Genomic DNA, 576,716 nt, shown 5'->3' on the forward strand with positions numbered 1-576,716 from the left:
ATAGTGCAACATAAGGGTGTGAGTGTAGATTTACACTATGCAGCATGACCAAGGAATTCAGCTAATGTTGGAGTTGTGGGTGAGTCCTTGAAGACTGTTGGGTTCAGCGTATCCCCTCCCCTGTTCCACAAAGTTGCCATGCCCTGTTGTATAAGATGTTGTGGAGAGTAGAGGTTGAGTCTGCCTTATCCACAATTCCGAAATATTTGAATACTCCAAAATCCAAAATTGTCCAGATGGGTGGCTGAGATAGTGACATTTTTACTTTCTGGTTGTTCAGTGTACCCAAACTATGTTTCATACACAAAATTATTTTTAAAAATATTATGTATAAAATTACCTTCTGGCTGTGTGCATATTAAACATAAATAAATTGTATGTTTAGATTAGGGATCCATCTCCAAGATATCTCATTATGTATATACAAACATTCTGAAATGCAAAAACTCCTCCAAAATCCAAAACAGTTCTGGTCCCAAGCATTTTGGATAAGGGAGACTCAACCTGTATACCCAGACTGAAAACACAGATTTCTGTGAAAGTTAAGGAATCAGTAGAAAGTACACTCAGGTGAGGATGCTTGCAGAGACCAAAGAGGGGGCACCTTGCCAGACCAAGTCCTACAAAACCGTCTGCTCGCTCTTCCTCTTTCTGCTGCATTAAACTTTTGACTTTGACTCCCATGAGACCCATTCCTGTTGCTACAACAACTAATGCAGCAGGCGTAATAAGATTCACATGGAACTTTTCCAACGGAAGGATTTACATATATTTCTCTGAAATGAAAGCATTCTTGGCAAAGGAAGATGGGAAGCTGTGGAGCCATCAGCTGGTCAGGCGTGGCGATCTTGTTTGCTGCAGTGGCTTCCATATTCCAATATTCCAGCACATCCTCTCCGGAGCGAGTGGAGGAATGCTAAAACCTGGATTAAATTAGTGTGATTGAAGAAGCTGAAAATTGTAGGTGCGGTTCTGCTGTCATAACTCCAGGGATGTGTGTGAAAATTAAAGGGTCTCAAAGTGCTGCTGATTCATGTTATTACATCTATATGGCATCGCACCTTCAGTCTGAGACATGTGGAATAAGATCTTTAGCCTTGTAACCTTGTATGTGTCATTTTGCCTTCATTTTCGACTCATGGCAAACCTATGGCGAACCTGTCACATGGTTTTCCTGGCAAGTTTCTTCAAAGGGGGTTTCCTATTGCCATCTTCTGAGACTGAGAGAGGGTGCAGCATGAATCTGAGGGTATAGATTGAGTCTATAAAAGCTTATACTACAATTTCTTTTGCACTATTAGTCTCAAAGATGCTGCAAGTTCCCTTTGCATACTAGTATTCTAGACTAACATGGCTATGGAGATTATGGCATAGACAAATAACCCGACTGCTCCTAACGGGATTCAGCCAGGTTGTGGGATGCAGGCAAGTAGTATCACTCATAATTCGCCACCGATTCTGCTGGTTGATTGCATCCCGGCTGTATCCTGGGTCCAAGGCATGCTTTGGAGCCCACTTTTCAAAGACTGAAAGATCCTGGCTTTGAAAACTGGCCTCCTAAGTACACCTGGGACCTGGGATGCAACTGGGATGCAACTGCCCAGCGGAATTGGCAGTGAATTATGAGCCATAATACCCGTCTGCATTCTGCAACCTGGCTGCATCCTGTTAGGGAGCAGTTGGGTCATTTGTCCATGCGATAATCTCCTATGTCTCTGAATGCTAACATATTCTAACGTATTCCAACAATGCATAGGGTTGGCAACCCATTGTGCAACTTCAATGTACAATACACAAAGGTAATGCATAGTAACAATGTGTATTTGCATACTGCTCTGTGTCCTTTAATTCATTGTTGTGTGCACAACAAGTTTACAAGTACAACTCTGCCTACTAAATACCTAAATACCACCACTGTGGACCATCCAAACAATTCACAGTTCCCCCACCCCTGCTTTAATATTTAGGGTTCCCAAATCTCAGGGCTTGGTCCTGAGCTTCAGAGCTTGGATGTTCTTCTCTGGTCCTAAGGGCAATGGGGAGGATTCGCAAGTGAGAGGGCTGTCTTAAAAAGTGTGTGTATATACAAGTAACATATTGCTCTAGTTTACAGGATTTCAAATTTACTGCATTTCTCCAAGGATGGATGGATGGATGGATGGATGGATAAATAAATAAATAAATAAATGACTCACCTGAAATGCACAGAGGGTGTGCAGTTGTGGTGTTGCTAGCAGGAAGGGAGTTCCTTTGCCTGCTTAGAAGGGGAACGGAGTGGGGGAGAAACTGGAGTTTTACCATTGTTGGAGGAATGAGTGTTCTTGGCTTCCTTAGAAGGGGTGTTTGAGAAGGATGAAGAAACTGGGATCTTGGAGTTTTGGTGATGCTGGAAGGGGCTTTCTCTCTTTGCTTAAGTAGGGGATGAGCAACTGAAGTCTTGTCATCTGGAAAGAAGGGGTTTCCCTATCGTGGAAAAGGTAAGTTCTGATGTTTTTATACTTTAAATTTTGTGGTGTGTTGAATAAAGTCACTAACTTGGTGGTTGCCTCAGCTCCACTGTAACATATTCTTCTGGTCTTCAATGTTTCTCTATGGAATCGGCTTCTCCTTTAAACATAAGTCTCAATTGTCTTTGCAAGTCCAGGAATGCAACACTGACATAAATGAAGATTCACCTTTTTACATTTTCCTCACTTGTTAGATTTGTTGTTTTCCATTTGAATTGCACACTCCACACCCCTGTGTTTTCTGCCTAAGATGTTGTGCTTAGTGACACCCAGGTCTCAAGTGTTACTCTTGAAATCTCAGAGCCTGGGATTGTCCTGACCTGGCAACCCTAAATTAATGTTTGATTTTATTTGGAAAACTGCATGTTGAGCATAGGGAAGGACACAGTTTAATATTTCAGCAGATAGTGATTATCATCTTCTGGTCTAATAAAACTAACACAGATGCACCCATTTAAAAAAAAGATATCCAGCACCTCCAATTTCATCCTGTGGCGTTCTATAATCCAATTATACCACCAGCAGGTATCCCAGCAAATAGTTAGCAATGCAATTCATTTTATTAGTTATAAATAAAGTACAAAAAATCCACCAAAAGTGAATCTAAGCATTTACACAATTTCTAATGTCTCTTCAATCCCCCACCCTCCCCAATGCACTATTGCTTTAATATTAATAATAAATATTTTCTAGCTTTCTCCTATAAAATAGTCTATGTAGCAAAATGTTGCACAGCACAACAGAACAGCAGTAGGAGTACAAAAAAAATTCTTTTTGATGATCCATTCACTCTCCTGTGCCATTAAGGGAAAAACTGGGTGTATATATCGTAATGATTAAAATAGTGTCCCATTGGTTTTATATAAAATCAAAGCCAGCCTCCCCCATTCTATTAAATCATTTGGTACACAGCGGAAAAAAATCTGGAATCAAACACTGGTATTCCCTTATTCACTTTTCCTTCTCCCTCCCTTTGTTCCTCCTCCTTGCTTCATCTTAGTCTCTTGTAAATTTTCTAACAGTTTATGCAGAAACAAAAGCTTCAATTGACATAGGAGATAGCATAGAAACCTTCCACCTTGGGAAATACATATAGAGTACTTCAACCACCATCTTCACGACCTCTGAATATGCATGCAATGGCAATGCAGAGAGAACATCTTGGGCGCATTTACACTGTAGAGTTAATGCAGTTTGACACACCATTTTAGCTGTCATGGGACCGTGCTACAGACTTCTGGAATTTGTAATTTTGTGAGCTACAGGGAAAGGCATGATTCTGCCCCTCTTCCTCTCTCTCCTCCAGATGAATTAATTGAGTGAAAATTGCCTTTTCACTTTGAATTCAGTGTGCAACAACTGAAGTAAGCTGAGTACAAGAGAGGAGGGTAGAGAAATTGGTGGGACATTTTAAAAGCAGCTAAAAAAAGGGGGTGAGACTGGGACTGTCTCTGCTAAACTGTGATAGTTATAGTGTAAGTGATACGATCAATGTAAAACTAATAAGAATGAATAAATACATAAATAATAGAAACCACTTAATCATAAAGAGACTCAAAATACTTCACGGCAGGTAGAAATTTGCAGCAGGAGGGCAAAACCACACCAGGAGAAACACAGTCTAGCAGCTAGGCATCTGAGGAATATGTTGTAAGGAATAGGAATGGACTACTATCACGGTACTCACTGTTTTTCTGCCTGCCTCTTAAATGTTTAGGACTCCTTCCACATTGCAGAATTAATGCAGCTTGATACCACTTTAGCTGTCATTGCTCCATCCTATGGAATTCTAGGGATTGTAGTTTGTTGTGGCACCAGAGCTCTCTGAGAGAGAAGGCTAAATATCTCACAAAACTACAAATCCCAGAATTCCATAGCATTGAGCTGTAGCAGTTAAAAGATGATCAAACAACATTAATTCTGTGGTGCAGATGCAGGCTGAGTCACCACCATTTTGCTGCTCCTCTTCAGCATGACATTGGTTGTATGCATCCTTTTTGCAACTGACTTACAGTCAGGCATAATAACCCTTATTGGTATATTATGTACATATGGATGGCCATAATATGGATAAAGCTTTCTAATTAGGTTTCAGAACAATGTCTGCCACCATTTTGTGCATTTTGCATTTATCGACAGATAGATATTTCTCCTGCCATGGTTGTAAGTGAATTCTGTCATTTTGGAAGGCGTTGTTTCTGCATAAATCCTCCAAAGGGAAGGAACATTCCTTTTGGTATTTAATCGAAAGCTTTCTGAAAGAGCTCCACTCCTGTTTGATTTTACGGATTATGATTTTCCCCTTAATGCAAAAGAGAGCGAGAGAGAGAGAGAAACAAAAAAAAAAAAAAAAAAGAAAGGCAGGAGTGAGTGGATCATCATAATTTGATCATGAGTGCAAATAATATTCATATATATTGATATCTATATATATGTGTGTGTGTGTTTGTGTGTGTTTTAATATGTGTATGTGTTTGTGTGTGTTAAAACACGGTCACTATATTGCAGATTTTCCACTATATCACAGCATACAGAATCAAAGGTTTGCATTTTTTTTTTGTATGGAATGTCTCCAAGGTAACAGCACCACGAGTAATACAGTTTGTCATCACACACCCTGAATATATTTTTTTCTTTTTGTTTTTGTAACGGTAAATGTGCCCCGCTCGTTTTTTTTTCATTCTTCGAAAGTACCGACGCATGCAAAGCATTCCATTCCCAGAAATTATGCCAAGAAACAAAACAAAACAAAACAAAATATTATGAGGTAATAGAGGAGCAATTTTTAAAATTAGTATTCATTTCTAAATAAATAAATTATAATTAAAAATGCAAAAACAAACAAACAAACAAAGGAAGCCAACCCAACTATAAAAATAATTAAATAAGAACCCACAATATCTACAAGTTAGTCATAAATTATGATTGTTAAATATAAGGCATTTAAACTCACAAAACCCTGTAAACTATCAATGTTTTTGTTTGTTTCTAGATATTTTTAAGACCATTCAATATTCTCATTCACTCAAGACTTATAACTGCGAAGCAACCTGATGTCATCCGATGCAGTGCAGAGAAGTTTGCATGCATTTGCTTGTGCAAGTTGCTGTTCCTCACTCATTCACTCAGGAAAAGAAAAAAATCAATACGAATTTGGTGCTTTACTTTACCAGGGTTTTTTAAAAAGTGTGCTTATAGTCTAATACACAAATCTCACACATATATATATATATATATATATATGTGTGATAAGCTCTTAAGCACTTAGACTGGAAGCTCTGGCTTCCTTACCGAATATTGGTTTCTTTTAATAAGCAGCAACAAAAAACCTCAGCTCATTTCTCCACCTTTGAGAATAGATTTGGGTAAACATTTGGCACTATCAAATTGTAAGCATTTTCTGCAAGACCCTGAAGCAAAGATTCTCAAACAAGGGTGCCAAATGTTGTTGGACTCCAGCTCCCACAATCTCTCACTATTGGATGCAATGGCGGGGGCTACAAAAACTTCTTTTAAAAAGTCCCTCTCCCCCTCAGCTGCTATTTGCCTCCCAGGTCAAAACATACAGGCGTCCATATGATATCAGTGTGTGTTATTGTTGTTGTTGTTGTTTCCTCTCTCTATAGTCACATGGGAGCTTCAAGCCAGAATTCCTCCAGGGCACTACACCAACATGAGAGCAAACATGGTGTAGTGCTTTGGGTGTTAGACTACAATTCTGGAGACCAGAGATCGATTTCTGGCCAGCCACGAAAACTACTGGGTGACCTAGGGCAAGCGACATGCTCTCAGCCTCAGGGGAAGGCAATGACAAACCTCCTTTTGCCAAGAAAACCCCACGATAGGTTCGCCTTAGGGTTGCCATAAATTGTTGTGTGCCTTCAAATCAGAAATGATTTGAAGGCACACAACACACAAACACACACACTACACTAATTGCACAAGAGGTTGAGCTTTTTCAGAGGTTGTGTAAATTTGGGCCCAGCTGTTTTACATACACTCTCTCATACTCTTCTGAGAGCTAGTGGGCATGGAGTTAGTTTATCACTGCCCAATGACACAGCTCAAAGTCTTGTTTATTTTTGTTGTTGTTGTTGTGTGCTTTCAGGTTGTTTCCAACTTGTGGTGACCCTAAAGGCAAACAGTATTTGCTGGGGCTGAGAGTGTGTGACTCATTCAAGATCACCCAGTGGGTTTTCATTACTAAGCAGGGAATCAAACCCTGATCTCCAGAGTCATAAGCCCAGTGCTCAAACTACTACATTAGGCTGGCTCTGGTGTAAATTTAACCCAAGCTAAACATGCATAGAATCTTGGACTCATTGCACAATTTTTTCAGTGATGGAAGAGCATGGGTAAGGGTTTGACTCCTAACCCCTCCCATAATCCTGAACCAAATTAGCCCCTCCAAATTATTTGTTTTGAAATGGGGGTTGCCACCATTTATTACCAATTTGTCCTGAATATAGAGTATAGATATTAGGGATTTATTCACACAAACGGTAGCTGAGCTGATCTAGTGGTTTATGATCTGTACCATTTCAGACTACATGGGGAATAGTCCATGTTTTTAACAGGATGGAGTGCCACCTTTTTTTAATTTTCAAAATGCATTTCCTGTCACAAGGAAAGCTAAATGCCAGGTAGAAGAATCATATCCTACCCTTCTTCCAGGTATGCTAGCTTTCTGTAGACAGGGAGAAATATTCAGCTTTGATGTCTCCCACTTAAAGGCTGAAATGGCAGGGTCTTGGTTTCAGATGGAGCTTTGCCTAAGAATCAGGATTTGATTCCCAGCTCAGCTCAGCCATGGAATCCCAATGAGTGACCAACAGCAAGTCATGCACTGTTAGCCCAGAGACTGGGAGCTTCACAGACTGTGGGTTTACCAGGGAACCAATTGTGCAAGGAGATCTTGGCGAACTCCTTATGCAAGTCCATGAAAAGTGTGTCTATTCCATGCTAATGTAGTGCCCAACAGGATTCTGGCCTTTGCTGGCATATCCTCATACACATGAGCAAACATTTTGATTTGGGAGTCAAAATAAATGTTACTGGCTCATTGGAAGCCAACCACTACAGTTGCACATCTGTGTTGGTAAAGACTTGAAAAAACAGTCATGAATTGTTTACTCACTATTATTAATTATTTTGATTATGAATTTTATTAACAAGCTAATCTGCTGCTGCTGGAAATAGCTCAAGCTACATTGCTGAGCAATTTTTGTTTTTAGTCCAAAGGCACTCAATGCTCCTTGACACTGGACCTTGACCATAAATTTCAGCAAATTGAGGATGGCTACCAATTTCTAGCACCTCCTATAAGCAAAAATTAGTAAGAAATACTAGCTAAGGTGGAAATTTCCCCTGCCAAATGAATGGTGGTTTGGTGTTTTTTTAAAGAAAACTACCATACATCTGGTGGTTTTTTTGTTTGTACTAATTAGTTATTAGGACAGTTTGAAATTGAGTTCCAAACTAATTGCCATGGTACATCTTTCTTCTGTTCTCAGCAAAACAAACCAATCTCATAGAGAAAAGAGGAACAACCATATTTTGAGCAAGCTTGTCTGGTTAGAAAACCATTCATTTTCAGACTTAGCATCCATTGTGTTTTCAAGAATGGTGTTCTTCATGTTACAAGATTGTTGTTGTTTTTATTGTTATTATTGTTTTGTGGGGGACACTAAGGATTTATGAAGTGGTTGCATTTAATTTCCTAAACAGGCTGGATAGTCATCTGTCGGAAGTGTGTTAATGGTGTCTTCCTACATGGCAGCAGGTTGGAGTGAATGACCCTCGTGTTCTTTTCCAACTCTATATACTTTATCACATTGGAGGCAAGCATCTTCCTCCCGTCATTAAAATTAAATCTGGGGGGGGGGGGGAGATTATCATACCCCAGTGTGCTCCTCCTGTGCTTGTCCTGTCTGTAAACAGTAATGGACCCATCATTTGGTAGTGACAGGAATGATGGGTCCATTACTGTTTACAAACGGACAAGAACAGGAAAAGTGTACAGGGGCTGATAATCGTCCCCCTGATCATGCAATTAAAATGATTTAATGACGATTTAATGATGGGAGGAGGACGCTTGCCTCCTCTGTATGATAATCTCAATATGATTCTATGATTAGTGATCAAAGATTAGTAGAACCAAAGGGGGTGGCAAATGGTGACCCCCCATGCTAATGTGATAAGGAATCTGCCCTGGGTTTAAGTCTGAACTTTAACGAAGCTATTCATTGTGCTAAACCAGATATTCAATGTGCTAAACCAGTTTTCAGAGAAAGTTATGAGTGCCTGGGTAGCTCCTTTTAAATTAGACCCAATTGACTGCTTCATTGAAATGGACTCTACCAAACACCATTCCCTCAAAGTGGTTTCAAATGGCTAAACGTGTCCAGGTCTTCACTGTCCTTCTCCAGCTGCCTCCTTCCTCCCCAGGACCAGAGAGCACTTCCAGACATGGCTAAGTGTATGTGACATATTTATTCCCCTTCCATTGGAATGGGGGAAACATCTGTCTAGCCTACAGAGGTGACAAGGGTGAAATGCAACTGCAGATTGCATTGGTCTTCTGGGACTGTAGAGTGTTCCATCCATGAATCTGCTTTTGAACACTGGACTAGGACTCTGGAGACCAGGGTTTGAATCCCAGCATGGCCATGTAAACCCACTGGGTGACCTTGGGCAAGTCACACACTCTCAGACTCAGGGGATGGCAATGGAAAACTTCCTCTGAACAAATTTGGCCAAGGAAACCCTATGATAGGGTCGCCATAAGTCAGAAATGACTTGAAGGCATCCAACAACAAACTAGTACAGAACCTTTTGGATGGAAGAATGTTTTTAAAAATTCTTATTCCTTTCTTAGTGTTATCACAGGGCACTGAACATTTCTAAAAGCTAGCAGAATTCTCTTGTCTGTTTTGATCCTCCCAAGAGCTGCTAGGTAAGACTGAGAACCAGTTGGCTTTCACTTAAATCACTGCCACATCTGACATGGAGATTGACAGAAAGAGAGGGGGCGGGCTGTTTCTACTAGAATTATTTCCAGGAGTTTTGATGCTTTGAGATCCTTGATCTATGGAAGTATATGTATGTGTAGGTGTGTGCATGCGCATGTGTATGCTTGTGTTATGTTATCTGTTATGTGTGTTGTATTATGTGTTATACGTAATACACATCGTATCCACTGATTTCAGGACACGCCGTGGATACCCAAATCCATGGATGCTCTAGTCATATTAAATACAATGGCATAGTAAAATGATGTCCCTTGTGTAAAATGGCAAATCAATGTTTGCTTTTTGGAATGTGTATATATATTTCATATATATTTAAATATTTTCAAATTGTGGATGATTAAATCTGTGGATTAGGAATCTGTGGATACTGAAGGCTGGTTATATTACAATGCCATAAACTAGATTTATACTGCCACAATGCACTTTTTTTTGGTCATTTCATAGATAAGACAATGACCAAAATCCACCCCACCCACCAGAACAACTACCTTGTAAGCAACACAACCATTCACCTGACACAACAATTTCTGGTGATCAGAGAGGTGGGGATCCCTGAAGATGCCTCCAGCTATTTTCATGTCACCAGAGACACAGCAAGGATGCCATCTGCAGTGAGCTCCTGAAGATCATCTGAAGTCCATGTGGTTGCCTGTGTCAGGGAAGTAGCTGAATGCGCATTTACTGGTTCTTCCCTGACCACCAGCAAAATAGAACTGGACTTGTTGTGGGGTATGCAGTGTTTATAAGATAGGTTTGGGGCATCAGAAAATGTAGCTACAAAAATGAAACACAGATATTTCCCAGTGTGTGTAGGATCTTGGTGTGTGTGTGTGTGTGTGTGTGTGTGTGTGTGTGTGTGTGTGAGTGTGGCCTTGATCCCACTGGTTAGTACCAACCAGAGTAGACCCATTAAACCAATAATTGAATGGTGGGTCTACCCATAGGTAAGTCTCATTGATTAGGACTGACCAAAAGGAGACAGACCACAGTTTATGGCATTGTAATACAGTCAGCCTTCGGTATGTAAGTGTGTATGTCTGTGTGTATGCCTGTGTCTGTGTGTATAGTGTGTGTGTGTGTGTGTGTGTGTGTGTGTGTACATAAATACAGATTAAGTCTCTCTTATCCAGAATCCAAAATACTCCAGAATCCAAAATTGTCCACATGGGTGTCTGAGATAGTGACACGTTTGCTTTTTGATGATTCAGTGTATGCAAATTTTGTTTTATGCACAAAATTATTGTAATTATTGTGTGTTAAATTACTTTCAGGTCATGTGCATAAGGTTTACACAAAATATAAACAAATGTTGTGTTCAGACATGGGTCTCATCTCCAAGATATTTCATTATGTATACACAAGTATTCCAAAATCTGAAAAACTGCAAAATCCAAAACACTTCTGGTCCCAAGCATTTCAGATAAGGGAGAATCAATCTGTATGTATGTACACACAAATACACACACACATCAAGATCTTACATTGCTTGTGGTGGAGGGTAGTGCTCCAACTATGCAGTTGTACCCATCTGCTGGTCATCATGCAAGCTCATCATAAATGCAGCCATGGTCTCCCTGGCCACTTGATGGTCAGTGGAGGGTCTAAAGCACCCAGGCAACAAAAAGATTTGGTGCTGTGTGTCCCATAGCCTGCACTTTCCCTGTCTCTGAATTAAGGGTATACACCTGAAAGAATACTTGTATGGATATATGCCCACGTTGCATCTGGATCCTAATAAATTATAGGAAGAGGTTTACATGTTCAAGCCAAAAGGAGGCAATTTTTGTACTGCAGATGTTGTTGGACTGCTACTGCAATTAGTCTTCCCAGCAAAACCAAGGACAAGGAATTATGGGAGTCATAGTCCAACAACATCTGGAGGATCACAAGCTGTGTACCCCTGCTTTAGATACTTCAAGTACCTAGGTGAAATAAGGGACAGGGTTCTGTTGCTTTTGTCTGCCATCATTTCCAACTTATGGCAACCTAATGTGACTCTATCACAGGGTTTTCTTGTCAAAGTTTGTTTAGAGGCTGAGAGAGTGACTTGCCCAAGGTTAATGGATTTCCATGGCAGAGCAGGACTTGAACCTCCAGAGTTGTAGTCAAATGCTCAAACCACTACACCATACTGACTCTCTTAAGGGAATGAGTTCATGTCCCCTTAGCAATTGTAGAAAATGAGAATTTCAGCAGGTGTTGGTTGTCATACAAGCCACCACTGCTGATATTCCCTCTTCTACACAGAATAGGAGCTCTTCCCCTTATTTCCACTGACAACCTCACCCCATCCCACTTACCTTAAAATGAAATCCTGCTGGTCAGTCCTAACTATAGTGAACCCACTGAATCAACTGTTGACTTGTGAGTCAATGGAGAGGTGAATCCTATTGATTCAATGGTTCTCCATCTAGTCAGGATTTAACAAAATGGTTTAGACCAGTGGGCACATTATGTAGTGATGGTTTCAAAACCAGGTTCAGGATATGGTGGCAATGATGATGGTGTCTGAGCTAGTATTACTACATTCATTTACTCTGCACCAACCATTATTTATGGTTTGACTTTATAAGTACATTGGCATTTTCCATCAGGACCAGAACTTAAGCCTATAATTTTTCAGAAACCTAAAATTTATTCCATGTCCCAAACAGTAAGATTGTGAAAACATTTTGCCATGTACAGCTGGACTCAAATGTCTTTGGTTTTCCATTGTGTTACTATCCACAGCTATAGGATACTGCAGAAAGAACCACTAAAACAGAGGAGCTTAAAACAAACATTGCCCAGTTTTTCTGGAGTGATAATTGTTGGGTTTGGGGGGGGGGGGGGTTAGATTCTTTCTTTCTGAACTCTCCAAAAAAATGGGGAATAGGGTGGGGTTACATCACAAAGATTTGGAAGAAAAGGAGACAGCAGCTTTGCACAGTCGTTCCCTGACCTTTCCTTATTCTCGGGGATGCAGAGACAGTTAAGATACAGGAACACTTCTGGAAGAGTTTATGGGATTTAATAGACAATTCCATATTTTGCCTTGTGCAAGATTAGGAATTTAAGGTAGAAAGAAGAACAGGCAAGATATGGCCTATAGGTCCCATTCTGGATGCTTTGGAGAATGGGACTTGTGCTTTTCTTTTGTGTCAAAAGAAGGCATCATTCATTTCTCGTGGCCTTTTCAGTTTATCTTCCAGCCAGTTCCTACGGGTACAATCCTCTACTAGCATAACTCACAGGTTTAAACATCCAGCCCGCCCATGCACAAGTCTAGATTAAGGCTGCTTCTCCTTCCCAGTCACTTGGTGCATTGGTAAAATGACCCTTCAGCCAATTATTCCTAAACCATCTTGATTAGGGAGGCAAACAATGCTTCTATTGTTGCAAAAGGAGGGTATCAAATGAGTAATTGCTCCCAAATTATTTTCTGTGGGTGGACTTTAGGTCCGATTGGCAGAAATGCCCAGAAGAATAGAAAACTCTGAGACAGCTTGTAAAGAAAGACCCTAATTTGGGGTGGGCAACTGTGGAATGGTAGGGGACTACCTTAGCCCTCCAGAAAACCTTGGAGGGCTGCACCCCACTTCACCCATTCCTACAACAACAAAATCATTTTTTATCCCCCAAATGCTCTGTAGAGAATAAGGTGTATTTTCAATATGTTTTCAGCCTTCCTGAAACATTTCAGGCCCAGGAGAGGCCTTCTATAACAGCATGAAGGGTGCAGAAGTTTACTTCATGTTGGAAAAAAGTCCTGTCTTGGGCTTAAATTGGCCCAGGGTGGGCCCAAAATTTGGTGGATATGTTCACCACACTCTTTTGGGGGATTATTTGAGCCAAATAAAGGTCTTTTTAAAAAATACTTCTGCAAAAATTTTGATTCACCCCGGGAGAGCCCAGGGAGCTCCAAAAGTTGTGGAAATGCCCAACACACAGCATAAAGAGCATTTGGGTGCGTTTGAGCAAAATAAAATTTGGCAAATTTATTCCCGACCCCTTGGGGGGCCCTCGGGGCTACAAAAAAATGTCCAAGGAGCCCCCATGCAGCCAGTGGGTCACACTGTTCCCACCCCTGCCTGCTGTAGTCTTTTTTTCTGGGCGGTGCACCATTCAAATCTGGGAGACTAAAGCAAGCTTCAATCTAACAGTGATCTGATTCATGCATCCAGCACCAGCAGATACACAGGAAAGAGACTTTCTGTTCTCGTTTCACCTCCTAACCAAATTTCATTCTGATTATCTCAACCCCACCCCCGTGTTTAACATTCTTTCTCTCTGCAAACTTGATTCCGTTTCAATCCATTCTGCTAGGGAGAAAGGAGGGGAAAGATTTAATTTTTGTTTTCTCAGTGTAAACAGGACTTTCCCCCCTCTTTTCACCAAAGCAAGGAAAGAATTCATCCTCTCCTTCATGCATGTATGTGCATATATATATATATATGAGATTTTCACTAGGCACCAAAGTAAGGAATCTTATGGAAAAAGGAAAGCATTTCAAAAACCCCAATGCAATGTTTGGTGCAGATTAGGTAACAGCAACATATCCACCACAAGATGACGGGGCATCAAAAGACGACATTTCTTAAGCGCACATGCTTCAGCAGCCATCCATAGAAATAGCTAAAGAACCCCTAATGTGTTTCTACTTATTTGAGAGGTATATATATACAATCCCTTTGAGAAGCAGGATTGAGAGGCCAGAACTAGAACACTAGGTACCTTTGTTTCCACAACTAACTCTTTTCTGCTCGGCGTTCCAGCCACGTCCCCATGCGTTTCGGCTACAGTGGCTGCTTGGATTTCCACCTATCTCCTCTAGACATTAAGAACCACCAAATCATCTTCTCCTCTTCCTCCTCCTCCTCCTCCTCCTCCTTCTTCTTCTTCTTCTTCTTCTTCTTCTTCATTTATTTATTTTTATAATAATCTGTTAATGTGCTTGCAGGCGTTCTTCAAAATTAATCAAATGGCTCAGAAGGCAAACATTTTGCTGCAGGGACTGTATGCCCCAAGAAGGACCCAAAAAGAGATAGGACACCTCCTCACATTGACTCTTTTCAGCTGTCTGATCCAAGCTGTGTTTCAATGTCCACTCGACAGATGGGGCATTTCTTGCTGGTCGCTAGCCACTGATCCACACATACTTGGTGAAATAGATGCATGCAAGGTAAACGCCTGGAAGAGATAAATGGCAAGGTCTTAATTATCTATTCGGTTGTTAAGAATGAGCCTGGGGCCAACTTACAAGACCCTTGCAGCTGGTTGTCCCAAAGAGCTCTCTTGGGAGGCAACCACCTACAAATCACTGCAAAAGAAGTAAAGCATCATCCAAAAATGGTAGCAAAAAAGGACACAGATTTGCATAAAATCATTCAAATGCTAGCTATATACAAAGAGGCGAATTTATAAACAGTGGCTATAATTTAAACAGAAAGGTGAAACATCTCAACAGAGCTTTAAAAGATTAGATTTTTAGTCACAACTCTCCAAATCCCCCCAACAACAAGACTTATTGCATCACACCACCCAGAATCCTCCACTCATCATGGACATACTAACTCACTGGAATGAGCAACCAGAGGTCTCTAATATCTGTTGCCCTTTTGTTCCTTATCCCGCTTCCCTTGTTTGATTTCCCAGTTGCCATTGCCTATCCCAAACTTGTCTAGGGCTGGGGCTGACTACAACAGGGAGGGGAGTAAGATAAGAGAAAAGTTCTGTGGTTGTAGCACAATGTGCATAGGGCCACAGAAATATTTTGCTGCATGCAGGTGCACATAAAGAAGAGAAGTGTTAGGGACTGTATCAAGTACAACACCTGAATGGTTTGGTATTTTAGCTGTGTGGTGATATCACATAATTTGGGAAAATTTAGAAAGAGGTGTTAACTGAAGCCTTCATATTTGGTGGGGGGAAATGTGTCACTTGTCCACAAGGAGCAGAATCTATTAGGATTATCTTTAAGTGAGATGCTGAACAGGCAGGCCTCATCATTCTATGCTGATGAATAATCAGTGGAATGCCTGGAACGTGACAGGGAGAGAAACTGCAGATTTCCATAAGACAATATACAACATCCCAGTAATTCCCATCAGAACCTGTGGCAGCTGGTGGTTTCCGTATCAGTAGAATGGTGCACTCTGGGTTCTAAGCCTGAACTTTAAAAGAGCTATCCAAGGCACTGATCATATTTTTGGGATAAACTTCAGTACCTGGGATAGGTCCTTTAATCTTTAGACTAAAACCCAGAGTTGACTCACCACACCATTGACACAGAAGTCAACAGGCACTACCGGTCAGAAGCTTTGGCTACAGAGGTAGGTAACCTGGTGGTTCCTGGTTTTGTTTCAATTTCCCATCATTCCTAACTATTGAGCTATTTGGGTTTGATAAGTGCTGTGGTCCAAAGCATCAGGAGGGCACCAGTTTGTCTTATGCTTGGAAGCAATGGCCAAAATCCCACAGTAGAGTTTCACAGCAAAAGGTGCTGCATGGGGAGTTACACTTTGATTGTGCTACACCTCCCTTCTATTCAGTGGCAAAATTGTGGTACTGAACACATGTGCAAACATGGAACCGAATCCACAACCAAATGTAGATGCCCCACATGGGCAATTCATTTTGGCAAATGGGAACTGCAAACTTGAACTCTGGTCCTTCCTTGGAAGGTGCACATTCCAGTCCAGGAAACTGAAGAAAGCTTCCAGTCTAACTGTTCGCTGGACAGAAATTTCCAACTGCTTCTGAAGAGCAACTTCCACATATGTAAGACACCATCAGGATTCCAGGTATTGTATATTGTTAGTATACCATACAGCTCTCTTAACAGTTATGGGGTGTCATATTTGATATCTAGCATCAGACATGTTTTTTAGCACTCTGGAACATTAGAAAGTTACATCTGTGAGTAGGCACACTGGCCCAAGTACATCTGGGAGACTTAGACAGTACTAGAATAAAAGTTAAATGGTTTACTGATCCATTCCATCTCACCCCAGGTTTTTCACATTTCCTCTTTCAATGGAGACAAAGGGAGAAAACCATCTTCTACTTCAACCTGTACTGTGTTCCTAATCACCCTTCCTGTCCTGCTATCTCAGGGTTGTCCCAGATCATTCTAAAATTAAAGCCATCATCCAATTCATCCCCTTTAATCAATCCTGGAGAAAACCCATCAAGTCTTTGTGTGGAAGCATCAATAACCATTTTCCATGCAACTATCTTCAGGACTGGTAATTATCACCCCCTCTAATTCCCAGCTTCTCACCATCCACCCTTCCACTCCTTCCTTTTTGTTAATCTTGTACGGTTCTTACAGTGGTTTTGTATGTTTACATGCACCACTGCACATTTCTAAATAAAACCTTTACATTCACTAAAACCAGAGTCTCCTCTACAGTTAATACTGGTATACACAGGTGAAAAGATCACTGAATTTACCCTCCTTTTAACCTAATAATTTAACCTAATAATTCCCCAAACCTTTTAACCTAATAATTCCCCAAACTACCAAGAAGGTTCTGATAATGTTGGTGGGGAACCCAAGTCCCATCCCCCCCCCGCCCCCCACCCCCCCCACCCCCCACACCTTTTAGGATAACAGTATCCATGTAACAGAGCATACTTTTGTGGTTGAATACGAGCTCTTCAAGAAAAGGTAAAAATAAGTAGAATTTTGGCCAGAAGCCCTTGGGGGATTGTTATACCTCACATCCTCGCCATCTTCAAGCATTGAGAGACAGATTGTGCATTTCTCATCGGTATCCAACTCCTCCCCATCTTCCTTTTCAGTTCTGCTTCCCTGTGGTCTCCTCTGTCAGCAAGGACAAAGAGATCACTTTGTTAGAAAAGACACCACTGAAAAACCTAGAGCAGAGTAGGAATCAGGATGGAAGAGAGTTGTATTATCACCCAACTGTGCACACTAAGGCAGCCTGCCCTGTTCCAAATTCTGCAGAGGAACAGGCATCGAGTTTAATTAGTGTTCCACTTGCCCTGTGGAAAGCAGAGGCTGATGGATGCATGTCAGTCTCTCATCCAGAGAAAAGCCTTTTAAGGTCACACAGGTTCTATGTCAGAGGCATTGCTGATGCTCTCAAAAGCTGTAGCATGAAGAAACAATGCTCCTCACGAGTCATCAGTTGGCACGGGTGCCAATGTGGAAACTCAAATCAAAGTTTAAGCTGCTGTTGCTGTTTTTCTTTCTAACTAATTCAGGTCTACACATTTGAACATACACTTGTGTATGCACCCATATGCACATACAAATACAAAAACCACACCAAAAAACAATGCAGGAAAAGCAGACCGAAAGACATTTTTCTCATAAGATTAGAATCCTGGGCTATCCAATATACAGATGTAACATCTTGTAAAATTTCATTCCCACAAGCAACAATGAATAATTGCACTGTTTTTTCTCCATGCTGTGAGAAAGACCTAGAAATCTGTGCAGTTTGCAATGACTGTTCACAGTTTGTGACTTGATCTGTGCAAAATTAATCTTGTGGGATTTTTCCCCAAAATGTGTTGCAGAAGAATGTGTTTCCTGTGCAGGAAACATCCTCCGTGCAGAGAACATGGCACTTGGCTATCCTGTTATTATTCTGTTCTGATGTCATAAGTTAGTGTTATGACCTTGTAACTGCTTCATATTTACATTTGCAATTATGCCACCATTGCCATGTCTCTGAAAGCTACTTAAAAAGACAGTCAACCATTTTGTGGTGCAGGTGAATGGGGTGTTGCAGGATGATATGACAAGCCTTCTCCCACCAGTGAACAACAGTGTGAAGAACCAGAAAACGGACCCTGAAGGAGTTTGTCACAATTCTTTGTTTTACCATTGCTCACTGGCAGGAAGCATGTGGTCAAGTTGTCCTGCAGCACCCCACTCACCCAGCACCACAGAGCTACATCGCTAAGGATGGTTGACTGGCTTTTAAGGTGGGTTTCAAGGCTCAGATAGAGCATAGCTATGATATCCTAGCTACATCTCTGATGCAAGCTCTCAGCCTATCTCTACTTTCCTAATTCCATGTGAAATGGACATAATATTTGGAGTACACCAAAAGGAGGAATTTGTTCATGCAACATGATATTTAAGTTTGGAATTGGCCACCACAAGGCATAGGGGAATGATCCTGGCCTCAGATGACATTAAAAACATCCAACAAACTGATACAGGAAGTGGAGGAAAATAGGTACACCAATGACTATTACCCATGCTTGCTAAATATGATCATTTTTATCTTAAGAAAATTCATATAACACTTTCCATTTCCCCAGAAAATTTCAAAGCAATTTCCAAAACAAAGTCAGAAGGAAATAATTTGAAATGTATCAATAAAAATAAATAAAAATAAAACTGTAAATATGACCAGGGATAGAGATGGGGCAATCAGTTTCGCATGGTGGATGCCACAAAAGAGTCACAGCACCCGTGCTCAGAAGCAGTGTATCTTGGACAACCAGTTTCCTTGACTACAAACAGTGTCCAGGATCTTGCACTAGACATGTAGCCACTTTAGCGTAGCTATGCTCTGTCATCCAGCCCCCAAACCCACCTTGAAAGCTGGGCAGCTGTACCAAGTTAGGGACTTCTGTGATGTTCACAAGTGTAGTGCTGAAAGGTGATACATCCAGCACCCTTCTGCCAACAAGCAACAGAATTATGTGAAGAACCAGGAACACTTGTGGGATCCTGTCACAGCTCATTGGTTAGATGTCACTGGAGGCAACTCATTTTCTCAGTATGGATGCTTGGATTTTACGGAATTTGGGGGGGGGGGGGGGAGATTGGGAACATTTGCTGTCATGGTAATGGTGCCATGATGGTGAACAAGAATACAGGTTGAGTCTCCTTTATCAGAAATCCTTGGGACCAGAAGTGTTTTCAGTTTTGGATTTTTTTACAGTTTGGAATATTTGTGTATGCATAATGAGATATCTTGGAGATGGGACCCAAGACTAAACATAAAATTCATTTGTGTTTTATATACACTTTATACACATAGCCTGATGGTAATTTTATACAATATCTGTAATAATTTTGCGCATGAAACAAAGTTTATGTACACCAAACCATCAGAAAGTAAAGGTGTCACTATCTTAGCCTTCCATTTTGATTTTTGAAATATTTTGGATTTTGGAATTTCAAATAAGGGAGACACAACCTGTACCCATTAAAAGGTTACCAGTTATGACATTGTACCTGTTACTAGGTCATAACCTAGCTTTACAACAATGTAACTGTCTAACAGAATGCAAGATTTATGTTATGGATGTAAAGAATATTATCAAACATTTGCATCCCAATGTAGAAAATGTGTCTTGAGACACTGAGACACTACTACTGTTTTAAAAAACTGTCAGTTGCCATGAGAGATTGTTTCCCCTGCGCATGAAAATAAAAAGACCAGCACTATATATATCTCAGCCATAGCAATAACAAAAAGGGGTGGATGACTGTCCCAAAAAAATATTTTGTGTAGTTGCAAAAATATCTTCACAACGTATTTCAAGACACAACAGTCCTGAAAATGCAAAACATAACCATAAATCTGCAAAATCTATCCTAATCTCATCAAGTTGGAGGAAATCTTTTGGATTTGTTGTTGTTGTTGCTGTTGTGTACGAGCATGAAATAAGATTGACATATCTACTCTTTGCCCACTCTGTGGGCATTCCAGAAGCATTTGATTGTTTATAGTTAGAAACAGGAGGCTAGATCAAATGCACCAGTGCTGGCATTGGTTTTATGGTTTGTATGTCATTGTAAAATTCCACCTCTCCAATTGGACTTATCTTCCTTCCATGCCCAAGGTCACCCAGTGGCTTCACACAGCCACCCATATTCTTGCAAAACTGCCCTCCCCACATAGGTGAATGGAACAGGTCATGGAGGTGGGGAGCATTAAAGAAACACATAAACCTTCTACTCCTGCCTGGTGCTTCAGAGAACACTGAAGAGAACTCCCAATCACAGTTCTGGAAGACAGGTGTGGTTTTCAAAGCCTTACCTTTTTGTACTTGTGTGGGAAAGTGAACCGTTCAATAGTATTTTGGACAGCTCCCCTGTTCACACTTCCCAACCTGTCTTCCAGTTGCAAGAGCTCCTGAAAGTAGAGAGGAAAAGCAAACAAACCAGACATGAACATGAGGCTACTGAAAGATCTTCTGCCAAGAACAGAGTGACCTAACAGAAGACTGGCTTTCCTGTTAGGGACAGTGAGGTGGCCACCTCAGGAAGACGTGGACACCAGAGCCTCTGTCTCTCCAGAGAGAGACTGCTGTTATGCAAAGCTGTCCAGACCCAACTAATGTCCAAATCCTGGATCTCAGGGGCCCTCAGAGGCAGGCATTTTGTGGGATGTCATATAGAATCATAGAATAATAGAGTTGGAAGAGACTGCAAGGGCCATCCAGTCCAACCCCCTGCCATGCAGGAAATCCAAATCAAAGCATCCCCAACAGATGGCCATCCAGCCTCTGTTTAAAGACCTCCAAGGAGGGAGATCCCACTACACTCTGAGGGAGTGTGTTCCACTGTTGAACAGCCCTTACTGTCAGGAAGTTCCTCCTAATGTTGAGGTGGAATCTCTTTTCCTGAAGCTTGCATCCATTGCTCCGGGTCCTAGTCTCTGGAGCAGCAAAAAACAAGCTTGCTCCCTCCTCAATATGACATCCCTTTAAGTATTTAAACAGGGCTATCATATCACCTCTTAACCTTCTCTTCTCCAGGCTAAACATACCCAGCTCCCTCAGTCATTCATCGTAGGACATAGTTTCCAGACCCTTCACTATTTTAGTCGTCCTCCTTTGGACACGCTCCAGTTTCTCAACATCCTTTTTAAATTGTGGTGCCCAGAACTGGACACAATATTCCAGCTGGGGCCTGACCAAAGCAGTATAGAGTGGCACTATTACTTCCCATGATCTAGACACTATACTTTTATTGATGTAACCTAAAATTGCATTGGCCTTTTTAGCTGCTGCATCGCACTCTCGACTCATGTTCATCTTGTGGTTACTTGGACTCCAAGATCACTTTCACATGTAGTCTCATTCAGCCAGGTATCACCCATCCTATATCTGTACATTTCATTTTTCCGCCCTTACATTTCTCCGTGTTGAATTTCATTTTGTTAGCATTGGCCCAGCTTTCTAGTCTATTCAGGTCATCTTGAATTTTGATCCTGTCCTCTGGGGTATTAGGAATCAGCCTGGGCCAGGAACACATTTGGGAACTCTCCAGCTCTGATGTACCTTGTACTGTTCTACACAAAGCCCTCCAAGTCTTAGATCTAATCTGAACTTCAAAAATAATGTCGTTTGACAGCACATTAACTACCATGGCTCCTTGCTATGGGATTTTGGGATTTGTAGTTTTTTTGAGATATTTAGTCTTTTCTGCCAGAGCAATCTGATGCCACAACAAACAACAAATTCAAGAATTACATTGCATGGAGCTATGGCAGTTAATACAGTGTTGTTTATGTTAGCTGCCTTTGAATTGACCTCAACTGATGGTGACCCTGTGGATGAGACATCTTCAAGCCATCCTATCCTTAACAGCTCAGCTTAGGTCCTGCAAATTCAAGCCCATGACCTTCCTGATTGAGTTTAGCCATCTGGTGTGTTGTCTTCCTCTTTTTCTGCTGCCTTCCACCTTTCCTAGCATTATTGTTTTTTCCAGTAAGTCATGCATTCTCATGATGTGGCCAATGTACAATAACCTGAACTTGGTCATCTTGGCTTCCAGGGAGAGTTCAGTTTTTATTTGTTCCAAGACCCATTTGTTTGTCCTTTCAGCTTGCCCAGGTATTCTCAGCACTCTTGTCTAGGGCCAAATCTCTAATGAGCTGGTTTTCTTTCTATCTGCTTTCTTCACTGTCCAGTTCTCACATCTGTACAAGGTGATGAGGAATACAAAACGGTGTTAAACTGCATTATTTCTGAAATGCAGATTAGGTCTGAGAAGTGACTAGGGTTGCCAGATGTCCCTTATTACCAGGGATATCCCTTATTTGAGGGCTGGAAAGCTTGTCACTTATATGACTGGAAGCTGCCCTTTATTATAAGGGACACCCCTTATGAAAGCTTTGCCTTTCAGATAGGCTAACAAGATGTCCCCCAAATCCTGTATTTTGGAGTGTGGTCCCTTCAAAAAGATAAAAATTCATAAAGATAGAAATGTGCCATCACCTAATTTATTAATGTGGACAATGTGTTGATTTTACAGCGAAATACATGGCCATCTTAGCTGAAATCAATACTTTTACCTGGTGTTTTGGTAGAACACTATCTTGTTAATAACTACTTCCTGACTGTCAGCCCTTTGTGTCATGAATTTTGACTGTCTCTTATTGCTATTTTGAAAACCTGTCAACGTTAAACATGACAAGAAGGTGGACTGTGGCAGCAGCCGTAACAATGGGTGTTAGGATGATGTTGTGGGCTGTCTCAGCACATAACAAGAGTTTTTATGTATTTTTATCATGACATAAAGGCTGCATCTACACTGCAGAATTAATGCAATTTGACACTCTTTTAACTGTCATGGCTTTGCACTGTGGAATTATTGGATTTGTAGTTTTGTGAGATGCTTAGCCTTCCCTGTCAAAGAACTCTGGTGCCACAACAAACTACAAATCACAGGATTACATAGGATGGATCCATGACAGTTAAAGGGGTGTCAAACTGCATTAATTCTGCAGTCTGGCAACAGCCCTAGACTTTGCCACAAAAATGCAATCCATAGAAAAGAATGGAAACTTCCAAGGGAGGGGGGCAATGTCAAACATAAGAATGAAAACTTCAGTCCTGCCTGGTGGTTCAGGCCATAGGTCAGTCCAGTCCATGGTACTGTCTCCAAGCATGGCAAAACCCAATTCTGCTGTGCTTTCAAAGCCTTACTTTCTTTGTGCAAAATTTCATTTGCACAAATTTTGGATTTGCAATTAGGACATATTTCTGCAAAATACAGTCACCCCTCATTTCTCATGGACTTCAGGTCCACGGTCTGGAATATTCATTGAGGGGTGACCTCAGTTATTTTTAATGGGGTTTGCTCCTGTGGCATGCGCCCTGCGCGCATTCACAAACATGCGCCCCATTAAAGCCTATGGGGCTTGAATAGTTTCACAAGGGGGGATCTGGAATGGATCCCCCACAAAAACAGAGGGCCAACTGTATTTTGTGGCAATCTTTCTGTAAAATACTTTTTTGGTATTGATAGTACTGGCACCATTGTATTTTCATATTGATTTTAAAGATGCCAATGAACAAACGTAATATCCCAGAGACATCTATGCCTGCCCTATCCAACTTGGTGTGGATGGTATTAGTTGCCACTTGGGTTGGAATTTGGAATAGTAACTTCAATTGCATAGACACTGTGTATTTATTCAAATGAAAACACAAATCTGGGATTAGGTCCATTGTTCTCCTACTGACAGCCAACCATAGGATTCCTATAGAAATGAGGTAGTCCACCAGAAATCATCAGTATGGTTGACATCGTGCCATGTCTAATACATAGATATCTTTGTGGCAATAATGATAAGGCTTTTGCTGAAAAGAACCCAGAGCATTAAATTACACATGGTCATTTATGGATGGCTAGCCTCAGATTTGAGAACTTTGTGGGAGGTGCGAATTATCACCATTGGAATGATAACTTCAGTTGCACAGACACTATGTGTTCATTCGAAAAAAAAGAGAAATCTGGGACTAGCCTGGGACTCTGAAGGATGAAGATAGCTGATAGGACCTTCTTAGTGGCTGCTCCCAAACTATACAGAAGGCTTACACAGTAACTAATCCAATACAGGAGAAAACAAACAAACTAGTAGGTGTACTATAAATCACTAAGTCCCACTGTAAATAAATACAACAATCTATAATATTTTTCTAAATGAATATGTATGTCTAATTACTTGATTTGAATGAACATAAATTGATAATACCATTATTATATGATAAGAAAAATATAATTGAAAAATCCTAAACAAAAAACACCCTGCAAGGATGTACAATGCTGCAAAGACTAATTCTTCTATTTATCTTCTATTTAGTCCATGATTGATAATGAGGATGAGTATTCCAATAATGCAAGTTCAATAACACAAATGGCAGTGTCCTGGTGAAGCACAATAAATCTCTGGTAGCACCAATCAATCAACTTGCAAAGATTTTGCTGGGCTGATGTTATAAAACTGTAGACACTCAGGGTGGTAGTAGTAACAAGTGACTGAAGCAATGGTAGCATAAATATTAGAAACATTACTATCTCTGGTAGCAGACAGCTACCTCTGGAGTATTTGTGGCCGTTTCAACTCAAATGTCTTCTTCAGTATTACTATAACATTCTATTCTGGATTATAGTTCATGAGGATATGATTCCAATAGGCTATTCCAGGGGTCGGCAACCCCTGGCCCACGGGCCAGAGGCGGCCCACGGAGGCGGCAGGACCGGCCCCAGCTGGGTCCTGCCGCCGCTACCGCTGCCACCTCCTCCTCCTCCTCCTCCTCCTCCTGGGCCGCTTGACCGCGCTGCCCTCCTCCTCCTCCTCCACGCGGAGGAGGAAGAGGAGGGCTGCGCGGCCTGGGGCAGAGGAGGCAAAGGGGGAAGCCCCGTGCCGCCTTCCCTGCCACCCTGCACGGGCCTGCGCCACCCTCCCTGCCTCCCTGCATGGGCCCACGCCGCCCACCTCCTTCTTCTCTGCCTCCTCTGCCCCTCCCCCAGGCCGCGCGGCACATGGAGGAGGGGGGAGGAGGAAGAGGAGGAGGGGGAGGAGGAGAAGAAAGAAGAGGAGGAAGAGGAGGAGGGGGAGTAGAAGGAGCAGAAGGAGGAGGAGGAAGAGGAGGGAGAGGAGAAGGAGGGAGAGCAGAAGGAGGAGGAGGAAGAGGAGGAGGAGGGGGAGCAGAAGGAGGAGGAGGAAGAGGAGGAAGGAAGAGGTGGTGAGCGGCCAGAGGCCTCAAGGTTTTTAAATTTTTTATTTTGGGTGCTTTTAATGCTAACAAGTCTCCCTTGGTTTGACAGTGATAGTGTGGTGATGGTGATGATGATGATGATGATGATGATGATGATATGAGTCAGCTTGAGAGGCATGCAGGCACTGTTTCTGAAGCCGAGAGAGTGTCACCTTCCAAAGTGTGTTTTGGGTGCTTTTAATGCTAACAAGTCTCCCTTGTTTTGACAGTGATAGTGTGATGATGATGATGATGATGATGATGATGATGATGATGATGATGATGATATGAGTCAGCTTGAGAGGCATGCACACACTGTTTCTGAAGCCCAGAGAGTGTGACTTTCCAAAGTGCCTTTTCTGTGTGTTTTTGGTTCTTTAATGGTGATATTGATATGAGCCAGCTTCAGAAGCACGGCCAATGTAAATTGCTGTGATTTTTACAAACTGATGCGCAGTGAAGAAAAACCACAGTCCCTTGACCAAGTACACACTCCTGAGAAGTACACTTGGTGCAAGAACTGTGAAACCACCTTGACATGTTCAATATGCATAGCCATGTGAACCCATGTTCAGTGTGAAACCCAAAGAGTTTGGTTATGCAATAAGCCTCTGAAATATGCAAGAGGCCATCTTAAGTAAAGCCATGTTCAATGCCCAAATGTGCTGTTTGGAATGAGGGTGGTGGTGGCCAGAAAGGGAAGTCCATTTCTGCCATCTGTCTAGGAATAATGCCCAAACATTTTTTAAAAATCATCAAATTTTTTCACATGTCCTCCATTTTTAATGTTTTTTGAAAATGTTGTCCTATATTATTTAATTATTTAATTATTTATTTTTGGGCTTCGCCCCCCCCCCCCCGTTGTCTGGGGGACACTAACCCGGCCCCCAGCTCAAAAAGGTTGCCTACCCCTGCGCTATTCTATGCTTCCATATTTTAGGTCATCTTTAGCTTACAAGTAAAAAATCCAGTAAAAAATATTCATTTAGAAAAATATTATAGTATTGTTGTATTTATTTACAGTGTGACTTAGTGATTTATAGTACACCTACTAGTTTGTTTGTTTTCTCCTGTATTGGACTGCTCCCCAACTATGGAATGCCCCTCTAAGAGAAGTTCTACTGTCTTTTCATCACCCAACAATACTTTTCCATTTAGACAGACCTCCAACTTTTAACAGGCTGGGCAGAGGTGTTAGACTTTCATTTTTATGATGTTTTTAACTTGTTGTAAAATGTTTCAAAATTAATTTTATTAGGATTGCTGATTTAATGGTTTAAGTTGGCATTATATATGGTTTTAGTTGCATTTTGTTTTTACCGCCACACTTTAAGCTTCCTTGGGTTTCATTTTGTGAGAAAAGCAGAATAGAATTAAACAAACAAACAAGACTAAGGCTGAGATCCTATGGGACTACTGGAACATCAAACTACACCAATGTGTGTATGTCAGAGAGCTGGGAGGGAGATGCTTGGCCCTTTCCTCCAACTATGAAATGGCAGCTAGGGAGCACTCTGTGGCACTTGTAATTCTTTGGGTTGGAGTCTGGGTCAGAGGTGTCACTAGGGGAGTGCAGAAGGCACTGGGTGACAGACTACTGCAGCTACTAGCAAGTGAGGAAGGGCATTGCCCCCCTTTCCTGCTTGCCCTTCAGCCTCACCAGACTGTAGATGGGCCCTCCAGAGGCCTCAGAACCTCTCCCCTCAGCAGCAATGGCTGCTGGAGGAGGGGGCACCTTCAGGGTCCAGCCAAGCAGCCATGCCATATTCTGAAGGCCTTTCCGGGGAGGGCAGGTGTATAATCAGGCAGGCGGGCAGCTGAGGGGGGCAAGGCAAGGCAGTCTCCCCCCCCCCCCCCCCAGTGTGACACCAATCTCAGCAACACCACTAGTCTGGGTGCCATCTCCCTGCCACTGTGCACCTGGGGAGGAGAACACTGTACAAGGAGCAGGTGGATATTGCTTTGTGCAATATCTGAAAATATTGGCTGAGATCCTGCATGGTCAAACTTGACATTAAACATTGTAGAGGTCTTAGCTACGCCTTCTGCTTTGACACCCCTCCAAAAAAACAACCTCACACAAACTGAACGGAATCTGAGGTGTTGAATAGTGGAGCACTGAATGATGGCATGTGTTCCTGTCACAACTTCTTTTTGCACCATGCTTCACTGGCAGGAGAGGGTTGGAGAGTAGCATCCTACTCTCCGGTGCCTCAGAACTCTGTGTGGTGCTGCTTGGCTTCTAGAGTGCATTTTGGGGGTATTTGTGGTCATAGCAATGGTGTCACAACCACAAATATGAATTGCAATATTTACGATGTCTAAAGTCTTGCTTACAGGATGTCAAGCATAGTTATGTTCTCACAACTTCCAGCTAGGCTGGCATACTGTAAATTTCCTAGAAAGTTCCTGTCTGCAAGCACAACAACAACAGATTGTGATCATTAATTTGTACTAATCCTCCCCCAAAAATAATAAAATGCTAAACACACATAATGCTTTAATTAACCAATAGTGACAAAGGGATCAGTGAGACCAATGAGATGACGCATTAGAACTGGTAAAACTTACTTCATAACTTTCCCTCACAGCAGAAGTGTGTCTGTTTGGATTCAGTCCCTGAAGAGCAAGCAGCTGAAGCTGAGGATATGGGTAGTTTCTAATTTCATGAACAACCTGTGAGATAATGTGAAGAAACAATATTTTAGAGTTCGATTCCTTCTCTTTTCCCTGTCAAGATTATTATTATTGCCCTTTGAAAAAATGATTAATAAACTCAATTACTGCATTATTCGAGACAGCAAAAATTCTTTTGACATAGATATTGGGGTGCAAACTTGTGATGGATGTTTCTTCAAGCATGCATGGGAAAGAAATCTATCAGCTGTAGCAAACATTCCTTTTTCATGTGAAATCTGTCAGATTATCCATTCAGACAGAATGCCTCCCACAGTGCCAGCAGCTCTTAACAAGAAAGCAGGTGACAGGGTTGATAGACGCCTATATTTTGACTGTCTTCTCTCAGACAGTGACTCAGGCCTGGTCTACACAAATAGCAGATTGTGTGTTAAAACCGTTCCTGGACTGTACCACTTCAAATGGCAGATGGAGGAATTATTTGACTGAATTCTCCCCCATGTTAAAACAAAGCAAAACAAAAACACCTCCACACAGAAAACTAACACTTCAGGCAGAAGCTTCTAGCTTAACTCTCCTTCTAAAATGCTAATTTTTTATATGTGTTGTGCTTCCCTTGGGAAAGTGGATTAGTACTCCTGGGGAAAGTAACACTTGCATTCTTGGTGCTTTATGCACATGTAAGGCGCCTTACGCATGCAATTATACTTTGGTGACCATAGCTTAATAGCTGTGTTCACTTCACAGTTGTAAGTGGAGTTCCACAAGTGTAATTGTTGCACATCAAGCTGCACAATTGGGGATGGTGCGTAAGTACTCATCTGTGCCTTCAGTGTGCTACTTGATTAATTGTACTTGCAGAAATTGTTAGTACATTTACAGGTATGCAGTCAGTTGCTCAGTGTGAATATTTAGCAGAAGAAGGGTGTACAGCGACCACATCTCCACTAGGTCAGTGTGGATGTAGACTATTGAACATGATGTAGGATCTCAGCTTAAATTTCCCACCCTCGTCTTGCATAGTTCTCAATCGCAGGTACAAAGTTCAGAAAAGTTACTTTTTTTCCAACTACCCCAACCCCGTTCTATCCACCGTCTTGAAGGAGAGCAAGGCAAGCCAGCTCCAATAGGCCTCCAAGAGAGAGCAGATCCACTGGACTTTTCCCCTTCCTTACTGTCATTCGCTTCTCCTCTTGTGTCTTGTCTCTTTAGAGTGTAAGCCTGAGGGCAGGGAAATGTCTAATTAACAAATTGTAAGCCACTCTGAAAGCCTTGGCTGAAGAGCGGGGTATAAATAAATAAATAAATAAATATTATTATTATTTGCAGAAAAAGTTTTTCCATGTTTTTCATAGGAACATTCCAAGTCTCCCCTCCCTTTCTCTACCATTTCACCCGTTCAGGAAGATGAGGTGAAAGAAGGAGATTTGAAATTAGATAGGAGAGAGGTTTATTTTCCATCTCAGATTACAATTTAAGCCAAAAAAGGACTTTCAGGGTTGCAATGCCTATCTCATACTAAGCAGAGAGTGACTCACTTTTGCATTTCTGAGCTAGGAAGTTAGAGTTCCAGTAGCATTTCTCATCCTATCAGTCCAGTTTCAGAATGAGACAAAGGAAATTGCCCATGCAGCCTGCCACTGGACTTTATCACATGAGGGAAAGCAGGGAAAAGCGGTGATTTAAATGAACATTAGCCCATGAAAATCATGTGATCGCATTGAACATGTACATGACATCATGATTAAAGAAGGCTTATCTTGGCAATAAACAGGTAATAACCAGCAACAAATCATTAAGGGGATTTCACCGTGAATTATTTGTTTTTGGTTATTACCTGTTTGTTGCCGGGATAAGTCCTCTTTAATCGCAATGTGTGTAAAAATCTTCACAACAATCGCAAAATTTTCACGGGCTAATGTCTGTTTGAACCTCCCACCCCCACCCCCCGATTTCCCTCCATGTGATAAAGTCTACTGTCTACTGTGACTGGCAGTGATTCTCCTGGATTTCTCTGACAGGACAACCCCATGACGATTTTGCTGGGTTAGAACGTGAGGCCTTCTTGAGGTATATAAATCATGTGCTTTACCACTGATCCATGGTTCACTGTTTGTCCAGTCCCAATATCAAACAGTCCCTTAGAACCACCACCATCCCTTTGCTTACCATCTGCGTTGATGATGTGTTTCGTAGAAAGTGATGCATCCTTTGTGTAGCTAAGTAATGCTGATAATGCTGTGGAACTGGCCTGACCTGGAACTGGTTGTGAGTCAGGCCAGCATCGACACTGAGATCCCTGGAAGGATAAAACGAAAATCACACAATATGACAGTTAGATACACCATCATTTTCAAATAACTTCATTCTTGTTTATCATATTGTTGTTCATTTTGTTATGATCAGCTGCTGTTATCTATAGGCTTGGATCTTGCACCAGGAGCTACGGTGTGAGAGCTCCATTGCCACAGCTCCTTCAACCTTCTCCCTAAAACCTATCTCTTAAGCCAGTGTCTCAAGTGATGGGTTTCTGAGTCAACACATATCAAGAGTGCTGGGAAATAATGACTGCAACACTCTTCTGGTCATGGGGCACACTGGGAACAGCCAGCTGAGGAAATACCCTGGTTCCTAATGCAGCTGCGTGTCTCAGTGCATCCTGCAATTGGGAGATCTGCAGTGCCTTGGAAATCCTTCAGTTGGGACACTGCCTGGCTTAAGAGGTAGGCTTTTGTGGTCATGTTCACCCTTTAATACTGTGAAAACGAATCTCAAAAGTTGCATGATCAGAACCCTGGTTTACCATTCTATAAATACAGAACAGGATGCCAGCTGTTCTTCCTTTCCTGACTATCTAGGCTAAGATTCTGTGTAGAACTGCCACCACCACCAGACTGTATTCCTTGTACTTTGTGCTTTTAATGTTTATAGCTTTTGAGTCACTTGAGTAGGCCATGATGGTCAGGCAAGAGAGTGTGTGTAGAGTTCTGGGTCCAAGGAGATGGGTACCGTGTTTATACTAAAATAATCTTTTTTTATCCATTTGTCCTAAGCCTCAGAGATTGGTATGTAAGAGCTATATGAATATTTCTTCTGATGACAACCTCTATCCACATGAACCTGGTTAGAACAGAGTAGGACAGAACCTGAAAGATCCAAGAAGTACATAAGTCAGAAGATGTCCTATCTGTCCTTCAGGTGGTTACATAACAGAGATGGGGAACCTCTGGTCCTCCAAACACATTGCCCTACAAGTCCTACAGCCCTTGACTATTGATCATGATGGCTATGGCTTATGGGAGTTGAAATCCAGAGAGCAAAAGCTTCCTCAACACATGTTATAGAAGCTCCTCCTGCCCCAGTGATAAGACTATAAAAGGACTGGATGTTAAATCCAACCATGTCATTCATCCTTGAGCCTGTTCCATGTATAAATAGTAGTCTGCACCTTCAGCAGAAAGTTTATACAGGATAGGACAGGGTGAATAACGCCAATGCTAAAGCACCATGTTTTGTATCAGAAAAAGGGCAGACACATGAACAATAAATATGACTGCCAGTGTCCTATCTAATTTGGCCTGGTGGGTACCCTTGACTACTCTCATAAGCAGACAGATCCAGTCCACCTTTTTGTGGAAGACTCTTGGGGATTCCAATCTGAACAGGTTCATCAGCCTCAAACCTTAACTTCTAGCATTTCTCCTTTAGAATTTGCTTGTAGGGCAAGGGAGGAGTTATTTTTGCCATGACGTCAAGAACAAAGAAAATGTCCTTTGAGACATTTTAATTTATCCAACATTTTTACACTTTATCTCTGATTACATATTGAAAAAGCCAGTCTTTTAGACAAATCCCAGAATCCCATAGACAACACAATCACTGCTGACCATGCTGGCTGGAGAATTCCAAGAGCTGTTAATCTTAAAAACTACAGAAAGATTTCAATGTCTATGTGCTGTGGTGTTAGAAATTGAGGTGCTTGCAAAAGTTTTTTAAAGTAACTTTTCCAAATTCTGGCTATATAAAGACTTACTTTCTAGGCTCCCAGTGTATAGAATGCTCAAAAATTCACAAGGTCCCTAGTGTCATTGCAGATACTTGACTAGGTTCCCTTGTGATATGTAATAATAATAATAATAATTTTTTAATTTCTATCCCGCTTTTTGCCAGGCAATCAAAGCAGCGTACAACAGGTTAAAATACATCCATATATACATAATACCCCCTTAAAACAAGATTAAACAATGTAAGATTAAAAACTAAGAGCTAAATAAAAATCATCATAGGCAGAGTTCGCTGGATGGGAAGTCTTATTTGTGGCCGAGCATTTTATTCTGGGAAGGCCTGCCGGAAGAGATCCGTTTTAATGGCTTTTTTAAAGCTCTCTAGATTGGTAATTTGACGGATCTCGTCTGGCAGGCCATTCCATAAATTGGGAGTGGCTGCAGAGAATGTCCTCTGGGAGGTCGCCGTCAACCTGGTCTTTAAGGGCTGTAATAAATTTCTCCCAGAGGACCTGAGTGTACGGGGCGGATTATATGGAAGCAGGCGATCCCTCAGATAGGTTGGGCCCAAGCCATGTAGGGCTTTAAAGGTGATAACCAACACCGGAAACTAATTGGCAGCCAGTGGAGTGACTTCAGTATTGGTGTTATATGGTCACTCCTTGCTGTTCCTGTGACCAACCTGGCTGCCATATTCTGTACTAACTGGAGTTTCCAGACTAGGCACAAGGGTAGCCCCATGTAGAGCGCATTGCAAAAATCAAGTCTTGAGGTTACCAGAGCATGTACTACAGTTTCGAGGTCACCCTGTTCCAGGAAAGGGCGCAGCTGGCATATCAGCCGAAGCTGATAGCAGGCGCTCCTGACCGTCGCGTTCACCTGATTCCTCATCTGAAGCAACGGATCAAGAAGCACCCCCAGACTGAGAACACAGTCCTTCGAGGAGAGCGTGAGCCCCTCTAGGACTGGAGGTTGCAGCCCAATCCCTGGTTTGGGGGCCCCTACCGTAAGTACCTCCATTTTGTCTGGATTCAACTTGAGCTTGTTTTCCCTCATCCAATCCATTACTGCCTGAAGACACTGGTTGAGGGGAGAGATACCATCTGTCGTTGTCGCTGATGACCGGGACATGGAGAAATATATTTGGGTGTCATCAGCATATTGATAACACCCAGCCCCATATCCACGGATGATTTCTGCCAGCGGCTTCATATAGATGGTAAATAGCATCGGGGACAGGATGGCGCCTTGAGGGACACCACAATTAAGCTCTATTTTTGAAGAGCGACTGTCCCCGAGCATCACCCTCTGGAACCTGCCCGAGAGGAAGGAGCGGAACCACTGCAAAGCAGTGCCTCCAATTCCTAACTCTCTCAGGCGTTCCAGAAGGATATCGTGATCTACTGTATCAAATGCCGCTGAGAGGTCCAGCAACACCAACAGGGTCAAGCTCCCTCTGTCAATGGCTAGACGAAGGTAATCAGTTAAAGCGACCATGGCAGTCTCCACCCCATACCCGGTCCTGAAGTCCGTTTGAAATGGATCAAGAAAATCGGCTTCATCCAAGACGGCTTGTGGCATGGAGCCAGTATTTAAATCTCCCAGAACTTCTGGAAAAATTGGTATTATTGAGAAATTAAAATGGTGACACCAGACTGGTCATTATGGTATTGCTTCCCCGCTGAATGAACTAGTGAAAGTAGGGTCCCACTAGGGGTAAAGATGTGAAATTTGTCGAAATTTAGAATTCATAGCTTGAATGAAGTAGGTTGCACTCAACTCAACAGGATGGAGAAAAGTGGTGGAATCTTGCCCTTCCCAGTAGACTCAAGCAAGATCACACTGCTGCAACCTCTCCCGCATTGCTTGTTTTGGTTTTCAGCTGTGAAATGTTGACATATATGCAAGTGGGGACATATAAAATGGCACTGAAAATGCTGGTACTGAAAGGTTAGACTGGTTTAGAAAGGAAAAGGAGGAAAGGATAATTGGGGAAAATGCTGATGATGAACAGAATAAGAGCCTTTCTATACTCAGAAGATCCATGGTAGAATAGGAAGGACCACACCTCAGGCAGATATGTCATGTTAATGTTTCATTCCCAGTATTTTGAAGTAAGGAATATCTTACCAGTCTGTTCCTTCAGCTAAGTATCTGGGCTGGGGTCCCACAGGTTGAGGAGTCTGAAGTTGATGGCCAAATTCGAAGCTTGGATGTAACCGATGAGGTTGGACAGACATACGCTCCTGAGTCCGCCTGCAAGGTTGAGGGAGAAAGAGGAGTAAAGGCCAGAGTTTGGGCAAGTGAGATTTTTGGACTACAGCTCTCAGAATCTACCACCTAGCATGGCCAATACACATGTAGCTTGGGGATTCTCAGAGCTGTCATACCAGAAAAGTAACTTCAATAAGCTCTGGAAAAGCTCATGTTCTGCACCTACACAATTCAGAATTCTGCACAAAGGCCACACTAATAATAACCCCATTTCGGACAGACTGTTGACTTAGGATGAAATGGGATGAAGTGGTAGACTGAAATCTCCAGGAGTGCAGGAAGCCACCTGAACAAATAGTTCAGAATACTTGTCTCACCAAACTTGATTTGAGAATCATGCAGTCCTCCAGATGTTGTTCGACTGCAACTCTGAGCAGCCCTAGCCAGCAAAGCCAGCAGTGAGGAACGCTGAGAAGTGCAATCCTACATCTGGAGGAATACACAGTTCATATCCCTGCTGTAGATAATACTTAATGGCATCACCATTAAGGCCAGTCCTCAGATTTTGGTCCAGAAATCTCAGGATCTGGGACTGGCCACTCCACTGAAGACTCACCTGGGATGAGGCATGAGTCTGCGGTGTTGGGCTTCAAGGAGCTGTTGCTGGAGGAGGTATTGCTGGTGAAGGGCCTGAGGTAGGAAAGAGGGTCCCGTCACATCCTGGAATGGCAGGGCAGGCAGAGGCGGTAAGGATGGGTGCAGCGGGCCACTGTGCTGGTGAGTGGTTGCCATGTGAGGCTGGACAGCGTGAGGCAGGGGGAAGTCTGCAGAAATCTGAGGCTGGGGGCCCAAATGGAAGTGCCGGCAGGAGGTAGCATGAGGATGCTGAGACCTTTGAAAAGGAGCGCCTGAAAAAGAGAAAGGGAAAAGAAAAGAGGCAGAAGGCTGGTTAGGGATGCAACTAGGCAGAGGAAGGCCATATTCCTCTTCCTTGGTGCCAGGCTGATGCGTGCACAGTCCTAAAAGCTAAAGATGAACTTGTTGGAAAACAATAGCATGTACATTTCTATACTGCTTCATAGTGAACTTAAGCACTCTCTAAGAGGCTTACAATTTGTAAGCCAATTGCCCCCAACAAGCTGGGTACACATTTTATGAAAGGATGGAAGCCTGAATCAACTTTGGAGCCCTGAGATCGAACTCACAACCTTGTGGCTGCAGTACCTGTATTTAACCACTGTGCCACCAGGGCTCCTTTTGGACATTATATAAAATTTTGGTAGTGGGTAAAATCTGATATTCATATATTAAGCACAGCAGCAGTAGCTGTTCCTCAGAGGGTGTTTTTCCTCTTATCTGCACGCATGAGGATCAGCTCTAGGAATCCTTGCACTAAGTATAGTTTTCTTTTACTGATTATTAACTTTCCTAGACGCTAGATTAATACTTCATAACCATAAAGTAAATCTTATTTTTACCTTACCTATGTGTCCCGTTTATTTACCAGAAGCTCAGATATATACTCAGTAAATCAGTAAAAGAAAACTATACTTAGTGCAAGAATCCCTAGAGCTGATCCTCATGCGTGCGGATAAGAAGAAAAACACCCTGATGAACAGCCTGCATCCATCTTGGACAACGGTGGGAAGGAGAGTGCACTCAGAACAAAGAGTTCTAAAACTCTTAACGGTTAGTAGAGTGGGAGGAGATAGGAAACGACCTCTTCCCATTTACACTGACCAAATGGCCATAGAGATAATCAATGCAGCTATGAGGAAGGCACCCCCTCCTTACTCCTAACTCCATAGCACAAGCATTGACACTGTACTCCAACAGCACTACCGTACCAACAGTGGTGGCTGGAGGCATGTTGGTGGGATGCTGAATCCAGTCCAAGTTCTGGTCTGGTTATTCAAGGAGGTCCCACGGTGATGAGCCCACTTTGGGGGGATGAGGTTGATAACTTTGGTTGGTTCCTTTAAAATTTGAACTAAAGTTCCAAAAAAGTTGAACTTTAAAAGCTGGATTCCAAATCAGATTCACCACCAGTTATCATAGTGACACACTGAGATTCTATAATGTGAGGGAAGGCAGAGAGCAAGGTTCTTGATTCAGTCTGCCTCACTCCTTCTTCACCTTGGCTGTGACCATTTCACAGATGGAAATGTACTCTTGTCTGCCCAAAACATGCTTATTCTTACTCTAAGGAGCTTTCCTTCCACTGTTGGATATAGTTGAAGGCAGAGTTTGGGCACATTGTTGGTCCCAATTATAGCAGGCCCATTGAATCAACAGAGATCTGGTGAGTTAACGCTTATGTAAACCCCACATATATAAATGCCTAGTTCAGACTAACAACTGGATTTAATCTGCTAGATTTTTTAATTTTGTTGTTATTGTTGGGTGCCTTCAAAGTAATTTCTGCTTTATGGGGACCCTAAGGCAACCCTATAATAGGTTTTTTCTCAGCACGTTTCTTCAGAGAGTGATGGCCATTGCCATCTGCTGAAGCTGAGAAAGCGTGACTTGCCCAAGATCATCCAGTGGGTTTACATGGTTGAGCCAGATTTCGAACCCTGGTCTCCAGTTACAAAACCACGCCACCATGCTGGCTCCTACAACTCCCCAAATTCCAACTTAACAAGGCCACTGGTGATGCTGGCCTGGGGATTCTGGGAGCTGGAGTCCAAAAGAAATAGCTGCAAACATAGGTATTTCCTCAGGCAGCTATATGCTGCCTGAGTACTCCCTTACTGAAGCAGCCAAATGAGTCTTCTGAATGAGTCAGAACAAGGACAAATATATGAGAAAACCACTTTTGTATTGTATTACAATTTTCACTGTACACCGCTATGATCATTGCGGAATAGCGGTCTATAAATAAAACGTATTATTATTATTATTATTATTATTATTATATATTCACTGAACACATGGTTGCATTTAACATGTCTTTTTTCTCTTTGAAATAGCAGTGTGGGGGGGGGGGGGATAAAGATTGGGATTGTGCAGTTCAGGAAGGGGAGGTTTTACCTTTCCCATTTCAGTCCACTACCAATGCAGTGAAATGGCCTTCATATTGAAGTTGCTGATTGTCGTGTTTGGGGTGTTTAGCACCCTTCCCTCTGTAATTTTTTTTACCTTTGCGTAGCAATGTTAAGTGGGACTGTGACAAAGAAAAGGTGTTAACTGCTCAAACACCATCTTTCATGATTTGGATCCTGATCTTCTCTCACAGTTATTACAGTCAGCGCTCTTTATCCATAGATTTTTTTATCCATGGATTTAACCATCCATGGCCCAGAAATAATAAAAAACAATATAAATTCCAAAACCGAACCTTGTTTTAGCCATTTTATATAAGGGCCACCATTTCACTATGTCATTGTATCTAATGGAACTTCAGCATCCACAAATTTTGGTATTCACAAGGATCCTGGAACCAGACCTCAGCAAATGCCAAGGGTCCACTGTATTTTAGTCATTTTATACAAGGGCCACCATTTCACTATGCCATTGTATCTAATGGGAATTGAGCATCCATGGATTTTGGTATCCACTGCCTAATAGTACAATAGACCAGATGATATTTCTGGAATAGCCGCAACTCAAATGCATCAAACCACATTTAATATCAGGACAGGACAGAGGAGTGAATGGAATGGAAAGAAGATTAAGGTCTCTATAAGGTCTCTATACAATTATAGCATTTTGATGCCACTTTAACTGCCCCGCACCATACTGTGGACTTAATGGGCTCACCATTGAACAATGGGTCTACTATAGCTTAAAAACTACCCATCAGGGTTCAGACCTAAGTGTTATAAAAACCAAGCATCCTGCCTAGTCTTTTTCTGCATCCCATGGGTGGTTGAAGAATCATTGACTTAGAACCATAGTATTACACAACAGCAAATAAACAACCTCAATCAATTTGTTCTTGTGTGCCTCCAAGCCATTTCCAACTTGTGGTGACCCTAAGGTGAACATATCATGGGGTTTCCTTGGCAAGATTTGTTCAGAGGGCATTTTCCTTTGCCTTCCTCTGGAGCTGAGTGTGTGTGGTTGCCCAAGGTCATCCAGTGGGTTTCCATGGATCAGAGGGATTTGACTCTCCAGAGTCAGATTCCAATGCTCAAACCACTACATGCTAGCTCATGCCAATCAATACATTCCACAAATGTGTCTGGATGTGGGTTCCCCCCTCCCCCTGCAATTTAAAAGGAAGCAGATATCTGAAATCCCTAATAGGTTCATACAGAAAATCCTCTTGTCTGAAATACGTTGGCTTTGTTTTCAGGAGTTCTTTGGTGTCCTGGGCTCGGCTGACACATCTTGGGTGGCCCTAATCTCATGCTGTCTTTAAGCAATCTTTACACAACTCAGGCCTCAATAAAATCAGGCGAGACCGCAAACAGAACAGGAGCTCTTCAAATTCATCCCACCACCAGTTAATGTCAGAGGAAACAGAAATGAGCATACAGTTGGTCTTGTATATCCATGGATTCTTTATCCATGGATTCAACTATCCATAGCTTGAAAATATTCCAAAAAAGTATAAATTCCAAAAAGTGAACCTTGATTTTGCTATTTTACATATGGGACACCATTTTAATATGCCCCTGTGTTTCATGGGACTTGAGCACCATGGATTTTGGAATCCACAGGTTGTCCTGGAACCAAACCCCAGTGAATATCAAGGGCCCACTGTTATTTGTTACAATGGGCCCATACAGACAGGCCAAAATAAAGCTGTTTCAGGTCACTTTGGAGGTATATTGTTTAAATGGTGCATGAGTCCTAAGAGTCTGGAAACCGCGTCAAAGCCACACGCTAGTCCTTAGGACCCTTAGGACTGGAGCGTGGTTTTGGCATGGCTTCCGGACTCTTAGGATGCATGCATCATTTAAACAGCATACCTCCAAAGTGATACGAAGCAGCTTTATTTTGGCCTGTCTCTATGGGACCTAAGGTTGTTTTTGTATACCTTCAAGTCATTTCCAGCTTAGTGACACTAAGATAAAAAAAATAAAATTAATTAATTAATTAATTTTTTAAAAAAAGACCAAGTGTAATGTAATGGTTTGTGTGTTGGACTATGACTCTGGAGACCAGGGTTTGATTCCCAGATCAGCCATGAAATCCACTGGATGATCTTGGGCAAGTCACACTTTCTCAGCCTCAGAGAATGGCAATGGCAAACCATCTCTGAAGAAACTTACCATGAAAACTCCATGACAGGTTTGCCTGAGCTCTCCTGCAGAATTCAAAATGACTAAGCCAACACCATAAGTCAGAAAAAATTTGAAGGCACACAACAACAATGTGGTCATTATATAACTTTATGAGCATAAAATTCCTCTCCTTTCTCTCAGTAATAGGATATTGGGCAATTTTATTAATGTTACTATGGATGTGTAAGAATCCTGCTTCAGCTCCTTTAAAAAAACATGCCACGCACAGCTTTCTGCTGAAAGGGGGTGGAAAAAACCCCAAGGCAAAATATTTTACAAAATGTAAAATCCCATACCCAAGCAAAATGTTGTTGCAGCCAACAGCAGTTGAGTGCTTTCTTGATGAGATTTCTTGACGTGCTGAAATACCATTCTTTATCAAGAATGAGAAAAATGTACAGGAATTCTTCAGATCAGGAGAGAAAGCAGCTGAGATTTGAAGAATTTGAATGAGAGAGAAACTCAAACTCAACCCCAGTCTATTCAATTATCTTAGTGCTCCTTAGGGCTGCTCTCCTCTCAGAATGGCTTCTCGTCCTTAATACTCCTTATCAGTCACTTTAATAGTGACTGATAAGGAGTTTTAGTATTACAGTGGACCCTTGTTATGCACTGGGGTTTGGTTCCAAGATCCCCTGTGGATAACAAAATCTGTGGATGCTCAAGTCTCATTAAATATAATGACATAGCAAAATCGTGTTCCTTATAAAAAACCATAGAAACATAGAATCATAGAGTTGGAAGACACCACAAGGGCCATCCAGTCCAACCCCCTGCCATGCAGGAACTCTCAATCAAAGCATCCCTGACAGATTGCCATCCAGCCTCTGTTTAAAGACCTCCAAGGAGGGAGACTTCACTACACTCCAAGGGAGTTTGTTCCACTGTTGAACAGCCCTTACTGTCAGAAAGTTCCTCCTAATGTTGAGGTGGAATCTCTTTACCAGGAGCTTGCATCATTGCTCTGGGTCCTAGTCTCTGGAGCAGCAGAAAACAAGCTTGCTCCCTCCTGAATATGACATCCCTTCAAATATTTAAACAGGGCTATCGTATCACCTCTTAACCTTCTTTTCTCCAGGCTAAACATCCCCAGCTCCCTAATGTCCCTCATAGGACAATGTTTCCAGACCCTTCACCATTTTAATCGTCCTCCTTTGGACACGCTCCAGTTTCTCAATGTCCTTATTGAATTGTGGTGCCCAGAACTGGACACAATATTCCAGGTGGGGCCTATCTAGAGCAGAATACAGTGGTACCACTAAAATGGAAAAGCAAGGTTTGATATTTGAAATTTATACTTTTTTTTAACATTTTCAAACCGTGGATGCTTGAATCAGTGTATAAAAAATCCATGTATAAGAAGGGCCTGTGTATTATTTTAGTATTTTATCATTCTATAGTATTGTGTTTTATTTTCTGTTTTTCACTCTATATGTTTGTTGTTTTGCTCTGTGGTGGAACATCATTGTCATCATCATCATCATCACCACCTACATAGTAATTAGGTACCACATAGTTCTCTCCATGCTGTGAATAGATATGCCTATTGAATTCAGCCAGTGGAGACAGCTGAACATTTTTGTTTAGTTTGTTTCAAAACAGTGAAGCAATATTCACACACACACACATATTTGGGTCAGAAAGCATTTAAGCTGAATAATTTGGCTTGGAGAGAAAGCAAAACTCACATATTTTCCCATCCCTATTCATCACCCTCATTCTTCACAATATTTTTCCATTGTGCTGATGGCAGGGCCGGAAGATTTATAGTGGGGCTAAGACCTAAGGAAGTGTATGTAAGAAAGTGGTCTTAATCCTTTTAATTGTTAAGATTAATCCACAAAAGGGTTTAGCAAAATACAACCAAGGGACGCTGACTGTTGGGAGCCCTTTCATTTAGAAATTTGCATCTTTTCATATCAGAGTCTATTCTTCTGGACAGTGGACAACTGGACAGTGAAGAAAGCTGATTGGAAGTTAATCCATTTATCTTGATCAGATAAGTTGAAATGTGGTGCTGGAGAAAGGTTCTGCCGGTACCATGGACTTCTAAAAAAGACAAATGAATGGTTCCTAGAGCAAATCAAGCCTGAGCTCTCCCACAGAAGCCAAAATTCTAAACTGAGGCTGTCATACTTTGGACATGCATGAGATGACAGACTCAAAGAAAAAATGATAAAGTGAAGGCTTTCATGACCAGCATCCATAGTTTTTTGTGGCTTTTTTTGGGCTCTGTGGCAATATTCTGGAAGAGTTTATTCCTGATGTTTAGCCAGCATCTGAAGATGCCAGCCACAGATGCTGGCAAAACATCAGGAATAAATTCTTCCAGAACACAGCCACATAGCCCCAAAAAACCACACACACACACACAAAATGATAATGTTTGATAAAGATGAAGGCAAGAGGAAAAGAGAGAAACTACAGTGCAGGTGGATCAACTCAGTCAAGGAAGCCAGAAGCCTCAGTTTGTGAGACCTGAGCAGGGAAGTTAGTTACTGACTAGGATACTTGGAGGTTTCTCATTCATAAATCAAAGTTGGCTTGATAGCAAATACCAAGAGGAAGAACTACTCCTCTGCCTCATAGCCACAACATAATTTGTAAACCTAGGGCGAGCCACTCCAGATGCAGCAGGGGCCAATGTTCACCTCTATATACTTCCCCCAGGGCAATACTAGAGTGTAACACTGGGAAGGGTGTCAAGGGATACTGGGGCAGCTTTTCTAAAGCCATAGCTTTGGATATAACTTTTAAATAGTGAATAATTGCAATTAATGGTTCCAACCCCCCTCACTCTCAAAGTAGTTGCAGTTACAATTGTTAAAATAATTTTTTATTATTCCTTTCCCCCCCCCTCCCCCAACAATATCTGAAAATGACAATTTTAGAGTGTGTATGTATGTGAAGGCCAAAATGGTGTAGTGGTTTGAGCATTGGACTACAACTCTGGAGACGGGGGCAGGTTATAGACCGCCCATTTGGGGCAGTCTGGACCCGCCCCTTTCCCCGGAGTATCGGGGCTTCAGCGGCTACACCGGCAGCCGCTGAGGCCCCGATCCGCCGCTTTTCGGGCTGCGGGGAAGCAGCAAAACGCCGCTTCCCCGCAGCCAGAAAAGGGGTGTCCTTGGGGCTTCAAGCCCCAAGGACACCCCGCAGCGGCGAGGAGGGGGAGAAAGGGGCCGCTTGGCCCCTTTCTCCCTTGCTTCGCTAGGCGCAGCCATCTGAAGGCTGCGCCCAGCGAAGCAAAGCGGCGCCGCGGACCAGGAAGGAGCTCCGAAACGGAGCTCCTTCCTGGTCCGCGGAAAGGGCACCCTAGGCGCCCTGCCGCGGATTGAGGACGTCACGTCCGCGCCGCCCCGTCTAGAGGCAGCGCGGCCGTGGCGTCCTCACGGCGGCGGCCATATTTTGTAATCCTAGTGCGTGCTCATCACGCACCAAAGTGCCGGTGTGTAACCGGCCAAGGATTCAATTCCCCACTCAGCCATGGAAACCGAGTAGGTGACCTTGGGTGAGTCACACACTCTCAGCCCCAGAAAACCCCTATGATGGGTTCATCTTGGAGTCACCATAAGTTTGCAAATGACATGAAGGCACACAACAATGTGTATTTATGCATGTATATATGTATCCTCAGAATGCTATTGCTACTAGTCCATGGTACAAGTTGCCATCTCCTCCCATCAGTTCTGCCCCTAGGTGAGAACCCACAACAGAGCACAAATTGAGGGGCACAAGGTATAGCACAAGCCATCACTTGGATCTTGAGGTATTCCTCCAGCACTGTTTAATGAGAACCCACCTCCATGGTGGGAAAAGTAACTGTTGCACCACTAAAGCCTTAGCTAACATCATCCCTCATTAAGTGACAACTATGTCATAGCTTAGACCTTTGCAGCTGAAAAAGAGAGAGAAGTAAGGAAAAGTAACGTGTTGTCTGTAACTACTTACTTCCAAGCTCTACTTAGGCTCCCATTTCTGCCTACTGCCTCATCTGAATCCTGACATATGCCTCTTTCCCTTCTATTCCCTTCTGTCTCATTCAGCTGTATTCCATCCCTGTGGTGATGTTAACATAAAAAGATGTCTACTGGATCAGACAAAAGGCCTTTCTAGTCTATTATTCTGTGCCTACATTAGCAAACCAAATGCTTCTGGGAAGCCCTCAAAAAGAACAGAAGGGTGAGATCTTACATTGTCCCAGCACAGCATCCATACCTGACAGCTGAGTTACACTATGCTAGCACTACACAATCCCTATATGGGATACAACATGTGAGAAACAGCCATGCACAATGCACATTGACACACTACTCTAGTTGCACTATTGTTGTCAAAACTAGCAGGATATCAAAGTTCAAAAAGTTACTCTCGGTTGTAAAAATTCAGAAACCTTTATTAAGAAAATTGTAGATCCTGTCAGATGACTATCATTGTCAGAACTGACCAACAAACATGACCACATAATTAAACTGCACATAATTCAAACTTCAGAAAGGCTTAATTTGTATTCCTTAAAATTAATACACACATTTCCCTTCTTTTCTCACAACGACCCATTTCTTTGTTGTTACAGCCAGACGATCTGTCTCAAATTACCTTGGACAGGGCCACCTCTTTTCCTGGCTTATCTCAGCACCTAGGCTGAGCACACAGCTCTAAAATATTCCTAAAACATACTATCACCACTACATATCCCATTACTGCATTATGACAGGACAAAAGCAGAGGCAACTCCTGACAATTGTACATTTGCAATGTTTCAGCAAACAGATTTCCAATCCTACTACCATCAGCTGGACACAACTGTTATGCATGGTCCAAAAAGGTCACCCTGGATGCATAGTGCAAATTCACCTGGGTATATCATCAATGTGATTGTGGCCAACATGTCCTCTACAGTGGCCAAAGCTTGGGGAATATGTTGCTACACCTTCAAATCCCATCCTGTCAATTCAGTTCCATTTCCACCAGTTGGTGTCTTCCATGGGAGTGTGGTGGGGTGATTTTTCTCTTAGTCCAAACTTCAAAAGACCAGCTACGGAACCTTTAGTTCAAAAATACGTTCAGCACCTTGGATATCTTCTATAAAATTTGGGTTTAACCCCAGAGATGATTCACCCCTCCACTCACATGGATGATGAAAGCTGCCACTGGTGGTGCTAGTTGTTTGCTCACCTCTGAATGCTCACATTAATTCTTGTGCCTTTGATCCTAACAACCAGGCTTTTAGACCATGGCTACTTTTTTTTGTTTCTTTCTTTAACACATGCTGTATTGGTTGCTGGGAAAGCAAATAAGTCTGAGAAGGGACTGGTGGCTGGTATTATAATGTGTCCATTTCCCGGAAAAATCACTGAAGAAAACATTTTTCCTCAGTCACATAGTATTACCTTTTTCTCTCCATCTCACATCTCTGTGCCTGCTCCAGCAAAGCAGAACTGGAAAAAACAGTGAACAGACCAAAGGACCATTATTTTTTTTTCCTTTAGGAAGCATTGCCCTAAAGATGAGAATGTCTCTGAATATGAGCAGTGTGCCTCATCTTTACCACTGAATATGATGATGAGCTTCCAAATTTCTGGGATCAAAAAAGAGAAATCATAGTTTCTGGGTCTGTATGAAACCTGGCATCCTTGTTTTTAGAAACTAAATTGTTCTGTAAAATTGGGAAAGGAAATGCTACCAAGAAAAGTTCAACACTTTCCTATTATTATTATTAGTAGTAGTAGTAGTAGTAGTATTTATATCCCACCTCTTAGTTGGATAGATGATAGATTTTTATGGATAGATATAATATTGGTAATTATTCATTCACATATGACAAAACAGGTACCCTAGCAGTTGGGAAAGCTTGTTGGGAAGAATAAAAGATTAGCAAGAGTTTTGCACAATTTTCTCCTGGTATTTGAAATTATCAAAGTGTTGTGGAGGAATTACTCTGTAAGAAAAAAACACAGATTTAGCAGTGAAAAACAACTGTTTTCAATGTAGAAAATGAGCTTCTTGCACATAGTGCAGGATCCTGTCTGCTGCAGGTCACAACATTTAGAGTGCCTTGTGTAATATGGCGGCTGTAGCTTCTTTGGAAGTATTGCTGCCTCTGAATGTTGGGCAAAATCCTGTTAGAGACATTCACACACATTACTCTAGTTCTGGTTGACCAAATATCCTCCTTTTCCAAGACATATCCTACATTTCAGCCTTCTGTCCAGGAGGAATTCCAAAATGTCCTCCATTTTGATCATGACTAAGAAGCATGAATTTATATTTCTATTGGGGATTTTAGCTTTTATTTTACATTTTTCTTGAATGCCCCTCATTTTGTGGTGCCTTGTCCTCCTTTGTGGCTCTGACATCTGGTCACCCTGCTCTAGTTCATGCACATGTATGTTTTCTTCTGGAAGGGGTACAAGGGACTGTTCTCTAACCATTTCTGCCACTTTCAAAACCTCCTCCCAAGCTGCTGCTGCTGTTCACCAGCTGGAGCAGTGGGGAGATCATCCCAGATGAAGAAGAAGTGACTGGTCTGGGAAAAGAAACAAAAGGCCATTGTATTTGGGAGAGGACCCTTGTTTCCTTTCCCCTTGCAACCCAGCTCAGCTGCTTCTTCCTCTTCTGAGCTGACTTACTTCCCTGGCTGGCCAGTGCACAGCAGTCTTGAAACCTGCTGGGGTGGAGGAGGGCATTGAACTGTATGGACAGAGTGTTACACTCTGCCAACTTGATTTAGAATCTTGCCCATTAACTACAAATATAATGAGTCATGCTATACTTTATTTTTAAAATGGCTCTAACATCAACAGCAATGACAGGGGTCTTGTAATAAGCAGCAAAATTAATTACTTTTGACAAAGCTGCATCCCAAGCTTTAGAAACAATGCCAGAATCTAAGGCTTAGGTGGTAAACCTGTGCCTGGATTTTATCATTTCTAACTGCTGATGCAACCATTGCTTACGCTGAAGAGGGTTGCTGGGAGTTGCAGTCCAAGAACTACTGGATGGCCTCTGTCCACCCATGCTGTCTTGGCAGGACTAAGTCTAGTACACATTTTGTTGAGAATAAAGAACCACTGGGAGGAACAACTAGGGCTTTGATCTCACCCATCTTCTGCTTGCACTTAGGTATCAGTGTGAGCAAGTCAATCGTCTGTTCTTGCTTGAACTGCTATGGCTCTTTCTTTCTTTCTTTCTTTCTTGGATTTATATCCTGTACTTTCTCCTAAAGTGGCACTCAAGGCAGCTTACAATAATTTAAAAAGAATTCTTACAGAATTCTGGGCTTTGTAGGATTTTCTTTTTTTAAAAAAAAAGGTACTTTGAATTCTCAAGTGTGCTCCCCTGAACTACAGTGTTAGAGCTGTCTGGCAAGAGCATTCTAAATACCTCCACCAGACTACAAATCCCAGGAATCCATAGGACGATGGCACCATGGCAGTGGTATGAAAGTGTTATGATTATGCAGTGTGGGCAAAACCCTATTCACCACCTATGGTGGGATGTATTAAAGGAGAGACTGGCACAGTCTCCTTCTTTGGAGGTCTTTAAACAGAGGTTGGATGGCCATCATTTGAGGATGTTTTCTGCATGAGCGACATGGCCCTTGCAGACTCTTCCAACTCTATGCTTGTCTTCAAAGAATCTCCATTTTTCTTTCTATTTTTGCATCTCTTCCTATGAATGAATGCATGCCTATTTGGCGCAGCCAGGCAATGCTCTTCCTTTCCTTTGACAATAAATAAGCATCCACCAAGATCAAGGCACAGGGATATGACAAGGTGAAGGCTTTATTAATTCAAGCTGATTCCTGATGTTGGAGCAGCCGTAGCTAATTGCCCCTTCTCTTCATTCGAATCCCTTCATTCGGGAGGGACCAGAGCATCTCTGTCCAAATTACAGTGCCGCAAGGGAGCTGATGATCTGACACAGCCCAGAGCAGCTCTCCCTCCCACTCCTGAGTGCTGAATGTTTTTAAAAATCCATTTGCCTTGAAGTCAACTCTCTGCAGCTCTCGGGGAAGGAAGAGTGGCACCTGGGAACAGTTCAGCTGCATGACAAAAAAGTGGGGAGAAGAAGAACTGGGGGGAGGGTATGAATAGCAAGTGTTTTCTTGCTTGATGCTGTACTATTGCAATCTTAGAAAGGAAGGTTTTCTTGCAGCAGGCTGAGGAGCTCAAAGGCCAAAAAGGGAAGATGTTGCTTCATGCTGGACACAACCATGGTTTCATTTAATACATTAAAGCCAGCAGTAGGTTCTCTGCACTACTGGGAAGGAAACTACTAGCCACCACTACCTGAAACTGTGATGGGGGATGACTTTGGATGGTGGCCTCCCTGGTGCATCAGGCTGTGTTGTGTGTGTGTGTGTGTGTGTGTGTGTGTGTGTGTGTGTGCAAATTTAGCATTCTCACTGACAAGGAAGCCAGAAGTAGGGTGACCAGATATCCGCTTTTTCCAGGACATGTCTTACATTTTAACCTTCTGTCCAAGAGGAATCCCAAAATCCCCTCCATTTTCAGCATGGCTAAGAAGCACATTCCATAACACCACTTTTGCTGTTTTGCTCTCTGGGAAACTTGTGTATTCAGCAGCCTGGCCTTGCTGTAAATAGTGAGATAGAATGACTCTTTCTAGAGTTATTTTTTCACATATGGATGATTGGAATAAAGTATATGTTTATATAAGGAAGAAATGGGAGAACATCCCAACTATAAGTATTATGGGGGGAAATGGGAAAGAACAAGAAAATAAATTGTGATAAGATAACCGTAGTAGTCATTGAGCATGTAGAGATTTGAAGGGGAGATAGATCTAAGTTAAGATAAGACTGAAATAAGATATGCAGAAAAGCAAAGAAAAGAAAAGTTATATGAATCAGTGAAGGGTTGGTTAAAGGAAGTACCAAGTGTATGGAATGAATGTAACATATTTGTATATTTGTTCTGATGTTATATGTTTGTCAGTATGTTTGTTAGTTTTGTTATGATTGTTATTTGTTGGACTGTTTGTTTGAGGTATTCTTATGTAATAATACTAATAAACGTTTTTTTCCTAGGAGCAGCTGCAGACAAAGCTTGCCCCCAGAGCTCAGGGGGCATTTGTTTCTCAGACTGGAAAAGGACAGCAAATACATTAGGCGATGGGCTGTTTGAGGACACACTGCAAATGTTGAAAGAGGTTTTTTTTCCCCTTAATTTCAACACAATGGATAAATGAAAGGAATAATTTAAATGTAGAGTCCATCAAGGGTTTGTTGCTAGTGAAGTATTTGTTTGCTCAGAGTTATATGAGCAAGCCAACAAGTCATTTTAACAAAGAAAAATATGGTTGAGTACATAATAAAATACAATATATGTAATATAGTTGTCAATAAACCATATGGAATGAATTACTGAAGAGCAGGGAATGCTTTCTTTCATTAATACTTTTGCATCTTACAAAAAGTATCTCTTCCTGTAAGTTACTGGGGGGAAGGGACTACAAACAGAGGTGGAATGACTTGTGAGAGCAAGAAGCAGTTGTTGCCGATTGCCTTCAAATTGTTTCTGACTTACAACAACCCCAAAGCAAACCTATCACAGGTTTTTCTTGGCAAGATTTGTACGGAGGGGATTTGCCTTCCTTTGAGGCTGAGAGAATGAGAGTTACCTAAGGTCACCCAATGGGTTTCCATGCCCAAGTGGGGATTCAAATCCTGTCTCCAGAATCTCAGGAGATTATCACACTGGAGAGGAAAGCGTCCTTCTCTCATGTTTAATTCGTGTTATTAGCACAATTGGGGGAAGATTATCACACACACCCTGAGCTTATTCCATTCTTCTATTGTCTGTAAAAAGCAATAGACCCATCATTGTTTATTAATGGGAGTTCCCATTAATACCCAATGATGGATCCATTACTGTTTACAGATGGTAGAAGAAGGGGATAAGCATGGGAGGGATGTGATAATCTTCCCCCCAATCACTCTAATAACATGAATTAAGCATGGGAGAAGGATGCTTTCCTCCCTTGTGATAATAGTCCAACTCTCTAATAACCACACCATGCTAGTTCTTCAGGCAGCGGTACCTCACGCTAAAGAAAATATCTGCATAGTCCATTCCAACTGGGCCATAGGGTGTTGTAATACCCTTATGTGATCCTTGTTGTGATCCTGCAGTCTATAAGAACAAGACAGTGATGTGTGTACATGTATTTGTGTTTGTCTGTCTGTGACCCAAATTGTGCACATGTATGTTTCCTTTTCACATGCCAATGTACTTTTCAGGTGCTACTCCTCCCTCTACAGTATCCAGTTCCCCTCCCTCTCCAACTTAAAGTTCTTGAATACATCCAACACAGTAATTCATGCCTCACAGTAAACAGGCAGAATCAGAAAAAAATCTGGCTATGCTCCAGTTGCCAGACATAAAATGATGACATCAGTGCTGAGTTCCACTGAGGGTCCTCTAGGGGTCTCAGTACTGCTGCCATCATTTGACAGATGGCTATGGGGACACAACAAGATGCTGCTCTGAGCCTGGCTGTTTGTTGCAAAGCACAGGATGGTGGCTATCAGCAGGTCAGGGAACATAGCATAGGTGTGAATGTGGATATTTACGCTATGCTGACAGAATGTGGGACTGAGGCCTGAATGTGTTTAATACAGGTGTAGAAACCATATGGTAGGAACCATGTAGTGTAGTGATAGTGAACCTTATAGGGACCGTGTGCCCAAACTAACGGGACAGGACATCTGGGGGAAACAGGACTTCCAGAGTGGAGCATCTGCACTCCAGGGATTGGACCTCTGCCCTCTGGGGGCAGGACTTCTTTCCCTGCCCTTCCTGGCCTTCAGCTGCCTCTCCAGAGGCAGCTATAGGCCCAGCATGTCCGGGAAGAGGAGGAACAGGAGTGCACCTGTTCTTCCTCCTCCCCCTGCACCCTCTCCAGAGGCAGCTGAAGACCTGCAATGACCAGAAAGAGGAGGAACAGGCATGTGGCTGTTCCTCCTCTTCCCTGCCTTCTGTGTGTCCTGAAAAATAGCTTTACATGTCATCTCTGGCACGCGTGCCATAGGTTTGCCAGTACTGATGTAGTGGCTTGAGCGCTGGACTAGGACTCTTGCAACCAGGAATTGATTCCCCACTGAGCCATGAAAACCCACTTGGTGACCTTGGTCAAGTCACACACTTTTAGCCTCAGGGGAAGACAATGGTAAACCTCCAGTGAACAAATCTTGCCAAGAAAACCCCATAATAGGGTTGCCATAACTCAGAAACTACCTGAAGGCACATAACAACAAGATGAAACATGTGGCAGTCCCATCAGCCATACCCATGATAATAAGTGGTAAGGTATGGTGCGAGCTGCCATCTCTGGACTGGATCTTTTCTTGGCTATGTGATCCTTGATCATGATCTTGCAGCCCGTAAGAGGACAACAGTGGTATGTATGTGCGTGTTTATCTCTGGATGGTTGCATCATTCCTACCACTGGTTCAATAAGATTACAGCTTCCAAGAGGGGCAGCATAGTGGCATGAAAAGGGTTAACATTATCAAAAAGGTTCATTATTATTAATTATTATTAATTATTATTAATTATTATTAATTATTATTAATTATTAATATTATTCAATATTATTATTATTATTATTATTAAAAGGTTCAGAAATTTAACACAAAAACACATGTATGCATGCATGATTGCTTGGATTTCATCATGTAAAAAAAGCTTACTCTTTCTCATATGTTTGATGCCGTCTGAATAAGGATGCTTTTAAAACTAGGATTGAACTTTTATATCAATGATCCTTTAGGAGGGCAAACGTTTTTTAAAAAAACCTTTCAATTACACGAAGAGTGGCTTAATAATAATATCCTGGCTTAAAACGGAAGCTGAATTGAATACAAAAACACAAGTGGAAGCCCACACTTTTAATCTCTTAAAACCAAACCATAACCCCTTTTTGTTGTTCCTCAGCTGGCGGGCAAAGATGGTTTTTATTCAGGCAGGTCTTTGGCAAATAGGTTTCTTGCTTTGAGGGTGAAAGGTTGCTGCTTTAACTGGCTGGGTGCCATTTGTTTCTTTTATTGCTCTGTGTTTAACTCTGTTTTTAATTGATTTGTTTTTGTGCTCTGTTTTAATTCAGTTTTAATCTGTATTTCATTATTGTTAGCTGCCCAAATACCATTTTTGGTGGAAAGGCAGGATATAAATTAAATAAACAGAAGGAAACAAAATGAACCATGTATAATGGCTTGAATCAAACTTGCTAGGTGGGAATTGTGCAGACCCCCTGATGCCCTTGGATTGCAGCTTCCAGCATTCTTCCCACTGGCTGTGCTGGGACTTGCAATTTAACAACCTAGTGGAACCCTTTTTTGCAATTCTTAGGGCAGAAAGTTGAAAAGATACTGCTATGAGAATGAATTATTTGTGTTTTAAACTATAAGTTTCTAGAGCTCAGTTATTGTTTGTACAGGGGAAGAATAGCTTAATGCCAGTGATAAGAAAGCAGGAAATCATTTTTAAATTTTTGTGTATGTATTTTGTAGTTGTAGTTGTAGATGTAAGCATTGGTGTGTGATGTCTTGGTTTTCTTATGTTGTGTGTCAGGAGAGGGAGTGGGGTACATATTTATATGTTTATATTAATTCTTATTATACAACTTTTTTTTAAAAAAATAGAGTACTTCATGAATCCCATCCCCAGTTTAAGAAAAGTCCTAATATGTCTCCATCATATTGCATCCAAGTCAAGTTTTTGATGTTTTTAGCTAACATAGGTTTTTAGCTAACAAGGTAGCTAAAGCCCTAAATGGCTTGGGCCCAGGTTACCTGAGGGAATGCCTCTCTCTGCATAATCCTCCCCGCACACTCAGGACAACAGGTAAAATATTACTCGGTCATCCTAAGGTGAGATTGGCAACTACCCAGCAAAGGGCTTTTACAGCTGTAGCGCCTTCTCTCTGGAATGCTTTACCAGATGAGATCCGCCTTAGTGGAACGGTGGAAGCCTTTAAAAAGGCACTAAAAACCTACCTCTTTCTACAAGTGTACCCTCCTAACTCCTTGTAATAAGTTTTTTCCCCCGATTGTCTATGGTGTATATATATTGGAATCTTAATAATTGCCGAACTGTATGCTGTATGCTGTAAATATTTGATTTTAGACTGTAAGCTATTTTAATATTTCCCAAATTTTTAAATATGTCATTGCTTGTAATGTATTTATCTTACATGTTGTACACCGCTTTGATCCTGGGAAAAGCGGTCAATAAATAAACAATTTATTATTATATTATTACATATAGAACAGAAGTGGGAACTGTCAGCCTAGCAACTGTCATAGCCCATGGTGAGGAATACTGGGAGTTGCGGTCCAACAGTTTCTGGAAAGTTGCATGATTTCCATCCCTGGACAATATTGGTTTGGATGGTGATGAAGGTAGGCACCTTCATCCCACTTGATAGAGTTTTATGGCACCTAGTCCTCCTCCAAGATCTATTAAGGCTTAAAATTATAGGAGCCACAGCCTAAATACCCTATAGAACCAGATCCCAGCTGATCTTGGAAGCTAAGCAGGGTCAGCCCCTGGTTAGTACTTGGATGGGAAGCCACCAACAAATACCAAGTGCGGTAGGCTATACTTCAGAAAAATCACCAGTATTCCTTGACTTCAGCTGCATCCACACTGCAGAAAGAATCCAGTTTGACACCACTTTAACTACCATTACTGAATATTTCCAGAGCTCTGTGACACCATTCCCAGAATTCTATAGCATTATGCCACAGCAGTTAAAGTGGTGTCAAACTGGGTTATTTCTGCAGTATGGATGCAGCCTTAGAAAACCCCACGAAATTCATGAGGTTGCCATAAGTTGACAGACAACTCAAAGGCGCATAAGCACACACATGCTGGATCGAATTTGGGACCCTGCTGTAGATGAATTCATGGATACCTTCAATCTTAGGGCACTCATGTTGCTTGGGAAGTTAATAGTGGATTTGTGATATATGCTGTACAAATATTTTTTTTATAAAAACAGGGTGCACCTAAGCATCTGAAGAGATTTCTCATCATATGGTTATCTCTGTGTGGGGGCCACTCAAGAAACTGCTGAGAGATTTCAGAGCTGCAGTTCTTTAAGAGGTGCTATCACTAGAAGTTTCCACTGGGATAATGGATTCTTATCACACTACAAGTATTAATTGGCTTATGTGGTGCCAGGACATTGTTGTTATCAGCAACAGCTTAGTGGATGGACAGTGTTAATAATGTAATTATCACTGTCAGTAGTTTCTGCATTTAATTTCCTCCTGACCTCAGTGTCTACAATCCCACTTCCAACCTTGTTAGAGGCATGAATTTCCACCAGAGGAGCTATACTAGTGGCCTAAGGCTGCTCCTTCCTCCCTAAGTGCACAGGGGCTCAGGTTCACCTTGTGCATGGAGAAAATCCCAGATTAATTCAGGGTAAATTGTTTTAAATGACCAAGAAAAAAAAGAACCTTGCATCTTTAACTTACTTTTCTCTGTTTTCAAAATTTTATCCCAGATCCTGTTGCTAAATGCATTGAATCGATGGTGAAATGGTGGTGAGTGAACACACAGACAAATTCTAAGGTTCAACTCCACTGAGGACTAACAACAAAACCTAGTACTCTTCCAGTATGAGGTACAGCCACACAGCACAATTATAGCAGTTTGAGACCTCTTTCACTGCCATGCCTCTCACCTATGGAATCCTGGGAGCATAATTTGGAGGAGGATTCAAAATTCTCTACTGTACCCCACTCCCCTGAAGTACAACATTAGCCATCTCTGGCAGAGGATTCTAAGTACCCTTTGAAAATACAAATCCCAAGGTTTCAAAAGATGTAACCAATCAAAGTGGTATTAAATTGCTACCACTGTATAGTGCAAAGACGCTGAAGTAATGCTATCATGATGAAAGCATATGAGTTTGCTACTAGAGCCCAGGAAAGTTTCTTGTTTGGACTACAGTTCCTAGAATCCAAAGTATGTACTTTGTTGAGCACTGTGCAAAGAGGTATCCAGTATTTCCTGTGCAATGTCTTTCCCCTAGAATCCTGGGAAAAAGACATTGCACGGGAAATACTGGATACCTCCTTGCACAGTGCCCAACAAAGTACTTACATTTGCACAACCAGTAGTTAAGTCACTGATTCTGGCCTATGTGTACTGGAAACCTAAACTTAAACTAAACCTAAAACTTTAGCTGCATCAGATGAAGCGATCTATAGTCCCCAAAGCCTTGTGGTCCAACAAATGTGTTAGCCTTTAAGTTCCCCTGGGAAAACCTTGTGTTGTTTTTGAGAAAGGTGTGCCACATTTACTGAAGGGACAAACGTTTGTTGTTGTTGTTGTTGTTGTTGTTGTGTGACTTCAAGTCATTTCCAACTTATGGCAGCCCTATGGCAAACCTATCATGGGGTTTACTTGGCAAATTTCTTCGAAGGGGGTTTGCAATTGCCATCCTCTGAGTCTGAGAGAGTGTGGTTTGTCCAAAGTCCAACACTCAAACCACTGCTCCACACTGGCTCTCAAGGGCAATGATAACTTTCCTTGAAATTCCAGAAAAGCGTCAGCCAGAGTGACCAGATGTTTTAATTGCAAAGGAGGACAAGGCACTGCAAAATGTACAACATTCAAGAAAAATGTAGGCCATTACAAAAGAAAAGGTAAAAACGCTCATATAAATATAGATCCATGCTTCATAGTCATGCTCAGCATGGATGACATTTTGGAGTTCCTCCTGGACAGAAGGCTGAAATGGATGACATGTGCTGGAAAAGGAGGACATCTTATCGCCCTGGTTGCAGCTCTTGTAGAACTTGAGTCAAATTTCCATGCCACCAATGTCAGTAGCAATTTCCGTTCCTCCTTTCTGTTACTTTCCTCCTTCTAATCCCAAAGAGTGTGTGTGTGTTGTGTGTGTGTGTGTCTAGGAACAGGCTGGTTCTATTTATACATCTCTCTTAGATCACAGAGTCACACCAGTGACTTTTGACTCCCAAAGACTCAGCTACAGATTGACTCAGTAAGTTCTGCCAGACATCTTCATTTGTCTTCCTCCACTATCTGCTCAGATGGGAGACGGAGCCAGTCCACTGGGAACCGGCAGCTCCAGATCAGTTCAACACTTATCGCAAAGCTGACTACACACAATTGTTTCCGTCTCCAGTCTTAAGAGTTCCATACCTTCTCCCACTGCACCCCATTAAAAAGGGCTCAGATAAAAGTGACACAAGCATTTGCTACAGCCAGCTGGAAAAAAACCTTTTTCTTTAAAGCACCAGTATTGGAAAAGATTACGAAAGGGACAACAGCTGAAGGAACTGCAGCTGAAAGTTGCGCAAAGATGGTCTCCCATAAACTTTGGTATGTTACCTTTTTGGATTACTGCTCTCAGGTTAGGATCCAGTTAATTCGCACCACAGGCAAGACAGATCAACACAGCAAGTTCAACATTGTTTTACCACTTGCACGATGTGGCATTCAGGATAGCACTGCATAGGATAGGCAAAAGTCACATACCCGCAGCTGTTCCAGTTTGGCAAGGACAGACCCAGTTAATTCTTTGGCATCCCACTTTCTCAGCTGCTTTTAAAATGTCCTGGTTTCTTTCTCCTCCTCCCACTTTCCTCCTTCCTTACTTCAATTGCTGCAAATAGTGTAGAAGTGGATTTCACTCAGGTAACTCAGGCGGGGTACAGACGGGCAGGGGAAGACGTCTTGGAGGTGTATTCTGCTGAATACGGAGCCTCCAGACCGCCCGCCCCGGGGGCGTGGCTCAGGTGTATGGGGCTTCCACATGGGGGGCAGTGAAGACGCCTCACCTGGGGCCGTTTCTGACCTGCAGTTTCCATACCGCCGCCTCGGAGGACGCTGCAAAGAGAGAGGCAGCTTCTGCACGGGTGGCCAAAAATGGGGCTTTTTTTTTTCTTTTGCCAGCTGGCGGATGCGCAGCTGCGCAGCTGCGGCGCTCAGCACCGGCGGCAGAAAGCCTATGTGCACATTTAAAGCACCCAGGCCCCTTTAAACTTTTTCCCTCACCCTGCCCAAGAACAATGGTGGTCTCCTGCCAGCTGGTGATCAGCTGGTGTTGGCATCCTTGTCCGCTTGCACGTTGGTAGTGTCACCAGCATCATGGATGCCTCCTCTCCTTTGGTCCCCACGCTCTTGCTGAATCTGCAATGCACAGCCACAGCTGTCGCCGCTGCCACCGCTGTCCCCCTGCCATCCCCCATCACCTCCCTTGTACATATGTAAATATTTAAAGTTTTAGGGTTTTTTTTATTGTTAGGTGAAAATGGCACAGGAATGTGTGTAGGGGTTCACTTTAAATTCCAAACTTTCCCCAATTCTAGCAGCGCATGCGTACATGTTGCTCTAGGGTTAGGGTTAGGGTTACGAGCATTAAAATAGAGTGCAGCTGTGCTGCAGCTTCCACATCTGCATGGCATCTGACGCTCTAATTAGAGCCTCGGTGCAAACTGCGCATGTTCCAGGACCCCGACTCATTATGCGATGCAGCAGACACGGAGCTTTTAAATGGGCAACTTAAATTAGCGGCGTAACAATTCTGGTGTACCGGTGCAGCAGCTTATAGACGGAGATGCGCAGCTGTGCAGTATATAGAAAAGAAGCGGGGAAAAGCAGCACCTTTTTAATGCCGCTTCTTCCCGCTTGGGGCATGCGGGCGGCGTGTTCATGGCGGCATTCAGGTAAGGGCCGTCTGAAGGCTATACCTTCATGATGTCATGAATACACCCCTTTTTGCCCGTCTGTATCCCGCCTCAGTAGGAGGGAAAAGAGTGGGCAGAATCTTGCCATTGCTAAACTTCATACATAAATTATGGAGTTCCTCTGCTTAATACTGTAGGTTTTTGTGCTCATTGATAACTTTATCCCTAGTCTTCCCTGGCCATTGCACTTTTCACCATACTCTGATACAGCTGGGCCACACAAGTCCCCATCTCCATCTGTGAAATGTTGGAGGGTATGCATCTTGCAAGTGAGCATCACCATACGCTCAACAGTAAGTAACGGCGATCCAACATTACTACAGTGACACAGCATTAACTAGGATCTTGCCCCCTGAACCTACTACAGTGATTGAGAAATTCTGAGAATTATAGTATCAAAGAGATACTGAGAGCCAGTGTGGCATAGTGATTTGAGTGTTGGACTGAAGCTTTGTAGATTTGCTTGGCCATAAAACCCACAGTCTTCTCTTCACCAAACTAACATGCCCAGCTCCTTCAGCCTTTCTTTATGTTTTGCTCTCCATACGTCTTATCATCCATGTTGCCCTCCTCTGAACCTGACCCAATTTCTCTACATTGTTCTTAACAATAGGATCCCAGAACTGTATCCACTAGGTTTAGATCCAGGATCCGTCATGGATACCAAAATCTGTGGATACTCAAGTCTCATTATATACAATGGTATAGTAAAATGATATCCCTTATATCAGGGGTCGGCAACTTCCGGCCCGCGGGCCGGATGCGGCCCGCGGAGGCCTGGCGGCCGGCCCCTGCCTCCCGTTGCCGCCGCGGCCGCGGCCGCCCGTCACAGCGTTTCGTCGCTCTGGGCACCGCCATTTTGGGCGGCAAAATGGCGGCGAGGTCGTGCGAGACTTTGCGGCCATTTTAGGTGAAAAAATGGCGGCGCCCAGAGCGGCCTCTGGGGCTATGGGCGCCACCATTTTTTCACCCAAAATGGCGGCGAAATCTCGCGCGACCTTGGGGGAGGTCGCACGAGACTTCGCCGCCATTTTGCCGCCCAAAATGGCAGCGCCCAGAGCGGCGAAAAGCCGCGATGGGCGGCCGCGGCGGCAGCGGGCCTTTGACAGGCCCGCTACCGTCTCTGGGGCCCTCCAGCAGGGCTCCGAAGGCGGCAGTGGGCCTCTGGGAGGCCCGCTGCCGTGCTTGGGGCCCTCCAGGAGGGCTCCGAGGGCGGCAGGGGGCCTCTGGGGGGCCCGCTGCCATCCCTGGGGCCCTCCAGGAGGGCTCCGAGGGCGGCAGGGGGCCTCTGGGGGGCCCGCTGCCATCCCTGGGGCCCTCCAGGAGGGCTCCGAGGGCGGCAGGGGGCCTGCTGCCGTCCCTGGGGCCCTCCAGGAGGGCTCCGAGGGTGGCAGGGGGCCTGCTGCCGTCCCTAGAGCCCTCCAGGAGGGCTCCGAGGGTGACAGGGGACCTCTGGGGGACCCTTTGCCATCCCTCGGGCCCTCCAGGAGGGCTCCGAGGGCGGCAGGGGGCCTCTGGGGGACCCTTTGCCGTCCTTGGGGCCCTCCAGGAGGGCTCCGTGGGCAGCAGGGGGCCTCTGGGGGGCCCGCTGCCGTCCCTGGGGCCCTCCAGGAGGGCTCCGAGGGCGGCAGGGGGCCTGCTGCTGTCCCTGGGGCCCTCCAGGAGGGCTCCGAGGGCGGCAGGGGGCCTCTGGGGGGCCCTTTGCCGTCCCTGGGGCCCTCCAGGAGGGCTCCGAGGGCGGCAGGGGGCCTGCTGCCGTCCCTGGGGCCCTCCAGGAGGGCTCCGAGGGTGGCAGGTGGCCTCTGGGGGACCCTTTGCAGTCCCTGGGGCCCTCCAGGAGGGCTCCGAGGGCGGCAGGGGGCCTGCTGCCGTCCCTGGGGCCCTCCAGGAGGGCTCCGAGGGTGGCAGGGGGCCTCTGGGGGGCCCGCTGCCGTCCCTGGGGCCCTCCAGGAGGGCTCCGAGGGCGGCAGGGGGCCTCTGGGGGACCCTTTGCCGTCCCTGGGGCCCTCCAGGAGGGCTCCGAGGGCGGCAGGGGGCCTCTGGGGGGCCTGCTGCCATCCCTGGGGCCCTCCAGGAGGGCTCCGAGGGTGGCAGGGGGCCTCTGGGGGGCCCTTTGCCATCCCTGGGGCCCTCCACTAGGGCTCCGAGGGCAGCAGGGGGCCTCTGAGGGGCCCTTTGCCATCCCTGGGGCCCTCCAGGAGGGCTCCGAAGGACGGCAGGGGGCCTCTGGGAGGCCCGGTGCTGTCGCTGTGGCCCTCCAGGGGGCCCTCCAGCGCTGGTGGCCCCCACCAGCTTTTTTGCCGGTCTCTGACGGGGCCTGGGGCCCCGTCAGGGGCCAGCAAATGTGGGGAGGCCTGGCCCCCAGAGGGTGGAAGCTCTGCCCCCGGCATGCAGCCCTGCCCCGGACGGTGGAAGCTCCACCCCCGGCACACGGCCCCGCCCCGGAGGGTGGAAGCTCCACCCCCCGCACGTGGCCCCGCCCCGGAGGGTTGAAGCTCCACCCCCGGCTTCAGCCCCCCAGTCGCCTGAGGGACACCAACCCGGCCCCCGGCTCAAAAAGGTTGCCTACCCCTGCCTTATATCAAATGGCAAAATCAAGGTTTGCTTTTTGGATTTAACTATTTTTTTTCAAGGTGTGGATGACTGAATTCATGGACACAGAATCTGTGGATATGATAGGCTGACTGTTCGTCAGATGAAGCCTGAGTAGCACAGAATATTGTGTGATTATTATTTCCCTGGGCGCTGTAGTGGTTTAAGTGTTGGACTATGACTCTGAAGCCCCTAGTTCAATTCCTGGCTTGGTCATGAAACCCACAGGATGGCCTTGAGCATATCACATGCTCTCAGCCTCAGAGGAAGGCCATGGCAAACCTTTTCTGAATAAACTGTGCCAAGAAAACCACATGATAGGGTTGCCTTAGGGTCACCATATGTTTGAAACAACTTGAAGGCATGCAACAACATTTTTTCCCTTGACTTGGAAGCTGTGGTTCCATTAATGCAGACTAAAATACATGTATTATTTGCCTTCTTTGCAGCACCATCACACTGCTTGTTCATGTTCAGTAATCCTAAAGTCCTTTTCACATGTGCAACTGCTAATCCGAGTATCCCATATCCTATTCCTGTGCATTCGGTTTTTGTAGCCTAAATGTAGAATTTTGTATTTGTCTCCTGAATATTATATTGGTTTCAGGCCAATTTTCTAGTTTATCAAGGTCCTTTTGAATTCTGTTCCTATTTTCCAATACAGTATGTAAGCTACCCTCCCAGTTCTAAACACATCTGAACACTTTTCAGCAGTTGAAATGTTCATAAACATTCCATAAGTAAAGAGCAACTGAGCCAGGGACTAAGGTGTCTCTCACACTACACAGATATAATAATATACTATTTTAACTGCCATAATTTGATCCAATGGAAACTTGGGATCTGTACATTGGGGAGGTATTAAATTTTGTGTCAGACAGCACTCTTATCTCACTAAACTACAAACGCTATAGGATACAGTCATGATAGTTAAGTGGTATCAATGTGCTATAATTAACCAGACATCTAGGTTACAGAGATAGAGCATACTCATAGAGTAATGTGACAGCTGTGCAACACCAGCTCATTAGTGAATTGCAGTAATGAACATCAATGTGCATGTGAAATGCACATGTATGTGCATCCATGCATCATGCACATCTATGCACAAACACATTGCATGCGTGATGTCACTTATACAACCATGATCTGGAAACAGCTATTAAGTATCAGGCAAAAATGTCCAGTCACTTCTGCAATGCACATCTGTGCCCAGCCATGCGCAAACTCATCACACACACAATTCCACTTACACAACTATGATCTGAAAACAGCTATTCTGCATCAGACAAAAATATCCAAATACTTCTGTAGAAAAACGTATACATGTACAGGACAGGACGCTCACAGGATTCTGTCCACTGTTTAGTGTAGAAGAGAGACTGAATTCCATTAAATGAAACCACAACACATTCAGAGAATGACCCAATAGTGTGTTATCAAGAATAGTTTTAGTGAATGGCCAGTGTTGTTTCCCTCTGGCCTCAAAACCCCAGCCACAACCATGTATACTGTGTGTAAATATCCTTGAAATTCTGGGTGAGACTTCATACTTCTGGTGAGCTGGGCTACAATCCATGAAAACTCATGCCATAAAAATGTGTCAGTCTTTAAGGTACCATGGGACTCTTTCTTGTTTCTGTAGCAGCAGACTAGCACAGCAATCCCTTTGCAAATTGCATCTATATCAGGGTTTTAGCCTTCTTCTCCATCTGTTACATTTATCTGGTTTTAGTGTAAACTATTTCCTTCATATTTGGCTTATAAGATTCTCAGAGAGCTGCCTGTTCTAGCAAGGAAAGCTATCATTTTTACTGTCTCTTGCATTCACATTTTTTAAACTTCAAGTCAATTTCATCTCCCACGTGCATTTGGTTAAGGTTGGTGAATTCTTCAGAAATGAAGGGAAATAAAAATCAGTCAAAAATCAATAAGTAAAACTATTCTTAGTATCTTTCTTTCAGTTAGTCTCAAAGGTGCTACAAGATCTCTCTACATACTGATTCTACAGACCAACACTGCTATATCTTTGTATTCTCAGTATGGTGGTGATCATGAGGTATGTGTAGGGTTGCCATAGTGCCGGACCTCGAAACCGGGAAAAATGTAGGACAAAATTTTCAAATGTAGGACACACAAAAAAGTGTGTCCTACATTTGAAAATTCTGTCCTACATTTTACTGCGATCGCAGCGGAGGCCAAGCGGCAAGGGAAAGCCTCCACTTAAGGAGGCTTTCCCTCCCCGCCTGGGCCCCGCCACGATCAGAGGCCAGGATCGGGGCCTCGCCTCGTTCCTGGGACCCTCAGGGACCAGGAAGGAGGCGAGGAGGCCGGCGGCGATCGCCCCGATCCTCGCCTCCTTCTTGGCCCCCGCAGGGACCAGGAAGGAGGCGAGGAGGCCGGCGGCGATCGCCCCGGCCTCGCCTCCTTCTTGGCCCCCGCGGAGGCCAGGAAGGAGGCGAGGAGGCCGGCGGCGATCGCCCCGATCCTCGCCTCCTTCTTGGCCCCCGCAGGGACCAGGAAGGAGGCGAGGAGGCCGGCGGCGATCGCCCCGGCCTCGCCTCCTTCTTGGCCCCCGCAGGGACCAGGAAGGAGGCGAGGAGGCCGGCGGCGATCGCCCCGGCCTCGCCTCCTTCTTGGCCCCCGCGGAGGCCAGGAAGGAGGCGAGGAGGCCGGCGGCGATCGCCCCGATCCTCGCCTCCTTCTTGGCCCCCGCAGGGACCAGGAAGGAGGCGAGGAGGCCGGCGGCGATCGCCCCGGCCTCGCCTCCTTCTTGGCCCCCGCGGAGGCCAGGAAGGAGGCGAGGAGGCCGGCGGCGATCGCCCCGATCCTCGCCTCCTTCTTGGCCCCCGCAGGGACCAGGAAGGAGGCGAGGAGGCCGGCGGCGATCGCCCCGGCCTCGCCTCCTTCTTGGCCCCCGCAGGGACCAGGAAGGAGGCGAGGAGGCCGGCGGCGATCGCCCCGATCCTCGCCTCCTTCTTGGCCCCCGCAGGGACCAGGAAGGAGGCGAGGAGGCCGGCGGCGATCGCCCCGATCCTCGCCTCCTTCTTGGCCCCCGCAGGGACCAGGAAGGAGGCGAGGAGGCCGGCGGCGATCGCCCCGGCCTCACCTCCTTCTTGGCCCCCGCAGGGACCAGGAAGGAGGCGAGGAGGCCGGCGGCGATCGCCCCGGCCTCGCCTCCTTCTTGGCCCCCGCAGGGACCAGGAAGGAGGCGAGGAGGCCGGCGGCGATCGCCCCGGCCTCGCCTCCTTCTTGGCCCCCGCGGAGGCCAGGAAGGAGGCGAGGAGGCCGGCGGCGATCGCCCCGATCCTCGCCTCCTTCTTGGCCCCCGCAGGGACCAGGAAGGAGGCGAGGAGGCCGGCGGCGATCGCCCCGGCCTCGCCTCCTTCTTGGCCCCCGCGGAGGCCAGGAAGGAGGCGAGGAGGCTGGCGGCGATCGCCCCGATCCTCGCCTCCTTCTTGGCCCCCGCAGGGACCAGGAAGGAGGCGAGGAGGCCGGCGGCGATCGCCCCGGCCTCGCCTCCTTCTTGGCCCCCGCAGGGACCAGGAAGGAGGCGAGGAGGCCGGCGGCGATCGCCCCGGCCTCGCCTCCTTCTTGGCCCCCGCAGGGACCAGGAAGGAGGCGAGGAGGCCGGCGGCGATCGCCCCGGCCTCGCCTCCTTCTTGGCCCCCGCGGAGGCCAGGAAGGAGGGAGGAGGCTGCAGGGAGGCGGGGAGGTTGGCGCGGCTGCGCCCAAGAGGCGCCGCCTCCCTGCAGCCTCCTCCGCCTCAGGCCTCGCTGCCCTCCTTTTCCGTCCCGACTCCCAGGCCTCATAAAGGCCTTGGAGCCGCGGCGGCGGCGGAGGTGGCCGCGGTGGGCGGGGCCGTCCCGGTTTGGGCGCCAAACCGGACCGGGACCGGGATGGCACCGCCCAAACCGGGATTGTCCCGCCGGGGGGCGGGATATGGCAACCCTAGGTATGTGGCTGCTAGGAATGTTTTAAACATGAAGTGTCTCTTGTAGAAAAAGAGGAGCAACCTAATTTAGCACTAACATGGTATAACTCCAAAATTGACACTCAGCTTATCAGTATACTTATTGAATTGTGGTACCCAGAACTGGACACAGCATTCCAAGTGGGGTCTGACCACAGCAGAGTTGTTGTTGTTAGCTGCCCTCAAGCCGGTCCTGACTCATGGCAACCCTATGGATGAGACATCTCCAAGAATCTCTATCTTGCACTGCCTTGCCCAGATCCTACAAGCCCTTGCCCATAGCCCCCCTGACTAAGTCTATCCATCTGGTTTGTGGTCTTCCTCTCTTTCTTCTACCCTCTACCTTTCCTAGCATTATTGTTTCTTCTAGTGATCCATGCCTTCTCATTATGTGGCCAAAGTACAATAGTCTCAACTTGATCTTCTTAGCTTCCAAGGAGAGGTCTGATCCAATCTGTTCAAAGACTCATATGTTTGTCTTCTTGGCTGTCCATGGTACTCTTTGCCAGCACCACATTTCAAATGAATTGATTTTCTTTTTTTTTCCTTCACTGTCCAGCTCTCACATCTGTACATTGTAATTGGGAATGGCCTGAAAACTGTGACTTTAGTGCTCAGTTGTATGTCTTTGCTCTTCAGTATCTTGTCAAGTTCTTTCATAGCTGCCCTTCCCATTCCTAGTCTTCTTCTTATTTCTTGACTGCAGTCTCCATTCTGGTCAATGTTTGATCCTAGATATAGAAATTCTTTAACTATTTCAATTTCTTCATTGTCTAGATTGAATTTGTGTATTTCTTCTGTGGTCATTATTTTTGTTTTCTTTATGTGCAGCATCAGACCTGCCTTTGCACTTTCATATTTGACCTTCCTTATTTAACTGTTCTAATTCCTCAATGTCTTCTGCTAATATTCTTCTGCATATCTTAGGTTGTTAATATTGCTTCCTCCTGTCTTAACTCCTCCTTTTTCTGATTCTAACTCTGCTTTTCTTATGATGATTTCAGCATATAAGTTAAACAAGAAGGGTGATAGGATGCAGCCTTGCCTGACCCCTTTGCCTATTGGGAACCACTCTGTTTCCCCGAATTCTGTTCTATGATGTCCTCAGCAGAATAGAGTGATACTATTACTTCCCTTGACTTGGAAACTAAGGTTCAATTAATGCAAGCTACAGTAGCATTTGCCTTCTTTGCTGCAACATTACACTGCTGGTTCATATTCAATTTATGATCAACAATAATCCCAAGGCCCTTTTCACATGTAATACTGCTAAACCCATTATCCCTCATCCTATACCTGTGTGTTTTGATTTTATGACCTAAGTGGAGAATTTTACATTTGTATCAGTTGGATATTATTTTATTGCTGAATTTTAAAATAGCCATCTTTCAAAACCAGAAGTGGATACCTTCCTTCATTCCTTCCTTCTTTACTTTCTTCTGTCTATCTTCTGTCTTTCTTTCTTTTATTGTTTTGGGATTTTTGGCAACCCATAAACCCCCTGGAAAATCACAGGGCAGAAAAGTGGCCCCTGGACATGCTGCAGCTGCTTATTCCTATTTTAAGATTTCAGATTCTCTCCATCCCTAATATTAAGAAATTAGAAACTTATTTTCTAATGAGAAATTCTTATTTTCAAAAGGATCTGACTACTGATCTATCCTGTTCATAAGCCTTGGGCAAGCCAGAACAATCCATTAGGTCTTTCTCTGTGTTCCTATAAAGAATGTTTCCCTGGGTTATCGGCAGATCTACTCTGTGACAAATTTGAACACAGGGAATCGTAGGGACTTTCTGCACCCTCTTTTTGTTGTTGTTGTTCTGTGCCTTCAAGTTGTTCCCAACTTTTGGCAAATCTAATGGCTCATAAAATACCGTAAATACACCAGATCCCGTCTGATCTTGGAAGCTAAGCAGGGCCAGCCCTAGTTAATACTTGGAGAGGAAAGTACCGATGAAGGCCTGATGCTGTAGGCAATATTTCAGAAATATGGATTTGCAAAACAACCTTTGAGTATTCCAAGAAAACACTATGAAATTGATAGGGCCAACATAAATTGACAGGTTGACTTGAAAGCACATACACACACAAGGCAAACCTATCATGGAGTTTTCTTAACAAGATTTATTGGGAGGGCTGCCATTGCTTCCCTCTGAGGTGGAGAGAGAGAGAAAGAGAGAGAGAGAGTTATAAGGTTTATTCAAAGCGGGGAGAGTGCCATTTCCTTCCTCTGAGGCTCGGGATGTGTGACTTGTCCAAGGTCACTCAGTGGGTTCCCATGGCCAAGCAGGGATTTGAACCCAAGACCTCAATGTCATAGTCCAATCCTCAAGCCACCACACCACCTTCTGAGCATTCTCTGATTCCCGTTAAACTCTGTCATTCCCAGCACAGGCTCCACACTTCAGACGTAGGAGAGCTTTTCAATCTTTTTTTTTGCAGGCATGGAATTTTTCCGCACAGGTTTGCACAGCTGCCAGCGACCTCCCCAAATCCCAATGCTGCACATGAGGCATGCTAATGATCTCAAGCAGATCAGCTGGGCTCCCTCTGACAGCTCCTGGGGCAGCTCATACTTAGCTCATGATGGATGACAGCATCCCTCGCCTTCGAAAGGTTCGCACTCTTGTCTGCGCATCATCAGGCATGTATGCACAGGGCCCGGCTCCAGAAGGAGGGCTAGGTGATACAGGCCGTGTTTGTGCAACCAACAATAAATGATGTGACTATACAGTCGGCCCTCCAAATTTGTGGCTTTGCCATTTGCAGATCTGATTATTCACAGATTTGATTAATATGTCCTCTCTAGGAATCATTAGGTCGGCCAGCATGACTGTATTGTCAACTTCTGCCAAAAGTCACACCAGAGGGCCTAGAGATTCCTAGAGAGAACACTTCTCTAGGCATTTGTAGATCCTCCAGTGCAATTTCATGGTCAACTTCTGGCAACTCTTGACCATTCTGGCAAATGTTGACCGTAGAGTTGCACTGGAGGACCTAGAGATTCCTAGAGAGTTGTTCTCCATGGTTAAAAAAACTGTTGTTGGTTTTTTTTTTAATTGTGGTTTTTCCACTTTCACCAGGGCCCTGTGACCCTAACTCCAGTGAATGTGGAGGGTAAACTGGTTAGGGTTGAAGGATCCTTGAGAATGTGGAAAAATAGCAATAATAATAATAATAATAATAATAATAATAACAACTCTTTTTACCTGAAACAACACATTTCTAGGAATCTCCAGGTCGTTCAATGCAACTCTGTGGTCAACTATATCTGCCAGAAGTTGATCATAGAATCATGCCGGAGGACCTACAAATGCCTAGAGGAGTATTTTCTCTAGGAACTTCTTGATTCCCCAGCACAATTCTATGGTCAACCTTTGGCAGAGTTGTGTTGGAGGAACTAGAGATTCCTAGAGAGAACATATTAATCAAAACTGCAGATAATCAAATCTGCAAAAGTCAAAGCCACAAATGTGGAAGGACGACTATATTTGCAAGGCTGTTGTTCTACAGTGGAGCAGGGAGAAACCATAAAGTGATCCCTTCACACCTTTCCTTCCTTCCAACAGCTGAGGGTGACTTAAGTGTCAGATGTTAAAACCAGGACAGATTCACAACCTCCATGTCACGGGAACCACCAATTCTGCTGCTTTCTTAACCTGAGAGTCTGCAGTCTCCATCTGGCATGTCAGTATGCCTACAGCTTGGAGAGATAGATCATGTGGCACCCCAGATCATAGAATCATAGAATCGTAGAGTTGGAAGAGACCACTAGGGTCATCCAGTCCAACCCCCTGCCATGCAGGAAATCCAAATCAAAGCATCCCTGACAGATGGCCATCCAGCCTCTGTTTAAAGACCTCCAAGGAAGGAGACTCTATCACCCTCCGAGGGAGTGCATTCCACTGTCGAACAGCCCTTACTGTCAGGAAGTTCTTCCTAATGTTGAGGTGGAATCTCTTTTCCTGTAGCTTGCATCCATTGTTCCGGGTTCTGTTCTCTGGAGCAGAAGAAAACAAGCTTGTTCCCTCCTCAATATGACATCCCTTCAAATATTTAAACAGGGCTATCATATCACCTCTTAACCTTCTTTTCTCCAGGCTAAACATCCCCAGCTCCCTAAGTCGTTCCTCATAGGACATGGTTTCCAGACCCTTCACCATTTTTGTCGCCCTCCTTTGGACACGCTCAAGTTTCTCAATGTCCTTTCTGAATTGTGGCGCCCAGAACTGGACACAATATTCTAGATGTTGTACTGGAACTTCCATTGACCAAGCTAGCATAGTTTACAGTGTAGATTGCTCAGAAACAGGCACTATGGAGCTGCAGGGGGTGCAGACCACAGCAGGTGACACCCTCAGATGGGATGACACCACTGATCCCCAGACATCTGCCTTCTGGCAGAAATGGGCTATGGAGTTCATCTGTGTCCCTTTAAAATGCTGAAAAGATGTGTGAGTGGGGTGAGGCTCAGTTGGAGGAGAAAGGCGAGACTTCATGGTTTGTTTGTTTTGTTTTTTAAAAAAATTTAATTTTAAAAAATTAATATGTTTTTTTCATTTTTTCTTTAAAAACCTCACATCTTACCAAATTTTCACTTTAACCACACAAAACTATGTACATGTAAATATATTTAGTCTGTTCATATGACATTGCGAAAGTCAGCAGGGTGTAGTGGTTTGAGTATTGGACTATGACTCTGGGGACCAAAGTATGAATCCCTGCTCAGCCATGGAAACCCATTGGGTGGCCTTGAGCAAGTCACTTTCTCTCAGCCTGAGAGGATGGCAATGGCAAACCTCCTCCAAAGAAACCTGCCAAGAAAACACCATGATAGGTTCACCTTAGAGTCACCATAAGCTGGAAATGACTTGAAGGCACACAGCAGCAACAACAGTATGATATTGTAATTTAAAGATATAATTCTAATTTTGCCGATTTTGCTAATTAACTGTTTTATGTCAGAACTATTGCCATTACATTCAGTGATAAATGGGAGTTATGGTTTATGAGTAACAGTACAAAAACATTACTAAGGATTCTGTATGGGTAATTGCAGTGGGTGACAACAACTCTAGTGACGCTACTGCTCAGAGATGCAGGTTTACACAATCTGGAGGGCTTCAAGATGCCCAGCCTTGACCTACAGAAACAATTTTCCAAAACCTCTGGCCAGATTGTTTGGATTTTCTACTCCTTCCTCATTCCCCCTGTTTAGTTTTGTATCAGTGAGTACTGACAAGGCATTCTGTTCAGCCTGGATGCTTGCTGCATTAGCGACATTTAAATGATTCTGTTAAACTATTATTCAACCCTCAGTCTTTATAGATTTATAGAGATCTGCAGGGATCCTGAAGGTCATATGGTCCAACTCACTGCTAATGCAAGAATCCACAGCTAAAGCATCTTGAATAGGTCTCCATCCAAGCTGTATTTAAAAACAAAATTTCCACGCATGGATCATACAGCTTCTTTGGGGCTGTTGCTGTTTTTAAGCATTTTCCAAGAGAAACACTAGACAATCGCAGCAGGAGTCACCTCTAAAACCCATCTCTCTTACTCACACACTGTAATTTGTGTAGAGTTCTTGTGCATTGCAAGTAACAGAAGCCAAAAGGCCAAATCAACATTTCCCTTTCAGAGGCAAATGCCAAACTGAGGCAGTTGTTGTTTTTTCCCAAACTTTTATTCCTTCCAGATTCTTTTTTTTTCTTTATTAACAATTTGATTGGGACAATGATTTACAATAACAGATGGTTTTCATACCATTATTTCCTTTACTGCAACAAATCTTGCCAAGCTCCAGAATAAGCCCTTTATGGCCCAGTTTGGCCTTTGTTCTTCTAGGTCAGAGGGTTGGGGAATCCATGGCCCTCCAGTTGTTGCTGGATTGTAGATCCCATCAGCTTTATCAACTGGCAAGAAATAATAGGAGATGCAGTTCAACAACATCTGGAGAGTGACACCCTTCCGTTGCCTTTCAAAGTGCTTCTTTGAAAGATTGAAAGTATATCCATACTGCACAATTCTGGATTTGTAGTTTTGTGAAATATATTACAATAGCAATAGCAAGTACATTTCTATACTGCTTACCAATGTACTAAGTGGTTTATAAAATGTAAGCTAATAGCCCTCAACAAGCTGGGTATTCATTTTAGCAACCTGCAGAAGGATTCCAGACTGAGTTGACCATGAGTCCCTGGCTGGAATTTAACTCACAACCTTGTGACTGTGAGCGAGTGGCTGCAGTATAGGCATTTAACCACTGTGCCCCCAGATATAGCCATCTCTGTCAGAGAACTCTGGTGCCACAATAAGCTACAAATCTCAGGATTCCAAAGGATGGAGCCAAGACAGTTAAAACAGTGTTGAACTACATTAATTCTGCAATGTGGCAACAGGCCTTATTTACACTACAGAGTTATATTGATTTAATCTGAGTTTGCAGCAACTGAAGCAATCTGAGGATGAAGGGGGAAAGTGGGTGGGGGATAGACTTGGATATTTTAAAACAGCTGCAAAAGTGGGACAATAGAGGATCAAGTGACACTGTGACTACCAAACTGGTACAGCTGGAAGGTATATCTTCGAAAGAGAAATAGAGTGTGTATGTATTATATAAATAAATAACTTCAGTAGTTTTGGCCACTACATTCTGAACTAATTAGGGTTTTATTAATGTTTTTCAGAGCCAATCCTGTGCAGAGTCAACTTCTGCCATCCTTTTGCGAACAGTAAAAGGTATTACTCACTGGTCTGAACACAGGATTATGACTCTGGAGCTCAAGGTTCGATTCCCTGCTCAGCCGTGGAAACCGACTGGGTGACCTTGGGTGAATCGCACACTCTCAGCTCCAGAAACCCTCGTGATAAGTTTGCCTTAGGGTCACCATAAGTCAGAAAAAAATTGAAGGCACACAACCATTATTCACTGATACCCGAAGCCTGTGCACCTTTATCCAGGTGGAAGTCTTGTTGAATTCAACGGGGTTTACTTCTAAGCCATGGCAGAATTTAGAAAAGTTATTGTTTGGAGATTATAACCCCCATTCTGGGAGTCATAATCCAACACAGCAACATTTTCCATGTTCTGAGTCATAGGGCATAGGACTGCAGCCTGAGGAGACATAGATTTTGCAAGAGGCTAGTTTTAACGTCCTATGTTACTGTCCGTCCTAGAGTACAGGATTCATTGCTAGGGAAAGGACCCAAAATGACCCCACTTTGTGATTTTGACTATTTCTGACAGTAGCTTTGCTGAGTCTGGTCAAACAGAAATACTTTTTCCTTTATTCCATCTATTTCAGAAAGCTGTGCGCTGCCATTTCACATACCCAACAGGCACAGAATGCAAGAGACTCATCTTGCCCATGGCTGGGCTGTCTTTATCTTTCAGCTGGCAAACTTCTTCTAAGATCGCTATTAAGGACTCTTGGATGACTTGATTCTCTGGCCTTTCAAAGCATTTCCTTCCTCTACCAATTGGCAATGAAGTGTTGTCTAGCTCCAAATCACATCCTTACCATGCTGTGGCTGCATCGGGACTGCAGAAATAATGCAGTTTGACACTGCTTTAACTGCCATGGCTTAATGCTATGCAGTTCTGGGATTTGCAGTTTTTGAGAGATATTTAGCCTTCTCTGACAGAGAGCTCTAGTACCAATCCCAGGGTTCCACAGCACAGGGCCATCACAGTTAAAGCAGTGTAAAACTGCATCATTTCTGCAGTGCAGATGCAGCTTGCATCTTTCATTTGAGCATCTTTTCCCCTTTGCAAGGGTTCTTTAGCTTCCCTCTGTGATATATACTGCTGCATCCTTTATAAAATGTGACTATAGGAGACTGAGGGAAGGAAAAAGCAAGCATTCATTGACACTGCAACTCTTAAATGTCTTGTTGGTATATGCTTTCAAGTGGTCTCTGACCTATGGCAACACTATCCTAGGGTTTTCTGGACACAATGTTCACTGGAGAGTTTCCATTGCCTTCCTTCCTCTCAAGCTGAGAGTGTGACTTGCCCAGGGTTTCCCAGTGGATTGCCATTGGTGAGTGGGGACTCAAATCCTGGTGTCCCAGAGTCCTAGCTATAATCTGCACTCCAGAATTAATCCAGTTTAACACTGCTTTACCTGCCGTGGCTCAATGCTATGGAATTTGGGGACTTGTAGTTTTGTGATATATTTAGCCTTCTCTGTCAGAGAGCTCTGGTGCCACAACAAGCCACAAATCCCAGGATTCCATAGCATTGGGCCATGACAGTTAAAGCAGTGTCAAACTGCATTATTTCTGCATTGCAGATCAGACCCTAGTTCAGTACTCAAACCATTACAAAATGGCAACTAACACTGCATCCTGATAATGAGTTCCACAGTTTAACTTGTTGCTATCTAAAGAGTAATTCGTTTTTTCTTTCCTGAACACCCACAGTTCACTGCAGTGAATGACCACAGGATCTAGGAGTATAAGAGGAGAAATACTTTTCCTGCTCTACTTTCTCCATACCATGCATAACTGTAGTACCCTTCTATCCTGCCTCCCCTTATTTCCAGGAAATTCTATTCTTGTATTCTGTTACTTTATTTATACCGTGACTTTTCCGCAAAGCTGAGACTCAAGGTGGCTAAACCATGTCTGAACTAAACAGCCCCAGAATCTGTATCTTTTTCTCATAGGGGAGCTGCTCCAGTCCCTTGATATAGTGGTTTCCAAATGGCAGTGGCTGCTTGATAAAGTGATTTCCAATCATAGCTGCTTCTGGGCTTTGCAGGTGCCCAGAAAATTATTCACTTTAGATATACCAGGGAGTGGGCAAATTGTAGTCCTGCAGCTTCATTTAACCCCCTACAACAAACAAAACCAGTCTGTTTTTATGGCAGACTCCCCGGATCCACATTTTTCAAACTCCCCCAGAGTGAATTGCCTCTTCCAGAAGCTTTTAGGATTGCCAATTCTCCATTTAAATGGAGTGCACAGTCTCCCTTCCACTGTTTGAGGCATATATATATATATATATATATATATCCATTAAAAATAAAAATAAAAGTTTGGCTACTTCTACTTCTTTTGGTTTTTGACAACTTTGGCCATCCATGTGGCCCTTGAAGGCTCCCAGGGGTAGAAAATTGGCACTGAGAAATTTTCACATGTAACAGCACAGTCGACCCAGGATGAACAGACATCTTCCTTTTCCAGGACATGTCCTACATTTCAACCTTCTATCCAGGAGGAATTTCAAAATGTCCTCCGTTTTGAGCATGACCGAGAAGCATCAATTTATGTTTATATGAGTTAATTTATTTTTAGCTTTTATTTTTCTCATGTGCTACATTTTTCTTGAACGTCCTATATTTTGCTGTGCCTTGTTCTCCTTTGCAGTTATGACATCTGGTCACCCTGGTGTCAGGGTGTCTATCCAGGGTTTGGAGCATCCATTGCTAGCCCTGCCCCATATAAGTCAATGGAAGTATGTGCACACAGCTGCACCAACACAGACATGCACATGTTGGCATCTGTAGACTTAATAGTCTTCAGATCCCACAATATTGTATATCTAGGGGGGAACTAAACGCCCACTGAGACAGAGGGCCAATTGTACAGCACTTTGTGGGACAAGCTGCCCTTGCAAAGAGACAGCACAAAGAGAAGGAGGCAATGGCCCCAACAGAGCCACAGGGCACTAATAATCCAGAACAGAGGACAGTGGAAAGTCATGGATGTCTTTTACCAGTTAAAGCCCCTGTCGTGCATAGGACATCTTGCATCAGACTTTGTTGCACCTTGTCACAGTTCTCTAACACAGTTGTGTATCGTGTCAGCGACATAGCTCCATCATCATAAAGTTATGCATTCCCTGAATAAAAATTATTTAAAAATAATAATAAAGTTATGCATTCTAGCCTGTGATGCTGGATCTTGACCATTACTTTTAAGACAATTTGAGATGCATATTACTTATTGCTGGTAAAACAGCACACCTATTGATGAGTCAGCATAGTGGTTTGAGTGTTGGACTATGGAGGCCAGTGCCCAGATCCCATCTTGGCCATGGAAACCCATTGGGTGAACCTGGGCAAGTCACACTCTCTCAGCCTCCAAGGATGACGATGGCAAGCCCCGTCTGAAGAAACTTTCCAAGAAAACCCCAAGATACGGTCACATTAGGGACGCCATAAGTTGAAAATGACTTGAACGCACACAACCACCATTGCACATTCTTTCACGTCAGCGTCTTAATTCCATCTTTAAACTTTCCCCTGTCCTTGCTACTACAGCCCTGATCTGAACTGTGGCAGAATGAGGTGGGGAGAGAGTTTCTTTCTCTATCCATGGGCATGCACACAAGTGGCACTGCACATGCCTCCATACAGGCTCCGTATTTGGCCCTCAAGTCCAAGTGTTTGCCCATCCCTGATCAACAGTAGAGGTGGGAAACACACGGACCACAATTTTATTTTATATTATTATTATTATTATTATTATTATTATTATTAACCTTTATTTATTAAGCGCTGTAAATTTACACAGTGCTGTACATACAATCTTTTAATTAGGCAGTTCCCTGCCCTCATTTTCAACCTCAGAGGGAGTGATTCATGCCAACGGCAACAGTAGAGGGTGACACAGTGGGACAGGTGTAGAGACAGTTGTCCAGTGTGGCTCCAAAATGCAGAGGGAACAAGAAGTTCAGGACAGCTCCAGGACCAGAATACTCTAAGAGCACCCCGGGGTATTCTGGCCAGTGTAGACATACCCTAGGTTGTACCCCCACCCTCCCTTGAAATGTGGCTTTGGCATAATCCTCTTCCTTTTTATGCCTTTCAGCAAACTCTTGGCCATTTTCCTAAGTCTTGACTCCATCCTGGGATGAAGCAAACCCCCTGCATGGAGAATTCTGCCCAAGCTGTTTTCTGCTGTTTGCCTTGTGGATTTCATTGATCTGTCCTGCTGGGGCTGTAGAACTTCAGAAACATTCAATATTTTCCCTCCCTGTTTCCTCTGCCCCCTCCCCCACCTACTTAGAAGCAGAGCCCAAGTTTGCATGACTGCAGGAGTTTCAAACTCTGTGTCACTGTAACTTTTTCACAGGAGAACAGCAGATCTGTGCTTGATATTTAACAAGGGCTTAACGCTGCAATGTGTGACCTTTCCACTGGCATTTAGGTGTGCTTTTTAATATGGAGCGGGGTGAAACTCTCATACCATTGAGCCTGGGGACACATAGTAATGGTGTGAACGACTTCATCCATGGCCATTGTTGCTTGGCTCAAAGGCAGCTTCCCCCCAAAATGGGTATCAATAGGAGGGTGCAAAGGGTGCGGATTGCACCAGGTGACACCCTAAAGGGAGTGAAACCACTATTCTCCAAACATCTGCCTTTGGACAGAAATGGGCTGTGGCATTTACCTGTGTCCTTTTAAAATGCTAGAGTGCAGAAGAAGAGATGGGGTGCGTGGGGTGAGGCTCAGTGAGAGGAGAAAGGAGGGGCCTCAGGGGTTTTTTTAAATAAATTTAAATTTTTATTTTTTTTAAAAAATCATTTTTTTATTCTTTTAAAATTTTCTTTAAAAGGATCACATCTTAACAAAGTTTCACTTCAACCACATGAAGTTGTTTAGGTGCTGTGTGCCTCAGAGTCCTCGTAGGCCAAATGTTAGACATTACAATGCTTTCCTATTCCTGAATGTGGAGGTGCCATTTTTATACCTCTAGATCAATAATTCCCAGACTTTGGTCCTCCAGGTGTTTTGGACTTCAATTCCCAGAAGCCCTAGCCAACACAACCAACAATCAGGAATTCTGGGAGCTGAAGTCCAAAACATCTGGAGCACCAAAGTCTGGGAACTCCTGCTCTAGATCTTTTGAGGCTACAATTCCCATGAGCTCCACCCAGTGTGACTAAGAATAAAGTATCATGGAGAGATGTAGTAGCACAGAAACAGCTGAAGAGTCCTTCATTCCTGCCCTCATGCAGCCTTCCCTGATCTGGCAGCTTCCACATGTATTGGACTGCAAAGCCCATAAAGCTAGCCATGGCTTTGGCTGACTGGGCTTAATAACATTTCTAATCCAGCATCTGAGATTGGGAAAGGCTGCTCTAATGGTTCTGCTTTCTTGTCGTGAAACAAACACCGCAATTGTGAAATTCACCAGTTGGCCTTCAGTACCTGCACTCTTAAACCTGCAGGACAACAGGACATAATGCCTGTTCCTCTTATGTCTTTCACCAAATCCCCTAGGAGCTGAGAGCCCAATTAAGTCACCTTTCAACTACCTTTTTGCAAAGCCAAAGGCTGGTTGGCTCTCCAAACCTTGATTTAAAAACTGCCCCCTCCCCATTTCCCAACAAAGCTGGCTTTGTCACCTCTCCCCCCAGCTCCCCATAGACCCATCGGGAGTGCTCTTCTTGAATTACTCTCTCTTTGGGTGGCCATACAGAAGGCTGTAATTTAAGGTTGGGAATTGTCAAGAGGGGCTCTGTATTCATGGTTCCTGTCAAACAGAAGAATGCTATCAGGGACTTTAAAAGGAACCAGAGCTAAGCCAAGCGCAGGCAATTTTGGAACACTGCACCCTAATATTTGAGGACAATTGAACATAAGGAGGGAGGAAAAAAGCCAAGAAAAGTTTCTAGTTGCTGGTTGATGTTTTTCAAAGGCCTTTATTGCTTCAGACCCAAGGATGAAGGCTATGATTGCATGTGTAGGATCTAGGGCTGGCAGGTTAAAATAAGAGTCAGGGCTCCTGTGCCTTTAATAGCTCTTCAGAGGAGAAGATTTCAGCTGGGATTTATTGTTATGTATGAATGAGAAGGACAGCTATGAAAGAACCAGAAAAGATCCTAAAGAGTCAATACATACAACTGAGCACATTAGTTAGAGCCATACAAGCCATTGTATTCCCCATCACCATGTACGGGTGCAAGAGCTGGACAGTGAAGAAAGTGGATGAGAAGAAAATACTGTGAGCCCTTGGTATCAGCTGGGGTTTGGTTCCAAGACCCCCATGGATACCATAATCTGTGGGTGCTCATATTCCTTTATATACAGTGGCATAGCATAATGGTTTTCCATATATAAAATGGGAAAACCAAGGTTTGCTTTTTGAAATTGATATATTTAAAAAATATTTTAAAGCCATGGATGGCTGAATCCATGGATAAAGAATCCATGGATATGGAGGACCAGCTGTAAATTCATTTGAGATGTGCTGCTGGAGAAGAGTGCTGAGGATACTGTGGACAGGCAAAAAGATGAACAAGGGGGTCTTTGAACAGATCAAGCCTAAAACCTTCCTGAAGTCAAGATGATTCAGTTGAGGTTGTCATACTTGGGCCCCATCATGAGAAGGCATGACTCATTCGAAAAGACAATGATGCTTGAAAAAGAGGAATATAGAAAGAGAGGAAGACCACATGCCAGATGGATGGTCTCTATTAAGGACATCATGGGTATGAATTTATAGGACCTAAGCAGAGCAGTGGAGGATAGACTGTCTTGGAAATGCAAGCTCCAGGAAAAGAGATTCCACCTCAACATTAGGAGGAACTTCCTGACAGTAAGGGCTGTTTGACAGTGGAACACACTCCCTCAGAATGTAGTGAAGTCTCCTTCCCTGGAGGTCTTTAAGCAGAGGCTAGATGGCCATCTGTCGGGGATGCTTTGATTGAGATTTCCTACATGGCAGGGGGTTGGACTGGATGGCCCTTGTGGTCTCTTCCAACTCTATTATTCTATGATTCTATGGCGCTTTACAGACTGCCCAAAATGGGCGGTCTACTGGTGCCGCTGATTGCTGCGTCCGGGAACTGCAGTGAACAAACCGCGCGATTCCTGGACGCAACAAAAAAAGAAGCTGCAAAATGCACTCGCGGCATCATTTCCGCCGCACGACATGCGGACACTAGGTGTCCACAACATCAAAATGGCGGCACCCGTGTAGAACAGGCGCCACCATTATGTATGTGCTGAGCGTGTACTAGGGTTAGGGGCGTTCAGAAAGGACGCCCCTTTCTAACCCTAGTACGTGTGCGGCACATACTTTCCGCCCATGCGGAACGGGCCTATAATTCATCCACAGGGTCACCATGAGTCAGGATCAATTTGAAGGTGGTTAACAGTAACAAGTTCAATCTGTTGAACATCCCTCTTCTGTGCATCCATTGACAGGTACAGGAGCCCTGTCCATTATTTCATCTGGCAATCCTAGTAAAATCAATGAAATTATCAATGAAGTTAGAAATTTTCTAAAGAGGAAACCTAATGAAGGCCAAGCTCCTCTATCAATGAGATACGGCATAGCTTTACATTCAAAGAATTATGCAGCAATTGCAGACAACTAAGTGTCTATTGCACATAAGTGTGAAATGATGCACATTGATGTGCAATGAAAAATGTGCACCAATAAACAATGATCAACCATGTAGAACTCCACTTCCACAATCTTAAATTGAATATGGTCCTGTCAACTCCTTCCATAAATTAACTTATACTTGTATATAGAGTACAGAGGGCTAGTCTGGAATATCAGTATGCAGAGGTATGCAGTATGCAGTATGAGATTAACTGTGTGAAAGAAGTTGCAGCATAACCTTTCATAAACTGGGGCTGCATCTGCACCACAGAAATAATGCATTTTGACTCTGCTTTAACTGCCATGGGTCAGTGCTATGGAATTCTGAGATTTGTAGTTTTGGGTGACATTTAGCCTTCTCTGTTAGAGAGGTATGGTGCCTCACCAAATCACAAAGCTCAGAATTAACGTGGTGTCAAACTGCCTTATTTCTGGAGTGCAGATGCCATCTGGGTTTACTTCCTCAGATGAGAAAATAGAACAAGTCTATGAAAGTTTATGTTACATCATCTTTCACTCAGTTGGTCTCAAAGGTGATGTCAGATCTGTTTCCATACTTATATTTGTGTATGTTTATCATCAACAGGATACCAACCTAAATCTATTTTAATTAATTGAATGACATAAGACAGAATTTCAGCACTAACATCATTTCAGAATTAAATAAATAATAGTGTTATTAATTAATCAAATGAGATACCAACAGATTTCCCAGCTGATTCTTTAATATATACAAATACCTATAGGAATTCTTTGTTTACTTGTATCAATAACTGGAATAAGAAAGTTAATTCTAAGATTAAATGCTTTTAAAAGAACAACTAGTTAGGGCAACTTTGAAGGGAGTGGTCTTCTTTGTATCCAGGTGCTCCTCCTGTGATCTGTACCACATGCTACAGACGAGTTCCTCATTTATTTCAAGAAACTGAACCTCTAAACCCTGAGATTTTTGCTCAAATCCACATGGAAATAGGGAGGAATTTCTCTTAAATTCGAATGAAAAGAAAATGGGGCCAGAACACATTCACTTCAAGTCGCTAGTTTAGCACAATTACGTGAATGCGCATTGCGTTCAAACTGATTTCCCATTGCCTGAAAATAGCATGCCATTGCCCAAATTTGTGTGTGGCAGTCTATCACGCAATAACGTGAAACCACATGATTGCGTTCGGACTGACTTCCCATTGCCCGAATTTGCAAGTAGTGGGTTATCACGTAATAACGTTAAACCCCATGATTGTGTTCAGATTGCCATTGGATTATACTTCCAATTTCCCTTGTCTGATAAACTCCTCAAACCACTATGGCACGCTGGCTCTTGACAACAATGTTCATGCAACTGAATTAGATGTTTTTGCTTATTATCACTCATCTAAATGCATTACCCATTTTCTACCCCAATCCAAACGTTCCATGCCAAAAAAAGGAATGGACACAAGTAGTGGTTGAAAATCAAGCCATTTCTGGGTGTGCAATGCATTAAATGAAGTGTATGTGTGTGCACACACGTATGTGTTCAGCACCTCTGGCAAATGAAAAAGAAAGAAAAAAAAGAAAAAAAAGAAATTAAGAAAGAAAGAAAGAAAGAAAGAAAGAAAGAAAGAAAGAAAGGCAGGCTCATAGAATCAAGCTGGCTGGGGAATCTGAGGGCTGTGGTCCAAAAAGTAACTTTTTTGAGCTGTGTTCTCAAGCCAGCCAAACCTGTGGGGAGCATTTTTGCATGGCAGAAGATTCCATACGTTAACTCTGGAATCCTTGTCTGACTCATAGAGTTGCATCCTCCACTATTATTTAGAGGCTCCATGTACACTCAACAGTAAGCCTCCCTTTTCAAAAAGGAAGCAGTCAAGTGCTGCAGTTTACATTAATAGAGATAACTCTGCGCAAGGTCAAGCATTAGTTTTGTACCGGCCTTTCCTACTTCTGGCATTTTCATGTTTATAGCTCTGCTCCTCTTTTTCCTCAGGGCTGTAATAAAATGCATTAATGGTTTCGGACCCAATTTAGATCCACTTCTAGAATATAGAGCTCCAAGCCAAAACCTACTCTCACTATTTTCTTAGGGATTATGATGTTGTTGTTGAGGAGGAGGAGGAGGAGGAAGAAGATGATGATGATGATGATGATGATGATGATGATGATGATGATGATGATGATGATGATGATTTAAGAGCCTTTCTGGTAAAATCCTCAGACTTAGATTCATTTAACAGCAACAAAGGGAGGGTACAGATAGCAGACTCTCAAACCACTGGGGCATACATCCAACGGAGCTAATCCCATTTTTATATCACTGTGCCATGCTGTAGGAATTGGTATTTGGTTTCTGAAGTTCTCCTCTGCAATGGCAATGGAAATTAGAAATTTAACCTGATGTGATGGATAGGATATGGCACCTCAGCATCAATGGATATTGCTCTCTGAGCAGACCTGAAATTTGCCCTGATGTAACCCTGTCATCCACAAGCAATCCATCTCCCTCATTAGAGAAGCAATTCTTTTTTCCATATGTGCTGGACTGATGTGTTTATCTCTCTGGTGCTGGGCCACAGAGCAAGAATGTGGTGGCTTGAAGGTCCCATGTCACAATGGAAGAGGCAAATCTGCTCTGGGTTTCACTCCAAACTTTAACGGAACTATCCAAGATGCTGAAGATTTTTGGGGAGATGAAGTTTAGAATTATGAATATTAAAGTTCAGAGTAAATCCTATATTGCTGAGTAAAACCCACAGTGGATTCAAATCTCCACTGACATGGAAACCACCAGTTACCCCTGGAGAAAAGTGAGCGTTTCTATTGGAAAGGCAGCCATTGTTGCTTCCTCTTAGCTTCCCTTCTCAAGCTGTGTCAGAGTTGCCTAGGCATGTTGCCTGCCATGATGCATTTAGTAGTTGGAGTGATGGATTATGTAGTAGTTTGGCAATTATGCAGCAGTGGTGATCTCATTTGCAGGTGGTGAGAAAACAACAGAGAGGAGGTTAGCTTCTGGCGGGAATGTTCAAGGTTGTTCCACCGTGGGAATGAAACAAGAAGAATGTAAAGGGACTGTGTGGGGATGAAAGGAAAACAGTGTATATTAATTAGTAACAAATGAGAAATACTGCCACCGTGATTCTGAAATTGTGTATGGTTTAATTAGTCCAACATAAACAGTTGCTGGTCATTTCTGACAATGAAAATCACCAGTTGTTGTTGTTGTTGTTGTTGTGTGCCTTCAGGTTGTTTCCAATTTATGGGATTTTCTTGGCAGGATTTGTTCAAAGGGGGTTTGCCATTGCCTTCCTCTGAGGCTGAGAGCATGTGACCTTCCCAAGGTCACCCAGTGGGTTTCCATGGCTGAGAATCAAACCCAGATCTCCAGAGTCATTGTACAAAACTCAAACCACTACACTACACTGGAATCTCTATTTCTTAATAAAGATTTGTGTGTTTTGACTACTGACCCTGGGTTTCTGAACTTTGGTATCCTATTGGACTTGACAAGCTGTTAGAAGACCCCATGACTTCCATGACCACTATGAATCTAGCTCAGTATGGCCAAGGTCTTATTTGACATGAGCAGTCTGTAAAGCTCCACCAGCATTTTCCCACAGGAAAGCCAGAAAAGTAACAAGCTGGAAGATGTCAGGATGGAGCTCACCTGATGCCCTCCATGGCCAATGAATGGCTGCTTGGGGGGATGCAGAGCAGCAGTCAGCCACTATTCAACTGCTTTAGTACAGCCTGTTAAAAATGCTGAATGAGGAGACACTGGATACTTCCTTTCAGAACATCCAAAAAGGTACTTATACTGGTGTAATCCCCTGGTTATGCTAACACAAGGCACCATAGGCTTCTGACATATATTGGCCAGAAATAAGCTTGAGAAAATGGCCTTTTAAAGATTATACTTCCCCTGGCCCCCAGATGCTCCTAGTAATGTGGATAAGTAGAGTTATCACTCATAATTCATCACCCCATGATTCCACAGGAAGTTGCCATATCATTTAAAGTGGAATATAGCACAATAATTGTATAGTGTGAAAGGACCCATCAAAACCATCAGCTATCAATGCTTGCTGTGTTCACTCCTGGCTGTAAGTCCAATTTGTAAAGTTGTTGCTTAAGAACACACAGTGTTATGCATCCAACCTCCACTAAAGCAGTGAATAAGGAGAGGGACTTCATACAATCAGTGGATGAATTTCAAACACCATCAACCTATTTCTTACCAGAAAGACTCTCTGTGCAGCTATGAACAAACAACCTGTCGGGAATACATCGGCCCTGATTTGTCTTTCACTTACGATACAAAGCATAACCATCAAAAATGATTCTATGAGAGGCTCTCTTATTGAACACTGTGGCCAGTGTCAGAAATAATCAATATAGAACAAATACTATTAGTAGCTGGACACCAAAACTCAGCTTTGTTCTTTGTTCAGACCAAAAGTAATTGCAGGGGCATTGGTAACCTCAACCTCGAAGGAGGAGGAGGAGGAAATTGCTATCATCATCATAATCAAAACCAGCATGGGAATCATGTAGCCCTGCAGAGGTTGTTGGACTGCAGCTCCCAGCAGTCCTAGCCAGCACAGCAATGTTGATGAATGTTAAGAGTCACACTCAACAACTTTGGAGGCCTAATGATTCCCATCCTGACCTAGAATTTTATGAGTTTTTGAAGTATTCTTTTATATTGTGATTGAGAAGGCTGGAGTCAAGAGATGGATGGGCTAAAGTTGCTTGACTAAAGAGGGACTGCCTGCCTTAGATGATCTCACCCTCTGCAGTCACAAGATAAAGCCATGAATTTGGCCTCCACAGACTCTTTAACCTAGTGCCCCATCTAAAATTAAATCCCTAAATTTTCCCTAGGAAATTGCTCACATTTCTAAGGAGTTATTTTGGCAGTTTTGTTTAGCACAACCAGGTGGAACAGAGTTCCGTTTTGCTTGTAAGGGCCATAGTTGTCATTCATTACTCAGTAGAGGGGAAATGAATTATATGCATATTATTAATTGATGAGTGTATGTGCTGACTTATCCTGAGCAAAGGGAGAAGAAAGGGTCACTTGGGAGCGTTACAGACCACCTGAAAGTGGCGGTCTGCTGATGCCGCCGGTTGCTCCGCGAGGGAGCCACAGCTTCCGTACTGCACGGCTCCCTCGCGGAGCAAAAAGAAGCCCGAAAATGGCACTTCTTTCTGTGCCCCGGAAGTGGTGCCACAGGTGCCCAATGGCACAATTCTGAGTCACTTCCGCCATGTGACATGCGGACGCTATGCGTCCGCTCCGTCAAAATGGCGGAGCCCGTGTGGAACAGGTGCAGCCATTTTGTATGTACCCAGTACGTACTAGGGTTAGGGGCGTGCGTAAAGCAGGCCCTTTCCTAACCCTAGTACGTCCTGGGGACGTACTTTACGCCCGTCTAGAACGGGCCATAGATGGTTGCATCACACTGCTGCTTGACATTTTTTCAGTTTGCTCAGAATTTCCAAGGTGCAATAACTGAATTGGCCACTTGGGGGAAAGCAGAGAGTATTTGTCCTATATTTTTCAATAGCACAATAGTAAAACTAAGAGGCTGAACAGACAGCCTGTTCAGCGGTGGCTCTATGCTGCTCCTGTAAGCACTGGGTTGGGGTCCCAGCAGCCACACACCATGCCCCCAACCCAACACAAATAGAAGCTATGAAATGTGGCTCCTATTTGCACTCTACAACGGGCGCCACAAACACTGTGGCACAGCCTTATGATGCCCCTTGTGAGCAGTGCCATTTGGGCACTGAGCATGACAGACATCATCATGGCACATGCCAACTGGATGGGTGCACACCAAAGTGGCACCTTCAGCATGCGGTAAGGGCTTTGACTGTGTGAACGTCTAGTTCAGGTGCAGGCTGGCATAAAGTGCAGGTCTGTATACTCCCTATCTCAGCAACCAGATCTTTCTGGACTGCAGAAACAACAGCAAATAGTGTAGAGATCAGATGGATGAGTAAAATAACTGGCTCCTTTTTAAAAGTCACACAAGGTATATGTTGTTTCTTTGTACTTCTACTGGACATCACTTCAGAAACTGTGTTTTGCCTAAGGCAAGAAGCAGATGTCTGAGCCGCTACCAGCCTTACATTTTCAGAGATGGGAACCAGTCATTTCGTTTCCAACACAGTAGATATTGCTAAGTATCATGTGATACCTGTAGACCTATAAGAGGCTCGCAAATTGTGCACCCTGTATCTTGAGACTGAGCTTAATTTTTCAGACTTCATTATTTCAAATGTCTCACCATATTTTTGGATTCCCATGTTTCTTCCCCACACCTATCCCTTCTTTTTGTTTCTTTTTAAATCATCTAGCTTTATGAAGAAGAAATTTTCATACTAATTCTGGAATTTTAGTTTTTGATATCCATAAAAGTAATGGCCTCCTGTAGATTCTGATTTTTGTTTTGCTTCCTGTAGCTCAGCTGAGATTGGACTTTCTGATTTCCAGTTCTTTAACTGTGGTACACTTTGTGTATACCCACTGGGATATTTAACTCTTGGAAAACACACTCTGGAAAACATCAGAGTCAAACAGACACAATTAGAATGAAGATGCCTAGAGGCTTAAACATTGCTTAAGACCTAACTCACAACAGTGAGGCTGTGGGACAGACCAAGATCCCCAGCCCAAAGGAAGGGTTTAGCCCTGTTCTTATGTGTTTATATTATGGTGCCAATAATACAGCTATAGAAGAAATGGAACTGATGAAGCAATGACACCAACTCCAGAACAGGAGGAAACACTAACCCAAGTTCTCATCAGGAAATATTTGGGGTTTGTCTTAGGCTTAGTGGAGCACATGGTGAGGAGTATTTCCCATCCCATCTTGGGATTTTCATAATAAAGAGCTGATTCCCACTTACATTTAAACCGGTTGGTGATTCGCCTTCACTCCATGTTGGTAAATTGATTTCAAAAGGTCCGTCGTTCCCACTATGAAAAAGAATCTTTTCATTATCCCCTTGTAATCGCTTCTTTTTTGACATGATTGTCATCCTCACTAGTTTGTGCCTCTTCAAAATGCATGTCAATCATCTATGTGTCATCAGTGACATAAGCGGCAGCTCAGGCAGCCCTGCCTGGGAACTAGATAGATGATAGATAGATAGATAGATAGATAGATAGATAGATAGATGGATGGATGGATGGATGGATGGATGGATGGATGGATGGATGGATAGATAGATAGATAGATAGATAGATAGATAGATAGATAGATAGATAGATAATTCGATTCATTGGTTTTGAAGCTACTTGCCTCACTGATTGCAAGTACGTGCAAAATCAATGAATTGAATCTTCTATCAATTTTCTATTTTACAAAATATCATGCACCCATAGGTCACATTACAAGCACAAAGGCAGTGCTGGAGAGGGAGGTAATGGTGGATCTACCAAAAATTGAGGAGGGATAGTAAACACTCCTCTGCCATTAGTCCCTCCCCTCCAGAATGATGTGATTCAGATCCATCATTCCCACTTGCTGAACATGCTTTGGAATCGATTGTTTTCAAAAGAACCACAAACGAACTAGTGTCAGGAAAGAGCGGGTTTTTGCATTTGCCTCGCTTCAGCTCGATTGAAACTGATCACAGTAGGATCGGAACTGGTTTCAAATGGGAACAATGGTCATATAACCCAATCAGCAATTTGCTTTAAATCATACTGGGAACACTGCCTTAGCTGGAATTGTTACATAAGAAAATAAGGCTTTGGTAGCCTTATTTGAACTGATGAATTTACAAGTGCAGGAGAAGTCTATAAAGGTAGTAAGTACCCTAGGAAAAACCTTGAGAAAAAAGAAGGGCAAATTTGCTGTAGGTTAGAGCTCTATTTTTAATAAGACCAATCTTCATTCAGACTAAACATAGGCAATCATGTGAAGGGCCAGGGGCCAATCCACTCCTGATCCCCTGTTGGTTGCATGATCCATAGCAAACACAAATACCTGTTTTTCTTTGCAGTCCCTCTCACAATGTTGACAAGAAGTGATATGTTGCTTCCTGATGTCATTTTGAGGAGGGACTGAAGAGGAAAACAGAGATATTTGGGTGGTCATATGGTGTTATATGATGTTTATGGCAGGCATTTTCATATGTTTTCATGTGCTGGGAAGGCTTTCTGCATTTTTATGCCCAAATATCACATTTTTTTTTCTTTTAAAAAGCAAGTTGAAGAGTTGGGGAGCTGTGGAGGACTTGCAAGAGCAACAAAAGTGGTATTCATGGGCCATCTGCTTTGAACCCTAGTAATCTAAATTTTGTCTTACCTTGCTACAAAATAGAGACTTCTGGGCCTCTGCTTGATTCTCATAATTGCTGACTAAGAAGCAAAACAGGGGGATAATACTCCCAAAGAAAGCCCCTTTTAGAAAAAATGTTACATACTGGTATAGATAAACATTTGTTCAAAACTGAGTCTTTATTCGTACATTGATTTAAGATCTTCAGTAAAGTCAAGACCTGAAGAACTGTCAGGAAGAGTTGATTACTGGCCCCTTTTCTTTTTAATTTCTGTGTGAACAATCTAATCTCTGATATTGGTTCTCTGGATTATCTCCCTCTTTCTGTTAGAAACAATTATTCAAATGCTGTTCTATGCTGATGATAGGCCTGTCTTATCTATTATTCATGTAGGCTTGATGAGACTTTGAAACAAACTGGGCAGGATTTGTAATCAGGAGAACCTGGTTGAAGCTACTCCAAAACAAAAATAATGATATCCTCCAAGAGAAAGCACCTTGATGAATGATGCTTACATGGACACTAGCAATGCCACAGATTTAAATATGAGGGGGAAGCATTTTTCTTACAATAGCAATAAGAAATTGCATAATGGGGCAAATTCTAGTGAGGAACAAACAATTTTGAAAGGGTTAATTTAAGTTCCTTGATAGGCCCCATTTTAAAAATCCATATAGCTAAAATGCTGGGATCTGTGAATAGGGTCAAGGTGCAACAGTTGAGATAGTTCAGAATACATTGCTAAGGCTGGAAGTTGATCTTCTTTCTATTAAGGTAAAATTCATAAAGCATCTATACTTTATGGGGAAAGACTGATAAACTCAAAGGAAAGCAGTCTAACAAAATTATGTTTCATAAAACAATGTGCTTGAGATGGATGGTCCCTTTATTGGCCATCTTTGTCGCAATCTTACTTTGAGGATATCTGGACCACCTTAAGCCATAAGGACAAATAATTTAGTGAATACAGAATTTATGTGGCAGATTGCTGTGAAAATGTGCTTGCCAGCCAGTTTCTAATATTCTCCCCATGGGTTGTTGTTTTGTTGTTGTTGTTATTGTTGTGTACCTTCAAGTCATTCCTGACTTATGGTGACCCAGCCTAAGGCAAACCTATCATGGGATCTTCTGAGGCTGAAAGTGTATGACTTCCAGGGTGACCCAGTGGGCTTCTGTAGCCAAGTGGGGATTCAAATCCTGGTCTCCAGAGTCACAGTCCAATGCTTAAATAGGGTAGTCCCACTATTTAATGTTTGTCTCCCCACCACCACCCGAAAAGTCTTCACTTCCCTGTGCTTTCAAAAAATGCCTTCAGCTTATTGGAAGGAAAGTATACAGATTGGGGAAACTGCAGCAGTGATCACCTACAAGGGATGATGTAACAGCGGGGCTTGTTGTATCCTGTTGGCATTTGATGTCCACATAAATTCCCTTACATGTGTGGTTGTACATTTTCAGCTGTAGTGTAACATCTATATCCAGTCTACAGTTGCATAAGTTCTGCAAGTGTAACTGTAACAACTGCAGTTGTGCATTCCTTGGGTAGGACTGCAACAGCATGTACACTGTTAGATACAGCCCTGGCTGCACACTGAGGTATTCAGTAAAAGAATGATGTAGCGCAACCACCACTAACTTAAATAAGGGTAGATTTTCACTAAGCAAACAGATCTAGGATAGTGATGGCAGTTGTGGGAGGCTAAAGGAATGCATTCACTGCACAGGAGACCTTGGAGTCCTCCTCCCCCATGGCACCTGCAAAAAAGCAAAAAAAATTGCTCCCAAATACCCTCTAGGGACATGGGTGCATTTTTGCCACTTGTGGGGCACATGTGGGCTATTTTAGGCCCAACAGAGGTTTTTTTAGCAACAAGAAGTTACCAAAGGTCATTTTCTATTCGCCTCCTATTTTGCAGTCTAAAATGACCTGGTGAGCAAAATGTTTAGTACTGTTTTTTTACTAATGTTATTCATAAATCATAATTCTCCTGTATCACTGAATATAATGTTAATAGTTGTGACATAAACAACCAGCACAATTTAAATTACACCTTTAAATTATCATATCATACACACTGCCTAAATGTATTTACATGCACCTGGTTTTGTGTGGTTAAAGTGAAAATTTGGTAAGATGGTAAGTTTTTAAAGAAAATTTTAATTTTTTATAATTAAAAATACATTTCCTTCCTCCTCTCACTGAGCTTCACCCCACTCACATCATCTCTTCAGCATTTTAAAAGGACACAGACAAATGCCATAGCACATTTCTGCCCAAACACAGATGTTTGGGGAGATGTGGTGCAGGGACGTAGCCAGGATTTTGGGAAAGGGGGGGCTTGGGCACGGTGGTGCATGCATACCATGGGCGCACACACCATTCATTGTATTCCAGCGCAGTTTACAGAAGGAGGGGTCCAGACCCCACAGACCCCCCCCCCTTGGCTACGTCACTGTGTGGTATTAACTCCCTTAGGGTGTCACATGGTGTGGTTTGCACTGCCTGCACTCCTCTTTGTGACACCCATGGATAGGGATCTGTTTTGTTTCATGCAAACCAAATGTCTGTAAATTAATCTGGTGTCTTTTGCAACAGACAGTTGTAAAAGTGAGAGCTCAACGTCAACTTTGCAAAACTCTTCCAATAACATGAGAAGGGGAGGGAAGAATGGGTTTGGCCCAGATCCTAATAAGAGATGATACTGAAGGTGAATTTGAGTTCAGCTTCTGAAAAAAAAAAAAGAAAAAAAAGAAGGGACAGTAATGGATAAGATGGGCCGCTGCCTCACTGCGTATTTATTGGCACAGGTAGAGTGAACAGAGCCTTTATCTTTCATTTTCCAATTGCTCTAAGATTGTCTCTGACCTTATGATGGAATGGAATGAGGTCACTATTCCTGAAAGGCTCTGGATAATGACAAACGTTTCCAAGGAATGATCAGAAAAATAATTGTGACATAACAGATTATGAGGATGCACCACTTCTATGACAACGCTGGCAAGGAACAAACAACTCCATTGCTATTCTGGGAAATCTCACACATTCTGGATGGGTGGGGGGGCGTAAGAGAAATTTGTGGGGAGATAGATAGCCTACCCTCCAACATTTCACAGGCAGAAATCGGGACATGTGTAGCCAAGCAGTATCAGACGGTGGCCAAGATGGCAAGTGTTATTAACAGGGAAGAACACACAAGCTAGGAGAGGCCAATTTTGCCTCAGTCTACAGGAAGGGCACACCTCCGCCTTCTCTTTCATCTCTGCTGAGTGTAATTGTGCAGAAAGTACCTTTACACTTTGAACTCAGCTTGCAGTAATGACAGACTGTAGTGTAGTGGTGTTGAGTGTTGCATTATGACTCTGGAGACCAGGTTTCGATTCCCACCTCAGCCATGAAATCCATTGGGTAACCTTGGGCAAATCACACTCTCTCAGCCTCAAGGGAAGGCCATGGCAAACCTCCTCTGAACAAATCTTGAGAAGAAAACCCCATGGCAGGGTTGCCTTAGGATCATCATAAGTCAGAAATGACTTGAAGGCACACAATAACAACGATGTAAGGGAAAAGTGGGAGGAAAGGGGAGGACAGGAACAAGCTGTATATTGTCTCCAACCCTCCAACTATCCTCATTTACCAGGGACAGTCCCAATTAATTCTGTGTTGCTCCATTTTTCACCTGCTTTAAAATTGTCCTAGTTTCTCTCCCCTCCTATCCCTTTCCCCCTTTGTCCTCCACATACATCAATTCCTGAAAACTGAAAGGGGATACAAACGGGCAGCTCCATACCGCCCATTTTTGCTCCTCATTGGTGCCATGCCAGCTGCATGGCGCAGCACTGACACGCTCCCTAAAAAGGAACCACCTAAAGCAGCTTCTTTTTAGAAGCGTCATAAACATCATAAGCACTGTCATAAGCGCCATGATGCCTCTTCTGGCGAGCACCATTTGGGTGCTCAGACGCCCGTGCATCACAGTGCCACGCCCTGTGTGGACGGGGCTGCAGCAAGATGGTGCACGGGCACCAATTGTAGGACTGGGCACATATGGATGCCCATCCCTACGAAGCCTTAAAATCTGCCCCAGGCCAGTACAAAGCAGCAGTCTATACCAGGCCTGAGTTAAAAGTGGAAATGTAGTTTACACTCTAATTAACAATGAAGATAGGACAGGAAGGGGCTGGATTATTACCCTTCCCTCTATACCAGTGGTTCCCAACCTGTGGGTCGGGACCCCTTTGGGGGTCGAATGACCCTTTCATGGAGGTCGCCTAAGACCATTGGAAAATACCTATTTAATTACAGTTATGAAGTAGCAACAAAAATAATTTCATGGGTTTGGGTCACTACAACATGAGGAACTGTATTAAAGGGTCACGGCATTAGAAAGGTTGGGAACCACTGCTCTATACTGAGACAAAAGCAAAATACTGCACTTGCTCCTACCTTGTCTGTTTTTCCTCATTAATAATTTCTGCCATTTTGACCACACTCTTGAGGTTCACTGGCCATTTGTGTTCCAGTTTTTATCTGTGAAATGTTAGAGGGTACACTAATGTTGTTGAGAGCCCAGGTTTCTCTAAGGCTCTGGTCTGTGCAAACCATAGCCTTTAGGGACAAACCTACACTCTCTCAACCACAGGCCCCTTCTGCAATCTGACAATTACAATAGCCAGCTTCCTAACAGACCTCTAATAAATTTACAGTCCCACCCTGAGCATGGTTAAGTACACAAAGAAATGTGCGTGACACTGAAACCTGACTGAGATAATGTAGGTAAAGAGCTTTCAGCACTTGACTTGCACTTTATTAATGCTAAGTGTTACAATTATTACTTGATAAGTGGCCATGATTTGTATGCACCCACAGAAACAGCACAAGGAAAAGCAAGGGATGTTTTACTGCCTCAGTATAAATGTGGGAATTAAATGGGTATGGTGTGTTTTTTATCTTGAACCCCCACCCCCAAAGCCTTGTATCACAACAGTTCATATCCATAAGGAGCTGGTATAGCAGCATCAGGATAGTTAGGAGTCTGAGCCACAAATCAGGCAGTCCTGAATTCAAATGTCACTCCTCACTTGACCTCACTAGGCAAGATCGATGGGTGAAGTCAGGCAAGCCATTCTACCAAAGACTTTAACTCCCTTTCTGCAGTGTGTGGATCAGGATGCAGACCAATTTAGAATGGTGATTTCTGGACTACAGTCCCAAAAATCCAGCACAGATTCTGGGAGTTGTAGTCCAAAAAGATCACAGTTCGACATTCTGATACAGATTTACCCGTTCAGGTTTCTTACAAAAGGGGTGGGGGGATTTTGTATGTGAGACTTAAAAATACTCCAAGCAGCAGCTGGTATCCTGTTCAGACAGTATTTATGATGTCGTAAGCTTTGTATGTTGCAAAACGTGGCATTCACCTTGTGAATCTTGGTATGCACATTCATGATTGTAGCACCATTGTGATTATCACTAATGTCCCCCAGATGCCATCTTAAAAACCAGTCAGCCACATAAATGGAGGAGTTCTGCAGTGCCAGAAAACAGAACACTGAAGGATGATGGTGCATCCAACTCTCTCTCTCCAGAAAGGTGCAGTATAAAATCAGTTTGCAATAGGACCCCACAGTTGCACACCAGCTCATTGGTGAGAGGCTGAAGACCTTGTAAAACTACAAATCCCAGGATTCGATAGTGTCAAAACATTCTTGTCAAAAAACATACTACACCTACGTGTTCAGGTTTGCCTTAATTAACAGTTTCTTTCCAGGTTGAATTCAGACAGCCTTTAAAGCCTTAAACAGCTCAAGATCAAATGACTTTCCTCCACATGCTTCATTGAGGGTGCATCTACACTATAGAAATAATGCATTAGCACCACTTTAATGGCCAGGGGTCCATCCTACATAATCCAGAGAATTTGTAGATTTGTGAAGCAACAGTACTCTTTGACAGGGAAGAATAAAGACCTTGTAAAACTACAAATCCCAGGATGCCAAAGGATCGAGCTACAGCACTTAAAATGGTGACAAACTGCATTATTGCTATAGTGTAGATGCACCCGAAATGTTTGAGATCTTGCTCCAGGCTCCTTCAGCACATGAAGCAACTAACTGCAGGGCTTTGTCAGTGGTCACTCCTGCCATGTGGAATGCCTTTCCAGCTGAGACCCATCAAGACCCTATACAATGCTTCTTTTAAGATAAGCACTGGCTAGACAAATGTGCTTGCAAGGAACAGCCACCAGAGAAAACCCAAAGCTTCTCTTCTTAGCACAAAATCAAGCGATTGGAGATTCAACTTCTTAAAAGAAACTTTCTGTGTATCAGTTCATACCTGGAAAGTAATATTTTGTTGCTGCCTGTTGTTTCTCTGTTTTTGTTTTGTTTTTTTAAAAATGTTGCATCCATCATTTCATTACCCATTACTTATCTGTTGTTGTCGTCGCCATTAACTCCCAGTTTATGGCGCCCTTCAAGTTAACTCCCATCTTATGATGGCCCTTTCCTAGGGTTTTCTTCAGAAGATTTCTTCAGCAAGTTTGCCATTGTTTTCCCCTAAAACTGAGACTTGTCCAAGGTCTCCCAGTGGTTTTCCATGCCGCCTGATCAGAGAAACAAACCCTGGTGTCTCAGAATCCTACACTCAAACCACTATATCAATCTTTGGGGTTATTCTGATGGTGAAAATAATCTGGGTTGAATCTTTGTTGTTCACATGCATTTCAGATACATCTGATTGAGTTGGGGGGAGGTCTGCCAAAAAAACCCCTTAATCCAGGAGAGTCGATATTGGGATTTTTAATGTGAAGTTGAAGGCTTTCATGGCTGGCATCCATAGTTTTTTCTGGGTTTTTCAGGCTATGTGGCCATGTTCTAGAAGAGTTTATTCCTGATGTTTCACCAGCATCTGTGCTTACCAGGCAAGGGATACACCATGATCATGAATGTAGTTTTCCCAGAGTGAGGCTCATCCATTGCTCACCAGCTGTGCTGACCTCTGCGATTTCCCCAAATGCGGGAAACTTGTCTGCATAATTTGAAGATGCCAGCCACAGATGCTGGTGAAACATCAGGAATAAACTCTTCTAGAACATGGCCACATAGCCTGAAAAACCCACAAAAAACTATTGGGATTTTGTTTTTAATATTCGCATCATTGGCAGTGTGTATAACCAATGCAAATAGACCCGGGATAAAACTCTTTGAGTTTCAAATACATTCACCTTGAATGTGTTTCAAATACATTCGCCTTGAATGTGTTTCAAATACATTCGCATCAATGACTCCATCTTTGTGAAGTCAAAGGTTTTCATGGCCAGCATCCTGACTCCATTTTTATTTGAGTGCTGGCACGGGTGAGCAAGCAAACTCTCAGAGATGCACATAGATATGATTCCATAGTGTGAACAACAAACCCAGAATGTGTGAGTGAGTTTATTTGCAGAGTTGCGAGAGAGAGAAAGAGAGAGAGAGAGATCTGAATGACCTCCTTCTCAATCTTTTTACCCTGGAGGAGCCCTTGAAATAATGTTCAGGTCTCAGGTTATAACCTCACACTTATAACATCATCAGATCCCACTCATGGCATTAGAAAAGTCTTTGGTTCTCCAGTTCTGGTGCTAAAATCTCAGAGCCTGGGATAGTTCTCGGCCTGCCAGCATGAAAACTAGAGAGGGCCTTACACCTTTAATGGAAGGCGTGGCTTGTTACCTGATTGCATGGCAAGCCAATCCTGCTGAAATTCCCTCTTCTATACAGCCATTAAAGATACAGGATCCCTTGCCAGAATTTACATTGGCAACCCTCATCCTAACCTGAGAATGCTGCTTCATTTACGTGATAAAGTAGCTTTATTCCCCACTCTTTCCATCACTTTGGAAACTTCACCTCCTTGTGTTCTAGTTACCAAGAAAGGTAATTAGTTACAGGTAAATATGCTATTTGTAATTCTCTCTTCCAAGTGATGCTACTCCCTGAGCCATCTGAATCTGCTAGGCTCCACTTCCTGATCCCATCTCAAAACTGGCAATGTCTTTTTTCACTATCAAATGTTTTGCAGAAACATAACTTCAGAAGTTCGAAGTGGAGGCCAAGCCCCAAAGCTCTTCCTCTTCTCCCTTTCTTGCCCCCAATCATTACATGCCACATTCCCATAGTATCACTCTTCAGCAAATAAACCCATTTCTTATCTTAGCCTCTCCGGAGATTTGTGGGATATTGCTAAGAACGGTTGTAGAAGATAACAAAGCCAGCGTCTTGGCCCCGCAGTGCTGCAGAACTAACACATTTATAGCCATTTGTGTTTAGCATTAACCAAGCTGGCTTTATGGTGTCCCTCACTGGCAGGTTCCAAGTACACTCTGATTTTTAAATAAATAAATGAGAATTCTCTAACAGCATAACCCAGATTTTGCACTAAAACACAACAGCGACCTGCAATCTGTATGCATTAGGAAAACTGAATACATTTGCATATAATCGCTTGTTAGTTGAGCTTTTAAAGAATCTGGTTCAGTACCTGCTTAGGTTTACCATTATTTTCCAGCTTTCCAAATCAGTTCTGATTAATATTTTTTTTATTTTTTTGTAATGATTTGGCTTAACTAGTTTTGAATAAGTTCAGATCCATTTCATGCAGAGTTTGCCCACAAAGGCCTATGCTTGAAATCTAATAAGCAGGGATGTAGCTACAGGAAGGAGGGGCACAAAATGAGAATTTTTTTCCAGTATGAATTCTGACCCCACCATGAAATTATTTTTCAGTCTCCAAATATATAAACCAACAGTTATGATTTGGAAGACACGGCTATTAATTCTCCGTCTTCCCACTTTCTCAGCTGTTTTTAAAATGTCCCAGTTTCCCTCTCCTCCTCCCACTTTCCCTACTTTGTTCTCAGCTTATTACAATTGCTCCAAATTGAATTCAAAGTGCAAATATGGTTTAAACTCAGGTTGCTCAGCAATGAAGAGGAGGATACAGAATCTTCCATTTCCCAGTAGCATCCAGAAAAATCAAACTTCTGTAACCTCTCTTAGCTTGTATGTAATTCCTCATTCATAAATTTTGCTTTCTTGACCACATTTTGATATTGTTTGGCCATGCCAGTTTTCATGTGTGAAACGTTGAAGGGTACGCATCACATGAAATGCTGTTTCTTCTGAAGATGTGCAAAAAACATCTGGAGGGACACAAAAGCCAATTCTAGCCAAGGGGAAGCCCAGAATTTGCCTGATTGCATCTGAAGGGTGGAATTACATGGCGACATTGGGAAACAATTCCTAGAGGGGGTCTTATGAAGTTAGCAAATGGCTGTAAGTGTGCTGATTCCCTAAATATATTCTGTGTGGGATTTTTTTTTTAATGTTTCTTGTGGGGAAAGCAGTTAAAATTGTTATCAACCTCTCCAGAATTATCAAAGAGCTATAACATCTCAAGATACAACCAGCGTCGCTCATGCCAAATAAAATCCTTCCTTGTTCAAGAATTTATTGGGACTACTCATGCAGTAAAGTAGCCTACACACAGAGAAAATGCCAGTTTTTACCAGCATTGTAAAAGGAGAAGTGAATGACGGTGTGTGTTAAGCGGCGGGGAGGTAGGTCTGAACACCTTTGTTCAGACATCAGTTTAGGAACCAATGATTCATAACACTGTAGACTTTGCATAAAAAGGATAATGTTATTCATGATTAAGCGCTGCTTTGATTTTTCTGCTAATGATATGTAGCCATTGCACTTCACACACACACACACACACACACACACAAACTGCACAACATTGTAGGGGATGACACTAGAAATCTTTGCGGAGGCCAATACCAAATTGGCATCTTCCTCCTCGGTCCCCAAAGCCACAGGCACAGCCCTGAAACCAATTCTGGAATTTAAATAAAAGACCGATTTTCTTGCCAGGAACAATTTGAAAGGATGAGTAAGAAAGGCTTATTTATGAGGAAATTAATAGGTGAGCATGAGACATTGTGCATTAAAAGCTAAGATTTAGGTGGTTTTAACAAGAGGAAAGGGAGGGGGTGGAAAAAAAGGAGTCACCTGTTAGTTTGTTATTAAAATATGTATACCCTGCACAACTCAAAGACTTACTAATAGTCTTAAAACAGATCAAACAATTTAAAAATAAATAATAATTTAAACAAGCCAAAAACATTAATATATATGAGTTCTAAAAAGAGATTTAAAGGTTTTTTTAAAATATTGTACAGTCACCACAGATTCTGCATCCATAGCTTCAACCATCCACGGCTTGAATACACACACACACACACACACACACACACACAGTATTTAAAAATCCAAACTGCAAAGCTTCATTTTGCCATTTTATATAAGGGCCACCATTTTACTATGCCACTGTGTATAATTGGGCTTGAGCATCCACAGATATTGTTATCCATGGGGGGTGCTGGAACCAAACCCCAGCAGATACCAAGGGCCTACTGGATAAGAGCATCTGGGCTGAACTAATAAGGCCCAAAAGTCTTGATGAACAGCCAAGTTTTAAATGAAGTCAATGTTGTTCGCTTTACAAGAGATCTACTCCTAATAGAGATGAGTGTAGATTTTTATCCTGGAATGGGCTTGTTGATATGGATTGACACTGACAATATTTTTGGACTGTCCTTTGGGGCCTCACTCATTGCTACAACTGAGGATTGAAGCTGGAGCTGATGTCAAATCTCTGATGAGAACAACTGGATGATACACAGGATTGTAAGCTTCTCTCAAGTACATCAGACCTCCACTCACTAGGGCCAAAAGACAGATAAATCTATCTTAGGCTGCATCTGCACTTCAGAATTAATGCAGTTTGACACTGCTTTAACTGCCCTGGATCCATGCTATGGAATTCTAGCATTTGTGGTTTTGTGAGATATGTAGCCTTCTCTGTCAGAAAGTCCTGGTGCCACAACAAACTACCAATCTCAGAATTCCATAGCAGTTAATGCAGTATGAAAGTGCATTATTTCTGCTGTGCAGATGCAGCCTCTGTCCAAATCAAGCCTGACCTCTCACTAGAAGCCAAAAGTGACTAAACTAAAAGTCTATCATACTTGAGACATATCATCGAACAACCTCTGCAAAAAAAAAAAAAAAAAAAAACCATTGCAAAAGACAGAGGAATATCTCACTAAAGATGTATTGACTCAATCAAGGAAGCATAACACTGAGTCTGCAAGACTTAAATAGGGCCATTAATCATTCTTAAGGTCACCATTAAGTTGAAGCCAATGTGACAGCAAACAATATTAACAAAGTCCAAGAAGTCTGCATTCGGACTGCAGAAATAATCCAGTTTGACACCATGTTTACTGCCATGCCTCAATGCTATGGAATTTTGGTAACTGTAGTTCATTGCTGCACCAGAGCTCTCTGACAAGAGATGGTAAAATAGCTCCCAAAACTTCAGTTCCCATAACTCCATAGCATTGAGCCATAATAATTAAAGTGGTATCAAACTGCATTATTTCTGCAGTGCGGATGCAGCCGAAGTGGTTTATCCAATATCAACAGGTCTGCTGAATCAAAACTGGTTCTCATAATCCCCCTCACTTTAAAAAAAGAAAAGAAATTTCTGATGTGTGACCCTTACAGGAGGAGGAGGGAACAATATAGTTCAGAGCCCCTTAAAAGCTGTAGCAATTAATTATGTCCCAGGCCTTTTTATATTCTTTTATTGCAGCCTTTAAACACAACATACATTGCACAGTAAAAGGGGGGAAAGAAGTCTCAAGATGACTAGCAGAACAAACACCATTTAGCTGCTTGCACTTGGAATAACACGGTCACTGCTGTGGGTTTTCCTCAGACCTTCACATGAAAGAGTGTAAGACAGATGCAGCTGCTTGTTTCATCCAAGTTAATGATCCACAAAAGAAGCCATCAGCAGCTAACAAAGACATGGTGGGGAAGGCAGGCAGACTGCCTTCACTCGGCACCAAAGGATGTGAACCTAGGGACAGGGTCACCGGGCATCTGCCAAGGCGCACTACACATCAGCAGGAGGTACACTGCCAACCAACAAAGCCCCTTAGTCCAAACATTTGTTGTTGTGTGACTTCAAGTCATTTCTGACTCATAGCAACCCTAAGCTGAACCTATCACAGGGTTTTCTTGGCAAGATTTATTCAGAAGGGGTTTGCCATTGCTTTCCCCAATGATGAGAGAGTGTGACTTGCCCAAGGTCACCCAATGGGTTTCATGGCCAAGGTGAGAATCGAACCCTGGTCCCCAGAGTTGTAGTCCAATGTTGAAAGCATTATGCCACACTGGCTGCCTTAGTCCAAACATATCTTCCACTATTTCACTGATGAAAACAGAGACACATGTGGTCAAGCAACACCAAAGTGTGGTCATTTTGGGGAAAGTTAAGAATGAGGAAGAACACACCACCTAGGAGAAACTGCAGCAGTTTGCTTTTGCCTGAACCTCCAGGAAAGGGCAAGCTTCATCCCTCTACTATCTTTTTTGAGTTGATTTTTAATTTTTAAAAAAAATTATTTAATTTCTATCTGCATTTTCTCCCCGAAGGGACCCAATTGACTACAAACTACTTTGAACTCATTTTGCAGCAATTGATGTAAGCTGAGGACTGAGAGGAAATGGGAGAAGGGGAGAGAAACTGGGACATGTTTAAAGTAGCTGAGAAGGTGGGATGACAAAGGATTAATCAGGACTGTCCCTAGCAAACTCGAATAATATTTCATGCATATAGTTGAAGGGTATGCAACTCTTCTTCCTGCCATCTCCAAGCATGAGAGCAGAGACAAAAGTGAAGAGAGAGATCAGTAGGCTCCCTTTACCTCTTTCTTCTGCATCTCCAGCCAGCAATGTGGGTTAGATCTAGAGGGGGCAAATGAATGAGCACCAGCAATAACTGGAAATAGTAGAATGACTGGAGTAAGAGTGGGAGTGTGGTGAATACATCTCCAAAAGTAGAAATGATAGTTATTCCCTTGTTTCAGTGCCTGTAGAATTCAAAGATACAGCTGTGTTAGTCTGTAGATTTGGTATGTAAAGAGATCTTGTAGCACATTTGGGACCAACCAAAAGATGTTGGCAGAATGAGCTTTCCTAGAGGCATCTGAAAAAGTAGACTGAAGTCTACGAAAGCTCATGCTGCCAACTTCTTTCTTTCAGGTAGTCTCAAAGGTGCTACAAGATCTCAGTAACTGCAGTGAGTCTTTTGGGCTTCTGTCACCAGCCAGAAGTTTTGGAGTCCTTGTTGGCATCATGAACAAACATTAACAGCTGTCCAGTGGCATGAAAAAGTACCCTTTTGAATTAGTGTTCTTGTAAGATACTTTTAGAATCAGAGGCTGCAAAAATGAAGGCTGAAAACAGACTGGGGATGTGAATTTTTCTTTGTTGCAAACCTGCTTGTACAGTTCCCATAGTTAATGGGAATAATAATAATAATAATAATAATAATAATAATAATAATGTTTATTTATATACCGCTTTTCCAAATTAGATCAAAGCGGTGTACAACAGGAAGTACAATACAAAGTAAAAAAACAAACAAACAAACATAACAGGCCTCTCTCCCCCTCAAGATGGTGGTCGGAAGAGGGCTCTTAGTCTTTCAGGCCAGGCCTCTCTCTCCCCAAGATGGTGGTCGGAAGGAGGGCTTTTCTTCTTACAGGCAGGCAGTTGGAGCTAGCCTGCCTCTCTCCCCTCAAGATGGTGGCTGAAGGGAGGGCTTTTCTTCTTCAGGCAGGCAGTTGGAGCTTGCCTGCCTCTCTCTCCCCAAGTAGGAGGTGGGGGTCATGTTTATAGATTTTGATTTTTTGTTTTTTGTTTCTGCACTCTATAACACTTGGTAGTCCATCATCCATCGGCTTTAGCCAGCCCAGGTGACCACACAACTGGTGATGGAAAATTTATTGTCAATTGTGGATAGCCTTGGTAAAACAGATTTTGTTTGGGGACCGAATTCTATCATCAGTTGTGCAAGGATGTTGGACCCTTTAGCGAAAGGGCTAAAATGTTTCTCTGCTGTGTACCATCTGCTACATCATTTACTATCAATAAAATTTATCTTGTAGTAACGTGTGTCAGTGTTTGGCACAAAACAACAACAAACTCTTGGGGAAGCCTTGAACTATGCCCAGGACTGGCACAGAATAGTACCATACATTGCTTTCCTGCAATGTTAAATGCCTGTACTGCAGCCACTCACTTACAAGCCACATTACCAGCCAGGAGCTCAGGGTCAACTCAGCCTGGCATCTTTCTGAGGTTACTATAATGAGTACCTACTTTGTTGGAGGCAATTAGCTTACACTTTGTAAACTCCTTAGGGAGTGCTTAAGTGCACTGATAAACCTTATAGAAATGTATTTGCTATTGCTATTGCTATTCCACCCCTTAAACAGGCCCATTGCCCTCAGGTGAATTTCCGGATCCATTCCCACTGCCAATACATACTATAGGGAGAGTACAGTATGAAAAAGGAAGTACAGTGGTCCCTCCACATTCGCTGGCGTTAGGATTGAAGTACCCTTATGAATGTGGGAAAACAGCAAATAAAAAATACTATTCTTTTTACCTGTGAGAACACCTCTCCAAGATTCTCCAGGTCCTCCAGTGCAATTCTGTGGTCAACATCTGCCAGAAGCTGATCATAAAATCATGGAAGAGGACCTAGTGTTCCTAGAGAAGTGTTTTCTCTAGGAACCTCTAGGTTCTCCAGCACAACTCTTTGGTCAACTTCCAGAAGAATTGCGCTGGAGGACTTAGAGATTCCTACAGTGAACATATTAATCAAAACTGCAAATAATCAAATCCATAAATGTCAAAGCCAAATGTAGAGGGGCAATTGTACTTATTCCTGCAATACGTAGTAAAAACTATTAAGTCCAGAATTCACAAGGTGCAGTCATGATGGCTGGCAACTCAGTTAGTTTTTAAAGGGGATTGGATGGCATGTGGAGAAGGGGACGACCAGCATCTAATAGTCGTCAGTGCTACATAAACTCCCTAGTAGCAGAGACAATGAGAGTCAGTATGCATCTTATCACATGAGGGGAAATCGGGGTAGAAAGAGTTCATAACCCAGGAAAATAGAGTGATTGCAGTGAAAATTTTCATGCACATCTTGACTAAAGAGGACTTATCCTGGGAATAAACAGGGAATAACCAGCAACAAATCACTCACAGGCTTTCCCCATGAACGATTTGTTGCTGGTTATTCCCTGTTTATTCCCGGGATAAGTCCTCTTTAATCATGATGTCGTGTGAAAATCTTCACCACAATTGTGCAATTTTCCCATGATATTAACTCTTTAACCCCCCCCCCCCCATTTTATCTGCGTGATCAAGTCCTATGGTATAATCGTTCAGGTATTGGGTTAAGACTCTGGGAGACTAGGCTTCAAATCTCCACTTGGCCATAATTCCTCTGAGGTTGACAGAGTATGACTTACCCAAGGTCACCCAGTGGGTGTTCATGGCCAGGCAGGGATTTGAGCTCTGCTCTGGGGCCACAACAAACTAGTTTCCAGAATTCCATAGCATTGAGTCATGGCAGTTAAAGAGGTGTCCAACTGGATTACTTCTGCAGTGGATGCAACCTGAGACTGTGAAGTCGAAGGCTTTTATGGTCGGAATCGATAGTTTTTGATGGAGTTTTTGGGCTATGTGGAAGAGTTTATTCCTGACATTTCGCCAGCATTTGTGGCTGGCATCTTCAGAGAATATTGGCATGGGAGTGAGCATGAGAATATTGAGAAATCAGCCCAAAAATTAATGCTCAGACCTCCACAGAACTCTTGGTTTGATTAGACCTCTCTAATCTAATCAAGGTCCAGTCTGACCTTGGAAGCTAAGACACCTCCCTGAGGCCCCATGGGGAGTGAAAACTGGACCAACCCTCCAACATTTCCTCCCACTTCTAGTGTATTGGTTAGGAGGTTCTGTTACATTCATGTCCCAAGGCCCATCCACTCTACACAGTTAAAGCACTATGATCTCAGTTTAACAGCTATGGCTCTCTGGATGAGAATTCTAAATACTGCCAATCCCAATATTCTAGAGGATACAGTAATTAAGGTGGGATCATGGCAGTATAATTGTCTATTCTAGTGTAAAAGGGCCTATGTGGCAGGTTTCCAACAGACAACCGTTTGGCCATTTTGTAAGCAAAATATCAACCAACATGGATCTCAGTGATGAACTAGCAGGGAACATTTTCTGCTCTCCTGTTTTCCAACCTGTGTCCTCCAAGTGTTTTGGACTACCATTCCCATCATCCTACAGCCAGGTTAGCATACCTAAGGAGTCCCGCATTGGGAAAGGCTGCTGTAGACTCAGTATAAGAAAGCTGTCCATCAAATCATATCTGTCAGAAAATTATGCCTCCTGGAGAGAGTTCATCAAATCAGCAGAATGTATGAGTGACTTTACAAATAGTCTCTCTGCTGGCAAATCTACTGAACCCATTCCCTACAGAGCGGGCATCACTCATCTGGGAAAACATGCATTCATTCTCTCTCTTTCTCTCTTTTTCAGTCTCCTCCCATCTCTTCTTCCTTAAAAGTCTTTGCAATAGCTTAACTCCTTTGAATCATTGCCTCAGGCTGCTGCCACACTACAGAATTAATGCAGTTTGACACAGCTTTAACTGTCATGGCTCCATCCTATGGAATCCTGGGATTTGACTTTTGTTGTGACACCAGAGCTCTCTAGAGTAAGTCTAAATTTCTCACAAAACTACAAATCCCAGAATTCCATAGCATGGAGCCATAGCAGTTGAAGCGGTATCCAGTTGGGTTAACTCTGCTCTGTAGATGCAGCTTTTGGTCCAATAGTCTCTTTGATGGATTGTGCAGGTGCATTTTGCTGGTTGAAGCCGTTGATGCTATTACTGTTGTGTGCCTTCAGGTCTTTTCTGACTTATGGAAACCCTAAGGCAAACCTATTGTGGAGTTTTCTTGGCAAGAGTAGTCCAGAGAGGTTTGCCATTGCCTTCCCCTGAGGCTGAGAGCTTGTGATTTGACCAAGGTCACACAGTGACCAAGCTGGAAATCAAACCCTGGTCTCCATAGTTGTAAGCCAATACTCAAACTACTATGCCACCTTTGGGTAAGTCACACGCTCTCAGCCTCAGAGGAACCCCCTCAGAACAAATCTTGCCAAGAAAACCCTATGATTGGTTTGCCTTATGGTTGCCATAAATCAGAAATGAATTGAAGGCACACAACAACAAATCCAAGGAAAAGGAGAAGGCAAAGAGACCCAAAGAATGTGAACACAGCAAATAGAAGAATTCTAGGTATGAACAATTTTCAGAATCTACCCTCTGCAATACTAGAAATTTGAGGACTGAAGGAAAAATGGGGGGGGGGCATAATTCTTATTTTGAGGGCAATGGTTTAGTTTTGGGGGGCCCAATATAAGCCTGGAGCTACCATGGGGTTGCAATTTTCCCACCCCTGACTTCTAGGCAAAGGACAAATTGCCAGGTATAAATGACAACCATGATTACCATTTTGTGTCTTAGAGAACATTTCAGAAGTCTGCCCCTTCTATTACTCATCCTCAATTCTGTAATGGAAACCAAAATGCCAACATCACAAGTCATTTACTCCAAGTGCAATATCTTGCTTATTTCCCCAGAGGAGGTTTGGCTGGTTTAGATGTTCCTGCAAGGATTTAGCATATAAACATATGAGATATAGAGTCAAATTATTAGTCCCGTGTAGTGCAGGATGTTCTCCTCTGACTAGGAGCAGGAAGAAATTGAAAATGCAATTGCCAAGTATCACAATATCTTTGTACAAATGTATAGTGTAGTCACACTGGGGACCTTTGCTTGTTACATAATTCTAGCACTATGGTTCCACTTTAATTGTCATGGTAACCTCCTGTGAAATTTTAAGATTTCTAGTTTAAGAAGATGTTTAGAGGCTAGAGAGCTCTAGTGCCTCACCAAACTGTAAACCCCAGGATTGCATCGGTTAGACCAGTCCAAACAAAACCCCCCATGATACCATAGGATGGAGCCATAGCAGTTAAAGCAGTATCTAAATGTGATAACTGTGTAGAGTGGACAAATTCCAGTTGGCATCCTATTAGGAATGTACTCATGTGTAATGTTCCCTTACATTGGTGTGTTTTAGGTGCTGTAGAAGTTGGGATTACCTCCCTCCCCAATCCAGGAACCCTCCCCCCCCAAAAAAAAAAACCTGCCTCAATTTACTGAACATCCCCTGAAGCCCCCTGCATGGTTATTCCATGCCTGGTGGCTAGCTGGGTGAAGTTGGTAGAAGTGTCTGGCTGTGTTTCTGTAGCCAGATGCAAAATGATTATGGCAGCACTGAGATCTACCAGACCTACCGTAGAGGTCTCAGGGCTGCTGTAACGATGTCATGTCTGGTTACAGGGCTGCAGTCCTATCCACTCCCCACAAAACAGGAAAAAGCCCAAGGGGATGTTTGTGTCAGAGGCTGTTCAATAAGCTGGGGGTGGTATATGGGTCAGCCTAGCATAGATCCACATGTGGACCTCTTAAGATATGCTGACCCATACAGGATTGCAGCCCTATATGTTAACTTCAAAGACTGAACCTTTCAACACTAGTTGCTGGAGAACATGAGCAGGAAGGTGCCATTGCCCTGCTTGCGGTTTTTCTTTAGACACCAAGATGACTGCCATGGGAAGAGACTGCTGGACTGGATGTGTCTCATGGCTCTTCGTGGCCAGCATCCTATTGGTGACATATGCAAGTGTCAGTTTGCACCATGCATGAGAGTGGATTTATTTATACTTTTCTTGAGATGTGCAATGGTTGTGTCCAGCTGACCATGGCATAAATGTAATTGCAGATGTGAAGCCATTGCAAATGTGATGGCACACGAGGGCACACAAATTAGTATATGACTGCAAATTGTCTCTATGCATTGCACATTGCAGCTGTCTAATGGGTTGTCACCCATGCACATTGACCATTGAGCCACATGCATTTACTACACGATATTCAGAATAAGGGTTACATAACGTAACTCAGGATATTTATGTTAGATTGAATCAATATAGTATCTCAGCACACATGTACCTAGGTTCAGAGTTTCAGGGCTTGTTTACATGATTAAAATACTCCTCATTTGGATCAAATAAACTGTAATCCAGCCACATGCAATTAGAGGAATTTGGACTGGGGGGTGAAAAACTCCAAAAACTCTGCTGAAAAGGGATTTGTGGTTTTTACTGGAGTATCTGCAAGGATCTGCAAGGATGCACATTATCAAACATGTGGCTGTCCATCCACCTAATATGGATTTGTGTTGCTGTGCATTTCGGCAGAGGGAGAACAAATAGTGACAAATTTGTGCAGGAAAGTGAAGATAATTAAGCACCAATGCAAATGTACAAAAACCCATAGCACGTCACTTAATACCCTTATGTGTAGATTAACGCTTAGACAGATACCACATGAAAACCTTTAATTTTGGGGTTCCTGTCATGGAGTCAATATACACATCAATGCCCATAGGAACTATACCTTGGGCTCTGTTGGGGTCTTCTGTCACTGAAGATTTCTGCACCGGCGCTTACTGTGCATTAAGCACCAGTAAAACATTCCTGAAGCGCGAAAGTGTGAAAGCCAGTCATGCTTCTGAAACATCAGTAAAGCATGCCCTCGCATCTACCATCCTTGAATCAATCACAGACCAACCATTTTCTATTAACAGGAACTTTGCATTAATAGGAAATGGCCGCTCCATGCACAATTCAAGGATGGTAGAGGTGAAGGGACTCTTCACTGATGTTTCAGAAGCACAACCAACTTTCACACCTTCGTGCTTCAGGAACATTTTACTGGAGCTTTACCAGCACTTAAACCACGGTAAGTGCCGGTGTGAAAATCTTCATTAAGAGGCACTGAGTCTCTAGACCAGGGGTCGGCAACCCCGGGCTCGCGGGCCAGATCTGGCCCGGCGAGGCCTTGGGACCGGCCTGAGCCCGGTCCTGCCGCCGATTGGGCAATTGGCGGCAGGACCAGGCCTCTCGCGCGGGGCCTTTGGCCTCTTGCACGAGAGGTCAAAGGTCTCACGCGCAAGCGTGTGGGGCCTTTGGGGGGCCGCTGTCTTCCTCCCTCCTTTCCCAGCCCCCATTGAGGCCAGGAAGGAGCCAGAGGAGCCGCCAGCGGGGGCCTCCTCCCTCCTTCCAACCCCCCGTGGAGGCTGGGAAGGAGTCCAAGGAGCCGCCGGTGGGGGCCTTCTCCCTCCTTCCCAGCCCTCATGGAGGCCGGGAAGGAGCCCGAGGGGCCGCCCGTAGTGACCTCCTCCCTCCTTCCCAGCCCCCGTGGAGGCCTGAAAGGTCCCGAGGGGCCGCCGATGGGGGCCTCCTCCCTCCTTTCCGGCCTCCATGGAGGCCGGGAAGGAGCCCAGAGAGAGAGGCCTGGGGCTGCAAGGGCCGTGGAGGAGCCCAGGAGGCAGCCTGCCACTCCGGGGCTCCGTCGCAGCCCATGCAGCCCCAGGCCTCCCTCCGGAGAGAGAGGCCTGGGGCTGCAAGGGCCGTGGCGGAGCCCAGGAGGTGGCCTGCCCAAGCCCTTCCCTTCGGCCTCCCTCCCCTTCGGCCGAAAGGGCCCCTTGGAGCCAGTTCGGCCGAAGGAAGGGACCAAGGAGGAGAGGGCGGGCACACACCTCGTCCTTCCCGCGGGGCTTCGGCAGACCTGAGGTGTCCTTCGGAGGACACCTCAGGCCTGGCAAAGCCCCGAGGCTCTGCCCCCGGCATGCGGTTCCGCTCCGGATGGTGGAAGCTCCACCCCTGGCACGCAGCCCCACCCTCGGAGGGTGGAAGCTCCCCCCCCACCTTCGGCCCCCCAGTTGTCTGAGGTACAGAGACCTGGCCCCCGGCTCAAAAAGGTTACCTACCCCTGCTCTAGACTGCCAAGAAAGTATACCAACTAGTTCAAGATCCTACCTCTAACAGGGTCCCTCATGTGAAAAAAAATTCTTGTCATGATCAATGACATCATTGGGGTTGGCATCACCCAGTGTGGTAAGTCCCATATCGCACCATACAGAATTCTTAGTAATGCTTTTTGTTTTTGTACTCAGAAATCATAATTCCTGTATATCACTGATTGTAATGGTAACAGTTGTGGCATAAAATAACTGCTGGTGGTGATGGTGTTGTTCTGTGCCTTCAAGTCATTTTCAGTTTATGGTGTCCCTAAAGCAAACCTATCCTGGGTTTTCTAGGCAGGATTTGTTCAGAGAAGGTTTGCATTCCGTTCCCCTGAGGCTAAGAGCATGTGTCTTGCCCAAAATCACTCAGTAGGTTTAATGGCCAAATCGAACCCTGGTCAAACCAGTGCACCATGTGGGCTCTCTGTAAAACAACGAGCAAAATTAAAATTATACCTTTAAATTACAATTTCATATGCACAGCCTAAATGTATTTATATGTATGTAGTTTCATGTTGTTAGTGAAAATCTGGTAAGATGTGATGTTTTTAAAGAAAATTTTAAAAGAATATATATCTTTTAAAAAATAATAAAAATACTTTTTTAAAATTAATTTAATTTAAAAAATCTTAGGACCTCTCCTTTCTCTTGCTGCTGAGCCTCTCCCCACTCATACCACCTCTTTAGTGTTTTAAAGGGATACAGGTAAATGTCACCACCCGTTTTTGCCAAAAGGCACATGTTTGAGGACCAGTGGTGTCACCCTCCTTAGGTTACCTGCACCCTGGTAGTGATGCTCCTGCTCACAATTACTCCTTACTTGTTTCTGCTTACTATCTCAGATGTGCTCTCTACCTATGAGTGAGGCTGGTGGTTTCAATCACAAACGCACCATCCAAGATACACAACCGTATTCCCAAAATCATAATGATTTTAAAATTTAGACTAAAATGCAGAGAAGATCATTGCCCACACTGATGTAGGGTAAATTGGACTTCACTACTGTAGGCCATTCTGTCTGTCTATCTGCCTAGTTGCCAACTAACCAGATCCTGGCCTGTTCCTGTACTTTTTCACACTAATTTCATCAACAGAAGAATGCAGATCGAATCTTTTGAAGCAGGAGATAAATATAATCACCTGCAAATGTTGGCACACCAGGCTGCTGTCAAAGGCACTGAGACTTGGGCTGGCTGAGAAGCTGGGAATATTTATGATAGACTTCACCTGCCAAAATACTCTCTTCTATACAATTATCAAGCACATGTATGACAGGGTGAATCCACACTGTACAATTATCACAGTACAATACCACTTTAGCAGCTGCAGCTCCATCTTATAGAATCCTGGAATGTGTACTTTGGAGAGATACTTACAATTTTCTAGTACGCTTCTCCAAGCTGCAGCATGTGATCTCTCTAGCAAAGAATTCTAAGTATTTCACAAAACTACAAATCTCAGCTGAGGTGGGATCAAAGTGCTATAACTGAATAGTATGAATGCACCCACAGAAGGTCACCACTTTTTTGTTTGCCGGCCCTGTTCCTGTGCTTTTAAACATGGGTTGTCTAGGATATAGAAATCTGCAACAAAAGATTTTTCTGGCATGGAGGCAAAGTGACAGGAAAAAGCTTCATCCAACATATTTATAATTTATTTAAATTCATTAATTACATTCTGCTTTTCTTCCACAACAGAACTCAAGGAGGCATGCATGGGATTCTCTTGACTCCTCCTATACCAGGGTTGGAAAACCTGTAGCCTTCTAGATATGATTTGACTACATAGTGCCCAACTGCCTTGGACTGGCCAGATAGCTAGGGTTAATCTCCTGCATTCCCGGTTTATCAACAGGGGCTGACACACCCCAGCTTCCCCTTCTCACACATTGTTGCTTGCTACAATTGCTGCAAATGCACTTCAAAACTCAAAAGTTTGCACTCAGCTCAGAAGAAAGGAGCCTGCACTCTGGAGAGGAGAGGAGTCTTTCTATTCTTAGAACGGTCAAGACAAAAGAATAACCAAAACCAGGAGCTGGTACAGAACAGCCCTCAGATTTTTGGAAAGAACAGTGATTTGAATTGGTTCTTGTGGTAAACCAAAAGAATACATTTTATTTATAGAATCCTAGAGTTGGAAGAGACCACAAAAGGCCATCCAATCTAACTCCCCAGCCATACAGAAACACACCATCAAAGCACTACTGAAAGATGTCAATCCACCCTCTGCTTAAAAACTTTCAAACACAGAGGCGGGATACAAACCGCCGCTTTGCGGCGCTTCCCCGCCGCCGCCGTTTGCTCCGCGCGGGAGCTGCAGCAGCCAAACCGCGCGGCTCCCGCGGGGAGCAAAAAAGAAGCTCCAAAATGGAGCTTCTTTTGGAGTCGCGTTTGCGACGTAGCGAGGCGCCAGGGGCGCACTCACTACGTCACAAAGGACGCAACACGTCTGGACGCTATGCGTCCAGTACGTAAAGATGGCGGCACCCATGTGGAAGGGGCGCCGCCATCTTGTACATATAGGATACATACTAGGGTTAGGGGGGTGCGGAAGCACCGCCCCTTCCTAACCCTAGTACGTATCCTATACGTACTATATGGCGGTTTGTATCCCGCCAGAGACTCCACGACTTTCCAAGGCAGCATATTCCACTGTTGAATGTCTCTTACTGTCAAGAGGTTCTTTCTAATGCTTAAGTGGAATCTCTTTTCCTGTAGCTTGAATCCATTCCTTCTGGTCCTACTCTCTGGAGCAGCAGAAAAAAAGCTTGCTCCATCCTCATTATGACATCCTTTCAAATATTTAAACATGACCATCATGTCACCTCTTAACCTTCTCTTCTTCAATAAACAAACGCAACACACCTTGTAAAAGGCAGGTGAAGGGAACAGCCCTATTAACTAAGAGGGAATTTTTGGGAGATCTTGTTTGAATTACAGGTATTCCCAGAAATCTGCACTAGGCACTCTCTCTCAATCTCTGTCTCACACAAAGACAGCTATTACCCTCTTGAATGGATATCAGATTCTCCCTCTACTTCTAATTTTTTCCCAAATGATCAATATTCAGAAAATAATTCCTGATTTGAAAATATATTTTGACTTTTGCTTTTGACATCTGCATAAATCTTTATAGTTTAAGGCTTAGGTTTCCTGGTTTTCTTCTCTCTACTCTCCACTTTATTTTAATGCATTAATTGTGTGTGTATGTGCGCACATATAGTGCCATAGGAAAGAAACTGTAACATATACAGGTCCACCATCAGGAGAGATTTACTCTCTGCTTACTAGTGCTTACTAGCAGAGCACATTTTATTCACATTAACAATACAATGATGGAGCTTAATCCTTAGGCCTTGAATGCACTAGCCAGGATACTCTGGGGGCAGCTGCTCTAACCTGCCTCTGTTACCTTGCCCTTTGTTCTTGCACCACGGTGGTTGCACAGGTGTCCCACTGAGCCACCCAGAACACCCACCACTACCATGGGCCACTTACTTCTGAGATTAGAATGGGGTGCCCACCAATGATCAAATGGATAGATCAAAACAGGCAGCTCAGTGGGATGCCTGTGCAAACAGCCACTGTGGCATGAGAATGGAGGCCTCTGGATCTTCCCGGAAGATCTGGAGCAATGAGTAAGTTTTTGAAATGTGTTTTAAGGCTGTTTTGCCCTGATTCCAGTGTTGAACATGTTAGACATTATCCAGACGGTTCATACCAGAACGAGGATTTGGGACATGCAGCATCTGAACAGGAGAGTGCAAGAATTGTGGTGGAATGGCCCTTTTCGCCAGTGCAGACAAGACCTTGGTAAATGTGTACAGTATTGTAACTTTAGTGAGACATACTCAAAGGCTGTTGGGATGTATAGATTTCTTCATGATAATCAAATTCCAACTATTTCATTTCATTTATCTCCTGAAGTATTGTAGAGAACATTATTTTTCCCTATCCCTTTCCGCCCACCTATACATATTCTTTTGTTATCCTAGCAACCCTGTGAGATAGGTTAGGCTGAGCATCTATGATTGGCTCAAGGTGATTACATGTTATAAATAATAATATAATAATAATAAAGTTTATTTATATTTCCCACCTCTCCCAAGGGTCGAGGCGGGATTTCATCAATAAAATGATACAATAATACAAAATACAATCAATAAAACACTAATACTGAATTAACCGACATTCCTATTAGTTCTCTAAAATAACAATTCATCAATTCATCAATAGCCAACAATCATAGTCAGGAATGGAACAATCGTCATAACCTTTTATATGAAGTCCGGTGGATAAGCCCACCGGAAGAGATCCGTTTTGAGGGCTTTCTTAAAGGCCTCTAAGGTAGTGGTAAGATGGATCTCTTCTGGTAGGCTATTCCATAATTTTGGAACCACAGCAGTAAATGCCCTATGGGAAGTTGTCATTAACCTAGTGTTATGATGTCCCAATAAATACTTCCCAGATGTTTTAAGTGTGTGGGGCAGATTGTGTAGGGAGAGGCGGTCCTTCAAGTAACTCAGGCCCGAGCCATGTAGGGCTTTAAAGGTAATAACCAACACCTTATACTGCGCCCAGAAGCTAATTGGCAGCCAGTGAAGAGATTTCAACATTGGTGTTATATAGTCATACCTAGATGTACCGGTGACCAATCTGGCTGCCGCATTTTGGACCAATTGAAGCTTCTGAACTTGGTATAAGGATAGCCCCAAGTAGAGCACATTACAGAAATCTAAACGAAAGATTACCAAAGCATGTACCACTGCTTCAAGGTCCTTTCGGTCCAGGTAGGGACGCAGTTGGCATATAAATAAGGTAAGGTTTGAAATGATATGTAATGGGTATTGGGAGAGCTCAGGGATCCATACCGATCATGGATCTCAGATAAAGCTGTAATTTTTAAACAGGTTCTGATAATGGCACTTTGATTTTACAATATCATGCTATTGCATTTATTTCCCTTCCTCCAAGTTTTCATAAACTAAATACAAAAATTTCAAGGCTTCTGTGCTTGAAATCCTTATTTTGTGTGTTCTTCCAGATTAATACATTTTGCCCTCTCATTGCCTGATCCTGTCATGCCCAGCCTGGAGGACGGCTTGGAGGACTCAGAGGATGAGCTAGAGCCCCTGGGACCTGAACCTGTAATGGAGGAGCCAGAGCCCCTGGGGCTTGAACCTGTAATGGAGGAGCCAGAGGCTGGCCCTAGTTCTGCTGGAGCAGAGTCTATGGCCCCTCCAGAGGTTCAGCAGTCAAGTTTGCCTGGTGCCGAGGCTGTGGACATGGAGGAGGATCTGGGCAGTGTGCCTACCTTCAATGAGCGTCGAGCAGAAAGAGAGGGCCTTCGAAGATCTCGGTGGCTTTATCAGAAGCGTCTTCGTAATCAGACACAGCTGAAGGCCGGCTCCTTGCCTTATTAAGCACCTGGAGCATGTGTGGTTCTTTGCCAGTGGATATCTGACTCTTTTAGAGGAAAGACTCTGTCTCTGGCTCCTTTGGCTTCTTGTCTTGACTACCCAGAAACCTTGACCTTGGACTGCTTTATCGACCTGCCTATCTGTTACCCTGAACCTCGGACCGTCTGACAATTCTCTTGGTAATCCCTTTTGGTAGAACTACTGTGAATCTCCAGGACTGTGTAGCTTACACTGACTTTGCTGTGCTGGGAGGGGGTTTGTTTGTTTGAGAACTAGCTGCCTTATCAGCCCTTTGGCTGCTTTCCCGGACAGATCCCCTTTGCCCAGACTCTGATCTTGTTCAGCCATATGTGTCCTGATTTCCACCTGTGGAATATTGGTGGGAATGTTACTATAACTCATCATCCCTGCTCATTGGCTGGACCAGTTGGGAACTGGAACCCAATAACAATTGAAGGACCATGGGTTTCCCAACCTTTACATTTTCATGTGGTAGCAAGGCAAGGATCAACATCCTACATCAAGGAGATGGCAGATTGCACTCACCATTACACTCACAGAGGCGGGTTACAGACCGCCGAGAAGTGGAGGTCTGGCTCCACCTCTGCTTGCAGCGTCCGGGAGCAGCAGCTTCAGAGAAGGAGCTGCAGAGAAGGAGCGCGGAAATCACGCTCCTTCTCAGGCCCCGGAAGAGATGCTGCGAGGCGCTAGTTGCGTGCTCGCAGCGTCATTTCTGGGGTGCGACATGCGGACGCAGTGTGTCCGCTACGTCAAGATGGCGGCGGCCGTGTGGAACGGCCGCCACCATTTTGTGCACGTGGAGCATGTACTAGGGTTAGGGGAGTGCAGAAGCACCGCCCCTTCCTAACCCTAGTATGCGCTCGTCGCGTACTATATGGTGGTTTGTAACCCGTCAGAGTTATGTGACTATTGTACAACTCTGCCTCATTATGTGACTATTGCACAACTTTATGTGCATGATCTGTATGCACAGTATTTGTGGCATAATGTTCATCTGCATGCACAATATCTAGTTTACACTGTACATCTATAACAAAATATTCAATGTGCAATGCACATTTGTATGTGAAATAGTCAATGGACATATAAAATTCAATGCTAATGTGCATCTACATGGGTAATATTCAATGGACATCTAATATTCAATGTGCAGTGTGAATTTGCATGTATAATATTCATTGCATATCTATTAGTCAATGGACAATGTGAATCTGCATGCAAAATATTCAGTGCATGTTCAATACTCAATGTGAAGGACACATGCATAATCTGAACATGGATGTTCTTGCATTGGACAAAAATGTCAAATTGCTTCTACATTTCCATAAGTCACTGACAGGATTCCAGCTTTGGTGTTTCTGTTAGATTATTGTCAAAAGTTCCAGAGGAGGTCCACTAAAAATAACAAATTTTGCAGCCCAGTGGAATGCATACTTAAACACCATGCTTTCATTTGCATCCCTTGACCCTGATTCTAGAAGTGCTTGAAGCATTAAACTAACCCAGAGGACAAGGATGTGTTAATGTAACCCTTGTGCATGCAGCGCTTTGCACTATCAATTGCGGCAATGTGTGAGAATGCTATTCAACAGCCAGAAAGCCTATACCATTTCCTTGGATAATGAATTACATGCCAGCCATTTTGCCATGCTTGTATATTGCACAACACTAGTTCTGGGAGGATTCAGACAGAGATAATAGCACATTGCGCGTACCAGAGCAAGAGCAACTGAAGGTGAGCCTAATAGAACTCCCTATGGGTCCCTCTTCCTGAAAATGATGCTCAAAAGACAAAAGTAATCTAAAACAGGAGAGGTAAGAGGAGAGGAGATGAGTAATAACAAGCTGATTCTAACCACATTTACTTACAAATGGGGTCCATTGATTTTAATGGAATGTGTTAAAACGCTATAAAAAGATATGGAGGATTGCAGACTCAAAGCCAATGAATGCATTTGGAATATCAAGCATTGCCTTGTCGGCTCATCCCTTCCAGCATTTGTGGCCAAATGCCTCGAGCTGCTTGTAGGCAGGGCACATATGAACACATGGTAATGCTCTCCTAGGACTATTCTTCTTTGGGATGCAGGTGGAAAATTGGGCCCTTGAATGCTCCCCATTTTCACAAAACAAGTAGTTCAGGAAAAGAGTCAGGCTGGAATGTTTTCTGTGATACACAAAGTGTTTTGGGGAGGGGCAGGAGGAATCAACATGAAGAATCATCACTTAAATATGTATCCCCAAAGCATTAAATGGTACATGAGTGAGGTACCTAGTATATTTGGCACCTAGTGCAAATCATTTTTAAAATACCCTCCCTCTTCTCTGTGGTTTGAGCATTGGACTACAACTCTGGAGACCAGAGTTTGAGTACAGGCCATATAAACCCACTGGGTGACCTTGGGCAAGTCACATTCTCTCAGCCTCAGATGATTACAATGGCAAGCCCCCTTTGAAGAACCTTCCCATGAAAACCCCATGATCAGTTCACCTTAGGGTCGCCATCAGTGAGAAATGACTTGAAGACAGAACAACTCCCCTCTTCAACAGCTTTTTCTGGATCTGGCGAAGCTGTTGGGTGAGCAGTAAAGGGCAGATACTCACTTTTCCACCTGGCCAGCAAGCTGCTAGACCTAGAAGGCAGCCCCTTTCCACCAGCACATCAGGTGACACCCCCATCTGAGGTGTCACCTGGTGTGAACCACACCCTTTGCACCCACTAGTGGTGCCTTTCTTGGACAGTCCTAACAGAGTAGGACCATGGGTTTATTCCAATTATCTAGAAAGGCTCTAATCCAGAAGTTGGAACTGTGAGGCTTTCCAGATATTGTTGGACTACAAGTTCCAACAGCACTAGCCAATATCGCCATGGGAAGGAATGATGGGAGTTAGAGTTTGTCATCCTTTGACATTACCCAGTCCTGCTCTGAACAGATACACAAGGTCTCCCTGCAGCTTCTCATCTGGCACAATGCTGCTCATACAACGGCCCTATCAGGTAGTGCTTTGGCAACTTTTCCACCAAGCCCTGTAGCTTTGGCTTTAAAACAGTACCTTGACAAGATGGTATTAAAAGATGGAAGGGTTTTGCCTCTAGCCCTTGAGAAGCTTGGGGGAGTTTCAGTTCCTGATTTGTTTACATCTATCTACCACTAAAGGCACAAGAACATGCCAATAGATTTTCTTCTGGTCATTTGGTAACCTTGTTGGTAGACATGTGGATGGGAATGGGAATCTTTGACTCTTCTCTGTCGTGTATCCCTCAGATCCAGACCACAGCCAAGGCTTGTAGATTCTTCTTGTACAATATTGCCAAAATCCGACCATATCTCTCCGCCTCTACTGCCAAGATCCTGGTCCATACCCTAGTGATCTCCCGACTTGATTACTGTAATGTCCTCCTGGCTGGGCTTCCTCTTTCTCACCTCCGTCCTTTAATCTCTGTTCAGCATTCAGCTGCACACATTATCACTTCCACCCACCGCTCTGACCACATCTCTCCTGTGTTGGCATCCCTTCACTGGCTCCCCCTCCCTTTCTGTATTCAGTACAAGCTCCTGCTGTCGACGTTTAAAGCCCTCCATGGACTGGCCCCTCCTTACTTATCAGACCTTCTTTCTCCTCACTTTCCCACCAGGGCCCTCCGTTCTGGTAGTCAAGGTCTGCTGTCTCAGCCCAGGATTTCCTCTGCCCCATCCCGGATTCGCTCCTTTTCACTTGCTGCCCCTCACTCCTGGAACCTTCTTCCCCTGCGAACAAGAGCCATCACTTCTTTAACCAGCTTCAAAACGGAGTTGAAAACCATCCTGTTCAGAGTAGCCTTCCCAGGCATTGCATAATTGACGCTTGCTATTTGGTGTTCTTTTGTTGTCTGTTTATCAAACCATTTCCTGTATTGCTATGTACTGTATATGCATTATCCTACTTGAGAGTATTATTTTCCCTGGAAAATGATTAACCATCCATTAAGAACCCAAGCCCTCCCTCCAGTCCATCTGCCTTGGTCCAGGCCTTGGAGGTAGAGAGGAACTGCTGGACCTCTTACCCTTTCCCTCCACCACTCTCTTCTCCTTCTGTGTCATGTCTTTTTAGATTGTAAGCCCGAGGGCAGGGAACCGTCTAACTAAAAAGATTGTATGTACAGCGCTGTGTAAATTTACAGCGCTTCATAAATAAAGGTTAATAATAATAATAATAATAATAATGGGAATGGGAGAGGTGATGATGATCAGAAGACATTCCCTCCAACATTTCCCAGATGAAAAGCAAGCTGAGGACAAAGGGTAAAAGTGGGAGGAGGAGAGAAAGACTGGGACATTTTAAAAGTAACTGGAAAGTGTGATGACAGAGAATTGTCCCTGCCAAATCAGGGCAGTTGGAAGATAGACATTTGTGCCCACACAAAGCCATTGAGGATGTGAGAGGTCCACACACAGAGACCTCAAGAAATTGGTGTTCATTTAAACGAGAGATGAGCAGAAGATAGATTTGAATCACGAGGTTCTCTTGGTGATATGCAAAGGTTTAATAGGAATATTAATCTGAATCACTAGGTACTCTTGGTGAGAGGCAAGGATTTAGATAGAATATCTATATGACCTGCAAAGATTTCTGATTCTAATGATTTAGCAAGAGAAGCAGCACCCAGAATTACACTTCTGAAATGAAAGAAAGCTGGAGATAAGTAGGAATGGACCTCTGCATGGAAAACATGTGAATTGATTCAAGTTCTTCCACTCCAAACAAATTCCTCAGCTATGGATTTAATTCCATAGATTTTACCCCAGGTCCCATCTCAGCTGGTGGATCCTGAAGTAAGAGATAAGTAGATAATGAAAGCATGAAACCAGCTCACTTCACATTTAAGCTGGCCACCACTGGTGGGTCCCACACAGTGTCAGGCTATCTCTAGAATGGTGCTGAGTCAAGGAGACAACATCATTGTTTTGGTAAACAATGACATTTCAGTTTCTAAGCTTGACAGAGATGGTCAGATGAAGGTGATCATGGCCCATCAGTTAACCTTTAGGACTAATTTTTACAGGATCATCCACCGTTTCTAAGTTCACTCCTCCCTAAAATGTTAGCATTAAGGTGTACCTTGCTTGTTGGGTCTCGAAAAAAATTCCTTCTTTTCTAGAAACAAATCCCCCAAAGCCAAAGGGACAATTCATGCAACTGGCTAGTTATCCACTGTTAATGACAGGACTAGCCCAAGACATTTTGAAATTTAAGGCAGAGGACAGAATGATGCACACCCTCCAGTGAAGTTGAATCTTCACCTCTGTGAACTCAGTGGTGTCCTATGTATCTTTTCCATGTCTGGTCTAAGTGGTTAAAAAGACCACTTGAAACAACCTGCACCAAAGTTTTTAATGTGACTTTTAAAAAATAACTGGTTACTATGCTCATTGCTCATCATGTTGATCAACCAACAAGTCATTACTATAACTGCAGTCCAGAAACGTATCCTCCTCATTTATTAATTGCAAACAAGCTATCATCATTGTTAATACTGTGGCGCGTTATAGACCGCCCCTTTGACCCACTTATGACCCACAATTTCTGGTAAATTCATCTCTAAGGTCTAAGGTTGCTAGGTCAGCGGCATCTTTCTCCCTGAGGCTCCAAGCCCATAATCTGAGAAACTTGGGATGGGTTTTTGTGATGTCAAAGGGGTGAGTTGGGAAGGATTGAAAAGGTACAGACCTGTTATCTGATTGTGAGAAAAAACACAAGGGGATACCAGTAGTCACACTACGCAGGTATAGCATAATTGTTCCACTTTAACAGCCATGGTTCTGTCCTATAGAGCCGTGGAAGTGGTAACTTAGAAAGAGGCACTTGGAAATCTTAGCCAGAGAGCTCCAATGCCTCACCAAATATAAACACCAGGATTCCATCAGCTGGAACCACAGCAATTAAAGTGGAATAATAGTGCTATAATAGTATAATGTGAAATGGCCCCCAAATCTGGAAGACCCTGACTAATCTGGCAACAGATCAAACCCAAAACTGTAGCATACGCATAGTGTTTTGGCACCTGGATGGGAAGAATCCTGTTTACCATTCACATTTGCACTTCCATCCCACATGGCCCTACCTGCAGCATGCATGACACGTGAGTTTTTCTGGGCCTTACACGGCTGTGACTTAGCACAAGTTTCCTTCCAGACTCTGCAAATGCTACCAAGTCTTGTGCAACAAGATGGCCCATGAATCACAATACTGACTCTTCACTCCTTGCCTTCCTCCGAATGACATGTTGGTTCAAAGTGCATGAACCAGCTCTTCCCCAGTCCCCACCCTTAACTTCTGGCTTTTTGGTGCAGCAGTGCCAGTGCTGGTGCCCACACAAAACATATGGGATTCAAGCTACAGGAAAAGATTCCTCCTAAACATTAGGATGAACATCCTGAAGGTAAGAGCTGTGTGACAGTGGAAGATGCTGCCTTGGAGTGTGGTGGAGTCTCCTTCTTTGGAGGTTTTGGAACACAGTCTGGATGGGCAACTGTTGGGAGTTCTTTGATTGTGTATTCCTGCATGGCAGAATGGGGTTGGAGTGGATAGCCCTTGCAGGATCTCTTCCAGTTCTATGATTCAGTGATTCTATATAAAAATAACCTTTGTGCTGAATTAGTGCGCCCTTGTACCAGAAGGGAATGGTTGGGATGGATGCCCAGCTTTAAAACCACCTTGTGGGTGAGGTGGGGTGGGGAATCAAACTTCTCCTCCTCCAGTATTCTCACCTTGGGATTTGTCTCGCTCTGTGTGGAGCCCTGGGAAAGCATATCAGTTCCTTGTTACTAGAGATTTCAAAGTTTTCTTGCCAAGATTTATTTGGCGGGTGTGGGGGTGGCACTCTGAGGGTGAGAGAGTGGGGCTTGCCCAAAGTCACCCAATGGGTTTCCATGACAGAACAGGGATTCAAACCCTGGTCTCCAGAGTTGGCCAATGCTCAAAACACTGCACCATGCTGGCTCTCTAGGTCCCTAGTCCTCCTCTTTTTTAAAGGTATATTTAAAGCTACAGTAATAGTGTCTGTACACACATGTATATACGCACATTTTATGTATGTCTTTTTTTTTTTTCCTCTCCTTCTGTTTTGGTGATGCCAATATAACATTCTGCCTTTGGAAATTTAATATGCTTCAGGTGACCCAGGGGTTTCTCTGTCTGAGTGTAGGGCTTTCCTTCCTTGTTAAAAAGTTCTGAAATGCAGCAGAGCCCTGGACAGATCTGCCAATATTTATGTTTCATGCCATTTGCAAACTTCCAGTTGGATATATTATCTAGGCATTCCTTGCTTTAAAATCTACTTTCTAGGTTTGGTTTGAGATAAGCTGAACAAGGGCCTGTTGGCAAAATCATGATCCAGAAGCTCTTATCTCACCGTTCTTTCCCCAAGAATGTTATCTCGAGAGAACAGCCCTTCTGTGAGAGCCAAACAGTACATGAAGACAACAAAGCCATGTATTAAAACCTGTGTGCTGGATTTCAGTTAGGGTTTTAACTAAGTATAAATCCTGGTTACACTGGTAGTTGTATTAAGTATGTAGACAATTGTGTAAGGAGCTGTCCAATACCTCTTTTCACAAGCCATTCGCCCATTTATACTGCTTTTATTTGCCAGTGCATCCTGGCAGTTATACTGCGAAAACTCTTCCAAGTTCTGCTCATTTCACATGTGGAAATTTACACTTGCTAGAAGTAAACACATGCTAAGCCATATCCTGCCCTGATCATGTGTGAAACAGGCACAACTTGGAAATGTTCCTTTTTTGCACTACGTCTGCCAGAATCCACCAGTAAGTACAAATCCAAAGATACTGTCGAATGAAGCAATGGCAGTTAAAGTTACATCAAACTGATGTAACTGCATTGTATAGACAGACTCTTTAAAATACAGACATCTCCCACTTTTTGTCAGATCATCTTTTGATGGTCTGCTCTTTCATCGCTGTTACCAGTACCTGTTTATTCAACACTTGGTCCCACTCTTTCACAAATATAAACACAAAAATAAGTATGAATACCTGTATTATACCTGTGCTGTAATATGAACATACAATACCACCATAAACAACTTCTACAGTATACAGTACACAGAGCAAATGATAAGATGGCTCTTTGCATGATACTTTTGTGACCACGCGCTGCTTTATTTTCAACTTAGCTCCATCTTCTCATGCAATCTGTGTACTGTATACTGTAGAAGTCATTCATTGCGTCATTTTGTGCATATAATAGAGAACTGTACAAGTATTCATACTTATGTTTATATAGTAATATAATATACAGTAATATGGGTTCCATCTTTCAGCAATTTCCAGTTTTAGACATGTTCTTGTCCCTAACCTGTCAATTAATTGAGGGATTACTGTATTTGCAAATAGGCACAATTGAGTTTGAGAAGTAGGTTGTTCCCCAAACATTAACACAAAATTAACACAAAAAATTAGTGCTTCCAGTAAAGATGGGATGGTGTGGGGCCTAATGCCCATGTTGACTTGGGGATTCTGGTATTTGTAGTCCAAAACAAACTTTTCCAAGCTCTGAATTCAAAGACAGGGTAATTTGGGGTTTTTTTGTCAAATCTCTGGCTGTGGGATGCTCTATCAATCCGTGAATCACTTGCCTCCTTCCCCAAAGGAAATCTTTCCTTTATTAGATCAGTTACCAGCAGATTGCGGAGAAATGCTTTTATATCCCCTCCAAAAATTGCATGTGATCATCCAAGGCCAAAACGAGATCATAAAAATTCACATCAGCAGCTCTGAGCTGGAGATATAAGGATTGATGATTCTGTAGCCCTACCTCTTGTTTACAAGGACAGGGGGTGGGTGAATGCTGCATCAGCAGGACAAAGAATAAACTCTTTAGAAAATGCACCCCCTTCAGGACGTGACACCTTTCAGCAATTGTGGTGTGCAAAACCAGAAACCAAAGCAACAACTGAAGTTCTCTGTGCCAAGCTAACCTGAATCCTACAGCAAGGAAAGGCCATAGCCCAAGTCACTGTTTTAATGTTCACTTTTGGTATGTTTTCATTGAATTGTTCTTTTAAATTATAAGCCACTTAGAGTACCAATTTTGAGAAAAAAGTGGGATACTATTATTATTATTATTATTATTATTATTATTATTATTATATTACAGTGGGCCCTCCAGATTTGCTGAGGTTGGGGCACAGGATCCCTCTGAACTTGGAAAAACTGCAAACAAAAAACCACTATTTTTAAACCTGAGATCACACCTTTCTATAATAATAATAATAATAATAATAATAATAATAATAATAATAATTGATTTATTTATAGCCGCCCAATCACTAGGAATCTGGGTGGGTTACAACAGTAAAAATTCATTAGAAATACAATAAAATACTAATTGATCCCTTCCCAACCCCTTCCCCAATATTAAAACTACAATTAAACAATCAAAGTGTAAAAACAATAAAATGCTATACTTCTAGGAATCTCTAGGTCCTCCAATGCATCTCTGTGGTCAACATCTGTCAGCTGTTGACCATATAAATTCACTGGAGGACCTGCAGATGCCTAGAGAAGTATTCTTTCTAGGAATCTAGGTCCTCCAGAATGACATCTTGTGGATATTAACCACAGAGTTGTGCTGGAGACCTAAATAACTGTAAAGAGAACGTATCACTCAAATCCATGAATAATCAAATCAACAAAAGTCAAAGCTACCAATGTGGAGGACTGATTGTTCATGTAAAAAAGTGTGGCAGTTTGCTTACAACTATTTTTTTAAGCTAGTCATGGAGAAGAACAAGGCACCACTCATGGCTTGATCACCCCCACTGCCCCCTTTTTTTGCTATTCCATCAGATTTTACTTAACAGATTTCATGGCTACCTTTGAACTCTTATGGGCTAGAAACTTCAGTGTTTTGGACCATAGATGTTAAGATAAAGTTGCTGCTTGTAGGGTACTGTACCCTGAACCCAGCATCAAAGCTCCTATTTATACAGTTGTGTAAAGATAGTGGAATCCTGCTAATAACACTAAATGTCATCAAAATCATGCCACATCTAGGATTGGAATATTTATAGAATAAAAGACATCTAATAAAGTCCCCAAAATTTTACTCAGTACATTTTCCCCTTGCTTAAGACCTCTGTATCTCTTAAGGTGATATAAAACAATGATGGACCATGGACAGTTGTTCTTCAGCCCTTTGGTGCTGGACTACAGAGTTTCCAGGAAGGAAAGAAACAGTTGCAGTCCCTGACATGTTAGGAAAATGCAATTGCTTAGTCCCCACATCAAATAGTGTGAAAAGCACTAATACATAAGGTATACTATATATTTCCCTTTTGTTTTTTTAAAGGCATATGTTTGTATTTTAGTTTCAAGTCACTTGTCAACTAATGGTGACCGCAACAACTTCATAGGGTTTCCTTAAATCTCAGATCTTCAGGGGGAAATTAACCAACACTCATGTCCTTTGGTGAACATTTACTTCTGACAGCTTAGATTGGCAATTGTTACTTTTATTCAGGACTTTACTTTTAGGACTTTTATTCAGCCTCCCCCAAACTGTGGAATTACCTGCCAGAAGAGATTCAACAGCTGGATACCGTGTCTGACATTAAAACAGCACAAAAGACCAGTCTCTTTGAGCAGACCTACCCAGATAATTTTAAAATTATGAATGTTAAAGTATGAATGGGTTGTTTTTAATATGTAATGATTTTATATGCTCTGTTAACTGGTGTTATGTGTTTTTCTGCCTGGTGTTTGATGATTTTTAACTGGTGGTACATTGTTGTATTTTAATCTGTTGTCATTCCCTGGGGGAGCCCTGTAGGCACAGTGGTTAAAGGCTTGTACTGCAGCCACAAGTACAGGTTAAATGTCTGTACTGCAGCCACAAGGTTGTGAGTTCGATCCCAGGAGCTCCAAGTTCCACTCGGCCTTGCATCCTTCCGTAGGTAACTAAAATGAATATTCAGCTTGTTGGGAACAACTAGCGTACACACTGTAAACTGTTTAGGGAGTGCTTAGTTCACTGGTAAGTGGTATAGAAATGTACTTGCTATTGCTATTGCTATTGCTATTCAGTCCATAGGGAGAGGTGGCTAAGAATTAAATAAATGTTGTTTTTCTTGTTAAGCAAGGAATACTCAGAGGTGGTTTGCCTGCCTTCTTCTGACATATAGCCCACAGCACCTGATATTCCTTGGTGGTCTCTCATCCAAGTACTAACCAGGGCTGTCCCTGGTTAACTTACAAGCTCAGATGGGATCTGGAGCCTTCAGGGTATTTGACGTAAAGTCAACTGCTGGAAGTTTCTCTCATTATACCATCCCAGTTCACCCGGACTGGATCTGTCTTGTGCAAGTCAGACTCATTTCAACAGTTCACTCATGGATAGGATATGTAGTAAGCACAATCTGCCCTGCATTGGCAAAAATTACTTTTGTCTAAAATCATATGCTTATTAAGGCAATATGTTTCTGAGAGGGAAAGAGAACCTCATTCTGTAAAAAGTTGACACAGAAGCACTATATGTTGTGCTAACTTGTTAGATTGGTCATTGCTTGCTTATCTGCTTACCTTGTTGATTCCACACATCCTATCAATGGAGATTTGGGAAAGAACTTTGGTGAGGGTCAGGGTAGCGAAAAGCAAGGAAATGGAATATAATTGGGCTTACATTTCCTAACAGAAAAGAAAAGAAGTGGAGGAAACAGTGATAAAAAGAGAAAGATCTACCATCTACTGACTGCTGAAAGTTTACTGGACTGCAGTTTTGTGCACACTTACCTGTGAGTAAGTCCCAGTGAATACCAAGGAACTGAAACCACAGTTGTACCCATGTCAATTCAAACATAAATCACATTGATTTCTCCCATGTTGGTTTTACTCTGACCACACCTAATTTGGTTTGATTTCACAAGCTAACCTGAGTCAGGCCTGGCCACTTCTTAAAAGGGAGACCACCGGGGAACACCAGGAATTTCCACATGGAGATAGGAAAGAAGCCCGCTAGAAACCCTGCAGACATAACAGAGGCTGGATGACCATCCATCAGGAGTACTTTGGTTGTGTGCTCCTGCATGGCAAGGGGTCGGACTGGATGGCCCTTGTGGTCTCTTCCAACTCTATGATTTTGTGGCTGCCCATCAGAGTTGACAACTTTGGCCTAGGTAGACTCATTACAAGGCATCATCCTACAAGGCCTCTGAGGGAGAGAGAAGGCTGGCCCAGTACCATCAGGGGCCAGCCTGAAGAAAGAGGCTCCTCCCTCCCTAACTGTCATCTTTCGGCCTCTGGGGGAGAGAGAAGGCTGACCCAGTACCATCAGGGGCCAGCCTGAAGACAGAGGCTCCTCCCTCCCTAACTGTCATCTTTCGGCCTCTGGGGGAGAGAGAAGGCTGACCCAGTACCATCAGGGGCCAGCCTGAAGACAGAGGCTCCTCCCTCCCTAACTGTCATCGTTCGGCCTCTGGGGGAGAGAGAAGGCTGACCCAGTACCATCAGGGGCCAGCCTGAAGACAGAGGCTCCTCCCTCCCTAACTGTCATCTTTTGGCCTCTGGGAGAGAGAGAAGGCTGGCCCAGCACCATCAGGGGCTAGCCTGAAGAAGAAGAGCCCTCCCTCCGGTCCATCTGCCTTGGTCCAGGCCTCAGAGGGAGAGAAGAATGCTGGACCTGATTCCCTCCCCCCTCACCATTCCCTTTATTTTATTGTATACTGTATGGTGTTTGTTTTTAATGCATTGTATGTGTAATTGTAACTTGTGTAAACCGCCCTGATCTGAGGAAGGTGCGGTATATAAATAAAAACTTTATTATTTATTTTATTACATTGCGGTATAGTCTGCATAGGATTACACTGTATACAGTAAATCAGCACAGGATATAATTGCATTGTTGAGTCTTGTGTCTGTTGTAAAGCCCCTGTCAGATCTGCCTATGTTAGTAACTTCCAACCAAGAAGACTAGTCATGGGTTCATTTCAAAATCTCAAATTCTCCAGCATGGCCTTGATTCTGTACCAGAAGGATAAACTTAAAGGGGAACATCAGAATACCTTTAGATCCACTTTCCTCTCAAGGAGTTGCATTATCACCATTAACCACCATTCACATCCAGGAGGCACACTAGTAAAGAAGTGAAGGGAGCTCCTGACCGTGAATGTAGTCACAGTGCACAACTGTAGCACTTGGAGCTATGGGCCTATCTTATGAAATCTTGGGATTTGTGGTGAAGTATTAAGAAATTCTCTGCTAGAGCTCTCTAGTGTTGTAGTTCAGGAGAGTGCCCTAGAGTTCTCTAACATATAATTCTAAGTACCTCACCAAACTACATATCTCAAAAGATGGAGCCATAGCAATTGAAGAGGGATCAAACAAGCTATAATTGTTCATTGTGGATACATCCCACATTCACCAAAATTCGTGAGCACACCCAGGTACTTGAGAGAAATACAATGGGCATACCCCACAATATAATGTTTGTGAGAGTATTTGCCATCACCTTGCCCAGCTCGAACAGAAATCTGAGGCTGTCAAAAAGGAATATTCCATGTCAACGAAACAAAAGGAGGTGATTCTTATTATATCGATGGCCCACTGATTATTTCCAAGGCTTCTGGGCAGTCAGCTGTGCATGCATTTGATGAGAGATGAACTATGGCGGTCTTGGATGGTTTAATGGCGAGATGTGGCAGAGATACACCTGTGTTCCTTTAAGAATGTGCTTCTAGCAAAAGAGGTCAGCTGTGGTACTCAGATGACAAATGACTTCATATCAGTTCCTATTAACCCAAAGTATCCCCCCGCTTTGGGGGGGGGGGGTCTTATTAGAGCAACTTAAAACAACAGCAACAACAATCTATCTCCCAGCCACAGCAAATGAACGCTTTTGATCTGCGTGGGCATTAATCTCTGAGACGAGATCTGTTTGTCTGTTGATGCAGCGAAAACTGCTGCTATCTGAACAAAAGCTGGCAAGGGTGGGGGAGAAAGAGAGGGAAGGAGGGAGTGAATGGAGAAGGTGGAAGAACAGCTGTTGTAGTGTTATATGTTCCCCTTTGGCCAGAGTCAGAGAACAAATACCCCTGGGGGTGGTTGGCTGCAGTTATGACTTATCATTCCCCAAAGGAAAAGGGGGGGGGAATGTTGTCATGGGAGGGTATCAAGAGAGAGAAAGAGGGATGGACAGACAGAAAGAAAGAAAGAAAAGGTAAGGAGGAAGGAAGAGAGAATGGGAAACAAATCATATCATGGGCAGGCTTCTCCTCTCCCCGTCCCCTAAATGGCATGCATGTTTTGTCCTACTTTCCCCCCTGAAAACTGCCACTACTTCATGCAAGATAGCAAGCCTGGTCCTTCCACATGTGTGATCATAACATGAGCGTGTGTCACAGCAAACAGCTAAAGCTGCCGGATCTGCTGGCATAGGAGAGTGCAAAGAACAAAGGGCCCAGGGAGCAGACGCTTCACAGTCAAGAGAAGGGAGGAGTTGGTGCAAATGTGCCTTGCGTATGGTCAAACAAGGGGGAAGCCATGGTCAAACAATTGACTGAGGAGGAAACGTGGAAAGGGGGGTACTGAAGCAGGGAGGAGGAAGCTAGGAGGAAAAACAGGAGGGGGAGAGAACCCTTGGCTATGTGTGTCCCGCTTGACCGCAAATTCTAAAGGCCTCCTGATTATTAAGAACATTATTTTATCCACTTTGGGGTGTCCCCCCCCCCCCCATTTCATTCCTCATTTATTTGTTTAGAGCATTTCTAGACTTCATCCTGATGAAAAATTTCAAGGCAATGATGCAAAGATCTCTTTCTCTCTCTCCCTCACCCAAAATGATGGGTCCAGTCATGAGTGTTGTAATGTGCGGATTTCTCTTTGGGTCCTCCTTGAATGAGAGGAAATCAAGAATAGAAGGGAGAGACAAACTCTTAAAGCTTCTTCTTCCTGGCCTCCATCCCATTTTGCTTGGGAGAACTAGACTTTGAGAAAGAAAGAGAGAGAAAGAGAGATTATGCCATCTTCTTGTGCCTTTCTAGCATATCTTAATTCTCTTAGGCAAGGCAAGGCAATGCTGAGTCGAAAATTATTATATAAGGAGGCTCCATTGCCACCAACGTACGTCTAGAATACAATCTTCTCAGGCTGCCATATTATGCATCCTCACCCGAGAATAAGCTCTAAGGAAAACAGTGGGGCTTATTTCCAAGTAGGCGTGTGTAAGGAGTGTCTATCCATAGACTTTGGAGAGATTCAAGATCTGTACAACTCTTTCCTAGTGATCTGCACATGCACATCCACACCCACCACGTGTGCATAAGTATACATATACCCATGTGTGAGGGCATGCACACACAAACTCACAGATCTGGGGCTAAAAGTTGGTTCATTATTAAGCAGGCAAAGGGAGGAGAGAAGACTGTGTAAATATCTAGTTTAAAAGCTACCATAAATTGCTTCCCGTCCTATCAGCAGTTTACAAAAACCTGGGCCTGGGACACCATAAAAGTAGGGTGAAGAAAAAGCATCTTAGAAGATCATTTGAAGTTCATTCTCCTCCCTGTCCCATCACTCTTCTCCAGTCATACACATCCCTCTAACTGCCTACTCAAAATCATCATCACTTAAGGACTTTTAGCTACAAGACTGTTTACACCCAGGCCTAAATACCCTAAAAGGTATGAGATCCTGTTTGACCTCAGAAGCTAAGCAGGGTCTAGTTAGTACTTGGATGGGAGAGCACCAACAAATACCAGGGGCTGCAGGCTAGATTTCAAAGGAAGGAACTTGCAAAACCTCCTTGCCTAAGAAAAACCTATGAAATTCATGGGATCGCCATAAGTCAACAGGCAGCTTGAAGGGGCACACACACACACACACACTTTCTTGACTTAAAAGGGAAGGTTCATAGGGACAGAATGGGGAAAAAAGGACTTTCCAGGATCAGTGACCAATACATATATACTGTATATATTTCCCCCAATCCTGCCCTACTTTGGTGTCATCACCCATCCTCCATAGCAACCTTGTGTTATTACTGACATGTAAACCATTTTTCCAATGGGGATCCAATAAGCAAGCTCCATCAAGATTAAACTTTTCAAAATATTCACCGGTGTATGTGCTTATACATTATCCATATATAAACACACACACACACACATATAAATTGTTTTTTTCCCCTTGGTGCTTTGTGGTCAAAACAGGGAATACAGATATGAGAGTCATCTCCACCTAGGCAGAGAGGGATGGTAAATATAGGATGTGTATCTGGAGAGTTGATATATCACAGGCTAATGTTTGAAAGTAGATATGGGATAGAGAACATTTAACAGCCCCCGACTCCCCGCCCCAAAAATAGAAAACTCCATTCACTCAAATGGGGAGGAGGAGGTGGGGGTGGCTGGGTGGTTGGGAAAGCGAGAGGGAAAAATAATCTAAAACAGCAGGAATACAACAATAAATGGCGGGAAAACAGCAATAGAAAAAGCACACTAGGTTAATATAGGAAAACTAGTTTCTTTATTGAGAGATTGTATATTAGTATTAGTGGAACTGTGTTGTAACAATGTTGTCATGCACACAATACAAAAGGCACAGAGCCCACCATGCCGTGGAGGGGCAACAGAACAGAAGCAGCATACAATGAGTAGATGTGTCGGCTACTGCACATTACATTTCAGCGGGATATGTCTCTACAGAGAGATTTACATCAGAAACTAGGTAATGTAAAAAAATACAGACCATGCTTCAGTTTAGTACAAGAAAAAAGGTGAAGAAATACACAACCAAAGGATATTTGATACAGAAAAAAATTTACCCACAAAATAAGAACAGGAAGTAAAAAATTCAGCACAGCAGAAAGAAATGTTATCCCTGTTGAATGGAAAACCATTTTGCTAAGTAAGCATCCGCTTTTTCTGTCTTTTGTTTTGGAGTTTGGGGGCCTGATTTTACTTTTTCTCTCCCAGCCCTCCTTACCCTAAAAAAGAAAAACCGAATCCATCTGAGAGGTATATGTGAATTGAGGGAGGCAAATGTTGTGCAGGCAAATGTTTTGCATCCAGTTTATGTGCTGTAATGAAAGGGGCAGGATCGGTGGTTTTTCAAAGGCAGTTGCAGATGTTGAGTTTGGTTCAGTGTTCAAAGAAAACATATGAAGGCCAAGTGTTGGAAAAGGTGCAGTTTTGACCGAGAGGGTGGGAGGAGACAATGTATGCCTGTCTGTGTATGTCTGTGCATATGCATGTATTTGTGTGTGAAATAAGCAGTGTATAAAGATGCAGTACCCCTTTTTAGTTGGTTGCAAAGCTTTAGCATAATATTCAGGGAAATAAAAACACCCACTGATTGGTTTGATGCTCCCGTATTAAACGAGACGTCCATGCTTCAATTTATTTATTTAATTATTTAACTGCAAGGACCTTTTTTGTTTAAAAGTAACGCAAAACTCCAAACCCACGGGAATTTGCATGGGAAACCGTGATCCAATTCAATAAATAGAGGTTAGAGCGGAGTCTCAGGTGGTGCGAGGCATATAAACCTCAAGATACTGCATCCTCCACGCAGCTAAAGCAAAATGAATCCACTTAACAGGAATTTACAGTGCAAATGTACTTAGCTAAACAGGATGAAGATACAAAAATGGCGTTATAAAACTAGAGCTCTATTGGAAATGGCCTAATCATATAAATATATATTTTTTCTAGACTACTACAATGACAGCAAAAGAGAAACAGGTCTGAGCATTCAATCTGTCTACCATTTTTCTCTCTTTTTTTTTTCTCTTTTCTTTTCACAAGAAGCTTGGTGGTTTAGGACTTCAGTTTTAAGCCTCAGCATCCTCTCTCAGAAAGTCCAGATGGCGTTTTGAGACCCCTTTAAACAGAATGCCACCTGCCCAGTATCTTTAGCTTTTCAGTGGGTGTGTTCTGTGTCCAATAAAACCTAAAGAGGGGGGAAAGATCTATTGTTCAAGTGTTGCTTTCCAGCAAAGAACAGAGCCAATTGTTGTTGTTGTTTTCCCCTTTCCTTTATGACAGCTGGATTAGAAATTATACCCAGCCAGTAAAAAAAAATTGGGGGGGGAGCAGTGATCTCAATGAAGGCGGTCACAACTTCATCGATATCATTGTGTACATTTTTGTAGCCATAACACGGCACCACTGTTTAGCTACTTTCTTTTTTAAAAAAGAAAAAAATGTGATTCCTCTTTTGCATTTCCAAGTCATGCAAGGTTAACTGAGCAGGTGAGAGGGAGGGAGCAACCCAGCCTTCTCATTTAAAATCTCATCAGCTTCTGCTTCCCTCCTCCCTTTTCCCAGCTGTCTTCCCCTCCATCCCCTTCATTTCTTTTCTTTACCAGTGCACAGAAAGAGGATACTTCAGCTTAAAATGCCAGTGCGTTCCTTACATGGATACAGGAAATGGTTAAAGAAGAGGGGTGGGGTGTCAACATTAGAGCTAAATGCAGAGGCAGAGAAACTACAAAAGCCACAGGGCAGCAGGTTGACCATTCACTGATCTACACGGATGAGGAAAAAAACTCAATCAAATCAAAAACAAGAAAGGAGAAAAGAAAAGATCTGGAATCAATGCAGAAAGAAAGGAAGAAAGAGAAATGTCCGTCATCCCATCATCATCACACTAGAGGAGGCTGCAGTTAAAGAAAACAGAATGCCACAATGTGCAAAAACTCAGCTGTTATGTTACCCATGGAGAGTGGGGAAGAAAAGAGGAGCAAGTGTGGGGTGGGGTGAGGGCAACGGAAGGGGGAAAAGAAGGCAGCCGAATGAACGTGGGGCAGGGTGGCCGGGAGGCAAAGCTGAAATGCGGATGGCCATTTCGCCCAGGTGACTTAGACATCCAACTCCTGCATCTTTCACCTTTCTCACCTGCGTGGAACAAAGGCCAGGGCCCTACGATGCAATACTTATTATGCAACGTATTTATCTAGGGGTCGGAGTGTTTGTGTGTGGGAGGGATTGGTACTGCAATCTCCCCCCTTCCCCCAATACTTAATCTGGGGTGGTCAGAATTGGAAAGGATTCTGCCCTGGGATTTTCAGCTCTTTGTGAGGTTTTATTCATGGTCCACATCTCAGGGAGGAGACAAATGAATGGACCAGCTTGCCAGGAAAAACAAAAGGCCTTATTTGATCTCATTGTTCTTTTTTCCAATTCAGTGGAAAGATGCATTTATTTATTCTATGACATCGATCAACCATGTGGCAGTGGACCAGGGAGAAGCGGAGTGCCAAGGCTATCTGGTTTAAAGCAAGAAAGCCTCTTAGAAGGGAATGACTGTGACATCTAAATGGATGTTGGGGTTGACAGAGGGAGAAAAGGAAGGCATGAAGAAAGGAAAAATCATATTTTCAAAGAAAGGGAGGGAGGGAGGGAGGGAGGAATCAAGAGTCAAATTCATTGTTTGTGGCAGCATATGGGAATGGGTGGGGAATAAGGGAATGTGACGAAAATGTGCAATGGCCGTACATACACATCCCATATTAAAGATCATTCAGAAGAAAAATCATGCTTGCTGTTCTAAAACGGGGAGGGGTCCAATTTTGGATTTCTTTAGGCAAATTGTGGGGTGCAACCCAGCTCAAAAGACTGCTGGGAACTGCTAAAACACCAAAAGACAGAAGGGGGGAGTGGAGGGGGAGAGGAGAAAAGGAGGTGGGGATGGCCACCCCATATCAAACCACAACAGCAACAAAAAGAGGAGGAGGGAGCCTTCCCAAAGCCCCTCAAAAAGGAATAAAATCCAACAGAGAAAGGAAATGAAAAAAAGGAAGGGAGATAGAAAGGGGTGAGCAGAGTTCCCTAGAAGATAGAGGGAGGGAGGGAGGGGCGAGAGACCAGCTGCAGAAGCATCTCAGCCCATAAGGATCAGACCAATTGCATTTGTTTTTTACTTCATAGCACCTAAATAATTATAACAATAACAATAATATACATTGAGAATGGATTTTGAAAGTATGCAAGGTAATCCCGTAATCTAGCCTTACATCCTGAAGGCATCAAATAAAATATTAATCTTCCCCCTCCCTCAAAAAAAGCTCTGTATAATCTGTCTATCTAGAAAGGGGCAGTGACTGCTCCTTGAAGACATGGCTCCATATTTATCAGGTGGTGGGTAGGGAAATGGGCAGGGACTCCTCAGGAGACCTAAAAGGGAGTGAATTGGAGAGCAAAAAAACAAAAATGGAGGGATTGTATATTATTCTAAATAGAAAAGGGGGAGGGAGAGAATTAGTTCCAAAATTGTAAATTATTAGGATGATTATTGAATTTATTATCAAAAAGCCCAATTCCTCTCAAAAACAATCCAAGACTGTCCTATGGCAATGCCATGCCTTGGATTCTCTTCCCATTTCTGTCCCTGCCATCACTGAAAGGGGTGAGACTCTCTTCTCAATGGAGTCTCAGGGTTTTTTTTGTTCCCTCACGCCTTCTTTTCAACTTTTATCCCCAAATTCTGTCCCGTTCTTTCTCCCCCTCTTTTCTTCTCTTTTCACAGCCTTCCTTCCCTCCTTCTGCATTCATTTCCCTCTCTCTCAAGCCCATCTTTTCTTTTTCTTCTCCCTTGCCTCAGACTGCTTCTCTTCCTCCCACTTTTGGGGTGTCTTTCTTTGCAACCACCACTCCCCCAGAACCAGTCATCCATCCATCTTTTCTTCCTTCTTTCTTTACTTTCTCCTTCCTTCCTTCTCCTCATTCAGTTTTCTCTGATCATCCCCTATAGACTATATAAATACACAGACTTTCTGTCTTCCTCCCTCTTTGGGGGTGCCTTTATTTATCACAACCACTCCCCCAGATCCATCCTTCCTTCCTTCTTTCTCCTCACTCATTCAGTTTTCTCTGATCACCCCCTATAGACACAAATAGGCACACATTATCTCTTCCTCCCACTTTTGGGGTGCCTTTCTTTGCAACCACCATTTCCCTATAGATCCATCCTTCCTTCATCTTTTCTTCCTTCCTTCCTTTCTCCTTCCTCCCTTCTCCTCACTCATTTTCTCTGATCCCTCCCTACAGACACAAACACACATACATTCTCTCTTCCTCTCTGTCTTGGGGGTGCCTTTCTATGCAACCACCCCTCCTTCCTTTCTTTCTTTCGTTCTTCTTTCCTTCTCTGCACTCATTCCATTTTCTCTGATCACCCCCAACAGGCACAAAGACACATCCTCCCTTCCTCCCACTTTTGGGGTGCCTTTCTTCGCAACCATTCCTTCCCTAGTTGCATCCTTCTTTCCGTCCTTCCTCATTCAATGTTCTTCTATCAGACAGACAGGCCCAATAGACACAAACACACATTCTGCCTTCCTTCTCCTTTTGGGGTGCCTTTCTTTGCAAGCACTCCTCCTCCTGATTCCTCCTTCCTTCTTCACTCATTCCATGTTCTCCTATCATCATCCCCCCAATAGGCAGAAACACACATCCTCCCTTCTTCTCACTTTTGGGGGTGTCTTTCTTTGCAACCCTCTCTCCTCCAGATCCATCAGTCCATCCTTCCATCCTTCCTTCCTTCCCTCCTCCCATGTTCTCTCTCAGAGCCCCCATCCTCTCTTCTTCCTGCCCCCTTCAATCTCGAACCATTCTCCCTTTCCCTAAATAAAAGAAAGTCAGAGCAAGCCCAAGGCAGGCGGGGGGGGAGGGGAGGGGAGGGGGCTTCCAAGCATCCCCATTACATCTCTCCTTCCTGCCGCGGCTGTCTTTCCCTTGGAAGAGGAAGAGGAAGAGGAAGGGGAAGGGGAAGGGGAAGGGAGACCCCGAGAGCGAGAGAAAGGAGAAGCTACCTCTGTTTCGCACAGAGCCAAAGACTGGAAGAACAAGGTAGCCGACGTGGACCAGCACCATGCTCCCCTTCCTGCTCTGGGCGGGCGGCGCTGGCGGGGGAGGCCTGCTGCTGCTGCTGCTGCTGCTCTTCCTGGGGCGGAGGGCCAGGCGGAGGGGCTCCCTGGCCGAGGGCCCGGAGGAGGAGGCGGCTGTGGTCGGGGCTCCTGGCGGCGCTGGGGGCGGCGGAGGAGGAGGAGGCGCGGAGGGTGAGCAGCGGGAGGCCGGAGTCCCCTGGCGGCAAGGGCGCTGCCCCTTCTTCCCATCCCCTCCGGACCTCCGAGTGGGAGCCCTGCCTCCAGCCCCGGATGCCTCCTGCCTCCTGGCTCCAGCCGCCGCACAAAGGCAACTGGGGACCCGGCTGCTGCTGCTGCTGCTGAGAGGGAGGGGAGGCAAGGCAAGGGAAAGAGGGAGGGCCCTGGATGCCCCCTCCTCCTCCTCCTCCTCCTCCTCCTCCCTCCCTGCCTCCCTCCCCTTCTCTGGGCTCCTCCGGGGCGGAGAAGAAGAAGAAGAAGAAGATGCCCAGGGAAAGGAGGGAGGGAGGCAGCAGCAGGAGGAGGAGGAGGAAGCTAGGCTCAAAGGCCCAGTCGGGGAAGGAAGGAAGGAGGGAGGGAGGAAAGAAGGAAGGAAGGAAAGGAAAAGGAAGAGCGGGAGGAAGGAAAAGTAGAAAAGGGAGAGAGAGAAAGATTAGGAAAAAGTGGGGGGAAGGAAGGGAAAGGGAGAAAGAGAGGGAGGGAGGGAGAGACATTTAAAAAGAGAGGAAGGAAAGAAAGAAGGAAGAACAAGAGGGTCAGGGAGGGAGAAGAAGGAATGAAAGAGAGAGAGAGGGAGAGAGAGAGGGAGGGAGTCCCCAGTGCAGACCAGGCAGCCTGGGCTTAGGGGCAAGAAGGCTCTTCCTTTGCTGTCACCTGTCTGAAATGTCTTGGGCTTAATTTGTCTTTTCCCCCTTTTCCTTTTCTTTCTTCATTTCTTTTCCCTTTTGTCTTCTTTCTGCCCATTCTTGTCTGTATGTTTCTGCCCACTTTTACCTCTCTGTGCCAATTGGAAATAAAGTCCCTATTTGTAGCAGAGAAAGAAAGCCAGAAGAGGGGGAGAGGTCCTCTGCTGAGGAAGAGGGCCTTTGCTCCAGGCAGCTTTTCTCCCCCAGCTTCAGGGAAAGAAAAAGCGGTGGCCTCAGCAGAAGGCACACAGACCGAGGAAGGAGAAAGGACCGTAGGAGGAGGATCAGGCCCAAGGGCGGCGGCGGGGGGGGGGGGTTCCTCTTCTTATTGCTTCACCTGCCTCTGTCACCCAGACAAAGAAGCTGCCATCCTTGATTGAAGACACACAGACCAATGAAGGAGGATCATGACGACGACGACGATGATGATCCACAATTTGCCAGGCATCTTTAACCCAGAGTAAGCACACCAAAAAAGACCACGGACCAATAAGCAAGAGTGGTTGACTATTTCACACAAAGGATGAAGAACAAGAGGTTGCCTTCCTTTATAAAAGGAGGAAGAAAAATTGCATACAAATAAAGTAATAATAATAATAATAATAATAATAATAATTTCTTACCCGTCTCTCTCCCCAGGGATCGAGGCAGGGAACAACATCAACAAACAGATAAACAGCATCGGTTAAAATACGCATCCCTTTTAAGTGACAAATAACTTATACCCGTATTAAAAAGATCCACATTGAAAATTCATCGTTGAAAATTCACAATTTAACAACCGACTGGGAAAGCCTGCCGGAAGAGACTGGTCTTCAATGCTGTTTTAAATTCAGACATTATTAATGGTTTTTATTCATTAGGTTGTTGTTCTTATACATTCACAATGTTTAAGTCACACCAAGGAGAAAAGGTCAGCATCCTTGGGAAAGATACATAGACAAATTAAAGGGCAATATTAGGAGAAGTTGAGGGGTAAATACCCTAAAGGCACCAGATCCCATTCGATTTTGGAAGCTAAGCAGGGCCAGCCCTGGTTAGTACATGGATGAGAGACTGCTAACGAATACCAGGTGCTGCAGCCTATATTTCAGAGGAAGGATCTGGCAAAACCATCTCTGAGTATTCCTTGGCTAAGAAAAACTTGTGAAATTCATAGGGTCGCCGTAAGTCAATAGGCAGCTTGGAGGCACACATGCTAAAAAGAGGAGGAGGACGATGTATGTTTTACACACAAAACGAGGGAAGCCACTGTCCTTAGGAACAGTGTAAGCCATTTACTATCCTTACAGAGTTGTAAGCCACCTTGCATCTATTGATGGGAGAAAGGTGGGATATAAATAAAATCAAGAGAAGCCGCGAGAGGGGCCACTCTCTTTAGGACATGGCACAGAGATATAGGAGGGCATATTACTATTATTATTGGCCAAAAAGCAACATCATCATCTATGTTTCATTTTATGAATCCATTAGCTACGTTACAGAAACGCAATGTTTCTGTTAGTGAATTGTGAATTCTGTTAATGTTAGTTAATTGTGAAGATGGGCACCTAGGCACTGGCAAGGATGATCCAATGTACATTGGGCACCTCTGATAACCATCTGGCTCTTCTCTTGTGCCCCAGCACTTCCTCAATGAGGTCCAGTTATGCACGAGGCCATGGCACATCATTCACTAGCTGCCATTGCACAAAGGATGCCCATATGGTATAATATCATGGCACCACTTAGTACAATATGTATATTTTGAAGCTACTGAGTTCAAATTTGCATATACGTAAGGCAATTTATGAAGGTGTAGATTCCAAGCAGAATGCTGCTATTATTATTATTATTATTATTATTATTGACTCACAATGTATAAATCACACCAAGGAGAAAAAGAGGTCAGCATCCCTAGCAAAAGGCACACAGACAAATAAAAAGGAAGTATTAGGAGGAGTGTGGGCCTAAATACCCAAATTCTACCTGATCCTGGAAGCTAAGCAGAGTGAGCCCTGGTTAGTACTTGGATGGGAGACTGCCAATGAATGCCAGATGCTGTAGGTTCTGTTTTAGAGGAAGGAACTGGCAAAACCAGCTCTGAATATTCCTTGCCTAAGAAATCTTGGTGAAATTCATGGGGCTGCCATAAGGCAATAGGCAATGATGATGATTATTTATGCCTTTTTTCTGTCCCTGTGATTCTGTCCCTGACCAGTGATTCCCAAACTTTAGTCCTCCAGGTGTTTTGGACTTCAACATCCAAAAACCCCACCCAACTTGGCCATCAGCCAGGAATTCTGGGAGCTGAAGTCCAAAACATCTGGAGGACCAAAGTTTGGGAACCACTGTTGTAAACAAAGTCACATCACAAGCACTGACAAGCCATGGGCACAATGTAACTGTAGACACAACGTTGCAAGCACTGACAAGCCATGGGCAAAATGTAACTTGTCAGCAGACATGTGCTAACATGGCTTGGAGCAGGCAGGACTGAGGAGGAGATGAATCTCAAACTTTCACTGGATGTATTCCAAAAATAATATAGATGGCCTGAAAGGATTTGATGCAACATAGCCCTGCAAGGTGGTTGCATCAAAGGCCTCCTACTTCTAAAGTTCACGCAGAATCTTTCTAACAAGGAGAACTTCAAAACTAGCCCATGAGAGAGAGATTTTGAACTGAAATGCATCAGCTGTGGACCTTTTCTGGGGAATGGGACAATAAATGCTGCACCAAGTACTAGTTTGAAACTCACCTTTCCCAAAATTCATACATCCCCCAATTCCATGATTTTTGAGGGTGGAGAATATTGGGAATCATTTTGGCACTGATGTCATTTTCTTTCTATTTCGAGTTGGAACATATCCTCTAACTGTCCCAGTTCATCCTCTGCCATCCCACTTTTGAGCTGCTTTTAAAATGTCCCAGATTCTCTCTCCTCCTCCCACTTCCCCCCGTTATCCTCAGCTTATTTCACTTGATGCAAACTGAGTTCAAAGTGCAAAAGTAACTAAGGCAGGTTACAGACCGCCGAAAAGCGGCAGTCTGCTGCTGCTGCCAGTTGCTGCGTCCGGGAACCACAGCAGCCAAATGGCGCAGTTCCCAGACGCAGCAAAGAAGGAGCGCGAAAATCACACTCCTTCCTGGGCCCCAGATGTGACACCGTGAGGCACTAGTCGTGCACTCGTGGCGTCATATCCGGGGTGCGATGTGCGGACGCAGAGCGTCTGCTACATTAAGATGGGGGCAGCCATGTGGAACGGCCGCCACCATTTCATACGGACTCAGTCCGTGCTAGGGATAGGGGCATCTGGAAGAGACGCCCCTTTCTAACCCTAGCATGGACTGAGTCCGTCCTAGGGTGCCCGTCTGTAATAGGCCTAACATTCAATTAACATTTGGGGGGAGAGAAGAGAGAGGCAGCAATACTTTGCCCTTCCCAGTAGGCTCAGACAAAAGCAAACTGCTGCAGCCTCAGCTAACTTCTATATGCTTCCTCATTAATAACTTTTGCCGTGTTGGATGTCCTTCCTTACCTTACTTCTTCCATCCCAGTTTTTTTGGTGCCAGGACTCACCCTCTGGTCTACTCTGCAGCCACCTTCTTCCCAGAAGCATGTTCCTTATCCCTTCTTAAGTAAATGGGAAAAAATAATCCCCTCATTTGATCATGCTCTCATATGACCTTTAACTAATCTAACTCATTTGATCTTGATCTCAACTGACCTCATTTGACCTTTAGCTAAAATTTCTCCCTTTATTTCCAACCCAGAAAATATGTTGCTCTGCTTCTGTGGCTGAATGACAAGCTGTAAGCAATTGTGGGCCCGTACAGCCAGGCCAAAATAAAGCTGCTTTGGGTCACTTTAGAGGTATGCTATTTAAATGACAGCACATCTTAAGGCAGAAGCTGCACTAAATCTGCGTTCCAATCCTCAGGACTGGAGTGTGGCTTTGGTGCGACTTCTGGCCTCTTCAGACGCATGCATAATTTAAACATCATACCTCCAAAGTGACCTGAAGCAGCTTTATTTTGGCTTGTCTGTACATGCTCTTGGTCTGGAATTTAATACTTAGTGCTTAATGCCATGCCAGGGCCATCCCTAGGACTCAGGATTTGGCCCTGAAACCTGGACAATCCTGAACTGGAAGCCTTAAGACTAGAGAAGGAAATGATGTGGTTTGCAAGCCATCTATCTCCTCCTGGGGCTTTTTGCAGGTTTTTACAAAGATTTCCACAAAGCCCCATATCAGTCAATCTGCAGTTTTGCAGGCCTCCAGGAGCAAGGGTTTGTGGATAAATATTCCTGCAGCCACAGCTATTCCCTGGAAAGAACAGGGAATCCCAAGTAGAAGTGACCTCCATTTGCAATTTTCAGCTACGAAATGATGTGTTACAGTTCACCACTCGGGAAAACAAATTGCCCACCAGACTCTCCACATTTGCCACCCTGATTCAAACCACAACGATGAACACATTCCCTGTAAAGTTGGTAGTAAACTCTCAACAGGAGGTATAGTGAATCCACACGTGAAGACTCAGATCTGAGATGGTTTGGTATAAAAGAAACCGACAGCTGTTATTCCTTTAGGGCTTTTTTGGAGCAATGTGGTGTTGCTTTTCTGAAAGTAGTCAGAGGTAGAGTTCAGTACAACATTGAATATGGTGCTGCTATGTATTGTCTTTCAATAAACCTGACTTAGGATGAACACTGCTGTTATACTGTGCACAGTACGCTGCTTTAACTGTCATGGCCCCATCCTACAGAATCTTGCAATTTCTAGTTTGTTGTGACACCAGCTCTCCAAGAGAGAAAGCTAAATATCTCACAAAACTAAAAATCCCAGGATTCCATAGCATCGAGCCAATATAGTTTCATAAAAATGCAAACAAATCACACCCCACTCCAGTTAAAAGACTTTCTGCAACAAGCTGTCAACACTCCCAAAGGCCTACATGGTAATTTTATCTATTCCTTTAATTGTTATTATCTTAGAGTGTACGCCTTGGGCAGGCTTTTATATACTCCTTAATTTTACCGACTTTGTACAGCGCTGTGTATAATTACAGCGCTCTAGAAATAAAGTTTAATAATAATAATAATAATAATAATAATAATAATAAGCTGTCAACACTCCCAAAGCCCTGGCTAACAGAAAGGCCTTCACCTTCTAGCAGAACGAGAGCAAAGAAGGAGCCAAGCTTGCTTCCTGTGGGAAGGAATTGCACCATTTGGGAGCAACCACCAAGAAGGTTCTCTTCTGTGTCATCAGCCATGGCAGTTAAAGCAGTGCATTAATTCTTCAGTGTGGATGCAGTCTAAGAGCCATTCCAAGGATGCTTCCTGTTCTGCACAGACTGGCCTAAGAACAGGTCAGAGTATGGTGCATGGTTATATAGCAACCTTGCAGCAGTTATGCAGCTCTAGATCTGGGACAGGTCAGTCCTTGCCCGCTATTTGGGTTTCCATCGTGGAAGAAAAATAAAGTATAAAATGGTGGTGAGCTGCTGTAGAATTACTAAGTTCCTGTTCTCCACACTGATGGGTTAATTACAGGTTTCTTCTTGGCATTCTTGTTCCTATTGAACAGCAGCAGAAATAAGGAGAGGGAACTAAGCATTAAAATCTCCCCAGCAAGCCATAGGGAAGAGGAACTGATTAGATAACAGACAATGCAGTGAGACCACATCCTCGCTAAGCAGGAAGCAATTACTGGACAGAGGCCACAAAGATTTCAGTTTGAAGTCAAGGCACAATAGTCCTGAGAGAGCTCAGTATCACATTGGCAGTTTGCACATGGGCATATGAGAGCTGCGGTTGCATTTTAAATGGGGAAAGTCACCCCATGGTTTGAACAAAAAAGGGCAAAAGGCATCATGCAAAATTGTCATTTCCAGCCACTGTTCAAAGTGCTTACTATGACCTATGAAGCTCAACACAGAAGTTTATTGCACGAAGGAGATTGGGAGTTTATCCTGTTAATATCCCGAGGAAAATCACACAGTTATGTGAAACGATTTCACATGACATCACACAAAAACCCCGCCATTGAAGTGGTCACAAAGAATTGATTTTCCTCCTATCTACTTTCTTCACTGTCCAGCTCTTGCATCCATACATGGTAATAGGGAGTACAGTGGCTTGGATGATTCTAATTTTAGTCCTCATTCATGTATTTAGCCTTCTCTGTCAAAAAGCTCTGGTGGTGGCACAATGAACTATAAATCCTAGAATTCGATAGGATGGAGCCATGGCAGTTAAAACACTGTGAAAGTGTGTTAATTTTACAATGTGGCAATTTTAATTTTAGTGAAAGACTGTTTCTCCCAATATGAGCCTACCTGAATTTTAACTTCTCTCAGTCCTATCACTATCTCAGGCACATTTGCTGAGGACACAGGAAAGAGCCTTCTTGATGGTCGCTCCCAGATGGTGCAATTCTTTCCCTCAGGAAGCTTGCTTGGCCCCTTCTTTGCTCTCTTTCTACTAGTAGGCCAAGGCCTTTCTGTTACCCAGGGCTTTGGGAACTGAAACAGTTTATTCCAGAAGGTCTTTGGGGTGGGGTGTGCTTTGTTTGCATTTATATCACTGTTATTATAATGCCTTCAAATCATTTTTTTACTTAAGGCAACCCTAAGACGAACCTCTCTAGGGTTGGGGTTTTTGTTTTTCTTATTGGCAAGATTTGTTCAGAGGAGGTTTGCTATTGCCTTCCTGTGAAGCTCAGAGATTGTGACTTGCCCAAGAGCACCCAGTGAGTTTCATGGCTGAGCTGGGAATCGAATCCTGGTCTCCAGAGTCTTAGACCAACACTCAAACCACTATGCCACATTGGCTCATTAATATTTTAATAGTGTTTTTAAAATGGTTTTAAATTAATGTTTTAATATGAAAGGTAGGGAGTGACAGATGGTGGCTTATAGGTCAAGGGCATCATGGATCTGCTGTGTGTTTTATTCAGAAATTTAAAGGAGATCTTCAGTGTGCTTAATTTGGCCCTTAGTTGCCACTAACCAAATACTTTTAAGAGGAAGGAGTGAGAAAGACAAGCTTAGAGGCTTCCCTGTCTCCCTGTATCATAACTAGCAAATATCCCATCTTCCTCCTTTTTCCCCCTGTTGTTTTTACTAGATCCCTCCCAAAATGAGTTTAATCCAAGCTTAGATTATCTATAGAATACATCTGGACATATCTGAAAGATTTAGCAGTACACTCATTTCCAAATACATGTGTAGTGTGGATTACTTAATCAGGATTATAAATATTTTCCTCTTTGCATTAAAAAGGTGGTGGTGGGTGGAGAGAATTTCTGAATTCATTCAGATTAACCTTGGTGACTCAGTGCTCAGCAGCTGAATCATAGTGAATTACATTTGGAAACTGTGTTTCCTTATAAAAAAATTATTTTTATTGAAATTACAGAGAGTAAAAGTTAAATATCAAAAATGATACAAACAACAACTACAAACTACAAAGTATAAAAAAAAGTAAAGGAAAGTGCAAACTACAAACACATCTACAATTTACCAAATAGAATAGAAAAAGATGACTTCCAACTGGCTAGAAATTTTGCATATAAAAGGCGAGTTATGCATCCATAACTGAGTCCAGTTCAGGGTCCCTACTGCCACAATCATAAAGGCCTCCCAGGTTGCATCCACATTGCAGAAATTTAGTTTGACACCAACTGCCATGGCTCAATGCTATGGAATTCTGGGAAATCTGGTTTGTTGTGGCACCAGAGCTCTCTGACAGAGGAAGCTAAATGTCTCACAAAACTACAGTTCCTAGAATTCTATAGCATTAAGCCATGGCAGTTAACATGATGCCAAACTGGATTATTTCTGCAGTACAGCTGCAGCCTCAATCTAGTTTTTTCCACATTTATAGCATTGAAGTAACCTGAAGCTTCAATTGAGCATTTTAGAAATACAGTTTAGGCATCCAAAGGAAAAGGTCAGACAAAGTGTCCAAAGAGCAAATATGAGTTCTAGGTCTGAATGATTTTCAGTGTCTCACTCTGCAATGCTAGAAATTTGGGGACTGAAGGAAAATGACATTTGGAGGCAGAATTCTTCTTCAAAGGCAATGCACTCATTCCCTCCCATGGCCTTTGATACATTTTACATCAGGTATATGTGTTGGGAGAAGTTAATAAATTGATAATTGAATGTGGAAGTGCTGATAGAAACACTCATTAAGCACTTGGGAAAGAGAAAAATACACACAGAGAAACCCCTAAACACAATTGCTTGTCTCAAGTAAAATAGATCCATTGAGTTGATGAGATTTATACAAATGTTAATTCAGTGGCTCTCTTCTAGTTGGCACCAGCAATTGGATTTAGGAGATTATTACACTGTTTTTTTCTCCGATCTGGGAACAGGCTGAGACCGTGTATAAATGGATGTTATCGCACAGCTCCATGCCCAGATCGGAGGCATCCCGTACCCGATCGGGACTTCTCCCATACTTTGCAATTAACAGTAAAGTACCAATTTTTTGCTATGTACAGGAGAAGTCCCAATCAGGTATTATTCTTTCCGATTCAAAATAATTGATAAGTGGGGAGACCTTGCTGAGTCAGTGTAATACATTCCCTCATCCTTGTGTAGGATCAGCTGGGCAAGTATGAAGCAGGCGGGGGGCATTCCTCACAACCCACTTGCAGGCTGCACAGCTACTCCCAGTGTTACCAGGAGTGAGGTGATGCCATACCTTGTTCAGGAATCTAGCAAAATATGGATGATTCTCAACATTTTGGGGTAGTGGGGTAAAACAAGAAAGTCAGACTAACACATTCACTGTGTGGATGTTTTTTCAATTGAATAAAATATTTGAATTTGGAGGAGGGGGGATTGAGGGGCTTTAGGGACCTTCAGGGGAGTTTCAGGACTGAAAAATGGGTGCTCAGGGTGACTAGAAAGGTGACTAGAAGGGGCAGATGCCACATTTTTGCCCTGAGCAGAGAACCAAATGAAGAGTGAAGAAATGTATTGAACCACCATAAAGGATTATTCTTCAGTTTACTTACATAATCACATATTAAGTAGTTATACTGTAAGTCAACAAATCATAAAAAGATTAGGAATGGGAAGGGCAGTTATGAAAGAACTAGATAAAATCCTAAAGTGTAAAGATATACAGCTGAACACTAAAGTTAGAATCGTTCAAACCATTGCATCAGTTCCTGCTACAGAGAGGAGGAGGAGAGAGGTAGCTGGGCAGCCATTTGGAGTGGAGACTGTTTAATTTTTAATAAAACTCTAGGGAGAGTGTGCTTGTTGCAGAGGGGGTGGAGCTTCAGTGAGTCACATCTGTGAGTCACTAGAGCGGAGCTAGCAGACTAGCTCTATATCACTCCTCCCGGAGCCGCACGCCTAACAGCGTGCAGATTCTTTTTCATCCAAGGAGATCTACAGCAGAGGCATAGTTGATTGAGCTCACTGGCAGAAATTGGCAAAACATCAGGGGCTTTAACGTTGGTGTTTTCTGGAGGATTTCTTTTTTTAAGGAGGAATATCACAGTCCTGTTCCAGTAATTTCCTAAGACTTTTCAGTATGGACACTGACGGAACCATGGCAGTCACCTGCAACACTTGTGGGATGTTTGCCTTCTTGCCTACAGAAGTGGAGAACTTCACATGCATCAAGTGCAAGTTGGTAGCACTCTTGGAGGAGAAAGTACAGCAGCTGGAGTCTAGAGTAGCTACACTTCAGCATATTAGGGAGCAAGAAGATTTTCTGGACACAACGGAACTAACGATCTTGGATGAGTACCACACAGAGGAAGTTGCTGGGGCGGAGGAGGTCACTTCCCATACACAGGAGGCAGACAGCTGGAGGAATGTCACACAGAGAAGTAGGCCAACAAGCGATTGTTCTGGGAGCTTGCAGCTAGAGAATTGATTTAAAGCTCTTTCCCTTATCAAGGAGGACGAGGAAGAGCAGCATGGACAGACTTCAGGGACAGAGCAGAGGAGCCTGAGAGTCCCACCCGAGGGAACAGTCGCTGCTAAGCCTCGGAGGAGGCATGTGGTCGTAGTGGGGGACTCCTTGCTGAGGGGTACAGAAGCAGTGATTTGTAGGCCTGACAAGATGTCTGGAGAGGTGTGTTGTCTCCCTGGGGCAAAGATCTGTGATGTGACAGAGAGGCTGACAAGACTGGCCAAGCCTACTGACCAATACCCTTTCCTTTTGGTCCATGTGGAAACCAATGATACTGCAAGACACAGCCTTCAGAACATCAGAAGGGATTACGAGGCTCTTGGTAGGAAGCTGAAAGGAATGGATGCACAAGTTGTCATCTTCTCTCTTCTGCCAGTCGAAGGGGACGGTCCAGGAAGGGAGAGGACTGGATGGCTCTTGTGGTCTCTTCCAACTCTATGATTCTATGATTCGATGATCCCCTATTATCATGTACAGTTGTGAAAGTTGGACAATGAAAAAAGCAGATGAGAAGAATATTAATTCATTTGAGATATGGAGCTGGAGAAGAGTGCTGAGGATACCACAGATGTCCAAAAAGCATAACAATTGGGTCCTAGAACATATCAAGCCTGAACTATAACTGGAAGAGAGAGTTGGCACATGGTCAAACTGAGGCTGTTGTACTTTGGCCATATCATGAGAAGAAAAGATAATAATTCTAGGAAAGGTAGAGGAGAGTAGAAGGAGAGGAAGATTGCATTCCAGATAGATAGACTTAATAGGGAGACCATGGGCCTGAGCCTACAGAACTCGAGACATCTCATTTACTGGGGTCACCATGTGTCAAGACAAACTTGAAGGCAGTAAACAAGAAAACAATAAATAAGAAAGCAGGCACCCCAGTCAAAAGGGTTCCCAGTACCCTTTGTAACTGGAGCTGGACTTCCAACCTGGTCCTGGAATACTGGCCCATCACCACACTGGTGTCCTTTGGAATCTCTGAGGCCTCATTCCAAACATTATCTCTGCATTTGCCTTCCCTTTCACCTTTCACAGCTGTGTCTGACACATCGGGACACTTGCTTCTTTCCTCAGATGTCAAGCAGCACATGTTGGCTTGATGAGAGTCTCTGTGCCCTGCCTTCACAGCCAACTGCCTGGAACCCACCAAACTCCTGGTGACTTCAGATACCCTCTTGTTGCAGCATCAGTTGTCTTAGATATCTCATAGGATGCCTATTCTCAGGCTTCTTCTTGTCTCTCCCCCCCACCCCCCATCCACCCCTCTGCCTTCCAGTTTTCTTTCTATGCATGCACTCCACTTGCAATCTGATCCTTCAGTATAGCTTTAAATGTTGGTCAGATGCCAAAGGCACAGATTTAAGTTAAAATTAGCCCTCTAGTCATTCCTCCTGCAACCCCTGCCCAGTCTGCAAGTCAAATTTTGTCGAGGAGTGGGGCACGGTCATAAACAGCAGCAAGACAAGTTGGCTTCTTTTGGAAGCTATCAGGATTCATCAAAGATGTGACACAGAAGCTAAATCACATTCTGATTCCTGCAGTACACTTCCTCCCCAGAAAAAGCAAATAGCTACTCTCTGTGTAACACAGCATTCTCCCATATAAGCCTGCCTAGGGTTTACAATTTGAAAGAGAGGCCCTCTTGGCTGTCCCAATGATGACTAAAATATATTTGGCAGAAACTTCAGACCAGGCCTTCTTGGTGGCTGCTTCCCAGTTCTAGAACTTCTAGCAAAGGAAGGTCTAGCTTGTACCTTCACTGAGTACTTTCTGCTGTCAGGTGAAGTTCTTTTTATTTAGATAGCTAAATAAATTTAAGATCTATAGACAAAGGATTACTTGCGGTTCCACCAGTGTATACGGCTTTTTCAAGGCTGCAAGCCTTTCAGAATTTGGCTCTGCATTTGTGAAACAGTTTTCCTTTGCCCCTCTGGCTGGAGGAGGATCTTGTTGCTGTTGTTGTGAGCTTTCAAGTCATTTTCTGACTTATGGCAACCCTATAATAGGGTTTTCTTGGCAAGTTTCTTCAGAGGGGGTTTGCCATGGCTTTTTCTGGCATGGCTTTCAGCATACACAGGTGCACTGTATTAATATATTATTGTAGTATCTTAGAATTTTATAGTGTTGTGTTTTATCATCTTTTTTTTATTATATATCTTTGATGTTCTGCCCTTTGGTAGAAAGGGCATTATAAATAAACTTTGCTATTATTGTTATTGTTATTAGGTTGGGTCTTGGGGGGTTGTATTCAACCACTTTGTATTGTGCATTCACAGTATTCACCGTTAAATAACATTTTGATGAAGTTTTACCTGTCCTGGTTCCACCCAGTGGACACCCGGGATTTGAATTCTCTGTTAGAGAGCTCCATGAACTAAAGAACTAGAGCTCTCCAGTAATGTATCCTAAATACTGCACAAAGCTACAGATCCCTGGGTCCCCCACTCTACAACATTTCACAGGTGAAAGCTGGGCCATATTTGGGCAGCCAATCTCAAAGTGTAGTCAAGATGGCAAAAGTCAGGAAGATCAGACAAGCTAAGATGGGCTGCAGGAGTTTGCTTTTGCCAGAGCCTTCAAAGTATATGACCACCTCAGCGAACCTTTGGAAGAGTCCAGTGCAGTTCCAAGAAACAGCTACAAACAGCCTCCTGAAAAGAGTGCAACAAGTAGGCATGGAGGCAACCACCACTACTAAGACCAAACAAAACCTAAGGAACTACAGTACATCACTCTTCTTAAGACCAGTGTGGAACAGCCCACAAGGATGGTAATACTAATAAGGGGGTGTTCTCACTTGCGATTTACAATGATTTTAAATACAGCGGTTCATTATAAAGCGACTCAAAATACAGCGAGTTTTATCCCGCTTTTCAAATCGCTTTATCTTCATCGTTCCCATTTACTTAACATTTTATTTTGATTCGCTGTAATTGTCCTGGTTTTGTTCCCATTCATGAATGAATTGGTGTATATTTAAACCGGTTCTGTTACTTTTTCATTCACATTCACTTGTTTCGGCTGTCAATCAAAGCGACGTCATCGTGACGTCACAATAATTCAGAGTAACATGCACCGATGTATCCTGTACCTGCATTCCCACTACCTGACTCCTTCTTGTCTGCGGAGACACAACAGAAGAGCCTCGGATGCAGATGATTTTCATTGGCTGCTGCCCCTCCAAAAAATCTCTGGGGTCTTTCTTCCAAGGCAGCCAAGCAGAAGTGCTTTGTGGAGGCAGGCAGTTTTCTCTCTCCCTCAACCATCCTTCCCCACGAATAACAACAGTAAGAGAGGGAGAGAGAAAACTGCCTCCCCAAAGCACTTCTGCTTGGCTGCATCCGAGGCTCTTCTGTTGCGTCTCTGCAGACAAGAAGGAGTCTTATTCGTCCTCTTCTGTGTCTCCCCCATATTAACTGCCATAACTCAGTGCTAGGGAATCCTGGGAATGGGAGTTTATTATGGCACCAGCACTCTCTGGCAGAGGAGGATAAATGTCTCACAAACACAACAGTTCCCATAATTCCTTAGTACTGAGCCAGGGCAGGTTAAGGGGTCTCAAACTGTATTATTTTCTACAGTGGGTTTTGAACTACAGATGAGGTTTTTTTCATAAATTAAAAAAGTTGTTACTTTATAATTCATATATATATATATATATACACACACACACACACACACACAAATATACATTCATATGTGTATATATACATGCGTGCAAACACACACACACAAGCTGCCTTGCTGTCCCTGGGAGAGATGTCTTAAAGGGATACACACAGACCTCCCTGGCCCAGCCTCTCTCCTCCTCTTTGCAGCCTGGCTTATGGACACTGCATGAATGGGTGTGTGGTTTTGGACTGTGCAAAGGGAGAGACAGGGCATTTTGGAAGTCCTCCTGGACAGGGGGGAGCAATGGAGGACATGCCTTGGGAAAGGAGGGCATGGAATCAGGCTGGCTTATGGACCCAGCCTCCTCCTTTCTCTCTCTCTCTCTTTGTGTGTGTGTGTGTTTGGAAAATCGGATCAAGGAGGAGAAGGCAGTGGGTTTAAGTGGCTAGAGACTCTGCATCCAAAGCCCAGGGTTGGAAAATCAGATCAAGGAGGAGAAGGCATTGGGTTTAAGTGGAATACACACACACACACACACATCCAGGGTTTCCTATGTCTCCCAGATTCCATTTGGGAAAGAGAAGGAAAGGCTCTATTTCCCCCCAGATTGCTGTGCATCCACCCTCTCCTCCGTTACAAATGGTGTTCAATGGCTCTCCTCACACAGAGGGGAGGTTGCAATCCACCGGGGGATTGCAAGGAGTCCTTTGACAGATGCAGGCGCTTGAGCGGCCGGGACTTCAGGCGCTTAAAGTGCTGAAGAGATTAAGCGCCTGTAAACCATTAAAAAATTAAAAAATTAATAATCCTTATCTCTTATGGAAAGACCGCCGTGGACAAAGGGGTGAGGGAAGCAAAGATGGCGACGGCGACGACGGATGGGGACAGAAAAGGTGACTCCCCCGAGTCAGCCCATCGTGCTCTGCTCCTCCCATACAGTTAACCCTATTCAGAGGCTGGTCGTTCCTATTTAAATACTCCGATTCCTATCCCAAATCAAGGAAAAATAGTAGGTTCAACCCTTCTATTTTTTTACTCCGGGTTATAAGCCTCTAACCTGGATTTAAAAAAAAAAAAAACCCGACTCAGATTTGAATCGTAGTAAGAACGATTGCAGGTTACTCTAGAACAGTTCTAGAGTTAATTCGGGTTGAAATAGGAACTCTATACCTTGAATTCGATTTGTAACCCGGAGTATAAGCCAGTGAGAACACCCCCTAAGAAATTTTCCAGCACTCCTAGATGGAAAGTTTGGGTTCAGCTCAGCATCATCTGGCTTCATGTGTGCCTCATGAATCGTTCTCTCTTCTTTTTCCTCTGCCGCATTGTTTGACTTACTTTCATTTTGTCGCCTTTTTTGTCTTGTATCTCTATTTCCTTTTTGACTCACTGGTGATTGTTTTTCTCTTGGCTCTTCCCATCTTCTGAATCTGGCTTTTTCTTGTTTTTTCATCCTGTCTCACAGATATTATCTTCAGTGGTATTTACCTTCACTGCAATCTCTTTGCCAATCTGTCTTCTCGGCCTTTGTCTTCCCTTCTTTGTTCCTTCAACTCATCCCTTTCTACAGCTCTTCTTTCTAGCTTTATTGCTCTCTCCAGCTGAAACTCTTCTCTGCTTAACTTATCTAAAATTGAACAGTGAACCTGTCCACCTTCTCTGCTTCTGAAACATCTTCATTTTATCTCAAGGCTTCTCTCCTGCCTTCTCTCCAAATGCACAACCCCAGGATCTTCTTTGAACTGTCTTGCTCTCTTTTTTTCTTATTTTATTCATGCCACCACAGAATTCTATCAGTGTTTTACCTTAGAAAAATGGATGGGGATTTCTGTCCAATGTAGAGCAGGCATATCTAGTCCACCACCATTTAGGGTACATCTACACCATAGAGATAACGCAATTTGATACCACTTTAACTGCCAGGGCTCCATCATACAGAGTCCTGAGAACTGGTACCAACACACTTCAGCAGAGGCCTAGTAAAACTGCAGATCCCAGAATTCTTTAAGATGGATCTACAACATTTAAAGTGGTCTCTGTTACCCCAAGATCAAACCTCTGATCACCCCTCATATTTAATATCAAAGTAATATTTAAAAGGATGCTAGAGTGGGCAATCTAGAAAGAGGGTGGCCAAAATGGTGAAAACTCTGGAAACCATGTCCTAAAATGAGTGACTTAGGGAGATGGCTATGTTTAGTTTGGGGAAGAGAAGATTAAGAAGTGATATGATAGCCCTGGTTAAATATTCGAAGGAATGTCAAATGGAAGAAGGAACAAGCTTGATTTCTGCTACTCCAGAAATTAGGGACGTTATCATACTAGGCTTTCAAGCCACAATAAAATTGGAAAATAGCATCTTTGGCAATAAGTATCATGAAATGTCATCTCTGTCTCATCGCTTTACCTTTGCAACATTGTTAGAGAGTTCCTCTTCACTGATGGGGAAAACCCATCGATAGGTTTCCCATCATCTTGATTTTCCATTACTCCACAGGTGTGAAACCTCACTTCCACAGCAGTTCTCATATTGACCGTCATGTGGCATCACCACTCACTCTTCTCAAGCAGTCTCTTTTTCTCCCTGATTCCTTTTTTTTTCTATTTTAAAAAATAAAGCATAATTTTGGAATTGTATTAATTAAAAAATAACCTGAAATATCACACTTGGTAGGGTGTAGGGTAGGAAGACATAGCTAAGGAGGAGTGAGGAAGAGAGTGTGAGTAACCATTGATGGCACAAACATCACAGTTACACCATTTCAGAGGCATGCAATAATGAATACTCCCAAACCAGTATGTTTCTGTTTTCTTTCACTAAAGTTATTGCAGTGAGACCAAGAATTGTGGGGCAGTGTCCTAGAACATGGAGCAATGGATTCAAAGGACAGAAAAAGAGATTTCCTTTCAACATTAGGAAGAACTTCCTGAAGGTAAGAGCTGTTTGACAGTAGAATTTGCTGCCTCGGCATGTGGAGGAGTCTTCTTCTCTAGAGGTTTTTACTTATAGGCTGGATGGCCATCTGTCACAATTGTGTGTTGCTTTGATTGTGTGTTCCTCCATGGCAGGGGGTTGGAGTGGATGGCCCTTGGAGTCTTTTCCAGCTCCATGATTCTATAACAATAAGGAAAAACTCTTTCCCTCCCTACCCCAATCCTGCAGTTCACCCCATCCTTAATGGATATATCAAAGCTAATTAAAAATTCCATGTAACATTTCATAAGGTTAGAGGCGTTTTGTATGAATGCCTGGATAATTTCCAGATCCTGTAATTAAATTTTTTGCCTCCTTGGAATTCCACAACAATTTTAATTAGAAATGGATTTCTTCTCCTTTCTTTGCTTTCTCTCTGGAAGGATTGTTTCGTGCCATTTCAAATACTTCTTCTTCTTGCCGCTGTTTTTGTTCCACCTCAAAGTTTGTCCTATATTAATAATTGCTGAAAATTCTTCCTGTAACTGCAAGGTTTATGAAGTACAAATTTCCACTTTCTTTTCTTTCCTTCTAAAAACATCTTGAACAGATCAGAGTTTGTCATGCTTTGCCAAGCCAGAAAATTGACTAGATAGAACACCAACAGAAAATGTTGAACAAACCAGTATAATTATGACATGGTTTGCATCACTCTCCTTGCAAAGATAGCCAACCTATCGTCACTGAACCTTGATTTACTGAAATTATAGATTATGGATCTGTAGAGCCAGAGTGGCATAGCAATGGCAGGCAGAGATTATTTTTAACCCCATAAAGCTGACCAGAGAGGGAACTTCACCTCAGAGGTCAGCCCCTCCAAGGCCTGTTGGTCTAAGACCAACCACTACTATGGATTGGCTTGGGCCTGGGGCTTGACAATTATTTGTTGTTGTTTTTTTTAAAAAAAAATCCTCTCCATTTTTTTAAACTTGAATTTAAATTGTTTTTTGTGGGTTTTTTCGGGCTATGTGGCCATGTTCTAGAAGAGTTTCTTCCTGACGTTTCGCCAGCATCTGTGGCTGGCATCTTCAGAAAATGCTTGCCTGGAAAAAGTGGGTATATACATACTGTGTGTAGTATAGTTCCACATACAGGACTACAAACATACACTGAGCCATGCTGGATTGCAGCCCTAGACCTCATGTCTGCTGTGTTTGCATCTACTTTGTAATGTTGCCTGTCCCTTTTATTTAGCTAGGTAAACTGTATTTCAAAGTGCTCAGCCACACCCTCCAATGTTTAACACATGGAAGCCAAGACGTATGTGATCAAATAACATCAGTGTGTGCAGCAGTTTGCTTTTGCTGGAGCCTGCAGGGAAGGACAAGACTCCACAGCCCTTTCTCTTCTTTCCCTCCTGCTGAATTAACTGAGTGCAAACTACAATTGTGCTTTGAACTCAGTTTGCACCAGTGAAAGCAAGCCAAGGACAACAGGGAAAAGTGGGAGGAAAAAGGAAACAGAACATTTTAAAAGCATCTGAAAAAAATGGAACAGCAGAAGATTAACTGGGACTGTCCCTGCCAAATAGGGAGAGGTGGGGGGTATACTCAGTTGAAGTTGTAAGTTATTGCAAAGCTAGATATTGTGCAGGGGACAGAAGAAAAAAATTATGGAGGGCAGAATTCTTATTTGGGGGGTTAATGTCCTTATTCCTTTCCCCTGTAGCAACACCCCAAGGGTGGGAATTATGTGGCCTTACTGAGCATGAAGAAGCAGGGCCTTTCAAGATAGAGAAGGGTGGGCAGGTGTTTGCTTGGCATTTTGCCTCTCTTGTTTAGAAATTAGTACATTCAGTCAGGGAATATTTTGCATTAGCTTGAAGGCAGGGCAGCAGCAAAAGGGACATGTGTGAGCAATCCCACCCTACAAGAACAGCAGCCACTCCAGATTAATACAAAGAGCAAATAGAAAAGCCTCCACAGAGGGTCTCTTTCTGCCGTTGAAAGTGGATACGCTGCTGGAACAGATTTCCAATAGATTTCTTGCAACTCGGAATCGAATTTCTTTATGTTCCTTGGAAGCTGGGCTATGTTTCTGACTAGCTTGCAGCTGTCTTTGGAGGGATAGCTATTCAGCCTCCCCTCAGCCTGGCAAGGGCAAATTGTTCATAATAAATTGCTGGGGTTTTGTTTTGTTTTTTAAGAATTGCTCCCACAAATTCAATAAAACAAAAAGATGTGGACTTGTAAGAAAACATCATGGAACACAGAGTCCAGATTTTTAGAGGGGGAAAAATGACTTGTTGTTCTGTGTGGGCTGTATTGGGATTTGTTGTCAAAAAGGGAGACATGGAATATATCTTTCTAAAGATTTGATCACATTAAATTTTAGCAATTCACTAGGGGTGAGGGGTAGTTGGGAATGGAACTTGATCTGAACAAAGATAAACAATTTCCCAGTCATCTGAATGATGAAGATAAAGATTACTTTGCTTGAATCTTTTCAGCACGTTATTTTTCTGACCGATGGATTCAATTTTACAAAGGGCTCATCTACATGTACAGTAAGATCTGGGGTGCCCCAGATTTTCCAGATTCACAATGACCCTGCAGATTGTCTATACTGTTAAAAGTGAGGGGAGGCTATTTCCAGAAAATTTGAATTAAATGCCAACCTTTCACAAATTATTTCCAGCCACACGACACCCATTTTTTTTTAATTTGCCCATCAAGGATGAACATATGTGAAGGAGTGCCTGTAAAGATATACTGATATGCAGTTATGTGTATATGTGCATACAGTTAATACAGCAGCCTTTCGTAGACAAAAAATGGCAATCACATCACTTAAACCTCTCACTCTTGGGATCTCATCACTTCCTTTTTTTGTCCACTGCCACCGGTGCAAATTTGTCAACCAGACTTATCACACATCAGAATTTTCCTGGAAAATCCAGAGAAAACCACAGTTCTTTTCTTTGAAGGCACATAAAAACATTGTTATATGTGGGAATAATGTTCTCCTATGTTAGGTAACCACTGCAATGTAATATAGTTATCCCTTCATTACTGGAAAAAGGAATTCATTGCAGGTAACTGGTTGGAAAGGCAGCCATGAAGGAACTAGACAAGATCCTAAAAGTGTCACGATATATCACTGAATACCAAAGTTAGGATTGTCCATGACACTGCATTTCCCATATGATTGTGAAAACTGGACAATGAAGAAAGCTGATCGGAAGTAAATCAACTAATCTTAAACGTTGTGGCAGAGAAGAGGTCTATAGATACCATGGACTGGTAAAATGAGAAATAAATGGGTCCTAGAGCAAATTTTGGTCCCCCTCCTCTGGACACACTCTAGCTTATTGTTGTTGCTGTTAACTGCTTTCGAGTTGATCTAAACTCATGGTGACCCTGTGAATGAGACCTCTCCAAGCCCCTTTATCCTCTAACTCCCTGCTCAGGGCCTGCAAGCTCAGGTCCATGGTCTCCATGACTGAGTCCATCCATCTGGCATGCGGTCTTCTTCTCTTTTTACTTCCCTCCACCCTCCCCAGCATCATTGTCTTTTCTAATGAGTCCTGCCTTCTGATTATGTGGCCAAAGTATGACAGCCTCAATTTAGTCATCTTGGCTTCCAGGGAAAGTTCTGGCTTGGTCTGTTCAAGGACCCATTTGTTTGTCTTTTTAGCTGTCCATGGCATCCTCAGCACTCTTCTCCAGCACCACTACTCAAATGAATTAATTTTCTTCCTATCTGCTTTCTTTACTGTCCAGCTCTCAAAACCATACATAGTAATAGGGAATACTGGTGGCACAGTGGTTAAATGCCTGTACTGCAGCCACTCACTCAAAACCACAAGGTTGCGAGTTCAAGACCAGCAAAAGGGCTCAAGCCTGACTCAGGCTTGCATCCTTCTGAGGTCACTAAAATGAGTACCCAGACTGTTGGGGGCAAATTAGCTTACAGTTGTAAACCACTTAGCCACTGCTTAGGCGGTATGAATATGGTATATAAATGAAGCTTGTTTGTTTGTTTATACAATGGCTTGAATGATTCTAACTTTAGCATTCAGCTGTATATCTTTATACTTCAGGATTTTGTCTAGTTCTTTCATTGCTGCCCTTCCCATTCCTAATCTTCTACTGATTTCCTGACTGCAGTCTCAGATCTGATCAATGTTTGATCCAAGGTATAGGAAATTTTTAACTATTTCAATTTCCTCATTATCTAGGTTGACTTCATGTAAATCCTCTGTGGTCATTAATTTTCTTTATGCCTGCCTTTGCGCTTTCTTCCTTGATTTTCTTTAGTGATTGTTCCAAGTCTGTGATGTTTTCTGCTAGTAGTATGGTATCATCTGCTCATTATCCTTCTTGAATTGTCATGCCCGGGACTGGACACAATATTCCAGATGAGGTCTGACTAAAGCACAAAAGAATGGTACTACATTACTTATCCTGATCTAAACCAGTGGTTCCCAAACCTTGGTCCTCCAGGTGTTTTGGACTTCTATTCTCAGAAGCCCCAGACAGTTGGCCAACACTGAGGAATTCTGGGAGACAAAGTCCAAAACATCTGGAGGACCAAAATTTGGGAACAACTGATCTTGGCACTATAATAATAATAATAATAATACAGTGGTACCCCGGGATACGAACGCACCGCGTTACGAAATTTCCGGGGTACGAAAATCTTAGATTTAAAAAAACTGTTCCGGGTTGCGAAGATTTTTTCGGCTTACGAACATTTTTTCGGCGCGTTTCGGCGCGAAATTCAAAAGCCGCCGCTAGCCGCTAGCGGCTTTCCAGCGGCTTTTCGGGGCTTTTCGGGTTGCGAAATGTATCGGGTTACGAACGGCGCCGCGGAACGAATTAAATTCGTAACCCGAGGGAGCACTGTAATAATAATAATAATAATAATAATAATAATAAATTTTATTTGTATTTTCCCACCTCTCCTGATGAATCAAAGTGGGATTACAACCATAAAATCACCTTACAATGACAATAATATCTAAGATGCATATTATAAAAGCAGTAAATTGTCTAAAAATGATTTCAAAACAATAAAAACAATAAAAACATCATTTCAATATTCTATTATGACCAGAAGTGGGATTTTCTTCAGTTCTTTACAGAAGGTCAGGTGGGTATGCTCGCCGGAAGAGATTAGTCTTTAACGTCTTCTTGAAGGCATCTAAGATGGTAGTGAGACGGATCTCTTTCGGCAGGTTGTTCCACAGCATGTGGGCCATGGCTGTATATGATGTATATGCTCTATAGTTCTATTGATGCAGCTTAGAATTGCTTTCGCTTTCTTAGAGGCTTCATCACATTGCTGACTCATGTGCCGTGGTCCACTAAGACTTCTAGATCCTTTTTGCATGTTCCAATGCCAGAGAGAGAGTTCTTGCCTTTCACCATATTTGGAGTGTACGGTGTTTCCTTCATGCTGAAACTGAGCAGACACCAGTTGCTGCAGCACAAAATGCCCATCCCTGAGCAGGAGAGATGACACCTCAGGATGAAGCATTTAAAAGACCTTGCCCGTCTGTTGCCTGTCTGTGCCTCCTCCTCTTCTCCACCCTCAACTTCAAAAAGCTCTCTAGATCTAAAGCAGGTTTTATAACTGGAGGTTCATTTTATCTTTTTCCTCATACTTTTGTGACAGGACTGACAATTAATTTGCCGCTTTTGATCCTAACAGCCTCTCCAGGATCACATGCAAAGAACAGAGGCAGAAATGACAAGGCCACTTGCCTCCTTTTACAGCCTATAAAAATCTCCCCCACCATAAGCAAAGTGTTGGCTCAGCCATCATATTCTGATCAGGAAGACCAGGCTGACAAATTCGGTGTGACCAAAGAGTGCTTTTTTGTGTCTTTTTCCATTTGTGGAAACCTTATCTGTATTTCTTTGATACTGAAGAGTGAAACAAAAACCCAACTCCTTTTGACTCCGAGGGAAAATCCTATGAGTAACTGATGGCTTCCATGTCCGAGAGGCAGCGAATCCACTCTTTGCTTTAAATCCCAGAATGTAAAGGAGCTATCCAACTCTGGACAAATTCCCCCACCCCACCCCATATAGGCAACTTCTTTAAAAGTCAGGCTAAAATTCAGAGCAGATCCACAAGGCCACAGACACAGCAGCCACTAGGTGTCCCTGGGAAAATATATTGTATGTCCTGGGGCCCTCTCATACTATACAGTTATAGCACTATGATTCCAACTTTATTGTCATGGCTGCATAATATGGAATCCTCTGATTCCGTTGAGTTCATGGAGGCACTGGAGCTCTTAGGTTGAGAATTTTAAATAGTGCAAGATGGCATAGGATGGATCCATGGCAAAGTGGAATCATAGTGCCTTTATTGTGAAGTGAGGAAGGACTCAAGAGCTCTCTGGCTGAGAATTCTTAACAGCACTCCTTAAACAACAAATCCCAGAATGTGAATAGGTCCCTGGACTGTACAATTTAAAAGGGCTAAAATAATTTTTTTACACATTGAGAGAGCAATATTCAAGTGGGATCTTGACAAGTTGGACAGTGTCCAGAGGAGGACAACCAAAATGTTGAAAGGTCTGGAAACCACCAAGCCCTATGAGGAGGAATTGAGGGAGCTGGGTATGCTTAGCCTAGAGAAGAGAAGATTAAGGGGTGATATGATAGCCCTGTTTAAACATTTGAAGGGATGTCATTTGAGGATGGAGCAAGCTTGTTTTCTGCTCCAGAGACTTGGACATGGAGGAATAGATGCAAACTACAGGAAAAAAGATTCCACCTTAACCTTAGAAAGAACTTCCTGACAGTAAGAGCTGTTTAACAACGGAAGATGCTGTTTGAGAGTGTGGTGGAGTCACTTTCTCTGGAGGTTTTTAAGGCCATCTCTCAGGAGTGCTTTGATTGTGTAGAATGGGGTTGCGCTGGATGGCCCTTGTGGTCTCTTCCAATTCTTTGATTCTATGTTGGGAAATTCCTTTTTCTATGCTATTCTGCAAGGTACCTGATTCCTGGACTCTTTTTCCAGTGGTCATCATGTCATTTGAGTGGTGGATTAGGACTCTGGGAGACCAGAGATTAAATTCCCCATTCAGCCATGGAAACCCATTGGGTGACCTTGGGCAAGTTACATTCTCACAGCCTGAGGGGAAGGCAATGGCAAACCTTATCTGAATAAATCTTGCCAATAAATCCTAGGAGAAGGGCACTGTAACTTAAAGACTTGAAGGCACATAACAACAATACCCCTTTCCTGAATTATTTTTTAGCATTTTGTTTATTTAGAAATATGTAAAAGTGGAACAGGGATGGGGTGCCTGTGGCTCTCCAGAGGTTTATGTATTTTATTAAAATATTCACATTCTGCCTATTGCATGAGATCTCTGGGCAGTATACAAGTAAAATTGGTATAAACATTAGTGAAATCAATCAAATTATTTACATCCCCATGAAATTTTACTCCCCCTTTTCTGCAGTAACTTAAAATTTAAATAGACTAAAAACATGTTAAATAAGTTGACAAGTTAAAAGAATTTAACTTGTGACACTCAAATTCACGCCTCTGAAAGGACAGAGACAGCCTGGATCTCAAAGGAAGTTTATTTTTCTGTTGTTAATAGAGTTTAAATTTTATTTCCTGGACTTTAAGGCCTGTTACAGACAGCCAAAATAAAGCTGTTTCGAGTCACAGTGGAGGTATGGTGTTTCAATGATGCATGCGTCCTAAGAGTCCAGAAGTCGCACCAAAGCGATGGTCCAGCCCTAAGGACTGGGGCGTGGCTTTGGTGTGGCTTCTGGAATCTTAAAACGCATGCATCATTGAAACACCATACCTCCACTGTGACTCGAAGCAGCTTTATTTTGGCTGTCTGTAACAGGCCTAAGACTCTTCCTTCCAGAGCTCCCGTGTCCAAAAGAGAAAAATGGACTCTGCTTACATGGATATCCCTCTGTACCATCTTAACTGAGAACAACTTCACAAAATGAAGACTTGTAACTAACATTGTGTATTTTTCTTTCTCCTGTATGATTTTCCCTTTGCCTAATAAAGCAGCCAGTGGAGCTTTGAAAGCTTGCATCATGTATTTTGTGCATTTTGGTTGATCCAATAAAAGTATCACTGTTTTCTGGATTTTTTGGATGATATTGTGCTTCACAGCAGGTGACATTCAAGCAATACCTGCTGAAATTACCTCTTCTACACAATCACAGATGATACAGGAGCCCCGTCCTGTATTTCACTTAGCAACCCTATTTTCCATCCCTCCTTGATAAGCTGAGCTCAAACCTAGGTTTGGCTATATATCCTCCACCATGGGAATACAACCTTCTTTTCTGCCTGCTGCTATTGACTCCCTTGAAAATAACCGTCTTATTTCAGCCACTGTAATGTCTAAAAAGGAGAACATTTCAGACCTCAAACATGGTTAACTTTGGTGCCACCTAGTGTGCTTGCTTACCTTTGGAAAGAAATGCCAGTGCTCAGTGGCAGCATACTATAAATAGAAAGAGAGGAAAATTCTTGTCTTATAGAGAAGTCTGAAATGCCAGACCCAGAGACCCCTTCAGGCTGGAAAGAAGACTGTCCGAAGTGCTGTTGTCAGCTTCTCAAGCCAACTGGCCACCTACCTAATAGCACAACCACCATCAGCTGGCTGGATGCAATACAAAACTGGATTCACATGCTTCCACAAAGAGGAGAATGCTTGGACTTCGCTCCTAGTGAGTGCTTTCAGTGTCAGGATCCTGCTCAAAGGAAAGATAAGTCATATTCAAGAATGTCTATGTAAAGAGATCTTGCAGCACCTTAGAGACTAACGGAAAGAAAGAAGTTGGCAGCATGAGATTTCGTAGACTTAAATTTACTTCTTCAGATGCAATTGGACTTATGAACACTCATGCTGCCAACTTCTTTCTTTCAGTTAGTCTCAAAGGTACTACAAGGTCTCTCAACATACTGATTCTACAGACTAATATATATCTTTTGAATTCAGGAACGTCTGTTCATCAGCTACGAATACTTGTGCTATAACAGTTAAGGGAATGAGAAGCACACCATAACCTCTCACAAGAAGATTGAGAAAAATCAAATGCCACCTCTTGTTCTTTCCTCCACCTCCCTTTGTTCCTTTCTTCCTCAAAAACCCACTCTTTCCCAAAAACCTCATAATTACCATATCTTTCAGTCATGAAACTTCAGTTTGTAAAAGTGCAACAATTAGATTGTAATTCTCTATTTACTGTTGATGTTTACCTCTGTCTCCAGTTTTGCTCTTCTTCATCTCTTGTTCCCCCTTTGGTCAGCAACTTGACTTTGGGCCAGGAATCTTTCTTCTCATTGTACATAAGCTGCATATACATGGACTGCTCTATAAATAGATGAATACTAATACCATTTTCTTCAAATAAAGAAGGCATCTCCTGCAGGCCAGGAGCAAAATGAGGCCTTGAAATCTGGCTATTGTATGACAGGTGGAAAGCAATTCTAGTGCAGAGTACCTAACTTCCTATGTCTCCTCCTATTGCTGCCTAGATTAAGTCTGTATGATCAGCTCACTAGAAGGTAAGATCAACATGTTTTGCCCCAAGGTTCGATCACACTACAGAATTATTCATCCATTTTATTTATATCACACTTTTTTTCCAGACTGGGGCTCAAGGCACCTTAAAAGAGGCAGAAAATTACAACAAAAGCAGATACAGTTTAAACATATACAAAAGTTGATATACAGAATTATAACGTTATTATTCTCCATCTCATGGAATTCTAGGATTTGCAGTGTAGAAGCATCAAATCACACACTTGGTCCCATAAAATCATAGAGCTGGCCCCATAGGCCCTCAGGAAATCCAGCTAGAGCAGTTACTACCAAACTCTGCTCCTCCAGATGTTTTGGACTTCAGCTCCCAGAACTCCTAGCAGATAACCAACCTGGATGGGGCTTCTGGGAATAGAAGTCCAAAACACCCGGAGCACCAAAGTCTGGTAACCACTGAGCTAAAGCATCGCAGCAGGTAGCTGTCTAGCCTCTTTCTGAAGATGTCCAGAGAAGCAGACCCCACCACCTCTCAAGGAACTGGAAATTGGTTCCGTTGTCAACCCGCTTTTACCTTCAAGACGTTCCTTCTAATATTCATCTGATGGAGTCTCCCTCTTTGGAGGTCTTTAAGCAGAGGCTGGATGGCCATCTGCCAGGGATGCTTTGATTGTGAGTTCTTGCATGGCAGGGGGTTGGACTGGATGGCCTTTCTCGTCTCTTCCAACTCTATGATTCTATGAAATCTATCCTTCTGTGACTTAAAATTACTATTATTATATTACTATTATATTTATTTGTATCCCACTCTTTTCCCAGGACTTGGACTCAGAGTGACTTCACAGCATTAAAAACAGTACAATTAAAAACATTAAAAAATAAATTAAATTAAAAATTATTAATAATAATTACATTAAAAAGGAAATTATTACAATATTATTATTATTATTATTAGTAGTAGTAGTAGTAGTAGTAGTAGTTCTGGTCCTACCACCTGGGGCTGCAGAGAATAAACCTGCCCTTCCTTTCTGTGACAGCCCATTCGATATTTCAAGGATGCTGTCATGTCTCCCACTCTGTATTTTCTTCACCAAGTTGAACATGCCCTCAATCTTTTCTCATATATCTTGTTCTCCATACCTTTTGTCATCCTTGTTAACCTTCTTTGAACATACTCCAACTCTATACAAGTACCAACAGTTCTGGGCACCTCATTTTAGGAAGACTATTGAGATGTCCAGAACCTCATAGATTTACAATACACGGAATTCCAGATAAGGCATGAATAGCGGAGAATATAGTGGGCCTGTTACTTCCATGTCTTGGAAGCTATGGTTCTATTAACACAGGCTAAAATATTATTTGCCTTCTTTACTGCAGCATTATATTTTGGGTCACATGAAAGGTTGGGAAACCAATAAGCCCTATGAGGAGTGACTTAGAGAGCTGGGTATGGTTAGCATGGAGAAGAGAAGGTTAAGAGGTGATATGATAGCCCTGTTTAAATATTTGAAGGGGTATCAGCTTGAGGAAGGAGCAAGCTTGTTTTCTGCTGCTGCAGAGAGTGGGACCCAGAACAATGGATGCAAGCAATAGGAAAAGAGATTCCACCTAAACATTAGGAGGAACTTCCTGACAGTAAGAGCTGTTTGATGGTGGAATTAGCTGTCATGGAGTGTGGTGGTTTTTAAACAGAGGCTGGATGGCTATTTGTCAGAAGTATTTTGAATGTGTATTCTTGCATGGCAGGGGGTTGGACTGGATGGCCCTTGGGGTCTCTTCCAGCTCTATGATTCTGTGATTTTGTAGAATTCTCAGCCAGAGTGCCCCAAAGCCTCACCAAACTACAAACTCCAGAATTCAATAATATGGAGCCATGGCAGTTAAACTGGAGTAATATTGATACAATTGTATAGTGTGAGTGTACAGTATAGTGTCAGCATGTGGCACCTTCGGCAAGCTACTAATGTTTCAGATATAAGCCATTTTATTTTCCCTATAATGTCCTGGATGTTGTGCAGAACAGCAGTTTTCAACCATTGATCCTCCATGGTTTATATGAGGGCCAAAGATTGAGAACTACTGGTTTAGAACAGTGCTAGTCAAAATCGAGGTTCATGGGCTGGCATCAATCCATGAGCTACCAATACACAGAGACTACCCTGGAAAGAAAGGTTGTAACCAATGCTCACAAATATGGTAATGGTCCCTGGGATGCTAGCAAACAAAATACAGTACTGGTTCCCACATCAGATAGCATGAGAAGCACTGGTCTAAGGCACTGTAGAGAAGGTAAGGTTGACAACTGATGGATGGGGTGCCAGATTGAAAAACAGAGTAGGCTACTGTGCCTTGAACAGTTGTGTAGAAGACAGAATTACAATGGATACTACTTGTCACACAACCAGTTAACAAGTAACACCTACTGAAATTCCCTCTTTTACACAACCAAAATATAGACCTGCATGGGCGAAGCAAAATGGCAAGGACCAGAAAGTTGCACCACACTGGAATGGTCACCATCTAGCTGAAAATAAGAAAACAAAAATGTGAACTGTCCCTTTATCATATTACAAAGTATTATGATAACCTTATGGTGTCATTACACATGTGCCATGGGTACCAATCTTGCCTCCCCACTAACATCGCTATTTAGATATAAAGAACTGAATATTCTAAGGTAATTATTCACATTGTCTATAATCTAGCCCACTATGAATCTCTTGTAGCCAAAATCAACATCCTGTGAAAATTTTAAAACATACACATTTAGGTGCGGCTTAAGCATTCGTACAACAGAGTGCACCGATGATTTGTAGTCCATGAGAACGTGTGATGCCAGAAATGAACCTTGGGACTTTCAAATGCTTTATAGATTTATGTGGCCAAAGTTTTTGCAGATCAGAACTGCAAGTAGTCAGGGGAAAATCTGCAAAATCTTCAAGTCTGCAAAATTTTCTGCCAAATAAATCTGTCAGGTCTTTTTAGTGTGCCACACATCCATTTTGTAATTTTTGCTGGAACAGACTAAACACAAATGAAACCTCTGGAAGAAAGTCATCCATTCTGAAGGTGCCATAGGGGAATATCCAAAATTATCCTAGAAGGCGGCAGGTGATCAGTGTGGACTTGAAAAGTATAGTTGCGTGTGCTCTTCCTGCAAGACAGTTTTTGAACCATGCCAAAGGAGAAGAATTGTTTCTTTTGGAAGTCTGCAAGAGTAACTGCTTACTTTTAAAACAGGCCACTGTACTAACATCAAAAACATGCCCTTCAACTGTCTCAATTTGGCAGGGTCACTTCCAGTTAATCCTCTGCTGTCCCACTTTTTCAGCTGCTTTGTCTCGGTTTCTCCTCCCATTTCCCCATTTTGTCCTCAGCATACCTCAGTTGCTGCTACCAGAGTTCAACGTGCCAAAGTAAACTCAATTGAGAGAGCAGAATCTTGGTTTTCCCAGGAAGCTCAGGTGAAAGCAAAATGCTGCAGCCTCTTCTAACTTATCTGTTCTTCCTCATTAATACCTTTTACCATCTTAACCACACTCTGATGTTGTTTGGCCACACATATTCTGGTTTTCATCTGTAAAACATTTGGCCAGTAGACAAAAATTGCATGTTTTTCAAAACCTGGACTTCTAGTCACTTCCAATTTTGTATTTTCATCGTGTGAGGAGGGATTTTTTTTTCATTCTGTGTGGCTTCCAGAGGGTCCTCTGGCAGAAAAACTACTCCTTGCCCAGAACCTACCAAAGATGCTCATCCCTGGTGTAGACAATATTGAGCCAGACTGTCCAACCCGGTATAAAGCCATTTCCTATGTTCCCATTGTACAGAATATCCACAAGGTGGTGCCATTCTACAAATTCTTGCATCTCTTGCATTTCTCATTAGGGAAAAGAAGAATTCCTTCATCTGAATTTCAGCACTGACTTACCTGTTTCACCACTCCTGAAGCATTTCACAAGCTGAAACACATCTGATCAATTGCACTTTACTTTTCATGTATGGGAGTGATGCTGTTCTAAAATAAAAATGCGTACACTAGGAAAATATGCCCAAAAATGCTTATATTGCAGGTTTTAAAAATCCACATTGCATCAGAGGAAATTTCTGGCAAAAAAATATGTTTGTTTGTTGTTGTTGTTGAGTACGTTCAAGCCATTTTGGACTTATGGCGACCCTAAGGCATATCTATTGTGGGGTTTTCATGGCAAGTTTCTTCCGAGGGAGTATGACATTGCCATCCTCTGAGAGTGAGAGAGTGCGACTTGCCCAAGGTCACCCAGTGGGTTTACATGACCAAGCTGGGATTTGAACCCTCATCTCCAGAGTCCTAGTCTAACGCTCAAAGCACTACACCACGCTAGCTGTCTGCACGAAAATACATACACAAAAAGAAAAATGCCTACACCATTGTACTTTAGAACGAGTGTATGTATAGATTTATGTGGGCCAAAATAAGCATAAGGTAAAAAGAGAGAGAAGAGAGAAACCAAATGGAACTGTAATTGACAAGATTCCTTGATCCCTGTTGTTCATTGAATAACTGACAAAATCAGAATAGAGATAGAAATCATCTCAGGAAACGTATGACAGAGCTTCGATGGACATCACCTGCCAGTGATACTTTAGCCTCACAGTTGACAAGCCAAATATAAGCAGATCTGATGGAATATTATTATATGGATGAAGGCCCTGCAAGTTCCTACGCTATTGAATGGGAAGCAAGTAAAGTGTACATTTGGGGTAGAAACATTTTTTAAAAGACTTTAAAATAATAAAGGAATTATTGAAAAATGCCGCAAGTTGTTGTACCTCAGTTTGATGTTTCTCATCAGAAGATGAAATGAAAAACTGCAAAATTGCAAAAAGTTAAATATGAATTGAATAATATACTCTTGCAACAAAATGAACTTGTTTTGACCTGTTTATGACAAGCATATTAGGAAAATGGGGAACATCCCAACAAGATTCTGGTGCATCGCCTTAAACATCAACAGCAACCCAATGTTATTTCACCTATTGAAGATGAAAGCAATAATTTCTATACCTTCACCACAGATATAAATCTACAATTTTTCAGATTTTATGCAGATTTGTATAGCTTCAGTAATAAAATGCACCAATAGGATTGGGATTTTATTTTCTCATATTGACCTTCCTCATCTTACCACATAACAGCAAAAGTTTCTTTCAGAATCTTTATACTTAGAAGATATTATCAATGCTATAGCAAATATGAGAATTGGGAAGACTTCTGGACTCGCTGGGTTTCCAATTGAATGGGACAACAGTTGTTCCAGTTTGTTAGCACCAAAACTACTCCAGGTTTTACAACATATCTTAGAATCTGGCTCCCTCTCTTCATCATTAAATGATCCCTATATTACGCTGATAGCGAAATGTTGTAAAGATCATACTTGCTGCACTAACTACCACACTATATCCCTACATAATGTTTTACATAGGATTTACCAAAAACAATCAGAGATAAAGAAAAGCCCTCCCTTCAGCCACCATCTTCGGGGGAGAGAGGCAGGCAAGCTCCAACTGCCTGCCTGAAAGAAGAAAAAGCCCTCCTTCCAACCACCATCTTGAGGGGGAGGCCTGGCCTGAAAGACTAAGAGCCCTCCTTCCGACCACCATCTTGAGGGGGAGAGAGGCCTGTTATGTTTTATTTTGACTTTTTATTGTACTTCCTGTTGTACACCGCTTTGATCTAATTTGGAAAAGCGGTATATAAATAAACATCATCATCATCATCATTATTATTATTATTATTATTATTATATTCAAATGGTTGTGGATCTGATTGCTTTAAAGTCAGGTAAAACTGGTCATCCAGCTTATATCAATTTATATGGACTTATATATGGACATTTGGTCAGTTTTCATGGAACCCTACAACTAAGGTGGTTATTTTTACTCCTTTTGTGTTTTTATTTTCATGCTTTTGCTATAAAGGTAAAAGGTAAATGTTTCTCCTTTGACAAGTTTGTCTAGTCATGTCTGGCTGTAGGGGACAATGCTCATCTCCATTACTAAGCAGAGAGAGCCAGCATGGTCCAAAGATGACTCCGGTGGTCATGTGACCAGCATGACTGGACAGAACGCTGTTACTTTTCCACCGAAATGGTACCTATTTATCTACTTGCATTTGCATGCTTTCAAATTGCTAGGTTGGCAGAAGCTGGGACTAATGACAGGAGCTCACTCTTGGAACTTTATTGTATGCAACTGAGATCCCTTTTGAATGTAAATAAAAACGTCATAGTTATAGAGTTGGAAGAGACCCCAGTCCAGTCCATCTCCCTGCCATGCAGAAAGACACAATCAAAACACCTCTGACAGATGGCCATCTGTTTAAAATCCTCCTATGGAGACTCCATCACTCTCCAAGGGAGTGTGTTCCACTGTCGAACAGCTTTTAATGTCAGGAAGTTCTTCCTAATGCTTAGATCAAATCTCTTTTCCTTTAGCTCACATCCATTGCTCCATGTCCTGATTTCTGGGGCAGCAGGAAACAAATTGCTCCATCCCCAATATGGCACCCCTTCAAATATTTAAGCAGGGCTAGCATATCACCTCTTAACCTTCTCTTCTCCAGACTAAACAGCTTCCTAAGCTCCAGCTCTTCTCTCCTCATAGGGCATGGTTTCCACACCTTTCACCATTTTGGTTTCCCTTCTCTGGACATGCTCCAGCTTCTCAGCATCCTTTTTGAATTGTGATGTCCAGAACTGGATGCAATATTCCAAGTGAGACCTGACCAAAGCAGAACAGAGTGGCACTATTATGTCCCTTGATCTCTAGACACTATTCTTCTATTGATGCAGCCTAGAATCACATTGGCTTTTTTAGCTGCCACATCACACTGTTGACTCATGTTCAACTTGTCTGATCCAGGATTCTCTCTCCATATAAATCAACAAAATGCCTCCGGAAGCTTAGGAAGAGGATGAGAGTTCACTAGCACTGCCTACGTTGCATTCTGCAGCTGGTACTGAGAGGTGTACTGCCTCTGGTACTGGAGGATATTTTTAGCCATCCTGACTAGATGCAGCAGGGATGCAGCTATATGGTGGGTGGAGTGAGTAGGGTAAGTCTCCCCCAAATAAGAATCCCCTTCCCCACAAAATGAATACTTCCTTCACTCTCCGATTTTCTAGCATTGCTGTAACTTAGCCCTTCAGCTGAGCATTTAGAAATGTAGTTGGACCCTCTGAAGAAAATGACAGGCAAAGTTACCAAGAGAATGTGAACTCAGCAAATAGAAGAGTTCTAGGTGTGCTTTGGCTGTCTGCAATGCTAGAAATTCGGGAACTGAAGGAAAATTTCATTTGGGGGCAATGTGTTCATTTTGCCACCCTCCGCCCAGCTACATCCCCTATAGATCTCCATCCTCCATGCATTAATCTAGTCCCTGTTTAATGCACCCACCAATATAACTTATGGCAGCAAATTCCAACATTCTGTGTATATGCTTGAAGTACAACTTTTATCTCTCTTGCTTCATGTATCTTCACTGAGTGACCCCAAATTCTATTATTACTAGAGGGAGAAGAAACATCTCTCTTGATCCACTTTTTGAACACTGGGCATAGTTTTATGCATCTCTATGATGTTCCCCTGTTTACTTTCCTTTTTTTTCTGTGCTAAAACGTTCACAGATCTTGTAGTGTTTGGTCATAGAAGATGCTCTAACCACTTAAAAAAAAATAGGGTTGCCACTTACTAAATGTTTTCTAGCTCTACAATATACTTTTGGGATGTTGTGCTTGGAAATGTATGCCACAGTGCTTAAGGTATCTGATGTGGAGGCAACCTTTCCACTAATGTGCTAGTGGCCAGCATCTTGTTTAAGCCCACTGGCTACAATTGGACCTGCTCTGGTCCATGGACCACTACTTTGTGTAGCACCAGTATACAACACTGTCAATATGGTCACACCATAGATGTGAAAAAAGGCATTATATAAGCTCTTTAAACAGTTACTGATCCATTAAGAGGACCAGTCATCTTATCTTGTGATTGTTAAATTTGGTTAGGAGTGTTTGGTAATGGGACTTTGCCAAATGCCCTTTGACATTTCAAGTAAACAATATGCCTTATCCACTCTCAGTTCTAAAATGCTAGTCACACAGGACTTACCTTTCTGGAAGCCATGTTGATTTTTCTTCAGCGAGACTTATCCTTATTTACACACTGCAGCCTCAACTCTTTTAACACCACTAATCTACCCAGATTACTTTAACTGGCAGGAAATGTCTCACATCCTTTTGCAAAAATTGTAAAATTGGTGACATTCTAGTCTTCTGGTCTTAGGACAATCTTAGGAATGTGTCACTTTTTTTGTTAGAAGATCAGTAAAACCATATTCGATTTCTTTGAGATCTGTCAGATGGTTGCCATCTCACTCTGCAATTTGTTTGCAATTGGTCAATAAAGCTTAGATCTTCATCTTTTGTTTGCCTCAGTTCATGAAATCTTCATACAGTCTATCCCTACCCACCCTATGTACATCCCATGCATGGGGGTATGATCACAGCCATACCTTTCAAAAGTAGAATACATGTGGGGCACTATGTGTTTAAAAGCAATGCACGTCAAAAAATTCTACTTCTGAAGAATTTCTGTCTCCTTGTTGCCTATTTTATTAAAATATCTTTCTAGCTCTTATGATTGCTTGAGCATGAGCAGATCTCAGAAGCTGGAAATGATACTGAATAACATTTCCGAGGAGCACTCAGAGTGTATTATTGTGTACTTCCTTCCCCTCCCTTTACATGCAACAAAACTAGAATAGATGAGCAAAATAATTTTGTAAAATCACTTAATATGCATCATATAGGCAGACTATGGGATTCCGCTTAGGATCTGGATTATACTAACCCCAGAATATTTTATTCTTTCAGGAAATATAGTCTGGGGTACTATTTATAGCACAGACAAAGGAGGTCATTCATTGTAATGTGAATGACCTAAATTTAAGGGGAAATTAAGAGTGCTTCTGATAAGTGGCAAAAGGGAGAATTATTTCAACTTCTAGTGACCCTGAGTGACTTTCCAAATCCGACTTGGAGATTAAGATAATCACTAAAAAGAAAGACAGTGCTTTTCTTCTGTCTGTCTGCATCTTTTTAAAGGAGCAGTATATCAGGCAACAAGCTCCCAGGGGCCATGAGCCACTGTGAGACAGGGGAAAATTCTACTTTTAAAACAAAACCCACAAAGAAACAACAAAAAGTCCACCAGGTTAGAAGTGTAGCAGGCCACTATAGTCTTAAAACTGAAGAACAGGATGTCCAACAGCTGGGAAACAGAGTTGGTCACCTGAGAAGCTAAGGCACTGGGCTATGGGAGAGCAGAACACCTGTTGAGCTGTTTGCAGACAGGTAAAAAGCAAAACAAAACACATAGCTCAGGTAACCGCAGCACATTGAAAAAGGTTGCATATTCTTGGGGCATCTGATGGTTCACACTAGAAATGCCAATGGGAAATCCAGGGTTACTCTTTAGAGCGGACAAACAATACTGCTTGTAAGACTTTGCAAGGATCTTTTTTTAAAAATGCAAGCTAGTTAATTAAGACACAAGTTAATTCTTTGTTGCTGTTGTGTGCCTTCAAGTCATCTCCAACTTACTGCAAAGAAGCAAGATGAACACTGCTTTGGTCAGACCTTACTTGGAGTATCATGTCCAGTTCTGGCTGGAATGATAGTTCAAGAAGGATATTGACAAAACAGTATATCTAAAGGAGTGTGACCAAGATGGTAAGAAATCTGGAAACCAATAGAAGCAGTCACATTCAAAGTCACTTGTTTCCCCCAAAGAGAAAGTCTCAACTTTCAGTATTAACCACAAAGTAAGTAATTTGATCTCAATTGATTTTGTTCACCTAATGAACAGCTAAATCATATCTCATGCTTTCTTGTTATCGAGATTGCCATGTTGCTCCAAGCCCCAGTGGTTCCCAAACTTCGGTCCTCTAGGTGTTTGGCCTTCACCTTCCAGAAGCCCCAGCCAGCTTGGCCAACTGTCTGGAGCTTTGGGAGCTGACGTCCAAAACACCTGGTTGGCCAAAGTTTGGGAATCACTGTGTCTTGTTTAAGTCAATTCAGGCTAGTATGAAACATCCAAGTTTCGTCCAAGTAATGTGCAAATTTCTCTTATGTGGTTGATTTTATCTACAGAGAAGAGAGCCATGTAAACTGTTATTTTTAACACATCTTTTTTTCCTAAGACTTTGCAATTTCTGTTTTGGAAGTCTGTTTGCCTGTAGAGGCAAGGTCCACACTTGGCCAGATTTTAGGACTTTTTAATTCAACAGCTTGCCACCCTTGTGACATTTTTTCTTGACATAAAAATACTGAATTCTGTGTTCATTTTCTGCTTATCTGGAGAGAAGGTGCCTGTTGACTCCCATGTGTGGCTTTGCTTCAGGTTTGTGCCAATCCCAAGTAGTTGGGCTCCACTAACAGAAAGATAAAACTCTCTCTCAGTAATTTTGATTCTAACCCGCCACCCCCAATTGTACAATCACACTTACATCTTGTGAGCCACAACCATAAAACTCTCTTCCATCTCTTTGTCATTGCATGACAAGGTTGGGCAACTCTCAATGACTTTGTTCTTGTGGGCCTTCAAGTCGTTTCTGACTTATGGTGATCCTAAGATTTTTCTCAGCAAGATTTATGCAGTGGTTTGCCATTGCCTTCCCATGAGGCTAAGAGCGTGTGACTTGCCCAAGATCACCCAGTGTGTTTCATGGCTGAGTGGGGAATCGAAACATGGTCAGCTAGTCCAACACAAATCACTACGCCATGCCAGCTCTCCTTTCAGACTAGAAGGCTATATAAGCTGCTCAGGAGGACAGGTAGGGCTGCACTCCACCACCATTCAAATAAAACTAATCTCCCCTCTCAAAAAACACCCTCTAGGGGAGTGAAGGCATTTTTGCCATGTTTTAGGCTGGCTCTGGGCAATTTGGAGAGCAGGAAAGGCCTTTTTTACAATAGGAAGAGACCAGAAACTCACTTCTTGTTTACTTCCTATTTTTAAAAAGGGCTTCTCCTGGACCAAAAATGGTTAGAAAAGCCAAAATCATGAAGATACCCTCACCCATCTGGGGAAAAAAATTCCTTAAATATCTGACTCCTGGGGACCCATGCTGACTACACTGTCTACCCCATTCTATGTGGATTACATTGGTTACCCCTTTAGGTACATGCAATATGGAAAACTAGCTTCACTTGCGTGAACTGCATGCCTGTATTCCTGTGAACTGGCAATCTGGAATCTGGTGAATTGGCAATCCAGCACTCTTGCCACTCACAGCCATTCAGCTCCAAGGCAACAGTGAAGCTGGAATTACCCACCACATTGCATACCATATGCACATTGCATAAATAACACATCTGTAAAGGGCAAGGCCCCCCACAGCTACACTTTCCCTGCATTTTGAGCTTGAGTGAACATGAGGCTGTAAGGCAGGGCTGGGATCTATGCAATGCTCCAAACACTGTGGGACTGCAATGGAAAGTTGCATCCCATCTTCTTTTTGAAAAATTCAAGTCTAGCATGTAAGGGATAGCCAGTGAGACTGGCAGCATGTATGGGGTGCTCCAACTCAGGGTTTCAGACAGCCATAGCCACTTCCCAGATACTCCATGGCACCCCCTTCCTGGTTTCCTTGATCAAAATGCAGTGGGCCCTTGTTATCTTTTGGGGTCTGGTTCTAGGATCCCCCAGGGATACAAAAATCCATGGATGTTCAAGTCCCATCAAATACAATGGCATAGTAAAATGGTGTGCCTTACATAAAATGGCAAAATCAAGGTTTACTTTTGGGAATTTATGCTTATTATTTTCAAGCCGTGGATGCTTCCATCAGTGGATAAAGAATTCGTACACACAGAGGGCCCAAGTGTACTGACACCACTAATCATGCTCAGTCCTTACAGAGCTGTTTTGGGTTTCCCCTCTTTCTGTTTCTTTCCTAAGATAATTTCTGTATTTCTACAGGTGTTTTGCTTCTCTTGAGTCTGCTCACAACTCTGTCTTGTGCCGTTTGGAAAGAATGAGCTCCGTGTGTAAGACCGCCCAGTAGTTATGGTTCAAGACCTGGATTTTTGGAGACCTGGGCTCAGATCCATAGCACTGTCAGGGACTAAAGGCACACTACTTTTTCTTAGCCTGAACCCTTCCCTTCTTTCCATTTGTTGTGTGCCTTCAAGCCATTTCCAACTTATGGTGACCCTAAGGTGAACCTATCAAGGGGCTCCAATGGGGAGGAGGATTGGCCCCTATGAGATTCTTCTGTTCAGGAATAGTGTCCAATTTTGACCAGTTCTGCACAAATGTGTGGATTATTATTGAGATAATGTTCAAGAAATCCTTAATGAGCAGCGGGAACAAGATGGTGGTGTGGATTCAATCCTTCATTTGAGGAACGCCAGATTATAGAAAATTGAAATATCCTGCAAATGTCCTCCTCTTAAACCTGTTGGGCTATTTGGAGGCCTTGTTCACAAGATCCTATGCTAACTGCTAGCTCATGGTAGAAGCACTGGGCTGGATGACCGTTAAGACAGATGGAGCAAAGAGGCTGGGGAGGAACAAAATACATCTCTGAAAGACCGAACTGCAGGCTTTAACTGCCACCAAGCTTCAGGCTTTTTCACATTGGAAGCACAACATGTGATGACACCTTGGAAGCTGGAAAAGCAGAATAGCTGTGGTCGTGAACATCCATACATGCCCTCCCGATTTTAATCAAAATATTACCACATAAAGGTCAGAGACACACCCCAAAACCCCACATGCTACAAAGTAAGATAAAGTTTAAATAATTCACTCTATTTTATTTTGTCTTAAAATAGTTTAAACTTTATGCTACAGACTTGTTTCAAAAAAACTCAGAAAGTCTCATCTTGCACCAAAAAATATATAATTTTATAACACTCTGTTTTATTATTATTATTTTCTCCAAAAACCATTAAATACTAGATGGAAATGAGAATGAGTGTTAAAAAGAACATTTTTGTGTTTTTTGTCCTTTTTTTCAAACTCAAGAGTTACACAATCGAAAACAATAAATTTCTAAGCAATTATATATTGCCTTCCCTGTGAAGATTCCAAGTTTGAACTCCAGCAAGAGCTGAGCTGCTAAACCCAGGCCTATAAAACATACACACACACACACATATATAAACATGCACACATAAGCCCATCCGTTGAGTGTTAAAACAGATCACCAGATAGTTGGTGCAATCTGGTTTTGGGGCCTGCAAATGCAAGCTTGATCAAAGACCAGGATGGCTGATCTATGCCACTGGCAAGCCACAATGGGTGTGTTATGTTTTTCAGGCCTTTACTAAAACTATCAAGTGCATTATTCTTAGCCATACGATGGCTACAGTTTCACTTATTAAGTCTCAGGGACCTTTTGCTCTCTGACTCCCGCACCCGGAAAAAGAAATGAAAAGAAGAACAAAAAGGAAAAATCCAAATGATTACTTAGCTATCCAGTGACTGTGGCTTTCATTTTCTTTCCCTTTTTCCTCTTTCAAAAGACAAAAAAAAAAAGCACGTAGTGTTTTTAAATTGAAAACAAGAGAAATGGATTACCAAGCTAAAAACTCATGATTCCTTTAAAACTAACACAGTGCACAATCAGAGAAAAGTTTGGTTAGAAAGCAGTCAAATTTTTATATGTACACGGAAGTCACAGCATATACAAACTGAAAAATAGCTTTTCTTCTCTCTTTTTTTTTTAAAAGGAAAGATCACCAGCATATCCCTTTGATGCTTCTGGTAATGGTTATCACAAAAGATGATACTGGGCCTAAAATCCAATTGTTCTTGTTTTGAAAGACAAGCTTGTTAAAATTAGTTTGAAGCAGCTGTTCTTGGCTGGAGGCTGCCCGATTAACCTGCTTCCGCCTTCATGTACCTCTCCTTCATGGCTGATTTCCCACATTTGAATACTATGTAGGGGCCAGAGGTGTGTGAATTCGGGAAGAATGAGAGGACAGTGAATTATGTTGGTCTTCTCTATTTGGCCCTGACTTTCCCTTCTGGGAAACCTACGACCAAGTGGGAAAGGACAATGCCAGAGGTAGACAAAATGTGACCATTCAGATACTGCTGGACTGGAACTCCCTAGCTCTAGCAAGCATAGCCAACGGGGAGATATGAAGGAAGGGGAACAGCCACCAATATCTGGGGTGGGTGGATCATACCTTGCCCCCACTAGGATTATCCTTGTCTCATTACTGCAATACTCACATGAGCACACTGTGTTTACATGAGACAGCATCCTGGGAAAAGGGTTCCTGAGCAACTACTGGTGGGTGTGAAGAGGGCTTTAATCTGATGCTGATTTATCAATATGATGCTAGAACAATGGAACCCACAAGTGAGGAGAAAAAGAGGAAATAATCTGGGATTGAAGTCCTGACTGCGACACCACCAATTGCTTTAACAACTTCAAGATGATGTGATGTTTGGGCCCAACACCTTCTGCTGGTTGTGCATTAGCAGTTCACCTCTCTTATCCTCCCCCAATACCAAGCAAGATTTCAGTTTCAAAAACTGATTTCTGCATTGGAGAAGGAAAAGGAGAGCTGACTCATATGTTAATGTCCTTCCCAGGCTGTTACACACTGAAGATGGGAGAAACTACGTATTTAAACAGTCCACCGTATAAAACCCTTCCTGTGCATTAAGACTAGGCATATCAGGAAGGGGGGCAATGTATGAATGTCAGATTTCCCTACTATAGTATGAAATAAGGCTTACTGCCTTAGAGTTGTCAAAGTTGCTGCCTTGTGGTGAGAATCAAGAAATTTCAACCGTCTTACAGGAATTATGATATAAGTAACTATATCAAACAGGGTCTCAGCTGTCACCGATTCTTCAAGCAAAGAATGTTAGCAGAGTCCAACATCATTTAGTTGGGGACCGGGCCAGGGTAGATGGGAGAGTTTAGTATTCTGTAGAAAAATGTTAATAACTATGTGTTTGTTGTTGTTGTTTAAGTATGATTGTAACTCCTCAAATTTGTAATGCTAAGCCCTTTCCCAATGACAGTCAGATAGGAATCTGTAAGGGCCTTTTTATTGACAGTATAACCTAGCAGAGATTGGAATGAGACTACTGTTGGAAGAATAAAGTTGTTTAGTTGCATATAACACAAGCAAGTGCTACAGTTTATAAACATTTTAACTGACTAGGCTTCTGTCAATGACCACTTAATGAAATGGACTGGATCTACTTCTGTGAAAATATATATTGAATTATTCCCAAATGCAGTCTCGTGGTTTGGCTTTGAGCAAAGAAATCAATGGGACCAAGACTGGGTTAATTTATGTTTCTGTATGCAGTAAGAGGAAGAGTGATTTATCCCCTTTCCTCTCACCTTTGTGAATGCAGTGATATTCCTCTTCTCAAACTGTCACATCCATTAAAGCTCTTTCCCTTTACTTGCAAGTCTCCTAGTCTTATAGAAAGAGAATCTTCCCACATCTTGGCACAAAGTGATGATCTTACCATAAAGAAAAAATTGGTCCACCAAGAGCTATGTCCCTAGATAACAAAGGACCACTTCCTGATGATCCACCCCATAAGTGAAACCACTACCATAGATAAGCTTGCCATGTCAACTATCAAGAGATATTTAAGGAAATTTAAGGAGGAAGGGATGCTACTCTTATACCCTAACATTTGATACCTCTCCATCTGGATATATGATGAATTCTTCAGTTAAAACCCATCAGACAAACATGAACACTTTGCTTGCTCCATGTCTTAGGCTTTCCTTATGTGCAAGCATAAATTCTTCTGTCAAAAGTCATGGAACAAGGATGGCCACAATCTCATCTAGAAGCAAATGCCAAGTCTGGCAGAAGGCATCAGTGGAATTTGGCCAGAAGGGGTGCTATAGCAAGGAAGTGTATGTCTGAGAGCTGGACAAATCCAGCCATGCTCAGTCAAGAAGTTCCAAATATTTAAGGGACTTGAGTAACAAAATAAAAATAAATAAGGGCTGTTATGTGTTTTAAAGGCAAAAGGTATATAGGTTATTTCTGAAGATGTGTAAAAAATGAAAGCCAGATAACCTCATCTCTTCCTCTGCTTATCTATGTGAGATGATTCAAAGATATGGCAAAACTTAGGTTGATGTTTATACATTCACAGCTCTTTCTACAGCAGCATTCAAAGGAATAAAGCAAAACAGGGCTGGGCACTTCTCTAGGGGGTGATGCCACAGTGCATGCCTGTTTTTGCTTACAGGAGAATTCAGAGACTTAGCCATGTTAGTCTGGAATATTGGTGTGCAAAGGGATCTTGTAGCACCTTTGAGACCAACTGTGCAAAAGTTGAACCTTATGCTAAAACCTTTTTCACAGAGTTAGTCTCAAAGGTGCTACACGTTCCCTTTGTTTACAGGTGTTTTACATACAAAGTTCCATGTCCTCCTCTTAAGGCTGGTAATGTTCACTGATGAAATGGGAGTCTCTCACCACCCCCACAGCATTCATCTCTCATGAACAGTCCCTCTGCTTTCAAAAGAGAACTGGTAGGACAGGGATTGAAATGCAGCTTATTTAGCAATGTTTGTACAGAAGAGAAATTGGTTTTAAAAGAGGATTTGTGTTCCCAATATCCTGCACACTTTAGTTCCTTCTCTCAAAAAGAAGCGAACAAGATGTGATTATTGTTCATTAAAAACCTAAAATCATTTGTGTGAATGCTGCTTGAGACAAAGGGATTCCAACTCCACTTTCACACATCTTCCAATACACAAAAAGATGGTTTAGGCTACACCAGGACCTTGAAAAATTAACTTGAAAAGCACATCAAAGATCAGAATTGGATACTGATGGCTTTGCAATGCCTGGCTTCCTTGTGTTTTTTAGGGGGAAGGAGCAGGGAGAAGAAAAAGGCTGTAACAAGCTGGGCCCAATGACCAGTAACAGTACAGTAGTCTAGAAGAAAATAATATGCTCAGTCAGAAGACTCAGCACTGAGCTATATGCAACGTAGAAATAATATTAAGAAAAATGTTTTGAATCTTAAATAAAGATGCTCAGTGCACATTACAGAGCTTTTGTGATCACGTCTTGCTGGTTTTATAATCAAACCAACATGTTATCAACACCCTGGCCACAACTCAACACTTTAAAATTCCTGTAGTTATACTACAATCATGATGGGGACACTCAGAGCCATAAACAAATCTAGTGGTGCTTTTTTTAATGCTTACACTGCTAGGGAGAAAGAAAATAAAACCCCACATGTACCAGCAACATCCATTTTAGTGGTGAATTAAAGAAATTGTACAGGCCTCTAAAAGGTGTGGCCAGGAATGTGACATGGCTTCCATCAACAAAGGCTCTAAATTAATCACACAGTTAAAAACTTGGAAGTGTCACTGACATTCAGTGCTGCTAAGTTTTCCATAATAGGGAAGCTCCCTTTGACTAAGGAAGGAGAGAGTATTTCAAGGAAATTTCTGAAATAACACCGCAATGCTAACAGGGTGGCAGGAGAAGAGGAGGAAATTCTCCCAGAGGAGTCTGAATTCCAGAATGCCAGGAGCAGATGCTTTGGACATCAAGGTGATATCCAGGAACGTCTGTGCCACAAAAGGAAAAGGGCTAAGTGACTAAAAACACAGTGAATTTGCATTACAGTAGGTATTTGCGTCTGCTGTCTTCATCTAGTGTGAGATCTACCACTTCAGGTGGAGAAGACCAGTTCTGCGAAGAAGCCACTCCTGTCCATGGTTCTGATTGCCGGGTGTACTGCAGACCTGAGCCGTGTTTCCGGGAAGACACACTTTGAATCACTCCTCCCCGAGGATGGACACATCTGTGGCAAAACGGGGGGGGGGGGGGGATGACACAGCAGAAACATGCCTGTTAGACCTTCCCCCTGAGTGTACAACCAGGTCCACCACCTAAAAGCTTCAACAAGGGGCCATCTGTAATGCATGTGTTGCATACAGCAGAGAGAGGGAGGCAGCCAAGTTGTGCAAAATGATAAATTGAGAACCATGTGTGTCGTAGCAGGACATAAAAGAGACATTAAATGTACATAAGCAAAGTAGCGTTCTAAGTATGAAGCAATCATCAGTAGTCAAACACTGAATTATCATAATGTATACAGTGCTTGAGAGAATTCATAGCGCTTCATGCAATCTATGGAACTCAAGATTATTGCCAAGGTTAGCAACACCACCCCTGTATTACAAGAGTGAGGGTTGGAATTTTAGGGAAAGAGAATAATGGAGGGTTGAAGACTGACTGAGCTTAGTTAAGGTGAGGGAGAAATGAGGCCTATGGTCACAAGTGGACCTCAAGGCTCTTTTTGCAACCCCTTCTCCGGGCTTTCTAAACCAACGTCCTGACCAAAAATAAAAATAAAAAATGAACTACTTCTCTTTGGAAGTGTCCAGAAGCAGCAATTCACCTTTTAAATAAGTTACAATGGCCCACTGCCTAAACTATTTTACATAACAAATATATGATTTTCAAAAGCAGAAAGAAGCTTATGGTCACTTTGGGTTTTGTTGTTGTTTGGGGCTTTCTAGGGTTTGGTTTGGTTTTGTATTTTTGACAGTCCCAGAGGCCCCCAGAGGACTCCAAGGGCAGAAAATTGCCTTTGGACCTTCTGAAGCTGCCCAATCCTGGTTTAGACCAACCAACATCTAGGAGATTCTTGGAAAGCATTATTACAAGGATATTTACAGGCTTCATATCCCTATTGTCTTCTGCAGAAATAGCTAATAACACAAGAAATATTATTTCATTGATATATTCAAATCATAAACACCACAGAACAGGTATTGCATAATTCATTGAGGGAGGGCTGGAAGATATCAGAAGCACACACAGACTTCGTATTTCCTACCATGTTCCCTTATGTTCCCTGCTCATGTGAGTGGAGAGAGGATGGGAAAACATAGGCATATTAAGCCAGCTAAGATTGCTCTCCTGTTTGACAGGAGAAGGGCATGGGTGAGATGATCCTAAGGGCCATGTTTCAAGTTACTTTTTGGAAGAACTGACAGAATTCCAGCCTTCTGCCTCTACCCTTTTCATGTAAGACTGCTTACATATTAATGTATCTGAGAGGAAAAAAAACATCTGCTTTTAAATACCAGAACAATTTTTGGGAACTTAAAAGGTAAATCTGAGATTGCTTATTGTTCACTCTTTCATGGAAGCAGAAGCCTGGAACAATTAATTAACCAATGGCCCCAAGATGTGTTCTCTCTCCCTAGCCATTTTTAGACAATCATAATCAAGGCCATCTGCATTGTTTGGGGCCTCCTTTTTTTTTTTTTTGGGGGGGGGGGGAGTCTGAAACCAGAACTATATCCCAGTTGCCTGTGGCTGGAGGCCACATGTTAATAGTCAGGACACAGGGGTTCCCACTAGTATGCAGAATTCCATGGGGGATTGCAAATGCACCAAAAGGAGTTTGCATAATTCCACAGATTTGGCTTTCAACTGGAAATTGAGATATAATTGGTCTTGGCACCTTTGTTCAAATGGCTCTTCCTTTTCACAGCTTGCCTTTCCTTTTGTCACCTCATTGGTTTTCTTTGCCTTCACTTCACTTCTCCCTGTGACTGGAATTCTGTTCTCCCCTGCTGTCTGACAAACTTCTTTCCTGTTTTTTCAAAAAAGATCTTCTTAAGACTTTATACCCACACTTTCCTATGAGTTCTGTAGTTCATTTTTAGTTGATTACCCCCCTCAAAAAACAAACCTCCAGCAGCTTTTAACAATGCATACTTCTACAAGATATGGTGCTGAAGGCATCCTTCCTGTCCTCTTCCACCTCCATGTTCATCTTATTATAAGTGCAACATAAAATTTTTAAAACCACTGCCATTAATTTGACACTAGGCATGTTTTCAATTTGTACATAATTCCAAGGTTAAATCAGGAAAGGCAATGGATTTCAATAATGGGAGGAAGGAGAGGCAAAATTACCTATTTGCTGTCAACAAAAAAAAGTAGTACAGATCGAGTCTCCTTTATCCAAAATGTTTGGATCCAGAAGTGTTTTGGATTTTTTTAGACCCGAATACCTGTATTTGCATATATGTACATAATGAAATATCTTTGAGATAGATCCCAAGTCTAAAGACAAATTTATTTATGTTGCATATACAGTGCGCCCACATCATACGCAGGTGCACCTTATGCGGCTTTCAGCATATGCTGAAAGCTGCACTGGGAAAAGCGGTGGCGCGCCCCCATAAGGCATAGTGCCACATGTGCCCATGGTGCGCACACGCCACTGTGCTCCCATGTGCACAAGCCCCATTCATTTAAATGGGGCTTGATCATACACAGAATTCTCCATATGCACGGGGGGGGGGGGGGGGGGCTGGAATGGATCCCCTGCATAAGGAAAGGGCGGACTATACATCTTACACATGTAAATTGAAGGTAACTTTATACAATATTTTAATATAATTTTGTACATGAAACAAGTTTTGTGTACACTGAACCATCAGAAAGCAATGGTGTCACTATCTCGGCCACCCATGGCTCTTGGAATATTTCAAATTTCAAAACTCTGGATAAGGGAGGCTCAACCTGTATGAGCAATTCATCCGATGACATATATATATTCCAGTTTTTTAATCAGACTCAATGGTAAAAACAGAAGTGGGAAAAATGTAATGAGCACCTTGCATGTTCCTGAACTCCCACAATCTCCACTTCACTGTCGGATGAGGCAATATTAATTTCTTCATTGACCTGGGTGTTGCTGGTGGGGGTTTTGTCACTTGGTAGGTATCCAGCATCCAAGTGATCTGCAGAAGAGGAGCAAAAGGCAAACATGCCTTGAGACTTAGCAGCTTGATCATCTTGCAAATACTCAGTAGGAAGGTATTTCTCACCACCTACACATATCAAGGGTCCCACTCATTACACTGCAGGTGCAGAATAGACTGATATGCATAAATAGCAATCAACAATAGCAGAAAGATGTTGGTGGGTGAGAGGTCTCAATTTTACCAGACACATTTTTGACAACTCTAGCAGGCACTCTTGCATAATGAGTAAATCTTCACACAGTTGATATAAAATGCCATGCAAAGAAAGGGTTTGCTTCCCACAAGACACTGGTAGCACAACAGATAGTTTATATCCTGTCATCAAAATTCCGCAAAATGGATTGTGTATTTCTGATTTTGAAACAGGAAATGGAATATCAGCTGTGCCACTTATACATTAACACTAAACATCCAAGATGCTACAACACAATAATTCAAAGATATACGTGAAAAGAAACAAATTACTTCAGCTATATGTAGAGAACCATAAAATGACAATATGTGTACAAAAGTACCAGTGAAACACAACCAGATAGATGTTGTCCCTTTCACCACTGGTAATGTACAAGGCACGGAGAAGCTTGCTTTTGTCAGTTTATGAGCAAATGCTGAAAGGACATTTCAATTCCCAAGGTCCTATTTTTCCCCCTCTTAATTGTAGTGGTCTTCTTAATACATTCCGTTGTCTTAATGTTTGGATGTTTAATAGCTAATGAAGAAGACTTTCAAAACATATTCAGCTTTGTATGCGCACTGGTATTTCTTCCTGGACTCAAAAAAGGTGACAAGAGCATGGATGACAAGGGGAAAATCCTTAATTGGGGCACATTCAACATATCTGACATGACAGATAAAATGTACTTGTGGACAGTGCTACTACCACAAAAAGGTGAATCGAGAAATTTCCCAGATTTGGCCCACTTATATTGAGGAAATATTCAGGATCACTGTATGTGGGACCTGTACAACCACAAAACGCATTCGTTACAGAAAGTGGATACCATGTCAAAGACATGTGGGGGTCCCTCGATAAAGACAAAATATTGGTTAAAACACCAGCAACTTCATGTTTGCTCTTTTAATAACTGTCTATTGGATTCACTCAAATATGCTCATGTCCATACAGGAACCACTGTAAGAGAGAGAGACATCAGTTTTTCTCATATTAGGGCAGGGAGGATAGAGTCATGGAGTCACAGAATTGGAAGAGACCACGAGGCCCATCCAGTCCAACCCCTTGCCATGCAGGAACGCACAATCAAAGCATCCCTGATAAATAGCCACCCAGTCTCTGCTTAAAAACCTCCAAAGAAGGTGACTCTATCACTCTCCAATGGAGTGTGTTCCACTGTCGAACAGCTGTTACTGCCAGTAAGTTCCTCCTAATGTTAAGGTGCAATCTCTTTTCCTATAGCTTGCATCCATTGTTCCATGTTCTAGTCTCTGGAGCAGCAGAAAACAGGACGAACAAGAGGAGCCATTGTTGAGAACCCTTTAGGTCCAGCCAGTCAACCAATTACAAATCCACGTAACAGTCACATTGTCTAGCCCACATTTTATCAGCTTGTCTGCAAGAATGTCATGGGGGGCCTTGTCAAAGGCCTTATTGAAATCAAAGCAACATACAGTTGGCCATTCTTTATCCACCGGTTCAAGCATCCATAGCTTGAAAATATTAATAAGTAAATAAATTCCAAAAGGCAAACCTTGATTTTGCCATTTTACATAAGGGGCACCATCTCACTATCCACTGTATTTAATGGGACTTAAAACATCCACCAATTTTGGTATCCATAGGAGATCCTGGAATACCAAGGACCCACTATATTATCCCCACATGTCCTTAAAAGTAAAGGGGATCAAACCAACTCATTATTATTGTCTTGATTAACAACTGGATAAATCTCAGAGTTTACTGGCCTGCTTTGTAATCCAAGTGGGCTTGCAGGTCTGTCTGCTGCAGGCCCAAGTGCCGTAGCTAAAATGTCATGGTTGCGGGGGTGGGGGTGGGGGGTAGGGACAGGATCCAGCTTGATACAGAGATTTCCAGGTTGCATGGGAGAGTTACATAAGCCTTAGTGGAAGGCTTAGTGGAAGTGGCTGTAATCATCATATAAAAAACTGGTAAAATGTTTCCAGCCAGCTCATCGTACCCACCTGTCTCAGCATTCAGCTCCTCTAGCAGCCCTCTCGTCCTCCAAGTAGGCCCAGTGTCTTGCTTAACAACAGAACTGTTGTGCTCTTGAACTACTGCAGCAGCCAATAGATTGTCCACATTCACCACTTCTGGGTCAGAGTTTGTGTCTGAGATATCATAATGAGCCACAACTGGCGGTCCATCTGGGAAAATAAGAAAACCCACAGCTATTAGATTACAGGCATCTCGGAACACACACATGCAGACATAGAGAAATGCAGCCCATATGACTATTGTACTATCTATATCTCTAGGATTAACGCTAAAAATCAAATGAGCAAAAGTAGTGATGGAAATGGATGAATGCAAAAGAACTGTACAGCTTCATGATAATAAAAATACAAGCTGTTATAATATTAAATGAATAAATGTTTCATATCACATGTAAGAGATGACTGCCTGGAACATCATGCTAAAAAGAATAAGGTTTATATCTCACAAGAAGTACAAAGCTATAGATCTCTAAATGTGTCATTGGTCTACACTGTGCAAGCAGGCCAGATTTGCCTAACATGTCCCTAGTAGCCAAAATTTGCATTTCTGAACTTTTGAATAACTTCAAAAATTGAAGATATGAGTGTGAAAAAAGTGATGTGTACTCAATCTCTTGTTCAGATAGACCTGCAAACAAATTTCCCCTGAATTAAAATTAAAGATTCTCATCACTAGACTAAAATAGTTTGTCTAAGAAGCATCCCCTAATCTCAAAAGTGTCTGGCATTTTTTCACAAGTTATGGGTCTGGGCATCTCTCCTAGCTGAAAAGAAGCATGTATAGATATCTAGAACAGATAATCTGATGTGGACAACCTAAATCTTTTTTTCCTAATGTGCCAGGGACTGGTATCATGTATGTTCCCAACGGCTACAACTGAAGGTTGGTTTTTTCTTTTTAATTCTTGGAAATTGGCCACGGACTGACAGGTAATGGTTCACAAATTGTCTGAGTAGCACTTATCTAGATAGTCAAGAGTCAGATTCCTTTGGAACCAGTTTGTTCTGTCATGTGTACATTGTAAGTAATTCAATCACACCTAATGCAGAGTTTAGGAAAAAATACCCACTTCAGTCAAGGCTGATCAAAAGACAACATGAACAGAACTGGGAATCACACACACACACAATAGCAACAGCAATAGCAAATACATTTCTATAGCGCTTATCAGTGCACTCAAGCACTCCCTAAGTGGTTTACAATATGTAAGTTAACTACACTCGACACGCTGGCTACTCATTTTAGCAACCTCGGAAGGATGCAAGCCTGAGTCAAGCCTGAGCCCCTGGCTGATACTGAACTCACAACCTTATGGTTTGTGAATGAGTGGCTGTAGTACAGGCATTTAACCGCTGTGCCACCAGGGCTAACAGAATACTTATATAAGTGGATTTTTTGGACTCTTTATTTAATTTTCACAGCATAGAGTTTTGAAATTGTTGTGATTGTTTAAGCCTCACTTAGGCATTTGGCCAAGGTAAAAACAAAGCCAGGCAAGGGAGCTTGATGTGCATAAAGAGCATCAAATTGAGTTTAATATAGCAAACCAATTGCAAGGATGCTCTCTTTTGCTCAAGTAAAAGATACCTCATCCCACAAAAGAAATCCAGGAATCTTACAATTCTGCTTATGCTGTCAAATTCTACGCTACACAGAGAACAAGCATTGCAGATTTCTAAATCTTCTATCCAATCTTATAAAGGGTTATAGCTTGCTGCTTTGTTTTTTTAAATGAGAAGGGAAATCGTTTTGGCAAATTAAATTTGGGAAAAAAGTTTTACATGATTTATTTGTGAACTTATAACAAATAAGGATGACTCTTCTATTTCAACTCGCTTAAACAGAGACACTAAAAAATGGCATGCAATTCTTTTCAAAATTAAAGTAGTATGTTTTTGTTGCTAGGCGAGGCAAGAAGGGAAAAATAACTCCAAGTGAAATAAAATCAAAGTAAAACATGCCTGTTCTCAATAAAGATTTGGTGGGGTTTTTTTTTGTTTTTTTTTTTTTGGTAACTTAGATATTTTCCATGTAAACAGAAAGAGTAGAGAGGGAGACTTCTCAGAAAAAGTGGTAAATCAGGATACACTGAAAAACCAATGGCTTAGTTCAGACAAGACAAAATCATGGCATGGCTTCAGAAATCTACTCCATGCTCACTCCCCAGAGCACTTCAATGTTCCTGAGAATAATAATTTGCCCTGAGGTTTAAATTCAGCAAACCATGGGTACTATTAATCATAGTTTATCTTCAAACCACAATCAGAAGTCAATGTTTGAAGAGGAGGATTATAACTGTAGTTTGGAGATATATCATAGAAAGAGCAGTCACCAAAGTTTCCCCAATACAGATAATACAACCCATGGTTCCCACAAAGTTAGAATTGCAGGAGGGAATTGGTATATGGAAACACAGAACAGTTGTGACTACCAAACCATGGTTTTTCCATAATACTTGAGCTAATCCAATATCCAAAACTCCATTATTTCAGAATCAATCGTTAAGACCAAGAAAAACATTGATAGTATCCCTTCGTTATTTTATGAACTGGAGATCCATCTGCAGGAGCAATAACCTGAACTGCTCTCAACCTTTGTATAATCTTAATAGTTTTATTTTAAATACTCTTGATGTCCCACCCACCCTCTGAATAAGACATCTCCTCACATGTCTGTCTAAGTTCTACAACTCCTCTCAGCTTTCAGTGTCTGTTGCCTTGATCTCTCACTGACAGACCTCTCCTTCCTATGTCTGTCTCCTTCCCGTTTAAAGTCTTCTAAGCTACTGACTTGCATCTCAGGCCACTGAATTGTACACCTTAATGGTAAGAGCTTGGATAAGTTACTTTTTTGGACTGTGGCTCCCAGAGGACTCTACCCCAGCTAGTATGCCATTGGGAATTCTGGGAATTACAGTCCAAAAAGCAGTGGGGACAGACCTTTTTCCAAGCTCTGTTTAATATATAATTGTTCCCCTCCTGCAGGTCACATAACACCACCATGGAAATACTGAGACAGGAAACCCAATGCACTGTCAAGAGAAATGGCTCTCATTCTATTCTACAATGGAATATAAAAACAATCTTAAAGAAGCTAAGGGGATTTGAGAATGGATTATAATGCCTGGTATATCATTTCCTTGTATAAGAGATTCCCAAGCAACCCCAAATAAAAGATATCATGGCATGAAGCTTGAAAATACTTCTGCACAGCATTTTGGAGAACCATGGACAGTACTGGTGCTGACTCAATACAAAGGCACCTCTTATTTTACACGTAGGAGCTGTTAGCTCCCATACCTAAAAACAACAACAACTGTGTTATAACCAGTGGCAGTATAGAAATGTGCTCCATTATGTGATTAATGTCAAAGTCAACAGCCAACCAGATGTTCCCAGAAAGCCCCAAAGAAGGGCATGAAGATAAAAGACTTTCTCACCAGCCCACCCAACTTAGAAACTTGTATTTGGAGACACACTGCCTCTAAATATTGAAGTTCCATTTAGCTATCAAGCTGAAACACTGCCAAGAGCTTAGACATTGCTACCAACAGGAATCTGGAAATGTTTAGATCTAGGTTTTTAAAAACAAAATGGTTGACTCAGCAAGAAAGTTTATTGTTAAAAGATGCACTTAAATCAGTTTTGCAATTCCAGTAAAGAAACATATAAATTAAGAAGAAATCTGTATCAAATAGCAACTGTTTCCTGAAACAAGGTTAGAATTCCAGAAAGTAAGACAGACAGAACTTAAAAAGATAAATGAGTGGTTAAATACTGGCATGATCAAGGGGAAAATGAGCCAGCATTAAACGCTGATGACTGTGTAAAGGAGAGAGAAATCCTGAAAAATTTTGACATTTGCTATTCAAAACACAGTTACAGGTAATGACAATTTGGTAATAGCGGTAAGGCAGAGAACAGGTGTTCTCAACTAATTATAATGCAGACTTTAAGAGTGGTATTTTTTTTCTCCCCACAACAAAATCATCAGAGTTCAGTGCAACTTGGTATCAACTGACAACACATAGTCAATAAAAAAAAGTTTTGAGTGCAGAAGATACGAGGGTCAAGTACAATATTGACTGTTTATTAACTAACCAATTAAGAAGCTGCTCATAATTCCTTTTATCAGTTTTCACACAGATTTACTTTAATTATTAGCAATATTGTCAAAAGCAGATTCAATTGAGTCTAGATAAGGACAGGTTGCTTACCTGTAACTGGTTCTTCAAGTGGTCTTCTGTGCCCTCGTACAAACGGCCTGCACAGGGACCTTCATGCCTGCACAGGAACCTAATCGGAATGTTCTAGAGATGAGTAGCTTGGCAGTAACACCTTCCCTATTTACTACACATTTTCTAAGACCATCAAATTAGCCCCCTCAGTTTCAGTCTGTCAGAGAGTAAATAGGAACCTGAACCAGGGAGGAGGTAGGGCAGGTTGTGTGAAGGCACAGATGACCACAGTTACAGGTAAGCAACCTGTCCTCCATGGTCTCTGTACCTCAAACAAATAGGTGACTATGAAGCTTTCCAGAAATGGTGGGCCCTCCATAACAAATCAACAACCAGTTTGAATGTTGGAAAGTAGCTGTACGTTGAACACAGAAGGCTAATGCTTGGTGAAAACAATGGAGCACCCTTTCTAGAGTTGATGATGGCAGCAAGTAGAAGATAGCAATGTCTTAATTCAAATGAAATGGAGAGAACATCTTTGGAAGAAAAAGTAATGTCCAGACAGAGGAAGACTTTGTCATGGTGAAAGAAAAGGAAAGATTCATCACACTGATGGGTTCTAAGTTCACTCACTCATCTTACGGAAGTGATAGTGGCAAGAAAGACTACCATCAGGGTATGGAGATGTTTGTCTACACATGCAAGAGGCTCAGAAGGTTTGTGCATTAATTGTGATAGGACCAGTGACAGAAACCAGGGTGAAGCTAATGGGTAGAGATATGTTAAATCCTGGTGGCGCAAGTGGTTAAATGCCAGTACTGCAGCCACAAGGTTGTTAATTCAGTCCCAGGGCTTCAAGGCTGACTCAGCCTTCCATCCTTATGTAGGCCAGTAAAATGAGTACCCAGCTTGTTGGGGGCAATTGGCTTACAGGTTGTAAACCACTTAGAGAGTGCTGAGTTCACTGATAAGTGGTATAGAAATGTAAATGCTATTGTTATAGATCTTTGAGAAATCTCTTCACTACCAGATAGAAAAATAGAGTAATAGAAGATGGGAGACACTGACTGATGGGCTATAATTGCAGTTAAATATACTGTGAGTGAGGAAAATGCAAGACCCTGTTCTCAAAGGTGTAGTAAAAAGCTGAGGAGAACAAGGTGGAAGGTAAGTGCGAAACAATCTAGAACAACTTCGGTATTCAATACACAGAGAACATCATGAAAAGTTATAGTAGGCAAACTCGTGGTAATTATAACAATCTCGATACAAAACTGAATAAGAATGATATGATCTGGGAGGTTTTCTCCATAGATGTTCTTGCCTGTATTGGTCCATGCAAGGCACTGATGCATAGGGCAAGTCTTCTTAGTACCAATGATCTCAATAAGAAGGGTCAGAAGACACATAGGAACAGTTCTGTCCAGAAAAGAGATCTGCCCCATCTTGGAGATGGTGGAAGTGCTCTGTGTCTAGGAGAGTCACAATGCAAAGGTGAAGTAACAGTGTGGGTTTCAGAAGCAGTATGAGGAGAAGACGAAGGCTGTGGAGCAGATAGGTTCTTTTCAAGACGTTCTTCAACATCTTGCATAAAGAGAGGCTGGAGATCAGTTGTGATTGGTACTGATGGCCTGTTAAGCAAGACACTGGGCCTACTTGGAGGACGAGAGGGCTGCTAGAGGAGCTGAATGCTGAGACAGGTGGGTACGACGAGCTGGCTGGAAACATTTTACCAGTTTTTTATGTGATGATTACAGCCACTTCCACTAAACCTTCCACTAAGGCTTATGTAACTCTCCCATGCAACCTGGAAATCTCTTTGTATCAAGCTGGATCCTGTCCCTACCCCCCCCCCCCCCCGAATGACTTAGAACAATTAGTGTCAAATCATCTTGTGTGGTCAAATCTAGAGAAGTGGCTGGTGCTGACACAGAAAGTTGGTTTGAATGTTTATGTTTCTTCTCTTTAAGTTTGGAGTTCTTCTTCATCTTCTGTTCAGATTGTCTTGACTGGTGAGATCCCCTTTTTTTACCTAGGTTCAGACAGAAAGGCCTTCGATTCATGTGCTGGAGAAGCCAGAGGTAAAGAATCCCCTGCTTATCAATACAGCAGTAGTTGATGGGGCCAACACCAGAGACTGTTAAGATGTGGATGGTTAGTAGTAGCCTAGTCTGCAACTTGAAGTGACTGCTCCCAACAGTAAAGCTTTGAGAAGTGAAGCCTCTACAAATAAAACACTGTTGAACCAAGTGTCCTTCACTAAGTAAAGACACTCAGAATGCCCATAAGACAAAGAAACAATTAGTCCATGGGTGAAACAAAGCTTAAAGGGAGAAGCTGAGATAAGTAGCTAAAGTAGAAAGGGAGGAAGTTACTCAGCCATGCAGGGAATAAATAGAGGTTCCTCTGGATGAAGAGTAACTGACAGGAGCTTGGCAGTCTTGGACATATGCAATAACAGGGAGGGGACAAGGTTCCCACCAAGCTACTCAGCTCTACAACATTCTGAATGCATCCCTGCACAAGCATGAAAACCCGTTTGTGTGCAGCACAGAGACCATGAAGAAGTGTCTACTTAGAAAACAATATGAGTAAAGTCAAAATTGTACCACTCCTACATGTATAATCATGCAAAAAAGTATAATAAATGTATATACATGCAGAGTGATATTCTTATCACCTACCCAGAGAATAACTTGGGTGAAAGTCTTCATCAGTAGGAAATACAAGCATAAACTTGCTATCTGTAGCTCCAACTCTTGTATCTTCCACACATCCAAAGAGCATACCTTATAACTTAGCTTAAATTTAGCATACATCAGACAAGTGGTAGTTTGCATGCTGAACAATAATAAACAGTTGTCAAGTAAAGAAAAACAAGTCAGGATTATCCTTCCAAGGTTAATTTTAAACAAGAAACAGAAAAAGAAACTGGTGTTAAGTCGAATGCCTTCCATTTGTCAACAGAAATGTTATAAAGTAGGCCCTCCTTATCCACAGATTTTTTTCCATGGATTCAAGCATCCACAGCTTGAAAATATTAAAAAAAGTATAAATTTCAAATAGCAAATGTTGACTTTGCCATTTTATAAAAGGGACACCATTTTGCTATGCCACTGTATTTAATGGAACTTGAGCATCCACAGATTTTGTTATCCATGGGGGGTCCTGGAACCAAATCCCGTCGGATAACAAGGGCCCACTGCATGTTGCATTTGGCATGTAGAGAGATCTTGTAGCACCTTTGAGATTAACTGAAAGAAAGCTCACGCTGCCAACTTCATTTTTCAGTTAAATCTCAAAGGCACAACAAGATCTCTCTACATATTGATTCTACAGATTTAACATGGCTATATCTCTCTGAATATTGCATTTAGGTTCAACTTTCAAATGCAAGTTGGAAAAGGGAAAATTACTGTGCCTATTTGAATTCAGTTAACCCCAACAACAGCCTGGTCAAAGAGCAAATTGAACAGACCATGGGTAGTGGAATGGGAGATAGGCAGGTAGATTCTTGGGACATAATTTACCAAGAAGTTCTTCTGTTCAGGCACCAGTGGAGTGAACAGGAGCTATGCAATAACTGGGTTCAAGGTTATCTACGAAAACTTCCTGGTGGAAATAGCCCTTTGTTAACTGAGGTGTACATAAATGCAGGGCATTTTTATGTTTTCTACATCACAAACTGCAATCCTATGCATGCTTTTCCTTGAGTAAGTTCCACTCAACACATTACGGCTTGCTTCTGAGTAAACAGGCACTGCAGTGTTTAATCAGTTAGAAGGGACTGAAAGTAGTACAACTCCTGCCATGCAAGAATACACAAATCAGGCATTCTCTGAAAATGGCCATCTGGAAATGAGAATGAGCACAAAATAAACACAGGGATGAGGGAAAAATAGGTTTAAAATTACAGAGGCCTACTAAAGATTGTAGCTGTTTTTAATGCATTTTTGGGTGCTGAATTTGAAAAACAGAAACAAATGTCATACCACACAGTTTTTTTCACAAATTCATTATTTTTATCAATTCAGTTCTTACACAGATTTGATTAAGTGTGGGTGCTGATGTTCCAATATGATTTCTTTTAGTGCTTTTGAAGAAATTTGTCTTTCACATCAGAAAATGAAGGTATTTTGAAATTCTGTTAAAAGTATTTACCCCCTTTCTTACTCTTTGCAGGACATTTTTTTTTGTAGGAACATTTTATTCAGTCACATATTACAACACAGAAACATCAAAGCAAGTTGTGAAAAAACTGTATGCGATGGAGCAAATCTGAAGTCATTTTTGGATGCAGAATACCAAAATTGCGATGAACATCAGCACACATTTTAAAAAAGTTTTTATGACTTTCAATTTTGCAGATCTATGTTATCTATAGGGGGGAAATTATCACAAAAACATTAGAGGAATCCTGATTGATCACTTCTAAGTCCAATGGTGGCTTCCATGTCATTGGAATAGTGAGTCTACGGTGGGATTTAATTTGAACTTTAAAGATGTCCAAGGAGATGCTCTCTATCCTCCAAATAGTCACTGATCTAATCCAGCATTCTAGTCCAGCAGCTTACTAAAAAGCCACTGGTATAACCCAGCACCCTACCTCTCAGTGGCCAGCTACAGTACTCACAGAAACACATGAGCAAAACTGAATTAAAGACTATATTGTTTAGAGAAGCATTCCCAGAGGTGAGCCCCCTCTGACCCAGGAAGCCTCCTTCTAACCATCCATCAAGAAGCCAAGCCCTTCCTCCAGTCCATCTGCCTTGGTCCAGGCCTCGGAGGTGGAGAAGATCTGCTGGACCTGATCCTATTCCCCACCACCATTCCCTTCTCCTTTTGTGTCGTGTCTTTTAGATTGTAAGCCTGAGGGCAGGGAACCGTCTGACTAAAAAATTTATGTACAGCGCTGTGTAAATTTACAGCGCTTTATAAATAAAGGTTAATAATAATAATGAGCAGAGTGTGGAAGCCATAATTCTCTGCCTCCCACTACTGCTTGCCAACAAGGAGCATCCAGTGGCATGCTGCTCCAAACAGAGGAGGCTCCATGGCAATTGTGACTGATTCTCTATGAGCTTGTCTAATCACCCCAACTACTGGAGCATGCTGGCTGGAGTTTATGAAAACTGTATTTCAAAACTTCTGCCTACCCTAGATTTATCTTATAAATTCTTGTAGATTCAATTTCACTCACAGTAAATTCTCTTTCACACTAAGAACAAATTATCTGAGCTTCTCCAACAACAAGGAAAGGAGAAGGTAAAGGGAAGAAAGATATAAGCAGCCACCCTTCTCAGGCAACAGAGTAACATCAGAGCATAGGGTACAATCTAGCAGCCCAGCATTTGCTTTACAGACTATAACTGCTGAGGGGGAAGGCAAAAGCCTGAAGAGTGGACTAGTCTTATTGGTGCCCCTCAATCTGCTGAAGTATATTGGGTAGTTTATACACATTTTGATCATACTTCATTTGGTAGGAAATAAGTCTCCTTATTAAAGGAAGGCTCAAACGGAAGGAAGGAAGGAAGGAAGGAAGGAAGGAAGGAAGGAAGGAAGGACTCAAAAGGTCTACCTCTCACTCAAGGAAACAAAGTGATAGTTACTGCTGAGACAGGAAGCTTCTTAAGACTTAAACAAGACTTCTAGTTCCAACAGGAGCCGAGTAGCAGGTTACTCAATTATAATGGAAGATTGGAAGGTGATGAGAGAAAATGGAGATGTACAGATTTGGAGAGGGAAACTGAATGTGCAGCAAGTATCATCTAGACTGGTAGATTTTAAAATAAACCCCATTGAAAAAGTGCTTCTTTAAATTTGTATTGTAATAAGCATTTTATTAATAGCTATATTAATTCTAGGTTACAGTAGTTACATTTTTAAATTTACAGAGTTTTGCAAATGATACACATTCATAAATACAATAAAATAATAGCATAACCATGTTCCTTCTAAAATTATAACGTCAAAAGGATAGTAGGACAAATAAACATTTCTTCATAATTTGCCCTTTGTATCACATGGCTTTCTCCCCCCACACTGGGAGTTGGGGAAAGAGGGAGTTATACATTTGGTACATATACAGTAGATAATTTGCACTTGCTCAATGGCATGTATTAAACACCAAACCAAAATAGGTACGCATGTATGTATGCATATATATGATGAGATGCAAATCAATTGCCCCATTCTTTGAATCACTAAAAACTAAATCAAAGTTTGCGAGCTCCTATTAATTCAATGGCATTCAAATAAATTAGCCAGAAAAATAATTCTCTCTACAGTCATGAGAGGCAGGGTATATTGCAGTGATCCTAGGAAACTAAATTGAGAAGATGAGGCAAGGCATCATGTCCGGCTTGTAACAGACCAGTCTAGCAAATGGAAAATGCCACTTTGCTTTCACGTCAAACCTGCGAGGACAAAAATATAGCAGAGAAACTGTTGCAGGAAGATTACACAGGAAGGTTAAAGAAATGACTTCTGAGCTAATTCCATGGGTTATGTGAAGAAATAACCAAATTTCATAATTTACTTTTTTATTGCATCAAGTTTGCAACATTTAAGAGAGGGAAAGCCCTGAGCTTTTAAAGGCTGACATGATATTTGTGTGCATTTTGCCATAAGGGTCAAGGAAGACATATAGGTCTCTTATTTTTCAACCATGGTTAAGATTGGGAGTGTCCCTCAGAAATCTGAGCTATTATCTCCCTTTTCAAAGCTAACTCTGCACAGCCCTGGGCCCATTGCTTTTGTGTGCCTAGTTAACTTTAAACAAAATTGAAACTGTAGTGGCACTTAGCTTTAGCTTTCATGCTGAAGTAACAATAAATCATGATCAATGCTTAAAAGAGAAAGAGAGGGAGGAAGTGAAGATGAGAAAAAAAACATGCATGCCTGAGGGCAGGTCTACACTGGCCAGAATACTCTAGACTGCCGCCAGAGTAATCTGCTCCCGAAGATGCCCTGAATTCCCCATTACCTCTGCATTCTGGAATGACACCAGGCAGCCATCTACACACACATCCCGCTGTGTTGCCCAGCACCACGAGTCACTTCCTCCGAGGTTGAAAGTGAAGGGCCCAGCATCGGTCAAATGGCCGGGAACCTTGTTGTGACCTCAGAAGGAGTGACATGTGCCAGTGGTGTAACTGTAAATAGCCACTCGGCGTTGCTTCAGAGAACTCTGGATTTTCCTGTAAAATCTGAAGCAAAAAGTAAGTAATTGTACACTGCAGGGACAGACTGGATTTGATGCAGAACTGCCCTCACACTGTGAAGACAGACTGTAATCAAACTGGGGCTTTGGCCCTGTGTTGTGAAGACAGGGCAACATGAAGGCAGGGGGGAAACCAGTTTAAATGGCTCAAATAGACATACCCTGAGAGGCATTTCTGACCTCTTGAATGATGGTGAAAAGATTAAGAAATGTTACATCTAGTGGTCCTAATTAGTTGGAATCCAGTTTTTAATGGGTTTTTCCTTGTACATATTTAGACCTCCAGTAGCAAGAATGTTCATAAACTTGTTGCTGTCCTAAATTTGAATTTAAAGTTAAAAATACAAATAACTAGAAACACACAAAGAAATACTAATACAATGAATGAAGAAGGGATGGATTGAATTACTCATGTTTTCTTTGTGAATTTACATTAAAAAAAGGCAAATGGCTAAGATAAAAACACATAGCAATTGCAATGTGATGACTCTACATGAGAGAAACAGATAGCATGAATTTAGAAATACCATTGGTTTTTAAGAAACATTTTGAAAACAATATTCCAACTATATCACATGGTCAGTATTAATCAAATTGGAACATGGGGTAGTTCACAGTTAAATCTCTAACAGTGACAGCATCAAAAGAAAGGCAATGAATCTGTTCAAAAAATCACTTGGTGAGACTCACAGAGCATAATCAGCAGATATAATTCATTTATTTGCTGGACATTTCTTGGTTCAACACTTTATATATTTTTCAGGGGAATGGACAACAGGTATCTCTTACTGGGATTTGAAAACCTGCCCCCAAAACAAAAGCCTCTGGCCAATACCTCATATACCTGTCATGGACAGGCTTCACGAAAGTTAAAGGGGTGGCAGGCTCTGATAATAGGAAGAGGATATTTCCCTTCTTCTAAGGTGCAGGGGCATCACCAAGAATCAGAGTTGGGGGCATGTTATTCTTTCTCCAAGCTCTGCATTTTTTACCTGACCCACTGCCATGTTCACACACTGCTTACCATCCAGGCTGGTGTCCTAAAAGCATCCCTTTGTTCTACTTTTCATCATTAGAACGACAGAAGAGGGTACCTACTAACGGACCCTATAGAGTGCTCTCTGACAGCTGCTTTAAGGTAGTCCATAATGCAGGTTTCCTCAGCTCAACATGATGCCAGAACAAGCTGGTTAGCATGAACCATTGTTTTAATGCTTACCCTCATTCTTGCCTTATTGCTGGGCATTCCCAACTTTACTTCAAGGGAGCATGGGTTCCACAAATATGGGATGGCTCCTTTTAAGCACCTCCTTACATCAAGGGGCTTCTGGTCCCCAGACTTGTTCTCGATTTTCAACACAAAATACAACACATACTTACTCAGAAATAGTCCCATTGATTTACTGGGACTTACTTTGCAATTAATTTATAAGAATACAGATTTAAGATACCCTATGCATTACACCTTCATAGTGTAGGAGCTGCTACAACAGTTCTCACTCTGGTAAGAAGGTAAGACAACATGTGGGACAAGGCCAGGATACGGCTGCTTCCTATGCCAGTATTTCCCAGTTCTCATGGAGGACAATACTAGCCTGAGAATGAGTTGCATCATGGGCTTCTCTACCATGGTCTAGATTTTCTCAAACTGCCAGAATTACATACGTTGATGCAGCTTCCACAAACTGACAGAAGTGACTTGCAGCAAATACAGAGAAAACAGTGAATGGGTCTCTGATCAGCTGGGTTAACTGTGTTTCACATTAAAAAAAAATATTTTCAAGGTTGACAAAAAGGACAGCTAACAAATGAAGACATATTCATCTATAAATAAGGCTTACAAGTTATTTGGGTATCAAATGTAGAAGTTATTACTTTGTTTCTAATGTATCTTCCATTTATTGCATTGCTAATGTTTTTGGGTTTGTTTGTTTGTTCCCCCCCCCCCCCAATGTTTACATACTATGGAATGGGGGAGAGAAGCATATAGGTGAATAAAACTGTTAGATGCTGATGCAAAGTTTCTTCCTTCTTAACCATGGCTAAAGGATCAGGAATAGACCATGAAGGATGTTTTCCCTTTTCATAGTTAAAAGAAAATGGTGGTTCCAACCTTAACTGTGGTTAATACTAAAGCAGAATTGAAATTTTGTGACTGACCATGTCAGAGATTAGGTGGCTGTAAGCCTGAGGGCAGGGAACCGTCCAATTAAAAAGATTGTATGTACAGCGCTGTGTAAATTTACAGCGCTTTATAAATAAAGGTTAATAATAATAATAATAATAATAATAATAATAATAATATCCCCGAACCATTCAAATTAGCAGGAAAAAGTGAGGCACAGTTGACTCTTGCTCTTTTTAACCATGAGTAAGCAGGAAATAGTATTACATTTTCATTGCCTCTTGATCATTAACAAATCAAAAGCCAGTTTCCAGTTGCTGGGTATTTTTGGACAACAGTTTTAACAAGATGCATTACCATAATACCAACCATAATATGGGAATACTGAAGAAATGCCAGGATTTTACAGAAAACAGGTAATACATGTACCAAACCATAAACCTGATGACTCATGATCACCATGAGTCCTCTGATGCTTTTCAATAAAATGGCATTTAATTTCAAAATTAAGTTAGCAACGATTGCAGGGATTCAAGAGGATAAAAATTAGAAAAGAATCTACTAACATTTCAGGCCAGTTTGAATTAGTTTAGCGCCCATCAAAATTATTATACCTTGAGAGGTCTACAGTGTAAACTGACTCAGGTGATCTAGTTTCTAACATACATGTACCATCCATTTAAAAAAATGTTTCATAACATTCTTGGTGACGATATGCTATATAAAAAGTAGTCTCTATATTCATCAAAAGACCTATAAATTAGCATGCAGTTCTTATTAAGCCTCTAAGTGTTTATTTCAAAATAATCACAGCAAGGTTTTAACTTTAAAATCAGTTGGGCAAATACAAAATGTTTTATTCAAGGCAAAAAACAAAATAACAAAAAGCAAAAAACAAACCCAGACCTGTTGAGATAATAAAAATGATCTTATCCTTTGAAATTAATTGTTCTAAATTTACACATGGTTTTCAGTGCAGGAGGATACCAAATTCACATCAAAATATCCATATCAAAATTATACATGGAAAGATTTAACACCAAAATTGATTTAGAAATCATTAACATTTGTTTTTACACAAAATTATATCCTGCATAGCCTTTTAAACAGTTACCCTGAAAGTGCATCCTTTAAAAAGCAGATAGAGCAGGAAATAGATTTACATGTTTAAAATTTACTTTGCTTTCATAATATCAGAGATCACATTAATGAAAGGGAAGGCCATACAGCAATATATGCTGTGATATTCAAGAGAAATTAAAGGTCATTATTTCAAACAAAATAAGGAGAGACTGAAGTAAAACATAGGAAGCCAAATAGTTACTTTAGGTTCTACCAAAGACTTGGTTATACCATCTCCAATTTCTGAATGTTTGTTTATGAAAAGCATATCAATATCACAAAGTGCAAAAGGCCCCAAAGGTCTGCTATTAAATTAACATGTATCTTGGGGCACACAGAGGTAGTGAAGCTATCTTTTAGATTTCAGCCAACTTCTACAAATTTTAGGCTGCAATTCTAAACAAAATTATTACCAAGTTCCACTGAACTCAGTGGGATTTATTTCTGAACAAATAAGTTTATCATCATGCTAGAAATAATGGTTCAGGGTTTGTTTGTTTTTGCTCAAGTTGGATCAATTCTAAATAAATGTTTAGAACAAGATTTCAACTTTTAAAAACTTTTTTTCTTTGGTGCCTTTAACACAGTAAATTTTGTGTCGCCAGCCCAAATTATTTTCCCACTGAAAGCAGAAGTAGGTAAGAACAGTCAGTTTTCCCTAGTCAAATTATGAGTGTGAAACTTATTTAACCAACAACTTTGCAGGCATGATTATATAACGTTAAACTATAGCCCAAGTGTAGAGCTTAACGTAAACCTAGAAATAATTACAATAATTGAATTAATGCCTGGGTATTCCCAAACAGCGAGTTTAGGAGTATAGTCCAGTGAAGGCTCAGAAAAAGCTTTTATTGAAACATGGATTAAAAAAAATATCCATGATTCAGAAAAGCCACACAACCAACACTGCATAGAGACACTTCTAGCATGCATATGTGCATGCTCCATCTCCACATTTATTTTCTATTTTGGGGAGCTGAAACTTTTTCTGCCTCAAGAGCAATGCATGAGCAAGTCAGTTTACTTGCAGTTAGTCAGCTGCCTTTAGTCCATTCAGCAATTTGAACTAAGCATTACGAAGGCAGGCATGATACATTGTTAGTTTCAAAAGTAATTTATCATGCAGGAACTGGTCCTTGCATGATCTGCCAAAGAGGCTCCCTGGGTTGCAGCTAATATATTTTAATTATTCATTCATGTCAGGCCAAACCTCAAGTTCTGAAACTCAATTTTTTATTATTATTTCAGAACTGATCTGGCATTTAGTTGTAAAATGGAGACACAACCTAGACATACACAGTACACATGCACTTTTGCTCTGTTTAGACAGGTGGCAAAAATCTTTAAAGCAAGCACATTGGTACAGGAAAACCTTACTCAACTTCTTTTATTCAACATTTTGAAGTAGACAGACCTATTGCTTCTCTCTCTCAAACTACCATGGACTTCAGTGTTTGTGTTACTTTTCTAAATATAAATGTTACAAACACAAAAATGTGTGAGGAAAATAAATGCTAGTGGAGAGGATATGAATACTGACTTATCCAATCTATCCAAATTCACAGACTGGCAAACTTCTGCTCAAGATGATTGGAGATGAAAGAAATATGATACACAATATATAATTTTGTTCAAACTGCACAATCTAGATACTACAATCTGTTAAGAAAATATTCACATGACATACTAGATGGGTACATAAGGATTCTTTCAATTCCAAATTTATATTTTCACAAGTAAACACTTCTGGCATGCAAAAGGAGCAGAAAGGGGAATACATCAATTGCTTCTACAGTAAGACACACACACACACACACACAAGAAGATTGCAAAATTGTTCAGCTTGCCACACTTTGCTGATGGTATGCTGGGGAGGAGAAGCACTTTAATGTCAACCCAAGTACATTGATTTTCTTTCAGGAAACATAACAAAACAAATGACTCGCTGTTAGAAAGCCTAAGCAAAAAATGAAAATTCCTATGGAACCCAATGGTCAGCTTTTGAAGTATGATCCAAGACAAAAGGGAGAAACTGAGAGCCATGTTAAGTCTGCGAATGATTCAAGTTGGATTCTGCAATGTTCCCATTTTCAGGAAAGTTGGCTGGAAAATTGTTATTAATACTTGCTGGAAACTCTAAGGCCGTTTCAGTGTTTTGATAGCTCACGTAAGAATTAAAAGACTGCTGTGGAAGTACTTGGCTATCGGGCACCTGCACAAATACCCCTGCCTGAGTAGTTGGGGAATTTCTTTGGCCAGCTATTGGTACTTTAAGTTCTCTGGGCTCCAGTTGCTGCTTGCTTTCTTCATCCGTGTCAAGATGGGTTAGCTTTTCTATCCACATCCGAAACTTTTCCTCTGTCTGCCTCTGCATCTCCGCAAAGCAGTTCATGGCCTCTTCTAGGACACTGCCTATGCAGTTCCTATCCCATACGGTGCCCCTGTCAAGCAATCCTGGAATTTCCCTGGTCGCTCCTCCAGATCCCCCAGCACGACTGAAGCCAGCTTTAAAGACATTGAGGCCATTGCATAAGACATCATCAAAGGAAAGATCATCACATCTATACATTAAGGCATGCGAGCAGGAACAAGCTATATGCTTGCTCCAACTGCTCAGCTAGATACAATCTCAGTGACATACTATGAAGCTCACCAAATTAAAAGTTCATTAGCAACCCACAAATCCCAACATAATTAGTAGAATTTCTGAAATTATTTTCCCACAACTTTTGCATCTTGACAGCCAAATCAATATAATTTAATCAAAATCTTATTCTAAAACATAAAAGAAAGAAAAAATACTGGAAGAATACAATATCCATCTTGCTGGATTTGACCAGGGGTTACCCTGGCCATTTTCAACAGTGTCTGATCAGATGTTTCTAGTAAGCTGTAAAGCAAAGGCTTCTAGAAACATCTGATGGGGCCATTCCTAACTCTGTTTCTACATCATTTGGTGAGAGATCTACCCCCTGAGAACATAATGATCAAATTCATCTCTCATGGTGAAAAGCTCATGTGAGGCCTCCATGAATATGAATTTTTGTAAAAGATCTTTAACTAACCGAGGGAGAAAGGGAATACGCAAAAGTGCTCATGCCAAATAAAAAACTGGCCTTTGGTTAAATTGCTTTGAGGAAAATTTCCCAAATCTTAAAATATCTGCATATAGGAATCCTATGGGTGAAAATATTTTCATAAGAAAACATTTGCACTTGTAGATAATCAGAACCTTAAATGTTAGGAACTGTTACAGGATCCCAACATGCATTAAGAAAATGGTTGGAGACAGTCTTAGTTATAATTCATAGCAGGGCTCATTGAAATCAGTTGGTCAGAAATCAGCCACTCTGAAATCAGTCATGACTAATTTGTCTGAATGATTTCAACTTGTCTGTTTGAAATATGACTAAGTCTGGATCCAGCCACCTCATTCTGCTCTTTAAAAATCTTCAACTATTTTTTTTTTTGGGGGGGGGGGGGAATGGCAACATAAAATTTAAAAAAAATCTATACTTTTAGATAAGCCGCAGGGTGACATGGGGCATGAAAGGGAAGATTAATAGAAGGGCAGATGAACCATGAACAGGAGCAAGCAAATTATTTGCTACTAGAAATTATCATTCAACACATACTTGCATTGTCCTTCAAACAGAAACTGTTAGGCAACTATTTCTCATAAAGATTAAAATAAAAAATATCAGGATATAAACCAGGTGTCTATTCCAAAGTACTACAAACTGAGGAATGGAGCTTCTTAATTGATGCATAGTCTCAACCTGAGTGTCACAGTCTTTTTCCACTGCAGAGTAAGCAAAGATAAATCAAAATGGGAACCTCTGGGCTATGGATCGAAGCAGGCCCATCAGGAGTTAAAATCCAGCCAATTGAGGACTCTCCATCCAACCCATCTCTTCCCTGAAGCTCCAATCTTGTGCAGAAGGAAAGGAACATACAGCTTCCTTTTATCCTTCCCCATGAAGGGAAGAAAGAGGGGCAGCAATCCTGATGTCTCTCATTTGGCAATCCCAGAGATTTCCTGAGATCTCTAGGGGAATGGGGTGATCCTGCTTTTTTTCTTAGCCTGTAGTCCCAAAAAATCCCTGGAACAATTGGCTGAGAGTGTTTCCATGACAAGAAAGATGGAATGAAGCCTGATTACTGCCATAAGCAATAGGTAGAAAAGTCTCCTAAGTACTTCAGCCACAGGCCTTATGACATCAAGGGTGCGACCACATCCCTTCCTAGTTCCCTTTTTTTTTTTGAGGGGGGGAGAGAATATCCTTTTCACTATCTGCAGTCCTAGTTTACAAGAACAGTCTTCTTCCCCTTACCAAAGGCTTCCTATAGCTCTCATTCAGGTTCTATGGTTATAACGAAAAAGAAGGGCAGTAAATCCTTCCACCTACTTAGAATGCAGAATAACTGCAGTAATCTGCTATGGATTATCCTGTTACAATTCAACATGTGGAATGTAAGTAGGATATGCCCTGCAGGTACTGTGTAAATCCATTACAAAATGGCACCTTCTGGCCCTGCTCATCAACAGACTGAAAACTGTGCAATCAGCAAGCACAAATAAAATTGTTACCTCTGAAATGCTCTAATTCATTTAGCAGGTTTGTGAATTCCAGCTCTAAGGTCTCTAAACCTTGTCTTACATCCACTTGCCAGCCATCAGAGTGACCATTGCCCCTACGATGCCAAAATTACTAAATCCAAACTAGCAAAAGGAACCATGACATTAGTGCATGCATAAATTTTCCAAACAAATTGTCTGAAACTCTCATTCCATAAACCACCTTGAACTATATAAGGTAAGAAGAGGCCTCACCACAGTTCCGGCATTCAAATGATCCACAAACCTCCAGTAAGCACAGAGTTGGGACTGGCTGCATGAGATTTATCAATCAAATATGTAGACTAGGAGTATATACAGTTGGCCCTCCACATTTGTAGAATTTGCCTTTTGCAGATTTGAGTATTCACAAATTTGAGTAATATTTTCTCTCTACGACTCCTGAGGTCAATTCACGTGAAACTGCAATGGAAGACCTAGGGATTGCTAGAGGGAACACTATTGTAGGCATTTGTAGGTACTACTGTGCAATTCTATGGTCAATGTCCAACAGATATTGACCACAGAGTTGGACTGGAGGACAAAAAGATATCTAGAAAGACGCTTTCTCAGCATCTCAGTGTTTTTTCACTTTCATGGTGGTCTTGCACTCCTAACAACAACGAATGTGGAAGGCCCACTATAGATTGAAAAGCATAGAACCCATGGCTTAGAACAGCGGCAAGCAATACACAACCTGACCGTGACAACTGAAGATTGTCTATGCAGCCCCAAGACCTGCCCTGCTAAAATTCAGTGGAAAACATTGCCGCCAAATATTAATTAATTTTAACTTTATTTTGTTTTTCTGCCAACCTTTGGCAGCAAGCCAGGAACACTCATTTAAAGCAAACATTTATTGCCTCATGTTTAGTGGCTTTTTTTTCTGTTTACTGAATTTCAGTGCCATGACTTCCTGAATTTTGGAGATGTGGCTGAAGGTACCTACACCAGGTGCTGGGAAGGGGTGAAAATGGCTCAAGAATCCACAGAAGGTTCCCACTCCATTTAAAAACCAGGATGACAAAACTGTGGTCAAAATGGTTCTTGAGAACTTTTGAGGTGGTCACCAAGATCATTATATAAACAAAGACAAAAATATCAGTGAGCAGAGGTTTCTTCTCTTTCGTCTACATGTTGATAAACCTCAATGAAGATGCAAAGACAATGAAACCATTTTTAAAACAAAAGCCAAGCTCCAGAATGGGAAGCAACTGGCAAGGTATCCCCAGCTTGACAGTCATAATGTAGAACTTCTATTGTCTCACAAAGAGACAAAAATCTGTATAATTTAAGTATCGAGCTGCTGCATATACATGGTCAAAATTTGCCACAGTTAAGTACAGTCAGCCCTTCATATCTACAGATGTTTTTTTATCCATGGCTTGAAAATATTAATATAACTATATATAAATTCCAAAAAGCAAAACGTCACTTTGCCATTTTATATAAGGGACATCATTTTACTATGAAATTGTATTTAACAGGACTTGAGCATCCATGGATGTTGGTATCTATGTGGGCTGCTTGAACCAAACCCCAGCAGGTATAGAGGACCCACGGTATACGTAAATCATTTTGGGAATCTGTATAAAAAATTAAAGTATTCTGCTGAAAAGCTGAAGTCATAGCTGCTCACCAATATGAGTTAGGAGCACAGCACATACATACTCTGAACTCAAATTCAAATTAGCATTGTAATGCAATACATCCTAAAAAATCAGCAAATGATACTCACAAATGGCTAGGGATATTCTACTTAATACTGTCATCTGCATTTTTGTGAAAATAAATTTCAGATTAAGGTATCTAGAAAATTAAGTATTTGATGTGCCCTCTCCATTCAATCGGAGCTACTTAAAAATGTTTAAATATACATATTTTTTTAAAAATACTTTGAAGAAGCAGAAGCTACTAATTCTGAGTAAGCTAAACCCTCCACAGCCAACAAATGTGGCGTGACAGTGCAATTAATACAACTGAAATTCCAATCAAAACAAGTGTTATTGATAGACAAATGAGTGGACTCTTGTTCCTGACTTCACACTGCATCTTTGAAAGGCAGAAGAAGATCTGAGACAAGCAGAAGCTCCTATGCCATTCCTTTACAGACCAGAACTAAGGAGGGTAGAGGTGTGTAGCAGTGTTGCCAATTTCTGGGGAATTCCCTGGTTTCCAGATAATAAAAAGCCATTCTGGGTAATTTTCGTGTATCAAAAAATTATGGGGAATTTCCAGGGAATTAAACTTTCCCGTTGGGTAATCCTTCCTGTTTATGGGGAATTATACGTCCCCCATCCTGGTTGGATCTTCTAAGAAGCTGATGGGAATCGTAGTCCTGACCATCCGTTTCCCCATCCAAAGTAGAAGAACTTAAACTACATCCCCAGCCAGCCAGGCCATGCATGAGGCCAGGCCCAGACCGTCCGTCGTCACCCACCCTTTCCCAAATCCAATCTCACACTCAGCAGCCTTAGGCAATCACTGCTCACCTCCTCCTGATTGGCCAAAATTGCTCTTCCATCCAATCCTGTCCTACTTCAGTCTGCTCCCTCAGATGCATTTGGATATAATAATTATAATAATAATATTTTTGTACAGTAATCTTGTAGCCCCTTTGAGACTCCCTGCAAGAAAGGAGTTGGCAGAATGAGCTTTCCTAGATCTAAGTCCACTTCCTCAGGTGCACTTGGAAATAATAATTGTAGTTTGTTGTGGCACCAGAGCTCTTTCTGACAGAGAAGGATCAATGTCTCACAAAACTACAATTTCCATGGTTCCCTAGCATTGAGCCAGGGCAGCTAAAGCAGTCTTGAACTGGAATACTTCTGCAATGTCTCTTGGACCCAACTCAGGCTGTATCTTCACTCCAGAGACAATCCAGTTTCATACTGTTTTAACTGTCATGGCTCCATGTTATGGGATCCTGGGATACGTAGCTTGTAGTCACTTTGAAGCAGCGCCCACAAGGAGCCAAATATTATTTTGTTAGTTTCGCTGCCACAGATTATGGTGTTCTGGGAATTGTTTTGTGAGGCATTTAGCCTTCTCTGTCAGGGAGCTCTGGTACCCCAAGAAACTAGAAATCCCAGGATTCCATAGCATGGAGCTATGGCTGCTAAAGCGTTGTCACACTGGATTATTTCTGCAGTGTGGATACAGCCTAAGAGTGGATCTGCATTGTAGAAATCATGCACTTTGGTGTCACTTTGGCAGTATCTGCAATGCCAAAATGAACCAGTTTGACACTGCTTTAACTGCCATGGCCCAGTGCTATAAAATCCTGGGAATTGTAGTTTCTTGTCACACCAAAGTTTGCTGACAGAGAAGGTTAAATGTCTCACAAAACTAGAATTCCCAGGATTCCACAGCAATGAGCCAGGACAGTTAAAGGGGTGTCAAACTGGATTATTTCTGCAGTGTAGTTGCAGCCTAACATGTTTCTATTTAGCACAAAGCTTCCTGGACCCCCTTCATAACAAAAGAAATATCTTAAAACGTATTAGAAAGACTGAAAGATTCTTTGGTTGGTTCAGTGGTAATTTTGATAGTTGAACCAAGTTACAATTATTTTTTATTCAATTATGTTTAGGTGTATTTGCAAAAGATCTTCCATATTAACATTACGGGGACTTTCTGGGGATTTTGACTGAATATTCCGGGTAATATTGGGGGCTTCCAGGGATTTTGGTAAAATATGCCGGGAAATATCTTCGAGGCTTGTTGGCAACACTGGTGTGTAGGCTCTCTTTCTCTCCAGAGAATTAAGGCTCCAACTATTTGCAGGTGCAAAAACAAATCCTGGTGTCTCCCTCCCTTTTTTTTTTTCCAGTTGAGAGCTGAAAAGAGACAGTGGAGAGAAAAGGGCTTTACCATTAGGCTGGAGCTCTGCAAGTGACCTTTGGTTCTTCCTTCTGTTTGGAGACAACCAAGGGAGGAATTCAGGTTTTCATGGCCTCTGAGTCCCTCAATGGTATTGGAAATTCAGACATCTGCAGCCTGGCAAGCACTGAAACATGCCTCTGCTGTTCCTATCCTGCACAGTTAGTCAGGGAAGGTGGAGATGCTTTCTCTGTCTACACCACATGATTGGCGCTTGAACCCAAAGGGATGTGTAAAAACAAAAGTGTTGCAGATGTTGTGTGCCTTCAAGTCACTTCTCACTCATGACAACCCTAAAGTGAAATATCACAGGTTTCTTGGCAAGACTTGGTCAGAGGAAGTTTGCTATTGCCTTCCTCATAGGCTGAGAGTGTGTGATTTGCCCAAGGTCTCCCAGTATATTTCTGTAGCTGAACAGGAATCTGGATAGTGGTCTCTCATGAGTCCTAGTGCAGCACTCAAATCACCATACCATGCTAGCTCTCAATATGCTGCTTCTATACCCAGTCTTGAATTCTTAATTTTTTATCCATTTTTGTTGGAAAGCAAAGTAGGAAGTCAAGTTGAGTGAAGTGTGTAATGATAGGAGTGGTAGGTAAAATAGAATGTACTGGAGTAGGATGGGTGTTATTGATGATGTAAGAGTGATGAGGTAACAGTAAGATGAAGATGGAAAGTGGAAGAGTAAGTAAGGAAAAGGAGTGTATGAATATAGTGAGTTATTTGTCTAATGTTTGGAATATGAATAATAATAATAAGAGCCCTGTCTCCCTGCCATGTGACTTCATCTGGCCTGGGAGGGAGTGAAAAGGCAGGCCCAACTCCATCAGGCCTAGCCAGAGCAAGAAGAAGGGTCCTCCCTCCAGTCCATCTACCATGGTACAGACCTCAGAGGGCAAGAAGAAACACTGGACTTGATCCTATTCCCCACCATCATTCCCTTCTCCTTTTGTGTCATGTATTTTTAGATTGTAAGCCTGAGGGCAGGGAATTGTCTGAATCACTATCTATAAGCCACTCTGAGAGCCTTTAGGGCTGAAGAGCGGGGCATAAATACCGTAAATAAATAAATAAATAAAATATGTTGATGAACTATGGGTGTTGATTTTTATGTTTTTTGTTCTTTTTTGTATGTCGGTTTTCAACATTTAATAAAGCATGTTTTTTTAAAAAATTAATTTAATTTAAAAAACATGTTGCTTCTATACCGTGTAAATTTACAGGAAAAATGGGGGAAAAGAAATTTGTTGTGCTTTCTGCTTTCATGTACCAGTTCCAAAACTGATACAAAATTATCTGCATGTTGAGGGCTGGGAGCATTATATCCTTTCCAGTTTCAACTCTTGAAAGGGCTTGTCTCACTCACTAGAGCAGTGGTTCCCAAACTCTGGTCCTCCAGGTGTTTTTGGCCTTCAGTTCCCATAAGGTCCAGCCAGCTTGGCCAACTGTCAGGAATTCTGGGAGCTGAAGTCCAAAACATCTGGAGGATTAAAATTTGGGAATCATTGCACTAGAGCCTGACCAGCCTCAGAATAGTTTGTAGTACTGTTAGATTAATTTCTGATATATTGGCTGTAGAAAGATAGGCATACAATACTAATCTGCTTGCATTCAGCCAACTTCTATATGACAACTCAAGTAAATTTCAGTCATTCTGGCTCTATTGCATTCACACTCAATTTTTACTCAATTGCACTATAACAGGCCTCAGATTCACTGTTCTTACTGGGGGCTTTGTAGGTCATCAAGCCTAGCTTTGTGTGGAAATGGAAAATCACAAATTAAAAGAACATTCATTCAAACTGACATTAATATAAACACTTTAATTCTGGCTAAGACTCCTTTTTTTCATCTTTACAAAGCTTGCATAGCATAATGGTGCAATGGCAAGGTCTAGGTGCTATAATTTGAATGGTGTGCCCCCCACCAGAATTTGTAGCCTCCAATACCTGACCCTATTTATTTCCTAGAACAGAAACAAAATTCTCCGTGTACTGAGATTAACAGCAACTCTTTCAAGAAAACCAAAAGTTTAATTTCCACACTAAACAAGCAAGACTATGATACTTCTCATCAATTACAAAAGGAGAAATCCTCACTTAATAGCTCTTCTTTAATTTATACCAACAGCAAATCAGCTAAGGTACCTAGAGTAAAATGTTCATGAATACAGGGTTTGTTTTGTTTTTTACATACTTGCAGGCATGAAAAAGCTCTGAGGATGCAAATCTGCTACTCTTCATTCAGAGTATGAATTCACATCTTTCAGCGAAGATAAGCACTGAAGTACCTGTTTAACTAACATGTTTGACGAAGATTGGCTGCTCTGCGTGTACCACTAGTTCCCAAACTTTGGACCGCCAGATGTTTTGGACTTCAGTTCCCAGAATTGCTGAATGTTAGCCAAGTAGGCTGGGGCTTCTGGAAGCTGAAGTCTAAAAACACTTGGAGGACCCAAGTTTAGGAATCACTGGTGTACACCCTACAAAGGTGGCTCACATAGCAGAGACTGTGCCTTACAGAGTGTGTTGTATCAGAAATCCCTTTACTCAACAGGCAGCTCACAATAAGTAACAGGAACTGGATCTACTGTTATCTGTTGTGCACAGTGCCTCTCAGTTCACTGTACCTGGTAAAATGTTCCTTTACAGTCCTGAATTACCAAGTCAAAGAAAAGAGCTAGTCTGCCAAAGAATTTGAGTTCAGGTGGCTGCACTGGTTTATGGTAGAATTAAACTAGGCTAGCAGAACTCTTGCCAAATTGTAGAGTTGTACTATTTCAGACAGCTTATGCTACATCTTTCACTCAGTCTCAAAAGTGCTACATGATCCCTTTGCATTTCATGCTATGACTGTAGTATTACCTCGCATAAAATGATATAATTTCAAAATTAGAATGTTAAGAAAAACAGCCTAGAAACTTCTCCTCCAATGTATCTGTTTTCTATTATAAAATATTTATATTAGTTTATTTTAGTTTATATTAGTTTATGAGAACTATACCAGCTACCAATCTGAAATGGAATAATTTAGCATCATAAGATACATTATATGGAGCTTTGCTAATCTCTTTGAGTTTAGAGATAAATTAAAAAAATATTTGATATCTATTCTGCATGATTTAATTTTATTTATTTATTTATTTATGTCTCCTAGGAATGGAACTCCAAAAGGCATAGTATTTAAAAAGATAACGGCCAGGAAAAAAAACTTAAGTAATTTGATTATGGATGCTGTAACCCAGCAGGGATGCTTGATAACCAATCTTCAGTCATTTCAGTTGGTAACGTAATGTTCAGAAATCTAATGAAATTCAAACTGAATGGTGGCTAGGCAGCTAACAATGTCTGGCAAACAACATCCATACTCAAACTGTATAACTGAAAATGCTATGCAAAGTCACAATCAATCTTAATAAGTTACCACTAGCAAAAAGAACACTTGAAGGGTCAAGCTGTGAATTCAGCATTATCGCTTTCCTTTCAAGTCTTCACACAAAGAACAGAAAAGAAATAACTTTACAAAGATTTTACAAAACTCATTTCCTCTTGTGCAAAACAGCAAATATGTGTTCACCCATAAAAGATCGGCAAACCAAAAGCTTTTTAAAGAGTTTTTTATTTTAAGGTTGCTATAAAATGCAGTTATTTTGAGTACCATACGCCGAGTTGATACATATTCCTGATCATGCTATTTGGGCTAAAGGAATAAGGTAGGCCTTAATAGATTGAAAACTTTCCAGAATGCATGAGTATTTTAGTGTAAGAACGGCCAAAATATTTCACCTCTCAAGTCAGCAGATATAGAAGCAGTAAAAACAAAAATATTAGTAACTGTGCAATCCACACAACAGAGGAAATTACTTGTTTCTGAATCTGAGGGAAAGTATGGTGCTAGTAATTTGCAACCTATGAACAAAATATTCCTCAAATAGGCTCTGAGGTAACCAGCTTGCCACTTTGTAACTCACAGCAAGTTTGAGCCAGCTTATCATGCACTGAAGCAGAGCTGGGAAATGTAACATAAAATACAGTACAAGAGAAAAAAGGGCTTGTTGTAAATGGCAGAAAGATGTCCCATGGTGTTTCAAATGCCCAAAGCAAGAGATGCTTTTTAAAAGGACAAACCATTTCAAATATAATAGTTGAAGAGTAGGCTTAAAAATTTTAAATGCTATCACCTAAGCCACAGTATTATTAACTGGTGAGATGGGAGTGGGGCAAAGAATAGGGAACAGACTTAACTCACAGTTACCAAGTTTTTAAATTTGCTATTGTGCAAATAAGAGCATTGAAAACCTGCATAACCCATCTTTAAAATGCTGCACATTTTTAAGACTCTGCAGCCCTCCTATTTAAACAGAGCCACAGCTCTTCTAGTTTATTATTTATTTTTTCTCAAGTGTCGCTCCTCTAAATTTAGCATGACAGCTAAGAAATGATGGCAGGAGCTTTACCAGTTCAGTTTAAAAAACATCCTCTACCTGGTATCTCTGCAGTGATTGTCTTGCTGCTTCCTGAAACTTCTTCATCATCATCTGATGAACTCGTGCTTGAGTCACAGGTTAGGTCACTATCACTGGTACTGCTGTCCTGCAGCAGGTTGTATTTCTTGCGGGCAGCTGCCTCTCGTTTCTGCCTTAATAACCGAATTCTCTCTTTGTGCTTTTGGCTTCGATGACCTTTGACCTTAGTGACACGACCATTCTGCTTATCACTAGATTGCCGGTTTTTCTTTGCAGCCATTGTTGAGGTTTCACTTTCTGACCTGGATCGCCTGGATTTCCTCCCAACAGTAGACCCTGACATTGCAGAAGGGTCTCCCTCTACCGTTGCTTCAGCTTGGCTGGGCTCATTTTCTTCTGCAGAAGATAGAGTGTCTGAATCAGCCAAGTGCCCACTGGAAGAAGGGGACAGCATGCAATGGTTGGAAGAGTCACTCTCATAAACACGACCAGCTGTTGGCTTGTCACTCTCTGTTGATGCTAGCTGAGATTCTGAGGAGTCCCGTCTCAGTTCCATCAGCAAGCATGGCATTGCAGCAAGCACTGTTGAATCTTCTGCAACAGCTCCGATCTCTTTTTGAGTGTTGATTTCTAGTTCTATAGATCCCTCTTCGCCCAGAACGGCCTCTTGTTTTTCTGGGAGTTTTGGTGGGACCTCTGGGTCAATGAGTTCTTCTGCTTTTTCTACTGCCTCCATCTTCATTTCAGAGTTTTAAGTCTCTCCTGGTCTCAAAAGCATGGAGCACAGAGTCTAGTGGATAGTGCAAACTAGTGTAGGGCTTCAGCAGGAGAGCGATCTGCAGGAGAACACAGAGCAAATGAACAGGTTGGCAGTAATATTCAAGAAGCAAAATCACTCTATAGAAAATCTGAAATAGCACCTTGCAGAATGTGATGAAAGTTTGCAGACTGAAGAGTAAGAACTCCCTAGTTTTACTGCTGGTGACTCAACTAGGTCTTAAGTCCTCACCCTATCTTTCAGAGGAAATCTACTGATGAGCCAAGTATTTTATCAGAAAAAAAGCTCATACTCGGGATCAAAGTAAGAAGCATTTTAAAAAAGAGGAGTGATGCTAGATCAGGCCCAAGGACCACTTAGCCTGGCATTCTGTTTATGCACAGTCAACCAGATGTCTGTGAAAAATCTAGCAAGAGGACCTGAATGCAACAGCATTTTCCTGCAAGTGTACTTGCAAGGAGTTTTCAGAGGCATCTTGTGATAGCAAATTCCACTGTATAAACTGTATGAGGGAAGAAAGGAATTAACAGTTCAGACCAGAAGCAGCTCTGAGTGGGGTGAAATTCATCTTAATACTCAGGAGTACAAAGCACTAGGTAGTAACGTTCATCGACATGTACGTGGACACAACTCAAACCAACAGAAGTCCAATAGGGACAAAAATGCTGACGTCTGCAATGCAAAATCAGTCACACAACTATTTTCTTAAGGAACAACAATTTGTTTTGTGTGATTAGGCAAAGCTCACTGTCAGCCATTTTATGATTGCCCTATGTGAGACTTATTTTTGTAGTACAGTCGGCCCTTCTTATACACGGATTTTTTATACACAGATTCAAGCATACACGGTTTGAAAATGTTCCAAAAAAGTATAAATTTACCTTGATGTTCCGTTTTTTATTAGGGACACCATTTTGCTATGTCATTATATTTAATGGGACTTGAGCATACACGGATTTTGTTATACACGGGGGATCTTGGAACCAAACCCCAGCCTATAACAAGGATCCACTGTACATTCCAAGATCCCCCCGTGTATAACAAAATCCGTGGATGCTCAAATCCGATTAAATATAATGACATAGCAAGATGGTGTCCCTTATAAAAAATGGAAAATCAAGGTTTAATATTTGAAATTTATACCTTTTTTATCATTTTCAAACTGTGTATGCTTGAATCTGTGTATAAAAAAATCAGTGTATAAAAAGGGCCAACTATACACATATTTCCAAATGTATTTCTACACTCAACACAGTTGGGGCCTCCCTAAGAGTAAACTAACAAAAGATCACTGTCTAGGACATCACTACATGGCTTTTCCCAATTTCAGTGAAGTAGACACAAATTTAACGAAGTGTGTGCCAAGGCAACATCTGTGAGAAACACTCACAAACTAGAGACAACTATATAAATAGGGGAGAGTGTGTGTGTGTGTGCATGCACATGCATGTTTATGTGCCACCTGTGAACTTAAGATGACTCCATGAATTTCATAAGATTTTCTTAGGCAAGGAATATTTTGAGGTGGTTTTGCCAGTTCCTTCCTCTGAAATACAGCCCTACAGTATCTGGTCTTCATCGATCCTCTGCTGTCTGAGGACTAACCAATGCAACCCTGCCCAACCATGAAAAACCCACTGGGTGACCTTGGACAAGAAACACACTCTCAGCCTAAGAAGATGGCAATGGCAAACCCCCTCTGAAGAAACATGTCAAGAAAACCCTGTGATAGGTTCCCCTTGGCTTGCCATAAATCAGAAATGACTTGAAGGCAAATAATACACACACAACTTGCTAAGCCAAGTCACCTATGTGAATTCCACTGGTTTAGTGATTCAACTCTAGTTCAGAATGGGACTGGAATTAGAACAGCGGTTCCCAACCTTTGTTGGGCCGCAACCCCCATTCCGGGCGAAAGTCCCGCCCGCGACCTCCCTCATTGGTTGGGAGGCAAGGGGGAGACTTTCGACTGCCTACAAGCCCCAGCGGATGTCCTGCCCCTTCCCAGCCTCCCAACCAATCAGGGAGGCCACCGGGGAAGAAGGGGCGGGACCTCCGGCCACAAAGGCCGCTGGGGCTTGCAGTCCCGTCCCTTTCGCCTTCTCCTCCCAGGTGCCTTTGAGGGCACCCGCGAGAAGGCGAGGGGAGGAGGCGACCCCGGCCCTTTCGCCTTCTCCTCCCGGGTGCCTTCGAGGGCACCCGCGAGGAGAAGGCGAGGGGAGGAGGCGACCCCGGCCCTTTCTCTTTGTGGTTGCCGGCGCTAGCGCCGGCACCCACTGGGAAAAAGGGAGGAGGGGGAATCCCAACCTGGTGACCCCCAAGAAAGGGTCGAGCGACCCCCAAAGGTGTCGCGATCCCCAGGTTGGGAACCCCTGATTTAGAACGATGACAATAATTATAAATGGATACATTTGGCTTTATGGGAACCAGCTCCATCCCAAAGTGAAGGATCTATAGGATTTTTTAAAAAATCTTTCAGTATCATTGCACTGGCAAGAGCTGTTCCTTACAATACAAGTATCTACAGAGAGGATTCACAAAACCATGATATAAAGAGAAAAGTGAAAGGTACAAAAGAACATAATCTAAAATAATCAAATAACCGATCAACTCTACTATGAAGAAAGGTTACACCGTCTAGAACATTATAACTTAGGGAAAATGAGGAGATATGATAGAAATATATAAAACTGCAAAATGTGGAGAAAGTAAATAGGGCAACATGTATCTTCCCTCTGAAATCCCAGTGTTATCCACCACAGCTGAACAGTGGAAGCTTGAGGAGAGAGTAAAGAAAGTATTTCTTCACACAGCATCTATGGAACTTTTACAAGTAGTGGTAGAATTTGTACGACAAGAGGTGGTAATAGTTGCCAAATTCAATCACTTTAAAAGGGGACTTGACAAATCCATGAAGGCTAAGGCTATTCATGGCTCCTTGTCATGGTGGCTATACTGTATAGTTTTTCTGATACTTGAAGAAGCATGCTTCTCAACATTAGCTCCTATGGAACATGAGCAAGAGGAGACTACTGTACTCATATATTAATTGTGGACTTCCCATAGGAAGCTGGTTGGTCACAACGAAGACTAACTGATAAGACTACAGAACCTCAGTTTGATACACCTTGGTTCTTCTTATGTTCTTAGAAAGTCATAAAGATCAGGCTAATAAGATTTCCCCATTACAGTGAGTTGTATATTACTGGTTAACTAGGTGGGAAGGGTGGCAGAATACTTGCTTCAAGTGCTTTGTCAACATTATTTCAGTTCTTCCTAAAAGTCTCTTTTTTCAAATTGCCGAGCCTGACCCAGATAGACCTGTGAGATCTGCCAGTGGAATTAGTGAAGGATGATACAACTGGAGGCAAAAAAGCATTTATTTCTGTCCCTACAAGGGTTCAGCAACAGTGTTTTGCATTTGCTTGGGGCTTTTTTCAAGCGTCAAGCTCTGGTTGGTTGAGTCATTTATTTAGGAACTATTTTAACATAGCACTCAAGCTCCTCAGACAGCTTTATAAATTAAAATAAATGTGCCAGACTGCTGTTTTTACACAAGACATTAATTTTTGACTACCAATCATTTCATGCAGCACAGTAAGCATTAATGTGGCTACATAACAGAAAAAAAGATGTCTTTGGCCCCATACAGACAGGCCAAAATAAAGCTGCTTTGAGTCACTTTGGAGGTATGCTGTTTAAATTATGCATGCGTCCTAAGAGTCCGGAAGCTCTGCCAAAGCTGTGCTACAGTCCTTAGGACTGGAGTGTGGCTTTGGCATGGCTTCCGGACCCTTAGGATACACACATCATTTAAATCTCATACCTCCAAAGTGACTCGAAGCAGCTTTATTTTGGCCTGTCTGTATGGGGCCAAAGACATCTTTTTTGTGTTATGTAGCCACATTAATGCTTATTGTGCTGCATGAAATGATTGGTAGTGAATGATTGGGCTGAAGTACTCCACTAAAGTGCACATCAAAGACCATGTGGAGGGGGGATAAGGGTGGAACGAACTGTTTCACTACTAAAAGACACATACATGCAATAGAGTCATAGTACAATGCTCAAACCACCACACCATGAACTTGACATTGATTCAATTGGATGAATGCTTGATGGCAGAAATGACTAGAGTTATGTCATGCTCTATCATCAATTTACAGTTGGTACAGGTTGAGTCTCCCTAATTCAGAATTCCTAAATATTCCAAAAACCAAAACTTTTTTTCATGGTTGGCTTAGATAGTGACACCTTTGCTTCTTAATGGTTAAATGTACACAAATTTTGTTTTACGCACAAAATTATTTAAAATACAGTTGTTTCTCCTAATTCTGAGATTCACATTTTTGAATATGGGTGACCTCCATTATTTGCAATGGCACATGCGCCTCAGGGCATGCCCATTCAAGCCTATGGAGCTTGAATAAGTGCGAGCCTCTGTTTTCGCACGTGGGGGGGATTTGTCCGGAATGGATCCCCTGCAAAAACAGAAGGCCAAATGTATTGTTTAAAATTACTTTCAGGCTATGTGCAAAAGGTGTCTATGAAACAAAAATGAATTTTGTGTTTAGATTTGAGTCCCATCTCCATAATATCGCATTATGTATGTATATGCAAATAGACATTTCAAAATCTTAATCATGATCATCATCATAAAAAAATCCAAAAGTCCAACTAGTGCCCAGCATTTTGGACAAGGGAGACTCAATCTGTACTATCGAAATTACCAAAACAACAAGAAAGCCACTCAGGCCTGCAACAAAGTTCTTTCACATTCAAAACAGGCTTAAGAGGAGATATGCTATCTGCCTTTCTGAAAGAGGAGGACTCTACTACTTTCTGGATGGAAAGACCCTCTGTATGTTTTGAGAGGCATTTTTTACTACATCTGTCTTGATATAATTTAAGGATCTCTATATGGAAGAAGCCCAGGTATTCATCTGAGATGAATACCGTATTTTCCAGCATATAAGACGACTTTTTAACCCATGAAAATCTTCTTCAAAGTTGGGAGTCATCTTATACGCCGGGTTAAGCCCGGCCTGCTCCTTCCTTCCCGGCCTCTGAGGAGACCGAGGCCTCCGCAGGGGCCGGGAAAGAGCGTCCCAGCCTGCTTCCTCCTTCCTGGCCTCTGAGGAGGCCGAGGCCTCCGCAGGGGCTGGGAAGGAGTGTCGCCGCCGGCGCGAGCGCTGCTGGCCTGTTCCCTTCTTCTCGGCCTCTGAGGAGGCCGAGGCCTCCGCAGGGGCCGGGAAGGAGCGCCGCAGCCAGCACGAGCACCACTGGCCTGCTCCTTCCTTCCTGGCCTCTGAGGAGGCCGAGGCCTCTGCAGGGGCCGGGAAGGAGCGTCCCAGCCTGCTCCCTCCTTCCCGGCTTCTGAGGAGGCTGAGGCCTCCGCAGGGGCCAGGAAGGAGTGCCACAGCTGGCACGAGCGCCGCTGGCCTGCTCCCTTCTTTGATTTGGAAGAGGGATAGCCTTATACAGCGAGTATATCCCAAACTATATTTTAATAAGAAAAGTTGGGGGTCGTCTTATACGCCCAGTCATCTTATACGCCGGAAAATACGGTAACTTCCTCTTACATGACAGTTTCTTATGGGGGTTAACTGACAATTTTTTTATCACCCTCTTCAGATTACTAAAAGATTGCTGCGTGAGGATTATAGTATGTGAGGTGAGAAGCATAATATATGAACTCACCGTTCAACTACTGTTGTCGCTGCTGTACCTGTTCCATGGACAGAAGAGCTGAGTGTCCAAAATTGTCATTCTGGTTGCGTTTCACCACCAAATTCACTAAAAAAATGCACAGAAAGAATGCAAATGTAAAGAAAATTTCATTAAAAGAAAAAAACAGAATAAAACCACAAGCTAGCCAAAGATGCTTATGAATGCTATCCAACCTCCAGATGTCATTCTATTCCACAACTAAATGTTAAAAAATTATGACATGAGATTTAAATAAACACACACACATTCACGTAGAACCAATATTTGTGAAGGCACTCCTGTGTGCAGTACTTAAAACACCAATTAACCAGCAACTATATCACATATTTGTACTTTTAAACATCAGAAGCAGCATAGGGGATAACCATACTATTTACAGTTCCTTGCAGTATTATACACATATCCCTCTTCCTTGTCTAGGTTTTGCCACGTTACAACCTGAAACTAAAATGGATTTGATTGGCATTGTTACTACCTGATATATGAAAGTTACTCATCGTTGTGAGGGTCCAAAGTGTTTTTACTGTCCCACAAAACAAAAAGAAGTTGGCACAAACCATGTTGCTTTTTTTTTCTATACCTCATCAAAACAAAACTGTAGAGAATCATTGGGAATAAAGAATATTATTTTACACTATTGGATTTATGTAGATGTTGATATTTTCCTTGTTACAGATTGTTTCTTTTTTAAATGGCTGTGGACTTTATACAAGCTTGAAACAAAAGGGGCAAGTGTGGCATCGTCCAGGGCTGGGAATCATCTAGTCCTCCAGATGATGTTTAAGAGCAAGTCTCATAATCTCAAGCCAACACAGTTTAGGTGGGAAATGCTAGGAAATACAGTCCAACATCTGCAATGCTACCATACCTGTCTAAAACTTGTTCAGCATGTGGTGACACATCAATAAATATTTTTAGATCTTTTTTTGGGGGGTGTTCTTTATTGTAGAACAAGGGTATCCCACAACTGAAACTGAAGAACTCTATGCCACGTGAGTGAAATACAATGTGTAAGGCTGGCCCCTATGTAATGTAGCTGCATTTTAGATTTGCATTTTAGTGCAAACAATGTGTGACAACTGGGCAATAGGAGTTAGACACTCCTAAACTCTAGCAGCATCAAATTACTGCCTCAGCAAGAATGCACTGACGTACAGAAGAGATAACAGTTGAAGGAAACACAATACTTCCTCATCTATATGCATTCATTAAAACAAGGTTGTAAATAGCTACTTACCAGGTCACTCAAGGTGAGTGAGAGCACATTTTAAAGTGATGACAGACAATTATGATAGCCAGGCCTCAATTTTATGTGCATCTACCACTACCCACAGTAACTAAGTTATGACCTGGACATACTAAGAATTTCTGCTTCTACAGTCCTTCCACATCAAAATAATAATAATAATAATAATAATAATTATTATTATTATTATTATTATTATTATTTATAGCCTGCCCAATCACAAGCAATCCGGGCAGGTTACAACAATAAAAAGACATACAGAATACAATAAAATTCAAAATTAGCTCCTTCCCACCCCCTTAATAAGTCAAAACAACTGTAGGTGCCTAAGTTCAGGTCGTATTTTATGCTCTTGCAGTTCTTATTTTATCATGGGCGCATATACATGATGTTACCCACTGAAAACAGCATGATAAGATTTGTGCAATTACAAAGATCTGATCTAGAGCTATCTCCAGACAGTCTTGCAATGACGCTTTTGCAATCTGAACAACTAGGGAGGATCCAATACTGCATGTTCAACAGAACAGTAGAAATGGGAGAATGTATTGATAAGCTAACAGGAATACTAATTAAGTGTATAGGAGTTTAAATCCATATTTAAGTGGATCCGGAATGATGCAAAGTGATTTTTCTGCACACCTTCTTAGGGTCACAAGACACAGCCACCTTTTGTTGTTGTTATTTGACTTATGGTGATCCTATGAATAAGAGGGCCAAGGTCTCCCAAACAGCCCTCTTGCAAACTCAGTCGTGGTTTCCTTGACTGAATCCCACATTACTTGACATGAAAGAGGAAAATGACAACTAGCCAAAGTGGGTAAGGCTCTATATTCTCCACTCCCTGCAATTCCTGGAATATTAAAATATCTTCTTGTCAACACACCCTTTACCATAACAACCAACTGTTCCAGATACTATTGCCTCTCAATGTTAAAAAGATTAATTTATTTAAAAATTAAAAATTCCTGTTAAATTCTCCACACAGCTCTGAAATCAAATGTGGCATTATAATTTTCTTACTGTTTTATGACCTTTTAATAGGTTGTACTTTTCTGGACCAGGACAGAAGAAAGCTGAGAGAAAGAAAATAAACTCATTTGAAATGAGGTGCTGAAGGAGAATTCCACAGACTGCTAAAAAAAAGACAAATAAATTAGTCCTAGAGCAAATCAAGCCAGAACTCTTCCTAGAAGCCAAGATGACTAAACTGAGACTGTTGTATTTTGGACATATCCTGAAAAGACAGAACTCATCAGAAAAGAAAACAATGCTTGGTGAACTGGAAGGCAGTAGGAAAAAAGGAAGACCGCATTACATGTGGACAAACTCAATCAAGCAAACTATGGCCCTGAGTTTGCAGGACCTGAGCAGGGTTGTTGGTGACAGGGTGCCTTTGAGGACTCTTATTCATGCTGCTGCTGCTGCTGTTGGCCTGTTACAGACTGCCAAAATAAAGCTGCTTAGGGTCTCTTTGGAGGTATGCTATTTAAATGATGCATGGGTCCTAAGAGTCCGGAGGTTGCACCAAAGCCACACTCCATTCCTAAGCACTGGAGTGCAGCTTTGGTGCAGCTTCCGGATTCTTAGGATGCATGCATCATTTAAACAGCATTCCTCCAAAGAGACCCGAAGCAGCTTTATTTTGGCAGTCTGTAACAGGCCGTTGTGTGCCTTCAGGTCAGTTCTGACTTATGGTGACTCTAAGGCAAATCTAGGATGATTTTTTTCTTGGCAAGATTTGTTCAGAGGGGATTTGCCATTGCCTTCCTCTAAGGCTGAGAAAATGTGACTTGTTCAAGGTTTCCATGACCAAGTGGGGATTTGAACTCTGGTTGTCAAAGTTGTAGTCAAGCTCCCAAACCATTATAGTACACAGGCTGTCCTCTTATTCATAAGGACACTCTAAGTTTGGGCAATCGCAAACTTTTTTCTGAACAAATATAGCCAAGAAAATCCAAGATAGGGGCTCCTTAGAGGCGTCATAAGTCAGAAATGACTTGAAGGTACACAATAATAACAACAACATTAACAACAACTTTTTCCCGATGAGCCAATTTATTCTGAAGACTCCCTTTAAAAAAATTATAATGAAATAATCCATGAGTGTCATTTCCTCCACTCCTTTATCCACAATACACATATTCAGGGGTATCCTGATAGTTTGCTCTCTGCTTGTAACACTTTAGGTCAAAGCATATATGACACTTGTCACATACTTCTGTGATTGATCCAAAAATAGCTTGTGGGGCAAGGGGAATGCCAGATGATGAACACCACTTGTAGGTGGGGTTTAAGACCTTGCCTCTGTTGCTTCCTGATTAGAATTGGGAATCCCATCTACCAACTCACAATGAAAGGAAATTCACCAAGCATACTACCCAGTTCAGTTCAGTCTCAAAGGAAGACAAAAGGATACTGAAAATGTAAATTTTCAGTATTAAAATGTAAATGTTGCTGGGACTGCCTGAAGGAAGAGGCCCCTCCCTCCTCAACTGTCATCTCGGCCTCAGAGGGAGCCATCAGGCAGACCCAGCAACATCAGGGACTGCCTGAAGGAAGAGGCCCCTCCCTCCTCAACTGTCATCTTGGCCTCAGAGGGAGCCATCAGGCAGACCCAGCAACATCAGGGACTGCCTGAAGGAAGAGGCCCCTCCCTCCTCAACTGTCATCTCGGCCTCAGAGGGAGCCATCAGGCAGACCCAGCAACATCAGGGACTGCCTGAAGGAAGAGGCCCCTCCCTCCTCAACTGTCATCTCGGCCTCAGAGGGAGCCATCAGACAGACCAGCAACATCTTGGACTGCCTGAAGGAAGAGGCCCCTCCCTCCTCAACTGTCATCTCGGCCTCAGAGGGAGCCATCAGGCAGACCCAGCAACATCTTGGACTGCCTGAAGGAAGAGGCCGCTCCCTCCTCAACTGTCATCTTGGTCTCAGAGGGAGCCATCAGGCAGACCAGCAACATCTTGGACTGCCTGAAGGAAGAGGCCCCTCCCTCCTCAACTGTCATCTCGGCCTCAGAGGGAGCCATCAGGCAGACCAGCAACATCTTGGACTGCCTGAAGGAAGAGGCCGCTCCCTCCTCAACTGTCATCTTGGTCTCAGAGGGAGCCATCAGGCAGACCCAGCAACATCTTGGACTGCCTGAAGGAAGAGGCCGCTCCCTCCTCAACTGTCATCTCGGCCTCAGAGGGAGCCATCAGGCAGACCCAGCAACATCTTGGACTGCCTGAAGGAAGAGGCCCCTCCCTCCTCAACTGTCATCTCGGCCTCAGAGGGAGCCATCAGGCAGACCAGCAACATCTTGGACTGCCTGAAGGAAGAGGCCCCTCCCTCCTCAACTGTCATCTCGGCCTCAGAGGGAGCCATCAGGCAGACCCAGCAACATCTTGGACTGCCTGAAGGAAGAGGCCCCTCCCTCCTCAACTGTCATCTCGGCCTCAGAGGGAGCCATCAGGCAGACCCAGCAACATCAGGGACTGCCTGAAGGAAGAGGCCCCTCCCTCCTCAACTGTCATCTCGGCCTCAGAGGGAGCCATCAGGCAGACCAGCAACATCTTGGACTGCCTGAAGGAAGAGGCCCCTCCCTCCTCAACTGTCATCTCGGCCTCAGAGGGAGCCATCAGGCAGACCCAGCAACATCAGGGACTGCCTGAAGGAAGAGGCCTCAACTGTCATCTCGGCCTCAGAGGGAGCCATCAGGCAGACCAGCAACATCTTGGACTGCCTGAAGGAAGAGGCCCCTCCCTCCTCAACTGTCATCTCGGCCTCAGAGGGAGCCATCAGGCAGACCAGCAACATCTTGGACTGCCTGAAGGATGAGACTTCTCCCTCCTTTAACTGTATTTTTATTGTATTAACGATTTTACTGTACACCGCTATGATCATCGCGGAATAGCGGTCTATAAATAAAAATAAAACATATTAAATAAAATTTTATGAAAACAAAGAAAAAGAGAGATCTTGTAGCACCTTTGGGACTAACTGGAAGAAAGAACTTGGTAGCATGAGCTTTCATAGACTTCAGTCCACTTCCTCAGATGCTAAAAGCATCTCAAAAGTGCTACAAGATCTCTTGACATACTGATTCTACAGACTAACACAGTTATATCTTTGAATTAAAGAAAAAGAGAATTAGCTAGACCTTGTCAGTGCTTGCAAAAGAGAAAACTTAGTTGTTGTGTGCCTTCAAATTGTTTCTGACTTATGGTGACCCTAAGGTGAATCTATAACACAAGTTTCCTGGCTAGAGAGAGTCTGCCTTTGCCTTCCTCTGAAGATGAGAGAATGTGATTTGCCAATGTTAACCCAGAGGGTTTGCATAGTGGAGTGAGGTTCAAACCCTGGTCTCCAGTCACACTCAAATCATTGTTGTTGTTGACTGCATGCAAGTTGACCCTGACTCATGGCGACCCTGTAGTTGAGACATCTCCAAGATCCCCTATCTTCCACTACTCTGCTCAGGTGCTGCAAACTCAGGCCCATGACCTCTTTGACTGAAACCATTCATCTAGCATGTGGGTCTTCTCTCTTTCTACTTCCATCTACCTTTCCCAGCATTACTGTCTTTTCTAATGAGCCATGCCTTCTCATGATGTGACCAAAGTAAGGCAGCCTCAGTTTCCTCATCTTGGCTTCCAGGGAGAGTTCAGGCTTGATCTCTTCTGGGAACCATTTGTTTGTCAAATTGTTGACAAACAATGAAAATGAAAAACTATCCTTATAAATTTAAAAAAGAAGAGACTCTCACTTTACTCAAAGCAGTAGTGTCATCACTCTTGCTTGGATGTGAATCCATAGCTTTCTACTTTGTTTATGATGTTTTTAGAACAGTAAGCTACTTTTGAAAGGCTCTACTCACACGCACAGAAGCAAAGTTCAAGAGCAGGGTAGGTGCTCTGTCACAGCTGATTTCCCTTTCTACTCAAGGCTTTGGGAAATTACTTTGGCACCTCACCAAACAATTAACAAATTAGCCCCAGTTATCCTAGAGGCAATGGGCTCTATCATGTCCCACTAGGATGATGAATGAAACAAGAGATGAAAGGATGAAATGGGAACACTGCTTCTGCTAGCTTTGCATAAACAAATGAGGGTTAAAAAAATACTGTTTATATATTGAGCAGACAATATACAAGCCACCATTAAAGGAAGGAAGCATCTTCATTACTGTCTGCGCAATAACTTCATATTTCTGTAAGGCACAAGACAAACAACAGCAGTTTAAAAAGTTAAACTGTAAAGAATGCATTCAGTGAAAATAAATCTTTTAGCACCAGTTACTGCCAAGCTAGTCAAGTATCCAGGACAAGTTAAGATAAGTGTCTAATATATCAACATGCTGTACAGACTTCATTTTCCAAATGAATAGCACACCCAAAAACTACTCATATGAATGAAAATTACTATACAGAAGAAGAAAAAAGGAAAGCATCATTTGCCTCATTTCATTCTTCAAAAATCTCACTTTCCTATACTATCATCCACTGTTGTCCACACTCAAAAGCCCCCCACAAACACACCTCTTTTTCAGAGGCTGAATAAATTTTTTACATTGACCTTCACTGTGGAGAAAGCTAGAAAGACAAGTGAAGTTTAAAAGTGGTTTCCCCTCCCAGGAGTAGCCAAAGAGCTGTCTCAAACAGAAAATTTTACAAACGACATGCAAATCAATGCCAAACTCCAATCATCTTCAAATATAAAATTGCTAAACGTTTTACAAAAATACACAACTTTAAGTAAAATTAGGCTCTCTTATAAAAGGAACATAAGATATCCAACATACCGTAATATCCTTTTTTAGAAAGGAATCAAGAAAATTGTATATTATCAGTCTAACATTTCGAGATAAATTGGCAGTGAGCACTACTAAAGTCAAAATTATTGAAATCACACAGAAAAGGCCTTGCTAAGGGTGGAATGGCTTACAGAACTAACTGCCAAGGATATGGTGAGAGCAACTAATGTAAATAGCTTTAGATTAGGAGCTTGAGGAAGTTATTCAAGATTTATCAACATTGCAGGGGCCAAAAAAGGAGACAAAGATTGCAGTAACTACAGGACCATTGCACTAATATGCCCTACAAACAAAGCTGTGCTCAAAATTCTGCAGCAAAGACTCCTACCACATGTAGAATGAGAAATCCCAAAGGTGCAAGCTGGTTTCAGGAAAGGAAGAGGTGCTAGAAATCTCATTATGAACATATGGTGGATAATGGGAGTGCACCAGGGACTTCCAAAAGAAAATCTGCAAGTGCTTTGTTCACTACAGTAAAGACTTTGACTGCACAGACCATGAAAAACTTTGGAATGGTATCAAAGAAAAGAGAGTACCACTACATTTTATTGTTGTGATGGGTAACCTATACTCAGAAGAAGAGGTTATCATCAAAACCGAATATGGAGAAACAGAATGGTTCCCAATTGGCAAAGGAGTCAAGCAAGGCTGCATTCTATCATCCTACCTGTTCAATTTGTATGCAGAAAATATCAAACAAAGAGCAGGCATAGACTTAAGAAGCAGGAGGAGCGACTACCGGAAGTAAGAACATTAACAACCTAACATATGCAGACAACACAATACTGCTAGTAAAAACAAATGTTCAGCAAGTATTGAAGAGGGTCGAGGAAGAAAGTGCCATGGTAGGCTTGATGCAGAACATTAAAAAAACAAAAATAATGACCATGGAAGATATTTATCCCTAGATAATGTGGAAAATTGAAATAAAGAGTTCCTATACCTTGAATGAAACTTTAAATGGAATGGAAATTGCAGTCAATAATTTATTTATATCCCCTGGTCCTGTGTTCTGGAGAGTGTTTTCAAGTCCAGTGATTTCTTTTGAAGGCCCCTAAAGAAAGCCTTTTCTCACCAAGGCTGAAATGCACTGGGCATTTTAAAAATACTGCATAAACTGCTGACCATCTCAGAGCATGTGGAGTTTGTCTCCTCATTGGTTTTTTTGTTTTTGCTTTTCAACATGTTTTTGAGTACTTTCTTCACAACTGTTAATTCGAAACACTACACAAATTCACCAAAATTAATCAGTTTCCCAGACCAAAATTAAATAATCTAACCACTACAAATCAGGAGTGCTTTACCAGTGTAGACATTCACGTTTAAAGCTGCAAGGGCAGTGCATGAAATGCGCAAATGCTGTGGTGGAGAAATGTACTTATTTGCTCTTTGCTACAGCTGGTATGAAAGGTAATATTTCCAGTATTATTACAATGGCCAAGACAGAAAAAATTCTGCAAGATTAATGTTGCAATATTCTACAGTTCCTTTCCAATATAGTGTCTGAATATTTAAATTACTAGATTACAGGGTGGAGAGAAGGGATTTCTATTTCAGGACACTACGCACGGACTTATGGCAACCCTAAGGTGAACCTATCCCAGGGTTTTCTTGGCAAGATTTGTTCAGAGGGGATTTGCCTTTGCCTTCCTCTGGGGCTGAGAAAATGTGACAGTAGATTTCCATGGCTGAACAGGTATTTGAACCCTTGTCTCCAGGCTCAACCCTCAAACCACTACACTATACTGGCTGTACACTACATATTACTGAAACATTACTTGAGTGTTCTTGTTTGCATTCTTACAGTCAAAATTTCATGAGAATTTTAAGAATTCTGCTCAAGATTTTGAGCAGCACAAATTGCATTCAAAGATTCTATAATCCTCACTTCAAAGTTACAACTAGTGGCTCATATATCCTACCTACATTCCACTTAACCTGTTGAGCTGAAATGATGGCACTGTTGCATAAGACTCCACCTCAGGGTAATATCTGATAATACTAATCCTTTGTGTATATTTCTACATTGAGCTATAAAGATATTATCAACATGCTGTTAATTCTCAATGAATGGCAGCACAGGTTACTCATCTTTGTGCTGTGCTATTCTCATGAAAAACCTGATGGCTGAAATGCTACCAACTGACAAGAGAACATTTACCTATGCCTGTAATATAAGACAGGCAAATGTTTACCTGTCAGTATAAATGTGCCATAAATAACTAACTGTATGTGCCTTGGGGAAGACATGACAGGTTTTTCATTAAGAAGAAACAGACTTCAGATGGTACACATGATTTCAGATAGTACACATTTTTATTAGTTAATTTAGGATATTCAATTGTTTTTGAAACTCAAAATGTTAAATTGATGTTCATTCTATTACTGCATTTCACTTATTTTTAAGTTAACACATACACTGATGAATACATTTTAAATGAACATATTTATTCTATTCTTATTAGTTCTTCAACCATAAGCCTCTGCTGAAGGGAAAATAAGGCCAATAATTTATCCTTCATTTCCAGGGATGACTGATGGCTTCTATGGTGAAGAATAGAAGTACTAGTGAAGAGAGTACTGAAAAGCATGTTAAACAGCACACAGAGATAGGCCAAGAAAGTCACATCTTCATTTCAAAACCTGCATCCTCCACACTAAGACAAAGAAAAAGTATGCTGGAATTATCTTTTTGGCTCATTTCATTGTGATCTTGCTAATATCTTTTCTTTCATTAGATTAAGAATATGACAGCAAGAAACAATCACATACTTCCAAACAAACATGATCAAGGCAAGGGCTAAACACCAGTGCAATGTGGTGAATGAAGCCCAAAGTACTTTCTCTAAATTTATTCAAGAAGTGCAGAGGGTTCAGATGAATTACTGTCCTGATTCATGAGCAAATGTAAGATACTCACAAGTAATGTCCCAATTCCTAGTTTTAGTCAATTTGTTTTCAAAACTAGTTTGTTTTCAAAAGTCAGTTTGTTTTTACATTAGTTTATTTCCAAAAATGAACATCTCTGAACTCAGACTTCATAATCAGTTTTAACATTTATTTTGTCCAAAAAGTTACTACTTTAGGAACTTTGCAAGGGAGCCATAATATTGCTTCAGGCTACAGAATATTGTAAAGTGTTTTTAAATCACACTGTATAACATTTCTCCTGTTATGCTCAGGGCTTTTAAAGCTGCACCTTTCCTCTGGTACTTAGCCCTAAGCCCTTATCATTTGTCATCAAAAGGAATAGAGGGAAACCTAGCATGGAAACAGAAAGCCTAGTTCAAACTTTCTGCCTTAAATAATCACAAAGCATTGACATTTTGGAATCTAGCAGTTAATGGAGGTGGATGAACTGAGCTGACCTGAGTTAAACTATTAACTCCATTCTCAGCTAACATAAGGCGTGGGTGGAAGAATCTATTCTCTCCCACCTTTTGCCCTGGCCACTTCATCATACAGGCTTTGCCAGTTAGCTATAACCACGGGCCCCAATTTCCCTGGGAACATATTCTTTTCGAAAAGCAGAATGAACTGGCAAAGTACAAGATGGATCAGAAATTGGCAAGTGACTCAAAATCCTTATTGACACTGAAATAATCAAGTGCTAAATGAAGTCCTGATAACATTACACCAATATCATCCGTACATTTTATAATTCCACATACCAACAGAGTTTGAAAAATGCATTTTGGAGCTTGCCAAATTACTTAGCCACTTCAGCCAACAATACAGTAGTATTTGTATCCTCAAAAACAGAGGAAAGAGTCAAGATTCCTTGGCTCAGCCTCCCATTCTTACACTTGCCCTCCTAAACTTGAGTAATGCTGTTATCTGCTTTCAGAAGGCTTAGAAAATGAACAACTATGTTCTTATATGCGTATTGTTCTTCTAGGATTGCCTTAGGTGCCACACCACAGGGGATACTGATCTCCTTTGACCAGTTGTTGTGTGCCTCCAACTTCTCTGACTTATGGCAATCCTAAAGTGAACTTACCACAGGGTTTTGTTGGCAAGATTTGTGTGTGTGTGTGGAAGGGGGGAGGGGAGTCCTTTGCTTTCCTCTGAAGCTGAGAGTCTGTGACTTGCCCAAGGTCTCCCACTGGGTTTCTGTGGTTGAGTAGGGATTCAATTCCTGGTCTCCAGAGTCCTAGTCTGCTCAAACTATTACATCACACTGGCTCATGCCTTTGTCCAGCAGGTGGTATCTATTACCATATCATTACCTGAAATGTATTCCTTCAGACCACATATCTCCGTGTGTGAGTGTGCAAGGGCCTCTTTAGAGACTCATGGCATTCTGCCTAGAAAGTGGTTTACAATCTTTTACAGGAGAGAAATGGCCTAGATCTCATAGGGAATTACTTCCTTGCTGCTAATGGAGAATGAAATGCCATTACCCACCGTATATATTCAACTATAAGTTTACCTCATGTATAAGTCAAGGTCAGGTTTTGGGGCCAAAATTATAGATTTTGTCATGACCCATGGATAGGTCAAGGGTAAAACTTGGAGGCTCCTTCAGTGTGTGTATGTGCATATGGCAAGAGAGACTCTCATTGAGGCTTTTTGCTTCATTGTTTCAGCGAGACGCGGATGGGAGAGGGACTCTTAAACAAACAGCAGTATCAATCAGTCACCAAGGACTCTTTCTGCTTGGCTTCAGAGAGAAATAAACTCCTCTCCACACCACATGGGGAAATCTAAAAGAGCTGCTATCACATTCCCATAGTGACCCGTAAATAAGTCAACCTGGGATTTTGGGGTCAATTTTTGGGCATAACAGAGAAGTATATATGGTAGCTTTCAATGCCTTTGTGCTCAGTAGCCAGATGACCATGAAGGAGGTGGGTCACGTACCTGCATCAACCTTTAGTCACAACAACTTCGTAATAATAATAATAATAATAATAATCTTTATTTCTATCCCGCCTTTCCACAAAAGTGATCAAAGCGGCGTACAAGATACAGTTAAAACATCAGTATATAAAATTTTTAAAAGACATTACAAGGGGATATAAACAGGGGGTGAAACATGAAACGAAACAGGAAATGAAACATATCACATTCATCAAGGGCTAAATAAGCAACAATATTACAAAATGTGGGGTCAAAAACAGAGAGCAAGGGGCAGAACAAAAAAAAAAAAAACTCAGTTAGCTAAAGTGAAAAAGCCAGCTGAAATAAGTATGTTTTTAATTGTTTCTTAAAAGAAACTAGTGATGCAGAGGAGCGGAGCTCTATGGGAAGCTCATTCCACAATGAAGGGGCAACGACAGTAAAAGCCCTCTGAGAGGTCCTTACCAAATGAGACTTAGGGACCTCTAACAGATTTGTCCCAGATGATCTGAGAGTGCGGGGCGGATTGTATGGGGAGAGGCGGTCCTCTAAGTACCCTGGGCCCAAGCCATTTAGGGCTTTATAGGTCAAAACCAACACCTTGTATTGAGCTCGGAAGCGAACAGGCAGCCAGTGAAGATCTTTTAAAATAGGAGTTATATGGTCTGTCCTGGAACTACCAGTGACCAATCTGGCTGCCATGTTCTGCACCAACTGTAGCTTCCGGGTTTGGTACAAGGGTTGCCCCATGTAGAGCGCATTGCAGAAATCCAAACGAGAGGTTACCAAAGCATGTACAACAGTTTCAAGGTTCCGACGGTCCAGGTAGGGGCGCAGCTGGCGTATCAGCCGAAGCTGATAACAAGCACTCCTAACCGCCGCATCCACCTGCGAAGACAGCTGGAGCGACGAGTCAAGGAGTACCCCCAGACTGCGCACCGAGTCCTTCAAGGGGAGCGTGACCCCGTTCAGGACCGGATGACAAATTTCACCACCCGGGACCGGGGAACCAATCGCCAGTACTTCCGTTTTCCCTGGATTCACACTGAGTTTGTTTTTCCTCATCCAGCCCATTACTGACGTCAGACAGGCCTCTAGAGGAGAGATGCCATCCTTAGTTACTGCATCAGTCGGAGACACAGAGAAAATTATTTGGGTGTCATCAGCGTACTGATAACACCGCGCCCCGTGTCTCCGGATGATCTCTCCCAGCGGTTTCATGTAGATGTTAAAAAGCATAGGGGACAAAATCGCTCCCTGAGGGACACCAGATGTAAGGGCCCTCTTATCGGAGCGACAGTCCCCCAGCTCCACCATCTGGAGTCTACCTGAGAGGTAGGACCGGAACCACTGCAAAGCAGTGCCCCCGATACCCAACTCTCCCAGGCGTTCCAGAAGGATACCATGGTCGATGGTATCGAAAGCCGCTGAGATGTCGAGGAGCACTAACAGGGACACGCTTCCCCTGTCCATGCTCAGACGGAGGTCATCAACTAAGGCGACCATGGCAGTCTCAACTCCATAGCCCGCCCGGAAGCCAGTTTGAAATGGGTCCAGAAAATCGGTGTCATCCAAGATCGATTGAAGCTGGAAGGCGACTGCTCTCTCGATCACCTTCCCCAAAAAAGGTAACAGCGAGATGGGCCGATAGTTGTTGTGAATCAGGGGGTCTAAGGAGGGTTTCTTAAGCAAGGGTTTAACCACTGCTACTTTCAGATTGGATGGAAACTGACCCTCTCTGAGAGATGTATTAACGATGCGGTGCAACATAGTCAACACCACATCTCCCCCCTGAGCTGCCAACCATGAGGGACAGGGATCGAGAGAGCACGTCGTCTTCCTAACGCTTCGAAGGATCTTGTCCACTTCATCGGTACTAACAAACTCAAAGTGATCCAGTATAACTGGGGCCACGGACGCTTCGGACGCCTCTCTTACAGGATCCGCAGAAATACTGGTGTCAAGATCAGCGCTGATCTGAGAGATTTTGTCCGCAAAGAAGTTGTTAAAATCGTCACAGCAGGCTTTAGATGGTACCAAAATAGGGCTCAGGGAGGGAGGGAGCTGAGTTAGCTCTCTCACAACCCTGAACAGCTCAGCTGGACGCGACTCTGCGGACCTAAGCTAACATCTTAAGTGAAATGTACCATCATCTGTATTACTTCTAACATCTTTGCCTGATGAGGAAACCAGTGAGCTTCAAAAGCTATTTTAAAGTATTTCCACCTTCTGGTTGGCTCTATATTCCTTCACACAACATCTCTTTTGAGGGTTTAGATGTGGAGCTTCAGGGCTTAATAAGTATACCTAATTAGGCTGGCCAAATGGTTGTAATAAAGTTGTTGTTGTTGTTGTTGTTGTTGTTATTATTATTATTATTATTATTATTATTAGGCTGTAAAGTAACACCTTATTAAGAATGGGATGGTTTCCACCCACAGAATACAGACTGTGCTTCCATTCCCACAGACAGCAAAAACAGTATGGAGAAAAATATCTAATCTGGTTACAGTCCCAAACATCCAATAACATCATTATTAAACAGTCACAAGCAGAAAATGAGACTACAGTCTTTTTGGAAAGAAAAATAAGAATTTCTCCATTATTTTCCAGTAAGTGAAGTGTAGAGAAATTTGTTCTTTTTTTGTTCTAGCCCTTTAGGTAATGCTATTTTGAAGTGAACTGTATCAAAGCACCACTCCTCCCTCCATTGTAATATATTTGAAATACAAATAAGAATAGACTGCCTGGCTGGAACAAGGAAAACATTAGCCAAAGATCAAACACGCCAAAATAAGTGAGCCAGCACATTCTCCACCAAAGAGTCTCCATTATATCTATAAAATGCAAGCCCTATGTAAAAATGGATGTCACAGAAGGTCTAACATGAAACTCCTATCTCAATTAATGAGTAAAGGTAAAAGTAAAGGAGTAGGGCCGGTGTAAATCTGAAAAATGCTCTTTTACTAATTAAAGCCTTCAGTTTTACCCTTGAGATCTACAAGTCATATCAAAATCCATAATTTTGGCCCCAAAACCTGCCCTTAACTTATACATGAGGTCGACATGAACACAAGTATATACAGTACCTCCCATTCAGTCATGTAGAAAAGGGGATAAAACCAAAACAGTCATTGTTCTTTTTTCTGTTCCAGAAGACCTATCCAAAGTTCCTAATCTATCTTTGCTGGTTCCCAAACTATTTGACTACAACTAGAAATATATAATTTTAGGAAATGTTGAAGCCACAGGGAGGAAAAACTGTTTTTCTTCCCAGTTTTAATGGAATTTTCTTTTTTGAAAAAATGTGATACCAATATTCTTTACAAATTGATAAAACACTCTCTTAATTCAGGAACAAAAAATAAATTATATACAAAACAGAACACAATTGTAAACTTTTGGTTGTCATCATGTTTTCTAAAATGAAAGCACAATTTACTCATATAACAGTTGCAAAGAGAATCCACATTTTACATTTTTAATTTTTTTTGTTACAAATGAAACTATATTGTTCTGAACTGTAGAGAACTGCTTCAGTGTTGTCTTTTTATTAGGAGTAGCAAAAACCAATAAAAATGGACAAAACCATCAACACTAGTAAAGCAGAGAAAACTATTTGGTCTCCTATGGACTTCCACAATGTCAAGAAGACTTAAAATATTAATTCCCTTGGGGGAACAAAAGGATACCAAGTCCAGGAATTCCAATGACAAGATAGTGTGCATTGTCCTACATAACAGCCAGCCTATTGCCTTGCTTTTAGAAATATCTTTGGGGCAGTAAATGTCTGAACACTTTGTTTTAAATGTTTTATTCATCATTTTAAAAGAAAATACTCCATAATCTAAGATTTGGTGTTTTGTTTCTACAATATCTCCCTTCCTGGCAAGTTGCCATTTTCCCAATTTTTCAGAGGAAAAATAAAGAGATAAGTAGAATGGGCCCTCATCCACGGGGATTTGATTCCAGAATCCCCTGCAAATACTAAAAACCACAGATGGTCAAGTCAGTGTTTAACATTTAAAATTACCTGGGCAACAACGACTGGGCAACAGGAAAGCATTTTTCCTGCACTGTTTCCAACCTTCTCATCACAAGGCCTCTGCCAGATTTTTAACCCCTTTGCCTCAATCCACCTCAGGGATGGAAAGAAGAAGAAAAGGGGTTTCAATTCTGTCATTGGCCTCCTGGTGTGAAAGTGGGAAACAGAAGCGAGCTACAGACCGTCCTTAAAGGACGGTCTAGCGGCGGTGCCGTTTGTGCTGCCAGCAAGCCACAGCGGATATACTGCGTGGCTTGGCGGCGGCAAGAAGAGGCAAAAAGTGGCTTCGTTTTGTGGTGTGCCAGTGACGCCAGTGTGCCATTGGCGCACTCGTGACGTCACCTGGGCGCCATGACATGTGGACATTAGGCGTCCGTTGCGTCAAAATGGCGGTGCCCGTGTGAACAGGGCACCGCCATTTTGTACGTACTCTGTACGTACTAGGCTTGTAGGCGTTTAAAAGAGACGCCCCCAGGCAACCCTAGTAGGTATGGAGTACGTACAAAATAGCCCGTCTGGAGAGGGCCAGAGTGAGACAGAAGTTTAAATTCTAGCAGAGGCTTCCTTGTGAGAAAGTAGGAAAATGAGTAAGGCAGTAGTTTAAATTCTGATAGCAGTTTTGTGATGTGAAGGTGGGGAAAAGAGTGAGGAAGAGGTTTAAGTTCTGGCTGTGAACTTCATGGTAGGACCGACTTCCATCAGGAAGGGAGGTCTCTTCCCACACAACAGTGTTTAGTGTAACCAAAATGTTATAAGAGTTTTGAAAGCAAAATATTTTTGCCTCTACCATCTCCAGATGCTCCGATTATGATTAAAGGACAGCTAGGTCTAATACTCTGCTATATTTATTACAGTGACTAATATATGTTTTAGTGATTAGGTGCATCTGTACAAAATCCATAACAAATGTATGCTGCTTGATGCTACAGATGTCATCCTTTTGTTGCTAATACTATACAGATTTCCTTAGGAAATAGTGACGGAAATCTTGCTGCAAGATGGTCTGACCCCAGTAACTCTTCTTCCTTCCTAGTCAGAAGTGTCAACATCTGCTTGAACTCTCTACAGGCTGTGCTTTACAAAATGTTATCACGGAAGAATTTATGGTACTTTATTAGGGAATGAACGCTTTCTGAGACAACACTCTAATGCCTGAGCACTTCTCTTAGATTCTTTACCTTCACCAAAGGTACAATGGGTGACTAGGTTCACCTTAATCATTCTCTTGAGGATCACACCACAAAGTAAGGCTATGGTAAAGCAATCATACTGGATTGCTTCAGGGAGAAAGGTCTACCTGTTTGCAGACTGGAGTTCAAGGATGAGCCATCCCAGGTTAGAATCAAAGACTCTTAATGATAATGAAGTAGCTCCACAAATAGTGTCTTAGTCACAAAGTGATTCTTCCCTATTCCCTAGAACCCAAAAGTGCTACATCCCTACCCAGAGGTCTAAATGTTTATAGCCAAAAGAGATTTTTGGGCTTGGGTTTTCTTCAGGAGATAACTCTCAAGTCACTGAGTTCACCGATGCCTGCAGAAAAAGCCTACTAGTCTGAAATGGGGGTCTCTTGCATGTAAACTAGAAAATGGCAATCTAAGGCATGATGGCAGAAAGAAGGAGCAGCTGAATTATCTCTGTTTGAATCAAATTCTGACACAACAGCACAAGGAGAAATCTCTGAAGAAGACCCAAAAGAGGAAACAGTAATTATGGAGGAGCAAGCACTACACTGCTTTCCCATGTGGCAGTTTCCATTCTTTAGGCTTTGATCATGGAAGGAGGCAACTCTTCTTCCTACCTAACCAGCTCTGAATTTGTCAGATTCATGAGAGTCAAGAATAAAATCCTTCTTAGTTGAGCAGTATTCTCACTATGGTCTGTGTGTATTTGTGTTTGTTTTAAAGCTGCTTTGGGGGCAAACAGGAAGTGCAGGAAAACCATAGCTTGAAGAGGGGAGGGTGCTAAAATATGCAAGCAAGAACATTTATTCTTAAATACTGTATATTTTCTACTGTTCAGGTTAAGGGCAACAATACCAGGTCTGAAGTGGCACAACAGAAAAAAAAACCTCAAACTGAATTAGTATATTTTAATTAAATATACAGACTTGCTATGAAACTTTAGCAGTTTTATTGCTGACGGGCAGGGAACCGTCTAACTAAAAAGATTGCATGTACAGCGCTGTGTAAATTTACAGCGCTTCATAAATAAAGGTTAATAATAATAATAATAATAATAATGAATGATGGAACTTCAAAGTCCTTGCAATACCAAAACTGAGTTTCTCAGCTACAATTGGGTAAAACCTGTCCCACACATTTATTGCTTTTGAAAACTTTACAAATTCAAAGATATAGCCACGTTAGTCTGTAGAATCAGCATGTAGATAGATCTTGTAGCACTTTTGAGACTAACTGAAAGAAAGAAATTGGCAGCATGAGCTTTCGTAGACTTAAGTCTGCTTCCACAGATGCATTTGGTGGAGTGGGAAGCCAGGTATAAACAAAGGACTTGTAATCTGTATTGACATCCTCACATACAAATGGCATGTATATGTCTGTACCTGGCTTCCACTCCACCAGATGCATCTGTGGAAGTAGACTGAAATATAAGAAAGCCCATGCTGCCAATTTTTTTAGATACTATGAGTAACTGATGAGGCCTTAAATGCCCTACTTGTTTTTCCACCTTTCTCTTGCAATAAAAATCATGCTAACTACAGTATTTTAGAAGTTCTGTTTTTAAAAAAGTCTACTACTGCCAATCTCTAAACAGCTACAGCTGTGAAAGTTTTCTTTATTCATTAGTAGAGAAGCCAAGCTGCATCTGTAAGAACAGTGACTCTAAATCAGTCTCACTCTGATCTAAAACACACTGCAGAAATAATCCAGTTTGAGACCGCTGTCTCAAACTGTCCTGGCTCAGTGCTAGAAAATCCTGAGAATTGTAGTTTATTGTGGCACCAGAGCTCTCTGACAGAGGCGGCTCAATGCCTCACAAAACTACAGTTCCCAGAATTCCCTAGCACTGAGCTAGAACTGTTAAAGCGGTCTCAAACTGGATTATTTCTGCAGTGTGTTTTGGACTTCAGATAAATGTAAAGAGAGAAGTGGAAAAATCCTGGTTTGACAATTCTAATTCAGCGCACAATTTCAACAGCAGCCAGTACAGTAGGTGTGACTCAAGAAGCCCTGTGTTGAAACCATAATGCTTAGTCTGTGGTTTTGGGCAAGCCACTAGCTTCCCATCTTATCCTATCCCACAAGGTTAGTATGTCAAAGAGCACTGGAATACAGAATAGTGCAATATCAGATTGAGATACCACGATTACACCATGTATGTGACCATGTATGTATGCACCTTGGAGGATAAGTGGCACACAACCATGATAAACATATTCACACACTACTTCATTTCCATACACCTTGGGCTACCACTGTAATTGTGCAAGAGCAAACCTTACATACTATCTTGAATTAATTGGCACTTTGGAGTTCATGTGTCTGACAAACAGATAACCAGCTGTGCTGCTTAAAATTTCAATGTTCTTGTTTTTAAAAACATTTCCAAGGGATTTATAGTCTGGTTATGGTTTCTAAACTAGTAAAAGGAAACACTTTTATTTTAATTATTAGTAAATCACATCTCCTTTGCACATTAGTCTGGCAGTATAAAATTAAGTTAATTTCAGAGCATAGAACATGATGAAAAATGGAAGCTGCTCAGTGACACAAAACTGTTAGGCAGCAGCCAAAAGCAACCAGAATTTCACAGATAAGTCAGAATACTTTTTCAGTGAGTGTAAAATACATGGTATTTATAGAACTTTCCTACTTCAGACCATTATCTTGGGCCTAGCAGGACATTACATGGATCTATTAAACAACAAGTGTGAATGACAACAGATACATACGAGGATTTACTCGACTCAGTTGCTTCCCCTCAGAAATAAAAGCCATACAATACTGTAGAAAGAACACCTAAGAATGAAAATCATGAATCCAAAGGACAATCGGTTTCTAGAAATCACAGATTCTAGTAGATTGTTTATATAATACATATTCAGTGCCTTGCATAAGAAAATGCATTTAGTACTACTTGGAACCCCACCATCATATATGCATCTATAAATTATCTTTAGTGTATAACTTACAACTGGGATACTACACCAATATGGTGGCGCAGTAGAAGGGGGTATTACTTATTAAACCAAATTAAATTCTATCCATCTGTTCATCATCGGCTTTCTTGAAACAATACACAATGCTTATCATGCTAGATATTTACTGCTATCCCAATTGTATTAAAAGATCTCCCTTACAACTGTGCAGTAAATGTCCCATTAAAAAGAGCATTTCCATATCAGTTTTTTAAGAAATTTACAAGAAGGGATAACCAGCTACATTAGCCAAAAAATTCACACCTGATTTTGTTAGTCCACTTTTGTAAACATGCTATAAATTCATCAGGGATAATATTTCACAGCAGTAAGATACATGGGAGATCTACAACTGTAATTCTTATGTTTATTCGTGCCTCCAAAGACAAAAGTAAATGCAACGAGTTTGGGGGTGTGAGAGGAGTGAAATTTGAAAACTAAAAATGACTACTCATGTGAAAAGGCGATGAATAAGCACACACTAAGAATTTCACACATTAAAAAGATATTTGAAAATTGCAACCCTAGACATATTTTCTCAGGAGTAAGTGCCATAGACCTCAGAAGTTATTTTTGTAGAGGGTTTAGCTGCATAGGTCTGAAAAGCATGTAAGCAACAACCATTTTTCTTAAGTTCTTACAGTGGAAATCTGTTATCAAATGTGGGGCTTCTGACTCTATTTCTGATTGTGGGGCTGGAGGATTCATTTATGAGTAGAAGAGGTGTATATAACTTCTCTTCAACCTCCTTGTTTCCTCTACACCTCAAGTGTTTCCTCAGCATGTTTACATACTAGAACCCAGAAAGAATTGATAAAACTTAAATATGCTCATATAATCATAGAGTTGGAAGAAACCTCAAGGGCCATCAAGTCCATCCCCTGTCATGCAGGAATACACAATCAAGTTCTTTTTCTTAGTACCCTTTACAAATCTAAAACCACTAAGGGGCTGTACAGATGGGCAGGAAGGGGTGACACCAATCCGGCCTCCACAGAGCACAAAAAGGAACTAGAACTCGAATCGGCGTCATAGCCGCCACCACACGGAGTGATGACACCCCTTTGGCTCTGCGACGTTTGGATGCAGCACCAGAGGTGTGTCATCATGGAGTGTCCCGTAGGCGGCAGGTGGGCTTTGACCGTAGGGACTCTCAGCCCTCACCCTGCCCACAGGCCAGCACTTTTTGCCCATCTGTACCAGGCCTAAATTATTTTAGAAGCATAAAATGTATTATGTAAAAAGCAGCTTTATACATATACTTATCACATTTGGGTATATATTACAACTAAAGTTTATATTACCATATCTGGTTATGTTACAACTGAATCACTCTTCAAGGAGTGCTAGCAAATTTAGAAACAATCAATTTATTTATTATAAAGGAGCTACAACTGTTAAACTCTAAGAAATCTAGGATTCCTCAACTTTGGCAGTTTATGAAGGCTGAAACATGAAAACAGAAAACCAAATCAATCCTATGGTAAAACAAAGGATGTTATTGTGTATTCTGACCTGAGTGTCCCCAAAGGGTCCATCAGACACAGAAAGCAAATGTTCCCAGGAAAAAAGTTATGGGAGAGAGAAAAAGATGAGGTGGCCGAACCAAGACTCACTGAATACTACTTTTACTTCCAGTAACCAACCATTTTTCTGAGAGCTACTATTTAAAGTTTCTGCCCATTCATTTTTACCATCACCAAGGACATTTAAAAACTGAAGGTTTGCCTAGATTGAAATGAGCTTCCCCATTCTTTCAAACAACAGCTTATTTCTGAATTGAACAATTTCTTTCACAAGCTGAAAGAATGGAGGAACATTAAACAGGTGAGGAGCAAAAGAAGCCAGAGGCTGCATCATGTTACAGGCTGTGTCATGCAAGGGCCTTATCCAGCATGGTGCTAGAGGGTTATGCTTCACAGTACCCCAAGCTGTATTTCTGGACAAAATACCTCAAGATGTTCAATACAGTGGTTCCTCCACATTTGCTGGGGTGAAGGACCCCCGTTAGCATGGGAAAACCACAAATAAAAAACAACAGAAGAGAACACATCTCTAGGAACCTATAGGTCCTCCAATGCAACTCTATCGTCAACATCTGCCAGATGTTGATCATAGAATCATCCTGGACAACCTACAAATGCCTAGAGAAGTTTTTTCTTTAGGAACTCCTAGGTTCTCCAGCACAACTCTATGATAAACTTCTGGCAGAGCTGGCGCTGGACGACCTAGAGATTCCTAGAGAGAACATATTAATCAAAACTGCAAACAATCAAATTTGCAAAAGTCAAAGCCACAAAGGTGGAGGGATAACTGTATTCAGCAGGATTTGAAAGCTTCTTTCCAGTATCGCGTCCTATGTACAGTCAGAAATAAAGTGCTTGCAGGAAAAAGGCCATAGAGCAATGTAACAAAACTGTGACTAACACATTTTATTCAACATGTAGAAATAATATGTTATGTTCCAAATGCCGGGGGGGGGGGGCTGCTTAGAAATAAGCAGCTTCACACACCCCTGAATTTCACTACCGCCCCACACAGAGTTTTGCATCTCTATCCTAGATCATATGATACCACTATTTCTGCAGAATGGACAACATAAGAAAAGGGGGGGGGGGGGTTAAAAATGGACAGAGACAGAATAATGTGATTAGAAAGACCCAAGACACAGCATATATATTCAAAAAGAAATACTGAATCTTAGTGCTGGCTAGTGACCTGCTGATGAAACCTATCTACTTAATCCTCACATCCTCTATTCATTTACACATATCTGTTATAATTCAAGCTCATCTCTGCTGATATCATTATTCTAAATTAGCACTGATAAGCCTCTTTCCGCACAACAGCTCTTTAGCTGAACTGAGCACAACATTCAGAACCACTGCTGTTGCTTACACCTATTAACACCCATCTACGTCTCCTAAAACAAACTAACCTGCTGAGCAATAGCTTATGTCGGTGTACTGCCAAGTATAACAGAACCCTGGTCCTCTGACTAATGCCTGGGATCCACAGCCAAAAAGCCGATGTTTTTCAGCTACTTCTTCCCTTGTGAAAGAGATCAGCTTTGGCAATCATAAATTTTATAGGGCAGATGGAGCTTTAACGTAACTAGATAACATACCTACGCAATAGACAGACCTATAGTCTGATTATCCAGCTTCCCCCCCCCCCCCCTTTATGATCTCCTCCTACATCTTTTTTTTAAAATCACATGCACTGGGACTACTGAGAAACTAGCTCCATTACCTAGAGCTGATAAAATTACACTTTAAGCCTCCAAGTAATAAAAATCCACTCTGGATCAATTTCTCATGTCAGAAAACAACTCCTTCAGATCACTAACCATGTAGATAAACATGTTTAAAAGAAAGCAGGCACAAGCAGTATGTTATGTTGGTCAGAACACCTGTTATGAGACCCTGTGTTACATACCTGTTCCTTCTACTTTGAGTATTGTCAGTGTTGCATGTAGTAATGACAAGTGGCCACTAAAGGGTGTGCTTATCATATTGACTTCAACCAGAGCTAGCCTTTCTTTAGCACACCAGAAAGTGGAGAGAGAATTACAGCAGACTGCATTTTTCTGATTCCAGTCCTTGCCATTATAATCCATTGTCTTTCTCTGTGATGGTTAAAAGTATACCTATTTTGTTCCTCTCTTCTTTTATCCAAATAGCCAGTGAAGGGTGAGGTGTCCCAGAACTGGAGCCTGAAGAGACAGTGTGCATAAATAATTAAAAGACAAACTGTCAGGTTTCAAAATCATCTAAGAAGCATTCCTTGCTGTATATATGTGTGGGCATATATAACATGCTCTAATGCAATAGATAAAGGTTACTATCTGTTTTAAATATTTTTCACATTACTTGCTAGAGAAGAGATATGCTCAGACAAAGTTTTATTAAGTTCTCCCTGAACAGTACAGCATTTTGTTGTTATGTATATTCAAATGGCAAACTTATCACAGGGTTTTCTCAGCATGATTTGTTCAGAAGGCATTTGCTATTGACTCCATCTAAGAGTGAGAGAGTGTGACTTGCCTAAAATCACCCAATAGATTTCAATGGCCTAATGGGGATTTGAAAAGTGGTCTCCAAATGTCCTAGTCCACCACTCAAAGCACAACATCACCATCTCTCATACACTTTCTAGTGACAAGAGGGCACCCATCACCTCAACATCCATATCTATACTTGTTTACCATATTGATTAAACTTTTTATATTTCAACTTTAACTCTTAATGCTCCTTGAAAAATCCAGCATTTATGGGAACACCAATGAGAGCATTGCTTATATTTATTATTCAATTATTCTTGAATATATGTTGACCCTCCCTTGCACCCCCAAATGGATGCTAGTGCTACAAAACAGACAGGCTACAGTATGCGAGAAAGTGTACAGAATCCCTCTACTAGAACAGGACATGCACTTTTTACTATCTAAATGCAGATTGTGTTGACTCCAACTAATGGCAGTTCTATCCTAGGATGTTCTTGGCAATATTTAATTCAGAAGAAGTTTGTCATTGCCTTCTTCTTATGCTGAAAGAATTGGCTGCACCCAAAGTCACCCAGTGAGTTCATGTGGCTGAGCAGAGGTTGGAATCCTGGTCTCCCAGAATCTTAGTCCAAGTATGGATAACACACCACTATTATTTATGTAGCTTCTAATGAAGCAAAACCAGTATAAAATAATGCCCTAGATGTATAGACATGTCCACAACATCCACAAGTGCTACAAGGTCAGCTTCAGCAGAAAGATTGATAACTTTAAATCTTACATGGCCAACAAAAACAGTCCTCACTTCTTTTCACGATGTGTGTGTGTCGAGGGGGGGATTTCACACTTAATTTTTTTTCAAAAATCCACAATTAAAACTACTCGGGGACAGTAGAAGCAGAAAAGTTGACTAGCATTAACAACTATCAATCCCACCAGAACAGAGTATGAGATGTAAATAAAAGCCAAATAGTTCTTCAATTGCTTTAGAAATTCCTAATCACTGCCAGGCTGCACAATGGCATGGAAGCTCCAAAGAGCTGCACACCAACATTCAAGAGCTTTTCTAGCCCTCTTCTCCATAATGTTACTTCTGCACGCACCCCAAATCCAGAAATTTACAAATAAGAGGGAGTGGTGGGGAAATCCTGCACACTTCTCCACTAGTGTTTGCAAAGCTTTTCCCAGTCACACATGGTCTTCACTATAGCCTTAAGGTTCTGTCCCAGTAGACTGAAGGGCTATAAATTTATTAAAACAGTGGTATCTTCCCCTCGGTTTAAAAATTTCATGGCAATGTACAATAAACCCAATCTAACAAATTTAAAATTTAAATGAGAGCCAGCATGGTATAGTGGTCTGAGCATTGGATTACAATTCTGGAGACCAGGGTTCAATGCCTTGCTTGGCCATGAAACCCACTGGATGACCCTGGACAAGTCACATTTTTTCAGACTCACAGGATGGCAAAGGCAAACCCTTGCGGAACAAATCTTGCCAAGAAAATCCTGTGCTAAGTTTGCCTTAGGGTCAGCATAAGTCTGACTTAAGGCCATGCCACAACAAACCAATAACAGTAATTTAAAACTCAAAAAATTAAACAATTTGACAAATTTAAAAGGCAGATTAAAACTGCTTAAAAGAATTAAAATGATATAAAGTTAAAGAAAATAATCAAAGCTGTGCTTTATGACACCCCATGATGAATATTAGACATTTGGAGAATCTATGATGGATTATCACTGTAGAAGCCTTTCCAATCAATATTCAATTTAATATTTAAGCCACTCAATCAAGATCCAATTTAATAACTAGAGACAATGACTGAATTTTCACCAGAAGTAAATAGAATTCCACTAGTACTAAATATGACAAAGAGCAAGCTAACTGAATCATACAACCATCATTAATATCTGTTATAATACATATTAAGTCATTCCCTAAAGTTAGATGCCACTGATCACAGAACAAAAGTATAAAGTTACTAATGAATTCACCAACTATTACCAACTGATCAGCAAAACAATATATGCTTTTATTTGGCTATACTCCTCAAGGTTGTTCTCTGTAAAGTAAAAGTAATCAAATGTTAGAAAGCCATTAAAGTCAACCCTTCACATTTGAGGCTTTGACTTTTACAGATTTGCTTATTCGTGGATTTGAGCAGTATGTTCTCTCTCGAATCCTTTGGTTCTCCAACACAACTCTGCTGGAGGTTGACCACAGCGTTGCGATGGCAGACCTAGACATTGTTGAGGAAACATTTCTATAGAACATGATTCTATAGTCAACTTCTGGTGGATGCTGACCACAGAGTTGCAGTGGAGAACCACCCTAGAGATCCCTAGGGAGTTGCTTGTGATTTATAGGGTTCCCATTTTCATGGGGCCCTGCATCCCTAATGGCAGCAAATGTGGAAGGCCTACTCTATAAGTCTGCCTTTTTGAACTTAAGGTAACCTTTCTGTTTCTGCAGCTCTTTCAAGCAGGCCACATCTAAGCTTCTGTTCTATTTCTACTCTATTGTTAGTTAAAAAGGAGTACATCTTTTAAGCTACAAAATGTGTCATTTCCTAAACAATACATTTTCTTACAGATTTACTTCCATTCCACAAACCCAAACTTAAAATCGTCTTCTGATTATCATAAGAAATGTTCTGCTCTGAGAGATTTCCTGATGCTGCATGATGATATCATCGATAACTTCATGTTTTGCTCCAATCTCCTCCAGTGTTATGAATATACTTGATTACGTGACCTAGAGCAATCGCCGTTCTTATTTCAACGTTGTCCCACGAGGCAAAGATAGTTACTAAACCTACAAATTAAGCTTTGCTAAACTACATGTCAGGTCACAGAAATTTAAAGCAGCTATATTTATCACTCACTGTCATTAAACCAGCTGAGATGAATTCTTTACTTAAAACCAGACAGCTGAATTTCAGTTACACCTCTGGCTTGTTTCCACATTCACTAACAACAGTTGATAAATTGTTCAGAGCATGAAATGGAGAGAGGGAGGGGGATGTGAATGCCTAATTTCGGCTTCACAGAGGCGGGGGGGGGGGGGGACGGGGACCTGTCCCTATGTCATCATCATCAGGCCACAAAAGTAATACTCAACACCCAATCTAGAGTAATTTTCAAGAGAAGCAGGTAGATTAGAATGAATTAGCAGAAATGAGTGTACACTTGAACTTGCCCCAGATAAAAGAGTTCATTTCATTCTGTGTCTTGTGTTTTAGTAGAGTTCTGCTGTATAACAATCTGGAAGAAGTACAGCCCTTCAGGAGACCCTCAGAAAATGCCTAGGCAAATTATGACTCTCTTTTTGCCATATACACATACACACAACAATCTGGTTTATTGGGAAACATCCATTACAGTACAGTACATTAATCTCTGGTTAGCCAGAACAAAAGATATCATTAACTGCTTCCTTCTCATCTGAGAGTCCAAATTCATAACTGATCTTCCTGCCAGTTACCATACTTTGTTCAGCCTTCTGATTCCAGCAAGAACTACTCAAAACTATAAATGTATATGATCCAACTTCCATTGAAACCCAAGAAACTTTATTTGGAGAAACATCTTTAGGGCCAACAGGGCACTTGGCAGAGGAGGACAGGCATCCTTGGCTGCAGCAAAACATCCTGGGAAGCATGGCATGGAAAAGCAAGCCGTCTCCCCTGAAAATGCGGGACTAAAGGGGTAACTGCCTGCACTTTATTTCTTCCTTTAAAAATAAAATTAATAAATACAAAACTATCAAGAAAGCACAAGGAGAAGGAAGAGGAGGAGAGAGATGGCAATGCCTGAGCGAGGCAGACAAGCAGATTCATGCCTCAATGAGTCTCCATCAGGTGTGTGCCAGTGTCTTTCCAAGGCACCTTCCCACTTGCGCCGGCCCAGCAAATTCCATAACTGTCTTAGGCAATTAATACTGAGAGGTGGCTTGAGACTGGCCCCTCTGAAACACAGCTTCTCAGATGTTTAATGGGGAGACGGGCAATCTCTCTTTTCTCACCACCTACAATTGGTTCTCTCCTTTCTAGAAACTCTCTAGGGTCCAGCGCTGGGAGCAGTGATGGCCTGCAGCACCTGCCTTTTTTTTTTTTGGGGGGGGGGGGGAATACTTCTTCAAGAGTGCTTTGCCTTGGCCTTCCTCTGGGGCTGAGAGTGTGTGACTCACCCAAGATGGCCTAGTAGGCTTCTTGCTGTTGCCCCTTTATCCCAGTGGCCCCCAAACTGTGCCCTTTAAGAGATGTTGGACTTCAGCTCCCAGAAGCCTCAGCCATGTTGGCTAATAGCCTGGGATTCTGGGAGCTGAAGCCCAAAATCTATTAAAGGGCACTGTTTGGGGGCCACTGCTCTATGCCTTCAAGTCATTGCCAGCCTATGGCAACCCTAAGGCCAGCCTGTAACAGGGTTCCCTTGGCAGGATTCCTTCAGGGGAGGTTTGCCACTGCCTCCAGATGAGGCTGAGAGAGCGTGACTTCTTGCCCAAGGTCTTCTAGTAAATGACTCGCTGCTTCCAGTCATTGCCAGCCTATGGCAACCCTAAGGCCAGCCTGTAACAGGATCCCTTGGCAGGGTTTGCTCAGAGGCCTGCCACCGCCTCCCCCTGAGGCTGAGAGAGACTGGCTCTCCCAAGGTCACCCGGGGCTCCCTGGCTGAGTCAGGACTCGAACCCAGAGCCCTCGTCTGGGGCTCCATTGAATCGCCGCCGCGCCTTCCTCCCTCTCTCAGGCCCCGGGATGGAGGAGAAGGGGGTCCTCCCAAAACCCAGCGGAGGGGAAGGGGAGGCTGGAGGCCACTCACCAGGGCCGCCTCGGCCTCGGCCTCTGCTTCCTGGGTGGCTGCTGCCGGCCTGGGGCCCCGCGGAGAGGCTCCGCTGGACCATGAGGGGCCGGGGCTCCTCCTCGGAGAGAGAGACTGAGAGGAAATGTCACCGCAGGGAGGCCGCTGGGCTCGGGCTCTGCTCCCTTCTGCGTCACTTCCGGAAGTAGAGAGAGAGAAGGCTGGAGGGGAAGGAAGGAAAGGTGGCCGGCCGCGCATGCGCAGAGAACGCTTGGCTGCAGAGGCTCGCGCTTCTCCCCCACCCTTCCTTTCCCACAGCGCCACCTAGAGGCTCCCCAATTGCATAGCGGCGATTGCAGTGCTTCAAAGGCCAATTCGGGCGGGGAAAAAAAGGAGGAGGAGTCTCCTCATGTGGAGGCTCCGCCCCCTTTCCCGTTCAAATAGGAGTATTCCCTCATGGAGTTGTGTAAGGGCCATGTTGGAAGCCATCATAGGCCTCTTCTTTTCCCCACACTGCAGCAGGAATAATAATATAGTCTGAGGCTGCTACGACCGCCCTCATTGCCTCAGTGCTAAATGATCCTGGGACTGTAATGGCATTTTATTTATAGGGCACCCTTGCTCTCTGATGCTTCCCAGGATTCCATAGCACTGAGTTGTGACAGTTAAAGCGGCATCGAAACTGGATTATTTTTGTATGTTTTTAACTGTATTATGTTTTTTTTAAATGTTCTAAAGCTGCCCAGAGTCATTCCCAGGATATAAATAAATATTATTATTATTATTATTATTTCTGGAATGGGCCTTGCTTTTCCAGCCTCAGAGGATGTCTGTGGCAAAGCCCCTCCGAACAAATCTTGCTAAGAAAACCCCATGATGGCTTCTCCCTATTAGGGTTGCCATATGTTTGAAATGGCTTGAAAGCACACAACTACAACAACAAAGGTGACAACATGCATATTGCTGTTGTTGTGTGCCTTCAAGTTGTTTCCAACTTAGGGCGACCCTAATAGGTTTCTTCAGAGGGTTTTTGTTTCTGCCATGGCCTTCCTCTGAAGCCGAGAAAGTGTGACTCACCCAAGGTCACCTAATATCACCCAATGGGTTCCCACGGCCAAGCAAGGATTCAAACCCAGGCTCCATATCTGCTGGGAAAGCCCCTGACTCTGAGTGGTTTCCCATTTGCATTTGCTGAGTCCTTATTTTGCTATTCCTCAGGACTGGTAGCCAAATTTTGTTCACTTTAAGGGTTTCTTCTTTCTGGTTGAAATTATCCAGATGTTTGTGGATTTCAGTGGCTTCCCTGTGCATCCTGACATGGTAGTGGTTGGCATGGTCCAGAACTTCAGTGTTTTCAAACAGTATTTTATGCCCAGGATGGTTTATGGCATGTTCTGCTACTGCTGATTTTTCTGTCTGGCCCAGTCTGCAGTGCCTCTCGTGTTCCTTGATTCTTGTTTGTACACTGCGTTTGGTGGTCCCTATGTAGACTTGTCTGCAGCTGCATGGTATGCGGTAAACTCCTGCGGCTGTGAGAGGGTCTCTCTGGTCCTTGGCTGAGTGAAGCATTTGCTGGGTTTTCTTCGTCGGTTTGTAAACCATTTGAATGTTGTGCTTCCTCACCACTTTGCCTATTCTATCTGTGACTCCTTTGATGTATGGTAAAAATACCTTCCCTTTGGGTGGCTGCTTGTCTTCACTCCTCTGGGTTTTCCTGGGCCTGAATGCCCTTCTGATGCCTGAGCTGGAATAACCATTAGCCTGTAGAGCACGGTCCAAGTGCTTCAGTTCATCTGCCAAGAAGTGGGGTTGGCAGATGCGTTTTGCCTTCGACTTCACACCAAGCTTCAGAGTTATTTCAGAGGAAATAACTTATTATAGTTAACAAATTATCCTCACATAGTATCGAACTTCAAACACCTGATGCCTTTCAGCTCCCAGCCAGCCAGCCATCCCTGAAAAGTGCATTACGTACTGTCCATACTGTATTTTATTTTATTTATTTATTTATTTATACCCCGCTCTTCAGCCACAAAGGCTTTCAGAGCATGAAGTTGAAGGCTTTCACGGACGGCATTCATAGTTTTTTGTGGGTTTTTCGAGCTCTGTGGCCATGCTCTAGAAGAGTTTCTTCCTGACGTTTCACCAGCATCTGTGGCTGGTATCTTCAGAGAATCCTGGTATGGAAGTCATAGATTCATAGAGTTGAACAAGACTGCAAGGGCCATCCAGTCCAACCCCATTCTGCCATGCAGGAAATCTCAATCATAGAATCATAGAATTGAAGAGTTGGAAGAGACCGCAAGGGCCATCCAGTCCAACCCCCTGCCATGCAGGAAATCCAGATCAAAGCATCACCGACAGATGGCCATCCAGCCTCTGCTTAAAGACCTCCAAGGAGGGAGACTCCACTACACTCCGAGGAAGTGTGTTCCACTGTCGAACAGCCCTTACTGTCAGGAAGTTCCTCCTAATGTTGAGGTGGAATCTCTTTTCCTGGAGCTTGCATCCATTGCTCTGGGTCCTAGTCTCTGGAGCAGCAGAAAACAAGCTTGCTCCCTCCTCAATATGACATCCTTTCAAATATTTAAACAGGGCTATCATATCACCTCTTAACCTTCTTTTCTCCAGGCTAAACATCCCCAGCTCCCTCAGTCATTCCACATAGGGCATGGTTTCCAGACCTTTCACCATTTTAGTCGCCCTCCTTTGGACACGCTCCAGTTTCTCAATGTCCTTTTTGAATTGTGGTGCCCAGAACTGGACACAATATTCCAGGTGGGACCTGACCAGAGCAGACTATAGTGGCACTATTACTTCCTTTGATCTAGACACTATACTTCTATTGATGCAGCCTAAAATCGCATTGGCCTTGTTAGCTGCCACATTGCACTGTTGACTCCTGTTCAACTTGTGGTCTACTTGGACTCCTAGATCCCTTTCACATGTTGTCTCCTTAAGCCAGGTGTCCCCCATCCTATATCTGTGCATTTCATTTTTTCGCCCTAAGTTCAGTACCTTACATTTCTCCCTGTTGAAGTTCATTCTGTTAGCCGTGGCCCAGCTTTCTAGTCTATTCAGGTCATTTTGAATTTTGATCCTGTCCTCTGGAGTATTAGCTATTCCTCCTAATTTTGTGTCATCTGAAAATTTGATAAGTATTCCCCCAATTTTTTCCTCCAAGTCATTGATAAAGATGTTGAACAGAACTGGGCCCAGGACAGAGCCCTGTGGGACCCCACTGGTCACTTCTCTCCAGGATGAAAAGGAGCCATTGTTGAGCACCCTTTGGGTTCGTCCGGTCAACCAATTACAAATCCATGTAACAAGTTACTTTGTCTAGCCCACATTTTACAAGCTTGTTTGCAAGAAAGTCATGGGGAACTTTGTCAAAGGCCTTACTGAAATCAAGATATATTATATCCGCAGCATTCCCTTCATCTAACAAGGTGGTAACTTTATCAAAGAATGAGATAAGGTTTGTCTGGCATGACTTCTTTCTCTGAAACCTGTGTTGACTTTTTGTGATTATGGCATTGCTTTCTAGATGTTCACAGACTCTCTTTTTAATGATCTGCTCCAGAATCTTTCCTGGTATTGATGTCAGACTAACTGGACAATAATTGTTTGGATCCTCTTTCTTCCCCTTTTTGAAGATGGGGACAACATTTGCCCTCCTCCAGTCTGCTGGGACTTCTGTTCTCCAGGAGTTTTCAAACATTATTGCCAATGGCTCCAATATTACATTTGCCAGTTCTTTTAATACCCTTGGATGTAGTCAAAGCCATCCAGCCTCTGCTTAAAGACCTCCAAGGAAGGAGACTCCACTGCACTCCTAGGAAGTGTGTTCCACTGTAGAACAGCCCTCACTGTCAGGAAGTTCTTCCTAATGTTGAGGTGGAATCTCTTTTCCTGCAGCTTGCATCCACTGCTCTGGGTCTAGTCCCTGGAGCAGCAGAAAACAAACTTGCTCCCTCATCAATATGACATCCCTTCAAGTATTTGAACAGGGCTATCATATCACCTTTTAACCTTTTCTTCTCCAGGCTAAACATCCCCAGCTCCCTAAGGCGTTCCTCATAGGGCACGGTTTCCAGACCCTTCACTAGCTTAGTTGCCCTCCTCTGGACACGCTCCAGGTTCTCCGCATACTTTTTGAATTATCTGTGGATAATTTTGGAATATTTTGGGTTTCCGGAGAAGGGAAACTCAACCTGTATAACAGTGGTTCTGAGAAACTACTGTTTCACAGGTCCAGTGGAGTTCAGTGAAATAACCCCTACTTAACATTTACATCTATGGCTCTCATGAGATTCTGGTGAGACAACAAAAATGCCAAAATGAAACAACCCTGACAAGGCAAGAGGCTTTGAGAGGAGGCCAATTACATGTTTGGTGTGTTTTTGCGGGTTCTACTCCACCTGAAAATTTTATTTTATAGTGGAAAAAGGGCGCACTGTGCTCCAGGATCCAGCTTTGTCAGTGAAGGCACAGCTCCTTTCTGTGGCCAAGGAATACACAGCAGCCTCTTCTGGCCAAAGCTAGACTTACTATAGTTACTCATGTTGTAGTAACGTCTAGCACTGATCAATGCAATGCACTGAATGTGGGGCTGCAATCAAAGACTATACAGAAATTTAACTTAGGCGTGTTACAGACCGCCTGAAAGCGGCGGTCTGTCGTTGCCACCATTAGCGCTGCTGAGGAGCCCCAGTGGCCAAACTACGAGGCTCCCCGGCACTGCAAAAAAGAAGCGCCAAAATGGCGCTTTTTGCACCCTGGAAGTGTCGCCGCGAGTCGCTAGTCGCGCACTCACAGCATCACTTCTGGCGCGTGACGTGCAGACGCTAAGCATCCGTGACATCAAGATGGCGGCACCCGTGTAGAATGGGCACTGCCATTTTGTACGTCCTCAGGACGTACTAGGGTTAGAGGCGTGCGTAAAGCACGCCCTTTCCTAACCCTAGTACGTCCTGAGGACATACTTTACACCTGTTTGTAACGGGCCTTAGTTTAAAAAATGCAAAAAAAAAAAAAAATTGCAAGCATTATGCTATTGAATGGGTTGGGAACATATCCATCTGTACTGAAATTCTATTTTAATTCTATTGTAATGCATCACTTTTATGTGTTTAATTGTACTGTTTTTTTAAATTGTAAGCCGCACGTGTCTTTTTGTTTTTAATCCACAAAACCTTTTGAGAGGGGTTAAACCTGGGGTTGGTTACATTAATGTGGAAGACTACACCTATCTAGGTCTAAATCAGAAAACTGAGTAGCAAAATGCAGTTCAGATGTTATGGCCACTAGCTTAAATACTAGTTGTTGGGTGGGGGGAGTGCTCTTTTAAAGCAAGTTGTTTGGGCCAAAGATACGTTAATTGAAAGATTTGTTTCTGGATGGCATTTCTTGCACTATAAAATAAAGAGGTTAAAAAGAAGCAACTGACGCTGGATCCCAGTTTAGCAATGAACAACTGCCAATAAACTGTCAAAGCTAAAATGTTTAAATTCAGACAGTCAGTCTTGCTCTAGTAAGATGGATGAAAAACAGTAATAATGAACAGACTTTTAAAATTATATGAACAATCAGTTCAAAAAAACCCTCAGTGTGTTTTTGTTTTTTTGTTAAAGTCATTTGTTTTAAACCATCCTTATTTAAACTAGCCAACCTGGCATGGCAGTGATATCACCTCAACCACCTCCTATATTTTCTAGTAATGTTCCATATTACTAGGCAAATTCCATGTGAAAACTCTTTCTTCCTCCACCTGTAGTTCTCAAAACATGGCATATCCAACTCTGACACCAGTAGTAAGGATTATGCAGCCCTGTAGATGCTGTTGAATTGCAAAACCTTAAAGCTTTAGCAAGCTTTAGCCAATGGTGAGGAATGCTAAGAGTGGCAATTTTACCACATCTGGAAGAACGTATGATTTTAACATTGTCTTGAATCAATTCCACACAGTGAATTCTCTGCATTCGCTGCTGGAATACATAAGGTAAATAACTGTGGAGATGATCACACTGGGGTAAAAAGTGGAATAATAGCAGCATTAAAACGTTATTGAGTGAAGATTATCACACGACATCTGAGATCATCCTGTGATCAGCGTGCCTGGAAGTTGTTATTGTGCGAATTTGCATTAACAATAAATTCCCATGAATAACAATCCAGTATTGCTACAGTTTCAGAAATGTGCAAGTGCAGTAGCTATGCTCTTGCTATTGTAGAGAACAGGACAAGGACTTCCTGCTCAAAAATGCATGGGCGTAACTATACAATAACGATGCACTCATGGGAAATAGAAGCTGCATAGAACTAAACATATCCCTCTCACATGTTTACAATCTGGTGTAGTATCATAATGCAAAACGGTGTGAAATGGAAGAGCAGTTTTGCAATGCTCCTGTTTACTGCACAAGCATGATAGTTGTGGAAATGACCCCAGTGTGGTAATCTCCAATGTAGCAAACCATCCCTAAAAGGATGAGGATTGTCAAGTATAAATTTGTAAGTGGTCAGGATACTAGCAAAAGGGCCAATTTCAAATTTGAAGGAATCCTGAGCGCTTTTCATTGGCCATATTGTGTCTCACAAAATCTCACGGCTACATTTATTTGGCAGAAACAATGGACAGCTATAGGCTGTCATTTTAAATTTCATACAGCAGACTGTGGCCACCCTTTTTCTCAGAGGTCACAGGTAGGTCTCTCCCAGATTTTCTGGGGGAAACAAGGTGATTTCAGTCCTAACAGGGGAGTGACCCAGCTTTTAGAGAACCAGTTGTGCCCACATTGAAGTGTTTGTGGGTGCAGCTGGACATTTGGAAAACTTTTTTCACTATAGGAGTACTGGGAGGGATACATGGGGGCTCTGGTAGGAGCCACAAAATTTCTATCCCTGTGTAAGGGAACAACTACAGGGAGCAATCAGAGGTGAATTAGGACTGAGAAACCCAGAGATAATTCAGCAGCAAGGATCAAAAGACAAACCAGGAGATTAAGATCAGGACCAAAGAACTACCATGAACATGGGAAAGCACCAGGACTCAGGAATGGGTAGCACTGAGCTAGAAAAGGAAGCCCCTGATATTCCTTATAAAAGAAGAAACAAATAGCAAACCTGGATCTGCAGTCAGTACAGGGCCTTGTTGTTGAGTGCCTTCTAGTAGTTTCTGACTTAGGGAGACCATAAGACAAACCTATTGGATGTCTTTCTTGGCAAGATTTGTTCAGAGGTTTGCCATTGCCTTCCTCTGAGGCTGAGAGCAAATGAACTTGCCCAAGGTCACCAAATGGGTTTCCATGGCCAAGCAGGGAACTGAACCCTGATCTCCAGAGTCACAATCCAACACTCAGACCACTACACCATTCAGGCTCTCAGTGCAGGGCCTACAGGTACATAACTGAGGTTGCCACCTGCAGTTCACTACAGAGGGGAACTGTACACAGACATGTAGTACTTTGTTGTTGTGTGCCTTCAAGTTGTTTTTGAGTTATGGAGACCCTAAGGTAAACCTATCACAGGGTTTTCTTGGCAAGATTTGTTCAGGGTTTTTTTTGCCTTTGCCTTCTTCTGAGGCTGAGTGTAATTTGCTCAAGGTCACCCAGTGGGTTTCCATGGCTGGGGAATCAAACCCTGTCTCCAGAGTCATACTCCAACACTCAAATCACTACACCAGGCTGGCTCTCTCACACACTATTAGCACTATATGGCCCCAAGTGCCAGACAGAGGTGGCAGTCATTTTAACTGTCCAGAGTACCATGGAGCAATGCTATAAGAAGGCCGTTTGTGTGACATTTTAAGTAGTAGAGACAGGAAAACGAAAAGAATTTCAGTCATTTATATCTCATCTTTTTCCAAGAATTAAGACTCGAGGTACATAAAAACACAGAATTGTACAATTCCCCAGATGTTACTGAACTGCAACTCCTAGCTAGGGCTGCTGAGAGTTGCAACCTAACAACATCTGGAAGGCAGCATGATCCTCATTCCCTGCTTTAGCAGGAGGTTGCCTGGTCTCTAGCAGCTACCAAGAATGCAAGCATGCTTTTTTAAAATTATTATTAGTGGATCTGATTAACAACTCCTATGAGAAGCAAAGATCAGGAACAGACAAGATAAAGACTGGGATTATTGTTTCTAGGGGCTCATTTTTTCTCCTAAGGTTAATCGAGCAACGAAATATTGTTCCTCTTGTAGCTATTTAGAGCACCACCTTGAGGACAGTTGTCAAATCAGATTACTACAAATGTTTATTGTATAAGTTAATTGAAAAAGACTGAGCAAGAAAACATTCTCGTGAAGATAGCAAAGACAATTATATACAAAATACAAGGCTGCCTTTTTCTTGAAAAACGGCTTTCGTAGGAAAAACAGGGTTGAAGATAATGGCATCTGAAGTCAAGGCAGATACACCAACATCCAAAAAATTCAGCAAGTGTTCTTTTCTTTCTGGACCAGGGTTCTTAGGTGAACTGTCGTTTGCTAGGCAAAGTTACTGAAAGCGCTGTCATGTCCACCTTTGCTGAAAACTCAGCCTCAAGCGCTTCCTAGAAAGTAGAAGAAAAAAACCAGTGACTACATTTAGGCAGCCTCAGCCCTCGGGCCAAAACACATTGCAGAAAAAATCCAGTTTGAGACTACTGGAACTGTCCTGGCTCAGTGCTAGGGAATTCTGGGAACTGTAGTTTTGTGAGACATTTTGCCTTCTCTGTCAGAGACCTCTAGTGTCACCACAAACTACAGTTCCCAGAATTCCCTAGCACTGAGTCGGAGCAGTTAAAATAGTCTCAAACTGGATTACTTCTGCAGAGTGTTTTGGCCTGTCAACTGATTTCAGGTATTGAAAACAGACTTTAGGGGCCAAATGAACAAATGAGATTGCTTTCTCTATATACTAAGTATGAAAGCCTAATGTGAAAACAGTTCTTTTTGCCTTGACTCACCCCTTAGGTTCCCCTATGGATCCTGCCAGGTTTGAATCTGCCGCTCACAATTCCTTAATGTTTGGGTTTATGCCCTACTAATGACTGCTGCTACACTGCAGAATTAATACAGCTTGATACCACTTTAACTGGCATGGCTCCAGCCTATGGAATCCTGGGGTTTGTAGTTTGTTGTGGCAGTGTAGATGCAGCCTCCTCTTTGTACTCTGTCCATAGAATACCTTCCTTTTTGACATGTTTTTGCAGCATTTTCCAACTCAGAGGCCTCCCTCATTTTTTTCTTAGCTATCAGTAAGACCTGAGCTGCATCTGCACTGCAGAAATAATCAAGTTTGACACCACTTTAACTGCCATGGCTCAGTACAATGGAATTCTGTGAACTGCAGTTTTTTTAGCAACAGAGCTTTCCAACAGAGAAAGCTAAATATCTCATAAAACTATTGTTTCCAGAATTCCATAGAATTGAGCCATGATAGTAAAAGTGGTCTCAAACTGGATTATTTCTGCAGTGTGTATGCAGCTCTGGGGACAAATGATACATGTTTAACTGTCAGTCATTTTAGGGTTAATCCACATTGCAGAAATAATCCAGTTTAACACCACTTTAACTGCCATGGCTCAATCCAATGGTATCCTGGGGTTTGTAGTTTTATGAGATATTTAGACTTCTCTGTCAGAGAGTTTTGGTGCCACAACAAACTGCATTTCCCAGGATTCTATGGCAGTTAAAGTGGTGTCAAACTGCATAATTCTGCAGTGTGGATGCAGTCCTAGTCACTATTACACCTTGGAGATTTTACTCTTTCTTCAAAGATGGGAATTACGTAATCCTCCAGATGTTGTCTTGTACCTTCCAGCAACCATAGCTAGCACAGCCAATGCTGAAGAATGCTGGGAAATGCAATCCAATAATATCTGGAGGACTTAATGAATCCCACTCTTGGGTTGTTGTTTGGTTTTTTTGTTTTGTTTTGTTTTGTTTTTTGGCCAGAGGAGGGTTCCCAGTACAGACAAAAACACTCACCAACTCCCTCTTTGCTTCTTCGATTTTCACTCGAGCAAGAGAAGGGCTCTGAAAAGAAAACACAAAAATTTAGGCAAATGCAGGTTTCCCTGTCTTCTTTTCTGAATGTTTGCAATCAAGGATGTTTCCTAGGATGTGTGTCTCCAACACTTTTGAGAGCTAAAACATGCATTGATTTAGCACATTCTCCAAGACCAGCACAACTGTTTACATGAACTATGCTATACTGGCAAAATGACTTATAATTTAAAAGAGCAACACAGGAGCTGTTCACACTGCAGAAATATACCAATTTCACACCACTTTAATTGCCTTGACTCAATGCTATGGTATTCTGGAAATCGTAGTTTGTGAGACATTTAGCCTTCCCTGTCAGTGAGCTCTGGTACTCCACCAAATGACAATTCCCAGAATTCCATAGCACTGAGCCATGGCCGTTCAAGTGGTGTCAAACTGGATTACGTCTGCAGTGCGGATGCAGCTACAGTTAAAATAAAAAAAGGGTATGTTAAAATGAAATTCTTCACAGTATTAAAAAATTTCAAACCTCCAGTTTAAAAGAATAAAATGCAATTAAAAAGATAAAAAGCAATTTAAACAGTTCAGTTTAAAACAATACAGAATCCCCTACCTGTTCTTTAAAAACTTTCTAATCTACCTTTTCATCACCACAGATTTTCTGCAAGACACCGGGGGAGCTGCAGTGCTATCCAACTACAGTACTCACACACAGAGGACAGAGCCAAGAGAGAAAAGAGGATACTTACAGGTGTAAGGTCCAGGTAGGACTCCAGTTTCTTCTTCAAAGGCGCTGCTTCCTTCTTTATTTCTGCCAGTTTCTGTGGACAGAAGACAACGAACTGTTCATTTATTACACCTAGATTTTTCTCATTAGGATAAAAAAAAGAACGATAAAGGAAAAACAGAAAGCCTATATGCAGGAATGGACAGATAAGAAAAGCATCTCTTTCCTCCTGCTGTCTGATATTTTCCATGCTACCACACTGCAGGAATAATCCCATTTGAGACCGCTTTAACTGTCCTGGCTCAATGCTAGAGAATCCTGGGAATTGTAGTTTATTGTAGCACCAGAGCTCTCTGACAGAGGCAACTAATGCCCAGAATTCCCTACCATTGAGGCAGGGCAATTAAAGTGATCTCAAACAGGATTATTTCTGTAGTGTGTTTTGGACCACAGTTCCAAGGCAATGTGAACACAACAAATACTTTGTCTTACTCCTTGCAGTATTAGAAATTTGGAGACTGAGGGAGAATTTCATTGGTGGGCAGAATCCCCTCATTTTACCCAGCCAGTACATCTATACCAGCCCCATTAAACCCAATGGGGCTTACTCTGGATTAGTAATATCTATAATTGCCCTGTTGGTTGTGTTTAGGCTTGGAATTTTGGAAGTCATATATTACTACAACCCTGATTTTGGTTTTCTATGGGGTTTCCTCTCTCTGCAAGTGCTTTTTTTTGTCTTCACAGTGTCTGCATCAATTTCCTCTTTCTCTCACACTCTATTCCAATGAATTCCAGGGGCCACTCTTTTGATAGATGACTTTGGCCTGTTCCAGACTGCCAAAATAAAGCTGCTTCGGGTCTCTTTGGAGGTATGCTGTTTAAATGATGCTTGCACCCTAAGAATCTGGAAGCTGCACCAAAGCTGCACTCCTGTGCTTAGGAATGGAGTGTGGCTTTGGCACGACCTCTGGACTCTTAGGACCCATGCTTCATTTAAATAGCATACCTCCAAAGAGACCCGAAGCAGCTTTATTTTGGCAGTCTGTAACAGGCCTTTGATAGAGTCCTCTACTCTCTGAAACATCTCATCAGAAAGGCAGTTGGATCTTATCCTCTCATCTCTAGCAAAACTCACATGCAAGTACCATCTGGGTAAATGTCAATTCCTCTCAATCACCCTAGTTAAATGCCAACTACCGTGTGTCATTTTGGAAAAGCATCATTATCCATGGCATAACGCCTACCTCGGAAAGATTCACTAGAGACTCATGAGTCAGGGAAGCATCTAGCCCACTCGCAGAAAGTTGTTCCTGCAGGGAGGAAAAGGGGGAAAAAGACAGGAAGAAAATGACCGCTGTTCAGCAGCACAATGAAACATTACAGGAGAAAGATGATGAAGGATCAAAAATCATTTTGCTATTTCCCATCTAAATGAAAACAGCAGGAATCCCATTGTGCTTTATGAACACACAAACCTGCTTTAGGCTAAGCAAAGATTTGTGATTCAGCTAGCCCAGTGCTGTCTGCTCTGATCAGCAGGGTCTGATCTTTTCAAGCCCCACTGCTATCCAAGATCCCTTCACTGAATATGCTGAACTTTGTATCTTCTACAAGCAGAACCACTAATAAACCACAAGCCCTCCATGTACTGGAAAAGATCAATAGTCCAAAACACCCAGAACTGCAGAAATAATCCAGTTTGAGACTGCATTAACTGCTTTGGCTCAGTGCTAGGGAATCCTGGGAATTGTAGTATGTTATGGCACCAAAGCTCTCTGATGGAGAAGGCTAAATGTCTCACAAAACTAGTTCCCAGGATTCAGTAGCATTGAGCCAAGGCAGTTAAAGCGGTCTTCTGCAGTGTGGCAGTAGCCAGAGAATCTCACTCATTTTCTTAGGGGGAAAATAATGTTCAAAGGAAAGGAGGAAGCCAAAAATATTTAAATAGATGGCCCATTTTTGGGGAACTATTTGAGTATTAGATTAACCAAGTATTATAAGTACCTTTAAGATGATGTCACCTTCCCTGTCCTAATGTGATTGTCTTGTGTTGTATCTATAGGAGTGACTGAGCTTTATGTTGCAGAATTAATTATAGTTAGCCTTATGGAAGTAGGGTTGCTAAAAAAATTTGGGAGACAGCAGAACTGAAGTGGTTTAGTTAACCAGAGGCAACAATTAATTAATGTTAAACAATAAACAATGTTTCTGCTGTATTAAATTCCAATTAAAACCTTAAATAAATAAGAAGTCTACAGCTTCAGTGAGAATTAGGAGTAGAAAACTATGGTTTACAATTTTGTTTTGAAGCCGACACAGGTCAGACAGACTTATCCTCCCTTAGTCATGCCTTCTTCCTTGTCCAAGTCAGATTGTAAGCACATTGGGCAGGGACCAGCCTCTTCTGATTTGTCATTCAATAGAAGGCCCCACCAAATGCCATAAAATACTAGTAAAAACATGTGGTGCAAAGATTTTAATTGTTCAACAGACGGCATGTTCTATAGCAATACAAGGCTCTTTGTGCTAACCTCTGCTGCTTTAATTCTGAATTTCATATCCTCCGATTTGTCTTTCAGGAACTTCATGTTCTGGGTTCGGCTTTCAGCCTTTGCTTTTTCCACTACCAGAAGCTTTTCTGTTTTCATAAGATCACTGCAAAATGTTATAGCTTATCAGTAACAGGAAGTATCATACAATGCACACAACATCCACGAGGAGGACAGAATACAAACTGCATCCAGGACTGGATTGCCTATCCCAAAACAATGCAGCAACCTGGAGTATAAGATGCATGGTACAAGACAAGAAGATCTAAAGTCTTTATTCTCACCCCAGAAAACTTCAGATACTGAGGATGTGGTCTCTTCTAATCCCCAAGCAATGCATATGCATTTGTGAGCAGTAGTACTCTCCTTACCCAAGCAGAAAGAGAGTAATTGTTAGGAGTTCACAGTCCCAATAATAGCAACCTAAAGCCCAAGAAAAAGGAGGATTTTGACAAGCTGGAGCATGACCAGAGGAGGGTGACCAAAATGGTGAAGGGTTTGGAAACCATGCCTTCTGGGGAGAAGCTTAGGGAGCTGGGTATATTGAGCCTGAAGAAAAGAAAGATAAGAGGTGATAAGGTTTAAGTACTTGAAGGGGTGTCACACTGAGAATGCAGCAAGCTTGTTTTCTGCTGCTCCAGCGAATAGGAACCAAAACAATGGATGCAAGCTACAGGAAAAGCTATCAGGGCTAGGCTGAAGAAAGAGGCTCCTCCCTCCTTAACTGTCATCTCCTTTGAGGGAGAAAATTAGGCTGGCCCAGCTCCATCAGGGCTAGGCTGAAGAAGAAGAGCCCTCCCTCCAGTCCACCTGCCTTGGTCCAGGCCTTGGAGGTAGAGAGGAACTGCTGGACCTCATCCCCTTCCCCTCCACCACTCGCTTCTCCTTTTGTGTCATGTCTTTTTAGATTCTAAGCCTGAGGGCAGGGAACCGTCCAATTAAAAAGATTGTATGTACAGCGCTGTGTAAATTTACAGCGCTTCATAAATAAAGGTTAATAATACTACTACTACTACTAACAATAATAATAATAATATGGTTTAAAACTATTTAAAATCAGGTACATATGAGGGTTTGTGTAAAACCAGTTAAGGCCCCCATAACCTTAAAGAAGCCACAATGTTTGCATTTGTTGCTGGAAAGACAGCCATACTGCTGCCAATGAGGGAGGACATTCTATAACCAGAGTGTCATAGCAGAGAAGGCACTCTGCTTACTCTTTTAGTAAGCAGTAGGAAGGATCAAATTAAAAGTTACAACCTGTAGCAGCAAGAACTATAATTCCAAAGAAAGCTTTGGCCTGAACTATTCATGCAGCAAAATGAGGTCACAGAATTCTGATTAAAATAACTGTACGACTTCAGACTGCAGGCAGCATATCAGAACACATCCTGAAATATAGAGTTGCCTCAAGCAGAATGGTAGTAAGAAAATTAAAGAATAACGTGAACTTGTATTAAGCACTTACTCCTGAAGACGTTTTTCCAACACCAGCGCTGATGTGAGTTTTTTCCTCAGGTTGCTCAGTTCAAGCTCCATATCTTTGTTTTTTGATTCTGCTGCATACAAATCTGAAGTCAGACCATTGATGGCAGGAATGAAGCTGGAGACAATAAGTTATGTCAGATATGGTGTGTTCCCCCCCCCCCTTTTTTTTTTTTTTTTTTAAAAGCAGCACTTGGATTACAGGACTATGACAGAGACCTAACTATTGGTCACTACGGTGAAACATTTTAATTTTTTCTTTGACTCTCTCTCCTACACAAACACTTAACAAGATCCTTAATACCTTTTCAAGAACAGTGCACACTCTTATTTTTGAAACAGGCATCTACATTAACATTACCTGAACAGGATCTGTTCCTGACCCTTCCCAGAGTTCCTCAATATGTGATGATTTCTGAATCTCTATGAAACAGAACTGTGGGACAGCTACACATGACCTCATGGGCTACTGTTGCAGATAAATGCAGACCATCTGTGTCTATTTAATACTTTCGAGCAGTGCCATACAACTGCAGCTGGTCTGGCACTCAGTTTTTGACCTTGGTTCACTCCTGTGGCTACATGGACTGCTAAAACTGAAAACAAATCTGGTAGATGTGGTTAAAATCTTCCTTCTGGTATTGAAATGCAAGGGGTTTTGTTAACTACTCCAGGGAAGCCTGCAACCTATTTAACAGGTGAATCACCACTTCTGGAAGCTTCCAGGAAAAAAGCAATTTATCATTTTTTCACCACACAAAAGATAGTCCAAAGGGCCTGGAGTAGTGAAGAGCAACAATTGCAGCCTTAGTAGAGTTACATAGATTCAGGACTGCCCTTTCCCATGTTTTTTTGAAAATCACCTTGTGGACAATCAGTTTGATCACACTTTGACAAGAAGAATCTGTTCAGGGTGGAAACCTATTGAGTTTGTATCTGTATGAACAAAAGCAAACAGTATTATTTGTGAAGGTACTGTACATCTTGGGACTGAATTCTTTTGAACATTTCTTCACTTGGGAATACAGTTCCTACTTTTCTTACAGGACAGCTGATAATTAGTTAAATAATTAACAGATATCCTGAAATCCTGCTCTTTGGAGACATGTTGGCAGAGCATTCTGGAAAATATAGAGCAAATTATACTCTAGCAGCATAACCTCTGCAGTAATGGAGTACTATGTTTAGATTTGGATGCCACAATTTTAAAGACGTGGACACATTACAGCATGTAGTAAGAGCTTTTCAACAATAGAACACACTGCATCAGAGTGTGGTGGAGTCTCTTTCTTTGGAGGTCTTTAAACATAGGCTGGATGGTCATCTATCAGGAGTACTTTGATTGTGTATTCCTGGATGGCAGAGGGATGGACTGGATGGCCCTTGGGGTTGCTTCCAATTCTATGTCCAGAGAGGGTAGTCATGAGTCTGGAATCCATGGAATGGCTGAAAGACCTACTTGCCTAGAGTATAGTAAATATTCTACAGTGGGCCCTTGGTATCCACTGAGGTTTAGTTCCAGAACCCCCCATGGATACCAAAATCCTTGGATGTTCATATCCTTTACATACAACTGCACAGTAAAATTGTGTCCCTTATATAAAATGGCAAGATCAAGCTTTGCTTTTTGGAATTTATATTTCTTAAAAATATTTTCAATCCATGGATAAAGAATAAGTAGATATGGAGGGCTGACTTTACTAGCATGGTATAGCAGTTGGAGAGTTGGATTAGGATTTTGGGAGACCACTGTTTTAATCCCGACTTGGTGGAAGCCCACTCAGTGACCTCAGGCAAGTCACACTCTCTTAAGTTCAGATGAGGGCATTCACAAACTCTCTCTGAATAAATCATACCCAGAAAATTCCATGACAAATCAGAGCTGACTTGAAAGAACATAACAATAACAGAGTAAGGGAAGACATGGCAGCTACTTCCAAATATTTAAAGGACCATTTAAAAATGGAATAGACCTGTTCTCTTTTGCTCTGCAGGGAGGGGAATCTCAAAGATGTTTATTTTGACAAAATATTAGGAGAAATGCTAAAAGCTATTGGAACAGTATGCTTCAGGATGTGGCAAGTTTTGTTTTGGTGGAAATAAATAAATATAGATATCCTTCTCTAAGGAATGGTGTAATTGTATCTTGCACTGCACTGTATAATGTTATGGTTAAAATATCCCACTGCCATCAATAGAGATTGTAAGCCACCTTGGGTGCAATGCTGAAGAAAAGGTGGGATGTAAATTAAATACAATATGGCTTACTGCATAGTAAATTTGATTAGAACTGCAGCTCTGGAATGTTTACACCAGGGGTAGGATAATACACAGCCTTCCAGATATCCTTGAACTGTTTGGTGTAGCACCAGTGCTCTCTGACAAGCAAGACTAAATATCTCACAAAACTACAAATCCCTGAGTTCTATAACATTGAGTGATAACAACTAAAGTGGTGTCTAGCTGCATTATTTCTGCAGTGTGGAAACACCCCTGAACTTCAAAATTTGAAACAAGTTCATCCTATGAGACAACCCCCTAAATGCACATGTTTACCTTGCAAGGGATGTGTCCTTCGTTTCAAGGGCAAGAGCCATGTCCACCAAGTTATTCAGATAGCTGGTGCTCACTTTTGACAAGCTACTGAAAGAAAGATTCAGGCTCTCAGTCAGAAGATCCTGTAGATAAGTACCTGCAAAACCAACAGAAGATTAAAATGAATTTTTATTTTATTAAACATATCAAAAATGCCAGCAGGGGGATCAAGTGATCCAATATGGCACTTTTACTGGAAATGTTAGCTTACCTCCATTACCATACCAAACAACTGTAATAAGCAGGAGAAAAACAAAATATATTTTAAAAAGTAAAACTGTATCATAGAATCATTGGAACCAATGTTTTAAAATCCTGTCTCACCATCTGATTCATACTCAGCTGCTTTCTGCTTCATGTCTTCAATTAATAAGGCCACGTCCCCATCTCTGGACTCATTGCATTCTGCCAGTTCGTACAAAATATCAATTGTCCGTGCATCTGCTTCGTATGGGGGAACTGGCTGATCGCCAAATGACTTTTTCAACCATGCTGCAACCTATCACGGATGAAAGAGAGAAATGATATGAATGGTTCCCACCTCACAGTTAGTTCTCCCTGCCTCTATATCATAGGTAAAGCAACATAACTATTATAGTTCTATTTCATAGCTTCCTAAAAAGGGTAACAATTAAAAAATGAGGCAGTCCAACCTTCTATTATAAAGATAGGACGGATATAAACCAGAGCACTCTGCACATCACACCAATGTCCATCTTTTATCTCATTCTGCTCCAGCAATAATTGTGATTCAGTCACTAAAGGGAATAAAGCATGATCATTTGCTGCAAAACTGCCTTAAGGTACGCTGAAAAAAGGCATCTGGGGAGCAAAATTATTGCTTTTTAGCCCCCTGAATCATATTACAGCTGTTATGCAACAGTAAAAGGCAGGCAGTGGCCTAGCACATCACAATGCAATGGGAGCTTATGGATGACTTGGGATTTCTACCAGTTATTAAAAACCAGGAATTACTTACTTTTAAAGAGAACGAGAACAGCCTTAGTCATAGTAGCAGCCTATCTAATGGAGGAATGGACAACCATGGTGGACTCAGAGGGCATTTTTCTGTTACTTGGGCCCTCAGGGTTTGCATGGAATACCAACAATGCAAAACTAAAAGACCCTGGGACTGGCCAGAAGTATACTTTGAGCTTTGAAAAACAGATACGGCAAGCCCTTGGTATCTTCTGGGGTTCGGTTCCAGGACCTCTCATGGATACCAAAATCTGTGGATGCTCAAGTCCTGTTAAATATCATGACATAGTAAAATGGTGTCCCTTATATAAAATGGCAAAATCAAGGCTTGCTTTTGGGAATTTATATATTTTTGAATATTTTCAAGTGGTGAGTGCTTGAATCTGTGGATAAAGAATCTGCAGATACGAAGGGCCAACTGTACCTTTGGATGTTCAGCACCAGAAGGAAATCGTGCAACTTATTTTACAAAGTGAACTGATGCTTTTTTTGGGATTTTAGGACAAGCAATTCACTTTGTGAGGGCCAAAAAAAAAAAAAGGGAAGCTGGGAGTGTCTACAGGGACTGAAGGCCACAAAAACAACCGTATAGCTTCAAGCAGCCCTGATCTAACAGTTGGATTGGAGCTCTGTGACCACCAGCAGCTTTTCAGCATTTCAGACATGAAATGAGATATCCTGGGACATTTGGACTTTCCATACGTTGAATGTTGTGTTTCACCAGCTATGGCCCTTGCAAATAACATAATATAGGTATACTTCAGTTAATGAAGCCACTCCTAAAGAAGCTCCTTGTTATGAAGGCTTCTTCCAACCCTACTTTTTAATCCTTTTCCAATGTCTAGCTGGAGGATTTTTAGGAGCATTAGCATTGGGAAGGAGAGCAGGTAAAACACAGATTTCCAGTGGTGGGTTGCAAGCAGCACTGTGTCTGCAGTAAATAATTCAATAAACAAAATTCCAGCTGGGAATAAGTGGGATTCTGCTCCAACAGATCCTACTGCAGTCATGTATGCCTGCCTAAAACAGGCAAGGGAAAGAGCAGCTGCTTCCAGAACCCCTTACAGAGCTTGCATGAAGGGCAAAATAGGGAGGAAATGGGACAGTAGAGAAGCCTACCTCACTTGCTACCTCCAACACAGATCTATAACTTTGGCCGCCTAAATGGAAATCATAAAAAAAGTGGAGGCTGGTGAAAGGAAGTCATCCCTGGATGCACTTTAGAAGAAGCTTGAAGTGGTCTCCTAAAGGTTTGCAATATTTGTGCTCACTGATGTGGCCTTGTTCTTTCATTTTGTATGTGTATACTGTTAGTAAGGAACCCTAGTGGCGCAGTGATTAAATCCCTGCACTGCAGCCACTCATTCACAGCCACAAGGTTGTGAGTTCAATACCAGCCAGGGGCTGCAGGTCGACACAGCCTGGCATCCTTCTGAGGTCGTTAACATGAGTACCCAGCTTGTTGGGTGCTATTAGCTTACACTTTGTAAACTGTTTAGTACATTGGTAAGTGACATAAAAATAGTACTTGCTATTGCTTGTTTAGAATAAAAGGTTTGCTGAAATATGTTGAACTTATCTGCTTATTTTTTGTGTGGTAGGAACCTAACCCTATTCTTCCCATGTGATTTGTGCCTCTGGCACCAAGTTTTCTGTTAATGAACTAATGACCAGGAACACATCTACTTCATTAACTGACATATATCTCAGTACACAAGGCTTCCAGTTATTCTCCTCAGGCCATTTCCTTAAAACTGGTTTCTAAAGAGAGGCTGGATGGCCATCTGTCAGGGGTGCTTTGATCTTGTATTCCTGCATGGCAGAAAGGGATTGGACTATATGGCCCTTGGGGTCTCTTCCAACTCTAGGATTCTATATGTCTGTGGAGCAACCTCTTTTCCTTCTCCCCACCCAGCCACCTACCTCCTTAATGGCTACATCAACGCTTATTAAAAATCCCATGTAACATTTTGTGAGTTTAGAGGCGTTTTGTATGAATGCCTAGATAATTTCCAGTTCCTGTAATTATTATTATTACTAGCTGTATCCAGCCATGCGCTGCTGTGGCTCAAGTCTGGTTAAATGGAAAAGAAAGAAAGAAAAGAGAAAGAGAAATGGAAAAGAAAGAAATGAGAAAGCACACATTTCCAAAATATTTAATTTCACAATGCTTGTGGGTATACAATATTTTTTGTTATTCCATTGTCTGTGTAGACATAGAGATTGTCTGGTTTGCCGCCGCTAGAACACGCAACATATAATTGTCCATGTGAGAAGCAATCTGTGTCTAGATCTAAACCACACAATTCTGAAGATTGGCCCTGAGTGAAGTTGATGGCAATATTTAGTGGATATTTAGTGTAGCGTGTGTTGCTCTTACGTCCAACAGACGGAGATTTTTTTTAAAACACTCATATTTTTACCTGCCACAGGTGTGACATCTTTATATACAATTGCCTGCTATTACTATATATAGATGTGTGTGTCATGCGTGTGTTCGAATGGAAGGTTGTGTCAAAATTTCAAAGTGATCGGTGAAGAACTTTCAGAATTTAAGATTTTGAACAAACGAACATTTACACTTTTATTTATATAATATAAACAATATATGGAAGAAATAGAAGAAAAGAAGAAATAGATAGATTTTGCCACCATGGAACAATTTTAATTAGAAACTGTGAAGATCCTTTGCGTCTAGATTCAGCTTAACATAACATTCAGACTGTAAACTAGGGCTGCTTCCACACTGCAGAAATAACACAGTTTGATGCCACTTTCACTGCCACGGCTCAGTGCTAGGGAATTCTGGGAATAGCAGTTTGTTGCGGTAAAGCTTTAAACAGAAACAATCCACTCTGTCCTGGTGCTACTACAAACTGTACTTCCCAGAATTCCATAGCATTGAGCCAGGGTAGTTAAATTGGCATCAAACCGGACGATTTCTGCAGTGTGGATGCAGCCTAATGCGTACAAGAGGGAGAAGAAGGAGGGACAATGCCCAGCCGCTCTTCTTCCCTCTCTGCAATGCATTGCATTACAAAGTGCATTTCTCCTCCGCCCAAAAGGCCTGGGAATGAATGGCTTGGAAGAAAATCCACCTACTCTGTTGAGCTTTTCCTCCATGTCCATAGCCTCCTGTTGCTTGGCAAACCCCTGGCGCCTCCCGATGACGTCATGGGGCACAATGCCTCTTGGGATTTGTAGTTTTAAATCCCTTATGCAGCAGACTCTCCCTTTGCAACGAACTGATGAAAGCCCCCTCTTTTTTGGAAGGGAGAGGGAGGATTGCTTTATTGCCTCAGACTACCTCCCTCTCAAGTATGCATTTGCACTGCAGAAATAGTGCAATTTTAGACGCCACTTTAACTGCCAAGGCTCCATCCTGTGGAACCCTGGGACTTGTAGTTTCTTTAGATGCACCCTCTTCCTTCTTGTCCAGAAGGGAAGGGAGATTTTGTCCCATGAGCCAGATTGCACCTTGCTTCGTAAATCCAAAACACACTGGAGAAATAATCCAGTTTGAGACCGCTTTAACTGCCCTGGCTCAATGCTAGGGAATTCAGGGAACTGTAGTTTTGTGAGACATTGAGCCTCCTCTGTCAGAGAGAGCTCTGGTGCCACAATAAACTACAATTCCCATGATTCCCCAGAACAGAGCCAGGGCAGTTAAAGTGTTAAACTGGATTATTTCTGCAATGTGTGTTTTTATCTCAACTCGTGTATTTGTCAATCTATTGCTGTCCCCTGCCCCAATCCATGGGAAGAGACAGATAAGAAATCATCATCAATTATTATTATTTTGTTATTATTGCTGTTGTCATTATTGTTGCTGCTATTATCTTAACACACGTGTCTTGTTCTTTTACATTATTTTTAATTTAGGTCCCAAACATACTGCAGAAATAATCCAGTTTGAGACCACTTGAACTGCCCTGGCCCAGTGATAGGGAATCCTGGGAATTGTAGTTTATTGTGGCACCAGAGCTCTCTCTGACAGAGGAGGTTCAATGTCTCACGAAACTACAGTTCCCAGAATTCCATAGTATTGAGCCAGGGCAGTTAAAACAGTCTCTTAGTGTGTGTGTTTTTAACTCAAGTTGTATATTTGTCGGTCTGTTGTTGATCCATAGGGAGAGGCCATTATTATTATTATTATCTTCCTCATCATGCTATTATATTGTTGTTCTGTTGTTATATTGTTGTTGTTGTTGTTGCTTCTGCAGTGATGATCATGATACACTAGTCCCTCCACATCCGCTGGAATTAGGGGCACAGGACCCCCATGAAGGAATCTCTAGGTCCTCCAGTCCAACATCTGCCAGACACTGACCATAGAACTGCGCTGGAGTGTTCTCTCCAGGGATCTCTAGGTCCTTTTGTGCAACTTTTGGTTAAAGTTGACCATAGAGTTGCACTGGAGGACCTAGATATTCCTAGAGAGAACATATTAATAAAATCCATGAATAATCAAATCCACAAACATCAAAGCCGCAAACATGGAGGGATGAGTGTCCTGCAGCAGTTTACACTCAACTCTCCATATCTGTGACTTTGATATTTGTGGAATTGATTATTCATGGCATTTAGTAATATGGTCTCTCTAGGAATATCCAGGTCCTCCAGCGCAACTCTATGGTCAACTTTAACCAAAGGTAGCACTGACTGAATTTGCAGCTTCTCCAGCCTCTCTCTCTCTCTCTCTCTTCCTTAGAGGCGAGGCCCCAGCTCCAGCCACGCCTCCTTGTCTCCGCCAATCAGAAGCGAAGGCGCTCTGCTTGGGCCACGCCCATTCCCTCCAGCCTCCACTTCACGGAGGGGGCGTGGCTTGTGCCGCTTTGACCTCTCTCTCTCTCTCTCTCTCTGAGGGAGGCGCCATTTTGGAGGGCGGCGGTTGTTACGAACCTTTTCTTTTTCTTTCTTTTATGAAAAGCAAAGCAGCCTCAATCGCTGACGTGCAAACGACGTTCTACGTATTTTTTAGCTATAATTTAAACCAAAGGTGAACGGGAAGGTCAAACAGAAGCGCTTCCGGGTCGTCCCTGAGGTGACCCTTCCTGTTCCTGTGAAGCCAAAAGGGGCGGGGCTTCCTCTCGTTGCAAAAAGGGGCGGGGCGACGTCGGCGGCCATTTTGTCTGCGGTCTCGGTCTGTCTGCGTGAAGCGGCGGAGGAGCGAGAGAGAAGCAGCGGGACCCGGCCTTGCCTTGACCTCCGTCGCCAGCCAGGATGCTCTCCGTGCGCGTCGCCGCCGCCCTCGCCCGCTCCCTGCCCCGGCAGGCCGCCCTGGTGAGAGGGGCCGAGGGGGTGGCTTCCCAGGCGCCGCCATCTTGGGCCCCTTGGCTGCTGGGTGACATTGACAGCATGGCGGCTCCCTTCCCTCCTTCCTCCTCCACGCTTCCCTTCCCAGGCTGCCTCTCTCTCGCTCGCTCGCTCTCTCTCTCTGCACCTCCAAGCCCACGAAGACCCCCTTCCCTTTTCGTTTTCAGCTCCCTTCTCCTCCTGGACTGGAATCTGGCCCAACAAGGTCATAGCAGACTGACTGCCTTTGGAAGTGACCCCAAGGGCCCCCAGGCCAAGCCCAGGCAGGGACACGTATGATGGCGATATATAAGTATCATTTAAGATGATGGGAAACTATAATATAATCTAGTGTAATAATGATATAATTAAATTATATCGTTATTACACTAGATTATATTAAAATTATTATGTTATTATCATATATGTAATAATGATATAACTATGTTATATATATATTGTAGTTATTATAATTATATATATTATGTATAATATATATACACAGACACACACACATAACATTGTATCTTATTATATTATTATAATGTAGTAAGTAATCCTCCCCTTCCTTGGAGGTCTTTAAGCAGAAGCTGGATGGCTATCTGTCTGGGATGCTTTGATTGTGAGTTCCTGCATGGCAGAATGGGTTGGACTGGATCAGGGCCATTCTTGGGGTCTCTTCCAACTCTAGGATTCTATGATTATAATCGTAATATAATATAGTATAATTAGTAGTAGTAGTATTAGTAGTATTATATAATTATAGTATAATATATAGTATAACAATTATGATATTATTGTTATATGTAATAATTATAATAACAACATTACTATTATTATTATTATTATTAATGTTTATTTATATGGTGCCATAAATCTTCATGGTGCTTTATAGACAACATAAAACCAGCACATAATCTGCCCATGGCTTACGATCTAAAGTCAGAAGATAAAATGTTATTCATTTACGGTATTTATACCCCACTCTTCAGCCCTAAAGGCTCTCAGAGTAGTTAGACTAATTATTCCATCAAAACATAACGATGATCCTATAAAACAATGACAGGTGGCCATCCAGGCTCTGTTTAAAAGCCTCCAAAGAAGGAGGCTCCACCATCCTCTGAGGGAGTCTATTCCACTGTCAAAAGCTTTCTCCATCAGGAAGTTCTTCCTAATGTTTCAGTGGAATCTGCTTTCCTCTAGCTTGAATCCATTCCTCCATGTCCTATTCTCTGCAGTAGCAGAAAACAAGCTTGCCATCATGTTGTTGTTATGTGCCTTCAAGTCATTTCTGACTTATGGCGACCCTGAGGCAAATGTAAAACGAGGATTTCTTGACAAGATTTGTCTATAGAGAGTTTGCCCTTGCCTTTCTCTGAGGCTGAGAGTATGTGACTTGCCCAAGGTCACCAAGTTGGTTTCCATGGCTGAGCTGGGATTCGAACTTTCCTCTGCAGACACAGTTCAACACACAAACCACTATGCCACACTCACTCTCAGAACAAGGTCATGCCCAAGATGATGATTATTGTTGTTATTATTATTATTGTCTTGTTTCCCACCAAATAGGGTCTCAGAGGTTGGCATTTCTTTTGTTCCATTCCACACACCCCTTTTTTTAATCAATGAAATTTGGGTTGGCTCATGCTCCTGAACTGTTTCTTAGACTCATTCTATACTGCAGGAATAATGGAGACTGTCACCACTCTTAAGTGGTTCTAGGGAACCCCGGGATTTGCAGTTTTGTGACCTATTTGGCCTTTATTGTCAGAGATCTTTGGTGCCACAGCAAACTAGAAACCACTGGATCCATAGCATTGAGACATGGTAGTTAAAGTGGTGTCATGCTGCATTGTTTCTGCAATGCAGATCTAGCCTTTTTCACCAGGCTTCTCTGGTTGGACGTATGTTGGTAAGAAGCAGCTATTAAGCTTGGAGAAGTGGATGCTTAGTGGTGCTTCTCAGTTTATATTTTTGTACAGTAATGTGTCAGAGACCAGTACCATTTTGGCGTTCCTTGGTTTTCTTTTCTAGAAATTTGCTGTGGATCAGCAGATATCCACAGATCATTTTGCATAAAACCAATCCAAAACACACTGCAGAAATAATCCAGTTTGAAACTGCTTTAACTGCCCTGGCTCAATGCTAAGGAATGCTGGGAACTGTACTCTTGTGAGACTTGTAGCCTTCTCTCTCAGAGAGCTCTGGTGTCACAATAAACTACAATTCACAGGATTCCCTAGCACCAAGCCAGGACAGTTAAAGCGGTCTCAAACTGGATTATTTCTACAGTGTGTTTTGGACCAGTGTTTTACAGGATAGTGAGGTCACTGGTAGAATAGTCTTGTTGTCATAGTGCCACATTTTCAGATATTTGTGACCTTGAAGGCTTCTTGGAAGGTGTCCCTGAGTGCTCTTGGTGCCTCCTAAGGTATTGAAAACCTTTTCCTTTCTAGTAAAGCATTGCTAGCACTTTCAGTTTCTTTTGGGATTAAGGGAAATTGTCTTGTTCTTTGCACTATTGATCAAGTCCCGCATATAATACAGTGGGTTAGTAGTTGTATTGGTAGTGGGCCTTTGGTGAATCATGTAAACAATTACTGTTAGATACAGGTGGGAACATCAGGAGGTACGTCTCCATTCACGACTCAGGCTGTGCTGCCACAGATTTAGTGGTTCCTGTGACATTTAATTTAGATATGTCATTACTTTATAACCTTCTTGTTTTTGTTTTCACCAGTTAACCAGTGACATACTGCTTAAAACAATATACTTGGTATATGCTGTGTTGTATGATATCCTTGGGCGGGGGGGGGGGGGGAAGTATCTGATGTACAATTTATTATAGAAGCTCCAGTTATGAGAAAATATTTGAAGCCAATTTCCAATGGAAGCCTAATGCAGCGTGTGTTGTATTAGGAAGATGCACATTAACAGTTTCCAGCATCTTGTTAAAATCATCTTCATTGAAAGGACAGCTTCTTCAGTACAAATTTTTAAATACTGGTAACCTAGAAATTGTTCAGATAGTGTTCTCCAGAAAGAGGGTATTACAAAATGTTATTAAAAGTGGGATGTTGATTTTTTGTGTCTTTTACCCACTGAATCCTCCATTTTAGAACCATGGTGCCAAGACTGTTCTTTAAAGTCACTTCTAAACAATACTGAATTGAAAGGTGCAGGTCTATATGTACTTGAGAATAATCCTATGGGACACCATGGGATTTGTATCCAAACCATGCACAGAATTGGGCCATAAAATGGGTTTGCTTTTTCTAGACAACGTATAAAGGAATTCATAGGCTGGCATACATTCCTCTTACACCTATGTATGCCCCTTTTTGGCTGTTAGGCAGGTTGGTAATCTCTTCCTCCCTTGCAAAGACTAAAGCCCCTCTGACTCACTGTTTAGTCACTGCGGACCCCCACAGCCATTCAGTGGCTTTTCAAGAGTGGGGGAAGGATTGGAGAAGCGCCTGGCAATGTCCCCTTGATATATACTGATGGCATCCTCAGCTGAGACTTCAAAGAGGGGGAGAACCCCAGCTGATCCTAGTGAATATCATTGGTCTGCATCTGGCTACAGGGACATAGCCAGATGTTTCTTCAGTCCCTTGTTTTCCACCACCACTGGAGGGCTAGGAGAACGGGGCCTGCAGTGGCTAAATGGTGAGTCAGGTGTGAGAGAAGAGATAATGATAATAAAATATTTATTTCTTACCCACCTCTCCCCATGAATCGAGGTGGGGGGGGCGCAACAACAATCACAAAACAAACAACAGTTAAAACAGACATCAGTTTAAAAGGCCAAATCTGCATATATTAAAACAATCCACATCCAAAACTCATCATTTAAAATTCACAATTTAAAAATCATTTGGATAGGCCTGCCAGAAGAGACTAGTCTTCAATGCTCTTTTAAATTCGGACAGTATATGCAGCTGTTGAATCTCTTCTGGCAGATCATTCCATAGTCTAGGGGCGGCTGAAGAAAAGTCCCCTGTACCTGCAGAACTATACTCTGCTGTGCAGATCTTGGCCCTTGTCTTGTATCTTGTGGTTTTTCCTGTATGGTGGAACAAATTAATTGAAATACAAAATGCTGTTCAAGGGTATTAAGTAGTCTTATGGGGAATAGTACCTGTTGAATGCTAGCTCTGTAATTCTGCTTGTAAACTGTGTTCTTGTGAAATAAGGGACAGCCATTGACCATGCAGTGCTAAAAACAAACTCCATTAATGTAAAGCCATGCCAGAGAAATGTGCTTTCACAAATGTGAGAGGGACATGCTGTTGAATATTAATTTCAAATGCTTTTCTTCATGGTAGGTGTCCCGGAATGCTTTGGGTGCTACATTTGTTGCAACAAGGAACCTCCATGCCTCCAAAACAAGTCTACAGAAAACTGGTATGTCAAAACAAATCTCTAACCCCATCTTTGGAAACATAATAGTGATATTTCTTAATTTCAGTGAAGTGTTGCTTGTTCAAGTTATGCTTTGGACCTCTGCCTGAAGACCTGTTTGAGCTTTTGCCGTTGAAATCTTTATGTCCAGATGATAGCATTTCTCCTCCTACTTTGATTCCAGTTCCCAACAGCTGTGACACATGAGGTAGTTTTGACCTATTCAAGTCAAATCCAATAATATTTTTCTGGAACATAGATGCTGCTTATTTGCTTATCATTCTTTTTGCATTTGATTTTAGTAAAAGTTAACTATATTTGGGAAATCCAAAATTCAAGGTTTTCAAGCTCTGGATCAGTTCTTTTAAAACTGACTGCACTAATAGAGAAGGCATGGGGAGTGTGTGCCTTGTTGAAATTAAAAGCGCTGCATTTCTTACTGCAAGAGCAGCGTATCATTTGACCACAGCAGAGTATTCATGTAGTTGCAAGAGGGCTCAGTGAAGCCTCTGATTCCTGAGAGTTGCCCATCCACATATGATTTGATTATGCCTTTCTGCTTGTGTAATGCTAGCTCTGTTAATTTTTTAAATACTGCCCTCGTGACAGTGACAGTTGCCTAGACCAGTGTTTCTTAAGTTATTTGGTAGACCACCAGATCTTTCTCCTCAGTGTATCAGGGACCAGCACCATATTGTTGCCCATTCACTTCATCTGTTTCTTTCCTGGAAACTTCATGTGGACCAACAGCCTTTGGCTCATACACCAGCACCAGTTCATAGACTACCACTCTGAATAGTACTCAGATGTGGGCTGGCAAATTGTCCAGTGCTGTATTTTTCTATGGAAAATGTTTCACATGCTACCTACACACTTATCTACAGATTTCTATGCTGTTGTACTCCTGTACTGCAATCAATTATTTAGTAAAATAGAACATTCAACAAATTTTACTGAATCAGATTTTTCTCAGCTTGAAATGCAGCTGATAAGCAGTACAGAGAGTGAGTGAATGAAACTGAAGGTAGTACACCTTTCAGAAGAAAATTAAAGCATTGATTTAAGAGATCTGGCACAGGTTCTTTAGCTATGTGACCATACAAAATAGTGTTCTTGCAGATGTTGTATTTTCTTTTCATAAATATAGATTAAGCTCCCCTCCCCCCCCCCCGGCCCATTCCTGTTAATAGCAACAAAACAGCAATTTGCATCAAGATTTGGTTGGGGCTTAGTGGGGAGAAGGCTTTCTGTTCCTTTTATCCAGAGATTCCCATTCAGATTTTTTTGCAGCAAGGAAAGACTATCTGGAAAAGGAAACAGAGAACATTTTCTTCATCCTCTCTCAGAGATACTCATATAGATGTCTCTTTCCATATTCAAATCATACAGTTGGAAGTCATATAGTCCCATGCCCAGCCTTGTTGTGGGAAGAAAAGTCTCACCATTCTTTGAGTGAGATCAGAGGATTCCTGGATGCATGTACATGCATATATACATAGGAGGGCAATTGCCTTGCCTCTGAAAAGGTGCAGCCCTGCACCAGTATACATACAAAATAAAATTGTCTCAATTTTAATTCTACCAGGCACTGCTGAAGTATCTTCTATTCTTGAGGAACGCATTCTTGGTGCTGACACTTCAGCTGAGCTAGAAGAAACAGGCCGTGTGCTTTCAATTGGGGATGGTATTGCCCGTGTATATGGCCTGAGAAATGTTCAGGCAGAAGAAATGGTTGAGTTCTCTTCTGGGTTGAAGGTAATTTTTCTTCACTTGTTGCATCAATGTTTGTATGAACTGCTGATGGATTTTTTATTGGAAAACCTCTCACTGTCCATTAGATGAGATAGTGGGAGAGTGTTGCTTTTGATGGGTGAGTAATAACTGCATTAGAAGTACTGTTTAAATCAGCTTATTCAGAGGGAGGTCTACTCATGGGAGGCCTAAATTCTACATTTTTACATTAGTCTTGTTGAATAAGCTGTAATATATTTAGTTTAGTTCTTTCAATGCTAATTGGCTATATTTGTTTTGAGAGAGTCATTATTCAAGATGCAGAGAATGTGCATGGGACCAAGAGTTGCACAGAATAATTCTCATTTGTTATTTCTGTCTGCAGTTGTCTAGTTTCTCTGATGTGCTATCTTTTAAATCCCTACTTAAATGAGCTTGGTCTCTTTTTAGGGTATGTCCCTGAACTTGGAGCCTGACAACGTTGGTGTTGTCGTATTTGGCAATGACAGATTGATTAAGGAAGGTGACATCGTGAAGAGAACAGGTGCTATTGTGGATGTTCCAGTTGGTGAAGAGCTGTTGGGGCGTGTTGTAGATGCGCTGGGCAATGCCATTGATGGAAAGGTAATGTGGAGATCATAGTCACTATTAATGTGCTGTTGTGTACAGCTGTTAATGGTAAGAAAATATTAAAAAGGTGACAATGTTTTCTTCCTTTAAAGGGTCCCATTACTTCCAAGTTGCGCAGAAGGGTTGGTCTGAAAGCTCCAGGGATCATTCCTAGAATCTCTGTGCGGGAACCCATGCAGACTGGCATCAAGGCTGTAGACAGCTTGGTACCAATTGGCCGTGGTCAGCGTGAATTGATCATTGGTGACAGGCAGACAGGGTAAGGAACTGTTGTCACCTATTCATACAACTTGCTTCTAACTGCTATAGATTTCCCCCTAGGAAAGCTGTATGTGCAAGAGTGTCCTGAAGGGACTTCACTTGATTTATGTTTCATATGAACTTTTCCAAAAATTGACAAAACCTGAGGTTTTCAAAAATGGAATGTGGAGAAAAGGCAAAACTAATAGTCTTTCATCATGTACAAAGCTTTTTAGCACTTTGCTTTCAAAAGCCTGGCTTAGACTGTGTATTCAGCAGTGTTTGTGGTACTAAATTAGGTCTGCCACCTCTTTTTTCCCTTCTGACAAGCCCTTCTTTTTTATGAGATAGGTAGGTTCATTGTGCTCCTCCATTCTGCAAATAGGTGTAGCTGTTGAATTTATCATGTCCAAGTGGTTGAGAGTTTAATTTGGTTTTTGATAAGAACTCACCAAACTGAAAATTTCTTAACTGGTGTAAAGGTTTTTTGAAAATACATATTTAATGTGAGAATGCAGAACTGACAGATTTGACCTCCCTAATCATGAGAATTATGAGGAAATTGTTAGATTTAAACTTTCCCTTTGTAGAGGTTAAAAAGAGGGATGCAATTAAAGCATCAAACAAGAGGAACTATTATAATAAAATTTTACAACTATGTGACTTTAAAATATCAGTAAGAAAAAGTTTAAAACCCATCTTCTATCAAGCCCTGATTTCAACAGTTGGTCAAATGCTGAAGTTTGCTTGAATAAAAATGCTTTTACTGTTGGCAAGTAAGGGCCTCCCTTAGTAGGGAGTTCCAGAGCCTGGGTGTAGCCATGTTCTAGATCAGGGGTAGGCAACCTTTTTGAGCTGGGGGCCGGGTTGCTGTCCCTCAGACAATTGGGGGGCCGAACTCAAAATGGCGCCCAGAGCGGTGCGGAAGCTGCGACGGGGTGGCAGTCGGCAGCAGGACCGGGCTGGGGCTGGTCCCAAGGCCTCGCCGGGCCGGATCCAGCCCACGGGCCGTAGGTTGCCAACCCGTTCTAGATCCTCTCACTGAGGAATTCCTCAGTGTTACCAAAACATAATTAGAAAACTGTTCTGTTAGCTGTGGACAATAAAAAGATTCTAGCTTTTAACTTTTCTTTCTTCAGCAAAACAGCAATTGCTATTGATACCATCATCAACCAAAAACGATTTAATGATGGAACTGATGAGAAGAAGAAACTTTACTGTATTTATGTTGCAATTGGCCAGAAGAGATCCACTGTTGCTCAGCTGGTTAAGAGACTTACTGATGCAGGTACTGACATATAGTTCACACAGATCGTTCTACACATAGGCAGTCTGTGGAAATGCATAGCAATAAAGCAGGTCTAATCATTTTTAATAAAGGTGTCTTGAAAAGACTCTAAATTGAAGTTATCTCTAACTGCAGTAGTTACTCCTCTGTTTGTTTCTGCGTAAAGCTGCTAAATTCACTTTTGATAAGAGAGGATATTCTGAGGCCTTATTGATTCAGCTGGAGGGGGGCAAGGGATGGTATTCCAGTCAACTGAACCAGCACATAAATAAAAATGTTTCACATCTGCTTGAATATGAAGTGAACTATTTTTCCTCTAGGCAAGTAAGGGAAACAAAGATTGATTAACTAGTGTTGGTCCCTCTCAAATATTTCTGAGAATTTCATCGTAGAAAGAATTCCCTTATTGTAATGCCCAAGAATCTCAGACTAGAATTCTTGTTCCATTTTAGTTTTGTCCTGCTCAGGTAAAATCTTACAGACGCTTAAGAGGAAAGAAATAGAAGGGTTTGGGGAAAACCTTAACAATGGCACTGCTAAGTTGCTTCCATTTTCATGTATAAGAAAACCAAACAAAATCTATTACCAACACTATTTTTTCCAGATGCTATGAAATACACCATTGTGGTCTCTGCCACAGCCTCAGATGCTGCACCTCTTCAGTATTTGGCTCCTTATTCTGGCTGTTCTATGGGCGAGTACTTCAGAGACAATGGCAAACATGCTTTGATTATCTATGATGACTTATCCAAGCAGGTTTGAACAATCTGTTGGCATTTCAGCGGGAGGGGGCAAGCACATTTTACAATTTTTTATCTTGCAGCTCATGTGGCAAATATATTAGCCTTGTTCTTGTTTCAACAGGCTGTTGCCTACCGCCAGATGTCTCTGCTGCTGCGTCGTCCTCCTGGCCGAGAAGCTTATCCAGGGGACGTTTTCTATCTACACTCCCGTCTTCTAGAAAGAGCAGCCAAAATGAATGATGCCTTTGGAGGTGGCTCCCTCACAGCCCTTCCTGTCATTGAGACTCAAGCTGGAGATGTATCAGCTTACATTCCAACTAATGTCATATCTATCACCGATGGGCAGGTAGGATCCCAAAGCATTTCAATCAGTATCCATGTAAGAATTGGTTTAGGATGAGCTAAAAATATTAGATTCAGTGGAAACTCCTTCTGGTAACACAATCTGTTTCCTGCAGATCTTCTTAGAAACTGAACTGTTTTACAAAGGTATCCGCCCAGCCATCAACGTTGGTCTGTCTGTATCTCGTGTTGGTTCAGCTGCCCAAACAAGGGCCATGAAGCAGGTAAGGAAAAAAAGTTAGGTATATGGACAGTTTTGCTCAACTAAACTGTTCACATAATTTGTTGTGAAGTAAGATCACACCATCAGCCTAGTTTTCTTCTATCTTTTCACTGCCTCAAACAGTATTGCCAAATGAAAAAGGTGAAATAATTTTATTATAACATTATTATATAGGACAGTCAAGCCTTTGTATCCATGGTGGATCCATTCTGAATTCCGCCCTCTCCCGGGATACAAAAAAACATGAAAAAAGTGATTGATTTTAATCTTCTGAAAGTGACATACCCTGAACCTGGCAGTAAATGTGTTTTTTCATGCTCTATAGGTGGCTGGTACCATGAAGCTGGAATTGGCTCAGTACCGTGAAGTTGCTGCTTTTGCACAGTTCGGATCAGATCTAGATGCCGCTACTCAACAGTTGCTCAATCGGGGTGTACGTTTGACTGAGCTACTTAAACAAGGACAGTATGGTAAGAAACTTTTTATAGAACTGACTACTAGCCATTCACAATGCTGTTCTTTATTTTTCCAGTCTTGGATGGTAAGAAGGTAACCGTGTGCCTTCTGTGCAATCCAGTCAGCTAGCAATGTCCACAGAAATTTTTGATCTGCATATAATAACATGCCTTGTTGGTATCCTGCATACACAGTGTGGTGTAGTGGTTTGGCCTAGGATACTGGGAGGCCAGAGGTTGAATCCCTAGGAGCCTTGGTGATGCAGTGGTTGAATGCCAGTACTGTAGCCACTCACTCAAAAACCACAAGGTTTGTATGTTCAATCCCAGCCAAGGTTGACTCAGCCTTGTATCCTTCCAAGGTCTCTAAAATGACAACTCAGCTTGTAAACCATTTACAGACTACTTACAGTTGTAAACCACGTACAGACTACTTTGTTCAGTGTGAAGACGTATATAAATGAAGCTGCTATTGCTCTTACTCACCTATGGAAGGCCACATAGTGCCTTTGGGAACATCACACTGAAGGCAATGGCAATCCCCCTCTGAAGAAATCTTGCCAAGAAAGGGTTGCCATGGAAGGCACTCAAAAATAACATTGCTCAGTTTTTCTGAGCCTCTCTGGGAATCCTGTCCATCTTGCATGTTTCCTTTTAATTTCTGGAGGTCTCCAAGCAGAGAAATATGTTTCTTGAATGGGATAGCTTAATCCTCTGAGTTTAAGGTGAAGGAGGTGTGTTCTTTTCAGTCAGGTTCTGTTTCCTGTGCCTCAACCATGATGAAAAACCAGAAAACCAATAGTAAAATGGTCTGATATAGAAATACTTTTTTCTGTTTAGTTCCTATGGCAATTGAGGAACAAGTTGCTGTAATCTATGCTGGAGTAAGGGGCCACCTGGACAAATTGGAGCCCAGCAAGATCACCAAGTTTGAGAGTGCTTTCCTTGCTCATGTTCTGAGCCAACACCAGGCCCTCCTCTCCACAATCAGGTAAATATATATTGCTTCACAGAAGGCTAAGAAACAAATAAGACTTCCAGATTGACGGTGAATCAGTCATTCACAAGCCTTGAAGACCTTGGGCCTGGTCAGTGACTGAAAATTCTCATATAGTGTTTTTTAAAAATTGGTGACAGATCAGTAAATTCCCTTTTAAAAAAACACTAGGCATGGTGAAGAGCTATTACAAATATTACCTTTAAAAAAAACCCATCAGTGATACCTTTATTGGCCAACTGAAATGCATAGTATGCTTGTTGCAAGCTTTCGATGCCCCATGGGCTTCTTCATCAGACAAGATGTTATAAATCCAACAGGAGAAAAAAAACAGTTAGATACCTGCATGTTGTTTCAGTCCTTAGTAAAGATGGTATGCTGGCGAAGGATATCTTCTGCGGGCATGTTTGTTTAGCATGTATCATCAGAAGCCTGAAATTCATTTTATTAAATTGCTCTAGTGTGAATTAACTTTTCAAATGGTGGAACAACTAGTGTGAGAAGAAGTGAATGAGGACTTGAATTTTGCTTTGTTTTTGCCTTGACAGGACTGAGGGGAAGATCTCTGAGCAAACAGACGCCAAGCTGAAGGAAATAGTCACGAATTTCCTGTCTACATTTGAAGCATAAACTATTAACAGTTCAGCATAGTTCCAGGCTATTTTTGTCACTGGCTGCTGGTAGTACTCTGGCTCCATTTTTTCCAGAGACATACAACGTATGTGTGAGTGGAAAGTACAGTGCAGTCTTCACTGAGAATTAAAGGTTCTATGTAAAGCAGTCTTGTGGACATAATCCATGCTGTGAGAGAGACCTCTGGACAGCCAGCATCAGTGTGTACATAAGTACATGGTGAATAAAATAAAAATCTTACAAACAATATGAATTCTGTACAGATTTTTTTTCTGGAGTGCTTCTTAACTCAGTGCAGATTAATTTGTTTTGCTTTGTGTGGTGCATTATCAGATTAAGAACAAATTTTCCTCTGAAGCACATTAATCCTAAATATGCAGGAGTATCTTTCACATTGCCCTAAATCTAGTGGTTGGCCCCAGCTATGGATAATTTGTTGAATCACTGGGCACGTGGTAAGTCAGCTCTTTGCTTACTGATTCAATAAGCCTGCTCAAGAGTACTAACAATTAAATTTAAGCCAACATCTCTTGAAAGGCAATGAGGCTTGATAAAGCATTTGCTACTTATACATAATTGGGTATTCCCAGATGAAACTGTACTAGGAGAAGGCACTGTGTCACTATTTTTTGGAAGAAAAAAAGTGTTGGAAAACACAGGAGGTATACAAGTGAAATACTGTTGTCTGAACCACTCACGTTTATCTCTTTGAGCCTCTAAGCTACGGTGCTGGGAAATTGTCAAAGCTGTGGTCAGCAGACTTCATTGCTGAAGCCATTCACTCAAGAGGAGGTCGTAGTCTACTGAATTGAGGGGGAGCACACAGTTTTAAACATGGCCTTGGTCAAATTGGGTGAGTATCCCATTCCAAGAGTTTTATTGACCAATGGCAACCAGAACAGTCATTCCAGAATTGCTTGTCCTCTTCCCTACATTATTCCATTTCCCTGTAGAACAAGTGGCTCATGCTACAAGGGGGCCAATATTTACCCCTATTGCAGCCATCCTGGACTGTTTTGTTGGGGTTTTGCCACACTGCTATAAAAATAGCTTCATCCCAAGTAGAAATGTCAGGTCACATAAAGAAAAATGAAACACAGTAGCTACAACGTAGGGTAGACATGTTTTTAACATCCTTTCTTCATATGTGTTTGTTTAGACTTGGTGCCCCCTCTGCTTTCTCAAACAAGGCATTTCTAGTACGGTTCTTGAGCTTTTCCTCTCAGTGCTTCTGGCAAGCTTAAGTCCCTAGAACTGCAACTTGGAATAAGAAACCTGTTTTGTGGTCATTTGAGGAACATATAATTGCTCTGGTTTTTTTATGTTTTGATCAGCCAACAAACAGAATTTGCAAAAGAAACAGCTTCTAAAGACTCTCCTAAAGCTGCTAGACTCTTCATTACATGTGAAATTCAGTGGTGTGAACAGTGGGCCCTTGTTATCTGCTCGGGTTTAGATCCAGGAACCCCTGTGAAGAACAAAATCCATGGATGCTCAAGTCCCATTAAATACAATGGCATAACAAAATGATGTCCCTTATATAAAATGGCAAAATCAAAGTTTGATACTAGGGATTTATACTTTTTTGAATATTTTCAAACCATGGATGGTTGAATCCATGGATAAGAAATCTGGATAAGGAGGGCTGACTGTATATCTGTGCATATATGTGGGAGAAAGAAGGAAATGCACTATGAACAATGATAAGGATGGGACAGAAGAGGGCAGTGTCTATCCAGGAAACAAACTCAAATCTTTGCAATTGATACAAAAGGACAGAGTTCTGTGTGTTTCTCTTCTGTTTCCATCTTTGGGTCCAGGGGCTGTCTGCCTTCTCATGTTCTTCTGAACATCCCCTATTGTCTTGCTCTGGAGAGCCAGTTTGGAGCAGTGGTTTGAGTGTTGGACTAGGATTCTGGGAGACCAGGGTTCAAATCCATACTCAACCACTAGGTGACTTTGGGCATCTCACACACTCTCAGCCTCAGAGGAAAGCAATGGAAAACTCAGAACAAATCTGGCCAAGAAAACCCCATAACAGATCTCCTAAAAAGGTTATATCCCTCTATACCCCTGAGGATATACTCCCCTGAGAATATACTCCCTAGGATACCAAGGTCAGAAGCAACACCATTCTTGGACCTTCACCATGGAAAGGGACCTGGTAGCATCTTTGAGACTAACTACAAAAGAAGCTACAGCATAAAAACCCTTTGCATACTGATACTGCAAACTAACATGTCTATGTCTGAATTCTCAGTTCTTCATGTATTCCTCCTGTTCATGATTTCTGGCTCCCGCTTACCATCCAAACTTCTACAACCAGTTTTGTTCCTGAACTCCTTGGATGGCTAGACATTCACAGACTACCTCATCCCTGACATTGGACTTGTCTTGACACAAACTCTTCACCCTTCTCCATCACAGCATTTACAACCTTCTGGTAACTGACTCATCTTTCCTAGACCACCTCGTGAACTCCTGACTGAACAGCTGGACTCTGCATTGACTGGAACTGCATGTAAGTCAGAGCAGGGCACCTGGCAACTCCTTAGAAAGTGCAGCTGTGGATGCCACAGTTATGTCTCTGTAGCTGTGTTTGTGCAACCCTGATTAGTATACCCCTCTTGTGTAACCTAAAAAACCACATGCATAACAGTATTTACACCATCAAAAGTCGCCAAAAGGTTTCCATCCAAAGGCCCTCTCCAATAGTAGGGTTTCTTCCAGAGAAGAATTCAAATTAGATATTCCCCAAGGCTACCAGCCCCAAGTGGGTGGACCATGTAATTGTAGTTAACATCTTAGAAACCATGGTTAGAAAAAAAACAGGTTTTTTGTTCAAGTTTCTTTGGTTTAAACTATTTAATCTTTGTTTTCTTTGCATCACTGTATAAGACTACACCAGCATAGGACTAAATCAGAAAATTAAGCAGGAAAATATAGTTCAGATGATAAGACCACTAGCTTAAATAATAATTGGTCTTTAAAATTAGCTCTTTTACAGCAAGTTGTTTTTGTCAAACTTATGTTAAATGAAGTAGAAGCCAATAATCGGCAGTGAAAGACGTTAATACTTTTTTCTTAACTGAATCACTAACTTCAGCATAGAGTTGAAGCAGGGAAGGCAGATTTGTATCTCTGAGACTGACAGAAGGTAGATCGGTTCTCCCAGAACCCCAACCTTGTTTTTCTCTGTTTCCAAACACGCATCTACTAACAAACCAATGTGAAGTCATATTACAGAGTCCTGATCGCTGGGAAACAACCTTGAACAGGGTTGCTGAGAGAGATACAGTTGCAGCTGCTGGACTACTGGAGACTGCAGCTCCCACCTTGAAATGTATCTCTTTTGGATACATCTGAGCCACATGGACTAATGAAGGGAAAGGGAATTGAATGCTCAATTGTTGATTGTTAAAACTAACACCAAGCAGACACATGCACCCAATGAAGTCATGAGAACCTCTGTGATGAACACAGGCATTTTTAGTCATCTGTAAAGTCACCTTAGACTTAATAGTGCAAATTTACTTTTCCCATTATCTTTAAATTCTATGCAGTCTATGATGTCACTTTCCTGCTTCATTTCTTGATCCTGAGCCAAATTTTCCTACAATCTTTGATTCTGCTCTTGTTTCCTCCTTTGGATTCCAATCACCTACGATTAACAAGAAGCCCTGTTTTTCTGGGTGATCAGTTTCCTCGTAGACACTATCGTAGTTTCAGTTTCTTCTTCTGCCTCTGGAGTTGGAGAATAAAGTTGGATTATTGTTATATTGATAAGTTAACCCCAAAGTCTTATTCCTATTATTCAAAGATATAACTGTGTTAGTCTGTAGAATCAATACGTATAGGGATCTTGTAGCACCTTTGAGACTAATTGAAAGAAAGAAGTTGGCAGCATGAGATTTTGTAGACTTAAGTCCAAATGCATCTGAGGAAGTAGACTTAAATCTATGAAAGTTCATGCTGCCAACTTCTTTCTTTCAGTTAGTCTCAAAGGTGCTACAAGATCTCTCTGCTGTTATTCAGTCAGTCTTAGCATTATAACCTCTTGACTGCTTTTGCTATGGCTCACCCTAGTATTCATGCCATCCCATTTCTTACATTGTGTAATTATCTGACTCAAAATATCCCATCGCCATCCACTTTAGCTCATTCACCCCAAGTGTTGCAATGTTTCTCTGTTCCATTTCTTGTTTTACTATGTCCAACTTCCATGTGATTCATGGTTCTCACACTTCATGTTCCTATAATATGAGTTGTGCAACTTTGGACTTTCCTTCCACCTCTGAGCTGAATGTCCTTTTGGCTTGAATCCAGTTGTGTCATTAGCCATAGCCCTACCATGTATTAGCCCAACTCTATTTACAATCTTCTTCAGCATGATGCTCCAAAGGGCTATGGCAGATCTCACAGAAGAAGATGGCATTTATATATGCTACCGTACTGATGGTAGCCTGTTTAACCTAAGCCGCCTGAGGGCCCGCACTAAGACTCCAAACTATCTAGTCTGTGAGCTGCTTTTTGCTAATGATGCTGCCCTCGTTGCCCATACAGAAGCAGCTCTGCAGCGCCTAACATCTTGCTTTGCAACAGCTGCAGAGCTCTTTGGGCTGGAAGTCAGTCTGAAGAAAACGGAAGTTCTCTACCAGCCAGCACCTCAGGAAGAACACTACCATCCCCACATCACTGTAGGCACATCTGTGCTTAAGTCCGTCCAGCAGTTCACCTACCTGGGAAGCATCATCTCCTCAGACGCCAAGACTGATAAAGAGATTGATCACAGACTGGCAAAGGCATATAGTGCATTTGGAAGGCTTCACAAAAGAGTCTGGAGTAACAAACACTTGAGGTGAAGCACAAAAATCAGTGTGTATAGAGCCATTGTACTGTCTATTGTCCTTTATGGGTCTGAAACATGGGTCACCTATCGCCAACACCTACGACTCCTTGAATGCTTTCATCAGCGCTGTTTAAACACAATTCTAAATATACACTGGACTGACTATGTGACGAATGTTGCTGTCCTTGAGCAAGCAGGGATCACCAGCATTGAGGCCATGCTGTTGAGGACACAGCTGCGCTGGCCAGGACACGTTTCTAGGATGAAGGACCGTTGCCTCCCCAAAATAGTATTCTACGGTGAACTCGCCACGGGTCAGCGTAAGAGGGGTGCCCCAAAGAAGAGATACAAGGACTCCCTGAAACAACATCTCAGGCTTAGCCAAATTGATCACCAACAATGGTCTGCCCTGGCCTCGCATCGGGAGGCATGGAGACGCACTATCCACGATGCTGCAGACTTCTTTGAAAGCTCACGCCAAACGAGTCTGGAAGAGAAATGACAACACAGAAAGAACCACAACCCAGAAACATCACCCAAGGAGACTTTCCACTGTGCTTTCTGCAACCGGACCTGTTTGTCCCGGATTGGCCTTTTTAGTCACCAGCGCGATTGTACAAAGCACGGGATGAGTCCTTCCTGAATCTTCGTTCACGAAGCAAAGCCAGAGAGAGAGAGAAACCATGTATAATCATGTGCATGCTTTTTAACTGTTGTACCTCTTTAAACTTGTTGTCATGTTTAGTACATTTCTAATCCTGTTTAAGATCTTTTATTGTTTTAATCCGGAATTGTTAAACATTTTATTTCTACACACCTTGAACAACCATGATGAGGGGAAGGAAATATATATTTAAATTAAATTAAATAACATTGTTAAGCGCTAGATTTTTCTGTCTATATGGCTGTGTTCTAGAACATAACCCGAAAAACCCACAAAATACTATGGGCGCCGGATGTGAAAGCCTTTGACTTCATATTATTAAGCTGCTTTGGGGACTTTTTGGCTAAGGAGTGGGGTCTAAGCATTTAAGAATAAATAAATACAGTAAATAAAAAAAATAAAAGACAAGGTGGATGGAGAAGGTATTCCCCTTGTCAGCAATATAACTGTTGTTGATTCATCCAGTTGCCTTGATGCCTTTAACCCATGTTCAGAATTTGAACACAGAAGTGCATCATTTAGGGAAACATTCCTAAGATAACTGCAACACTGGATGCCCCAGCATTTCATCATGGCAACTGAATCATTATTTTTTACTTCACTAGCCTTGATGTGTTCATTCTGCCATTCTTCCCTGATCTTCTCCGGATAGTCAACGTTCATCTGATAGACCCTGGAGTTTATCAGAGAAGGGAAATTGGAAGTATAATCTAATGGCAATCTGAACACAATCATGTGGTTTAACATTATTGCATGACAGACTACCACATGCAAATTCAGGCAATGGGAAGTCAGTCCGAACGCAATCATGGAGTTTAACGTTATTGCATGATAAAGACTACCACATGCAATTTCGGGCAATGGCAAGATATTTTCAGGCAATGGGAAGTCAGTTCGAATGCAATTAGAATTCATGTAAATTCGCTAAACTAGCGAATTCACATGAATGCGTTCTGGCCCCACTTTCTTTTCATTCGAAATTAAGAGAAATTCCTCACATGTGATAAACTGCCCTGTCTGTAATTGAATAAAAACAAAAGGGTCATTCAGTCCCCATGGAAAAACATGGAGGGTAAAGTTCCCAACAAACCCTGAAAGAAAAATTGAAGACATATAAAGGTCTCGGAGTAAGAGATGGCTCTAGCCACCTTGGGTGTCCAAACAGTAGATCAGTAAAGGGCATTAAAAGAAGGAAGGAAGGAGGAAAAAGGAAAATAAATGTGTTGGCATCTTTAAGACTAACTGTAACATCACTTCCAGACACCATTTTGGCCAATTTTCCATGGTTCCCCCCTAGAGTTTGAGGAGTGGGAGAGGGAGAGGCAAACTGCCACATTTGCAGACAGTTAGGGATGTTACTGGATGATTTTCAGACCAAAAGAAACCACCTGAAAACAGGCAGAATTTTAAAAAATAAATAAATGACAGTTGTTAGGCTTTGGGAATTTTACCTTGAGGTCCAAAGACCCATGTGTGACCTGCATTGCCTGCACTGTCCACCCTAGCACTAGAGATTTCTGACAAAGAATCCTAAATATTTCATGAAACTACAAATCCCAGTATTGCCTAGGACACAGCCTTGGCAGTTGAGGTGGGACGAAACTGCTACAAATGGTGGAGGGTAAGAAGAGACATGAGAAAACACATTTCTGAGGGGCTATGAAGTTCTCTCCACTCTCCAAGGGGCAGGCTGACCCCAGTTCAGGGATGTCCTGCAGCTGCCAGTCCCTTTGCCTTCTCCTCTGTTTCTTGGATGTGACTGGAAGGAGAGGAAAGGGCAGCCCATAATCTTAGGCAAAAGCAGGAACCCTGAAAATGACTCACTCTTCAGTCGGAAATTCACAAGTCTATTAAGAGAGTAGGAAGTGGTTTGAGAGCAGCTTTATTTCCCATCTTGTCCACACATTGCTTTTGCCCTATAGTTACCGCTAGTCAAACAGGTTTCAGACATTTTTTAAAAATCATATTTATACTGTGTGTGTGTGTGTGTGTGTGTGTGTGTGTGTGTGTGTATGAGAGAGAGAGAGCATGGCATAGTGGTTTGAGCAATAGATTGAATCCTGGCTCAGCCATGAAACCTTCTGGGTGACCTTGGGCAAATCCCACTCTCTCAGCCTAAGAGGATGGCAATGACAAACCCCTTCTGAAGAAACTTACCAAGAAAACCCCATGATAGCCTTAGGGTCACCTTATGTCAGAAATGACTTGATGGCTCATAACTATGTGTGTGTGTGTCTGTCATATCTGCAGGAGTTGGAATAGATGGCCCTTATGGTCCCTTTCAACTGTAAAATTCTGTGATTCATTAAAAACCAGCAACTTTTAAATCTATTTTGTAGATGTGCAATGGGCACTGATCCCTCTATGAAACTGCACTCAACAGTCCAGATGTTAGAAACATTACTTTTGGGGATCATGGCTCACCAAATCCCCCAACCATCATGGTCACTACTTGCTAGGGGATTCAGGGACTCACAGTCCAAAAAGCCTTTCTTTTCTTTTCTTTACCAAAACTCTATAAGTAACTTTTCCAAGGCATGCAATATCCCAGGGCAGCAGTGAGAATCATGAGGCCTTCTCGATGTTGTTGGACTGCAACTCTCAGCATTCCTCACCATTGGTAATATGGGCCAGGGCTGCTGGGACATGCAATCCAACAGCAGATGGAGACAGATTGATTCTCATGTCTGTCTTATAGAGAAAGGCAACAAATATCACTTTCTGTGGGCCTGGCCTTGCATGATTTCTAACACCTTTGTTTGGTGAACAAGCCAGTAAAGCTGTGAAAGCTTAAAACATATATTTTATCTTTATGCATTTTGTTACCTGATAAAGGTATTGTTGTTTTGAGGATTTTAGATATCATTGTACATTGTTGTTGTTGTCTTTCCCAGATAGAAAATGAGAGGGTGAATTCTCCAGGCATATGGGCTAGACCCACCTTTCTCCCCTCCTCTATCTTTCTCTCTCTCTAAAGCACTTTTGGGGACTGTGAAACACTAGATCCCCCCTAGAGACTAATCCCATTTGTCTACATAAGATATCCAGCTTGGTTATTTCTCTATGTGTTTCTCTCTTCCTGGCAAAGGGAAGGCATTATTAAGCCATTTTATCATGAGAGAGAGGAAGAGGGAGCGCAATGTTGTGGACAAGACACAATGTCACATTTTAAAAACCAGATGGGAAGCATAACTCACTTCTAGGGTAAAGTTGAAGGCTTTCATGGCCGGCATCCATATTTTTTAGTGGGTTTTTCAGGCTACATAGCCCAAAAAAAAATCACTTCTAGGGTTTTCTTATATTGTAAATCCCGTTTTTTATGAATAGCATCCATTATGAGTTCCATCTTTGGAAAAGAGTACCAGCATTAGAGGCCTGTGCAGTTTTGCAGAAGGCTAGGAAAGGAGAGAGGAAAGCATTTTCCACGTCTAAAAATAAAAGACCACACACAAGAAGCAAGAAAATGCTATGGCTCCCTTCCACTTCACTCCACACAAGATAATTGGTACTTCTTTCTTACAGGGAGCCAAGCCAACCCCAGGGCTTTCTGCATGTTCACACATAAACACACAATATACTCTTCTCATTGGCTGTTAGGACAGAATTGCTAGATAAGTGGGATGTTACCAGATCAAACGAGGGGATTATGCCTTCACATTTATGTGGGGAGATAGGATAAGGAATATCTAACCTTTCCTACATGCTTCTAATAATAATAATAATAATAATAATAATAATAGGATTTTTTTATATATCGCCCAATCACTGGGAATCCGAGCGGTTTACAACAGAGGGGATAATAGACGGTTCCCTGCCCTCAGGCTTACAATCTAAAAAGACACGACACAAAAGGAGAAGGGAATGGGGGGGGGGGATCAGGTCCAGCATTCTTCTCTCCCTTTGAGGTCTGGACCAAGGCAGATGGACTGGAGGGAGAGCTCTTCTCCTTAATCGAGGCCGGGCCCAATGGCGTTGGGCCTGTTTTTTTGCACCCTCTAAGGCCAGAAGATGACAGTTGGAAGGAGGGAGGGGAGGGCTCTTCCTCTTCAGGCCCGATGGTATTGGGCCTGTCCTTTCGATCCCTCTATGGCAGAAGATGACAGTTGGAAGGAGGGAGGGGAGGGCCTAAATACCGTAAAGGTACCAAATCCCATCTGATCTTAGAAGCGAAGCAGGGTTAGCCCTGGTTAATACTTGGGTGGGAGCCTGCCAATGAATACCAAGTGCTGTAGACTATCTTTCAGAGGAATGATACATATGTATATTCCTTGCCTAAGAAAACCCTTTGAAACATTCATGTGGTCTCCATAAGTCGACAGGTGATGGCAGGTGGATGCAGAGCAGAGTGGAGGGTGAGTCCTGGTGCCAAACAACTCAGAAGGAAGGAGGAAGCTAAGTAGATACATAGGCTCCCCCTGGAAAGTCTTTTCAAGTAGCAACAAGAAATCAATTAAGCCTTGCAAACTGTAGCATGTTGCTGCTCTGCTAACTGAGCTGGAGATTTGCACACAGTCCTTCCCCTTTCCCTGCAACTGAGCCCCTCAAAACTGCAGAATTTGTACTTTTATCTCATACCTGGCGATGACCCACAAAAACTGAATATAGGACCAGGCCCTGATATCTGGCAACCCTTCTATATATGTTTAGCATAGAAAAGAAAAATCACTGTACGTCTATAATGCAAACGTACGATACAGCTGTTCAAACAAGGAAGTTGTATATTGCTGTTTTGGTTTGTCCTTCCATTTCAGTAATGGACAACGTTCAAATCTTGGGCCACATGTGGCCCATAAGGATGTTTTTTGTGGCTCTCAGCACCTCCATAATCCCCAGTTCAACTTTCTCCTGACCAAAACAAAAGGGTGGATTACTATGCATGGATGTCTCTAGGTGCATCAATTTACCTTTTAAACAGTTTGCCAGGCTTGTCTGTACTGTTTCACATTAAATTTCTGAGAACCAGAAGAGGACTTCTGGTCATTTGGGGAGTTATGTTTTGTTTTTGTTTTGTTTTTCAGCAGTCTGTGCAGTCCCCGGAGAATCCAGGGATATAAAAGTTGCCCCCAGATTTGCCACAGTAGCTTGCTCCTTTTATATTACTTAGGAATAAACTTTGGCTTTAATTCATGGACTAGACAGCTGGTAAAAGGAATGAACAAATTAAAACATTTGGCTGGATAATAATGTAGTCATTTCAAGACAGTGGTCAAGAGTAGTAGCTAATAATAGTGCTGGATTTGTCTAATCTCCGTTCAAGGTTGTCCAAAATGGTGACCATTGCTGCATCTGATGGTAACAAATTGAGGCATTTAACTATGCATACACTGGCTGGCATCCTGTTAACATCATAAGTACATAAACTGTATATACATAACTATAAGTCAAACTCATGTATAAGTCGAGGGCAGGTTTGGGGGCTGAAATTACTGATTTTGATATGATCCATTGATAAGTCAAGGGTAAAACGAAGGGGTATGTAACAAAGGATGTAAAGGATGAAATAAAGGAAATCAGTGTCAAAGAACTTACAAAATTTCAGCAGTTATAACTGTTTGTGGTCACACTAAAGGCTGGATGCATGAGAGAGCAAAGTGGGGATCAGTGCTTCCAGCAGATTATATGTTGTCCTGCGCCAGGGGATGGGTCCTTTTTTGATGTTTCACAAACATCTGTGGCTGGCATCTTCAGAGAATGCATTCTCTGAAGATGCCAGCCACAGGTGCTGGCGAAACATCAGGAATAAACTCTTCTTGAACATGGCCACATAGCCTGAAAACCCCACAAAAAACTAACAATACTTAGTAAATAAATTTAGTAACTTAAAATTATCGCATTTTTTAAAAGGCCATTCCACGCAGACCATGCAGACCACGGATCACATCAGAGATTAAGGCACAGGCTAGGAGTCCCTGTCCAGGAAGGAAAGTTCACCTTTACTGTTTCCTGATCTCCAAAAACCACATCAAGGCACTTCCTTGTACTTTCCACTTGTATAACAATGGTTGCTCAGCCCCTCCCTGAGACACAAGGAAGGCAGTTCTGGCCAATTCAGTCCAGCTGACAGTAAAACATCACCAAACTGGCACTGTGGGAAAGTCCCACACTCAAGTGCCCAGAAGTTGCTTAGAAAACTGGCATCTTTCCAAGGCTGTGAATTTCCAACAACCCGTGAACTGCACCCACGGATTTGCGGAGACACTGCATCTCAGACACTGAATGGCAAAGGCTACTAATGTTGCCCTGTCCCTCTTTTTTAGCTGGGGGTGAATCACATATTCCTACCCGCCCCCCCCCCCCCCCAAATACATGACAGCCAACCCTTATCAAAGTTGGTACACACATTTATCTTGCTCCACATTTTCAGGCCAAAGACAGAGCTTGGAAAAGTTACATTTTGGGTTACAGCTTCCACAGCCTCATTGCCTACAGTTTGGTGGGTTCTTGGAGTTGTATTATAAATAAGTGACTTTCTGAAACTGGCAGAAAGCCAGGATCAAGATCTCTTACAAGAGGGTTGAACAATTTCTCACTGGCTGCATAGCACTGAATCTTAACATATCAGAGAATACACCGCTATCCTCAAGGTTCCTACATTACCACAGATCTCTATTTTACGCAGAGTGAAGGCCAGAGTATCATCCTGTAGTATACCATAGAGCCCTGCAGTCTGGTGGAGCAGAATGTCTCCTTCCCTTCCCAAAGCAATGAGAAGGCTGAAAAGAGGTGCTTCTTCCCCACCACAACTGTGGTTGAATTTCACCAGTGTGATTCTGGTGGCGGCAGCAGCATTGCTCTCCATTTTCCCAAGTCTTTCTAGATGGGCAAATAATTCCAGCAAATACTGGGCTATTCTTCTTCAGGATTTCATACCTTGTGATTCCCTCTCCCACATCCAGACCCTGTCTGCACAGACCAGGTTACTCTGGGAGCTGCCTTAACCTCAACCTGGCCCTCCATTTCTATGCAGGGATGGCTGTCTGCATGGGCATCCCACTCAGCATGGGTTGTAGCTTTTGAGGTCAGAATAAGGTGCCTAGCAATGATCACCTGATTGGGCGCCTTGTTCTACCTCAGAGCAGGCATCTGGCAAGAGTGGCGGATGACATGGGCAGTTCTGGAGAACACCTGTGCAGACAGGCACCTGATGCAGAAACAGACCATTCTGGATCTTCAGAGTAAAAGTAGTTGGTTTTTTTTTGTTTTTAAAATGTTTTAAGGCTGTTATCCCCTGATGTCATAACCACAAAGGAGGACAAGGCACCTCAGAATTAGGACATTCAAGAAAACATAACTTTTGCAGATGTGATTATTTGCTGTTTTGATAAAGATGTTCTCTGTAGGCATCTCTAGGTCCTCCGGCGCAATTCTGCCAGAAGTTGATGATGGAGTTGTGCTGGAGAACCTAGGCCTGTTACAGACTGCCAAAATAAAGCTGCTTCGGGTCTCTTTGGAGGTATGCTATTTAAATGATGCATGGGTCCTAAGAGTCCGGAGGTCGCGCCAAAGCCACACTCCATTCCTAAGCACTGGAGTGCAGCTTTGGTGCAGCTTCCGGATTCTTAGGATGCATGCATCATTTAAACAGCATACCTCCAAAGAGACCCGAAGCAGTTTTATTTTGGCAGTCTGTAACAGGCCCTAGAATTTCCTAGAAAAAACACTTCTCTAGTCCAGCGGTGTCCCTAAGGTTGGTGTCACCTGGTGCAGTCACTTATGGGAACTTCCGGGGAGTGGAACTTCTAGTGGCGGGACTTCCAGTGGACTTCCGGGGCATACGGGAGCGCCTGTGTGTGGCTGGACATGCCACCGCACAGGGTATGCCCACGCACAGCTCTAAAGGCAGGAGAAAAGTGTTCTCTCAGAGAAAAAGAATGGTGAGGTTTTTTTGATTGTGGATTTTCCTCATTCACAGGGGTTCTCCTTCACCCCTAATCCCAGCAAATGTGGAGAGACCACCACGTAATACTTGGTTTAATATTGGAATTTGTTAAGTGTAAATGCACCTTTTGTTAATACGTATTGTATGTGACATATATTACTGGATTTTATTTATTAATAAAAATGAAAGGGTTTTTTTTAAAAAAAAGAAAAAGTTCCAGCTGGACAGAGGAGGAGGAGGAGGAGAAAAAGTGGAGCCTAAAAGCGCTTTGTGAAAAGGAATTTGTTTTTCAGAGGTTTTGTTAACAGAGGTCTGCTTGTACATAAGGACAACATGGGACACTCAACTGGCTTCCTCTTTCACACACTTCCTTCCTGTTTTGGAATAAAACAGAGAGATGAATGGGGAGAAGGGACTTCTCCAGCCACTCTCTTGGGAGACCAGTTCCAAAGGGCTTGAGCCTGTCACTTTCAAAAATGCTCATTTCAAAAACAATCATGCAACTTGAAATATTTAAGTCTGAGTTTTCCAGTTTTCCTCTTCCCTCCTCTTCACATTTTCCTTTTATGTTGTTCCTCAACATTAAAACCCTGGGGGAAAGATAGTTATTTGTTTCTATTGATGGTAAATATGCCATCCTTGCAACCTTTTCGATATAAAATGGCTATAAATCATGGATGGCCAAAATGTGATCATCCATCTGTTCTTGGCTTGCAACTCCCAGCATTTCTCACGACTGACTAAACTGGCTATGGCTGATGGGCATTGTAGTCCAACATAATCCAAAAGATGCACTTTGCTCACGTTCACTTTAAATCAGCTAATAAGGTGGAGTCCCAATTTTGGGGAAAAGCAGGGTACAAATAATAATAATAATAATAATAATAATAATACAGTAATATTTTTAAAATCAGTGCTACATTGATAGGATAGTTTATTTAATGGCTTTTAAAAGCTGCAACACTATACAGTGGTACCCCGGGTTACGAAATTAATTGGTTCCGCTGCCGCTTTCGTAACCCGGAAACTTTCGCTAGCCGAATAGCCCATAGGCGCTAATAGCGAAAGCCGCGATTTCGTGTGAAATCGCGCCGAAAAGCACCAAAATTTTTTTTCGTAACCCGAAAAAAAAACCGTAACCCGGAACAGTTTTTTTCTTTGGAATTTTTTCGTATCCCGGGGTACCACTGTAATTGGTTTTTAGCTTTATTTTGTTCCTCTCTCTCTCTCTCTCTCTATATATATATATATATATTTAGTTTTTGGGATGAAGGGGAAATTTTAAGCACATATAATGCTTGAATACCCTAAAGGCAGGAGATCCCATCTCGTCTTGGAAACTAAACAGGGTCACTCCTGGTTAGTACTTGAATGGGAGACTGGCAACATCATCATCATCATCAACAACAACCTCATTGGGTGACTTTGGTCAGGTCACACTCTCTTAGCCTCAGGGGAAGGCCATACCAAACCTCCTCTGAACAAACCTTGCCAAGACAACTTCTAGAGAGTTTTTCTCATGGCCACTCATGGCCAACCTCCTTGGAACAAAAAACCCTATGTTATGTTGGCTTCAGAAGAGTGGCCACAAATCCCAGACTGGAAGGCAGCCAACCAAGAAAACCCTAGGAAGTCCATGAATGCACCTAGACACTTGGGCCTGGTGCATTCATGAACCTCCTAGATACACTTTATCTCCAAGAAACCAAGCAGTTGCAAGGCATGCCCTCCCTTCCCTTTGCAAAGAGACAGATTGGAAATTAAAATGACATTTTCATTGGAAGTGTGCATGGCTCTTCCTGAGCCCAGATGGGTTTTAGGACCCAGAGGAAGGCAGCAGCAACAGCAGCAGCAGAAGAAGAACTAAAGAATTGAGGAACTTGGAGGACTGTGGAACACTCTTGATCCCGTTCCTGGCGCGCTCTGTCTGCACTGTCACATCTGGAGGGGATCTAAACCGCTCTAACCCACCATGCGGGAGACCCTGTTCAAAGACAACTTCTGGGTGAGAAAGGAAAAAGAGGAAAGGGAAGGGGGGGAGAGGAGTGGGGAGGCACTCCACACACAGCAGAAATAATCCCACTTCAACTGCTGTGGAATTCTGGGAACTGCAGTTTATTTATTTATTTGTTTATTTAGCTCCTCCATCTGCTGACTTTCCAAATTTTTTCAACCGTTGTGTATTTTTTTTTTAAAATGTGATTTTTATATTATCTGTAGTTGTTTTTAATTGTTTGGAATCTTATGGAGATTTGAAATGGAAATTTAAATTTCTTCCATTTCAAAATCTCCATAAAATTCCAAACAATATTGTGTGTAGCTGTTTTTAATTGTTTGGAATTTTATGGAGATGTGAAATGGAAGTTTCAATTTTAAATTTAAATTTCCATTTTAAAAATTTCCATAAAATTCCAAACAATTAAAAACATCTGCACATAATATAAAACCACATTAAAATACATAAAAGATTTTTTAAAAGTTTGTTGTGGCCCCAGAACTTTGGGGTGCGTTTGGGGTTGCATCTACACTGGAGATGTAATGCGCTTTGGCATCACCTGGCACTGCCATGGCCAGAATCCTGGGATGTGTAGTGTCGGGATCCTTTGGGAAAGAGAGGCTAATGACCTTGTAAAACTACAGATGCCAGGATCCCATCGGATAGAGCTGCGGCACTTAAAGGGGTGAGTGCCAAGTTGCATTATTGCTACAGTGTCGAAGCGCCTCAAGTATTACTCAAACACTTAGAGCTCTCAAGCTTTGTGGAGTCAACACCTTGGTTTCCTCATTTATTTCTGGGCCTTGAGTGCATCAGACAGTCAGAGCTGTTTATTATTAATATTATTAAGCTTTATTGATAAAGCTCTGTTAACTTACATGGCGTTGTTGTTGTTGTTGGTTGCCCTTGAGTTGGTTCCAACTCATGGTGACCCTGTGGATGAGAGATCTCCAAGAATCCCTCTCCTCCAACTGCCCTGCCCTGATCCTGCAAGCCCTTGCCCATAGCTCCTCTGACTGAGTCTATCCATCTGGTTTGTGGTCTTCCTCTCTTTCTTCTACCCTCTACCTTTCCTAGCATTCTTGTTTCTTCTAGTCATCCATGCCTTCCCATTATGTGGCCAAAGTACAATAGTCTCAATTTGACCTTCTTAGCTTCCAAGGAGAGCCCTGGTCTGATTTGTTCAAAGACCCATTTGTTTGTCTTCTTGGCTTTCCAGGGTATCCTAAGTACTCTTCTCCAACACCACATTTCAAATGAGTTGATTTTCTTTCTGTCCGCTTCCTTCACTGTCCAGCTCTCACATCCATACATTGTACTGTAATTGGGAATGCAATGGCCTGAATGATTTTGACTTTAATGCTCAGTTGTATGTCTTTTCTCTTCAGGAGCTTTTCCGGTTCTTTCATAGCTGCCCTTCCCATTCCTAGTCTTCTTCTTATTGCTTGACTGCAGTCTCCATTCTGGTCAATGTTTGATCCTAAATATGGGCATTCTTTAACTATTTCAGTTTCATTGTTGTCTAGAGATTGAACTCATGTGTTTCTTCCGTAGTTATTATTTTTGTTTTCTTTATGTTCAGTATAACATATCTGCCTTTGCACTTTCATCTTTCACCTTCCTTATTAACTGTTCCAATTCCTGAATGTCTTCTGCTAATATTATGGTGTCATCTGCATATCTTAGGTTGTTAATGTTGCTTCCTTCTATGTTCACTCCTTCTTCTTCTGATTCTAATTCTGCTTTTTTATGATGTTTTCAGGATATAAGTTAAACAATAAAGTGATAGGATGCAGCCTTGCCTGACCCCTTTGCCTATTAGGAACCACCCGAATTCTGTTCTGACAGTGGCCTCTTGTCCTTGGTACAGATTCCTCATCAGGACTATCAGATATAGTGGCCCCTCTATGTCTTTGAGCGCTTTTTGTGATCTATACAATCAAATGCTTCGCTGTAGTCTATAAAACACGTGCTGATTCTTTTTTGCATAGAATCAATTAAAAATAGATAAAATAAAATAAACCTGCCTGTGGCATCCATCCTACGAAAAACAATTAAACCTAATACATATTAATACATATTAACATTCAAGAAATAAAATATAGGCAAGGGAGGAAACAACAAATTAAAATAAACATAGGACGACAGTCACGTAATGTCTGGGAACGCTTCCTGAACAATATTGTCTTTAACTCTGTTTTAAAGCTGGTTAAAGAGGTGATTATTATTATTATTATTATTATTATTATTATTATATCTCACCCTTCTTTCAAGATTGGGACTCAGGGCGGCGTACGACATTAAAAACAAACAAACAATACACTTAAAATGTACAAAAAGGTACATTAAAATAGAATGAAATTTCTACAATAATTAAAACAAATTACATATTAAAATGTCAAATACTTTAAAAAGATAAAAATGTTTAAAATACATTAAATATATTAAAATAATATACTGTGTGAATTCGTCGTTGCTCCATACTGCCGAATCCTGGGATCTGTAGTTTGGCATGGGACTGAGCACTCTGCTGTAGTTCATAGGGTTGCCAGATGGAAAACTAGAGAGGGCATCTGACTACCATTATCATTATTATAGAGCTGTAAATTTACAATGCACTGTACATAATGCATATACAAAATACAAATAAAAACAAATTAAAAACATGCCAGCAGCATACAATCTCAGAGTAAACAGGAGTCATAAAGTTAAAATGTATCTTAAAATAATTCTACAATGAACAAAAATGTAGATACATTAAATAGCCATCAGACCTTTAAGGGTTATGCCTGTTTCCTGGCAATGAAGCCCTGCGAGAATAGATTTGTTGCCTGTCTCTCAGTTCCTGCGTAAATATATTCAAGATTTTCTAGTTTATGGCAATTTTGTCCCCTTCACCTTTTGTAAGGACTCTGAATTATAGTCCTTGCTTTATCCATATCTCCTGCATCATTGAAATACATTTGTCCCTCCACATTTGCGGCTTTGACTTTGGTGGATTTGATTATTCACCCATTTTATTAATATGTTTTCTATAGAAATATCTAGGTGCTCCAGCGCAACTCTATGGTCAATTTTAACCAAAGGTTACACTGAAGGACCTAGAGATTCCTAGAGAGAACAATCCACTAGGCATTTGTAGCTCCTCCAGTGCAATTCTGTGGTCAGTGTCTGGCAGATGTTGACCACAGAGTTGCACTGGAGGACCTAGAGATTCCTAGAGAGGTGTTCCCCCCCCCAAAAAAAAGCAGTGTCTTTGTTATTTGAAGTTTTCCCAGCGAATGTGGAGGGATGAGTGTAAAATGAATACCACTTTGTGGCTTTGACTTTTGCGGGTTTGATTATTCATGGATTTGATTTATATGTCCTCTCTAGGAATTTCTAGGTCCTCCAGTGCAACTCTGCTGGAAATTGATCACAGAGTTGCTCTGGAGGATCACATGCTTGTAATTTATGCTTAGATACATCATGGTTATTTTCAGAAATTCATCATGACTTTTTAATTTGCGTATTTTAAAGCGTGCATTTATAAGAGTGTATTTTAATGGTTTTTGTAGTACTGTATTTTAAGTGTTGGCTTTGTATGTTTTTAATTGTATTTTTTATTTTAACATGCTGCCTGGAGCCTTGAGGAGAGGCAGGAAACAAATAACTATTATTATTGTTATTATTATTATTATTATTATTATTATTATTATTTAGTCCAGCATGATGCTTTAATATAGTTTAAATTAACAGTTTCCCCTAGTTTCACTGTATCCATCACAGTTTCAACAGAGGTTCATTTCTGAAGGAAATGTGACAAAGGGATGCCATATAGTTTCAAAATTGCCCTCTCTAATCTCTCCTCTTGCCTTAGGAATTTAGAAAGTCACTTTTTCCATCAGGGCCAGCGTCCAAACCCTCTCCAATCATCTGCAAAATGAAAGGCCCTGCAGGAAACAACTCCTAAATTGTAGATCCTTGCAGTGTACAAACGGCGTGTCTGTCTGTGTTTTGGGGACTTCCTTTAAAGGTTTTCTGTAGCAGAGCTTGGAAATGTTAACTCTTTTGGATGGCAGCTTCCAGAATTTTATATCCTCCAACAGAGGTGCCACCCTCTGTGCCATCACGGTACCCCCTCCTCCCAGGGGACCTTACCAGCTGCAAGGCCCTCCACAATCAGGCTCCCAACCTTGGAAAAGAAGAGGTCCTGGGGGCCATCTCAAACCCAACCACAGACAACTTTAGCTATGCCACCAAAAAATAAATAGAGCCAGGACCAACCCCCCCCCCTCAACAACAAGGGGTCACGCTGGCCAGCCCAGAAAGTCCTGGGCAGCACTGAGCCCATGCCAAAAGAGACAGAGGCCTGTGGAGTCCCTGGCTCCAAAGACCTCCAGGCCCAAGAAGAGGCATTCACAGACTTCATCAAAGGACACCAGCACACCAGCCAAGGATGAAGCGCTTGTAGACATCAGGCAATCCATAGCACAGCTGATCAAGGAAGTTTGAGAGAACAGAGGGCGAAGTCACACCAAAAAGAAACTGAGGGGCATGTAACAAAGGCTGTAAAGGATGGAGCAAGGAAAACAATGCCAAAGAATTTACAAGATTCCAGCAGGAGTAACTGTTTGTGCTCACATTAACGCCTGAATAGATGAGAGAGTACAGGAGGGTCAGAGCTTCCAGGACAGATATCACTCTTGCTTTTCACCAGGGGATAATCCATTTTTAAATAAGAGTTAAAGTACAGTATTTACACTGACCCGTGGATAAGTCGACTCAGGTTTTTTGGATCAATTTTTTAACTAAAATTTCTAGACTTATACATGAGTATATACAGCAATTAATTAATTAATTATAATGAAAGTCCAAAACAATTTGCAGAAATAATTTGGTCTGAGACCGCTTTAACTGCCCCGAGTCAATGCTAGGGAATTCTGGGAGCTGTAGTTCTGTGAGACATTTTGCTTTTTCTGTCTGGTGTCACAACAAATTACAGTTCCCAAGATTCCCTAGCACTGAGCCAGGGCAGTTAAAGCAGTCTCAATTGGGATTGAGAGTGGCAAGGTTTGAATGTGCTTCGAATCATTTATTTTTACAAAAGAAAAAGCAAATCTAGTGCTGACCCAGTGCTCTTTGTTGCTGTATGAAGAAATAAATGCATAGGTAGTTTTATGTCCCAGACAACCAGCATGGCCACATGGGGAATCTGGGAGGTGTAGTACAACCCTCCAGCAGTCAGTATTTATAGTAGGTCCAACTACAATTCCATCATAGTGTGCAAGCTTTTGGGTTATCCAGAATCCTTCATCAGACTAGGCTGTTAAAAAGAAAGAGTGCTGTGAAGAAGAATCATGGGTCCCAAGCTTTGTTATTGGATGCTAGATGTTTTAGCTATAAGGTCTTCTATTAAAGAGAGAGGAACTAACTGGTTAAAACTAAACTGTCAGTGAAACTGGAAATTTTCTAACCACTTAAAACTCAACAAGTTGTCTGTTCATTTGGAAATATTCTACCAAAAGGGACAGCTTGATTCATCTTTTAAAAACCTTCAGAGATTGATTCAAGCTAGAATTTCAGCACTGAAATAATTTTATAATTAAGTTATTAATTTATTACATGAGATACAATGTTAAATAATCAACAGATTTTACTATAGTTCAATTCATTCCAAGGTGAAAAGGTTTTAAACCAATAAATATAAAAGGCAGCTTGGAAAGGGGGTGGTCTTCCTAAGTTGTTTGCCTGAAACCATATAGAGGTTCATCACTGTATTCTGCTTTGGTCATGCCACACCTGGAATACTGTGTCCAGTTCTGGGCACCACAATTTAAAAAGGACATTGAGAAACTGGAGTGTGTCCAAAGGAGGGTGACTAAAATGGTGAAGAACCTGGAAACCATGTCCTATGAGAAACGACTTAGGGAGCTGGGGATGTTTAGCATGGAGAAGAGAAGGTTAAGAGGTGATATGATAGTCCTGTTTAAGTATTTGAAGGGATGTCATGTTGAGGAGGGAGCGAGCTTGTTTTCAGCTTTTCCAGAGACTAGAACGCGGAACAATGGATGCAAGCTGCAGGAAAAGAGATTCCACCTCAACATTAGGAGGAACTTCCTGACAGTAAGGGCTGTCCGACAGTGAAACAAACTCTCTCGGAGTGCAGTGGAATCTCCCTCCTTGGAGGTCTTTAAGCAGAGGCTGGATGGCCATCTGTCGGGGATGCTTTGATTGGATTTCCTGCATGGCAGAATGGGGTTGGTCTGGATGGCCCTTGCGGTCTCTTGCAACTCTACGATTCTATGATTCTGTGATTTAGCTCAGAAAACGGACTTTTGGAGCTTGTAATCCTCGAACTTTTGCTGGGATACACACAGGAATCTAATAAAGTGATAAGTCAATACTAATAATGGCTAGCATTTTTCAGCTTCATTCTGGTCAAGCTTTTAGGGCTGGCACCAATCTTAAATTTTAATGCCAATTGTCATGTATTTATCAGTTAATTTCCCTCTTCTGAATGTGGAAGCCTATCTGGGGTGGGAACCAGTGTGGTCGAGTAGTTTGAGTGTTGGACTTTGACTCCGGAGATTTGAATCTCCAGTCAGTCATGGAAACATTGAGTGAGTCACACTCTCTCATCTTCAGAGGAAGGCAAAATTTTCTCTGAATAAATCTTGTTGCGTAAACCTTATGAGAGGTTTGCCATTGGGTTGCCATAAGTCAGAAAGAACATGAACAACATACACACACACACACACACACAGAGTCAGCTCTCTGTTTTTGTGGGCGATCCATTTCACCACCACCCCATGAAAATGGAGGATCCCATTGGCTTGAATGGGGTGCGTGCCCATGAGCGTGTGCAGGGCGTGCACCACAGGGGCACGCTGAATAATTGAGGTCACCCCTCTGAATATTCAAGAGCGCGGATCTCAAGTTCGCAAGAAAGGAGGGGCAACTGTAAATATGTGGTGTGTGTGTGTGTATAAAAAATTAAAACCTAGGTTTTATAATAAGTGTGTGTGCGCACACACACACACACACACACATATGCTTATTAACAGCTAATGGCATGCACCAACCCTTTTCTACCAACTTTCTTGTTTCTGCAATTAAAGTATGGCCCAAGATAGACAATCCAGGTATCCAGGTGTGATGGGTTCCTGTTAGGTGTGCAGGTATCAATATTACACCTGGAATAAGGAGAAAGTGGTGGATCTCCATATCTGAAAATTCAAGATTGCTTACACCTCTGCCTCTTATGTAAGTTTAAGTAAGATTTGCCTCTTACGTATGTTTTCCAAGCTCCCCTCTCATTCTCTGTGTGCATTTTGCTGCTGTGGCACCAAGGACTTATCCGCTTGGGGTTTGTCATCTTGAATTTGCCTGTCTATATTTTCCATAGATACTCCTGCAAAGAGCTCTTCCTTTCTGGGAATATATTTCCATTTATAACCGTGACACAGATGATGACCTGGATAACATCCTGAGCTGACATGTTTATACTGGCCCTTTGTGCCCTCCAGGGCTGCTGAGGATTTCCAAAAGATTCTGGCAGGATAACATGCATTGTGACACTTGAATTGGTGCAACAAGGGATGCAGCCAAGGTGTAACTCACTTGCCTGTCCAAGAGCATTAAGATCAGGCAAGGGAGGAAGCAAAGATGGGGCTTTTGATGCTGTTTCTTCTTGCTTCTTCCCTGTTCCTCGCTTCAAGCAGTGGAATTGGGGCTTTTTAAAAACAGAATGGTAAAGCTGGCTTTTCTGCTTGCTCCTTTTCTGTCTGTTTTGCCGTTCACAAATGCTTCATAAGGGATTCTCAAGGCAACTGCTGTTTATCTGGCTTTTTGCAGGCAGGCAACCACATCTACAGTAGAATCGATTAGAGTTGAATCTTATTATTTGAAAACAGGGATTGGGCTGGGCATCAAAACTCTCTGAGAAAAGGAGCTTCACTTTCAGAGGCTGTTCTTCTTCTCATCTTCTAATCTCCATTGCTCCCTCCCTTCTGCCCTCGCTTCTCCATATCTTCAATCTCTCTCTCTCTACAGGCTCCTTCCCGTCGGACTTCAAACATGCTCTCATTTCCCCAATTCTGAAAAAAACCTCTTGACCCCTCCTCTTTGTCTAGCTATCGCCTGATTCCTCTTCTTCCCTTTCTTTCTAAGGTTTTGGAACGGGTTGTTTATTCGTGCTGTCTTGAGTTTCTTGAAGCCAACTCCATCCTCGATCCCTTTCAGTCTGGTTTCCGCCCAAGGCATTCTACAGAGACAGCTCTCACTAAGATCTCGAATGACCTTTTACAGGCCAAGGCTAATGGCCTTTACTCTGTTCTCATCCTTCTCGATTTGTCTGCAGCCTTTGACACGGTTGATCACTGTCTTCTAGTGGATATACTTTCTGACCTTGGGTTCTCAGACTCTGTTCCTGACTGGTTTAGATCTTACTTGTCTGGCAGATCTTTTGCAGTAGTTGCAGGGGGCCAGACTTCTTCTCCTGTTCCTTTATCTGTTGGAGTTCCCCAGGGCTCTGTTCTGGGTCCCCTTCTGTTTTCTCTCTACACACTGTCCTTAGGAAAACTCATTAGTTCTTTAGGTTTTTCCTACCATTTGTATGCCGATGACACCCAGTTATATCTTTCCACCCCTGACCTTTCTCCAAGGCTTTAACAGCAAGTTTCGTCATGTCTCACAGCTGTCTCGCAGTGGATGCGCCATCGGCATTTGAAGCTCAACACGTACAAGACGGAGCTTCTTGTCTTTCCTCCTAAGCCTACCCTTCAACACTCCTTTTCTGTCTCTGTGGACAACATTTCCATTCAACCAGTCCAGCAAGCCCGCAGTCTTGGCTTTATCTTTGATTATTCTCTGTCGTGTATCCCTCAGATCCAGACCACAGCCAAGGCTTGTAGATTCTTCTTGTACAATATTGCCAAAATCCTACCATATCTCTCCGCCTCTACTGCCAAGATCCTGGTCCATGCCCTAGTGATCTCACGACTTGATTACTGTAATGTCCTCCTGGCTGGGCTTCCTCTTTCTCACCTCTGTCCTTTAATCTCTGTCCAGCATTCAGCTGCACGCATTATCACTTCCACCCTCCACTCTGACCACATCTCTCCTGTGTTGGCATCCCTTCACTGGCTCCCCCTCCCTTTCCGTATTCAGTATAAGCTCCTGCTGTCGACATTCAAAGCCCTCCATGGACTGGCCCCTCCTTACTTATCAGACCTTCTTTCTCCTCACCTTCCCACCAGGGCCCTCCGTTCTGGTAGTCAAGGTCTGCTGTCTCAGCCCAGGATTTCCTCTGCCTCATCCCGGATTCGCCCCTTTTCGCTTGTTGCCCCTCATTCCTGGAACCTTCTTCCCCTGCGAACAAGAGCCATCACTTCTTTAACCAGCTTCAAAACGGAGTTGAAAACCATCCTGTTCAGAGAAGCCTTCCCAGGCTTTGCTTAATTGTCGCTTACTATTTGATGTTCTTTTGGTGCCGGTTTATCAAACCATTTCCTGTATTGCTATGTACTGTATATGCATTATCCTACTTGAGAGTATGTATTTTCCCTGGATGAAGATTAACCTTCCATTATGAAGCCAAGCCCTCCCTCCAGTCCATCTGCCTTGGTCCAGGCCTCGGAGGTAGAGAGGAACTGCTGGACCTCATCCCCTTTCCCTCCACCACTCCCTTCTCCTTTTGTGTCATGTCCTTTTAGATTGTAAGCCCGAGGGCAGGGAACCGTCTAATTAAAAAGACGGTATGTACAGCGCTGTGTAAATTTACAGCGCTTCATAAATAAAGGTTAATAATAATAATAATTTGTTAGCTGATGTAATGCCAGGATGTCTTCCATTTAGTTGTGGTCTTTTTCTGAGGGAGAGAGTAGGCTGGCCCAGTACCATCAGGTTAGCCTGAAGAAGAAGAGCCCTCCCTCCGGTCCATCTGCCTTGGTCCAGGCCTCAGAGGGAGAGAAGAATGCTGGACCTGATTCCCTTCCCCCCTCACCATTCCCTTTTGTTTTTGTGTCGTGTCTTTTAGATTGCAAGCCTGAGGGCAGGGAACTGTCTGATTAAAAATAATAATTGTAAGCCGCCCTGAGAGCCATTAGGGCTGAACAGCGGGATATAAATACCTAAATAAATAAATAAATAAAATTTTCATTTTTGACGTTTGAGCTAACACCTGCATTTGATGGACACATGAATTCAATCAATGGCTGCCTCACTATTTCAAAGGAGGGAATCATGTGGCCCTCCAGATATTGTTGGACAACAACTCCTTTGATTTTGCCTTTTTATATATCACTACGCCACTGTATTTAATGGGACTTGAGCATCCACAGATTTTGGTATCCACGGGGGCCTTGGAACCAAACCCCAGCAGATACCAAGGGCCCACTTTATCTGTCTTGTTCTGCGCAGCAATTTAAATCTGTACTCCAAGAAATAACATTTCCCAATTCTGGCTGTATTGCCAAATTGATATGGTGATGTTTTGTTTTTAAGGTCACTTCTAAGTAGCCATTCTCACCTGTCTTCCTGCTAACATTGTTGTTTCTGCTTTGGAACAAATGACCTGCCCTTAAAAGACAAACTGAGAATTGTATTAGTCTTTGCATTAGGAACACACCTTAGAAAACAAGTTCCAGTTACTTTGAGTGCTTTTGTATCACTCAAATGTTGAGATATGGCTGGGAAATGAACTCTGGATCTCATACTGGTGTGTGAGGGTTTTCCAAGCTGCAGCAAGTGTTTTTAGTGTATCATGGCTAAAGCTGCAACCACTTCCTTGCATAAGCTTTTGAGGAAACTAGGGTATTTTAAAGGAGTTTTTTTAATGTGAGTGAGCAACTAAGGGCCCGAATAGACAGGCCAAAATAAAGCTCCTTTGGGTCAGATTGGAGGTATGATGTTTAAATGATGCATGCATCTTAAGAGGCCAGAAGCTGCATCAAGGCTGTGCTCCAGTCTTTAGGACTGGAGCATGGCTTTGGCATGGCTTCTGGCTTCTTAGGACGCGTGCATCATTTAAACAGCATACTTCCAAAGTGATCCGAAGCAGCTTTATTTTGCCCTGTCTGTTTGGGCCCTAAATGCATCTGGCTGGGCTGAAAAGATGGAGGGAGAGCCAGTACAAACTGGTATTCTGCAGAAATACCAGGATTTAAAAATGAAGATGTGACACAGCATGAGAATGCTTATTTTTACTCTGTCTGTAATAGGGGCAATGAATTATTTTTCTTCTAAATACATTTTGTCCATTCTTTTCTCAGTCTACAGATTTAATAAGCACAGCGGGATATGACAATATTGTCCAACATCTGAACGATGGCCGAAAGAACTGCAAGGAATTTGAGGATTTCTTGAAGGAAAGGTATGTACCTTCATCTGGAAACATTGGAAGGGTATGATCCTTGATGGAAGAGAAGCCTCTCAAACAGGGCCGGCTCTAGGTATTTGGCCACCCTGGATGAGAAATATTTTGGCATCCCCTGTCGCCCCTCATAATTATTTTCACTCCTTGATTTCTTCTGTTTCGTTTGTTAAAGCTAAATATGACATAAAAGCTAGGTTCCGATCTCTTGTCATAGTATTGAGAATTAGTCAAAAGCCAATTAGGTTTTTACAGGTTAAAGACTTTTTATTGCTGTGACATTAAAGCAATAAAGGTTTGATCTTTTTAATTGTAATTTGAGATCGGTTTTATTACTTAAACCTAAAAACAGTACAAGTAAAAAAAAACCAAACCCACCATTTATAGAATATAAATGTATTTCGCAATTGTGTTTGAAAACTATAAAATCATTTTTGACGTAAGTTGAAAGTATTTTTTAATTATTATAGAGAGTAAAAAAAAGTCCATTTACTAAGTAGGTTAGGTTAGACTAAGTAGGTGAGATGACTAGGTTAGTTACAATTGTGTTTTGTTATTTAACAAACGTTCTTTGTATTATTTTATTGTATAGGTTGGAGTGAGTCAATATAAGTAGTTTGTCTCCTTTTGTTAAAGTTTTAGCCTTCTGCTTGTATTGTCTCTGTGGCCTAATTTATTGCCTTTTATAGAACAACATTCTTTTTCTGATTTCTAATTATGTAATGATAAAAGACATAGGATACAGGGCGACTGCACACACCCCTATCCCCTAAGATAATGTAATAATAAAGAGAGTACTCACCTAAACAACTAAAACTTTCTCTTTACTTAGTTTAAAACTTTTCATAAGAATGCAACACAGTATTAAACGTACTAGGCAAACATTCAAAATCAAATCAGTTTATTTGTTGTAAAGAGTAAACTCAATACGACTGGCGACTGGTGTTCCTTGTTGTGGCACCAAGGGTAAGGCGGGTGGGTGCCAAGAGGAGAGGGTGCTGTTGACCTTGAGGTTACATTGAAGGCGCATGCGGAAGGCGGATGATGTACTATGTGACCTTACCATGGACACAGAGGGGCACACATTTATGTTTTGGCCTTTGTACAAAGAAACCATGATACTGCTTTTACGTCGCTTGCTGTAATGAGTTTTCACTTTAATATTGTTTAATTATGCAAAAAAATATACAAAAAAGCTGCCAAGATGCCCCTAAATTTTGCTGTCCTAGGCAGCTGCCTAGTCTGCCTATATGGATGAGCTGGCCCTGCTCTTAAATCCATCTGCCCTTCATCCATCAATCCCTTTATTTATTCCCCATCTTTTTCCCAGATTGGCTTTTAAGGTAGTTTATTAAAGGCAGAAAAAAAAGCTCACATATAGCTCAAAACATCCAAAATTTGAGATTAAACTAATGGAATAATTGAAACCATTTAAATATAACTCTTTAAAAAAAAGATTAAAGCAGTGTAGCACCATAAAAAGCCCCTTTTCTTTGAAAAATCAGTACCTACACAAGGCTTGCTGGAATTTGTTGTTAACTGTCTTTGAATTGATTCTGAGTCCTGACTCAGGATGGCCTCATGGATGAGACGTCTTCAAGACTCCCTGTCCTCCACTGCTCTGCTCAGATCCTGCAGGCTCATGCCCATGGCCTCCCTGAGTCTACCCATTTGGCATGTGGTCTTCTTCTCTTTCTACTGCCTTTTACCTTTCCTATCATCATTATATTTTCTAGTAAGTCATACCTTCTCATGATATGGCCAAATTATAACAGGCTCAATTTAATCATCTTGGCTTCCAGGGAGAATTCAGGCTTGATCTGTTCAAGAACCCACTTGTTTGGCTGTCCACGGTATCCCCAGCATTCTTCTCTGCATGACCACATCTCAAAGTGGTGGTGGAGAGTCTTCTTATCTGCTTTTTTCACTGTCCAGCTTTCACATCCCAGACATGGTGATGGGGAATGTAATGTCTTGGGTGATTCTAAATTTAGTGTGCAGTTGTATATCTTTACTCTTTAGGATCTTGTCTACCATGTATACTTGGCTATAAGTTGACCTCATGTTTAAGTTGAGGATAGGTTTTGGGGTCAAAATTATGGATTTTGATATCACCCATGGACAAGTCGAGGGTAAAACTTAGGGGCATGTAACAAATGATCTAAAGGATGAAACAAAGAAAACAATGCCAAAGAATTTACAAAATTCCAGCAGGCATAACTGTTTCTGCTCACTCTAAAGGCTGGATTGATAAGAGAGTAGAGGAGGGTCAGTGCTTCCAGGACAGAGTACACTCTTGCCTTTCACCAGGGGATGGTTCCTTTTCTAACAGGAGTTAAGGTGCAGTACTTAACATTGGCCTGTTACAGACAGGCCAAAATAAAGCTGCTTCGAGTCACTTTGGAGGTATGGTATTTCAATGATGCATGCGTCCTAAGAGTCCAAAACCCACACCAAAGCCATGCTCCAGTCCTAAGGACTGGAGTGCAGCTTTGGTGTGGATTTTGGACTCTTAGGACTCATGCATCATTGAAATACCATACCTCCAAAGTGACTCGAAGCAGCTTTATTTTGGCCTGTCTGTAACAGGCCATTGACTCATGGATAAGTCGACTCAGGTTTTTTGGGGGTCAATTTTTTGAGTAAAATTTCTAGACTTATACATGAGTATATACAGTATAGCTGCCCTTCCCATTTCTAGTCTGCCTCTGATTTCTTGACTGCAGTCTCTATTGTGATCAATGTTTGATCCTAGCTATGGGAGCTCTTTCCTTATTGTCTAGTTTGAATTTATTTAGACCCTCCATGGTCCTCATTTTTATTTTCTTTATGTTCAGCAATAAGCTTGTCTTTGGACTTTCTTCTTTGATCTTAATAATTGTGATGTATTCTGCTAGTAATATGGTGTCATCCACATATCTTAGACTGTTGATGTTCCTTTCTCCTATCTTCACTCCTCCTACTTCTGAATCTACACCTGTTTTTCTTATGATATTTTCAGCATACAAGTTGAATAAACCAGGTGTTAAAAAGCAGCCTTGCCTGATCCCTTTACCTATTGGAAACCACTCTGTTTTTCCATATCCTGTTCTAACAGTAACCTCTTGTATTAAGTTCAGAGTTGTCATCAAGATTGTCAAAAGTAGTGGCACTTCCATGTCTTTATGAGCCAGCTCTAATTTTTGTGGTCTAAGCAGTCAAAATCTTTGCTATAGTCTATGAAGCACTGAATTTTTCTGGAATTCTTTGGTATCCTCCATAAGCCAGAATATGTTTGTGATGTGGTCCCTAGTGCCTCTTCTTTTCCTGAACCTGGGTTGTACCTCCGGATTTCTCTCTCCATGTATGATTGGGTCTATGCTGTAGAATTTTTAGCATAATTTTGCTTGTATAGGAAATTAATGCTATGGTCCTATAGTTCCCGCAGTCTTTTGTGTCTTCTTTTTTGTGGATGAGGATGTATGTTTATTTGGTAGACTGTGTCCATGAGTCCCAAAGATGCTACAACAAGATCCCTATGCAAAACAGTTCTGGCAGTGTTCATTTTAATCAGAAGCAAGTTTTTTTGTAAACCATATGAATCTCAATTGGTGATTCGGAGCTGTCACCCAAATACTTTGCATGACTACAGGTGTATAGTAACACAGAGAGCTCACAACAATATATTGCTCCTTGGAAATGCCATTCCTACTCTTCCCCTGTTAACTGTACTCCCCTGACACTGTGAATTGAACCTGATTTTGGGAGCTGTGGTTCTTTCCAAACTCCAAGAGTAGAAATGCAGGGAAACTATGGTTCACCTGCATTTCTACCCTTCGAGTTTGGAAAAAAACGTAGCTCCCAAAATCAGGGTGACCAGATGTCATCATTGCAAAGGAGGACATGGCACCGCAAAATGTAGGATGTTACAAATAAAAGCTGAAAACAGTAATATAAATGTAAATTCATGCTTCTCAGTCATGCTCAAAATGGAGGACATTATGAAATCCCTCCTGGACAGAAGGTTGAAATGTAGATGTCCTGGAAAAGTAGGACATCTGGTCACCCTGCCACAAATCACTCAGCCTACTTGGCCATAGACCAAGATCTGTGAACTGTAGTCCAAAAAGGTAATGTTTCTGACAGGTTTTAGGGGTGCATATTTCTTCATTGTTTTTAGTCCAGGCTGGCCCACAATCCCCTCTTTCAATTCTCTTTCTCCCTCCCTCCCTTATGGTCATACTCATTTTCTTTAACTTTCTCTGTTTTTCACATTGCAGGGCTTCTATAGAAGAAAGATATGGGAAGGAACTTCTCAACTTGTCCAGGAAGAAGCCCTGTGGGCAGACAGAGTTAAAGTGTGTCAGCAAGTTTCCTTCCAATAGTATTTTTATTACATTTTTCTTTGGCCCAGTTCCGTTTTCTAGTTAAAAATTCTGATTTGTAGTCTAAATGTGCATCTGCACTGTGGAAATAATGCAGTTTGGCACCAGATTAACCACCATGGCGCCATTTTACACAACCTGGGGATTTGCAGTTTTGTGAGGCACCAGCACTCTGACAGAGAAAGCTAAAGACCTTGTAAAACTACAAATCCCATAGGATGGATCTATAGCACTAAAAGTGGTATCAGACGGCATCATTTCTGCAGTGTATGCACCCCAAAACTGTAGGCTCTCAGCCTTTGGTCCATCAGATGTTTTGGTCTTCAGTTCCCAGAATCCCTAACCAATGGCCATGCTCACTGAAGTTTATTTTGTACAGATTTGCAAGTGGTTGTTTGGTGTACAAATGGCAGTGGGAAGAACATGGTTAAAATGACTTGTTGTTTCTTTTGAGAAGAAAAGTAGTGAAAAATTGCATCTGTAGTCTAAACTGGGGTGGGTGGGTGTTTATTGGCATTTATAAAGTTCCTAAGAGGTAATGAAACTGAGAATGAGATAATTTTAGGAAACCCACTTATAGAATAAAAATGGTGCTGGGAAACTCCAGTTTCCTATAAATCTGTTTATTATGTTGTTTTGGTGGCAATCAAGCTTCCTTGTCCGTAGAAGTATGTTCCTGATTTGGTGGGCATCATGAGCAAAGACTATGACTTAAAAGGTGGATCCACATTGTAGAAATAATGCAGTTTGACACTACTTTAAGTGCGGCAACTCCATCCTGTGGAATCCTGGGATTTGACCTTCTCTGCCAAAGAGTCCTGGTGTCTCACAAAACTACAAATCCCAGAACTGTGTAGGATAGAGCCATGGTCGTTATAGTGGCATTAAATTGCATTATTTCTACAGTCCAGATGCAGCCAGGAATAGTTTAAACCATACAGCCATAGTCCTCCAAGTGACAGCAATTGCCATAACTTCACAGCAGTCAGCATATATACAATATGGCAGTGGGTAAAAGGAAGAATCCCACAATACCTCAGTTTTGTGGCAGTTACCAATCACCAAGAGCCCAAATTTAATCTGCTGCTTATAAATAACGCAGTTCCCCTTCAGAGTTTGAATGTAATATGTGACAAACAGCATACCACCTATAACTAGGGGTTTGTGTATGTCTGTAGGAAAGGCATAAAAAATGATGCTTTATTTTATTTGAGTTAATTTGTATGTCATGTTTCTCTCAGACCCAAGGCAGCTCACAGATAAAAACACTTTTAAAAAACATTACAATAAAATTTAAAACAGTTAAAATGTTTACTAACCCATCAGCCCCAGTGCTCTGATCCTATGAGCTGTAGTTCAGGTGTGCATTTCAGAGACAATGTAACATAGTCCTGCAAAAGTGGCACTGGTTTGCAATTTCCTTCCATGCTCAATTTAAGTTGCAGGAGTCTCACCTGTGGAACTCCTTGCCCAAGGAAGCTTGGCTGACCCCATTTCTTTTAAGCTTCCAGCAGGCAGCCAAAACAGGGCTGTTCTGCATGGCAATTAATGTGTGAAATTGCTTTTTAACCCTTTCAAAACTAGATTCTAGGACTGTTTTTAGGAGTTTTTAAAAAAGTATTTTAATGAGTTTTAAAAATGTTTTTATCTTCGTATTGTTTAAACTGCCTTTTATTTGTCCATCACCTCAGGAGTCCTTGCGGGCTGGGAGGCGATTCAGAAATACTTTAAGTATATAATACTTCTTGGGGCTAAAAATCTTCAAACACCTTGGCTGCCACAGCTTCGTTACTGCGTCCAAAGACAGTGTTATACTTTCTCTTCCCTAGACCTATATTGACGCTCTGTGCAGGATTACATAGAGCAACTGTTTTATAAGTGTCGGGGTGGGGGTGGGGGGACAGGACAGGATGAATGGATCTGATTTATAGAATATAATTTACCTCTGGGTGCCTGTTCCCTAGGAAGTAATCCTACAGAAGCCCCATTGAAATGAGGAGAATCTACCAGTGAATGGTGACCTGCCATTTGAATTTTGATCATTTGAATTTTGATCCTTGGGTACCAAAATATTTTAGACTACCCTCTGTTGCAAAATGTAGGTCTGCATCTACACTGTAGAAATAATGCAGTTTGACACCACTTTAACTGCAATGGCTCCATCCTGTGGAATCCCAAGATTTGTAGTTTGCTGTGAACCACAGGTTTCTGACAGAGAAGGCTAAATATCTCACAAAACTACACGTCTTAGAATCCCATAGCATTTAGCCATGGCAGTTAAAGTGGTGTCAAACTGAATTATTTCTACAGTGTGGATTCAGCTTAGATGTATTTGGCCAGTGATGAAGGGAGCTGAAGATGTTACTGGAAGTGGAAGGAAAGGAAAATCCTGATCTTTAGGCCCAATTGTGAAGCTGTACTTTTGGTTTCGAAGATTGCCTCATGGGATGTTGAAACAGGGCCAGTTTCTGCAACTTTACAAGGAAGTCTTATTCTTGTCACCTTCCAATGACCTGAAAACAAAACAAAACATATCTTTCTTCATGGTTTCCCAGCTTGCTAATTGTGTCCTCTGTTTTTCCCCTCTTGTGTTTTCTTCATTTCAGCACCTTGAAAAGAGCCCTTGAGGTTTTCAAGCAACGTAAGTAACCCATGACATCCACCATTTTGAAGAATTAACTAGATCATGTATGTAGCTAATGCAAACACTGACACCAATTCTCTTCCCTTTGGGTAGTGTGCAACCAATGATTTCAGAGCTTGGAAAAATTACTTTTCTGAACCACAGCACTCATAATCCCCAAGCTAATATGTAGTTCTGGACAAAAATCAAACAGTCTTTTACAAGTTCTTTTAAAATAAGTTTGCATGTTATTTCTTGTATTGCATATCTTTCTTCCGGCATGTAATTAAACTCTTTCCACATAATTAAATGCCTTTTCCAGCCCCACCTGAAAATACCAGCCGAAGACTGAACCACAACCATGTACATGTAAACCATGTGCCCTACCCATGTGGAGTGCCTTACAGTAATCCAAAGAGGATGTAACGGAGGCATGTGTTACTGTGGCCAAATCTGACTTCACAACCAACAAGTATAGCTGGTGCAATGCTCTCCTGGCTACCACCAAAACCTGGGCTTCCAGGCTCAGGGTTGAGTCCAAGGGTATGCCTGAGCTACAAACCTGAGATTTCAGGGGGAGTGTAACTCCATCCAGCACAAGCTGAATTTCTACTCTCTGATATGCCTTCCAACTAACCAGGAGCACCTCTGTCTTGTCTGGATTAAGCTTCAATTTGCTTGCCATTATCCAGTCCATTACTGACAACAGACACCAATTTAGTACTGAAATAGCTTCCTTGAAGTCAGATGGAAAGTGGAGGTGGAGTTGGGTGTCATCTGCATACACTCAGATCTCCAGATAACCTCAAACTATGGATGTATATGTTAAACATCAGGCAAAACAGAACTGAACACTGAGAGACACCACAGACCATTGGCCAGGGTGTCAAACAGGAGTACTCCAGCACAACCTTCTGCATGTAGCCCTCCACCCCTAATAAATATGAGTATAATATCCAGATAGAGGACACTCGGTTCTGCTTTGGCCAGACCTCACCTGGAATATTGTGTCCAGTTCTGCTCACCACAGTTCAAGAAGGATGCTGACAAGCTGGAGTGTGTCCGTAGGAGGGCGACCAAAATGGTGAAAGGTCTGGAAATCATACCTTATGAAGAGCAGCCTAGGGAGCTGGGTATGCTTAGCCTGGAGAAGAGAAGGTTAAGGGGTGATATGATAGCCCTGTTTAAATATTTGAAGGGATGTCATATTGAGGATGGTGCAAGCTTGTTTTTTGTTGCTCCAGAGACTAGGACACAGAGCAATGGATCCACCTAAACATTAGGAAGGATGTCCTGATGGTAAGAGCTGTTCAGCAGTGGAATGTACTGCCTCAGTGAGTGGTTTGTCTCCTTTGGAAAAACCTTGGAAAAATGCCAGTTTTCTAGGTAACCTCTGGGCACTTTAGTGTGGGAGTTTCCCACACTGATAGTTTAGTGTTTTACTGTCAGCTGGACTGAATGGGCCAGAACTGCCTTCCTCATGTCTTAGGGAGGGGCTGAGAAACCATTGTTATACAAGTGGAAAGTACAAGGAAGTTCCTTGATGTGGTTTTTGGAGATCAGGATACAGTAAGGGTGGGCTTTCCTACCTGAACAGGGACTACTAATCTGTGCCTTAATCTCTGGTGTGGTCCATGGTCTGCATGTGTGGAATGACCTTTTGAAAATTGGTCTGACTATAATTTTATTTTTTAAGTTACTAAGTTTATTTGCTAAGAATTTTTAAACCACTTCTGTGACGCACTTCTCTTACAAGATAGAAAAACACGTGAAAATGCAGAGACTGGAAAAGTTATTTTCTTGGTTCCTAAAACTGCTCAGCTCCCCAAACCTTCAGCTGGATTGATCCAAAAAAGTTAATAATTTCTAAGTAGTTATGTACAGTTTCATCATTACAATTGAAACCACTACACATACACAGCAATAACAGTGGCCACTGCAAAAGATTTTTTCCCCAGTAAAACACAATTCGAACAAATGCAGACTGGAATAAATGAGCCTTCAGAATTTGTTTTTAAGCAAGCTGTGATGAGGATATACATCTCTCATTGATAAGGGGGTTTCAGAAGAATGGGGCCACCCCAAGAAAGTCCGGTCCATAATACCTGATAGTTCTTGCTGTAGGGTCAGAGCATGGCTTGTCAAATAGTTTTTAGTGTTTGGAGAGGGCATATAGGTACCTGTCACTCTTAAATAGGGCAGTTGAGAACCAATATAGTGCAATGTTTTGAGTATTGGATGTTGTTGTTGTTAACTGCAGTCAAATCAACTTCTGCTTATGGCAACCTTGTGGATGAGAGATCGTGAAGTCACCCTATCATCATCAGCCCTGCTCAGGTCTTGCAGGTCCATAACTATCTTGATTTGAGTCCATCCATCTGGAATAAGGTCTTCCTTTTTTCATGCTGCCTTCTACCTTACCAAACATTATTGTCATGTCTTCTCACAATATGGCAAAAGTAGGACAGTCTCAGTTTAGTCATTTTGGCTTCTAGGGAGAGTTCACGCTCTAGGACCTATGTCGCCGGGCCCCTGGTCCCTTCTGGAGGAGGAGGAGGCGGTGGTCCCATGGGTTCCATGAGTCAATGGCACACACAGAAGCTGCTGCAAGTAACTTTAATAATATAACAACAAATAAACAGCAAACTGCTGGCTGGTTTCTTCACCGAGCTTTACAAACTTGAAACTGAAAGTCCTCCAAACAAACTTAGAGTCCGGGATAAGCGCACGTGGCCTGCGGCTCTTCGGGCTCCACTTCCTCAGCGGTCACTTTGGGCTCTAGGTGAGGGCTAGCAGGGGCTCTCCTCCCTACAGGCCAGCACCTCCCTCGGATATCCCACACCAACCGGGGACCAGGATGCAACACGGGTCGGGCCTGATAGGGCTCAGGGTCACTCCCAGTAGGATGGGTAGGCCACCACTTTTCTGGAGGGAGACGTCCCTCAGACCGCCTTCCTGGACCAAACCTTGAGCCTCTAAAGTGCAGCCGGTTAATTTCCGCGGCTAAAGCCTCACTCACCCTCGCCTCTATTCCTCCCTCGTATCCTGTGTCCTCCGGCCGCCACACAAGTCCCGACGCTCCTCCTTCCTCTCCCCCCTCTGCTCTCCCTACCTCCCCTTTTCTCTCCTGGGTCTCCGCCCCTCCCTCCGCTCCTGCCCTCGGCACAGCTGTTGCCTCGCCGATCGGTGCCTCCTCCTGATTCAAGGCTCCCTCTGGGTCCTCCAGAGCGTCGTCATTCAGGGCGGGACCCCAACCCGACTGTTCCCCCTCCTCTACCCTCTGACATAGCCCCCGGGCCGAGAGGGTTGGTCCCGCTTCCACCAGCCACGGGCCCTGCCGAGAAAAGAAATCGGCGTTAGCATGGTGACGGCCCGCACGATGGTGTACTGTAAAGGCGTATGGTTGTAGGGCTAGATACCAGCGGGTGAGCCTAGGGTTATCATCCTTCATAGCTGCCAACCACTGGAGAGGTGCATGGTCAGTGACTAATTTAAAGGGGGCCCCCCACAAATAATAACGTAAAGACACTATGGCCCATTTCACAGCTAAAGCTTCCCTTTCTATTACTGAATATTTACATTCTGCCGGTTTCAGTTTCCTACTAAGGTAGAATATAGGATGCTCCCCGTCTTCCCACTCTTGGGACAACACAGCCCCTAACCCTGCCTCGGATGCGTCTGTATGAAGCACAAATTGTTTTGAAAAATCCGGGGCCCGCAGCACTGGGTATGTCAACAGTTTGTCTTTGATGGTTTGAAAAGCCCGCTGCTCAGGTAATCCCCATCGCACCACCCTCGGTTGTCGGTTCTTAGTCAAATTTGTCAACGGTGTGGCTAAGTTGGAAAAATCGGGGATGAACTTTCTATAGTAGCCTGCTAGACCCAGAAACTGTCTGACTTGCCTTTTTGTACGTGGGCGTGGCCACTTGGACAGACGAGACACCTTATCTTCCAGTGGGAAGATTTTACCTCGCCCCACCTTATACCCCAGGTATTTGACCTCCTGTCGGGCTATCACACACTTAGCTGGGTTGGCCGTTAAACCTGCCTTACGAAGCTCCTCTAAGACCCTCTTTAGGTGCCTTAAGTGTTCGTCCCACGAATTGCTATAGATGACGATATCATCTATGTAGGCAGCCGCGCAATCTTGGACAGGTACCAACACCCTGTCCATTAGCCGTTGGAAAGTGGCGGCAGCCCCATGCAGGCCAAAAGGCATCTTCACGAAATGGAATAGTCCCTTCGGGGTAGAGAAGGCCGTTTTCTCACAATCTTCCGGGGGAAGAGCTATCTGCCAATATCCTTTGGTAAGGTCTAGGGATGACAGAAATTTGGCTCTTCCTAACTTTTCTATTAAATGCGCTGCCCCGGGCATGGGATAGGCGTCGAACCTAGCCACTGAGTTCAGTCTTCGAAAGTCAACGCAAAAGCGGACTGACCCGTCTGGTTTAGGCACTAACACAGGCGGGCTTCGCCAAGGACTGGTTGACTCCACTATCACCCCCAACTCCAACATCTTATCTACCTCCCGATTAATAACCTCTTGCATTCTCCAGGGCCATGGTCGAGCTGGGACCCTTACTATCTTTCCCGGTTCGGTAATGATCCGGTGTTGTACTAAATTAGTGGAACCCGGAGTAGACGAAAACACATCCTTAAATTGAGCCATGAGTGCTTTCACTTGATCCCTCTGGACTTCTGACAGGTCGTCTCCTATAACCAGCTGACTCAGGCCCGCCTCAGGTGGGGCTAAGGAAGCTAATACCTCTTCTTCCTCTTCCTTCCGCACTTGGGCCCAAAGTACCTCTCTGTCCTTCCAACCCTTTAACAGGTTTACATGGAAAATTTGTCTTTGCCTCTTTTTCCCATGCAAGGCCACCTCATAGTCTACCTCGTTCACCTTCCTGATTACTTCGAAGGGGCCTTGCCATTGAGCGAACAGCTTGGATTCCGATGAGGGTAATAACACCAACACTCTCTGTCCTACTTTAAACTCCCTAGGACAAACTCTTTGATCATAACGCTCCTTCTGCTTCCTTTGCGCTTCTGCCCAATTATCCTGTGCTATCTGTGCTATTTCTCGTAGGTGCTGCCTCATCTGTAGGACTTGTTGTAATTCTGTAGGCCCGGGGTCAGGTCCCGTTTCCCACTGTTCCTTTAATAAGTCCAAGATGCCCCTGGGGCGTCTCCCAAACAATAATTCAAACGGTGAAAACCCCAGGGCAGACTGCGGAACCTCTCGGTAAGCAAACAATAGGGGTCCTAACAGCTGATGCCACTGTCTAGGTTGCTTTTGCACAAACTTTCGTAGCATCCCTTTTAAGGTGGCATTAAATCTCTCTACAGCCCCATTGCATTGTGGGTGATATACTGACGTCTTGAGAGGTTGTACTCCCGCCAACTTCCAAAGTTGTTGGACCACCTTACTCATAAAGCACGTCCCTTGATCCGTAAGGATCGCCTTTGGGAACCCTACCCGAGAAAAGATGGTCAGTAACTCCTGAGCGACCCTGGGCGCATGCATAGATCTAAGCGGCACCGCTTCTGGGTAGCGAGTAGCATAATCAATCAGCACTAATATGAAGCGGTGCCCTGCCGCTGACCGTTCTAGAGGGCCTACAATGTCTATGCCGACTCGCTCAAAGGGTTCTCCTACAATAGGCATAGGTATCAAAGGCCCCCCTGGGGCTCCCTTGCGTTGTACTTTCTGACATTGAGGGCACGACTCACAAAACTCTCTAGTCTCTTTCCATATACCGGGCCAATAAAACCGCTGCAGGAGCCGTTGCACTGTCTTGTCGGTACCCAAGTGTCCCGCGACGGGGATCTCATGTGCTAGTCTTAGCACCCCCAGCCGGAGTGGCATAGGGACTAAGAGTTGGGGTTCTCGTTCAGTGCCCTCTTGTGTGGGAGGAATCCTATAGCACACCCCATCCTGCATTTCAAATCGTGGCCCCGCGGAATGATCTCTCCCCGGCTCTCCAGCTTGCCTTAAAGCCTCGCGGAGGGTTTGATCATTTTGCTGCCACAGTATCAGCTGTGGCTTAGCTACCTTTTCCAGGGCTACCATGGGAATATCCTTTTCCTCCCCATCCAACCCTTCATTACATTGCATAAGTTGGCGCCACTCGGGCCAATCCCGCCCCACCAGCATGGGCCTCGTGAGTGAGGGTACTATTCCCACCTGCATCTTACGAGTCACTCCCGCAATAGTTACTGTGACCCACCCCGTTCGGTACGGCTTCACATCCCCGTGGATACACTGCACCCAAATAATCTCAGGGGTCCCCTTATAGTTGCCTTCTCGAATCAAAGACCGTCCACACCCTGAGTCCACTAAGGCTTCAATCCACTGCCCCTCTACCTGGGCCCACACTATCTTGGCCCCCTGGGGGTTATGACCTACCTGTGTGGCCTCCCAGGCTTCGGCCCAAGAACAGTCCATCACCGGGCAGTCTTTCCGGAGGTGCCCTTCCATGCCGCAGGTGAAACAGGTAAGCGGCTTACGTCCTCCTTCTTTCCCTGGCAGGCCTGGCGGTCCTTTTCGGATGTTCCCGCTGCTTTTTCGGTCACTGTTCCCTTTCAAAGACATTAAGGAAAGCTTCTGGGTCGTCATGGGGACCCATCTTGGCCAATCGCAGAGGTGTCCCAAAAGGCCCACTGGCTTCCTGAGCCTCAGCTCCTGCAGCTCCCCTTGGGGACGCCCGAATTACATTGGCCAGTTGACCAAAAAACTGAGCTTGAGCAGTCTGTTGTGCCGAGTACATCTGCTCCATGATTTGCAGCTGGTGGGCTGATGCCTGTCGCAGAAGTAACTGTTGCTGCTCCACAAACCATCCCATCCAGCCTTCTGGGGGTCCCGGCGGTTGGGGCCCCAAAGGGCCCTGCCCCGCATTCTCCACCACTGTCGCCGGGCCCCTGGTCCCTTCTGGAGGAGGAGGAGGCGGTGGTCCCATGGGTTCCATGAGTCAATGGCACACACAGAAGCTGCTGCAAGTAACTTTAATAATATAACAACAAATAAACAGCAAACTGCTGGCTGGTTTCTTCACCGAGCTTTACAAACTTGAAACTGAAAGTCCTCCAAACAAACTTAGAGTCCGGGATAAGCGCACGTGGCCTGCGGCTCTTCGGGCTCCACTTCCTCAGCGGTCACTTTGGGCTCTAGGTGAGGGCTAGCAGGGGCTCTCCTCCCTACAGGCCAGCACCTCCCTCGGATATCCCACACCAACCGGGGACCAGGATGCAACACGGGTCGGGCCTGATAGGGCTCAGGGTCACTCCCAGTAGGATGGGTAGGCCACCACTTTTCTGGAGGGAGACGTCCCTCAGACCGCCTTCCTAGACCAAACCTTGAGCCTCTAAAGTGCAGCCGGTTAATTTCCGCGGCTAAAGCCTCACTCACCCTCGCCTCTATTCCTCCCTCGTATCCTGTGTCCTCCGGCCGCCACACAAGTCCCGACGCTCCTCCTTCCTCTCCCCCCTCTGCTCTCCCTACCTCCCCTTTTCTCTCCTGGGTCTCCGCCCCTCCCTCCGCTCCTGCCCTCGGCACAGCTGTTGCCTCGCCGATCGGTGCCTCCTCCTGATTCAAGGCTCCCTCTGGGTCCTCCAGAGCGTCGTCATTCAGGGCGGGACCCCAACCCGACTGTTCCCCCTCCTCTACCCTCTGACATCCTATTTATTCATCTTCTTAGAATTTCATTGTATCTCTGGAACTCTTCTCCAGCACCACATCTCAAATGAGTTGTTTTTCTTCCTATCAGCTTCCTTCACTGTCCAGTCTTCACAACCATACATACAAATGGGGAATACGATGACATGGGCCATACTAACTTTAGTACTGTATTCAATGATATATTTTGACACTTTAGGAACTTGTCTAATTCCTTTACAGCTGCCCTTTCAATTCCTAGTCGTCTTCTGATTTCTTGACTGTATTCTCCATTCTAAGTAATGACTGAGCCAAGATATGGAAAACTTTGGGACGAGCTCCTATTTAGGAGTGACCTTATCAGTCACCATCTGGTTCCAAGTGTGGTCAGGATCTTGACAAGACCATCAGTGAGTTCTGAGGTTTTAAAGTTTTAGACTTAATTTCAAATTCTGCCCTAGTCACACAACAGGAGTAGGCAAGGTATGGCCATTCAGGTATTGTTAAAGTGCAATTCCCCTCAGCCTAGCCAGCCACCAGTGGTAGCAGTTATACTTTGCCCATCCTTGTAAAATTGCCATAAAAGTTCATTTCTTTCCAAACTTGCACTAAAATGAACCAAAATTGTTATCAATGTTTACTTCCATTGGACTTGCATTTTATTTGCAGTGATTCATTTTTATGACCTTTCTTGCTTCCAGAGGTGGATAGTGTCGGCCAAAGCCACATCCATCTGGCCCAGACACTGAGAGAAGAAGCAAGGAAAATGGAGGATTTCAGGGAGAAGCAAAAGCTCCATCGGAAAAAGGTCAGGAGCAGAGGGGCTTGAAATATTCTCAGTAATTCTTGATTGAAGTCAGGCAGAGTTTGATGGCAGTGGAGGATTGTATTGATTACAATGTCCAAAATCTCACAGTCAGCATGCTGGGGATTCTGGGATCTGCTGCTCACAAAATAACATTTCCAAACTCCTTACGTCACTGATCAGAACAGTCATGATTCTGTAATCTCTTTCACACCACATGATGCAACCATAGCAGTTTGTCTAACCCGGCAGTCAGGCTTCAGTAATTAAAACTCAGTAAACCTTTATTCAGTAACTACACTATAGATCCGGTCGAGAAACATTCATTGTCAGAGCTAAACAGCATTAACATTGCATAATTAAACTGTACACAGTTTCAAACTCAGGACTGGCCCAATTTCCATTTTTTATAATTAAGCACATTTACCCATCTTGTACCCATACTATCTCTTGTTGTTACAGCTAGATTCTTCTCATAGGAACAGCCTTGAACAGGCTTGAATCATGCCTGCTTCCTCTCCATAGATTTATCTCATCACCTGCAGCTGAAATCACCATTTCTCTGCAATAGCTATTTCTACTGTATAACACATCACATAAGCTTCCCAATATTTTATGGCATAGAGCATTTGCACAGTTAAAGTGTACTGAAGACACAGGGCAGTTCCACGCTGCTCAGCTGATACTGCTTTAACTGCCATGGGTGCATCATATGGGTCTTTGGGATTTGCAGTTTAGTTGACTGGGAAATTTTTCCAGTTTAGTTGACTGGGGAATTTGGGGCACAGATCATAATAAAATGTGTACATACTGTGTTTTGATCCATAGGCAATGAAATGTGTAATTGTCACAGAAGTATAGTGGGAGGGTGTTGCTCCTCATAAGAATTCTTCCCCTCAATGAAATTTTCCTTCAGTCCTCAAATGTCTTGCATGACAGTAACTTAAAACTTCAGTTGAGCATTTAGAAATACAGTTTAGACATCCAAAGAGAAGCATATCCTCCAATATTTTACAGGTAAAATCAGGACATATGTAGCCAAGCAACACCAGAGTCTGAGCAAGATGGGGAAAGTTATTAATGAGGAAAAACAGACAACTAGGAGATGTTGCAGCAGTTTGCTTTTGCCTGAGTCTACTGGGAAGGGAAGATTCTTCCCATTCCTCTCTTCTTCTCACTGTTGAGCTAACTGAATACTTTGTCATTTTGAACTCTGTTTGTAGCCACTGAAGCAAGCTGAGAAGAAAGTAGGAAAGTGGGAGGAGGAGGAGGAGGAGAGAGAAACTGGGACTTTTTAAAAGAAGCTGGAAAGGTAGGATGACAGAGGATTAATTGGCCAAATTGGGAAAATTGGAAAAGGGAAGACAAAGTGCCCAAGGCAATCCAAACACAGCAAATAGAAAAGTTTAAGAGTGAATGATTTTCAGTGTCTCATTCCTTGCAATGCAGGAAGTTTAGGGAATGAAGAAAAATTCCTTGTAGGGGATGGATTACTTATTTGGAGGAGGGCTTCATTTCCCCCTCATAACTATACTGCTGTAATATCACCTGCTTTTCTGTGCTGCTAACCATTTGTGCAGTCACAGTGACGCCAAACTCCAAATCCCTTAACTCTCGATTCCCGTCAAGAAGCTGTGTGTTTGTTTGTTTTTACTGACCTGAACTCAGCTGAGGGTTTTGTGAGTTGAAAGGTATGCCAGCAACAGGTTGGTCACATTCCTATTGTAACATAACAGGCCGGAGTTAAATATAAGTCGGTTTACAAGACAGGAACTATAGAAAATCAGGCACATGTATTCCCCAGAAATATGCAGCATGCAGTTTATGGCTGATCTCCTTGTTCATTTCACCTAAACACAAGATCAAATCTGTGATGAATTTTCAAAAAGGCTGGCATATGAGTCTGCTGCAGAAAAACAACAAAGAATTCTGGCCGCTTTGCTTTTTCCAGGATTTGGCTTTTTGAACTGTCCATTTTCGGGAGAGTCTCAGAAAGCTGGATACAAGACCCGGTGTGTTTGCTCTTGCCTGATATAGTTTCAGGTATAACACCAAGTGCACATAGTGGGAGATAAGAGCTTGATTATGAAGCCTGGGTTAAATTGAATGTAGAGAGTACTGATAGTGACAGTTATATTATTTACAATGGCTGTTAATAAAGCACTGTTCTAGGATTGGAGACCAAGTTTCTAATCCCCATCCTGCCATACAAACCCATTGGGTGACCTTGGGCAAGTCACCTGCTTTGGGAGGCTCAGCTCCAAGCAAGGGGAAAGGATGGTGTGCAGATTTCTAGTTCAGCTGGCAGAGCAGCAGCTTGCTACAGTTTGCCAGGCATACTTGATTTCTGGTTACTACTTGAAAAGACTTTCCAAAGGGAACCTATGTGTTTACTTAGCTTCCTCCTTCCCTCTGAGTTATTTTGGCACCAGGACTCACCTTCTACTCTGCTCTGTATCCACCTGACAAGTCAGCTGTTGACTTATAGCAACTCCATGAGTTTTTCCATAGTGTTTTCTTAGACACTGAATAGGCAGAGGTATCATTCCTCTGAAATATAACCCACAGCACCTGGTATGTATGCACTGGCAATCTCCCATCCCTGTTCTAACCAGGGCTGATCCTGCTTAGCTTCCAAGATCAAACAGGATCTGGTACCTTTATGGTATTTAGTAGCATGTAGGCAAGGTTAAATATTCCTTATTCTATCTCCCCAGATAAATGAGAAGGCATAATATTCTCATTTGATCTGGTAACAGCCCACTTGCCCAAGATTTCTGTCTTAATTTCCAGTCTGAAGAGTATGTTGTGTGTTGGTGTGTGTGTTTGAATGACAAGCTGTGAGAAACTGTGGTTTGTACTTAATGTATAACACATAGTGATATCACTGGTGACCATCCCTTAGTATTAGGTTTGGGCCTGCAAACCTCTGGGTCTGGGAAGCAATCCTAACATATTCAGTGCTATTAAATCTGTTTCTTCCTGCATACAAAGAATTCTGTGATATCTTGAGCAGAACCTGGATGACTGAGAACTTTGGCTTTTGTTCAATAAAGCTGACTTTCTAGCGCTCATGGAACTGCAGAGATAAAAGATGAAAACTATCCTTTAGTGGAAAGACTGTTTTCTGCATGGGTTGACCATTCTGGCCTGGTGTAGTTCTTCTGTCATGAACCATAATATATATAGCGGTAGGAGAGTGGAATTACACTGAAAGGGAAGGCGGGATCGATGCGTAATATCTATCCCTCCATCCATCCTCTCTCCTAGCCAAAGAGATCTGTGGGTCAGTCCAACTGTACCACAAACCCTGTCTCTGCTCCTGTGCAATGCCAGGTCTGTAAAGAACAAGACCCACATCTTGTATGATTTGTTGGAGGAAAAGTGTTGTGACCTGGCATGCATTACTGAGACCTGGCTCGGGCCTGAAAGTGAGGCGGTGTGGGCTCTGGCCCTCCCAGCTGGGTTCTCAGTTAAGGACCAGTGCAGGTTAGGTGGGTGGGGGGAGGTGTTGCCTTGATCTACAAGAACACCCTTTCCTTGACCAGGAACCATCTTCGTCAGATGGATTACATTGAGTGTATTTACCTGACCCTGAAGGACAAGGACAGTTTGGGGATTTTGTTAGTCTACCGGCCACCCCGTGCGCTAACAGACTCCCTGGCCGAGCTGACACAGTTGGTCTTGGAACTGGTGCTGGAGTCCCCCAGGCTTCTTGTCCTGGGGGACCTCAACATCCCTTTCGAGGCCAACCATAGTCCAACTGGTGCGGCTCGGGAGTTCATGGCTACCATGACAGCTATGGGCCTGTCCCAATTAGTCTCAGGGCCCACGCATTCGGCTGGTAATACACTTGATGTTCTCTTCTGTACGGATTTGGAGATTCCGTGGGCAGAGGTTACTGATGTCTCTCCCTTGTCATGGACGGACCATTTCCTGGTCGAGGCTAATATCAAGGCTTCTACCCAGATCCCTCCCGGGGGTGGCGGACCTATTCGGATGGTCCACCCTCGAAGGCTGATGGAACCCAAACGGTTCCAAGAAGCCCTAGAGGGGTTTATGGTTGGTACTGATGGCGATTCTGTTGATGCCCTGACTAACATCTGGGATAGTGACCTCTCCAGGGCTATATACAGTATCGCTCCCAAGCATCCTCTCAGACCTGCTTCCAAAAAACGGCCATGGTACATGGAAGATCTTTGGGCCAGGAAGCGGGCTCTGCGATGGCTAGAGTGCAAATAGCGGAGACATCAGCACTTAGCCGATAAGACACTCCTGGACTCTCTTTTGGAGGACTATGGAGTGGCGATAATCACAGTGAAGAATTCGTTCTTTTCTGCACGTATCACGTCCGCGGAGTCGCGTCTGGCAGAGTTGTTCAGGGTAGTGAGAGAGCTTACTCGACTCCCTCCTCCCCTGAACCCTATTTTGGAACCATCTAAAGCCTGCTGCGACGAATTTAACAACTACTTTGCGGATAAAATCTCTCGGATAAGGGCTGATATTGACTCCATTTTTAGTTCAGAATGTAGAGTAGAAGCATCCGGAGCTTCCGTGGACTTGATTAAACTGGATCACTTTGAGTCTGTTTGTACCGAGGATGTGGACAAGATTCTCCGAAGCGTTAGGAAGACGACTTGCTCTCTCGATCCCTGTCCCTCATGGCTGACAGCTCAAGGGGGAATGGTTGTAACTAATATGTTACTCTGTATCAGTAATGCATCTTTCAGGGATGGGCAGTTTCCATCTACTTTGAAGACGGCCATTGTTAAACCTTTGTTGAAAAAGCCCTCCCTTGACCCCATAATTCAGAACAATTATCGGCCTGTCTCGCTGCTGCCATTTTTAGGGAAGGTGATCGAGAGGGCAGTTGCCTTTCAGCTTCAGAGGGTCTTGGATGAGACGGATTATCTGGACCCATTTCAAACCGGCTTCCGGGCGGGCTATGGAGTTGAGACTGCCATGGTCGCCTTAGTTGGTGATCTCTGTCTGGGCATGGACAGGGGGAGCGTGTCCCTGTTAGTGCTCTTGGACATCTCAGCGGCTTTTGATACCATCGACCATGGTATCCTTCTGGGTCGCCTGAGGGAGTTGGGTATCGGGGGCTCTGCTCTGCAGTGGTTCCGTTCCTACCTCTCGGGCAGATCTCAGATGGTGGAGCTGGGGGACTGTCGTTCTGATAGGAGGGCCCTTACATCTGGTGTCCCTCAGGGAGCGATTTTGTCCCCTATGCTATTTAACATTTACATGAAGCCGCTGGGAGAGATCATCCGGAGACACGGGGTGCGGTGTTATCAATACGCTGATGACACCCAAATAGTTTTCTCTGTGTCTCCGACTGATGCAGTAACTAGGGATGGCATCTCTCCTCTTAATGCTTGCTTGGAGTCGGTAATGGGCTGGATGAGGGAAAACAGACTCAGCCTGAATCCAGAGAAAACGGAAGTACTGGTGATAGGCTCTCCTGGCCAGGGTAAGGAAATTGTTCCACCAATCCTAAACGGGGTAACGCTTCCTGTGAAGGACTCTGTTCGCAGCTTGGGGGTGCTCCTGGACTCGTCGCTCCAACTGCTCAGGTGGATGCGACGGTCAGGAGCACCTGTTATCAGCTTCGGCTGATACACTAACTGCGACCCTTTCTTGGCCGGGGGGACCTTGAAACCGTTGTACATGCTCTGGTAACCTCTTGATTAGATTTCTGTAACGCGCTTTACATGGGGCAACCCTTGTACCAGACCCGGAAGCTTCAATTTGTGCAGAATATGGCTGCTAGGCTGGTTACTGGATGTTCCAGAGCCAGCCATATAACACCAGTCCTAAAAGATCTTAATTGGCTGCCTATTCGCTTCCGGGCCAAATACAAGGTGTTGGTTATTACCTATAAAGCCCTAAATGGCTTGGGCCCAGGGTACTTGGAGGACCGCCTCTCCCCATATAATCCGCCCCGCACTCTCAGGTCGGGTGAGAGACATCTTTTAAGAGTTCCAAATGCTAGATATGTTTCATCTCGGAGGGCCTTCTCTGTTGCAGCCCCACAGCTCTGGAACTCCCTCCCCAATGAGCTCCGTACTTCCACCTCCCTTGATATCTTTAAGAAGAACCTGAAAACTTATTTATTCCGCCAGGCTTTCCCCCCGTGAGCCTTGTTGTTATGCTTTTCCCCCTCACAATGTTTTGCTATATTCCATTCTACACAACCACTTGTATGGTTGTTTGTTGTTGTAATTGTTTTTATTGTATTTTGTAATACTGTTGGGGTATGGGACTGTGATGGTTTTACCTGTTTTTATCCTTGTTGTTCACCGCTGTGATCCTTGGAACAGCGGTATAGAAATAAAATTTTATTTATTATTATTATTATAATCCCTTTTCTTAAAATAAAAAAAATTGAAATGTGAATGAATTCAGAATCTCTGTCAGATAGCAAAAGAAACTGTGTGGATATGCAGAAGGCCCTGGGGTTGGCTTGGCTCCCTGTAAGAAAGAAGTACCAATTATCTTGTGTGGAGTGAAGTGGAAGGGAGTCATAGCATTTTCTTGCTTCTTGTGTGTGGTCTTTTATTTTTAGACGTGGAAATCACATTCCTCTCTCCTTTCCTAGCCTTCTGCAAAACTGCACAGGCCTCTAACGCTGGTACTCTTTTCCACAGATGGAACTCATAATGGACGCTATTCATAAAAACCGGAATTTGCAGTATAAGAAAACCCAAGAAGTGAGTTATGCTTCCCATCTGGTTCCCATTTGGTTTTAAAATGTGACACTGTGTCTTGTCCACAACATTTCTATCCCTCTTCCTCTCTCTCATGGTGAAATGGCTTAATAATGTATAGCATTTGCCAGGAATAAAGAAACACATAGAGAAATAACCAAGTTGGATATCTTGTGCAGACAAATGAGATTAGTTTCTTGGGGAGGTCTAATGTTTCCCAGTTTCAAAAAGTGCTTTAGAAGGAGGGAGGGAGGTGGTCTAGCCCACACTCCAGGAGAGTTTACACTCTCATTTTCCATCTGGGAAAGACAACAACAACAACATACAATAGCATTCTTTATTTGCCAACCGAAATGCACAAAATACATGTTGCAAGCTTTTGAAACTCCACTGATTTCTTCATCAGGCAAAGATGTTAAAAATCATGCAAGCAAAGCCTACAGAAAGTGAAATTTGTTGCCTTTCTCCGTAAGACAGGCATGAGAATCAATGTGCTTCCAACTGCCATTTTACTTCATGTCCCAGCAGTTCTGGCTGACATTGCCAATGGTGAGTAATGCTAGGAGTTGCAGTCCAACACCGTCTAGAAAATGATTCCCATTGCTTCCCTGGCATATTACATATCTTTGAAAAGTTATTTTTTGAAGACACCTCTTCCCGCCAGCATCCAATTACAAATTCAGTAAACCAACAAAGTAGACCAGAATTTCCAACTGCATAGACAGTTAAGAGTTTTGGTAAAAAAAGAAAAAACAAAGGCCTTTGGGCCTGCAGATCCCAGAATCCCCTAGCAAGTAGTGATCATGATGGTTGGGTGATTTGGGGAGCCATGGTCCCTAAAAGTAATGTTTCAAGAACTGTACTGGATCTGGATCAGTGCCTATTTCTATTCTACAAAATAGGTGTGAAAGTTTTCCTTTTAAAAAATGAATCATAGAATTTTAGAGTCGAAAGGAATCATATAAGGCCCATCTATACCAACCCCCTGCAGCAATATATATATATATATATATATATATATATATATATGGTTTTTAAAAATGTCTGAAACCTGTTTGACTAGAGGTAACTATTTGTTGTTGCATGCCTCTAAGTTATTTTTGACTTATAGTGACCGTAAGGCAAAGTTTTCATAGATTTTCTTGATGAATTTCTTCAGAGGGGTTTGCCATTGCCACCCTCTGAGGCTGAGAGAATGTGATTTGCCTAAGTGGGTTCTTATGGTCAAGGAAGGAATCAGACCCTATTCTCCAGAGGGGTAGCCCAACACTCAAACCACTACTCCACACTGGCTCTCAGAGGCAACTATAGGGCAAAAGCAATGTGTGGACAGGATGGGAAGTAAAGCTGCTCTCAAACCACTTCCTATTTTCTTAATAGACTTGTGAATTTCTGACTGAAGAGTGAGCCATTTTCAGGATTCCTGCTTTTGCCTAAGATTGTGGGCTGCCATTTCCACTCCTTCCAGTCCCATCCAAGAAACAGAGGAGAAGGCAGAGAGACTGGCAGCTGGTATCAGCCTGCCCTTGGAGGTGGGGTGGGGGACTCCATAACCCCTCAGAAGTGTGTGTTCTCATGTCTCTTCTCATTCTCCACAGTTGGTAGCACTTTCATTTTGCTTCAACTGCTGTGGCTACATCCTGTGCAGTTCTGGGATTTGTAGTTTCATGAAGTATTTAGAATTCTTTGTCAGAAATCTCCAGTGCTAGGGTGGACAGTGCATGGCACGCAGGTCACACGTTGCCTTTCGGACTTGAAAGTAAAGTTCCCAAAACCCCACAACCTCCCATTTATTATTATTATTATTTTTATAACAAATAAACATTTACTTTATTGAAAGCCATTGACAAGAATGTAGCTTAGGTGGAATAGTTCAAACGTCGTATGATTACATTAAGATAACCGTTGCAGGAATTTCACAATTTCCTATTTATAATCTCAAATACACTTTCTTTCCCAGTCAGTATCTTTCTCTCAACTCAATTCCTTTCAGCTCCTTTCAGCTCTCCTAAACTTCTTTTAAACTCCACTCACTCAGTCACTTACTCCTTCCTTTTATATCTACTCCTCCAGTGCAAACCTTCCCTCACAGTCTGCCTGAACTGTGATTGGCTGTCAGGAAACCAAATCTCCAGTGACTCCATCACAGATACTATTTGGTGATTTTATTATTTTTTTAAAATTCTGCCTTTCTAGTGGTTTCTTTTTGTCTGAAAACCAACCACTAACATCTCAAAGTGGCTACAAATGTGGCAGTTTACCTCTCCCACCTCACCCCAATACCTCTCCCCAAAATCCTGGAAAGGAGAAACCCATCAGAATTAGCCAAAATGATGTCTACAAGTGATGTTACATCAATTCCACTGCACTGAAATACAACAGTGTGGTTTGTAGTGTGTGTGTGTGTGTGGGGGGGGGGGGGGAATGTCTCTGCCCCTTTTCCAATGTCTCATCAAACTACAAACCCCAGGATTCCTTAGGTTTTGGCTATGGCATTCAGAGTGATTCAGAGAGAATTGGCAAGATGGAGGAGGGAGCATACATTATTATGACACACCTGGCAATTCTGCCCCTTCCTCTAGCTGTTTGTAGTCCAGCTGGGCATCTTTCTGGTGGCTGTCAGATGGGCAACACAGTGAGTCTTCTCTGGGGTTTAGTCTGCAAATTAAACAATATATCCAACCAGACAAATCTTATCTCCCAAATAAGTATAGCACCTTGGATGCTCCATTAAAATCAGGGTGCATCTCTAGACTGTAGAAACAATGTAGACACTACTTTAGGTGCTGTAACTTCATCCTATGCAATCCTTGGATTGCAATTTTACAAAATTTTTAGATTTCTCTGCCAAAGGGTGCAATACTACAAATCCCAGGATTCTGTAGGATGGAGCCATGGCAGTTAAAATGGTGTCAAACTGTATTATTTCTACAGTCCAGATGCACCCTTAATATGGCTATGTCTTTGAATTCATCCTCCAAACAGTAATTCTGGTTTGAAAAAAAAGCTTCCAGCTAGACAAAGAATAAGAAGGGAAAGGGGGGTGGGGGTGGGTATGCAGCCATGAAATTACAGTGTTATGATTCCACTTTAAATGTCATGGCTGAAGCCTAAGGAATCCTGGGGTTTGTAAAAAAATAAAAAGAGCTTGACTGTCCAAAGCTTTGCCTGCCTCTGCTATGTAGAAATAATATTTATTTATTTATTTATTTATTTAGGTATTTAGGTATTTATATCCCGCCCTTCAGCCCTAAAGGGCGGCTTACAATATTATTTTTAATCAAACAGTTCCCTGCCCTCAGGCTTACAATCTAAAAGATACGAAACAAAAGGAGAAGGGAATGATGCAGGGAAAGGGGATGAGGTCCAGTGGTTCTTCTCTCCCTCTAAGGCCTGGACCAAGGCAGATGGATTGGAGGGAGGGCTCTTCCTTCTTCCAGGCTAGTCCTGATGGAACTGGACTTGCCTGGCGAACTCCCTCTCAGGCCGGTGGATGGCAGTTATGGAGGGCGGAGTTTCCTTCCTTCAGACTTAGTCCTGATGGAGCTGGACTTGCCTGGCGAACTCCCTCTCAGGTCAGCAGATGGCAGTTTGATACTGCTTTAACTGGCATGGTTCCATCCTATGGAATCCTGGCATTTATGGTTTATTGTGGCACCAGACCTCTCTGACAGAGAAGGCTCAATATTTCACAAAACTACACATCCCAGAATTCTATAGTATTGAGCCATGGCAGTTAAAGCGGTGTCAAACTGTATTATTTCTGCAATGCAGAACTGAGGTATGTCTGAATTTAGATGCACACACTTGCTTCTGAGGAAGCAGATTGCATCTATGAAAGCTCATGCTACTAGTTTCATTCTTTCAGTAAATCTTAAAGGTGCTGCAAGATCCCTTTGCATATGGTTATTCCAGACTGAATTCCACCTACTTCTTTTGTGACCTGTTTTGTCTCGATTCCTTTTAGGCAAAGAGGCTTTATGAACAGCGGTGCAGGGACAAAGATGAGGCAGAGCAGGCCGTCCATCGGAGCGCCAACCTGGTCACGGCAAAGCAACAGGAAAAGGTAAGAAAGTGCAAGGGATGACACCAGAGCAGAGCAAAACTGATGTGGATTATTACAAGGAAGGAAGACCAAAGGTGCAGGTGGTGTATTACAACTCTGGTTGCATCTGATTAAGTTTTGGGGGGAGCTGCCAAAAAGCCCACTTAATCTGGAATAATCGATATCTGGTTTTCTCCCAAGTTTTTATTCATACTATAATCAGTAGTGTGAATATTGCATTTTATTCACACACATTGTTGGTAGTGTGTATCCTTTGTGAATAAACCTGAATAGACCTGGGATAAAACACTGCATACCAAAAAGGGATTCCGAATGCATTAGCATCATCAGCTACATTTTTATTTGAATGCTTGCATGTGCGAGTAACCAACTTGCAGAGATGTGCATCAATGTGGTTCCATAGCGTGAACAACAAACCCAAAATGCATGAGTGAGATGATTTTCATCATCACGCTAAAAAAACTACATCTGAATGACCCCCTCAATCGCATAGGAATAGGCAGCCTAGAGCCTCTCAGATGTTCTGGATTACAAGCACCATAATTTCGGATCAGTGATCATGCTGGCTGTATCTAGAGCTAGACAGATACCTGCCAAGGATGCTGTAGCAGGGTTTCCTGTATCAAGCAGACGGTTGGAATCAGTGGTCTATGGTGCCCCTTCTATGGTTCTATGGGATGAATTGCAGTCCAAAACATGAAGGGCCAAAGGTTGCCTACCTTTGGCTGTCCTTGGTGTTGGAGACATTTTAGGAATCATTCAAGATTTAGAGAACACTGAGGCTGTGCCTCTTGCTTTGCCTAAGATCACAGCCTGGGGAAGTGACTCTGTTGATCTGGTTGGCTGGGGGATTCTGGGAACTGTACTCCAAAAAAGTTACTTCCCCAAATTTTGCCCACAATGTTAACTGAAGACCCATCAACCCAACCCTTCTTCAAACAGCCTCCACCCTTCTTGTTCTCTAATACATCTGCTCTTCATTTTGTCTCCCCACCTCACCCCCAGCTGTTTGTCAAGTTGGCTCAAACAAAGACAGCTCTGGAGGATTCAGGTGAGTTCTTCATTGGCCTTCAGGCATGTAGGATTCCCAACTTTCAAACTGGCCTCTGCTCTTATGTTTTTTAAAGAGAAATCTGATCTGCAGATAATAGTGTACTCAGAGCTGCTGAAACTTTTTGGATTACCATTCCCAGCTAGCAATGGACATTTTGAGGGGCATAGTTCTGTATTTATTTATTTTTAAATATGTATTTCCAAAAAAGTGAATTTTCAGAGGTCTGAGTGTCTCTCCACGCCACAGACTGAAACCTATTCTCATTTTTATTTCCTAAATTTTAACATTTCCAAAGGGGTGTACTTTTTTTTTGGACTAATCCTGGGCAGATGAGAAAAAAAAAGTCCCACTTATTGCATTTATAATACACCTCTCCTCCAGAGAGCTTGCAGCAGGGGAAGGTTACATGGTTCCCATGGCATTTTTATCCATACTGTGCCCCTGTGAGTAGACTAGGCTGAAAGGTAATGACCAGACTACAAGGTCATCCAGTAACACCTACTGGGTTATTCTTTTTACCCGCTCCTCTCCTTTCCCCACTCTGAGTCAACTGAATGAGAGCTACTTTTGGACTTTGAATTCAGTTTGCAGCAACTGAAGTAAGCCAAGGGCAAAGTCGGAGGAGAAGAGAAAAATGGGGACATTTTAAAAGTAGTTGAAAAAGTGGGATGACAAAAGATCAATCAGGGCTGTCCCTGACAAACTGGGATAGTTGGAGGGTATGGACAGATAGATGCGTGGAGTTGAGAGTGGGCTGTTTAGGACCAGCCTTTATTTAAGAGTCAGCCCAAAAGATGATATAGGTGCTTGATGCAGAAAATGTAGATGGTGGGCTCTGGTGGTAAAAAACCAAATAAGCAATGGATTATTTACTGCCTTTCACTGTGATAGTTTTCAAAGTAGCTATTTTAGTTTCTTGCAGCATAAAAAGGAGGAAGGAAGAGAGGCAATGAGAGAGCAAGAGGAATATGGTAGCACTTTTAAGACTAACTGGTTTTTACTTCTGCATGAACTTTCATGGATATAAATCCACTTCTTCAGATGCAGTACAGAATGGTATTAAGGTCTCATGTAGAAAGCATATTTACACAGTTGTGAAAGTGGGATAAAATGTAGTAGGATCCAGAAAGATTCAAATCCCTCCCTAACAACCATATGACTATACTTTATACCTGACGCTTTATGGCTTGTATCCATAAAAGTGCATGCAAAAATAAAAACCATTTAGCCTTAACGGTGCCACCACATTCCTTTTTACACTCTCCCTTTCCTTCCTCCTTTTTATGCCCTTCAGTGGTATACTATGTCAAACACCCAAGGTGGTTACTCTGAGGCCTTCATATGTCTACAGTTATTTTTCCAGGGTGTGTTGGGAACTTTACCTTCTATATTTTTCCATGGGGAGTGAATGGCTCTTTTGTTTTTATTCAATTACAGACAGGGTTTATCAGATGAATATTGGTGCTCTCGAGAAGATCAGGGAAGAATGGCAGAATGAACACGTCAAGGCTTGTGAGGTACAAAAATATTCAGTTGCCATGCTGCAAGCAATGAAATGCTGGGACATCCAGTGCTGCTGTTATGTTAGGAATGTTTCCCTAAATGAAGCACTTCTGTGTTCAAATTCTGAACATGGGTTAAAGACATCAAGGCCACTGGATGAATCAACAACAGCTGTATTGCTGACAAGGGGAATACCTTCTCTATCCACCTTGTCTTTTATTTCTTATTTACTGTATTTATTTATTATTTAATGCTTATATCCCACTTCCTAGCCAAAAAGTCCCCAAAGCAGCTTAATAATAATAATGCTATTTAATTTAATTTAAATATATTTTTCCTGCCATTCATCATGGGATTTCAATAAAACAATAAAAAATTCCAGATTAAAACAATAAAAGATCTTAGAATTATAAACTTACTAAACGTGACAACAAGTTAAAAAAGGTACAACAGTTAAAAACCATGCACATGATTATACATGGTAGGGCAATGGCTAATGATACAACTGGACTCAAGCCAAAAGGACATTCAGCTGTTGACCTGCTCAGAGGTGAAAGGAAATTCCAAAGCTGTGCAACTCATATTATAGGAACATGGAATGTGAGAACCATGAATCACAGGGAAGCTAGATGTAGGACTTTTTCATATGGGAAAATCAGGGCTTTCAACAATGATAATCCTGTTCAAAATCATGTGATCTTGATTAAGATTTTCACATGACATCGCGATTAAAGAGCCATTATCCCAGGAATAAACAGACAATAAACAGCAACAAATCAATCACAGGAAAATCCCATAAATTATTTATTGCTGTTTATTGCCTGTTTATTCCTGGGATAATGGCTCTTTAATCGTGGTGTGTGTGAAAATCTTAATTGTGATCTCATGATTTTCACTGGATAATCACTGTTTAAAGCCTCAATTTCCCCTCAATTTTTCCCTTGTGATAAAGTCCATAGTAAAACAAGAAATGGAATGGAGAAACATAGCAGTACTTGGGGTGAGTGAGCTAAAGTAGATGGGGATGGGACATTTTGAGTCGGATGATTACACAGTCATTTACTCAGGAAATGAAAATCTAAGAAGAAATTGGGTGGTATTAATACTGAGGAGAGCCATAGCAATAGCAGTCAGAGAATATAATGCAAAGACAGACTAAATAATAAAGCAGCATTCATGGTTGTGAAAGCTAGACAGTGAAGAAAGCTTGATAGGAAGTAAATCAACTAATTTGAAATGTGGTGCTGGAGAAGAGTTCTGCATGTACCATGGGCTGCTAGAAAGACAAATAAATAGGTCCTAGAGCAAATCAAGCCTGAACTCTTCCTTAAAAGCCAAGATGACTCATTTGTGAGACTGTTGTACTTTGGACATATCATGAGAGGACAACAATGCTTAGGAAGGCAATAGATAAAGAGGAGGACTGCATAGACACGAATCAAGAAAGCCATGGCCCTGAGTCTGCAAGACCAGAGCAGGGCTGAAGATGATAGGGCGTCTTGGAGGTCTGACATGCATAGGGTCACCATAAAGTGAAATCAAGTTGATACGGTTAACAGCAACAAAGTTTGTTTCCACCAAGGAAGAATGCAAGTGTTCAAAACGTTTTGGCGATTTGGAGAAATCAGGAAATTAATTTTTCCATAAATCATTTTCTGAAACTTACTTGGTATGCCCTTTCAACAAAAACTGTGTATATGGTCCTCTACTTCATAGCCTTTTATGCTGGCTATTTTATGCTGCCTGAGTTTGATGCCATTTTATTGTTGTTTTCTGCTGTATTGCTTTCTGTGATTTTTACATATTTTGAATAGAATTGTAAAAAACAAACAAACCCAAAACTGACTGCCTTTATGAAATCACATAGTCATGTTTTGCCTCTGGGTTTAATGTCCGCTTCTCCTTGTTTGCCCTTCAGTTTTTTGAGAATCAAGAATGTGAACGGATCAACTACTTCCGGAATGCCTTATGGGTTCATGTCAACCAGCTTTCTCTGGAGTGTGTGAAGAATGATGAGGTAAGAAAGGAATCAATCAATCACTTTATACCCCTTCTTTTCCCCAATATTGGAATTGCAGGGGGGGGGGGACTACTACTCCTTGAATCTCTTCACCACTATTTTGCAGTTTTAGTTCAAAAATAGAAACTTTTCCAAGTTTTAATGAGGGCATTTGCTGCAGTTTGTTTTATCAGCCTGGGGTAGATAACCTTTTGCTAGTGGAACATGTCATCGTCTTCTTTTTTAAAGACACTTTCACCTTTATTTTCACCAACAAAAGCCAACGAAACAGGAAGATGAATTTTTGTCAGTTTGGTGATGCCACAGCATCACATCTCCTGAGCGCAGCAAGGTTACCTTAGGGTATGGAGGAGAGGTTGTCTGTGAGTGTCTCCAGTTTGGGAAAGAAATGGTTTCAGGAAATGCCAGGTCTTTTTCCTTTACAAACTGATTTTATTTTACTTTGGAGAGCCATATGACATATTTCTCATCACAGAATATTTCCAGGGAGCTCCTGGCATTACTGGAGTCTTTTATTCCTACTTCCCAGGTCAGTGTACAGTAGTACATGTTATTAGCCTATGTTTCTACTGTTTTGGACCTGCAATGATGGCCAAGTAAACACAGCTATTGTTTCCAGGGCAGAGAGTTAAGAGAGATCAGGAGAGGGAAAGAGGAATGTTAACACTAAAACAAAATGTTCTTGATGTTTAACTAGTATGATATGGCTACAAGCACTTTAGCACTTTGACTATAACTCCTGAGCAGTAACAATACAGATTGAGGCTGCTGCCACACTGCAGAATTAATGCAGTTTGACATGACATTACCTGCCTTGGCTCAATGTTATGGAAATCTGGGATTGTAATTTTGTGAGACATTTAGGTTTCTCTGTCAGAGAGTTCTGGTGCCACAACAAACTACAGATCCCAGGATTCCATAGGATGGAGCCATGACAGTTAAAGCGGTGTCAAACTGCATTAATTCTGCAGGGTGGCAGCAGCTCAGTGGAAATTAATGAAAATCAGTTTCTGAAATGTTTCATGAGACTGAATGCAACATGTGATGAATGGAAGAGGCAAAGGGGAAGGAGGCAAGAAATCTGGCATATTTCAAGAGATGAGTGAATACAAACCCATGAATCAATGCAGGTGAAATCAAAACAAAAAGAACTGGAAGGACTTAATACTTTGAAGCATTCTGGTTGAGCCTTGGAAACACATTTCTCTTTCCTCCAAGGGGGTTGGAACACCTAAAGAGGAAAAGTCAGAAACTTATCATAAGGCCTAAGTAAGGTAGAACTATGCCGATGAAGAAATCTGCTTAGACATAAAAAATGTGGTAGGCTGTTAGTGATTTTAAGTTAGGTTAAACATGCCCAGAACATTCTGAGCCGTGTTCTAAAACACTGTGATGCATTCTGCTGATAAAAGATACTGGCCAGAATTGAAGCATAAGATACAAAAAACAAGTGTGACATAAAGAATTTGGAAATTGTGCTTGTTCTTTATTGGGAAGTTTATACAAGTCTCATAGCTTTTCACTGCCCATTTGCTGCTACTGCATGATTTTGTAAAATGTCTATATAACGTTGGTTTAATAAATAATAATAATAATAAAAACTTTATTTATATACCGCCCTTCGAAACATCAGGGCGGTTAACAACAATAAATATCACACATACAATGCAAATTTTAAAACAGTACAGTTAAACAATAATAATAACTTTTGGGGAATGGTCCTTGGGCCCCCAAGCCAGATTTCACCTAGTACTGCATCATTAAATAAACTGTTGAATTCAGTCTACTATAGTGTGCAACTCTACAGCGCTATATAAATAAATAAATAAATAAAAGTGTTGCCAAGAAGCTATTCACACTACACAGTTACAGTGCTGTTATTCCACTTTAACTGCAGTGGTTCCACCATCCTATGGAAACCTAGGGTTTGTAGTTTGGTGAGACACTGGTGTGCTCTGGCTGAGAATCCTCCTCTCCTGAAAATGCAACTCCCAGAATCCTATAGGATAGAATAACGGCAGTTAAAGTGAAGTAAGTGCAATAAATTTATAGGGTGAATGAGCTTCAGGTCAGGACTATTCCAAGCCTGGAGATTTCTCTGCCAAAGCCTGAGACCTAGAGATGATCCCATGGGATGTCACAGGGGGAAAGCCCTAGAGAAATGATCAAGCATAGTACATTAACAATCAAGTGCGCGCGTGCACACACACACACACGCACATGTTTTTCAAGGGAGCACTTTCACCCTGAGATTCCTCCTCCCAAGAAGAGGTTCCAGACCGCAAGTTTCAGGACAAACCTGGAAATCTGGGAAGACTAATGAACAGGAGCTAGTGTGCATAGTGGTTTGAGTGTTGAACTATGACTCTGGACACCAGGGTACAATTCCCAGCTTAGCCATGAAACCCATTGGATGACTTTGGGCAAGTCACGCTCTCTCAGCATCAAGGGAAGGAAATGACAAACCTTCTCTGAACACATCCCAAGAAAACCACATGATAGTTTCTCCTTAGGGTCACCATAACCCGTATTTTCCTTCCTTTGTTTGGGAAGAGTCTCCCTTTGAGGTCAGTGGAACAATTCCTTTTGGTTTTTGCCACTTCTGAAAACAAAATTCTCTTTCCAGAACTATGAGGAGATTCGCAAGAGCCTTGAACAATGCAGTGTCGAGAAGGATATTGAATGTTTTGTGAACTTCCGCAAGACGGGCTCCCTCCCCCCAAGTAAGTAGTCCTAAGTCATGTTTTTGCAGAGAACGGGAAGGTTACTTTTTTATTACAGGAAAGTTACTTTTTTATTATAATACCCACAATTCCCCACAAAGCATGACCAAATTCTAGGATTTTTAGTGCAAAAAGGTAATGTGTCCAGGCTCTGAGTTTGTGAAGCTCACAAAACATGAAATGTGGTTGACTAGGGGTGTGGCCACATTACAAAATTAAATCAGTTCAACACCACTTTAACTGTCATGACTCTGTCCTACAGAATCCTGGAATTTGTTGTTTGGTGAGGGAGGGGAGCTCTCTGACAGACCAAGGACTTTATCATATGGGGAAAAAGACAGGATCGTAGTGGGATACGCCCGTCAATATCGTGCAATAATGCGACGATTATCACTCAACATTACTCAATATTGTGATTATCCTGCAATTATTGCATGAAGAAAGAGGAATTCTAGTGCCGGTTTTTCACTGGATTTTCCAGTGAATAAAAAGCAGTGCTAGAATTGAGCATTAATCTGATATTAACCCTCACGGAAAGTGGACAAAATTGGCTGCTTTTTACTTTGGGGATTTTTCTGATAGTAAAAAGCGGCCGATTTTGCCCACTTTCTGTGTAGTTAATGTCAGATTAATGCTCTATGCCCCAGTGTGTCTGAAAACGATCCCGCTTTTGCGGGATATTCCTGGAATTTAATTCCAGTTTCTGCACAGGATTTGAGCACTTAGCCTCCCATGTGATAAACTCATTAGTTGTTACTCACTGTAAGACATGGATGTAGAATTACTAAACTTTGTAAATAGTGTGACACTTGCTTGGCTTGGATTTCTCCATATGTCACACATAACATCATATGCAATTGTTGTAGCTCCTTTTTGACTCAGTTGTTGGCCAAGGAACAAGCACCTTTTGAAAAGATTTTGGAGCTGATGTTTCAGTTCATTTACCAAACACAAATACTTACAAGATTGCGCCTTTCTTCCTTTTTCTCTGCAGTACCAGTGGTCTATGAAAATTATTATAACTCACAGAAGAATGCAGTGCCGGGAAAAAGTCAAGCTCCAGCACCCGGGAGGTAAGAAGGAAGGCATTGTTGAAACTTAATGGATTACTTATATTTAGCTTGATTATATCTGCTCTGACTTTATATTGCCTTACAATAAGGTCACAATAGGTACAATATATTTGTTCTCCTGGAGTTTGTAATACAGTGGAAAGGAGAAGCCAGGCAGAGTCAGACACGCATCCTAGACTTTAGGAGAGTGGATTTCAGTAAACTTAGAGAAGTATTGAGGGCGATTCCATGGTCAGAAATACTAAAAGATAAAGGAGTTCAGGACGGATGGGACTTTCTCAAAAGGGAGATACTGAAGGCACAATTTCAAACAGTTCCAGTGAGAAAGAAAAATGGGAGGTGTCTCAAGAAACCAGGATGGATGACTAGGGAACTTTCAACTGAGCTAAGTTTGAAACGGAACATGTATAAGAAATGGAAAAAGGGGGAAATCACAAAAAAGGAATTCAAAGAAATAGCAGGCATGTGTAGGGGTAAAGTCAGAAAAGCTAAAGCGCAGAATGAACTCAGGCTTGCTAGAGATGTTAAGACCAATAAAAAGGGCTTTTTTGGATATGTCCGCAGCAAGAGGAAGAAGATGGAAACGGTAGGGCCACTGCGTGGAGAAGATGGCAAAATGCTAACAGGAGATAGAGAAAAGGCAGAATTACTCAACACCTTCTTTGCCTCAGTCTTCTCAGAAAAGGCAAAGGGTGCTCAACCTGAGGATAATGGAACAGAGGACAGAATAGGGGAATTTCAGCACAGAATAAGTAAAGAGATAGTAGAGGAACACCTTGTTAATCTAAATGAATTTAAGTCTCCGGGACCAGATGAACTCCATCCAAGGGTATTAAAAGAACTGGCAAAAGTAATATCGGAGCCATTGGCAATCATATTTGAAAACTCCTGGAGAACAGGAGAGATCCCAGCAGACTGGCGAAGGGCAAACGTTGTCCCCATCTTCAAAAAGGGGAAAAAAGAGGATCCCAACAATTATCATCCAGTTAGTCTGACATCAGTTCTAGGAAAGATTCTGGAGCAGATCATTAAACAGAGAGTCTGTGAACATCTAGAAGGCAATGCCATAATCACAAAAAGTCAGCATGGGTTTCAGAGAAACAAGTCATGCCAGACAAATCTAATCTCTTTCTTTGATAAAATTACCAGCTTGGTAGATGAAGGGAATGCTGTGGATATAGTATATCTTGATTTCAGTAAGGCCTTTGACAAGGTTTCCCATGACATTCTTGCAAACAAGCTTGTAAAATGTGGGCTAGACAAAGGAACTGTTAAATGGATCTGTAATTGGTTGACCGGCCGAACCCAAAGGGTGCTCAACAATGGCTCCTTTTCATCCTGGAGAGAAGTGACCAGTGGGGTCCCACAGGGCTCTGTCCTGGGCCCAGTGCTATTCAACATCTTTATCAATGACCTGGATGACAGAATTGGGAGCATACTTATCAAATTTGCAGATGACACCAAATTAGGGGGAATAGCTAATACGCCAGAGGACAGGATCAAGATTCAAAATGACCTGAATAGACTAGAAAGCTGGGCCAAAGCTAACAAAATGAAATTCAACACAGAGAAATGTAAGGTATTGCACTTAGGGCGGAAAAATAAAATGCACAGATATAGGATGGGTGACACCTGGCTGAATGAAACTACGTGTGAAAGGGATCTAGGAGTCCAAGTAGACCACAAGTTGAACATGAGTGAACAGTGTGATGTGGCAGCTAAAAAGGCCAATGCAATTTTAGGCTGCATCAATAGAAGTATAGTGTCTAGATCAAGAGAAGTAATAGTGCCACTGTATTCTGCTTTGGTCAGGCCCCACCTAGAATATTGTGTCCAGTTCTGGGCGCCACAATTCAGAAAGGACATTGGGAAACTGGAGCGTGTCCAAAGAAGGGCGACAAAAATGGTGAAAGGTCTGGAAACCATGCCCTATGAGGAACGACTTAGGGAGCTGGGGATGTTTAGCCTGGAGAAAAGAAGGTTAAGAGGTGATATGATAGCCCTGTTTAAATATTTGAAAGGATGTCATATTGAGGAGGGAGCAAGCTTGTTTTCTGCTGCTCCAGAGAACAGGACCCGGAACAATGGATGCAAGCTACAGGAAAAGAGATTCCACCTGAACATTAGGAGGAACTTCCTGACAGTAAGGGCTGTTCGACAGTGGAATGCACTTCCTCGGAAGGTGATAGAGTCTCCTTCCTTGGAGGTCTTTAAACAGAGGCTGGATGGCCATCTGTCAGGGATGCTTTGATTTGGATTTCCTGCATGGCAGGGGGTTGGACTGGATGGCCCTAGTGGTCTCTTCCAACTCTACGATTCTATGATTCTATGATTCTATGATGTTACAGTACATATGCCATGATGTACAACTCTGAATGCTAAATGAAGCAGACAGCCTGGGATCTTCAGACTCCTAACTTACAGGGGTGGTGTGAACCTTTTATACTTCCTGCAGTATAGAATCTCAGCTGGGATTACATAAATACCAGATGCACAGCTCTGAAAAGTTGGGACACTGGCAATGCTGGCGAGGGTATTATGGGAGTGGCAGTAAAAAACGTAACCTTTCCCTTTTCTAAAACAGGGTTTCTCAACGAGGGTTCCCTGGAATCATAGGGTTTTGTGAAAGGTTGCTAAGGATTCTATGAAAGATTGTGAATGGGGAGGATCCCACTTTCTTTGCGTTGTAGACATAATAAATTTTATGCAGGGATTCCTTCCTGAACATTATTTCAAGGGTTCCTCCAGGGTAAAAAGGTTGAGAAAGGGTGCTCTAAAACCTGGGCTTTATTAGTTGTTCTGTTTTTGGCCAGCTTTCAAAGAAATCAGACATAAATGTGGTGTCTTTCTCTTCCTGTGCTTTTATTTTCCTTCTGTTGTTACACTCTAATATCATTTTATGTAGTGGCATACACACTGCAGAATTAATGCAGTTTGACACTGCTTTAGCTGCTATGGCTCAATGCTGTGGAATTCTGGGATTTTGTGAGGGATTTAGCCAAGAGCTCTGGTGCCCCAACAAACTACAAATCCCAGGATTCCATAGGATGGAGCTATGGCAATTAAAGTGATGTCATACTGCCTTAATTCTGCAGTGTGGAAGCAGTCTGAGAACCTTTTTCTGTACTTCTGTCATGTTTAAATATAATAAAATTAGATAATAATTTTATTGTCAGTTATAATTATTATTATTAATAATAATAGCAACAATAATGTATTCTCTGTCTCATTTCTCCTTTTCCTCTGCAGGAGGCCACAGTTACCAGTTCCAGCCAGCAGACCAAGTGAGCAAAACTGTTGCCTTTGTGTGAATTGAGATATACTGATGTTGTCGTTATTTTGGGGAATCTTTCCTTCATGTGTGCCTTTCTTCTCCTTTATAACTTTTGGAATCAAATCAGATCCTACTGCATATGCTGCAACAGATGTATGGAACAATTTTGGGTGGGAGGCAGGATGCGAAGCAGTAGCCATAGCTACTTGACCCTTTATCCTCATCCATGTTTAGCTAATTTGTAGAGAATTAATTTTTACCTCCGATGCAAGAAAAAATTGTCACCGATTTTTAAAAAAACGTTAAAGAGTAGCAGTGTTATTTTGATTAACATTTGTTGCTACTTTAATGCATTGTCTCCTGTAATGTTAATTATTTTTTAAAATGTAGGACTAAATCCTGTTGTTAATCACATCTTGAACAAAGGCACATTGACTGAATGAGAACTTGTGTCAATGCTTATGTAACTGCCATTGATTAAAAGGGGTTACCCTGGTTCGGACAATCTTTTGAATTTAAGGCTCAAAGATTTAACAAATCACTTAACACATTTAAGAATGAATAAAGGTTGATTCTGCCTTATCCGAAATTCAGAAATCCAAACTATTCCAAAATCCAAAATGGTTTGCAAAGGTGGCTGAGATAGTGATACCTTTGCTTTCTGGTGGTTCAGTGTACACAAACCTTGTTTCAAGCACACCATTGTTAAAAATGTTGTGCATAAAATTACTATGTGTATAAGGTGTATATGAAACATAAATGATTTTCATGTTTAGACTTAGGTCCCATCTCTAAGATATCTCATTTTGTATATGTAAATATTTGAATATCCAAAAAAACTTCAAAATACAAAATACTTTTGTAATTAAATTTAATTAATTAATTACTGCAATTCAACTAATTAATTACTGTTGTAAGCTGCCTTGAGTCCTGAACTGGGGAAAAGGCAGTGAATAACAATAATAGCAATAATAATGTAACATAGTTTCTTGACATTCAGAACAAGGTTTTTCATTTTTCTTGGGAAATCAGTGAATGTTACATACAGATGGAGGGTATCCATTCATGCTCATCGTCATTTGGTTTGTTACATTGCTAATTTATTATTAATTGTGTTTTACAGTGGATTCAGAGTACTCTACTGTGGATGGTTATAGTTTGATACATCACCACTAGCCTAGAAAATGTAAGTTTTAAATTTATACATATTTATAGTATTGTATATGGTAACAACAGCTAGATTGCTTTACGCAGAAAAGTGGAAATTACACCAAATCCCTTCATTAGAAGAATGGTTGGAAAAATTATTAGACGTGAGAGACGTAGATAGACTGTTAAAAAACCCTAAAAGACAAAAATGAAAATAATAAAGAAGATTGGGATTTAGTAATTGAATACTGGAAAAAAGCCAAAGGGGGGTGGGGGTGGGAATCAGGACTGAATAATTAGTGAATCAATAGGGATGAACAGTGGAATATATATAAAAAAGGAATACATAGCAAACATAAGAAAGATAAAGAAAAAAACGTGCAAAGATCAGGTTAAATCCAAAGGGTAAGATATCATGGGCATACAGAACTGAATTAACCACACAATGAAGGATTAAAATAACAATAGTAATAGATAAAGAAAATGATAGTTTCTTTATTAACTGATAATAAAGTATTTGTAGAAATAAGAAAGTTATTAGGTTGGAACAGGATATAGACGTTATATGTATATGGCATATACAGATAGTCTTAGCATGAATGTAGGTAATGTATGGAAGGATAGAATGTTTGTATGGTTTGTATGTCAGTATTATATTGTATTGAATGTATTGTGTTGTATGGAAAGTGTGTTAGTATGTTTGTGTAGTAAATGTGTTAATATTTTGTAATGTATTGGTATAAGAATAAAGAATTTAAAATAAATATATTTATACGTATTTAATACAAACACACACATTTAATATATACACATATATGTGTATATATATTTGAGAATGGGATTTGTTTGGAGTAAAAAGTAATGCCATTCCTGAGATTTGTAGTTCTATGGGATATTTACATTTCTCTGCCAGAGTACTCTGGTGCCTCCCCAAACTGTACATCCCTGGATTCCATGGAATGCAGCCTAGAAGGAGAATCAGAGTGCTATAATTGTGGGGTGCAAAAAGGCTGTTCACTAAGTATTGTTGCACTTCTAACACGTTATAATTTGCTCACAATATACATCTTTTCCAACAGATCTTGGTGTTTTGTTACCCCCAGTTGTACCTCCATGAGGAAAGCTAGTAAGGAAGAAAAGCTGTGCTTCCTAATTTACTTTTTTCTTTGGCTGCAGTAGTTCTCTCTCTCTTTCTTTTTAAAAAGAGATCATTCTTGCTTCATAGAGGACACATAAAAAAGGTCAAGACTTCTTGGCAACAAACTCTGCAGACTGAAAGTTTCATTTCAAGGAAGGTGCAGGTAGAAGCACAGCAGTTTTTGGAGGTGTGTTTGGACTTCCACATGGCTATGGAACTCACTACAGTGCCTCAAGCAACTTGCAGTCCCTCTACCTTGCCTACCTCACAGGGTTGTTGTGAGGACAAAATGAGATAATCCATTTATGTTGTCTCATACATTTTGAAGGAGATGTTGGACAGTATTGTGAAAACTAGTTCTCATCACATGAGCCTAAGGGGGAAGGGGTATGCATTGAGATGGCTTTTCTTGTTCTTTTTTCTAAAAAGGTATTTGTCCTAGTGCTGTGAAGCTCAGAGCAGAAGGACTGAAAAAGCCTAAATTATCGTAAGCAATAAATCAAAAATATTAAAAATGACAGCACTTGTATGTAAGTCACTGTGAAATGATGTATGGGAACCAAAGTCCAATGCCAATATTCAGAGCAATTAATCTTCTGCATTATTATGTGGACTCTGAACTCTGGAGGCACAGAACTCAACTTCCTGAGAATCCTTTAAACTAGAAACAGAAACTAGTGGTTGCTAGTCCTCATGGTTTTTTGAAAGATGGAAACGTGTGGCAGCCAGGCCTTGACATTTAAAGAAAGCCACACATTCTTCTCATTCCCTTTGGGAAGGTGGGGATTACAGAGGCCCCCAGATGTTGTTGGATTAAAACTCCCAGATTTCATCTCCATTAACTGTGTTACCTAGGGCTCCTGGGATTTACAGTCTAACAACATCTGGAGGCCCCTATGATTCACACCTAGAGCCTTTAATTCTCTCCTTCCTCTAATATCCCATTTCATCTCATAACTCCAGCACCCCACTCCTTGGAGGCAAGGATCTGTGTTTGAAGATTTATTCTTTAATAAACTGATGTGGAACCTTAGAAACAGCAGTGTTGTTGTTGCTGATGGGTATTAATGTAATTTACTGGTATCTAACACAGATCTTCTTTTCTAGTTCTACTAGTTTTGAACCCGGTGCTTCAGCAGTAAGGAGGATTCGTAGAAAAATATGAGGTTTTGTCTGGTAAATAGTGGCATAAGATTGCCAGAGAATGGAAGAATTAAACACACATCCCTCTCTCATATTTCCAGGGCAGAGGCAGACAACCTCTCAGGGTTGAGAAGACACATTAGTGGCCCATGCACCCATGACCCACTCATTGTAGTCTAATTCCCCACAGAATTTGTCCTTGCTACAATCCCCACCAAAATCTGACAGCTGGAAGAGAGCAGTGTGTTCTTCTGTACTGAATGAATACAGTTGGCCCTCGGTATCCACAGATTCTGCATCTATGGATACAACCATCCATGTCTTAAAAATATGCTGTTGTGGGTTCGGAGTCTGAAGCAGACAAAATGATCACTCAGTCCTGGTCTCGAGAAAGGCTAAGTTATTTACCACATGTACTCGACTATAAGTAGACCTCATGTATAAGTCGAGGGCAAGCTTTGGGGCCAAAATTATGGATTTTGCTATGACCTGTAGATAAGTTGAGAGTAAAATCTAGGGGCATATAGCAAAGATATAAAGGATGAAGCAAAGCAAAACAATGTCAAAGAACTTATAAAATTCCATATCAGAGATATGGATATAAAATATCAGAGATAACTCTTTGTGCTTATTCTTAAGACTGGATGGATGAGAGAGTAGAGGGAGTCAGTGCTTCACATATTATACTCTTGCTTTACACCAGGAGATGGTTCCTTCTTTTAAATAAGAGTTAAGATACAGTACTTACATTAATCCATGCATAAGTCGACTCAGGGTTTTTGAGGTCAATTTTCGAACCTAAATTTCTACACTTATACATGAGTATGTACAGTAAGCAAGTTAGATAGGAAAGAGTAAAGCATAGGTCCATCAATCACACTCCAGTCTTAAGCAAAGGTAAATGTATAATAACAAAGAAAAAGCCATACAGACAGGATGGCCAGGCAGGCCATGCGCTTGCCTGCAAGGCAAAGAATGCTTTGTGTGCTAGCATCTTGTATATTGTTGCCTTCTTCTACAATCGTCTAGAAAATACCATGTCATCATCTACCCTACAGAGTTTGGGTCCAAGGAAAGGGGGAGAAGGTTCCCATGCCAGTTAAGCAAATTGTTTATCCAATCTCCAGGTGCCAGGATGGGCTAGATAGAACATTTTATCTCTTGGCACTGGAATGTCACTCCTCCACCTCCCGTACCATCTCACTTTAAGGGAGAACTTTCCTTGACCCATTCTGCATAGGATAAACAAAGTCTATCATGCTGCTAAAGCCTGAACCACACTTTTACTGAAACCCTAGCCCTAACATTATTCTCTTGTATATAATGGGACTTGAGCATCCACGGATTTTGGTATCCACAGGGGTCTGGAAGTAAACTCCAGTGGACACCAAGGTCCCACTCAGTTGCAAGACGCACAGATAAAAAAAAAAGTTTTAGGACTTGTGTTTTAGAATTGCTTCAAGCTCCAAGTGAGAGGCTGCTGGGCAGTCTTCATGGCTAACTCTTGGTAGATCTCTGCTGTGGAGAAAATGTCTCCCCGCATCTCTGGAATCCAAAGTGTTGGCATGAGAGCTGCACATTGGAAACAAAAGCAGTACAATGAATTGCAATGAACTGATTCTGCATAGTTGATTTTGTTGTTGTATGTTATTGTGTAAGTTTTGATGTTACTGTAAGCTTTCGAAATGATTTTACTATGGACTTCATCACATGGGGAAAATCGAGGGTTTAAACAGTGATTATCCCATGAAAATCACACAATCGCGATTAACATTTTCACACACATTGTGATTAAAGAGCCATTACCCCAGGAATAAATAGGCAATAAACAGCAACAAATCATTCAAGGGATTTCCCCGTGAATGATTTGTTACTGTTTATTGCCTGTTTATTCCTGGGAAAATGGCACTTTAATTGCTATGTCGTGTGAAAATGTTAATTGCAGTTGTACAATTTTCATGGGATAATTGCTGTTTAAACCCCCAATTTTCCCCATGTGATAAAATAGTATGAGAAAGCAGTATATAAATATACCGATGATGGTGATTCTCTTATTAATTATCCCCCCTTGCCCTTCTTACAACTGTGTGATTTGTTTATATGACTAAATGAAAGAGCAATGGACTTGCTTCCTTGCTGCTGATGGTTAATAAAACATGAATTGAAAACTCCATACAAAGCTGTGAAAGTTATGTCATTGAAACATATAATGCCTGTGTCACAGTTCACAATTTGTTATTTCAGGCATTGTTCCAAAAGTCCTTTAAAAGTCTGGTGTATTCATAGCTTGTATTAATACTGTGTCAGTGAGTATAAATAGCTTCTCAGTAAAAGGCTGAGCTGAGAGTAGAGTGTTTTGTGGCTGATATGATAGTTGAATGTAAGCCTGCTGGAATCAAGCCAGCCACTGGCCATGCTGGATAGGGGATTCTAGTAGTTGCATTCCAAAAAAGTAACACCCAATTCAGGGCGATTACTTTGGAGGTTGTGTTACCCAAAGAAAGGTGGGAGGACTGGTGGATCCTCACCAAAAGTGACATCATCTTTAAAATTTTTGGGAAGCATCATGGATGCTTTGCGATAGTCTGGGTAACATGAGGATTGTTTCCATCTATATTAGTCATCCCCAAAACACCTGGAGGACCATAGTCTGGGAAACCTTGATCTATATATTTTTGGCCATAAAGGTTTCCCCTTTGACAAGATTGTCTAGTCTTGTCCGTCTGTAGGGGCCGTTGCTCATCTCTGTTACTAAGCCAAAGAGCCAGCATTGTCTGAAGACTACTCTGTGATCATGTGGCCAGCATGAATGCATGGAATGCTGTTACCTTCCCACTAGAGTGATACAGTGGGCCCTTGATATACATGGGAGATCATGTTCTGGATCCCCCCGCGTATGACAAAATCCACGTATGCTCAAGTTCCATTGACCTCAAAGGTGGCGTGGCCACATGGCTGCGCGACCATTGAGAACAATGGGACTTTGTCCCCCACCCAGCCACCCAAAGCCCACCTTGCCTTCCTCTCCTCCTCCTCCTCCAACTCTTCTTTGCCCTCCTATCGTGAGTCTGGAGGGCAGGAAGCAGAGCGGCGGAGCCTCAGCAGGTCTGGAGCCGAAACAGATCGCGAGGTCATCCAGCTGGACCCCAGCGCTCCCTCCAGGAGTACCATCCTTACTTCCAGCAAAGGGACACCCAAGCCTCGTGGTTCCTGCTGCCCCCAATGTCAGGCCTGGGCAAGCCCCTCTGACTCTCCCAGCGGTCACACGCGCTCACCCAGGCCTGGCGCCGGGGGCAGCAGGAACCACGAGGCTTGGGCGTCCCTTCGCTGGAAGGAAGCTCCGAGGGCAGCACTCCAGAGTCTCCATTCTTGGAGGGAACTTTGGGGGCCCCTTCCTTCCAGGTCTTCCTTCCACAGCAAGGAATACATTCTGTGCACACACAGGGCTAGACTTAGGACTGATATTTATACCTTATATCTAGCCTCTGGCGGTGCTTAAAGTAGGGTTGCCATATTCCAGTCAATCATATCCCCTTGTATATGATGCAAATTATTATAATTACTGTATATACTCATGTATAAGTCTAGAAATTTTAGTCAAAAAATTGACCCAAGAAATCTGAGTCGACTTATCCACGGGTCAATGTAAGTACTGTACTTTAACCTTGGTGAAAGGGAAGAGTGTAATCTGTCCTGGAAACATTGGACCCCCCCTCCCCATCCATCCAGCACTTAGTGTGAGCAAAAACAGTTATTCCTGCTGGAATTTTGTAAGTTCTTTGGCATTATTTGCTTCATATATCCTTTGTTACATGCCCCTAAATTTTACCCTTGACTTGTCCACGGGTCATATGAAAATCCATAAGCTTGGCCCCAAAACCCGCCCTCGACTTATACATGAGGTCGACTTAATAGTCAAGTATGTACGGTAAGCATATTATTAATTTGCGTTCTGAGTATATAAATTCAACACATTAATTATTGCTGTTCAGCAGTGGCATCACTAGGGGGGTGAGACGGGTTCGGACTGCACCAGGTGACACCAGGTGACACTACAGCTCCTCAGACACCTATCTTTCGGCAGAAATGGGCTGTGGGATTCATCTGCTTCCCTTTAAAATGTTTTATGAAATGGTAGGAGTGGGGTGAAGCTCAGTGAGAGGAGAAAGGAGAGGACACAGACATTTTTAAAATTAAAATTTCAAATTTGAATTTTTTTTATTTGATTTTTTAATTTGATTTTTTTAAAAAAATCTGTTCTTTTTTTAAAAAAATTAAAAACACCATATTATAACCAAATCTTCACTATGTATATGTAAATACATTTAGGTTGTACGTATGATATTGTAATTTGAAGATATAATTTTAATGCTGCTAGTTGTTTATGTCACAACTACATTCGTCCCTCCAATGTGTGGCTTTGACTTTTGCGGATTTGATTATTCACGGATTTGATTAATATGTTTTCTCTAAGAACATCTAGGTGCTCCATTGCAACTCTATGGTCAACTTTAACCAAAGGTTGCACTGAAGGACCTAGAGATTCCTAGAGAGAACACTCCTCTAGGCATTTGTAGCTCTTCCAGTGCAATTCTATGGTTAATGTCTGGCAGATGTTGACCACAGAGTTGCACTGCAGGACCTAGATATGCCTAGATTCCTTGTTCTGTCAGGTGAAAACATAGTGTTTTTGTTAGTTGTGGTTTTTCCACATTCACGGGGGTCCTGTGACCCTCACACCAACGAATGTGGTATGTAGGAATTACGATTTGTGAGTAACATTAGTGCAAAAATGCATTACTAAGGATTCTGTATGGTGTGAAATGAGAGGAGGTCAATGCGGGGATGACACCATGAGTTACTGCACTGGTTGACACCAACACTAGGGATGCCACTGACTTTTTAGTCCTTTCAATCTAGGATTTTCCAAGTTTCCCGGGACAAATGGCAACCCAAGCCTAGAGAGATTTTGCAACGTAACAAAGACCTGTTGATCCTCCCATGAATCGACAATGGGATTCCAGACTGGTTGATGCATGCTGAAATTTCTGTGCCTATTACAACCATTAAAAGTATTGGGAGCCTCTCCAGTTTTCCATCTTCCCAGTTGGGAGTCTTTGGAAGGTGCAATTCCCACCTCAGCCACCAGGGGCCGCTGCTGAAACCAGAACGCTGAAGGCGCAGGCCTTTCCTCCCCTACTTTGATCCTATTGGGCGTCCAAACCAGCCCTCATCTCTCTCTCTCAATAGCGATTGGTGGAGGAAAAAGGTGATCATAGACTACTGAGAAAAAGTAGACAGACCATTCTGTTGGGTGGAGGGGCATATTGTGAGACATTTCCTACCTCAGAGTTAGATGATGATGATGATGATGATAATAATAATAATAATAATAATAATAATTTGTATACCGCCCTATGGGAAACCAATCCAGGCGGTTGACAACAGTAAAATATAAAATATAACAATTAAAAACACTTTATCCCTCCCCCCCTTAAGACAGTATTAAACAGTATAACATATTAAAAACACAATATCGAAGCATAAAAACAACAATTAAAACTAAAAACCCTGATATCCCTCTGTTGATCCTCGACCATCACTAAGATGGGGCCACGGGAGGAATGAGGGAATCGGGGAACCTGGGCCGGGATGGTTAATCTGGAAAGGCCTGCCGGAAGAGTTCAGCTGAAGCTGATAACAGGCACTCCTGACCGTCGCAAAAAATGGCTTCCTGTGGTTCATCAATAGAAATAATGCAGTTTGACACCACTTTTTTTTAGCTTTATTAATTTTAATACATTAAAAACACATTAAAAAAACCATATTTAACAATACATTACATAAACCCATCACCATTAAAAACAATACGTACAAATATAACATAAACATATACACATATATCCTTCCTGATTTATTTAGAAAAGGACAAATATATATATATGTACATATATACATATGTGTATACATATATATATATATATTCATTACTATACATATATATGTAAATTGTACATATATGTATGTGTGTATACATGTGTATTCATTACTATATATATATATTACTATACATATGTACATGTGTGTGTATATATATCTTCATTACTATGAATATATATGTACACACACATATTTATATATATGTGTATACATATACATGTGTGTGTATGCATTACTATATATTCTATATGTATGTAGTATATATAGTGGGAGTTGGGTATGTTTAGCCTGGAGAAGAGCTGATATGATAGCCCTGTTTAAATATTTGAAGGGATGTCATATTGAGGAGGAAGCAAGCTTGTTTTCTGCTGCTCCAGAGAACAGGACCCAGAACAATGGATGCAAGCTACAGGAAAAGAGATTCCACCTCAACATTAGGAAGAACTTCCTGACAGTAAGGGCTGTTCGACAGTGGAACACACTCCTTCATTGGAATGTAGTGGAGTGTCCTTCCTTGGAGGTCTTTAAGCAGAGGCTGGATGGCTATCTGTTGGGTATGCTTTGATTTGGATTGCCTGCATGGCAGAAAGGGGTTGGACTGGATGGCCCTTGAGGTTTCTATGTTATATATAAGTGCATATATATGTGTGTATGTACACACACACGTACATATGCACACATACATATATGCACGTATTTGTTACTATACATCAGTGGTCCTCAAACTGTGCCCTTGAAGAGATTTTGGACTTCAGTTCCCAGAAGCCTCAGCCATGTTGGCCAATAACCTGCGACTCTGGGAGCTGAAGTCCAAAATTCTCTCAAAGGGCACAGTTAGGGGACCACTGCCACTGCCACACACACACACACCTGTGTGTGTCTGTGTGTGTATATATATGTGTGTGTGTGTATGTATTCATTACTATGCATATATATGTGTGTAGATATGTACATATTTCTGCGCCCGTGTATAATTTTTTTTATTTCTTTTAAATTAAAATTTTAAAATGCTATCGTCTATGTTTACTATCTCTATGGGCGAAGGAGGCGGAAGCGCGACCGGGGGGAGGGGCTCACGTGACCACGGGATCACGTGACACTCTTGTGGGGGGGGAGAGGAGGAGCGGCAGCAGAAGAAGCGATAACAACTAGCAGAAGGCAGGCGGTTCAAGAGGCAGGGATGGCGGAGGCCGTGAAGCCCCGGAGCAGAGCCAAGGCCAGCCGGGGCAAAGCCAAGGTAACCCAGCCTCAGCCCCTACTCCAGACCTCAGAGGTCCCAGTCGTAGGGCTGGACCCCAGCTCCCACAACCACCTATAGCCTTTTATACACATACATACATGCTTTTATATGTATGTGTGTATATATATATATACACCTATACACACACACACACACGCGTATCTATAGACAGCAATATATATAAGTGTTTACACACATGTACACACACATATGTACATATAGACAGCAATATATAAGTATATATACATATATGTACATATAGACAGTAATACATATAATAAGTTATATAATAATAATAATTTGTTTTATTTATATACCGCTATTCCAAAGATCATAGCGGTGAACAGCAAGTAAGCTAATTAGCAAGTAAGCTAATTTGCCCCCAACAGTCTGGGTACTCCTTTTAGCTCCCTCCTCGGAAGGATGCAAGCCTGAGTCGAGCTTGGGCCCTTTTGCTGGTCTTGAACTCGCAACCTTGTGGTTTTGAGTGAATGGCTGCAGTACAGGCATTTAACCACTGCGCCACCAGGGCTCCTCTATATATATATAGTAATGAACACATACCCATATATATATATATATATACACACACACACCCGCACATAAGTAAACATGTACATATATATGTATGTACAATAACACCACAAAAAACATTACATCCACAACATTCAGCAGCTAATACTGAAACTGGCTCTTTTTTTAATGACAACAAACAATACGATATTCTTCTTTTCCTCGATTTTGGTTTTATTCTTGAAGTATGATTCCCTTTTATCTGAGTTTAATATTTTTTCATCGTGCGGACATTAATAACACCAAGATATAAATTACTTAGATTTCTTAAAAATAAGTTAACATCCTCACTGACTAATCTCATCCCGACTCCTCTCTTCTCCTCTGAACAAGAATTCTTTCTTTACTGCCCTCCTTTTGATGCCTTTATGGAAGGATTGTGAATAGTATACGATGAGAAGAAGGCAGTGAGAAGAATGGAGGCATTAATAATAATAATAATAATTGTATAGGCTTTTTTCTTTAAAAAATTAATGGTTTAGTTAATATGAAATGGTTTAATAGGAATGAGATTTAGGTAAGGCAGTAAAGATTGGATAAGTAATATGATTTATTACATATTGTAAGTGGAATATTATGTAAAGGTTTTCTTAAATAATATTTTATGTAGGTTATAATATTAATAAAAAGAAATAAATGCTGCAAAGGGGGAAAAACAGGTATGACAGAACTGGAAAGGATTTCCTTTTTGACAAGTCAGAACCCTTAGGAGGACTTTGTGCTGCTGCCTTTTCACTCTTATGTCGTTCCTTGTGAGTTATTCCAGGCAACACAGGCAGGGTCCAGTTCTTTAAAGTCCAAAGTACACTGCAGAGACCATCCAGTTTGAGACCGCTTTAACTGCCCTGGCTCAGTGCTAGGGAATCCTGGGAAACTAGTTTTGTGAGACACTGAGCCTTCTCTATCAGAGAGAGCTCTGGTGCCACAATGAACTACAGTTCCCAGGATTCCCTATTACTGAGTCAGGGCAATTAAAGCGGTCTCAAACTGGATGACTTCTGCAGTCCGTTTTAGATTTTGGTGCACGTTTCTGCTGCATCTCCAGAGCCATTTTAGAAAGGAGCTTTGTTATTATTATGTACACAAATATGTACATATGTGCATATGTGTATTATTATTATTATTATTATTATTATTAACCTTTATTTATAAAGCGCTTTAAATTTACTATGTATATATGCATAGTAATAAATACACACACATATTTATATACACACACATGTTAATGTGTACATATAATAATAATAATTTATATCCTGCCAGCTTACAGCAATAATAAAATTCATACAATATAAAAATGAATCCTACTATCTCCTCCCTCCCATTAAAAAATAATAGTTCCCATACAACAATAATAATAAAATACAATTTAAATCATTAAAACAATTAGAGACAGGAAGACAGGCATCTTGGAGTAGTCAGTAATAGTAACAACAATAACAAAAACATCGCTCTTTCCCCCCAAATTGTAAATTGGGGCTTACAGTTTAAAAGAACAATACACTCATCGCTCCACATTTTCAGCTTTGACATTGGCGGATTTGATTATTCATGGGTTTTATTAATATGTTCTCTCTAGGAATATCTAGGTCTTCCAGCACAACTCTATGGTCAACTTTAACCAAAAGTCGCACTGGAAGACCTAGAGATTCCTAGAGAGAACACTCCTCTAGGCATTTGTAGCTCCTCCAGCGCGATTCTATGGCCGATGTCTGGCAGATGCTGACCACAGAGTTGCACTGGAGGACCTAGAGATTCCTAGAGAGGTCTTCTGTCAGGTAAAACCATAGCGGTTTTGTTATTTGCAGTTTTTCCACGTTCACAGAGGTCCTGTGCCCCTAACCGCAGTGAATGTGGAGGGGAAAGTGTATGGTTAAAAACATACCAAAGGGAGCACTAAAAGAGAACTAAATTATTGAAACAGGTAATGCTAAAAGAATGAAACACAGTTTAAAAAAAGAGAAAAGCACTTAAAAACACTTATGACAAGTAAGAGAAAAAGGGTCAATATGATTTGAGGACTGCGGTATTTGCCAGATTCTGTTATAAAGAGGAATAAAAGTCGTTTGCTTTGGTCCTGATTTTTGCCTTCATCGGCATGTGTCTGAATTAATGAAGGACAGAAACAAGACCGGCCCTGTCATTATGCAGAGAGAGGCAGCTAGTCTGATGTGTCATGACTGGGCAGCAGCTGGTTGTATTTTAATTGTATTGTTATTATAGAATTGTAGAATCATAGAGTTGGAAAAGACCACAAGGGGCATCCAGTCCAACACCCTGCCATGCAGGAACTCTCAATCAAAGCATCCCCGACAGATGGCCATCCAGCATTATATACAGTGGTCTCTTGGTATCTGCTGGGGTTTGGTTCCAGGACCTCTGTGGATAACAAAATCCAAGGATGCACACGTCCCATTAAATACAGTGGCATAGAAAAATGTTGTCCCTTATATAAAATGGCAAAATCAAGATTTGATATTTGGAATTTATACTTTAATTTTTTACCCCCAAGGAGTGGATGCTTGAATCAGTAGGTAAAAAAAACGTGGATAAGGAGGGCCAACTGAGTGAACAGAGAGGTGACTGACATTTATTTTAACCTCTCATGTCAGAATAACTTGTTTTGTTTTGAATATACCTTGACTTGGGGTGTGTCTGCAAAGAGCGGGTACCATTTGTTTCTCTTCTTCAGGCAGCAAAACACCTTGGACTAGGTTTGGATAGAAACTTGCTATCATTGCAAGAAATGAATGGTGTATGTGCACATGTATGTTTTTAACGAAAGCAATGGATGCCTTAGAATTCTCTTATTACAATGTCTTGGTTGTTCATGAAGTCTCATTTCCGTTGTGGATTGAGTTATTTTGCTACTTAAATAAGAAGTGGGCAATCTTAGCAGGTTCAGAGGTCAGTTTTGTGCCGCTGGAACCCTATAGCAACCACATGGATTGTCAGAGTTATTAACTGAGAAAACCAGAAGCCTCTGGAATCAAATAAAAAATAGGTATGTTTTGATGTGAAGCAGTGTGCAAGTTTATCCTACTAAAAAGGCTGCTAGGGGAGACAAATCACACTTTTTCTTTAGCTAGAAAAAATGACAGTCTGGAGGAGTTGAAGGCCACAAAAACAGCCTGGCATGCCACATTTGGCCCCAAAGCTACACACTGAACATCCCTGGCCTGCAAAGAAAAAGAAAAAAAAGGGAAGAGAGGTTGATCATGTTTTTTTGCATCCCTTCCAGCAGCACTGTGACTCTCACATGGTACTTCAGTATACTGTTGTCATGTATTCAGCATGTTGGCTCTTCAAAACAAAACAGTAACCCAGAAAAGTATTACTCATAGAGATAAGCAAAAGACATCTACTGAAGAAGTAGGAAGTTTTTTTGTTGGAGGCATTTTACTTGTCACAAAAGTGTCAAGGTGGCTTAAACTTAAAACGTTTAAAATATACAGTGGAACATTATGAAGTGGCTAGCAAACATTTAAGAGCAGCAGAATAAATCAGAAGATCAAATTACACATGTGTGCATGTGTAAGATGCTAGCAGCTAAAGCACAAAACCTCCAAACCAAGCAATATTTTGCAGGTTGAGTATTTCTTATTTGGAATTCCGAAATACTCCAAAATCCAAAATTGTGGCTGAGTTAGTGACACCTCTGCTTTCTGGTGATTCATTGTACACAAATTTGTTTCATGCAGACAATTGTTAAAAATATTGTGTATAAAATTATCTTCAAGCTATGTGTATAAGGTGTAAACAAAACATAACATGAATTTCTTGTTTAAACTTGGGTTCCATCTCCAAGATAGCATATAATGTTTTTGCAAATATTCCAAAATCTGAAAAAAATCCCAAACACTTCTGGTCAAAAGCATTTCGGATAAGAGAAATTCAACCTGTTCTGCTTTCATGTGTGGCAGCCTATCCTAGGAACAGAGGGTGAAGTCTGGCATTCAGATGCATAAAATAATAAAAATTTACAAATAGTGCAGATGGAAAATCTGAAGTTAATTATGCAAATATAAAAACTTTTGTGAACTTTTGTATACACCCTGTTTTTAGTTTAGAAAGGTTACTAGCCCAAACCAATATTTATTCATCTGGCTCCCATACCATCCTGCAGAAGAGGAGCCTACCTCTAAATTCTACCCCCCCCCCCCTTTTTGGTGCCATGTCCTACTCACAGTCATTTGAAAGGCTGCAATTATCCTAATGGCACATGATTATGCTTATAATTTAAGTGAGAGATATAGTTTTATATGAGACCTTTAATAATAATAATAATAATAATAATAGTTTTCAAGCTTTGTTTATTTTGATTTTTTTGATTTTTTAAGTTATATGATAGCTTGAATCTTTCTTAGAAAAAAGTGTTTAAGAAATATGATTACTGTAATCGATTAACTGATTGATTTGAGGTCTAAAGTAGAAATAGGACAGCTTGCCAGACGTACTATCATTAGACTTAATTTACTAGCACATAGCTGTTGTTGCTGCTCAGATACCAAACCTTAGTTGTTACTCTTTTCCTTTCCACCAGGAAAAAAAGAAAAAGGAGGAGAGAATCGTAACCCCACTGCTCCTTCCCAGCACAGTTAAAGATGAAGAAGGATCTTTCCAGTCCCACGAATCCCAGGTGGAACACCTTCCAGAGTCCACGCTTGATAGTGAAGCAAAGGAAAGAGAAACTGCGTGTGATGCCCCACAGAATGTGGCAGCCCTTGATCATGAAGAATCTCTAGCAACCCCCCTGTCAAAGCCCCCAATACAGGTGGAAGAACTCAAAAAAGCTTTGCAGGAGGAAAAAAACATGGGAGGAGAAGGAGCCAATACTCAGAGCAGCCTCGTGGAAGCAAAAGAGGCAAGCTCTAACCTATCAGAAAGTAGGATTCCTTGTGTACCTTCAACCGAAGAAAGTGGGCAGGAGCCAGAAACAGGGAATATTGAGGATGATGCAAAACATTCATTTATTTCTTGTTCAGAAGAGGCTCCTGCCTCCATCAGTGTCGCCAGCAAAGAAGCCAAAGAACAGGTTCCAAACTCTGGTTTCAAAAAACTATATCCAGCTTTGCCATTGGAATTATTCAGTGACAGACTGTCTGAACTTTCCATCCAGACCCCGTTGCCTAAAGGAGGGAGACTTTATCCGGAGATTCCAGTAGAACCACAGCTGGTGGCTTTTACCAAAGAGCAACTGAAGGTCTTTGAGCCGTGTTCCTGGCTGGAGAATGTCGATTCCTACGTGGAGGAGTTTGGGAGTGTTGCACATCAAGACAGGCATGAGTTCTTTGAGTTGTTACTGAACTACTGGCGCTGCCGGAAGCAGCTTCTCCTGGCCGAGGCAGAGCTGCAAACCTTGACCTCAGATTGCAAAAATGCCAAAGGTCGCCTATGGACTTTCAAGGATGAGCAACAGACTGTCCAGGTGGAGTAGGGAAAACTGGTTTCTATCAGGGTTGGCTAGTTTAAGCCAAATTGGTTTAAACCATGGCTTAATCTATGGTTTAAACCACATGATAAAAAAATCAAACAACTCCTAGTTTTTTAAATTGATTATTCATTTTTTAAAAAAGTTTGGTTGTTATTGCTATTTTCCAACCCTCTTTCAATCCTTTTCCAACCCTCGTACTATTTGAATTTTAAAATTTTAACTTAATCATTTATTGACAGTTGTTCATTTTTTCATAGACCAGTATCTAGTGTCAGTTGCATCTTTTTAATTACTTTATTTTATAGTCCAAGAAGGGGGCTTAAAAAAACAAAACTTTTTTCCAATCCTGGTGTCTAAGGCATGGTACAGACAGCCAACAAGCGGCATACCAGCACTGGTATTAGGGTTAGGGAGCGTGCACCATGTATACGCTCCCTAACCCTAGTACGTGCCGGCAGGGCGATAATGACGGTGCCCTGTGTACATGGGCGCCACCACTATGACGTCATGCATGCACTGCGTCCAAACGGTGTGGCGCGGGTGTGATGTCTTCGCATTGCCCCAGGTCACTTATGGCGGCCTGGCTGCAAAGTGAGAAGGAGCTCTGAAAAGGAGCTCCTTCTGGGCGCACGCCTCGTTCCTGCAGCCACCAAAAGGCTGTGGGAATGAAGCCAGGAAGAAAAGAGCCGAGTGGCCCCTTACTCCCATGGCTTTGGCTCCCGGGGTGTTTAGGACCATGAAGAGCCAAGGACACTCCTTTTCTAGGCCATGGGGAAGCGGCATTTTGCCGCTTCTCCGTGACGTGGAAAAGTGCTGGATTGGGGCCTCTGGGCTGCCGGTGAGGCTGCCCTGGCCCCAGTCCTCCATGGAAAGGGGCAGGTGCAGGCCGCCCCAAAGGGGCGGTTTGTACCGCACCTAATACATTCACTAAAATTACATGGTCTACCTTTGGGGAATGTCTAATTTGAATTCTTCTGTGGGAGAAATCTTACTGTTGAAAAGTGGCTTTGACTGTAAATGTTTTGGCGACTTTTGATAGTGTAAATCCTGTTATTCATGTGGTGGCATTTTTTAGGCAGTTGCACAAGAATGGTATACTAATCAGGGTTGCACAAGCAGAGTTATATAGGCATAACTGTGTCCTGCTCTGATTTAAATGCAATTCTTGTCAATACAGAGTCCAGCTGTTCAGAGCCGGGAGTGGATGGGAAGAGATCTAGGAAAGATGAGTTAGGCCTGAAACAGATGAGCCACAAGTGCTGTGTTGGTGCCGAAATTAGTGTTCCAGACCGTGCGGGAACCGCACGCTCTGAAACCCTAATACATATGGAAAACCCCATCTTTACGTGGCACCGTCCATACGTGGCACGCGTGCATGATGCAAGCACAGCGCCGCGTCTACACCTCTGGGCGCTGTGTTTGCGTTGTGGAGGTGTCACAGTGCGCCAATAGCTCACTGATGACGTCCTCCCCACGCGCCCAAATGAACCCAATTTTAACGGGTTCTTTTTAGAGTGGAGGGAGTCTGCCTGGTTTGGTTGCTGTGGACTTGCTCCTGAGGGAAAATGGATGGTTTGTTGAGCCCCTTAGTTACCAGGAGGCTGGAAATGCTGTGATAGAGAAGAGTGAAGAGTTTGTGCCGAGACAAGTGCAGTGTCAAGGACTATGTTGTCACTGAATGAAGGAGAATGTCCAAAGGGTTCAGCAACAAGCATGGTTGTAAAACAGTTGGGGTGGGAGTCAGTGATGATGAACAGAAATGCATGAAGAACTGAGAATTTAGAGACATAGCCTTGTTAGTTTGGAATATCAATATGCAAAGGGATCTTGTAGCACCTTTGAGACTAACGGTGTGAGAGATGTTCTAGCATACAGACTTGGTCAACATTCTCAGATGTATGGAGTGAGCTGGTGCCATCCATGCTTCTGAAAAAGTAGACCAAGGGGCTAAACAGACAGGCATTTAACGCCGGCCTTGGGGCAAAGTGGGAGTGTGGCTTCTGAACACTGCATGGCCCGACGCCAGTGTCATTTCACACACCCAACCGCATGGCACTCATTTGGTGCAGCATTTAGATATTTGCCGGCACTAAAAGGAGTGGCATTTGCACCAGATCAGAACTGTGGCATGCAGTTGCCATGGCCCTGATCTGGTGAGGAAAGGGACAGCGGGACACCTCTAAAGGGACGGACTGTCTCGCCCCCAAGTCTACAAAAGCTTATGCCAGGTGTAGGCAACCTTTTTGAGCCGGGGGCTGGGTTCCTGTCCCTCAGACAACTGGGGGGCCGAAGCCAAAAAATAAATAAATATTTTTTTAAAAAAAAAATTAATTAAATAAATAAACCGGGACAAATGTAGGACAAAAAATTCAAATGGACACTTTTTTTAAAATATGGAGGACACGCTAAAAAATTTGCTGATTTTTTAAAAAATGTTAATATAAATGCATGTTTCGGAGGCTTCTATAGACAATTGCCCCCCTTGCCCGCCGCTTGCTCCCCTTGCCTGCCGCTTGCCCCCCTTGCCCGCCTCCTCCTGATAGGCCAAAGGCTCCGGCGGCAATCAGCGGCAGGACCAGGCTGGGGCCGGTCCCAAGGCCTTGCCGAGCCGCATCCGGCCCGCGGGCCACAGGTTGCCTATCCCTGGCTTATGCTATTTCTTTTGCACAATTAGTCTCACAGGTGCTACAAGTTCCCTTTGTACGTGAAGAAATGAAGACAAAGAACAGTGACAGAAAGTTGGCCTCTTTATAAACATTAAGGCTCCTAGTCTCACCTGGCTTCCCCACTGTTCTCAGTTGTTCTTTGATTTCCTGCTCCTGAGGAGCTACACACTGAATCTGATGGGGGAGGATTTAAGTTTAGCTGCTTTTGCCTCCTTCTTAAGGCCTGAGCAGCCATTCTTTATCTTGTTCTAAGCCTGAGCTGTTTTGCACAGTGGAAGAGGAACCTGGCTAGCCTTTGGCTGTCTGACTGGGTGGGTCTTTGGCCTCCCTTCCTTTCATACTGGCAGGGCAAGGCTTGTTCTTTGTCTGATGAGAAGTTGTTGAAAGGAGGCATGACACCAGTTTCTTGCAATTTCACTTGATGGTTGGCGGGTTACTGTGCCGTTGTGCAACAGGCAAAGGTGAGGCATTGACCATCTTGAGCAATTAGTTGTGCATTTGTGAGATCTGCTATAAGCCTTTACCATTGGCTATGTTTGCTAAGACTTCTGGAGGTTGAAGTCCAAAATATCAAGTGAACCAGAGTTTCCCATTCCTCTTCTATGGCAGCCTTGTAAACAAGCTCATACAGGTTTCTAATAACCTGTATTTCCATGCTGGCCACATGCATGCTGGCCTTCTTGCATGGAAAGGCTGGCTATTGGCCTAATTACAGGCCAGTAGAAGAAAACACGTCTCTACAAAGAAGACTGTGAGAAAAAGCATGGTGTAGTGGCTTGAGTGTTGCAGTATGATTTTCGAGAACAGGGTTTCAGTCCCAACTTCTCAATGGAAACCTACAGAGTGATCTTAGGTAAGTCAGACTCTCTTAGCCTCAGAGGAAAGCAAAGTCCAAGGACCAAATCTTGCCAAGAAAAACCCATGGTATGTTTGCCTTAGGGTCCCTGTAACGTGGAAGCAGGTTGAAGTCACACAGCAATAATCAAGGAGACTGGTGGAGGAACAATGGTGTGATCCATTTGTAATCCATACATTTGTAGCACAGTTCCATACATATCTACTCAGAAGTAAGTCCCACTGAGTTTAGTGGGGTTTACTCCCAAGAAAATGGGTATAGCAGTGCAATCTTAATTAGTGTGGACTTTGAGCCATTATGTTGAACCCAGGGTAGTGATTCTTACATCCAGTGGCTTCAGAATGGCCCAAACAGACAGGCTAAAATAAAGCTGCTTGAGGTCACTTTGGAGGTATGCTGTTTAAATGACACACATATCTTCAAAGGCCAGAAGCTATGCCAAAGCTGTATTCTAGTCCTTAGATCTGGAGCATGGCTTTGGTACAGTTTCCGGCCTCTTATGACGCATGCAGCATTTAAACAGCATACTTCCAAAGTGATCCGAAGTGGCTTTATTTTGACCTGTCTGTTCAGGTCCAGAAGATACTGTTTAGAAGATACTATTGCATGTTTTCCAGACATGTCTCCCACAAATTATGCACCTCTATTCAAAATAAGTTTCTGGGGCAGAAAGGTAAACATAAATTGAGCTGTATTTAAAAACAAAGTTTATCTTAGTATGCTGCTGTCCTTATTGCTCTGTGTATTACACTAAAAGATAGCCATTTTTTAAAAAAACAAAAACATTATTTAGACTGCTAGAACTCTGCAAATGGTGAACTACAACATTCTGGGCACAGCTGCTAGATTTGATGCAGCCATCACAGGTTGAATGTTCCTTATCCAAAATGCTTAGGAGTAGAAGTGTTTTTTATTTTGGATTTTTTCAGATATTGGTATACTTGCATATACATAGTGAAATGAGACTCAAGTTCAAACATGAAATTCATTAATGTTTCATATGTACTTTATAAACACAGACTGAAAGTAATTTTATTCACAATACTTTAAATACTTTTGTGCATGAAGCAAAGTTTGTATACATTGAACCATCATAAAGCAAAGGTGTCACTATCTCAGCCACCCATGTGGACGGTTTTGGATTTTGGTTTTCGAAATTGTGGATAAAGGATACTCAACCTGTAGTATTAATTTTATTTGGATTGAACCACACAGCTCAAGGTGGCTAATAATTTTACCAAAATGCATATAGTTAAAATCACATGTTGCTGTTGTTCTGTGCCTTCAAATTGCTTCCAGCGTACGGTGACCGTCAGATACCTAAAATCTCAAGCCTAAAATCATTAATTACATATATCTAAAATTTCCAATATCTTCTGTAATAAAGTAACAGCCAAATAGCTGTCAAAGACAAATGAAACACTTGGCTTATCTCCCAAAAGGTGTACAAATAAATATATTTTTAACTGGTGCCTGAAAGACAGAAGTGAGATAGGTGTTGGGTCAACCATGGTACCACCACCAAAAACCCTGCCCTGTGTGGTAGCCCCAGAAGCTTTTCTGCTGCACAGCACCACTGGAAGGGCTTTGCTGGCTGAACTTCAATCTTGGGCAAATCATTATTAGATCAAGCAGTCCTTGAAATACCTGGCCCTGAGCCTTTTAGAGTTTGGGACCTTGATACTAATACACCGAATAGCTGTATGCACTTCTGTTTCTGCATCACTTTCCTACAGTACTGTTATTAACATTTTAAATCTGACACTTTACCATCTCCCTTGCAGGGTGTTTGTGCCGATCAGTGCAAAGTGTCTGGCCACCATCGTTACCAGACAGTGGAAGTAAATGAGGGTGCCTTGGCAGAACTGAAGCGTCTGTTTGAAGCCCAGGCTGAGCATGTGCACCAGACATTGGCCTTGCACCTCTATACCTCTGTGCTGTCCCGCCTTCAGGTGGAGTCTTACATCTATGGACTGCTCAGCAGTTCTCCCTTGCTGAAGTCTCTGGGCATCCAGCAACATGATCAAGGTGTGTGTCTCCCCTTCTGGTTGGATTTCTGTTAATAATAATAATAATAATAATAATAATAATAGGATTTATTTATATGCCGCCCAATCACTGGGAATCCGGGCAGCTTACAACAGAGGGGATAATAGACGTTTCCCTGCCCTCAGGCTTACAATCTAAAAAGACACGACACAAAAGGAGAAGGGAATGGTGGTGGGGGGGGGGGAGGGATCAGGTCCAGCATTCTCTCCCTCTGAGGCCTGGACCAAGGCAGAAGGACCGGAGGGAGGGCTCTTCTTCTTCAGGCTAGCCCTGATGGAGCTGGGTCTGCCTGGTCAACTCCCTCATAGGCTGGAAGATGACAATTATGGAGGGAGGAGTCTCTTCTGTTAAGATTGTGCCAAAAATGATGGGTGCTTCTACACTGTAGAAATAATGCACTTTGACACCACTTCAACTGCCATGGCTCCATCCTACAGAATCCTTGGATTTTTAATTTTGTGAGGCACCAGCATTCTTTGGCAGATAAGGCTAAAGACCTTGTGAAACTACAAATCCCTGGATTCCATAGGATGGAGCTGCTACACTTAATGTGGTATCAAACTATTATGTCTACAACGTAGATGTGCCCTATGCATCATGGACAGTATACTAGAAGCAAAAAATAAAGTTTTGTGCTGAAAACTTCAAGTGCTCTGATCTGATCTGATTTTACAAATTAAAAACATAGCAGGAGGGGGAGAGAGCAGATGTGTTCCTCATCAGAAATGATGTATCACAGGGAGGGAAATGTCAGGTCCATGTAGGTTAGCTCTTCCACTGCATCACTCCATGTGTGTCCAGCATATGCTAGAAGGGGCATTCTGGAAAAACACATGTATAACTTACCCATGAAAATTGGGGGGGGCAGGGTGGTGGTGGTTTCCCAACTGATTTAGAAAGGCCTTGTGCAATGCAGACAGAGAAGACTCTATGGGGATAGCTTGATAGGATATAAAGTCCCAGATTACACACTGAATTGACAGTGGTGTGTATGATCAACTTATTCTTTGAACTTGGTAACAGTGGTTGGCTTCTCCTTTATTCATTATACCCTGCCTTTTCCCTAGTACCAGAACTCAAGGTGGCTTACAAAATAGGAAAGCAATTCCAAATTTAAAATACATACAAGGATATAAATAAAAAGACATAAATTGTTTAACTGCATTTTAAGGTTATAAATAAAGGTAAATAAACTGTTTAACTGCATTATAAGATAATCTGTAGAATGACGTCTGTTTAAAAATCCACTGAAAGACAGAAAAGAACAGTCAACAAGATAGCATGCCATCCCAAGCCCATTGCAGTCAGTTCCACAAAGCCTGTTGGCTCATGCAAGGAGTACTCAGTACTCAGGCTGCTTGCCATATGCAGAAATAAAGCAGTTTGACACCACTTTAACGTTCATTGCTCAGTACTGTAGAATTTTGGGATTTGTAGTTTGGTGGGTACCAGAAGTCTCTGACAGGGAAGACTAAATATCTCAGAAAACTAAAAAGTCCAGAACGGCATAGCATTGAATCATGCCAGTTAAAGTGGTGTCAAACTGCTTTATTTCTGCAGTGTGGCAGCAGCCTCAGAGTTGATTTTTCCAGTTCCTTCCTCTGGAATAAAACCAACAGCACCTGGTATTCATTGGTGGTCTCCCATTCAAGTACTAATGAAGGTTCACCCTGCTTAGCTTCCAGGATCAGTCAGCAGACTAATAATTGGTGAGGGCTCCTGTACTGTTGATGGATGTGTAGAAGAAGGAATTTCAACCATGGTTGTTTGCCAAGCAACCGAGTAACAAACAGCACTTGCTGAAATTTCCTCTCCAGCTTACAGTCTGCCAACCCTAGGGTGGGATCTTGTATACACAACAACTCTGTGTGGTACACTGGGGTCAAGAGATAACAGTTTGACTTTGTCTTAGGCCATTTAGTGGGTGCCATAGCTGAGTGGGGTTTTGAACCCAGTACAGGGGACCCCAACCTAAGGCTGCCACTTGATATTAATACTGATTCTTTTCTTTTTCTCACCTCATTCTCAGCTCTTAAACAGGCCGAAGACTGTTCCTCAGACTTGGGGCCCTTGAAGGAATGCATCAGTGTTCTCTTCAGTTTTACCCGCAGGGTCGTTGAAGATCCACAGTTTCAGAGTGATGTCCTCTCGTGGCTACAGAGGCTGGTGAGGAAACCTGTGCAGATAATTCTACAGCAGAGATTGGATCTTCAGTCATCCAGGCAGAAATCCATCACTAGCACTTCTTTTATTTCTCCTCACTCTTGTTTTACCCAGAGTGGTGGTAGTGATTCATTGAGTTCTAAGACATAGCAGTTTCCTTATTACTGGTAGCTCCCCGACTGACATACAGTGAAAAACAATCCAATATAAATTGAATTTAGGAGACAGCATAATAAAACAAGCAATTAGAAACAGCAATGAATTAAAAGCAGCACAGATTAAATGAGGTGTCATACAGATGTCTGAAAATATCATCAGAGCATCTTATGAATTCTTGAAAACTAACAGGTTTCACTTGGGGCATAACTGATTATTGATTATTTTAAGTTCTCGTACATCTATGGCTTTGCCATTCTCCCCCTTTAGAAATTACCTTTGAATTTCTTTCCCATCTATACAGGTGTCAGTCTTACAGAGGGTTGGCTGTCCAGGGGACCATCTCTTCCTCTTAAACCACATCCTTCATTGTCCTGCCGGTGTCAGCAAATGGGCTGTTCCATTCATTCAGGTTTGAATGTCTAATCTCCCCTATATGGAGATGTGTCTGATGTATCTGAGACCAAATTTCTCACAGTTAGAGGTGTGACAATTTGGACAGCAAGTGGAGGCTCATGGTGGAATGCTTCTCTTAACAAAAATTAATATTTTCTAAAATTCTAGAAATGTAATATGACAGGAAGAAAATGCAGATGTAGAGGTTTATTATCTTGTAAACAGTCTCCCATTTATGGCTACATCAAATGTTCAAATGGTGAAACAAGTAGACATACTCATTGGAGGACCACACTGTTCCAAACTCAGAAATAGCAAAACTAAATGCCTCTTGGACAGTTTTCTGTTGTGAGGGTGACATTAAGAGTGTGATTCCTTGTTTGCAGTTTGAAGTGACACAGTCTAGGATGGACAGTATCAGATGGTTCTTCTTCAGATTTGAATTTGTACTCTGTACTTAATTTTTATCAAGCATTCTATAAAAGCTTCTCAGCTGGGCTCTTAGAGAAAACATCTTTCCAGTAGTCCCCTAAACATAAACAATTTTATGGTTTGTGTGTATGTATCTTTAATTCTCAGACTCAAGACACTTGTGATCCCCAACTCTGATTTAATGCCTCTTTTTGAAAACATCTTCCTCCCTTGCTTACTTTCAGATTCGAGTCCTTGGTAACCCATCTGGGGTCTTCCATTTTATGCAGTCCCTTGCTTTGCTGATGTCTCCTGCCAAGTACGTACAAATGGGTTGGGGGGGGGTGCAGAAATAATCCAGTTTGATACTACTTTAACTGCCATGTTCTAGTGCTATGGAATTCTCAGATCTGTAGTTTAGTGAGACATTTAGCCTTCTCTGTCAGAAAACTTTGATGCTACAACAATCTATAATTCCCAGATTTCTATAACATTGAACTATGGAGATGGAGCCAGAAAGACACAGAGAGCATGTGATATCTGTAGGTGCAAGGAACGTTTTCCTTGAAGTTGTATAGAAGGAGTGATACAAAACAAACAACACTCCTTCACAATGTGAAGGAAATGTTATAGCTCTCCACAACTGAACTGGAAGCGAGCAGGACATTTGCTCCTCTCCACAGTCCTGGATGCAAGGTTAGCTCCAGAGAATGGCATAGTTGCATGTATGGCAGGGCCTGGGAGTGTTTCCTGCTTTAATGCTGCTGTTTCCACCTTGTGCAGCAAAATCAACATAGCATCTTGTGACACCCTAAAAGCAAATAAGTCTTATTAGGCGTTAAACTTTTGTAGGCAGGCTTTGAGGGCTGAGTGCCTTTTGAGATAGGAGGTTTCAATGGATAGGTGTTGTTCTTTTGTTCCCTTTATGTGCTTCTAAATTGCTGTAAAAATTAAAATCCTCGACAGTGGAGGACAACTTTTGTGGGTGCAGGGGCTGATTTCCTGCTTCTGGCACAAAGTTGTGCAGTTTCCCCATTGTGGTGGTAGTGGTGGGAGTTTCCAAGTATCTTAACAATATGGGAACAGAAACTGATTGTTTCTTCCCAACCTCTCTTGAGAATGGGAAAATCTAGAACTACCATTCCTAATGAAGACACTTTTTATTTGGCTGAAGTTTTGTGTTTCTGTATAAGATAGGATTTTTAAGGCAGCTGGTAGGTAAATTCATTCTGGAATATTAACAAAACAAACAGAGGTTTGTCTCCCTCTTGTGGTGTCGCAGCCTAATTTTTCTGGCTTGTTGCGTTTTGTGACCTACAGAAACCGAGCAGAGTTTATGTGCCATATGAAGCCCAGTGAGCGAAGGACCTCCTCGTCATCTGGAAAGGAGTCTGGAAACTGGACTTTAGTTGATGAAGGAGGAGAAGAGGTACCTTGTTAAAATATGTTTTTTTTAATAATTTGAGTTCACGCTTGATGCAGACCTCTCTTAAGGGAGCAAGAACAAAGCAGTCCAAGTGTATTTTTCCTGCTGAGTTGATACATAATTCATTTTTTGTCAGATGGAACCATTCCTGTTAAGTTACAATATTCACCTCTAGCAAGTGAAGCTTTGTAAAGTTGCCTGAAAGGGTACTCCTTTTTCTGTGAAGAGCACAAGCTTGTTTAGGTAAACAATAGAGATTGGCTGACTTCAGGTCTGCAAAATCTTTACTTATATTTTTCTAGAACCCTGTGGTCCTCTGATAAACCATGTGCGGTCAGATGGGCTGAGATGGTGCTAAACATAAAATGGTATCTTAGGGATGGAGTCAGCTTTTGGAACTAAAAATTGACTTCTTATTTACTACAGTTTATAGATTCACTGGATTGCAGAACTCCATAAAGATCCAGGCTGAATATGCACTGCAGAAATAATGCAGTTTAACAGCACTGTAATTGCTATGGCTCAGTGCCATGGAATTTTGGGATTTGTAACTTTGTGAGATATTTAGCCATCAGAAGGCTCTGATGCCATAACAAACTACAAATCCTAGGATCCATAGCATTGAACCATGGCAGTTAAAGTGCTGTCAAACTACTCAGCAAGGATAGTAGCGGCTACAGATTGTGACAATCTTGGCTTCGTTCCCTTCATCTGTCCCCATGTGACTGATGTGGGAGTATGTACAGCCCGGAACATAGAGGCTATAGTCTTTGATGATCCTGTCATAACCTCACCTACTTACCTATACAAAATTGTTGGGGAAGCCAAATGACAGTTGTGGAAGCATACCATGATCCTGGCTCAGCTCACCCCATCCACACCCTCATGGGTGTGTGTGTGGAGAAGCCAAGTGAGGAGGATTATCCCCACCACCTATGTGGTGACAGCTGATTCACAGTGTTGGAGATCTTCTAGTCATGCGGCAGTTACTGGAACATAGCCCACAGTATTTGTCATCGTTTGGCCCATTCCTGCCAGCCATTACAGGGACAAGAAATAGATGAGCCTGGGCTGCAGGGTGGTAGTAATTCTTGAGTTTGAGTACTGGGGATAAAATGAGAAGGGGGTTTGAGGAACATTTTCCTCATGGTAGTTTCAAACACTAAAGAAGCCTGTTTCTCCCCCCCCCCCCTTTTCTTTCAATATTCTTTTCATTCCTAGTGCATGTCTAGCAGTAAATACTAATCACCCTTCTTCCAGCTTCTCTATTAGAGCCTTGTTACCCCCTTAAACTGGATCCATACCTGTCCTTAGCAGTAAAGAATGTGGCCTGTTGTTCTGGTTCTCTTCTAGGATGAAGATCCTGATACTAGTTGGATTCTTCTTCTTGAAGATGACTTGATAGCACTTCTGTCTCAATTCCCTTTTCATGAACTCTTCCAGCATCTTCTTGGATTTGATTCTAAAGGTGAGCAGACTGCTAAAGCAGGGCTGAGGAAAGTTCAGCTTGTGAATATCATGAGGCCTCTGAACGTCAGTCTCCAGAGCCTGAAGTTTGGAGATGGTTCTGCTGTTTTGGGACAGTCCATTTGGGCATAGTTCTGCTGTTTCTAGGGTTCAAGTGTAAGTGCTTTCAATAATGGTGTGGAATATAGACACCCCTCAGTTAACAAAGCACATGACAATGAAGTTCCTTCCCTCCTTCATTTCCTTTTTACAAAAAATGTTTTATGCATCCATGCCTCTTTCATTTCCCTCTGTCCAGCTGGAAGTTTATTTATCAGTGTCATCATTGAGAGGATGGTGAAGGATGGCTAGGGAAACAACTTTTGGTGTTGAGTTGCAGCAGTGTGTGTGTAGTTAACAATGCAATAAACATTTTTTGAGCTGTGAAAAAGTGGGATTCTAGTCTAGCTGGTGCTCCTGTAGCCATATTGTCTTACCTACAAAACCAAGGGAAACAACACCTACCTCTAGAATACCACACAGAGCATGTGAGAGCAGTAGACCAGACCAGGAGTAAGCAGATGAGCCTGCCTTACTAGTTCCCCCTAGCATGTTAAAAAAGCACAGGTCTATAAGTTTTGGCCACCAAAATGGAAACATGGAGGCTGATGAAAGTACAGTCAGACCTTCTTATACACGGATTTTTTATACACGGATTCAAGCATACACGGTTTGAAAATGTTCAACAAAAAGTATAAATTTCAAATATCAAACCTTGATTTTCCATTTTTTATAAGGGACACCATTTTGCTATGTCATTATATTTAATGGGACTTGAGCATACACGGATTTTGTTATACACGGGGATCTTGGAACCAAACCCCAGCGTATAACAAGGGTCCACTGTATGTGTCATCCCTAGATGCATTTTGGAAGAAGGCTTTAAGTGGTCTCTCAAAGATTCAGAACATTTTAAAGTATGCTACACTTAGCTGAACTGACAATTTCATTCCATAGGTGTATATTGTTTGCTCTAAATACAAAATTTGCCAAAGAAACTTATCACTATTGGTTTCATGTTACTTCTGCCTCTGTTAAAGAATTGATTCTCAGGAACCCATCTATTTTGTTAACTGAGTTATGCCTGTATAAAGAAGGTGTTGGGTTATTGTGTTTCAGCAACTTAAGAGCGGGGGGAAATGAGTGTCAAAAGAGAGTGAGTGAGAATGGAGGATAGAATTCTTTAGTCTAGTCTTCCTGGGCTACCACTTGCTAACTGGAACTGTTCTAATGCCAGTTAACTGGTTATTAAGACTGCTGGAATATATAAGAGCAGTGTTTTTGTTTCACATCAACTGCATTTAGGCTGCGTCTGTACTGGAGAAATAATCTGGTTTGACACCACTAACTGCCATGGCTCCATGCTTTGGAATTCTGGGAACTGTAGTTTGTTTTGGTACCAGAGCAGAGCAACAAACTACAGTTCCAAGAATTCCATAGCATGGAGCTATGGCAGTGAAAGTGGTGTCAAACCAAATTATTTTTCCAGTGTGGTTGCAGCCAAAGTCATCTACTGAACTTGTGAATAATGTGCTGATTGGCTTCTCCCATTCTGAAATGTTTTCCATTGTGTAGGTGTTTATGGTCCTGAGAAAACAACCTCCCAAGAAATGATGAAGATCTTTGCATTTGCCAACTCTTTGGTGGAACTTCTTGCTGTGGGGCTGGAAACCTTTAACCGAGCCCGTTACAGGCAATTTGTGAAACGAATCGGCCGCCTCATCAGGCAAGGATTGCTACTTGCTTGCTGCTTGAAGGAGGGGCCGGGTGACCACAGATTTTGAATTTGTGCAAGGCAGCTCTTTTCTAAAGTGAGCTTGGGAGACTGCACTGGCCTTGCATGGGCTACATTCTTCCCACCTGCATTTTAATTATTTTAGCTTAACTTTTTTTAAAAAAACAACAACAACTATTTATCATTTGGAGCCATTTTTGCCACGCCCCCCCCTGGCTATTTTAGATCTAGAAGTGGCTTTTGTATAAAACAGGAAGTAAATAAAAAGTAAACTTTTGATTTATGCAGGCTACCCCTATGTTTACCATCTGTACTAGAGAATGGGTATCTGAGGACAGAGTTATAGGGCTGTCCTCCCTGCTTTAGCTACCTGCCCCCTGAATGGGTATGGAGTGGGCAGGCCCCTTTCTTAGGAGCTGCAAGGATGCACCATGGCAGATGATGTAGCTAGGAGTTCTAGACATGCCCATTTAGACATGATGGGCAAAAAGTCTCCACAACATAACTTTGCTTGAAGGCTTCAGTCTGCCCATCTCAGGATAATCTCCGTTCTTGTAAAACCAGATCATTTTGCTACTACTGAAACAGTAAAAAAGTTACTCTGTTCCAAGGCATGGGCAGAAATCTTCTACCATGCCATTTCTATGTACAGTTTGCCCTGTGTATCCACGAATTCTTTATCCATGGATTCAACCATCTACAGCTTCAAAATATTAAAAAAAATGTATAAATTCCATAAAGCAAACCTTGATTTTTCCATTTATATAAGGTACACAATTTTATTTCATCTTTTATACATAATGGGACTTGAGCATCCACTGATTTGGTATCCACCGGAGGTCTTGGAACCAAACGGAAGTGGATACCAAGGGCCCACAGTATATTTATCTTATTACTTGTAATCAGTCTCACTCCCAGAAAAGGAGGTTTCCAAACAGCATTGTGAGGGGTGGGTAATTGTTGTTTCTCCAGATATTCTTGGACTCTAGTACTGATATTCTCTTTGGCTATTATGGCTGGTGCTGACTGAAGTTACACAACATTGGAAGGGCGCAGGTGGTTTGCCCTTATGGGTGAAACCGAAAGAGAAACTTTGAAATCTATCCTTATCAGACCACTGGTCCAGCTAGGAATTGTCTATACAGGCTGGCAATATCAGTTCTTCAGTGTTTCAAAAAGAAATCTTTCCTCCCCACTCTATCTGGAGATACTGAGGTTGGATTGAGGCCATCAGTGTATAAAGCACAGGCTCTCAGTGCTAAACCTCTGGCCTTTCCATCTAAAAGGGACTGAGGAGATAGCTCAGCAGCAGCTTGTAAGGAATCTAGTTGCTTCCTGAAGATGTGAAGGCAAAAATAATTAACGGGACCTTGCTGGCAGGCAGTTGCTAAACTGTTGAAGGTGATAATATGATGAGTTGGGCTAATATGGCTCTGATGATGATTTGGTTTCTGCTTCATTGTTTTGCTTTGTTCTACTCTTCCTCCTCTTCCCCCATCCCGTAGGATGACACTTTGCTATGTGAGTGATCACTGGGCCCAGTACATCAGCCACGTTAAAGGCTATGGCTACCCAACACACCCTTACTCAGTGGAGAAACTGCAAGTGGAGTTTGATGAACTCTTTCTGCGGGCTGTCCTGCATGTACTAAAAGCTAAAAGGTAGGCAACAGAAGTAAAATCAATTCATTTGAGTTGTGATGCTGGAGAAGATTTCTGAGGATATTGTAGAGAGCCAAATAGACAAACAAATGGGTCCTAGAACAGATCAAGCCTGAAATCTCCCCGGAAGCCAAGATGTCGTACTTTGGTCACATCATGAGAAGGAATGACTTAGTGGAAAAGACAATAATGCTAGGAAAAGTGGAGGGATGTAGAAAGAGAGGAAGACAGCACACCAAATAAATAGACTCAGTCAGGGAGGCCACAGGTCTGAGTTTACAGGACCTAAGCAGTGGAGTATAGTGGGGCTTGGAGATGTTTCATCCACAAGGTCAGGGTCAACTTGGAGGAGTTAACAGCAACCAAAAATGCTGTAGGTGGCTTCATTGCATTTTAATAATAATTTTTTTGTATATTACTCCTCTATTTGTATGGTTTGGTTTTAATTCTTGTAAAGCTACTTTGAATCTTTTTTTTGGAAAACAGTAGAATATTAGTGGTGATGGTGTCATGATTTCTTCTTGGTTGTTGAACCCCACCAGGCTAGGAGTGTGGCTCTTTATGTCAGAGATGCCATATGGAACTCTGTCCAGTAATATGCTGTGGAAGCTCTTCTTCATCATGCACTGTGCAGAGAGTGAGAACCTGGAGAAGTTATGTGCCACTGTACAGCTTGAAGACTGTAAATGCCAACTCAAAGGTCAGTGTCCCATTATTAGAGAGACAGGAAGGAATTTCAACTCATTTACATTTGGAGTCTTAGGCCACATCTGCACTGCAGAAATAATGCAGTTTGACATGCTTTAATTGCTGTCACTAAGTGCTGTGGAATCCTGGGATTCATAGTTTGTTGTGGCACCAGAGCTCTCTGACAGAGAAGGCTAAATGTCTCACAAAATTACAAATCCCAGATTTCCATAGCTTTGAGGTATAGCAGTTAAAGTATTTTCAAACTGCATTATTTCTGCAGTGCAGATACAACATCACAATCCTTTTTGTGCAAGTGTCTGAGCTGGTGATGAAGCAGGCAAGTAGCTCAATCTGTGCCTGAGCCAAGGAACTGCCTCCATAGGCTGCATTCAGCCTGTAGGCCATATAATTCTCACACTAGTTTATGCTGGTATGTGGGTTGGCTTAGGTTGTGTGTTGGGTATTGTTTTATGGCAAGAGCCTGCTTTTAGACTGCTATTGGTTGCATCATTATGATCCTATGAAAAATGACAGAAAAACCAGTTGTGTCCTTTCACTCCTAATTCTTTGCCATTAGAAAGACTCCTGCTTAGCAGCATGGCTGGGTTTGGCCAGCTGTTCTGCATGCAGTCAACCGTGCTGAGATACCACTCAGGTCAGTCTCTCTGTTGGAATGCAGAGTAAAAAATTAAAAGGAGACAAAGTCCCACATGATGTGTAGTGGTCCAAAAACTTTTATTTCTTAATAACCTTGTCATCCATTGGCTACTTCAGGGAATATTATAAGATAAATGAAAATACTGTATACTCATGTATAAGCCTCAAAAATTTAAAAATTGACCCAAAAAACCTGGGTCGACTTATCCACGAGTCAATTTCAGTACTGTATTTAACTGTTATTTTAAAGAGGAACCATCCCCTGGTGAAAGTCAAAAATGTAACCTCTTCCTGGAAGCACTGACCCCACACTATTCACCCATCCATACAACTTTTACTATGAACACAGGCATGCCTGCTGGAACTTTGTAAGTTTTTTGGCATTTTTTCCTTTGTTTCATCTTTTAGATCCTTTGTTACATGCCTCTAAGTTTTACTCTTGACTTATCAACGGGTCATGTCAAAATCCATAATTTTGGCCCCCAAACCTGCCCTCGACTTAAACCTGAAGTTGACTTAGAGTTGGGTATATACAGGTACATTTATTATAGCTGTGCTATTGGGACAACACACAAACCATTTCTTAAAACATAATTTCTTAAAAAAAAAATACAGTAGAGTCTCGATTATCCATCCTTCGGTTATCCAACGTTCCAGATTATCCAGCGTCCCATGGTTCTTTGTTAGCGCGCGTGCACACTCACGAAGAAGCATAAAATGTTGAATAATGGCACAGTGGCTTGGTTTTCCTCAGCCTGAAGAGAGTCCACGGACTCCCTTTGGCCTGAGGAAAACCAAGCCTCTGAGAAGAGGCATGGACCAAGTTGCCAGACCTCTCCTCTGCGCAGCTTGGATTTCTTCAGCCCGAAGGGAGTCATGGACTCCCTTTGGCCTGAGGAAATCCAAGCCTCGCCGAGAAGAGGCCCGGACCGAATGACCAGACTTCTCCTCCGTGCGGCTTGAATTTCTTCCATGGACTCCCTTCGGGCTGAGGAAATCCAAGCTTTGCCGAGAAGAGGCCTGGACCGAGTGGCCAGACCTCTTCTCTGCGTGGCTTGGATTTCTTCAGCCTGAAGGGAGTCGCGGACTCCATTTAGGCTGAGGAAATCCAAGCTGCGAAGGAGAGGACTGGGCAGAGCACCCAGTCCTCTCCTTTGCAGCTTGGAACCTTGGCCCTCTCCTATCCCCGACAGACTCCGCCCCACCCACAGCCAGCCGGGGCAGAAGCCGCCGTGGAGGAAACAGGACTCACGAGGTAAGCAGGGAAGGAGGGAGGGAAGGGAGGGAGGAGGCGAGGCGAGGCGAGGTGAGGGACTTTTGTCCTCAATGGTAGCGTGAGTGCGCGCGTGCCATCATTGGGGACAACTTGGGGATTATCCGACATTTTTGGTTATCCTACTATCAGTCGGCCCGTTTATGTCGGATAATCAGGACTCTACTGTAGTATCTATTGTCCATAATATTACCAGAAATTTCTGGAGTTGCACCCTGTGCTCTCAATCAAAGTGGAAAGTAAAGCCTATTAATGTCAGACTTTCAGCATTTTGAGCATGAAACAAAATTTATTCCCTCCTTGCCTCTGGTAGATCCAGCCCACTTGGAGAGTTTTGAGAAGTATCTCCAAGGGATGAATGGCTCTGAGGAGATCTGCCTGCTGACGACATTTGCACAGATGGCTCAAACGAAACGGGATGACGCAGATGAGGACTTTGTCAAAGTCATTGTGCTGGAAATCTACGAGGTGAGCAAGGCACAGCTTGATAGGTGAATGGGCTTTGTGGAGGTGAGGCGAAAAGGGACTTCAAGCATTGTAATTGCAAGTCTAAGACAAGAACTGAAAAGGCCCCAATTCGCATCTTGCCTGTGATGTGAAGATATTTTGTTAAGTTTTTGCAAATTGCTGTGAACCGGATACAGTTGTCTTTAGGGTGAGCAATCCAATTGGAAATAACTATTTACTTTAATCACTTGAATTTTTAAATATATTGCTTTGTAGATGCTCAGGATCCTTAGTAAGATATGTGTGTGTATGAATTCTTTCATTTTTTTCCCCTTCAGGTTTCTTATGTTAGCCTTTCCACAAGAGAAACTTTTTCAAAGGTTGGCCGGGAACTCCTGGGAGCCATAACTTCTGTCCATACAAGCATGATTTCTGTTCTGCTGGACCGAGTCAGAGATACCATAGAAAGGGTCGGCATGGTAAGAACTGTGTCAGATTGCAGCAGCTGAATGCTGGATATTGTCATTTGACCACAACTGTGTGTAAACCATGATTTATATGAGTTCAAAGCAAAATTCTGTGTCAAGAAAAGATGGATTTTATTTGTAAAGAAATAAAGCATTTTTTAGTCTGTAACAGCTCTTTCACTACCCAGAAATAAAGCAGTTTGACAGTTGTAACTGTCATGACTCCATCCTGTGGAATCCTGGGATTTGTAGTTCAGGGAGGTATTCATCCTGGTCTGTCAGAGAGTTTTGGTGTCTCACCAAACTACAAACCTCAGGATTTTGTGGGATAGATTCATGGCAGTTAAAGTGGTATTGAATTGCTTTATTTGTGAATGAACCTTACATCTTAGAAATGGCCAGACCTAAAAGTATACCATGGCAGAATGGCCAGGTATCTTCCATAAGATACTTTGTTCGCAGCATTCCGGCTAACCGAGGTACCAGGAACACCTGAGGGGAAGGCAGGGAGGGGCGTGCCGGTGAGAGGGGCATGCCATAAAGCCTAACTGTGGGTAAACCTCCTCGTCCTGCCCCCTCCAAGGCCCTGAGGGATGCCGTTGTTTGCTGCTGTTGCCGGGCTGCTCCTTGGGCAGTGAAGAGCTTGCGCAGCTGCGCATTTGTCCAGGGACTTGGCAGCCAACGGACTTTATTCGCACCTGCGCACCATCGCAGGCAGGCTTGGGGCAGGTCCTGAGTTGCTGTGTGCGCAGCAGAGGAATGACGTGTAGGGCTGAGTTCCTCTGCTGCAGCTTTGTTACATTGCTTTGTGGGGATTATTGGGCCATGGATGATGGACAGCTGGGCGAGGGGATGGTGGATTGTTCTGTGTTGTATGGAGCTCCTATTAGAGTAGTGTGGGGCAGGGGGAGATGTAGCGGTAGGAGAGTGGAGTCGTTTAGGAAAGGAAGGTGGGATCGATGTGCAATATCTATCCCTCCTTCCATCCTCTCTCCTAGCCAAAAAGATCTGTGGGTCAGTCCAACTGTACTACAAACCCTGTCTCTGCTCCTGTGCAATGCCAGGTCTGTAAAGAACAAGTCCCATATCTTGAATGATTTGTTGGAGAAAAAGTGTTGTGACCTGGCATGCATTACTGAGACCTGGCTCGGGCCTGAGAGCGAAGCGGTGTGGGCTCAGGCCCTCCCAGCTGGGTACTCAGTTAAGGACCAGTGCAGGTTAGGTGGGCGGGGGGGGTGGGGTGTTGCCTTGATCCTTAAGAACACCCTTTCCTTGACCAGGAACCATTTACGTCAGACAGATTACATCGAGTGTATTTACCTGACCCTGAAGGACAGGGACAGTTTGGGGATTTTGTTGGTCTACCGGCCACCCCGTGCGCTAACAGACTCCCTGACCGAGCTGACACAGCTGATCTCGGAACTGGTGTTAGAGTCCCCTAGACTTTTAGTCTTGGGGGACCTCAACATCCCTTTCGAGACCAGTCGTGGTCCAACTGGTGTGGCTCAGGAGTTCATGGCTACCATGACAGCCATGGGCCTGTCTCAGTTAGTCTCAGGACCTACGCATTCGGCTGGTAATACACTTGATGTTCTCTTCTGTACGGATATGGAGACGCCGTGGGCAGAGGTTTCTAATGTCTCTCCCTTGTCATGGACGGACCATTTCCTGGTCGAGGCTAATATCAAGGCTTCTATCCGGATCCCTCCCGGGGGTGGCGGACCTATTCGGATGATCCACCCTCAAAGGCTGATGGAACCCAAAAGTTTCCAAGAAGCCCTAGAGGGGTTTATGGTTGGAACTGACGGTGATTCTGTTGATATCCTGACTAACATCTGGGATATTGATCTCTCCAGGGCTATATACAGTATCGCTCCCAAGCGTCCTCTCAGACCTGCTTCCAAAAAAACGGCCTTGGTATACGGAAGATCTTCAGGCCAGGAAGCGGGTTTTGCGACGACTAGAGCGCAAATGGTGGAGACATCAGGCCTTAGCCGACAAGACACTCCTGGACTCTCTTTTGAAGGACTACGGAGTGGCGATAATCGTAGCAAAGAACTCGGTCTTTTCTGTGCGTATCGCATCCGCGGAGTCGCGTCAGGCAGAGCTGTTCAGGGTAGTGAGGGAGCTTACTCAACTCCCTCCTCCCCTGAACCCTATTTTGGAACCATTGAAAGCCTGTTGCGACGAGTTTAACAACTTCTTCGCGGATAAAATCTCTCGGATAAGGGCTGATCTTGACTCCATTTTTAGTTCAGAATCTAGAGTAGAGGTGTCCAGAGCCTCCGTGGACTTGGTTAAACTGGATCACTTTGAGTCTGTCTGTACTGAGGATGTGGACAAGGTTCTTCGAAGTGTTAGGAAGACGACTTGCTCTCTCGATCCCTGACCTTCATGGCTGACAGCTCAAGGGGGAACGGTTGTGACTAATATGTTGCACCGTATTATCAATACATCCTTCAGGGATGGGCAGTTTACATCAACTTTGAAGACGGCCATTGTGAAACCTTTGTTGAAAAAGCCCTCCCTTGACCCCCTAATTCAGAACAATTATCGGCCTGTCTCGCTGCTGCCATTTTTAGGGAAGGTGATCGAGAGGGCAGTTGCCTTTCAGCTTCAAGGGATCTTGGATGAGACAGATTATCTGGACCCATTTCAAACCGGCTTCCGGGCGGGCTATGGAATTGAGACTGCTATGGTCGCCTTAGTTGATGATCTCCGTCTGGGTATGGACAGGGGGAGCATGTCCCTGTTAGTGCTCATGGACATCTCAGCGGCCTTCGATACCATCGACCATGGTATCCTTCTGGGTCGCCTGAGGGAGTTGGGTATCGGGGGCTCTGCTCTGCAGTGGTTCCGTTCCTACCTCTCGGGCAGATCTCAGATGGTGGAGCTGGGGGACTGTCGCTCTGATAGGAGGGCCATTACATCTGGTGTCCCTCAGGGAGCGATTTTGTCCCCTATGCTATTTAACATTTACATGAAGCCGCTGGGAGAGATCATCTGGAGACACGGGGCACGGTGTTATCAGTACGCTGATGACACCCAAATAGTTTTCTCTGTGTCTCCGACTGATGCAGTAACTAGGGATGGCATCTCTCCTCTTAATGCTTGCTTGGAGTTGGTAATGGGCTGGATGAGGGAAAACAGACTCAGCCTGAATCCAGAGAAAACAGAAGTACTGGTGATTGGCGATCCTGGCCCAGGTAAGGAAATTTTTCCACCTGTCCTAAAATGGGGTCACGCTCCCTGTGAAGGACTCTGTTCGCAGTTTGGGGGTGCTTCTGGACTCATCGCTTCACCTTACTGCTCAGGTGGATGTGACGGTCAGGAGCACCTGTTATCAGCTTCGGCTGATACGCCAACTGCAACCCTTCCTTGGCCGGGGGGACTTTGAAACCGTTGTACATGCTCTGGTAACCTCTCAATTAGATTTCTGTAATGCGCTTTACATGGGGCAGCCCTTGCACCAAACCCGGAAGCTTCAATTAGTGCAGAATATGGCTGCTCGGCTGGTTACTGGATGTTCCAGGGCCAGCCATATAACACCAGTCCTAAAAGATCTCCATTGGCTGCCTATTCGCTTCCGGGCCGAATACAAGGTGTTGGTTATCACCTATAAAGCCCTAAATGGCTTGGGCCCAGGGTATTTGGAGGACTGCCTCTCCCCATACAATCCGCCCCGCACTCTCAGGTCGGGTGAAAGACATCTTTTAAGAGTTCCAGATGCTCAATATGAATTAGCTCAGAGGGCTTTCTCTATTTCAGCCCCTCAGCTCTGGAACTCCCTCCCCAATGAGCTCTGTACTTCCACCTCCCTCGATGCTTTCAAGAAGAACTTGAAAGAACTTTTTGTTCCGCCAGGCTTTCCCCCCGTGAGCCTTGTGGTCATTCTCTTCCCCTTGGCAATGTTTTTGTGTATTCCATTCTACACAGCCACTTGTATAGAGTGTTGTTGGTTTTTACTGTTCTTAATTGTTAATTTTGTATTATTGTCATGCTGATGTTTTAATTGTCCTACTCTTTGATGTACACCGCTGTGATCGCTGGAATAGTGGTACAGAAATAAAATTTTATTATTATTATTATTATAAAATCATAAAAAGGTATTCGATGGTAAGCTTGTCCTTCCCACACCAATGTATGACATCCATTTTCTCCAGCATCCTTGACAGGTAGCCTCTCAAATTCTGCTCAAAAACCTTCACTTAAGGCAGGGATGGGACTCATATAAACCTCCAGATATTGTTGGACTGCAAATCCCAGCATACTTAGCCTGCATAGTTAGTTGTGAGGAAGGCTGGCACATTTGGAAGCCTACATAACCTAAGGAGAGTCCATTATATTCAGTGGCAGTCTGTTTCATTGCTGATTATCTCATACCATCAGTAAATTCTTTCTATTTACTTTGAAATCCCCTTTCTTATAACACAATCCCATTAGTTTCGGTTGTGATCTTTACAGCAATAGAGAAGTGATTTGCTCCATCTGTGTGTGAGCCCTGGAAATATTTGTTCATAGCTGTCATACTGCCTCTTAATCATTCTTTCCTTCTGATAAGAGCAATATGGACCTTCAGCCTCAATGTCCCTCTTCCTCCCAGCTGACAAAGGCAGATTTGATTCATTTTGGCTTCTGAGATTTCACTAACCATTGTCTGCTGGCTCTTTTCCTTCTACACACACTTCCTAATTTATCGGGATGTGCAGTGTGGACTAGAATGTTGTACTAGTTCATGAAACAAACTCCTGTTGGAGATAAGAAGCCAGAAAGCGTCCTGCTAAGACTGTTCTGCAGAGTTCCAGAGAAGAAGTTCAGAAAAGCTGCTTTCTCTGTTTTCACCCTTTCTGTAGTTTTATGGAATCTTTGGCAAGATCACAGGTTTCCTTGAAGCATTTGTTGTAGCAAAGGATTCTTCAGGGTTTTTACACTGTCTTCATCAGTGTTACCATGACTGCTTTTTTTCTTGTTTTTCTTCAAAGGTTTCTCTTTATTTGTTTAAAGAGCTGCCGATGCATCTCTGGAAGCCATCTGCTCCAGAAATTGCCCTGATCCGCAACTGGCTCTTGAATTACAACCTGACCGAAGTTGAGAACAAATTGGCATGTATAATTTTGGAAGGGCTCAACTGGGGACCAAGTGAGCATGTAGGTATTAAAAACAGGGCTGCTACTTTTATTCAGTAAATCAAGTAATGCGTTTAAGAGACTCATTATTTTCAACTTTTGGTTCACTTCCTGGGGTTTTTTGCCTTCAAAAAAGTCATCTTCTAGGCCTAAAACTGCCTTGTTGGGGACCTGGAAACCTGGAAAGTGGTGAAATTTCTCCCCACGTCCCTTGGCAAAAACACTTTTTGTAATCTGAAGTCGAAGGCTTTCATGGCTGGCATCCATAGTTTTTTGTGGGTTTTTCAGGCTATGTGGCGATGTAGAAGAGTTTCTTCCTGACGTTTTGGCAGCATCTGTGGCTGGCATCTTCAGAGAAAAATTTCTCTGAAGATGCCAGCCACAGATGCTGCCAAAACGTCAGGAAGAAACTCTTCTAGAACATGGCCACATAGCTCGAAAAACCCACAGAAAACTACTTTTTGTAATCTGTTTTGGGGTTGCAGTAGGCTTGGTAGGCTATCTAGTCCCCCACCCCCTTCACAGACTCCATCTTTAAAAAACCCCCAACACATTTATTTCAGTTGAATGTCCTTTTGGTAAAAATCTAATTTATAACCATTAATTTGATTATTTGAATAAGATTTTTTAAAAATAAGCAATTGCTTTAATTAAACATTTAAACTGTCTGAAGTGATCAATAGCCAGTGTTCAGTCATTTGATAATGCCGTCCAAATGTTTGAAGTGGTACAGTCCAGATAAAAGTTTGCCTCCTGGCAAGGGACTGTGCTGTTTAAAATGATGTGTTAACCTAGGTGGAACCACAAATCATGCTGTTTGTTTTTCTTAGGGATGTTTTTCCTGCTTCCACCCAGAAACCCATTGTATTCTGAAACGTCTACATTAATTTAGGACTTAATAATTTAGGACTTCTTTCACAGATGTATTCGCTGGGCTGGACATTTTACTTTTTGTTATTTTTCAGGTGCCTAACTAGTAGTGCTCTTTTACTATCAGACATTGCATGTATGCTGAAGCTGGAAATGAACTTAATATTGTATCTATGCTTTTGACCACCCGAGCAATTTACAGTATAATCTTGACTCAAAGGATGTATTGGCTGTAGGAAATTAGGCATAGTCAGAAGCCATCTGAACTAACCTTTTGCTACTGAACTGGTTTTAGGCTGGCATAAAATCCCAAAGATTAGCCAGCAGTGGAATCTCAGATGTCAGAAGGGTCAAAGAAAGGGGTAGAGAAGGTGCAGGCTAGGGAAGATCCACATTATGCCAAAACCAATCCTCCTAGAAACAAAGCCACAAAGGTGGCACACATTTAAAACATGGCCAACAAGTAATTTCCAATATCACTAATCCAGGAATGGTTTGGATGTAACACATCATCAGCTGGCCTATTGTTGGATCAGGTGACCCTCAGCCATCATGGTGAGTTAGGATCACAAGTTGGAGGCCACACACACACACACACACACACACACGTGTGTGTGTGTGTGTGTATAGAATGCCCTCTTCCCCTTATGTTTTCCCTTCAGGGACTCTTGATTCCTCTGAATGAATTACTTTCATGTGGAGTGAAAAGGCGCTTTTTACTGTGTTGTTCATTTGGTACTATCAGTGTTACATAGCATCAGGAACAAAGCCAGATCTTTGTCACTAAAACAGTGACAGTGTAGGGAAGGCTTGTACACATAAAGTTTTTTTTCTTGAAAATAAACCAATTATTCATGAACAGGGTACCCTTCATCTCGATCCAGCAATCCATGCTGAAATTGCACTAATGGTCTTAGAAGCTTACCAAAAGTACCTCTCTCAGAAACCATACAGTGGGCTGATCTCTGAAAGCATCAAACAGGTAATCTGTCACCATTCAACCCTTTCCTGTTCACTTTAGATGAGGAAATTGTAAATTAACATTGCAAAAATTACTTTGCTCTTTTATCAGAGAGTGAAAATGTCAACAAATGTCATTTCAGTTTTCTTCCCTAAATAATTAGTCTTATTTTATTAAGTTTATTACAAGTTTGCTATTGTGAAAACAGTTTCAGTAGCAACTGACTTTGAACAGTTTTGGTGAAAGCAGGGAACTGGTGTAGTGCCCCTCTGGGTCTTTCTTTTTGGAAAAGTCAGAGCAGTAAATACTCCAAATTAAATGTTGCAAAGCTTTCTGAAGATGAATATTTGTGTTTTTCCACTCCTTGCCTTTGTAGCTTCTTGGTGTTGTTCAAGTTCTGCTTTCTCTATTTCCCTGTTGAACATAAAAGATGCTCACAAAACTAGATGCAGAGTGAGCCTTCCTTATGTGAAATGGCTGGGAGCAGAAATGTTTTGAATTTCAGATTTTTTCATTTATTGGAATATTTGCATGTACATAATGAGATACCTTGGAGATGGGACCAAGTGTAAACATGAAATTCATGTTTGTTTCGTATGCATCTTTTAAACATAGACTGAAAGTATTTTTAATAATTTTGTGTATAAAATAAAAGTTTGCGTACATTGAACTATCAGAAAGCAAAGGTGTCACTATCTGAGTCACCCATGTGAACAGTTTTGGATTTTGGAGGATTTTGGAATTCTGGATAAGGAATATTCAACTTGTAGTGCTGTTTATGAAATAGTTTCTTTTAAAAATCAAGATTTTCCTATGTAGTGCTGCCTGTTCTGATGTGTTACTTATAAACACCCCATAGTGTCTTAGTAAGTGAGTCAAGACCCATTGTAAGTATAATGTGCTCTGATTGGCCAGAGGTCTCCAGGGACATAGGCAGAGATGCTTTATGAATTCTCATGCTGCTGACATACTTTATACCAGGGATAAAATTGGAGATACCTGGGACTTTCAGTTCTCTCCTTTGGGAGCAGTGTGTATTTGTGTGTGTGTATATGTGTGTGTGTCATGCAGGGGCTGCAGTGGTGACATGTGAAGGCCACATGCAACCTTACTTTATCTCAGGGATGAGCAAAATTAACACTTAGCAAGTTTGCATTGCTGTAGAAAATTTGAGAGTCATCTTTATTGTAGGTCTCCTACTTGGCCAGCATTGTCCGTTACGGAGAAACACCTGAAACTTCTTTTAACCAGTGGGCTTGGGGACTGGTGCTGAGATTGAAACTACATATGAATGATTATGGCATCCAGCAAGGCTGGCATTCCACTGCTGTCTCCCATACAATGCTTGAGCTGATTGAATCACCCACATTTCATCCACTGCTAAAGGCTGTCAGATCTGGACTCCCCATCGGTTGCTACCTTGCACTGGCCATGACGGCAGTGGGCCACAGGTGAGTACCTTCCTAGCTAATAATAATAATAATAATAATTTGTTTTATTTATATACCGCTATTCCAAAGATCATAGCGGTGAACAGGAAGTAAGCTAATTAGCAAGTAAGCTAATTTGCCCCCAACAGTCTGGGTACTCATTTTAGCGACCTCGGAAGGATGCAAGCCTGAGTCGAGCTTGGGCCCTTTTCCTGGTCTTGAACTCGCAACCTTGTGGTTTTGAGTGAATGGCTGCAGTACAGGCATTTAACCACTGCGCCACCATATGACATCAGGTCAAAAGCTTAACTTAGGGCCTAGCATTTTAGACATGCACAGATTTCTTTGCAGATAGCAGCACCACCCATCTTTTTAAGAACTGCTGAAATTTATTATTACTATTACTATTATGTTTATTTATATCCCACCTTCCTCCTAGTACAGGGACTCAAGGCAGCTAACAATTTGTTGGTGGCACCTTCAGTGGTTCTATATGGTACAGGAAGGTACAAGAGCATCATTCAGCACCATAGAACCTTGTGAAGCCACAGCATAGATAGTTGGGATAGTGCCCTTACTTACTTATGTATGTATATCTCACCTTTCAGCCGCAAAGGTTGCCCGAGCAACTTATAGTGAATTAGTTTGACAGTTCCCTGTGCTCAGGCTTATAATCTAAATGAAACATGACACATTAGGAAAAGAGGATCCTAGGGTGGGAATTATGTTCAACAGTTCCTGGCTGCTCTTCTCCCTTGGAGGCCACATCAGTGGAAGTTGGAAATGATAGGGGGCTCTTACCAACTGCTGGGACCCTGGTATGGAACTGTGCCTGGCTGTTCTTTTTCTCCCTCAGAGGCCACAGCAGTAGCAATTCGAGTAGAGGGCGGCAGGGCAGGGCTCTCACAAGCTCCTGGGACCTAGGCATGATGGAGCTGTTAAAGTGCAATACAATAAATATAATAAATGTAACAACAATGCTTTTTCCTGAGCTTGGAACCTCTGTCTCCTCTCGGGCTGTTAGTGGAACCCACTGTTGGGTTGTCTCAACCCACGAAAAATAAGGAGCAGCAGTTCAGTATGAAAAAGGAAACTTTTTTATTCCAAGGCTTCTCTTTAAATAAATAACATTTCCAGGGTGGGTTCCTTTCCTAGTTTGCATATTCTTTGCTAACCTTCCCTGGAACTTAGACAGCCCCTTGCTTTCCCCAGTTTTTGTCTCTCATCTCAGTGGTTACCAATCTTTTTTTCAGTGGGCTAACTACCTGATTAATTGTTTCTTAACTGTCAAAATGTTTTTCTCCTCCTTCCTCTTCATCCTCATTTCATGACATTCCACCTCACATTATTTGCCAGATGCCTCACACCATTCCTTTTAATTGTATTGACTAAACGCAGAAGCAGGTGGAATTTAGACCTGTCTATCAGAAGCATCTTACAAGATTTCCCAAGGTCCTTATTCAGCACTCAAACCATTACATCATGCTGGCTTTCTCCTGAAAAGAACTGTGCTTGCTTTTTCAATCCAGTTAGCTTACAAATGAGTTGGTGCAACAAAGCTCAGTTAACTGTAACCTTCACATCATACCTACCTGTAGTTGCATTTTGTATAATTACATATTTTTGGTTTTCTGTTGTATTTATTTCAAAATTTTAAAAGAAATGTTAAAAGAGGAGACAGCACAGCACACTTGCAAAAGGGCATGGGAAAGGAGGATAAACTCTCTGGGATTGTTATGAGATCTCTGCATCCCATTTAAACTACTACTTTATCCTACCAGTAGTATGAGAACCGAGGCTTAACCAAATCCTGCAGATCTTCCTTTCTGCTCTCAGCAGTCCTTTTCCAAATGTACTCCTATTTCTCCCCCTTAGAACAATTTCCAGACTTGCTGGCAGGCAGTCATCTTAGAGGATCTGTGGCTGGTGTTTGGATCTTGGGCCACCAGACATGTGCCTGGAAGCTAATGTACATTGAGGCTGATCATTCTAGTATTATCTATAAAATAGGTTTTCTTTTTTAAATGTCTCCTTTTGTTTTCACAGTGTTGAGAAGTTCTGTGCTGAAGGGATCCCTCTCCTGGGCATTCTTGTGCAGTCGCGTTATCTGATGACAGTTGTTCATGTGCTTGACAAAGTCTTACCATTGTTCTACCCGTGCCAGTATTATCTACTGAAAAATGAACAGTAAGCTCCAGACTTACCCAGATGTCTAGTACAGATGTGTTAGTTCTGTCTATCACATGTATTTTGCTGTTCTTCAAAGGATCTTAGAATGAAACGTGTGGGACTGAGTTTTCACAATAACCCAGTGATGTCTGCCTGATGGCCTGTTACAAGAAGTAGTCATAGGATGTAGGAAGCTGTCTCTGTAGCTCAGTTTTGTCCTCTGGCAGGTGCTCTTTGAAGTCTCAGGAAAAAAACTGTTCTCCACCCTGCCTTCATCACACAGGAGATTCCAAGACTTGAAGCTGCATCTTTCTTTATGCTTTTTCATTGAACTATTCTAGTTTTACCTTTACTATTTTTGATGTGCAATACCTTCAGGAGTCTTCTAGACTCCTGATCCCCTGAAGATTCCTGAGACTGGTCTTTGGGCATCCTGTATGCCAAGTTCTGCTACTATGTTGACTGCCCTTTTCTGATGTTTTATGACAGACATGGAACGAGAACTGTGGGTGGAAGTTGCATAGGACTGAGGAATTTAATTTGTTATCAGAAGCAGGCAAGATCTGAGGTAATCTGCCTTGGCCTTGTTAAGAGGGAGGTGGTAGATGCCTCTTTGTTGTCCAAAGACAGCATAAATATTAGGAGACTGACCTGTGGTCTTTGCAGATTCTAACCCCATCTTTGAGCCTCCGGCTTGTCCAGTTAGTATTTCCATGTTACCTGTTCATTATTGTGTTCCTTATCCAGACCTTATCTGAAGAAATACACTCAGCCCTTCTTATACACGGATTTTTTCATACATGGATTCAAGCATCCACTGTTTGAAAATGTTCAAAAAAAGTATAAATTTCAAATATCAAACCTTGATTTTCCATTTTTTATTAGGGACACCATTTTGCTATGTCATTATATTTAATGGGACTTGAGCATCCACAGATTTTGTTATCCATGGGGGATCTTGGATCCAAACCCCAGCGTATAACAAGGGTCCACTGTACTTACAATGAACTGAAGGGATGAAAAAGGCTAACTCAACCTGGTAATCTCCACATGAACAGTCTCAGCTCTGCTGAGGGGTGTAGAATATAATTTGCTTTTATCTACCCACATGTCCTAATGCTTCTTTGATCTTCTTATTCAGAGGATAGCAAATACTGAATCCTTTATTCTTTTTCCTGATCTTGCACCATACTTCTGCTGCTGAGTCCAAGAGCTCTTTGTGATGGATCATTTTGGCTTGTGTCTCCGTGTGTGTGTGTACTGAAACAGCTGCTCTTATGTCCAGAGAGTATGATGGCAACTTGTCTGGTTTTTTTCCCTAGGTTTCTGTCATACCTCCATCAGTTCCTTCAACTGGACAGTGGTGTTCCGCAAGGGATGACACAGCAGGTGACGCAGAAGGTCACTCAGCACATAACTGGGACAAGTTATGGCGAAAACATTAAGTTGCTCAACTGCATGATACAGGTCAGGATTGAAGAAATTAGGTGCCTTAAATACTCACCAATTCATGTGGAATCTTCTATTTCATACACATCAGTCCATACAATTCAGAATACGTGTTGCAAGGATTGGTGCCTAATGTCAAAATCACTGCTTGTGTCTTCTATTTACACAAGTTCAGTACTGGAGTGGAGTAGTGGGGCCATTCTTTTGAGTGTTCCCTCACTTATTGTGAAACCTGAGACATACCAGTAGAGATGAAGCTGGTGGAATTGCAAAATTTGATAATCTGGCCATCTGTGTCAACCTTCGTGCTCCTGATGCGCCCCAGTGAATATGGCATGACAGGCTTCATTTGGATAAGACTTCTGCTGACTAGAAGAAAGTTGGTCTCAGGGGTGACACTAACATTATTGAATATGTGTATGCCAGAATGTACAACAGCAGACAGTAGCAGAGTTTGGAAAAAAAAGGTTCCCCCATCCCGCTTTGGATAACAGCTCCCAGAATCCCTTACCGAACATAGCCAGTTGATGAAGAATTCTGGGGGTTGGAGTCCATAAGCTTTTCCAATCTTTGATTAAAAAACACATGTAAAATTGTAGTTAAATAGTACATTAACAGGGACTTGACTGTATTAAAGATGAGTGTGAGCCTCAGACCCTGGACAGTGGATCAAATGCTTTTTGCTGAGCATTTTCAGACTGCTTATCCACATACCCATCCCAGCCAGCACTTAATGTTGTCATCCTAAGGGTTCTTCTCCCTGTGAGCCATTTGATCATTCCACCCTTTTCTCTTAACAGAGTCATGTTTATATAAGCAGCCAGCCCAGTGGCATTGGGCCAGCTGCTGTCCTGGAGTTCTGGGTCCAGGCCCTCACCAGTCAGCCACTCTGGCACAAGGAAAGAGCCAATCTCTGCCTGATAGATCACTTATGCCAAGCTGCATTTCAGTTCAACCAAGAAGACTGTGTCCAGAAACTACTCTACCAGCAACACAAGGTTTGAATAATCCACTTTTGAGTAGCTTTTAAAAATTCTCAACTCTGTGCTGCTGTTACAAAAATGTACATTGTACAGTTTGAATCTGCCTTATCTGAAATGCCTGGGACCAAAAGAGATTTGGATTATGGAGTTTTTCTGATTTTGGATTATTTACATATACATAATGAGATATCTTGCAGATGGAATCCAAGTCTAAACATAAAATTAATTTAAGTTGCATATAGACTAATAATACGCAGACTATTAATTTTGTGTTCATTGAACCACAAGAAAGCAAAAGTGTCACTATCTCAGTCACCTACACAGATAAGTTTAGATTTTGGAATATTTCAGATTTTGAATTCTGGATAAGGGGAGTTTCAACCTATAAACATTTGATGTGGACCCTACCTCCTTTTTGCAGTCTTATAAATATTGGCTGAGGCCCTGCATTAGAGACTTAGCTACAGTGTCATAACTATGTTCCATCTCCTAACCTGACCTCTGAAACTCATCTTAAGAGCCAGTCAGCCTTCCCAAGCAATGGATTTCTGTGGCACTGGTGATGCTTTAGGATGATGTGACTGTCTCCCTCCTGCTAGTGATGATGTGATGAAGAGATGCAGTAGGACTCTGCCGGAGTTCCTGCTTCTGCTCCTTGCACCATTGCTCAGTGGTGGGAGGGGGGTGAACACATTATCTTGCAATGCCCTTGCTAGCAACACAGAAGGTTTGATGGCAAACCTTTTAGAGACCGAGTGCCGAAACTCAAAGGCATTCCCACACTGGGTGTTACCTGTTGCTGGGTGGGGGGTGAGACTTCCTGGGGGGACAGGACTTCGGGGGGGGGGGCGTCCGCCTTCTAGGGGTGGGCTTCTGCCTTCTGGGGGCAGGACTTCCCTAGAGACAGCTGAAGGCCCAGGAGGGTGGGGAGAAGAGAAGGAAGAGACACACACCTGTTCCTCTTCCCCACCCTCCTGGGCCTTTAGCTGTCTCCTCTTTCCCTGTGTTCCCATCTCTCTGTGTGCCCTCAGAAATGCCTTTGTGTGCCAGAGAGGACACGTGTGCCATAGGTTTGCCACCATGGGGTTAGGACATCTGACTGGATTTTAAGATGAGTTTCAGAAGCATTTACTATCATGGCAACGATACCATGCAAGTAAATGCGAATAGGAAAAAATTACACTATCAAAAGTCTAACTTAAGATTTTGTAACTAAAAGAATGCCAGCTGTTATCATTTTCTAGCACATCAGCATGATACCTAGGAAAGGTATTTATTTTCTCTATTGGAAAAATTGGGTTTGTGCTTGTTTACTCTGCATCTGCGAGACCCTCTTGTTTTTATGCCCACCTGTTGTGTTCATGATTTAAATTGCCACATTTCTAGGAATTATGTTTCTTTCTGTCTTTCCTTTCATACATAATTCATCCAGTGTTGTTAAGTCTAATGTTGTTTAGAACATGGAGCAAAATGTATTTTTATAAGTTCAAGTGTGTAACATTTGACTCCACATAAATCCACAGTTCTGCACATTGGCAGAGCTGCCTCAATCTTACTGCCTTTCCTCTATTAAAATTGGAATCCCAAACTCCGTTCTCTGACAACACAGTATTTTCTGACCAGCTTTCTCTCTCTTGTACAACCCAGAATGCTTTGGGCTACCACTGTGACAAAGGGCTGCTGTCTTCCCTAGTCAGCTGGATTGTGGCTGGCAACATCACACCTTCTTTCATTGAGGGAAATGCTAATCCCACACAGGTAAGGAAGTGCTAAAGACTTAGAAGAAATTGTTCATCCTTGGTCTTTCACTGTGGAAGATGTCCCTGCCTTGGGTGACTTGACACGGTTGGAGGTCTAGAACTGAAATGGACAGTTTGCAGTCCGGAGCCAATTTCCCTCCCCATCTCCTTCAGCTTCACCTCCCCGCCACCACAAGAAGCCCAAATACCTCAAATTTCTCTCTTCAGTTCTTATCAAAATGGTGACTAAAAGTAACCTTATGTCCCTTCACGTTGCCCTTTTGAAACGGGCTGCAGAAGATAACAGGTATTAGGCAGTGGTTGCAGTCTGGTAGCAATATTGGTGAGGTGAGACTGCTTTTACATGTTTTCATGTATTTGAGAGATTTTCTATACATTGTTGGGCCATAAATTGCTCAAAAATTGAGCCTTTTAAAAAAAAAATGGTGAGCTTGTGGGACTTAGGGATGGTGACTGTTATGAGGCTCCAGGGACCATGGAAGTGGAATCCAGGGGCCACATTTTCCCCACCCCTGGTTTAGAAAGATCATCCTGGAGGAAATGCTGCTAGGCTTTCCGATCTTGTCTTTGCTGTTACCATTTTCTTTACTATTTATAGATTTGGTTTGCCTGGACCATTCTGAATACAGAATCAATATTTGAAGAGGATTCCCAACTTCGTAGGGTTGTGGAAAGAGAGTTGGTCATCAACTCCTTGACTCCTGATCAGGCTCTAAAGGTAAAAGAGAAATGTCTTCCTGTGACAAATGTCTTCTCTAAAAGTGGCATGGAATTTAACTTGGTTTCCCAGTTTTTGAAGCCAACATAATAAACATCTCCTCTTCTTCCAGAGAGCTCAGACCCAGCTGAAGTTGCCTATTGTGCCTTCTCTTCAGCGGCTTCTTATCTACCGTTGGGCTCATCAAGCAATTGTTACGCCGGCTGATCATCCCCTCCTTCCTCTCATATGGCAGAAATTCTTCCTTCTCTACCTTCATCGACCAGGACCACAGTATGGGTGAGTTAGCATTTTACAGGCTGCTTTATTGAATCTGATGAGTGGCTCTGGATGCAAAAAGTGCTAGGTTTACATAACTGATAACTTGTGTTTTTCAAATGGTCTGGTGGCATGCAAAAGGCCTTTCTTTGCCTTCACTTTGAACAGACCAGGGGTTGGGCATGGGGGAACAATTTTCATTCCTGCAACGGGGAATAGTGCCCAAAATAAGCAACCCCCCCAAAACAAAACAAAACAAAAAACACATCCAGAAGTGACCAGAAATAATTTTCAATTTGGATTTCTGGGATTTTTGGAGGATTAAGAGGGTGGCTAGGAATGAGTTGGGGGCATTAGAATGAAAACTACTAGAGGGATCTAAGATTGCTAATGTATTATTGAGCATAGTTTTTGTTGGGGCTGATTGTCTTTTTATTATTATTAACCTTTATTTATAAAGCGCTGTCTTCTCTCCCAGTTGACATGAGCAGGGGCTGGAGGATGGATGGAGTACGTTTAGGTGGGTGCGGGGCTTCCCACTGTTGGAACAATGGATTTGAAAAGAGACTAATTGAGACAAGATACTATAACAAGGCTTGATCTATAAATACTTAAAAGAGTAACAAACAATATTTGTGACAGAACCATACAAAATCCATATATACGAAGGATACAAAATAAACCATAGAGGCAATGGCAAACATAATAATAACGAATAACAAAGAATAATGCAAACTATATAATACAGGCAAATAACACAAGTATAATGCAACAGAAAAGAAGGCTGAGAATAGAGTGAGCAAAAGAGGAAGAGAGAGAGAGAGCTCACTACAAAGTTAGCCTTATCATAAGACTCTGAAGTTGATTAGAGCTATGCATATACAGGTGGAAGTAATCTGTGTTCTCAGTAGCTCTCCATTAACCCTGTAATGGTTATTAACCCTATAATGGCTCAAGTGTAGAGCTTGTTACTATTCTAACACCCACAGTGGGAGACACATGCAACCCACAGGGCAACTTTCCCTACCACTGGCATTGACCATACTGGGTTACATGGACAAACAGTCCGATCTATATAAGGTAACTTCATAGCTTTTGAGGTTTGGGATAATTAGCTGCCAGTGCAGGATGCTTTATCAATTGGAAACTTCTTCTGACCAGAAATCAAGCACCTTGCCTGTCTTCCATCAGTGAACATGTATATTTCCTTTGGTTTATACAGCAAGTTCTTCTCTTAACTGTCTTTCAACACCCTTCTGTAAATAACATTTATTTTCCTAGATTTTACCTGGGTGAAATGCTTGGTATATAACAGTGATGTTTGAGGAATTTGTTGTTTGAGAATTCAAATACAAATTGTCCAGATATACTCCTCCTGGAATAGTTTGTAGATTGGAGTTTGTTCAAAATTGTTCATTGACTTTCATACTTCCTGAAAGTTCCAACTATTTCTCAGTTCAAAAAAGGAACGTAATGAATGTAAAATGAGCTCTCTTTTTTTCCAAGAAAAATGTGTGTTGTGGGAGAAGAAACACGCTTAGAAATATGTATAGTTGGGCTCTTGTTATCTGTGGGCTTGCCATCCGAGGATTTAAGTACTGCAGACAGCAAGCCCCATTATTCTCAATGTTGCTCTGCCATTGGGAACAATGGGGCTTGAGGTCCTGCATTTTTTCTTATCCAAGGGGGTCCAGAACAAAGAGCAGATGGTAATTAAATATGAATTTTTGTGAAGAATTTTGAAAAATAATTATTGATCTGTGTGTAACAGAGATGGGTTGAGTTTTGAGTGAATGCACACAGTGGTGACATGGTCCACAGGTAGATCACAGCTCTATAATAATTTTTTTTTTTGACTACAGCTCCCAAGATTCCTAAGCAGCCTGACCCATATTAGCTTGGAGAATCCTGGGAGTTTTGGTCCATGAACCACCATGGATCTCATCCCGGGAGAAATTTGGTATATGATATAAAAAAAATAAAACATGATTAAAGTATCTAAGCTCTGAAAGAGACGGAATCAAACTTTCTTATGCAAAGGGATCTTGCAGCACCTTTGAGACTAGCTGTGTAAAAGAAGTTGTAGTATAAGCTTTTGTAGACCTGGTCTACTTCCTCAGATGCATGGAGTGAAGTAGACCAAGTCTATGAATGCTCATTATACAACTTCTTTCGCACAGTTAGTCTCAAGGTGCTACAAGATCCCTTTGCATACTGATACTTGAGACTAACCTGGCTATGTCTCTGAATTCATCCTTCCTTAGGTCATGGTGACTCCTTTTTAATAATTACATGTAATTATGCCCCTTTCCTCTTTCTTTAATGGTCTTTTATGGTGTGCCCACCTATGTTGGCTGTAAATGACAAGCGTTCTTTTTTCCCCAAGTTTACCTGTAGATGGTTGCATTGGGAAAAGATTTTTCCAAAGTCCTGTTCACCTGAGCCTGTTAAGTGACCTGAAACAGCGCCTGATTGAGGCAGCAGACTTTCACCACTCAGCCAGCAAAGCGCTCAGGATGGACAGTAGAGCAAGTGGCAGTGAAAACTTAGCAGAAAGGGGATCCACCAAGCCTGACCACTTGACCTCCCCTGAACTTCACAAGGAGCTTGTCAGGTAATCAGTAATCTCTGGCAAGGAAGGCTTTGGCATAAACTGGATTCTTTTTCTGAGTGCCTCTACGAATGTGGAGAGCCAAGATGGTGTGCAAGATGGTGTGTCATTGCAAGATAGAGTGCACAGTCTATCCACTACTGGTCCAAATCAGGTAGACTGATGCATATGTGAGCCCTATGTTTGGAATAGTGGGATAGCCTGTGATCCATTGAAGTTTCTTTCTTGAAATTGAACTGTACATGTTGCAAACTGTATCCAGTTCTTGTTCAGGGCTGACAGTGCATAGACTGGGTTGGCAGCCAGATGACTTCTAGTAAGATAGTTTTCAAGAAGGGTTTGGCAGGACTTCAGGTTTTAGAGAAGCCAACCTTTAAGGAAGTTTTTAGATGTAGCAACAGCAATAGTACTTACATTTCTATCCCCATTCATAGTGCTGAGCAGTTTACGCTCTTTGAGCAGTTTACAGTGGTTAGCCAATTGCCCCCAACAAGCTGGGTACTCATTTTACCAACCTATGGAAGGATGGAAGGCTGAATCACCCTGGAGCCCTACGGTTTGAACTCACAACATTGTGACTGCAGTATTGGCATTTAACCACTGCACAAACAGTGTTCCTTCACATATCTTCCAGCTGTTACCATGGTGGTACTGCAGAGCACAAAATTGAGACTTAAAGTTCCATCCTGAAAATTTCAGATTGGCTGGGCATTTTTCAGGACTGCTTTAGTTGTGTATTCCTGTATTACAGAATGTTGGACTAGGTGGTCCTTGTGATACTTTCCAACTCTTAAGTTTGTATGAACTGCATGTGAGAACTGTTTGGTGCAGAGTGAGGAATCTGCCCACTGGCTTATTCAGTTCCACCATACCCTTCCAAACATCACCACCCCATGTCTTGAACAGTTTTCAGGACACAATAGCAGAGGTGTAGATTTCTAAACTTTCTAGCTTTATTGGCCTTCTCTTTCATGTTTCTCCTGCATGTTGCAAAATATTTGTGGAAATGTTCTGGAGTTCTGCAGTTCTGGCAGGATGCTGGTTGATCCTGTAGGAGATTCTTTTTTGCTCTGAATTAATTTGAGGATCCTAGGCGGGTTACAGACCACCGAAAAGCGGCAGTCTGCTGCAGCCGCCAGTTGCAGCATCCGGGAACCGCAGCAGCCAAATGGTGCAGTTCCCGGACACTGCACAGAAGGAGCGCAAAAATCGTGCTCCTTCCTGCGACCTGGAAGAGATGCCGCAAGTGCCGAAGTGCGCACTCGCGGCTTCATTTCCGGGGCGCGACGTGCGGACGCAGTGTGTCCGCTATGTCAAGATGGTGGCGGCCATGTGGAACGGCCGCCGCCATTTCGTACGGACTCAGTCTGTGCTAGGGATAGGGGCATCTGGAAGAGACGCCCCTTTCTAACCCTAGCATCGACTGAGTCCGTGCTAGGGTGCCCGTCTGTAACGGGCCCTCGAGATGCCTCTACCGCCCCCACCTCCCCACAGGGGAAATTGGCAACAGAAGGCATGCTTTTTTTTGAGAAAGGTTCTTCACAGTTGCTAATCTGCACATTCAGGATGCCATTAATCATTTTAGGAGACCCAGTCCCTGGAAGACAGTTTGATGGCTTGAATTCCACCTCCAGGCTTGCCATCAAATACCAGGAGTAAAATCTGGATCTTATGTGTTGATGTTTTTTTCTGTGTGTATGCAGTAAACAGCAAGTGCATGGTTGTGTACATGAAAACCAACTCGACCCCCCACTACAAGCTTTGCCTTTTATTGTTGTACGTTTAGGCTTTTCAACATGTATGTTTTGTGGCTGGAAGAAGAGAGCTTTCAGAAAGGGGACACGTATATTCCCTCTTTACCAAAGCAATATGATGCTCACCGGCTTGCCAAGGTCATGCAGAACCAGCAGGTAAAACATATGGATTTGGGTTTCTTTTCCCAACAGCTCCCTCCCTCCCTCTCCCCCCCCCCCCCCATTTCTGGGAGTTGGAGAAACTATACTGGAGATATCTTCTCTCTGAGTAGGCTCTTCTGGCAGGTACCATTGTCCTAGACTTTGTTGCCTACATGCAACAACTGAGTCAATGAGTTGGGACTAACCAACGGGTTTCCAGCCATTATATATGTGTTTAGCATGTATGCTCTTTGATATCTCTACCCAGTCTTTTTCTATGGTATGGTAAGCATGGCTTCATGAATTTGGTAGTTTTCTTCCCCCCTGCCTCAGCAGAGTGGGCTGTTGCACTTTTTGCCAATGTCTCTATTAGGGTGGATACCCCATAGTCTGCATCCCAGCATAATGATTGAGGAAGCTGGATAGGATTAGCCAGGGGAAGAGAGGACTGAGAAGGAATGGAGAAGTCCTCTCCAATATTTTTGTTCTGGATGTGCAATAAGAACGTGTCCAGAGGAGGGCAACCAAGATGGTAAAGGGTCTTGTAAACAAGCCCTGTGAGGGGCAGTTGAGATAGTTGAGTATGTTTAGCCTGGAGAAGAGAGAGTTTATCAGGTGATAAAAGAGACATTTTTAAATATCTGAAGGGCTGTCATGTTGAAGATGGAGTGAACTTGTTTTCTGCTGCTCCAGAGGCTAGGCCATGAATTGATGTGTGTGTGTGTGTGTGTGTGTGTGTGTGTGTGTGTGTGTGTGTATATATATATAGATATATAGTTAAATAGTTAATTAAATACATAGACATGGACAAATACACATACACAAAAATAAACCAAACGAACACATATTTAAACATCTAAACACAAAACCATAACAGTTTCAGTCCCAACACCCAATTGATGTTCTAGCTGTGGTTTTAGTTTTTTTTTTGGGGGGGGGGGATTTCAGCATTACCAAGAAGTGTCAATAGTTGACCTATGAGGTGCTTTCCGAGTCTACAGTTCTGTGATTCTCCTGATTTTATTTCAAATGGCTCTCCGGGTTTTTTTTCCCCCTGGGAATGAAGGATGGCTTGGATTTCAGAAAATGTCACCCATTCTTGACTAATGCAGTAGGTACTTCTTTCTGGATAGTGCACTGCTTCTTTTGGTTGAGAAAGCATTTATATACATGACTCCTTTTGGGAATGCCTTGAAGTAATATTACAAGTGGTGGATGGAGTGGAACTACAGAAAGGGTTGATACTTCCCTTTGAATAAGAATGAGCAGTTAGCACAGCTCTGCATTTCTGCTATGGCCTGTGTCAAATGCAGCCATGTGATCCATTACTTTCACTGAAAAAACTCTGAATGAGCTACATTTGTCCAACTCTTCTTTATTTCTCTGCTTTGGTTCTAGGATTTGTGGATCGAATTTGTGAATGTTGAATGTATTCAGCATGAATTCCAGGAAGCACTAGACTCCTGGTTTCAAGCCCGGGTAGAATCCCATGTGACCTCAAGTACTATGTCAGCACAAACAGACTTCACTAATCCTCTGTTGGGTAAGATGTTGGGAATATGTTAGAAAGTAATGATAAGAAACAAACATCTTGTACATCCCCAGTGTAATGTATAATTATTTTAATTTGGGATGTAGAAGGAAAGTTCAGTACACTCCAGGGACGTTCTGAAAACATGTAAGTTTTTCAAGATGCTAAACAATTCCCTGGAACTAAGTTATTCTGTATTTGCCAGTGTTTACACAAAAGGCAAAATACCTGATCTAGGCATTATATACTTCAGTAGTGAAGACCCAGGAATTAGCAATGAAGGCAATCAAAACTGAATAAACTGTGTAGGTATAGGGTGAGAGGAAAGTAAGGATATATTAGGAGGGATAAACAGAAAGAACTAAGATGAGTTAGAAAAGTATGAGGAGGGGAGAAAAATGAAAGACAAGAGAATTCTAGGTATGAAAGTTAAAGGAAGGATGTGGAAGAACTGTAGAAGGTGAGAGCAGGAGGAAATTTGGGTTGAAGAAATAGAAAGGAATAGTAATGGAGTGGTAATGGGTCGCAAAATGGGTAAAAGCGATGAACAACATATACATATTAAAATTATACATGATACACAATATATGATTTGTAATATGTTACATGAAATTTATCAGGAAATTATGAAACTGGAATATTATAATATAAATTATGGTGTATAAGTGCATGTATATTATATTGTAATATGGTGTGTGGACAATTAATAAAATCAAAAAAATTGAATAAGCTAAGTAAGAGTTAAAACATGTTAAAATAACACAATTTCAGCAATAAAAGCAAGTAAATACCAATATAATAGCAGTTTAATTGTTTAAGCTTTCCACATTTTTACTTTTGTAGTATTAAACTGTAGTATTAAATTACATGGCGTAATGGTTTGAGTGTTGGACTAGGACTCTGGAGACCAGGGTTCGATTCTCAGCTTGGCCATGAAACCCACTGGATGACCTTAGCCAAGTAACAGGCTCTCAGCTTCAGGGGAAGAGGCAATGGCAAACTTCATCTTGCCAAGAAAACCCCATGATAACCTTAGAGTTGCCATAAGTCAGAAACAACTTCAAGAAACACAACAACGAGAACATATTAAAATGATTTTTATAGTTGAAATGTTTTATACTTACCTACCTGTTTCTAGGATTTTAGAAGTAAAAGGCATTTATGAATATATTGCCGCCTTCTGCACATTAAGACAAAGAGTTAGCTGAAGTGTCACTATTGTTTTCTCTGAGCGATCTTCTGCCAGTATCACGCTCCACTATTGCTGCTGTCCAGTAGCTGGTCTGGCACATTTAGTCGGACTCCTCAGCAAAAGCCTGTCTGTCTTGGGAGGTCTTAGCAGCAGCAGTGCTACCATCAGCATAGTCCCTTACCTCACAGGAGCACACAGTCCCACTACAATGAAAAAGAAGTGGAATTGATGGCTGGGGCTCTTGGAGGTCTCACTTGTAGGGTCCCCATAAGTGAAAGTTTACTTGATGGCAATTAACAATAACGCATCTCTTAGTTGTTGTTGTTGCTTGCCTTCAAGTCATTTCCTACTTATGATGATTCTAAGGTGACCCTATCATGAGGTTTTCTGGGGCTGAGAGTGTGTGATTTGCCCAAGGTCAGCCAGTGGATTTCTTTGCCTGAATGGAGAATTGAACCAACCATGCTGTATCCTTATTCTAAATCTTTCAGCCACCTGGGAAGCAGGAATAGTTGGTGAACTTCATTTTTTCTTCCCTTTCAGCCAAGGAGAGAATTATCAGCAGTTTAAAGATATATGATGTTCCTCAGGCCTCTCTTTCCCTTCAGCCAATGAAAGCTCCAGTGCCTATTATATCTTCTGCTAGCTTGGTCAGTCCAAGTGAATCCAAAGAACTGACTCGTGCCAACCTCCGCATCCTGCAACACCATGCCAAGTGAGAAATGCTGTTGTTGCTGTGCTTGGACACTTAACCTCAATTCCACCCTCTTGTGTTCAGTCACTATACCCTTAAATACATCCCAAACTCTCTTCTTCAGGAGAGAGAAGCTTCCCTTTGCTGCAGGCCTGTGTTTAGTGTCCAGAGTACTGTATATAAACCTTTTAAATAAGCTGGGTACATTTACTCCTGTTCTCTACATGGGATGTCCCTTGTGATAAAAAAAATCTCAAGCGCCTGATAGCCTAACCACCTGAGAAGGGTTGCAAGCCAGAGCTTTCCTAACAAACACGTGGGCTATTAATTTTTCAGATCTGCAGCCCTGCGGGAATCCCAACAAGTTGCTTTCAACAATGAAATATTGGATACGCTGCCGAAACTTTACACCAATAGAGAAGAACAAGTTATCATTCCACTAGAGTGTCGTGGGAGTTCTGGCAAAGGTTGCCAGGGAGCCTCACTTGTCACAATCCAGGTTCGAACAAAAATCCCACATTCTTTCTTGTTCAACGACCTCAACCAGCCTCCTTCTAATTTCTTCTCATCTTGGTCTGGGGCCATAGCTTAATAGTAGCTCACTGTTTTGCATATGGAAGTCCATACTTGCTATTCCTAGGAAAAAGGATCAGGTTGTAGCAGTTAATGGAAAAGACCTCTTTCTGGCTATGATCCAACAAACCAAGTAAGTGTTGATGTCACTGAGTGAAATCAGCAATGTGCAAGTTCTGGAGGCAGCCATTTTTTAAAAAAATCTCCAAGGCTCTTTGTGGACTGCACCACTCCCTCCAAATAAATCTGGTTTGTCAAAAATGTAGTCATTTTGCTAAAAGAAAATGTGTGGGCCATGCCTTTCAGAGGAGGATTATATCCCGTGGAGGTACAATACACCCATTTTTTGAGAGGGCAGGAAGGCCATTAAAAATGGTCTTGGGACTTCTTAGAGCCCATGGACCATGTGACTCTCACCTGTGGATACACCAATTGAATTCTCTCAAGCAGCTTCCTATGCCTTGTGCCACCTCCCTGCCACTAATGAAGACTAAATACTTCCTTTCTGTCTCTTTTTAACCCTTTTGCATTAAGACAGAAATTTTTTGTCCCCTGGAATTATGTTTAGTTGTGAAAACCACACAGAACTAGACCTAAGATGCAGTCATTTGGTGATTTCTGTCACTAGCACAGTTGTAAAGTGTCCCCGAATTTGCTACTTAGATTTCTTTTTCTGAACAATAGTAGTTGGGACACAAGTAGTCTGAACAGATCTATTGATATTGTTGTTGTTGCTATTACTAATACTACTGCTACTACTATTTGCCATTCCATTACTTTTGTCCCATGCCATTTTCCAGCAAGCCACAATGCAGTAAAGCAGAAGTGGTGTGCTGTGGTTATCTGTAGGTTGGGCCATTTGGTAGGGAATAGATTTTTTCCCCACTGGGCAGGAGATGATAATTCATTATAATTATACATTATAATTATTTGGGGTCAGGTGATATCCAACAGTACAATGCATAGTTTTCCTAATTTTTCTCTGATTTTATTTTCCTTTATTTTACAGTGAGCTACCATGTGCTTTCTGGCTCTAGGTGTTTGAATGAACTTGCTTGATTTAGGCCAAACAAAAATTTGGACATGGTGTGTTTTTATAACCCACAATACATTGCCATTGCTATTGAGGTCAGAAAATACATGCTACACACTCAAAGCAAGTTCTTTTGTTCCAGCGCATGAGGGTTAAAAAGAGTTCAGATTTTCAAAATTTCATGGGGTGAGTCTGAGTTAGCTACCCTCCTGGTGTCTGTGTTCAAAGGTGGATGAAAGTATGCAAGAGCTTTGCTGTAACTACTTATCTCCTTTTAAGTTTGAAGGAAAGTACAAAAATGAAGCTGTTGGTCAGCAGCTTCATGTTTTGGAGAAAGAAGTGAAACAACTGCAAGCAGAAGCCACTAAGCCACCTTCTCTGAGTGTTGTGGAAGCTGCTGTTCACATGGAAAACTTTATAACGTAAGTAGGTTAGGTTGGTTAAATCTTGATTCTTTTTGGTTCTGATAATTAAAACCTTGAACACAGAGTTGTAGCAGTGTTCGATGTTGAATTCAATGTCAGTGGAGCACCTGTTTACCAAAATGAATTCAGCACCTTATATAGCTCCTCCAATGATCGAACTTCGAAAGACCTATCCAGGTGTTGAGCCGTACCCTCACAACAGATTTGACAATTTGAATAGCTCCTTTAAAATTTATGCTAAAACCTGGAGTAGATACAGTGCCCTGCTCCAAATAAAACTGGAATCCACCAGCTGTAATTGAGTTGGGCTTTGGCTCAGCCACTCTTTGATAAGAGGGAACTTAAATGGCTTAGAAAAGACACCTTTTTGGACAACTATTCAGTTGTCTCAGAATTTCCTAAGCATGAATAGGACTCATACTTCAAAAAGGAAGGCTATGAAATTATAGCAACGCATTGTGCAAGTGCTTGGGCAGTCTTGCTGGTTGCACAGAAGTGAGAAGTTATACTTACTGTGAAGGGTCATTCTGGGATGGCAGGGCAGAGCAATGCTTTGCGACCATCGCGTGGTTGGAACCCCAGCATCAGTGGATTGATCTGCCTTGCCATCCAGAGAATATCCAAGGTCTCCCTGTGCAAACGGGACTGTGGCAGAGGCTGACAACAACAACTTGTATTACTATTGAATTCAACTTCACTGAATAAAAGACTTTCATACGTTCTTTTTTTAAATTATTATTTCCTACAATTTTTGGCTGCTTTGTTTTCAAATGTCATTTGTCTTTTTGTTTTCTTCAGAGCTTTAATAAATCTCTATAAACGTCAGTCTGTGCCTGGGATTCATCGAGTTGGGATCAATCTGTTCTATGCACTGGTGGGATTTGTCTGCGATGAAACACAACGTCACCCTCCATCCAGGCAGTTCTTTACCTCCTGCATAGAGATCCTGGGGCAGGTAAGCTGCTCTGGAATGAGATTTTGTTGCTGTTGTTCCTGAACATTTTAATTGGCTTTTGACTCTTTACCTCCAGCTTATGTATCCAACAAGGAATATTTTAAACAGCTAAAACAAGCAAACTGAAATGTAGCTTAACAATACAGAATTCCCCTTAATACTGAGTTCCATACAGCTATGAAATTTAAGATCATAAAGCTACTTACTTATTGCTACTTGAAAAAATTTTTTTCCCCATTTATTTATTTCATTTGTATGCTGCCTTTCTTTTAGAAGGGACCAAGATCATAAGATCTTAGGACAGTTTACAGAACAATTCAAACAATTTCAAAGTAAAATCAGCAAATAATTTAAGCATGATAAAAACATGTTAAACAGCTGAAACAGTTTAAAATAGCTTAAAAAGGCTAAAATATTGCACATGCTTAAAAGTGAATTAGGCCCCAAAGGTTTTAATAGTTAATGTTGTGACCTGGCTCTGAAGAGAAACTAATGTTGGTGCCAGTCAAGCCTCCAAGAGGATTGTTTGCCACAAGTGAAGTACCACAGCCAGGAACATGACCCACCTGGGCCTGCAGAAAGTGTTGCCAAAGAGGGGTCTCTTAGTTTTGTAAATCCAAGTACAGTGGTACCCCGGGTTACGAAAGTAATTCGTTCCGCCGCCGCTTTCGTAACCCGGAAACTTTCGCTAGCCGAAAAAGCCCATAGGCTTTAATAGCGAAAGCCGCGATTTCGTGCGAAATCGCGCCGAAAAGCACCAAAATTTCTTTCGCAACCCGGAATAACCTTCGTAACCCGGAAACAATTAATTAAGTGAATTTCTTTCGTAACCTGGAAATTTCGTAAGGCGGCGCATTCGTATCCTGGGGTACCACTGTACAATCTAGGCTAGAGATATGTAAGTTCCAAGATCTAGGGGCCACTCTGTTTCTCCTCTTTAGAGGGCCACTTTCTCCAGCCCCTCCTTTCCACCAATTTTTTGTTTAATTGAGAAAGGTCCCCCTTAGAGGTATGGCTTGGTAAGAATTTTGCTGATACTTCAGCCCTTCCTGGTGTATTTTAGGCCCCAGCTACAGCTTTTTGTTCCCCTCCAAAAAGGAGGTGACTAAAATTTGCTTCATTTTTGAAGACGGGAGGGAACCCTTTGGGAGGGGAGACTGAAAACATAGCAAAGTTACCCCCTCCACGCATCCCTAAAGGACATTGGTGCTCTTTTTTTTTTTAAAAGGTGGCCCATGAACCCTGCGTGTATCATGGTCCTGATCCTGACCATGGATTGAAACAACACTGGAGAGGTAGTTCTCTCTGGAGATCATTGTATAAATAGCCCACCTCAGTCATAGTTTAAGTGTTGATACTTAGGAAAAACAACAGTGAATTTTGAGTCTCCTTAAAGACCTCAGTCCTGTTGTTGATCTCCACCAGAACAGACTAATTGGGTCAGTGGAATTTATCTATGTGTTGAATCCCTATTTAACAATTGAATCAATGAATCTGCTCTAGTTTGATAGTCCAAAGGTAAATGAGCTTTTCACAGGGAATGGCAAAGCCAGGGGCTGTGCAAAGCTGTCTGTTTACTGAGGAATACTGCATATTGTATACTCATGTATAAGTCAAGAAATTTTAGTCAAAAAATTGACCTAAAAAACATGGGTTTGACTTGCCCATGGGTCAAAGTAAGTACTGCACCTTAACTCTTATAATAAAAAGTACCCATCTCCTTCTCTTAGTAGAGTAGTGAAAGATGAGAGCTTAGTGCCTCCCAGGAGACCCCAAAAGAGGCACCAACCCCCTCTACTCTTTCTGCCTGGCCTTCTTGAATGCCTGGATTGGAAAATAGCAGTGGTGGCAGCTTTTTGGCGCTTCCCCTCAAAGGAGCAATGTTGTGAGAGTAGAAGGGATTGAAATGTCTTTTGGGTTCTCTATTAGAGTTCTCAGCTTTTATCACTCTAGTCAGAGAAAAGGATGGTTCCTTTGTGATAATAGTTAATACTGTACTTTATCTCTTGCCTTTACATCTTTTTGACACGTGTGTATTTTTTTACTCCTGCCCATGCCTGATCACCTCCCACATACATCACATAGTCACCATTTACTATAGTTCCCTCTTCATCCATCCAGTCTTTGGGATGAGCACAAACAGTTATGTCTTCTGGAATTTTGTGAATTCTGTAGCATCATTTTCCTTTGTTTCATCCTTTACTTGCCCTTAAGTTTCACCTTTGACTTATCCATGAATCATATCAAAATCCATAATTTTGTCCCCAAAACCTGCCCTCAGTTTATACATGATGTTGACTTATACACAAGCATAAACGTTACTTTCGTCTCTTTCCAGGTGTTCATTGCAGGAACCAAGTCTGAATGCAAGCCGGTGCTCCAGACCATTCTAAAGAACCGGAGGCTCTGTACCCTCCTCTCTCCTTACTTCACTCCCGTTGCTTCCCCAGAAGAATTTGTGAACTTGTATGAGAAGGTTGTGTCTTTCCTTGGTGATGACAATAGTGATGTCATCTTCATGCTGCTTACAAAGGCAAGAGGCTTCCAATTATTGGCCTTAGGGTGGCTGCAATTTGCATACGGCTCTTGATGGGGTGGAGATGGATCCCATATGGGCCTTCGCCTCTCCAGACTCCCCCAGCTCTTGATTTGTAAAAAAAAAAAATAAATCAGTTTTAAAAAAACCTTTTCGATCCAAAGATAGACTCCAAGGGTAGTTTAGTTGCAATTTTGACTATAAACACCTTTGTCCCCCTTCTTGAAACAGCAAAATAAATGTATAAGTGACTGGAAGTGACTTCTAGGTTGTTAAAGTATTTCTTTTCTTTTCTTTACTTTTTAATGCTAGAGAGCATTCATACACTCAACCTTCTGACGAAAGGTTAAAGGGAAGCATTGTATGGGGATACTGATTTTCTAAGCTTGTAATTGCAACACAGTTCTTTCATGTTTGTGCACTCACTTCAAAAAAGTGTGTGTGTGTGTGAGAGAGAGAGAGGGAGAGAGAGAGAGAAAGAAAGAAAGAAACCCTGATTAAGAGAAAGAAAGAGAGGGAAGCTGTCAAGAGGGCCATTTTGCTTTTCAAAAGTGTCAAGCATTTTCATACATCTTGATTCTGTGTTCCTGCATGGCAGGAGGTTGGATTTGATGGCCCTTGTAGTTTCTTCTAACTCTATGATTCTGTTATTCTTAGTGGTAATGGTGGGCAGTTGAGCCCATTTTCAATTCCAGGTTGTAACACAACAAAATACGAAAAAGTCAAAAGGCAGGGGGAAACAGTTCTACAAGGCACTGTATTTTCTTTTCACCTGAAGGGGACATTCAGACATTTGGAAGTCATGCTCTGAACTTCATTCCTTTTATTATTGTTTTGCCAGCCTGTCTTCTGAGTTAACTCTCAGCTTCTGCCCTCTATACCCTTTATGCAAACCATGTACTCTCTTCCATTCCAGTTTGACCTCCCACAGTGGCTGCACAGCTCAAGGCCTTTGCTCTCTGAGCGCACAAGGCTTCTGGAGTCGATCCATTTGGCCCTCAAGGCCTGTGGCTTTGCACCCGAGGAAGACATCTTGATGCCTTTTTCTATCTTCTGCAAGCACTGGACCTGCCTCCTCCTGTACCAGTTTCCTGATCATTACAGTGGATTTCTGAGACTACTCATGCAAAGTAAGTTCCTAGTGGTGTACACCTTTGTAAATATGGCCAGTTTTCTGCAAATAAGAACATAGTGAGAATCCAGGAGGAGCCTTGCTGCATCTGATGGATGGTTAGCCTTGTCAAACATCTTGTTTCCAACAGTGATCAGTGTTTTCTAGGGAATCCAGAAGCAGGATATAACACCTCCTATTTTCACCAGCAACTGGTTTTGAAAAGCAAATGTCCTTGTTTTTGTTTACAGCTCACAAAATCTTCAGCCAGCATGGCCAGTGGTGATGTTAATTGGGGAATCCTGGAAAGTGTAGTTCAAAACTTTTCCAAGTGCTGCATATTGGCACCATGACTAATTGGGAAGTATAATTATTGTATGGTCATAAAACACTGCAAAATGGATAAATAGTAACCATGGACAACCTCATTCTCCATGAACCGGTCCAGTTGCCTTTGAAAGCTATCCAAATTGACAATCATTAATGCTTCTTGCAGTAGCAGATTCCACAGTTTGACAAGGATTTTCTTCTATCCCTCCTGAGTCTCCCACCTCATACTTCAAGTTCTTCTCCTGGGAAAGAAGGAAAGAAGCATCTCTTTACCCACTTTTTCTGTGTTATTTGCATAAAGGAATTTAAAATTTAATTTTCAATTCCTTTCCTGAGGAAACCTACCGGTTGTTGGGCTTTCAAGGCAATTGAATCAGAAGGCAACATGTAGAATTTGATCTTTTCCCTCTTCCAGCAACTTTAGAGCAGCTATAGGTTGTTTATTATTTGATATTTATTTAAAATATTTATATATTGCCTCCCAGCCCACAAGGGCTTTTGCTTGCTCACTTAAAGCTGAAACAAAAGCAGCTTTGGAATGCACTTCTCACTAAAATATTGAATATTCTATACAAAATCATACAGATTTTATATTGAGTTATATAAAAATTATTAGTTATATTTTTGGACAGTGAAATTATACTTTGCACAAGAAATAAGAAGCATTCACTTTTCTATAGATTTTTTCTTTGGTGGGGACAGTTTGCTAGCCACCTTTAGTCTTATTCTCTTTTGAAATTTTCTCATATTCATTCAGGCAGATGCTTTCAATGGAATGATTCTTAGGAGTTTTGGAGTCATCGATCCCCCCTGAGAATCTGATGAAATCAGTGGACCCTCTCCATAGAAAAATGCATTTAAACACAAATTCAAATTTTGAAATAGTAAGAAAGAAATCAAAGGAGGCAAATTCTCTTCCCTTACATGGGGGATCCATTCCGGATCCCCCCACATAAGGGAAAAAACGCAGATGTTCAAGCCCCATTCAAGTTGAATGGGTATTGTGCCCACGGCAGTGCAGGGTGCGCATGCCACTATCTTTTCCGGTGCATGGCACTGCTTCTTTTGCTGTGGATTCCAGCGTATGCTGAAAGAAGTGTAAGGTGCACCCATGTATGATGTGGGTGCACTGTATAAACATTCTCACGAAGGTGAATGCTCCACACAGTGGCATATTCTGCTTTTTTCCTGCCCTTATGAGGAATCATAGAAAAGATACAGCATTGGTTTATATTCTGGTATCTGATTTTAGTTCAGGTTCCACCTCCAGATGTTTTGGAAGCTCCTCCTGCCATGGTCATGCTGGTAGGAAATGATAGTATAGCACATCTGGAGGACACTTCATTAGAGAAAACTGCTGCAATGTAATTCTGCTATTACTGAATGGTCCACTGCCTGGGTTTTCCCCCCTAGGTTCTTCAGATCAGCTTCTCAGCCCTGACTGTTGGAAGGCATCCCTTACAGCCTTGGGTTGCACATCTGTGGCAGCTCAACAAGACGGTGGGAAAGAGGAGGCAAAAGAGAGCATCCCATTGCAAGCTTCTGTGGAGCCATTTCTTTCACCAGATCAGGTGGGTGGCTGGCATATGGTGCGGTGCCTTGGTGTCTTTGGGAACAATTTTCAGGCTGTTCCTGAAAAGAACAGTGTAGGCAAAACAGTGGAGTATATGCAGGAAGTTAGGGCTGAAGGGTAGGAAGTGTGGAAATGCAGAGAGGTCCTTGAGTAGCCTGAATGTTTTATTCTGGGAAGCAGCAGTTGACTGTTTAAAGCATGAATATTGTATATGTATCATCTGGTAGTCATCCTGTCCTTGCAATGAAGATGTGAAAGATTTCTGCTCAAGATCCTGTCCAGTATTAGCTTGATGGATCATTAGCATGTCTTGGCAACATAAGACATATACATCTCCAAGGACTTTGAGAGGTCCTTGGAGCTGACAGATACTTGGAGGCATGGTTGCAGGTGATTTCCCAAGCTACCCCTTTCATAGTGCTTTTGCTGTTGAGACCTCTAAGCCATATATTTAAGACATTTTGGTGGCTCGGAACTCACCTCCATCTCCGATTGCCACTGCTGCTGCTTCCCCAGGCAAACATGGAAAGTATTGAATTGGTCGTGTAAGCAGTCCACTACTATAGGATGCTGACTATACTATACAGATCGATAGAAGAGAATATCAGGGCCATTTGAGCTCTAAATGGATTGTATAGCCTATTCTGAGAGGAAGATTCCCTAATGATTGTGGAATAGCAGTGGTGAACATAAGACTACTGAATATACCTTCTCAAAACTTTCCTCATTTAGAATTTCATCCCCTCCCTCCTGCCCTTTGTCCTCCTCCCAGGTCATGGAAACAATAGAATGGCTTTCAGACTATTTCTTCAAATTGCGCTCATCTTCACGAGATTTCCAGAGCTTTGGGTTGTTTTCAAAGTGGGCTCCCTACATCACTGAAGTGAACCACTTCATGGAATACCTTGTCAACTGCCTCATTGATTCAGAAGTCATCAGCTTATCCCAAGAGCCAGTGGGCAGCCCCAGGGTTCTGGCAGGTAATGTAGACAACCTGGATGCTGAGTATAGGCACCATCTGTGGAATCTGGCATACTCAAAAGCCCCACTCAGGCATCTTTAGTGTAGCTAAAATAAACTCCACTCTCACTGTCTCGTTCTTTCTTCTCTTCACATGGAGAGTGAAAGTCTGAAGAGGAAAGCCTCTACTGGTCATGGAGGTTCTCAACATGATCTGTCACTGAAAAAAAAAACAAAAACCCAGTGCTTTTGATGTGAAGGCTGTCATGGACAGCATCTATAGTTTTTTGTGGGTTTTTCGGGCTATGTGGCCATATTCCAGAAGAGTTTATTCCTGACGTTTCACCAGCCTCTGCGACTGGCCACATAATCTGAAAAACCCACAAGAAACTAATGCTTTTGATTTGTATGGAGAGTCTTTACACATAGTGGAGGCTCTCTATTCATGAGACTTTTGCTCTCAGTGTGAGGAGAGTGATGAGGGGACTTGAAGCTCCCCTCCTCTTTACGTGTTTATTTTAACCATATTGTGAAAGCTTCAAAAACGATGAAGAATTTCCAAGAGCCAGACCCAGAGAAAGCTTGGAGACCAAGAGTCTCCCAAACTCTTAAACTCCTCTAGGGAGCTTAAGGCAAGATTACCAGGCAGTGCCAGATCTAGGCATCAACAAGGGCCAGAATGGTTTAGCTTCAGTAGATGTGTTGGATGAGGTTCCATCAGCCCAGAGCTTCAATTGCCAAGGCAGTGTAGTCTCTGGGCCAGAAAAAGCTGGTTTCAGTGACATGTATAAACCATAGCGATATGGACTCTATGCTTTGCTTGCAGAAGCTCCCAGGCACCACAGCTCAGTGGCAGAGTATATGCTTTGCACAGAGAAGGCCCCAGGTTCAGTCACTGCAGCTGGGAGGCCACCATATCACTTTGAACACATACCTGATTTTATTTGATTTCAGAAGCTAAGCAGGATCAGGCCTGGTTAATACTTGGATGGGAACACCAGGGATCTCCAAGCAGGGTAGGAAAGAATCTGGCCTGAAATCTTGATGTATTGTTGCTTCCAGTCAGAGTTGACAGTGCTGAGCTAGGTTGTCCAGTGATCTGATTCAGCAGAAGACAACTTAATAACAAGTCTTTTGTCTTTGCAAAGAATGGTTGTGAGTCAGAATAGACAGTGCCAGATAAGGTGGCCTGATGCCGTGGTACAATCTCTGGCAGCTCTGTATATTTAGATTACAGTTTAATCCTAAATTTTTCTACTCATATTAATTCCCATTAAATCCCATGTGGCTTCCTCTCAGGTGAAGAGGGTATGGGATCATCCAGGACAAATGTTTGCTAATTGTGTATGTTGTATTTTGATCATTGTAGTTAGGGGAAATAGTTGGAGACTTGAGCCCTGTGACCTGATTTCTAGGTGAACTGCTTAGTCTGCTTTCAGGATTTCATTTGCATTTCTCATTCCATATGAGCCTAATATTTACAGTCAACAGGGCCATAAATTTACTTTTATTTTTAATACAGTAATTGAAAGCTAGGCCAGAATATGTTTAAAACAATTTCACTGCCTGTGTAGTGCTCTCACTGACAAAACAGACCTGTATCTCTTGTTGAAAGAAGTTGATGTTCGCATTTGAAAATATCTCACTGTAATTTTCTTTTTCTCCAGCACTACATTCTTTGCATTTAGTCATCACCAAACTCTTTAAACCTTGGATTGAAGTTATGGAGAGAGAAGATGCAAGGTAAGCAGGCAACCAGTTAGTCTATTGTAGAAGACAAACAACATACTGTTTTTGAAGAAGCCAGAGATGAATTTGTAAAGCTTTTTAAATGCATATTTGTGACAGGGCAGAAATTGAGGTTCTGTGAAGTAGTCATGATGATCTGTCATATCTTTATATTTATGCAAATGCATGCTCCTTTATTTCTTTCTCAGAATTCTGTGTATTCCTTAAATAGATAGTTTTTCTCTTTCAGAGAAACAAAGAGAAGCAGGTGTAAATGGGTAAAATCTTCTTTGTTAACTCTTCCCCGCCTTCTTTCTTTTTAAGCAAACAACCTTCTTACCCATGGTTAGAGAGTGACACTCCCGCAGCTTCAGATGTGGTGCGGCTATATGCTTCCAGTATAGACGTTTTGCATGAAAGTTTTAAAGGTAGGCAAAAGTGTCCATTAATAATCATTAAAATACTGCTTGACCATATAATCTCTGTCAGTAAAGCTGTTTCTTAGATGATGTCTTGGTTACAGCCTGTTTGTGTGTGATTTTCTTTTATGTTTCAGCTAACTGTGCTCCAAAAGTGAAGAAGGCTATCCTGGGGTGCATTACTCCCAAACCTTGGAAAAGTTTATTTTTTTCCAACTATACATCGTAGAACCCACAACCATGTTCCTGCTGTCTGGAATATTCTGGGAACTGTAACCTTAAAATTGCAATTTTTCTCTACTCTGACCTCTCCCTCCTCCTTGCTCCAAAAGGCAAGGCTGTTGGAAGAAGCAGATGCTCTCTCCCAATTTCTGACTTTCTGGTTTCTATCAAATTTATTTAACATTTTGAGGAGAATAGAAACTCCCTCCTTTCATACTTCAACTTGTATTTAGAAAGTCTAGATGGGATTGGAATCTGGTATTGTTTAATCAATTATGGTATCCTTCTAGAATGCCTGAGAGAGTTGGGGATCAGGGGCACTGTATTACAGTGGTTTCGGTCCTATCTCTTAGGCAGAGTCCAGATGGCTTGGAGACAGTTGCTCCTCTAAAAGAGGGCTTAAATTTGGCATCTCTAAGGGTGCCATCCTGTCCCCAATGCTATTTAATATCTACATGAAACTGCTGGAGGAGATCATCTGGAGGCATGGGGCAGGATGTTATCAGTACGCCGATGACACCCAATTATATCTCTCCATGCCCCGGACCATAGTGTCAACTAAGGAAGGCATCTCCCCTCTGAATGAATGTCTTGAAGCAGTAATGGGCTGGATGAGGAAAAACAGACTGAAACTGAATCCAGATATGATGGAGGGGCTCGTAGTTGGAGATCCTAATTCGAATTTGGAGGTTTGTAAAAAAAGGACTGTGTTCGTAGTTTGGGAGTGCCTGTTATCAGCTTTGGTTGATACGCCCCTTCTTAGAACCTGAGGACCTAAAAACGATGGTGTACGCACTGGTAACCTCACAACTTGACTTCTGCAGTGCGCTCTACATTAGGCTACCCTTGTATCTAGTTCAGAATCTTCAGTTAATCCAAAATATGGCAGCCAGGGTGGTCACTGGAAGATCTAGAGGTGACCATATTACACCTCTATTAAAGTTTCTTCACTGGCTGCCTATTAATTTCTGGGCACAATACAAGGTGTTAGTCATAACCTTTAAAGCCCTTTATGGCTTAGGTCCAGCCTACCTATAGGATCACCTTCTCCCATATAATCCGCCATGCACATTGAGGTCCTCAAATAAAAACTTACTGCAGCCAGCTAAAACTAGGCTGGCTGCAGTTACCCAAAGGACCTTTTCTTCAGCCACTCTCAAATTATGGAATAGCCTGCCAGAAGAGATTCAAAGTATTACTTAGTCTTGATTGCTTTAAAAAGGCAGTCACGACATATCTCTTCTGGCAGGCTTTTCCAGATTAAGATGAACTTCCAGGAACCTTGCATTTATTCATTTGACAATTGCCCTAACTGCCTCACCCATTTTAATAACTGTTTTAACAATTGTCCAATAATTTCATTTTATTTTATTGTGGATTATTTTTAGTGTAAGCTGCTTCAATTGTTTGGAGAAGTGGGTAATAATAATAATAATAATAATAATATGTTTTATTTATAGACCGCTATTCCGCAATGATCATAGTGGTGTACAGTAAAAATCGTAATGCAATACAAAATAGAAGGTGACAAAGGAGGGAGAAGTCTCGTCCTTCAGGCAGTCCCTGATGTTGCTGGGTCTGCCTGATCGCTCCCTCTGAGGCCAAGATGACAGTTGAGGAGGGAGGGGCCTCTTCCTTCAGGCAGTCCCTGATGTTGCTGGGTCTGCCTGATCGCTCCCTCTGAGGCCAAGATGACAGTTACAAGAGGGAGGAGCCTCTTCCTTCAGGCAGTCCCTGATGTTGCTGGGTCTGCCTGATCGCTCCCTCTGAGGCCAAGATGTTCCTTCTACGTGAGGTATTTTGTTCTCTTGTCACTGGGTTTTAAAATATGACAGAATTCATGTGCAAAGTGGCAAACCATTTGAGGGAGTCCATCCCATCTTGAAAGAAAGCCTACAGTGGGACGTAACTCAGGCTTGAGTCCTCAAGGCCTGCTTAACACAGAAGCTTTGCTTCCTAGCTGGGAATATCTAACCTCTTGTCTGAGGGGAATAACTCTCCTGACAATATGGAATCAAGCCCACTTATATTGAGGCCACCATTTTGAAGTACTGCCTGCTAGGTTGCAAGGTCAGAATCTGCTTAGTGATATATGCTTGTAGAACTTCTCATTACACCAGCATACAGTATGTACATTTTTCAGTCACTACAGAAGAAGGTATCCCCATGAGTAGAGTTACTGTTCCTTTCTCAGCTTTCTAACAGAACATCTGCCTTTGTGGACAAAGCCAATTTAGGAGAAGGAGATGGGAAGATTTGCTCTCTTATGTTCTTGCTGACTTCAAGAACTCTCCTATTTTAGAAATAAGAGAGAGAGAGCCCCTTGGGCTCTTAGAATTCTCTTCAACTCTTCAATCCTTGTTGTAGTCCCAACTATCACAGACATTTCCTTGTGGCTGCATTTCTTTCATTTGCTCTCCTGTTTTCCTTTTGTTCTAGATAAGCTGTTACCAAGCCATCATGGGGCACTTTGGCTGCATCTGATGCACTATTGCAAGTCATGTACAGCTCCCAAAATGCCAGAGCATATTCTCTATACATTTCATAGGGAGTTTGGTTGTCTTCCCTGGAAGGAGATGCACCCAGACCGGCAACTTATGGAGGAATTCTTTAAAGTAAGAGCCAAATGCTTAATTATTGTTGTGGTGATAGCTTTGCCTTAGGATCACCATAAACTGGTAAATGGCTTGAAGGCACACAACAGTAAGGTGAACCTGCCACAAGGTTTTCTTGGCAAGATTTGTTGAGTGGAGCACATATGGGCATATATGGTGGGACTGCCCAATTGTCAGTTACTTCTGGGATTTAATTATTCAAACACTTTACTCTGTATTGAAGATGCCAGTTGCTATGCCTACTAGAGCTTTTTGAAAGAGATAATAACACACTTTTGTATAAAGGACATTGTGATATTTGGCATTCTGGCAGCTCACTTGGTAATAGTTCAAATGTAGAAAGATGATCACAACAATTCTGTATGGTTTAGAAAGATATGGTTTATAGCTGTAATAGAAAAATTGTCCCATAATGTCTTATTGGGAAAATGAAAATTAAACCAGATGCTTTTCATTTAAATTGGTACCTGGTCATTTAATACGTTAGGGATGAAAACACATATGCTAGAATCTCAGAGAAATATAAGGTAGAATGGTTTAAAAGAAGAAGAAGTGCAGTTTGAATGTGGGGGATGAACTTGGACTGTTACAGACTTTATTATTAGATTTTAAATGATAGTGGTCAGTCTGGACAAGAACTAATTTTGCACCTTTTGTTTCTTTTGCTTATGTTTGTTGTAGCAATAATTTCTAGGTTGGATAATAGGAGAAAAGAATATTGTTATTTTTGTTTGATGTTATTCTTTACCAATGTATTTTAATAGTATTTTAAAAAGCATTAAAAAAAACACAAAAGAAAAAAACAAAAATAATTAGTTCAGAGGGAATTTGCGTTTGCTTTCCTCTGAGTCTGAGTGCGACTTGCCCATAGTCACCTAGTGGGTTTCCATGGCTGAATGGAGATTTGGACCCTGGTCTCCTGAAGTCCTATTCCACCACTCTAACCACTATACCATGCTGGCTCTCCAGTAAATGCTTATAAGCATATAAGTAAGCAAAGGTCTGGGGTGGGTGCTGCACAGGAGGAGAAATGAAAGGAAGTGGGTGGCAAAAATAACAGGATGAATGAGGGTCATGATGTGACTTCCAGAGATTGGAAAAATGGGCATCTTATTTACTTCTTTCCTAGGTGGAAAGGGGCAGTCCCAAAAGCTGTTTCATATTCCTGGGCTCAGTTTTATGTGAAGTCAACTGGGTTAGTGTCCTCTCCAGCGCCTGGAATCCTGACCCACCTTTGGAAACTCATGACATGATTGTTTGTCTCCTCTATATGGTGGTCCTGCTGGCAAAAGAGGAGCAGCTTCTAACCAAAGAGGTATGTCTGAAAGGAAGTGGGCTTCTCCTCACTCTGTTCTATGGTTCGTAGTGATGTTCTTATTGCTTGAATGTCAACAGAAGTCTTCTTCATTACTGTAGTTCTCCACATAAGAAGTTACACACTGATTTGTGCAATCTTTATGTGAAATTGCACAGCCAAATACACCCCAAATGTCCATGTTATGTGCATCCAGATGTGCATGAATGCACATCTCATGAGCTTCTGCATGCCACAGTGGTACCACATGCACAATTCTGCTTTTACAATGTTGAATGGAATGGAGAAGCTCCAGATCAGAGAAAAATGTCTAACCATCTCCATAGGCTAATTTATGCCTACACAAGAAACCAGCAGTATTCTGCCCCTTGTCTGTAGTGGTCAGAGGTTTAGAAAGTTACTTTTTGGACTATAACTCCCAAAATCCTATAGAATGAAAGATGATGTCCAAAAAAATTAACTTTCCCATGTTCTGTATGTAACGCAGTTTCCTCTGTCCCCAGTGGTATGCTGTGTAGTTTTTGTAACATGAATGAAATGCCTGTTCTTAATATTTGTTTAGGAGTCACCACTGCTCAATCTCCTTGGACAGACCAGCTCCCTTCCATGGCAGCTCATCAGCATCTTGTCCTATGAAAACATTATCAGCTATTTCAACAGCCACTACCCTCCTTCCATCATCCTTGCCAAGGAACCAGCCGCCAAACTGATTGTGAAGCTATTAAAGACATCTGCAGGGTTTGGCGCCTCTTCTGATAGCCATGTGCATCTTGTGAGTCCACCATTTACTGTATTTTTTAGCAATCCTCTTGTATAATCAGACAGGAAGTGATACAATTCTTTTTTCCCTGTTAGAATCATCATTAGAGTACCTTGTGCGAAAAAAGGTTGGATGACAGTATTTGTTTTCTGCTCAATTTCTCCTAGGATGCCACCCTCAAGTGCCGAGCCTACATCCATCAAGTTGTCCATTTTCTCAGCATCCTGGAGCAAAATGGGAAGATCACCCTGCCAGCTCTGGAACATGAGATGTCAAAGCTGCTAGATGATATTGTCATCTTCAACCCCCCAGGTTGGCTCTGTGGGAGATTCTGTTTGGAGTAATGGTGAGGAGTTGGGAAGAAGGATGTTTAAGAAATTCATCTGTGATACCCAAATCTGCTCATTCTGCCTCTTTGGTAGGACTTTAGAACAGGGGTGGTCAACAGCAGGGGCCCATTTCACCCCAGCACCCCTGGCAGGCTGCATTTCCCCCAGGAATGCACAGATACCTGCATTTTCCTCTATAGTTCCATTTTGAGAGGGACATCATAGGATAATGGAGGTACTGGAGATATTATACTGTTCTGGGGTGCTTGTGGGGTTGGGATGAGGTTATTTTAACAAGATTTCATGCTTTGGAGGGAAGTCAAAATTGCAGCAAAATTGTCCCCAAAGTTCTAAAAACATTTCTGGGTAGTTGGGGAGGCTTTAGTGGTGCAGATTCAGAGGCCGCAAAAGTGACGTCCAGAGACTGTATGTGGGTCAGAGGCTGTGTTATGCCTACCACTACTTTAAAAGGCCAGTGAATGTGCCACCAAAACACCACACCCTTTGTATTTTTTTGTTCTTCTTGACACCAGGAGACAGGCTTTTGCAACATGTTGACAACCTGTTGAAAAATCACTGATCTCCATGAGATTTCTTGCCTTCAGAGCCAGAATGAGACAACAAGCACCCCCACCACCACCAATAAAGGCTTTTGCAGTTTGTGCGAAGCATTCCAGTTCAAAGCTAATATCACTTGCCTTTGTGAAGCAAAGCCTAGACATATAGCAAGCATAGAAGGAATGGTGGTTGATCAAAAAAAGATGCAGATGACATTGGATGTTTCTGGGTTTTAAAAGTCCCCACAACTGTTGTCATAGTTTTATACCATTTTACACACTTTGTTCAGTGTAGATTTTGTGCAAAAATTGTTCTTGCAAGTGCAGGAATCCTCATTAGTTTTAGTAGAAAATGCCTCACAGGGAAGGTAAAAAATTGTGCCATTTCTTATTCATATGCAAGAAGATAAGACAGACAGGGGTATACATCCTTACTTGACACAGGCTTGGACCATAGGTACGGCAAGTGCTTTTCTTGCAGAAGATCCTGGGTTTAGTCCTTGGAATTTCCATATTATGGATCTTGACTAGCAAGACTGGGAAGAATTGGGAAATTAAAGGAAATAAATCATTCTTTGCTCCTGGGGAATTAGAAAGAAGGTATCTGCCAGAGCCCTAAGGTCTTTAGGGGAAGGCTTTCTATCAGTCCTGTCACCATCGCAGGCTTACTTGTTGAGGATATGAGAGAGAGAGCCTTCTCAGTGGCTGCTCCCACCCTTTGGAAGGTCTGTCCTTGGGAGCCTAGGCTGGCCCCCTCCCTGCTTTCCTTTCACTAGCAAGCTAAGACGTTTTTATTTAGGCAGGCCTTTTAATATATAATCATGATAGGGTGGTGTTTATATGGGGTGTGTGCTTTAGTTATGTTTTTAACTTTTGTATGGTTTTTTTGTTAATTTTATACTATTTTAACTAGATGATTTTAATTGTTTTTTTTTTAAATATGATAAAGTTTTAAAAATATCTTGTGAGCTGCCTTGGGTCCCTTTCTGGGAGAAAGGAGGCATAGCAATAAAATGAAATAGATCAGTAGATCTGTTTTCCTCTGGGGCTTCTGTAGTGACCCTAAGGTTGATTCGGAAAGTCATCCTTCCTTTTTGCTTCTTGCTATTTCAAAGACAACTCTTCAATTTCCCTTTTGTCTCTGCTTGTTGCCATCTCAGATGTGGACCTGCAATTGCGCCACCTGGCCTTAAGTAGCCTCTTTACAGAAGCCTTGATGCTGATGAACAGTGCCAGTGTTTCCACAGCCGAGTCTCTCCGGGTCAGTTTACGAGGCTGGATTGATAGCACAGTGCACGGTTTAGGGGTCATGCCTCTCTTAACGGCTGCCTGCCAGAGTCTGGCATCAGTCCGACACATGGCAGAGACCACAGAGGCATGTGTTACAGCCTATTTTAATGAAGGTGAGGGAGACCAAAAAGTGGTCCATTGATGACTTGTTTTTATTTAATGTTTACTGTGCAAATTTTAACATTCATAGAGTCTATTTTATATACACATCCATATGTCCATCCATTATCATAAAGACCTCTGACTGACTGTCTGTCTATCAAGAGAATTGGTTACCAAACAGAACTGAAAAATATAACATGAGAAACACATTTCAGCTTCCACAGTGGAAACAAAAATGTTCTAAATTGCCACCTTATATGCAGCTCAGTTTCATCTTCAGCAACTCAAGAAGGCAGAAGCCAAATGTTTTGCTAATGCTGGATTTTTCAGTTCTGATTGTTAATTCTTTTATACACAGTCACATCTCTCCTCTCTCCCTCTCCGTATCACCTTCTATTCCATTCAGTGTTGGAGATAAGCTAGCAAAATGTGAATGGTAAAAGGATGCCAAGCATATATATGATTGGCCCAAATGTGGCATGTCAGTGTTTTATACGCCCACCTTCTGCTTGCCCCTTGGCATACATAATGGATTATGCAGAATTAGGTCCAGTTACATGCACTTGTCTACATAAATAGTTCAAAATGTTAAGGCTTTTTGGTGCACCATTTGGCCTCATTAATATGCATAGTATTTGTAATATCTTTTTAATAACACTCTTCTTAGCTTCTACAACTGAACTAATTGATTTTGACCGATTTAAGGGAACTGTTTTAGTTTTACAAGCACACTGTGAAACTGAGAGCTTCAGTCTTTTCTGGATCCCCAGACCATTCATTTTAATGGTGTTTTCTCTTTTCTTCCACCACCTTTATTTTCTATGCAGATGCTCCACTCAACCAAGATTTGGGCTGGGGACCCATTGTGGCCTCCTTGCAAGTTCCCGAACTCACTTCTGAAGACTTCCTGCAGGAGTGCCTTTCCCTGGGTGGCTACCTAACTCTCTATGTCTACACGTTACAGCAACTGAATGCTGAACAGACCTTGGCCAGTGAAATGAAAGTGCTGCTGATGCTGAGCAAATGGCTGGATCAGGTGTATCCCAGGTATTGACACCTGATGGCTTGGGGAAGAAACCAGCACTGGGGTTCAGGAGGAAAGGGCTGGCATTTCTGATCTTGGCTAGTGAATTTTGGCTGTATTTTTTTGTTCTGCCTTCCTAAAAATGCTCTCTGTCAATCATAGTTCTCTGCAGAGCTTGGGGAAGTTATAGTGGGCCTTGGTATTTGCTAGGGTTTAGTTCTAGGACCCACTGTGGATACCAAACACCATGGATATTCAAGCCCTATTAAATACAATGGATTGTAAAATGGTGTCTCTTATATAAAATGGCAAAAGCAACTTTGCTTTTTGGGAGTTTATATATATTTAAAATATGTTTAAACTTTGGATGCTTAAATACATGGATTTGGAGGACTAACAGTACTTTATTTGAATAACAACTCCCAGAAACTCCCACCCCGTATGGCTGGAATTTGTTGTTTCAAAAATAAATTTCCACTAACTCTCCCTGCCCCCTTGTATTCCCTCTGGCTTTGCTGTCTGGGGGATTCTGGGTGCTCGTCCAAAATAACAACAACAACTTTTCCAAGAGGAGGACCTGCTTCAGTATCAAGCATCTTCCTATGTTCCCAGGTGCAGCATGATAGTTACCAGATATTTACTTTTTCTGCTGTCTGCGGGTGTTTTACTTCAAAACAGCTGTGGGTCAGCCTGGGGTATAGATACAGGGAGGGGGAAAATAAGGGCAAATAAAAATTCTGTTCCCCCAAAATTGAATTTTCTTTCAGTCCCCAAATTTCTAGCATTGCAAGGACAGATACTGAAAATCATTCAGACCTTGAATGCTTTGATTTGCTGCATTCTTGTTCCCTTTTCTTTGGATGCTTAAACTGTTATTTGTAAAAGCTCAACTGAAGTTTCAGTTACTGCAATGTTAGAAATTTAGGCATTGAAGGAAAATATTATGGGGGGGATTAGAATTCTTATTTGGGGGAACAGTATCCTCATTTTGACCCTTTCCTGTAACTACACCCCTGCGTTCAGAGACAAGCTGCATTTTTTAATGAATGAAATGCACTTTTTCCTTGTTCCAAGTAGATTCAGGTTCCAAAGAACTGCTATTTTCTTCTGCATCACTGTATAAAATTGAGGCAATATTTACTAACCAGAATGTAGGCAGGAGTAAAAATATAAAGACCTTGTGCATCATGACAACAGGAGGTTCAGTTCCCAGTGAGTGGTTTATCTCTTTCAGCTCTGATCACAAGGTGGAAAGAGGCATACATTTATCTTAAACCTGTTTGTGGTTTCCTTAGACCAGCAATGCATCTTACGGCCAGCTGTGAATGAGGCAAGCAGTCTCGTGCTGATGTTTTGCCCTGGAAATTGTGGCTTTGACCAAGCAAGGCTATTTTTGGAAGCCTTTAAAAATAACCCACTGGGGAAGTTCTATGCAGGTCACATTGCAAAAAAATCACTGAAAGAAAGTTGCAGTGCAGGAATCTTGAAGTAGAGTAATGTTTCAAGTACCAATAGCTAAAAGAAACAACAGTGGATTAACGAATACATCTGCTGCCCCCACGTATTTGAAAAAAAACTACAGTCGTCCATTTTAGCGGACTTTGAGTCCACGGTCTCAGTCCTTTGCAAACTGACAAGTAAAGAGGGTTAAATAGTGCACGGGGGTGGGAAAGCGCAGCCATTCAAAGCAATGGGACTTGATTATCTGTAAATTTCCATTTTTGCAGGGGGTGTATGTGTCTGGAATGGATCCTCTGCAAAAATGGAGGGACAGCTGTACTTACTCAGCTGCTCAGCTCCTGCAGATTTATGGCCGTGGCTTCTCTGATTGAGCCTATCCATCTTTTCTAGTGCGTCCTTCTTTCTTATGATATGCCCCAAATATGACTAATTCTCTTTGCTTCCAGGGAGAGTTTGGGTCTGATCTGCTCTAGGAACCATTCTTTGGTCTTTTTAGCAGTCCATGATATGCTCAGAATTTTTTTGCACCACCACATCTCAAATGAGTTGCTTGCCAGGCATAAAAAAGTCCAAACCCTGTGAAGGGACTTGTTCACTGTACATGACTATAGTATAGTAGTTATCTGTTGTGGCTGCATCCTATGGAATCCTGGGATTTGCAATTTAGGGAGGGGTATTTAGAATTCTTAGCCATAGACCAATAGGGCCTCACCAAACTACAAACTCCAGGATTCTAAAGGATGCTGGAATGGCAGTTAAAGCTGAAACATGACACTGTAAGTGTGTAATTGGAAATGGTCCCAGATGGTTCATCCTCTTCATTATAAGCACTAAACATCCCCCAGGGGAGCATGGGATCCCTCCACACATGCAGATGAATGTATGTAGTGGTGGAGGTCTATAGGTAGGGTTGTGAAAACTGGCAAGGGAAGAAAGCTGATAGAAAGAGAATCAAATCATCTGAAATGAGGTGCAGGAGAAGAGTTCTACAGATACCATGGACTGCTAAAAAGAGAAATAAATGGATCCTAGAGCAGATCAAGCCAAAACTCTCCCTACAAGTCATGATGAATAAACTGAGGCTGTCATACTTCGGACATATCATGAGAAGACAGGACTATAGAAAAGAATAATGCTTGGTAAAGTGGAGAGCAGAAGGAAAAGAGGAAGACCACATTATGTTCCCAACCTGTGACCCTCCAGATGTTTTGGACCAGTTCCCATAATTCCCTACTGTTGGCCAAGTTTTCTGGCGCATCTGGGTCTGAGGCCCAAAACAAATGGAGGACCAAAGGTTGGGAACTACTGAGATAGACTCAATCAAGGAAGCCACAGCTCTGAATCTTCAAACCTGAGCAGGGCAATTGATGATAGGGTGACTTGGAGGTCTCCTATTCATAAGATCGCCGTAAGTTGTAATGAACTTGATGGCAATTAACAACAATAGCAGCAATCATATTGAGAAGAGATGATATGAATCATTCAGTTTTGGATGGAACAAGGTGGGAGCACACTCAAATGCATTTAATTAATTCATCTTCACACCCAATTCTTCACAATGATTTACACATCAAAAACAAACTGGACAGTTCATACCCATCAGACTTCTAAGCTAAAAAGTCATGACAGAAAACGGAAAGGAGATGGGGAGAAAGAGGCAAAGAAAGAAAATTGAAAGTTGTTTTATCTTTGTATATTGATGTTGCTTTGCACATCATCTCAAAGGAATGCACATAGTTTTTATGCTTTTGACAAGGTAGTTTGTCTGTTCTATTTTTTTTAACAGTGCCATGTATGTTTGTAGTGCTGTTTAAACATAATAACAAAATGGGGAATGATGTCAGGGGACAGTTGCTTTCTAATTGTGGCTTTTTGATGTACTGTTTCTCCCCTGCATCACATGCTTTGCCATGCAAGCTCTGCAAAAGATGAGGCCAAGCTGTTCCTTTGGTGGCACAAAGTCCTGCAGCTCTGTCTTCTCCAAGTGGACCAGGAGGATGCTGTGTTGATGGAGTCGGTCATTCGGATCTTGACATCTCTACAAGCCAGGCAGAACCTGCTGGCTGAAGAGAGGCTCACGTCTGGGATACTTGGGGCTATTGGGCTGGGCCGGAGATCTCCTTTGTCAAACAGGTGAAAGTTCAGGAAGGAGGTACCTGACTCAGATGGATTTTGGAAATTCTGGGGACCTCAGGCTATCTGTGTGTGGAATTAACATCCAACTGTCATGCAATGTAAACAGACTTTCAAAGCAAGAATTTGTCATATAGCTGTTACCAAATGTCAGAGATCCAATCATTCTTCTCATGAGATCAGTTTTCCCATCCATGGGGACCTTTTCCTTTCTTATTCTTTTTCAAAGGATTTAATGTGAGGGTGTTAAAGTTTCATTTTTTAATCTTGTCCTTCCTCTTACAAATTTAGAGCAGCATACCCTTTCTATCTCGTGTTATTCTTATAATGCTCTTTTGAGATAGGGTGTCATGTCAGGGGAAAGAGGGATATTAAATAATAAGCAAGCAAGCAAAACTTAGTGAAATGGTCACAAAGTCATTCTCTCTGAGGCTGAAGATGCAGTCCATGACTCAAGGGTTTATCCCTTGTGCCAGCTTGGCCAGACAGGCTTATTTCTTCAGCTTCACAAGAATGACCATTCTCAGTAAGTGTCAACTTCTCATTCACTGAGCTCTGTAACTTAGTAGGGGTGTGATCCATTTGGTGTATCATAACACAGTGAATTAATAAAGTTGGACCAGAACCACATATATTTTAGATGAAACCTTTGAGAGAAGAGATGTGTGTGTTTTTCAATTTGATGGAGATGGCTAAAACACAATGGTCTGATCCTTTTGTCCCTATAGGTTCCGTGTGGTTGCCCGGAGCCTGTCTGTTTTCCTGTTGGTACAGATTCCTGTAGAGAATCAGATCCGGCTGAGGGCTGGTGTGGAGCTGCAGCTGTCTGGCAGAGCGCAGCAGGTAGATAGATGGTAGTTTTGGTCCATCTGTGTCTCCTCTGTAGGCTTTTCAAACCAACTAGAAAGGCCCAGAATTCTGCAAGAAATTTACAGATCCTTTTAGAAGATCAGGACCAAAAAGAAGCCTGAAAACTAGATGTTGAACTACAGGCAAAGGCTGCAGTTGATGGATAGAGATTGGAGGGGGAGGGGGGCAGTGAAGGTGTCTTCCTTCTACAGATTGGGGAAGGGGCCTGCCCTGAACATCAGATTATTCCTTGTTCATGAAGAAGAACTGGATTCAGTCTCTAGCAACTCCATTGAATCACAGGTGGGGGCGTGCAGCCTTCTAAATATTGTTGAATTTCAACTCTCATCCATCGAAGATAGCATAGCTGATGTTGTGGAATGCTGAGAGTTGCAGTCCAGTAGTGTGTGGAGAGCTGTACTTTGCCCATTGCCAGGTTAAACTGAGTGATCTGTCACATGATTGCTCCACCTGCAGTCTCTGAAAGGGTTCATCCTAGACAAAGACCTCAGTGAAAGCTGGGGTAAAAGTGGAATAAAAATCTTGATTCTGTCATGAACTCACTAAAAGAGTCTCATGCGTATTCTTGTCCTTTTAAAATTCGTATCTCATTTCTTCAGTTCCATGACTTTACTAATGGTGACATGCAATAATGAAAAATACAATATAAAACAATGACATGTACAAATGGGTATCAAAGTCTTACATCCGTCTCTTCTATGAGACCCGCTTTGCACGCATTCAGAGGACCAGTAAAAGTACAGGTTGTCTCCATCTTCTCCTCCTGCTGCTGAAGGTGGAAATTCTAAAAATGTTGAGGGGGGGGTTTCATTAGAGAAAAATCCTCCTGCTACATTGTATTAAGTTACACCTCCCTTCCTGTTCAATTTGAATCCTTCTCACCCCAGATACTGAGTTATTCTCAAGAGAAAGGGTTCAATAGAATTTAAAATAATTAGAAGCAGGACCATAAAAAAATAAGACAAGTATAAACATTGCAGTACAGGGTATCTCTTGTCCAAAATGCCTGGGACCAGATGTGTTCCATTTTTATTATTATTATTATTATTATTATTATTATTATTTTTGGATTCTGGAATACTTGTATTTGCATTATGTACATAATGATGTATCTCGGAGATGGGACCCAAATTTAAACACAAAATTCATTTACGTTTCATATATGCTTTATAAACCTGAAGGTAGTTTTATACAGTATTTTAAATATTTTTGTGCATGAGACAGATTTTGTGTACACCGAACGGTCAGAAAGCAAAGTTGCCACTATCTTAGCCACCCATTTCGAATTTTGGAATTCGAGGTAAGGAAGACTCAATCAGAATTTCTTAATAGCCACCACCCCCCCCCCCCATCACCCTCAGCAATCAGCTCTCAAAGGCCTGCTGAAGCAAGAAGGTCTTCACCTGCCAGTGGGAGGACAGTAAGGAGTGGGCCACTCTAGCCTCAATAGGAAGGGAATTTCAGAGCCTGGGAGCACCAAGAAAGCCCTCTTCTGTGTTCCCACAAGAGGTACCTGTGAAGGTGGTGGGACAAAAAGAAGGGCCTCCCTAGAAGATCTCAAAAGGCAAGCAGATACATATGTGGAGATAGTCTCTCAAATAGCCTGGACCTAGGCTGTAATGTTAAGTATTATTTCATAACATTAAACAGATATTTTCTTTCAATTATTATTATTATTAACCTTTATTTATGTAAGTGCTGTAAATTTACACAGCGCTGTACATGCAATCTTTTTAGTTAGACAGTTCCCTGCCCTCGGACTTACAATCTAAAAAGACATGACACAGAAGGAGAAGGGAGTGGTGCCGGGAAAGGGTAAGAGGTTTAGAAACTGATTTAGAAAAAACAGCTGGATCATGAATGTCACAAAGCTGAGAAAATTTACTTTAGAGACCATAACTTCTAGAATTCTGAGCGTTCTGGGGAATTCTGAGAGTTCTAATTAAAAAATGTAACGTTTCTGGAATGGTATCCTTCATTCATAAAACAACTTCTTGTTTCTGGCTTTTATCTTGGCAGGCCATGAATGCTCTTGACTCCCTCATTTCCAACAAACAATACATGGAATATCAGGAACAGATCTCTCAAGCTTCTCAGTTTATCAAGGATTCTTGTCATTCTCTTCGTGATGGGAATAACCTTCTGGCCATCCTTGTCAATACTTTGTATCCAGAAGTGCATTATTTGGATGCTATACGATAGCAATACAAGAGGGTAGGTGGCTTTGCCCCACCTCTTATTACAATCATGGATTTATCTTCTGTTTACATTTGACAGTGATGTTGCACATGAAAGTGACTTTATTAAAGTCGTTCCACTTTATCAAAGGGGAAGGAAGAGACAGTGGAAGTAAGCAAGTCTGCAAACAAGTGTTCTGCTGTATAAGTTCAGAAACTGCTTGAATTTCTACCACAGGAAAAAAATCTCCTTGGCTGTTCAGCTTAGAGTTTGATTCAGTGTGAGAGTTTATTTTCCTTTCAGTGGAACTTGCAAGAAGAGACCTTCATACTGGATATTGCTTCAAGGCTGTAAAGCACAGAGTGGCCAACTTGTGCCCTGCCCAGATGTTTTTGGACTACAAATCCCATCATGAACCACCATTGGCCAGGCTGCCTTGGGCATCCAAAAACATCTTGGAGCAGGAAGCACTACTGTTTTTTCAAAGCTTTTGTAAAGGAGACTTGAGGATAGAGGGCAGAACTTGAAAAAGTTACACTTTTGGATTACAACTCCCTGAATCCCCTAGCCACTAAGGCTTTGCCATCTAGTGGACTCTTGAGCTGTAATCCAAAAAGCTAACTTTCCTGGACTCAGGCTGATGATTGCTGTACTGAAATAGTGCCATATTATGTGTGAGAGTGTGGGGTTTTTGCTGGTACTTTTCCAGTTTAATTTTGCTTTTGTGCCTTTTTTTCCTTTTGACTGTGAAATGTGTAAGCAAAGTTCTGTATATAATAGGAATTTTGGACCATCCTTGAACTTATGCTTTTGCATAATCCATTTCTGTCCACCTGTCACATATGTATTTTTGATGGTTTAGTCTTAATAATGAATCCTTTGGAGTCTCTGCCACAGAGAAAAACTTTATACACACATCTCTATCTCTGCAGAGAGAAGCTGAGTTTATTTGTTTAAGAATGTCTAGAAGGAAGAGATCTTCCGTAAGTTTATCATGTGCTTGGAATAAGTGATTTGTTTTCATGTTGCTTTAGAGGAAGGATAAAATGAGCAGAGAACAAGCTGTCTGGATTGAATGAATCAGAAAAGAGAGTAGATTTATTTTATGTGTAAAAGAGTTTAAAAGAGTTTAATAAGGAACCTTATTTTCCTGTAACAGTTACCGTTTGGACCATTGTTCCAGCAGAGTAGCAAACTTTTAAGAATCCAAGTTATTTCCCCTTGGAACAGAGCTCTGTGCAACTCAAAAACTTGCTACTCTGCTTCTAGTTTTTTTTAAAAATCATGAATTCTTTGTATTTTGGGTTTTTCTCAATAATACAAAAAGGGCTGAGTTCAACTCCTTCCCTCTTATTGAAATGGAGACTACTAAGCTGGTTTTCCACATGAAAGTGAATTCTATAGAAAATAATTGGACACTTCTGATTAAGTTGCTTTAGAATGGGACAGCCGTCCTGTGGAAAGTAACCCTATGTATTCCTTTGTTTTGCTAAGTTGAGCTAACACTCCAGAATGGCCTATCTGAAAGGTACACTATGATGAATTATAATTATTAGTTTCTATGTTGGACCTCTGAAGCTGATTATTCTGTTGTTGCCTTATTTGAGTGTGTTTTGCTGTTCCTTCCCTTCTGGAAAAACAAAAGCCAAGTTTATTTTAACACGTACACAATGCCTTGTGCAGTTGTTTTTATTTACTTTGGCAGCAATTTAAATTCCACCAAAAAGAACCGAGAATGTGAAATTGTTCTGTTTTTTTATCATTGCTTGTTGGTGTTTCATTTATTCACGTAGGTTCCAGCAAACTCTTTGGGCAGCATTGTGTTCATACTTAGGGAATTTTCTCCTGCTATATCTTCAACTTTTCAACTCCACACAGCTCATGATATTCTATCCAACTGTCCCTTTCCCATCTCATCAGCATCTTGCTCTGGCAGATAATGTTAACTGCCTTCAACTAATTATTGCAGAATTCACTGTGACAATTTATCGCTAATTGTTATTAACTGAACATTTGGCATCGATTCATTGTTGCAATTTCTGAACTATTTCCTTTTCTCATCTTGCCAAATTATGAAAATGAGGTGGTTGTGGTAGGACCTTCAGAACTTGCTTTGTGGACTAAATTTTTGGGCGGGTATTTTGGGTTGCAACTTTGGTGCATTGGCAAGAACCATAGCGGGTGAGAGGGATAGACTTGGTGTTTTCTTCAAGTGGAAAAAAGCATAGCTGCTCTTTTATTATTATTTTTGAAGTGGGAAAGATGGTGGAAGAAGAAAATTCTGTGCTGTTACTTGGCTCAGTGTTAATTATTTAAAACAAAACATGCCTGTGAAAATGCAGAAAATACGTGTGCATCTGGCATAAGAGTTTTAATACAGGAACTGCTGTTCTGGTTGTGGCTTTTACAGAACATGTGTTTACAGTGGTTTGTGTCTGTAAGGACCACAGGAAATAAACAGTGAGAAACGCTGGACTATTTTTCTCATACTAGTTGTGAATGGTTTGCTTTGTTTTTTGGGATATCAGCTGCAAGGAATGGTGAGCAAACCTGAGGACAGAAAAATAGCAGTTGCCTTTGGGTGTCATGTGATGTTGTGGTTTGAGCATTGGACTACTTACTCTGGAGACCAGGGTTTGATTCTTTGCTTGGCTACAGAAATCCATTGGGTGACCCTGGACAAGTCACACAGAAAACCCCATGATGGATTCGTCTTAGAGTTGCCATAAAGGCACACAACAACCATTATGTGAGGAGATGGCTATTTTATTTTGCTTGTTTCTCTCAATATGAGACCCAAAGCAGCTTACACTATGCTAAAACAAAATGTAGCTAAAACAATATATAGTACAGATGTTTTATTTTTTAAATTAAACAAAGCATCCAATTAAAACATGGATTTAACAGTTAAAAACTCATTTTAAACATTGCAAAAAGGTAATACCGTAGTGTAAACACTGTGCTGCCATGACTAACTAGCTCTCTCCTTTGTCCTCACCAGACAAGCCTGGGAAGGTGGTAGGACTCAGATTCCAGGTTGGAGAAGCATTTGGGTAAAGTCTATTCTGGTCAGCTCTTCTTTGACTTATTGTTGGGAGTCTGTAGGAGCACTTCTGCTTCAGTGGGCCAGTTTCATTTTCCACAGTGCCCCAAGACGACAACATGCTGAGCCATTATGAACAATAAAACAATAAAAATGGCACCTGGACCAATCTACCTGTCTCTGCTTTAGAATCTAGGGAGTAAATGTTTAAAAATGGTGCAGGGCAAGTTTTGGCAGTGGGTCATCTCAAGGTTCGGGGTGCTGACTCCAACCTGCCTTTATGTCAGCAGGAAATTATCTTTGTAAAATTATTTTATTCATTTACATTCCACTTTTTCCTCCAGAGGTGGGACTTAAGGCCGCTTACAAAATGATTAAAAGCAATGCAGATTTAAAATGATACAAAATATCAAAAGGTATAAATGTAAAGTTATTTACTAACAAACAATTTGTAAAGTTAACTTTATTAACATTAATTAAAACAATTTTTAAAAATCAGCAAAACAATACACCATTAAAAGGCCATCATAGTTCATTTCTAAAAGCCTGATGGCACAAAAATATTTTAACCTGACGCCAAAAGGAGAGCAGGGATGGGGCCATCCTGGCCGGAGCTTTGGAATTTAGGAGCAGCCACTGAGAAGGCCTTCTCCTTTGTTTCCACCAAAGGAGCCTGAGAAGGTAGTGAGATTGAGAGAAGATAATCTCCAGATTTTCTTAGAGCTCTGATGGTCTTGTGGAGTGAGATCATGTCTTCAAATCACCTGGTTCCAAGCTGCAGAGGGATATCTAGCTGGTGGTGTTAAAAGATATGATGCAGTGATTGGAGTGCTGAATGAGCATTTGGAAGAGATGGGTTGCTTGTTTTTTTAAACTGTCACCCACCACAGGATCCAAGGTGCCATACAAGAAGGCTAAAAAAGAATAAAGCTTAAAAAAACGTAATAAAAACAAAGTTGAACAGGTCTAAAGTGGTTCCCAGCTCTTGATCCTCCAAGAGTTTTGGACTGCATTTCCCAGAAGCCTCAGCCACCTTGCCCAATGGTCAGGGATACTGGTAGCTGAAGTCCAAAATGGGGAGGACCAGAGTTTGGAAACTACTGATCTAATATATTAAAACACCATTACAGTGGGCCCTTGGTATCCACTAGGGTTTGGTTCCAGGACCCCTTGTGAAAACCAAAATCTGTGGTCCCATCAAGTCCCATTAAATGCAATGGCATAATACAGTGGTGTCCCTTTTATAAAATTGTAAAATTAAGGTTTAGAGAGAAAGAGAGAGAATTTTCAAGCCATGGATATTTGAATCCATGGATACAAAATCCATGGATATGGAGGACCAACTAATTTTTAAAATAGGCAGTTGTCAAAAATGCAACCAATCAATCATCCAATGCTTGCTTAAATAAATAAAAAAGAAAAGACATTCTTCACCTGCTGGCAAAAGGATTGCAGAGAAGGAGCCGGCCTAGCTTCCCCATGGAAGAGGTTTCCGCAGCCTGGGAGCAGTGACTGAGAAATCTTTTTCTCATGTTCTCACCAGATAGGCTTGTGACTGGTGGGGCTGAGAGAAAGCCCTCCCCCGAAAGGCTCGCACGGGGAGAAATAGCAGTGATGTATTCAAGTCTTTTAGTCCCAGTATCAAGTCAAGTCTCAAGTCGAGTCTCACATCTAGGAGCCAAACTTTAACAGAAAAAAAGGAGGTGGGAGTGTTTTTTGTAAGTAACAGCAAGTGTGTTAAGCAATGATCTTTAGGCAGGAGTTGAGGTCTTCTCGGCAGGTGGTCCTTGCTGCATGTTGGACCCACTGGATCCTCAAGTCCATTGCCTAACACATTTGCTACTCCCTTCCAAGAAATGCACCTCACACATTAGGGGTGAGTCTTGCCTGCTGCTCAAAGTGAAAGGCATCAACAAGTCAGTCACTAAAAATACACAAGTATTACCCAAATACTTCTCAGATCCATAGACTTGGGAAATCCATAGACGTCTTAGACCCATAGACTTGTGAAATACACAAATCGAGTCAGTGTATCATTTTTGCCAAGTCAAGTTATTGAAGTGCCTGAAGTCCAACTTGAGTCCGAGTCAACTGACTTGAATCTACTCCACTGGGAGATAGCTGAATTCCCTGTGTGACCTTGGGCCAGCGACCCTTACAGAACTGTTGTGAAGTTAAAGCATGGAGGAAGAGAGTCATTTTAAACTGCTCTCAGATCTTTTAAGGGAAACCAGAATATGTGTAACAACAGAACAAGCAGAATTCTGAACTAGATGGATCTTTGCTTGGATGCACTAACGATGGTCCACCTGAAGGCAAAACTCTTCCAAACAAATCTTACCAAGAAAACCTTGTGATAGGGTTGTCGAAAACAATTTGAAAGCACACCACCACAACAGGTTCACCTTAGGGTCACCAGAAGTTAGACATGACAAGGCACACAACAATAATGATTTTGATGAAATAGGTGAGGAGTAGAGATCTGAAATCCTTTCCTGGTTGATGGTAGGCCTGCTTTCCTCAGGTAGAAGTTAAAACAGCAAGGGAGAAAGAATAACAGGACACAGGCAGGTAACAATTGGAACCAAAGGCTATTGTGCCTCCACCCCAACATACAGTATGTTCATTAATTCACAACCACAACACTGCCATTTCTTTTAAAAGAAAATCTGAACCGATGCTACACATGTCTCCTTTAAATAAAAAAAAAGCACCAAAACCAGGACTTTTGCTTAATCAACAGGCAATACACCTTGTATGTATGTTTGTTTTATTTTATATAATTTAAATGCATAAATATGCTACAAAGCTTACTACAAACATACCAAAAGATATAGCCAATACTTGCATACTGTAGTCATTAAAAAGAGATCAATAATTTACAAACATGTCACTTGTTCACCAGCTCCAGTCTGACATGGATTTCCTTTACATTATCCTTACAACTATTCTGTGAGATATTTCAGTCTGAGAATGAGAATGGTCTAAATGTACTCAGCAGCATAGATTGTGATGACCATCTTGGCAGGACTACAATTCCCAACAGCCCTTTTCAACATAGCCAGTGCTGAGGGATGCTGGAAGCTGGAAGTTACAATTCAGCAACATCTGGATGGTTGATTGCACTTTGTCCATCCTGCAGGGATGTTGCTCTGGTGCTGCAGGAGGTGCTGACTACAACAGGTGACACACCATAAGATGGGGTGACACCACTGCTCCCCAAACATCTGCCTTTAGGCAGAAACAGGCTGTAAGTGTTCATCTGCATATCTTTAAAACACAGGAGCTCATTGGAAGAGATGGTGTGAATTGAGCAAAGAGGCCTCAGGTTTTATTTTTTTAATTTAAAATTTTTAATTTAAAATATTTCATATTTTTAATTTTTTTAAAAAAATTCTTTAAACCATCACATGTTACCAAATTTTCACTTTAACCACATGAAACTATGTACAGTTGGCCTTCCAAACTCACACATTCTTGGCTTGAAAATATTCAAAAATTAATTCTAAAAAGCAAACCTTGATTTTTGCCATTTTGTTTTTATTTATTTCATTTGTATGCTGCCTTTCTCCCAGAAGAGAACCAAGGTGGTTGTGTGTCTGTCTGTCTGTCTGTCTATCTGTCTGTGTCTGTGTATATATTATTTAATGCACACCACTTTACTATCTAATGTATTTAATGGGACTTGAGTATCCATGGATTTTGGTATCCATGGAAGGTCCTGGATCCAACCCCCAGCTTATACCAAGGGCCCACTGTATACATAAATACATTTAGGCTGTATATATGATATTGCAATTTAAGGGTATAATTTTAATTTTTCTAGTTGTTTATGCCATCTACTGATATACTGAAGTTATGCTTTATGAATAACATTAGTACAAAAACATTACTGAGGAGTCTGTATGGTGTTGTATGGGAGGGGGTAAATGAAGGGTTTGTGGGTGACACCATGAGTTATTGTACCAGGTGACACCAACCCTAGTGATGCCTCTGCACCTGCTATAGTTTTGTGTTGTTATAGTACTATGTGGAAATAGCTAAGAGTTCATTGCATTCTGTGCCACTCAAGGTGGTGGTCTGTTTCTGGAAGCCTCAGACATCTTGGTCAATGGTCAGGGAATCTGGGAGCCACACTCCAAAACACCCAAAGGACGAAAGTCTGGGGACCACTTACACAGACCACAATCTTTGACCCATGCATTACTTTAGATTCTCTCAGGAAGGCTTCGGCTTATGGAACTGATTGTGCGACTGAAGTTTTCGTATGGAGATTCCTGTGTTTGTTGCCTGCCGATAAAAGCATGAACATTAATGCCAATTGTGGGGAGCAGAACTCTACTTATTCCCAGGGGATATGTTACAAAGAAGACACGATAGACGAATATTTAAAGGTACCATCAAGTTAAATCCCCATTGGACTCACCCCCATTACTTTTTTGTACCCTTGATGTTCAAGAAAGAGAAGCAGTTCCTAACTCTCCCGCAAAAGTATATACTGAGCCATCCACAAAAAATACAGTTCTGGAAATATTAATTGCTGTTGGATAGAAGCTGCTACTTGCTCATTAGAGCACAAAATTTGCTCACAAGTTCTCCAAATCTTAGATTTTTTTTCAAAATTCTTTATAAAGCAAAGCTCGGAAGAGTTGCTGGCCAGTAGAAAACCACTTTTGTCAAAGGGTATATTGGGAGAGATTGAGACGTTCCAGGATGATAGTCCCATTTTCAGTTCTTTGTTTCTGTGGTTCCAATGCCAGTCTCTCTGTGTGCGCGCATGCACGCATGAAACAGTTTGGGGTTTAAGTCCAAACTTCAAAGGATAGTTATCAAAAGTGGTTGGCCTAGTTGGCAGGCCAGGTTCAACACCTAGAATAGGTCCCTAAGTGGACCTATAAACTTGATAGATCACACCACTGACTTGAAAGCCACCAGCTTCTACTGCTATTTCTGTTTTTAGAACTAGGTAGGTGGCATAAGAGAGCCAGTGTGTGATATAGTGCTTTGAGTGTTAGACTATGACACTGGAGACCAGTGTTCAATTCCCAGCTCGACCATGAGAACCCACTGGGTGACCTTGGATAAGTCATACACTCTCAGCCTCATGAGAAGGCCTTGGCAAACCTCCTTTGTACAAATCTTACCAAGAAAACTCCATGATAGGTTTGCCTTAGGGTCACCATAAGTTGGAAACATGTTGAAGGCACACAACAACAACAAAGGGTGATATAAATCACTAATGCAGGCTTATACCCCCTACCTACCTTGTCAGCCTAGCTGGGAAACCTGAAGCCCCCTAGATGTTGGAGTCTGACCTCCATCAGCCCAAAGTAGCATTGCCAAAAGTCAGGGATGATGTGAGTTTATGTGCAACAATATAGCAGGGTGAGCACTGTAAGAGGCAAGGGGCTGTATTAACTCCCCAGGACATCTTGGGAGGGGGCATATTCCCCAGCATGGGAAAAATCCCACTTCTTTGCCCCCAAATACCCCCCAATGCTCTCTAGGGATTATGGGGGGGGGGGCATTTCCACCATGTTTTTAGGCCCAGGGGAGGTCTTCTTTCCAGGGAATGTCACTCCTGGTTTCAAAAAAGGTTTTTCCTGAGCCTAAAATGGCCCACCCCAGACCCCACATGTCAAAAATGTCCCCAAACCCCATAGAGGGCATTTAAAAAAATCTGGGTTTTGGAACCACAAAAATAGCCCTGGGGGGCCACATGCAGCCCACCTCTGATCTAAAAGGTAACAGTTGTGCTCCTATGGCTAGCATTCCTCATCTATCCCACCAGCTTCTTGTACATCACAGTGGTGCTGTTAATGGGTTGTTATGCATTCAGACTGAAACTTATGGGCTGTGACTACAGACAGTTGAATTTCCTGAGCCATCAAAGCCATTTCTGTCCTGAACTTTTGGAGCCCTTTGAAAGGAGTGCTGACTCAGCCGTTCCCAAGCCAGACACATCAATTGTGCCGATGATCCTGCTGTGCTGTGATGAATGGTGTATTTCTAACCATTCTGCCCAAGTCCAGGAACATCCTTTTTTTAGGACATGGAAAACTGTATGCTTGTTTAGACACATGGCCTCTGGACACCCCCTCTCTTTTCCAGCACCTGCCACTAATAGATTTCCCATCTGCTCTTTGTTCAGTGAGGTTGGTGATAACACATTTACCTTTCTCAAAGAAGGCATATCTGAGAGGAATAGCTGAAAATTGCTGTTTAAATGTAACAAGAGGAAAGCCATGGCATCACATAGGGTTGAGAGATATAGCAATAGCAATAGCAAGTGCATTTCTGTACTGCTTATCAGTGAACTAAGCACCCGCTAAGTGGTTTACAATGTGTAAGCTAATCACCCCCAATCATTTATCGACCTACGGAAGGATGGAAGGCAGAGTGGATCTTGGAGCCTTAGTTAACTTGTTCCTTCCCTCCCAGTCACTATGATGCTAAGACTCATCCTTCACTCTGTAGCAACCTTCTGGTGAGAAGTAAGTGTTGTTCTTGTTTGCCTTCAAGTAGTTTCTGACTTATGGCAACCCTAAGGTGAACCTGTCATATCCAGGTCTTCAGAATCATAGTCCAACGCTCAAATCACCACACCATGTTGGCTCCCCTGTAGAAGTATGTTGGCTAGATTAAATGTTCCTTATATGTCTCTCTAAGTAGGTGAGAAGGAATAATCTCATTTCACTTTAATTTGAGAACACCACCTTTAGCTGTTTAATTTAATTTCCTAATAGACAAATAGGTTCTCTCTCTCTTTGTGATGAAATAATCAACTGATCATCAGTAGATGTTACTATATATGTAAAGTTTAATGCCTTCACCCTGGGGCTGTGCCCAAGTCTCAGGTTTTGGCCTGGAAAACTCAGAGCCTGAGATGATCCTGAACTGCCAACCCTAGTATCACATCCAGAATCATGAAGTCTCTCTCTCTTTCCTTCCAGATCCCCATACTGTGCACTTTTGGGTTGCAAAGGGAAACATGAAAGATGACATGTCTGCTAATGTTTGAGAAAGCAGAAGTGATCTGATGGCAGAGGCTTCCTTTCAGTGAGGAGGAAATGAATAGTAGTGGCACATGTATGTGTGTATCCACTGCCCTATAGGAAAGGACCTCAGGGTGGCATGCAAGAAGATCAGTTTAAACAATTTAAAGTAGGAAGCAGTAAAAAATAATTTACAGTCTAAAATCATATATTTGACCACCTGACAATGTAAAGCAAGTAAAACTATGTACCTATGCAATAAGATAAATCATTAGATTACCAAAGGCTTTAATGAAGTTGTGTTTTTAACTTGGCACTGAAATGAAGCAAATGTCAGTGCCAATTGGACCTCTAAGAGAAGGGCACTCCATTATTGGGGTGCCAGAACAGAAAAAAGGCCTTCTCTTCTGTTGCAACATGGATGGGAATCATGGGTCCTGCAGATGTTGTTGGACTGCAGCTCTCAGCAATCCTTCCCAACATAGTTAAGAGTGAGGAATGATGGGAGCTGCAGCACATCAGGAACATCTGGAGGAATGCACAATTTGCACTCTGGATTAAAAGATCAGGTAACCTGTAGATAGCAAGGCCCTTCTATCTTTATGGCAGCTGCTGGCATAATGAGCCAGCTGGATTCCAGCCAGAAACCTCTTATTGTTTGTGATATTCAAAGTGCGAACTATAGATATAATTTGAAACTTCTCCGTGGGCTGATAAAAGCTAGCAACATACTTCTGTTAAACTTGCGAGGTGAAATTCAAGAGTTTCTTACCGTGAAAGGGTACTTGTGGCCATAAAGCTATCTGCAATGCAAGGGAGAAAAACCAGAGAAATGTTAGTGCTGCTAAAATATTGTGTTATTCAAGTGAGGTGTTAAAATGAGAAACATTGAGTAACTGCAAAGATCCAGGTCTTTAATAGACTAAGGCCTCACTCTGACTTAGAGCTTGTCTACACTACTTTTTAAAAAATGTACAAAAAAACCACAATCTCCCTGAATCTGGAATGATAAGGACACACAACATGTAGGCAACACGATAGATGGCCCTATCTGCCCCAGATTCAGGATACATTATCACAGAGTTTTTACAATCTGACATTTTACCCCAGAGTTTGCCCTGTCGACAGTGGCGGCAGACCCAGGAAAGTCTGCAGGGACAGTTGGGTAGTGTAGACCATTGGGCAGTGTAACTCTGCAGAGATAGTTGGTCAGTGTAGTGTAACGCTGCAGGGACAGTTGGGTAGTGTAGCTGCAGAGACAGTTGGTTAGTGTAGACAGCTGGGTAGTGTTAATGCAGGGACAACTGGCTGGTAAACAATCCACCTGACTGCCCCTGCGAAGAAATGCTACGTGGGTTGGTTCCAGCAGATGTGGGGCAGGAATCCATCCAGACTTTGACCCTAGTGTAGATAAGTCCTCAGACTGTAAATCTCTTTATTGATCAAACCACCTTAGGGTATGATGGCAGGCTGGGAGAACTGCTTGCTTCTCTGGTAATGTTGCCAGAATTTCAAAATAGCAAGGACTGTGACACAAGCTTGTCCAGATAACTTAGCCATACATTTCTCTGTAAAAATAGCAGATTGTCCACCTACATAAATTACATGATGCACAAGGGTCTGGATTTTTTTTTTGACATCTTGTTCAGTCTATATAAGAGGAAATGTTTTCCAACCCTCAAACAGGGGACACCTGAAAGCTGTAGAAGGGACAAGTTTTCTGGCCCTCAAATAAGGGACACCTTTTACCGTAAGGGACACTTGGCCATAAGAGTAAGAAATAAGCAATCAGTGCTACTCAAAGTCCAGGGAGGGGTGCTGATCCACAACTCATCAGCTGTTGGTACCTGATGAGTTTCCAATAAAGAAACAATTGTAGCAAGTATCTGCTACATTAGAGGAAAAAAAAAGATACAGGTGTACCTCCATTAACAAAGCCTCTGACAAAGAAGTTCCTTGTTACAAAATCTGTTTATGGGGATGTAGCCCAGTCTCCTTTTCTTCTGTCTATCTGGACTTTTGTTTGTGTGCAGCATTGGCATTGAGAGGATAGTGAAGAAGGGCTAGAGAAAGACTGTTGCATTGCAGGAGTGTGTCTGCAGAAAATGCAATAAAGCTTGACTTAAGAAAGAGTGGGGTTCTACTCTAGATGATCCTACTAAAGCTGCCTTGGCATGTGTGCAACAGGCAAGGTAAAGAGCTGCCTCCAGAACCACTTACTGAGTATATTTGAAGAGCAAAACAGGTTTTGAATCCCCATTCAGCAATGGAAACCCACTGGGTGATCCTCAGCCTCAGAGGAAGGCAAGGGCAAACCTCCTCTGAACAAACCTTGCCTAGAGAATGATAGCTTCATAAGCTGGAAACAATTTAAAGGCACACAACACTGTTAGCCTGCCTGACCAGTTACTTTGGCATGTTGAAAAATTATAGATCTATATATTTCACCACCAAAATGGAAATCATAGGAAAAGTGACTTTGTTAACTGAGGTATACCTGTCACATCAGACATTTTGGGAAGCACTGAACTAAATGATCCTTAGTGATTTCTTCTGACTCTACAATCTATTATCCTAAATAGCTCTAGTAATGGTGTTGGTGTTGGTATTATTATTTATAAAAATAAGCTTCAAAAAAGCACATTTTTTACAAAATATGTTGGGGAATCTCAACTAAACTAAATCCACTGAATACTGAGCCAACACATTGGTAAATCGAGTTGATTTAATGGGACTACTGTAGTTGGGAGTAACAATAGGATTTAGGTCATGGTCATCTTATGTCATTGTAAGCAACTATGTACTTCCTCCTATTCCCCCCCCCCTTCTCGTCCCTTCCTTTGTTCTTTCTAAGCGTGCTTTAACAATCCATTGAGACTTAAAATGATGTTGATGATACATCTACCTCCCTTCCAGAATGCACCGATCCCTAATATCACCACCAGGGCCAGTAGTTTAATCCCCAAGGCTACGAACAAGAGGATGAGAATCCAAGAACCGCTCCCAGCTTTGAATTTGTAAAAATACACAGCCCCTTCCGCTTGTCCGAGGCTGTTGATGGCGGTGCAAGTATATTTCCCATCATGAAGCAGGTGCTGAAGTTCCTTGGTTATCTGGTGTGAGATTCTGGAGACTGAAGTCATGTTGTCAGATACAGGACCAGTCCATGTCACAGTCGGGAGTGGTTCTCCTTCTGCCGTACACTTGGCATGGAAAGCATGAGCCTGGTCCATCTGGACAGAGATGTTCACAATCCTGGGAGGTGCTGCCCAAAACACAAAGACCAGAATCTTGTTGGTATCTCTTACCTGCCTAAGCTCTCCGAGAGAATTGGGCATTTTGTCCAAAGTAGATCATGGACATTCAGTTTAAGGCTGCAGAACTGGAGTTGTTCATGTGGTTCCATTCCGCATGGATTAATAATTGGATTAATGGATTAGTAATTATTATTAATAATAAGCATTTAGCACAATGAATTAATAATTACTAGTCTGGGGCTCAAGCAGACACAGCTACATTGTGCCTTATACAGAAATTAAAACTGCAATTATAAATGAAATAAATAAATAAATAAATACAAATGCTGGCGAAACATCAGGAAGAAACTCTTCTAGAACATGGCCACATAGCCCAAAAAACCCACAAAAAAACAATATATTAAACTATCAATGAAATTAAAACCAGTTAAAAACATAGCCATTAAAATGAAAATGACAAACAGACAAGAGCATGTCATGCAAGGCCTGTTCCCCATTACTCTGCATAATGGTAGAATTCAAAGACATTGCACCAGAGCTTTCTGGCAGAGAATTCGTAAGTACCTCACCAAACTACTACTCTCAGAATTCCAGAGGCTGAAGCTGTGAGCTATATAGTAGTACCCACTGCTGTAACTTTGAAGAGTACATAATCCCTTAGGGCAATGGTTCTTTACCTTTGATCCTACAGATGTTTTGGACTTCAGCTCCCAGAATCTATCATCATTGCCCTACTGGCAGAGACTCTGGAGTTTGGCAAATTTGAGGAGATGATAATGAAAATGTAATAATGCTTGGCAAAGTGGAAGGCAGTACAAAAAGAAGAAGAGCGCATTACAGAAGGATTGACTCAATGAGGAAGCTACGACCTTACATTTGCAAGACCTGAGCAGGACTGTTAATGACTGGGGCTCTTGGACTCTCATTCATAGAGTTGCCATAAGCCAAAGCTGATTTGAGAACAAACAGCAACAACAATGGCAGCAAGAAATGCAATTACAAAAAAGTAACTTTTCCACACTCCATGAAGCCCTCCTAAATTCCTTTGGTAGTCCCAGTTATATATATGTCTTACTGAATCCATTGTTGAACAGTGAGTCAATAAATATGTAAATCGCATTGATTCCAGGCCTTCCAACTTTTCGCAGATGAAAACTGGAATGCATGTGGCCCAGAAAGAGTATGACCAAAATGGCAAAAGTTATTGCGGTTGGACCTCTATATCCACAGATTTTTTTTATCTGCACATCCAAGCATCCAGGGATTGAAAATATTCCAAAAAATATAAGTTCCAAAAAGCAAGCCTTGATTTTGCCATTTTATATAAGGGACACCATTTCACTATGCCATTGTATTTATTGGGATTTGAACATCCATGGATTTTGAAATACATGGGGGCGGGGGATGTCCTGGGACCAAATCTCAGTGGATACAAAGGGACCACTGTAATGAGTAAGAACACAGAAGCTGGGACAGGCCATAGTAGTTTGCTTTTGCCTGAGCCTACAGTAAGGATGGGCCAAAACTGTGACCAGAAAGTACTCTGGAACAGTTTTTTGCCCCCCCAGGGGTCAAAGTTTTTGTGATTTCCCACTATTTCCCCCAGTCTAGGGGACTTGGGGGCATTTTTGCCATATCTTGTGGCCCCCCAGCAACATTTTATAAAGTGGAAGTAAACCGGAGATGATTTGAAGAGGCCTAAAATAGCCCGGGAAGGGCGGGGAAGGTCTAAAACATAGCAAAAATGCCCCCATAGTCCCTAGAGCAGTGATTCTCCAGGTGTTTTGGACTTCAACTCCCAGAAGCTTGAACAACAGTCAAGAATTTTGGGAGCCGAAGTCCCAAACATCTGTAGGAGCAAAGTTTTGTGAACCACTGCTAGAAGTGTTGGGGAGACATTTGGGGAAAATGTTTTTTAGTTTTGGGTGGTGAGGGTGTTGTCCTCCAAGATCTCCTGATAGGATTGAGGTGCCCCTCCGCCATCCAAAACTTGATCTACATTATTATTATTATTATTATTATTATTATTATTATTATTTATTAAACTTTATAAAGTGCTGTAAATTTGCACAGCACTGTACATGCTGAGTATACAAAATTTAAACAATTAAAAAAAAAACCACCAGGGAAGGGCAATACTCTGCCCCCTCTGTCCTCTTCCACTGCTGGGTTAAGAGAGAGCAAATTACTTTCTCACTTTGCATTCAAGAAGACAAGAGGCAGAGAGAGAAACTAGGACCTTTTTAAAAGCAACTGTAAAAGTGGGACGACAGAGGATTAATCAGGACTGTCTCTGACAAATTAGGACAGTTGGAGAGTGTGTGATCAATGGATCATCTTTAGTTTATACTAATAGCACCAATCCATATCCTATTTTCAAATAGGGTTGCCAACATTTGAAGTTGATTTGAAGGCACAAATTAGCAGCAACAACCTGATGTGAGTGTGCACTTCAAAATTCACCACCTATCCACTGCTAACAATGGACTGTAAGCCAAGGTCTTCTCACCTATGAGGTGGAGCCTGATTCCCATCCGGCTCTCATACTTGTCGTGAAGATCCCCAGAGAATTCAACGCGGCAGAAGTATCTGTTGCTGTCATTCCAGGCAATGTTGTCAATCTGGAGTGAAAGGTTATTTTGTCTTGGGTTCCCCAAGAGCTTGTATCTGTTCTTCAAGCCAATGGTGGTTCTGCAGAAGTCACTGGAGCTGTGCGTAATGCACTTGAAAATCACTGTTCCGTTGTAAGGCTCCTTCACCCGCCAAATGGCAGTCAAGGTTTTGTCGTAGGTTGAGTGTGGATGCGTGAAAGTGCAAGGCAAGGCAACTGTCTTGCCAATTTCACCAGTCACTTCTGCAGGGACATGCATTGACCAGCCTTTGGAGGATATACCTAGAAGCAAAGCAAGCCTCTCCAATTAAACAAGAAACCTGATCACAACATGCTTTGTGTATTTAAAGTCCTAGGATCAATCCCTTGCATTTCTAGCTAGAAGAAGAATTCTGACATAGCAGAATCAGAACTACTTTTGCACTTTGAACTTAGGCCTGGAACAGATGTAGCCTACAGAAGGGCGCTATGTGCTGGCCTGGGGCCAATTTAAGGGCATGGGACAGCAGAGCATCCCCATGCTCCAGAGCCCTACCATGCTTTCCTTGCGCCATTTTGGTGCATGTGCCTTCAGATGGCGCACACGCTGATGATGTGCATTGTGCACCACGCCCAAATGGCATGGCTCACAACAGATGTCACCACGCTGCTCCAGGGCACTAATGGAGCCTTGTCAGTGGCAGAAAAAGGAGTTGCATTTCACAGCTCCTTTTTCTGAGTGCATTGTTGCTGCGATGTGTGGTCACCATGGCAATGATGTGGGGGATAAAGAAGCGGCCTCTGTCCACCCCTTTCCCCTTGTCTGTCCAGCCCCTTAGTTTGCAGCAGTTGGAGTAAGCAGAGGATGGTAGGCAAAAGTGGGAAGAGGAGAGAAAAACGGGGGCATTTTAAAAGTGACAGAAAAAGTGAGATGACAGAAGAAAAATTGGTATTACCCCTGCCAAACTGGGACAGTTGGAGGGTATGCAACTGCAAAATTGGCTTGGCATGAGAGGGAGAAATTTGGCAAGGCATAACTCACCTTTTTTCACAATGCAAAGCAAACAGATGAGAAGGAATCCCTTGCTTCCCATCTTCTTGTCTCCTTTGCTAAAAGTCTCCTGGTCTGACCTGATCCAACCTGTGTTCACAATAGGGTGAAGTACTAAAATGGCAAATTCTTTGCTGCAGAATTGTGGCAGCTGGACTTTCCCTTACTCTGGAAGAGATGAGTTAATTTGGCTGGTTGAAAAATGGCCCTTCTGATTCATTATCCATGCTATGATGAGTGGAAAAGCTGCAGAAAGAAGGCACTTCCCAGTTCTTATTTTTTAGCCAGGGTGGGGCTAAAATGAATTGAATTAGGTTTAACATCTATGTCACTTGTGTGTGTGTTTCTGCACACCTTCAAATCACCTATTGACTTTGCCTTGAGGCAACTGTTACATGGATTTGTAATTGGTTGACTGACCGAACGCAAAGGGTGCTCAACAATGGCTCCTTTTCATCCTGGAGAGAAGTGACCAGTGGGGTCCCACAGGGTTCTGTCCTGGGCCCAGTGCTATTCAACATCTTTATCAATGACTTGGATGACAGAATTGGGAGCATACTTATCAAATTTGACACCAAATTAGGAGGAGTAGCTAACACTCCAGAGGACAGGATCAACATTCAAGATGACCTGAATAAACTAGAAAATTGGGCTACAGCTAACAAAATGAACTTCAACAGGGAGAAATGCAAGGTACTGCACTTAGGGCGGAAAAATAAAATGCACAGATATAGGTTGGGAGACACATGGCTGAACGAGACTATGTGTGAAAGGGATCTGGGAGTCCAAGTAGACCACAAGCTGAACATGAGTGAACAGTGTGATGTGACAGCTAAAAAGGCCAATGCAATTTTAGGCTGCATCAGTAAGAGTATCGTATCTAGATCAAGGGAAGTAATAGTGCCACTCTATTCTGCTTTGGTCAGGCCCCACCTGGAATATTGTGTCCAGTTCTGGGCTCCACAATTCAAAAAGGACATTGAAAAACTGGAACGTGTCCAAAGGAGGGCAAGTAAAATGGTGAAAGGTCTAGAAACCATGTCCTATGAGGAACGACTTAAGGAGCTGGGGATGTTTAGCCTGGAGAAGAGAAGGTTAAGAGGTGATATGATAGCCCTGTTTAAATACTTGAAGGGATGCCATACTGAGGAGGGAGCTGACTTGTTTTCACTTGCTCCAGAGACTAGGACCCGGAGCAATGGATGCAAGCTACAAGAAAAGAGATTCCACCTCAACATTAGGAAGAACTTCCTGACAGTAAGGGCTGTCTGACAGTGGAACAAACTCCCTCGGAGTGTAGTGGAGTCTCCTTCCTCGGAGGTCTTTAAACAGAGGCTAGATGGCCATCTGTCGGAGATGATTTGATTTGGATTCCTGCATGGCAGGGGGTTGGACTGGATGGCCCTTGCAGTCTCTTCCAACTCTATGATTCTATGATTCTATGATTCTATGAAAGATACACCTGGGTGTCATCGGCATACAGATGGTAGGAAAAACCAAAAGAGCTAATGAGTTTACTTAAGGACAGTGTGTAGAAAACAGAAGGGGACCCAGAACAGAGCCCTGGGGACAGATAAGGGAACAGAGGGCAAAGTCTGACCGCCTGTGACCATTGCAAAAGATCTTCCTGACAAATAAGATCTAAACCAGTCAAGAACAGAGTCTGAGAACCCAAGGTCAGAAAGTATATCAACTAGAAGACAGTGATCAATGGTGTCAAAGGCTGCAGACAAATCAAGAAGGATGAGAACAGAGTAAAGGCCATTAGCCTTGGCCTGTAAAAGGTCATTCGAGATCTTAGTGAGAGCTGTCTCTGTAGAATGCCTCGGCTGACCCTGCTTAGCTTCCAAGATGAGACAGGATCTGGTGCCTTTAGGGTATTTTGCTTAACATAGGTCAAACCCAGTTTGTTTTAACGCACAGATAATTCTCAGAACAACTTGATTGTAATTAGTGATAGCTGGTAGTTTTCCAGGCTGATGGATCAAGGAATCTGCTCTAAGGTTTGTAGTCTGATATTTTAAAGACCCACTTGAGGAGTTCAATCCATTTTGGGGATATGGTTCAGTATCTTGGATGGCTACTTTAAAGGACAGAGCAATTGACATGGAAGCCATCAGGCACCATTAGTTGTAGTAAATGCAGTTCACCATTTCAGGGAGTGAATAAACTTTATTCTTATAAAAGAACAGAAATGAGACCCCAAATTATAGTACAGTCGGCCTTCCTTATCCACAGATTTTTTATCCACGGATTCAAGCATTCACAGCTTGAAAATATTTTTAAAAAGTATAAATTCCAAATAGCAAACCTTGATTTTCCATTTTATATAAGAGACACCATTTTTCTTTTCCATTGTATTTAATGGGACTTGAGCATCCATGGATTTTGTTATCCATGGGGGGTGGGGGGGTGGGGTGTCCTGGAACCAAACCCCAGCAGATAACAAGGTCCCACTATAGTTGTGTTTGTGTTTTTTTTTAATCCTACTGTCTTTGAATAAAAACATGGTACTCTGAACCCTTGGTATTGCTGGAGTTTGGTTCCAGCATCTCCCCTGGACACCAAAATCTGTGGATGCTCAAGTCCCATTATATCCTTTATATAAAATGGCAAATCAAGGTTTGCTTCTTGGAATTTTTTTAACCTGTGGACGGTTGAATCCATGGATGCAGAATCCATAGAAATGGATTCTGTAATTTCTCTGTTTGCAAATTATTATGACATAAGTCAAAGTTACGCTATTGCATCTCATTGTTTTAGTCTTTTTGGAGGCTGGAATTCTGTCCCCTCCAATATTTTAATTGGGACATGTGTGGCCAAGCAATATCAGAATGTGACCAAGATAGAGAAAGTTATTAATAAGGAAGATCACACAAGCTAGGAGAATCTGCAGCGGTTTACCTTTGTCTAAGCCTGTCTTTGAACTTGGTTTGCAGCAAATGAAGAAAGTTGGAGATGAAGAAGAAAAGTGGGAGGAGGAAGGACAATATGGAACATTTAAAAAGCAGCTGAAAAAGTGTGATGGCAGAGGATTACTCAGAACTGTGCCTGTCAAATCAGGACAGTATGGGTGTATGGAGGGGCCCTCTGACCTGTTTAAAAGGTGAATTGTTGCAAATTGTATTTTCATTTTTGCCATTAAAAAGTGGCACATGAAAGGGTCACTGAAACAGCTTTTGAGAGTCACATGCAGCCCTAGGGTTTCATTTTGCTAACCTCTGGTGTAGTGGCTAGAGCATGGACATTAGATCGGAGAGAGTGTATTTGAACCCCCACACGTGTGAAGTAGATAGATGAATTTAACTATTGTAGTTTCCCTCATTTTCCAAGTCCTAAGTTCAGTTTGCCCCAACCTTTGAGGATACAAAGTTTAAATGAAAATTCAGACACATTTTATGACTGTATTGTATTACTGTATAGGCATTTTGCACTTTCAACGCAATTTGCAGCAATTGTAGAAAGCTGAGGACAAGAGGAGAAAGGGTATGGGCAACTCCCAGAAGAAATATTGTATCGAGAAGGTGTAGTGGCCTGTCGTTGTTCTCCAATATGCTGCCAGAATGGGTCTTCTTCACTTCTCTGACCAAAACCTTGTTTTGGTTCTGCTAAATCATGCATCTTGTATATAGTTACCAACCTAAACCTCTTTAAAAAAATGACTTGTAGCTCAAACAGTGGAGGGAGGAACTTAAACACTTGTAAAGAGATAGCAGCTTGATTAATAATCTTGAAATGGTGTTAAGCTCAAGGCTAGGATTGATAGCCTTGGAGGGGTATGATCTTGGGGTGGCACGATCTTAGAGTGTGTGCTCCTAATCATATGATCTATCCCAAGTGAAGATAATAACCAAGTCATCAAGAGACAAACAAGTAGAAATCCATAAAAACACTTAAGACATCAGCACCAAATTGGGACTTCAGCACGGCCCTTCAGGCCTGAGGTGCTGTGTCTGTTGGTGGCTACAGAGGGGTCCACTCTGCTGCTATTTCTCCAGTGCTCTCAGCAGCTGAACGGAGATGTTTGTTTGGTATGATTTATGTACATTCTTTTGTATAGCTTACTGATTGTATAATAAATTGTAAGGCTTTGCAACCACAACGGGTGTTTTGTATTGCTTCCGAATCCCAGAAAAGAACCCCCTTGTGTGTGGCAAGGCAGAAAATGGAAAGAAAAAGAACCAGGGACATTTCAAAACCGCTGGAGAAGTAGGGTAAGAGGGGATTCTTAAGGACTGTCACTCCCAAGTTGGACAGTATGAACCTGAGGTCCAAGAGTAGCTCTTTTTCTCTGAAAAGGGAACTCCTCCTTCTCTTCAGCCTTTGTAGAAGGAGTGCTGAAACACCCTGTAGCTCCCTCTTGAGAAATCTTCCCAGGGCAGTAGCACCCCTGGAGGGGGTGCGTGCCACACTGGGTGACACCCCAGAAGGGGGTGACACCCCAGAAGAGGGGGTCCTTGGGCATGCCCTCCTGGCTGCCATGGGGCTTTCTGGGATGCTGCGGGGATGCATATGCATTTTTATGGTGTGCACAGCATATGAACTCTTAGAAGCCCTGCCCCTTCTGCACCAGGTGACACCAAGTTGAGGTACGCCACTGTCCCAGGAACCAGACAATGGCAGCATAATAGGCTGAGTGTGAAAATATTTCTATGTAATTCTGAAGAGAACCCCAAATGTGGGAATAATTCTGCTCTTCCAGTTAGTCTTTTTTTGTTTCTTGTTCATACTATCCAATTGTCACACTTGCCTTGAGAAGTGGCAAAGTAACTCTGATGTGCGATAGACAGACTTATATCAAATTTCCTGTTCTAAATATTGCCAAATTTATTTTTAGCAAGGTTCTTGAGATTGTGATATATTGCACAACCAAGGCAAGTAATAAATAAATAAATAAATAAATAAATAAATAAATAAATAAATAAATATGGCTATTTTATGGCTTTTTAAAAAATTGAAATAAAAAGATATTGGCTGGCATCTATTTGCAGCTATGTGCAAGGACTGGGAGTCCAGACTTCAAATCACCATTCAGTGTTTAAACCCTCTGGGTGACCTTAGACAAGTGACACTGTCTCAGCCTCAGATGAAGGCAAGGGCAAACCATCTCTGAACAAATTCTGCCAAGAAAACTCAGTAATAGGTTTGCCCTAAGGTCAGAAATGCCTTGAAGGCACAGAACAACAACAAAGTTTTCTTACACATGTGGTTGCAAGTTTTTGGCCATGACATAATGTTTGTATGCACCTGAAGGTTGCAGATGCAGAGTGGAATATGCAGTGCCATTGGGCACTGCTCACTACACATGTAGATGTGCATTGTCCATACAGATATGGATTGAGTATTGTAAATGTGCATTGCCATTCTTTCTCCATTCTTTCTCCAGAGAAAGAATGGGAACCTGTTCTAAAATATCTGAAAGATATTTGGGGATTAACAATATATAAGTGAAAATAAGAGCAGATATAAGGAAAAGAAGATGAAGGAAAAGAAGAATAAGGAAAAAGTAAGAAAATAATTCTGAATTAAGAAAGATATGAATGTAAAGTCGTATTGTACACGGTATTATTTATGTATTTTGATTTGAGAAGGATAAACTTTATATGGAAAAATGAGTAATTTGGAAGCCAAGAAGCCAAGAATGAAGAATGAAAATAAGAAGATATGAAGATAATAAAGAGAATAATTTATATATAAGCTTTATGTAATAAATCATGTAAATGAAAACAAAGATTATGTGCAAAAAAAAGTAAATGTGCATTGCACACTTGTGCAATGTTCCAATTCACTAATGCACAATGGTTACATAACTCTGAATGTAAAATTATTTTGTTTCCTTGATAGAAGATGGCAGCCATTCCATTATGCTTTTCCTTGCCTTGAAAAGCCTGATTTTCACCCTGCTGGACATCCCCCAATTCTTTTTCCAACAGTTTCCTTTGATTCCTAAAAACAGGAGAGCCATGATATCTTGTTGTGCCTACCTTTGAAAGCAAATGTTTGGCCTCTCATTAGGTCAATCCAGTAATTCTTGTTGTTCTTTGCTGTCAGGTTGACTCCGATTTATGAAAGCTGTAAGAATTAGAGACCTCCAAGAGCCACAGACCTACTCAAGTCTTGCAAACTCAAGACTGTGGCTTCATCGATTGAGTCAACCCTCCTTCAGTGCAGTCTTCCTCCTGTCCTACTCCCTTCAGCTTTCCCAAGTCTTATAGTCTTTTCCAAAGAGTCATATTGTCTCATGATATGCCCTCAGACAGTGTCATGGCAATCACCTTGGATTCAAGGCTGCATCCACACTGCAGAAATAATCCAGATTGACACCACTTTAACTGCCATGGCTCAGTGCTAGGGAATTCTGTGTTTTGCGAGACTTTTAGTCGCCTCTGTTGGAGAGCTTTGGTGCCATAACAGAGTACTGTCCCCAGAATTCCATGGCACTGAGCCTTGGCAGTTAAAGTGGTGTCAAACTGAATTATTTTTGCAGTGTGGATGCAGCCTAGTGAGAGTTCATGCCTGATTTGCTGTAAAACCTGTCCAGCACTGGTTTGCTGTTACTATGGTGTGTTACAGACCGCCGCTGCTGTTTGCTCCGGGAGGGAGCCGCAGCAGCCAAACCGCGTGACTCCCTCGCGGAGCAAAAAAGAAGCTCCAAAATGGAGCTTCTTCCTGCGGCGCAGTTATGATGCCGCGAGGCGCCAATGGTGCACTCGCGACATCATAAGTGCCGCTTGACGTGCGGATGCACAGCATCCGCTACGTCAGTATGGCGATGGCCATGTGGAATGGCTGACACCATTTTGTACATATTCACTACATACTAGGGTTAGGGGGGTGCGGAAGCACCGCCCCTTCCTAACCCTAATACGTAGTGAATACGTACAAAATGGCGGTTTGTAACCCGCCTATGTCTTCTGACAAGGGAACAATGTTGGAGTGGATCTGAGCCCAACTTATAAAAATGGAGGTGGGTTTCCTTTTTAAAGACTAAAGGGGGAAGCATGTGATAGTGTGAAATAAAAGACACCCTGAGGTGACATACGATAGTGTCTAAGATAGGGGGGACTAGGAAGAAATCCCCTGGAAGAAAGCTCATTTCACTTGTGAAGTTACTGGCCTGAGGAAATGACTCTAAGGAGGTAGCTGGCAGTTTCCATGTCAGTGGGATCAGTAGTCACAGTGGACCCTTGATATCTGCTGGGGTTTGGTTTCAGGACCCCCCCCCCCCTTGTATACCAAAATTCATGGATGCTCAAGTCCCATTAAATATAATAACATAGTAAAATTATGCCCCTTATATAAAACAGCAAATCAAGGTTTGCTTTGGGAATTTATTTATTGAATAGTTTCAAGTTGTGGATTGTTGAATGCTCAAATCCCATTAAATAAAATGACCTAGTAAAATGATGTCACACATATGAAATGATAAAATTGAGGTGTCACAGACAGAATAGGGAAACTGGTGAGGAAACACAACCTCCAAATGATCTTCAGACCAACCAAGAAAATCCAGCAAGTAAAGGACAGGAGAGATCCCCTCGCAGCTGCAGGCGTTTACCACATACTGTGTTGATGCAGACAAGACTACATAGGGACCACAAAATGCAGTGTTGAAACACGAATCAAGACACATGAGAGACACTGCAGACTGGGTCAGTCAGAAAAATTAACAGTAGCAGAACACGTTATAAACCATCCTGGGCATAAAATGTTATTTGAAAATACAGTGGGCCCTCCCTTTACGCGGGGATCTGTTCCAGATTCCTCCGCGTAATGGGAAATCAGCATATGCTGAAGCCTCATTGGAAGTAATGGACTTCGTGTCTATGGTGCGTGCCAGGGGCGCACACCACATTACTTCTTCTGATGCGCGCAAGGGGCTTTTCCAGTGTGGCTTTCAGCATATGCTGGCGTGCCCGCATAAAACACAGGCACACTGTAATATTTCTCTTCTTATGAGATTTCACTGCAGCTTTGAAGTGAGTTCTATACTCAGGGATAGCTGGTGGCTCCCATGTTTTCTTGGGTTCCTCATTGGGAGAACAACAGAACTAAAATAAATTAAAATAAAAATCAGCAGGTGGTAACTCTGGACTGTAAGAGAGCTTTCCCAAGGGTTGAAACTATTTTGTAGTAAGGATTGGCTCCTTGAGGTAACTTTTAATGTTCAAACTACAACCCAGAGCAGATGGATTTCTACATTTATCTGGAAGTTACCAAGTATAATATTAATCTTCATTCATTCAAAAAAACCAAACAATTTTTTAAATGTGAAGTAGAAGGCTTTCATGGCTTGCATTCATGGTTTTTTGTGAGTTTTTCGTGCTATGTGGCCATGTTCTAGAAGAGTTTATTCCTGATGTTTTACCAGCATCTGTGGCTGGTAACTTCAGAGAATGCTAACCTGGAAGAGAGTGGGTACACACACACACACACACACACACTCACTGTGTGACGCTGGGTAGGGAGGAGTGATCTCCATGCTAATCTGTGTATTGTTCTGTTGATGATGGCAGGGCCTCAGGGTGGGAGGATATGCAAAAAGGATTAGCATCTGCTTAATTAGTAGTCATTGTCTACTGGGAAAGCCCCTGACCCTGGGTGGTTTCCCATTTGCATTTGCTGACTCCTGGTTTTGCTGTTTTGCAGGACTGGTACCCAAACTTTCTTCACTTTAAGGGTTTCTTCTTTTCTGTTGAAGTTGTCCAAGTGTTTGTGGACTTCAATTGATTGGATTTGGCCCAGGAATCTCAAGGCCTGGTATGTTCCTCATCTGGCTTAGCCAGAAAAATTATCTGGGCTCCCATAATGCCTTCTATATGTGGATTCCTTGGAATTAGGAAGTAGCAAGATCAGCATGGCAGCGGGAACTGTCCAAGGAAGCAGGGGTCTTCCCATGGCACAGAATGGAGAACGTAGCAAATTTACCACCATTAGAGATCCTGTGCCCAAGGCAACTGCCTCATTCTACTACATGTTAGGTCCAGTACTGTCCCTGGAACCTGCCTTCTGTGCATTTCCTTCTCATCAGCCATAAACCTGACGATCTTCATGTTCGAACCAAAGAGTCTGTGTGCTGCTTATTCATGCTCTTTATCTTCCTGGTTCCTTATGCCTCCTGGTTATCTGCTTATTTATGCTTATTTATCCTGGTTATCTTCCTCAATGTCCACACAGATTTCATATGTATATATTTAATGACGGCACCCCTGTTGATAGAGCACCCTGCCCCATTTTGAAAGATTGTAAATGATAGTTTTGTATGCTTTTGTAGTCTATAAAATTTGTCTGGCCCTTTTACAGTATTATGGGAAGTGAATAACAATTTTTATTTTATTTATTTTTTAAAAAAAGGACAGTGGAATTTCCCCAGAAGGGAAAATTCCACTCAGCTGACCTGCCAGCAGGCCTGAAGCTGTGATGTCTGGTATTGGAAGACAATTTTGCCAGCTTTTCTTTTGTGTATAGCTGATCCTTCACACAGGTAGAGAAGTCCTGAAAGTCAAAGTGGGGAAGGCAGGGAGGAGGATGTGCTCAACATAACCAGACCCTCCATTACGTGACAGGGATCTGGGTTTTGTGGTGACAGACTTGCCATGTGCCATCATTTATTTCATTTCATTTGTGTGCCACCTTTCTCCCAGAAGGGACCCAAGGCAGCTCACAGATAAAATCATTAAAAAAAAATTACAATAAAATTTAAAACAGCTAAAATCAGCTAAAGACCATGTAAAACTACATAAAAATATACAAAAATCAAAAGCATGACTAAAACACACAACAGATAGAATAGTGTCCTGTGCAGACTGGCGTCTTTGGCCAGCCTGGAGGTGGAGTTGGGCACACGACACATGTCCCAGCTTCACACCAAGGCTGGTGTGATGCTGTGCACTGCACCACATGGTGCATGGCATCACAGTGCTTCTCTGGCACTGCGTCTAGATGACGCAGTGCCAAAGGCGCTCCATAAAGCTGTGGCACCAGTGGCTACGGTGTCCTTTATAGGCTGCAAAAAGGAGCTGCTTTTTGTGGCTCCTTTTTGCACAACAGAAAGGCCAGATTGGGGGTGTGGTGTGCGGTTACTGCACCCCTGATCTGACAAATATGGAGGTGGCTTCAGGCTGCCCTCTATATGTTGTTGAACTGCAGCTCCCAATATTCTGTATCATTGGCGGTGCTGGCTGGGCCTGCTGGGAGTTGCAGTTCAGCAATACCTAAAATACACAACAAAGAGACAAAACACACAATAGACTTTTGAAAGGGCGCCAAAGTATATGGGGTCTGCATCTCAAAGGAGTTCAGGTTGCATCAATAGCTAGTTTTTGGTTTTCAATAAACTGTTCAGGAACTGTTCAGGAACAGGAATTCATACAAGCTTTAATTGCTAACACTTGGAGAAATTAAAGTGAGGAAGTTTTCTACTTATTGACTGCACATCTGTTCTGAGCTGCTCTGCCCACTAAACCACTGGTTGTCATAGAGTTGCAAGAAGCATAGGTGCATGGCAAAAGGACCCAGGCAACGTGTCATTAGGGGGATGCAGTGAGTGCAGAGAGTATCAGGTGGCATCCTAAAGGGGTGACACTACTGGTCCCCAAACATTTGGTTTTTTGGCAGAAATGGGCTGTGGTGTTCAGCTGCGTCCCATTAAAACCCTGAAGAGACTGTATGTGGGATGAGCCTCAGTGGGAAGAGAAAGGAGAGTTTCTAAGTTTTTTAAAAAATAAATTTTAAATTTTATTTTTCCCCAAAAAATCATTTTTAGAAAAAAATTAAAATTGTTTCAAATTTTTATTTAAAAACATCACCTCTTACCAAGTTTTCACTTTAACTACATGAAATTATGTACATGTAATTACATTAAGGCTGTAGTTATGATACTGTAACACAAAGGTAGAATTTTAATTTTGCTTGTTGTTTACATCACAACTATTGCCATTACATTTAGTAATATACAGGAATATTACGATTTATGAATAACATTAGTACAGAAAAACATGTCTAAGGATTCTGTATGGTGTGGTGTATGGGAGGAGGTCAATGGGGAGGGGGTGACACCATGAGTTACTATACCAGGTGATGCCAACCTTAGTGATATTACGGGATTCAGGCAATCACTGCATCAAGCGTGGTGCTTGTGATGCTTTAAATTTCCCATCTCTGTAGCCCTCTAGATGTTGTTGAACTGCAGCTCCCAATATTCTGTATTACTGGCGGTGCTGTCTGGTCCTGCTGGGAGTTGCAGTTCAGCAATACCTGGACGATTGCATTATATCGGCTAATATGTCACAGATGCAAAGTAGGGCATTTATTGCCAAGCAACATCAGAAGATGTTGCTATCAAAAGATATCAAAAATCATTAATGAGAAAGAACAGACAAGCTAGTGGGGATTTGAACCCTGTTCTTCAGAATTGTAGCCTAATGTTGAAAGCATTATGCCATGCTGACTCTCTAGTCTTAGTTCTCCCCCTGCATAAAATCCAGAGCTTTTCCTACTTGGAAAATTTAGAGGCATGTTAAATTTTTTTCATTTCACTAGTTTAATAGGAGAGTAAAAAGCTACTGTGGTATAGTGGTTTGAGTGTTTGACTATAACTCCAGAGACCGGGTTTCAAATCCCTGCTCAGCCATGAAACCCAATGGGTGCCCTTGGGTAAGTCACAGGCTCTCAACTTCAGGGAAAAGGCAATGACAAAACCTCTAAACATATCTTGCCAAGAAAATCCTATGATAGGTGTGCCTTAGGGTTGCCATAAATTGGAAATGACTTGAAGGCACAAAACAATGACAAACCTGCCCAGGCTGAATTTTCCTGCTGAACACAATGGGATATAAATCCTAGTCTCCCAGTATCCTAGGCCAACCTCAAGCCACTGTGCCACACTGGCTTTTGTATGTATGCACATGCGTTCAAGTTGCCTGTTAGGTTAAGATGACCCCATGAATTTCCTAGGGTTTTCTTAGGCAAGGAATACTCAGAGGTGATGTTTCCAGTATCTTCCTCTGAAATAGAGCCTATAGCACCCACTATTCCTTAGTTGTCTCCAACCCAAGTACTAATAAAGGATGATCGTGCTTACCTTCCAAGAGTAGAAAGGATCTGTTACCTTTGGGATATTTTAGGCCCTTTAAGAGGTAATTATGTACATTTAAATGTCTATGTTGTTAGATAAATTCAGTGTCTGTTTATGTTGCACATATGTCTCTAAAAATACCACTACGACTGGAAACGTCTTGATTAGCCCCAAGTAGACCCATGTAATCAACTGTTGAATGATGAGGCAACATATAGCTAAATCCGATTGATTCAGTGAGGCTACTCTCATTGGGAGTAACAGTAGGATTTAGATTTATAGCTTGGATCTGGAGCTTGAAATGTTGCTGTAACTGCTGTAAAATTCCACTTCCAAATCTCTCTTGTTGCAATCTGCTAAGAATCCTTCCCACCAGCATTTTTGGCATTACATTTATTCAAAACTCTTTAACTCTGAACCCTATGAATCTTCTCCAGATCAGATTAAGGATGCTCAAGGAATGTTCAGTCTCCAGCTAAGAACATTTTAAATGCTTAGTGCAGCTAAGAACATTTTAGCCTTCTTTCTTCGTGTTTTTCTTATTCTTCATTTCATTCTAGCATATGTAGGCTTTATGGTTATGGTATGAAAAGTTATACAGCTTACAATTTAATAATTTGTTGAACGGATTTAGAGGCTGCCTCTAAGGGTAAAATCTGTCAAGGTGCTGCACAGATTTCAAGCTGTAAGAGACAGTAAGGGTGCATCTGAACTATAGAAATAATGCAGTTTGACACTACTTTAAGTGCTTTAGCGCTATCTATGGAATCCTGGAATTTGTAGTTTTACAAATTTTTTAGCTTTGTCTTCCAAAGGGTACTGGTACCTCACAAAACTACAAATCCCAGGATACTGCAGGATGGAGCCAAACTGCATTATTTACTGAGATTTTAAAATGTTTTTATCTGTGAGCTGCCTTGGGTCCCTACTGGGAGAGAGAGAGGTGGCATGCAAATAAAATAAATAAATTTCCCCTAATCTGGAAATCTGATATCTGAAAACCTTCAAATATGAAAACTTTTTGTGGCCAGCTTCCAGCTTCGAGGTGGTGGCTGCAATGCTCCTACTCGTTTGTCTCTCAGATCCTCAGTCTCTCTCCAGCTTCACATCTCATACACAAGAGAAGCACCGAACAAACGAGATGCAAGGCTGGAGAGAGATGGCTGAGGAGGTCCACTGCAGCCTCTGCCTCAAAGGTGAAAGCGGGTAGAGGGTGACCAAAAGATGTGAGGCTGAAGAGAGACATGTGTGAAATGGTGGGAATCCAAGCCTAGTGCTTTGTGTGAATCCACATCTAATGGCATCACTAGGGGGTTCAGTGGAGTGGCCTGCACTGGTTGGCACCTCATAAACTGTCCCTGCACGTACTCTCCAGCACGGTTCCCTGTTCATGCATGCTGCTCCTCATCCCCACACAGTGCTCCCTGTCCCCACACTCCACTCCCTGTCCCTGTACTAACTTGTCCTTTTCCTCATCAGGAAAAGGACAGGGCAGCATGGGAAGAGGGAGCATGCACACCCTGGAAGGCCTGCCCCAGAAGCCCTATCCCCAGAAACCCTACCCCCTCACCGAATGACACCCAGTGTAGGGATGCCACTGTCCTCACCTCCCACCATTTCACAGATCCTCATGTCTCTCTCCTGCCTCACATTTCTCTCCAGCCACACAAATATAGTACTACATATGATGCTATTTGTGTCTTCCAAAATCCAGGGAAAAAATCCCAACTCCAAAAGGTTTCTGGTCCCAACTATTTCAGATAAGGGATACTCAATCTTTATCAGTTATCATAATGAGGTGTACTTTAAGCATACACATTAGCCACAGATGCCATTAATCAGAAGCATATCTCTTAAGATTTATTTTCAGCAGAAAATAAGTGTTAGTGATAGAGACTGCTGGAGTGTTCATAGTCCAAAGGGATTTCTTTCTGTACCCCCTCCCCCCCCCTGGTAGCATTGCTCTCAGAGATCTTAGTAGAAACCATAAGAGCCAGCAAGGTGCCAGGGGTACATTGTGGCATAGTGGTTTGAGATCCGGGTTCAAATCCCTGCTCCTCAGATATTAAACCCACTCTGATGTATCCTAAAAATATCAGCCTCGTTTAGTTACTGTCTTCATCTTTCAATTCAGCCAAACTGGTTTTATATCTTTCTAATATTTGCTGTCTAGGACATGTTACCACTTGAAGGAAAAGCACAGAAGATAGCTGAGAATACAGGAAAGGGAGAGAATGAAGAATTTCCAAGAGGAAACACTAATTTCCCAGTTTGTCAGAAACTTCTGCTGTCCAAACAAGCAGAAGGGAAAGAAACAACCACAACTCATTAATTTTATCTATACTTTATTTAGCACACAGTTTATTAAGGCACACTTGTTTCATTTAACACATACTCATTACATTAGTTGCTACAATGCAGTAAAGTATAAATACAACCTGACCATCCAAAGCATGCTTCTCAGGGTTTTTTTGGTCAACTTTCTGATTTTTCCTAACTAAAGTTTGCCAAGGTGTCCATATTGGCAAATAAGGGTTAATTCCATCTTCCCAAACCATAATTTGAAGAACAGTCTGAAACTCCTTTGTATGGAAAGGGAATTTGCAGCACCTTTGAGGTTAACTGTGTGAAAGAAGTTGTAGCATAAGCTTTCGTAGACTTGGGTCCAAAACACACTGCAGAAACAATCTAGTTTGAGACTGCTTTAACTGACTTGGCTCAATGATAGGGAATTCTGGGAGCTGTAGTTTTGTGAGACATTCAGCCTTCTTTGTCAGAGAGCTCTGGTGTCACAATAAACTACAATTCTCAGAATTTCCTAGCATTAAGCCAGGGCAATTAAAGCAGTCTCAAACTGGATTATTTCTGCAGTAAAGTCCTTCACTGGCTCCCCCTTCCTTTCCGTATTCAGTACAAGCTCCTGCTGTCGACATTCAAAGCCCTCCATGGACTGGCCCCTCCTTACTTATCAGACCTTCTTTCTCCTCACTTTCCCACTTGGGCCCTCCGTTCTGGTAGTCAAGGTCTGCTGTCTCAGCCCAGGATTTCCTCTGCCCCATCCCGGATTCGCCCCTTTTCACTCGCTGCCCCTCACTCCTGGAACCTTCTTCCCCGCAAGCAAGAGCCATCACTCCTTTAACCAGCTTCAAAACGGAGTTGAAAACCATCCTGTTCAGAGTAGCCTTCCCAGGCATTGCATAATTGTCGCTTACTATTTGATGTTCTTTTGTTGCCTGTTTATCAAACCATTTCCTGTATTGCTATGTACTGTATATGCATTATCCTACTTGAGAGTATGTATTTTCCCTGGAAAATTATTAACCATCCATTAAGAACCCAAGCCCTCCCTCCAGTCCATCTGCCTTGGTCCAGGCCTTGGAGGTAGAGAGGAACTGCTGGACCTCTTACCCTTTCCCTCCACCACTCCCTTCTCCTTCTGTGTCATGTCTTTTTAGATTGTAAGCCTGAGGGCAGGGAACCATCCAACTAAAAAGATTGTATGTACAGCGCTGTGTAAATTTACAGCGCTTCATAAATAAAGGTTAATAATAATAATAATAATAATAATAATAATAATAATAATAATAATAATGCAGTGTGTTTTGGACCTTGGTCTATTTCCTTAGGTGCATGGTAGACCAAGTCTATGATAGCTCATGTCTTTTGTAGCATGAGTTAGTCTCAAAGGTGCTGCAAGATCCCTTTGTGTACTGATATTCCTGTCTAACATGGCCATGTCTCTGAATTCTGCTCCTTTGTGTGTGTGTATAGGAATGCTTTCAAATCACATTGTGGCAGAATCCAGAATGGATCCCCATTGATTTTATAGGGTTTTCTTAAGCAAGGAATACTCAGGGATGGTTTGCCATTGACTTCCTCTGAAATTTGGCCTACAGCATGTGGTATTTCTTGACAGTCCCTCACTCAAGTACTAACCAGAAAACTCAGTGCATAATGGTAAAAAACATACCACTGCATATGTAAGGGAATTTACAGATGTGAGTGACACCAACAGGATGTCAGTCCAGGGGCATTATCACACGAGCCCCATTCTTGCTGCAACCATGCAACTCAACAAAAATGCAAACATACTAGTTTGTGAGATTATCTCATGCCTTCTCAATTTCACAACTGGAGTCATTTCTGCCATCATGCCCTTTTCTGCATTCCCCTTTAATTCCACCTCCTTGCTTTATGCTCTACCCAGCATGCCTTTTGTTTTGTTTTATTTTTAATTTTTAAAATGCAGTTCTGCAGTACTGGTAATGTGATTAAGGGCCCATACACACAGGCCAAAACAAAGCTGCTTCAGGTCACTTTGGAGGTATGCTGTTTAAATGATGCATGTGTCCTAAGAGGTCAGAAGCTTTGCCAAAGCTGTGGTCCAGTCCTTAGGACTGGAGCATGGCTTTGGTGTGGCTTCTGGCCTCTTAGGATGCATGCATCATTTAAACAGCATACTTGTTTAAATGATAAAGTGACCCGAAGCAGCTTTATTATGGTCTGTCTGTACGGACCCTATGTTTAAAAACAATCAAACAAACAAACAAACAAAAAAAAAAAAAAAAAGGGGGGGGGGGAAGAAACACAAAAAGTTATAAGTGACTCAGCCTGCTTGGGAATAGCATGGGTGAAAGAAGGAAACCAGCATCACTAGGGGATGCGGTGGTGTGGCCCGCACTGGGTAACACCTCCAAAAGAGGGGGTTGACACTCAGTTGCCCCTCCCCATGCTTCCCCCTTGTGCTGTTCCTGTGCAATGCTCCCACCCTCCCCATACCATCCTGCACTCTCCTGTGCATGCTATCATGCTCCCCATGCTTTCCCGTGTTCCCCACACATGCTTCTATCCTTGCTGTGCCTTCCCACACTCACCTGTGCATGCCCTTCCCATAGTGTCCCATGCTCCCACTCTCCCTGCATCATGCTGTGTTCCCCCACATACACTGTCCCCTGCGCCATCCCAGACCAGGTGGCATGGGAAGAGGGAATGCACCGCCCCCGGAAACCCTGCCCCTGGAAGCCCCACCCCCACACTGGATGACATCCAATACAGGGACACCACTGTGTGACACCACAATCTCACAACTTCCCCAGCAGTAATGTTTCACACTTGAGGAGTCCTGGGACTACTGTGCAATTGGGGACTATGTCTCCTGTCAATGAAAAAGGACACCCCGAGAACACTTGGTGTGGAGAGCCAGTGAGGCATAGTGGCTTGAGTGTTGGACTATGATCACGGGGACCAGGGTTTGAGTCCTAACTTTGCCATGAAAACCCACTGAGTGACCTTGGGCAAGTCGTACTCTCTCAGCATCACAGGATGGCAATGACAAACCTCCTCCACCCCTCAATTAAACTTGTCCACAAAATCCTATGATAGGCTCGCCTTAGGATCTCCATAAGTCAGAAATAACTTGAAGGCACATAACACAAAACTATACTTGGCACACACAGCAACTACAGGTCAGAGGTGATATTATGGGAAATGAATCATCAAAGATGCTATTTTATGACTATAATTGCTATTTATAATTGCTATCAAGTTTGAAAGCTATGTGTAGTAATTTCCCAAATGTGGGCTTCTATGCTGCACTTACCATTTCATTTTCTGAGATTCAAATGACAGTCTGTTAATCATAGCCCTTTTTTGGGTGTCAATTCTACTTTTTTATACATTTTTTTTTTATTCCTTTGGAAATTGACTTTTAAAACCCCCAAGATCTGCCACACTAATTTCAACTAGGCTGGTTCATAGGAGTGCCTCATTGCAGTTCATTTATAGTGTCTGCTGGTGTTGTGATATGGGGGTGTTAGCTGTAGGTATGTCCAATCCCCTTGAGCTTGCTGACTTTTCCTTCTGTTTGAGTTGTACTTTTGACCTAGAATCTTCATGTTCTTCTTTTGCTCCCAAGGTTCATGTTTATTTATTTTTTAATTCCCCATATTTTTAGTGCCAAGAAAGGAAGTTGAAATACTGTAGGAATTTTAAAGCACTGTGTGATTCAAAATTGGTGTCTTCAAATTGTATTGCTCCTGGAACTAGATGAAGTCAATGTACTTTCAGTTGGCTATTCTTCATCTAAACTCTCATTTGCTCTATAAATGTCCTGAATCTTTGCAGGTAAATTGGATATTCTGTTCACTTCTGATTGAAGTACAGTTTTTCCTTTGTATTCATGGATTCAACCAATTTTTTTTAAAATCTCATAAACAAACCTTTTAGTTCACCATTTCATATAAGGGACACCATTTTACTACGTCATTGTATGTAATGGGATTTGAGTAGGGTTGCCATACCTGAGGACCTCCAAACCGGGACAAATGTAGGACAAGGTTTAAAAATGTAGAATCTTTTAAAAAAAATTTCCTAGCCAGGAAATTAAAAAAAGGTCCTACATTTTAAAACCTTGTCCTCCTCCTCCTCCCTGGCTTGGGAGGAAGCCTCGGCCTCCTCTCAGGCCGGGAAGGGGCGCGGGGCCCGACCGTCATCGCGGCCATCACCGCAGTGGCAAGTGGCCTCCTCCTCCTCCCCGGCTTCACGGAGGCCTTGGAGGTCTCCGCGATTGCGGAGCCGCCTCCAAGGCCTCGCTGGGGCCTGGGAGGGAGCGTCTCCGCGGCTGGAACTCCAACTGCGGAGAGCGCTCCCAGGCCTCAGCGAGGCCTTGGAGGACCCCGCGGCGCACGCGGGGGCGGAGGTGGCCGCAGGTGGTGCCGTCCCGGTTTTGGTGCCAAACCGGACCGGGACCGGGATGGCACCGCCCAAACAGGGATTTTCCCGCCTACAGGAGGGATATGGCATCCCTAGATTTGAGCATCTACAAATTTTGGTATCTGTGGGATGTCCTGAAATCAAACCCCAGTAGATATTGAGAGCCCATTGTATGTACTAAATTTAAAACCTTTCTGACATTAGTGAAAATATTTACAGCATAAAATGGAAACAGAAAAAGAAAAGAAGAGCCCACTTGAAAACTGGTTTGTTTCGGCTCCATGCTCTTCCTTTTCCTCCTTGGGAAATGCAGCTGCTGTTTTTCTTACAGCAATGAGGAAATAAATCTCTAAGGAATTGAGTCTTACACATCACAGGTGGATTTGGGGCATTGTTCCTTTCTTGACAAGTAAAAGGCTCGGTTGGCTTCTGGGTAAGTGACTTTTGAGAGAGGCAGTTTGTAGATGGCATCATTGGTGGTGGTTAACAGCAGGAATGTGAGTGAACATAAACAGAAAGGCCAAGTTCCCAGGGGCATCCCAAACTGAAGGAGAACAGAACAACAGTCATTTTAGGATTAGTTTGTACATATAAATGGAATAAATTTACGGTACAGCCGACAGGAAAAATGAGATCCCCCCTCCCCCCATTCCATAGCATTTTTAAAAACTGTCCTGTGACACTGCTTCTCCCCTTTTCTTTCATTTCAAGGCTTCACTTCATTTTTTTGGTGGGGGGAATGTTCCCAAAATGAAATAAGAAAGGATGGTGGTGGTGGTGGTGGTGGTGGTGGTGGTGGTGGTGGTAACAATGGGAAACAACCTGTTTGGTGCCAAAAAGAAGGCAGTGGTTTACCATGGATGAGATCACATAACCACACTGGCACAATGGAAGTTTCTGCCAACATACCCTTCTCCTGGGGTGGGGTGTTAGCACACCCAGCATCCCTGCCCTTTACATGGGGCTCTTCATATTTTCCTATATAGTGCCAAGCATGTTTTAGAGGTCACAATGACCTTTGCTATATAGGGAAATTTCCCATGGGAAAGGAGTGTAGACCCAAAGACTGATGGAGGACTTAGGTAGTATCAAGAAAAAGGCTAAATGGGTATACTGATCACTCAGTCCCCCCCAGGCATCCTGTATATCCTTCCTTTATCCAGAGGCAAAAGAGGACTCATTGCACCAAGGTGAGTAAACTAGGATCTCATACCTAACCCTAGCCAACTTTTCTTTCTAGATATCCTGGCATTGTCCTAAAACCAATCACTTTTTTGTTAATCAGAGGTTAAAACCATCAGTCACTCCAGAACCCCACTGCTGATCCCGTTGGAAGACCATCAGGTCTTTGTTACATTGCAAGATATCACAAAGTAGTCCAAAGGGTAGATTTTTATTGATATTTATCAGGTATAAATATCAGTTCCAGTAATAGCTCTGTATGTGCACAGAGGGTTTTCGTCACTCACTGTGTGTCCCTCAGACTGGGTCGTACCCCACTTTCTGTGATCTCCTTTCTTCAGCTTAGGTAGATATTACCCTCTTTACAACCCTCAGTCTCTGCTATCCAGTTCCCATACCTCATTTCACTAACATTCTGTATGATGTGTCTGTTTGAACAGCTATCATGTGTATGTTGGATTTCAGAACAAGAATTTCTTTATTTCATTACACCTAGAGTTCTCTCACATTAGTACTGGTATACACTGGTGAAAATAACCCTCAAGTTACCCAGCCTCTTGCAAAGCATCCATTGTGTCAAATAATTTCCCCAAACATTTAAAGACACTGGCATATTTGGTAGGGACCCTCCCAGTCCCTCCACCTTTTTGGGTAACAAAAGGCAATGGAAGCCTTGCCCTCTTTCTTGTTTCTTCACCAGGTGTGGGAACACAAATTTCACATTATTCGTTTTCCTGTTTCAAAACATTCAGGGAACCTGTCTGACTGGGGCTGCATCTACACTGCAGAATTAATGTACTTTGACATGGCTTTACCTGCTATGGCTCAAGGCTGTGGAATTCTGGGATTTGTAGTTTTTAGAGATATTTAGCCTTCTCTCTCCTAGTGCTCTCGTGCCACAACAAACTGCAAATCCCAGGATTCCATAAGACAGAGCCATGACAGTTAATGTGGCGTCAAACTGCATCAGTTCTGCAGCCTGGCAGCAGCCAAGATTACTATGGACTAAATCTTTAATTCTTGCTTGACTTTCTTTTGGTAAAATCAGCCAGACTGAGGAGCATGATTGCTTTCTGCCCATTCTTTTGAACACTGTCAACTCCTTTTTATTTGCTCTTGGAGTAGTCTTAAGAATATAATAAATGTATCACTAAGAAAGCATCTTTATGAATTCACTTCTTGTTCCTCTGTTCTTAAAATCAGCAAAACTTACCACAGAAAACATATTTGCCAGGGTTTCTCCTGCATATGCAGTGAAGAGAGCTGTAGAAAGATGAACAGAAAAACAGAAAAATTAAATTATTATTCTGTATGGTGGCAGAAGCCAGAAAGGAGCAGGGTATGGGTTGGATAGGAAGGAAGATGAGTTATTTTTATTTTGCTTTTAAGGAGAAAAAAAGGGCCTAGGGATTTTTGGGGGGAGAAAAATTAATCTATTTGTCAATCACTAGTTTTGAAAAATATTGATCCACTAGACATAATGTAGACATTTTAGAAGTCCAATATTTTTCAATAGTAAAAATTTTATGCATGTACTGAAGACTCTGAAATCAATGGGCAAGATTAGCTCGGGTGGGATCATTCTTGTGAAAAAAAACATGGTTTAAATCCTGTGCCTCCAAACTGGACATTCTCATGAGGGTAGTGTAGTGGTGTAGTGGTCTCAGTGCTGGACTATGACTCTGAAGACCAGGGTTTGAATCCAAGCTCAGCCATGAAAACCCACTGGGTGACCTTGGGCAAGTCACACTCTCTCAGTCTCAAATGATGGAAATGGCAACCTCCCTCTGAAGAGACGTGTCAAGAAAATGTCAAGATAGGTTTAGTTTAGGGTTGCCATACATTGGAAATGACTTGAAGGCACAAAACAACAAATAAAGCATTAGGCTATCACTAGAGTTCAATGATGATGACTATATTCTACTTCTATGATCAGGGACAATATACCTCTGTAGACTAACTGCAATAGACTGTGAGATGGAGGGTGCAGTGGACCTCATGTTGTGCTTGACAGTGTCACATAACACTTACATCTTCACAGTGCTAATCAGGGTACTGGACTGGATGGGTCACTGGTCTGGTTCTTCTTATATTCATATGTTTGTATGTGTTTCTTTTACATGAAAAAAATTGCAAAAATCAGCAGAACAGTGTGAATCTGAGATAAGAACTATAAAGCAGTCTATATGATGAGAAAAGCTATAGAAATGAGCAATACCTTGCCCAGTCTACTATAAGCTTGGGATGCCTGGGCCCAGGTCTAATTGATCTGCCAGCTATAGCTTTTTCTGGATAGGTGTGATGTCCAGCCAGGACTGTTTGAATCTCCCCCTACATTTTCTTTCATATTAGTTCAGGCCATAGTATGTTTTAGTGTAGGAAATGTTCATTGTATTAGTTGTGGGAGTAGCTATAGGATCCCCTTCATTTTTCCAGGTTTAGTTTGCCCCTTCCCAGCAAGCACTGTTTTTGCTAGAGGCTTTTAGTTTTAGGCAGTCTTTGCTGTGAGCTTGCAGAGAGCTGTCTTTTGGTGGCAAACAGGCCCAGACGGCCAAAAAAGGGCATTTCTTACACGTTAGCCAATTTAGTTACCAGGAACAAGTTAGCCAAATTAGTTACCTACATTATTATTATTATTATTATTATTATTATTACTAATATTATTATTAACCTTTATTTATAAAGCGCTGTAAATTTACACAGCGCTGTACATACAATCTTTTTAATTGGACGGTTCCCTGCCCTCAGGCTTACAATCTAAAAAGACACGACACAAAGGGAGTGGTGGTGGGGAAGGGGCCTTTCTGGTAGGATAATACATATAAAATACATAGCAATATAGGAAATGATTCTATAAAACAGGCACCAAAAGAACACCAAATAGCAAGCGACAATTATGCAATGCCTGGGAAGGCTTCTCTGAACAGGATGGTCTTCAACTCCGTTTTGAAGCTGGTTAAAGAAGTGATGGCTCTTGCTCGCAGAGGAAGAAGGTTCCAGGAGTGAGGGGCAGTGAGTGAAAAGGGGCGAATCTGGGATGGGGCAGAGGAAATCCTGGGCTGGGACAGTAGACCTTGACTACCAGAATGGAGGGCCCTAGTTGGAAGGTGAGGAGAAAGAAGGTCTGATAAGTAAGGAGGGGCCAGTCCATGGAGGGCTTTAAATGTCGACAGCAGGAGCTTATACTGAATGCGGAAAGGGAGGGGGAGCCAGTGAAGGGATGCCAACACAGGAGAGATATGGTCAGAGCGGTGGGTGGATGTGATAATGCGTGCAGCTGAATGCTGGACAGAAATTAAAGGACGGAGGTGAGAAAGAGGAAGCCCTGCCAGAAGGATGTTACAGTAATCAAGTTGTGAGATCACTAAGGCATGGACCAGGAGCTTGGCAGTAGAGGCGGAAAGATAAGGTCGGATTTTGGCAATATTGTACAAAAAGAATCTACAAGCATTGGCTGTAGTCTGGATCTGAAGGATACATGACAGAGAAGAATCAAAGATAAAACCAAGACTGCGGGGTTGCTGGACTGGTTGAATAGAAATGTTGAATAGAAATGTTGTACATCAAAGAAGTCAAAGAATTCAGGAGCTGAAAGACCCTGCACTAGCTCCATTGAGTGAGGAGATCAAACCAAGATCAAACCCAGAGAGATGACACCCTGAAGATTACTAAAAATCAAACTATAAAGTATCTTTTATCTCAAGTTATCTAGAGCTGGGGAGGAAAAAACTCTTTACTTTTGTTCTTTAAATTAAACTTCCCCCTTTTTGAACTTTACATTCAGCATCAGAGCCTTTTTGGGTAAAAGAGTTTGATTTCACCAGGGTACCGGCATTGCACACCCAAACCTGCCACCACCTTTAGTTGGGTGTGTTTTCACAATAGGGATAATGGAGAGTTGCAATAGTCCATACACTGAGAACTTTCTGATTACATTAATGCAATGCAGTTTACATGGGTCTGGCCTCGAAGATGACTCAGAAGCTCTATGTGTTGTCTTGTGTGTTTTCAAGTCACTTCCGACTTATCGCAACCTTAAGGAAAACCTATCACGGGATTTTCTTGGCAAGATTTGTTCAGAATGGGTTTGTCTTTGTCTCCCTCTGAGTCTGTAGCTAGTACAAAATACAGCAGCACGATTGCCAACTACAATACCTTTTATACAACATACAACACTGGTCTTAAAGGAGCTGCACAGGCTGCCAATTCACTGCTGGTCTGAATTCAAGGTGATGATTATGGCATTTAAAGCCCTAATTGCTTGGGATCTCAATACTGGAAGGAGTGCCTTTTCCTATATACACCTGTCTGAGAACTGAAGTTTACATGAGAAACTTTCCTTTGGCGGGATACAGACGCCCCTTTGGGGAGGCCTGCACCTGCCCTTTTCCCAACGGATTGGGGCCTGAGTTGCCACAGCGGCAGCCCCGGAGGCCCTGATCCACTGCTATTCCAGGCCTTGGGGAAGTGGCAAAATGCCGCTTCCCTGAGGCCTGGAAAGGGGTATCCTTGGGGCTTCATGCCCCAAGGACACCGTGACAGCGGTGGGGAGACAGAGAAAGGGGTCACTTGGCCCCTTTCTCTTCAGTATCGCTGGCGCGGCCTTTACATGGTGTGAAAGGAGCTCTGTTTTGGTAACGGAGTACGTAACGGCCATGCTGCACCATTTGGACGCAACGTGGCTGTTACGTCAAAATGGTGGCGCCCATGTAGACAGGGCGCTGTCATTTTGATGTACTGAGTATGTATTAGGGTTAGGGAGCGTGTGAAAAGGACGCTCCCAGGCAACCCTAGCATGTACTGAGTACGTGCTTTTTGGCCCATCTGTACAGGGCCAAAGTGTCCTAAATCAGTGGAGGCAATATGAAATAGGAGAAGATGGGTGAGGGCCTTCTCAGCTGTGGCCTCCCAGTTATGGCATGCTCTCCCCTCAGAAGCTCTATTAGCATTAGCATTGCTGTCATGCTGCTGCCATGTCAAAACATGGCTGTTTTGATTGATGTCCTCCACACTGGCACATGTGAGTGGATTTAACTTCTTTCAGATGCTTTTTATTGGTACTATTTTAAGTGTTAAATGGTTTGAAATGCCTTTAGTGTTTAATTATTATTTTTATTATTTTAAACTGTGGGCTTTATCACATGAACCTTTAAATTTGCTCTTAAAATTAGAAAATAGCACCTTTGACAATACTTAACTTAATTGTTCTAATTGATTTTATTGTACAGTTGACCCTCCATATTTGCAGGTTTGACTTTTGCGGATTTGATTATTTGCAGATTTGATTAATAGGTTCTCTCTAGGAATCTCTAGGTCCTCCAGCATGACTTTGCTGGAAGTTGATCATAGACTTGCACTGGATGACATAGAGATTACTAGAGAAAATATGGCTCTAAGCATTTGTAGGTCCTTCAGTATGATTCTATGGTCAGCTTCTAGCAGATGTTGACCACAGAGTTGCACTGGAGGACACAGAGATTCCTTGAATAATGTTCTCCAGGTAAAAGAAAAATAGTGGGTTTTTTTATTTGTGATTTGTCTACTTTCATGGGGGTCCTATGCCTCTAACCCCAGTGAATGTGGAAGGCACACTGGACTTTTCTTTGGGGTTCTCAGATATAGAGTGGGACATAAATATTTTAATAAAAATATAATAAATAAATAAACAAGGCAGCATCTTATGTTGGAAAACAACAAGAACAATGAACGTGGGCACCTACCACAGACAACTGCTAATAAAAATGTCTGCCAGGTGAGGACGTAGAACATTCCTCCAATTGCAATGCATGAAAGGCAGCTGTTGTAATTCCACAGGCCAGCATAAATTTTGCTAAAAGGCGACGCCAGACTCAGTGCTGCAAAGGGGACAGATGGAGAAAAAAACATGTCAGTGCTGGGCTAATTCATAACTGTAATATAATAGAAATGAAAAAGGGGTATCACAAAGCTGTGAAGTTGTGATCAGTTTCATAGATGTTTCCCTATGCCTGACATCTTGATTGGATTGGATTTATTTGATGTATAGCCTGCCATACCCCATAGGCACCCAGGGTGGCAAACAATCTACATAAAAACACAATGTTAGAAACAAACATTCCAATTATTTAAAATAATTGCTGAGTTCCTATATCAAGGAGATGGAGTATAAGTTTACACCCAAAGATTTACATGATGACTGGTGAATTGCAACACTGTCCAACTGAATGTGCAAATAAATATGAAATGTACAATTGCTATGCCATATCCTCCAACTGTCCTGATTTGGCAGGGACAGTCCTGATTAATCCTCTCTCATGAGGGAACATGAGGTGGATCATTTTTAAAAAAGTAATACTAAGTCACAGTTAATTTTCAAAGACTTGCAAAAGTAAATTGTTACTTTTATACTGTTGAACTTTTTTCTTTAAAAAAGTAACATCTCTTTCTCATTATTGAAAAGTTCACTAAAATAGCTACTTTGGGGTTACTTTTCAGTTTCTTCAAGCTACATCAGAGTGAGACATTTTAGTTCCCCTTAAGTCATATTTTGTTGCAGAATGCACACATGACTATGTGTCCCCAGTATAGGCATTCTATGGAATTGTCACCTGAAGAACTGAAAAGAATGGCTAGAATCCTATTGGTGTTCTATACATGTGTATATTCCTCTACAGAAGCACCTGGGCATTTTTGTTCTGTGAACAATGCTCCACTTTCAACATGTTGGAAGTGAAGCTGCACATATGGTGGTGTTGTGCATGGCCCGGCGAATGCAGCCCATATACAACCCAGATGATAGCCAGGTTTATTCTTCTGCTTTTCAAAAACGGGATTTTCCTGTTCTTGAAAAGCCGCAGAATAATCCCAGCTGGCATCCAGGCGGTATATGGACTGCATTCGCCTGGCCATGGTGAATGTGATAAAACCCATTTGTAAATTTAAACATGCCTCTATGGGGATAAGGCACTTTTAAAAGTGTGCGCTAATCTCCCTAGTTTCAGCCACTTGCTTTGTAGATTAAGAAAAGAAAAGAAAAGAAAAGAAAAATGCAGGCTGAGTCAAAAATTGTTCCACAGGCATAGTTGTATTTGGTTCTTTTAAAAAGTTCTATGAATATCCTGTTTTGTAAAAAGCCCCAAAAATGTTTTGGCTGTTATATTATTGTTTGGCTGTCTTCAGGAGCTACAATTTCAAACTACAGCATCAACAACAGAAATTTCTGGAGCTGGCTAAAAATCTCTTTCCATATAACTAGATTGTTGCACAATAAAAAATTATTGAAAGATATAAAAGATACATAAACAAAGTAGATAAAAAATACAGGATCCTGGTGCTACTCTCTTAGTTTCAGCCACTTGCTTTGTAGATGTTTTGGTAGTGTTTTTTTATAGGCAAATAAAGGACAAAAATTGTTCCAACAAATTTATTGCTCTTTGGCAGAACATTACAATGGCTTGAACATTACATTGGGATAAAAATAAAAATAAAAAGTCCTATGTGGTTCTTGCTGTGAACTATGTTGCTGAGAAGCAGAAGTCACATACTCTGGTTATCAGTAGATTGCCTGCATCCCAGGGACACTAGACTTCTCAGTAGATTCAGGATATACAAGAAGTATACATTAAATCCCATTTATACTCCATCCCAACACGCTATAGTGAAGTGGGTGAATTTTTCTATTTCAACAGCTAAATCCCAATATACTGTATTAGACTTCTCATTGGTTCTGGCGGGGGGGGGGGGGAACCTCACATCTTACATAGTGTGAATTTTTAAAAATCTTTGTGCATAAAGATTTAAAAAAGCCTCACCAGACTGCTACAACCTGAAGGCATCTGGTACAAAGCACACTTAGGTACTTTGCAACTATAAATATAACTGAGTTACAGCTGTACCACAGAAGAAATTACATCATTACTTATTAAATGATTGCTGTAATGTAGTACTAACATGGTTTGGTTTTTAAATAAATGAATCAAGTGGAACTCATTTACGAATAATTGTCAAGCTCCTCTATCACAGAAGTAGTTATAAATATGTAGTTATAAATGTTTCATGACCCATGTCCCCAAACCTACCTGGAGAACCAGCAGCCACACTGAGCAACAGCGATCTGTTCTGCTGGCGATTGGGACATAAAAGGTACAGGTAGTCCCTTGACATGAATGTCTCATCATAACTGACTGTAGGGGGTGATGCTCATCTCTGTTACTAAGCCAAAGAGCCAGCATTGTCCAAGGATTGCTCTTGTGGTCATGTGGCCAGCATGACTGCACCGAACACTGTTACCTTTCCACTGAGAAGTGGTACCTATTTATCTCCTTGTACTTGCCTGTTTTCAAACTGCTAGGTTGGCAAAAGCTGGGTCTAGTGAGAGACGTTCACCCCATCATGCAGTATTCGGGCCTTGAACAGCCAACCTTCCAATCTTCCGATCTTCAAAACTGGCATTTTAACCACTAAGCCACTGCATCCCTTTTGGAACATAGAATCATAGAGTTGGAAGAGACCACAAGGGCCATCCAGTCCAACCCCCTGCCATGCAGGAAATCCAAATCAAAGCATCCCCGACAGATGGCCATCTAGCCTCCGTTTGAAGACCTCCAAGTAGGGAGACTCCACTACACTCCGAGGAAGTGTGTTCCACTGTCGAACAGCCCTTACTGTCAGGAAGTTCTTCCTAATGTTGAGGTGGAATCTCTTTTCCTGTAGCTTGCATCCATTGCTCCAGGTCCTAGTCTCTGGAGCAGCAGAAAACAAGCTTGCTCCCTCCTCAATATGACATCCCTCCAAATATTTAAACAGAGCTATCATATCACCCCTTAACCTTCTTTTCTCCAGGCTAAACATCCCCAGCTCCCTGAGTTGTTCCTCATAGGGCAAGGTTTCCAGACCTTTCACCATTTTAGTCGCCCTCCTTTGGACACGCTCCAGTTTCTCAACATCCTTTTTGAATTGTGGCGCCCAGAACTGGACACAATATTCCAGGTGGGGCCTGACCAAAGCAGAATATAGTGGCACTATTACTTCCCTTGATCTAGACACTATACTTCTATTGATGCAGCCTAAAATCGCATTGGCCTTGTTAGCTGCCGCATCGCACTGTTGACTCATGTTCAACTTGTGGTCTACTTGGACTCCTAGATCCCTTTCACATGTTGTCTCCTTAAGCCAGGTGTCCCCCATCCTATATCTGTGCATTTCATTTTTTCGCCCTAAGTTCAGTACCTTACATTTCTCCCTGTTGAAGTTCATTTTGTTAGCTGTGGCCCAGCTTTCTAGTCTATTCACGTCATTTTGAATTTTGATCCTGTCCTCTGGAGTATTAGCTATTCCTCCTAATTTGGTGTCATCTGCAAATTTGATAAGTATTCCCCAATTTTTTCCTCCAAGTCATTGATAAAGATGTTGAATAGCACTTGGCCCAGGACAGAGCCCTGTGGGACCCCACTGGTCACTTCTCTCCAGGATGAAAAGGTGCCATTGTTGAGCACCCTTTGGGTTCATCCGGTCAACCAATTACAAATCCACGTAACAGTTGCCTTGTCTAGCCCACATTTTACAAGCTTGTTTGCAAGAATGTCATGGGGAACCCTGTCAAAGGCCTTACTGAAATCAAGATATACTATATCCACAGCATTTCCTTCATCTACCAAGCTAGTAATTTTATCAAAGAAAGAGATCAGATTTGTCTGGCATGATTTGTTTCTCTGAAACCCATGTTGACTTTTTGTGATTATGGAATTGCTTTCTAGATGTTCACAGACTCTCTTTTTAATGATCTGCTCCAGAATCTTTCCTGGTATTGATGTCAGACTAACTGGCCGATAATTGTTTGGATCCTCTTTCTTCCCCTTTTTGAAGATGGGGACAACGTTTGCCCTCCTCCAGTCTGCTGGGACTTCTCCTGTTCTCCAGGAGTTTTCAAAGATTATTGCCAATGGCTCCGATATTACATTTGCCAGTTCTTTTAATACCCTTGGATGTAGTTCATCTGGCCCTGGAGACTTAAATTCATTTAGATTAACAAGGAATTCCTGTACTATCTCTTTACTTATTTTGTTCTGAAATTCCCCTATTTTGTCCTCTGCTCCATTATCCTCAGGTTGAGTTCCCTTTGCCTTTTCTGAGAAGACTGAGGCAAAGAAAGTGTTGAGTAATTCTGCCTTTTCTCTGTCTTCTGTTAGCATTTTGCCATCTTCTCCACGCAGTGGTCCTACCGTTTCCTTCTTCTTCCTTTTGCTGCGGACATATCCAAAAAAGCCCTTTTTGTTGTTCTTAACCTCTCTATTAAGCCTGAGCTCATTCTGTGCTTTAGCTTTTCTGACCTTATCTCTACACTTGCTAGCTATTTGTTTGAATTACTCTTTGGCAATTTGCCCATTTTTCCATTTCTTATACATGTTCCGTTTAAAATTTAGCTGAGCTGAAAGTTCCTTGGTCATCCATCCTGGGTTCTTGCGACACCTCCCATTTTTCTTTCTCACCGGAACTGTTTTAATTTGTGCCTTCAGTATCTCCCTTTTGAGAAACTCCCATCCATCTTGAACTCCCTTCTCTTTTAGTATTCCTGACCATGGGATCACTCCCAGTATTTCTCTAAGTTTACTGAATTCCGCTCTCCTAAAATCTAGAATGTGTGTTTGACTATGCCTGGCTTCTCCTTTCCACTGTATTACAAACTCCAGGAGAACATGGTCACTTCCACCTAATGATCCCACCACTTGCACCCCATTAACCAAATCATCCTTGTTGGTTAGGATCAGATCTAAAATAGCTGACCCCCTTGTTGCCTCTTCCACCTTTTGGACAATGAAATTGTCTTCGAGGCAAGTGATGAATTTACTAGACCTTGAGGATTTGGCTGAGTTTGACTTCCAACAAATATCAGGGTAGTTGAAGTCACCCATCACTACTACATCTCTCCTTTCTGAGTATGTGGTCATCTGTTCTACAAAGGCATCATCCAATTCCTCAGTCTGACTTGGGGGTCTGTAGTAGACTCCCACCATAACGTCCTTGTTATTTCCCTCCCCTTTAATTTTTATCCAGATGCTCTCCACCTGGCTTCCGGGATTGATGTCTTGGATCTCTTCACTGGTGTAAATGTCCCTGACATATAGGGCTATTCCTCCGCCTTTCTTTTTTGGCCCGTTTCTCTTAAAAATGTTATATCCCTCTATTTCTACATTCCAATTATGAGACTCATCCCACCAGGTTTCAGTGAGGCCAATTATATCAAATCGCTTTGTTGCACTAGGATTTCAAATTCATCTTGCTTATTTCCCATGCTCTGTGCATTAGTGTAGAGACATTTAAGACCATTTGTTCCCTTTACTTGCTGCCTGTGCAAGTTTTTTTGCCTCCCACTTTTGGGTCCTTGCACTGTTTGCCTTGTTCCCTCTATGACAGTTTGACTATTTTCTCCAGCCTTTTTGCCTTCTAGAATACTGTCTCCCTCCCCTACAGGATGAAGTTTCCAGCTCCCTTCCGACTAGAGATCTGCATAAGACAGGAGTTGCAATGGTCTTGCTTCTGATTGTTGCACTACAAATTGCTGGAAATGTCATCCTGCTGCATCCCGATCACTAGGAGAACCAACTTCTGTAGTGTGAAGCAGCTGCTGGCTTTTATGGAGGAGGGAAAAACAATTGTGGCAATAGTACACCAATCATAAATACAGGGCATGGCAGAATAAGGAGTAGTTACAGATAGACAACTCTAGGTTATGAACAGCAGATGTAGGATGTCAGTCAATACATGTTATTGGTAACTAGTTATAAGTTCTAGCAGGGATATTCATGTTTCTAGGGATCCATACCTCTTCTCTGAAAGATGAAGTCCCCCCTTCCTCCTTCCCAGTTTGCTTTCAAAAACTTGCTCTGGTTATCTGACAGAGTGTAGCATCAAATATTGGGATAATGGTTTAAGACAGCTCTATTTATGGCATCTTTCATACCTGCAGGAATCCCCATTGCTGAGCCAATCACTGCATGAATGAAGATGAGGGGCGAAGAAATGAACAGTGCCACCATGATAATGCCTCCAGTCCAGGGGTTATCACAACCATACACTTGCCCAACACCTACTGGAATAGACTGGAAAAGCTGTGGAACAAGTATAGAAAGGGGGAAAGTGAATGTTGTGTGGAATAGGCTTCCATATCAATGTCTACAGAATAATATAAAATTATAGAATCATAGGGTTGGAAGAAATCACAAGGGCCATCCAATCCAACCCCAAATAGGAAATATTTGTTGCCTGGAATCCTGTCCCTGACCATATCCAGATCTCTAGGACATCTATGATGGAATAATACGTCCTATGTTGTCTTTATAGCTTTAGTAGTCTAAAGTCTGGCAGCAATGAACTTTTGGATTAGAGGAGGGAAGTACTGCTGAAACACTAAGGTCACTAAACAAACAACAGAGGTTTCTTTCATGTGTGCTTAGGGTGAACTTTCTGAACTCCTATGTATCAGGATATGGAATTTTATTGGTTTGTAGATGTTACTGAAATGCCAATCACAGCATCCTTCACCACTGGCTCTCCTGGCTAAAGATGCTGGGCTCTGCAGTTCAGTAACCTCTAGAAGGCTGCATGATTCCCACTCCCCCCCCCCCCCTTCACTTCATACTGAAAAAGTCAGCTGCCAAATTTAACCCCAGCAAAATATCTGGAAAGTACCTGTCAATTTGTTTGACAACACATGTCGAAATTTAGACGCCTATGAATATGTTGGCTGAGATCTTGCACTGGGGCTGCATCAACATTGGGCCTTTTCACACTGGGATTTTTTGAGCGCAGAAGTAGTGTCAGTTCGCATTGGCCGATGCATATTCACGTTATATTGCATTGTATTTTCACACTCTTGAACTCAGAATATGTATTGGCCGATGTGTATTCACGTTATATCGCACTGTATTTTCATACCTGGGCGGCCTTCCGAATTGAGGGGTTGCGGACTCGGTTCGAATCGGGCGATGCGTATTCAGGCAAAGTGAGGCAAGTGCAGATTGGATTACCACACCTGCCCAATACAATGTGCATTGACCGATTCGAATCAGCAGCCTCGCGTATGCTCTGTGGGGCTCTGAATGGGTCACAACCTTTTTAACTTCTGGGGTGTCTGTATGAGTGTGTGTGTGTGTGTGTGTGTGTATACACACACACACATACACAAATACATATATATATATATACACACACAGTGGCACAGCCAAAAGTGTAATGCCGTATTTATATGTGTACACACACATCTGTCAGTATGAGTGTTGATATATATATATATATATATATATATATATATATATATATATGTATATGTATATGTATATGTATATATATGCATGTAGTGGTACAGCCCAAAGTGTAATGCTGCATGTATATGTGTACATACACAAACACACACACAAACACACACACATATGCACATGTATAGATGCAAAGAGACATGCCAGGATATTTCAGCATATCACGATATGACAGCACATCTATGTGCGTGTGCATGTATACACACACACACACACATGCGCATTGCAATAGCCCTAAGTGTATACATATATGTACACACACACACACACACACACACATATGTTGACATGTATACAAATGAGGAGATTTATCAGGATATGCCAGCATATGCTTGTGTGATCCCATGTATAAAAAAATATTCATTGGTACAGACCAAGACGTAATAGTTGATACATCTGTCTGTCTGTCTGTCTGTCTATCTATCTATCTATCTATCTATCTATCTATCTTAACATATATAAGCATATATATATATATATATATATATATATGCAGACATTTGCATACACATAAATGTATGTACATGTGTACACATTTGAATATGCAAGGGGACCGTGCATGCATATGTTTACATGTATAGATAGATAGATAGATAGATAGATAGATAGATAGAGCGAGATAGACCAAAGTGCAAGGGTGCATAAACACTCACCCACCCACCCACCCACCCACAAACACACACACACACACACACACACACACGTACATATATATATGTATATATATATATACACACACACACAATGGAAAAGAGCGCATACATATATATACATGCGCCAGAGTTATAACGCGACAATAATAACGTAATAAAAACGCAAAATGCTTATTCCCCCCCCCCCCCCTCCACAAAAGGTTTCAGCCTTATCTTGGTCAATGGAAAAATCGCTCCCCAGCCTCGGTGGTTGTCCAGAAAGTGGAAAGGGCCAACGGAAGGAAATGGGGGTAAATTCCAGTGCAGCATCATGGGAAATTTGTAACCCGGTGGTCTTGTGCTTGTCTTCAGGAGGACCAGCAGATTGGATTTACACACCAGCCCAAACAGCAGAGGTTTCACACTGGCCATCAATGCGGATCCCATCAATCCACTAATTTGGTGCACTCGCTGGCTTCAGTTCGGAACCCCCGTGGGAGGAGGACATAATACAGTGCGTTATAACATGAATACGCATCGGCCAATGCGTATTCTGAGCTCAAGGGTGTGAAAATACAGTGCGATATAATGTGAATATGCATCGGCCAATGCGAACTGACCCTACTTCTGTGCTCAAAAAATCCCAGTGTGACAAGGCCCATTGTAGAATTAAAGCAGTTTGACACCGCTTTGAGGCTGCCATGGCTCAATGCTATGGAATTCTGGGATTTGTAGTTTTGTGAGATATTTAGTCTTTTCTGTCAGAGAACTCTGGTGCGCCCCGAAACTAAAATTCTCAGAATTCCTGAGGATGTAGCCATGAAGCAGTGCCAAACTACTTTAATTGTGTAATGTGGCAGCAGCCCAGGAGACATAACTGTATCACGTAGCTACATCTCTGCTTTCTGATACCAGTCCCCCAAAACTCACCTTGTAGGCAGTGCAGTCTCTTCAACACAGCCATTTTCACATTTCAGGAGAGCAAGGGGATAGTGAGGATGCATTCAGTTATCTTCTTGTAGCTGGCAGGTATCTACAGAAACCTTTAGGGGTCCTGCAAGCTTTTTCCAGGTGACATTCTTGAACATGTTCAGCTACAAGAAAACACCTGGACACATCCTTGTTCATCCTCCTGCTCTCTGACAACACTGTGATCCCCATGTTGGGGAAGAGGCAGCATTGCTTACAAGGTGAGGGCTTTTTTGGGTGGGGGGATTGGTTATTGTGTGGCCAGAACAGAATGTGGACTTATGCAATGACCATAAAAGTGAGTTGTGATGGCATAACTTGGGCTTGCACCATGGCAACTCACTTTTGTGGTCATTGTGTGAGTTAAAAATGATGGCTGGAATCCTGTTAGTGAATTATGATGGTGATTTGTGTGTGTTGTGTGCCTTTGAGTTGTTTCTGACTTATGGAGACCCTGAGGCGGACCTATCATGGGGTTTTCTTGGCAAGAGTTCTTCAAAGGAGTTTTGCTATCACCTTTCCCAAGGCTAAGAGAGTTTGACTTTCCCAAGGCCACTGAATGGGTTTCATGGCTGAGCGGGAATCAAATCCTGGTTTCCAGAGTCATAGTCCAATGCTCAAACCATTATGTCATGCTGGCTCAATGCTTGATTTGCCCCATCATAATTCACTAACATGAGGCCAGCCACCATTTCTGGCTTGAAATTCATCCACCACCACCACCACCACCACCATACCTTCCCCCCAAAATTGGGACTCAAGGCAGCTTGCAATTTAAGACAGGTACAAGATAGCTAAAAACATACAAATGTCAACATTGCAATAAAACTAAATCATCCATTATTATTAAAACAATTTAAAATATATATCTGAAAAGGAAAAAGACAGTTAAATACAGTTCAATAAAAATAATATACCACCCTCTACTGCCCTTTCTTTAAAAACCTTCAATCCTAAAACACTGTTAGAATAAAAGACTTTTCCTGCAGATGGAAGGACAGTAAGGAGGGAACCATTCTGGTCTCCTTGGGATGGGAGTTGACGTGCCTAGGGGCAGCCACCAAAAAGGTCCTGTCTCACCATCATCCATGTTGGTATCTGTGAATGCAGTGTTGTAGGGAACATTCCACGAGCCCATCCCATTCAATTCAGTGGCATAGTGGGGTTGGTGTCACCTGATGTGAGGGGGGCAAACTGTTTTGGCCCCTGGAGGTCTGTTTGGGCTCTGGTGGGTCTACAACCATGCTGTAGCTCAAATGGAAAAGGCTGCCATGGCTGGTGGACAAGTGAGAAAGAGATGCGACACCTTCTCTTGTATGCCCAGCAGCTGCAATGTGTGACACTACCCTCTTGAGTGTAACTTAGTGTGGCCCATACCCTCTGCACCCCCCTAGTGATGCCATTGATTCAATTAATCCTTCCCAATCCTAAAAATATGTGTGTGTGATGGCATTGTTTGCATTTGATGCTGCTGTATGGGCAGTCGTGAATATGGTTCCCCCATCTATTTGTGCAGGGGCGGTGAGGAGCATTCATGTTCCTCCATCAAATGAAGCCCTGTGTCTGTCCCAATGAGGTTGTGAACTAGGCTTTTGTATTGGCAGTGTGCACCTTTCCATTCTTTGAAACAACCAACTAGTGTCAGGCCGCTAATGTTCTGAATCTGAACCATGATTATCTGACAGCTGAAACAAAGGCCTCCTATTTAAATTAAATTAAAAGCCTGGTGCCATGGGTCTCTTTCAGTGTGACAGCCGAAAACTCATTACTGCTTTTGGCTAAGTCATCAGGGAGCGTTCTTTCAAAGGACACTGGCATTCACTGTTGAAGTCTCTTGTGGAGATAAGAATAAAAAAATATTTCTAATAACCTGTTAATCTCACATAAATACTGCTCCCTGTGGAAACTGGGAGATGGCTGGTCTTAATTCCAAAACTGACTTACAACTCAAAGGGCTAAGCTGTAATTTTCCGCTGAGTACAAGGGGGCATGGCAGTGATCCCGTCAACAGAGTAGTGCCTGTTTTATGAGAACCTGGGTCTTAAATGTACATTCCTTGCATATCCCAGATATTTCATTACTGCTACTTGGGCAAGCAATGCAAGGAGCTAAAGGAAGAAAAATAATGTGACTGTGAAACTAGCTTTCAGGGCAATTTATTGATATGCATTTATTTTATAGTGTCTTCTGTAAACCTCTGCCCCAGCATGGACAGAAAAGCAGCAAGGAATGAACATTTCAATATCCTTATGTGCCGTGTAAATACTGGTCCTCATTACACAACAGAGAGCTGTTATTTGAACTGAATAACTGAATAACAAAATAAGCTTTGCTGATAGTATCTTGATCCTCTGCCATCTGCACTAAAGAAAGAAAGGGAGAGCCAGTTTAAAAATGGTAACTTGAATGGAAGATGGAAGAAGTGGGTCCCTGGTATCTGCTGTGATTTGGGTCCAGGATCTCCCATGGATACCAAAAACTTTGGATACTCAAGTACTATTATACACAATGGCATAATAAAATGGTGCCCATTTTATTTAAATAGCAAAAGCAAGGTTTGCTTTGGGGGTAAAAAAATTAGAGGAGGAAATATTTTCTCCTCACACAGTGTGTTTCCCTCTATGTGTGATTTAGGAGATTATCACACAGTAAAAAAAAACATGTCCTATCCAGGTCACATTTCTGATTGCAAGAGGGTTTTATCACACTCAAAAATGCTACCACTGCTGCTGGGTGACTGTAACCTGCAGCCCGGCCAATTTTCAAAGATGGGAAACTCCTGTCTTTGAAAATTGGCCAGCTAAGCGCTGCTGGGACCTGGGCTGCATATGGATTGTATTTGCCTGGCAACAATGGCAGTGTTTTTGAGTGCAATAAAACTTGCTTGCAATCTGAAATGTAACCGTATCTCATTGGGAATAGGGCACATTTTTTTTGGGTGTGTGATGATCTCTGTTGATAGGGTGGCTTTTAGTTCTCTTTATGCAATCATGCAGTTTGACTCTGCTTTAACTGCCACAGCTCAGTGCAGTGAAATCCTGGGTTTGTTGTGGCACCAGAGCTTTCTGACAAAGCAGGCTGAATAGCTCACAAGGCTATACATCCCAGACTGCCATAGCATTGAGCCAAGGTATTTTATGCAATGTCAAACTGCATTATCCCTGTAGTGCAGATGCTACTTAGGTTTAAACACAGAGGAGTATGTGAAAAAGAAGAAGAAATGGAAACAGACAACCTTGGAATGGCATGCTGGAGAACATAAAAAGAGCCATGCTGGATCAGACCAAAGACCGTCATAAGTCCAGCATTCAATTGGCTATCCATGAGTCAACAGTGCGATGCGGCAGCTAAAAAGGCCAATGCAATTTTAGGCTGCATCAATAAAAGTATAGTGTCTAGATCAAGAGAAGTAATAGTGTCACTGTATTCTGCTCTGGTCAGGCCCCACCTGGAATATTGTGTCCGGTTCTGGACACCACAATTCAAAAAGGACATTGAGAAATTGGAGCGTGTTCAGACGAGGGCGACTAAAATGGTGAAAGATCTGGAAACCTTGCCCTATGAGGAACGACTCAGGGAGCTGGGAATGTTTAGCCTGGAGAAGAGAAGGTTAAGAGGTGATATGATAGCCCTGTTTAAATATTTGAAAAGATGTCATATTGAGGAGGGAGCAAGCTTGTTTTCTGCTGCTCCAGAGAACAGGACCCGGAACAATGGATGCAAGCTACAGGAAAAGAGATTCCACCTCAACATTAGGAAGAACTTCCTGACAGTAGTGGCGTCTCCTTCCTTGGAGGTCTTTAAGCAGAGGCTAGATGGCCATCTGTTGGGGATGCTTTGATTTGGATTTCCTGCATGGCGGGGGGTTGGACTGGATGGCCCTTGCGGTCTCTTCCAACTCTATGATTCTATGATTCTGTGATTCTATCCAGAGGGTGCTGGGAAGCCCAGAAGCTTGCTTGCATTCCCCTTCAACTGGTATTAAGAAGCTTGCTCCTTGGAGGTAATACATAGTCCATCCTGACTAGTAGCCACTGATAGTGTCGTCCTCCCTCAAGCAGGCTATCTCCTTTTATAACAGTCCTTGTTGATGGCTGTTGCTACATTTTTTGTTGTAGCAAATGCCATAGTTTAACTATACACAGAGTATATCAGCAGTGGACAGTGGCTTCTGCAGCTCTTGGCAGTGAATTTGCTCCTGGATTTATTCTGTACTTGAAAGGAGCTATCTAAGATGATGAACCACACCCCCAAAATGGGTTTAATTTTATTTCATTTGTATTCTGCCTTTCTCCCAGCACATAGACCCAAGGTGGCTCACAGCAGTTAAAAAAAAAAAGGTTGGTGCCACACTCCCGAATTGATGCAGTTAATCATTTAACTGTCAAAGCTCTAGCCTATAGAATCCTGGAATGTATAGTTTGTTGTGGCACCTGAACTTTCTGACAAGGAAGGACAAACATCTCAAAAAATTGCAAACCTCAGTATTGCATAGCACTGAGCCATGGCAGTTAAAGCAGTGTCAAGTAGCATTAATTCTGCAGTGTAGATGCAGTCAGAGCTCACTAAAAGAGCACCTGTTTGATAAACATTAAATAACTATTTATGTTGAAAACACTATATTACAGCAGTGAAAAAAACATTAAAATGTTGTTTTAAAAAACCAAATAAAAATATAATACCATACACCATTGTAAAGTTGCTTCTGCCACGAATATCCTTCTGTCAAAGCCCTGCCTAAACAAAAATGTTTTCACTTATTGGCAGAAGAAGAGTAGAAAGCTTCCATAGGAGGAAACTCCACAACTTGGGACGAGCCACTGAGGAGGCCCTCAGTCATATCTGTGATGGTGGCAGGATAGAGAGAAAGCCTTCCTACAAAGATCTTCAAAGTTGGGTAGGTTCATAGAAGGAAATAGGGTCTTTCAGACAGTGTGGACTCAAGACAGATATCTTGGACCATTCATTTAAAGTTTGTACTAAAACCCAGAGCAGATTCATTGCACACCCAGTGACAGTGGGAGCCACAAGGCACCACTGAAGTCAAGACCGTACTTTCTTTTGTCCATCCTCAATAGTTTGTTTATCAGTTTTATTGATATAATGCTTTTCTCCCAATAGAGAACCCAAGGCAGCTTCCAGAGTAAGTTAAATCAAAATACTCTAAAAAAAGGTGTTTCAAAACCAATAAACAAACTTCCTTCATCACAGACTCTGCGTGCATCTACACTGTAGAAATAATGCAATTTGACACCACTTTAACTGTCACAGCTCCATCCTACAGAATCCTGGGATTTGTAGTTTTGTGATGCATCTCAGGATTCCACAGGATAAACATATAGAACTTAAAGTGGTGTCAAACTGCATTATTTCTACAGTGCACCCATAGTTACAAATGCATAATCACTATCCTCTCCTGACCTGACTCTTCAAACCTACCTTAACAGCCAGTAGCTGCACTGAGCAATGCATGTCCGTTTTGTTGGTGATCAGGACACTGCAGGATGACATTTCCAGCCCCCTTCTACCAGTACATTGTGGTACAATGAGGCATTGCGACAGGAGTATTGCTGCTGGTACAGGATGGGAAACATCATGCCGCAATGCCCCGATTGCCAAAATCAGATCCCTACATTTGATTTTTTTTTTAAAAAAATCTGTCACACTTCTGGCTTTTAAATGTATTTGCATCTTGATCTCATCCTTTTTTTTTCTTGCTGTAATTCTGTATTCTGTCAGAGAACTGGACTTTTGGGATATATGAGAAAGTGCTAAAATCTCTTCAGTCTTTTCCAAGTAGACACACATTTTTTTCTTAGGCTTTGTTTTCATGGGTGTCTTACCCTGAGTTCCCTGAGCATTAGGCACTGTGGAAGGAGAAAAGAAATTCCAATTCTTGCAGCACCTAAAAAAGGACAACTGCACATACAAGGGAAACTTTCATGTGTGTGTGATCCTTACAGAATTCCAGCAACGAGAGCTAACCAATTAGGAGAGATCAACACAAAAATGCATGGTTTGAAGCACAGTCTCCTATTTCAGTGACAATACATAACGCTTGAAATGGCCACGTGAGGCAGCTTCAAGACTGTTTCAGGAAGTTTGGCAGTGTAGCATAGGTGTGCATGTAATTATTTATGCCACACTGAAGTGATGTTGGACTGAGGCCATTATGTTAGCTATTTGTTTTAGTTAGGCCTGTGAATGTAGAGCTGGAACAGGAAAATGTGTCTGCAAATAAGTGTTTGTTTTCCTGTGTGGAAAATGGGGATGTTGACAATCATTGTCGCCATCGTTGTCATTATTGTCACCATCACCATCTTTGTCATAGCTCTTGTTATGCTTGCAACATGGCAGATTTTGGATGCTCTCAAAATTTGCCACCCATGCTTAGTCCATAGTAACCCAGCCCTTTTAAACAAAAATTCTCCAGGAAGAAAGCAAAGTCTCCTAAATTCCGAATTTGGAAGGATCACTTAGATGTTATAACACATCAATTAAACCCAACTAGGTGGTTATAGCTTTTGGCAGTCCCAACTGCATACACAACTAAATTATGGCAATAAAATTTCCAACAGCATAGGAAGGCACATTTCCAACACTGTGGTGTTGCATGGCTTTGGGGTTGTCATGAAAAACAAATAACCATCATTTTGTGGGTTAGAGTGCAATAGAGGCCACGTATGTGAAGGGAGTTTTCAAAGATTCAGACAGGCCTTTCCATCTAAACTATGTTAGAGGGCTGTTTCCTTATATCAGTGCATTTTAAAGCTTGTCTTTATAATTTAATTGTATGTGTCACACTGTTAATGTTGTAGTCCTTCAAGTCGTTCCTTACTTATGGTGACCCCAACGCAAACCTATCACAGGGTTTTCTTGGCAAGATTTGTCCAGAGGTTTTGCCACTGCCTTCCCTGAGCCTGAGAGCATTTGACTTGCCCAAGCTCAGTGGGTTTCATAGCTGAGTGGGAATTGAACCCTAGTCTCCAGAGTTATAGTCCAGTGCTCAAACCACTATGCCATGCTTAAAGTAGGTTTGAGGAGTCAGGTCAGGAGATGATAGTGATTATGCATTTGTAACTACACTGTAGAAATAATAATATATTTATATTTTCCCGCCTCTTCCAGGTGAATTGAGGCAGGATTACAAACCAATAAAACACATACAAAACACATCAATAAAATACAATAACAATAATTATTCCATTAAAAACTAACTCATTGTCAAATAACAATAGCAATAAGGTTATACTATGGTCAGAGAAGTGGAGCGATATCTCCCACATAAGTTCAGGTGAGTAAGCTCGCTGGACTGAGATTCCACCCTCTCCCAATTTTCCTGTTATCAGCTGCCTGGTGGGCTTATTTTTTGTCAGAAAGACGATATACAATTTTAGTAAATAAATTAGTAAATTTTGTTATAGTTCCCAGTATATACAGTGCTGTTCACTGAGGCTCACTGAATCAAATCAGGCAACAGTTCACAAATTGCTGTGAGTCAGTGACCTACCACATCCACAAGGTTTAGTTACACAAGCCTGCAATGAAAAAAGACACACCTCTTTTTTCAGTCCCTATAAATGAAAAAGTCCCTGTACCTCAATCCCATGAGACCAGATTCCACTTCAGTGCTAATCCTAAAACCACTGGAGAATATTTTGCCATTATTGTTGGATAATGGAACTGTTGGAACTGCATTTAAAACCATGGCTGCTTTTACATTACACAGTGATGGAAAAACATTTTTCAATACTGTAGCTGTTTGTAATGTATTTTTGGGTGCTGAATTAAAAAGAAACCACAATAAAGATGTCATACCACACACAGTTCTTTCACAAATGTAATATATTTTTTATCAATTAAGTGTGGATGCTCATGTGCACTGCAATTTCTTTTCGTGTTTTTGAATGGATTTTTGTCTTTTGTGTACCTTTGTTACCCTATGCAAGATAAATTTTTTTGCAGGATCATTTTATTCGGTTACATATTGCAACACGGAAATGTCAAAGCAGGATTATTTTTGGATTTAGAACACAAATGCCTATAAAACCAGTATGCATTTTGAAATTATGATCCTCAGTTTTGCAGGCCTGTGTTACTGATGTTTTTGTTTTAAACTACAATGTATTTGTTTTAATTTGAAAGCTGTCTTGAATCCTGGTTTTGGGGAAAGGAAGGATAACAATAATAATGATAGCAGAAATACTGTATTAACAACAACAAGAACAACAAGAACATGGTGCTCATGTAGAGACTGGTGGCTTCCATGTTAGGGAGGCAGCACTTTGGATAGTGTCTTTAAAGGTTGGAATAAAACCCAGAGTGGATTCAGTGAACCACTGACATGGAGGGTACAAGCCAACACTGGATTGGGTAAGGGGTCACTGCCTGTTTGGAACTGTGGTAAAAGGGGATGGATCTCCCTTCTGCCACTATGGAACACCACTCAGTGCTGATACCTAGAGCGTCTCAAGAGGCATCCTAGGACTAAGTCACAGAGGGCCTGCTTTTTGGGGAAAAGTTTCTTCCAAGATTCAAAGAGTGAGGAGGGGCAAAATGGATCTTAAACTCCCTCCCCTCTCCTGCTGAAGCTTTGAGCATCACTATTGGCCATTTGCAGAGCAAACGTTTTTAAAATATTGACCTCTGAGTTTTTTAGTCCCTGTTGACCCTTTGCTGTAGTTCATGTGCCTTCAAGTCGATTATGACTTATGGAGACCCTAAGGTGACCTTATCATGGTGTCTTATTGGCATGATTTGTTCAGAAGGGGTTTGCCATTGCCATACAGTGAGGAAGAGGGCATGTTACTTGTCCAAGGTCACCCAGTGAGCTTCATGGCAGATCAGGGAATGGAACACTGGTCTCAAACCACTTCACCATGCTGGCTCCTGTTGAACTATTAAAATAACCTTATGGAGTGACTAGGGTGGGTGTGGGACTCACTGTGCGTTTGCAGAGCTGCAAGCATAGCCTCAAACATTTCACAGATGAAAATTGGGACACATGGGGCTGGCAATATCGGTGTAGTCAAAATGGCAGAAGTTATTAATGAAGAGGAACATGCAAGGTAGGATAGTCTCCAGGAGTTTGCTTCTGCTTGAGCCTGCAGAGAAGGAAACATTCTACCCTTCTCTCTTCTCTCGCTGTTGAGTTAATGAAGTGCAAACTTTTTTTGCAATTTGAACTCACTGTGGAGCAAACTGAAGCAAGCTGAGGACAAAGGGGCAAAGTGAAAGCATGTGAGAGAAACTGGGACATTTCAAAAGTAGCTGAAAAAGTGGGACAACAGAGGATTATTTGGGGCTGTCCCTGCCAATTCAGGAAAGTTGGAGGATATGATCTCATGGCCTGGGATACTCCTGTCCTGTTAACTCTAGCAACCAGAATGCCATGATGGTCACACAACTTAGGCCCTATAGTCCTACATTTGGAGGTGAATTACTCCCTCTGATCCCTACATTCTGATGGTCTCACCTTCTCTTAAACAACCATGTTTCAGATATGCAAATGTTAAAAATGATCTTACCAAAGAAACCTGGACCTCCGGCCAAGTGATGTTGGGTACTGAGTTTATAGGCTGAATAAGTGTTGTGGGGAAGAAGAGATTGTAGTGTCCAGTGGCAGCTACGAAGAGACTCAGAGCCAAGTTGAAAGGCAGAGTGAAAACTGGCAGGTCCCATTTACTGAATAGAGAAGCCAAAGCACTGGTGAAAAGAGGGCTGGAAAAGAAGAAAAGAAGTCATGACTAAACAAAGTGCCTTATCATCATTTCTTTTCCAACAGACACTCAGTATTTTGTGGCTACCAAGTATGCTAGTTTTCACTGGGCATTTTTCTTTTGATTGGGAACCCCTTTTACTAATACTCGGACAGTCAATGTTTCCATTTGCCCATGCTACTGTGCCATCTTGGTTTTCAGACAGAATCCTGTTAGTGACATAAGTGTTGCTTACATGCACATGCCTTTTTGCTATTCAAATTGCAAATGGCCCTCCACATTTGAGGCTTTGACTTTTGTGGATTTGATTATTCATGGATTTGAATAATATATTTTCTCTAGGAATCTCTAGGGTCACTAACACACCTCTGCAGTAGTTGATCACGGAGTCAGAACAAAGATTCCTAGAGAAAACACTTCTTTAGGCATTTGTAGGTCCTCCAGTGCAATGGTGGTGGATGTTGAACATCAAGTTGCACTGGAGGACCCAGAGATTACTAGAGAGATGTTCTCTCATATATATATATATAATATATAATTTATATATATATATTGTGGGTTTTCCACTCATACCCCTAATACTAGAGAATGTGGAGAATGCACTGTACAAGGAAAGAGATTCTATCCAAACATTAGGAAGAACATATTTACTGTGAAAGTTGTTCAGTAGTGAAATGAACTGCTTAAGGGTGGTGGACTTTCCTTGTTTGCAGAGCTTTACACAGAGATTGAATAGGCATCTTTCAGGAGTGCTTCACTTGTGTATTCTTGCATGGCAGGAGTTTGGATTAGGTGCCCCATGTGATTCTTTCCAACTCTAAGGGCCTTATTGCATTACAGAAGAAAGATGAGGGAGATGTTAGTGTAAATGTGTATCTTTTGTCCTGTTGGAAAAAACCATTTGGCAAAAGCCATGTGTTTAGGACTGGTTCCCTCTGGAGGGAGAATGGAGTACTATGACATCATGCAGGAAGGTAAGAATAAAGTTGCTACTTCCAAACTTTGATAATGTTTTTGCTTGTGCACAAAATCTTAATCATGAGAAAGCTCAAAAGAAGAAAACTTTGCCATCATTATTTCGTCCCAAAAGGCAGGAGAAAGTGATAACAAAAAGACACATGGCTTGTTGTTTCTGTTTCAGAAGTGCCAGTTGTTAGAGTAAAAACAAATTTATGGTTCTGTTGGGAGGATCTATGTGACATTTCAATTTTCACAGTTTGGGGGGGATATGGCTGGCTACACCTCTGATTTATCAAAGTGAAGAATGATAATTGCAGTAAGGTGCATAACAATTCTGGTAAAGTGAATGGTCATGTTGTAAATGTGTTTCAATGTGACTTTTTATATGTGTAGTCAAGGAAAAATATGTACATGCCTACAAATTTAATGAAGAGAGAGCAAACAAGTTCATAGCAGTTTGAAAAACCAATTTAATGCAAATTATCTTAGCGGAAAATAAAACAAGTGAAAAGAGAGTATGTTAAGGCTGTTTGAGCAGGTGTGGTGTGGTATAGCATACAGACCAGAGTTGGACCACATGTGGACTCTGGACCAAATTTTGCAGCTGCTAAGTCCTTCCACCAGTCCCTGAAAGTCCCTAGTATTGTCTATTTAATGATTTTTTTAAAAAAAAACTTGTGTTATACATATGTTTAAAGTTGTATTTTATTTTGAATTCTCCTATGTTGGAAGAAAGGCAGGGTATTAAAAGATGTAACTCCTTTGGACTCACTCACCATGTCATGGATGCAAGAACCACAGGAAGCAACAGCCACCAATAATACTCGCCCTTGTCTGAGAATACAGCCATGAGCATCCCCACTAGGACTCCGTTGTAACCATAGAGTCCTGCAGCAATGGCCGACCTGCATCAGGATGAAAAGTATCCAGTCAAAGATACATCGAAATCTTTGAATCGAAACCTGTTCTCCAGAGTCATAATCCAGTGCTCATACAAGTACACCAGGATGGCTCTTGCTCACTGATTTACTCATTACAAAAAAGTTACTGTTACTATTGGACTACTAGAAAATACAGGAAAATGAACACTGGCTCCCACAAGTAGCCAAATCAGATATTACATTTGGAAATACTGAGAGAAATGATACAGTCAGCCCTCCATATCCACATATTTTTTACTCCACTGATTCAATAGTCCACGGTTTGGAAATATTTTAAAAATATAGAAATTCCAAAGAGCAAACCTTGATTTTGCTTTTATATAAGGGACCTTTTTTTTACTATGTATTTAATGGGACTTGAGCATTAAAAAAATTCTAGGGCTCCTCCTTTCTTCTCCCACTGAGCTTCACCTCACTCTCACCATCTCTTAAAGCATTTTAAAGAGATACAGGAAAATGACACAATGTTACTGCCAAAATACAGGTGTTTGAATAGGGCAGCAGAGGTGTCACCCCCCCTTATAGGGTGTCACCTGGTGCAATCCGCACCCCCCACAGCCCCTAGTGATACCACTGAGCAAAATCAAACCAGATTATTTCTGCAGTGTGGATGCAGCCTTAAGTATAATTAACTAATTCCATCCACTTTCTTATACATGTGTTTTGTGTTGGTTATAGTATAACAAATTTATTTTATATTACATTTTGCTTCAGTTGGATGTTTTTTCTTTCTGATTAAGGTGTGCAGCTTGATACATTGCAGGTATTGAAATTGTTTTGGCAGCAATGTAAGCTGCTGAAAAGGTTTTGTTGATTTTTTCTTGGCTCCTATCTACATTCTTTTGTAAGATAATGAGTCTTACAGAAAATAAATCTTATAAAGTCATAGGTAGAAACTACCAGCAGGTAGTTTCAGATGCCTTTCCTGAAAAGCAACATGTGCTGAGTTCAAGAACATTTTGTGCTCTAGCTGAAATGAAATATAATTGGGAGAGTTCTTTGCTACAATTACATGACAAAAACCATTCATTTGACATTTTACTTTTAGCCTCTTATGGTACAGTTTCAGCACTTACAGTAATTTTATATTTAATTGTTGCAACATTTTGTCAATATCTTTAATTAACTGTATTGTGTATGTGTACATGTCTTCAAGTCCCCCTTTTGACTTATGGCAAATCTATCAATTTCATAGGTTTTTTTTTAAAGGCAAGGAGTACTCAGAGGTGGTTTTGCCAGTTCCTTCCTCTGAAATATAGCTTACAACAACTGGTATTTGTTGGCCATCTCCAATCCAAGAAGTAACCATGACTGATCCTTGTTGGCTTCTGAGATCAGATGGGATCTGGTGTCTTTAGGGTATTTAGGGTAGACATGGTTAGTTCTTAGATGGTAGACCATCAACAAATACTAGGTGCTATGGGTTATATTTCTGAGGAAGGAATTGGCAAAATTACCTCTGAGTATTCCTTACCTAAGAAAGGCCTAAGAAATTCATGGGATTGCAATAAATCAGCAGGTAGTTTGAAGGCACATACACACACTGTCTAGTTAGAATTAGCACCATGGTTCAATCCCTTGTATTTTTTGTATCAACAGGTTCTGTTGACTCAGTGCTCTATGTATTGGAAGGAAAGGGAAGGCAAGAAGAGAGGAACAATGGAAGGAAGGAAGGAAGGAAGGAAGGAAGGAAGGCAGGAAGGAAGGAAGGAAGATTTAAAGGATTTCAGTATCAAGTAAAGGTCAAACCTACCTCTCTTGGCTTAGGACAAGTGCTGTTAAAGTTGAGACAATGACACCTGTGCAACATGTGAGGGTCATCCAACGACTCTGGACCAGAAATCCAACAAGCATGACCAGACCACTAAGTGGATTGCTGACAAACATCACCTGAGACACACCACGCAGTACCCAGTCAGTGAACTGGAACAACATAGGCTTATCTGAAAGATATCCCCAGAGGAAACAAGATGTGCAAACTAAGGTGGTTTCTCCACATATGAGCATACACATGGCACACATATGCAACATACTGTACATGTGGATAGAAGCAGGGTGACCAGACATCCTACTTTTTTAGGACATGTCCTACATTGCAACCTCCTTTCCATGAGGAATTTTAAAATATCCTCCATTTTGAGCATGACTAAGAAACATGAATTTATGAGTTTTCATATTCTTATTTTTATTATTTATTTATATGAATTTAGATGAGTGTTTTAGCTTTTATTTTGTAACATCCTCAATTTTTCTTGAATGTCCTACATTTTACAATACCTTGTCCTCCTTTGCAGTTATGAAATCGGGTCACCCTGGATGGAGGTGATGCTGTAGCCACATTGTAGAAGCAAAGCAGTTTTAAGTCTCATCAGTATTTGGAATGGACAGAGTTTAGAAAAGCTACCTTTTGGACTGCATCTCCCAGAATCTCTCAGCCATTAAGGCCATGGGCCATGCCAGCTAGGACATTCTGGGAGTTCTAGCAAAAAATGATCCAGATCTAAAAAAGCAGGTAAAATAGCAACATAACATATACCATCAAGGAAAAAAAAACATTGTTAAACATTTCAGGAAAATACATGTTTTTAGTATTGGTAACACATGACCCTTTCTGAGGGCAGCTTTCCAAAATTTGGGCACAGTCACTCAAAATCTTTGTCTACAGTTGCCAGACAATAGAGACACCAGTTTTAGGAGATGCTCTTGCTGTACAGATGAGACACATGTGCAGATAGGTGGACCTTAAATCCTCATCATCCTCATATTTATCATCATGTACTATAATACTTGGGACTACCTTTGGAAAATGTTTGAAAACTTCAGTGGGTCCAAAATGCTGTGGCCAGAATGCTCACTGGGGTCTTTGCCATGGATCATTTCTCTTGGTGATTCAGGTTCACTGGTTACTGGTTCATTTCTGGGTACAATTCAAAGTTCTGGTCATGATCTAGAAAGGCCTACACAGCTTAGAACCTGACTATCTGAAAGACTAAGGGGCTATACAGACAGCCTCTAAGGGGCGGCAGGATGCTGCCCCTTTCCTAGCTGCATCGGGGCCATAGCAACTGCACACCATGGCCCCAATCTGGCCTTTCCACAGCACAAAAAGGAGCTGCAAAAAGCAGCTTCTTTTTGCGCTGTGGAAAGGGATCCATAGCCACCAGTAGCACAACTTTTAGGCACTCTTTTTGGTGTGCGTCATCTTAACGTAGTGCCAAAGGAATGCTGTGACACTGCCCACCATATGTTCAGGTGCACAGCATGATGCACAGCATCAGGGCAGCATCGGGGCTTGCGCCCTGCAGATGCCAGGCCCCCACTCTGCTCCAAGGCAGATGTTTAGTGCCGGTCTGTTGAGATCCTAACTCCCCATACAAACTAGAGTCCTAAGATCCAATGGGGATGACTTTCTCTCAGTTCCACAATCATCATAAATTCCTTTGGCTAGGATGTGGGAGAAATGCAGTTGCAATGCAGTAAGATGTTTCCAGCCTCCTCCTGCTAGCAAGCGACAATCAGAAGCGTGACCCTTGTTTAAATTCCTCCTCATGCCAGATCACTGGTGAGAGAAGGTTGGAAATGTCATACTGGTGTGCCTCAATTGCCAGCAGAACAGACCCCAATAACTCAGAGTAGCTGCTTGCTGTTAAGGTTGGTTTGGAGAGACTATTTAGTTACACATTTGTAATAGGGGCTCATTAACAGTGGCTGGAATACTCCTGGAGTATTCTAGCCCTGTAGCTGCTCCCGGATTCTCCCCATTACCTTCGTACTCTGGAGCAACACCGGGTGGCTGTCTAGATCAGAGGTTCCCAACCTGTGCTCTGAGGAGCCCTTAGGGCTCTGTATGCACTTCCCAGGTGCTCTGTGGTCGCTCCAGGAAAATAAAAGAAATAAAAATTGAATAAAATTAAAGAACAAGAATATATTCTTATATATACTCCTAAACACCATTACCTTGTCATAAATAGGATAGGCCTCTTGGGGCTCCACCATGGAAATAAGGGCTCTGTGACTCAAAAAAGTTGGGAACCCCTGGTCTATACACTATTGGTACAAGTTGCTCCGTCTGAGGTCAGATGCACAACGAGGGCATGTCATTGCAATCTCAGCAGGAATGACCCAGAGGAGGTGGCAGCAGGCAACACAGTGTGTGTGTGTGTGTGTGTGTGTGTGTGTGTGTAGTCAGCTGCCCAGCATCACTTCAAAGTACTCCAGATTTTCTTGCCAGATCTAGCGCATAAACTGAGTTATTTTGTACTGTTTTCAGAGAGGAAAGGGGGTGGATTCGGTGCAGAATTGGCCTTCTCCATTGTAAACAGTCTGCACTTGAATCAGGAATTTGGCCCTGCATTGTGGGACCTGTTGCCATGAGAATTGGGGGGGGGGGCGACAAGTCAATGGGCCCATGAAGACATGCCCTAAGTTGGCTATATGGAATTTGACCTACATTTTCTAAAAAAAAAAATAAAATTAAATAAGAATCTGGCCTACATTTTAAACTTTTCCATGTTGTGAAGTTTTATGTAAGAAAAAAAGCTGGTATAAGCCAATTTGAATCCCGAACTTGGAAAAATGTGAGATATAAATAAATATAATAAAATAACAGTAGATATTAAATTGTTACAATTTTGTAGTATGGATTGGGCCCATTGTGCCTGGCCCACCCAAAGTCTCCCAGCTGCTTTTTACAGCTACATTTATCTCCCTACACTTGGAGGTCAGAAAACACACAGAATCACTTTTTTGTACACTCACCATGGACCTTACAATTTTTTGCATTTTGAGTGTCTGGACATCTTTATTTATCTATTTATTTTGCAGCGGGCTGTCTGGGTAGGAGCTGTGCACATCCTCCATCCATGCATCATAGCTCAGCCTGAACTAGACAAGCCCCCCGCCAGTTATTTGCAAGTGAAAAAAGAAAGAAGAAAGAAAGAAAGAAAGAAACTTTCAGCTGCACTTCAACATAACATGTCATTTAACCCTTTGACAATTCCAGTAAAAGGGGGGGGGGGGGGGAGACAATTCCAGTAGGGCTTTATTTCTGTTGTTTGAGAGTTTATAGACTGGGATGCTTGCTAGTGTCTGTAGTTCCAGCAACATCTGGCAAGGCTCTTAGCATGGACAGGGGGTTGTAAAATATGGCATATATTTATTATTGTTTGTAAAAACATTGTGCAGTTGGCAGGTTGACTGAGCAGTGCACCAGCAGCTTTAAAAAAAAGTTCATGCTTTAAAAAGAGAAGGGCTTATTTATGTTGATTACATCTAAAATGGCAGATGGCATGAGTGTCTTCATCCAGCTTGTGATGGGATTGCAACACACACACACCTCCCCTTCTCCTTGTATATCATTTAAACTGTGCACTGGACTTCAAACAAGATAAATACATGCTTTGGAACTGGGACAAAGTGGACAAAAGGAAGACACCCAGGAATAAATATCTTGTGATATGTTTATTGTTGTTGTGTGCTGTCAAGACATTTCCAAACTATGGTAATCTTAAAGTGAACCTGTCATTGGACATTCACTCCAGTCAGCCTGGAGTAAGTCCACTTTCAGCCAGAGCACTTTTTCTTCAGCTGCTTTTAGACTGTGGAATGACCTGGCAGAAGAGATTCAGCAAATGAATACGCTGTCTGAATTTGAAACAGCATTGAAGACCAGTATCTTCCAGCAGGCTTATTCAGACGATTTTTAAATAGTGAATTTAAATGCTGAATTTTAAATGTGGACTGTTTTAAATTGTACTGTATATGTCATATTTGTCCTTTCAAACTGTTGTGTGCTTTAATTAATGTTTTGATTGATGTTGTTCATTGTTGATTTGTTGTTGTTTCCCACCTCAATCCATGAGGGGAAGTGGGTAAGAAATAACAACAACAACAACTTATGACATCAACAGGATTCTGATCATAAAACCCTAAATACCGTATATTCCGGCATATAAGACGACTGGGCGTATAAGACGACCCCCAAATTTACAACTTAAAATAGAGTGTTTGGGATATACTCACCGTATAAGACCACCCCTCTCTTCCATGATAAGTTAGAAAGGAGCTGAAGGCGCACACAACAACAACAACAACAACAACAGCAGCAGCAGCAGCAGCGACAGAGGAGAAAGAGGGGGGAGGAGAAAAAAGGAGAAGGAGAAAGAAGAAAAGGAGGGGAAGAGGAGGGAGACTCCACTACACTCTGAGGAAGGAGTGTATTCCACGTTTGAAATAACAGCATACACAACATTATTTCACCCGCCTCGACAACTCCTCCCACCCTTCCTCTTGGTGCATCTACACTTTAGAATTAATGCAGTTTGACACCACTTTAAGGTCTGCTGCTCCATCCTATTGGAATCCTAGGATTTGTAGTTTTATAAGGTCTTTTGCCTTCTCTGCCCAGAGAATGCCGGGGGGGGGGGCACTGCTCCAAACTACAAACCCCAGGGATTCTGTATGGATGGAGCCGTGGCAGTTCAAGTGGCTCCTATTGGAATCAAAGCCCAGGAAGCTTTGTGCCAAATAGAAACATGTTAGGCTGCAACTGCACTGCAGAAATAATCCAGTTTGACACCCCTTTAACTGCCCTGGCTCAGTGCTATGGAATCCTGGGAATTCTAGTTTTCTGAGACATTTAACCTTCTCTCTCAGCAAACTTTGGTGTGACAACAAACTACAATTCCCAGGATTTCATAGCACTGGGCCATGGCAGTTAAAACAGTATGAAACTGGATTGTCTTTGGAATGAAGATGCAGCCTGAGTTGGATCCAAGACACACTGCAGAAATAATCCAGTTTGAGACTGCTTGAGCTGCCCTGGCTCAGTGCTAGGGAACCCTGGGAAGTGTAGTTTTGTGAGACATTGATCCTTCTCTGTCAGAAAGAGCTCTGATGCCACAACAAACTACAATTCCCAGGATTCCCTAGCACTGAGCCAGGAGAGTTAAAGTGGTCACAAACTGGATTATTTCTGCAGTGTGTTTTGGACCTTGGTTATTAAAAATGCTCAAGGTCCAATCCATACTGCAGAAATAATCCAGTTTGAGACCACTTTAGCTGCCCTGGCTCAGTGCTTGGGAACCCTGGGAATTGTAGTTTTGTGAGAAAGAGCTCTGGTGGCACAATGAACTACAATTCCCATGCATCTGAGGAAGTACGCTTAAGTCTAGGAAAGCTGCCAACTTTTCTTTCAGTGAGTCTCAAAGGTGCTACAAGATCTATCTCTCTATCATCATCATCACCATTATTGTTATCATTATTAAATCCAAATGCACCTGCAGAAGTGGACTTAAATTGGCAACACTGATTATGCCGTAGACTTATTCTCTGGGGCTGGGATCTGGAAGTGTGGAGGCAATTCCCTTGAAAAACCAGGGAATCCTGGGAATTGTAGTTTGTGAGGGCGGGGGGGGCAACCACTGACCTCTCTCTGATTGGCTGTTAGTGTGACTCCATCCAAACAGGATTGATTGCTCTGTAGCCTGGCTCTCAGAGGGACTCAGGGGCTAAGAGAGAGAGAGAGAGAGAGAGAGACCCTTTTCTGAGGGTGGGGTGGCGACCACTCTCCAGCCCTCTCTCTGATTGTATGAAAACTGTGAGTGTGTGACTCCAAAGGATTGGTTGCTCTCTAGCCAGCCTGGCTCTCAGGCTGGAGCGAGAAGAAAAGGAAGAAAAAGGGAAGGAAGGAAGGAGGGAGGGAAAGAAGGAAGGAGGGGAAAAGAAAGGGAGGGAAGGGAAGGAAGGAAGGAAGGAAGGAAGGGGAAAAAGCAAAGGAGGGAAGGAAAGGAGGAGGACGCTCCTTTGCCTTTGAGAGAAGGCTTCCCTGCCGAGGACTCTCTTTAGGACCCAGGGGCTTTCCGGCATACAAGACGGCCCCCGACTTTGGGGAAGATTTTCCTGGGCTAAAAAGTAGTCTTGTACGCCGGAAAATACGGTAGCTTAGATCCAGGCTATCTAAATAATATCTTCTCCCATAGGTAGCCAGAGTCTGTTTCCTTCAGTGTAGACTTTTCTCTCAGCACTGCCCCATTTACTGGCATATTTAGTGGAGACATGAGATAGGTCCTTCTTAGGGGCTGCTCCCACTCTCTGTAACTCACTTCTCATGGAGGCTAAACTGGCTCCCACCTTTCTGCCCTTCTATTGCCTGGTGGAGCCTTTTATGCTGGCAGGCTTTGTGGACATAGATCATAACTTGCAGACTGAATTGTGCTTGGAAACAGGCCAGTAGCTAGTGAGGCTGTTATGAGGGAGTCATGTGGGCCAGATGACATTTCTGTACTGTTTTCAAAGCCAGCGCCACGTAACAGACATTACTGTAATCCAAACTTCTTGTTATTTGCATCATGTTACCCTCACAGGTTCTGTTATTTGCACTGTAGATGCAACACTAGGTATCTTCAGCAACAGTTACTCTCTGTCTTAGTGGTTATGTGGAAGATAGTGGAACAACAGAAGGCACTGGCATTTGGGTTCCATGGAGGTACATTTACATTCATGTGAAAACATACACTATATTCCAGTAAAGATACATTTACCCTTTACTTGGACATTTGAATCCTAGAGACCAGGGCTTGAAAAAAAATAGTTGATATTCTACATTGGCTACTTAGTTACTAAGGATTTTATCACACCGTTCTGCTGTCCCATCACAATCATGCTAGTACAAGAATGGAAGCATACCAATTTGGCATAATTTCATATCACACTTTCCCCCACTACAGTGCTTTGGCGATCCATGGTCACATTATCTGTTTTCCACACTGCCAAACTCCACTTTCTGGAATGAAGGGTGGGAATGAGCAATTGCAGCTGTCAACAGTCTCCCAAAGTTGGCTGCTGTGTGAATGTGTACACAGTATGCTTCTGTTCCTAAACTAGCATGAATGTGTACAGAGCAGGTGGCTTTGGGAGGTGTTGATAGCTGCAACTGCTCCTCCTTGCCCTTCCTGAAATGCAGGGCTGCTGTGTGCACATTTACACAGAGACCCTGTGCAAGTGATTGTGGCTGCCAACTGCCTCCCAAAGCTGGCTGTCATGTGAATGTTTACACAGCAGCCAACGTCAGGAAGCTTTTGGTGACTGCAATTGCTATGGGGGGTGGGGAAGGAGCAGTATCATGCCCATTCATACCACATGACTGCCTGAGAAATAGATCCTCATGAAGGCAGTAATGGAATAGCAATGAAATTGGGAGCCTATTGATGGAGTTGCCTGTCAATGAAAAGGTGCACAACAGTAATGAATGAAATGCAAGGGAGCAGCAGGATGGACACGACATTGTGTGATGAGTACTGACCAAAGAAGCTTTTATTCTGTCAATATCCCACTTTTTAGCTTTATGTAATAAAGTCCTAAGTCTTTTGACCTGATCCTCCCAGCCCAACTTAGGAGCCTGCAGCCAGATCAGGTGAAGGAGGTCTGATCAGCTGGCGATCAATCCACAAGGATTACATTTCTACCACTCTCCTGCCAACAAGTGGCACTGCAGCGGGACTTGTGACAGGCCCTGCTTCTGATTGTCTCAGCCTCATTCCTTAGTGTTAGTGGGCTGGAAATGTTATCTTCCTTACATCATTTGGAAACTGAATGGGTCTCCTTTGCCTGATCCAGCTGCTGGTTCTTAAGGTGGGCTAGAGTGGTATTTACATAGTCTTATAGTGACTACATAGTCTCACTGAATACAGAACAGTTATAGATCTACAACTCTAAGCATATTCTTATATTCTAGATTAAGAATCCGAGAAACTGCAGGAAACCACAGAATCAGGAAACTGCAATAATGAGTGCCAGCCATTCTTTGTAAGTCTGCAGCTCCCTATCCCTCCCCCAGCCTGATGTTGTAAGATTCTCAGAGCTGTAGTCCAAAAATACAACCCCCAAATTCTACTAGAGCCTCCCCACCCTATTTTGCAAGTGTGTGTGTGTGTTTGTGTGTGTGTGAATTTATGCCACTGGGACTTTGAGCCAGAAAATGGGTCACAAGCTGAAAGTCTACCTAATAGTTTTATAGCTAAGAAGTGTTTTCTTCTCCATATGTCTCCACAAAGAGTCATTTTGTTTCTTCCACGTATCTTATATATGTTTATTACCTTTCAGCCACTCTCCAAATGCCTTCATATCACCTGTGATGTAGCTCAGAGGTTTGCAGATTTGGCCCCAGCATCCCCCTGTCTGACTTTGTATTTTGTTGGACTTTTCTCTGGTGGTTTCCATTTCCATCTTGAGTTTTGGACTCTCCTGAAACAAAAGTAACAAAATTGCAAGGTCTCACAGCTGTTCATGAATTGCTGCCCAAATGATCAACAAAGACCTTTGGCACAGCTGAAACATTAGCAAGCTTTATTTGGCAAAAAAGTTTGTTGATTCCTACCCCCTTCATTAGATACTGATGGGCCACTGTCCTAAAACAGCTTTGCCAAATAAAAGTTGGCAAGACATACTAAGTTTAAAGATGTCACAGAACTCTTTGTTGTTAAAGCTGCAATAAGTTAGAAAAGGTAGTCCTTGGAAATATACCTATGGATCTGCACTACTTATTCTCTTTGATGCAGACTGATATACTGTCTATGCCTATGTATGTATTATGTATATATGTACGTACATCCCTAGTGTATTGCACTTTTAGTGAAGTTGATCATGTTTATGGTGCTACATTCTACTATTAGTGCTTCTGTACTGGGGTTGACCTATTGAGACAATGGCTGCTTGTTAAAACATCATTTATGTAAATTCCATTGATTCAATGGAACCACTCTAGAGTGAGCACTAGGGCCGAGGTTGTTTTATTTGTTTTAATTTACTTTAATTTTTGCACATTTGGTGTAATTTGGTGATTAGTATGCTTGATATTCAGTTCACTGGGCAGATATGTATGTGTGCCTGTCTGTCTGTATATATGTGTATATATTGTGTATATGTGCCTTCAAGTCCTTCCTCACTTACGGTGACCCTAAGGTGAAGCTATCATGGGGTTTTCTGTGGTTGAGTGTATCTGACTTGCTCATGATCACTCAGTGGGTTTCTATGGCTGAGCGGGGAATTGAACCCTGATCTCTGTAGTCCAATGCTCAAACCACTACACCACACTGGCTTGTGTGTGTGTGTGTTTGTGTCTATAAACACACAAATCAAGTAACATATTGACAAGGTGGAGTGTTCCCTGAGCAGGGTGATAAAAAGGGTGAAATGTCTGGAAGTCATGCCCTAAGTTTAGCCTGGGGAAGAGAAGGTTAAGAGGTGATATGAGAGCTCTGTTTAAATATTTGAAGGGATATCATATTGAGGAGAGCCAGAGTGGTGTGTTGGTTTGAGTGTGGAACTATGATGCTGGAGATCAGGGCTCGATTCCCCACTCAGCCATGGGACCCCACTGGGTGACTTTGGGCAAGTCACTCACTCTCAGTCCCAGGAAACCCAATGATAGCTTGCCGTAGGGTCACCATAAGTCAAAAACTACTTGCAGGCACTTAACGACAATGATAACAAATTGAGGAAGGAGCAAGCTTGCTTTTCACTAATCCAGAGACAATGAACTTTACTGTATTGGCCCTGGAACAGGCCTGTAGTGTTCCAAAATGGAACATTCTGGGGATGGGAGGCAGTGGGGATCAGATTTTACTGCACAGTGGGAATGCTGCTGCCGCTGCCGAACATCCCCATCCCATTCCAGATGCGTCCCAGAGGGGTCAATATTTGGGAATACTTGAGAAGCGTTCCCTGAAATCGCCCCCTGGGGAACACATCCGGAACAGGATGGGTATGCTCAGTGGCGGTGGCAGCGTTCTTGCTGTGCAGTAAAATCCGTTCCCCACCGCCTCCTGTCCCCAGACTGTTCTGTTTTGGAACGCTACAGGCCCGTTCCAGGGCCAATGCAGTAAAGTTCTAGGACATGGAGCAAGGGATTCAAATTACAGGAAAAGAGATCCCACCTAAATGTTAGGAAGAACTTCCTGATGGTAAGAGCTGTTCATCAGTGGGATACTGAGTGTAGTATATATATTACAAACAAGAAAGCAATGACTAAAGACAGCACAGAATAATACTCAAGAATAAAACCAGCCAAAAACCACTGCATTATATAACCCCTCCCCAATAATACTGTCACCATTGCCTAGGGGAATTAAAATGTCTTCACCTTGTGCTCTAAATACTGTGCTTTATGTGCCATGTGGGCATTTGACAAATAGGGTGCTATCAATGAAAATTCCCTCTTGCTTATGGCCACCTACCCTATCCCATCTGGAAAGAGTATGTAGAGAGATCTTGTAGCACCTTTGCTACTAACTGATATAAAGAAGTTGCCAGCATGAGCTTTTGTAGACTTCAGTCTACTTCCTTAGATGCATTTAGTGGAGTGATAACCAGGGAGAGCCATACATATATATGCCATTGGAGACTCCACTAAATGCATCTGAGGAAGTAGACTGAAGTCTCCGAAAGATCATACTGCCAACTTCTTTCTTTCAGTTAGTCTCAAAGGTACTACAAGATCTCTCCACTGATGCTACAGCCTAACATGGCTATATCTTTGAATTCTACCACTCATCTGGAAAGAATACATGGAAGGAAGTGAACTAGTTATGTTGGTTATCACCTCCAGTATCTGAGCTAGTATACTTCTCAATACCAGAAGTTGCTGGAGAACAAAAGTGGGGATGGTGCCATTGCCCTCACATTTAGCTTGTGGGGTTTCCATAGGTATCTGAGTATAGACTGCTACACTAGATAGGTTGATAGCATGATCCAGTACAGGTCTTCTGCATTTCTTTGCATTATGATTAGAAGTAATTCAGAAATCAGCAGGCCAGGGAGAAGCAACTATTCATGAGTGATTTGAAGATTCTGCCATCATAGCTTGACAAAACCAGTACTTCCACCAACCTAATCTTTGATTCTGAACTCTAGATGGAGACCACATTCAAAGTATGCCTACCTGGGCTTCCAGCCTTTCCAAGAGTGGCATGCTTTGAGAGGGGTCTTGTGCACATGCTGACCAGCGATGGCTCTTTAATTCAGAGTCATAAGGCTTGTGTCCATCTGATGATGTATCTGATGGGACTGGGATGGTGGAAGGCCCAGGGTTGTCGATGAGAGAACATCCATCCATCTTTCCTAGCATTGCATGTGTAACAAAGGGCAGGGAGAATGAAGTCAGTCAGAGAACTTGCTCTTGCTCTGTCCTGGCAAGTAGTTTATTATTTTACAGACAGTTGGTTAGGTGTCCCTGCACGTCTTTAATTATGGCAGGGTTGGGCATCTCTTGATAGACCTCTAGGAGAATTGCTATCGACCAGGAATGGGCAAAGTGCAGTCCCAGGCTACGTGTGGTCCGTCGGGCTATTTTTGAAGCCCTCAGTATGTCCAGACTACCTGGGCTGCCACCTTCTGGCCAATTACACACACACACACACACACACACACAGAGAGAGAGAGAGAGAGAGAGAGAAGGAATTGTCTCTCCTATAATCCTCCACGAGATGCAATTTTATCTTTTATTATTTATTTATTGTGCTTATATATCCTGCCTTTCTCCCAAAAGAGGGATTCAAATTGGCTTACAATAATTTTTAAAAAGTCTAATGAAAACATTAATTTACAAAAGTTAAAAAGAAATTAAATATCAGCATTGATAAAAAACATGATTAAAAATAGCTGAAAGACTAAAACACTTAAAACGTGTTTTAAAAACATTTTCAATAAAAGAGTAACACACACACACACACACAGAGCACTTTAAAAATCTGCAGGCCCTTCTTCCTTTTTTTAACATGAAAAACCACCAGTTGGCATTCAGTGGGATCATAAGGTAGATGTCCTCTTTTCAATTTGGAGCGTGTCCAGAGGAGGGCGACGAAAACAGTGAAGGGGCTGGAAACCATGCCTTGTGAGTAAAGATTTAGGGAGCTGGGTATGTTTAGCCTGGAGAAGAGACAGTTAAGGGGCTACGGGGTTGAGACTGCCATGGTCGCCTTGGTCGATGATCTCCGTCTGGGCATTGACAGGGGAAGCGTGTCCCTGTTGGTGCTCTTGGACATCTCAGCGGCTTTCGATACCATAGACCATAGTATCCTCCTGGCAGAGGTGGGAATTGGGGGCACTGCGCTCCAGTGGTTCCGATCCTACCTCTCCTGGAGGTTCCAGATGGTGCAGCTGGGAGACGTGTGCTCCGATAAGAGGGCCCTTATATCTGGGGTCCCTCAAGGAGCCATTCTGTCTCCCATGCTTTTCAACATTTACATGAAACTGCTGGGAGAGATCATCCGGAGACACGGGGCGCGGGGTTATCAGTATGCTGATGACACCCAAATAGTTTTCTCTATGTCTCCGACTGATGCAGTGACCGGGGATGGCATCTCTCCTCTCGTGGCCTGTCTGGAATCGGTAATGGGCTGGATGAGGGAAAACCGTCTGAATCCAGAGAAAACAGAGGTGCTCGTGATAGGTTCTCCTAGCCCAGGGATGGCGGTGGTTCCGCCTGTCCTGAACGGGATCACGCTTCCTGTGAAGGACTCGGTGCGCAGTCTGGGGGTGCCCCTTGATTCGTCACTCCACCTTACATCACAGGTGGATGCGACGGTCAGGAGCACCTGCTATCAGCTTCGGCTGATACGCCAGCTGCATCCCTACCTGGGCCGGAGGGACCTTGAAATGGTAGTACATGCTCTGGTAACCTCTCGCTTGGATTTCTGCAGCGCACTCTACATGGGGCAACCCTTGTACCATACCCGGAAGCTTCAATTAGTGCAGAATATGGCAGCCTGACTAGTTACTGGCATACCCAGAGCCAGTCACATAACACCAGTGCTTAAGGATTTGCACTGGCTGCCTATTTGCTTCCGGGCGCAATACAAGGTGTTGGTTATTACCTATAAAGCCCTAAATGGCTTGGGCCCAGGATACCTCGAGGACCGCCTCTCCCCATACAATCCGCCCCGCACTCTCAGAACATCTGGGCAGCAGTTATTGAGGGTTCCAGGGGCCAGACTAGCCTCTACCTCAAAGAGGACTTTCTCCATCTCGGCCCCTACCCTCTGGAATTCCCTGCCCATTGAGCTCCGCTCAGCCACCTCCCTGGCCCAGTTCAAAAAGGGGCTGAAGACCTTCTTATTTAAACAAGCATTCCCAGATGCAAGCCCTGATTAACTCCTCCCTCCCCTCTACGTCAGCAGTGGCACGCTGGCTAGAATGTTTTTATTGTATTTTATTGTATTTGTTATGTATATGATAACTGTATGTGTTTTATGAATGCTGTACACCGCCCTGGTTTTATAGAAGGGCGGTATATAAATAAAATTATTATTATTATTATTATTATTATTATTATTATTATTATATGATAGTCTTCTTTAAATATTTGAAGGGGTGTCACATGGAGGATGGAGCACGCTTGTTTTCTGCTGCTCCAGAGACTAGAACATGGAACAATGGATGCAAACTCCAGGAACAGAGATTCCACCTCAACAGTTGGAGGAACTTCCTGACAGTAAGAGCTGTTCGATGGTGGAACACACTCCCTCGGAGAGTGGTGGAGTCTCCTTCCTTGGAGGTCTTTAAACAGAGGCTGGATGGCCATCTGTTGGGTATGCTTTGATTGTGAGGAGTGGCAGAATAGGATTGAATTGGATGGCCCTTTTGGTCTCTCCCAACTCTACAATTCTCTGATTCTACAGCTCTATGTACAATCTATTTAGAATCTATGTACAGTCTTCTCAGAAAAGGAAAAGGGTGCTCAACCTGAGGATAATGGAGCAGAGGACAGAATAGGGGAATTTCAGCACAGAATAAGTAAATATAATCTCCAAGACCAGATGAATTGCATCCAAGGGTACTAAAAGAACTGGCAAATGTAATATCTGAGCTATTGGCAATAATCTTTGAGAATTCCCAGAGAACAGGAGAAGTCCCAGCAGACTGGAGGAGGGCAAACGTTGTCCCCATCTTCAAAAAGAGGAAAAAAGAGGATCCCAATAATTATCATTCAGTTAGTCTGACATCTATACCAGGAAAGATTCTAGAGCAGGTCATTAAAAAGAGAGTCTGTGAACATCTAGAAGGCAATGCCATAATCACAAAAAGTCAACATGCGTTTCAGAGAAACAAGTCATGCCAGACAAACCTGATCTCTTTCTTTGATAAAATTACTAGCTTGGTAGATGAAAGGGATGCTGTGGATATAGTATATCTTGATTTCAGTAAGGCCTTTGACAAGGTTTCCTATGACATTCTTGCAAACAAGCTAGTGAAATGTAGACTAGTTACATGGATTTGTAACTGGTTGACCAGCTGAACCCAAAAGGTGCTCAACAATGGCTCCCTTTCATTCTGGAGAGAAGTGACCAGTGGGGTCCCATAGGGCTCTGTCCTGGGACCAGTGCTATTCAACATCTTTATCAATGACCTGGATGACAGAATTGGGAGCATACTTATCAAATTTGCTGATGACACCAAATTAGGAGGAATAGCTAACACCCCTGAGAACAGGATCAAAATTCAAAATGACCTTTTTTGTTAGCCAAAGCTAAATGTAAGGTACTGCACTTAGGGCGGAAAAATGAAATACACAGATATAGGATGGAGGACACCTGGCTGAATGAAACTACATGTGAAAGGGATCTTGGAGTCAAGTAGACCACAAGTCGAACATGAGTGAACAGTGTGATGTGGAAGCTAAAAAGGCCAATTTTAGGCTGCATCAATAAAAGTATAGTGTCTAGATCAAGAGAAGTAATAGTACCACTGTATTCTGCTTTGGTCAGGACCCACCTGGAATATTGTATCCAGTTCTGGTTGCCACAATTCAAAAAGGACATTGAGAAACTGGAGCGTGTCCAAAGGAGGATGACTAAAATGGTGAAGGTTCTGGAAACCATGTCCTATGAGGAACAACTTAGGGAGCTGGGGATGTTTAGCCTGGAGAAAAGAAGGTTAAGAGGTGATATGATAGCCCTGTTTAAATATTTGAAGGGATGTCATATTGAGGAGGGAGCCAGCTTGCTTTCTGCTGCTCTAGAGAACAGGATCTGGAGCAATGGATGCGAGCTCCATGAAAAGAGATTCCACCTCAACATTAGGAGGAACTTCCTGACAGTAAGGGCTGTTTGACAGTGGAACACACTCCCTTTGAGAGTGGTGGAGTCTCCTTCCTTGGACATCTTTAAGCAGAGGCTGGATGGCCATCTGCCGGGTATGCTTTGGTTTGGATTTCCTGCATGGCAGGGGGTTGGACAGGATGGCCCTTGCGGTCTCTTCCAACTCTATGATTCTATGATTCTAATCTCAGAATTGCTGGAGATTCATGTTTACAGTCATGAAAAACAATATGTTCCCCCCAAAATCTACATTTGCCACCTGGTATTACCCCAAATTTTAAGTTTCTGAGCACTGCAGATTGGGCATTGTGAAATGATATCTGTAACATTCTCCTGGTGACATGGTGTATTCAGACAAGCAGTTTATTTATTTAAATGTATATCCCACTTTTCTCCCAAGATGGCATTCAAGGTGACATAAAATAATTTAAAAAAAGATTAAGCCAAAATTTTATTTTACAAATGTTAAAAGAAGAATTAAATACCAATACTGGCTGAAATCCTGTTGGTTAGTTCCATGCATTCAGTTGTTGACTAGTGAGCCAACATGTAGGTAAATCTCATTGACTCAATGGTTCAACTCTAATTAGAAGTAGCCAAAACATTCAGGCCTCTCTCTCTTTCTCTTTCTAATTAAAAACAGTTTATAATACATTTAAAAATAATTACTAGTGAAAGATTCAAAATGCAATACACCACTACATACACACTATTGCTGTGTGCCTTTGAGTTGTTTGCAACTTACGGCGATACTAAGACAGTACTATCACAGGGTTTTCTTGGAAAGATTTATTGAGAAGAGAGTTGTCTTTGCCTTCCTCTATGGCCAAGAGAGTGTGACTTGACCAAGGTGACCCAGCAGGTTTCAGTGGCCAATTGGGGATTTGGACCCTGATCTCCCAGTGTCCTAGTTCAACACCCAGACCATGACACTATGCTGGCTAATTCTCTCACACACTACTGTAATTAAAATTCAAACACCTGCCTAAGTAAAAATGTCTTCACTTGCTGGTGGAAAGGGACAGAGAAGGAAGCTATAAGGACCTCATGTGGTCTTCCCATCTGTCTGTTCTTAATGCACCCCAAGACTCAAAGGCGCGTTACAGAGCACCCAAGAAGGGCGCTCTGCTGTCGCCGCCGGTTGCTACATCCAGGAACCAGAGCAGCCAAACCGTGTGGCTCCCGGGCGCAGCAAGAAAGACGCGCCGAAATGGTGCTTCTTTCTGGGCCCTGGAAGTGGCGCCGCGAGGTGCTAGTCATGCACTCGCGGCATCACTTCCGCCACGCAACGTCTGGACACTATGCGTCCGCGACGTCAAAATGGCAGCCCCCGTGTGGATGGGCGCTGCCATTTTGTACGGACTCGGTCCATATTAGGGTTGAGGGGCGTCCGGAAGGGATGCCCCTTCTCAACCTAACATGCCCCTTTCTAACCCTAGTACGCCCCTTCGGCACGTCTGTAACATGGCAAAGAGTGCTGCAGATGTCATTTACCAGTGCCCTGATCTCCAGTACTTCAAAAATGGTTTGAACCTGCCAGGTTGGAAAGGTACATTTGAGGGGTGGCATTGTCAGCATAACTAGGATGATGGAGGTCTACCATTGTAGTTACTTTGGCAATGCAAGATTACAACCACTCATTTGTAAAATTGACATTTTTGGGACGGGAAAGGGCTTGAGGAAAAGATCTGAATTTTACGTGCTGTGTTGACCTAAAGAAAAACTTCATGAAAATGTTACATAGGTGGCATCTCTCCCCATCAAGATTAGCGAAGATGTCGAATAATAAATCAGAAGCATGTTGGAGATGCAATAACCATTACAGGTCATATTATCATATGTGGTGGACATGCCCACAAGTAAAGATATTTTGGAAAAAAATACAGAAGATAATAGAGGAAATATATCAAATCATCATAACACTGGAACCAGAAACAATTTTGCTAAATATGTTAGAGGAGGAAGAACAAAAGAAACATACAAAACTGTTATTGTATCTATTAATAACAGCTAGAATCGTTATAGCAAAGAATTGGAAAAAACCTGGAGTAATAGACATTGAAGAATGGTTATTGAAGGCATTAGATGCAATAGAGATGGATAAATTAACAATGTGGTTACGGGAGGATGGGAAGTATGATGAATTTAATGAAGAAATGTGGAAACTAATGGACTATTGCAGGAACAGGTGGTCGATGTCTCCAAAATGTTGGCTAAGAGATTCAAGAAATAGATAGAAGTTATTGCTTAAACTCAATTTCTACACTGTAAAGTAAGGAAAGTACAAAAAGAGAGGAACGTTCAAGAAATATATACATAGACTGTTTGTAAAAATAACAAAAATTAGTTATAAGTGTGAGATGAGGGCAAATGTAAAGAACAAGAATAGAGGAATATTGTCTCTAAGAGCTGTATAGAAAAGAATGAAAGATTTCAGTGGAACGGGGTACTGGGTTGGGGGTAAGGGATAATTAAGAATAGTTGAAGAGATTGTTGAAGCATGGTTTCTTTTTATTATAATGTTGAGCTTGGATTGTGTAACATGTGAGAAATTTCATGTAAATAAGAATAAAGTATTTTTAATAAAAAAATTGACATTTATGTGGGTTTTGGAGGAATTTTGTCAGTCTGTGTGGCCCTCTGAGGGCCTTGGGGATGAAAGATTAGTTTCAGGACCTAGCACAGTTACATACCTTGAAGTAGATCAACATGAGTTTCTAGCCTGAATCCTATTCATTAGTCCCAACTAGAGTAGAACTGTGGAATTTATTGCTAAATAATAAGCAAATACCTCTGTAAATTGATTCAATGGGTCTGCCCCAGTTAATGCTAACAACAAGATTCAAGCCAATGGCTTCCAACTAATGAACAAAGACAACAAACAAGAAACATCTACTGCATACCAAACCAGGCTGCTGAGATGCAGGGAATCTTGGAGAAGGGAAAACCAGGGACTATGGTGATCATCAACAATTTCCTGGTTTCAGCATATGCTCACTGACACTCTTTCCATTAATGCTAAGAATATATTGTTCCACACACCCACTCAGATGCTATTTCACATCAGATGGACCTAGTGAGGTTGTAGTAAAAAACAGAGGAGATTCTACAAGCTTAAACTCTCACTCCTGGTTTACAGTAGGGATGGAAATCTTTCTTTCTTTCATTCCTGCATGCAATTTTGTCCCTGTTCGGTGAGCAAACAGGGTCTTTGTGCAATTTTTGAGCATGATTCATACTCCAAGGCTTGGTAGGAGAAAATTTGTTTGGGGTAAATATAAACATGGTTTTCCTGCACAGAAAACACTTTTCTTTTCTTTTTCTTTTTCTTTCCTTTCTTTTGTTTCTTCTTCTCCTTTTTTTTTTTTTTTTTTTTTTGGGTGCAGGAAATATATATTGTGTACTCTGAATCCTGTGCAAAAAAATTGCATTTTGCTCACAAAATATGCAGGGGAAGCAAATTTTACCACCATTCTTCCCACAGTTGTTCCATGTTTAATGGGAACTCTTCTGGGGCAGGACTCTAATTCATCCTATGCACTCTGGGATGAACAACAATAAATCCAGAGAGAATTCACCACTTCCATAGTTGTGCATCTACCAGCCAACACCTATTGATCACAAAATTGTGAGGCTGACCCAGTTGCTCTCTCTAAGGGGCAAGCTGTAACTCTGGTCTCACACTATACAATAAAGCACTTCAGTATCATTTTTAACTTCTGTGGCTGCATCCTATGGAACTGTAATTTTTTTAGTTTCATATGATATTTAGTATTCTTCATCAAGGAGCTCTAGTGCCTCACCAAGGCAAATCCCTGGATTCTGTAGGAAGCTGCCATTACACTTAAAGTGGTTTCAAAGTGCTGTAACTCTGCAGTGTGGAAATTGCTATTTTAAAAAAGTCTCAATTTTAGTCACAAAGCATCAGGTGAAAAGAAATGAAGCACACATGCGACAAAGAAGTTTAACAACAGGGTGAGGAGGCCAGGTCAGTCAACTTTTTCCGACCTTTCGCTTGTAAAAAACTTCATTTTTTAAAGGTAAACAAACCTAATGAAAATCATAAAAACCAGATATACAGGTAAAAATACAACAAGGGTGTGGGAGCTATCTACTTCATGGCAGGGCAGGCCTAACCGAAATGTGATGTTAGCTTCTATTTGAGGAAGGATGCTTAATGCCATAACTAGAGTGGACTCAGTTAGTGTAACTTTGCCAGTGTAGGCAGTGGCACAAAGAAGAAAAAGAAGCTAGTATTGCCATGCCAGGGCCATCCCAGGCCCTGAGATTCCTAAGTCCTAGGTATGACCCATTGTGATATCACAGGGTGCTCCTAGTGATGCTATGAAACATGATTAAAAGGTAACAGTTTCCCCTTTGACAAAGTTGTCAACTCATGTTTGATGTAGTGGGCGGTGCTCATCTCTATTACTAAGCCGAAGAAGAAGCATTGTCAGACAACTCTGACCATGTGGCCAACATGACTACACAGAACACTGTTACCTTCCCAAGTGGTACCTATTTATCTTCTTGCACTTTTACATGCTTTTGAACTGCTAGGTTGGCAGAGGCTGGGACTAGTGATGGGAGCTCATTCCATCACACGGCATTTGGGCTGCAAACTGCCTAACTGCCGATCCTGCAATCGTCAGAGTCAGCGGACTTTATCACACAGGAGTCAAGTGTCCTCCTCCCATCATTAAATCCTGTTAATTGTATGATCAGGGGAAGATTATCAAACCCTGCACGCTTATCCCATTCTTGTCCCATTTGTAAATAGTAATGGAGGCGTCATTTGGTAGTAATGGAAACTCCTGTTAATACCAAATGATGGGCCTATTACTGTTGACAGATGGGACAAGACCGGGACAAGCACATGGGAATGTGATAATCTTCCCCCCAATCATGCGATTAACACAGTTTAATGACAATTTAATGATGAGAGGAGAAAGCTTGCCTCCTCTGTGTGATAATCTCCATTGTATTAACCACTGAGCCACCACATCCCTATTATTAAGCATGATTCCAGCATCACAACCCACAGTTGTAGAGGCCATGCTACACAAACAAAAGGCACTCCTCTTGTCCTGAGATTCCTCCCCCTTGCCCTGAGGACCGGTGAAGAAAGGCCAGGCCCTGAGATCTGGCTACCCTAAAAAACAACATGGGGGTTGGAAGAAAGTCATTGGAGAAACAGGCTGCTTGGAGGCAGGAGGCTTCATCTGCCTTCCCTCACCACCACAGAGACTCTAGAACAGTGGTTCTCAACCTTCCTAATGCCACGACCCTTTAATACAGTTCCTCATGTTGTGGTGACCCCCAACCATAAAACTGTGGTTTCTCAGTTCCTAAGACCATCAGAAATATTTGTTTTCCAATGGTCTTAGGCAACTCCTGTGAAAGGGTTGTTTGACCCCCAAACGGGTCATGATCCACAGGTTGAGAACCACTGCTCTAGAAGAACCCGAGCTACTGGAATACTGTGCCAACAGAATTTCATCCTACTATGTTTATTTTGAAGGAAAATAAGCTGTTTGGGTGAGGATACTGGAGCCCAGAGGAATCACTAGGGAGTTATGAGAAGCACCTGGGGACACTCTAGTGGGGGGGTGACATCATTGCTCCCTAAACATTTGCCTTTTGGCAGAAGTGGGCTGTGAAATTCACCTGTGTCCCTTTAAAATGCTGAAGAGATGGTATGAGTGGGCAAGGCTAATCGAGAATAGAAAGGCGACGTCCCAGGTTTCATTTTTTTTAAAATCATTTTTTAAAAAAAAATGTTATAAAGAAATTAAAAAATATTATTTTAAAATTTTCCCCCTTTCTTGTGTTTGTGATATTTTGGGGAGACCATGAGGTAGAGACATACATTTGGCCCTCCGTAGCCACAGATTCTGCATCCATGGATTCCACCATTCACAGCTTGAAAATATTCAATTCCTCCCTCCACAATCAAACTTTGATTTTCCCTTTTTATAAAAGAGACACAATTTTATTATGCCATTGGATATGCTGGGACTTGAGCATTTGTGTGGGTGAGTCCTGGAAACAAACCATAGTGGATACCAAGGGCCCACTGCAAATCCTTTACTATTTCATTCTTGCGTATGAGGATGAATAATTATGGTAGTTTTCTCCCCACTTTGGGAGAAAAGAAATGTTCTTTTGCATGCTAAAATAAAAATCAGTCTTAAAAGTGCTACCATTTCCCTTTTTTCTCCCCCTCCTTTCCCTCTTTTTGATCTCTTATGCTTTTTCCCATGTTTGCCTTAAAAAAAAAAGATTCTGTGCATCTCAAATATGCCTACACTTTTTTGGGGGTGGGGGCACAAATTCTTATCCAAAACAAACTGAAGTGAAAACATTCACCATTTGCATCAGCCAAATTCAATAGTTACTACTATTCGCTATGTTGGCGGGTTACAGACTGCCTGATTGGGGCGGGCTGCACCCGCCCCTTTCCCTGGTGTATCGGGGCCTCAGTGGCTAGACCGGCAGCCGCTGAGGCCCCGATCCGCCACTTTCCAGGCTGCGGGGAAGCGGCAAAAGGCCGCTTCTCCGCAGCCTGAAAAGGGGTGTCCCTGGGGCTTCAAGCCCCAAGGACACCCTGCGGTGGCGGGGAGGAGGAGAAAGGGGCCGCTTGGCCCCTTTCTCCTTTGGTCTGTTGGGCGCAGCCGTGTGAAGGCTGTGCCCAGTGGACCAAACCAGGAAGGAGCTCCAAAACGGAGCTCCTTCCTGCTCCGCGCTAAGGGCGCACTAAGCGCCCTGGCGCGGAGCGAGGACGTCACGTCCATGCCGCCCAGTATAGAGGCGGCACGGTCATGACGTCCTCATGGCGGCGGCCGTGTGGAATGGCCGCCACCATTTTGTGCGCATGGAGCGCGCACTAGGGTTAGGGGGTGCGGAATCACCACCCCTTTCTAACCCTAGTACGCGCTCTGCGCGTACTTTCCTGCCCGTTTGTAACAGGCCATAGAAAGCACCATGGCTGCATCTGTACTGCAGAAATAATGATGTTTCACACCACTTTAACTGCTATGGCTCGATGACATGGAATCCAGAGATTTGCAGTCTGCTGTGGCTCCAGAGCTCTCTGACAGAGAAGGCTAAATACCTCATAAAACTGCAAATCCTAGAATTCCATAGTATTGAGCCATGCCAGTTAAAGCAGTGTCAAAGAGCATTATTTCTGCAGTGTTGGCCTGCTTCATAGGTATTAATGATGAGGATCCTCTGGATAAAGAAGAGGTGGCAACCCTAACTTCACCACCAAAGTGGTTGAATACTCAAGAATTGAGACTAAGAGTTTTGAGAACGAAGCATGCAGACTTCTTGGCATTGATGTATACAGTATGTCGATCTGTTTTTCTCCTATATTCATTTTTTTAAAAATAAAAAAACCTTCAAGTTTCTTCCATGTCAAATATGAAGAAATTCACAAATTTAGACAAGCTATGATTAAAAAGTTGAGAAGAAATGAAATTTTCGCAGTCTCTAGAGAAGCAAATCACTCAGCATGCAACAGTATTCCTTATTTATTAGGAATGTTGACTCCTGGGAAACAGTTACTTAAAACGCCTTGGCATGGATTTTGCTATATATACGGAGCTACTGTTTTTAATGATCTTGTAGATTTTGGGGGGAAAGGAGGTGCAACTGTGACAGGTGTCAATTTTACCCCTGTGGTGTAAAAATGTATTTTGTCTTTTTGTGCATTTTTGGCAGGAAATTGGGCAGGAAGGTATTTTGGAAATTATTGCAAGTCTGTTTGTTTAACCATCCAGTTTGCACTTCTGGGTTTTTGGGTGATGTGTGATGGTTTAAGATCCCCTATTTGGAAGGGTAAGGAAAAGGTATTTGAAGGTATTTTGATGTCCAATGTGGCCCCAGGGTTTGGAGCATTTTATGGGCATTTTGTTCTTCTGAAAACATGTAAGTTTGGGTTGTTTGTATCCATAGTAGTTTGGAGGGGTATTTGGGGTATTTACAGGACTGCAAAAAACCCACACGTGAGATACAAACTGTTGTTTCCCCAACCTTGCCATAAAGTACTGGCTATATCCCCATTTAATCCAGCATTATTATGCTGAAATCTATTAAACCTCTTTCCTGGTAATGCTGCTAAATACTTACAGCAGAAAAAAATCTCACAACTGTAGAGCCTTCCATATCTTAGTGAGTCTTACAAACTTTTTCCTCTGTGATAATGAATTCACTCACAATTTTCCCTATGAAGTGGAATGCCTTAAAAACAAAGCCATTTCTTTAAAGCCCAGACTATGCCTTGCTAAAGATTCAGCATGAACAGAAATGCAAAACATTTCAGCTTCCAAAGACTTATCTCAGCTTTAAGTATTTCCCCTCTATCTTCTGCCTCTTATCTCTTTCTACCGGTTGTTTCTCCTAGGCAATAATAAGAGAAGCAGAGACGTGAGCTGTGAAGTAGAACCTGAAGTGTATTTACTCAGAAGTAAACTCCACTGTAAAATAAAATCTTTTTCCTAGGATTGTGACTCCAGTCAGTCTGGCAGTGGGGCAATTCTCATGCATTGGAAAACTACATAACCACTTGCCTATAGTCTTTGTCTATAGGTATTATATACGAATTTACATAGGGATCCCACTGAGTTCAATGGCACTTACTGACTAGTGTGCTAATAGATTTGCACCACCAACTCATTCTAATTTTTTTTGGAAGACTTTTTAAGCATCTTCCAGCAAGGACTCAGTGACAGGGTCAGGAACTGGGGAGCTAAAAGAATCCTGAGGAGGACATCATAGAATTAAATTATGATTCTGCATTTAAAAAAGCAAGGAAAAGCCAGCTCCTCTTACCTTTGAGCTGCTGTCCAGCCAGGAAGCTTGTCTGCTCTGTCAAGTTTATTGCTTACTGAGAGCGTGCAAGGAGACTGATAGTGGAAGAGCACATGCATTACACCACTTTATGGAGCCCATAACAACTTGGAAGATAGAATATGTCATCATGGCAGGGCAGTCCTCCTCCAACTGGCACCTGGATTCCCCAAGATTATTATGAAAAGAACACTTTGTCTTGCTCTTTTCTTTTTTTTCCCTTTTCTTTTTGGTAACGTTTTGGCTTACAAACCCCCTTCCCCAAACTCAAATTCTCTCTTCTTGCAATCTTTGCAGTTTTCCTTCAACTTCTTTGTGTATGCCATCAATAATTTTCTGATGTTATACAGAAACAGAGGAACTCACAAGGCAATTCAGCCAGATGTGTTAGGACCTTTTCTGGGAGAGCTAAGTAAATAATTAAGACTCTACTATTGAAACCTGCAGGACTTAAAAGTGCTTGCATTGGGCTGAATCAGACTCATTGTCCGTTCAAGCTATATAAAAACTGAATGCCATGCTAGGGGAGGGATCAAGTCAGATCTGCACAGTCATTGTTTCCTTTGCAAATTTTAATCCCATCATCTCCAGCTACAAAATGGAAGAATCCTAGATTAAAATTTTGAACGCCTACCAATAGTCAGTTCTAATTTTTTTTGGAAGACTTTTTTAAGCATCTTCCAGCAAGGACTCAGTGACAGGGTGGGGAGCTGAAAGAATCCTGAGGAGGACATCATAGAATTAAATTATGATTCAGAGCAACCAGAACTGAGTTACAATGTACCCAGGCTGGTATTATCTTGTAGTTTATGCTGGAGAGTTACCCAGAGTACATACTTTTCTAAATGTTGTGCAAGGAGGTGTTTATTAGCTCCTTATGCAACAAAGTGCATAAACTGCAGAATAGCAGTGGGCAGCACAATTCTGTGGCCAGGGAGGGGAAAAACATCAAAGTGCCATCCAGCGGCTGTTGTGCAACTGGAGAGAAAGAAGCATCTGTTGCTATCACAGAGTAGTCTGGAAAGGTGATGGATCCTTTCCTTTCTGTTGCACAATGGTAGACAGATGGCACCAAGGTGTACCTCTGTCTTCCAACTACAAACTGGCTGGAAGAGTGTTCCTTATCTGGTTGTTGTTGTGCAGCTGGGGAAGAAAGAGTAGCTGTAGCCTTCCACAGCTTCAGTGTATGAATGCTGGGAGATCAAAGGCTTTCATGGCTGGCAACCATAGTTTTTGGTGGGTTTTACGGGCTATGAAGCCATGTTCTAGAAGATGCTGGCGAAACATCTCTTCTAGAACATGGCTACATAGCCCAAAAAACCCACAAAAACTATGAATGCTGGGAGAGTTTTATGCTTGATCAGCATAGAATACAACTTTGTACAGAAAAGGCATTCTCTGTGGCCACCACACATACAATGTCTTGTGGAAGACTCCTTGCACATATGCCCCAATATTTCTCAGATGAAAACTGGGAAACCTGTGGCTAAGTGACATCAGAGTATGGTCAAGATGGGAAAGTTATTAATGAAGGACAGTCAAGCTAAGAGAAACTGCTGCAGTTTGCTTTTCACAGAGTCTATTATTATTATTATTATTATTATTATTATTATTATTATTATTAACTTTTATTTATAAAGTGCTGTAAATTTAGGAAGGGCAAGATTTGGTCCCGTCCTCTCCCCACTCCATTGCTGAATTACTCAAGTGAAAAGTACTTTTCCGCTCAGTAGGTGCTATGAAAACAGCTACAGCATAGAATCATAGAATCATAGAATCATAGAGTTGGAAGAGACCACTAGGGCCATCCAGTCCAACCCCCTGCCATGCAGGAAATCCAATTCAAAGCATCCCTGACAGATGGCCATCCAGCCTCTGTTTAAAGACCTCCAAGGAAGGAGACTCTATCACCCTCCGAGGGAGTGCATTCCACTGTCAAACAGCCCTTACTGTCAGGAAGTTCCTCCTAATGTTCAGGTGGAATCTCTTTTCCTGTAGCTTGCATCCATTGTTCCGGGTCCTGTTCTCTGGAGCAGCAGAAAACAAGCTTGCTCCCTCTTCAATATGACATCCTTTCAAATATTTAAACAGGGCTATCATATCACCTCTTAACCTTCTTTTCTCCAGGCTAAACATCCCCAGCTCCCTAAGTCGTTCCTCATAGGGCATGGTTTCCAGACCCTTCACCATTTTTGTCGCCCTCCTTTGGACACGCTCCAGTTTCTCAATGTCCTTTCTGAATTGTGGTGCCCAGAACTGGACACAATATTCTAGGTGGGGCCTGACAAGAGCAGAATACAGTGGCACTATTACTTCTCTTGATCTAGACACTATACTTCTATTGATGCAGCCTAAAATAGCATTGGCCTTTTTAGCTGCCGCATCACACTGTTCACTCATGTTCAACTTGTGGTCTACTTGGACTCCTAGATCCCTTTCACACGTAGTTTCATTCAGCCAGGTGTCACCCATCCTATATCTGTGCATTTTATTTTTCCGCCCTAAGTGCAATACCTTACATTTCTCTGTGTTGAATTTCATTTTGTTAGCTTTGGCCCAGCTTTCTAGTCTATTCAGGTCATTTTGAATCTTGATCCTGTCCTCTGGGGTATTAGCTATTCCCCCTAATTTGGTGTCATCTGCAAATTTGATAAGTGTGCTCCCAATTCTGTCATCCAGGTCATTGATAAAGATGTTGAATAGCACTGGGCCCAGGACAGAGCCCTGTGGGACCCCACTGGTCACTTCTCTCCAGGATGAAAAGGAGCATGTTTGACTGTTGGCTAATGCGTGAACTAGTGGGACCAAGCAGAGGCTTTGCCTTGATGGCCTTTGAGGCCCCTTCCAACCAAAAGGTTCTGTGATTCCATGATTCTATTCTGAGATGTGTTTCTTGGTTCTTCTGTGGATTTCATTTGACACCTCAGTTTTTGCTTCTTTTGCTTCTGAAGGGCCACAGACACTAGTTCGAGATTTTGTTCCCCCTCTCCCACAATCACTGGCCACCATCTATGGCTTGATTATGCCAGAGAGTCATTCTTCTGAAGGTCTTGGTCTACAGCAGAAGCCTTTGAGACATACCCTTGACCCACTGTTCGTTTCCATCCTCTGGATAATAGCAGGTGAACAGTGGTTATTTCTCTGTTATTTATTAAACACGTTCCTGACTACCAATGTCCTTAAAATATGTGAAAACAATGGCTCAGGTCTTACATCATGTTCCCATAGTGTAAAACCTACTCACACAGTTAAGTGGTGATTGTGCTAAACCATTGTTCTGCTGAATTCCAGCATTATGTAATCTAATTGGTATCTGCCAATGTGCTAGCTTGTTGTTTCATTTTGCAAAGGGGAAGGCACAGTGGATGTCTTCACAATCCCAGTGAATCACGTGCTACAAATAATTATCATGCCCTACAACATTTCATAGATGAAATTTAAACAGATGTAGTTTTTTAAAAAACCCTCAAAGATCAGATTTACAGTTTTATGTACTTGCTGGATTCTTTACAAGGATTCTTAACAAGGATGAAGCTAGCCTGATTTCATTTGAGAGGGGTTTCACAGTTGAAGTGTCACTACTGTCTTAAGTACTTAAAATCTAGCCTTTCTGAGTGATGGGACATGCAAGCAAGTCAGTGGTATAGATCTCAGTTTCTGGGCAGGCTCATATAGGAGGAGACAGTCTTGCAGGCATCCTGGACACAATACAGCATGTTATGTAACAAACCATGGTATTATCTTGGAATGCTAGTTCCTCCTAACCACAGCCAATAAATTCTTTCACCCTCACAACTCTGCAACTGTTGTCCCTGGAGATTGACCTTAGATTCCTTTTCTGTAAAACAATTGACCTGTAATTCAAAGGGAGGAGGCTGAGCAGACTGTTAATAAAGAGAGGCAACCCTGGCCTGAATAAAAGACTTTGGCCTTTGTTATCAGTTGCAATCAGTCTTGCACTGGACCAAAATACCTTGGATGTAATGAAGTAATCTCCAAGGTTTATACCCATGTGGTTGAGTGTTGGTTGCACTACACCACCCTTCTTCTGGATACTGACACTATGCTACAGATCATGGATAATAGAAGAGACCACCAGGGCCATCCAGTCCAACCCCCTGCCATGCTGGAACACACAATCAAAGCACCCCGACAGATGGCCATCCATTCTCTGTTTAAAGACCTCCAAAGAAGGAGACTCCACTACATTCTGATCTGTGAACATGTTTGCTGTTCTCCAATCCCAGTGAAAAAAGTGGTACACTGAAGAAACCCATAAGTCGTTCCTGCATGTGTAACAGTTTTGTTGCTGTTGTATGCCTTCAAGTCCTTTCCAACTTATGGTGGCCCTAAAGTGAATCTATCATGGGGGTTCCTTGGCAAAATTTGTTCAGGGAGGGTTGCCCTTACCTTCCTCTGAGGTTGAGAGAGAGTGACTTGCTCAAGTGGGTTTCCACAGTTGAGGGGCAATTCAAAACCTGGTCTCCAGAGTTTATTACTCAGATCACTACCCCATGCTGGCTTGACTGTGCAACAATTACAATTGTGGAATTTCACTTACTTGGAATTCCTAGAGGAGGTCTCCAAGGTCCACTCAGTCTTCCATGTTTTTGTAGGTTGGTAAAATCAGTACCCAGTTTGCCTGGGGGGCAGTTGCCTTACACACTGTAAACCACTTAGAGAGTGCTGAGTTCACTGATAAGTGGTATAGAAATATACTTGCTATTAGTGGCATCATTGGGTGTGTGTGGGGGGTGCAGACTGCACTGATGACATCCCAGAAGGAGGAGATACCCTAGAAGAAGGGGTTGACACCCAGTCAGCCCCTTCCCCTCCCACAGACGCTCCTTGGGCCTGTGTGGGTGTCGTTGGGGCCCACGCAGGTGTCGCTCGGGGCCTTGAAGGGTCTACAGGCCTCAGGGGGGGGGGTCCTCTGGCCCAGGCAGATGGTGGGCAGCCATTTCCATGGCCTGCATGGCCATTTCTCAACCCATGTAGTGCTTCCCCCAGTTTGCACAGCCATCTCTTCTGCCAATGTGGCTGTTTCTCTGGCCCGTAGTCCCACCCCCCATACTGGGTGATACCTGATGCAGGATCCCCACTCCTTGCTATTGCTATTGCTATTGCTAACTGTTGCCATTACATTCAGTGATATATGGGAATTACAATTTATAAGTAACAATAATACCAAAAAAATTACTAAGGATTCTGTACAGTGTGGTATGGAAGGAGGTCAATGGGGTGTGTGTGACTCCATAAGTTACCACACTGGGTGACACCAACCCTAGTGACAGCACTGCTTCTCCTCCTCTTGTCATTTCTCAACCATATGACTCTAATGAGTTTTGTCATCTTTGCCATTTTCCTATTTCAAGTCTTTAGACTTCAGGGTCTTGGAAGTATGATCCTTGATTGCATTCTGGATGGATCACTTTAACATGTTTTACATGGGGCTGCCCTTAGAATTTGTTCAGAAACTTCAGCAGGTCTGAAATGCTTCAGTCAGGCTCATTACAGGGATCATATAGCTACCCTTGTTGAAATAGTTCCACTGGTTACTGCCCCATTTCCAGGAAGAATAAAAAAATGCTCATTATGACCCTTAAAGCACAACATGATTTGGATCCTGGCTATCTGAAAAATAGTATCTCCCTATATGACACAGCCCAAGTTTTAAAATCTGCAGGGAAGGGTTTTCTCTCAGTCCCATTGCCATCACAGAAACATTTGGTGAGAACACAGGAGAAAGCATTCTCAGTAGCTGCTCCTGGGCTGTGGAACTCCCTTCCACTGGCAATCCAGTTGGATCCCTCCTGACTGTCTTTCTGCCAGCAGGCAAAGACCTTTTCATTTAGACGGGCCTTTGGTTTTTCATTTGTTTCATTAGACAGAACCTTTAATGGAGTATGTTGTGTTTGTGAGAGTGTAGTGGTTTGGTGCTGGACTGGGGAGATTATCCCACAGGGGACAGGATGTCGTTGTTCCATCCTTGTCCCATCACTGTCCCATCCTTCCTGTGCGACTGCAGGAAGGACTTTCAGATGATGTCATGCTTATCCGGACATTATCCTGTCCAGAAAGCGCAAGTGACAGCGATCACATGAAATACTTTCAGATATCACATTGATCCTATCATTGTCCTGTCATTGTCCCATCATGGAGTGGCATTGCCCAGCATTTTTCATTAACGGGAGTAAACCACTAATGCAATACCACTTTGATGACAAGATAATGACAGGATCAGCCATATGATCTGAAAGCCTTTTGCACAATTGCTGTCATGGATGGGATAGGGACAGGGGAGTCATCCTGTCCCTATCCTATCTCTGTGTGATAATCTCCATGACTATGGAGTCCAGGGTTTGATTCCCTGGTTGGCCATGGAAGCCTCCTGGGTGACCCTGGGCAAGTCACACTCTGTCAGCCTCAAGGGAAGGCAATAGCAAACCTCCTCTGAACAAGTGTTGCCAAGAAAACCCAAGGATAGATTCATTTTAGGGTCTTTATAAGTCAGAAATGACTTGAAGGCACACAACAACAACAACAACAACAACAACAACAACAACAGATTTGTATAAGTATTTTTAAAACTGATTTGAATTTTGTTTTTTTAAAATATAATTGTTGTTTAATTGTTTTTTAATGTTTGTATGAATGGCTTTTAAAAAGTTATTTTTGTTTTAGCTTTGTTTTAACTTGTGGCAAACTGTTTTGAGTCTCGTGTTAGAGAACAGCGGGATCTAAAAGAAATGAATAAGTAGATATATAAATGATGCTCAGCCATGGAAATCCACTGGGTGGCCATGGGCAAGTCACACTCTCTCAGAGGATGGCAATGGCAAACCCCCTCTGAAGAAACTTGCCAAGAGAATTCTCTGATAGGTTCTTCTTAGGGTCACCATAAGTGAAAATGACTTGAAAGCACACAGCAACAACAAATGATAAGACATACAAATAATAATTGTTATCATCCTCATCAACCTCATCCTCCTCATCCCATCTTTAGTTTAGGACTGGGATTCACATGGACTAACAAAGCTTTAAATGGATACAGGCCTCTGGTCCCATGCTAAATCTAAGGTCACCAAGATGGATAGTGACTGATAAGGAGTTTATTTTAGTATGACATTATTTTAATATTTTAGCGTTTTATAGTATTATATTTTTGATTACATATCTTTGATGTTCTGCCCCATGGTGGAAAGGGCATTATAAATAAACATTATTATTATTTTTATTTAAACTTGCAAAACAATGCAAAACTGCACACCATCCCTGCTCAATCGGGGCCATGTTACCTGACATAGTGAACTTCAGCCACTTTTGTTCCTGCCTTTCTCACAGTTGCCTAGCATGGCTGAGGACAGAACATTTTAATAATTCTTGCCTTTTTACAAGGGGAAGGAATTAAAAAGGTTTATCAGTGGCATCATTGAAGAAGATAAGGTCAAGCAAGCAATAACATTCACAAATCCACACATGGAAATAACTGTCTCATGAGACAATAAAATCTATATATAGCTATTGTTGTTCTAGTTTGTCTCTCCCTCTCACTTTCTAGTCCAGGTTATTTGAAGGACCATATTCTCTCATATGAGAATCCTGGGTGACATTTTGGGGTGCTGAGTTCTTGAAAACCTGGCTTTTGGAATCCCCGTGAATTTGGGCTTCCATCTTTTCTTTCCTGAGATGCTCTTCATCTTTTATATGAACCTGGGCATGTTTTGAAATCTTCTGGGAAGATCTTGATCTCTGTCCCACCACCCTCACAAGTACCTCTGGTGGGAAAAATGTGCCAGGGACTTCTCTGTTGTTGCCCCAGGCTCTGGTTCTGCCTTCTCTGTGCAGAAATAATCCAATTTGACACCACTTTAACTACCATGGTGCAATGCTACAGAATTCTGGGAACTGTATTTATTTATTTTTATTTATTTAGGTATTTATATCCTGTCCTTCAGCCCTAATGGCTCTCAGGGCGGCTTACAATTGTTATTTTTAATCAGACAGTTCCCTGCCCTCAGGCTTACAATCTAAAAGACACGAAACAAAAGGAGAAGAAAATGGTGGAGGGAAAGGGGATGAGGTCCAGTGGTTCTTCTCTCCCTCTGAGGCCTGGACCAAGGCAGATGGATTGGAGGGAGGGCTCTTCCTTCTTCCAGGCTAGTCCTGATGGAGCTGGACCTGCCTGGTGAACTCCCTCTCAGGCCGGCGGATGGCAGTTATGGAGGGCGGAGTCTCCTTCCTTCAGGCTGGCCCTGATGGAGCTGGACCTGCTGGCTGCCTGGTGAACTCCCTCTCAGGCCGGCGGATGGCAGTTATGGAGGTTTGTTGTGACACTAGAACTCTCTGACAGAGAAGGCTAAGGAGCTTATCGCTTGGCGTTTTAAATTACCTCCAGCCTCCTGGGCTGCAGCCAGGACGCAGGATGGAGGTGGGGATTATTGCACACTTAATTGCTGCCAAATTGCCAGCCACCATCAGCCTGTGTCCCAGCTGGGTCCAAGCCGCACTCTGCCACCACTTTTTAGAAGTCAGAAAGCTTTCCAACTTCTAAAAAGTGCTGCACAGCTTGGACCTGGGCTGATGGCAGCCAGTGATTTGGTGGTGATTTAGTGTGCAATAATCCCCACCTCCATCCTGTGGAGACAATTTAAAACGTCAAACGATAAGCTCCTACAAATTCCAGAATTCTATAGCATTGAGCCATAGCAGTTAAAGTGGTGTCAAACTGGATTATTTCTGCAGTGGGGATGCAGCTTTAGAGAACTTAAACTGGCACTGTCCTTACTAGCTTTCTGCTGACAGGTGAATGACTTTCTCATTCTATTCTTGGTTTTGAAATGTTTTGTTAAAAAAGAAAAAAAATAGAATCCCAGGACTCTATAAGATAGAGTCTTGGCAGTCAAAGTGGTGTCAAACAGTTTTATTTCTGCAGCAAAGTTGCAGATTTTGGGGCTGTGCAGAACACTCCTTTTACAGCCAGATCAGGGCCGTGGCAACTGTCCACTGGATCTGGCCTTTGCAAGGCACAAAAAGGAGCCCCCAAAAGCAGCTCTTTTTTGCGTCCTGCAAAGGGTGTGATAGCTGCCATGGCTTTGTGGTGTTCCTTTGGTGCTGCATCATGTGAACGCAGTGCCAGAGGAGCACCATGACACCAAGCATTGTGTGGTGTGGTATGCAGCATCATGTCACCCTGGGGGTAGAACCAGAGCATGTGTCATATGCACACTATGCCCTGACTCCGTCCCGAACACGGCCTTTCTCGCCGGTGTGCACAGCCCTTTTGGCTCTTAAGTTTATTGCATGGGGCTTGGGGGACAGGAACAGGGCAGAACGGAAATGGAGCGGAACGGGGAGAAATGCATTTTATTGCACAGGAGAATGCCGCCGATGCTGCTGGGAGCCCCCAATCCATTCCCAATCCATCCCATAGCAGCCAATTTTGAAGAACGATCCTGAACAGTTCTTCAAAATCAGCTGCTATAGGATGGATGGGGAACAGATTGGGGACTCCTGGAGGCATTGGTGGCATTCTCCCATGTGATAATTTGTTTCCCCCTGTTCTGCCCCATTTTCGTTCCTTTCTGTTCTGCCTTTCCCATTCCCCAACCCCCGTGTGATAAACTTAATCTGTTTCAGTATCTCTTCTAGAGAGATATATAGAACTGTAAGTTTCCATAGCATCCTGATGGCCATGTCACACATACCATGACAGCACAAACCACTGAGGGTGCATATACACTGTAGAAATAATGCAGTTTGACACCACTTTAACTGCCATGGCTCCATCCTATGGAATTCTGGGATTTGTAGTTTTGTGAGGCACCAGGACTCTTTGGCTAAAAGCCTTGTAAAAATACAAAACCCAGAGTTCCATAGGAAGGAGCTACCACATTTAAAGTGGTTTCATCATTTCTTCCATGTAGCTGTTTCATCATTTCTTCTGTGTGACCTTAGGCAAGTTATCTTCTCTCAGCCTCAGAGGAAGGCAAAGGCAAAGGTCCTCTGAACAAACCTTGCTAAGAAAACCCTGCTGCAGGTTTGCCTTAGGCTCACTATAAGTGAGAAATGACTTGAAGGCACACAACAACAAACATTTGTTTACTGAATGTCACATTTAAAGCAGATCAGACAGTAACTTTCACTAAAATCATGATTTGTTAATAAGTGAACCTGGAGGTTAAGTGGCACATTGGAGACTGATTTACAGGAAAATTTGTAGGCATGTGTAGGCTTAGAAATTATTTTCTGTCAATTGCAAATTCAATTCAGTTCACTTTAAGAACTTTGTCTCTGGCTCCCTCTGCCGGCTGCATGCAAAAAATATAAATCCTTGAAATTATAAATAATTAAAGTATGTCCTGGTAGCAACAACCAGTTCCTGGTGTCCTGCATCTGTGCCTAAATACCCCAAAGGCACCAATTCATGACCACGATGCACAGTGAGCAAATGCACAAAGTACAATGAGCAACCTTAATGCACAACATTGTTGTTTACACAAATTCACTTCCACCATTGTCATACTATGGTGACTAATTTGTCCCATATATGTAGCACAACTTATGCATATGTAATGTCACTAACAGGCTGTAAGTTAACAAGTGTATCTTCACTATATAATTACAGCCAGTTTAACTAATATGGCTGCATCCTGTGGCATCCCTAGTTTGTAGTTTGAAGAGGAGTTTAAAACACACATGGTATTTTTGCAAAGAAAACAATGTTTTTGGTATAGAAACACAATTTTTTGTGTAGATAATAATATTCCTGTGTCAAAATATTATTTTCTGTGTTCAAAATGCTGCTTTTTCTGGAAAAAAATATGCAATTTTTTCATAGCAGGGCAGGGTTGTGCAATGGACCCCCCTCATTAAATGTGCAACTAATGCATAGCCAAATGCACATACACATGCTATCGTATGTGCACAATGCACATACGATAGCACCTGCAGAACTCAGCTTCCACAATCTTGAAATGAAGTAACCATTTCTCATCTGAAAAAATATTCCAACTATTTATGTATGGCAACTATATTGATGAGCATTGTTGCTAAATGCAGAGGGAATATAGAAAGCTCAGCTGTGTGACGGATGGTGTTATCATCCCCAACAATGAAAAAAGTCCCTAGACCGCAATCCCATGAGACTGATTCCACTACAACACTGATCCTAAAGCCAACGGAGGAGATTTTGCCATCACAGGCTGTTGAAAAGCATTAAAGACCAGGGGCCCATTTACATTATACAGTGACACAGGCCTACGATGAAAACACCTTTTTCAATATTGTAGCTGTTTGTAATGTAATTTTGGGTGCTGAATTTGAAAAAGAGCACAATAAAAATGTTGTGCCACACACAGCTCTTTTACAAATTCAATATTTTATTAATTAATTTGTTACTCAGCTTTGATTGAATGGGGATGCTGATGTTCCAGTTCAAATTTTTTAGAGCTTTTGAGCAGAATTTGTGTTTCCTATCAGCAAATTAAAGTGTTTCAAATATCTATCAGAAGACTTTGCAGGATAAATTCTTTGCAGAATCATTTCACTCTGTCATGTATTACAACACAGAAACAGCAATGTATGTTGTGAAAAAGCTGTACATGATGCAGCAAATCTGAGGTCATTTTTGGATTTAGAATATCAAATTCCTATAAAACCAGCATATATTTTAAAAAAAGTTTTTATGACCCTCAATTGTGCAGGCCTGTGTTTATAATATTGTACCACTTTGACTGGCATAGCAGCATCTGATAAAATCCTGAGCTCTGCAGTTTAAATAGAGCCATTTAGAATTCTGTGGCAGAGACTTCTAGTGCTTCACTAAACTACAAATCCCAGGATTTCATAGGATGCAGCCATGGCTGTTAAGGTGGAGTCAATATATTATAACTGTGGTGTAGGAAAGAGCACCAGGACCATACAATTCCCTCATAGGCATGTCTGTAACAGAGAATTCCTTCTCTCTCTCTCTTCCCCACAAAGGAATTTTTAAGGAAAGTGTGGTTCTCAGTATAGAGGGGTATTCATACAAAATCAAAGTGCTATTTTCTTCTCAGTACCAAATGGTGCAGGTAAATCCACGGTTTGATACATTCACACAATTCCTTTCATAGAGATTTATTGCTGTAGTGGATTAACAGCAAATAAATGGTTTGGAACATCATGGATTCTTTTTAAAAGTCGGGCTGAAAGGGGCAGTTATCAGCAGACATTCTGCTTCATGGTCTGTATTTGCAAAGATTAATCTATACCACCACCACATGAACTCAGCACACCCTAAACATATAAATAAAAATATGCTGAAAGCAATAAAAACAAATTAGGTGGAATGAAGAAGGGGCAAGCACAATCTGGCCAAACTTGGGAACTCCATTAATTCCCATCAGGTTCTCCTGGAGACTGTGCAGTGCACTTGTAACTCTTGTGCTGAAATTAATGGGACTTCAAAACAGTGATTATCAGCTTGGCCCTTCCAATAAGTCAGCCTGGAACTGAGTTCTACAACTGAGTGATTTTCCTAAAACACCTGAGTGATCATATGCTGGCTGGAAGTTTCAGGGAGCTGTACTCCAAAAAGTAACAGCTGGCATCCTGGTGGTGTTTACTGCATACATTAAATTCCCTTATGCACACAGTTATACCTTTTTCTGGCTCACACAAAATATCCATCAACGGTTCCAAAAGCAGAGTTTTGCATGTGGCTTTGCATCACTGATTGCACATCACTGCATATTGTGTGCTGTCCATATCATTGCACATTGGACACTGATGTCAGGTACAGGATCCCTTCAGCTCAGAGACACAAGCTTCAGAAATACAGAAAGCTTTATTCTAGAAACTGAAGGTGTTCACAGCATGGCACTATTGACAGGACTGAAAGGTTTGGGGTTACAGAATATAGTGAAAGCACATAGCAATTCAAACTGCTTTGTGTGCTTGGATCCATTGGTGTTAAGGGGGAGTCAGGAAGGGAGTGGGATGGCAGATGCATCCCCAGTCGCATTATTGATAGGGCATGCTATAATGGCTGCTCTGAAACTGGTGTGTTTCCATTTTTTAAAACAGTATTGTGGAGAGAATGGTGTTTGTGTGGTAATGACTTGAGTCAGCAATTTCAAACCAGGGCTGGCATCCTGCTAGTGACATATACACATGTGAATTTCCCTACAGAAGCAGCTGAACATTTACATCTGATGTGGGTATCCATATTCACTTCAAAGTTTCAGAAGAACAGTTGCACAGGTCCATTATTCACGCAGTCCTATTGTACATGTAGTGCCATTGCATATGGTACATTGCAAACTCTGCATGCAGATCTGCATGGAGTTTTGCAATTGTGTGTTTCACATTTGTGTGTACATTCAGTAGTACAGTGTTACAGTCTGTTGTTGTTGTTGTTGTTGTTGTTGTTGTGTGCCTTCAAGTCATTTCCTACTTATGATGATCCTAAGGCAACCTTATCCTGGGGTTTTCTTGGCAAGATTTGTTTAGAGGAGGTTCACCATTGCCTTCCTCTAAGGGCTGAGAGCATGTGACTTGCCAAGGGCACCCACTGAGTTTCCATGAGTGAGCTGGGGATTGACTCTGGTCTCCAAAGTCATAGTCCAACACACAAACCACTGTGACACATGGGCCCATCCATCATGCAACTTGTGAGTGTAAGGTTACAGCCCATCTCAATGCAGGATCTTGGCCCAGGTGTTTTTCCTTAAAGGATCAAACAATGAAGAAGGAACACATACCCCTCTCCCTGAAATATGCTTTGGTTCATCAGCAATACAGCTGACAGGGAGATGGAGGCATGTGTGTAGAGGCGACTGTAAAACTCATCTCAGATTTATGGCTGGCTGAACATGTTTTGCATCTGGCACCTGGAAGACTCTAACAGAGATGTACTTCAACTTTGGGAGAGTTCATGCCTATAAAGCAGATAGTTGGCTAATAAAAAAATGGCTTATTTATGATGGCAAAAAGATAGGTTCATCTTCAAGGTAGGCTGCATACAGAGGCAGTCATAAATTTAATCAGGGAACAAAAACCACTCTTTTGTGTGCATTGGGCAGGATAGAAAAGAAACAAGGTGGTAACTGCTGCAGAATTAAGCAAAGCAAACAATGCCAAGCATCCAAAATCTATCCCATGGCAGGGTGAGACCTAGAAACGTATATGGATGCAACAAGAAATGACTCTTCCTCATGCAAGAGCAAAATCCAGCAAAGGGAGGGGGGAGAGGCTTGCAATCTCCCCTCATCTCTGCAGCCCCCCAAGCACCCAAACCTTGCTCCAGATAGCCAGAGAACATGCCCTACCCCAGAGCATGTTTTGTCAGAGTACTGCAGAGAGGAAGGGCCAAAAGAGCATAATGTTGGATTTAGACTTTAAAATTTTTAGATTTTAAAGTACAGTGTGCCTGCGTCATACGCTGAAAGCAGCGCCAGAAGAAGCAGCGGCGTGCACCAGAAGAAGTGGCAGTGAGCGCTGGAAGAAACAATGGTGCATGCGCCTGTGGCAAGTGTGTGCCATCGCCGCCCTACACCACTGTGGCGGATCCCCCACATAAAAGAAAGGCACACTGTACAATCTTCCCTTCCATTATGTGGGGATCCATTCTGGACCCCCTCGCATAAGGGAAATACCACATACGTGTGAGCCCCATAGAAAACAATGGGGCTCGTGCATGCGTCTCAGTGTGGTGTGCATGCCACGGGTGTCCACACCATTACTACTTCTGTAGTGTGGCTTCAGCATAAGCTGAAAGCTGCATATGGCACGCTCGTATATGGTGCAGGTGCACTGTATAACTAGGTAGAAAAAGGGGGAAAAGAAAGGGGAGAAGCAGAAAAAGAAAAAGAAAAGAGATAGGGAGAGAAAGTATTTTGAGTATGGCTATAGACACATTTGCAGCTTTCAAGATTATCATACAGGGTACAGGACATCCTTGTCCTGTCTTTATAGTGCAATTACGAAAATATTGTCATATGACATCGCGAGCATCCCATCATTAAACTGCGATTGACTGTGATCATGCGAAAGACTTTCACATGATGTCGTATTTATCCTGTCATTTTCCCATCATTGAAGTGGAATTGTTTCATCCATGCCCTTCATTTTGTATTAATGGAAGAATGCGTTAATGCAATTCCACTTCACTGACAGTTTAATGACAAGATCAGTGTGAATGTTTGAATGTCTTTCATGTGATTGCTGTCACAGATGGGATAAGGACGGGCTTCACTCTTGTCCCCCTTCTGATAATCTTTGACATTTGTAGATTAGATTATTTGAAGATTTGATTAATATGTTCTCTCTAGGAATCTCTAGGTCCTCCAGTGCAACTCTGCCAAAAGTTGACCCAAGGGGACTTAGCTATTACTAGAGAATGCCCATCTCTAGGTATTTGAAGGTCCTCCAGTGTGATTCTATGTCAACTTCTGGAAGATGCTGACCATAAAGTTGTGCTGTAGAACCTACAGATTTCTAGAGAGGTGGTCTCTCAGGTAAAAACATTAGTGTTTCCCCACTTTCACAGGAGTCATGTCCCCCTAACCCCAGCAAATGTGGAGGGCACACTGTACATTGGTGTTGGTGTCTGATACAGGCAGAATGTGTCCTATGAAAATAGTGGGATTTTTTGCCATGTGCAGAATTACCTACATTCAGTTCAGTTGTAGAAATGGAGCTGCACATGTGGCACCATTTTACTTGAAGATGTGTGATAATATGGATTCACATATTGCACATTTGGTTGGACATTCAGCTGCACATTTGCTGCCTTGGTTCAGTTGCCACCACTTTGCCCTTCAACACAAGGCTTGCATAGCACCATTCATGCATAACACCACATGTGGAGATTTACATTATGACCTCTAGATGCAGGATCTGAGCATATATTTCCAAAAATACATTTTCTTGAAGCTGACATCTATAAAATACATGTTAAAGCAGTAAGATCTTCCAATGCTTGATTTAGGGACCTAAGAAGAACACATCCAGGCTCTAGGAGACAACTTTCATGAGTTGTAGCCCCAAAAAGTCAAATTTCCCATTTCTGTTTTGGACTTCAGGATTTTAGAGATTCATCTGTTCTTACTCAAGAAGATATATGTTCATGTCTCCAGTTGTGTTGCTTAGGAAAATTACTTTTTTGTGTGTGTTCACAACTCTTAAAATCCTCCAGCCACTACTCTGAAAGTTGTAGTCTAAAAGAAGTTACTCTTTCAAGCTCTGTCCAATTGTCACCAACAGCCAAGTCCAAGTTATGTTTAGTCAAAATGAAGGCACATTTTTAAGATAGTACTTTAGATCGTCATATAACTCACATTTCTTGTTCCCTTCTTCCCTTCCCCTGTTCTTCCAGACTTTACAACTTACTCTGCACTATGAATAGAAAGAATATTTGAAAATAATTGAGCAAAATGAATTTTTTCTTAAAGTTCTAAAATGTCAGGCAGTTGCTTCCCAATCAACAGGAGAACAGACTGCTTTTACAGTTACTTTCTGGTAAGTGAGGTTTGGAGGATTTTACATGGATGAGTAATTGTAGGTTATGTATTCATGACTGCCCAACTGGATTATGGCCTTCATTTCTCAGTGGTCCAAGCTGTAGCATCTCAGAAACCCTTGGGTTGAGGTGCTGCCAGCGTATGCAGTTCTTCATCTTAAATTGTGCCACCATTCTAAATACAGTACAATTCCCTATCCTTGAGACTGGCACCTGCATTTTCACTTACACGTGTCTGAAAAATATGTTCTCGCTAGACATTTTCTAGGTCCCCCAGCATGATTCTGTGATATGCTTACTGCAGAAGGTGACCATAGAATCACACTGGAGGACCTAGAGATTCCTAGAGAGGTATAATTTGGATGGTCACATAATCCAACTTCTCTGTGGAGAGTCTGGATGACCCAAATCCTGGTCCTGGTGTTAACAGACTGCATGACATCTGGCACCAGAACCAGGCTATACCCCCAATATAACAAATTTAGAAGTTAATTTTTCCTCCAGATCTTCTAGGAAGATCCAGAGCCCTTTGTCTGTTTGAAATGGATCCTACCTAGCTGCTCAACACTTCTGCCACTGCTCACACTGATGTCAGAATGAGACGTCCAGCAATTTGATTCTTGCTGGTACCTTTTTCTGACCTCAGAGTGAAATGACCCATGGCGGTGGCAGTTGTGCTGGGCAGTTCAGCAGGATGCACATGTGAGCAGCCACCCCAGTGTTGGAATGAAGGGCCAGGTAACAGTGGGAGGTTAGGCCAGCACTATGGCCAAGATACTCCAGTCTGTCCCTGGAGTTTCCTGGACCATGCAGACAAGCCCTAAGGCTCCTAAACTGTGAGGCCATAGACTGTGGACCAAGGTTCAGTTCTAGCTGCACTACTGAAAACACATAATGATGTCCTAGAGACAAGAGCTCTACTTTGTTCTGCTTTGAAAAAGGGAAGATGAAGAGGAAACAAACCATCTCTATATTCCAAATAGCAACAGACAAACTGCAGGAAGGCAAGAGAATAGCAGGCCAGGAAAGCTCTAGCTCAAAGGTACAATCAGTACAGCTCATGCAAACAAGCCAGGTGATCTGCGATGATGAAGGAAAGTTAAGATAAGGAAAGTGATGTGCTTTTGAGTTGGCCATGTAAAGAATTGCTACAAATTCATGCTCAATAGAAGAAAACATTTATCTCTCCTTACCTCTCCAGTTTTTCTCAATGTGTCCCAGCACAGGCACAGTAGCATTTGCCCTTAGCAAGTATATGAATGCAGACAGTTGTTGCTTGAAAATACGTGCAATATGGTGTTTGTAGTCAAAGTAGTCACCAAGGAAACTCATCTTGTCTCAAGACAGGCACCTTTGGTACACCTTGTTATTTGTCTTATAACAGTAGAATACAGGAGAGCAGAATGCACCCTGGACTGGTATCCTAGCAGTGTTTGCCAGACATGTAAGGTCCCCTATCCATGCGGCTATTCTTTTTTGTTTTTTGCCAAGGCTTAATATGTGTATTCAGTTCACAGTTGTGTGAGCTGTGCTTGACAAGTGTACCTGCTGCATATGCAGTTGCACATTCCTGGATGATGTGTAACTACTTCTCAGGGTGACAGATGTCCTAACTGTAAAGGAACACAAGTCACTGCAAAATGTAGGATATTCATGAAAAATGTAGGGCATTACAAAATAAAAGCTAAAAAACCTCTAATATAAATATAAATATATTTAATATGGTTTATTAACAGCTACATTACATATAGTGTATTTGATTATGTACTTAACAGTAGAGTCATTTGTACAATGTTGATATTCATTGAAAGGGTGGTTTCATGCAACCACCACGTAACAATGGAGATCATCACACAGGGATGGGGATGGGGATGGGACAGGATAGGAGTGAATCCCTTTCCCATCCTTATCCTATCCATGACCGTGATTGTGTGAAAGAAATTCACATATGCCGCACTGATCTGGTCATTGTCCCATCAGTGAGGTGGAATTGTATTAACGGGTTCTTCTGTTAGTACAAAATGACGGAAAATGAGAGGACAATTCCACTTCAGTCATGGACAATGACAGGATCGGCGCGATGTCATATAAAAGTCTTTTATGCGATTGCTATCATTTGTGCTTCCCAGACAGGACAATACCTGGATCGGCGCAATGTCATGCAAAAATCCTTCCCGTGATTGTGTGGGGATGACGGGAGAAGGACAGGACAGGGATGTCCTTTTCTCCATCTGATCTCCTATGGAGTGAGAATTTACTTTATACAAATAAGATGTAGGATCTCAGTTTTAATTGAATGCAGAGGAATCTAATTGGTATCTTACACATACTGAAATTCTTCAATGGAATGGGTTAGACATTTTTTATTCAACAAAAGTACATCTGCATTGGTTAGTTTGTTTTGAGCTATAGTGCTGCTTTCTTATTTGAGCCATTGGTAATAACAGATCAAACACAGAACTGAAATATTGGATAGTCTCACTGCAATTGTGTCTAGAATATATGATGCTCTTGCACCCTCTAGTGAGGATTTGCTAGCATAGACACACTTGAGTTTCTTCGTAAGTGGAAGAAAGGCAATATTTTTATTCAGTGCACCAAACAGTAGAGATCCAGAATATGCAGGATTTCAACAGTATTTTATTCAGTTTATTCAGTCCATGCCTGCTTCCACTATTTTGTTATCATACCATCTATGCAATACCCATTCACATACATTAATTGTTATATTGCATAGCCCATCAGTTTATCTCAGCCTGCCTCTAATTTAATGGCAGGTAAGCTGTGAAAGTAGCACCAGAGAAGGGCACTGGAGCCACTAAGTGCAAGAAAGTGGAATGTTTTCAGGAAACACTCAGGCCCACTGAAATCCTTCTTTCACACTGAAAATGTTGGTTAGTAAAGATCTGGTGCTGCCTGCAAAAATACATAGGTCAGAATCCTGTTCGTGTTTTACATATATGAGAGATCCCCTATGGAAGTGGTTGCAGCATGTTCTTTGTGACACACAAGCACTAGCCAGTCAGTGCTACTTGCTGCCAGCTTAAACTGTGATTGTTGTAGAAGCATTTCCCACTGAAGTTCAGTTCTGGAAAAAAGAAAGGTATGTTGGGGCTATCTGCAGTGAGGTCCCTCCCAAATGGTCCATTCTGCTCTAGAAATGTCACATCTGTCTTTGCCCTTTGAAAAACAACTTCATTCAGCAGCCCTGCTGTGAGAGGTGCACTACGACCCATGTCTTTTTTATCCCCTTCTATAAAATCAAGGCATTCCAGTACTTCTTCCTTTGAATGAACATAATTGCTTTCATTACTACCTATGCCTTGATTGGGGTTAGGTAAGGTTAGCAGTATAATTAAATTCATTTCCTTTGGCCGTTATACATTGGGAAGCTTGAGGTATAAAAATGAAAAGATACACTTCAGATATCTTCAGGGTTTGGAGAGGTTTATGGACGTGTGTGTGTGTGTGTGTGTGTGTGTGTGTGTGTGTGTATAATCATTATAATGTTTATGACTTTTCTTGCCATCATTTCCCCCATTTGCATCTTCATGCTCATTTTACTTTAATGATCTCTTTGCTGGAAATCAATGACAGGGGAGAAGGGGGAAAAAGCAGAGAGTTATGTTTTCTGGATAGAGAGTTTTTGGAATATAAAAAAACTTAAACATGATGGCTGTGAAAAGGTCTATCTGGAAGTCACAAAAGCTAATCTGAAGGCAATTAATAGTTGACCTTTTATTTTTATGGACTGCAGTGTGGAGAGTATACATCTAGTTTGGCAGGTTGGAGCGATAGCTGAAGTGCATTAAAAAAATAAATTGGTCTTTCTGAAGGGGATGGATTGACAGTCAGCTAGAGTCTCGGGTTGTTGCAGAGAAAATGGACCTATATTATTCTTTTGTTTATTATAGTCGCTGCTCCGGTTTGACCAAAATATAGCCAATTTTTTCTTCTTCTCCCCACTCCCTTTAAATGTCAGACCAGTTTAAATCCAAAGGTTAATCTATCATCTAGCAAAACCACATTATTTTGTATTTTCTATCTGTGCATTATATAAAGCCTAAATTTATTCAGTCCAGCTTTTGATCAGGTATCCTTCCTTCCTTCCTTCCTTCCTTCCTTCCTTCCTTCCTTCCTTCCTTCCTTCCTTCTTCCAATGACCCATACAGGCTGGTTCACACATAGCTGTTTCCCTCTTGATGGCAATTGCTTGTATGAATGGACAGTCAAGGGAGAACACCAGTAATCCAAGGTTGATATGTCCTCAATGTTTTTCATTGCCAGCCTTCAAATGTCACTGAGTGTGAATCATTTGCAAGGAACTGTCCTGCATCTTTTGTCTAGTTTGAAACATTTTGTTGTTGTGTGCCTCCCAGTCATTTTTTACCTAAGGCAAACCTATCATACCACCTGGATATTTTCTGATGGCTGCTATAGATTCTATGACATCAAATATTAGATAATGGTTTAAGATAGCTCTGTGGCATCTTTCATATATGCAGGCTTCACCATTGCTGAGTTGAATGTTTAGGTAGGAAGTAAACTATCACAAAAGGCTTTTCAGAACATCCTCAGCTACTTTTGGAAACTTGCCTCTTAATTTTCATTGCTCTAGCTCCACATTTCTGCATGTACCCCAACAAGGAAGCTTATTGCATGAACTTTAAAAGTGTTTCAAGCCTCCCGAGCTGGAGCCGAGCTGGAGGATGGAGCTGGGGATTATCGCGTGCTAAATTGCCACCTGCCATCAGCCAGGTCCAAGCCGGGTCCCAGCCACACTCCTCCAGCACTTTTTAGAAGTCAGAAGCTTTCCAACTTCTAAAAAGTGTGGGCAGAGCATGACTGGGATCTGGGCTGTTGGCAGATGGCAATAAAGTGGCGATTTAGCATGCAATAATCCCCACCTCCATCCCGTGTCCTGGCTCCATCCTGGGAGCCTTGAAACACTTTGAAAGTTCATGCAGTAAGCTCCAATGATTGGGAGCCTATATTCTGTAGCCCACAGACTCTTGAAGCTCTTCAACCCCCGCGACCTTTTTTTAAAAAGATATTTTCATTATTTATTTATTTATGGTATTTATACCCTGCTCTTCAGCCCTAAAGGCTATCAGAGCAGCTTACAATTATCATTTTTAATTAGGTGGTTCCCTGCCCTCAATGATCTTCCAGGCAAAAGTGGCTCAAACCTGCCACAAAATGCAGTGGTTTTGTCCCATGAGCCCACCAAAGTCCCTACATCAATGGAAAAACCCAACAACCCAACAGCACTACTACCCCAAAGTTGCCCAAAAACTAAACTAGAAGTGAAAAATGCTCTTAGTTGGTCTACTCATACTAAGCAGTTATAGTGCTATGATTTCACTTTAATTGTGATAGTTCTGTCCTATGTAATACTGGGATTTGGAGTTTGGGCACTTAGAATTTCCAGGCAGAGTGCTCTAGTGCCTCAGCAAACTAAAAATCCCAGAATGTTGCCATGGCAATTAAAGTGGAATAATAGTACTATTATTAGATTGTCTGGTGTGAATGGGACTCAAGGTGGCAGGAGCATTATGGAAGCTATAGCTCCAAATAGGAGCTATTTCCAAGTTCACCTGATTCAAGGTTGAAAATAACACCCGTCTACAAGGCACAAGGAATTTGGGATTATTGTGTGGAGGACGCATGTGGGAAGAGTCATCCACCTCACCACAATAGCTCAACACCCTCAAAACCAGAATGAAAAAAGCATCAACCCTCTAAACAGCTGCTTGCAGTCCCATAGGGACACTTTTGTGGCCCTCAGGGGTCCCCAACAATACAAAAATCCAATGTCCCCCTCATTCTTGCATTGAGGCATTTTCATCATACTTTGCCCCCTGCGATATTTTAGGCCTGGGAAAGGTTCTTCTTCTACTACTTCTTCTTCTTTTAGGATTGGAAATAAACCCAAACTGACTTCTGTTCACTTGCTATCTTGAAAAAAAAAAATCTCGTGGGCCTAAAATGACCCAAGGGACCTAAAACCATGGCAAAGGTGTTGGCCATAGTTCCTACAGGTGACTGGGGGCTATGGGAGCAAAATAATATTTTCTCCCTCCCATGGGGTATGTGTGGTCAGGGTGTGTGTCCCCTCTCAAGGTCTCCAGGGTTCTGAAGGTTGTCCACTAGTCTCACAGAATTGTCCAATGCTGATCAATGGCATAGAGAGCCAACCAAACTGCAAAGTTATTTTCTGCTACAAAATGGGACCCGCAGTCTGTCTGTGGTCCATAGACTATGCTTCCCTGCCCCCTGGTTTAATTCAAAGCCCTAGCCCTTCTGTGACAGATGGGAAATGGTGTCAATCACTAACAGAGGTTTTGTTTTTAGAGGGTGCATCCACACTGCAGACATAATCCAGTTTGACACCACTTTAAATGCCATGGGTCAGTGCTACAGAATTCTGGTGCCACTTTGGTGCCACAACAAACTATAATCCCCATAATTGCATAGCACTGAGCCATGGCATTTAAAGTGATGTCAATCCAGATTATTTCTTCAGTCTGGATGCAGGCAGAGACACCTGAGCTTCCGTGGTGCTTTACAATACAGATAGGTAACTGTTGCTCCCTCTGTGTCAAATTGCTGAAGTCTGTTGAGAAGCCAATTATTTGAGCTGTGTTACTGTGGGCGCAGGTGCTTTTCTGCATAACGTTTTCCCATATCGCAGCGGGAGCCACACTTTAAGCCTAAGTGGCACACACTTGGTTATCTCAAGGTAGTTTTCTTGCTTCACCCCCCCTCCACCCCGACCCCTTCTTCTTCATATGCTAATCCTCTCAAGATGTCTGAAAATATAAACCTCATTAATTAATGCTCCTTTGGCATCTAGCAGTGCACGACAAAACTGTTTTAAGAAAATTAAAGACTTTTGTGTAATCTTATTACCAGGAATCATAACACCGGTTAAATTTAATTTGGTTTCTTTCTTTCTTTCTTTCTTTTTAAAATATGTCTGTGGCTTTCCTTGCTTTCCATGTGTAGTTCCTGTCTCGGATAATAAGTTGGGTTATCCTTGTCTTTCCAAGTGTCCTGGTGGCTGACATATTTGTGTTACTGCTCTTCCTACAGGGTCTTTCCAATTGTGGCACCCCAAACATTAGAAAGCACTTCCCAAAAACTCAGGACTTACTTTTGTTACTCAGAGTCACCAGACAATGTCTATTTTATTCTCTCAAGCTTTTAGAGGACAACTTTGCAATGCTGTTTTTCTCACATGTGGCTGGTTTGTTGCTAATCATCTTGTTGTTGTTGGGTGCCTTCAGGCTGTTTCTGACTTATGGCGACACTAAGATGACCCTGTCACGGGGTTTTCTTGGCAAGATTTGTTCAGACAAGGTTTGCCACTGTCTTCTTCTGAGGCTGAGAGAATCCATCTTTGAACTTGAAGTTGCTTAACTGAAAGGCCAGGTAACTCCCCCACCCCCCACCCCCCCCGGCAAACAAATGTGAAGAAAGCAGTAATCCAACAAACTTTTGAGAAAGTGAAGGGTAGGTTATACCTGTGTATTGAATTTTGGTTATGGTGGATGGAGGAATTCTGCACCTCCATCTGCTACAGCTCCCTCATTAAGGACTTTATCACATGAGACTCAGTCTTGCTTTGGTCTTGCCACAATCACATTCTTTAACGGAAGAGATACATACCAGTTTGGGGAGTTTTCATTATCACATCTTTTTTTCAATTGCGCAAAGGGAGTGTTAGGTGCCATTGATGGTGTCTTGCATTCCCTCTTAATGCTGCTTTCCTGCCGTATGCCCTACCTAGCATGCTTTTGATTTTCATTATTATTATTATTTTTAAAAAAATTGAATGCAGTTCTGGAGTTATAGGAATGCAATTTAAGAAAAAAGAAAAAGATAAAAAAGATAAAACAGGATGCTTGGGGGGAGAGGGAGCAGAAAAAAGAGGAGACTGACAGCACATGACTGCTCAATATTAGGATTGAAATGGATTTTCACTTATCACACCTGTGAAATAATGGGGCAGCAGTATGATTGGCCATACATTGATAGGTTTTCCTATCAATGAAAAGATGTCCTCTAACAATACTTCAGAGGCAAGGCACTAATGGATTGGAGAGACGTCATGCAATAACTGCTGCCAAAGGCACTACAATTAAGATTTAAAACCTACATGTGACAAACTCCTAAGCCATCAGCCTGTTATTTGCCTTGAGTACCCTCTCCACAGCCATTCAGTGGGCAGGAAAGGATGGGAGAGAGGATGAAGGACAGCAAGGAAACCATATAACTGTGTTCCTGCAGCTACCCACAGGGAGATGACATCTTCCTCCTGTACCTTCACAGGATGACTGAGAGTTCCAGATATATTCCCCTTTCTTCCTGCGGGTGACTGCCCCTTGCCATCTCACCATCCTCCTCTGACCACTGAATGGCCATTGAAAAGGACACCCACCCAGAAAACAGATAGATGGCTGAATTCCTTAATCTGCCATAACTAAGCTTCAGCACATAGGTGCGATCTTTATCAGTCACCAACAGGATGTCAGTGTAACGTCCAAAGCAGATTCATCTTAACATGGAAGCCACTAGAGACCACTCTGTAATTTAGGGCAGGCCTAAATGAACCAGACTGCTCCTGGAATATTCTGGTTATGAAGTTGCCTTGAATTCCCACCATTACTTGGGTACTCTGGAGCAATGCCAGGCGACTGTCTAAACACATGTCTCACTGTGCCCACCACTGTCACCACCACTGGTGTGAGTTGCTCCCTCTGATGACAAAAAGAGGCACTCAGTATTGATCACACCTTGTTTTTTGCCTCACTCCAGTGGTGGTGGTGCCAGACAGTAAAGTGGGGTGTGTGTGTGTAGACAGCTCCCTGGAGTGCTCTGCAGTTTCCTGGAAGACCAGGAGCAAAAGGTAGAATTTTAAAATTCACTTTAAGGCAGGGATGACCTAGATTTGGAGCAGAACTGGCCTTTCCATATGAAGATACAGTAGTTCACACTTGAACTGGGGCTTTGGCCCTGTGTTGTCTGGACAGATTGTGGTGTGGGCAGGGGACATCAGTTTTAATGACACATATAGATATGCCCTTAGTCTGTTGTTGTTTTTCTGAAGCAGCTTCAAATTCTCCTGGGAGCTGTCCATGATCTTGGCTCTTTACTACCTGATACCAGCTTCTCGCTACTCATTAAACCTGTTCAGGGGTTTGCCTGAATATGTGGAGGACTAAATGCATGGTAGGGATGTCAGAACAATGGAGAGCAATGCAATAAATCTGGGAAAGAAGAGGATTCTGTTCTAGCTGATCCTATTGTAGACATTTGTTCAACAGGCAAGGTAAACAACATCTGTCTGTAGTATCCCTTACTGAGCATACATGAATAGAAAAACACAAAGAAAAGGAGAGAGCAGATCAGCCAGAGGAACTAAGTACCTCTAGCATGTTTAAAAGCATAGATCAATAAATCTGGCCATCAAAATGGAAACTTGAATGCTAATGAAGGGGGGGGGGGGAACCTACACCTATATCCATTTTGGAAGAAGCTCTCAAGTGGTCTCAAGAAGGTTCAAAATGTTTTTGTTTACTAATGAACCTGGTTGTTTAATTTTACATGCACATATTATTAGTTCTGAATACAAAATTGGCTGAAAAATATTGAACTGCTCTTCTTTTATGTAGTGTTGGAATTTCTCCCTATTCTTTACACACACACACACACACACACACACACACACACACACACACACACACACACTTTCTCTTACACTTTGTGGTAGCAAATTTTCTCTTAAAGTAATAAATCCCAGCTACACATCTATTACATTTAGTGAAGTATATCCAACGCTCTAACTGAACTTGGGGAAGTGATTTTTTGGGGGATTAAGCTGGCTGAGGCCATGCTGGTCAAAGGTTTCTGGGGCCCCATTCGCACTTGGCAGATAAAATGGATTATATTGGCGTGATTCTGATTTGGATTATGTTCTGAGTCTAATTTGAATTTTTTCCATCATTTCCATTACCAAAAGGGGCAAATTACCTCAATTTATTTAGACCCTGTTTTTGTTCCCATTTATTTTGCATCGCTGTATTTTAAAGCGGATTAATTTGCTCCCCGTTCCCATTTGTGTCCTCAAGCTGTCAATCAAGCGCTTAGGCTTCAGATGTCACAAGTGACATCACCTGATTCGAAACACTTTGACATGGTTTAATTTGCTCCCCGTCCCCATTTCTGTTTTTTTTTGGGGGGGGGGGCAGCCAATGAAAATCGGCTGCATCCGAGGCTCTTCTGTTGTGTCTCCCCAGACTGGAAGGAGCCTCTATTCATCCTAATCCCCTTGCTCTTCTGTGTCTCCCCATATTAACTGCCATAACTCAGTGCTAGGGAATCCTGGGAATGGTAGTTTATTATGGCACCAGCACTCTCTGGCAGAGGAGGATAAATGTCTCACAAACACAACAGTTCCCATAATTCCTTAGTACTGAGCCAGGAAAGGTTAAGGGGTCTCAAACTGTATTATTTCTACAGTGGGTTTTGAACTACAGATGAGTTTTTTTTTCATAAATTAAAAGTTGTTACTTTATAATTTACTTTAGAAATACACACACACACACAAATATGTATGTGTGTATATACCTATGTGTGTGTGTGTGTGTGTATGCATATGTGTGTGTGTGAATATTCATATATAAACATATGTGTGTATAAAGATGTGGATATATGTGTGTGTGTGTGTGTGTGTGTGTGTGTTTGCCAAATCGGATCAAGGGGGAAAAGCAGTGGGCTTCAGTAGGTAGAGACTCTGCATCCAAAGCCCAGGCTTGGCAAATCGGATCAAGGGCATGTACTGCAAAGCCCATCTGCTGCTCAGGTGCTCAGGCAGAGGCAAAAAAAGAAAAAAGAATAGTTTAAAATGGTTTCAAGGGCTCTCCTCACACATCGGTCTATGAATGTGAAGCAGAGGGGAGGTTTCAGGAGGAGTAATGTTTTTACTGCATTTGGAGCTCAATGTAGCATGATCGCCTTACCCTGCTTCCCAATCCACTGGGGGAAAGGCTATGCGAATGAAAGAAAATGGCGCCAGCAATGCAGAAAGGGAACAAAGAGGGTGAGACCCCCAGGCCAGCCCCTTGAGTGCTGCTCCTCCCATCTCCAGGTTCCTGACTCAGACACCCTTGCGTTCCCATTCATTTGCCCCGAATCAGACTCAGGAGGCACAGGAAAGTACGCTTTAAAACCACTATTTTTTAAAACCAGTTTTATCGACTTATAAGTCTGATTTTTCAGGATAATTCAATTCAGATTCGAATCTCAATGGAAATGATATTGGGTCGAATGCGCGCTCTAATGGAAACGATGAACCCATGATTTGTGTCCTGATCCGCATTATAGGCCAGTGGGAATGGGGCCTGGGAGCTATAATAAAAAAAGTAACATTTCCACTCTTTAACGGGGAGGCCACACTCCAGATCCTCCTTGGGATTCCCTGGGGCTTGTGCTTATGCACTATGGTCAGATCCCACATCAAGAAGACAGAGTGTAAGTTGACACACAGTTACATGACAGTTCTGCAACATCACCTTGTTAGTGAACTGCAGCATTATACAACCAAATTCACAGGCATCTATATGTGTGCATAATACAATGGATCCATTCCATACAATCAATGCATAATGCCAGCTCATTTGCATCAATGTGCAATGCAAATGCACATCCATGCACTTCAGTGTACATTGCAACCAGTGCACAATTCATATGCACATCAATGAGAACAACACATCCATGTGCAGTGACAAGGCTTGCAGAACTGTGCTTCCTTAACCTTGAACTGAATGGCGGACATTACCCCAGCAGACAAAAAAGCAACAGGATACTGCTCTACAAAAGTAGCTGGAATATGGAAATCAAGTTGGTTTTCATTGTAGAAGCTGTGATCCAGTTACTATTGCATGTGGACTTGGATGACTATCTCTTCTTTTTTTGGATAGTGGAAACATTTAAGTTTTATGTAGCCTGGGTGAATATTTCAGTGTGCATACACAATCTATGGGAGGGTTTCCCTTGCATGATTGTGTCCCAGGAGCTCAGATACTGGCTCATTTTGATTATTTGCAAACTAAATTGCTTACAAGTTCAATTCATTTAGTTTCAAGCCTGCATATAATTTTTTTTAAAATAAATGTGTTTTTAAACAAAGGGTTATTAAAAATCTTACATCTCTGAGTCTGGTATGATTTGCACATGTGAGGGACTGTAATTGCCTACATCCCAGGGACAATTTTAACAACAAAGTGAATTACCTCAAGGGACTTCCTTCTCTCTGCCATTAAAGAAGAAAAGGGGGGGGGGGGGAAAGAAAAGAAAGAAAGTAACAACTTCATGTTATGTTTTTTTTATGATGTGAGTTATAGCTCAATAGGAAATGAACTAAGAATATCAAACTGCTCTCAGTCAAATAGGGAGTTTCCATATTAAGCTGTGCTTTTCTTGGACTATTTGGCTTGCGCTTGTAGGCTGAGACAAGTGGGTCGAAGATTACTACATTCCAAAAGGGGAGAGGTCAGCTTTCATTCTGCTGAACATCAGGGATCCTTGTGGATTTTAATTGCTCATGGGGCTGTTGTGAATACAGAATATAAAATGGCCCTAGAAAAACAAAGCAAAGCACAAGACTGTAGTCCAAGAATAACAGGTTCGGCATTGGCTCAATATATTTATAGAGAACACATATATGAAATTGGAAGCTAGAAGGGCTTTTCAGACCTGAGTACAAAGACTTAAAGAGTGAGAAACAGGCCAAGAGGAAAAACCCTGTAATCTAAAAAATAATTGACATGGTACCTTTCAATGGAATGAAGTCATTTCGAGAACTTTTCATGGGTCTATTAGTTTCATATGGGGAAATCTGACTTTTGCAAATACCTCTTGTAGTGATATTTTATCATGGCCTAAATCTTATTGTTAGTCCTGATGAAGGCAAGGCCATTGAATGAATTGGATTTGCCTAAAAATTGATGGACCATTCAACCATTGATTCTATACATGTATTTTAGTTGGAACTAGCAAACAGCATTCCGGCCTAAACTAGCAGAAAGCCTGTTACCTGGCTTAGATGGAGAATCTACATCAGGGCTGAATACCATAGCTTTCCACATGGGCATTAATGCATTAATTGTGCTATGAAGCCTTTGTGATGAATGGCAGCACTGTATGCCTGAACCAAGGCAACTCATGTACAACTGAACAGACAACAAAATGGATGTGCACATTCATACACAATGCTCTATGCACAATGCTCACATGCATTCACAGTAGCCATATGTGAACAGTTCCAGTTCTAAAAGCTCAAACTGAATGTGAACATTCCACATCTGGCACATATCTAACGACTGCTGCAATGAAGCTTTCAGAAGCATAAGACACAAACAGGCCTGTAGCCTATGTATTTTCTTAAGCTGTAGAAAATCTTAACCAGCAAACTCAGTTTGAAAGAAGGATTTCAGTGGGCCTGATGTGTTTCCTGAACTTTTGAAAAAACATTCCACTTACATTTCCCCTTGTCTGTTCACTGTCCTTGTTTTTAAGACAAGACTGGCCAAGATCTTACATTATACCAGTGCCAAGTAAACCTACATGCACAGAATTAAGTTGTGGTTGTGTTGCATCACCCTTCTGCTGAACATCAGCCATTGTGCAACCAACTGTCCTATCTGTGAATGGGCTTGCCATTTCTGCAATTACACTGAATGAAGTGGTGCTCTGAAGGGACTGAAAATTGTTATGCACTATCCAAGAATGCACAACTGCATTTACGATAATTACATGCAAAATGGAAATGGAAATGGAGACTGCAGTCAATAAATAAGAAGACTAGGAATGGGAAGGGCAGCCATGAAAGAACTAGGCAAGATCCTAAAGTCTAAAGATATACAACTGAGCACTACATTTAGAATTGTCCGAGCCATTATATTTTCAGCCATTATATGTGAGAGCTGGACCATGAAGAAAGGCAACAGGAAGAAAACCAACTCATTTGTGATGCAGTGCTAGAGAAGAGTGCTGAGGATACTGTGGATAGCCAAAAAAATGGGTCCTTGAACGATTAAACCAGAACTCTCCATGGAAGCCAAGATGACAAAACTGACACTGTTGTACTTCAGCCAAGTCATGAGCAGGCATGACTTACTAGAAAAGACAATACTAGGGAGGGATAGACTCAATCAGGGAGGCCAGATGCCTGAATTTACAGGACTTAAGCCAGGGGTAGGCAACCTTTTTGAGCCGGGGGCCGGGTTTCTGTCCCTCAGACAACTGGGGGGCCGAAGCCAAAAAATAAATAATTAAATCATTTTTTTAAAAAAATTAAATAAATAAATAAACCGGGACAAATGTAGGACAAAATTTTCAAATGCTGGACATTTTTTTTAAAAAAGTGGAGGACATGTGAAAAAATTTGCTGATTTTTTTAAAAAAATGTTAATATAAATGCATGTTTCTGAGACTTCTATAGACAATTGCCCCTGCGCGCGAGAGGCCAAAGGCCCCGGCGGCAATCAGCGGCAGGACCGGGCTGGGGCCGGTCCCAAGGCCTCGCCGGGCTGCATCCGGCCCGCGGGCCGCAGGTTGCCTACCCCTGACTTAAGCAGAGTAATGGAGGATAGCGGGCCTCGGAGGGAGTCATCAGGCAGACCAGCAACATCTTGGACTGCCTGAAGGAAGAGGCCCCTCCCTCCTCAACTGTCATCTCGGCCTCAGAGGGAGTCATCAGGCAGACCAGCAACATCAGGGACAGCCTGAAGGAAGAGGCCCCTCCCTCCTCAACTGTCATCTTGGCCTCAGAGGGAGCCATCAGGCAGACCAGCAACATCTTGGACTGCCTAAAGAAAGAGGCCCCTCCCTCCTAAACTGTCATCTTGGCCTCAGAGGGAGTCATCAGGCAGACCAGCAACATCTTGGACTGCCTGAAGGAAGAGGCCCCTCCCTCCTCAACTGTCATCTTGGCCTCAGAGGGAGCCATCAGGCAGACCCAGCAACATCAGGGACTGCCTGAAGGAAGAGGCCCCTCCCTCCTCAACTGTCATCTTGGCCTCAGAGGGAGCCATCAGGCAGACCCAGCAACATCAGGGACTGCCTGAAGGAAGAGGCCCCTCCCTCCTCAACTGTCATCTCGGCCTCAGAGGGAGCCATCAGGCAGACCAGCAACATCTTGGACTGCCTGAAGGAAGAAGCCCCTCCCTCCTCAACTGTCATCTCGGCCTCAGAGGGAGCCATCAGGCAGACCCAGCAACATCAGGGACTGCCTGAAGGAAGAGGCCCCTCCCTCCTCGTCATCTCGGCCTCAGAGGGAGCCATCAGGCAGACCAGCAACATCTTGGACTGCCTGAAGGAAGAGGCCCCTCCCTCTTCAACTGTCATCTCGGCCTCAGAGGGAGCCATCAGGCAGACCAGCAACATCTTGGACTGCCTGAAGGAAGAGGCCCCTCCCTCTTCAACTGTCATCTCGGCCTCAGAGGGAGCCATCAGGCAGACCAGCAACATCTTGGACTGCCTGAAGGAAGAGGCCCCTCCCTCCTCAACTGTCATCTCGGCCTCAGAGGGAGCCATCAGGCAGACCCAGCAACATCAGGGACTGCCTGAAGGAAGAGGCCCCTCCCTCCTCAACTGTCATCTCGGCCTCAGAGGGAGCCATCAGGCAGACCCAGCAACATCAGGGACTGCCTGAAGGAAGAGGCCCCTCCCTCCTCAACTGTCATCTTGGCCTCAGAGGGAGCCATCAGGCAGACCCAGCAACATCAGGGACTGCCTGAAGGAAGAGGCCCCTCCCTCCTCAACTGTCATCTCGGCCTCAGAGGGAGCCATCAGGCAGACCAGCAACATCTTGGACTGCCTGAAGGAAGAGGCCCCTCCCTCCTCAACTGTCATCTCGGCCTCAGAGGGAGCCATCAGGCAGACCAGCAACATCTTGGACTGCCTGAAGGAAGAGGCCCCTCCCTCCTAAACTGTCATCTCGGCCTCAGAGGGAGCCATCAGGCAGACCCAGCAACATCAGGGACTGCCTGAAGGAAGAGGCCCCTCCCTCCTCGTCATCTCGGCCTCAGAGGGAGCCATCAGGCAGACCAGCAACATCTTGGACTGCCTGAAGGAAGAGGCCCCTCCCTCCTCAACTGTCATCTCGGCCTCAGAGGGAGCCATCAGGCAGACCAGCAACATCTTGGACTGCCTGAAGGAAGAGGCCCCTCCCTCCTCAACTGTCATCTTGGCCTCAGAGGGAGCCATCAGGCAGACCCAGCAACATCAGGGACTGCCTGAAGGAAGAGGCCCCTCCCTCCTCAACTGTCATCTTGGCCTCAGAGGGAGCCATCAGGCAGACCAGCAACATCTTGGACTGCCTGAAGGATGAGACTTCTCCCTCCTTTAACTGTATTTTGTATTGGATTACGGTTTTACTGTACACCGCTATGATCATCGCGGAATAGCGGTCTATAAATAAAACATATTATTATTATTATTATTATTATTATTATTATTATTATTATTGGAGATGTCAGGACTGACTTGAAGGCAGTTAACAACAACAACAACATGCATGGAACTCTAGTTATGCAGCTGTAAACTAAATAGGGATGTTAACCCTTGGCTAAAAAAAAGTGCAACTACATGTGTAAGGGTACTTACCTGTGCATAAAACACCAACAGGGTGCCAGATTATTGTTTCTTTCCTGCATCATGCGCTTTCCAGACCAATCAGGTGCCATATTAACAATGTAATAACATTATGGTGCTGCATGGATAATCAGATTGGGCTATACAAGTTCATGGGACCTGCTGAGAGTGAAGACAATGCTCCCTGTCAATATTCTGAACTAGTCTTGTAGTTATGCCATGTTAGTCCTTGGGTTGGCTTTTCCTGTTAATAGATACACACTTTCACCATTGTTCACAATGCCCTCCCCACAAATTGCAAAAAAGGGATAGCAGCATTAAATGTTTCAGCTCAGTTCTGGAACAGTTTCAGTTCCTGATATGAAAAATACTAGCTGCTACCACATTGGGGTGGAAAGAAGCTTAGCAGGTACAACAGCTCTCTTAAGAGTTCAGCTTTATTGTATGCAATTATAGACAATCATAGCATCATTGAATGATAGCATTGGAAGAGACCACAAGAACCTTCTACATGAATAATCTGCCACACAGAAACATGAAATCAAAGCACTCCTGACAGATGGTCATCCAGCCTCTGTTTAAAAACCTCCAAAGGAGGAGACTACACCACTCTCTGAGGCAACATGTTCTACTTGACAAAATGGAACATATATTTAGAAAGCATGTTTTAATCTATATCTTTCATTGGCCGGTTACACACCGGCACTTTAGTGCGTGACGAGCACGCACTAGGGTTACAAAAGGGCGGTGCTTCCGCACCGCCCTAACCCTAGTGCGTGCTCGTCACGCACTAAACGGTGGCGGCCCTTCCATACGGCCGCCGCTGTGAGGACATCACAGCCACGCCACCTCTAGACGGGGCGGCGCGGACGTGACGTCCTCAATCCGCGGCAGGGCGCCTAGGGCGCCCTTTCCGCGGACCAGGAAGGAGCTCTGTTTCGGAGCTCCTTCCTGGTCTGCGGCGCCGCTTTGCTTCGCTGGGTGCAGCCTTCAGACGGCTGCACCCAGCGAAGCAATTCTCCCCCTCCCCGCCGCCGCGGGGTGTCCTTGGGGCTTGAAGCCCCAAGGACACCCCTTTTCAGGCTGCGGGGAAGCGGCCTTTTGCTGCTTCCCCACAGCCTGAAAAGCGGCGGATCGGGGCCTCAGCAGCTGCCGTTCTGGCAGCTCAGGCCCCGATCCGGTGGGGAAAGGGGCGGGTACAGCCCGCCTCAAAGAGGCGGTCTGTAACCCGCCATTAGCTCTAGCCAACATGATCATCTGCCAGGAACTATAGGATGTATACACCAATGGACAAGTTGGTGGATGCTTGGTTAGGCTATCCTTTTCTATAACAGGGCAATGTAATCTTAAAGTAAAACATCTATATAATTTACATAATGCTCATAATGCATCCCTGTGTGTTTTGCAGGGAAAAAGATTCCATATAAACATTAGGAAGAACTTCCTGATGGTGAAAGCTGTTCAGCATTGACTGGGAGTGTGGTGAGGCTCCTCCTTTGGAAGTTTTTAAATAGAGGCTGGATGTCCATCCATCAGGGGTGCTTTGATGGTATCTTCCTGCATGGCAGGGGTTCGGACTGGATGATCCTTGTGGTCTCTTCCAGCTCTATGATTCTGTGATCTTAAAATGTGCATGAGAAATCTCCATTGACAAAAACAATAATCAGGCTGAATAATAATAATAATAATAATAATTTCACTTAAGACCAGATGAACAAACAGAGAAGAAACATGAAAGAATTGCCCAATACATTATTACGCTACTAGAATGCATGCAGCAATGGAAGAATGAGGATAACACATCGCAAGAAGAATGGTTGATGAAATTGTATGAACTTGCTGACATTGATAAATTGATGAATTTGATTAGAGAAAAGTCTGTCAATAATTTTTAAAAAGATTGGGAACTGATAGCAATAGCAATGAAAGTACATTTCTATACTGCTTATCAGCAAACTAGCACTCCCTAAGCGGTTTACAATGTGTAAGCTAATTGCCCCCAACATGCTGGGTACTCAATTTACCAACCTATGAAAGGATGGAAAACTGAGTGGGTCTTGGAGCCCTGTCTGGGATCAGACTCACAACCTTATGGCTGCAGTTCTGTCTGGCATTTAACCACTGTGCCACCAGGGCTGCTTACAACTGGGTTCATGAGAAAATATTAGGGGAAAAGGATTTGAAGAATAGTAGAACGGAAGTGTATCTCGTGTGTGTGTGTGTGTGTGTGTGAGAGAGAGAGAGAGAGAGAGAGAAATACAAGCTAGTAAGTTGGAAGTTATATGTATTCCCCTTTTTCTTTTTTTACATTATTTTGTTTAGTATATTAGACTGTATGTTGTGTACTGTGTAGGTGTTGTTTTCCATAGGTGCTGTTTTATATTATTGTAAGTTGTGTGTTGATAGATAAATAAATAAATAAATAAATAAATAAATATATCTTACAAAAATTGAGAAGGCAGCACGCAAACATGGACAGATAGGTACATACTGGAAAATAACTCCCCCACAGTCCTAAAGAAGGTAGCTCCTCTCCTGTTTCTCCAGACAACATCAGCGGCTCAGAATATATCCATCACTGGTTCATCAGTACACTGCTAGAATCAGAAATGCCATTTCATTTTGTCTCAAGAGAAAGCTGAAATTAATTTGGAAGGTGCTACTCAGCCAGAACATCTGCTGGAATTTTGAACAAGGTCCAAAAAATTTAGATAGGATTAGAGAAAATTCTCAGGGGTGTTTTGCGCATCTCAGCTGGATGTGCTGACTGGTGCTTGGGGAAGCCAGGTGTGTAGAGACTGGTGGTCAAGCCAGATCCTGGAGCATCCTGGGATTTATCCATTGCTGTTGGAGATGGAAAAGAAAACCTCATGGCAGGAAGAGAGAAGATGGGGATGCTTAATGAGCCACCTGTTTCTATCTTTTCAGGATCTTTTCTATCCATAATGTGTGTGTGTGTGAGAAAGGTAAATGAAATGAGAGTGGTGAGTATCCAAAGAACAGCTGAGCTGTCTGAAGTCATCTCAAATGGTCTTTTTTTAAAAGATTTAATTTTTAATTAATTTTAACACAATCAATCTAATTTACAATCAAAAGAATATACAATCAAGCGTATGCAGTTTTCGTTGTTATTTCATCAGAATAGTTGGGAAAGGTGAAAGCCACGGGTTAACTAAGTTCAGGACTATAGGCGAGTCCAGGAAATGTGGATCAGGTTGTTTCATATTGGAGACTTTAACAATTACATTCCACAAGTATAGAAACAAATCTAGGTAAGAACTGGCTGAAAAACCAAGGCAAAATTTGGAAGCAAGCACCCCTACTCCAGAATGCCCTTTTGCCATTCATCTATTTGTTATCAAGCCCAAGAAATTCAGCTTCAAGTGCTCTCAAGAAAGAAGACCTTTTAAACTCACAGATGAGGAATCTTCTTCTTTTTCTGTTGAGGCCACCATCATTCTCACTGCAGTTTTCTTCATATATTTTTCCTATTCATTTATGATGGCTATTTCAGGTTCCATATAGTTATTTGTAAAATATGGGAAGCCCACACTTCTCTGATGGGTAAGGGACGAGGGGACTGTCAGAAATTGGTTGAAAAGTGGGACTGCCAAAAGATGTAAATAACATGCTATATATCACTTTTGTGCAAGTGATATATTGATAAATTGATATATAATCATAGAATCATAGAATCGTAGAGTTGGAAGAGACCACAAGAGCCATCCAGTCCAACCTCCTGCCATGCAGGAAATCTCAATCAAAGCATACCCGACAGATGGCCATCCAGCCTCTGCTTAAAGACCTCCAAAGAATGTGTGCAAAAGCTAAATAACACACTCTATATATACAAAAGTAAAATAAAATGAACAAAAACCTTACCTTTAATGTCCTGCTCTCAGTATATTACTGTATGTTGTTATTGTTTATTTAGTGTGGCTTTGTGTCATTTCTGACTTATGGCGGCCCTAAGGTGATCTATCACAGGATTTTGGGGGCTGAGAGCATGTGATTAGCCCAAGGTTACCCAGTGGGTTTCCATGGCTGAACAGGGAAGTGAACCCAGGTCTACAGAGTCGTAGTCCAACATTCAAACCACTACAACACACTGGCTCTATATTACTGTATATTGTACATATAGTATATTATACAGTATACTGTTTTATAAGCACTAATACTGTAGCCCACAGTCTCACAAGCACTGAACACAGATCGAAGGACCAAACTGGGGGAGGTAGTGAACGAGCTTCCATAAGTTGATGGTGCTTTTCCCCTCTCTCAGCTTGCTTTGGTAGTAGTATGTGCCCAAACATGTGAGCAGTCCAAAGTGAGCCTCTTTAGGAAGCAGAAGTGACAATGTTCTGCTGTTTCCATGTTTACAAATTACACAGATAAGTTCCGTTAATTCAAGCAGAGGTATTCTCTTTCCATAGGTAAGCGTGCGGTCCCAAGTGAGTTTCATAGGCAGGAAGAACTGATGAAAGACTGGATCCCTCATCCAATTAATGAAATTTGCCTGTAATTTGAAGGCATCGAAAGAGTGAGTCACCAGAAAGCAAGTCGTTGAAAAGGGGGGGGGGGAGCTTGTAATAGGTCTATGAAACAGGGTTCTGTACAAGAGCTTTAGCAGGGCTCTTAAAACAGGCCTGCAGCAGTTCAAAGAAAGGAAGGGAAGGGATATTGACAGATGTTTATTTATATGGGAAAAGCAAAGGTCTACAATGAGGAGTTGGGACACTTATTGGGATTGAGTTATCTCTGTACTGGACCTCTGATGAGTATAGCATCTAGATTGAGGGACACATCTGCTGGGAGTGCTTTGATTGTGTTTTCCTGCATGGCAAAGGGTTGGATTGGATGGCCCTCTAGTATTCTATGATTCTATGATTCTATGATTCTATTATCTAGTTCTTTAATTGATGAGAAAGCCACCAGTTTAGAACCAGCTCCTGCTTCCTTGGCTCTGCCCACTCATTGGTGCAGCCTCAGTCTTCTGTTTCTTGGGATGATACTTAGGGATGGAATGCTCGGTTTACAGAAGTGTGACAGCATCTCAAGCTTTTCAACCGTGTGATCAAGAGATCAAATGTTTGGAATGGGTTATTATGTGTTGAGATCATGTAATAAACAATACGATAAAATATAGCAATCAGGAGCATAAACGAGCCATCTAAATTCAATCTTCATGGATAGTTCAAGGGAAAGTTCACCGGGAAAAATGCAGTGTATTGTATTTCATGCCTTTAATAGGGTTTTCATGATTTTGCAAAGTGCTTCAATGAGACAGCCTCAGTTGGAGGTTACACAGCAGGAGACCCTAAAACAGTGCATCTGTGTTTTTCAACTCCTGCCAAGATCTCTTGAATCTGATCTGGAATGACTATGCATCTTTGGAATGCACATTCACTTTTTTCCAGCCTTATCCAAATAATAAGAAAGAAAAGAAGGGGGGGGGGGGAGAGGGAGAAAAAGAATGAAGGAAGGAAGGAAGGGGGGGGGGGAGAGAAAGAAGTCCTGGGTGAATTCCATATGGAAACACTAAACCAACCATATAAAGGATTTCCTATAAACAAAATTGTAGTCACAAGTTTTAGACATAGATCATACTGCAAACAAAGAGCCCCTGTATAACTCTCTAAAATAGATGACATAGTGTATATATAGACACACACATATACATTTGTTGGAAGAGCTCTTTGTAGCCTCCTCCCTTTGCTACAGATTGTCAAAGTGGTCATAACAAGAAGAAACTTCAACCATTCTGCTCAGTGCCTCACCAATAAATTTCTTGAGTCAACTTAACAAAAATACGGACAAACCCAATGACTCTTAATTAGAATCAGATGTGCCATGCTATGCATTTCTGAGCCCAGATTGTAATTTAATGATCTCCTGTAAATATTTGTTGTAATGTGCAGACCTGGCCTTTCGCTCCTGTGTGTGAGACAGGAAAACAAGTTTATTGTCTGATTTTGTTTGGGCATCAAACCTTGAAGATTTTTCCACCCCTTGAAGATACAAAAAATAAAACTGATCCAACTCTTCAAGTGGGAAAGTAGGTTGATCATTGCCACAAAGAAGAATGTTGTGTTATAATGTGTTAAACAGAAGAACCCTGTGGCAAAAGAAGTTGGGGAAATATGAAAATAGAAGAAGGTGCCGAGGGCAACAGAATGTTAACTAGTTCTTGGTGATCAGGTTTTTGAAATTTTATTTGGTTTTTAAATGTTTACAACGTATCAACAATGACATCAACATTAAGGGCAGTAGAATTCAAAAACATAGCTATTTTTGTCTGGAACATCAGTATCCAAAGGACTCTTGTAGTACCTTTGAGACTGACTGAAAGAGAGAAGTTGGTAGCATGAGCTTTTGCAGACTTGAGCCTAGGCTCAAGACTATGAAAGCTCATGCTACCAACTTCTCTCTTTCAGTCAGTCTCAAGGTGTTACAAGAACCCATAGCCTATCAACAGTAAAGTTATACATTGTCAACAGTGAAAAGAAAATGTGGGGTGAGGATAGAATCCTTAAAGTGTTGCCCCTACCATTTGTGTAAAGGGACATAACAAATACAGATTGTTTGTCCCAGAGTTTAGATGTAACATGTTGTAATCAACAGTGGCAACTGTTACACATTGCTTTTGATAGTAATGAGGACAACACAGTGTGACTACAGTGTGTCCTTGGCTTAAGCGGGGGATCTGTTCTGGACCCCCCACCCCCACATAAGGCAAATTCCACGTATGCTTGAGACCCATTGAAACTAATGGGGCTCGGGCGTGGTGGCACACCCTTCTCTGTCGCGTGGCTTTCAGCATAAGCTAAAAGTCATTTATAGGGCGCCCACATATGACACAGGCACACTGTATTTACAAAATAGCAACAACTGATTAACTTTGCTACTATATGTGATTTTGTTGTTATGTGCTTTCAAGTCATTTCTGATTCATGACAACCCTAACACAATCTTTTCATGGGGTTTTCTTTGCATGATTTAATTCAAAGATTTGCAACTGGCTTTCTCTGAGGCTGAGAGAATATGACTTGCTCAAGGGTGCCCAGTGGGTTTCCATGATTGCCCAGGCGTGCATCCACAATGCAGAATTAAAACAAGTTGATACCACTTTAATTGCCATATATTCTGGTGAGGCAGCAAAGCTCTCTGACAGATCAGGTTGAACATCTCACCAAACTACTAATCCCAGGATTTTGTAGGATAGAATCATGTAGTTAAAGTAGTGTTAAACTGCTTTAATTCTGCAATGTGAATATACCTCAGGAATTCAAATCCTGGTTGCCCAGAGTTCTCAATGCTCAAATCACTGCATCCATAGAATCTCACTCTTCTCACTATTCTCTGCCTGGAATCAAACCTATTCTGCACTTTATTCCTGCAATAAATCACTACAAGCATGGATTCTTCAGACCATCCTTCCAGATGAGCTTACAACATATGCAGAGAAAGGGAGAAAACACTTTACAGAAGAAAGCTCTTGGCCTTAGCAACAGCTGAAACAACTCCAGAAACAAGATGGTTGCCCCAGTGTCTTCTTTAGCAAAGGTTTGGGGCGACATGAAAAGCATGCTGATTTAATGCTGTTGACATCATTTCAAGATCCATAATATTGACTGAAATTGGCTTAATCTCTTGGACACCAGCTGAGTTTCAGTTTGCTGCTTTTAAGTCAGGGCAGACAACCCAGAAATATATATAATTGTACACATTACAGATCAGACAGCTTACCTCTGGCCTCCCTCAGCAAAGTGCTCTGTAAATATCAAAGCTATAGCTGAGAAGATAAAAGCTATAACAGCATTTCTTGGCTTCCCAGCAATTTATAGAAGCATTTGTAGAATTCATTGGCTTCAAGATTGGTTCATCTTCTCTTCTTGCTTCTGTAGACTTAAACCAACATCCACAAGCAAGGTCATTCTATTGCCCTTTTAGATAGTCTCCCAGATGTTTAAAATCTATTTCTGAGCATCTCCCATTTGGCTTGGAAAACATTTTTGAAACTTTTGTTGCATGTGCTGATTGACACTCATTTCTGCACTATGTTTCAATTGAACATATACATGACTCTTTGGGTACTGAGTCAATGAGAGCCACTGTGAATGATCATCTTATAAAAAAAGCAAAGAAGCTGGAGGCAATGATTTTAAATAAATAAATAAATAATAAAATAATAATTAATATTAAAGCACAGAACAGAAAACAGCTTATTTAAAGAATGGAAATATACACATTAAAAACACCACAGATGATAAAGATCCTGCCCAAGTATACATAAAGCAGATGAGGAGACATTCATGTTGAAAAGAAGAAGCAAACATTCTACTCTGCATCTTTTGCATCTGCAAAGTCACATCTGGGAGAGCTATTCAGGGTGGTTGGGGAATTAATTCAACTACCCCCCACCCCGAAACCCTTGGTTAGAATCTACATCAGCCTGCTGTGACACTTTTAATAATTACTTGACAGAGAAAATCTCTCAGATAAGAACTGACTTGGATGCTGGCCTTAAAACTGAGGAGAGGTATCCAGCATCTCCGCCTATACTGTTATTCTGGATCATAGAATCATAGAATCGTAGAGTTGGAAGAGACCACAAGAGCCATCCAGTCCACCCCCTGCCATGCAGGAACTCTCAATCAAACATCCTCGACAGATGGCCATCCAGCCTCCATTTGAAGACCTCCAAGGAGGGAGACTCCACTACACTCTGAGGGAGTTTGTTCCACTGTTGAACAGCCCTTCCTGTCAGGAAGATCCTCCTAATGTTGAGGTGGAATCTCTTTTCCTGCAGCTTGCATCCATTGTTCCGGGTCCTGTTCTCTGGAGCAGAAGAAAACAAGCTTGTCCCCTCTTCAATATGACATCCCTTCAAATATTTAAACAGGGCTATCATATCACCTCTTAACCTTCTTTTCTCCAGGCTAAACATCCCCAGCTCCCTAAGTCGTTCCTCATAGGACATGGTTTCCAGACCCTTCACCATTTTAGTCGCCCTCCTTTGGACACGCTCCAGTTTCTCAATGTCCTTTTTGAACTGTGGTGCCCAGAACTGGATACAATATTCCAGGTGGGGCCTGTCCAAAGCAGAATACAGTGGTACTATTGCTTCTCTTTATCTAGACACTGCACTTTTATTGATGCAGCCTAAAATTGCATTGGCCTTTTTAGCTGCTGCATCACACTGTTGACTCATGTTCAACTTGTGGCTTGGGCCCGAATTACTTAAGAGAACGCCTCTCTTGACATAATCCGTCCCGCACTCTCAGAACATCTGGGAAGAACCTAATTGAACACCCCAAGGTGAGATTAACATCTACTCACCAGAGAGCATTCTTGGCTAGGGCCCCAATGATTTGAAACAACCTTCCAGAAGAGCTTCGACTCATTCCCACCTTGGACTCCTTCAAAAAAGCGCTGAAAACATACCTCTTCCGGCAAGCATGCCCTCCTGATCTTTTATAGATTCAACAAGTTCGCTACCTCCCGATTAGGAATCTACCTCAGGCTGTGATAAATTTTTATATTGTACCAATTGTTTCTAGATGAGATATGTTTCATATTGTGATTTTAAATAACTGTTATTAGTATCATTGTGTTTGTATAATTCTGTTGTAATCCCGCATTGATCCATCGGGAGAGGCGGGATAATATAAATAAAACTTATTTATTATTATTATTATTATCATTATTATTATTATTATTATTATTATTTGGACTCCTAGATCCCTTTCACATGTAGTTTCATTCAGCCTACATGGCTTGGGTCCAACCTATTTGAGGGATTGCCTGCTTCCATATAATCTGCCCCGTACCCTCAGGTCCTCTGGGAGGAATCTATTGCAGCCTTTAAAAACCAGACTAACTGCTACCTCCCAGAGGGCTTTCTCTGCAATTGCTCCCAAACTATGGAATGGTCTACCGGACGAGATCCGTCAAATTGTCAGCTTAGACAGCTTTAAAAAAGCTGTCATGATGGATCTCTTCCGGCAGGCCTTTCCTGAATAAAGTGCCCAGCCACAGAATGACTGCCCCCCACATCATGGATTAGCCCACCGCTCTGTCCTTGTTATATTTTTATTGTGTTTTTTAATTGTGTTTTTAATAGATATTTTAATTGTACATGTTTAATCCTGTTTTAAGGGGGGGAATTTGGGACATAATTTTGTAAATGTGGATTTTAATATGTTGTGAGCCGCTTTGATTGTCTTGTAACAGAAAAGCGGGATATAAATAAAAGTTTTTTATTTATTTATTTAGCCAGGTGTCCTCCATCCTATATCTGTACATTTCATTTTTCCACCCTAAGTGCAGTACCTTACATTTCTCCATGTTGGAATTCATTTTGTTAGTTTTGGCTCAGCTTTCTAGTCTATTCAGGTCATTTTGAATTTTGATCCTGTCCTCCGGAGTATTAGCTATTCCTCCTAATTTGGTGTCATCTGCAAATTTGATAAGTATGCCCCCAGTTCTGTCATCCAAGTCATCGATAAAGATAACACTGGGCCCAGGACAGAGCCCACTGGTCACTTCTCTCCAGAATGAATGGGAGCCATTGTTGAACACCCTTTGAGTTCGGCTGGTCAACCAGTTACAAATCCATGTAACAGTTACCTTGTCTAGCCCACATTTTACAAGCTTGTTTGCAAGAATGTCATGGGAAACTTTGTCAAAGGCCTTACTGAAATAAAGATATACTATATCCACAGCATTCCCTTCATCTACCAAGCTGATAATTTTATCAAAGAAAGAGATAAGAGTTGTCTGGCATGACTTGTTTTTCTTAATTTGAGTTCATCAGTACCGAGGATGTGGACAAGCTTCTTGGTTGTGTGAAAAAGACGACTTGCTTTCTCGATCCTTGCCCCTCTTGGCTGGCTATCCAGGGGAGCGAAACCATCAGGTTTTTATTGAAGAATATAATCAATGCATCCTTTAGGGAAGGCTACCTCCCTCTTTGCCTCAAGTAGCCAGTGCTTAAACCACTCTTAATGAAGCCTTCCCTTGACTCCCTGGACAGAAACAACTATAGACCTGTTTCATGGTTACAATTTTTAGGCAAAGTAATCGAGAGGGCAGTCGCCATTCAACTCCAAGCAGTCTTTGAAGAAATGGAATTTCTAGATCCATTTCAAACCAGATTTAGGGTGGGCTACAGAGTTGAGACGGCCTTGGTCGCCTTAGTCGATGATCTCCCTCTGGGCACTGACAGGGGAAATGTGACCCTGCTGGTGCTCCTAGTCCTCTCAGCAGCCTTCGATACCATCGACTACGATATCCTTCTGGAACGCCTGAGAGAGTTGGGAATTGGAGGCTCTGCTTTGCAGTGGTTCCAATCCTACCTCTCATGTAGATTCCAGATGATTTCGCTTGGGGACAGCTACTCGGCCAAGAGGGAGCTCAGGTCGGGCATGCCTCAAGGCGTGATTCTGTCCCCAATGCTGTTCAATATTTACATGAAGCCGCTGGGCGAGATCATCTGGATCTCCCCATGGGGCAAGATGTTATCAGTATGCTGATGACACCCAAATATATTTCTCTATGTCTCAGACTGATGCAGTGACTAAGGATGGCATCTCTCCTCTGAATGTCTGAATTAATGCAGTAATGGACTGGATGAGGGAAAACAAATTCAAGTTGAATCTAGGTAAGACGGAGGTACTAGTAATAGAGAATCCCAATCCGGGAATGGAGTTATGCCAGCCAGTTCTGGATGAAGTCACACTTCTCCTAAAGGACTCTGTTCACAGTTTGGGGGTGCTCCTGGAATCGTCTCTCCATCTGACGGCTCAGGTGGATGCGACGGTCAGGAGCACTTGTTATCAGCTTCAGCTGATACACCAACTGCGCCCCTTCCTGGAGCAGGAAGACCTTGAAACAGTAGTACATGTGCTGGTAACCTCTCGGCTTGATTTTTGGAATGCGCTCTACATGGGGCTACTTTTGTGTCAAGTTTAGAAACTTCAACTGGTACAGAATATGGCAGCCAGGCTGGTTACTGGCACACCTAGATCTGCCCATATCTCACCAGTTTTAAAATCACCTCACTGGCTTCCTATTAACCTCTGGGCAAGATACAAAGTGTTGGTTTTAACCTTTAAAACCCTACATGGCTTAGGTCCTGACTTCTTACGGGAACGACTTCTCCCATATTGTCCTCCCCGCACTCTTCGTTCTACCGGGAAGAATCTGCTTCAACCAAAAAGGACTAGACTCTCTGCAGTGACCCAGCGTTCATTTTCAGCTGCTGCTCCCAGACTCTGGAATGGCCTGCCGGACCATTCCTTTAAGAAGGCTATTAAGATGGATGTCTTCTGGCAGGCCTTTCCAGACTAGACCACCCCTGCTTACTTGCCTCCCCCCTTCCCCTTCCTACCTTTTTCTCCTCTTTTTCCCCACCTTCATCTCTATCCTATTCAGACCCTGCGACAAAATCTCTTATTTATTTTAATTGTTATTTTATATTATTGCTTTTATTGTCCCATTGGTTTAATCCTTTTTTAGCGTTACAGTGCGCCCTTGGCTTATGCGGGGGGTCCGTTCTGGACCCCCTGCATAAGCCAAATACCGCGCATATGCTCAAAGCTGCATATAGCATGCCTGCGTATGATAATAATAATAATAATAATAATAATAATAATTTGTTTTATTTATATACCGCTATTCCAAAGATCATAGCGGTGAACAGCAAGTAAGCTAATTAGCAAGCAAGCTAATTTGCCCCCAACATTCTGGGTACTCATTTTAGTGACCTCGGAAGGATGCAAGCCTGAGTCAGCTTGGGCCCTTTTGCTGGTCTTGAACTCGCAACCTTGTGGTTTTGAGTGAATGGCTGCAGTACAGGCATTTAACCACTGCGCCACCAGTGCTCCTGTAGGTGCACTGTACTTATGTTTTTATAACTGGGGGAGGAATAGGGGCTTGGGTATTTTTAATGTATATCTTTTTAACTGTATTTGTTTTAATGCTGTAATCTGCTTGGATTCCATGTGATTAAGCAGAATATAAATAATAATAATAATAATAATAATAATAATAATTATATCGGTTTTTTTTTTTAAATTGCAACTGGGCTTTTATTGTAAACTTTATAGCCTACCGTTGGAATAGGGGACTGGAATAGACTCCAGTTAGAGAATTTCAAAATGATGGTTTTCCAGATGAATTTTGATTCTTCAGATGATATAGAGCCTTATTGCATGAGAAAAAGACAACAACCCAAAACAGAACAGGGGAGTAGCAGCTTTCATCATGCCGCTGCATCACTTCCATTTTCTTTCCTGAGAGACAGTAATAAAAGCATGCCTTTTGTCAAACAAATTTTTCCAGTGTGACACAAGCTTTTCCGATCATCTCCGCCAGGAAGAGAATGGAAGTGCTATGATGACATGCAGAGCGGCAAGGAGAAAGCCACTAATCTCTCCATTTCAGCTTTCTTTTCTCATGTGATGAGAGTTGGAGTTTATCTAGGCAACACAATCATAGCAGTTTGATACCACTTTAACTGTCATCAGTGTCCTAAGAAATCTGGGATATGTACTGTAGTTTGGTAAAGTACTTAGAATTTGCTAATAGAGACCTCTGCTGCATTCTCTCAAGTACAACTTCCAAGATACCCTTTTAAAATTGTCAACCTCTCTTCTCAAGACATTTTGAAAATGTAGTTTGAAGGGCTGCACACTAAAAATCTTTAGCAGAGTTTAAACTCTGATGGCCTCTGAGTACATGCTGTGAGAAAGGGAATGGAGAAGCAAACAAAACAAACAACTTCATTTATATACCGCTTCATACTGAACTAACAGTGTCTAAGCGGTTTACAACTGTAAGCTAATTGCCCCCAACAATCTGGGTCCTCATTTTAGCGACTTTCTCGGAAGGATGCAAGCCTGAGTCGAGCTTGAGCCCTTTTGCTGGTATTGAACTCGCAACCTTATGGTTTTGAGTGAGTGGCTACAGTACAGGCATTTAACCACTGCGCCACCAGGGCTCCTTCCAAACCATTTCCCCCCAAAGATGCTCAGACTTTACTAAGTGCTGTTCTGTAGATGTCTGGGTAGCACTTGGGCTCTTCCCTTTTGATTTCCACAAATCTGAATATGTGTGATATAAGGGAATAGAGGAGTCTAGAAAATCTGGAAATGTTACTTTTTTGTACAGCCACTGGCCATGCTGGCTTGTACATTCTGGGAGTTGCAATCCAAAAAGTAATATAAAATAACACTCATGTGCTCTCATCTTCCTCCATTTGTCAAACTGGGCTAACTTCAGCACTGGCCAAATGTAAAATTCCAGCTAAATATCAAGAAAAACATTCCATTTTCTCCTTCCTGGATCATTTATGATTGTCCAGATCACTGGCAAAAGAAGAGTATCTCCTTTTATGTTATTCAAATCTCATCAAAGACCATCACCTTAGCTTATCTGGTCCTGATGATGAGATAAATCACTCAGAGGAGAGGTGCCTTGGGCATTTCTTAACCCTCAGGTTACCCATGTCATGTTTTGCTTAGCCTGCTAATCAAAATGTGTCATTTTGAGCAGTTCTCATTTACAGTGCCTCGTGAAAACCAAGCATTGTTATGGCTGCCTGGGACATTATTAGCCAGCAGCTGGATAATGGGCAAAAAGATACCACAAGTTTGGATTGCGCATGACTCTGAATGATGATGCACGGTGGAGGGTGGGATAATCTAGAGACATTAACTGCTATGGTTCCCTCTTGTGGAATCCTGGGTTTTGTAGTTTAGTGAGGCACCAGAGTTTTTCAGTGGCGAATTCTAAATGCCTCTCTCTAAACTACAGACTCTGAGATTCCAGAGGCTATTGCCAAGACAGTTAAAGTGGAATCATATTTCTAAAACTGTGTAGCACTTCAAACATAGATCTAATCTGCACTGCAGAAACAATGCAGTTCAACATGGTTTTAACAGTCATGGCTCCATGCTATGGAATCCTGGGGTTTGTAGTTTGCTATGGTGCCAGAGGTCTCTGAGAAAGAAGGCTAAATAGTCCTCAAAACTACAAAACCCCAAATTCTATAGCATTGAGCCATGGCAGTTAAAGCAGTGTCAAACTGCATTATTACTGTAGTGCAGATTAGATCATAGTACCTATTAGTACTTACACACATATATATTCCCTTATGCATGTTGTAGCAATAGCAATAGCAAGTACATTTCTATACCGCTTATCAGTGAACTAGCACTACCTAAGCAGTTTACGATGTGTAAGACAAATTCCCCCAACGAGTTGGGGATTCATTTTAGTGACCTATGGAAGGCTGGAAGGCTGAGGGGACCATGGAGCCCTGCAGGATCAAATTCACAACCTTGTGGCCGTGCATGGCTGCAGAATTGGCATTTAAGCACTGTGCCACGAGTGCTCCTTATGTTGTACTTTATTTGGCTATGTCTTGTATTCAGTTCACAGCTATATAAGTGATGTCCCTCATGTGTTACCTTTGCATCTGTATTTGTGTATTCTTGGGATGGTTTCGAACTACCTGTCAGTATCTGAAGTGTACCAGTTGCTTCACATCACTACTGAAGTGTACCACAGTGTACCAGCTGCTTCACTTGTTCCTCATTGCACACTGGGACAATGAGCAGATAGGCAAGCAGGTTTATGCAACATCAATTAGTCAGAAGAATGGTGGAGTAGCACAATCACCATAAAACACTCTGTGTGGAAATTTATATCAAAAAACATGATATGGAATCTGAATCACTGTTGAGGTGCAGGCAGAAATCTGGAGCTAAGTAATGAAAATTAAGGAAGAGCCAAGCTTCTAAAGGTGGCACAAGGTGTTCCTGAAAGCTTTCTGCTAGTTTGTTTCCAATCTAAACATTTCAAAGACTGGTACTTTTGATTAGTTCACACTGTTCCAGGTTTCTTGCTCAACATGATTTACATGATGGCTGAATCTCTGTAAAATGAAAGCAAAATGTGGGTCTATCTCTGACTCTTTCCTTTGAAAGCTTAAAGAAGCCAAAGAAGAGGGCAGCATGCAGCTAATACCAAGATGAAAGGGAATGGAATATGAAGGCACTCATTTTTAAACTCCCAAGGCTTTCAGCTATTGGGGTGGGGATGGGAAATACATAGAGATGGTTTCAGTAGTTTTTGATGGGAAATTTGATAGATATACAGTCGACCCTCTGTTTTTGCAGGGGATCCGTACCAGACCCTCTGTGAAAATGGAGTTTTGCATATATTCAAGCCCCATTGTCTTGAATATAGGTGTGTGACCACAGGAGCACACGTGCATGCGCCTCAGGCACATGCCCCATCATTCCCCCCTCCATTCGTCCCTCGCACATAAGTGAGGGATGCGGGTTTGAAATCTGTGAGGATGGAGGGAGGACTGTATTGTGTTTGGCTTGGTGTTTCAGGCTTGCTGTCTATGAACCTAGCAAACGTTGTCCTAGGCCTTATCTACATGGGTCTTTTGTTAGAAAAACTCTTTGTTATGGGTGATGTCTCTTGCTGCCGGTGGTTTGAACTGGTACCAACTAGAACAGATGCAGTCTTCTCTGGAACTCAGGAACAAAGTAACTTCAACACAGATTTTCACTCAAATGAGGGTTTATTGACTTTGTTGCTATTTACACTTTCACAGCATGCTACTATACATCTATTCTCTTTCAGAGTCCATGCTAGAAGAAAAAAACCTGAACATGACATCAGTCTTTGTTTTCTCAAAAGGTTAACTTTCCCACCAAGTGGACACATCTCTTTCCCATGAGCAGTTCCTGCTACAGAGAAGAGGAGGAGAGAGGTAGCTGGGCATCCATTTTAAGTGGTGACTGTTTTTTTAAACTCTAGGAAGAGTGTGCTTGTAGTCACATCTTCAGTGAGTCACACCTGTGAGTCACTAGGGGCGGAGCTAGCAGACTAGCTCTTTATTTCTTCTCCCAGAGCCTCTGCAGAGCCTCGGCGTGCGAAATTTTATTTCAATTTTTATTTCATTTTTTTAATCCAAGGAAATCTACAGCAAAGGCAGAATTGATCGAGCTCACTGCCACAAATTGTTGAAGCATCAGGGGCTTAGCGTTGGTGTTTTCTGGAGGATTCTTTTTTTCAGGAGGAAGCCCACAGTCCTGTTCAAGTAATTTCCTAAGAGTTTTCAGTATGGACACTGACGGAACCACGGCAGTCACCTGCAACACTTGTGGGATGTTTGTCTTCTTGCCTAAAGAAGTGGAGAACTTCACATGCACCAAGTGCAAGTTGGTAGCCCTCTTGGAGGAGAAAGTGCAGCAGTTGGAGTCCAGAGTAGCTACACTTCAGCATATTAGGGAGCAGGAGGATTTCCTGGACAGAACAGAACTAACAATCCTGGATGAATACCATGCAGAGGAAGATGCTAGAGCCGAGGAGGTCACTTCACATACACAGGAGGAAGATAGCTGGAGGAATGTCACACAGAGAAGTAGGCCAAGAAGGGATTGTTCAGGGAGCTTGCAGCTAGCGAATCGATTCAAAGCTCTTTCCCTTATCAAGGAGGATGAAGAAGAGCAGCATGGACAGACTTCAGGGACAGAGCAGGCAAGCCTGAGCGTCCCACCCAAGGGAACAGCTGCTGCTAAACCTTGTAGGAGGAGTGTGGTCGTAGTGGGGGACTCCATGCTGAGGGGTACAGAAGCAGTGATTTGTAGGCTTGACAAGATGTCTCGAGAGGTGTGTTGTCTCCCAGGGGCAAAGATCCGTGATGTGACAGAGAGGCTGACAAGACTGGTCAAGCCTACTGACCAATACCCCTTCCTCTTGGTCCATGTGGGAACCAATGATACTGCAAGACACAGCCTGCAGAACATCAAAAGGGATTACGAGGCGCTTGGTAGGAAGCTGAAAGGAATGGATGTACAGGTTGTCATCTCGTCTCTTTTGCCAGTTGAAGGGCACAGTCCAGGAAGGGAGAGGAAAATAGCAGATGTGAACAACTGGCTTCGCAGATGGTGCCACCAAGAACAATTTGAATTCTTTGATCATGGGCTGCGGTTCCATGAGGAGGGACTTCTTGCAACGGACGGGCTGCATCTCACACCAGTTGGAAGAAATGTCTTTGCCAACAGTCTCAAAAACTTGATCAGGAGGGCTTTAAACTGAGTTCCATGGGGAAGGGAGACAATATTAAGGAAGGTGAAAGGGCTGGAGAAAATAGTCAAACAGACATAGAGGAAACAAGAAAAAAAGTGCAAGGATCCAACAGTGGGAGGCAAATAAACTTGCACAAGCAAAAAGTAAATGGGACCCGTGGTCTGCGATGCCTCTACACTAATGCACAGAGCATGGGAAATAAGCAAGATGAACTTGAACTCCTAGTACAGCAAAGCAAATATGATATAATAGGCATCACTGAAACCTGGTGGGACGAGTCTCATGTTTGGAATGTGGAAATAGAGGGGTATAACCTCTTAACCTTTTTAAGAGAAATAGGCCAAACAGGAAAGGAGGAGGAATAGCACTATATGTCAGAGATATTTACACCAGTGAAGAGATCCAGGACATCAATCATGGAAGCCAGGTGGAGAGCATCTGGATAAGAATCAAAGGGGAGGGAAACAACAAGGATGTTATGGTGGGAGTCTACTACAGACCCCCAAGTCAGATGGAAGAATTGGATGATGCCTTTCTAGAACAGATGACCACACAGTCAGAAAAGAGAGATGTAGTAGTGATGGGCGACTTCAACTACCCTGATATTTGTTGGAAGTCAAACTCAGCCAGATCCTCAAGGTCTAGCAAATTCCTCACTTGCCTGGAAGACAATTTCATTGTCCAAAAGGTGGAAGAGGCAACAAGGGGGTCAGCTATTTTGGATCTGATCCTAACCAACAAGGATGACTTGGTTAATGGGGTGCAAGTGGTGGGATCCTTAGGTGGAAGTGACCATGTTCTCCTGGAGTTTGTTATACAATGGAGAGGAGAAGCCAGGCATAGTCAGACACACATTCTAGACTTTAGGAGAGCGGATTTCAGTAAACTTAGAGAAGTATTGAGGGTGATCTGTCATGCCCAGCCTGGAGGACGGCTTGAAGGACTCAGAGAATGAGCTAGAGCCCCTGGGACCTGAACCTGTAATGGAGGAACCAGAGCCCCTGGGGCTTGAACCTGTAATGGAGGAGCCAGAGGCTGGCCCTAGTTCTGCTGGAGCAGAGTCTATGGCCCCTCCAGAGGTTCAGCAGTCAAGTTTGCCTGGTGCCGAGGCTGTGGACATGGAGGAGGATCTGGGCAGTGTGCCTACCTTCAATGAGCGTCGAGCAGTAAGAGAGGGCCTTCGAAGATCTCGGAGGCTTTATCAGAAGCGTCTTCGTAATCAGACACAGCTGAAGGCCGGCTCCTTGCCTTATTAAGCACCTGGAGCATGTGTGGTTCTTTGCCAGTGGATATCTGACTCTTTTAGAGGAAAGACTCTGTCTCTGTCTCCTTTGGCTTCTTGTCTTGACTACCCGGAAACTTTGACCTTGGACTGCTTTATCGACCTGCCTATCTGTTGCCCTGAACCTCGGACCGTCTGACAATTCTCTTGGTAATCCCTTTTGGTAGAACTACTGTGAATCTCCAGGACTATGTAGCTTACACTGACTTTGCTGTGCTGGGAGGGGGTTTGTTTGTTTGAGAACTAGCTGCCTTATCAGCCCTTTGGCTGCTTTCCCGGACATGATCCCATGGTCAGAAATACTAAAAGAGAAGGGAGTTCAGGATGGATGGGAGTTTCTCAAAAGAGAGATACTGAAGGCACAATTTCAAACAGTTCCAGTGAGAAAGAAAAATGGGAGGTATCTCAAGAAACCAGGATGGATGACTAAGGAACTTTCAACCGAGCTAAGTTTGAAACAGAACATGTATAAGAAATGGAAAAAGGGGGAAATCACAAAAAAGGAATTCAAAGAAATAGCAGGCATGTGCAGGGGTAAAGTCAGAAAAGCTAAAGCGCAGAATGAACTCAGGCTTGCTAGAGAGGTTAAGAACAATAAAAAGGGCTTTTTTGGATATGTCCGCAGCAAAAGGAAGAAGAAGGAAATGGTAGGGCCACTGAGTGGAGAAGATGGCAAAATGCTAACAGAAGACAGAGAAAAGGCAGAATTACTCAACACCTTCTTTGCCTCAGTCTTCTCAGAAAAGGAAAAGGGTGCTCAACCTGAGGATAATGGAGCAGAGGACAGAATAGGGGAATTTCAGCACAGAATAAGTAAAGAGATAGTAGAGGAACACCTTGTTAATCTAAATGAATTTAAGTCTCCGGGACCAGATGAACTCCATCCAAGGGTATTAAAAGAACTGGCAAATGTAATATCGGAGCCATTGGCAATAATCTTTGAGAACTCCTGGAGAAGAGGAGAAGTCCCAGCCGACTGGAGGAGGGCAAACGTTGACCCCATCTTCAAAAAGGGGAAAAAAGAGGATCCCAACAATTATCGTCCAGTCAGTCTGACATCAATACCAGGAAAGATTCTGGAGCAGATAATTAAACAAAGAGTCTGTGAACATCTAGAAGGCAATGCCATAATCACAAAAAGTCAACATGGGTTTCAGAGAAACAAGTCATGCCAGACAAATCTAATCTCTTTCTTTGATAAAATTACCAGCTTGGTAGATGAAGGGAATGCTGTGGATATAGTATATCTTGATTTCAGTAAGGCCTTTGACAAGGTTTCCCATGATATTCTTGCAAACAAGCTTGTAAAATGTGGGCTAGACAAAGTAACTGTTAAATGGATCTGTAATTGGTTGACCGGCCGAACCCAAAGGGTGCTCAACAATGGCTCTTTTTCCTCCTGGAGGGAAGTGACCAGTGGAGTCCCACAGGGCTCTGTCCTGGGCCCAGTGTTATTCAACATCTTTATCAATGACCTGGATGACAGAATTGGGAGCACACTTATCAAATTTGCAGATGACACCAAATTAGGAGGAATAGTTAATACTCCAGAGGACAGGACCAACATTCAAAATGATCTGAATAGACTAGAAAGCTGGGCCAAAGCTAACAAAATGAAATTCAACACAGAGAAATGTAAGGTACTGCACTTAGGGCAGAAAAATGAAATGCACAGATATAGGATGGGAGACACATTGCTGAATGAAAGTACATGTGAAAGAGGTCTAGGAGTCCAAGTAGACCATAAATTGAACATGAGTCAACAGTGTGATGCGGCA

The 576,716-nt window shown here is 42.2% G+C and overlaps 8 protein-coding genes and 1 pseudogene across 19 annotated transcripts; 4 read left to right on the plus strand and 5 right to left on the minus strand.

Moving 5' to 3' along the window:
* Positions 1-14,467: 14,467 nt before the first annotated feature.
* On the minus strand, positions 14,468-35,211 carry LOC149324216 (E3 ubiquitin-protein ligase ARK2C-like). Its single transcript, XM_089497786.1, has 7 exons — positions 34,979-35,211; positions 34,279-34,404; positions 30,314-30,443; positions 28,079-28,183; positions 20,554-20,649; positions 17,239-17,345; positions 14,468-14,707 (listed from the first exon to the last, which is right to left on the minus strand). The coding sequence occupies exons 1-7, from the start codon at positions 35,152-35,154 to the stop codon at positions 14,590-14,592; spliced, it is 858 nt and encodes a 285-aa protein (XP_089353912.1). The 5' UTR covers positions 35,155-35,211; the 3' UTR covers positions 14,468-14,589.
* A 58,235-nt stretch (positions 35,212-93,446) lies between these two features.
* LOC149324217 (U1 spliceosomal RNA) lies at positions 93,447-93,600 on the plus strand (annotated as a pseudogene).
* Positions 93,601-178,943: 85,343 nt separating this feature from the next.
* On the minus strand, positions 178,944-247,963 carry LOC149324218 (protein ARK2N-like). Of its 4 annotated transcripts, none has more exons than XM_089497795.1 (7): positions 247,796-247,963; positions 218,848-218,943; positions 212,388-213,205; positions 184,725-184,907; positions 182,417-182,543; positions 181,253-181,384; positions 178,944-179,578 (listed from the first exon to the last, which is right to left on the minus strand). In XM_089497795.1, exons 3-7 carry the CDS (start codon positions 213,109-213,111, stop codon positions 179,395-179,397), a joined length of 1,350 nt encoding a protein of 449 aa, XP_089353921.1. In that variant the 5' UTR covers positions 213,112-213,205; positions 218,848-218,943; positions 247,796-247,963; the 3' UTR covers positions 178,944-179,394. The 4 variants fall into 4 exon arrangements, with proteins under 4 accessions (XP_089353921.1, XP_089353926.1, XP_089353931.1 ...); XM_089497800.1 differs by lacking the exon at positions 247,796-247,963 and adding an exon at positions 242,408-242,476; XM_089497805.1 differs by lacking the exon at positions 181,253-181,384.
* Positions 247,964-255,669: 7,706 nt separating this feature from the next.
* On the minus strand, positions 255,670-269,270 carry LOC149324219 (HAUS augmin-like complex subunit 1). The gene is made up of 9 exons (XM_089513549.1): positions 269,208-269,270; positions 265,452-265,626; positions 265,089-265,224; positions 262,516-262,650; positions 261,030-261,153; positions 259,743-259,808; positions 258,518-258,589; positions 257,751-257,798; positions 255,670-256,330 (listed from the first exon to the last, which is right to left on the minus strand). The coding sequence occupies exons 1-9, from the start codon at positions 269,232-269,234 to the stop codon at positions 256,247-256,249; spliced, it is 867 nt and encodes a 288-aa protein (XP_089369675.1). The 5' UTR covers positions 269,235-269,270; the 3' UTR covers positions 255,670-256,246.
* A 1,951-nt stretch (positions 269,271-271,221) lies between these two features.
* Positions 271,222-283,333, plus strand: LOC149324220 (ATP synthase F(1) complex subunit alpha, mitochondrial). The gene is made up of 12 exons (XM_089497810.1): positions 271,222-271,388; positions 275,729-275,807; positions 277,390-277,559; positions 277,986-278,159; positions 278,258-278,424; positions 279,545-279,693; positions 280,298-280,449; positions 280,558-280,782; positions 280,895-281,002; positions 281,327-281,471; positions 282,297-282,447; positions 283,002-283,333. The coding sequence occupies exons 1-12, from the start codon at positions 271,329-271,331 to the stop codon at positions 283,081-283,083; spliced, it is 1,662 nt and encodes a 553-aa protein (XP_089353936.1). The 5' UTR covers positions 271,222-271,328; the 3' UTR covers positions 283,084-283,333.
* A 14,885-nt stretch (positions 283,334-298,218) lies between these two features.
* Positions 298,219-353,282, plus strand: LOC149324221 (proline-serine-threonine phosphatase-interacting protein 2-like). Of its 4 annotated transcripts, none has more exons than XM_089497826.1 (15): positions 298,219-298,483; positions 309,727-309,827; positions 314,087-314,164; positions 316,798-316,832; positions 325,167-325,273; positions 331,921-331,983; positions 335,948-336,046; positions 337,052-337,097; positions 338,538-338,617; positions 340,522-340,620; positions 343,250-343,346; positions 344,341-344,419; positions 347,669-347,703; positions 348,817-348,879; positions 350,048-353,282. In XM_089497826.1, the coding sequence occupies exons 1-14, from the start codon at positions 298,451-298,453 to the stop codon at positions 348,867-348,869; spliced, it is 1,005 nt and encodes a 334-aa protein (XP_089353952.1). In that variant the 5' UTR covers positions 298,219-298,450; the 3' UTR covers positions 348,870-348,879; positions 350,048-353,282. The 4 variants fall into 4 exon arrangements, with proteins under 4 accessions (XP_089353952.1, XP_089353944.1, XP_089353966.1 ...); XM_089497818.1 differs by having other exon boundaries at positions 349,922-353,281; XM_089497840.1 differs by lacking the exon at positions 314,087-314,164 and having other exon boundaries at positions 349,922-353,281.
* A 4,902-nt stretch (positions 353,283-358,184) lies between these two features.
* LOC149324222 (ectopic P granules protein 5 homolog) lies at positions 358,185-435,507 on the plus strand. 4 transcript variants are annotated; one of them, XM_089497858.1, is made up of 45 exons: positions 358,185-358,300; positions 363,420-364,304; positions 369,617-369,860; positions 371,911-372,047; positions 372,505-372,612; positions 373,253-373,326; positions 374,328-374,436; positions 375,787-375,901; positions 377,515-377,665; positions 379,180-379,335; positions 379,878-380,035; positions 382,269-382,423; positions 382,741-382,881; positions 387,852-388,016; positions 389,728-389,847; positions 391,018-391,277; positions 393,303-393,443; positions 394,748-394,892; positions 395,675-395,872; positions 397,505-397,615; positions 398,216-398,335; positions 398,448-398,614; positions 400,980-401,207; positions 402,991-403,114; positions 404,498-404,642; positions 406,366-406,537; positions 406,853-407,015; positions 408,402-408,544; positions 409,346-409,502; positions 411,841-412,035; positions 412,955-413,168; positions 414,893-415,050; positions 415,825-416,032; positions 417,680-417,755; positions 418,065-418,168; positions 420,821-420,996; positions 422,126-422,311; positions 422,874-423,083; positions 423,239-423,383; positions 425,118-425,360; positions 426,177-426,396; positions 429,752-429,967; positions 430,696-430,810; positions 432,062-432,137; positions 432,857-432,944. In XM_089497858.1, the coding sequence occupies exons 1-44, from the start codon at positions 358,244-358,246 to the stop codon at positions 432,107-432,109; spliced, it is 7,563 nt and encodes a 2,520-aa protein (XP_089353984.1). In that variant the 5' UTR covers positions 358,185-358,243; the 3' UTR covers positions 432,110-432,137; positions 432,857-432,944. The 4 variants fall into 4 exon arrangements, with proteins under 4 accessions (XP_089353984.1, XP_089353975.1, XP_089353993.1 ...); XM_089497849.1 differs by lacking the exon at positions 432,062-432,137 and having other exon boundaries at positions 432,857-435,507; XM_089497867.1 differs by lacking the exons at positions 400,980-401,207; positions 432,062-432,137 and having other exon boundaries at positions 432,857-435,507.
* A 4,602-nt stretch (positions 435,508-440,109) lies between these two features.
* On the minus strand, positions 440,110-449,994 carry LOC149324223 (sialic acid-binding Ig-like lectin 15). Its single transcript, XM_089513564.1, has 5 exons — positions 449,943-449,994; positions 448,820-449,203; positions 445,959-446,318; positions 443,826-443,856; positions 440,110-440,348 (listed from the first exon to the last, which is right to left on the minus strand). Exons 1-5 carry the CDS (start codon positions 449,992-449,994, stop codon positions 440,267-440,269), a joined length of 909 nt encoding a protein of 302 aa, XP_089369690.1. The 3' UTR covers positions 440,110-440,266.
* An 18,732-nt stretch (positions 449,995-468,726) lies between these two features.
* Positions 468,727-522,459, minus strand: LOC149324224 (urea transporter 2-like). Of its 3 annotated transcripts, XM_089513594.1 has the most exons (10): positions 522,365-522,459; positions 509,371-509,551; positions 506,528-506,675; positions 498,187-498,376; positions 496,269-496,397; positions 494,341-494,533; positions 481,859-482,006; positions 475,641-475,775; positions 471,134-471,183; positions 468,727-469,282 (listed from the first exon to the last, which is right to left on the minus strand). In XM_089513594.1, the coding sequence occupies exons 1-10, from the start codon at positions 522,457-522,459 to the stop codon at positions 469,103-469,105; spliced, it is 1,449 nt and encodes a 482-aa protein (XP_089369720.1). In that variant the 3' UTR covers positions 468,727-469,102. The 3 variants fall into 3 exon arrangements, with proteins under 3 accessions (XP_089369720.1, XP_089369711.1, XP_089369703.1); XM_089513585.1 differs by lacking the exon at positions 509,371-509,551 and having other exon boundaries at positions 522,362-522,423; XM_089513577.1 differs by lacking the exon at positions 522,365-522,459 and having other exon boundaries at positions 509,371-509,544.
* Positions 522,460-576,716: the final 54,257 nt, after the last annotated feature.

The sequence above is a fragment of the Sceloporus occidentalis genome, unplaced genomic scaffold, assembly GCF_023333645.1.
Source record: "Sceloporus occidentalis isolate IW3139 unplaced genomic scaffold, rSceOcc1.0.p SCAF_1, whole genome shotgun sequence".
NCBI lineage: Eukaryota > Metazoa > Chordata > Lepidosauria > Squamata > Phrynosomatidae > Sceloporus > Sceloporus occidentalis.

Bases quoted from the DNA above. Each gene is read 5' to 3' on its own strand.
- LOC149324222 (XM_089497849.1), top strand. From the start codon at position 358,244: ATGGCGGAGGCCGTGAAGCCCCGGAGCAGAGCCAAGGCCAGCCGGGGC. The intron at 394,893-395,674 runs GTCAGGATTGAA...TTCTCTTAACAG, and splicing joins TGCTCAACTGCATGATACAG to AGTCATGTTTATATAAGCAG. The intron at 413,169-414,892 runs GTAAGTTCCTAG...TTTCCCCCCTAG, and splicing joins TCTGAGACTACTCATGCAAA to GTTCTTCAGATCAGCTTCTC.
- LOC149324216 (XM_089497786.1), bottom strand. From the start codon at position 35,154: ATGGCAACCACTCACCAGCACAGTGGCCCGCTGCACCCATCCTTACCG. The intron at 30,444-34,278 runs GTAAGATATTCC...TTATCCTTCCAG, and splicing joins TTAGCTGAAGGAACAGACTG to GGATCTCAGTGTCGATGCTG. The intron at 20,650-28,078 runs GTAAGTTTTACC...CTCTACTTTCAG, and splicing joins CTGTGAGGGAAAGTTATGAA to GAGCTCTTGCAACTGGAAGA.
- LOC149324223 (XM_089513564.1), bottom strand. From the start codon at position 449,994: ATGGGAAGCAAGGGATTCCTTCTCATCTGTTTGCTTTGCATTGTGAAA. The intron at 446,319-448,819 runs GTGAGAAGACCT...TGTTTTGGGCAG, and splicing joins AATCAGGCTCCACCTCATAG to CACCTCCCAGGATTGTGAAC. The intron at 443,857-445,958 runs GTAGATGTATCA...CTTGCATTGCAG, and splicing joins CGGTGCATTCTGGAAGGGAG to ATAGCTTTATGGCCACAAGT.
- LOC149324224 (XM_089513594.1), bottom strand. From the start codon at position 522,459: ATGCATGTGCTCTTCCACTATCAGTCTCCTTGCACGCTCTCAGTAAGC. The intron at 506,676-509,370 runs GTAGGCATACTT...CTTTTGTTTCAG, and splicing joins TGGAAAGGCTGGAAGCCCAG to GAGAGTCCAAAACTCAAGAT. The intron at 475,776-481,858 runs GTATGAAAGATG...TCCCCTTTGCAG, and splicing joins AGCAATGGGGATTCCTGCAG to CACTGAGTCTGGCGTCGCCT.
- LOC149324219 (XM_089513549.1), bottom strand. From the start codon at position 269,234: ATGGACATGGAGGAAAAGCTCAACAGA. The intron at 265,627-269,207 runs GTAGGTGGATTT...CATCCGTGATAG, and splicing joins TGGAGGAAAAGCTCAACAGA to GTTGCAGCATGGTTGAAAAA. The intron at 262,651-265,088 runs GTAAACATGTGC...TATTGTCTCCAG, and splicing joins AAGGACACATCCCTTGCAAG to CTTCATTCCTGCCATCAATG.
- LOC149324220 (XM_089497810.1), top strand. From the start codon at position 271,329: ATGCTCTCCGTGCGCGTCGCCGCCGCCCTCGCCCGCTCCCTGCCCCGG. The intron at 271,389-275,728 runs GTGAGAGGGGCC...TCTTCATGGTAG, and splicing joins TGCCCCGGCAGGCCGCCCTG to GTGTCCCGGAATGCTTTGGG. The intron at 282,448-283,001 runs GTAAATATATAT...TTGCCTTGACAG, and splicing joins GCCCTCCTCTCCACAATCAG to GACTGAGGGGAAGATCTCTG.
- LOC149324221 (XM_089497826.1), top strand. From the start codon at position 298,451: ATGCGGGAGACCCTGTTCAAAGACAACTTCTGG. The intron at 316,833-325,166 runs GTAAGTAACCCA...TCTTGCTTCCAG, and splicing joins CCTTGAGGTTTTCAAGCAAC to AGGTGGATAGTGTCGGCCAA. The intron at 337,098-338,537 runs GTGAGTTCTTCA...ATTCAATTACAG, and splicing joins GACAGCTCTGGAGGATTCAG to ACAGGGTTTATCAGATGAAT.
- LOC149324218 (XM_089497795.1), bottom strand. From the start codon at position 213,111: ATGAAGATGGAGGCAGTAGAAAAAGCAGAAGAACTCATTGACCCAGAG. The intron at 184,908-212,387 runs GTAGAGGATGTT...TTATTTTCCCAG, and splicing joins AATCACTGCAGAGATACCAG to ATGGACCGCCAGTTGTGGCT. The intron at 182,544-184,724 runs GTGGGTACGATG...CCTCTTCTGCAG, and splicing joins GGAGCTGAATGCTGAGACAG to ATCACTTGGATGCTGGATAC.